Source organism: Strix aluco, chromosome 2 (genome assembly GCF_031877795.1).
Source record: "Strix aluco isolate bStrAlu1 chromosome 2, bStrAlu1.hap1, whole genome shotgun sequence".
NCBI lineage: Eukaryota > Metazoa > Chordata > Aves > Strigiformes > Strigidae > Strix > Strix aluco.
The window spans coordinates 128,485,308-129,062,023 of NC_133932.1; the positions used below are offsets into that span (position 1 = coordinate 128,485,308).

The 576,716-nt window shown below is 39.1% G+C and overlaps 4 protein-coding genes across 4 annotated transcripts; 3 read left to right on the top strand and 1 right to left on the bottom strand.

Moving 5' to 3' along the window:
* Window positions 1-2,625: 2,625 nt before the first annotated feature.
* TYR (tyrosinase) lies at window positions 2,626-53,450 on the bottom strand. The gene is made up of 5 exons (XM_074817016.1): window positions 52,608-53,450; window positions 42,422-42,638; window positions 31,398-31,545; window positions 11,407-11,588; window positions 2,626-2,849 (listed from the first exon to the last, which is right to left on the bottom strand). Exons 1-5 carry the CDS (start codon window positions 53,448-53,450, stop codon window positions 2,626-2,628), a joined length of 1,614 nt encoding a protein of 537 aa, XP_074673117.1.
* Window positions 53,451-85,891: 32,441 nt separating this feature from the next.
* GRM5 (glutamate metabotropic receptor 5) lies at window positions 85,892-374,612 on the top strand. The gene is made up of 10 exons (XM_074816304.1): window positions 85,892-86,156; window positions 93,848-94,729; window positions 219,837-220,086; window positions 307,596-307,831; window positions 322,174-322,420; window positions 327,603-327,771; window positions 331,337-331,463; window positions 342,348-343,287; window positions 357,659-357,754; window positions 366,926-374,612. The coding sequence occupies exons 2-10, from the start codon at window positions 94,051-94,053 to the stop codon at window positions 367,746-367,748; spliced, it is 3,567 nt and encodes a 1,188-aa protein (XP_074672405.1). The 5' UTR covers window positions 85,892-86,156; window positions 93,848-94,050; the 3' UTR covers window positions 367,749-374,612.
* A 56,850-nt stretch (window positions 374,613-431,462) lies between these two features.
* On the top strand, window positions 431,463-449,679 carry CTSC (cathepsin C). The gene is made up of 7 exons (XM_074816305.1): window positions 431,463-431,660; window positions 432,856-433,001; window positions 441,841-442,007; window positions 442,431-442,586; window positions 444,149-444,264; window positions 447,680-447,811; window positions 448,523-449,679. The coding sequence occupies exons 1-7, from the start codon at window positions 431,495-431,497 to the stop codon at window positions 449,023-449,025; spliced, it is 1,386 nt and encodes a 461-aa protein (XP_074672406.1). The 5' UTR covers window positions 431,463-431,494; the 3' UTR covers window positions 449,026-449,679.
* A 19,231-nt stretch (window positions 449,680-468,910) lies between these two features.
* Window positions 468,911-487,154, top strand: RAB38 (RAB38, member RAS oncogene family). The gene is made up of 3 exons (XM_074817017.1): window positions 468,911-469,115; window positions 476,900-477,180; window positions 487,002-487,154. Exons 1-3 carry the CDS (start codon window positions 468,911-468,913, stop codon window positions 487,152-487,154), a joined length of 639 nt encoding a protein of 212 aa, XP_074673118.1.
* Window positions 487,155-576,716: the final 89,562 nt, after the last annotated feature.

The following is a 576,716-nucleotide window of genomic DNA, read 5'->3' on the forward strand; positions in this document are numbered from 1 at the left end:
TCACAGAAGGACACCTCCTATAGAAACATCTGCTCTAGGTGGACCCTTTCCAACAGACATACCACCCCTCACTGTTTTGTGTCTCTTCTGCTTTGTAAAGAGCTGTAATTTCTGTAGTTCAGAGGACAATTCTAGTGCAATTGCCCTGAAATGGAAATGAACTCATGCAGTCGGGCAGTTGAAAACTATCAAAATAATCCCTTACGCTGCTCCATGAGAATGTTCACTGGAGCCAGTTGTGAGCCAGTCTGCTCACCTGAGAGGTCCCATGGCATTTGTTGACTAGCAAAGAGTGCTCAGACCAATGGTCAAAATACATTTTTCTCATTTTCAAATGATGTAATGTCGTCCCTTCCTTCCCAGTTACCTTCCCTCTCTCAGTCTTCTCACAGCCCCCTGAATCTGGTTCCTTACAGTCTTCAAGGTGCCCTCATCTGCAGTTCCCAAAGGCTGAACCTATCGCTTTAACCATAAGACTATCCTGAATATCTAGAATAAACCCAGATGGCAGCGTTGCCATCAGTAGAGCAGGTCTCTCCAGAACAAAAGGCATGGCCCTCACCCTGTTCTGTTAAATTTTTAAAGAAGACCAAAAAGTGATGGGAATCCTCTGAACCAGACTAAGACTGTAGATCATTTTGAGACAGCTGTGAATTTATGCTTGTGGCTGAAGATGAGTTTTATAACTATGGAAAGTTAGTTGGAGTCACCATCCCAAAAACAGAGTGATTCTTTCTGGTTAAGGCTTGTGATGTGTGTGTGTAAGACACATTTTGTATTGGGTCTGTGTGGCAAGGTTTTGGTAGCGGGGGGCTGCAGGGGTGGCTTCTGTGAGAAACTGCTAGAAGCTTCCCCCATGTCCGACAGAGCCAATGTCAGCCGGTTCCAAGACGGACCCACTGCTGGACAAGGTCAAGCTCATCAGCGATGGTGGTAGAGTCTCTGGGATAACATTTAAGAAGGGGAAAAAGAAAACTGCACAACTGCAGCAGAACAGAGTGAGAATATGTGAGAGAAACAACTCTGCAGACACCCAGGTCAGTGAAGAAGGAGGGGGAGGAGGTGCTCCAGGCACCAGAGCAGAGGTTCCCCCTGCAGCCCGTGGTGCAGCCCATGGTGAGGCAGCTGTGCCCTGCACCCCTGGAGGTCCATGGTGGAGCAGAGACCCACCTGCAGCCTGGGGAGGACCGACACCAGAGCAGGTGGATGCCCAAAAGAGTCCGTGACCCCATGGGAAACCCATGGTGGAGCAGGCACTTGGCAGGACCTGTGGCCCCATGGAGAGAGGAGCCCACACTGGAGCAGGTTTGCTGGCAGGACTTGTGACCCTGTGGGGGACCCACGCTGGAGCAGTCTGTGCCTGAAGGGCTGCACCCCGTGGGAGGGACCCACGCTGGAGCAGTTCATGAAGAGCTGCAGCCCATGAGAAGGACTCATGGTGGAGAAGTCATGGAGGACTGTCTCCTGTGGGAGGGATCCCACGCTGGAGCAGGGGAAGAGTGTGAGGAGTCCTTCCCCTGCGGAGTAAGGATCAACAGAGACAAGCTGTGATGAACTGACCACAACCCCCATTCCCTGCCCCCTGTGCCGCTTGGAGGGAGGAGGTAGAGAAATTGGGAGTGAAGTTGAGCCTGGCAAAAAGGAAGGGTTGGGGGGAAGGTGTTTTAAGATTTGGTTTTATTTCTCACTGTCCTACTCTGACTTTTGATTAGCAATAAATTAAACTAATTTCCCCAAATTGAATCTGTTTTTCTCATGATGGTAATTGCTGAGTGATCTGTCCCTGTCCTTATCTCAACCCATGAGACTTTCATTATATTTTCTCTCCCCTCTCCTGCTGAGAAGGGGTGTGATAGAACAGCTTGGTGGGCACCCAGTGGCCAGCCATGGTCAACCCACCACACCTTGTTTTGCTATGTATGTGTTACCTGTATGAAATATATGTATACTGAACAACCAGGAGTCAACTGTAATATAAGCAATTGTTAAGTCAAACTGAACAGAGGTGGACATGGTGAGACTAGGTTTCACCTCCTAAAAACTTCTCAGCTCCTCAAATGAATGTAGGATGGTGTAGATGACTAACAAGAGCATTGGAGACAAGTGAGAAGTGGTTTCTGAGAGCCTGCTTTCTGCTGCTGATGGCATTCAGTCAAGGACTAACAGGACATTATGGAACCTGAAAGGCTCTTTCTGTTCTTACGTTCAAACATAGAGTGAATGTAGCACTGATGGTGCAGTCAGCTACCTCTCACTAAATCCAAACACATGGATTGGGCTGCGGGATTGGAGACTACACTTATAAAAGAGCAAATAAAAGATCAGAGAATTATACATTAAACCATGAACACATGAGCCGGTCTGGTTTCATAGGAGCATTATTTAATCAAGCATAGGAAATACAGGGTGTTCTTTGGGTGGCATAGTAACTTATGTTGGATCTGGGAGATTTTTGTAGGAGTGGATCTGGTAAGATACTACAACACTGGAGATTACAAGAGCCTTGAGGAGCAAGACTGCCCATCCTGCTTATGCAGCACACCTCAACAAGGTATTTGTAAACATGACTCAAACACTGGATGTTTGATTAGCACCTTAGTAACATCACTGAGTTAGTGGAGGCCTCTAGAAATTGGACTGATAAGATATATTGTTGTAATCTTCACTTTCTATGAGCAAGGGCTGTATCTCTGAAGAAGTTCCTCTTCTTTTCTTCCGGCAGGCCAGAATGAGCCCTGTGAGCACAGCAGTAACAATGCCCCCAATCACAGCTGCTCCAACCAACCAAGCCCAGATCTGACGGGCTTGCCTAAGGTAGGGTATTAAAAACTCCTGGAAAGAATCAAGTGCTGGGAAAAAAACAGAAAAAACAAAGGTCCTTTTACATGATGCAATGTACTGTCAGTTTATAGAAGTTGTATAACAGATAATACTGGAAGGCTGAGTGAAAAAAAGAGACTACATTGGTAGAAATTGTCTGAAGGTCATAAATAGTTTTAAACAAATCTCTTCAGTTTTTATAGTCTGTTTCTCAGTCTTCGTATTAAAGGCAGGAATAGAGTTCACTCTCCCCTGTGCTCTTTATGGTTTTGTCAACCATACAACCCAAGAAGTTTGATACAGTATGGCCAAAGGTCCAGCTAACTCAGCATCCTGTTGGCAACAATAGCTGAAGCAGAGCACTAGAAAGAGTTTAAGAACAGGTCAAGACTATTACCATCTTTTCACAAAATACTTACCCAGCCTGCAACAATTTGCAGCTCAGGGATTCCCTGAACCAGATATGGTATCATTGTATATAATGGTCATTGGAGGATTGTTTTTTTCCTTCCATCAGTTTTTCTAGCTGCTCTTTGAACTTTCATCACAACTTCTTGCGGCAAGGAGATCCCTGCCTTAACTACATATTGAGTTGAAAAAAGCTTCTTTTCACTAATTTTGAACCTGCTCCCTGCTCATTTCATTTGATAGCTCTTGTGTGGGGAGAGGCAGTAAGCAATTATTCTCTGGTCACTCTCTGTACAAGAAATCATCTTTCTTTGGTGAATCCAGGGCAGCTTCTCACTGGTTAGATAATCAGTTGTGTTCTTGCTTTGTAATATGAATGTGTGTGTGTCTGTGCCTCTGTGTTTCTCATTATGGCTTAATGAGTTAAAAGAACCCTACCATACAGAGTGCTCACTTCACAATAGAGTTTGAAAAGTGGCCTCTTCACAATGCACTCAACAACGTGTTGCCTTGAATTTGAGAAATGGGAATACCTGTCTCCTTGGGCTAAGGAGGATTTGGAATCCACATCTCCCTACTACTAGCTTTAATTACTATTATTAGCTCTAATTATTAGTTATTAGGGGCAAAAAGCACCTCTCTGAGCAACTTCTCTGGAACTCCTTATGTGGTTTATTTCTGAATAGTGTTCATGCATCTGGACTGATTTAGAGGTACTCAACCATATTTAGTGTGGTATACCCACACAAAGCCTATAAATGTCTTCCTGCCATCTTGCATTTTCACTGGTGCCCAGAAGAGTAGTCCCATATACCTTCTTGGATCATGGTGCTTCTGAGTGTATGCTGTTATGTGCATTGTGCTCTGAAAAGATGCTTTTGGTTTGCAGTGCCTTAAGGTTAAGCTATCCTTAGCTCTTGATGTCTGAGTCACTTTCTGAGATGTAATTCTGGTTTAGGCTGAGTTTAGGATGAACATTGTTTGTTTTTCCTACAATTCAGCTTCACATTGGGGAATGTTTGGTTGTTATTTCTCTGGTCCTTGTTTTCCAGTTAATCCAATTTTGTATTCTGAGATTGCATTTGCAAGAGTCTGCATGTTCAGCCTTCTACTTCTGACCTTATTAGACATATAAATGCTATATAAAACTAAGATTACAAAAAAATTAAGTTCTTGATGTTTCAGAGTGAACCCTCACAAACCTCTGGGTATGAGGTACATTATCTCTTTAATCCTTCATTTCTCATCTGTCAAATGAGGACAGTACCATTCACTGAATCCTTTGTATTGTGAATATAAATTAATATTTCTGCTGGACTCAGCTGCTATAGTGATTGTCACCAAAGAGAAGTGTTAGAGGAAACATCTTCAGGATAGCATTTTAAAAGTGTGCAATAAATCATCCATAAGGCTACACACTGCTTAACTGAGAAAATGAAAACCAAAAGCAAAAAGTATTTGACATCTGGTTCTTAATGAACACTGTCTATGCTGTGTAGTGAATGAGGTGGTGGTCTGGGGAAAAAAAACTGTGAAATTAAAGATAATGCATACATGTAGAGGTGGAGGGTGAATTATGACTATAGAAAGAACTTTAATGCTGGCATTTCTCAACTTTGTGTGCTTGACTTTGTAACTCCAATGTATTTTAACTCAGCTCTTTTATGTTTATATTGCAAACATATCTAAATTGGAAACAATCTGGTGATTTAAACTGGAGTATGCATATGATAAAAGAAAACTGATATGTAACAGGAACTTGATACTGTTTTAATGTTACGGAAAAATAATTATGACAAAGTTCTCTTCCTTGCAGAATTTATCTGTGATATGAGGGTTTTCTAAGTGATGTCTTAAATTTGTATTTTGTCCTTGAACCAACTCTCTCCTCCATCAATATTTGTTGGAGGTCTGAGCTATATCTTCTTCCCAGTAAAACATAAGATGACTTTCAGATGATGAGATGTCATATTTCACAGCAGGGCCTTTCAGAAGGGATTAATCTATTTCATTATATCCTGATAATCAGTCAAACATGCCCTTCTTTTGCTTTCAGCCTCAGTCTGTACAGTTTCTGTAATTAGCTCAAAGCCAAAAGCCACCTCCTGGCATCTACTGCCTGTTTCTTTTTGCTGCACAAAAGGTGTTTGGTATTATTATCATAAACTTGCCATGGCAACTCTGGGTGTCAGAGGATGGAGCACCCTAGGTGACCCCATAATCTGTTAATCTGTGACTCTAACACAACAGTAAATTTATGACTGGACTGTCTGCCAGTCATGCAAACTGAGATTTCAAGTATTCCATTACCATTATTCTTTAATATCTAACTGTGCAAGGCCCAAGAGTGCAATAACTGTGTTTGCTGATGACTACCTGGGAAAAGTGTCAAGGGAGTGGTGGTGGGGGGGATGACACATAGCTGCTTAGTGTGAGACATTAGCCAATGCCAATTCCATTCCTTTTATATCAGTATTTAGAGTCAAATTATAATCCTTCCTGGAAGCTTCCATGAACATCAATTAAAACTGCCCATTCAGTCAAAAGGTTCATGACAAAGCAAGAGGAAGCCAGGTCAGGCTGGTGCTTGGTATCTACCCTCCTACTAGTGACTAATACCAGCAATATCTCCTCATGGCGCTCTTTCTGGTAGGAAAATAGCAGTGATTAACCTCAGCCATGGTCTTAGCATTCAACTCTTGACATACTCTTCCTTCTCAAAGAGAGTCTTAGCTCTAGGTAACAGGAACAAATCATTTCTTACTCTTAATACATCAGATTGTTCTTTTAAAATGTAATTTAATGTAATTTTATAATACCAGGCAGTCTATTTTGTGGGGGTTGCTGGATGTCATTGAGAGGATAGGAAACAACAGTAATTTTAAGGTGAAGCAATGTGTGTCTCCTATATTTAGGGTAATAATGTGGACTTTCCATGATAATTGAAGAAGAAACATGTTATGGCCAATCTATTATTGAGGATCTTGAGATTTTCCTTTTGTGGTAATGTCAAACTACATTATTGATATAATAGATCCCAAAGATGAAAAAAAAAACCTGAATATTTAACTTTTTTTGGAAAGAATATTTATATATTTTAGATATTCCTTCTATGTAAACTACGGTATGGCGGTCTTTCCAGGGTTAATTTGACAAATCAGGAATAAAAACTCTGGCCAACCAAGAAATAAACAATACAAAATTTCTGTCATTTATCTATTGCCATAGCCCCAGTGATATGCTTGCGGTCTTGCTATTCCATCTGACATGTTTTTCTACTCTTAACGTGGATAGTTAATGGGCACTAGGTTTTAAAGCAAACCTTGAGGCAGCACAAACACATCTTATTAGATCAATGTTGAAAATTTTTTCTTATCCTGGTGAGCAAGTTCTTTCTATTCGGTTTCTGCCATTTCTTGTGTGTATGGTTCACTGATTGTGTCCCTCTGGGTGGTCAAAGGAAGTACCAGTGAGACTTCCACAATGAAATCTAGGAAGATGAGCTGAGAAGGATTCAAGTTATGGAGTCTCTCAGTCTGTCTTAAGGCAGGATTACTTGCTTTCACAGAGAGAGAAAGTTCACAGCTCCCACAGATTTCATCAGAGTCTCCTCATTATTACAGCTTGGAAAGTCTTTTGTAATGTTCTCTTCTGACAACAATAAGAGAAAGTCTGAAGAAGACTGTAAGCCATAGTCGATTCTTTGGACTGCAAGAGGTGCTGTGCAATGGGTGGTAGTGGGTTCTTTATGGTAGAGCTACAGTATCTAATGGTATAAACTCAGGCTGCTCCCTTTCAGTTCTGTCTTCAGTGCAAGGTGGGTAAATCAGGAAACTACGACCAAGACTTCATCATGAGGCTGTCTCATGTAGTAAGAATCAGACCACTTCTGCATGGATAACAACAGCTTTATAATTATTTTTTTCTGTGCTGAAGTTGATCAGAGTTGTCTCCACCTATTACTTCTGCATAGTAACATTGCTGTGGAGTCCTGCCCACTTGCTGGCAATGATGGCACACCCGCAGAGTGGATTACTGGCAAAAATTGATTACTTTGGAGAACTGAGAAGAGATAAATCAAAAATTCCTGAGTGCATTTATAGAACAATATTTATTTTTGGTTTGGCAGCCTCAGTGTTCTTGCACTTCATAAGCGCTCTTTCACAGTTTACTTATATATATTTCTGAAAAAAGAAGTGAGATCTGGCTAGAGGATACCTGATATCACCACACTAAATGCTACTAGGGTGTCAATAACTCTCCAAAAGATAGTTTTCTACCCCTAAATGGCTCCAAGCAAAAAGAAAAAGAAAAAAAAATTCCATATTTCTGTTCCTCCATTAAGCATCATTACATAATCATTAAAATATCTGCTCACACTCTTTTTTATGAGAAATATATTTTTGCATCCTGTTTTCTTTGATTCTCTCCTTCTGTTTTAATTAACCTTAATCTACACCTTATCTCTGCCTGAACAAAACCAGGGAACAAAATGCTCTCTTCTCATCTTCTGTTTCATTCAGAAATGTAAACCACTTCTCAAGCCATCATTTCTCAAGTATTGTCACCTTTAATTGCTTTCTACTGTCCAAGAATACACATTTTATTGTGCTCGTCACTATTTTGTAATAGGTTCTTACATGCATAACACCGGCCTTTCACATTGTGGCCAACAGTGTGTGTTCCTAAGCTGGGAGACTCAACAGAGTCCCTCCATGCTGGTATCATATTTGCCAGCTGCCACATTTTCTACTCGCCTGGATGTGATTTTGCAACCAAATTGCTGAAGAGCCAGAAATAGAAATGAGCTGCAGTCTGACTCTGGATCTGAGCTCTCTTCCTGCAACACGCATGAGCAACCTGGCCTTCTACATTGTAATCACAATGCTCTTATCTCTCGCTTTACCCTGAGTGTCAAAGATCTTTAGTTGAGGTGTCCAAAAATTGCAACTGATAGTTAGATTCCTGGGTTTATAATAGGGTAGCTATCTGCTTTTCAAAACAAATGTGAATCACCCAGCTACACATGTACTGGTCATCAACTTGTTCCCACTGAGAAAGGGAGACTTTCAGGGGAAAAGTCAAGGCTGCATCTACGAATTTATGTATTCCTATTTCTGGAAGAAAGAAAGAAAAAAAAAAAAACAACCTTAGTCCAGGCCCTAAATGTAAGTGCTTGGAATAGCTCTTGCCATAGAAATTTGTTTTGACAGCTATTGCTAGGTGGTGCCGTTAGTCTTCCAAATCTTTTTTATTGATGCTAACAAATGTTCGTTTTCAGTAAGCCATGTGGGTTGTGGTAGTTTTACAGTTCATGGTTCTCATGCCAAGGAAAGCTGGGTGTCTGCTCTGGATTCTTCTCAGAGCAGCTCCTCAGTAACTAGACTCTGACATGTGTCTTTGATTCCTGAGGGACGGATTTCCATGGACACTGTTTGTGACCACTTCTGCTTCAGGGCTGTTGTACTTGTAAAAATTAATGAAGCTGCAATTAAAATAACCACATACTGTCACACACTGATTTGCCTTTCAGTGAAAAGCAGGGCTCCAGGTATCAGCTTTTCTGCCTGGGAATAGCAACAATATAATTTAACATTAAAGTGTCATTTTGTCATTGGATTCTTTCCAAGTTTTATTTCTCGTAACCAGCCTTATCATGCTCTGTGTAGTCTTGTTTCAACTCTACCAAGTCGTTGGTGCTGTAACTCAGAACTGCTGCCCTTGATGCCTTCCTCCAGCTATTCCCTTTAAAAGCAAACAAGCCAGGTCTTGAGGACAGGACGGAGCCAGGTCTTGTGTGCTCATTCCTCACTCTGTCCTGTCCTCTCCCTCTGCCTTTCCTACTCCTCATTTGGAAGATCTGCAGAAATTCTGCCTCTTCTTGACCCCCAGATCTTTACTGCTATGATTTTTTTTTCCTTGTAATTTTTCCCTATTTATCTAGTAATTCCTGACTACCAGTCACAGACTTTCTCTTCTCCCTTGAGCACACCAGAGCTTTCAGGGAAGCTCATCAGGCTTTCCTGCTTCAGCTCATCTACCAAGAATTTCCTGTTTATTCCTATGTTCCTCTGAACAGGGATTCAGCATTCCTACCTGGAGAAAATCTGGGTTTAAATACTAGACTACCAAGAAACTCCATATCTGCATTTTGGGATGCCAGACATTTTCCATTTGTAACCAGTTCTACTCTACAGATAAGAAATAGCTTAAGCTCTCTTCTCAGTGAGATTATCAAGGGGTTGAGCACCATGTGAGGTTTACCTGGACTTTCTAAACGAGGTTGGATTTCACTCTTTGTGTTGATCTTTCAGAATAATTAAGGAACTACTTTCCTTGCCTCTGTGCTAAAATCGTGGGCAGAATGTAATAGGAATTTCATTTTCTGAGGACTGTGTGTTCCTCTGGGAAAAGGAAAGACCAGGAGGCAACAAAAGTGAATTGTTTAATGGTAAATAATTTACCATTTGCTTCCTTTTGCAGTACCAATTCAGGACTCAGTATTTCTGAAAGTCACAGCATTTGGCACTTCTTCTGAGTGGTACAATTCTAGGAATAATGTGAGTTTAGGAAACTAATAGCTTTCATTAAAAATGAGTATAAATATTCCTTGTCTTAATCAGGAATTAAATTACAGCAACATGAATAAAAGTCAAAAATACTACTAATAAGACTAAAATAATTATTTTGGTAATATATTTGAAGGATTTATTAGATTATTTTCTGTCTAGGGCTGACCAAATTGATTATGACATGTTAGGAAAAATATTGACTTCTGTCTCTGGGTTATAGTACTAAAACAGCCTTAAACAATTATACTAGAGAGTTGCAAATTTCTTTTATTACACATAAACCAGCCAAAAAAGTGTTTTCTGGATGACTGTAAATCACAAGTTAGATTTTACATGAGAAGTGAACAAATAAGATAAATGAATGATTGGACAGTTTATCAAGTATGCAGAAACCATACTCCCCCATTAGTAAGCAAACTCTGTCAGAAAAGCAGGGATGTCCTGAGAACTGATAATGTTTTGATAAAGAAAAAGGCAAGCTATGAGAATGTTAGCAATGCTGAAATGTCCCTGGTGCTATTGCTATAGAGTTATTGGACTTTCAGCTCTTAATTGCCTTTTAACTGAAGAGACATATTCATGGAATATTTTCTACCTCAAAAAGGAAAAGCAAACATGCCCAGTAACCTACCTGTTCAGTGGCCAATGTTTTGCAATGGTAACTGCATCCCACATCACAGGTAGCTTTTGGCAGTGTTGAACATAAGAAACGTGTCTGATCATTCCAGTGGCCCAGTTTCACAGAGGTCAAAGTATCTGAGCAATCCTCAGTTCCAGGCAACATTTTATTTTTAACAGAATTTAACCCTTCCTTTAAACAATAAGGAAACTGGTAATACTCAAGCAAAACTATGAGGTCCACTACTATGATCCCAAGTCCAGATCTACCTGAGGTTTCCCATCAGCTACAGCCCCAAGGCCTCTGTCCTCCCTGTGCCTGAGGATGGCCAAGATGCCCAAGTCAAAACTACCTCTGAACAGCAATACAAGTCAAAACCATGACTAAACAATGCAAAATTAATTTGATTAAATGAAATGAATATTATGAATTAAGTGGTGTTCATATAAATAACCATAGGGCAAGCACAAAGTCAATGGATCACTGTTTCAAGTGCTGCACAGACCTTCTGTTGGCCTTTGGTGCCACAGTGAATTTTACTCTGGGTATTTAAGGGATCAGATTACATTTGTAAACCAGAAAGAGAGCTTTAGATCTGGCCTCCTTAAAACCATGTCCAGAAATCTGAAAATCCCACTGGTTCCCATTTGTGTTGCAGTGTAACAGCTGAGCTGGGCAAATGGCATACTCAAAATCCAGCACTTCTTTTCCCCAGTTCTGATCACAAGCTGACCATTTGGGTCAGATTCTGCTTTTAATAGGCTAGGATAGTATTGTTGTCAGTGAGTGATTTTTGGTTGGATCTTTTCTAATGGTATCAAACTGACTCTACATCAGACCAGAAATGTGAAAACAAGGAGATACAATTTGGGACTATATTCAGGGAAAAATCTAGAATAGAAAGATTTTTTAATATCTTCTCATTTTACAGATATGTTCCAGGTTATAGGCAACAAATTTGACATTTACCCAAAATAGTAACGTTACCTGGTTCTTGCAGATACTCATAGTCATATCCCAGCTCTCTTGAGGATTTAAAAAATTCTCCATTTCTGTAAAGGGGGATAAAGGGGACCATGTAATTTTCTCGATTGTGCCCAATGGGTGCATTGGCTGCTGGATAAACTTCTAGCATGGGCCTGTGTCTTCTTAACCATTGCTCAAAAATGCTGTAGAAGAAAAAGCATGTCAATTAATGGTGGAGATTTGCAGAAATTTTCTTCTGAAGATTTTAAAAAAATGTTGACAGGTTTGCAATTACTTGTGTTTATGTGCGCATAATACTTTCCAAATCATTTGGGGTTACCTACTTCAGTACCAAGTTCCTATGCAAGCCTACAAAAAGCAAAGGTGTGCAGTGCTGCAGAGAGGCTGAATATGCTTTTAAAGTCCATAAATGCAATTCGCTGTCTCGCTGTGACCTGACTGCAATTTCCACTCAGTAATTCACATGGTTGTGAGGGTTAGAGAGAAAAGGATTAAAGACCTCAGTCCTTCCTTGTCACCCTCAGAAATATTTACAGCTGGTTGTGAATGGTCTTGTTCCTAGTTACCCGGTCCTGTTCCCCTTCCTCTATTTTCTTATCAAGGGTTTTCATGCCCTTGAACTATGGCTACAACCATGGCTAGTTTGACATCAACAAAGGGGGTGGAAACATCTGAGGAAGAAGGGATAAACTTTATGAGTCCAAAAACTTGATAAAACAGGTCATCTGTCAGGAAAGAGTGTCTCTCCAGCCAAATCTTCTTCACTGACCTTGGTGTCTGCATAGTTGTTTTGCGTATTCTCACACTTCTTTCACAGCTGCTATGTAGCTTTTTTTTACCCCTTCTTAAATATGTTATCACAGAGGCACTACCAGCATCATTTATGGGCTTGGTTTTGGCCAGCAGCAGGTCTGTCTTGGAGCTGGCTGGAACAGGCTCCGTCTGACATGGGGGGCAGCTTCTGGCACCTCTGCAGCTCCCTCACTACTAAAACCTTGCCACACAAACCCACACCTCTGACCTCAGCTGCTCCTTTCCATTTTTCTCTGCCAAAGTTTCTCCCCTTAGCTGTCTGGCAGATGTCTGTCTGCTCTTTAACTTGGAGGCAGAAAGCTTAAAGGATTCAGTTGGAAAGAGTTTGTATTGACATGTTCAAGTCAACTACTGGATGAGTCTGGAAAGCAAAATTAACAACCTTCCAAAACATTCTCAGCTCTCCTCCCTTTGTATCTGAGCTTTTTCTGCTCAGCTCTTCACTTTGTTTCACTCCTCAGATCCTTTCCCTGATCCCCTGCTGTTTACATGGTGACCATGGCTTGTCAGCAGACACCTGGATGTGCCAGGCTGGAATATGAGAGGTGGCAAGATGCTACAGGGGGAGCAGATGCAGGTACCTTATGCTTGAAGAAAGAGAACCCCATGCCCGATGGGAAGATATTGGTAGGAGGCAATTATCAGCATCAAGCTCAGGGACGGATCACTGAATTAATTTATCGGTTATGAGGGATGGAAACAGTCTAAAAAGACCTTTAGATTGTACTTTGAGACCTTGGCTCAAGAGTTTCTCTTTCCCAACACTGGCCACTGACTGGAGGACACAGACTTCGCCCCCCTTCTAATTAATAACCAGCTGTTCAGGGACTCAAATTATCTCAGAAACACAGACCCTAAATGCAAGTGCACAGCAGTATCAGGATCTCTGCAGAGTATCCAGGGATTCTGCCAGTAGAGTTTTACCTCTTGTCTTTGGGCAGAAATATCGACAAACACTCTGCTTACCCGACCAAATTAAAGCCCTCTCACACTCATCAAAACAGAGGTAGGGCCAAAGCCTTGGTTCTTTTTTTAGGACCAAAAGATTTAATAGATGAAAACATCACTTTGTTCATACACCTTGTCAACCCTTAACAATGCAGGTATTAATCTTGATTAAAATCTTCATTTGTGGCTCTCTTCTTCAGTTAATATCATCAACCCTGTCTAGAAAAACTCTTGTCAGAATAATAACATTCATCTGAAGCTTTCAGATGGATAAATTTAAACAATGATATCAAGGCTTCAGCTGCAGTTATCACAAGAAAGTTTCAACAGAAAATCTGTAGTCAGATTACATCTTTGGAGAACAGCACAGAGAAATTCAGTAATCATGAAAAAACCTATAGAATATAGAGGAAACTAGGGCATTAGTTTAGCTTGAGGAAGGGTATGAGGGTGTGTTGGACTTGAATCCTTTCCCTGCCTGGCTTTTACTTGTGTCTTGAGTAAGGCACCCTGACTATCAGTGCCTTATTTTCCTATGAGTTGTAGATGGGAGCTGAGATAGCTCTTCTCTGCAGCACAGGGCTGTTAGAGGTACAGAGATACTTTGGTTATGGGAACATGGTAATATTTTAAGAAGGCGGCAGAGATAGGACTTGGATGAGGTTTTCAAAGTCTGGTGATGATCCATACTGTAAGTTTTGAATGCTCAATCAGAGGTACTTCTAGAGGCCTGATTTTTAGAAAACACAGAGCAGCCACATTCTGAAAATCTGGAGGGCTGATGAGCCCAAGGTTCAGAGCTAGAAATCATCATTCACCTGAAATAGCTTCATATGACATGCCCTGAAATACAGCATCCTCTCTGGATGACTTACATGTTGGCGTTTCATAAGCAGTTTCAAGAAAAATCCTTAGGCGAGTAATCTTTCAAGCAGAATGCAAATGCAAAGCATTTCCATGGAAATGAACATATGTAGTTTTGGATTCTTTCATTTGCAGTGTGATTCCCACATTAAATATCAAGCTTTTCTTAGCAGTAGCAGGAGCATTGAATTGTCTGCCCTTGAAGCTGATGCAATCGTATGCCTCTAATTACTGATATGATGAGTTGTGTTGATACTCAAGATATGTTGCACAATTCATTGAGTTGTTTATGAACAGTTCTCTCTTTTAGCCGTCATAAAATCATATAATCTTTACTGAAATCTGTTTCATCTAACATATCTATATGCCACTGTAGAAATCTCAGAAACATCCATTAAGGTTTTAAGAGTCATACTTTCCATTACTCCCTTTAGAATAGCTGGCCCTGTGCATTTATCTTGGCATTTTTTTTTTTTTATTTCTGGACACGTTAAAAGATTAGGATCATATGCTGCTTGCTAATAAAGCAATTGGGTGAAGTTACATTTATTCTTTCCACTTAAAAGCTAACTCCCAGCTTGTTCAGTAAAATGGGCTCACCACACTAATTTTTTCTTGGCAAGACAATGTATGATTCTCTGTATTTTCATGAGGATCTTCATGATTTTCTTCTTTTGCCTGAGAAAACTGACAGATTTAATATATCAGTAGTATTTTTTACATCCTCATCTGTTTGTATTTCTCCTTCTAAAACAGGGGCACTGCCATTTCCCTGCCTTACTCATATTTTGTAAGAAAAGATATGAAAGAATGAACCTTACCCTTGCCTTTCAAGAAAGGTTTCCCAGCTGGGTGGAAAAAGAAACCTTCCAATTGCATCCAGTTGGGGAGAAAATCCATGGAGAGGGTACAATTTAAGCTACATGTCTGTTGTGAGGTACAAATAGTTCTTGTTGGGCACCATAAACCATTTCATATCAGAGAGTTACATTTTATGACTCCCCGGCTGAGGCTGTTAACTCCCTTCATATATTATTAAGAAAAACTGAAATCTTGAAGTAGCCTATGGCTTTAGCTATCATCCAGGTAGTGACATTGGCACAGTGCTCCTATCCCTGGGGACTTGTCTTAACTGAAAAGACTTGGGCCAAAAAAAAAAAGAGTATATCTGGAGAAAATAATCACACTTTTTTTTTTGTTTCAGAGTACTGTGACCACTGAATTACACTCTGTTGGATACCTTTTCCCTCAAATAAATACTTGCTCAATCCCTGGTTACATTTAAGTCAGTTAGCATCAAATGTGCTCTTCTTCATGCAGTGCTATCCTCTCCTGAAGGCAAAGAAAACACATCTGAACAGCTACGATGGATCATTTGATAATTCTTTCATGTGTCCCGGTCTACAGAGACAGTTGTTTTATCTGATAACAGACATGTGGTTTCCGTGACAGAGAGAAATCAGTGCTTCCATCATCACATGTTGATCCACTTACTGTTAATAGAAGTTTTTCTTCCCTTAAATGCAGCCATGTTGGAAGTTACTTCCTTTTAGTACCTTGAAAATATATACTTGTTTTCTATGCTTTTCTCAGTAGCTGCAAACCTGGAAGAGCTTAGGGCTGCAGAATTAAAGCTACATGCAGAGAGAGAAAATGGTGATGCAATTAGCTGGTCTCTTCTTGGAGTGACAAAGTTCCCAGGAGAAAAGCCAGGTTTGTGTCAGAGCAGCAGACCTGAACTCCCTGGAATAGTTGGTTATCTTGGCAAACCGCTGCTATTATGATCTCTTCATATGGAACTCTGCACCCTCCCCTGGCCCTGGGAGCCTAACAAAGCAGGACTATGAATTAAATGGCATCTGAAGGGCCATTTTATTCCATGTTGCTTCCCCTTATTGACATAATGAGACTAAAGTTAACAAAAAGATCAGGGGTCTGTGATATCCAATTTCCATATTTCTTTTGTGCAAAAAAAAGTACTGGACAGAAGTTCAGTGAGAGAGAAATCTGTCTGACTCCTACAGCAGTCTGGTTGGTTACTTTCTTCCTCAGCATGTAGACAAAGAGGGCAAGCAGATAATTAGTTATTTGTATAGGTAGGAGTGATATTTGCCAGAGATGAAGACTTTTTTAGCACTGCAATCCCATCTAGACTGGCGTCATTTGGGAGATGTTGGCAGTGCTGAAGAGAGCAGATGGGATGTGATCGTGGTAGGGAAGATAAGGCGGGATAAAAGAAAGAAGAGAAGAGCTAATCAAAAGTCATCTGGAATTTTATTCAGGGATGGAAATGGGGAGAACCCAATCTGGGATCTATCAGGAATAAACCATAAATCCTTCAGGGTGACAGCTCTTAACTAGAAGGGTCATGGGCAATCAGGGTTTAAGAAATAGAAATTTAAAATATGGAAATTAACTAAATGAAATGGAGATTAGTCTCCTGATAGCCCTAATACCCTTTGTATTTCTTCAGTGGCGAGCAAAAGTGACTTGGAAGAGGTAGCTTTTATTTAAAGGCCTTGGACAGATTAACAGATAATTCCATCTAGATTAGAGCAAAGACTGTTTTCGTCTGGAAGGCTTCTTCCTTCACTTAAAGAAATCAAAGTGCTAAGAGTGCCTGTCCCAAATAAGAGACTAAGGATCCAAAAGGTATAGGAGAATAATTTGAATTTTGAAAGATGCCCTGTCTCACATTTAGAGCTCAAAGAGGCTCAATCTCTCTGTATTGCACTTCCAAAGTAGAAATTATTTTGTAGTGGGTGTATTATTAAAGTAAATATTGAAGGTTTTAGAATTACTAGATTGTGATCATCAACAGTCTATGCAAAGATTATTTTTGTGGTAAGAAATAAAATTTTAATATTGTAGAATGGGTCGGATTTAGACAAATTTAGTCTAAAATAAGACTCAGTGTTTGTATTTAAACATTAGAAAAATTGATCTAGGGACATGATAAATTCACTATCACTTAAACCCTCTGATTCAGTCAGAAGTCACATGCTTGATGCAGAAATAGCTCAGGGAGGTTATCTGGTCAGAAGGATTTCCAAAAAGTCATAAAGGCAAAGAATATCCTGCATATCAGAGAAATTTTAGGAAGTGTTAGAAGCCCCATTTTACTTTAGAGAAAATAGGCACACAGTAAAAATGACTTGCCTAAGTTCATACCAGATGTGCTACAGAGGAGTGGGACCTCAACTTTGGGGCCACTTTGTGCCTACCAGACTAGGATACTTCTTGGAGTCAGGTTATACCATTGCAAAGCACAGAGTCTCAATTTTATTTAAGTTTTTTGCTATGTATCTGTATACAGATCTCTCTAACTGTTAATGAGTTTAATATTTCTGTGTACCAGCACTGATAGGTCTAAAGAGCTGGTATGTACTAAAAAGTAATAAAGACTCCCATCTGGTATGTTGATACTTTGGTAGTTTAAATTTTCATTCAGGGGAAATATACTTTGCTTTTGCAAAGAGTTTCAGTGTGGTAAGGTGCTTTTACAGGGAAAATTAAAGCCATCTATAAAAGACATGGATATATCACTTCCATTTAATTGCATATAAATAGACCTGAATATTTTCCTTGTTCTGCTCCAAACATACCAGATTAGTCAAAGAGCAATGAAATGAGCCTTAGTGGAAAATTAATTTGGAAAAAAACCCTTGGTTTAAAGAGTGGGGGGAAAAATAAGATTTATTTGAGGATGATTAAAAAAAGGCCACCAATATGTATTTCTGAATTCATATTATTCTATGAATAATATATGCAATGGGATTATAGGTAATGAAAGGATGAGTCAAGAAATAAATGGGTTTATGTTGCCAGTGGGAAATATCAACCAGAGTATAAGAGCACTGCTGTATATAAGCTGGATAACTTTGTACTCTTCCAGATAGTGTTGTGTTCTCTGAAAAAAGATGCTGCTCACAGGAAGAAAATCTTAAAACCTATGAAAAGTAGAGTAAACCAATAAGAGTAGGTATTTTGTTTAACATTTTGAAAAGCGTCTTTCCTAAGAGCTGTTTCCTAACAGTGTACGTCCACAGTTGTGAGCAGAGCTACACTTGACCGATTGTAGTGTAGAAACCAGACCTTAAATATCTGTTATTAAAATTTCCTTGTATTGAGCCACCACAGAGACACTGACACATAATGTAAACCTAACTTGCCCTTCAGGAAGGTTTTCTAGAAGTTTAATCCAGTGTGCTTTACCTTGCAATTAAGGACAGCTGGAGACAGGGAAAGGGGGAAAAAGAGGGTTCAGTACCTCTGTATGAATTCCTCTGCCATGCAACCAGGAACATGTGTGACACTGCAGGTGTCCCCAGTGGGAGGACTACAGTCCCCTTATGGTGAAGGTTCATGGTCACTCTGGGTCAGTACCACTACAGAGGGGACAGTCCTGCTTTCCTCCTGCTTTTTACCTTCTTGTCCTCAATTTCCTTGTAAGCATTTGCACAACCATGCCATAACCAGGATTAAGGAACAGATTTAGTTTAAAACCAAACATCTCTTTGTTTTCATTTGTTCTGGGATAGCTCAGGTGAGATAAAGTCATGGACCTGATTCATTATGCTGTTGCATGATGGCCAGTACCAGTACAAGGGAAGAACAGAGGTGAGAACCTCCAGACAGCACTAACTGGTGAGCAGGACTGCTTCTACTTAACCTCTGTGCCAGGTTAAGCTGATTTGAAGCATCAGCAAACTGTGCCCTTTGTTTCTCAGTAGCCTGATAAATCCATGCCTCAGCTAAGCCTGCACACAGTAGTAACAGTTCAGCTGCGAGATGGCAACTTTGTAAGCCACTAATAACTTTATCACACTCAAATCTGAAGCCATGACACTAGTTGTGCCAGATTTGACACAAAGGCTTTCATTCCTCTTCTGCAGTTGTGAGACCGAGGATAGATCAGGCTGACTATGGCAGAAGGAAGGCAGAACATTGTTGCTTAGAGCTCATTTATACAATTTATTTCAGTATCATGAGATCTGACATTCTGTAGAAGAAATCTGGCAAGCAACATGTATTTGCATTTGGAAAGAAAGGGAAAAGGAAACAAATTGAAGAAAGCTGAAATGCCAGTCCAAGGACTGTGATTACACAGTAGTCATCACTTTAAAAGTTGGCACTAGTCAGCTGGTATTACAAAGTCACCTCAGGTAATTCCCATTCCAAGCATTTGGGAGAAACATTGGTGCTTCAGTCCTGGAAGAACTGCTGATGAAAGGCACCGTAGTGTTTGCCAATGTATGCGGTTATATTGCGGTGTCCTTTTTTTTCTTTTTGTTTTAAGTTGGCTAAAGACACTACAGGGACTCTCAGGCAGGTTGTAAACAAATTACACTGGTCATAATGCAAGTGTCTGATTAAAAATTAAGATGCTGCCCTCAATTGCTGTGAGAAACCCATCCAAGTCCTCTGGGGCTATGTATCCTGTGCTGTTGAATCACTGCTGAGGACTGCCCTGGGTTACAGTGCTCACTCTGTGTCTAGTCCCAGCTTCTGGGGAACATCCAGGCTTCTACCATCAGTTGTAAGCTTCAGCATGAGGCAAGCATCCTTGGGCACAGCAACTCTTCCACAAACACTTGCAGTACCACTGTCAAGTTACTTCTATGCCAGTCTCTGGACCAGCTACCAGAGAGACCTTACTGTGCGTGTGTTCATGTCTGTGTCTGCCTGTGGGTGAGGCAACTGGGACATCAGGGGATCCAGGGGCAGTTAATGGGTAGACTGGGTGTCATAAGGCCAGTTACTGGGGAATCCAGGCTGTGTATGTATATATCTATCTATATGTATGTATATTTTCCCATAACAGGCTTTCATCCTGCTCAGCCAAAGAGGGCAAGAGGATGAGGTTGTTGGTGCTGTTGGAATTTGTGTGAGTGCTGTATTTCTTGTGTTGATCTGTGTAGCTGGTCAAGCACATATGCATATATACATATGCATATATGTAACTACTGTATGTATGTGTGCCTATTGGGAATAAGCCTCACTACTGGTTGGAGCCAAGAACATGGAGCTGTGGTAGCCATACCACCTTTGGGCTTCTAGATTTGTCAGCCCCTAAGACCTTAAACACAGACTTGCACAAAACAGAAAAAAAAAGATGTTTTAGTGCAGTGGAGTTGTTCCCTCATAAAATAATGTGCTTCTATTTTTTTTCTTGGAGCGTATATTCCCATGTAGGTCGATTATATGTCTCTGAAATATGAATATTCATTTTCAGGAAGGTCTGGCCTACTTTATTGTTTCCCTTACTTCATCTTCTGAACCAAAAGGTTGTTTGTTTTTGTGGACCACAGTGGAATAGACCACCTGCAATACTGAGGGGCAATGTGCAGATGACATGAAGCTCCTTACTTATTCAGCCAGATTGATATTGGCTGCAGGCTGCCTCCTAAAGGACCATTCTCTGGATGAGGCATAATAACGTGCACCGTGCTGACACCTTCCTACCCATTACAAAGTACCACCAGAGCTGGGGAGCCAGGTGGCACCTGAGGATCTTGGCACCGCTCTGCTTCACCATCCCACTACAAGCATCTGTACTTCCTTGTTCTCATTTATGGCACTGCACAAGCTGGGTGCTTGGAAAATGTCAGATAAAGGAAACAAAAGGGAGTGAGACTGTAAAGGTATTGTCCCACACAACCAATCCCATAGCTAAGAGACAACCAATGCCACTTTCTTTGCCCATGTCCCACTTCATTGAAAGCTTCAAGGTTACTGCTGGGATTATGAGACATTTTTAATATTCCCTCTACCAATGTGATTTAGAGCGGTTTTCCCCCTTATCTTTAAAATGCCCTCAACACCTCTGCAGGATCAGTGGAAGAGAGGGGTCTTCAGACTTTCCAGCTGAAATTGTTCCTCTTTATGTCAAATAATTTGAGTATCCATAACCATTTAGAGAAGATGTATCTGGATGTCTCATTGCTGCTTAGCATGCTCATTTGGGTGCAGAGAGCTACATAGTCATTGCTCCAATAATCATGTAGTGCTCCAAGTGTTTATCTTCTAGAATAAAAAAGGCAGCAGCTCCTCAAGCCTCTAATGTGAGAAAAAACTGCTCAGGCACCCAAGTCCTGCAGAGGATTCAATCCGGAGCAGAGACCGTTGCTGGTGGTGAAGTACCAAATGCTGCTCCTCTCTCGGAGAAGCTGCTGAAGTCTTTCATTCCAATTCCTCATTTGCTGTGCTGATTTCCTTGAGTCACATTGTGAAATGCCTTACTCTTCCCAGGAAACTCATATAGCTTCCTGGGGCTTCAACCCCCTTGTCTATAAATCTGGGTCATGGCTCCTGAACCACAAAGCCTAACATGCTGGACAGCCCTGTAACCCATTTTCCCAGTCAATGAACCTCACAGAAATATTCTTGTTTTCTGTCTTCTCAGAAAACTAAGTAGGATGAAACAACAAGTGCTGAGCCCAGCTTATGCTTGATCAGTTGCTGATGGATTACAACATAAAGAGCTTTATTCCTCCTGGACAAGGAGATAATGGATAAGCTGAGCATGACACATTGCTCACGACACTGATGGCAGGAGCTCAGGATTGGAAATAGTGCAGGAATCTGTGCAGAGGAATGTCAGTATTCTCTAGTGTAGGACTAGGAAGTGCCTCATCATAACCCAGTTATTGACAAAGCAATCTAACTCCTACATAGGCTTATTCTGCACCTCTGCTGGAAAGATATGATGAGTTTAGGTGAGGCTTAGCTGGGCTGAGATTCAGTCAGGTATCTGATCTAAACCCCATCACTTAGTCAAACCAACCTCTGTTTTACACCGATGACAGTTGGTGATGACTCTTCTTAGGTGCAGGAGATAAATTCTTGTTTCTTAAGATAGCTGTCATCCTGTGTGTTATTTCACCCCTTGCTGTCAAACCAGGGCAATGTTTGGCTAGAAATATTTGTTTCTCATTCAGATTTAGGTCTCCCATGCTGTCCAACACTACAAAACCCAAGATTAGATGAGACATGATGGTGTGTCCTGTATGCTTTGTAAATAAGGAAATGCAAATGCAACCATGTGTTGCATGGAAAAGAAAAAGTTAGTATTTGCTGGAGTGTATACCCTGTGTTAACTTTCTCAGGTTCATCTTTGCCATGGTTTGAAGCTGAGAGAAAAACATTACTTAAAGTAAGAGATAGTACAAATGCCAGCTGCTCCAAAGTTTAATAACTAGTTTCCCCTGAAGAGAAAGATAACAAGCAGATTAAAATGGACTGCTGTGGAGGTAGCTGGACTGACTCTATGTAACCCACTCCTGTGCTCTCCAATTCAATTCTTTTGAGACTGAGAGATTGTCATTATTGAGGTTCACAAGGGCATGTAATATAAAAATCACATCTATGGTAGCAAAGTGATAATTTCTTTTGATGAATAGAAGTTAGCTACATGTGGGTGAGAAAAGTACCATGTTTTCCTGTGATTTTTTACAATTTGAACAATTACATCAGCTATTACTGCAGAAGTTCTGCAGGAAGGAAATTCAACCCTATGCTGGCTGTTTGCATCAGAGTTTGTCTTGATCGCTGTGTCACAGAGAGAGCTTTCTCCTCCTCCAATGTTAAGAGAATAGGTGAAGGATAACCATGTGGCTCTTGCCAAGTTTCAGGGCAAAGTAACCTTTCCTTTTAAAAACCACTAATCGGTTCCATAATATGTAGTGTACAAAGTGATCCATTCTGTAACTGCATTGGCTGAACTAAAATCTTGCAGTAAGAGTGATATGAAACATGCACTTTAAGTGGAACTATTTGAACTGAACCTCCTATATTATTGATTTTTAAGAGCAGAATGGGTCATTACAAACATCTAGCCTGAATAATGACATAGCATTGAGATTGCCAACTACTATATTTGACATATAATCCAGAAGATGTCTGTTTAACCTTTCTCTTGCCATTCCCCTAAAGCAAAGTGTATCAGCAGCGCTATGGATTTTATGTATGCTTAATCAATAAAAAGAACATTTATCTCCAGATCCTGTTCCTTGTCCTTATTTCTCTCTGTTTCCGATTCTGTATGGTCTATCTGTGGATTGCCAGAGGACTTATTTAAGAGTGTGGGTTACTACAGACACAGATACAACCTCAAGTGTACTATATAGACTCAGACCCTGTCTATCCGATGGGCAAAGAAGGGAGGTCCTCTGGAGGATGGGTGCTCTAAAGCCATACTCCTTTGCTTTTGCTTCTGGCCGCCACTCTACTCATGGTACAGGTTAGACGGACCTGTGGTGTGACCCTCCAAGGTTGTTCCTACATCCCTTTGAGTGCTTTGCAATTGCAGTAACAGAAACTGCCCAGACTTACTGAAATAGATGTTAAGAGTTCAGCTCCAGTATCTTGGTGTATGATTTGCTGTTCAGTCCCAGACACAGAGATATCAAAGGAGAGATACTGGGGAGCTGTGTTTCTCAGCAACACCCCAACCTTCCCACTTACACTCTGTTTTCCATGGATATATTTATGTGGTATTTTGCAGTAGATGTGAACTCACTCTACCCACATACTGAGCCCACTTTGAGTGAGTCAGCTCCATCAAACAAGCTGAGTAGCTCTGGTTAACGTGCTACTAAACCTGAGAGGTTAAGAGGGGAAGGTTAGTGGCTCTAGTTCAGTGCCAACTGAGGGCTTGTGGTAACAGAGGGAGTGTATGTCCTTCTGCACATTTGTAGACATCCCCAAGGGGAAACCAAATTAAGTCAAATCCTTCCCTGCTAAAAATTTCTATGCTCAAGTTTCCTACCCCATCAGTACTGATCTGCTCTCTATCTCATAGTTGTTGTAGGAGTTTTTGTGTGCCAATAAAGCTTGTGACCAAAGTCATACCTGTCCCAACCTCAAATGAAACACTCTACTGGAGAGAAGTTTTCTTCCTCTGATGCCCCTCCTGGTAAAACAGAGCTGTTTTCTGTGACTGGGTGGCTTCCAGCACAGCAGCTGCTGGTAACGAGGTGATTGTTACGTATCAGAGAAGGGTGAGGGCTGGGATACCTTGCTGCCTTGCCTCAGAGCCTGCTGGTGCTGTGCATGCTGATCAGGACTCTCTTCCCAGTAGGAGCCGTGTAACACACCCAAAGCAGGGAGAAGAGGTTACTGTTACCCAGGATACATTGCAAAAACATAATTAATTCCCCCAAGAGCTTTGGAGGTGGAGAGAGAACTTTCCCAGGTTCAGTATTATTACATACACAAGTAATGGGTCACACACTTTAGGTGTCTGTATTATAGTAATTTCTGAACTTGTGTTTAAACAAACCCTCTGTGCTAGATATTGTGCAGAGATAAAAAGAATTGAGTGGACTCATCTGACCAAAAGACAAAAAGGTGTCTCAGCAGACATGTTTGCATCTGAGCTGGTTGCTAGTCAGTAAATTTTGACTAGTCTTACTGACTGTAAGTGGGGCTCAAAAGGAAATCTCTGCATCCAAGATAATCTCCTACACAGTGCTCCTCACTATTCATAGCCCTAGAGATAAAATGGTTTATGGGGGCTTCTTTGGATATTGTGCTACTACTCCACAATGATCACATTTAAGTACTTCTCCAGATGTCCTTGGTTTCCAGCTGCCTTCCCTGTCTGCTTCTGAAGTGTGTTTTTATCCTTCTTTATCCATCTTGCATGCATTCAACATATACATACAATCTCACTGAAACCATACAGCCCACACTGATACCGTCCCATCACTTAATTCTCTGCCACACCATGAACATGGTTCTTCTTTTTTTGTGCAGTAGCACTTTATAATCCAGATGTTTAATTCCAAAACACAACCAAAAGGTTATGGACATGTATCCCAAGTAAGACATGACTGTAACATCCACAAGATTTCACTTAGGCACCAGATATCAAAAGATATATTAGCAAAATGCAGAAGCTTTTAGGACGTAAAGTAGCATTTGGGAGCATTAGGGGCTGTCCTGCTACACACCATCATCTCAGCTCTGTTCTGGAAATTGTGCAGAACATCCCTAGATCAGGAGCAAATCCCAGAGACTTTGCTCATAAAAGCTCTACTTGCTTACCCCTGGGCATAGCAGTAGCTCAGTGATGTTCATGGTTTCACTGAGTCAAAGGACTTTAACCATGTTTCACCTTCATGCCAGGGACAAATATGGAGATGACTTCGCCTCGTCCACTGCCTTTATGCAGGCACTTGGGAGGATACAGTGCTGGGCACAGATTGTAAGATCCTGAGCTGACACAACGCAGAAGCACTGTGGGTTTACTGTTACTGTGGGAGAAGGTATATTGCTAATGGCAGCCTCTTGACCTGCCTTTGTCTAACAGATTTTATGTGGCTTCAAGCCATAGTTCATTCAGCTCCAGAAAAATATGAATTTTAGGCTGCATGATCATTTTTTGCAAATATACCTCAGAAAGCAATAAGAGTCTTGCTGTGCCCATATCAAGAAAGAAAATTAATCATATGCTTAGTGTTTATGCAGTGATTTCTCCATTTTTACACTGCTTTATTATTAGCTGATATATCATTGTATTACAATCTCCATCTCAGCTGTGCTTAAGTAACTTGTTTTAGTATCTCTAAGTTTCCATATACCCAATGGGGAAAATAATTCCTTGGCCTCATGTTTTGTCTGTGTTGTCTCCCACGGGAGACAGTTCAGAGTAAGGAATGACTCTTATTTCTTATATTAAACAAGTCTGGAAATCTCATGTTGCCTTACAAGAATTTCTAATGATTCTTTCTGAATGCTTTCACTCCAAATGTTCCAAATTCTTGAAGCAAATAGTTTTTAACTGCTAAAAAAAGTTCTTGTTTCCTGTCAACATTTCAAAATAAGAGAACAACTTGGTTTTTCTCATGCCATTTTTTGGTTTAAAAAACCTGAGCTGACATTTAAGAGAAAATGAAAATGTTCTGTTTCAAAAACAGTAAAAGTAAGAAGCTTTTATTTTGACATCTCCCGGGAGTGAAAATCAAATTTCCTCTTGTTGAAGTATTTTTTTAAAAAAATCACTTTTGACATAATCTTAAATTTAATTTTTGGAGCGGAAAAAGGGACTGGCATAAAGGTGAGTATATTGAGACCACAGGGACTGAAAGTGTCCATAAATTTGGCTTAGGGAATAGGGCGTTGCTGGCATGCAAATCAGGATGTGTAGATTTTGGGTTCTAATATATCTTTAAACAGATTGCTCCATACATGATTTTCAGTTTAACACTTTACTGATAAACAATATCATAAGGAACATTTTATTGTTAGATTCTCAGATAAGCCAGAGTCTGACGTTTCCTCAAGCTCCCAGCCTGCCACTGAAGAAGAAGGGGTTATTTTAGCATTCTGCAGAGGAGTCTGTGGCAGTTGATGTTGCTGAACAGCACAGAGACATTTGCCTTGATTAGGCAGAATTTGTGGCATTTTCATTGGGCTCTGAAGCTGATGTGTAGGAGAGTTTCTTCTGCCCCCGCTTGGAAGTGTGCATGCATGTAAGTGTCTGTAAATGAGAGTGTCTCCATTTCCTCTGTGACCTTATGCTTGACTTGGATTACTTTTACTAGATTGCATGTACACACACACACAAATATACACACCCTCACCCCCACCCATCAAGGTTTTGTCTCTGATGCAAGAATTTAGTCCTGTGTGATAGCAAGCAAAAGAGTAACTGAAACAATAAGATCAGCATAGGGATGTCCAGCTGTCTCTTGTCATTGCCATTTCATGTGATTGTAAATTAATCAGCTGCTATCTCCTGTTGCTCATGGTGCTTTGATACCTGACAGCCATAATCAAAGGCCAAGATTATGCCAGGCGCTGCACAGAGCAGCACAATTAGACAGTTCCTTAATGACAGAATATAACATACACATAGGACAAGGGACAACAGATAGATATAAACAGATGGGGGAGGACTAGGCAACTATGCAGCAGTTCACTCACTAAGTGAAGGTTTCATCTTACTAATGGTTGAACTTTTCTGTAACTGTCATGTTGAAGGGAAGAACAGCGACTGAATCTGTGGATGTGTTGGGTGAACAATGCCCGCCCAGGAGGAATATGTAGGCACTTGTCTGAATGCCAAACAGATGTATGATAGAGATTGATATAACAAACTTATTGGAGGGGTGAGTGAGTTCCTTAACAATAAGAAATGATGTAGGGATGGAGAGTGAAAGGCCTTGAAAATAGAGATCAGCAGTGCATCTGATGTGAGAGAGAGCAAAGAAATGGCAGAAGGGTATGAACAGAGAGGAGAACCTGGGCAGAACATTGAGTTAATGCAATGATGGTTGCAGCAGTATTCTGAGCTGTGCAGTTACTCATGAAAGCTGGAGAACAAGGTCCTGTAGTGGCGGCATCACTAGAACTGACAATCTGGGTCTAGCTGTACAAATAGTCTAACAAGCCTAGACTTTAGAAATGCAAGGGACTGAAATCCTACACTTTATTGTGTGTCTCTAGAAAATCAGTTCTAAATTGCTTGTTCTAAAATCAGGGCCTTTGAAAGTCATCCATATTATTGTAATAAACCCCATCCATTACTGCAGAACTTAGAAATGAGGTGAGGACTGGGGTCCTATTGCATTAGCTGCTGTACAAGTATAAACTAGTATGGAGATCTTTAATGGCAACTTATTTTAGCCTTTCCTTTACTTTAGCTTTTCCTACAGTTTATAAGGGGAAATTTTGGAGTGGGATGTGGAAGTCAAGAAGAGGAGAGGCACAGAGCAAATGAGAAGAAAGATGGAAGAAACATTCAAAGGACAGAAGTGCAGGGAGAACAGATGAAGATACTATGTGGCTATAGGGATGGAGGCTCTGAAAGAGTCGGCACAGAGGAAAGAGTTTCTTTTCAGAGCACAGAAAACACCCTAGTGAGCTCAAGTGGGACTGTGGGCCCTTGCTTTCACTGCTTGTGCAGCTGCTTCTTCCAGCTTGAGTGGGTTGGCTCCTCCCTTGTTATTCCCTTGTGCTGACTGTAGAGCATATCTGAATAGCAAAGAAATTTGCAATTAAGAGAAATGCTTCAGAGAGCTAAAAAAGCTCTCATTTTTGCTGAATGTATATTTTGTTGCATGTTTTTTCTTTTTTTTTTTTTTTTTTTAAGCCATTCAATTAGCAATTAATAGTTTTCAGGGTGATCACCTGCTTTTACCAAGCACTGAAGTTTGATCTCTAGGTCTTCTAGCTAGCAAATAAGAAGGCAGGGAACCTGGTTCATCATTGCTAGGAAAGCTGCTGCCTGGGTACCTTCATACTTCTGCACTACTGGAAGTACATGACCTTAAAAGAAGGGGAAGCTCTTTACTTTTCACCTGAGAGATCTCAACTACACCTCTGCTCTGTCCATCCTTCCCTCATTTTGTGCATTAGGCCTGGGTAGGAAAGGCTGGGGGGTAGCAGATGGGAGGCTGACTGTTGCTCAGTTTGGAAAGCAGCTCTTAACATTTGGCTCACACCTGTCAGCAGACTCCGTATACACTTGTTTATCCTCCTCTGTACCATATGTTTCTATGCAAAGTCAGTTCCAATGATCTATTGCCTTACTTCTATCACTCCTATTATGGTCGTAACTGAGCATTTCACAGTCGTTAATGCACTTACGCTGACAGCGTCCCTGTTGCGTAGGCATCTAATATCACCCACTTTACAGATGGGTTAGCTGAAGCTTAGATCAACAGCTCCTCAAAAGTCTTGTTGAAATCGATGGGAAGGAAACATCCCCAGGAGATGTGACTTTGGGAGAGAAAACTACATGCTCAGTTTCACCCAAGCAATTTGCGGTGGAGTGAGGAATCCCTCTTTTGGGTACTACTTGGATGCTCAAAGTGCCAGACCATTCTTGATTTCTTGACACAGAGCTGTTCCCTGCCTTTGCAAGACTCAGCAGACCTGTGGTTGCTGGTGTCCAGTCTTTTTACACCCTTTGCTGTAAATCCCCATCACACAACTCTCCATGTCCTCACCAAGGCCTGGAAGAGGTGCTGTCCTTGGCAGAAGACTTAGTTAAAAAGTTAGTTAAAAGCCCATTAGCCCAAGATAATGATAGCAATCAGCTCAGAAGTGTTCTGCTAATTGAAAAAAGTTGTTAAGAACCAATAAAATGCTTCTACTGCTGTGGAGACTGTTTCTCCTGTTTCCTCTATTCTTTGTATTCTTGTTTGCCTCTCAGAAAATAACTTCTTCGCAGCCCTTCAGATTTAAAGTCTATGTAGGAGAGGAATAGAGTTTTTTAAAATGTACTGTACGTACCTATCAGTCACCTACTTATTAATTATAACTAAAAGCATGATTAATCTGTCATGGATAAGGCTGCTAAGTAACCCTAATCATGCTAATGCATTTCTGTCACTTACACAAAAGGCAGCATTATTACCAGTTTTTACATCCGTGTGCACTGAAGCCCATATACACAGCAGCTGCAGAGCACTGGTAACATTCCTTCTGCCACAGATGGGATGAGACTGCATTATGGATATCTGTATTGCCCCCACAATGCCTGTGCAGTGATTTATTTCCTCAACACTAGTAGGATTTAATGATGTTATCTTTTGCAAATAATTTTGCCTTCTAAAATGGATAATAACTACAGATATGAAAAGTATTTCCACGAGCTCATAATGACTATGACTGAAATTCCTCTGTGGGAGGGGTCAGCATGAAGACCAAAGTGCTACTTAAGCCCTGCAATGAGTGGGAGCTGAGATGCGTAGGTCTTATACAAGTGTGAATGGAAACACTTTTGAGAAAGGAAAACAATTCTGATATTGTGAAGCATAATGCTTTCTCTTCTGTGTTCCTTTTCTCTGAATATTCAATTGATCCATTTTTTAATAGCCTAGATATTGGAACGTTAATTTCCAGGTGCCAAACGAAATTTGTAACCGCACCTGAAACCCTTGTGCATGCATCCTGTCAAGCAGTCAATTGGTGGATATGCTAAATCACAGCTAAGCTATGCTGTTTAACTTTTAAAATATTCTAAAGAAAAGCTTTTCACAGAAAAGAGTTTCAAAACTGACACCTCCAGAAGGCTAATTATACCCTACAGTATTAGGAGCAGAAGACAGGTGGGTCACCCTTTGAAGGAACCATTCCACTGCTGCCTGAGTGACCTGCTCAGACTTGATGCCCTATTTCTGGATGAGTGTGAAGTACGAAGAATGCAACAATTAGGCTTATTAAATATATAAACTGAGGAGAAAAAGTCCCACTTCAAATCTGTGTTTTTTCACCTACTAGCTTTTTGGTTAAATAAGGTAAAGTTTTATATAAGAGTTTTGGTGTCAATTGCCTGAAACTAAAGAACTTCGCTGCCAGATGATGTCTGCAAGATATAATCTGCATCCCTCCTGTGCTGCATGCTTCAGTGACCTAAATAAAGAAACCATTTTGGTTTTCATCTGACTAAGCACCTTGCTGCATGCAGGCAGGGTCTCAGTCAGTAGGTTTCTGAGCACACAAATTTATGAGAGTCCCAAAAGTTTGCACAGGGTAATATTTTTTTTGTTCTAAGCATTGTAGTAGCCAAGTCATGGTCAGTGCATGTTGGGAATGTAGAGGAAGATTGGTAAGAAAATATAAACTGCTACAGAACAAGTGTTGTTTGTGTGGCTTTTACAGTCCTTTGCTCAGCTAACTTTCTTTTTGATTGCTCTTTAGTCATCACGGTTTGGTGTAATGAGTCCACAATAAAATTTTTGTAGCCATTGACATGTGTTATAGTGACACAGAAATTTTTAAGCTCACCATTAAATCATGGAATGCTGTCCTTAACTTAACAATTTCACTCTTTTCTTGCAAAACTGTGATCCCCTACCCTTTCTTATTAATAAACATGATATCCTTCTGTTTGCTTTCCTTTCATTCTGCACAGCTGTACTCTTCTCTTTCATCAAGAGACAGTCATAATTTTGTTTGTCACACTGAAATACAGATTTTTTTCTTCTTTATTTTTGAATAGCAAGTTTGGATTTTCCTTATGGAATAGAAATTAAAACAGCACTGACATTTAGAATGTAAAGGAATTGCTCCAACTGATTATAGTTGTGTTAAAATGAGTCACGCACTTTTGGTCCAAACTTCCTGACATACACATCCACATATATTAATCACTATGACATCATTGAAGAATTATTTTTACCTTGGTAATAAAAGCTGAATGCATTTGTCAACTTGTCAAATTATATTTAATCCAATGAACATGCAGACAGGTTAGGAAAGACGCTCTCAAATAATTGCAGAGCTCAATTCTACATGTCTGAAAATGTGTGCATGTAAAGACATGTAAAATATTTGCAGTTTTGAAATGCAGGTGAAAAGTACTCTGTAAAAACACAAAATAAATTAGGTTTACTAAGAAAAATTAAACTCACCTGTCAACAAATGCATGGTGTAGTACGAAAATAGGATCATTTGCAGAGCCTTGTACTTGGGACATGGAGCCATTCATGTAGATGTGAAGTGCATTATGCAAACCGCTTTGAGATGTGTTTGATATTGCAGTCCGTGGATCAGCAAAGCCTGTACATCCAAGATGAAATCATTTGCTGATATGACAATGCGTATAATTCTTTTTCCATTAAGACTGAAGATCAAAGTACCTACTTTCACTTCATTTACGTTCAGCTTTTTAGACAAGGGCTTAGGAAAACACGTAAAGGAGTGCTAATATATTTCAAAGGCATAGCAAAGATGAAATTAGAATAAGCTAAATTAAAACTCCTGCCATGTAGCTAATGCAGCATGTCAGCAAATGTACTGCTTAATTGCTTTATATTTTTAAATTACTTTGTCCATTGTGTCTGGTTGTTAAAAGACAACATAATCCCTGCAGACATTTATGTGTGTACATTTATTCATGTTGAGAATATTTATTCACTTTATTTTCATTTTTGATCTCTATACTTATAGGTTCCTAAGATAAAACAGGCTATTGTATCTTACCATATACTCAGTCATTTAATAATGTTTGTTTCTATAGAACACATTCTTTTATTGATAGGAGTCAACACGATACAAGCTATAATCTTTACAAAAGGATTTGGTAAATAATTAATAATTTCCCACAGTCAGACTTGCAGGATGAGTTTGTGGATTGCTGTTATTTTGGAGGGCACGTAAAATATGGGCTTTGAGAAGAAGTCACACAGACCAAGCCCCAGATAAGAAATACTGGAAGATGACTGTCCCTTAGTTTTGGTTTTGGCAGCCTGTCCATACCTCAGCTCTGATGTTGGTAGCCCTTCTCAGCATCCTGACAGCCAAGCTTCCTTCCCACATGTAAGGATTCCTAATAAAAGTCAACTCAACCATCTAATCCTTCTCTGGGATTTTCCAGAACAATAAAAACAGAAACACATATCATCTACTCAATCTATTTCTTAACCTGATGCTAGTTCTACCGTTTAACCCATGCTACAAAACCTCTCTGTTCTCTCTCTTTTATTTGGTTCCTGAAGATGTCTTGTTCTCACAATTTCTGTAAGCTGTAGGATGAGGAAGCATATTGGAGACTTATTAAAACATCTTTACAATTTAATAATCAAAAAAAAAGGGCTGTGAACTATATGCTTGTTCTGCTGATCCTCAGTGTTTTCCCAATATTGTTGCAGTCTATCAGGTCTGCAAGGTGGGGAAAAGAAAGATCTTAGCTCTTCTCTTTGTGAAATGCCTCATGCGCTTTGAACACATTTTTATTTACTTATTTGGACCAAGAACTAACATTCGAATGAGAATCAACAATATACTTTTGAAGTGAATCTCCCAACAGTCCTTCTGTTTCATGCTGGACTCACAGGGCACTTTCTGGCTTTGCAAGATGGATCATCTGTGGGTGTTCAGTTCATGGGACTGAACTAGAGCTAGTGTGAAAGAACCCCTTCCATGTCAAAACCCTCATGTGTAACGTCAAAATCAGGTCCTCAGTACCAATGGTTTTACTTTTTGGATTTGCTCCTCTTTGAATCCCACAAAAGATTAACTGAGATGTGGCTAGAGATGCGTTATGAGTAGAGTCATACTCTGTGAATTTGGAAACTTGAGTTTTAGATGCCACTGGGACTCTGATCTTCTGTGTTGAAACGATTGAATCGATTTGTAACTCTAAATTCCCTCATTGGGCTTTGCCTTGTCTGTTAGCCTCTTCAAACAAGGAAAAGCATCTGGCATAAACCCACTGATAATTATAATAAGGATCAAATCATAGCTGTGTCACCTAAGAACCAATATACCATAATAACCATCCATCTTCTTGATTGTAATAGTATGACAAGGATTTTGATAAATTCAAGGGAAGTCAGACTAGAAAACATAATCAGGACTGCTAGAGGAGGTAGAGTTGGCTTATGGTGAAAATTGTGAGACTTCAAGGTGGAGTGAATCTGTATTTAGGAGAGAAAGAGGAGTGTGTTAAAGCTTACAGGTAACTGCAGATTTCAAGTATGTTGGATGTGGACTGGGATTATTGAAGACGCCGCATGGTGACATAAACAGCAATGGGCAGAAGTTCTCAGTAGGAAAATCTTGCCCACAGAAATTTACCTGATGGTGAATGCTATGTTACCTAGCTGTTAATCAGGGGAAGCAGCAGAATAAAATATTACCTATGAAGAATGATGTACATTGACAGTCTAGCCAAAATTACAAGAACTGATGGCAAGAATTTTGACCTTCTTTGCTGATGGTCAGAGCACATGATCATTGAGATCTGTTGATGTAGCAATACTAGGAAATTTCTGTGAATATTAACTGAAAATATTCTACCTGTATATCATTCTGAAGCAACTCCTCCACTTATATTCAGCTGTATTATATTTAAGGGATGATAAACTTTATGCAGAGTCAAGGCAGAAGGCTAGATGTTTTATATCAGACTTGGGATACTTAAAATTTCTTAATGCATTGCAAACTAATCATTCATAAAATATGTACAGAATACTCAGTTTGGCTGGGGACATCTCTTCATGGAACTCTGCACATGAGCAATTTATCTTAATAATCAAAAGCTCTGTAACTGGGACAGCTTTAGCAACTACACCCTTCAGCTGCCAGTTAATTGGGGTGCATTCAGTCAGTGTCACAGGTGACATCATGTTTAACCATGCACATAAGAAGTTCTAATATCTGATTTCTTGTTATGAAAACTCTATATAAATTGTAAAGTTAGCAGGAATACAACCACAATGTGGTGTCACTTTATTTTATTAGCCTGGGTATTATTCTTTTCTCTCAGACTTTTTAAAAGACATCAGTACAATCAGCTATTCAGGATGACATACTATGAAAAAAGGTAGAACCAATTAAAAAAAAAGAAAAGTGAAAACATGAGAATTTTTTCAGAGTACAGGAAACTTTGCTTAGGTGGCTGCAGTAGAATCACCTCTACAGCAAATGTGAGGCTACAGATCTACAAGTGCAGTGAGTTGAAATAAGAGTTCCCTGCCTCTAGACAGGGGAACTCCACTTCCTCCACCTGTCTTGCCCCATGCTGTGTCTTCCTCTCCCGTGCGTTAACTGCACCTCGTCAGTCCTTGTGTGAACTTATTTAACTCACCAAGCTGGCAGTAAACTACCCTGGAGTGTGGGATGTCAGTTTTTCTCTGGGTTACTGAGATACTGTACCTCGTGTAAGGGTATGATGAGAACCAGTGTTGGTACCAAAAAAGGAGAGCGAGTGACTGACTGTTGGATGGAGGAGACTGCATAGAGAAGCAGGACTGTCCCTGATGGCAGTGAGCTGTTAAATCATCTGGCCAGTAGAGGAAGCTGTAGCATTCAGATATCCTTTTAAACCCTCGTTAAATTACGGTGCATTAGAAATAGCCATTAGGGCATACATCACTGAAATGAATGGAAGTTTTACCAGTGATTTCATTAAGAGGAAAATCACATTTTTAAGACATCATAAACCTGATTCTGATCTTGCTCACATCACTGTATATCAGCAAGAGCGATTCAGTGGATTTGAAGTAGCTTCACTGGAGCCAGGACAAATTAAATCAGATGGGGATTTAGCCCAAAGTTTATTATAGGAGGAGCTAATGATGCCATTCAAAATTAAGGCTGTCTGTCAGTTTTTAGGATGATATACAGGTGATTCTCACTGAACATGCTGTTGGGTCAGGTATATGTCTTTTAATAAAGTATTTAATTATATTAACTGTGGATTTTACAATCTAATAACAGAGAACACAGAAGTCATGTACAACCAGTCAGGTGCAAAGCTTCATATATTGAAAGCAGGTAATGTTTTCCTCAGTTGCTCATTTGCCATGGACTGAAACACTGTAAGCAGAGGGTATGGCAGAACATGGAGAGCATTAGCAGTGTTCAGTGCTACAGGAATGGAGGAACCATTCCAACAATCCTATCTCCTCTGATTATCTTAGTGGACTGCTTTACATCTGTGGTTTCCCTAACATCACTGAGGTATTCATAACAGTTTTGCAGGTGTTTTTTTAACTGCAAAACTGTTTTTCTTACAAAATGAATTTTAGTTTTGTATGACTTTCTAGGCCAGTGCTTAGGACACCTGGGACTTTAAGAGCCAAATTCTGCTTTGTATGTCACATGTGGAGGGGATTGAGTGCACCCTCAGTAAGTTTGCATATGACACCAAGTTGGGTGGGAGTGTTAATTTTCTTGAGGGTAGGAAGGCCCTACAAAGGGATCTGGGCAGGCTGGATTCATGGGCTGAGGCCAATTGCATGAGGTTCAACAAGGATCAGTGCTGGGTCCTGCATTTGGGTCACAACCCTATGTAACTTTTGAATTTGGAAAGAGAGGCTGGAAAGCTGCCTGGCGGGAAAGGACCTGGGGGTGTTGGTTGACAGTTGAGTACGAGCCAGCAATGTGCCCAGGTGGCCAAGAAGGCCAACAGCACCCTGGCTTGTGTCAGAAATAGTGTAACCAACAGGACTAGGGAAGTGATCATCCCCCTGTTCTTGACACTGCTGCCTCTGCACCTTGAATACTGTGTTCAGTTTTGGGCCCCTCACTACAAGAAAGACTTTAAGGTGCTGGAGTCTGTCCAAAAAAGAGCAACGAAGATGGTGAAGGGTCTAGAGCACAAGTCCGAGGGAACTGGGGTTGTTTATCCTGGAGAAAATGAGACTGAAGGGAGACCTTATTGCTCTCTACAACTACCTGAAAGGAGGTTGTAGCGAGGTGGGGGTCAGTCTCTTCTCCCAAGTAACAAGTGATAGAACAAGAGGAAATGTCCTCAGATTGCACCAGGGGAGGTTTAGACTGGATATCGGGAAAAATTTCTTCACTGAAGCATTATTGACCGCTGGAACAGGCTGCCCAGAGAAGTGGTTGAGTAACCATAGAATCATAGAATGGTTTAGGCTGGAAGGGACCTTAAAGATCATCTGGTTCCAACCCCCCTGCCATGGACAGGGACACCTTCCACTGGATCAGGTTGCTCAAAGCATCCACAACTTCTCTGGGCAACCTGTTCCAGTGTCTCAGCACCCTCACAGTAAAAAATGTCTTCCTTATATCTAATCTATATCTACCCTCTTTGAGTTTAAAACCATTACCCCTCATCCTATCACTACACTCACTGATAAAGAGTCCCTCCCCATCTTTCCTGTAGGCCCCCTTTAAGTACTGAAAGGCTGCTATAAAGTCTCCCTGGAGACTTCTCTTCTCCAGGCTGAACAACCCCGACCATCTCAGCCTGTTCTCACAGGGGAGGTGCTCCAGCCCCGTGATCATCTTCATGACCTCCACTGGACCTGCTCCAACAGGTCCATGTCTTATTATGCTGGGGGACCCAGAGCTGGATGCAGCACTGCAGGTGGGGTCTCATGAGAGCAGAGTAGAGAGGGAGAATCCCCTCCCTCCACCTGCTGGCCACACTTCTCTTGATGCAGCCCAGGATACAGTTGGCTTTCTGGGCTGTGAGCACACATTGCTGGCTTATAGTCAGTTTTCCATTCACTAACACCCCCAAGTCCTTTTCCGCAGAGCTGCTCTCAATCCACTCATCACCCAGCCTGTATTTGTGTCTGGGATTTCCTTGACCCATGTGCAGGACCTTGCACTTGGCCTTGTTGAACTTCATGAGATTTGCATGCACCCACCACTCAAGCCTGTCCGGGTCCCTCTGGATGGCACATCTCTTCTCTCCAGCATGTCAACCACACCACACAGCTTGGGGTCATTGGCAAACTTGCTGAGGGTGCACTCAATTCCACTGTCCATGTAACCGACAAAGATGTTAAACAGCACTGGTCCTAACACCAAGCCCTGAGGAACACCACTCATCATTGCTCTCCACTTGGACATCGAGCCATTGACCGCAACTCAACCACTGAGTGGTCCATCTGCTAAATCCACGTCTCTCCAGTTTAGAGACAAGGATGTCATGTGGGACACTGTCAAATGCTTTACTTCTACCTACATATAGATATAGGAATTTTAAGGCCATATACTTGCTGGTCTTTGAAGTTAGTGATGGTATTCTTGTTTACGTGTGTGGAGTTTTTCTGCCATTGGCAATCTGACAGGGAAATTTTCAAGAATAAATCTTACATATTTTCTCAAGCAATATTTTTACTGTAATCTCCTTAGAGTGAAGTAGCTGCAACATCTGCAGAATTTGGCCTAGGGGGCCCTAGTAAATTAAAGTTTGTGATTATCTAAATTAGACCATGTCACAATCTAGGTTTTTTTCATTAAATTACTTCTGTAGAGCTTCACTGTGGTCTGGACTGAATAGACTTTCTAGTTCTTTAGTAATGACTCTCTGCAACTTGACAGTACTTTCTCAATGTGCAGCATAAATTTACCCAGAGGTTGAGGTTTGAGCTGGGTGAAGAATGTTGGCTGTAGGCTAAAACTTTTTTAATTAGAAGCTTTCTGTTGGCAAACTTCATTTTGAGAAATCATTTTTCATTAGCTATATGGATCACAGTGAAAATACTGAGAAATTTTTTCCAGATGAAAAACTCTCATTTCAGAAAAAAGGAAAAAGTCTTATTAAAATTAAATTACATTTTTGGGGATGTTTTATTCCATTATTTCCTGACAGGACAGCAGTAATGATACATAATTGTGACAGACAGTGGAGTGTTATGACATAGCTTGGCTTGATACCATGTGTCATGACTTAACTAATGAATAATGAAAGTGATACAGTTTTAGAAATTTTTCTTAAAAATTATCTTTTGTCACTTTGTGCAAAACTTAGAAGGCAATGAATTTGAGATGAATTGCCATGAATAGAATAATTTAAAATGTGGCATTTGCTCATAAAGAAAATCTAATTTTTTCAGCCATCTCTTATTCTTAGGAGTTACCATTCAAGGTGTTACACCAAAACTGAACTGCATTAAGAAGAAACCCAACTATTTCATTTTCAGTCAGCTAATCCATTTCTGATCTTACCTTATGCTTATAAACTAGACTGATTTTCTGTTCTCTTGTATCCATGAAGTGTCCAATGAAGTCAACAGTGTTCCCCAGTCAGGGCCACAATTCAACAAATCCTATTTAAAATAATTGCTTCCACTTCAAGAAGCAATGTGCAAACTGCTTTTAACCTGTTGTGTTTCCATCAAAGCAAAAACTGGCCTGTCCCAGAGTGAGAGGGCAACCCCATGTGCTCAGCCTCAGCAGCATGTTGCTTTATTGAACAGTACTGACCTTTGCTGTTTATGGCTGTTGTGGTTACTCTTCAGCAACATAATTTCTGTCTTTATAACATCATTTTCTATTAATCAAACACAGATTTGGCCTGTGTTGTTAGATTCTGGTCATAATGATGATGATACCTACCCCTTCAAAGGGTAAAAATGTGTTGTCGTTGTTCCATTGCACTCAAGCACAGAAGAGCATAAAATTTTGCCCAGAAGGGGTTCTTCTACATGATCAGTGCTTCTAAGTGATCAAAGGTGTTTCCCATTACAGAACTAAAACTGAGGAGTAAATCTCACATAAGTGTAAATCAGGAGCCATTCAATTACAGTCACTGGCTTCATTCTGGTCATCTTTAGTAAATTTAGAGTAACTCCAGTAAAGTCAACGGACTTAATTTGGATTTACTTTGGATCTAGATGAGATTAGAATTTGACTTTAGGTGTGTTGGCACAGACTTGTATAAACAAGTAAAGAAGGATTGAAAAGATTTTTGGTTAGAAAAAGAAGTAAATATTAGGAACTATAGAATGTTAGCAGGTTTGTAAGAATGCCGTCACATAGAAGTGGGTACTGGCATGATAAATTCAAGCTGGCTATTTAAGCTTGTCATCTGCACAAAACAAAAAACTAAGCAGGCCATTTGTAAGAAAGGAGAGAACACAATATGGGTTGTTTTGGCAGTAAAACTTGTTTAAAAAATTTCTAACATCTTTTTCAACATTAGCCATGTATTCCTGGCTTTGCATTGCTGTTCACTATCTGGTTAGTTAAATAAGATAGTTGACAGAAATGTTTGTGGTCCTGTGGCCTAAAGTTGAGTGTTGAAATAATTCAGGTTAAAAATAAATAATATCCTTAAAGAAAAAAAATATAAAAAGCTGTCTCAGAATAACACTGTGTCTAGTGAAATAAGCTTCATCTCCATAATAATATAGATAAACGCCTACTGAGCCACATCTGGCTTGCATTCAGACAGACTCATCACCAAAAAAGCCCCTTATTGTGGAGCGCTGTGGACACAGTTTCACTTCAGTGATCTCTGGCTCTAATGAAATATTCTTTTGGAAAGAAAGGTAGCATCACTCTGTTGATATGTAGTCTCTTCCGTATCAGCTCTTGAGCATGGTAGATCTCCTTTAGCTAGGCTATAAGAGTTAGACAACAATCTAGGATCTGGTAATTGCACTGGGAGTTGGACTGTGAACAAACATGGTCACTTTTTTAACAGGATTTGCCCTAGCATAGAGAGGATCTAGTGTGAGCTTGTTTTGCTTTTTTGGTTTCATGTTTACAGAGCTTCTAAGGAGGGAACATTCACTACCTCAGTCTTATCCTACTAAGCTTTTCCTTACTGTGCTACAGTTTCCCAAGCTCCGTCCACATGGATCCTAGGACTTGCAAAGGTCCACCTTCACTGCCAGGAGAAAGGAGCTACTCAGTCTCTTTTCTTCCCTTTTAGAATCACATAGGAAGGATCCTAAAGATACTCTGAAAGGGCTATGGTGCGTGTCAGGGAGGGCACATCTGGATGGACTGATAAAACAGGCATGCTCTGCCCCTGCGTTGAGATAACTGGATGCATCCAGAAGCCATGCAGCACTCTGACCAAGCTAATATATGCTGCTTCTGTAGCTACCTAAGCTGTATGGCTTCTGAATGGTACCTGACTTGCATACATCCTCAAGAACATGTAATTTTTTTCCCCAGTCTATCAGAAGAGCTATCTATCTAAATCACATGAAAACCATTACAACCTAATGGTGGCAACCATGACTTTCCTCATTTGGAGGGCTCCGAATGACCATAGTGGTGAGCCAGAGCTTCATAACCTCAGTTAGGAGAAAGATGAACACTCTTCAGCTTCTGAAGGGTTGTTACACAGAAAAAAAGAACTCATTTGGAGGAAAATTTGATCCAGAAGAGTTCTTTTCAGATGTAGTGACATTGTCATTATTCAGATGAAAACATGACCCTCTTCAAATGTGATTGGCAGATAACACTATGATATTAACAAAACCAGCCATGACTGTGCTTGCTAGCCATGAAATTAATGTGTCAAAGAGACAACAGCATTGAAAAGGTTTGATAGATTTATCAGACAAAACACCGAATCTGATTTTAGAGTTAAAATAACTTCTGGGCTCTTTGAGAATTGTAGGTGTTTTCCTGATCATTGTGCAATTCTGTTGAACATCTATTTGTTGCCTTTTTTCAAATAGCTACTTTTATTTTCAATAAGAAAATTTATCCATTTGTATCAAAGGGGTGAACTTGATCTACGACTGTTTAACTGCCAGTTTAGACTTAACATTGACAAAAAACAAGTTTTGCCCTTTTTCTTCAAGTACTCACTGAATTATTGGTATTTAATGAGCAGTCATGATACTGAAATTTAGTCTTTGCAAGCAAGTGGTGCATTTTGACTCTGCTTCTCAGTAAACCCCTATGTGGCTTTGCATAACTGACATAGACTGTGCCTTTGTTTTTGTTTACAATACTAGCAGCATGATGGTAGACCCTCATTATTTCATGACTTGTTTACTTCAATTGCCTTTTCTATACTCCTCCTATTCCACCCTTTGCCTCTATTCACATACTTTATGGAGAAGAATATGAGCAAACCACTACTCAATTATGTCACCTTTTTCTTTCCCACAATTCATGTGGTTTCTGTTTTCAAAGGTAGAAAGTACAGCTATGTCCAGAGCTGGACTCAGTTAATACCTGGATTCTCTGTTGGCTTCAGCAGACAAATTCCACATTTTTGACTGGTTTTAGAGAAGAAACTTGTTCCTTTTTTTTTTTTTTTTTTTTTTTTCTTTTTTTTTTCCCTGAGAAAGCTTTATGGCATTCCACACTGCTGTAAGAATAATACTGAACATATTAAAAACTTTGCTTTCTTATCTTCACACCAACTCCTATATTGCATTGTTTTGGCCCTTGCAGAGTTCCTTGCAAGCAAAAATCTCTGGGACATCAAAAGTAGATCATATTTGATTCAGCTGATATATGATACTGTAGAAAGAGTTAGAGATAAATATATAATGTGTTACCCTTGTTTATTAGCAATTTAGCAAGATTCAAAGGAGATTGCGTAGACAGATAGTTAAGAATAACTATTTTTTTTAGCAAAGAACTCTTGTTTACTAGCAAATTATGAGCATTCAAAACAGGTTGGATAGCTAGATAATTAAGATAAATAACTAAATTTTTTTGGAAATTATACTAAGGGTCTTTTTTGAGGTATAAATATCCTTAATCCTTAGAGTCTGGGGAGAAGTCTGCTATGGAGTTTAGAGTGGCAGGATGTAGACATAACATGCCAACCAGTAGCATCTTCTTTGACCCTTGTGGTCCAGCCTGGCCTCTGGAAGACAGTGGATTCCAGGGCAAACCTGTAACCCACATGGATATGGTTATGATCATGTGTAAAAAGATTATTAGTTGTTCTATTATGCAGTGCTACGTTTCTTTGCTGTGCCTGGTGCTGACTATAGCAGGAGACAATATCCCCTAACAGAAGGATCTATGGTCTGATCTAGTCTATAGTTTCTATTTTCTTATCAAATGCCTTTCACATGGTTCTTTCTGTCTGTTGCTATTCCAGGAGAAAGCATAACTTTTTCTTTTTTTTTTTTTTTTTTTTTCCGTCCTTTTGCGTGGTGCTTCATTGAATCAGCTCAAACTGCCCAGAGTTTAAGGACTATAACCCCAGAGACAATGGAAATGGCATAACAGAATAAAACATTACCTTCCAAAGTGTTTCGGAAACTGTAATTGGCCATTTTGTCCATGGATCCAGATTCATACTGAGTCAGTGACAGGCAAAATTCAACTTCAGCTGAGGATGGGAGCCTTGGGGTCCTTGATTTATCGTTGTTCCCAGGATTTCGCAGTATAGGCCCCTCACCTGTGGCATTGCATAAAGCCTGTTGGCTGTTGTACTCTTCAGACCGAGTACAAATTACCTGTATAAAATACTTTCTATTAGAAGAGCTGCAATTGCATAGACTAAAAACAAATAAAAGAGGTACTTCGATTTAATATATTTTTTAAAGGAGCAAAGAAAATGTAAAATGTAATGTTTGTTGCAAAAATATACATCAATTTTAAAATTTTCTATTTATGATTTTTATATAAGCTGGGTTATTTCATGGACGACACCCCACTACTACAGTGCACATTTTGAAATAGTATCTGAAACTACTCACATGGACTAAGGCATCAATTCTCATTTATGTCCTTGAACACTCACTGAGGCTAAATTCAGTGTTACCTACCAATGCAGCAGGACACAGAGTTAAATTTGCTGCTGCAGCTGCTAAATGGAGACTTTTTTGCTTCAGCAGACTACTGAACAAAGCCATAATCACAGAGTTTTCTCTCCACACAATAAGAGGGGGAATTGTTGACTTTTATTCTGAAAATATCTGTCTGTGCTTTGTCAGACTAAATGGGCTCTTAGTTTCACTATATCTTGATGATGCTATAGGTACAAAATGGGAAAAGATGCTGCTCTACTTCCCAGGAATGTTGTGGGGATGAACATATATCACCAACTGATGTATCATAGTGATGGGTATTTGGAAAGGACCTTAAACAGAGTGATAGATACAGATATTAAATACCACCAGAATCCAACATCATTTATATGAATGTACTGGCTTCACAGGCAAAGTCCATTTACCATGGCATAACAAGTCATTATTTGTCAGATGATCTGCAGAAGCTGACAATCTAATTTGAGACTCCTGGAAGAGCAAGGTGGTTCAATGTAACTTCAAATGATGGTCAGCTAATTTTGGCTGAGTTAAACTCCTTCACATTTGCCATGGGTTAAAAGTGCCCATACAGACCATAAGTCTCACTAAGGTGCTGCTCAATATCTTTTTAAGCCACAATAACTTATTCATTACTTCAGGATGTGAGTCTTCTGATGACCATGAGCTCTCACTGCATCCCCTGATTGGCCAAAGAAGTAATCAGAATGAGATGGAGTATTTTTTCATATTCTGGTACAATAAACCTACAGAGAGTTAGTACAAGTAATAACTCATATTTCTACTTTATATTCAGTAACTTGCCTGATATGGATTCAGGATGGAGGATGGAGAAAAATACAATGACACAATGACAGGAAGAAGATGAGACTAAAGTGTTTGGTCGGTGTGTATAGTGGTACAGTTGATGGGTCTATGAAAATAAAACAGGAAAACAGTGGCTCAAAACTCCCAGAAGTTGTTTTGTATCCCTTTCAGGTGAGGCTGAGGCTCTGAACCAAAATTGCTGTCTATTGTTTTACTTTTTTTCTGAAAAACCCACCAAAAAAACCCCAACTCTAAACCACCAGAGATCCTTTCAAAATATAGTCCTCTGTGGTTAGCAGGTAATCAACGTGGTTAATGAGAACTTTGTGTGGAGAAAGAACAAATCTCATAATTGAGTGAGACATCATAGAGGAGAAGACACATAACACTGAAGCCTCTGGACTTGTTTCATCCTGGAGTTGTGTTTCTATTTCATGGACCAAAACAATGAATGAGAAGGTAAGTGAAAGCAATCGTATCTGCTGTGAATGGGATGGAAGAACACAAGATTCTTTGTTAGTGAAGGAAGTGAGTGGGTGATTCATTTCACCAGCACTAGCTGTGTAAAAGTTGCCAGATTGAAGCAACACTTTAGGATGACCTCTGCAGTCAATAGAGAGAGGCATCTCCTGAGTGTCATTCAGTCCTCCTAAGCCAGATATCTGGTAGGTGAGATGTACTTACCTCTAGGGGTGCCTAACGCTCTCCATTGACTAAGTCAATGAAAGAATATTTGTAAAAAAATCAATGCAGAAACTGTCTCCAGACTGCAGTTAGCAAGGGAAGTAAAATTAAGAGTGTTCAACTTAATGCTCTGCTCCTGCATTAGGATGGAATGAATCACACCCTGGAGGCACGGATGTGTTTCTAAAGTGACTAAAGACAGAGCCAAAGAAAAGTTGCTTTGCTGCCTAACTAACTTTTGAATGACTAGAAGGAGATGAGATGAATCCTTTTCTAAGTGATCTGACCACAAATTCACAGAAAATGTATGACAGAGCTGGTGATATAACCTAGATTTCTTAAGAATCTGGAGTTCTTAAATGATAAGTTTCCTATGAATATGAATCTCATGAATAAATTATTCTCATCTTTTTTTTTTTTTTTGAGAAGATAAGAAATCTTATCAGAGAAATTTATTCTTACAGACTTCTTTATTAGCTGAAATCTTCCCTAGTCTGTTAAAAACACTAAGGTGACCTTGGAGTCCGTAGGTAGTTGTCCAGCAGAGAGTTTCATGTGTGCATTCCCCCCAGAAGCTCACTGACTGGGTCAGGACTGTACCTCTAAGAAGTCTTTTCTAAGAATCCCCACTGAGAAGGGAGAGGTAGCAACAGGGAGATACCTACGGTTATAAAGACAAAGCATATCTATGGTGCTGTTTTTATGATTGTTTTGTGTTACTGAGAGCGTTTATTCCTGTTAGATGGAAAATAGAGGGATGATTCAGGCTGAAGGAAATGCTCTAGTAATGTCTTTGTTTATAAAGAATGCATAAACCTATGTCCCTACAAGTTCACTAGTGAAGAAGGCAAGTGTGTCTTAGCTGGTGGAGCTCAGCCCAAGTGGAGCACTTTGCTCAGAAACTACAATCATATGGATTTTCTGTTTAGCTGTTTCCTATGGACCTTATCTAGGGCCGTATCTTCTTCTGGCTTCTCTGCCCCATCACCTCCTATCTTTTTGTCCTCTTCCCACTGTCCTGGGGGCATATTCCTGTTGTGTCTTAAAAAGGAATCACACACTGCCTTCAAGACTGGGTTTTCAGATATTCATACAGGAAATCTTCAAGCATGAGAAATATATCTCTGAATATATATATTTCTGATAATATATCTAAACAAAGGAAAATTTCCCCTTTGTTCTGTTTATCAATTCCGGTGCATTCCATGCAACTATTAATGTTATGAGGCTTATAGATGTCTAGAGTGATAATTTTTTTTTTTTGTTTATGTTTCAGTGTATTGTCTGACTAAATGAATTCATCCTAAACAGAAGCCAGATGCTTTAAGGCATCTGGTAACCCATGGTCAAGAAATGCCAACATAAGGGGCAGGAATGAAAAAGCTTAGTTGAGACCTTCTGCTATTTGTTCTGAACTGAAAATTAAAGTCTGTCCATATTAGGCAGGATGCTTTTCCAGAAAGGTGTAACTTAGGTAATATAAAATATGGGTCTATCCTGAAACTATAATTTGCTGGTTTAGCAGTCATGTGATGTGTAAGTGGTAACAGAACAAAAGTCAGTTAAATGGTTCTGCATATAATCTGCATAAAGCACTCACAAAATGGGTCGCATCATTGCTGCTTTTTCATTCAGCAGGAGGACTTTCTACTAGAAACATGTTGTTTTAACACATGATTTTTTTGTTCCCTTTCAGAACAGTCCTGAGCAAATTTCTCGGTTCACCCAGGACAAAGCTTCATATTCAAACTGCACTGAGTGCCTGCTCTCCTGCATGTGTAAATTCACCAGCTCCAGGGAAATTGTTAGTAAGATATTCCGAGGAAAAGCTTATGTAAGTAGTTAGCAGAGCAAATGCCAGCAGATGGCAGTCCAGAATATGCAGCATCGCTCCTGGGCTTTGTAGCACCCAGAAAAAAAGTCCCTCAGTGCACTGCAGTTGAGATCTTTAGCACAGCTCTTTGTATCATTTCTTAGAAAACAGACTAAATGTGTGGAAGTGTTGCTGCTGTCTCGCACCTTTTCTCAAATGGGAAACCCTTTTGTCTTTTAGTTTGCAACTGCTTGCACAGACCAGCCCCTGTGCCTAGATAAAGTGATTTGCATTACAGGAGTCTTCAGCAGTGTTCAGTCCTTTCTCAGCTATTTTTAAATTCAAAGCTTTGGGGGTTTTGGTGACAAATTCTTTGTGGTTGCTTTGGATTTATTAGATCCATGCTCACACGGTCATGTAATACATGTAATATATACCTGAACACTTGGAAAAAGGTGATGAATAATTTTCTACAGTACTGAAATAGCTGGCTCACTTACAAAGTGATATGAAGTTCCTTAGTTTGCTGGGGAAGTATGGCTACTCAAAGGTTAATCCACACCTCTGCTTCCTTTAGAGCTGGTCCCTTGCTCTGCTTCTCTTCTGAGTCCATCCAGTAGGAGTCTGCCCCATCCAGAAAGTATGTCAGCATGATTTCATAGTATTATGCTCCAGGTTAATATTGCCTGAAAAAAACACTTCAGACTACAGCCAGAGCAACCACATGACTTGCTTATCTGTGGTGCCCATCCCAGCTCTCCTAAGGGTATGATGTGGGCACTTCAGGACATATTCTTATCTCTCTGTTTGTCCTACATGAAGTCTAGACTCCTGAACTGGAGCCTTGGGTCCCATTGTGTGGCCAAAAGAGCTTTTGCACTGATTCATTGCCTTTCTCTGTCTTCACTTATTCTCACATACTTGCTAGAGAACGGCATTACAGTGCATCCCTCACACTGGATTTAACACATTTGGCAAGTGTAAAGAGGTTTAATTTTTACTTTTTTGGCTGCATTATGTCCTGGCATAATCTAAACCTAATTAAGTGGCATCCAGAAGCTATTTACTCACCAAACCACGAAAATGCAAGGAAATTCCCAAATAACCTGCCACAGAACAAACTGTACTTTGGGAGCTTGTTTTTATAGGCAAAACTTTAAAAGATGCTGTATTTATAGCAGACCAAAAGTTAAGAGACAGTGTGTATTTATATCTGCTTCTTCATGTACTCCTGAATATTAGCAGGAATTGAAAGGTAAAACAGGCAGACGACCAAATGAAAAGAAGAAAATCTGGAAAGCAAGGCTTCAAAGAAATTCTAAGAATTATCCTTTGTGCAAGGATAAGGTCATTAATTATCTTTCTGACCCTTACACCATATGCATGAACTGGGGGAGCTGTGAAACTCAAACTAAAAGGAGATGAGATAAGCATGAAGTGACAGCACTGAAACAAACCCAGCGCCTTCAAGGTATTTTCTCAGCCTTCAGTAAAAGCTGGCTGAGTTTCATCCTCTTTGCTCAGAGGCAGCCCAGAACTAGGGGGTAACTTACACCCCATTCAGCACCTCAGAATGGTGTTGGGGTGGAGTAGGAAGCTCTGTTATCAGTTACTGCTGAAATATTCATTAACACTTTCTGCTTTGGCAGACTGTGATTCCCTGTTCTCTGACTGTCTCCAAGCTGTACCGTTAGTGTCGCTGTCTCCATGTCTACCACAAATTCACAAAGACACATGTCTCTACAGGTAGGCTTCTTTTTTTTTTCTGGTGAATTATTATCAAAACCCAATTTTTATGAAATTTCTTAGCTATTAATTTATACACCTCTGAAGATGGTTAGTTTTTACCCTGCACGACTCCTGAGCAAACACGGCTATATGCCAGAGAACAGCCAAGCGACCACAGGCCAAACTCTGCTGTCACCCACTTGTGATCCTGTGGAAGAAGGGGAATTACTTTAGGATTACAGTGACATAAACAGTCCAACGATGCCGGAGTGGGTCTTCCTGCTGTGCACAGATCTGATTCCCTCAGGCTGTGGTACTGAGGTGTGGCATGTGGAGACTTACCTCTTTGTAATAGAAAATGTTTCAAATTTATAATCCATGTAAGCATATAATTAGGAGACCAATTTTGATAAACTCTTCTTTTACAGTTACTTGCTCCATTTGGGCTGTTGCTTTTTAATTTACCAGCCTGTAGCTGGCACCAAAACCTATTAAGTTGTAATAAAAAAATAAAGTCATTGAGTTCATGAGATACTCAGGCATCCACGAGCAGATGGATGTAAGACTTTGGCTAATTTAAGAATCAGGTAGTGTTGGTTTCTTGTGTTTGTATTTTTGAAAATTTCCTGAAGTTTTTAAAGGTGGACATAAAAAAGTGCTTCAAATGATCATCTCAGACGATTCAACCAGCAATACAACTCCCTGATAAACTGTGCTTAGAATTAAATAGCTGTGTCTGAATAGCTGAATTTTGAATTTCTTATGAAGTCATATTTTCAGGTAATGCTTCTAAAGTACTGTCATTATTAGTTCAGGGGCATTATATCAATTTTCTATTTGTGTAACTTGTTTCCCTTTTGTAGTAGCTTTACATTTGTGTAAGTGGTTCTGCAGAATGAAGTGCTAAGGGAAATTCTAGGTACTTGTTACAAAGAATTGGCTGCAGGTTTACACCAGCACATCTGAGAGCAGACAGCTCTCCAGGTTATGCAATTACTTGTCTCAAGTCAATCTTCTTTTAGAAGAGGCAAAATACAGGGGCTAAAGTTGGTGGTATAGGCTGCTTGCCACAATAGCAAAACAAAACCAGCACGTACACCCTCCTGCTTTATTTTCTTCATTGTCTGTCTACCACACTGTAGGGATCCCCAAACTCTAATATAAACTACCATCAGAATGATTCTGCTTTTATTTGCAGTAGGCTTTTTATGCATTTGTAACTCTATTGACTTCAGTTATTTCTCCAAATTAGTTCCAGTGCAGTGGAGAGCAGAATTTCACCTGCTACTATTTAAGTGATGCATAATAATTAATTTTTTTTAGCAAATCCATTATCTTGAATAATTATAGAAATGTGCATTGAAACAGAGAACTCTTAAAATGTCATGGAAGATCTCCATTTCCCATATAGTTGTCTGTGAAGTCGACACGGAATTGCAAAATTTGGTAAAGCATTAATAGGTGTCATGCAGTCCTAATCCTGAATGCAACACTTGAATCATCACAAACAAGTAACTGAAAACACGAGAAAATCCTTCCCACCTACCCTAAAACATGAGCCAAGCAAACAAATAAAAACACTAAATATTGCTGATAGTCTTGCTGGTAAAAACAGAGGCAAGAATCAGAAGTGTCACTTAGATGATAAACATGAGAAAAATGTGGACAGATAATTCACTCAGCTAAGTGTTAACAGCAGTATATTGAAGAAAAAGTAAGGCGAAAGCAAGAATTTCAGCATGTATTCATGGGTATCCATGTTGCCATGGCAACTTCTCAATGGAATAAAGTATTTTCTCCTTTCTTTAGGGATTAAAAAAAGAGAGATGCTGTTCTGCAAATAGGCACTTTACCTTTTTTTTAATAAATCTATACCTATTTCCTAACATAGCAAGCATTGTTTTGTTATGCTTTGGAAAGGCTTGAAATTCTGAAAAGGACACCATATTATGGATGTGTTATTCAAAAGGTTTCTCTTGACCTCTTTTTATTTTGAATGCTTATTAAAATCATAAATTCCTTCACATTTCTGGATCCTCCTCTTTTTTTTTTTTTTTTTTTTCTTCTCTTGATGTTTAGCTACAGATCTTGGATAATCAGCATATTCTGCAGCAGATCTGTGGCTATTTTCCGGTTCAAGCTAAGGCTATCTTTGTTCCTTTTTGATTTTCTGGAGTGAGATTCTGATCTCTTACTTTGTACTACTTGAAGGAACTGTATCGATTGTTATTCCATCATAAGCAATTGTTTAAATTTGGATTCAAGGCTAATAAAGACATATCAGTTTGTGTTGTATCTTCACCCCAAACTCACTGACTGAAAATGCAGATCTGTTTAATCTCTTTCATTCTTTCTCTAGATGAGACAGAAGAGATATACATAGATAGAAGATGTTAAAGGTGCATTATAGCCTTTGAAGGTAAAGGTAATGTAGTTCTGGTTTGGAAATTTTGATAAAAGTGCGACGTTTCCGGAAGTGGCTGAAAAATATAAGCGATAAACACCCATTTTCAGAAATGACTTAGAAAACTTCAGCAAAAGACTTAGGTGCTCTTATATACTTACACTGGCACTGAATGTATTTTAAACCTAGCACAATTTTTATTGTTGCACCTATTAAAGTTATACAAAAATATCTGTTAAATCAACTTGTTTCATAAAAAAAATTGTCTTTAATTTCAGAATATATTTGTGGAATTGACCTTAAATGAGAAGTTATAAACCTGATTGTTTCTTAAATATATCCATTGTTACTCATAAGTTTCCTGGGTACTTATTACTAGGATGGAAAAAGTGTAAGAATCTAGATATGATTAATAATACCTTTGTAAAAAATGAGCTAAACATAACTATCTGACCTCTCGAAGTCTCTTAGAAATTTCTGCTAGCAGCTTGCTGCTTCCTTTATATTACCTGCCTCCTACTACCTTGGTTATCTCATCCAATATACTATATTGGTACCTTCACTTGACATGTGTAACCAGTGCAATTCTAATTTCATTTAATCCACTTTAACACTTGTATCATTTTCACATAACTCTTTATTCACCTCAGTGCAAAACAGCATCAGATCCACTTCATTCTGGTAATGCAATCTAATTAAGTTAGTAGTGTTCATCCAAATTCATACTGTTAGAAATGAGCAGAATCTTAGAAAACGGGATGAAAGTCCATGTTTGTAGCTATATCTATTTTATGGTTATGCTTACACTGGTAAATTAAATATGGCTAGGAATTTTCCTGGACACTGAGACCAAATGGCATCAAATAATCCATGTGTATGTCAGTAAAATCATCTTAAAATCATCTTAAATAATCTTAAAATCATCTCCCAAATAGGGTGATTACATGCAAACATTATCCTGGGAATGATCTTTGAAAAGTACCTGTTTGGGGGAGAACTAATCAATACATACAAAATGTATGCCAGAAAATGTCCTAGAATAGGTCTGTTGTTACAATATCTGGGAATACTTGCATTTACAGGTATATACACAGTCAATATTATTCAGAGGGCACAAATCAAGACTAAATACAGTACAACCAGCTCAGTAAGCCCAGTTAGTTGCTGTTTTGTAATGCCAGAATATCACAGAGCTGCTGAAGCTTGTATCTCTTTCACTTTCCATTAAATCACTAAAACTGCCCAACCTTCATTTGGGCTGTTGCTACAGAAATAAATAGAACAAAGATAGATTTACACCAACATAATCATAGACTTCAGTGCCAGAAGCGACTGTTGCTATTGTCATGATGGAGTGTGTCTATGGAAGCCAATAGACCTTTGTCACTCTGTTAAGCGACATGGCAGTAATGAGCAAGAGACAAAAAAATCTAGAAACTCTCAGTGTTAGAATGGCACAGTATAGATCAGTTATATAAGACCATATCACCCATGTAAATATGTAAATTTACCTTGGTTTACACTGCTTTTAAGTGGCAGGAATAGCTATTGAGTTTACTTCTTAGTTCCTTTGAGTAACAGAGATTACTTCTTGTATTTCTTTTGAACTACTGATGTGAATTACACAGCTGGTTCTTCTGTGCTCTAAAAATTTGTTTTATTTCTTTGCTTGTTTGTTTGTTTTTAAAGTTGAAAGCAGATTAACTTAATTTGATAGTTTTTAACTCTTGGATGGAGGAAAGCACTGCAAGAGAGGTAGAGTGCCTAAAAACTTTTTGCTTCTATTTCCATAATTCAGGCACCAGTTATCCTGCAATGGTTGTGTGCTAGTAATTTGTCTACATAATTCCTACTTTTTGTCACCTGACTGTTGCAGCAGTCTCAAGCCTGTTTAACCTGCTAAAGGCCATGTTTGGACACAAAGGCATAAATTCCTTGTCCCACCTTAACTTTAGGTTCTCAGTTAAGCAGCCTAAATCCTACAGTCAGAGAGAGAAGAGACAAAGAGACAAATGAACAGCTCTAATTGAAGAATAGGTCCACATAAAATCTGATTTTCTCTCTGGTAGTGCTTACTTTCTCTCCAGGAACATCTAAGGGAATGTAGGGAGGCTAAGGTCCCAGCTTGTGCACCTCACTTAAGTGCCTAAAGTCAGTTAGGATAATTTCCTTCCCCTTCCCCTTCCCCTTCCCCTTCCCCTTCCCCTTGGCCTGTCCTTACCTGCCATGAGGAGAAAAATGATGCTGGGCTGAGTATATTAGGGTTGGTGGGATGTCTGCCACCCATGTATTCATCGGTGCAGATCACACAGTTCTCTGCATCTCGCCAGTCCCAGTACGGGATGGTGAAGTTCTCATCACCTGTTATCTTCTGGATCTCACGTTCCCACATCAGCAGAAAGACCCGATGCCAAGGCAGAAAACCAGGGGCTTCATGGGCAAAATCAATGTCCCGCCACACATTGGACCCACCTAAGAGTGTGTCTCGAGAGGCATAATAATGCATCCACACAAAGAGATCATACACATTGATGTTTCTGAACATGGGGTTGGAGCCATTGTTCATCTGAGTATACGTGCCAATAGCAATAACATAGTCCTGGCTAGGGGTGTTCTTTGCGAAGTTAAGGTAGGCAAGAAACTTGTCCTTCTCACTGGTGGTGAGCTGGAAGATGTTTCTTCTCATTCTCAGTTGCCTTTCAGTGCAGTTGATTCCTGAGAAACCAAACTTGCACTCCCCACAGTTGAATCCCATGAAGTTGCCTTCACATTTACATGTCCGGTTGTAAAATACAGAGGGCCAGTCCTCTCTGTCATCCACTCCTGAGAAAGGGAACTGTGGTCCCAGTGGAGTCTGAGAGAGAAGGATGTTCTGGCAGGACCCTCTGCTGGAAAGCTCCCCACAAGGGGACCCATCTCCATCCCAGGTGGGACAGCACTCTTTCCTCAGCAAGCTCTGCGTGTTTGCACAGGCTCTGGGGAACTGCCCGGTGGAAGGCTGAAGGATGACTAGCAGAAAACCCATGGCAAACAGCGACATTCTCACAGAGCAGCAGGAGAGCATTGGCATTACGCTTCAGTGCATAGAGTGCTCTCTCTGACCCCTCCAAAGTCCTGTGTGTGAAAGAAATTCCTCCCCTCCACCAGGAATGCTTCACTGCTGACTTCTGCTACAGTGCACCCTCCAATGTCCTTCCCCATTCCTACCCTGGATGCATTTACACGCAAAATACACTTCAGGGTTAATCTGATTATCACATGTTCTGGGTGAAAGCCAAGTGACTTTTTTCCCCACCTCCTACTGATTTCAAAATACAGACATTTATTATAAACTTTCATCTTCTGCCTAGCACATGATTACTTTCCTCTGGCAACTGGAGAGGAAGTAAAATTAAAATTTGGACACAGAAACAATTGTCAGCTTTTCAAATTCCTTGCTTGATTATATACTTTAGAGTAAACGGTTGCTTAAAAAAAAAAGACCCAGAAGAATCTGATGAGTTAAATAAGCACAGTAAACCTAAAAATGAGAAAATAAAAAATTTAGGAATAAACTATCTATTTTTTTTAAGAGGAAGAAAATGTAAAATATGGTCAGATTAAGTTTGAACATAGGGCAGAATCAGAATAGTGACATTTTTATATTTAACTGTAAGATACCTTCCCTGGGCCAGCGTACAGCAAAGTAACTTCACAAGGGAAGTGATAAACTTTTCACAAAAATGTAATTTTTTGTTCTCCTAGAATCCATAGCACTTTAACAATTAATGGCACACTGAAATCTGCACCAAAATCTTCTCCATGATTTTGTGGGGAATACGGGCAATCTGCCAATAGATTTGCAGAAAGCGCTTTAAGGAGCTATCTCTGGACCTGGAAAACAAATCTTGACTCCTGTTTTTCTCCCATCAAGCAGTTTGCAAATACCATATCTGTGTTCTTTACTCAATACATTACTGGGCAGCTTCCAGGCCACCCACTTCTTTCTTCTTATACATTAGCCTGACCAGAGCTAACAGAGTTGTACAGGTGTCATTAGAAGTATACATCCTTTGAAGTTGCCCCTTGAAACAAAGGGACAGCACTTGTTTTACTGCTAGGCAAATTGCACACGAATTATCCACAGTTTTCTTCAGCTACCACTGTTATTAGTAAGAGTGGTTTTGTTGGTTTTATTTTTTTACTAAAAGCATTGTGAATTATTTCCTCATGCTTAGGGAGAATCTCAGCAGAGCAGGAACACTGTAGAGGCAAATAAAGTGAGAACTTTGCTGGGAAACGATGCCTTTTGCTGGGATCAGCAGGTCATCACATGACCATGCTGAGGAGCACGAGGTGCTTTAATCCTGTTGGTTTCTACGCTTCAGGTATTCCAGGAGATTATCACTGAGTCCTGCTGCCAGGGAGCCTGTGATGGGGGAGCTGGGAGCAAGAAGGGCGAAGGAAAAGGAGGTGCTTTTTCAAAAAATATTTCTAACCACAGGCTGATGTTTACTATTGTTTGACTGATTCCCCTGAGTTCCATGTTAGGCTTGTAAAACAGATTTCATCATAGAAATGTTACTTGTTTGATTTATTTTATTTTCTCTGTGCCTGGCTGTTTGGGAAACCTTTGCAGTTTATTTCATTTACTGTTCCTCCTGTGGAGGCTAGTGCAAAACTGCTAAACGTAAGAAGAGACCCATCTCTGAGGATAGCGATATATATTTTTTAATTTTCACTGAAAAGCTACAGGTATTGGGAAAGGCTTGAGGTAGAGCCTCAGAGTGAACCAGAAAAGCCCTGAGAAATATATTTAGGCAGACAGTCATACACACAAATACATTCAATAGCCTATTTTTATATTCAAATGAGATTTTAAGTTCCATGTTAAAAAATAAGAATCTGAGTTGTCATATGACAAGTTTCTGAAACATTTGGTTAATAGAGAAATCCCCTGTGAAATGGTATGAATGAGAAACTCTGAATGAGGAATGTGACTGAGGAGCAGCACACGCCCTTCTTGACCTACTATTGAGCAGAGTCCTGTTTTGAATAACTGTCAGTGATTCAGATAGTAGTTGAGAAATCAAACTTTCCATGTATCAAGAATCATAAGCTTTAAACAAGCAAGAAAATATGTGTTTTTATCCACGCATGACAGTAGAGTCATCAAAACATGAGACAGCCACACCTTACATGCTGCATCTGGGCAAAATTCTCTTCATTAAAAAGGCCTAATGGGACTTTCCATCTCTCTTGTGCTTCAACACTCTTTGTTTCATTGCTCATCTAACAAAGACCTCATATCTGCATGAAGTTTGTGCATAAGTTGAATTTAGTCTTTTTGACTGAGAATTATTTCCCTTGTGTTCTGCTAGTGGGCTGACATCATCTTGCCATATGCTCTGAGAGACCCATTTTTCACATCTGGGTCCCCACATCTGAGTATGGGTCAAGACTTATTCTTTTAAGGTACACAAATGTTAGGTGCACCGTAAGATCAACATGGCTAAGACACACCACTTTCTGTATCTAAGAACATGAAAGACAGAGGTTTGGTGGCCATATCCAACTTTACTTGATTCCAAAGCATAAATGACCAGGAATCACTTCAAGGTTGGGTCTCGTAGAGGTAACCTTCAACAACAGACTAGCATGGGGCTCTGCCTCATGTTCCTAAATCTTAACTCCACCCTAAAGTTTACAACTGAATCAGTTAAAGTATTGGTTTCAGTCTAGTAGAGTAGCACAGTAATGACAGTGTTTGAAGTCTAACTAGTCTTTTCATTAGAAGGTCCTTAAGTACTTTATAGAGATGTCAATAGTTATTGTAAGGAAAATCCCCAGACACAGACTAGTGAGATGTCTTCCTGGAGTTCATGTGCTGGCTTGCCTCCAGTGTTAGGATCAGATTTTCAGCACTGTGCTCTAATGCTAAACCAAATTTTATATAGACACAGCCTGTGGCTTTGTGATGTGGTTATGGACAAAGAAAAGGAACAATGCAAATGCAAAACAATGACATTGAATGGCAGTTCATGTTACCTCATAAAAATAATTCTTGGTCTTCTCAGATCTGACTGGGTAGATCTTCAAAAGATCATTTCTTCCTTATGGAAGATATCATAGGAAATTTCAATTCTGGGCTGCTGATACTAAAGCAATCAAAGTTTCAAGTAATATTAGTGGATTTAAAAAAATTCTGATAACTGGATGATACCGCAAAGAAAGTATCTCTTAGTATTGCTTGTTAACACTTTTTAGGAATTCTGTGGGGATTTTAAGGTCCTGTGGTTTATGTTGAGTGGGCAAAAAATGAAATCTGGGATGGGAAATGGAGAATAATTTTTAACTGTAATTATTGTAAAAGTCAAGTATAAAACTGTGAAGAAACAAAGGCTGGATAGAAAAAGTTGGTGCCACTCAGTTCCAGTGGAAAGAAAAACTGTCTAGAGAAAAAGAGAAAAAAAAAAAATGGTTATTTGAGATGGGTAAGTACGAGGACCTTTTGACAATGAGAGAGCACTGACAAATGGAAGGAAACATAGCCTGTTAACCAGCCAGGACATTCAGTCTGACAAACCAGTATGCTCAGATTGTGCTCTCTGATCCTCACCTGTTACTTGCTGTTCAGCATCAGCATCCTTATGCACTGCATAAGACACCTGGTTTCAAATGTTTTCCTGTGCTCCTGCTGAACTCACATTTCATGTAGCAGAAGGACAAAGCATCGTTGTTTTCTCTTGCCCCATGACCTGCGTCTGGCGATGGAGCTATCAGACTCCTCAGTGGTTTACCAGTGAGCCAAATCTGGTTTCTAGACCCCAGAAGAAAGAAAATAGGAGTGGATGCAGGATGATGACACATATCATAGATACTATATTGTGGTCAAAACCAGAATGAAAAATCTGTCTTCTGGTTACTGATAAATGGGGAAGGGAAGTTTAAGAAGAGTTCTGCTTATCATTAAAATCCATGAAGCAGCTAGGCATTTAAACATTACACAAGGAAGAGGTAAATATTCAATTCCTATTTATAATAAATTTTTTATCCTTCAGTGGAAAAAAAAATCAAGTTTCTGATTAGAAAGTAAGAATTTCAATAATTTCACTCCTACTCATTAAAGGTCTTTACTAAGAAGCAGATTAGAAATTCCCACAAGTTTTTTAGCCTAAAACAAAGACCTCCACACCTTTTGGCATGATATTTAAAGATAAGGCTTAAACATCCTTTTGGATATAGGAAAGGAGGACAACCCCAGGCTCAAAAATTATTCTGAATGCTGTAAGTGGCCAACTTTTAACTTGGGATCAGCATACATAATAAATAGTTTGCACAGCTGATGATCTGATAGATGTAACCATGGGTGTATTCAGCCATGAGTGGGATGTTGGGCCCCTAACCTGAAATTCTGTGTGAGGTTTAATTAAGCTTGGCTTGCACAACAATTCAAAACACTCTTGTCACCCCAGCCAGTCTTAGCCCTGAACTCTTGCAGAAAGAATTCACAGATGTAGTTGATTTCCCAGGCCAAAGTTGTTATCACACTTACAAAGAGCAATCTTTGCATTAGCAGATCATTCCTGATCCTAATGTAATCTGGTCCATGCATGAATCTCCAGTCCCAGTGTTGAATCAGTCAGAGAACACATTGGCCAGTGATATTGTTTTATGGGTTTTATAGTGCATGCAAAGAGAAGAAATACTTGTTCTAGTAAACACATAAAGGTGTAGACAGATGATATTTGATCAGTCACACAGAGGGCTAGCACAAAGTTAATCTATCCATTTTAACAACATCGAGCCAGTGAATTTTACTAGATCAGTGCTTTTATTGTGGCCATGTTATTTTTGATCTGCTACTGGGAGCCCTGGAGACAGACTTAGTGCACCAGAAAATAGACATTCAATCTGGTCTGAAAACGTAGGCTAAATATTACAGGCAACATCTAAGAGTAAGAAAAAAAGTCATTGATCTGCAGTCCAAAGCAAGGGAGAAGAGGTGCTGATGCAATCAGAACAATAAAAGTATAGAAACAACAGCAAAAGACAAAAGGTAGTTTTCCTCTGTTACAGACTGAAGATAGTATGAAAGTAGTTACTAACTTAAGAATCTACATGATTTGGGTTTTTGTGCAGGAGGCACAAAACTTATCTGATATCTATCAATCTTGATGGCATGGCAGCATTTAACCGGGATGCTGAAGCAATATTTTCTATAGGTTTTTACACTCCCCTTACACTTCACCTCTGCTTTCAGCTCTTTGCTGAAAGACAACCTGGCTTCTGGGAGCGTGTTGGGCAGATTGGAAATTTTGGTAAGTGGGTCTGAATGCTTTCCTGTCAACTTTCAGAGGTAAAGTATTATACAATTCTTTACTACTGTGTGGCTGATATGTGAATTTGGCCTTGATAGCAGGCTAGGACCCAGGTTTAACTAGGTGGATAATAGCATGCTGGTTCAGGAAATCCCTATCTCATCTAACAGCTCACTGAGGCTGAAAACACAGAAAGTTTTTCAGCAACCTACAAGGAAACTATCCATAATTTTTGCTGGGTTAATGTTCTGCTTATTTTCCAAGGGGAACTGGCCTGCTGAGGTGTCAGACAAGCATCTAACTCATGCAAAACTAGTGATGGAAACAACTAGGGGAGCAGCAAGGCTAGGCTTCTCTCTGTTGGAGGTCTCTAGGACTGGTTCACCCATTTTTCAGAGCTGCATCCTTTGCCCTTGTGGCAGGCACCCCACAGCTGTGTCTCAATCAACTGCAGAGTCTTACTCTTGCAGTTAAAAACCTATAATCTTCCTTCTCAAAGAAGTGTCCTCCGATAAAAACTCTGCAGGTTGACTGGGGGGAACTTTCCTCCTGAGCTGCCCACCATGCTTGGCTCCTCTTCAGAAACAGCTGTGTCTAATAAGTGCCTCTAGGCCCTTCTCACAGGCTTGTCCTGCTCCATTTATCCTGCTCTTCAGAGACACAGAAGAATAATAAAAACTCCTAGTAGCTGTCTGTTGGTTTTGTGTGTGTGTGCATGCTTTGGAAAACATAATCAAATAGCATATTAAAAAACATGAGAGTGACATTTAGCCCAGAGTAGGTCTCAGCAGCTCCTGGTGGTAAGGCAAACACAGCTTTGTAGTGTCAAAAACTACATTTGGGAAAGGAATGAGAGAATCAGCTGGGACTGGTATGTGTGTATAAACCAGCTGGGACCCTCTGAGGCTGAGGTCACCTCATATAACCTCTTCTGAGCAGAGCTGGGCTTCCATGAAGCCTTGCCTTTGTTTGCAGATAGAAGTGGGACCCATGCATCAGGTAAGTAGTTCACATGCATATTTTTCTCTTATGTTTAGGCACAATTTATTTTAATCATAAATTGGTCTTTTTAACATACTATCAAAAAATCCTCTGAATACTTAAAAAAAGTGAGGAGAATGCTACAGTTGTTCTAAAGCGTATCCCAGAGATTTGCTGAGGTAAATCAAAACTTTGTGTGTGGGAAAAGATAGCTGACTTTTTCATATATATATAGAATATCTTTTAAAATGAAAAAGAAATACCAAAAAAAAGTGATTAAATGTGGTTAGTTCCAATGACAAAAATATGTACAGAAGAAATTAATCTCATATGTTACATTCAGACTTTTTCCCTGTAATACTGTCCTAACCTGCAGTAAGCTTTACCTCCTTTGGATCTGTAAAACAGCTTGGCTGGCTAGAGTTTCAGATACCTAAGAGAACCCCTTAAACATCATGACTTTTTATTGCTAGTGGTCTCTTAAAGTCTGCAGCTGTTGTTTAGCCTGAAACCCCTTTTTCTTGGTAACTCTGGTAGAAGGAGTAAATCAGATAAAACCGGGCTGACAGAGACTACAGTATACAGACATTTTCCATGAGACATGATGGGAGAAGGGAAGTTGTCAAAAGCGAATGTTCCCTAATCTCCCAGACTGCTACCTGTAAATCTGGTTATTATAGCAAGATAATCTGGGTATTATTGCAAGCAGGGGCCTCTCATGCTGCAATGGACAAGAAAGAGACTACCTGCAAGTCCAGCATGCCCATGGGAGAATGACACATGTCTTCCTTTTGCTTCCACTGCTCAGCAAAGCAGAGAAGATCATGCAGTTCTTCAGTCCCAGATCATTGCAGAGAGAAAATGCAGATAATAAAGCAGGCAATTATAATAGCTCCACTCACATTTCTATTAATTTAAACCTCTCTACAGCATATGAAAGATAAGGGAAAAAGACATACATTGTTTTGAATTCAAAAAATCTTATTAACCTTCCATAACTGTCTGACAATACTCAAAGGCCCAGCTACACAAAAGACTCAAATATTAGCTATAGTCTCTGATTTCCCCCCCACATTCCAAATAATGACTGTAATGAAGAATCAAATTGTACCAAATGTGACTTTCTCAGTAGAACTTTACTAATTAATCCTCAGCTAAATAAATATATAAATAAGACCTTGACATTCAATTTCACTTCAATACAAATAGTGGATAGAAAACTCAGTTTCTCATGCCACAAACTCTCTGAATAAAGAACAAAATATCTTGGAAGACATAAAACGTCTGGGAAAATGGGGAAAAAATTCCTTCCAAAGTAGTGTACAATGATTCTGATAACAGCTGACAGTTTTGAGTAACCCAGAGAAGGTGAATTACAACTGATTTTTCTTATTTTTCTCCTTAGTTTTGCCATTAGGATGCAGTAACAAGCCTGTCTGAAACAAGCAAAAAGAGATTTTTCTTCCTACAAGTCATAGTTAAGCTGCTAGATCCCTTGTAGTTGAAAATTTGCATAGGTTCAAAAAACGACCAGACAAATTCAGGAAGAAAAAATTATCAAGGTCTGTTCAGTACAAATACACCATCTCAGGCTCTAGAAGTCTCTGAATCCTAAAGAGCTTGAGGAGGGGAGATCACTCCAGGGAACTGTTTCTACAGGCTTTTTTTGTCCCCAGACCCCTAGTTCATCTGCCACAGTCTGTTGTGAGTCTGGTGGGATAATGGACATGATCCTTTAGTTTGACCATCCCTATGACAAAAGCAGATTAAATATTTCTCCACTGCAGCCAGTGGTATGTTTAGCACAAATATCATCAGGCAGTTCCTGGTCTCTACTGCAGAGCAGTGCAAATATTACAACATATATCTCCTTAATATTTGACGGCAAGGTTCCCGGAGTAGTTAGAAAGGAGAATGTACAAATTAAATTCATTTACAAATTCAAAAGTAGTCTTATTTTCAACTTTTCAGAAGAAAAAGCAAAGAGCTGGATGAAAAAAAAATAGATTTTATGGACAACAAAACAGATTTCTTCGAGGTTATTCACATGGATGCTGTAACCATTATTTGTGCACCATTTATAGGTTCTGGGAGAGTTGATGTACCTAGAAAGATAGTTGAAAGAAATGAATGGCCAAGTGTGTTCCTGGAAGTCCTTTCTTAACCCCAAGCCAGAGAACATACATGTAGAATATACCAGAAATAAATAGTTTGCAAAAAAAATGATACATCAATTTTTCAGGGTAGTAAGGTTTTAACTAACACAGATTAAAGAGGTTTATTTAAGAAGAAATATATTTAGTATTTCTGACAGAATTGTAAGAGATTCTTGTGACTAGAATATTTAAATTATCCCTAGTCACACAAGATAGGCCTGGCCTAAGCAACTTTATCATTAAAGTCTTTTTGTCAAAGTTTGGTTTCATCAGAAAAACAAATCCAGTAAAAACATCGGAAGTCTTGAGAAGGGTTAATTTCAGAAAATGTGAAGGACTGACTGGGTTTTGAGAGCAGTGATTTGGCAGATCACTTAGGAGGTGGGAGAAGAAAAGACTTCAGAGTGAGTTTCCAAAGGGAACTTTATACCATTCCTTACATTTTTATAAGAACACATAAAAATACTAAAAACCTTCATGCTTATGCCAGGATCTTTTTGTCACCCATTTTCCTGTCTTCAAATAGTCACAGTGTGACTATCTCCATACAAGAGATATTTATCTACATTATAAATGCACAGGTGTTATTTTGTGTGTGTGTGTGTGTATGCTGGCTGGTTAAGGAAAACAAGCTGGTACAAAGAGGTGTCATATGGTAAAAAGATATTGTTTCAGTGACAGTGAAATTTTAGTGGTATGTGCTGATGCAAAGCTGAGCATTTAGAGAGATTTGGGTTGACACACCAACAGCAATGATTTGCTATACTTTTAAAATAAATTCAGTGTCAGACACAAAAGAGGTTTTGCTAGAAGAAGCTTTGTGTGTGTTAGTAAATTTTAATGTGATCTAGCATTAAATACAGCCAATTTTATATTGAGCTTGGTCTTCCACTCACAAAAAACAAACCCACATTTAACATTACATTTAGGTAAAATGCTTTTAAACATGTGGAAACTGCAGGCCGGTATCGTGCATCCTGATAACATGTGCCTACCAGCATGACCAAAGATGGCTTCGTCACTAAGGATTGGTGAGGACAGCATGAGAGAAGTACTGAAAGTGGGTCATAGTGTGAAAATTATTGACAATATGCATATGGTTAATCTTAATTGCCCTTTACACCAAAAATGAGCAAATTGCAGTGAAGAGAGAGTTAGACTTCACCCCTTTTGTATGAATTTTTTCTTGAGGAATCTATTTTTTCAGTATTTTATTGTTATTTTGCACACTGTACTTAAAAACAAACACTGCCTCAATGTCATGAGCTGATATCAGTTTCCCCCATGGAAAAGATATAAAACTCAGAAATTCCTAAAAACATTTGCCTGTAGCTTTTCTATACGGAGTGATGTCTCAAGTTTTCTAGGTCTGATATTTTGGGATCTCCCAGAACTAGAAGTAAGTGTCAGTTCTGCTCTACTTTTGGGAATGTCTTCATTTCATGGGGGCAAATCTCTTGTTTTCTATTTCAGTTCTTGAAAAACGTTGGACTTCAGCCTTACTATTGAGTGACTGCTGTTTTGCAGGAGAGTTATTTTTATGGGTGACCTTTTTTTTTTTCTGAAGTTTGTATTAGCTAAATTATTAATAAACTTATTTACATGGACAGGACAAGGAAAAGCTAATAACCACCAAACCAATCTGCAGGCATACCACATTTTTAAACTGTCCTTGCATGCATTTGATTTCACTGTCATCAATATATTTCTATATGGAGCATCTTGGGCTTTGAATACTTTATGTCACCCAGAGAACTGCAAATCATTAATGTATTGGTATCACATATAATTAGGCATTTTGCCTTCATTCACAAGTAAAGAAAATGATGTTGAGATAAAGTAGGCTGTGCCAAGTCCACACAAAGCCTATTGTAATGTGTTTGAGAATTTGTAGCAAAACTAACCACAATAGTAAAATTAAGTTTTCATGAACATGAAGGAGAAAAAAATATTGCAGTACCATTACCAGTTTCTGCATCTTCTCATTTTGTTTAGCTTGAAAGTTAAAACAAGTTAATGTCACATATGAACTTGCCGCATTTCCAGCACATATTTATCTCGCTCTTTATTCAGTCAATAAGTTATCTTTGTTCTATGTGCAGGAGAACCGTTTGTCTTCATTGATGGACCAAATTATGATGAAGAAAAAATTCTTCCAAGGAAAAGGATATAGATAAACCTATTGTTGTCAATGGAGAGCCCACCTTACATGTTGAATTCTTCTAATCAATGTAACTAACTGAATCTGAGCTACTCATCTGTACCGATTTACAGTTATTGGAGAGAATCTTAGAGTTACTGAAGCTTAGAGTTACTGGAGAGAAGTTACAGGAGGATCCTTCTCTTCTTCTCAGCACTGGTCAGGTCACACCTGGAGTCCCATGTCCAGTTCTGTGGTCCTCACTACAAGAGAGACATGGACATACTGGTGAGAGTTCAGCAAAGGGCCAAGAAGATGATTGAGGGACTGGAGCATCTCTCTTATAAGGAAAGACTGAGAGAGCTGGGACTGTTTAGCCTGCAGAAGAGAAGGCTCAAGGGGGGATCTTCTCAATGTATATGAATACCTGCAGGGATGGTACAAAGAAAATGGAGTCATGCTCTTTTCAGTGCTGCCCAGGACAGGACCAGAGGCAGTGGGCAGGAACTGAAATACACAAGGTTCCCTCTGAACATCAGGAAACACTTTTTTACTTTGAGGGTGACAGAGCACTGGAACAGGTTGCCCAGGGAACCTGTAGAGTCTCCATCCTTGGAGACATTCAAAAGCCATCTGGACATGGTACTGGGCTACTGGATTTGGGTGGCCCTGTTTGATCAGGAGAGTTGGAGCAGATGACCTCCAGAGGTCCCTTCCAACCTCAGCCATTCCGTGATTCTCTGATTCTTTGTTTCTGTGAAGCAGAAAATCTTAGGATGTATATTACCTCATCCTAAAGCAAAACAAATACCTAAAATAGTCTAAATGAAGTACTTACTCCTTTCCATTTATTATTATGGGAGCTTAGGTTATTCAGCTGTACAATATCTACATTGTAGTAATCATTTTCAGTGAGATGTGGTCGATGCTGTATGTTTTATCTTAATTATTGAAATCTTTTATGTTTGACATTTGATGAATTGCATCTTTATTCTTTTATGTATAATCTAAACATACTGATATTGACTCATTGCTGAAAAATTGTGGGATACTTGTTGCTCTCCTTCCTGCCAATAGTGAAACAGTGCATATCACATGCAGAGCGTTATATAAGAGATGTGATAAATGAATAAATACAAATGAATGAAACTCCAAGTGGAACTCATCTGCTTCAACTTTAGTTGTCCAGACCTGAGCTAGTAACAATGGGCTTCCTTCAGAAGAAATGTCAGCAGCTCATGAATGCAGTCATTTGACCCTAAAATAGATGACCGAGATAGTTCAGTTTAGTCATTCCAGAAAGCGTCAATTTCTTTCCATTACTATAAAGAAAAGGCAAGGTGACCAACCCAGATGCAGACATCTGAAGTGAGATGAGGTGTAAGAATGGTAATTTTAACCTCATATTTCATAGAGACATAGAATTATAGAATGGTTTGGGTTGGAAGGGACCTTAAAAATCATCCCATTCCAACCCCCCTGCCATGGGCAGGGACACCTTCCACTAGACCAGGTTGCTCAAAGCCCCGTCCAAACTGTCCTTGAACACTTCCAGGGAGGGGGCAACCACAGCTTCTCTAGGAAATATGTATTAGTGTCTCACCACACTCACATTAAAGAATTTCTTCTTTATATCTAATCTAAATCTACCCTCTTTCAGCTTAAAATCATTACCCCTCCTCCTATCACTATAATCCCTGATAAAGAATCCATCCCCATCTTTCCTGTATGCCCCCTTTAAGTACTCCCTGGAGCCTTCTCTTCTCTAGACTGAATAACCCCAAATCTCTCAGACTGTCTTCACAGATGTTCCAGCCCCCTGAATGTCTTCGTGGCCTCCTCTGGACCCACTTCAACAGGTCCATGTCCTTTTTATTTTGGGGGCCTGAAGTGCTATGGCTTGACCTATAGATGAATCCTGTATATTTTATAACTAATAACCATTGTGCTAATAGGTGTTATACTAAGTTATAACAAACCACCTATTCTGATGCAAAACAAGTGTTGAAGTATTGAACCCTGAGCAACAGGCCCCGAGCCAAAGCTGCTAACTTAGTATGTAGTCACTAACGAAATATATATGCTCATTGATGACAGATGTAGCTTAGATATCATATACTCATTACTGATGATGAATGTAATGAAAACATGTTTATCCTGAATGTATCTTTCTTCTTCTTTGTGTAGGGGTAAGTTAACAAGGCCGTGAAGCTGGCTGTCTGGCCTTGGGACCAGACGCGTGGCCTTGTTCTAAAAAGAACATAAATAAATTAGATAAGCAGGGAAACTCCCTTAGCTTCTCCCTTGAGCCCTGGCCAGGCTCTGGGGGAATCTAATTGCACAGTGACACCAGATATTTTCCACTCAAAGCAAAGGTGCCAGCTATTCTGGCTTGCTGATTTTGGGGTATATAAGGCTGGACCCGCTCACAGCGACTTTGGAAGCCTCACCTATGGGTGGACGCACTGTGTAGGACTTCCCACTTGCCGGGACAGGCTCCCAAATCCTCGCTGTAACCGGGGCTCCCCAGCGTCTGCGGGTCTGGATGATGGTAAAGTGTGCAAGTGGTGATGGATCTTTCTCAATCACTATTCTCTCTCTCAGGTAGTAATGATTTGATGCATTACCCTGTATTTTCTTATTTGTTTAAGTGCGCTATTCTGTCTTTTCTTACTGTATGTTTTCTGTATTATTCTGTTATATTATTTAGGTATTTTGAGTAAAATACACCTACTCTTTTCACTCTGGTGTCTGAGTTTAATTGGTATCCCTAATCAGCAAAACAGGGCACCAGAGCTGGACACAGTACTCTGGGTGGGATCTCATGAGAGTGGAGCAGGGGTGGAAAAGCCCCTCACTTGACCTGCTGGCCACAGTTCTCTTGATACAGCCCAGGATACGGTTGGCTTTCTGGGCTGCAAGCACATATTGCTGACTCATACTCAGTTTTTAATCCACTAGTACCCCCAAGTCCTTCTCCACAGGGCTGCTCTCAATCCACTTATTGCCCAGCCTCTATTTGTACTTGGGATTGTCTCAACCCATGTGCAGGACCTTGCACTTGGCCTTGTTAAACTTCATGAGGTTTGCAGGGGCCCACCTCTCACGTCTGTCCAGGTCCCTCTGGATGGCACATCCCTTCCCTCCAGCATGTCAACCACACCACACAGCTTGGTGCCATTGTCAAACTCACTGAGGGTGCACTCAATTCCACTGTCCATGTCATAAACAAAGATGTTAAATAACACTGGTTCCAATACTGACCCCTGAGGAACACCACCTGTCACTGCTCTCCACTTGGACATCGAGCCGTTGACCTCAACTCTTTGAGTGTGACCATCCATCCAATTCCTTATGCACCGAGTGGTCCATCCATCGAATCTCTGTCTCTCCAATTTAGAGACAAGGATGTCATGCGGGACAGTGTCACGTGGGACATTTAACCACGCACTGCCTCACCAGATTAAGCCTAAGCAATCCTTGAATCCAGCGAAGATGCCGTTTGTTGGCCACCAATATGGCACTGCTTTCCCTTCAGCTTCACTATTTCTTAAAAGCAACAGACATAAAAACTGTCCTGAATGAGTTGCTGATTGAGTTGCCACAGACATCTATCACAAAAATGAACTTGCTTATGCATTTTTTCAGCTGTACTGATAAGTTTATATTAATTTTGTACAGACCATCCTTACAAAGAAATGGGCTAGGAAAATGTGCTAATTTTTAAATGCAAGCTGTGTCATCTGTATACTTCTAAGTACTGACAAATCAGAGAAGACAGATTCCTGCAGTATTAGTTGTTTGTAATCTTTATTATATTTCTAGACAACCTTCCAAAACAGAAACCATATTAAGAGTTAAGTAGCCTTTCATTCTAAAAGCAAACAGTATATTTTCTACAAATGGAAAGAAAAGTTCGATGTTACCAGATATATAAGCAAATACATGACAGGGAGTGTTTCTCCCTTTCTAGAAAAATATTACTGAAGATGTAAAGCAGAATGATTTAAAATAATATATCCAATTTTGACTAAAGGAGGCTATACATACGTTGACTTCAAAATGCAATTACTATGGAAACAACAAACAAAGAGGATATCTCAGAGCATGCCAAGCTGAAATTCATGCCTGGACTGATTTCAAGTCGTTTCCTTGCTGAGAATTACAGCTGAAGGTTTTCAGGCTGGATTCTATAGGAAAAGTCTTCCAACATGTTATTTTCAATCCTCAACTTCTCCCCCCTCCTTTTCGATAACAAGGCATGACTAACACATTTTTTTTTCTTAAAGACTAATAATTTTGAATGCCCAAAATTTAGGGGTATCTACTTGTTAAAAGCTTTTTCACTTTCAAAAATTGCCAAGTGAAAATAACACTACAGAAATATGCATCTGAGTATGTCACTCCAGGTTTTTATAAACTTGGGAGAGAAATGGACAATTTTAGTTGTAATCCATATGGCCTTTTCAGACATTTCTTCATAATTATCTTAATTGCATGCTATAAGCACCTATTTCTTACTAGTTACTGTAAAGGGAGTCTGCAGCACATTTACATTTGTATGTATAGAATATATTGCTAAACAAACCATATTATTGTTATATCACATATAGTAGGCACAGATGCAGGATAATCTGTACTTCCCAGATTATTTCCCCATTGATAAACAGCCAACTTTAAAAAGAATTATGAAAGATGATGCAAGAATCCTGAGAAACTTGGAAAATATTTAGTATTTTGATAAATCATGAAAATGTAATATTTTAAAGGTGTTTTTTTCTTTTATTGATCAACTTTATGGTGCATTTCAAGCCTTTTATTAACAAAAATGTTTTCCCAGTTACTGGAAACCCACGTTTACAAATGTATTTTTGAGACAAATAAAAATATGTCACAGAAATGTCAAATTTTAATGCAGTAAACATTATATTGTGAAAGATGGTATTGGGAGACAGTATTAAAGCTTGCAAGATATAGAATATATCATATTGATTGTCATAAAAATTATGAAATGAAAATAGATATTTTTAATTAAACTGTGTGAAAAACATGCCTAGCCATAATTTAAAAAAAATATGTCTTTTGGAAAGAAACAGGGAGTAATCAGGATTTTTGAGAAAGAATTTGCAGCTGCTATATATTTCTTGGAAATGTAGGAGGTGAAATAATGGCTCTATTACCACTTTTTAAAACTTAGAACCATTAAATTTTCAGAGTTTGTTTAGTATTACTGTACATATTGTATGGGGATAGAGGAGAGTGGTTTGAGTACAATTAAAATGGTGGAAGGAGAAACAGTCTCATCTGAAAATATAGCAATATAGATAAGACTGAGTATCCTCATTATTGATCCTACTTTAATAGATATTAAATTTTGGTTTGGGATAATAATAATTATTATTTTCTTCAGTATAGTTTTCTTATTCCACTTTTTCCAAAGTAGAAAAAATCACTGTAGATCAAAAGAAAAAGAAAAAACAATACCATTTTCTCATTAAAAAAACCAAACCCTTCATTACATTCTGGGTTTACCACATGATTTATCTAAAGGTTTTAATCTTTTTGTTTTATTTTAGTTTATTGAAAGTTAGCCTGAAATGCCATTTTTAAATGAAAAGTCCATGTATTTTATTATAATTACTCAAAGTAAATCATCATCTGTCTTAATTTTCTCTTATGCTTTTAGCTGAATTCAAGCTGAATTTGCTTCTGGTTTGGAGTGATCAAATCTATATTTATTAATGAAAAAATGGCTTGCTTTCATTTAAAGATCTGTTCAAAGATCTGAAGATACACAATCTGGCTTCAGAACAAACACACACACACACAGAGGAAAACTCATATGTGCAAAATATTTTATAAATTGCTAAATTTAAAATTAAAACAGCTTTATTTTGACATTTTCTTGCAATGTTTGTTTTTAAAATATAAAAGCTTTGTGTGGCCCTATGAATAGCAAAAGGTGAAACTAATTCAAAATTAAATTGTATCTGACAGATACAATTCATTTTGGGAGTTAAGATGCATAAATTTAGATACCTGCAAGCAGATATCTCTGTGGAGATGTCACAGATGAGATAGGGACTTAGTTCAGGTCTCTGGACATAGATGTTTGAGCCATTTCAGATGAAGAGAGCTAGAAGATACACCATGAGACAGACTGGCACCTTCTGGACAAGGCAGCTAGAAAGCTGGTAAAATAACCTTATGCATCTCAAATGACTCTACATGTTATTTATGTGAGCAACTTAATAGGTCTGTAGGAATCTACCTGTGGGATCATCTCTCCAGGTGCCACCAGACATGTTGACTAGGAGAGGGATTCAGCCACTGAAGTGTAGGCATCTAGTGACTTTTGAGGATAGCCCAATAGTGTCCTACCTCAGAATCCAAAAAGGTGCAAGTCTCCCTCACCTCCTATGTTGTTTTGCCAGACTGGTGCAGTCTCAGATGTCCCATTGCATCCCAGATGTCAGCAGGTATATATATTTAGACAAGTGGCTCCTGCCCTACATCTTGGCAGCAGAAGTGGGAGAAGTTTAGACACCCAGCTCCTGTATCAATACGTTTGTAGTGATTCCTACATGAGCGAGTCCTGATCTGAAACAGAATCTTACTGAATAAGCTTATGATAATGTTTAACTAATTAGTCACAAAACCAAATCATGTTTATAAATAATGAAAAATAAACTCAGTATTTGAGAAGCATTTAGAAGTATATTGTGATACCAACATAGGTTGAATGTCATGTTTACATCTACATTGAACTGGAGTTTAGCTGCATGAAAGAGTTGTTCACAGCAGAGCTTGAAAACCTTTAAGGAAATTATGCAGGCTGAATTTATTTACCTGTGACTTTGAAGCACCACCGTGACCAATAAGTATCACCATTTGTGAACTCACATTTCCCTCTGCTTGGCCATGCCCTCAATGCTTTTAGCTTGTGCTCCACAGGAGGACTCCCTTGGGTGAGATGAATCTGCACACAGCTAGTGTTATGTGTAAGGCATAGCACATTTAAACCCCTGTTATGTCTTCAGAGCCCTACAAAATATAATTAACACATTGGGAAACCAGACTGTTGTTCTTATTTTGACAATGTTTTTGTATTATCTTGATAATCTGATTTTCAAAGATTTATACATTAATTTTTTATACATTAATCCTGGAAAGTATGCTTGGAAAGCCCGTGCTATGAATACCACATGGCTAACACACATGCCAGTGGCAGACAAAATTAACAAGAAACAGACAAACCTCAGAATAATAATTTCATTATATCAGCCTTATAAATCTTCCCAGCTGTTCTGACACTTTAATTACGAAGTGACACTTTCAGTCTTAAAGTATTGTGGCCTATGTAATAGATCATTTCACTTAATACATGTTATAAGTCTCACTACTGTAAAGGAGTCATTTTACAATCCATCTCTTTTACAAAGGCAGAAAGTCAACAAGAGATTAAATATTATAACTATAAAACTCAACAAGAAATTGGGGCAGTCCTGAAATTATTATAACACATGTACATGCAAAATATGTAGTGTCTTTCACATCCTTCCCCTTCTCAGTATCCCATGTCAACTTCTCTGTAGAATACAGGTATGGGCTGAACTGCCTGGGGGCAAGAAGCAGGAGGCCAGTTCTGGAGCTATTGTACCTGGAAAGTGATAGTTTCTGAAAGCTTCATGTAAAGGACAGAGACTCCAGAATAAGCCTGCTGATCAACTTGTAGACAAGGAGCTAGAAAGAAAATCTGAGTCAGGAATATAGAATGTGTGACTTGTTTTCAGTCTAACATAATGTTAACATAATTACTTTTTTTTTTTAAAAAAAAGGAGGGATATCACAGTTTGCTGTAAACAGTGACTTAAGAATGTCAGAATGAAAATGAAAAAAACCCAGTAATTATAGGAGTAAATGAAGTCTTAACATGGGACTTCTGGGGTCTGTTCTTCACTTAGACACATACAGAATTTCACAGTAATGCTAATAAAGGCTGCAGAGACAGTTTTGTTGTGATCCATTACATGCATCTACACTTCTTCAAATTTACCTATAGAGCTGATGTAGCTTTTACATCATAAGAAGTCATTGTTGTCCAAGTAAAAATACCATCTTTGATCTTCACTTTGCAGTGTCTTTCATTACAGACCTAACACTGAAGCAACAGGATTGCCAGCAACCGTGCTGTACAGCCTCTCTGAAGAGTTGTTTGCAAAAATAGATGTTTTGGAGGGAGGTCAAGCTGTGTTCAGTGGACGGAATCATCCAAAGCGGTGGCTTAGATGACAGAAATGTTCTACTTTCTTATCACTTGATCCTTGTTTCGGCTCCATCTTGCTACATTCCCTTTGCTGATTTCAGCTTTGTTGTTATCATCAAGCTTTAAAGGCATTTGACTAAGTCAGAAATATGAATGTTGCAATTAACATTGATTTGTGTGCATTCTCCTCTGCAAAGATGAAATAATTTCACAGATGTCTCAGGACATGGAATTTTTAGATGATCATTTTAACCTCAGCCTACCAAGCAGTAGTTTATAAGCTGTGAAACATTATCAGGCTGGAATAGAGCTATCCCTTATTTTGCTCAAAAACAGAAGCAGCCCTCTGCACATATGATCATTTCTTTTAGCTATTAATTCTATTAGTATACATCTTCATTTTAGTGTTAACATTGTGTGACACAAAGTGTTATCCAGAATTAATGAGCAACCCAAATCTAGGCAGTCATGATTTTAATTTCTGGGTCTCTGATTTTTTCTTTGTTTTTAATTTGTGAAACTTGAAAGAAAAAAGAATATTATGGCCTCTGGCCATCAACTTTACTTTTTGCTTCTCTACTTATTTTCCTTATTGAAAGGTTAATCTTTTTATTGATGAACCCATAAGGTTCTGCACATAAAGGAACCCATCTGAAATCAGCTCCATATGGACAGACCATATGTGCACACTGAGTCCCACTGAAGTAAACTATGGTTAGCATTTGTTATTTCTGCTACAGTAACATGCATGTGTCCCTAACCATGGACCCTGTTGTGCCAGGCATTGTACAGACAAAAAGAAAAACTTAATCTTATTGCTAGCAGATGGACCATCACAGTACAGATAGGATGAATGCTACAAACCATAATGATGGCAGACTAGATTGTTAAATGGTACATATCGGTATTACTCTGTCAGACTTAATGAAACCGTCATATTTATATGATTTCCTTTAATGTGCAGCCCCTATAAGAGGTCATTCTCATTTCCTTTCTGGGTATAAATTACAAGTGATCTTTTGTGCTGTCTATGAGGTCGCACATATGTGTGTTAAGATTAGAATGAGACATCATTTTGCACTCTGGGCTTGTCTACAGAGGGAGACAACTGTGAAATAAGGTGTAAAGTGAACATGTAGTGCATTAATAATCTTTCAAGAGCTCATTCTTTTTTGAAATTGGAGTTAATCACTTTTTTGCTACTATGCAATAAACATGTCCATGTGAAGAGGCAGAATAAATTATCCATTTCTGTATAAATTTATGTTTAATAGTGCTTTGCAGACATTTCCTTTTTAGGAAAATCTTGTGTAACGACACCAGAATCAAACCAAAGGTTTATTTTCCAAAAGCTACATTTTCATGGCAAATATTTACATGTAACAGATGGAAAGAATGTTGCTGATCCACAGAACAACAGTAAGGACGTGTTGTCTTAGGAATGTTATAGAGGTGGAACTTCAGGGAGAAAGAAAAAAAATGGAAAGGCAACTGTACGTACATACTTTGTGATCATCAAAACTGTACAAGATTTCACAATCAAGCTCTTTCCAAGTAGGTCACAATTATATTGCAATCTGCTTGCATGCAAAACAATGTCGGGTAAAAATCTGGAAACTGAAGATTAAAAATAAGAGGCGGAACCTTAAGAGTTATGATAATGCCCCATTAAATCATTTATCTAGGACTGTGGTGGATTCTCTATTATTTAAAGTCTTTAAATCAAGTTTGGAAGGCTTTCAGGAAGAGATTCTCTTGCTTAATCCAAAGTTATGGGCTTTACTTACAAAATTCTTGGGTGAGAGTCTCTGACCTGTACTATGCAAGCAGTCAGGTTAGATGATCATAATGGTCCCTTCTGGCCTTAAAATCTATCAATTTGTTAAGCAAGCCTCTGTAATGCTGTGATGCAGAGGCAATTTATATCAAGATCTGAAGAACCCTTAAATTAATTGTTTCATTAAAATCCATTTGAATGCTTTTATATCTTGATGCACACTGCTTCTGGGTGCCTCACAGATTTTATTAGGAGATCTTCAGCACCAAAGAACCTATTATAATTGCCTGGCCTGACTTGTGTGTTTTGCCGGCCGTAACAGAGTGTTCCTGGGGAATTCATGCGGTGCGGAGCCCTGACATCACGTCTAGTGCCCGTGGGTGGTTCTCTGGCTATCGCTAGGAGGGGCTTCCCAGCGGCTCCGCTCATTACTCTTGTTGGCATCATGAGGAATGAGTTCAGCACTGTGTGGGAGCGTATTTCAGATCTTTCGTACACCTACAGCCTTATGCCAAAAATAAGATGCAATCATTTGTTTCCTAGGTGATAACTGTACTGAGCGTGCGCAGTCCTTGCTGCCTCTAAAATGGTGAAGTATGTTATCAGCCTTTCTTGTAGTGCTTTTGAGGCAACATATCAAACAGCTTTTACCACAGAACAAACGGCCTGTTGATTATGTACACGTGGGGAAAAAAAATGTATTGAGGTTTGCATCTCAGTACTCATTCTGGGCAAAAGTAATTTTATTTTGTTTGTTTTTTCTGTGATAAGTGAAGGGAAGAGGGATCAAGAAATGTCAGTTCCTAGCTTTCTAAATACTCGAAGACCTTTTAGAGGTTCTTTCTTAAATGTCTGAATCTGTATCTGTATGAACGTGTAGAAATTCTAGTTCCAACCTTGTTTTCTCATGCAGATATTGAAAGCTCATCAAAGAATAATATCATCCAAGTGTGTGTCCTATCTCTGGAGTATCTGAATGCCAAAAATCCATATAATATTTGCTTTACACTTCTGCCCTTTGTAGGAGACAATAAAGGGTAATATAAGAGGTATGAACAGACTTTTACTATTCTGCTAGATTTTTTTTAGTATTTCATTTTTGTTCACCACTGCAATCTATATAAGATTTTATTTCAAGATGTAGTATTTTATTGGAAAGTCTATTAAAACCGTTTTGTTGTCAGAAATTCTTGTTTTCTTTCATGTCATATTCACTGAAGGGCCAACCAGTAATGACTTTTGCTGTGTATTCTACTTCAATTAAGGCAAAAAATTAAGTTAAAGGGATAATATCCCTTTTTTTCTGAGAATTCCTAAGCATCATGGACAAACTGATGGGATTTCAATATACAGGCATTTTTATAGTCTTTGGGAAAATGAAGTTTGCTGGTTTAATTTATGGATATATTCATCCTGATTATAAGCAGAAGTCTAATTCCAAAGTGTCATGCTCTCTTGTCTCTAGGCTTAGATGAAGGTTGGAGCACTCTCTGTGCTATACCATTGACTGGTAAAGTGAGTGTGGTAAAGTAATGTGTTAACTGCTTCTTCCTCTTGATGTCCATGGGGAATGTTATCTGCACTTGCCACACCTGATGGGGGGGTGGGGGTGGGGGTGGGGGGTGGGGGAGGTTCTTTGCGAGTCCATTTGAATATTTTACATTTCATACTTCCTTTGTAAACTGATTTCAGTACACTCCCCCACCCCCCCAAAAAAAACCAAAACAAAACAGGATGGAAGATTCCATGCTTGAATTCTCCCCTCAAAAATCAGAGGATTGACATGAAATCGATGAAAAGTAAGCTCTAAAATATGTGGAGATAACTACTTTTCATCTTGTTTTTCTACTTGAATCAAAATCCTGATTATGTTAACAGGTTCAGGAGAAGGTCACACAGCAAGATGATAATCTGCAGAGCTTTCAAGTGGTAGTAAACCCATAAAACTTAATTTACATGGACAGTTGTGATATTAAAACCCTGGAGGACTGCAGTTTACAAGACTGCAACAGAGCAAAGTTCTGTGTCTTAGAGGGCATGATTTTTGAAAAGAGAATGTGTTTTGTTAAATTACATTTTGATATTGCATCTTGGTATGAACAGAGTTGTATAAAAAATAATGAATCTATATCAAAAATCTCGAAGTGAGACGTGTTGAATACTGCCTATCACATCAATTGATCTGATAGCATGCTTAGGTACTATGTTGAATTGTAAGGACAAAGCCTTGAATATTTTGATGGCTAAGGGGTTTTTTCTGATTTTCCTAATGTTATTCTAAAACTCTCTTATCTGTTCCAGAAACTATCTTTGAATAATTTGCTTCTGGCTATAGAAGCAATTTGTTTTCAGTCAACACAAGCAACAAACTTGTTATCTTTGGAAAGAATTTCTTGAATATGATCACAAAGAAAATATGGCAATGTACATTCCCTAAATCTTCTTTAAATTAACAAATCATTACCAAATTGATTGTATTTTCTGCAGTTGCTTCATAGTCTTCCTCCACACTTAACTCTTGTTTTTAGGTTAATTTCTTGACTGAAATTAATAAGGGTATTTGTGGAGAATTCATAGGTGGTCTCTTGCTGCTGAAATAATAATATCAGTAGTGTCAATCTCAAAGACAGTCTGCAAATGCTTTGTGTCCAAAAGTGAGGAAAAAAAATCTAGGTTGATATGTCTTGTGCAGCTGGTTCCCTCATTGTATCAGCAAAGATTTTGCATCCTTGATTTCAAAGATGTTAAACTCCATGTAAACAAAATAATGTTGCTTTATTTGTAAACAAAAGAACAGTCTCAAGAAATCAGAAGTAGTACCAGTATTTCTAAAAAGCCTAACAAACTGAAGCTCTTTACTGGGAAAATACTAGCATCACCTCAGAAAGGAACTGTCTGCTCAAATATGGTCCTAACAAACTAATTGACCATATAATAAGAGTTTTGTTTCTCTCCCTCCACTGTGGTTAATAGACCAGTAGACAAAGCAATGTTTTGGGGTCAGTTTATATATATGAACTTTGACTTGGTGGGTAAGAGTTGTGGATTGCTTCTTTTTTCTGTACAGCACGTTTTATGTCTGCCTAAAATAATACCACTTTCCCTTTCTTGCAGTAACATATGCGTAGACATTACTGCATTTTTGACATTATGTGGAACCACTGGTCTTTTCCTATGTCATGTCCTCCAGCCACCAGAGAGATTAAACTGTTTCCCTTTCTTACATGTGGCCTTTTATTTCACAGTGTTTTCATTATGTTCTTTATGCAGTGGGTATTGGCTCAGAACCAATCAAGAAACCACCCACCAATATAAGAATAAGTATTTTCTGTCTTAGTGCAGGCTTTGGATATTATATGGTTTTAACAAGGCCCATGTTCCTCTCACTCCAGCTTCACATCTGGCAAGTAGGGGATGGCAGATTTTGACTACTTCCTTTCTAAAATTTTTTTAGCAGGAAACCATCACCTTTAAGAAAAGTGTGGGAAGCAAGGAAGGAAAACATTTGGGCTTCTCTGGAGATCTACTAGAAACATGGAGAAGTTACTGCAGTTTTCTAATATCAGTGTAGTAGCTCTGTACTGGTACTCTTAGGTGGAAAAAAAGAGCCTGATTTTTTTCTACCAAAACACAGGTTGAGCAAGAAGAGTTTCATTGGTCCCTTACTCATCCTTTATCCTTTTTTACTTCTACTGCCCTCAAAGATGATCCAAGTGCTCATCCATCAGGCCTCCTTCAGAGACAGAATTCTAACCAAATATTTTTTTCATGTATTTCTTTTTTTCATCCTATTCAAGTCTGAAATTATCTCTCAGAACTCCTCGGGCCAAAGTGGGATTTTTCACATGGCTTCTTATGGTCAGAATTCATATTGGGAATCTCAGTTGGGTGGCACTGTGATAAGTGTTTCTGTCAGCTCAATGCTGTGGGAGTAGCTGCATTAAAAATATGTACAATAGGGTACGTTTGACAAATGAATAGCGCAGAGTGTTCTTGAGCACACCATGTCTCTGAGCTGCTTTAATGCACAACCTAATGTTTAAACACAGAAAAAGTGGAGAAATGAACATTTAAACTTCATATTCATCTAGTGGCCCATACTGAGAAAAAACAGTCAGTTGTTCCGCTCACTCGCCAAAAAGAAGTTTATACCTGGGTCTTCACAATTACTAAACCAGACAGTTTTTTAAGTGCTGTTTTCCTTTTTAATGAAAACCACGTCTTGTGTTCATCCCACCTAACTGTAAGAATTCATAAGGTAGGTATGTGCTCTGCAAGTAATTAGTCTTGCTTCCATAGATTGGTCAGTCTTGAAGCCTTCTTAGAGATGACACTAATTGCATCACCCAAGTACCAATTCCTCTCCATTTATTATGGAGTATAGACAACCAGAGGTGGATATCACATGACAGTAGTCTATGTCTGATAAGGAGAGTTTCATTGTGTACCCACTCTGAATATCTAAGCCATTCATGCTTGCACATTACTGGAAATAATTTTGATCCATCAACGTTGAGATTATTCAGCCAACACACTACCATGGCACAACTCTTTTGACCTTGAATGAAGAAACCAGAAGAGATATTGAGGAATTCCTAAGTATAAATGGAATATGACTCTTCAACTGTCCAACAAACAAGCTGCTCTTCTTTTAGTCATATTTTCTTTCAGTGGGCATTGGTAAGTCAAAGGCAGTCCTTTTCATGTAAGGGAAGTTTGGCTATTATCAGAAACATGCAGTCTGGTAGAGCAAACTTTTTGAGTGTTTGTGTAGGTAAGTTTACCTAAGGGAAGAAGAGAACAATATGTAAGTGAAAGGGAACTGCATTTGGTATTCAATTATCATTCAAAGTAATTTATCTACTCATTTTCTTCATCAACTTCTTCCATTTCTGGAATGGAAAAAAAAACATTTCACAAACTCAAGAGCTCGCTCAGTGCTTGAAGTCATGCCAATAAAAAATTCAGGTGCACCTGCTTATTCAACGGGCTATGCAAAAACTTAATTTGACAGAAACTGTAAATCTGTGAACAATTACCATTGTCATTGCTGGGTCTCAAAAAAGTAGTTATCTTCAAAATACAAAGACTTTTTTGTCCACTCAGTGTTCCTATAGTTACTACAGTAATTGCTTACTTAGGAAAGCAATATTGAGGATTAATATTTTAAAGCTCTATACCAAACATAGCACCTTCTGGTTACTGCAGGCCATAGTTGTCTTTTTCTCTCTTTTTGATATCCTACAGGAAAGGGAGGGACCAAAATTCTTCTGTGACTATGACCCCTGCCACTTTTACAGGTTCTCCTTCCCAGTTGACATTTTGCACAGAAAAAGCTACAGGCAAGGAGACAGCGCTGACTCCAAGTCACCTTCTGTGGTAGGTGGACTGCCAACCAGCCACGTGCTGATCTGAGTCTGTGTTACTGCTGGAGCAAGGTTGTTCTGTGCTACGTATTTCCCAGTCTTTTGCCAACCTCCTTTGTCCATGGAGGGAATGGGATTCAGATCACACTGTCAGCAGGAGGAATCAGCTGGCCAAGAATAGGTAGAAATAGCAGCATTTCAGCTGAAATGCACCAGTAGAGTGACTAGTGTGTTACATTGCAGTGACTTTCATTTGGAGGACAGACTTTTGTTCAAGTGAAATTGATAATGTTTATACTCTGTTCTGTTTATTTCCATGCAGGATAGTCCTGAGGGTGGCTCTTCAGCCAAAGGGCAGTTCTCTGTAACAGGAATGAAATGGATTTGTAAGAATGTTTTATACCTCTGATAATAATATTTCTCATTAGAGCAAGGTCAGGATCCTGGAATGATTAAAGTTCCCATGGAAGAATCTGTTTCAGAGTCAGGAACTTCTCTGCCTATATTCACATGAATCGGTCACAGTGGCACAGATCTGACCTCACTTTGGATAGGTTTGGGGACTTCACAACAGAAACAATCCCATCCCCATCACCTTCCTGCTGTTCAGCAGAAGGTGCCAGTCTGGGTGCATACATAAGCAGGGGTGACTTCAAATCCCAAAAGGAACCTACCAGTTGTATTTCACCCAGTCAATGCTCTATTCTCACTGCAGAAAGAAGATAGTGTATCACACAGCAGCATAATTGGAGGTTTTATTCTTTCAACCTTCGTTAGAAGCACTCCCCCACTCAGATCGGAACTCTCTGAGTAGAGAAATAGGAGTACCAGTGTCAGATTTTGAATTATATGAGAGCATTAAACCACTTTCCCCAGCACAGAAAAAACGTTCTTAAGAAGGTATGGAGTTTCCTGAGAAGCTTAGTGTTACTGAATTTTAAACTTTTTTAAATGTAAAGTCATGTGCATTTCTATGAATTTCAATAGGGAAGTCTGTTTATACCTCAAGCTCTCCTTTCTATGTGTGCATGCTGATTGCATTTAACTAAGAACCTCACATATCAGTTTTGAGTCTCTTGTTGAGTGTGCTGGAATTCTTTGGTGGAAAACAGTGATGGGAGTTGCGCAGGAGAAGGTAGCTGGACATAAAATGCATGCATACATACTTAACTTAAAGATACTGGAAATAACAGAAGAAACAAGAAGAAATCACATCAATGTTATTATTTTTTATTAATTTTACAAAATTTAAAATGCTTATAACAATTGAAATAACACCATTCTGACCTTGAATAATAGGACCAATACTCTTATTCAGAAAGGTAAAATGTAAGTCAAATTTCCTCAGTTGGAGTTCCTGAATACTCCTACTAATATGAATCAGAGTTGTAATGCTGCAAAAGTTCTACTTACCCATTTTGGCAAGTATAGCCACTTTAAACATAAAATTCACTCTCTGGAAAGAGCAAAGAATGAATTATAAGGAGAACACATAGAAGAGTTCCCTAGAGTAAATTCAACCATTTTGTGTTAGTTCTTTATTCAGATGCCCTGCAAACCAGTTTCATTCTCCTAAAATAATTTTTTGTGAGCAAATCTGAGAGCACCTGTATTCTACAATCTTTTAGTCACATCTGATGCACCCCATTATTCACATAAACCTCCATAAACATGTATGAGTTTGTGTTCCCCTTTTATACTCTTCTTGCAAGTGTCCTCCTCAGAGTTCTGTATTCTGTTTTCCTCTCTTGTGTCCTGTTTTCTACTGATGAACATAAGGGCCAGACCAAACAAGAGCTTATAGAAGAATCCTTACCCTTCAATAATGTTGAAGGAGTTTCACAACTAGGTTCATTGTGGGATTTCTGAGTTTTCCCAGCTACTAAGAGCTGGGTTACTTCCTTGGACAGACCTAGAACAGTCTTGGAAGTGTTAGGTTTTTCAGTGCCTCCTTTACACCTATGCACAACTGAGAGTCAAAAATTAGTCATAGATTCCTTAAAAGCACACTGGTATAATATAGATATCCCTATGAAGACTAGGTACACTTTGGAATCTATGAAGAGAAGTGAGCACATCTTAATGCCTCTTTCTTTGTCATCCTAAGCAAAACGTTTAAGGTTGATCAAATGAATTGCACACTACAAAAGACAACTTCCCTGTATTTACTCTGAGGAGAACATGAAGTTTATATATAAATCTCTACAAAATAGACATATAAAATCAGGCCCTGGCATTCCTCAAGGATGGAAGGTCAAGAACAACTAAGGATTCTGAGAGTAGCACCTTTTATATACCCTGGCAGGCTACTATTTTCTTTTAAAATGTGTTGTATAGCATACTTTGTGCCTTCTTAGTCTCCTTCTGCATAATACACTTGCCGTTAGGATACTTGCTTGGGAAGCAAGAATGATTGTCTTGATTTTAATTATGTCATTAACTATAAGTACGCTAGATTGTGCCCACCTTGCTCCATCTCCTCCATCTTGTCTAGTAGGGACTAGATATTGTTGTATATGTGTATATATATATGAATACAAACACATCATATCAATTTTTTCCTTTTTTTTTTTGAGTTTAACTTACAGATTTCTTTGTAAGAAAGCAGCACTTGGCTCATCTTGGCCATTACAATATCACCTTTTTATCTACACTCTGTCTTTGATTGTGCTGCCTGAGTCCCACAGGGTTTATTCATTCTGGAACTGAGGAAAATCCAAATTAGTATTCCCTTATCCTCATTATTTTCAGTCTTAAAGTGGTAGAGTGTTTAGCATGCTCTTTGGAGATATTAATTATACCTGGAGACTTATTCATACTCTTTTTACCCCTGAAATTTTCTGTACACAAGAGCTCCTCAGAGTGCAAAGATTCAGAACATGTTCAGCCTTGCCCAATGTGTTAGTATCTATAGGTGCTACTGCCACAGAAATAATGAGTGTTACCATAGTGGGCTTATAAAATGTAGTCATTATGTCTCCTTACTCAGGTACTGGCTTATTTATTTTTTTGGGGGATGCTATTGCAAGCAGGTACAGGAAGCTTTCATTTTATTTACATTAAAAATTGTGTCAAAATACAGGGGAAATTTCCTGGTAGAGGAAAAATGCCTACCATCAGTGGAGAAGACAGTGACTAATTTTATGGGTTCTGTAAAACGGTTGTGAATGATGGGAAGGGAGGAGGGAAGAAAGAGGGAGGAAGAGAGCAAAGGTAAAGAGCCTTTTATATATCTGTATTTACTGAGACCCTGTTTAAAAGGTCAATGAGAGACATTAGGAATGCAAGTGCCATGGCCACCCCCATCCATTCTGTTTGCCTCCTTTAATCTTTGATCCAGATGCTCCAAACATCTGGCACAGTGAACTCTGACTCTGGGATCTGATTCATGGGAAGTCCTTGGGGATGTGTGTGTAGGATCTGCTTTGCATCCACTGTGGCTGTATCCACACAAGTCTGTGTTTCCTGCTTGTGTGGGGATCATCTCCCTCATCTGCTGTGGGCCACCCATCACCCTGCCAGCCAGCTGGGTGTCTGTTGCCAATGAGAGGTGGCTGCTTTCTGACTCCCTCATCACACACACAGTCGCTGGGGGAGGCAGAGAACTGCTGTGACAGCAAAGCAATGTCACCTCCCCTCTCCCCAGGTCCCTCCAACACTGCTTTCCTTCCAGGACCCCTGTGTACAGTAGTATCACTTTGCCTTCGGTCTCACCTTTCCCTTCCACAGAAACATCCCTCCCCTCCTTCTTCCATTCTCTACAAAAATCTGTCGCCTCTTTGTGTCCAGCCTCCTGACCTTCTAGTAATTTTACAGTGCATGGTTAATGGGAAAGACAATGTCGGAGGGGAGTGCAGGTCTGGGGAGAAAGAGGAAGGCTGCTCCTTATGCATCACCCCACTAGGGCAGTGACAGGAATGGGGAAGCCCCGGGTAACTAGTGGGCTCTCCTCTCTCATGTAAACAACCTCCATCCCTTTCAGCGCCAACACAGAGGCTTTTGGATCTGAGTAGAGGGAACAAACAGTTAGAGCCACGCACACATGCACTCAGTGCCCTCTGCTTTAAGGATTGCCTCTGCCAGTGACTACAGGAGCCAGAAGAGCTGGGAAGGACGTGAAGCAGGTGCCAGCTGATAGGCTTCCCAGCCAGTCAGTCCCAGGCTGGGACTGAAGTAGGATGTGAAGGAGACGGAGGCCAGGCTCCACACCTGGTAAGGACATATGGGATCCCTATCCTTCACCTTTGGAATGAAAGGAGCAGTCAAGCTGGTAATCTGGTGGAAAAGAGACAGCAGTAAAGAGATCACAGGGGATTAGGAGCACAGATGGAGCTGTAGCAAGACTGTCCCTCTTCCTCTGTTCCCCAACAACTTTATCAAAGTTACCTCAGGTGGGCAGGGGTGTGGAGGAGGACATGTTGCAGGTTGGATGTGGCAAATGGGGGACCCTGGGGGAGCCACACCAAATAGCGGCCAGGATTTGGGTCATTCAGTAGTTGTTTAAAAACAAAAAAAAAGAAGATAATATTTTAAGCAGCAGCCCAAAGAGGGGGGAACCAGCAGGGAGTGCTAAGCTGTGGAGCAGCAGCAGAGAGTGGCTGTTAATTCTCGAAAATGGATGCATGAACTAATCCTCCCCTGCAAATACATCCTGGTAAATGGTCGGACCCAGCAGCCTTTTAAATGCTAGATCAGCTCTTACTTAAACGACATTTTGCTTTATTATTTATTTATTTTATTCCACTTTATTTATTTATTTACTAATAATAGCTTTGGATAGAGAGAAGATCTCGGTCTGGTGTGGTGTTGCAATGGTTCCTTCTTGTTTGTTGTTGTTGCTGCTGCAGTAAGAGTGCAGGGAGGTGTTGAGTTTGTCAGGGCTCAGGCTACCTAGGACCCCTCCCACCCGCACACGCGTACCCACACCCCGACATCCCCACACCCCACGCTCAGAGCCGCGGTGCCCGGCCCTGTGCCGAGGTCCCTGCCCATCCCGGGCGGAGGAGCGGAGCGGGACGGCTGAGTGGGAAGGGGTGCAGGAGCCGGGGTGTGTAGGGCCGAGCCGTGACAGGGAGGAGGGGGGGCGGGGGGGGAGCTCTGGGAGGATGCAGGGTTGCCGGAGGAGATGATAAAGCCTCGGCTGGCTTCGGGAGGGAAGGGTTAACCGAGGAAAGGCAGATGTGTGGGGAGCAGGTAGTTGGCAGGAGAGAGGGGTGCTGTGAGGGTTGTGGGAGGGTGAGGAAGCAGAAGGGTTGGAGGATACCGAGCTTGTGGGCAGAAGGGAGGCAAATGAGAGACCTGCCCGTGGGTCTGCAGAGACGGTCCGGGGGCGCTGGCTGCGGAGCCGGGGGGCTGGCAGGAAACTGTGGGTCCAGGGAGCCCGGGGGAGGCAGAGGGAAGGGAGCTTGGCAGGAGAGGGGGCGGCTGCAGGTGGCACCTGCTGTGGGGAGGAGCGGGACAGCCCGCGGGGGGCAGGAGCAGGGGGGCACATCCCGCCGGGGGGCGGACAGCTCGGGCTGCCCTTGGCAGGGGCATCGCGCCTCGCCTCGCCTTGCCCGGTGCCGTCGCCCTGCAGCCAAGGGAAGGGGCGAGGGCTGGAGAGGGCAACCTGTCCTTCCAGTGGCAAACAGGCAAACAGTCCCTCCTTTCTGCTTGATACCGCTGTCTGTGTGTGTGTGCGGGGGGCGGGGGGGGCGCGAAAGGGTAGTCGCTGCTCTCACATCCCCCTCTCTCCCCTTGCCAGGGAGCAGCAGGCAGAGCCCAGGGCTGGCAGGCTGCTTGGTTTCCTAGAGGGATCTATGCCACTTGGTGGCACTAAAAAGTTGCGCTGAAGCCCGGCGCTCTCCCGGTGCGCAGGGCCCCCTCGCCCCCCAAGCCCGGACCCGCAGGTGCGGCAGCGGAACGCCCGGGCCACCTTGCAGCGCGGCCCCGGGGGGACGGGGAAACTTTGGCGGAGCCGGTTGGCAAAAGGCTGCCGGGACCGCAGGGGTGAACTCTTCCCCGCGACTCAGTTTTAAAAAGACCCTCCCGAAGCAGCTACCGCTTTTTTTTTTTTTTTTTTTTTCCCCCTTTTCCTCTTTTTGTTCGGATGGTGCTGTTCTGAACCGATCGTCGCTTTGTTACTTGCTGGAGGGTAGTGCGGAAGGGAGGTGTCGGTTTATAGGGGGACTTTGCAACCTTCAGAGCATCTGGAGAGATTTCCTCGCAGGGCGGAATGCAGGGTTAGCCCCTTATGTGCATATGTGAGGAGGAGCGGAGGTGTTTAAGCAGGTGGGTCAAGCTGCAGCAAGTATTTAGGAAGACCAAGGCTGTGGTGGCAGAGAGCACAGACCCATCTGTTGTTTCATCTTTGTTTGTTTATTCCTCCTCCTCACGCCTTCCCTCCCCCCCCCCCCCCCCCCCCCCTTAAATCCAGGGACCATTCACGCGTCTTGCAAATGAGACTTGGGCGATGCTGAGAGAACGGCGTGTTGCATGGCGTGTGTGTATGTGCATGCATTTGCGGGGGTAGGATACTCGGTCCTCAGCATTTGCCTGTGATCAGAAGAAAACAGGATGTGCCCATAGCTGGAGGAGTGACAATGCTAGCCGAGCGGGGCTCACCTGCTGGTGATCTTTGCAGAGGCATTTGAGGATTATTCAGCTCTGGAAGGTCGGTGCGAGGAATGCTATCTCTGCCGTGGTTGAAAATAAGAGGTGCCAACTCCTACCCATCTTGATTATTGCCACCGAAAGGACCGCTTTACCGCCACTGTAGGAAGAGGCAATTGCTACCACTGACAAGGTAATGCTGTGGGGTGGGAGAGGGGATTTATGTGCCCTGGGTTGCAGACAGAAACCCTGTGGATGCAGGAGGAACTCTTTTCCCTCCCCCCCTCCCTCCCTCCTGCTTTTGCTCTGTGCCCTGGTTGCCGGAGGACAAGCACAGCTCCTGGGGGGCCAGCAAGCCAACCAGTGGGGCGCACCTCCAGGGGCTGCTGGGGCATCAGCAGGTCAGGGCGCTGGAGGACAGCAGGCACTGATCCCTCCCCAGGAGCAGGATATGTGTGGGTCTGGGGGGGACTGGGGTACTGCAATACTCAGGCTTGGTGGTGTGTGTGATATCGCCCTTCCGTTCACCAGTGGGGATTTGTCTTGCCAGGAAGGGATAATGGAAACGGGGATGTATCTGTTTTCCAGAGACAGCCAGGCTTAGCTCAGCCATAGACTTTTCTGTGTGACCTTGGGACAAATCACTTTGGCTCTGCTCGGTGAGTCCCGTCTGTTCCTTATTTAATAATTGGAGCTAATGTCTCTGCGTGCAAAAATGATTCATTAGGGGTTGAGAGGACAGCGATACCACTAGACGAGCAGGGAGACAGAGACCTAAGAACCAGTGTGTATGCACACATATACGTCTGTATGCACAGCCACTTAGTTGTAGCAGGGCAGGTAGCTATGCTGGGAGTTAACCTTGTCCAATAGTTTCCTCTATGTATTTCATTTATTTGTAAAAAATGTGGTCCTGCATGACAAATGTGTCCATCATGGCAATTTTTACCACTGGCTGATTTTTAAGGTTGGGGTTTTTTTTCCCTTCCTTAAACCTGCCCGGGAGGGGAACGCTGGCGGCGGGCGGTGCTCAGCACCAGGGACAGCGCCCGCTCCCGCTGCCCGCTCCCGCTGCCCTCTCCCGCTTCCCGCTGCCCGCTCCCGCTCCCGCTGCCCGCTGCCCGCTCCTGCTGCCCTGTGCCTCTCCCGCTGGCCGCTCCCGCTGCCTGCTGCCCGCTCCCGCTGCCCTCTGCCTCTCCCGCTGCCCGCTCCCGCTGCCCGCTCCTGCTGCCCGCTGCCGGCTCCTGCTGCCCGCTCCCGCTCCAAGCTGCCCGCTCCCGCTGCCCGCTGCCTTCTCCCGCTGCCCGTTCCCGCTGCCCGCAGGCAGCGCTGTCCCGAACCCCGGGACCCCGCCGCCCCAGCAGCCCCACTTCCATTCGATCTCCTACCCGGGAAGGGCTTTCTGGTGGCGATGGGAGTGACTGGGTGTAGGGGGATGCCGGACTTTTCTTTCTTCTAGTCTTGAGGAAAAAGTGGGGGCATCAACTCGAAAGTGGAGTGACGAAGGTCCGCCTTGAAAACACACTGCTCTAAACAATCCTGAAAGGGAAAGATGTATAGTGGAGTTGACCGTCAGGCTCTTTTCATTCTCTATGACTTTTTTTATTACTGTATTCCTAAACGTTTCTATCACATACTAATATTTTGCGCATTCTCAAATACTTTAACTACATGCTAATATTTATGCTACATTATCAGGGATACCAGGGTTAGTCATTATTTTAAACGATCAGAGAGTATTTTTGGGGTCTTTATATAGGTTCTTTGTAATTTCATTTACCAACATGTGTATGGCTTTTTTGGTATAGGGGTAGTACTGGAATGCGACTGTAACACCACTCTTGTTGCGACTTGCTAGAAGATGGTTTTTGGAATTGTTACCGCTTTTTCTTGGTCACCTCCTCCAGATCATACAGTTCTGTCACTTAATAAAATGTCTAGGATTACAGCTGAAATCACACCAGAGCTATTAGTTCCTGCATCATATGGTATAACAGGTTTTTGGTAACAGCAGCAATAAATAGTATATTCCGTGGAACTGCGGAGATCATTGCAAGTTTTGCTTGGAAGTTAAGCACCTACATATTAAAACCAAAATTGTTTCATCAACCAGAAAGCCTGTCTGTGTGGGCATAACATGCGGAAGAACTTCCTGGGATTGCTAAGGATCTTGCTGATAATTATACCATTCTATGTTTATTATCTATGAAGGCATGAGATCAGCATATTAGTCTGCTATTTTCAGTGCCTGTTCTGGCCAAAAGACTAAAATTCTTCTGTGCTTCTTAGTTTCCTCCTATTTCTAAGTGGAATTATAGAAAACTGTTTCACAGTCTCTCCTGTTGTATAAGGCTGTTTCCTTTGTCAAAGGGCTTGATCCAAAGCTTGCTGGAATTCACAGAGCCGATAATGTAATGACTAATGGTTGTTTGATCTTTTTAAATCTTTTGGGGATTTTTTTGGTGAATAGAAAATTTAAAGGGCAGTAGAAATCTCAAAACAGAACAGTGTGCTCATGTTCATGTTTTCCAACTAAAGACCATTTGAGTGCATCAGATTTTGTATGACCAAAGTGAATTACCGCTGAGGAGTGGGTGTGTGGGACCTCCTGCAAACTGAGCCTCTCTGTAACATTGGGAGATAGATTGCCAGAATAACTTGAACCCAATATTTAGCATTTGCAATGCCACTAGCCAGCAGATCTGAGCAAAGACATTCTGAAGGTACAGTTTTTCCTCACATTGTTCCCCACTGAGATAAGCCAAGAGGTCTCTCTCCCTACGTAATTGTTTTTCTAAAGGCAGTTCCATCTTTTGCTATCCAAAGATCTTCACTGTGAGATAAGTGGCCGGACTGACAGAAGTTGCTTGTTGTTAAGGGTTTGTCTTCTCTGATGATGAAATCTGGGTTAGTTCCTTGGGATATACTGATTTGATTCATATCTATATCAACCTATATTATGTCATAGCTGATGGCACCGAATTAATTGCAGTATGTACTGTAAATGAATGCCTGGAAAGCATTTAATCAGCAGGTACATGGTTGTAAGCTATGCAAACATAGCACGTAAGCAAAATTTTTCACTACAGATCAATGGATTTTGGTGTCTTAAGTTTAGGACCTTAGGACTTTTCTTAGACTGCTCTGTTTCAGAAAATCCTTTAAAGAGATGTTAAATTTTAGATAAGTCTTTACAGATATTTGACCAATAGCATTCTTCATGTGCTTAAGACTGAGCATACTCCTAAGTGTTTTCCTGGATTGGACTGTAAATTCTCACTCCACCACAGCACCAGTCTGTGGTTCAGTAATGTGGCATTTTAATTTTATTACTTAAATCTGCCTGAAGATTTAGAGACTATGAACAAACAGTCTGTAAATTTATAAAATTGTAACAAAAAAAGAACCTGAATGAAGATGTTGCTCTTTCTCTCTTTTTATTTTTTTTCCCTTATACCAAACAGGCTAAATCAAAATCTTCCCTTTGCTGAGTTTATATTCTACTTATTAGAAGCCACACAGTCAAGAGAATTCAGATTGCAAAAAAGACAGGTCCTTCACTCTAGGGTCACTAGTGGGCGCTGCTATAATAATGTAAGTCACAAGGGGAAAGGGTTTAATTCTTAAGGTTTAAACACAGTTACACCTGCGGCAGTTAGAAGCTCTTAAGAAAAGTCAGACGTGTTCCATGTATAAACGCTCAGCCACGTACATAGGGGAAAATCAGCCCATTGTGAACTGCCGTTCATAGTTTGATATTTGATCAATATTTAATTAATTAGATATTAGGGCTTTTCTTGTTTCTTTTGGTCTGTACAGACTGTAAGTATAGATGGACTTACATTTGAGGTTGAAATAAATAATTTTAAAAATTGCATTATGTTTCATGGAATATTACAGATGTTAATTTTCTACTCGGTTAAACCTCAACATGAAGTGGCTGGAACTCTGCCCTAAAGGAACAGCTGAGAATTTCTCCTGACAGAGACTGGCATAAAGTTTTTACTGCCAGGGAGAGAAGAGGTTATAGAAACATGCCAAGTGCTTCATCAGATCTGTGTCTTCTGTCATCTGGGTAGCCCTTAAATTTTTGTCTGGGGCAGGACTGAGCAAAGGACAGATAGGCAGAATTATCTTTCTGCCTTACTACTTCTGCAGTTGCTTCAAGTGGGAAGCTAGTGCACCAGAAGACTGAGACCAAAGTGTCTGTCATCTACTGTTAAAATGTGTGACTTCAGGATTAATTTATAGTTAGATCCATAGCTGAAATAAGCTAAGAAGCTTGATACACCAGTAATTAAGTGCCTGATTCCATTTTGCCTATGTTGCAGTAAATTAAGAATAACTCCCTTGATGCTGAAGGAATTGAACAGAGTGAAAAGCAAATTTGACCCTAAGTGCTGTGCATGTTGGTTTGCTTGTCCATCAATGAAAACAAGTAAATGCAGATAAATTATTAACTGAGAAACAATTCTCATTACTTTACGCATTTGTTCAAGAGTTCGCTGTCTTTGATGCTGCTGATACCTCTGTTCTCAGTCTGAAGACTATAGCATGTCAAACTCCCTTTAGGGTTATCCCTAACAATTTAAGCAGGAGTTATACTTAAGCTTATGAAATTTTGCTTAATTTTATTACTCATCCTGCTTGTAATAACAAGCTTCCTGTAGTAGGAAAGAATAGCAATCAAAATATGGAGTGACTTCTATGTGATTCTCCTGGGACAGAATAGCAGTAAAATTGTATATTTGAACAGTTCCCTTGGACATACTCTCTTCAGGAAGATGTTCTTCAGGAAATGTAATCAGTGTGTGTAGTCTATCAGTCTTTTCTCAAGCATTTTGGCCTAAATGGGATGTGTTACCTGATTACTCTCATGGCATCTTCACATGGCATAACCACCTGTATCCAGTGCTTCGAAGGATGGCAGGCACTCAGCACCAGTTGAAATACAGAAAATTCTGTTTAAACAAAAATAATCCTTTTTACTGTAACTGTAGTCAAACACTGGAACAGGTTGACCAGAAAGGTTGTGGAGTCTTCATCCTCAGAGATATTAAAAACCTAACTGGACATGAAGCTGAGAAACATGCTTTAGTTGAACTTGCTTTAAGCAGGGTGGATGGACCAGACAACTTCCTGAGGTGCCTTCCCACCTCAACCATTCTGTGATTTTCAGGTTTATAAGAGGTTTATGGGTCTGTTATACAAATAAAAAAATCTGTTGAAGTTTAGCAGACTCACTTAGCCATGTCAATATAAATTCCAGGTTGTTTCACTACATCATGAAAGCCTACAGAAAGCACTGACTTCAGTTGCTTTGGATATGAGTCCCAAACGTAATACTATAAAACATAAGCAGTGTTCTTGGTGTAATTAGTAACAGCTTTGTAATTCCCAAGTAAATTGACTTTCACTTTAGTACAGTGGAGTATGTGAAGAATGTTCATTAATTCTGGAGCAACTGCAGTCTGCATCTGGCCCCTTCTTTTCCCTTGGATGCCATGGAGTGGAAGGATTTGATTGCTTTCAGAACTTGTTTTTGGGCCATAAGAACTCCCTAGCCATGAGATCTGCTATTATTATGGAACTAGAAATATAAAGGAGACCTTCAGCTTTGTTTCATTCTTTACCCTGTAATCCCTGTAATTTTATACTGATAGATATAACTATAGACAGAGAAGAACAAACAGCTGTTCTTTGGAGTGAAGAAGATAAAAATGGCTTTGCTGGTCTCTTTTTCTCATATATCCTGTATGGAAATTGTTTAATCCATAGGCATAGTACCAAGAGCAGTATTACTAAACTTGACCAGAAACCTGGTTGATGTGTGTTGTAAAATGACAATGGTGGATGGGGATTGGATTTTTTTTGTGTGACACAAGCTCACCCAATCCTCTGAACTCTGTCTATTTGTACATACGCAGCTGCACAGGCAGCTAGGTTATAAAAAGGTATTTAATTGTATATCCAGTTACAGTCTGAGGCAGAGCTGGCATTTGTCTAGATATACTTGTGCTCTGTACATGTAGCTTTAATTTGAGAAGCTCAGAAAAATAAGCATCCATGGTTTTAAATAACAGAGTACTATTTCTGTTCAAATGTTAATAAGTTAGTTAAAAATTAAAGATCTTTTAAAATTGATAATGCATTAAATTATTTGGAGGTATAGGAATTTAAAAGCTGAGATATTGTACAAACATATCGCCTGTCATTCATCCTTCAGACTATAATTCGGTCAGTACTATCTTCAGAGTCATGAAACAAACAATTTGAAGACACAAGCAGTAGTGATATTCTGTAATTAGAGACTAATTAACCTGAATTGAGCAGCTGTTATTCCTTAGTGGCAAAGAGTTACAGTATTGATAAGCCAACTCTTCACAGACTAAAAAAAAAATTCTTAAAATGTTCTACAGTTGTCTGAACCTTACTTCATTACTAACACTTTCTATTACTAAAAATTAGTATTACATGAACATATTAATATTGCAATTAATATTACAAAAACATTTCTATCCAATGTTTTCTCTTTTCAAGGATTTGGATTTCATTTGGGAATACTTACTGAAACTATGGCATGATTTCCTCTGTGCAAATAGCTTATAATTTACAGATGTCTAGGTAAAATAATAATTAAACAAGTCTAACATCAAGAAGAAAAGTGTTTTTAGGTTGGCCTGTTTCATCTTCAGAAGTAGGAAGATTTTCACTGTGGCACTGTACTGATTGACCTAGCTGTGAGGGGTAAATTCAAGATAAAATTACTGCTAGATTTTCAACCTGGAAGAAACAGATGTAGATTGGTATGGCAAGGCTTTATTTTACTTTGCAACACCAGAGTACTGTTAGAGTTATTGTTAATAGATTATAAAAGATTGGTGTGTCTGAAATGTATGGAGATTTATTTTTTTTTTAACATCAAAAGATTTATGTCAATAAAACTGAGATCAGGCTCTGTCCCAGAATTTTGCACTTGTTTTGTCAATAATGAAACGGTACATGTGGTTCACTAAGTAGCTCAGCATCTTCCTAGATTTAAGAGTGTCCTTAACTTTCTGTACTATCAATGGATTCACTGGCAGGTGTCAAGCAATAGATACAGAATAGGTACAGAATATTTTCAAGTTCCCTTAACCACAACCCAATTCTTTGCTCATTCTTTTTTTTTTTTTTCTTTTTTTTTTTTTTTATCCTTCAACACTAAAGCTGAGTGCAGATTGCATTGCAGACTATTGGCAAACATATCAGATCAAATATTTTAGGCACTAATGCATCTGTATAGTCTCTGTGTTGACTTCTTTCTACCAGCGAAGTCTGTATAGTTGTCTACAGTACCAGGATTTGTTGAATTGCTTATTAGTGATTTTTGATTTAAGGATATAAAAAGATGAAAATAAGTTCACTGTTCTGATGTTTTAGAATTGTTGTTCCTGTGCTGAAAAATTCACTGCTGAAAACAAATACATAATACAACCCAAGGTACATTAGTGTGACATATGCATTTGTGATATAGAAAGTGTCTGAAAGCAAAGGGAGTTGTTTTCGAAGACACACATTAGAAATGACAACATTTTTCTTCTATGGAATTAAATACTTGTCCATTTTTTGTGGTTTTGAAAACATTTCCAAAAAGAATTTTTAAACAAAAGTGTCAAAATGAAAGACACTGGTTTATACCAGCAGAAGTACAAGCCCAAGATTGTGAAACACTGAAGTAAAATAAAGTTTTCCAGCTCAAAAATTATGGAAATTAGTGTATATAGAAGAAAATGTATTACAGTCATTGACAACAGTAGGAATAGATGCAATTTTAGAACAGATTACAAAGCTGATTTTATGACTAATTTTAAAGTTCTTTCTCTTATTTATTCATTTTTGAAGGTTATGAGGATTATGATCACATGTGCAGCTCTGCATAGCTGTCCACTCGGAGATGATGGTGACTCCTTAGAGAATACACGCAAACTCCTGGTTAACCATCAGCATAGCACTCCTTTTATCCAAAAGATTTGATAACTGCTTTTCACCAGCTCTCCAATTTTGTTACATCATGTTGTGTCTACCAGCCTAAACCATTTCCTAAAATGGTCCTTTTGCTGTTCCTTGCAATCCTATTATTGAAAGAAGATGTCTGTGGGAACTTTGGGCTTTTGGTTTCAGCACAGGCCAATGAAAGGAGGGTGGTTGCACACATGCCTGGTGATATTATCATTGGAGCTCTATTCTCTGTCCATCATCAACCAACTGTTGACAAGGTTCATGAGAGGAAATGTGGAGAGGTAAGAGAGCAGTATGGCATTCAGAGAGTGGAGGCAATGCTACATACCCTTGACAGAATTAATTTGGACCCCACACTGTTGCCAAATATAACACTAGGATGTGAAATAAGGGACTCCTGCTGGCATTCTGCTGTGGCTCTGGAGCAGAGCATTGAGTTTATAAGGGACTCTCTAATTTCATCAGAAGAAGAAGAAGGGATGGTGCGATGTGTGGATGGATCATCATCGTCTTTCCGCTCCAAGAAACCCATTGTTGGTGTTATTGGACCTGGCTCTAGCTCAGTTGCTATCCAGGTCCAGAACTTGTTGCAGCTTTTCAATATACCTCAGATTGCTTATTCTGCCACAAGCATGGACCTAAGTGACAAAACTCTGTTCAAGTATTTTATGAGAGTTGTGCCATCTGATGCACAGCAAGCACGGGCTATGGTGGACATTGTCAAGCGCTATAACTGGACCTATGTTTCTGCTGTACATACTGAAGGTAAGAAGTTATTTTTTTCCATATAAGGATGCCTTCGAAGTACTTTGTTGAGGTCTAATAGATAGATGATAATAGTTTGATGTTGTTGGGATTTTGCTAGTCATTTGTCAACAGTATAGACTTTTACTTTACTTAATAATATCTTCACATTCTCTATGGGGCTGAAGTAGCATCATGTTGATAATGGCTGAAAACAAAGTTTGAAATACAGAACTCTGTGTGCTCTAGGGCAACTTGTTGTTAAAAGTGTTTAGTCTGGAGTCTCCAAAGTGACCTTAATTTAATTTAGTCAGCATTAATTTATTTTTCTTTATCTACCAATCAGTGTATTTATGTAGAATAACCATTTTGACTATATTAGTATCAATGGGTAAGGAGATAAGGGAAAGCGTCTGGTCTTCCTAGTGCAGAAGGGAACTAAATCATCATTTGAAACTGTAGCTGAGTAAGAATGTGTTCCTGCTTAATATCTGAGCCACAGACGCATGGCTACTAGAAAACATGTAATTCTGGCTAATATTTGAATGCAAGTTGTCCCAGATCCTTGACACCAGAACTGTACCTACTTCTTGCTCTGTGTCTGTCCATTGGTTTCAAGAGTGAACAAGAGAAGTCTATTCTAATCTTCTTCACACATTTATACTCCATCAGGTGTCCAAAAAAATCTATGTGCTAAATTGCTTTCTTCTTTTTATTAATTTGAGTTATAGCTTAACCTTTTTACCCAGTGTTCAAAAGAATATATAATTAAAAGAAAATGTTATGGAAAAGCTTAAATGATTTCGTTATTCCTTGTATTGACAGAGTTGAGTGGGTTCATCTTGCTACAAATGACTAAAATTTCATACTGCCTTAAGAGCGGGTTTCACCAGCCTTTGTCTAATGACACCACCATTTAATGAGTTTTCTGGAATTAGGTTCTGTGGCGAATGTAAGGGTTTTACCGGGTCGCCTCTGTTCAAACAGACAAATGCTGAATGGAAGGCTCAGAATATGATCTGGGAATGAAAAATTTTATTAAGAGATTGAGTAGTGGTGGCGACATTGCTGAACAGCAGCAGATGCTGCTAGCTTTATTACAACCAATAGAAAGCAGATTGTCCTTCCCACACACTGAGTATGCTTCTCTGGCAGACTTTATACTATTCAAAGACCTTTTAGGGGAGATGCTGGACCAATGCTAGTATGTAGAGATCTTTTTCCTCCTACAGATATGTAGACAGCTCGTGCTGCAGTATTAAAAAAAAAAATGTTAGAACTTGCATGCAGATTGTTGCAATCATATTTCCATCATGATAATAAAATCTGGTAAATAACTGCAGGCTCTTTTGTATGGGGACTCATGAATATATTACAGTGTATATAACAGTGTATAAATCACTCTATGTTACATCATGGAGTGAAGGTATTCTGTGCCAGCTGATGCCTTTGGCATCGCTTGGTGTGCAGCCTTCGCTTCACAAATATGTATGAATAACACCATAGTCAAAAATAATGCCACCGATGCATCACAATTAGCATAAGATTTTATATCCTGTCTACTTTTGATGACTCGTCTAATTTTTGCTACGAACAACTTTTACACCTCTGGTTATTGAGAGGGGATGCTTATATATTCAGTGTGGGAATTGTCAAGCTTATATCAAGGTCTGATTCTGCACAGAGTGAGAATACTTACTTTTACCACTTCCCATGGACACTCTTGTTTGGAGCAGATGGTAACATATGGCGTGTTAATCTTATGGCAGAGGAACTTTGCACTGTGCATTGGAAAGAAGGGAATAGGGACACAAGGGTTGAAACTGGATGTAGCTGCTATGGGCAAGACAAGAGTAGTAAATGATGGAGAAGCTGAGTGTGAAGAAGGAGAAATTATGAATGATATATCTAGTATAACATGTGCCTACTTCTGCCCGTATTAAGGTGGGGAAGATAGGCGGTACATTGTTAATACCTGAGGCATCATATCATTCATGCATATTTACAGCAATATAACTCTGGACTTCAGTGAACGAACATTAAACATAAGTTGCGGGAACATGATGATCCTATGATCTATTTTCATAGTCTGGGTATGATGATGAATATGTTCTCCAGTTAAATAACACCACATAAATGTTTTCTAACAATAAAACATATGGTATTTATAATGAAGTAGAAAAATACAAACTGGTCAAGGTATTTCTTTGAAATGTGACAATGTTTGATGTTCTGGGCACTTTCCAAAAATTATGGCAGATGTTACCTGTTCCAGTAACAGAAAGATTTTTAAAAAACACAAAAAAAATCCTATAGATGAATGTTAAAGAAAAGGAATTGAGTAAATAAGTAAAAGAGATATTATTTATTTAAATTATTTTTATTTTGTAATTATTTTTCATTTTAATATAGTGTATGTTTACTTGTGAACATTCTGAATATGACCCTCTACTCAGTGTCCTACATTCATAGGTATTATTTAAAAATTAAAAAAAAAAAAAATGTTGAATCCCACTCCTTGCAATTTTTATCAACTTAGGATCTTGCCCACCCATTAAGAGTGGTCCTTCTTTCAGCACCTCCAGTAATTCTGGTCATCTGCATTCATTATCTTTAGCTAACCTTCATGCATTAGCCAGACTCTTCTGAAATACGATCTCTGGATTCTGGGAAGAATTTCCAAGGAGAGGGAGGGTCCTCTCTTTCAAAACTGGATGGGAAGAAAAGAAGAGGTAAAAAAGCTTGTTTGTTTCATGGCTTTGGTAGTTTCATTGGCAGATAAAGTTACAGGTCTCTTTTTGGTCTAGTATAAAAAAAAGCCTGGCATTAGGTCAGTAGAGCCTTGTTTGAATTGTTCCTTCTGCACTTACTAATATTTTGTGTCTGCAGGAGATTAATATTTTGGAAGGTTGACCTGAAGTTGTTTTGTTAAATCCTTATTCAAGACTTCCAGATTTAAAATACACAAAAATCCTGAAAGGTTATCGTAAGCTTTGCTCTTTTGACATTTAGCATCATGATATAATCTAGGTGATGCATCCAGGTGCACAAATAACCACTAAGAGGAAATAATTTCCTAACAGTGGGGAGGTAGCAAGAACTTTTGTGAGTGGACCTCTTGTAATTTTAAGGAGGAAATTTCTGCAACACAATTAATAGGAAATATGAGTAACAAATGAAGGATATTTCTCATAAAGCAATAGTCATCTCCACTTACTGTAGTGTATTTTACACATGCCAATCAGAAATATTGGCAATTCTTAGCTAGTCTTAGATTGCAACTCCCCTTGCTCAGCTCTGTCAGGAATGATATGTGCCACTGGCATCTTTATCTTTCTCCACTCTTCAACTCTTTCCTTGCATTTAATGATTTGCGGGTCTCTACTCTGAAACAATCTGGATTTAAAATAAATCTTTTTCACCCACCATCAGGGCACTTTTTAAAAAAGCCTCATTAGTTCTGGAATCCAGGTCATACTGTGGCCCCACAAAGAGACATGTTAACACTGCATGGCGGGGAGGTAGGAGTTAGCAGGCAAAGAGGGAAAATGTGATGAGAAACTCCTTGTAGTGTGGACCTAACACTTAAAGCCTGAAGCAAGTGCCTTCAACTTTATGGGTTGCTACAACAGGCATGAAGGGTGTGCTGAAGATCATTTTATTTGAAGTTTGCATATTCATCTAATTCTTTCAGATGTCCTTATGGATGCTTTTTCTCCACCACTGCGATAGGAGCATAGCTTAAACAAACTTTACTTAAATTTAAACCAACTTTCACTTCTTAAACTAACTCTGTAGAGAGACAGCAGTCAATAATGCAGCCAAGAACTCAGTCTATGCTTCTCTCTGAGGCAAAGTAGCTCAGCAGAGAGAAGCCCCCTGGTTTAATCCCACAATTTCTCAGAGCACATTAAGGATCTTTTTTAGCTCATGTAACAATTGTCCAACCCCAGGAAAACTAATGCATGTAGAAGGGTGTAGAGAGGAAAATTTGTGCTTGTATCTGGATTTTGGGTGCTGGTGGTTGGCATGCAAATGGGCCATGCAGCTCAAGCACCCCTGGCATTTTGTCTCAGCCTTTTCTTGCTTAACCACTTGGCACCACAACTAATTGGAAATGGTTGAGGAAACCAGGGAGAAGCTGGATATCTGCCACAAGAGACAAAGAACTGTCTGTTTACCTCATTTCCCATATGAAAGCATTCCCTGGTTTTTTTGAAAGATCAGAGAAAAATATATACAATTTTCTCTTCTCCCATAATTTCAGTTTGAAGCCCTCATTGAAAGCCCATTTGAAGTCAATACTCCCCTGTTGACTAGACTGACATTTGGATCAGGCCTTCTTAGTCAGAAACAAGGTCAATCCCTGAGTGTCTGTGCTTAAAATTTGCCTGGAGCCAAATGAATTAATAATTTGAAAGGCAATTTTCATTGCCATTGGAAACCATTTATTGTGCCACTCTGAATGGAGTGAAGAGGTGATGTACACTGGAAAAATAGAACTGCACAGGGGTACTATTGAAATACAATAGTCCAAATTTATTGGGGGTGGCAAGGGATAAATTTTGCTCCATTATGTAAAAGGTGTGATTTACTTCTGAACACAGGCTTAAGAAAGAAGCCACTTTGTTAACATTTTCTTTAGACAGCTTTGTAGGTAAAAAATGGATCAAACTCAACCTCAAAGTCCTCTCTGTTTAATATCACTTTCCTCCATTTAAATTTATCATAAGTGCATATGAAGAGGTGGTTCACGTTAATTTTCTTAGCACTCAGGCAAGCATAACAAAAGCAGAACTTTTTTCCTGCAGATAAGGGTTATTTCACACATTTACTTTCATATTTGTTCAAATGTGCCTGGTTACAAGCCTATTTTTTGCCTACATCCTTTGCTACAAAGTGAAGAGCAAAATGAAAATTAGTCATAATCTGTGAGAACAGGATGAAGAAATGAACGAAAAAACTGCAACAAGTTGACCTTAAACCTGCTGCTTGGAACAAATTGTACTTATATGACATTGTGGAGATTGTCTTTCAGACTCTAGATTTCTCCTTTAGATACAAAAACTATATCATCAAACAATATAGAAATATTGTTTTCACAAAATAATATAATTGAAAATTAGATTAATTTTATTTTAAACATAGATGCTTTTTTCATGCTTTATATGCAGAAAAACCACATAGAAATAATGTACCAAGAAAGGTCATTGCTAGTCTATGAAAATATTTTCAATTTCAGACAGAATTTATTTCTAAAAATCTATTTCTGAAAATTGAAGAATGTCCTGCCTAAAGACTGGAGAATGTTCTATTTCAACAAAGTTTCATTTTTGCTCTTAGGTAAAAAAAATACTTTTGTTTTGTGGGTTTTTTTTTTTTAAGTACTTGTATTTTTTAATTATTTTTTGAGACTTTTAAACTCTTTCAAACATAAATGTTGAGATTGGGATGATCACAATTTGATATGTTCTCAATCACATTGATCATGTAGCAAAAATAAAAAATATCTCTTTTCTGAAAGAAAATATGGGAAATGAAAAACCCAGTTCCAGTCCTATCCTGTTGAGGTGTTTGCTCATTTTTATTGAATGTTGACATCTATAACAGAGGCAGCTCTTTCTTTTTCCCATTTTTTTTTCCCAATTTCAAATATTTATCCTAGCATCACAATCGTGAAAAGTGAGCAAATCTATCAATCAGCTGGAAATATTGAGATAGAAAATGGAAGTGACATCAAGTTAATATTTACTTTGTTCTGCAGTGACAGTAACCGGACAGCACTTTAACACTGCTGGCAGACTGATCAGGCCAGACATACCCATGGTGAAGTATCTTGACTGACAGAAAAATACAAAATTATGGGTATACTCTGGAGTGTAATGGGGATGAAGATTGTTAGGGGAAATACCATGAGACAACAAAGGGAAGGTGAGCAAGGAGGTGTACTATTCTAAAGTTTTTTAAAAGTCACTTTGAAAAGAACGATATAGGGTAGACATAGCTAAAACCAGGACATTTGGATCTTCAAAATACTACTTTGCTTCTTTTCTTTAGGTGCTAAGTGTTTGAATGTCACTTTTGCCTTCACTTAGGCTCTATAGCTACTCAGTGGAAGTTGCAGTGTCATGAAACTTTCCTTCATTGAGAAGAAACAGTGGGAGTCCAGCATCCTCCAGCTTCATCTTAAATTTGTCTTTTTCCTTAGGCCTGGAAATGGCACAGTTCTTGTCCCCATCCCCAGGGTGCAAATCTCCAGTCAAGGAGGGATCTGTCAAATTGATGAGATATGGAAATCTTTCAGGAAACAAGGTTTCACTGCACAGTGCCTGCTGGGTCAGATCAGTTTTATGAAAGATGGTCCTTCTAATACATACTATCAGATAACCATGGGCAGTGTCAGTGGTTCACTTTCCTGTATATCTTGTTGATATTGTCTTTGAGATGAAAGAACATGTGCTATAGACTTGACTGGAAAACAGATGTTCCACAGAATTAAAAAAAAAAAAAAAAAAAAAAGGTCCCGAAGTACTTTTTACTCCAACTCAGAATTGACAGCCAAAATAACATTTTTTAGTGAATGAAAGCTATGATAAAATTCAGAAGTTGATCAAAATAAACTGCTTGTCTTGTGGTTATATTAAAAGAGTCGATAAAAGGCAACTTTATAAGTCAAATGGAAACCTCATTCAAAAAGGTGTCAACTTTTAAAATTTTTGCACAAGTATTAATGTTCTTTGACAGTTTTGATAAAAGGTGTTTTACTCAGGGAAGAGCTGAAAGGTTTCCCCCCATACCATTTTATTTGGCACGTCTTCTATAACAGCAATCCTGTATACAAATTGAACATTTTTGGATACATTGTTATCTCATTAATCCAATAATTAAGCAGGGGCTGATGAACCAGGTCCCATTATTCATTATTTCTGATGATTTTTGGTATTTCTGCATCTGTAGTATTACTTTTCTTTCTTATTCTTGAAACCACAGATTTTTCTTTTTCCATGCATGCTACCTAGTGACAGAAAATTTAAATAATGAATTTGTGAAGTAATTTTTCCTAGCTTTCAAAGTCAAAAGTACCGTTAGTACACTTTGGTATGAGAAAAAAAACACAAAACTTTATTTCATATTCCTTGATATAGATCCTGTTACAGACAATTGTGATGGGAGTCAGGAAGAATGGGAGACAGAAAAAAGTCACCCAACATCACTGGAAGGACTAGGATGAGAACCCACTTTCCAGAGTGCTAGTTTAAGACCCCAGTTATGAAAAGACTTTACCAGACAATAGAATTTAACTTCCTACATAAACAAGGAAAAGGAAGATGCCCTGTACTTGTCAGTATCTTTATGCATTGTAGGGAGCTTAATAGTGCAGGAGTTAAACTAATGTTGCTTCAAAATTGTAAAGTTCTTGTATAGTTAAGAGGCAGAATAGATATTTACATTGTTACATAAATGAAGGATTACTTCCTGTACTTACAAGAGCTAGCTTGTGATTTCTCTGAAAGCCAAGAAAGGCAAAAGGCCTGTGCTGGATCTTTTAAACTTTTCAGTCTTTCCTAAGGCAGTTCTGACTAGCTGATTCTTGAATCATGCAGGAGACAGTGATCTTGGAGGTGAATCAAAAATTACAGACTTTGTTTTAATTTAATGTGGAAGCCACTGGATAGAAGATAACATTGGATCAGTCTTACTAAAATCTGATTGCAGGCTCTGATGATGTGGAGGCATACCATACTGTAATGCAGAGTATTATACATAAATATATTGTATGCATATGCATTAAAGAAGTGATTGCGAAGGTTGTTAACAAAAGAGTTACCATCTACTTTGGCAACGGAATTTTGAGACAATACCGTTCATAAATCACAGCCTTGTTTTTAAATTAACATAATTTAACTCATCATTCTAAATATGTTGACTGGAAAAAAAAAAAACCAACAAAAGAAACAAACCACCAAGATTTCCTGTAATTGAGGGGTTTGATTTTTTTTTGCTTTCTGGAAGTGTCTGGCAACATTTATGGCTGACCAGATACATCATCCAGGTGTTATATGTGGAAACCTCCACATAAAATCTATTACATAGGCAAAGGGCAGACAAACAATCTATAGGGAAGGGCTATTGCTCCAAGTGCAATACGTACTAGACAAACTGGCAAGATAATAACTGAGGTCACTGGTAAACCAGCACACTGAATGAATCCCATGGCCAAAATCCAACCTAACTGTTGAGAACAGTGGGAAGATGAGGAAAATTATCTGTTCTTCAGTCTATTGTGATCTAGTCAAATGCTTCTTATTTGTCCTTAACTAGGGTTTAATTTGATTTTTTTTACCTTTTCTTCCTGAGATAGATTTCTTCTAACTTCCTAGATGATGTTACAGGCATTAGGAAGAAGATGAGTAGAGGTACTGCCAAAAGAAAGGTGCAAAATTGTAGTGAGAGGTCTAGGATCGGGATCTAGGATCTAGAAAATTACCTTACCTCTGTGCAAAGCTTTTTTGTGAACAGGATAGTTACAGCAGATGAACCAGTTGTCCAACATTGTTATTTTGGAGTGCATAAAGCTTTAGGCAAGTATATATGAACTACAGTTGCTCTAGCATGGCAGAGTCACAGAACATGTTCACCTTTCACTGATTTGAAATTACAGAAGTCTATTCTTCATATCTTAATTTTGCTATGTAAGATAGGTAATAAAATGACAACTAGTCGCTTGTAGTTATTGCTTGGGCTAAAACATATTTTTTATGAAGATACACATAGAGTGTCTTCACTTAAGGCCTTCCTGTAAAGACCAAGTTGATTTCCAGATGTTAAGTTATTCTTATGTCTTGTATAAACATTTACAGTTTTGTCAAATCCATTTTTTAAGAACATGTACCCTATTTTGTTCCATTTTAGGTGAATTGGTACTCCATTTACTTTTTCAGTTTGCAGTTAGGCAGGAAATTGTCTTCCATGGCTATCAACCAATGTAGATTGAGCCCTGGCTAAAATAAAGGCCATCAAAGTTGCATACTATTTTTAAGTCTCTTTCACCTGGAGAATCCAGACTTAGTCCAGATGTCTTCTCAAGTTCAGGTTTTAAAGTCCAGGTTCTCATTTTAAAAATCTGATTATATACTATTCAGCAATTCTACATTTATTTTGTCTTAAAACCTTGAGTATCACAGTTGTTCAATTTACAGATTTGGCATTTAGTGAAAAACAGAACATTTTTTCATTTGCAAGCAGAGCCTCAAAGGTGAAAGATAAGCTGAAATTCTTCCTCTATTTTACCGTCATCAGTTTCATCAATCTTCATACCCAAATTAATTCTCAATTACATTGGAATAGGGTGATTGGCCAAAATATCTGTTGCACTTGAAGAACCCAACATCATGTCACATCCACCTTCTGTCCATCAGGTTGCCTCAGAGATTGTCTTTGTAAGCAAGACAAGTGAGCAGTCAGGAAGCATGCTGACATGCTCCTGAGGGCATTCCCTGACTTGCAGAAAGTCTTGTAGATGGCTGTGATCTCAGAGCTGTGCTGAAGAGGTAGCAGAGATGCATCCTGACAACAAGTGAGCAGAACTATATTTAGGCATGGAAAAGGAGCAAAAGCCAGAAGTCTGGAAAGGGATCCTATGACTTTTGTTGATGGAAGATGAGCAGTGAGGTTCAGTTCCTTTCCCATTTCCATGCTGACTTTGCAGCTTAGAGGAGAAATTTATCGTAGGTTTCCAAAGAAGTCCAGGGAGGAAAATTAGTAAAGACTTGCAGGTCCTGCTCATTTGGTTTTAGGAGTAGAACGGAACTTAAGGTTCCATTTGATAGGTAAGTTTTTCCTTTTTCTTTCATATTTACTGCACAAAAATACAGAATTCAATTCCTTTTCACAATAACAGAAGCTTTCAAAAAGATTAGGATATGTGCCCAAAGTGAGAGAGTGTATATTCTCTTTTCAGTATAAGCTTCTCATGTCTTCAGTCATGGTTATATATAAAGGACTTCTTTGGGTTTTTTCCTTCCAACAGCGCTGTGGGATGTGAAGTTACCTTGCTCATTTTTATGCATATGCAAAAAGACAGGCAATTTGTCTGACCTATTTCTTTCCCTAAAGGGGAAGGCAAGCTCAAATTTAAGGGGTCTAAAAAAATGTTGAGACTGGATCAGATGCTCTCTCTCTCTGACTTGCATCTCTCCCTTGAAAGCCCACTGTACAGGTATTTAGATACTCAGCTTCTTTTCTGGCATCTCCATGCCTACTGGAAAGAAAGGGATATGTAGATGGTCTATGTCTTACTGGATATGGGGCTGAAGGTTTTGTTCATTCAAACATAATTTCTATAGAGAGATATTTATTTTCCCTCCCCCCAAATCCAAAGGTGTAAATGCCAGCATGGTTAAGTAGCTTAAAATGAAGCATCTGGTACAGCATGCATTCAGGGATCTCAACCTTATGGATTCTGTATAGAAGCCAGACTTATGCAATGACTGGGGCAGTCTAGGAATGTAGTTCCTTCTGGTAAGCTACCTAAGATTCAACCAAGTAATGTAAGCTCTATAGTTATAACAACATCCTGTTATAGAGTTTTATTGAAAAATTGAAGGTTGTTTGACCTGTAGACTTACCAGTTTCTCTTTTCCTCCACCATTCCCTATTTGGCTGTTTCTTCAGCTGTGTGACCTTTCTCCCACTCCCTCTCTGGCCTCTTGCCTGTTAACTAGAACTGTCTGAATCATCTAGGCTAACAGTCCTTTTCTTTCCCTGCTCCCAAGCTGATTTTATTACAGCTCTTTGCATTATTCATGTGTATTCAACCAACAGTTTATGCAGACAGATTCTGCTATGTGAGCTGTTCAAGACTGTCCAGGCAGGACTAGATGGTGCCTTTAGATACCACTCTGTGAGAGGAGTGACATGTAAATGGTGCTGACCCAGAAGCAAGGTGCTAAGAAGCCTCTCAGTCATGCATGACTGCTTATGTCCATGTCAGGCCAATGATGAAGCCTCTCCATCCACATGCAATGGCATGTGAGTCACACTAAGCCATGTATGAGAGGGAAGACTATTGCATCCTTAACTCTGTGCTGTGGATCTGCCTTTGCTGTTTGGTTAGCTTATGTCTGTGGGCTGGAAACATAGTGCTACCTCTTCTTCTAGCCCCATTCAACTGCTCTGGTCAGGAGTGGGGGTCAAATTAAATCGGCAGAACTAAGAACTGAGAATATTGGGTGTAGAGAGAAGGACAATGCAGTGGCTATTGGAACAGGGAGTTTGGGATGGTTTATGTGGAAGTGAGAGACCCAGTTCTGTGCTCTCCTGGACTACCCACATGGTCCTGATGAAACTGTAGAGATCATGTCAGTGCCTTATGGTAGACTGGTTCAGATACACCAAGTTTGCATGGGGCTGTATCATTACAGTATTGTGCTTCATTGATCAGTCTGTTGGGAAGCACAACATGGGAAATGACACTGCGGAGCTAAGGATCTCAGCTAGTGGCTCAACATAACCAGCTAGATCAGAGCTACACTAGGTGTGCCTGCGGCTCCTTCTGTAACCTGCTGTGGACATGCTTCCAGCCATCTGCAAGGAGGTCTGCTTAATGATTTTATAACATTATGGCATTTTGTAGGCTGCGAATTGGCACACATGTGTATCTTTGAAGCATTTGCTCCAAACACCCGTGTTTCAAATGGGTAATGGAAGTGTTGTGAGGATCAATACTTTGGAGAGTAAAGGACACTTGGACACTACTAGTAATGTAAGGCAGAGAAGCTTATGGACATGTAGTTTGTGTATATGTTCTGTTATCAACAACACACAGATTTGTACCCTTAGAGAAGATACTATGAAACATTATTGAGAAAAAGTACCTTGACTGACATACCTCCCCTGGGAAGGCAAAAAGACAGAGGACATTGGAAGCCTAGAAAACTGAAAGCTTGAAGTCTGATTCCTATTTCTCTTTTACACTCAAGCTTTTAAACGATTTTGTTTTTTCTACTCTTGAACAGTTGGTAGAGTGGGTGTTACATCCAACACCTCCGTGTGACAAATCTCAGCCTACAAAATACTGACACGTTACATTTCATTAACCATATGGGATCTAATTATGCTGCCAGCTAAAATACAGGTGTAAGTCCTCAAGGATCTATTTGTTATATGTGCATGGGCCCTATAGAACCTTACAGTATATTTGCCTACACAAATCAGCATTTGCAACATGCATGGCTTCACTGAGATGTGTACAGCCTAAGCTTTAATACACAACTGAAAAAAAAGATGAGTTGTTACTCACAAGATGGAAGGTTTTGGGAGAGAAGGGGCAGTGTCAGTATGTGTGTACTGAAAAATGAAAAAAGTTGTCAAGGTCTTCCCAGAAAGTAGCATTTCAGCGTTTTGCAGTTATGTCCATACAGAAAACGGCTCAAAGGTAGCCAGAGTCCTTAAAACAATGGAGCATTGCCATCCACTGTCTACAGACATCTGGAACAAAGCAACCCAGATTTGGCAGTGCTCTCCCTGCCCTGTCTGTCTCGCTTGGATGTCAGTTCAAAGACATGAGTGCTACATAATGCCACTTGCAGCAATTTCATCAGAGATTATTTTATCAGCTAGGCTGTGGAAGGGCGGGAGTGAACTCTGTGCAGATTGGATATGAATGCCAAAAGGTGTCTTAGCAAGAAGGGAGGAAGCAGAATATCAAAGGTCTAGGTGCAGGAGAAAGACAAGAGTACAGGATTAAAAGAAACAAAGTGCACAAATAGCAATGATGCTTAAGATGAACTGTTTCACGGATACAGTTTCTAGACCTAAGTATTGAATACACCCTCAATCCTATTCACAATGTGCCATTGACAGGTCCTGAAATGCTTCATAAATTAAATATAATTTTACTATAATGGAGCCAAAGAACTGAAAGTTGGCATACTGTGCTGGAGATCAACTGTGGCACCTGTCTTGTTCCCCAAACCTCTGGTCTCCCTTGTACTAGGCTATCTTTCATGGTTGAAGGTCAAAACCTGGGACCATGGTCATAGCACAGGACATGCTACTCTGACCCCTTCCCCTGTTGTTTGTGTAAATTCAGTGGTGAGCACAAGGCTTGAAGTTGTTCTTCAGATCAGAAGTGAGGATGCAGCGAGGTGCTCTCAAGGGACTAAATATTTCTGCAGATATAGCTAAATTTCAAGCAAAAGCAAACTATGGAATACAGCAATAACTCAAAACTGTGTCTGCATTTATAAGCAGTTGATTTGTCCTAAATATGTCAAGCAGAAATGATGGAATTTTGTTCTATAAAATGGCTCTTCAAATCAATCATGTTAATAACTTCTCATAAGCTGATGGTTTCTCTCTGGCTAGATAAATATGTCATTTTGATATGATCATGGTAGAGGTGCTACTAGTTTCATTACATAAGCAAGAAATGAGTAATTACTTCACAATTTTGTAGAGAAAATTCTAAAAATAGCAAAACTAGAACTATGGCAACATTTGGGAGGTTTTTGTGTGTGTTTGTTCTCTGTATTAGTGTGAAAAAATATTTTTATAGCATTTTCCTTCATTTTGCTCTGTAGAACATAGGTAAACATATTATAGGAAAAGGTGAAAGGCTGTTTTGGTTTTTTTTTTTAAATGAAAAATGCTTTTCAAAATGGAAGAATGGGTGTTTGTGCATTGTTATTTTCTGTTGGTGGAATTTGGACCTTACCACCTTACCACCTACACACCACACCTCTGGACTACCGTGGGTTAGAGTTCATATGCACAATGGCTGCTTCTGCTGTCCTCTAAAAATACTGATGGTGACATTTGCAGTGAAACTATTTTGTTAATCTGCATGGGTGTGTGAGAAGATGCTCTGACTTCAAAGATCAGCATTTTTCCTGGCATGCAAAATTTACTGAATAAATAATAAGACTGATTGCTTTGGGTTTAAATATAATCAAAAAAATATTTGGGGCAACATCCCAAGTAATTATATATCTCAGGGAGTTGGTCAGATTGTGAATATGGTCTATTTATGGGCTTTGTTTGAAATGTTTTAATCTATGAAATGTTGTATTATTCTAAAGTTCATAGTGAGGGTTTTGATTCAGTATAATCTTTGTAACTGAAAAGTCTCCAAAAAGTTACCAAGTGACACTTTCTGATAGGAAGAATTTTGTAGTAAGAAAGGGTATTTACTGCCATTTTCCCAATCAGACATTGTTTTAAGATTATGAATAGCTTACAAGTAAATAATAAGTGTTTATCAATTACTTACAAACTACATATTAGTTAGGTGCCTAACCTTTCTTACAGAAAGTCAGTAGTACCAAAACACCCAGTCCTGCGGTTGAGCAATCTCTTGAGTTATTTAGGAATTCTGTATCAGGCAGAGATACCAGACCTATCTGTGGATAAACCAGTTGTGGAAAAATCACCCCTTGGGTGCTCAGACTGGTTCTTGGTCTGAGCTACATAGCCTTGACTCAATGTTGTGCTTGTATGGCATCCTGTCACGTGCTTCTGCACAGTGCCATTAATGTACACATGACAGTTTGTTCAACAGGAACGTGAGGTTTTTTCTCACAAGCCAAGAACTATTATTTTTTTCTACTACTCTGTATTTCTTTGTGTATCACTGTGATTCTGTTGTCTATTTATTTGCACTGAAAGCTTTTCTTCTTTCTTGTTATGCATTTGAATAACATCTAGCATCAAGGTATCCTCACTTTAGTTGGTGCCCATATATGTCATTATAAGTAATTTATGAAAATAATTTCCATTCCCAAATAGTAGCCCATGAAGTCTTGACCTACTTTATTGTGAAAGCCTGAGTCCTTTTCTTTCATCGACTGTTTTTTTTCTTTAGTCCAGAGAGTGCAATGCAATTGGACAAAAAGAGATGGCAGTTTCAATCCATCACGTACTCTGCAGGGTTCTGGTTCAGCAAGTGCTCTGAACCCTTTTGCTATTTCTACTCTGAACAGTTCAACTAGCTAAGAAGCAGCAAATCAAAAAGTATGCTTTGCTGATAGACAGTAGACTTCTGAATACATGTGTGACAAGTTTTTAGTATTATCTGCTAGAACAAGAACAATGCTGATGAAGGAATTGCCTGCTTGCCTTTTTGCTAAGGACTCTTACTCTGTGTGGCAGTTTATCCATTTTCTTGCAATACTTTTCTCTGAGCAAAGCCCCTTGACTTTTCAGTCTTGACTGAAGTAGAAACATCTATATTATTGTAAATTTTGTAAAACCAGAATTTTAGAATAAACTTGCTGTTGGACATCACTGATGTCTAGCGAAATGCTGGTTCTATATATTTGTGTTGTTGATATGAAAAATGGTACTTGCAATATGCTGGTAGAGCAAAATTTTATCTGAAAATTATAAGTGCCTAGGTGGAACTTTGGACACTATTCCAGTTCTGGTGTCAATACCTTATATTTCTCATATTTCTAAGTAATTCTAGTATTTTTGTAATAGATTAACCTGAAGCTGTTTGGGACAGGGAATAGAATCTCCCTGGGCATGTGTACAACACAAAATAAAAAAGACCAAGGGCTGATCTTAATCACACCACTTTCTAACAGTTAACTCACACCCTGCTTCTCTTCTGGACCACTGCAATGATTCCTATACAAGGTAAATCTGCTATAATGAGGACTGGACCTAAGCAGTGGATGCAGACTAATCTGTTACTTGCCCTTGTCCACTCTTCCATTGTACAGAAGCCCTTGTGTGAACGTAAAGGGGCCGCATCCTCCTTGTGAGCTTTACAGTAGTAAATGTCATGTAATTCTGAATTTTTAGTTGCTATACCTGAAGAATCTTAATTTGCTTGTTCTTGAAAAGCTGGTACAGTCTCATCATACCAGACCTGACTGTTTTGAATACTTCATGATTCATACTGTTTCCAACTGTGCCTGGGAATTATTTGGGACAATTCTATTTGATTCAGGCAAAAATTATTCCAAGGACTATTATAGCATAGAGAATCATGTTTCGGTACTAGGGAATGTTCTCTGATGCTGCTTTAATATTCTAATATAAATGTTACCTTTGTTTCCTGATAAATATCTTTCTTAACCTGCAGGCATATATTAAAGAAAGCAGTTATGAGTACAAGCACAAAACCACAGATTTTAACTCCACTCAAACCTTTGCATAGTCTTCTTTGTTTTCCAAGGATCTTAATTTCTTTGCAGCTCTCTACAGCTTGTTGAGATATTTAATAGCTGAAAATATATTGTTACTAAATGTTGCTTTGTTTTATTGGAATGAATGATGAAACACTAAAAAATGCTAGCTGTGAGCTAATCAGTTTTAATTAATTAAATATATTTTGTATAAACATTATTGTTTATTGAAAGAGGGTTATTTTAAAAAGAACAGGTATTTGAGAAATTAAGAAATATAATGAATTATATAAATTAAACTACTCAGGATCAGACAGTCAAATATAAAGCAGAATGGACACTAAGGCAAAGATGGCTTTCTTATCCAAAATTTTCATCCCAGTTAATGGTATCTTTGGAATGGGGTCCTCTGGGAATGGATTTTCCCAACTTGAAATGGAGGGAAGAGCTTCAAAATCTCTTGGAAAGTTTTCTTAGATAATGTATAATGGATATCCAAAATAGCAATAAAGTTAAAATTGTAAAAGTCAAGATGAGTTAAATCTCACAAAGTAAATAAAACCAGATTGTTAAAGTCTACCATTGTTGTGTGTGAAGTTATGAAGAAGAACAAGAACAGATTGAATCAACATTAAAAGTAATTCAATCTTGGCCCTAAGCCAAAACAAACATTTCTTGGTATAGAAGGGGTGGAAAAGATGGCTCTATTTAATCTTTCTTCAAGTTGCTAACTAAATTGTTCCGGAGACCATATCCACTCAGTGGAGAGTCACTTCCAAGGGGTGATTCAACCTTCCATTTTATTTAACCTCTTCATTAGTGACCTTGGATTACTGCCTTCCTAACTAGTGTATTTTAGATAAGTATTTTAAACTATGTGTGCTGAATAACAGTTTTCATAAAGATTAAGACTGTTGAATATGAACAGAAAGGCAAGTTGATTGGGAGAAAGGAGAATATAGAAGTGGAAATGACCACAACTGAAGTGAAAGAAAAACTCTTCAGTAAATTTAAAGGGAGTGTTAGAAAATTTTGGTCCCAGAGGATTAAGACTAGTTTTCTGTGAAATAATAAACTTGGAAGCAAGGTCTTTTTTAGAGGGACTTTCAGACCATCTTTTGGGGGTTCTTTAAAGAAATCATTGTTGGCAGTGTAATACTGGAGAATAGCATAGACAATAGATATGCTTTAATGCATGTTTGTGTGGGCAGAATCATCTCATTATTCACAGACCATGTCTCTGTGGTATGTTTGCTTTCAAACAAACTTGGAAGAAAAGGATATGGAAATTAATGTAAGATCCTAGACCTTTTTCATCTTTTTTTCATGGGATTCTTGAATTTATTTTATTTCTTCTTCCCTAAAGAGAGAAAATGTGATTTGGGTTTGTTAAGTGCTGATATAGTGCTACAGAGGACATTAGAGTTAAGGTTTGGGTTTCCTTGTAGTGGGAACATGCTGCTGTGAAACTGAGGGCAGGAAACTGGGTGACATGGAAAAAGAAGGTATGACATTGCATAAGGTTCTTCACAGAAGTCTTCAGTGATCAACGCTGGGACTAGTTTCATGTAATGCTTTTGTAACTGATGTAAGTGTAATTAGTTTAATTTTCTAATGATGGAAAAATATTAACCAGTAGGAAGGAGAAAAATTGTACAACAAGAAATACATTGTTTTGGAGATTAAGCTAAGAGAAATTGTACCAGGCACTTAAAATCTTTATGTATCTAACCTAAATAATTCTATCCAGGAGCATAGTTATCCTAAGCTTTGTCTGCAAATCAGTAAGAAATTCTGACACCTGCCAAGGGAGACTCAAGTTTTTAAGTGGCTTCCAGAGTAGTTCTGAAGTGCATAATGATCTCTATTGACTAAGTGTGAAGCTCGGAGTGATGAAGTTCCTGTCTCGCCGGCCACAAATATTCTCTTTTTCTTAACTGATTGATGTTCTTTTCTGTGGTTCCCCACTTAGGAAGAGAGGGTGTGTGAGAAGAGAGAAGCCAATATGATAAAGATATGAAAAAGGTAAATGGGATCTTGGAGTGGTATTTTCAGGAAAAATACAAGAGTATTTGTCCTGCTGTACAGGGTTATGTAAATCATCATCTGATTGTTGCAGACTGGTAGTCACTGATATCTGGGGAAGAGAGAATGAAAGTGGGGACAGCTGTGGGGAAGGGTTATTAGTGTAATCTGAAGAGCCTATCATGAAACAGGATCCCAGAAGATTTGTCTTTGTTTAGTGGAGCAAAATGAAGCTTGAATAATATCATTAGTGTTTTTAAATACATCAAATCGAATGGTAATGATAGCTGAAAGAAAAATGTTAGTAAGTGTAGGCTGAATATCAGAAGGATTTCTAACTATCATCAGGTGAATGTGACTCTAGAATAGCATCACAGTAGATAAACTTTTTGTCCAGACTGCAGCTGGGTTTGAGTTACAGTGTATGCATGATCTTCAGCAGTATGTGTACATGTATTTTGGAAGAAACAACTGAATTGAGGTGCATTTGAAAGCATACTCCCAGAATCTGAAAATAACAGCAAGGAGAAGAAAATGCTTATAAGAATGTTGACATGTTTAATCTTGATGAAGACAATAAGACATAATGAATTTTCAGGTTAGCTTAATTTCACTCCCCAGAAAAAAACATTGTCACTAATGATTGTTGAAATGATCTGAGCTACATGGCTGCAAATAGGGGAAGGATAGCAATTTATAAACTGGATGCAATACACCCTGATAAATGGAACAGAGGGTATACAGCCTGATGTTAAAATCTACACCATCATTCAAATAAACCAATGGTTATGTCATGTTCAAGTCAGATAAGGAGGCAAGAAAAATGGCCTGCTGTTCAATAAAGTTAGCTTAAGCAGAGGTAATTCCTGTGGCTTGTTCTTCATTCTCTTGTCCCTTTCTTTTTTTGAACTGCAGTGTGCAATACAAAAAGAAAGTAAGATTGAATGGAATGTAGTTTTGTACACAGAATTTAATGGATTTGGGGCTGCCTAGTATGCTAATTGCAAATTGGAGGAAAGATCAATTGATCAATAAAATTTTCTCAGTATAGGAATAGATTCCAACTGGAGACTGACTACAGAAAGAAAGAAAGAAAGAAAGAAAAAAAAAAAACAAAAACCCACACCTGAGAGATATCTTAGTGTATTACTAAATGCTAGGCCAGAGACTGGATTTTTTGCAACAATCTTTTTATAAAATCCACACTATTGACTGCATCAAAGACTGGAATCTCATTGCCCAAGGTGAGTGCTTTCCTCAAGCTGTATTCTTGGTCTTCCCTGGGCGCACTGAATATTTGAGTAATTTATACAAAAGTAAAATCTCTGACTGGAGAGACTGAAGGAAACCCATAACATCGTGCCTTACAACTCCCACCGCTAGGAGATCTGCAGTCTCTGCTTCAGTTCAAGCACAGAGGGAAATAAAAGCTCACTTCTCACATGGTGTCTATTATGCCCGAATCACGTGTGAGAAAGGACTGACCCTGCTGAAGTGAGCAACTCCAAGTAAAGGTTTTAGGTACGACTCTTAAGTAGAGGGAACAGCTTTGATCTAGCTAAATCAGGCACCCTTGTCCTTATGCAGGGTAGGCCCTTTATAGTATTTTATGCTGTCATTTATGTTTATGTTATTGGGGTAAAGGTCAAAGCAGAATGTTGATTTTGGAGGCTCTCAGTGGGCTCTTCCTTGCACTGCAGAGGAAGTCTAGATGTCTAATTCTAGTCTGGGGTAACTGCATAGTTGGATACCTGAATCCCTTTTTGTTTGTTTGTTCTCTTATCCAGATGGGATCACAATTGTTACCAAGGGGAATCACTCTTATATATTTGGGTTTTCTTGCCACAAGTATGGCAAACCTTGCAAAAAGTTCCCCAGAGAAGCTGTAAAGTCTTCATCCTTGGAGGTTATCAAAACTTGACTGGAAAAGGCCCTGAGCAATTGATCTAAGTTGCCCCTCTTTGGAACAAGGAGTTGGACCAGCTGACCTCCAGAAGATTCTTCCAACTTCTTTCTATTCTCTGGATTAATTGTTGTATGGGGGAAAAGCAAGGATATAGACCACAGTGCATTTTGTCTCATTTTAATTTTATCCCTCTCTTCCTTTAATGTAGTAGTTCAGGTATCACAACACTCTCTCAACAGACAGACTGTGATCCTCCTTTTTGCAGGATGGAGAGACACAGGATGAGGCAGTGGTCACTGGATATTTCTAAATTGTGCTGGTGGAGCCAGACTTCTGAATCCCAAACTAAGTCTGGGTCATCCCTTGTTTCAAGCAGTAGGATACAACTACAACTAATAGAAACGAGAAGCAGCTGGAGTCCTGATCTCACCAATGACACTGTGGGATGGGAATGGCTATGTCTTACTGAACTGTGCCAAAGAGGGGTAGGGCTGCAAGTCCTGTAACTTTCCCACTGAACTGTATCTGAATTGATTTGGGCAGAGTACAAACTTTCTGAAGCAGATCCAGAAAACTCTCCTCACAATGTACTCTGGGCAACTTGAGGTAGATAGGTGGAGGAAAATGAAATCTATGTTCCCTATTTCTTGCCAAGAGAACATGTTCATTTAGAGCTGAGCATCTGAATATAAGCAGTGCTGAGTTTTGTCGGCCTATGGTATTTTTCCTAGGTATCAAACAATAGTTTTAAAAGATAAAAAGAACTTCAAGACAGCAGGTAGGCATATTGGCTGTGGGTTGATATGTGATGCCAATATGTTGCTAAGTATTTTTTTTAAATTAACCTTTGATTATCTTCTGTAACACTGGAAATCAAAGTTGAAGTAAAACAAACATCTACTTTTAACTATTAATTTTAAATAATTTTGTGTTATAAGAATCTGACCTATGTTGCATCTTTACAGACACTATGATCAAACTGGTGCAGAGTGAGATTGTTCCACCTTGACCCTCTCAGGAAAACAAACTAGAACTTATATGGACATTGAAGAAACATGAAAGGTTTCCATATCAGGACTATTGCATGTCCATTTGGAAATTTATACAGCGCGTGTACTCATTCATATGTGTGTGTAATGTGTGTAACTCCCTAGCTTTGTGGAATGACTCTGTGGTTAGTCAAGATCCATATTCTTAGATGAAAGACAATGTTATCAGTGGTTGTACCAGGAGCTGTACTGAAGATTTCTGCCACTTTTGTGTATGTTGCAGTGATTCAGTGCTGGTGATTTGATTTCTTTTTTCCCTGACAAATGCAGTCAGACAGCAAGCAGTATTTCACTATGTCAAGAGATCTAAAGTGGATTCTAGCTTGAATAACTGCTGTTCACAGAAAAGCAAAGGTGTATTCGAATTTATCTATGATGAGTAGATTTAACTAATCTAGTAGCTGCAAACTAATTGACTTTTACAAGAAGTGAGGCACATATTTTTTATGGACCCCACATATTCACATGTTTATATTAAATAAAAATAAATTCACATATCTATTATGTGAAATGACAAGGGTCTGTTCCAAAGTGCGAAGAAATTGCATGGGACTATTTATTACACCCAAATTCAAATATGCAAAAGATGAATGTACATAAGGAAAAGGAAGTGCAGAGGAAGTAATGATGTATGTTCTGTCTGTTTTTCCTCTCCCTCATCCACTCTTACTGTCCAGTTTTACAAATGTGGGGACAGAGTTTACTCTTTCCTAGGTTATTGATTACCTGTGTGAAGGGAAGCATAAGGCCAAATTTCATCCCACACATGATCAGATCCTCTGTTCAAATGAACAATGTAGACAATATGTTAAAGACTGTTTTCTGTGTATTGCTGAAGACATGTGGTTTCTTTAACTGCTTACCCTAAGGCAGGATTGTGTGTTGTGAGTTCTCACATTGGTCTATAGATTTAAATGCCAGAAAAAACCTGTCTGCTCACACACTCAGATCTTCTGCATATCACAGGTCATGGAATTTTACCCAGTAAATCGAGCAGTGGAAGAGATAATTCTTTCCTCTAATATGAGTGTTATCAAGCCCATGAACTTGTGACTAAACCAGTGTATATCTTACTGAAAGACGTTTGGTCTAAATGTAAGGCCTCCAGGAGATGATTAATCAGCTACATCCTTTAATTATGTTGCAACAGTTAATTACTCTTGCTGCTAAAATTTGTCTTGCTTCCAATCTGAATGTGTCTGTCTCCATGGAGACATTCTTCTATGGAAAGAATAGGGGACCATGACCTCTCTTTTCATAGAGGTTTCTATTTGTTGCCTTTCTTCGTAAATTGTTTGTCTTAATCTCAGGCTACGATCGTCCTGGCTGATGGATGTGTCCTGATAGCTTGGTGTAAATACAGAGCTCCCCTAGTCAATGCAAAAAAGGTGGTTTAGATTTACATGAGTATGAGGGATATCAAAATTTGGCTCTTGCAGTTAACATGCTGCTCTTTACAGCTAGAAGAAATCCTTGTCTGTAAAATGTGCTTTAATGTGACTTCTCCTGAACCAACTTAGTGAAGGTTTCCAGTTTTGATTTCCATTCAACTTGGCTATGAGCCTCGGGGAGGGGGAAATGTTCTTGCCAATATCATAGATCTCACCTTCATAAAGATATATTGAAGAAGAAATTAATCTTTCTTGGGGAGAGGCTTACCTTTTACTGATCTCAACCTGATGTTTTTATGCTATGATGTCAGGGAGCAATTACTCAGCATTCAGTACCAATGGTCTGAGGAACTTGCTGAAAATAGAGATTGACCCCTTTATTTTATTAATTTACTTTCTGTAGGTGTGTCACAGTTTGAGCTCAGAGGGCAACTGAGCACCCTGAAGCTGCTCACTCCTCCCTTACCCACCAAGGCTGAGAAGGGAAAAATAAAGCAAAGGTGTTGTTTACCCCCTCCTTCCACCCAGTGCTGGGAAGGAGGAAAGAAAAGGGATCAGGAGACTGAGATAAGGACAGTGAGGGATGATCTCATCCTTTAAGGCACAGGCAAAATACAGACTCGTTAGGGGAAGAAAAAAAACCATAATACAGTCACTGACAACAACATCTAACAGACAGAGTAGGGTCGTGAAAAGCACTACCACGTCTTGAAAACACCTTCCCCCATCCCTCCCTTCTTCCCAGGCTTAGCTTTGCTCTTAATATTTCTACTTCCTCTCCACAGTGGCTCAGGGGGCAGGGAATGGGGGGTGCAGTAAGTCCTGATGCTTCTTCCACCTTGGGGTGGGGGGGAACTTCTGCCATTCTTCCCTTGTTTCAGCATGGTCCCCCTCTCACAGGAGACAGTCCTCCACAAACCAACTCTGACATGAGTCACTCCCACAGGCGTGTGGGTCACTCCCACATGTTACAGTCTTCCCAGCGCCTAACTACAACAATAGGGCCTTCTTCCCATGGGGTCTGGGCCTCCTTCAAGCACAATCACCTGGCAAGCCATGGGGCCCCCCACAGGCCTCAAATCAGTAACTGCTCCACCATAGACCCCCATGGGTGGCAGGGGGGGGGTGCCCTGTTGTCTCACCATGGGGTACAGGGGAGTTTCTGCTCCTGTGTACCTCCCCCACCTTCTCCTTTCTTCAACTGACCTTGGTGTTCACACAGATGTTCTCCTCACAACTGCTCTCACCACTCCCATAATTCCTCCCAGGTTCCTCTTCTTAAGTACGTTATCTTGGGAACTGTCAGTGCTAGGTTAATGGTTGGACTAGATGATCTTCAAGGTCCTTTCCAACCTAGATGATTCTGTGATTCTGTGACCATAGAGGCATAGCTAATTGGCCTGGCCTTGGTGCAAAGGTGGGTCTGACTTGGAGCTTTGGGAGCTTCAAGAAGCTTCTCACATGAGACCACTGCTGTAGCCCCCTCCCCTGCTACCAAAAAGCGTCCACCACTCACTCAAAGTAGGAAAAGGTGATTTGCTTGTATCACTTAAGGTTTTGAAATCTGGGATTCTGAGCCAAAGACTACTCACAGCAGTTGATGACACAATCCTGCCTTCTCTTTCATTGTCAGCAGCTCCTAAAAACATACTCACACTCTGTTCAAGCCAAAATCAGTTACTTTATGTGATCCAGGACTTGGGAGGTTTGACATATGCCTGTCTCTGACTAATCTTGATGAAAACAATCATATTTGGCTATGCATATTTTTCTTCTTGATAAAACCTGTTTAAAATAGCAGAATAATGAAAAATGTAATCAGTTCTTTAAAAATCTAATTTTTGCAGACCTGGAATACACTAGATAACATTGATTAGTGACAGAGATGTCCAGAACCAATATACTTTACATTTACTCTTACTCAAACACCATCTACTGTCTGCAAGAGGAGAAGACGACCTTAAAACCAGCAGCATACTGGTTATAGGATCCTGTGCTAGAAAGGGTATAGAGCTGTTTTCATTTATTATGTTCTTCAGCTTTATCCCACCTAATTCCATGCTTTCTCTCCATGGAGACAGGGGGTTTGATATTGACTCACATATGCAACACCCAGGGAATTTGTGAATTGAAGGGGGAGGAGAGTCTAGGCTGACTTCTACTGCCTGTGCTCACGTAACATCTTAATTCACTATTTAAACGGCACTGAGTAAAATATTACTTCTTGTTAAGACTGAATAAACCAGTCTGCAAATTGGTCAACTTTTAGCAACAGCAGTTAAAAAATATCAGTCTTAATGAGATGCCTAGAGAAACAGGAATAGCCTCACAGCATGGGAAGGTCTGTTTGTCCCAAGTTGTCATGTCTGATAGTGTCTCGCAGATCATGTTTCAAGGGAATCCTGTGGTTGGATAATCTGTACTCTTATTTGTCTTCCTCTGGTTTCTAAGGGGTAGAAATCATCTGATGCTAAGGTGTACCCAGCCACAGCATGCATGCAAAGATAGGGGTGGAAAGGTGGAGAGAGTGTGTCTTGAAATATGCCCTGAAAGAACTGGGGTGACCCCAAAGTCCTTTCTGTCAGTTCATCAGATGAATCTCTATTTGATTTAATACCTTCAGATTTCTGTGAAGTGTGATCATTCTGACTGTTAGTTCTTTGTACATATATTCAGCTTTTAGTTTAAAATTGTGAAATCCTTGACCCTGGCGTATAAAATAATAAATATGGCATGGAAGGTTTTCCAGGTCTTCTTTACCCTTGTGTAAGTCTTCAGGAAAGTATAAACATATGGAAGTCAGGAGGACTTAAGATAGTGAGCATTTCACAGGTTAGATTGTTTTAGGCCTCTGCATTTAGCAGCAGTGGAGGTGAATTGTGAACCGGAGGAGGAGACTGGGCTGAGTGAAACTTTCCTTGCTTCCCTGATAAAAATAAGAGTGATAGGGCTCTGAGGAATGTTTGCAGGACAAGGTGGAGTCATCAAACTAATTTTTTTTTTTGGTTGGTTGCTTGATTTTCTTTCTTTGCAGCTTTGAGATTGTAATCAAAGTTGCTTTGTGAGCCCTGGAACTAAAAAGGTCTGTTTTCCTCTCCAGATTTTTGTTTTTTCCTTAACACCTCCATCTTACTAGCCCTGGTTTAGTACCCAACCAAGTGTCAGCTGGTTCCTCCATGCAGGCAAGAGGCGGCACATGGAATGTTATCAGAAGGTGATGCTGAACACAGCAGAAAAATGCTGAGCTCTGCCTCTTTTTACCAAATCACAGGCAGTGATTTGGGCAACTCTCCTTTACCCTGACACTGACTTTTGTTTCATTAAATTTGTGAGAACACCTAGCATCTCTGTGAGTTCCATCTTTTTTTTTTTTTTTTTCATGTGGCTAAAATTGGTCAAGAGGTAATTAGAAAGAGATTGACAAATACACTATGTCTTCTGAAGAAAGTAAGTTACAAGTATTAGGAAGTCTTTGTGGGAACAGAATAAAGAATAAAAATGTGTATCTTCTAGAAAAAAAAAAATTTGAACTTCTAAGATATGCATTTTGAAAGTGATGCTTCAGGTGGGAAAAGCAGACTTAAACTCCTCCACTATTTGAATTAATTTAATAATAATGTAGCCTTTAAGCCTTAATTATGTTTCATTTTTATGGCCACCTAGTATCATCTCTGGGTACCTATAGGACAATTCTTTGTATTCATAATTTCTGCATCAAGTCATATATTTTGTTATCAGATAAAGCAAAAAAAGAGTAAAGCAACAAGCATTTATGTGGCTTTTTATATCTTGGGAAACATATGTGTGTTAATAAAGGAAGCATTGCAATGCCAAAAGATTATTTTGTTTCTTAAACAGATGCAAACAAACACATCATTGGGGAAATTACTGATACATAATAGTATTTCATTTAAGCACTTCAGAAATTAAGAACATAAAACATAACCCCCCTTTTTTAATAAAACAATATTAAAACAGTGTTATTGGTGGCTTTTATTGCAAATAAAAAGGATCTTTCAAGTTAGGACTTACAGTGAGGGATATTCCATCCCTTCTCTTCAGGTCTAGCTATTCCAATCTTTATTTGGTCTCATGGTGAAGAATATTAAGCTTTTTTGTGTACAGATGGAATTTCCTCTGAAGCAGCTTGTTCCCCCTGTCCCTTGTCCCATCACATGGATTGCTGTGACAAGAGCATTATCATCTACTCCGTAATGATCTTTTAAATGCTAGAAAACATTGATTAGATCCCTTTGAGCTTCTTTTCTTTAGACTGAACAAACCCAGTTCTTTCAACTTTTCTTTATATATCAAGTTCTCCAACTTCCAACCATCTTGGTGACCCTCTGCTGGATGTGTTTCAATTTTTCAGTTTTTCTTGAACTGGGGTGAACTAACACCGGGTACTGACAAGAAGTTGTCTTCCAACTCTGATGTCTTCCACAGGCACCTTTTTTTGGACATGAAAATGTCACTTACCTTTGAACCCAAGGAGGGACAAGATTGATCCACCTTTCCTCATTTTTCTCCCTGTCCTCTATTCCTGTCTTTCTCTACTTGAATATTTTAGGGTCTGTTTTGATTTGTATTTCAGATCAAACTCCATGGGGACTAGTTGTAGAAAATACAAATCAGAAACAAAGCAAAATGTATTGTACCTTATTTTTACTAATTTATCTTTAGGACCGTTTCTGGTTTACTTAATAAAAATAGGGACAATTTCCATGCAAGCTGTTTCAAGGATTATTGCATTGGTATTTATCACATTTTTTTAATCACAGTAAATACACACACACCTGAGGTATTTTTGAATTTGTTCAGAGCTTAAATATATTATGTGGGAAGACAGTGGTATCATAATGGTCTGATCTTCAGGGGAGGGTATTTAGTGAGAGCTGAAAGCATTTGACAATTTCTGGGTAGAATCCATAAGAATTAGTTGAACAAAATCTTCCTTATTGTAGGCTTGTAAGAATTATTTTCCTGGATCGTGGTCTGTCTGTTCCAGGATATTATTTATAAATATTGTTATCAAACATAATAAAAGGTAAAAGAAATTAAGTCATGAACAAAAGCAGTCTACCTGCCACATTGTATTTCGGTTGTGGCTTGCAATATCTCTTCTATTTTCAAAACACAGAATCTTATTGTATTATTTCCTTTCTTGGTGATAGAAGAACCTGTCCCCTCCCCCCATCAGCTATTCTTACTATTTCCTGGTAGAAAATATTGGCATCAATTATTTTTCCCATGTAAGACCCTTGCTGGGGCTCACTTTTCTATAAGTAGGAATCACACTTACATGTCTCTTGATTTTGTTTAACAATTATGAATATACTCATTTTTGCAGAAGCAGAACAGATGAATTGCTTATTGTTTCTTTTCCCATGAATACTGTAGTGACACAGACATGAAGAGCAGATTAATAGCTCTGCAGTTATATGCATGATGAATTTCTCAGAATGTACTGAATGGTGTTGTACTGAGTCACAGTCTCAACCAACTATCAATAAAGTATGCTGGCTTGTATGCCTCTCATTGTTCATGTACATTATGCTTTGTAACCCGACTGTATGCCAGAGGTCTCTATTTCCAGCACTTACTTAGTCAGTGTAACAGGTCCTTCCAGCCTCTAGTTGTCTCTAGAAAGAGCTTGGACACTCAGTTCATCAGAAAGTGACTGCTTGTAGAGAGGAAAAAGAGTGAAAACTCAAATTCCTTTTAATGTAGTTACTGAAACTGAGCACAGACGTTTAAACTAAATCTCTTCCATCTTTTCTGCCTTTCTTTGCAACCCCCAGTTTCCACATTCCAGGGTTCAAAAGCGATGGCAGCACAGGAGATGAAGAGTAATGGTGTTGAAGTGTCACAGTAGACACATCTATGCATTAGATTAGAAGCCCTATCCAAAGACCCCCAACAAGCTCCATCAGGCTTTGGGTTTGCCCTCTGCCCTGACAATACTGCCATTGTGATATTGTGCTGAAGTCAGAACAAACCTCATAGAACATTCTTGAGGATGTTAGGAATTTCTCTTAAAACAACTATCCCTTCCCTTTTAAGCAAGGCTTGATTTTGGTAGTTGTGTGACCTGGCTGTGTGTTGTGTGAAACAACCATTTCTCTTGCTGGTCTCTGTAGTACACCGCTTTTGATGTGTTCACCCATTATTTACTGAATCGGTGGAGTGATATTTGACGACGTTTGGATGATGGCAAAGAGAGAATCACAAAGATTAAAGATGACCTTTTAAAAGACTCTGTGAGCAAGATATGCACCCCTGCGTTAGTGCTAAAAGGGACTGAGAGCTGTCAACATCCTGTGAAGTCCCTGGGAATAAAGAGAGCAAAGCTCTCTTCTTTACAGCAACTGTTCGGCACTGACCAAGACATTGCCCAAGGCAGGATTTCCCTATCATTTCTGCACACACCTAATGGCTCCTGCTGTGTCAACAAAGCTAATGTGTCTAGAAAAATGCAATGTAAAAAAGAAAAACACATTTTTTCTGAGAATTCAGGAATTTGGTTTAGGCAGAAGTTTGAAAAAATTCAGGCACACTTAAAACTAACTATTATTCTTATTTCTTAAAATGGATCGTATGCACCCATCCAGTTCTCAAGCACAGGAAACTGCATTTCTTCGTGTTTCTGTTTGAAGAAATTCTGTACCTTGAGATCAGCATGGCGGTTTGCTTCTGACTGCCTTGTGATATTCTACATCAGACTTCTGCATTAAATAAGGTCAAAAAAAAAGGTGTCCTGTGCCAGTACTTGACATGTGAATACAAGATTCCTGTCAGCACAGATGCCAGTCCCAGCTGCATAGCTCAGCTGTTCTTGCTGATGGATGCCAAGTGGTGTAGTGGAGCAACATATAAATTAAGATCCTGCACATATGAATTAAGTATTGGTGAACAGAACCATCCTTATGAAGGTCCCACTTTCTTCTAGATGACATATCCATTTACACTTAAACAGTGCTTACAGTTTAGCTGAGGCACCTTTTCAATTTAAGAAACTGTTCTTGCTGTCCTGAATGATGTGGTGTGGACTGTTGGGGGTACCCTTTGGAGTAGTCATACCACCCAGGTCTTTGCTAGTCTCATCCCAGTTTCAGCCCCCACTGCAAGCACTCTCCTCACTCCCAGCTGTATACTAGAGGAACTGGCACCTGATTTCCACTGCACATGGTGAAAAATTGCCTGAATGTTTACCTCTAGGGCAGTACTGCCTGGTATCAATTCACAGTGCTGCAAGCTAAGACAAGAGAGTCAATAAGATGTTCCTGCATTATTGATGCCAAATACCATCAGAATGATGTTAACATAATTCTGCTCTGTTCCAGCTTGTTGGCATCAGCAGTGACTGTTTGCTGCATCAGTCAGCTCTTGTTTCTTTTTTCCTTTTAAGTTTAGTGGTTAACTCTGCTTCTGCTTATGGATGCTCACACTTTGCTCACTGGAGTACTGCTCTGACATTCAACAGTCACTCAAATGCTTGGTGCTGAATACATGTGATAATCTGTGCACTGGTGGGTATTTCCACATCTGGGCACTGCTGGGTATTTCCAGATAGAGGAAAATGTCTTTATTTCATTGTGGGGCTGTTAGGAAAACTGCTACTCAATCCAGGGAGCTTTGGAGAGTCTCTAACATGTCCCTGAGGTTGCTACCCATGCTATACATGCATTTTACACATTCTTTTTAATGGGTATGGCTCAGTTGCATAATTAGAATTTAAAATAGCAAAACAGAAGCTGAAAGACTGGAAAGGGGAAAGAAAAGAGGTCTGAAAAGCCTGGAAAACTTCCACTGACACAGAACCAGCTGAGATGAAATCTCCAGCAACAGGGACGGATGGTGAGTACAACACTGCCATCTCTTGAATACCCTTTGCAAGATCTGGTTTTCCACTGATTTCTTTTACTCGGTGGAGCCCGGTTAGGGCTGCAGCTCCACCGCCCGCATCCCCACATGCCGGGTGCTGCAGCCTCCCTCTCCAAGTGTAAGTAATCCAATTGAAGTCCAGACATGCTGAGAGGAAAACAAACAGCAAAAAGGCAGCCAGGAAATAGGAAGAAGCTGACTGTAGTCTGGTAGCAGTGTTATGTGAAGCAAGGTTTGTTTCTCAAATCTTTTTTTGCAGGTTTGAAGTTTTAGAGGTTCAAGGATAAGGAGATCATTAGATCACCTAGTCTGGATGCCTGTCTATTGCAGCGTATTCAGGTTTTTTTTGCACTGGGCCATGGAGCTTGTTATGAACTAAAGAGGAGCTTCTAGAAAAGTGTTAGAGGCTGAACTGAAAAATGAACAGATTGAGAATCTCTTGGTGGTTTGAGTTACCCTCATTCTTAGAAATGCATGTGTAATCTGCAGTTGGACTATGTCCAGCTACAATTCACAGCTACAGCCTCCTTATGCCTTTCTTTGCTAAAGTCACAAGTACCTGGTATTTTTGCCTCTGTGAAAGTATTTCGCATTACAGCCATGGTCTCACTTTACCTCTTGCAAACCAAATATGCACTTCAGAGAAAAAAAAAACAAAACAAAACAAAACCAAAAACAAAACATACAACAGACACAAATTTACCACACTTATTGCAGCCATAGCTGCATAGCTTCTGACATAGTTTTCACCACCCATTTTAAGATTGATATTCTTATTCTTCAAAAGATACTTTCTGTCCTCTGTCACATAGTCTGATCATAGTAAAATAATTACTATGATGATACTTAAAATACTAGTATATGAATTTAGCAATCCCTGGAAGGAATGTCTCAGTTTGATACATCAAAGTGATTCCTCAGGCTCTCTGCAGATTCAGAAGCAGACTCTGAAAATACTCTCCGAGTCTTTAACAGCTGGAAACAATCTTTTAAAACTGAAGAAAAATCTAAAAACCCAGAGACTCTGGCAAATGCCTGAAAAGCTGCCTGGAACACTTACTCTGAGCTAGTCTCTCACTTTTCCCACAAGGGCAGAGCTCTCACTTTGGGAAATACTGTGTTAGCTAGTGTAAAAGTAATATCACAATTTCACTTTTTTATACAAATTAATGAACTAAATCATCTGCCAGACTTCTCTAGCCTTAATTTGTCATCTTCTAAATAGATTAAGGTTGTATGCAAAAGAGAAATCATATAGAATAACAGTCAGTTTATTTATTTACCTAATTCCGGTTTATGTTGTTTAGGAGGCTTGGGGGAAAAAAATCAGAGTATATTTCTCAGTGAATTGAATTGCCACTCTTTAATTCTTTTTGTCTCCCAGATCTCATAACTCACAATTTTTAGCATTCTAGCAATTCAGTTCACACTGCTTTAAAACTTGATCTGGTACAGCTTTATTCCTAATCTTTAATCATGAAATGATGATTACTTTTTCCATTCTACACCTCACAAAGGTGTGCTGAGTGACATTTACCTAACATCATCCAGTGAGAGAAAACCACAAATTTTGCCTGCAGTTCAGATTTTTCTTGGGTTTTCTGAAATGCTTCTCATAATGGTTTTAGAATGCAAAAAAGCTGCTTTGTGCAGACTTATTTCATACTGTATTCTCCCAAGCCACCAGTCATAGAAATATAGAATGGTTTGGGTTGGAAGAGACCTTAAAGATCACCTAGTTCCAACCACTCTGCCATGGGCACTGACACCTTCAACTAAATCATGTTGCCCAAAGCCCCGTCCAACCTGGCCTTGAACACTTCCAGGGAGGGGGCAGCCACAGCTTCTCTGGACAACCTGTTCCAGTGTCTCACCACCCTCACAGTGAAGAATTTCTTCCTAATACCTAACCTAAATCTACTCTCTTTCAGTTTAAAACCATTACCCCTTGTCTCATCACTCCACTCCCTGATGAAGAGTCCCTCCCCATCTTTCCTGTAGCCCCCTTTAAGTACTGGAAGGCTGCTATAAAGTCTCCCTGGAGCCTTCTCTTCTCCAGGCTGAACAACCCCAACTCTCTCAGCCTGTCCTCACAGGGGAGGTGCTCCAGCCCCCTGACCATCTTCGTGGCGTCCTCTGGACCCAGCAGGTCCATCTTCTTCTTACACTGGGGGGCCCAGAACTGAAAACAGTACTGCAGGTGGGGTCTCATGAGAGCAGAGTAGACTCACCAAGTACACAGTTGCCAATATTTTTGTCAGAAAATAGAAAAAAAAAATCACCTGTAGATAGTCAGTTTCTTAAGTAGCTATTCAAAACACACAAACAAAAAACCTTTAAGTAGCATAGTAGCACAAGTGTCTTGAAGGAATGCAAATTCCCAGAGAGTGTTTTCTAGGGAGTAAGTAGGTAAAACAACCCAGTTTTTTGCACATTCTTTATCTGGATCCATATTTTCCATTCAAGCATTTGCAGCTCCTTTTTGATTGATATATGGATTTTCTGATCTGCCATCTGATTATAAGAGCAAAGCGACTTAAATTTCCAGCCTCCTCGATAATTTTCTCTATGCTTTTCATACCTCCAGTCACAGCAGCATGTCCATATTCATGCACTTAATAAATATGGTACCATGTAACAAACTTGTATACACTTGTGCTAATTTGTCTGAGCTGATGACAAATTTTAGTATGACTCACAAATCTTCATTAATATCTTCACTCATCTTTTCATCCATCCACTGTCAGGGTAAAAAGTGAATGGATTTAATAACATAGAGGACACTTCATTATTTTTAATATTAAAAACAAAGCAAAGAAAGAGAAAACTCACTAAAACTGTAAGCTGTTTTCTGATAAGCAAAATCAAACTGTTCTTTGAGGAGTTCTTTTCTCTCAGCAAAGCCGTTTGATAAGTGAAATAAGCTGAACAAAAGCTATACCATATACGGTATTGGAAAAATAAGGTGAGTGAGAGCGAATTGCTACTGTCTGATGTTCTGCACCAAAATTTCTTTGCAATGTAGCTCTTGAACATAAAACTCTGGTCTTTAAATGGACAACTTGTGCATTATTGAGTGGTACTTCCTTACCACCCTATAATGCAGCTGAAAGGATGCTGAGGGCACAATGAGTGGCAGTTCTATTTCTTGGCGGGGTTAACAGTCATTACTGTGTCAAATTGTGCATGTTCTGATGTTCATCTTGAGGAAGTGTAGTTCAGCGGGTGTTGCTTGTCAGAATTCTTGGTAGTATTGATCCAGTGGTGGGACTGATGGAGGAGAGTCACAACATTCATATTTGTAGAGGAAGGCTGCTGGTACTAAGGACCAGATGCCAACACTGTAGATATCAATTTGTTTGCTTTTTTAAATTGGGAGTAGCTCTCCTCTAGTCCTAGAGAGTTAATGCCCATTTGTGCTGGTGTACAATAGGTGTATCTTTGGACCACACCTTCCAGTTTAATTTCATTCAAAAGGAACCTAGCTGTCATACTCTCTGAGCATATCACCATGTAAACCAGACCACAATAAAAGGGGAAAACTGGGAGATTTGCTTCAGAAGTGCACTTTTAGTCTGAACTGAATGTAGATGCAACCATTATCTGCTAAGAAATATCTGTTACAGAATGAAAAAATATCCAGTTCCTTTTGTACTCATTAGAGGTATTATTCAGACAGCAGAAAATGAGAGGCCTGGCTTTCTTTTGTAAGCTGTCAGGCCAATCTTGCCAGCAATATCTATTCAGATGACTTTGGTAAACCAGCTTGACAAGTAGTAGGGAAGTGAGAGCAGTACAGAATAAATATCAGTGAATTTCTTGGCCTTATCCCCAGACTGCTCTCCTTCTGAACTGGCCTTTTCCTTTTTCTCCAAGGTTCAGCAGATGTTTAGCACAGCAGGACAGATGTGGGTATGCAAGAGAACTTGGCTTCCAGTACTTTATTCAATCAAAATAAAGTCTCAGGGAAGAGGTGACATATGATCTCTGATCAGTACAATTTGAGTTTGCTGTGTGACACTTTATCAAATAATGGAATAAATTTATGTGTCAGGCTACAAAGTCAGCTCTAAGTTCTGTTGTATATGGGATAAATCCCTGGAGGGACCAAATCCAAACCTCCTCCAAGCTCAGGAGTGATGCATCCCAACAAAGAGGAAGTCAGGTAAGACTGCCAGGAGGCCTGCATGGATGACCAAGGAGCTCCTGGACAAGCTCAAACACAAAAAGGAATCCTACAGAGGGTGGAAGCAAGGACAGATAGCCTGGGACAGATACAGAGAAACTCTCTGGGTAGCCAGAGATCAGGTTAAGAAAGCCAAAGCCCTGATAGAATTAAATCTGGCCAGGGATGCCAAGGACAACAAAAAAAGCTTTTACAGGTACACTGGTAATAAAAGGAAGACTAGGGAAAATGTGGACCTTCTCCACAAGGAAAAGGGAGACCTGGTTACCTGGTATATGAAGAAGGCTGAGGTACTCAAAGGCTTTTTTTGTCTCAGTCTTCACTGGCAGGTGCTTCAGCCACACTGCCCAAGATGCAGAATGGAAAGGAGGGGACTGGGAGAAAGAAGAACTGCCCACTGTAGAACATCAGATTTGAAACCATCTAAAGAACCTGAAGGTGCACAAGTCCATGGGACCTGATGAGATGCCCCCTTTAAGTATTGAAAAGCCACAATAGGGTCTCCCCGGAGCCTTCTTTTTTCCCAGCTAAACAATTCGAACTCAGCCTTTCCTTATAGGAGAGGTGTTTCTTCCCTCTGATCATTTTTTTAAGTAAGTCACATAAAGAATATTTGTATGCACAAAGATAGACACAGACCAGGTCTAAGGGTGAGGAGCTGTTTGCCTGTTACTACATTATATTGCATAAAAACTCATTTGCTGCACCAGAAGGGAAGTGCATGTGGTCCACAGCCCCCTCAGGTACTCTTTATTACCCTAGTGCAACCATCCTTTTTCTGTCCTCTCCAGATACATGACTAGTATTTGACTGTATTAGTCAAATACTTCTGTTTAGTTCATCTTCATTTGGCAGAATATTTGCTGAATGTTTGGCCTGTCAAAGAAAATGGAAAAATATCCTCTCACAATATTTCTTTTGGCAGTTTTGTCAAGAGGGGATTCAGTGAATGAAGGAAATGTCCATCTTTTGGCCACAGGTCATATCTTGAGGCCTTTCCAGTTTTCTTTTTTAAGCCCCTACTCTGCAAACTCTCATTAATTTAAGGAGAGGTTGTCAAAGCCAGTTAAAAAATTATAAACTAAGCACTAAGGTGAGTTACCATTCAAGTACGGTGCTTATAACCCGTTTCTGTCCTCCTTACACATGCCAATTATTTTATGCTGCTTCTTGTAAAAGGTGCCCTACATTATCTTGGCTCTGCATGCTCTGTTCTTATATACCTGACTTGTACATGATGAAGGGAAAAATCAAAATGTAGATCTTAATATGATAGGATGAAAAAAGTAATTTCACTTCTGGACAACTGAATTGCTCCTGAACATAATCTGTGATATTGAAGTTTCCAAAGTAACAAAAGAAAGCTATTAAATAAATAAATGAGAATGAGCATTGCTTTTAATGGACAACTGAACCATTATTTTAATTAGGTTCAGGAGATTAATTGAGCCAAGGTTATCATAAGTCATGAGTGATTCTGGGATGACTGAGAGAGAGGAGTAGGGCTGGAAACTAGCTGGAAGGAAAGGGTGGGAAAAGTAAGCACATTCTTTGCCCCAAAGCATCAAAAGAAGTTCCTGGATTCTCTGGCACCAAAACTTTGAATGTATTGATCAGCAGCTATGGAACCTTATGTATTTTTCTTGAAAGCTCCATTAAAGGATCCTCACTTTGGAGCCCTACATCCTGAATCACTACAGACTGAAACTGATAAAACAGGAGGGATTCACCAGGCAAGGTATATGTCTACAGCATTAGTGTCTTCCTCTGAGAGGCCACAACTGTATCTCTACTGTTAATAGAGAAACATAGGCACTTCCAGAATGAGATTTATTTCATGCTAAATTAGACATCTCAATTACGTCAATGAATCTTGCACCAGAATTATCTGGTTTTCCTCCACTGACCTTAAAGGAAGCCTGAGGTGACAATCGTGGCTATAGTTATATCACAGATATAGAAATACAGGTCATTGTGTTTGTATGTCAATAATGTAGTTGACTTCTTGAGATAAAAGATAAACAGCAGTAGAAAAGTTGTCATTCTCATGCCTGTTCCTCCTCACTGAAAATATTTGTTCAAGTCTGGCATTCATTTTGAGTTGCAAGTTCAATTTTCCTTGTCTGTTAATCTTACTTGCCTCTCTTGGCTCCACAATGAGGCCTCACAAGTGCCAAACAGAAGGGAAAAATCACTTCCTCCAATGGATATACTTTTGTTCATGCAGCTCACGATGTGATTAGTTTCTATCACTGCAAGAGCACACTTGATGTTTAACTCCTTGGTCACCTGGACCTTCAGGTCTTTTTCCTGCAGAGCTACTGCCTAGCCAGTCAGTCCTCATCCTGCATTGAAATATATGATATCTGATCATCTGTCCTGTTAAACCATTAACAGACTCCCTGACCTGGTCAATTTAATACTTCTTCAGAAAGTCGAGGGCATAGTTGAGTAGTCAGGATAAGCAGTTGAACTACGGCCACCCTGTTTTGGAAGGTAAAACACAGGGACAAAGACTGCTCTGTCATAGTTTGCCCAGTGAGAAAGAATGAACCAGGGCACAGCTAATTCCAGTATCAACATGAGCCTGAGTTACCTTCCAGCCCTGGGAGTCTGTGGCCCTGGCCTTGGTTTCCTCGCTTTACCCTCTGCCATGTTCTCTCCTTCTCTCTCCTTATTATAGTTGATCCCAGTTAACTACTGACTTACTGATTGCTTTGCCTTTGAGCTTTCTTGACAGAACAAATTGAAGTTCGTAACAGGTGCTGACACCAATCTCATCTGTAATACAGTGATTCAGGATAAGAAACAATAGATTCCAGTTTTAAGAGCAGTTATGTTTCTGTCTCCAAGTAGCACTTAGATCCAGCTACAATGGATGCTTGAGAAGTAAATAAGACAATTAAAGTGAAAGCTGCCTGACACATTTGCAAAATAAAACTTTAATTCTGTAATTCAAGGGAATGTAAAGGAGTCAGGTGTTCAGTTCCCAATGAATTTCAAAGATACTGATTTCCCTGATTCCTCGTACCCCTTTATAAACTCCTAGCCTCTATAGGTATTTTGCATCTTTTCCTATGTCAAATGTTGTTCCCTTTCTGCTTTTATTCTTGACCCACAAGGGAGAGATTCAATTTCAACTTCATTCAAAAAATTCAATTTCCACCTTTTAGTTCCACAAAGATTTGCAATTCTTTTGTTTTCTTTATAATTTTTTTTGGCTAGACTAATTCAAGAAGAATGTGTTGCAGAGGTAGAAACACGCAACTTTTATGCCACTTTGAGAATCTCAGACTCAGTGAAACTCACATAGATTACAGTCTGTCATCAAAACTTGTCTAAGATTATGCACATTTTTTTGACTGAATTATAGCAAGATGAGAAAATCAGCTTTATTGGCTTATTTTGCCTGTGTACATTTTTCAGTTTGTATTTACTCTTAATTCCATGAGTTATGCATGCAGAATTTTCACAAAAGACTCTACATTTATAATTTTAAACCCATATTTCATGTAATTCTAGCTGTATTTCCTGCAGTTGTATTGGCAATTTACTCATGAATACACTAATTTACATGAGGAAACATTTGTTTCCTCCCAATCTGGCCCTTAGAAGACATCTTGTTCTCCTGTGTGTAGCAGTTAGACTTGCAGCATATGGAATGACTGAGAATTGAGATATATATGTGCAGTAGAGATCATATTGAAAGTTTGCAGGAAATCAGCTTTAAGTACTGTCTTTTCTCAGCCTCATTGCTCCCAGCCTCATCCATCAGCTTGGCTCTCTGCTACAGCAGGAATCATGTAACAATTTTAATTCTCTGGTTGGGCTTGGATGACTGTCTTTGTAAGGATGCTGTATCAGTCTGATCTTTTGAACAACACATTGATTATCTCCTATGAATACATTTTTTCCAGTGCTTCAAAAACTTGATGGTAAATTAATTACCTTGTAAAAAGTGATTTATTTTGTTTGAGTCCACTACACTAAGATACAGTTTTGTCATGCATCACTAATACTCTTTCTCAGATCCTTTTTACTGCATTGTAGAGAAAACTGCTATGGCACAAAGACAGCTGGATCCATCTTTCCCCTCCCTTCCGCCCCCAGTCTTTCTGGCTACATCTGTGTTACTAAATAAAACAACACAGGAACCAGAGGCCCATTGGCATGATATTGCTTGCATCTCTACATCTAAACTCTTATTACAGAGGAGGCCACATACAGCTGTCTACTAGAAATAGTCTTTGGCCATGGTCATCCCTGAGCCATAGCCACCCACTGTTTAGAAGAGTATTAGTTGACCTGGACAAAAATTTGATAGGGATGATGAAAATGATTAAATAGAATGGATGAATGCTATTTGAGCTGGTGTTCATCCCCAAGCCCTGAATCTTTCTAGCTAGATAATATATAACCTTGGTTCTCAAAAGTGATGATCCTTTTGCTTTTTCCCCTCTTGAATGTAACCACATATTTTTTACCTGTTTCTATAATGGACCTAAAGCACTGTAGCTCTAAATTCATGCATTAACATACAGCTCTTGGTAAGGTGCAGTGCCAAGCTAAGTTATATGAACCTTATCTGGACTTAATGTTAGAGAGTCAGCCTATCCTGTTACAAGTGGATTTTCTAGCTCTGATTTCCATGAATTTAGTCTTCTTGGTGTTGTGCTCTGTTGCCTGGTTCAAAGCTGTCCTGTGTCGTTGCTACTGTATGGTAATTCTGGGTTTGATACCTGCAGTTCTTTCCTTTGTGAACCATTTTGGTGGAGAACTGAGGGTCAAAGACCCTTCTTAAGCCAAAGTAATATTAACAATTAAAATGCAGCACTTAGGGGAAAAAAGTAACACATGATCTATGGGCTAAACAAACAGATTTTCTGGCCATCCTCAAATGTCTAGGATATCTGCCTGAAATGCTCCTCACTTTTAGTGTAGACATCATTTCTCTTTTTTTTGGCTTTACTAGTTATGAGACAATTTGGTCAGCTAGTCTGAAGGTCAAATAAGCCTCCTCAGAGCCTTTGGTTCTGCAGTCCTGAAACATCTTACCTTGTCAGCAGTTTTCCTAGATCATGACTTTATCCTCCAACCTGTCCCCCTAACAGTCCTCTTGATTTAACTTCAATTAGTTAATAAATAACCCAGTGTTTAATGCAGTATGCTCACATAGTTAATACCACCAAGGTGAAAAGATATCTGAGAAAACTATATAAAACCACCCTTCTAGATTTGAGACAAACTGCCCACAAGCCTTTGGATTTGTGGCACTGCATTGCTTATTACCCTTCCCCTCCTCATATCTAAATGTCGAGAACATATGTGTTAAAACCACATAGCTTTGTGGTTAACAACCAGACCATGATTGCTTATTTCAATTTGGTTTGCACCAGAAAAAATTGTTTTTTCCTATCCCACTGTTAGCATGAAGAGGTTTGACACTGATTTCAGTAAGGAAGAATAAGGTCTTTTGTATTTTAGTGTACAGACTAGAGGTGTGTGATATGGATATTTGCCATAGCTTTCTTCATGTTGGCAGGTAAAGAATAGCATAAGGAATTTACCATCTCCTTTCCACCCCCAATTAAAATAATAGAGATGGATAAATTTGTCTAGCTATTAGATTTTATTGAGAAAATAATTCTATGCGAATATGGTCTAATGGTTTGGACACTAACTTGGAAATGTTCTTACATAGAATCATTGAATAATTTAGGTTGGAAAAGACCTTTAAGATCATTGAGTCCAACTGTTAACCTAACACTGCCAAGTCCACCACTAAACCATGTTCCTAAGCATCACATCTTCACATCTTTTAAATACCTCCAGGGATTGTGACTCAACCACTTCCCTGGGCAGCCTGTTCCAATGCTTGATAACCCTTTTGGTGAAGAAATATTTCCTAATATCCAATTTAAACCTCCTCTGGAGCAACTTGACACCATTTGCTACTTGGGAAAAGAGACCGACCCCCACCTCACTATAATCTCCTTTCAGGTAGTTGTAGAGAGCAATAAGGTCTCCTCTGAGCCTCCTTTTCTCCAGGCTAAACAACCCCAGTTCCCTCATCTGCTCTTCATAAGACTTGTGCTCTGGACCCTTCACCAGCTTCGTTGCCCTTCTCTGGACATGCTCCAGCACCTCAATGTCTTTCTTGTAGTGAGAGGCCCAAAACTGAACACAGTATTCAAGGTGTGGTCTCACCATATATTGATATTACTGCCCTAATAAACACAAATTTAAAATTATTCAGTTTTAAACGCTGTTGTAACACTGCTATGGGTAGTGAAACATTGTGATATTATGCAAATGGAGCTTGCATAAATATCTTAGATAATCCAAATGGAGAATGTCTTTTCATCTTTGATCATGGTCGGATTTCTAGTAATAAAGTTTTTGACATGTAACTCATGTTCTATAAAACATTTGCTGTTTAAGTGAAGAATGATGCAAAGGAACTCAAACGTCTGAAAAGCAGTTTATATGCTACTAGGAATGCCTCACTGTGAAAAGGTAACATGTTTGAATCTACAAGAATGAGCATATGTCCTCATGTTGGTAATGAGCCCAAACAGTAATTAGGATTCATAGACTTTCATTGATGTGTATTCTTATTAAACACTGAATATACCAAAATATTAATATAAGCTCTGATAATGCCAGTTACCTAAATCTCTTCAACCACAAGAGAAATGTACTTTCAGAAAAGGGTATAAATGCCTGTTGTCACCAGGAGGCAAACAAATTGCACATTAACACTGTTTAATCTTTTTCTTTGTAGTTTTGTACAGTATGCAATCAATTTTAGTCCATAATTTTTGCCTTGTCTTTACAGTCTTAGTAATATTTAATCACAGTTGCAAGACCAGGGGAAAAAATAACTACATCAAATGGAAATCTTGAGTTAAACAGGAAAAAATAGCTGCAAGAAAAGAGAGGCAACTTATTTTTATCCAGTCAGAAAATGCTTTGATGTTAAAAGCCTTTAAAGTTAAAATGCTTAGTATAGTCAACCCATTGAACACCAGGTTTCTGTTTGGTGTAAACAAGTTCAGGATCTTGAAAGTTGATGGTCATTGGTGTGCTTACTTTGCTTTGATGTTGTAACATAGACTCTGAGGTAAAACATCTGTCTGCTTTTTCCCTATAGAGTCAGATTTTTAGAAAGGAAAACCCAAATTCTGTCCAACCTGTATAGCATAGCACCTTGAGTAGCAGTAGCTCTGACTGTGGGAATTATTTTCTGCCAGAATGAAACAAAGTTATATCAGTCCAATTTGTGGCTAATATGAGAAAAGATTTATTCAAAGACTTCAAATTATAATGGATTTATTGCTTCATTTGGACGGTTGTTGAAGTTGCTAATTACCTTCAGTATTAAGAGCACACAACTTATTTCCAATTTAAATTTTGGTAATAACACTGAGAGACATTAGAGCTTGCCAGGCACATGACAGCTAAATGGATGTGACCTCTAACATCACAGTGTCACCTTGGTACATAATTTTGAACTGCTGAAGTCACCACTTGCTGATATCTTTCGTACCCCAGTATAAAAATTCTCCCCTTGTGTAATCTATATAGCTTAGATGCTTCAACCAGAATTCTTAAAAATGCCTACGTTTACAAAACCTTTTTGGTTTCCAGATCTTTTTAGTTCTATCTTCAAATGAGATCAAGCTGGGAATTATCTTTATATGCAAGGAAATTTCCATTGATGAGTTAAGGGAATAAAGATAGTACTAATTGGTTGCATAATATTAAAATATCTGGAATGTACATGAAGGCTCAGGCTGTTAATTAAGATAAATTGTGAAAATAGTCATACAGACTATAATTTCCATGTAGACTTTAAAAGCAAGAAAATTATCTTGGTGAAGGAGAAATATATGATAATAAATTCATCTGAGAATCTGATTCTGCTCTGATAGCTCCAAATCATCTGCTAGTGGCGTGTGCACTTTGGGTTCTTCAACTTCCGTATATCCCCAGTATTGTGTCTCTATGTTTTCTATACAGATAGTGATGGTCACTTCTAGAGGGTAATTCAGAAAACTTATCATGAGCAATAATTATGTTAAAACTCTAAATAATTTGTTAAGAATCTACCATTCCCCCAGCCTGTGTTTACAAACTTATTTCACATATATCCAAGTCATTTATACCTTACTTTTTACTTCCATTTTACTCATGACTGGAAGGTGTTCAGTGTCCTCAGACTGATTGTTAGGAAATGTCAATTGTGATTATTGTTGTTTTCATGTGTTTAATAAACACATGCTGAAAAATAAGTAGTATATCACAAAGCAGAATCAGAAAAATCCACATGTGGTTAAGTCTAGTCCCCTGCATTTTTTCTGACTCTGTTGTTGCTTTCTCACCACTGATTTATCTCACCCAGTCTTCAGTTTCTCTAGGACTAGAGCTTCAACTACCTCCCTTGGAAATCTATTCCACTGACAAGCTGTTATCACTAGGATACATTTTGATGCTTATAAAATTGGCAACCCTTCCCTAAGACTCGTATATCACCAGTATGTTGTAATGACTGCTGACAAGACAAAGTTATACAAACCCCACTGGGTTTAGGAAGCTTCAGTACTAGATGGTGTTAGGATGAGAAAAAAAAATCATGCATGTCTTGTTAAGCCTCACATAGCTTAGTGTAGATCTCATACTATTCTAAACGCACTTAACAAATGCCCACCAGCTTACGCATATCTACTCTTCTAACTGATATGCATTTATGCAGCTATTTCATCTGAGAGTCTTCAAGTGGTTCAGAAATTAAGACTGACTGCATGCCTGTGAGACAGATAGGAATGATACTGCTTTTAATGTACAGATGAGAAAGAGAAATCATCGGACAATGTTTCACACTGGTAAGGGAACAATTTCACTAAGTTAAAAGAGATTTCAAGTAAGGGTGATTTCATCGGACTAGTGAGCTTCCTGAGCTCACTTTCTCTGCTCTCATCTCTCACCACTGGAAGACACTGAGGGAATAGATGCAGTTGCCTCATCCTTCCCTTCTAGAGGCAATGGTGCTGTGATTCAGTTTCAGACATACATGCCCTGGGCCCCATTGGGCCAGCTTGTGTCTCTGAGCCTGCTTTCTCCCTGCTGTTGTTCCTTGTCTGCTAAGTAAGGCCAGCTCTCCCCAGTCTCCTCCCATACAGATTCACATCTCCAGGGTTATTCTAGCCCTCCCATCTCCAGTATCATATAGTCCTTTCATAACCAGTATCTCCAACATCTAGACCTTGTACCATCCCCACTCCCTCATTTCCATCATATCCAATCTCACTCAAGCATGGTTCCAATATCTCAATCCCCTTTAACATCTTTCACATCCTCCATGTCCTAGTAGTATCGCCCCTGCCTTCTCACCTTTGTACTCACTGTCCTCAGATCATACTGTTCCACCATCCTTCCCCACTCACCACCGTCCATAGCCCAGTTATTTTCCTACCTGAAGATCCCTTCAATCTCAACCCTATTCCACACAACCACAGCTATCAGTGGCCATCACGACAACTTCATAGGTCCTTTAACTGCACTCTAAGTTTCATCCAACTGTAGTAACACTCCAGTCATTCAACTCCACCATAATAGTTGCAAGACTATCCTGGTCAAACCCAAGTCATCCCTAATGGCTGTGTCCACTCTCTCTCTCTCTCTTCATTATCTTCACTGTTGAAACCTAACTCCCAGCACCATTTCTGTCACTTTCTCCAGATTTCTCTACTCTCAAGAAGGCACATGAATACTCTCTCAATAGTAATTTACACAGAAATCATAATTATTGTCTATCTATAATTTAAAGCTCATTCACTATGTCACATAGCAAACGTGTACCACTTTAAAAATGCCTGTTACAGCTCTCTGTTTTGAGAGGTGAAGAAAATTGCTAATTTTCTCGGCTACACACCATTCAAAGAGACAAGCTGAGCAATTCACTGGCTATTACACAGAAAAAATGAGTTTCCTGGATCACAGTTTACCACTGCTAGAAAATTGATGATAGTACATTAGTAGATTTTTTTTAAAGGTAAAACAATGTTTTGTGTTCAGCTGAAAGCTGAGGAAGAATCTCTTACCGTCATGGTATGTTTGCCATTTTTTTAGTATGTTCTTTCTAAACACCATCTTTTGGCTTCTGAAGGTGAAAGGCTAGAGAAGATGAATGGATGCTTGTTCTTAGCCAGTATATCTATCTGAATGACTTCAAAAGTTTTCAAAATGTTCAAAAATATTAAAAAATGGATATTCAGTGCACACCCTCTTGGTATTTGAAGATACACCTTTTACACATTTAGATCTGTAGATTTACATCATTGAATTATCAATAAAATGGTTACTGTCTGTCCACCCACTTGAAAGAAAGGCCAAAATGAGTTGAGAAGCTGGATACAATCTTTATTTAGATCAGTACGTTCATTTCTCCAAGTAAACTGCAGGGGAAAACAGACTTTATGAACTAGATTGCTAGGGACTGATTGCAAGAAATGTTTCACTAAAGAATGAACTGAATTTAGATGAGGGAGTTTTGGTCCATAATTGAGGAGCTGTACAGTGAGCTTGTCTCTTACACTGAAAGTGTATTGTGTGACAGCCTGTGGGTGGTCCACGGTGTACTGATTAAATTTATGCAGAAACCTTAATGTGGAACAGAAAGAAGCAGCTGTCATTGTGTTTGTCATAAAAGATTGTATTAGTGGAAGAAGTAGCGCTCTCATGTGTTGGCAATATAGGCAAATTCTTCAGCCAAACTCCCAGTGAACTCGGTGGCAACTTTGCTAAGTGACAGCTGAGAAATGCAGTTCCATGCTGTCTCTCTGACAAACATGTGCTTATGAAATAAGGAAATCAATCACTGTGGCAACTTTTGTTTTATCCCCTGAGAATTCATTAGCATACAAGGATAAAACCACCATAGATATCATGTTTCTCTTGACGTATCTGTGCATTTCCATTTGTCACATCCCTGATCATATGAAGAGATTGAACTGCATGATTGGATGGGCCAAGAAACCTTTTTGGGGGGCATCACAAATGAACTATTCAAAGCCAGTAGGTCCTGTGATATGTTTTAAAGTCTATAAATGCTTATTCCTGTTCTGGTTGAAATCAGTGGTAAGCCACTTTCTGATGTTGGTGACGCAATGAGAACCCCAAGCACTGTACATGAGCTGTGTGATATGAAAAGATGGAAACCTGAAGAACAAAAAGGAGCAAAAGAATAAGGAAGAAGTTTTTTGGGGTTCAAAAACTAATGTCTTTCATTAAGCCTTAATAAAACTCCTTTGTATTACAGGATTTCTACATGGTGAAAGGAATAAATTATTTTCTTTGATCCCTGTTTTTGAATCATTGACACTGCTAATCTGAATCTGCTACCATAATCATTACACTTCACTGTCTGCTGCCCAGAATTTCTTTCTGCTTGAGCTTTTGCATACCTAGAGGTACCTGTCAACTAGTTAACTTTCACCTGCCTGACTTCCTGCTGGCTTCCTTTTGGTCTGATCATCATCTCTGTCTGCTTCCACAGTGAAACAGGAGAACAACTGAGACACAACATTTTGTAGTGAGCTTTTGTCTACAGTTCCCTTTCACCAGAACTAGGGCTGTTGCCAGATGTAGCTGGCAGCAGCCCTGTTCAGTCACAGCTTGTGTGACTGAAAGGTACTGCCATGGTGATTTCCCTCTATGGCTGAAAGGGTGGTTTAGAAGAGAGAGGAGAAAAAGAAACACATATTGAGGATGGGATCCAGCTGCAAAAAAGAGTTCTGGTTGCTACTGAGACATCCTAGGACATGCAGTGCACCTTCATGTGGCACACAGATATATTTCAAGAGCTACAGGGGACCCACTCCACTCTAGAGCACTAATGGCCAAGCTGGATACTGTCTTCAGCTTAACATTGTGTTATGGGCGAAAAGGGAACATAGCTGATAAGCAGAATCCCAACCTCAGTATTGGTCTAACTAAAATATTAGCTGATCTTCATTGAGAAGAAAGTGTGTGTGCATGCATGTGTTTGTGTGTACATGGGGTGTCCTACCGTAAAGTATCACAGCCCCCATTCTTCACCAGGAGGAGTATGATGGTGATGGCAGGGATTTCTTCCCCCAATTCTTTCTGGTGTTGTGTCTGATTCAGGTTGCTTTATATGTTTTTAACACAATCTACTGACTAGTTTTTTCCTCACTGAATTGCAGTTCCATATCATACTCACTTTTTTGTTCTCTTTGTTATCCATGAGGGCCACCAAGATGATCAGGGGGCTAGAGCATCTACCCTGTGAGGACAGTCTGGAGTAGAGAAGGCTCTGGGGAGACCTTATAGCAGCCTTCCAGTACTTAAAGGGGGCTACAGGAAAGATGGGGAGGGACTCTTTATCAGGGAACATAGTGATAGGACAAGGGATAACACTTTTAAACTGAGAGAAGGTAGATTTAGATTAGATATAAGGAAGAAATTCTTCCCTGTGAGGGTGGTGAGACACTGGAACAGGCTGCCCAGGGAAGTTGTGGCTGCCCCCTCCCTGGAAGTGTTCAAGGCCAGGTTGGACGGGGCTTTGAACAACCTGACCTAGTGGAAGGTGTCCCTGCCCATGGCAGGGGAGTGGAACTAGATGATCTTTAAGGTCTCTTCGAACCCAAACCATTCTGTGATTCTATGATCCCTGTAACTGGTTTTACCTGACCCACAAGGCTGTACTCACTCAAGGACCAGTAATGGCCCACTGTGTTTATATTTTTATTCTAGGGTCATAGATAGTTCCTTCTACACAGGAAAGCTGCTTGTTTCTACTATCTAGTAATTGACACTAGGGATTACACCACACAATCTTACAAAGCCAAACTAAAACTGAAACAAGTTCAGGCAATTGTCAACTGACTGCTACACTACTGCTATTACAACTAACACAAGCTAAAATCAGCTCAAGTCAAGGAAAGACCCTACACTGTTAGGCACTTAAAAAGACTATTTTTTAATCAGTAATGACAAATTTATATGTACAGGGCTACAGTTTCACAGCTACTAGAATAACACTATAAATCTGCATTGAGGTAACCACACCCTTCCCCATCCAGGAAATTAGCCCACCTAAATGGTGGCTAATCATTCATCCATTTTCATTCATCCATGAAAAGGATGTGAACAGGCCTCACTTGTGACAGGTTATCCTGCTTCCCTTTACAGTCTAGACTGTCATGGGGAAGACAACAATATGTTAAGGAGAGAACAGAAATGCGTGAGAGAACAGAAATTAGTGTGTTTTCTTTATAAATCTTACATACACCTCAGTCTGTCAACTTGATATCACCCAGCTTGAATTCATACAGATAGATAAAAAGGACTTGTCAAAACCAGGCATGAATGGTAAAGCAACAGGAATATAGAGCATCTTTTTAAACAAATAACCATGGAGATGGCTAATCCTAACACTGCTGATGATGGCTGAGAAGAGGGAAAGCACTGGTCTTTGGAGAGAGAAGAAAGGAAAAGGTGCCAAATCACAGAATCACAGAATTGTCTAGATTGGAAAAGACCTTGAAGATCATCCAGTCGAACCATCAACCCAACATTAACAGTTCCCAACTACACCATATCCCTCAGCACTAAGTCGACCCTACTCTTAAACTCCTCCAGGGATGGGGACTCCACCACCTCCCTGGGCAGCCCATTCCAATGCCTAATAACCCGTTCTGTAAAGAAATACTTCCTAATATCTAGTCTAAACCTTCCCTGGCGCAACTTGAGGCCATTATGTCTTGTTCTATCGCTTATTACTTGGTTAAAGAGACTCATCCCCAGCTCTCTGCAACCTCCTTTCAGGGAGTTGTAGAGGGTGATGAGGTCTCCCCTCAGCTTCCTCTTCTCTAGACTAAACAACCCCCGTTCCCTCAGCCGCTCCTCGTACGACATGTGCTCCAGACCCTTCACCAGCTTCTTTGCCCTTCTCTGGACACGCTCGAGTAATTCAATGTCCTTTTTGGAGTGAGGGGCCCAAAATGGAACACAGTAATCGAGGTGCGGCCTCACCAGTGCTGAGTACAGGGGCAAGATCACTTCCCTGTCCCTGCTGGCCATGCTATTTCTGATACAAGCCAGGATGCCATTGGCCTTCTTGGCCACCTGGGCACACTGCTGGCTCATGTTCAGCCGGCTGTCAATCAACACCCCCAGGTCCCTCTCTGACTGGCAGCTCTCCAGCCACTCCTCCCCAAGCCTGTAGCACTGCTGGGGGTTGTTGTGGCCCAAGTGCAGCACCTGGCATTTGGCCTTATTGAAGCTCCTATAGTTGGCCTTGGCCCATCACTCCAGCCTGTCCAGATCTCTCTGCAGAGCGTCCCTACCCTCGAGCCGATCAACACTCCCACCCAACTTGGTGTCATCTGAAAATTTACTGAGGGTGCACTCGATCCCCTCGTCTAGATCATCAATAAACATGTTAAACAGGAGTGTCCTCAAAACCAAGCCCTGGGGGACACCACTCGTGACTGGCCATCAACCGGATTTAACTCCATTCACCACCACTCTTTGGGCCCGGCCATCCAGCCAGTTTTTTACCCAGCAAAGCGTGTGCCCATCCAAGCCACGAACAGCCAGTTTCGCCAGGAGAATGCTGTAGGAAACAATGTCAAAGGCCTTACTAAAGTCAAGGTAGACAACATCCACAGCCTTTCCCTCATCCAATAAGCAGGTTACCCTGTTTTAGAAGGAGATCAGGTTTGTCAAGCAGGACTTGTCCAGCAGATGAGGAACAGTTTGTGAAGATCTGCAGTTCACAAATAGCTGTTGAAACTACAGACAAATGGAAGATCTCAAGGTTAAATCAAATCACTAAAAGCCTAGAAGGTAAAAAATTATTACAGCATAAGTCTCAGTGCTTCCTTTGAATGCTGTATTCCTTTTAGCATTATGAATCTGCTTTTGTTCTGGAGAAATAGCCTCTGTTGCTGTACATTGTCTTTGTCCACAAGTCTTAGAAATTTTGTGGGTGCCAACCCATGCTGGTTGACATACTTACACCTGACTGATCAACAAATGTCTTTGCTGAAGTTAGAGGCTGGTTGGAGAGAGTGGCTGAACCGTGGGAGCTTGTGGATAAGGAGAAACAGATGTGCAGAGAGGTCCCTTAGAGGCTGTGTCAGAAAAGGCAGCTCTAGTTAAAGGCTGAAATAAAAGTATGGTGGGCCTCACACCATCTTCCCTGACTTCCACACTGGAAATGCTACCAAGATCTTCACACAGTCTAATTCTTTTTTTCCCTTATCCTTCAGACATCTTTATATTTAATCTAGTGTATATTTATATTTAATAAATCTTTACTTAAAAACCACAATCAAATACTCTGTTGAGTATCTGTCATTTGAAAATATCTAAATGGAAAAAAGCAATACTCAATTGGATTAAAACCAGGTTTATTTATTTTCTTACACTACAGAAACATAACCTCCCATTTTGAAACTGCCAGCATTTTCCTGCTTGAATTGAAAGCTTGCTTAGGAACACAGAACTGTCTTCAGTAATACTGGCATATCCATATTCAGAGACTGGTATACTACTTCTTTAAACACTTCAAATTAAGTGTTGATTAGTATGAAAAGTCCACTGGCTGTAATGGAAGTGAATAACATTGTATGGAGGATTTGAGGTGTTTAATTTCTATGGCAACAAACATTGGAAAAATGCTTTGATTTAGGATACAGAAACCTTGACAATTGACTTGTTTAAATATTATTAATAATTTTGTACTTAAGAAAAAAATGCATCATATCTGAAGATCTCAAAATACTGCTGTTCTGGAAGGAAAGTAACAGCATTGTTCTTCAGGCATAAAGCAATTTACTGCTTCTACAAGGCAACACACACACAGGTGACTGTCTCAGGAGAATGGAAATGTTGGACCTCCCCAGTACCACTATTCCATGACTTTTTCAGGTCCAATAGCTCACCAGTGGTTTGGAACTAATAAAATAAATAAGTAAGAATACATAAACAATTTATTGGTGATGTTCTGAAGGTTTCTTATAATGACCCTGAAAACAGAAGATAGTTTAGGGTGAAGTTTTTTTCCTTAGACTCTTACATCATTGTGGAAATGAGGTTATTTTATCAGTGGACATCCTTCTGTTCTTGTCTGCTCATTCTACTGTTCCATCAGTCTTCAAAAGTTCAAGTCCTGACAGCTGAAAAATTGTCACATCTAATTTTCTTGATCCCTGAATGACATTCTACTGCCTTCAATCAATCATGGATAAGCATAAAATCTACTAGTACCTATGACAGTTAAAACAAATGACTGCCCTTACCAGCCCTACATACAACCCTACTGCATGCCTTGGAATTGTAATAAATTTAGGGACTTCTGCACTAAGGAGCTATATGATAAAGTAATAGTTTGTGTACCCTTTTCCTCCTCCACAGGCAATCCAAGCCTTTCAGCCCAGCTGTTCCAAATGTGTCAGGCTCTTCCAAATAATATGACACTGATTTAATCAATATTCATTTATTTGCTTGTTGGTTTATGAGCCTTTCAGGTACATTTTGGCTGTGCTTTCTAGTTTTCTTCTGCATCTACCAGCCTAAGAATTTTTATGTTCCAAAAGGGACTGTATTTCTCCCTATAAATAACATGAATTCAGAACATAAGACTTTAAGGAAAAAAATATCAGTTGTGATTTACACTAAATTGTGAGAGTTGCTAGCACATTGTTACCATGTCTGTGACAGTGGTAAACAGGGATACATATGGTAATTTGCTGTTGGAATTAGATTGAAAAAAACCGTAATGTTGATATTAGCCTCAAGGCTGTAGAAAGGAATAATAGGCTTACTCAAGACATTCTGTGAAGACATAGTTTACTAAAAATGTGATTAGTATCAGCTGCTAATAGGAGAGGTGTAGTGTGAAAAAAAGTTACTTATGCCGCCAAATCTATTTACACCTATTTAGAAGTGTTACTGCAGTAAGTGACTTAGAAATAGGCACAGAATTTAATGCTGAGCCTTCAGCTTTTGTTGGAAGTAAATAAGAATATGTTTAAAATGGGAAAGCACCTTCAAAACAGGAAGTAGAGAGAAAAAAATGAGTGGCATTCATCCTGTTTTCCCTTGTGAAGAAGCACTTTCTTAAAAAATAGAAAGATTCTCTGCCTTAGTACAGTAAAGCACTCTCTTAGTATTGTAAGGCAAAGGCCTCTAAATAAAATTTAGCATCCAAATATTGTTTGTGCTTTTTTGTCTTTTTTAAAGGCATTTGGAGTGGTTTAAAGAGCTTTTTCATCAATGTTGTGTCACAATCTCAGTGTTTAGCTGATTCCAAGGGATAGTGTCCCTGAGAATGTCCAACAAATCTGAATAGCTATGATGTAAAGAAGTAGTGAATACGATATGTTAAGAATAGTAAATAGTGAATATGATTCACTATTTCTGATCAGATTTATTTTTAAGATAGAAATTTACACAATTAATTTATTAGAAATGATTATACCTTCCCTTGGAGGATGTATGTATTAACTAGACCTGCTTTAATCTGTATGCTCCTTAAAGTAAGCTTTACCAAGAAGATTCAAAACCTGAGATAAAAGGAAGTCATGTTCAAGGCATTCAGTATTTTCTACAGATAAGAGTAGAACTCATAAATTTGGTCACTGCTGACAGATTCTATTACTGTAGAAATCAGTCACCGTTTCACAAGAGCTTCTATCATCAATTACTGAATGAGTGAGCACAATCTTAAAATTTCAGCAGAAGTGTAATTGGAATAACCAAATGTTATAGGATTTGGTTTTTTTAATCTATGGACATCTTGCTTCTTTTGGATTGAGATTCTAATTATGTTTTTCAGTAGAAAAGTAAGTTCCCAACCCAATTCCAAAAATTCATGCCCTCCTTTGTGAAAGAGAAGATCCAGATGCTTTCTTAGGCCTTTAAATGGCCTATAAGCCCCTTTGTTATCCCTGTCTGTATAACTCACGTGCCTGCACTATCATTCCGTATATATAGAATGTGTTGCAATTTTCAGCACTTTCTTTGTGATCTTTCTCTTTGAGGAACATGAGCACTTCAGTGCAATGGACTAGATTGTTGATTATAAAAGCATGATGCAGTATTCCTTGAATCTCAAACTATGTATACTTATAAAAGTAAATCCTGTATTATATTTATTATTTAGAATATATATTATATTTAGAAATTCTAACCAGATGAAGACCCCATCAGATTTATCATAGAAAGTCCATGTTCTTCTCATAACACTTGACTATGGTGAGAATGTCTCCTGGCCCATGCCATCTTGTGAACCATGCCAGCTTGGAACATTGATGCCTAACCTGAGCAAAACCATGTGAGGCAATGTGGTTACAGCTAAATGGTGCACTCAACAATAGGCCCATATCTGAGTTCATACCTTAATCCTATTTCACTTACTGGTATAGAGGAGTTCAACTGAAAGGTGCTGAGGGAGACAAAACATTGCTTAGATGCAGAAATTTCAGTTCTAGAAATGAGTGTGACTGAAGAATTTGAAGAAACACAAAGCGTATTTTCTCCATAGAAGTTTCCAGACATGAAGCCACACGAAGTACAATGAAGCTCTTGAAAAACTAAAAAGCAGGAATTAAAAAATTCTGATTTCACAGTGATGGAGATCAAACAACAGGACAGGTTGTACAGAGAGATTGTGGATTCTCCATCCCTGATGATATTTAAAGGTTGACCAAACAAGGCCTTGTCAATCCAAGTCTGATTGGGGGATTCATCCATGTGACCTCCAGACATCTCTTCCAGCCTGAATTATCCTCCGATTCTGTGAAACAAGGACTGATATTACTGGTGGAACAAAGCTGAGGCTTCTCTTACTGCTCTCTTACTTGGTTCCAAAGTCTAAAGACATGGGTTGAGACACCTGTAGATCCCATCACCCAACACCCACAGGTACAGTGCAGAGGATCATGACTGTTATGACCTTGTGGAAAATGAGACAATCAGCTTGACCTTACCTAATAACTCATAAAACAAGACAGTTTATGCAGTGGTGGCAACTACTGGCAGTAAATCACAGTGTGGAAAAATGCATATGCCTAGTTTCACTTCAAAAAGCTGAGTCACACCATGAAGGTGGCTTTTCTGACTGTACAGGATGTTAATTTTTCTGCTTTAATCAATGCCCTGTGCTTTCTGCATCCTGCTGATGTATGTTGCTCTGATCTGCCCTTCAGTGTGTCTGCCTTTTGCTGTATTTACATGGTATAAGTCCTTTGGTGACACTTCCTTCACTGAATCTATGGTGGTATGCACTGTGGGATGTGTGCAAAGCTGCTTCTGAAACTATGTGTTTGCCTCTTACACAAAATGCCACCTCTCATTTGATATGTTAATTTCAGAATCTAATGATGTTTTAATTAAAATAATTTGAGTTCATAATCATAGATCCTGATCCTCAAAAAGGAAGGAGAGTAATGATAGCAATTTAAACACAGTTATTTAATTCAGTATATATATACTGAATGCATGAACTTTTCGTAATACAAATACTAGTTATGTTCTGGCTAATTAAAAGCAATGAATATTAAAAGCTCTTGTAAGGAACCTGAAAAAGAATGCTAATATTTTTATTTCTGAGAACATGAAGGGACAAGCTACCATTCTTCTGGAGCTCTTGAAGGCTTACGAAGAGTAGAGTCCAGTCTGTTTGTTTACTAAAGGTTTAAATAAGCTTGTGTCACAGTGACATTAAATGGATATTGATGACTGTCTCTGTGACCCTGATTCAGGAAAGTGTACTTCTCAGTTCCATTATAGATTAAGAGATAAGTGCAGTAATTAAATGTTTTGTAGAATTGGAATTTAATACTATAATTGCTTTAAGATATAAAGTCCTGATTCAGCTGAGGGTTTAAGTATAGGCCTTTTTTTTTTAAAGTTAGCTTCTAGAAGAATAAAAAACTCATTATTTTATGTGCTTCCTCCCAAGAAGAAAAGAGATGAAAATATGATGAGAGAACACTGTTTCAGCTAGAAAATGTCTGTCTTCCAAATGAAGTTACCATTGCTGGATCTAGAGATCTGAGACCTTGATAAATATTTTAGGATTAAAGAAGGAAATTTACCATGCAGACTATGATCTGTATTATTAGCATCCTGCTGTCTGACCTAAATTGAGAAGCGAGGAGAATGCTGATTGCCGACAGCCCTCAAAACTTCCTAGCTTAAATGTGCCATGTCATGTGCTATTCACTGTATAAAACTTATATACAAACCTGTAAGCCAAAGTAAATTCAGAATTTATTTTGATAAACATGTTTAGCATATTTTAGAACTAAAAACAAGTGCTATCAGGCTGGTCTATTTCTTTTGCTTTTCTTGGTCTTGGACTCTATGGCTCTTCCTTGAAACATTCCCTAGTATATAGAACAGAAGACACTTGGTTATGATAAATACATAACGTATTGCATACTGAAGCTATTGATCCCACACAGAATGAATATGGGCTGTACTTTCTTATGTTAAAGTATAATTCCTTTATGTCTTTGTCTCAGTTGCCAATGGTATTATATGGAAAATGAAGGGTACTAGAGCCTCAGATAACTACTAAAATGATCATGTAAAGAAAAATGACATATAAAAATAATATGAACTGCTTTAATAAGATCCATTAAATGAACAAGGACTTCTGAACTACATTACCTACTAATAGAAACCTGCTGACAACAACTTAGAAACTCAGATGCAAGAAAATGCTGATTTCACCTTTAAGTGATAGCACTGAATTATTTAAACATAATTGCCTATCTGATGATGTGCAGAGTGGGTCTGATTTTTCTGCACAAGGCTGAATATTTTAAAGCATTAATCATATCCCACTCAACCTCACTTGCAGCTGACTCCACTTCTCAGATATGTGGGGATTTGTGGGATTTATTGGTCCGTGCCCTCTTGAATCATGCATGCTCATTTCTGCTGTGATGCAAGTAGGATGGCATCCTTTGGTAAGGATAGCAGGTAGCTGGGTCTGAAGTCCTTTAAGGCCTATGTGACCCTGGTGTGATGATGTGGGAGTGTAGATGTCCCCCATAAGTTCTGTTCCTCATCTTGATAAAAATGAAAACTTTGCCTCCAGTGAAGTGACTATGGGCTTTGAGATTTCATCCTGAGTTTCTTTTTTTTTAGATTGTCAGATTGTATTCTTTACTGCTCCAAGATGTTAAAATATGCCTTGTAATTGGTGGCAAACCAGTAAGGTCATTTAACCACCAGACCTCTTTGTCTATAGTGTAAGAATGGTCTCCACCCCTCTGTACTTTTGAACTCAGACTGCCTGCACAGGTCAGGCAGACCCTCTGGGATCCATGAAGAGGATTATATTCAGCGGCCTGTGTTGAGCTGGTAGTGATATCAGAGGATGGTTATAATAATTTCTGGCCTCAGAGACCTCTGAGTTCTCCTTGCTGTGTGCCTCAGAGGCTCACACTCATAGGGTCCTGGGGCAGATGCTGCCTGCACCTTCCTTTGTGCACACCATCTGCTGCAGAGGTTGCACAAGAGACTTAAAGTCACCAGAATATTTCCTTCTCTTTTAATTAGAACTTGGTAGATGTAATACACCGTGCCCAGTTATTCAGACACGAATGTTTTTGTGATCAGGTATACTGAAAAGTAGGGACAAGTTATTGGTGTGCAGCTGTTGTGTTTCTGCAACCATCCAGCAGAGAGAGACACTGAATTTCAGTGTGTGCACCGAGCCCCCGGTGGAAATGTTATGATTTTGCTTCTGTGTTCAGTAACCCAAAAGAGACCTAGAGGAAATCTTATCTGAGTGAAATTCAAATATAACAATATCATAGGGGCACAACAATAATTAACATAAAACTTTTGTGTGCTTGATACAGGATTTTTCATTTAATTAGATTGATGGAAAGTGTTTCTAAATTAAAATTTAAAGAGCAAAAGAACCTACAGACCTAAAATTTGTTAGGAAAACCATGCAGCTGTAGAGAGGAGAGAAGGATAGATAATAAAAAATAAAATTTCACCTTGAATTTTCAGTCTTCCATGAACGATGTGCACTAAGATTTCTTTATACACATTCCTACAGTCCTGAGTTCTGTCAACATATATGTTACTGCATGAATCGCAATAGCATGAGATGCTATTGAGCAGGTAAGTCCATTCTTGGTTCTGCCCATGAACAGTGTTGAAAAAAAGTGAATTAATGATCTTCATGAAATTACTGCATTGAAGGAATTCTTTGCACACTTGGAGCACAACAGATTTTATTTGTTAACACCTCTCCCTCATGATTCACAAGTAAAAACCCGACTGGAGTACTCACTCTCCAGGAATACTTCTTTAATAATGGATGTTTTAATGCTTCGACGAAAAAATACAGGTTTGAAATGTGCTACTAGAAGCCACATGAAAAATGTGGCAGGTATTAATTGAGAGATATTCTGGTAGCCTTTTACTGTGATGCATTAATTATTTTGAAAGAATGCCATGTTTCCTCATGGGTAAAACAAGAGAAAAGGGACAGTTAGTGAATAATAAGTAAAGAATAATTTTGTTCTCCCCAAATTAGAGAAATCCCCCAATTTTTAAAGCTTTAAATGTTTTTTTAAAAATTATTTTATTATTCTTTAATATATTATTATTTTTTATTATTATTTATTCTATATATTTTATTTTATTTTTGTAAATAGCATTTTTAGTAGCACTGTTAGGGAACCCAGTTGACAGTGGAAGGAAAAAGATCCCAGGTATATACTGAACACAGACATAAGCTGGACACCCATATTGTCAGAGCAACAGCATATTTATTGTCATGGTCCAAGCTGTGGGCATCAGGAACAGGGCTGCCTGACTGTCACCTTCCTCATCCCCTCTGTAACAAACAACTCATCCCTGTTTACTCTTTTCACATTTTCCCTGATACTCTTCCCACATTTTCCCTCATTTTGCTGTCTTGATACCTTTATTTGATGTTTATGACATTGCTGCCCTGGTAAATTCTACCTTAGTCAGCAATTCTGTTAAACTAGTACTTCCTTTTCTATCCATAATGTCTCATTTCTACCACTTCCTGTGTTGCTATCTTAGTGTAATCACAAAAGTCAGAGTTAATAATCTGCATACACATTACTACCATTTTCCCACCAGTAACACCATGAAATGTCTTATTAGTGTAACAACAAATCACACTTGGCCATCTGCATCCGTGTTCTTAACAATCAGAGTAGACGAAATCTGTCAAAAAAAATATGGAAAATTCTGTCTCCAACCTGAGTCTAGCCAGATCTCTCTACAACTTCAGGTACAGGTAAAGACAGTGGTCTGTCTACCATTATAAATTACCATTCCTTAGCAAAAGCTGGGACGTTATAATGAAATAAGGGTATTCTAATTTCAGAAAGCTTTTCATGGTCTTTGCAGTGTAAAAAATTGCTTCCAGGATCACTTCAGTCTAAACATACAGAAAGACAGGTTAAATTTTCTCTAGCCATCACTCCTCAATGAAAAAAGGTTTTAGCTTTTTTATTTCCCGTTATTCTGGATGTATTGGATTTTTTGGTGGAGTTTTGGTAGCAGGGGAGTGGCCTACAGGGGTGGCTCCTGTGAGAAGCTGCTCGAAAGTCCCCCAGCTCCAAGTCAGACCAGCCTCTGGCCAAGGCCAAGACAATTAGTGACAGCAGCTACACCTCTGTGATAACATAGAATCATAGACTCAATCATAGAATGGTTTGGGTTGGAAGGGACCTTAAAGATCATTTAGTTCCAACCCCCCTGCCATGGGCAGGGACACCTTCCACTAGATCAGGTTGCTCAAAGCCCCGTCCAACCTTGAACACTTCCAGGGAGGGGGCAGCCACAACCTCTCAGGGCAATCTGTTCCAGTGTCTCATGACCCTCAGAATTTATTCTTTATATCTAAGCTAAAACTACCCTTTTTATGTTTAAAACCAATAACCCCTCATCCTATCACTACACTCCCTGGTAAAGAGTCCCTCCCCAACTTTCCTGTAGCCCCCTTTAAGTACTGGAAGGCTGCTATAAGGTCTCCCTGGAGATTTCTCTCCTCCAGGCTGAACAACCCCAACCCTCCCAGCCTGTCCTCACAGGGGAGGTGCTCCAGACACCTGATCATCTTCGTGGCCTCCTCTGGACCTGCTTCAACAGGTCTGTGTCCTTATTATGCTGGGGGACCCAGAGCTGAACACAATACTCAATGTGAGGTCTCATGAGAGCAGAGTAGAGGGGGAGAATCACCTCCCTAGATCTGCTGGTTTTTCTTGATGCAGCCTAGGATACAGTTGTCTTTCTGGGCTGCAAGCATACGTTGCTGGCTCATATTCCATTTTCCATCCATTAATACCCCCAAGTCCATCTCCACAGGGCTGCTTTCAATCCACTCATCACCCAGCCTGTATTTTTGCTTGGGATTGCCCTGACCTATGGGCAGGACCTTGCACTCGGCCTTGTTGAACTTCATGAGGTTTGCACGGGCCCACCTCTCACGCCTGTCCAGGTCCCTCTAGATGGAATAACTTCCCTCTAGCGTGTTGACCACTCCACACAGCTTGGTGTTGACAGCAAACTTGCTGAGGGTGCACTCAATCCCATTGTCCATGTCAAAAACAAAGATGTTAAACAGCGCTGGCCCCAATACCAACCCCTGAGGAACACCACTCATCACTGCTCTCCACCTGGATGTCAAGCCGTTGACTGCAACTCTTTGAGTGTGACCATCCAGCCAATTCCTTATCCACTGAGTGGTCCATCCATCAAATCCATGTCTCGCCAATTTAGAGACAAGGATGTCATATGGACAGTGTCAGATGCTTTGCACAAGTCCAGGTAGATGATGTCAGTTGCTCTTCCCTTATTCACCAATGTTGTAACCCTGTCGTAGAAGGCCAACAAATTTGTCAGGCATGATTTGCCCTTAGTGAAGCCATGCTGGCTGTCACCAATCACCTCCTTATTTTCATGTGCCTTAGCATAGTTTCCAGAAGGATCTGCCCCATGATCTAGCCAGGCATTGAGGTGAGACTGACCGGCCTGTAGCTTCCGAGGTCTTCCTTTTTTCCATTTTAAAAATAGGGGTTATGTTTCCTCTTTTCTAGTCAGCAGGAACTTCACCAGACTGCCACGACTTCTCAAATATAATACATATTTAAGAAGGGGTAAAAAAAACTCCTGGGGAACCTGCGTCGGTGAGAGGAGTAAGAGTGAGGGGAACACATATGCAGATATCAAGGTCAGTGAACAATGCAGAGGAGGGAGAGATATGCTGGATCAGAGATTTCCCTGCAGCCCATGGTGAAGACCATGATGAGGCAGGCTGTGCCCCTGCAGCCAGTGTAGTTTAACAGTGGAGCAGATCTCCACCTGCAGCCCGGGGAGGATCCTTCGGCAGGGAGGAGCTTGTGACACCGTGGGAAGCCCACGCTGGAGCAGGCTCCTGGCAGGACCTGTGGCCCCATGGAGAGAGGAGCCCACGCTGGAGCAGGTTTGCTGGCAGGACTTGTGACCCCGTGGGGGACCCACGCTGGAGCAGCCTGTTCCTGAAGGACTGCAGCCTATGGAACAGACCCACATTGGAGCAGTTTAGGAAGAACTGCAGCCCGTGGGAAGGACTCACATTGGAGAAGTTCATGGAGGACTGTCTCCCATGGGAGGGACCCCAAACTTGAGCAGGGGAAGAGTGTGAGGAGTCCTCCCCCTGAGGAGGAAGGAGTAGCAGAGACAACGTGTGATGAACTAACCACAACTCCCATTCCCTGCCCCCTGTGCCACTGGAAGGAAAGAGGTAGAGAAATTGAGAGCAAAGATGAGTCTGGGAAGAAGGGAGGGGTGGGGGGAAGGTGTTTTTAAGATGTGGTTGTGTTTCTTACTATCCTAGTCTGATTTCACAGAATCACAGAATCATCTAGGTTGGAAAGAACCTTGAAGATCATCTAGTCCAACTGTTAACCTAACACTGACAGTTCCCAACTACACCATATCCCTAAGCGCTAATTCGACACGACTCTTAAACACCTCCAGGGATGGGGACTCCACCACCTCCCTGGGCAGCCCATTCCAATGCCTAACAACCCATTCTGTAAAGAAATACTTCCTAATATCTAGTCTAAACCTTCCCTGGCACAACTTGAGGCCATTACCTCTTGTCCTAGCACTTATTACTTGGTTAAAGAGACTCATCCCCAGTTCTCTGCAACCTCCTTTCAGGGAGTTGTAGAGGTCGATGAGGTCTCCCCTCAGCCTCCTCTTCTCTAGACTAAACAACCCCAGTTCCCTCAGCCGCTCCTCATACGACATGTGCTCCAGACCCTTCACCAGCTTCGTTGCCCTTCTCTGGACACGCTCGAGTAATTCAATGTCCTTTTTGGAGTGAGGGGCCCAAAATGGAACACAGCAATAGAGGTGCGGCCTTACCAGTGCCGAGTATAGGGGCAAGATCACTTCCCTGTCCCTGCTGGCCACGCTATTTCTCATGCAAGCCAGGATACCATTGGCCGTCTTGGCCACCTGGGCACACTGCTGGCTCATGTTCAGCCGGCTGTCAATCAACACCCCCAGGTCCCTCTCTGACTGGCAGCTCTCCAGCCACTCCTCCCCAAGCCTGTAGCACTGCTGGGGGTTGTTGTGGCCCAAGTGCAGCACCCGGCATTTGGCCTTATTGAAGCTCATACAGTTGGCCTTAGCCCATCATTCCAGCCTGTCCAGATCTCTCTGCAGAGCGTCCCTACCCTCGAGCCAATCAACACTCCCACCCATCTTGGTGTCATCTGCAAACTTACTGAGGGTGCACTCGATCCCCTCGTCCAGATCATCAATAAAGATGTTAAACAGGAGTGGCCCCAAAACCGAGCCCTGGGGGACACCACTTGTGACCGGCCGTCAACTGGATTTAAGTCCATTCACCACCACTCTTTGGGCTCAGCCATTGAGCCAGTTTTTTACCCAGCAAAGTGTGCGATCATCCATTGCTGATTTGATTGCTAAATTAGTAGTGATGGTGTTGTTCAAATTAAATTGATGCTGGTTTTTTTACCAAGGCAAGTTTGTCTTTTGCCTGTGACCTTAATTGGTGAGTGAGCTCTCCCTGTCCTTGTCTTAACCCCTAAGGCTTTTGTTGTATTGTCTCCTCCCCATCCCATTTGTCCTCATTTGTGCTCATTTGTCCTCTGGACTTAAGTGATGACACTGGGATAAGCCTCCTTGAGTGTAATATATCAGTTATCCTAGATGTTCCTTTCAAAGTATATTAATGTTGGGGATGGGGAAGGATATAGACATATCCTTTAAGGATATAGAGAGGTAGGCAGCCAAATTTATAAAAGATTTCTCAGATTTCTTCCATATCTGGAGAATCGTAAGATCAACTTGCAGATACATCTTCAACAAAAGAAGAAAAACTATCCCTTCTTGGATATACATCAGGCTGAAAGGCCCCACCTGACTGTAGTTCTTTAAGGATAATATAGATAAGTCATGTGCAGTCAGGGACAGAAAATATTCTGCAAAAATGAATCACGGGACATGGATAGGGATTTAGGAGGCTCTTGGGTCCTCTGTGGATGAGTTGGTGAAGGTACCAGCCTGTGCAAGGTACTGTCTCAAGCTGCTGAGACTAACCCAGTACTCTGAGGGAGGAGTCGTCCCTTTTTAGGGAGCTTTGGCAGCTACCAGGAATGGGAAGGTGCCAGCCTACATACACTAAAGCTGATTAGTTTCAAAAAAATAGAGCTTCCCGGAAGACAACTAGGAGAAATCTCTAGTGTCAGGCAAAATCAAAGAGGGAGGTGGGGAAGAGAGTCCTGTTGTTTCCATACAAAAGGTGATTGAAACAGTCTATCAACAGATAGGTGGCTCAATTTGTAAGTACTGTTAAGGAAGAAAAAAGTCTGAAAAACTTGGTGCATGTAACAATATTTTTCCTAATCCACTTCAAAATTGTGGGATATTTGTTTGGGGTTTTTGGGGTTTTTTGGGTTTTTTTCCTCATACAGTGTCTTGGGGTTTTTTGGTTGGGTGTGTGGGTGTTTTTTTTCTTTTTGTTTTTTGATTGTTTGGGTTTTTTTCTCATACAATCAGCAGAACAAACTTTTAGTCTAAGCCTCTTTTTCTTTAACATTTTACAGTGAAGTAAATGGTTCAAAGAGCAAGAGCAGAAAAAAGAAAAAGAGATACATGTTTAACCACTGAATGGAATACAATAAATTTTTCTTTGGCTAATCACAATATTGATTTTTAACATTGTGCACCATCAACGAGGGAGAGAGAATAAGAGAAAGGGGATATTTAGGTATTCAAGAATCCTAGTCGTAATCTTTCAGAAGGTATATAGAGTGGTGCCTTGGAAGGGAGACTTGCATTTATTAAGTAATAACTGATTAGAGACTGATAAATTATCATCTGTGCAAAGAAGAATAACAAAAGAGAACAATGGTTTATTCATCTGGGCTTAGAAATGCAGTTTAAAAATAGAATCTGTCAAAACAGGTACAAATAGAGGATGAAGAGATTTGGGGAGGTGCTCACAAACCAGCTATGTTTGTATAACATTTTGATTAGTTTGGAGTAGCTTGAAGCAACTCTACTAAATTCTTACAAATGTCCTAATGTTGATAGAAAAAGCTATACTGTAGAGCTTAACTGACCTTCTGCAGAACACAGCTCTAACTTGGTGTGGATTAAAGTCCCTGACAATTATTATTTTTTTTCCTTAGGACAAAAGGGTCAGATTTTTTATTCAATGTTTGTTTTCTTTTTATTCGTTGTCAGGGAACAACAGAAATTCACTTTATATTCTTGGGTTATAACATTTTTCACTGATTAACCTGGATTTTGTGATCCAAACTATGTCCCAGAGGAGAGAACATGAATTAGTAATGATTTCCAATCACTGTGTTTACGGTCATTATAAATGAAACATTAAAATAAAGCCTGACCAGATTATCAACTATGATTTGCAATGTCTGCACAACCTTTACCCTTTCTGGAAGAAAACAATAAAATAAAACTGTAAAAAATTGATTAAGTGAAGCTCGCTTTTAAATAGGGCTGTTTAGTCCTTTTTGATCCTCTTAAAGCTGTTATGATATAGCAAGCAGTCCACTTCAGGAGAAAGGGCAAAGTTCTCCATAGTACTCACACATACTGATAAACATTCACAGCTTACTATACTACGAAGAATAGCAAAAAGCACTGAGAAAAAATCAGAAAATCACCGCCTTTCTGTGCTAACTCAATGCAATCAACAGTTATGGGGAATTTGGGGAGATTTCATGTCCTTTATCTTCTTTTATAATTTCTTTGAAGTTTTTCATGTATCAGAAGTGTGAAATTGAATGTGTGGAGTCTCCATCCTTGGAGATGTTCAAAAGCCATCTGGACATGGTCCTGGAAAACTGGTTCTAGGTGGCCCTGCTTCAGCAGGGGTGTTGGATCAGATGATCTCCAGAGGTGTCTTCCAACCTCAAACATTCTGTGATTGTGTGTCATTATATTCTAGTTAGTCAGAACTGTATTCAACAGTTCTGACTGTAGTCAAGACAGAACTGTAGTCAACTGTAGACAAAGTCTGGACACCAACAGACCTGTGTCGCCTACATTGTCACCTATGTCTCCCACATCACCACCTGTGTTTCCTACATTGCCAGGCTGTTCACTCCTACCTTCACCTCAAAAATGTACCATGAGATGCAGAAGCAATACTGCATTGCCTGTTATGTGAGGTGTTTAATTCACATCTCTAAACAAAAAGGAAGTGCAAGTTTCTTTACAGTTTTCAAGTAGTCCTGGAAAGCCCAGCAGGGTTTGCCAATGACCATGACCACAGATTTTGTGATAAATGAACAGTTGCTTGTAACAACAGCTATAATGGGCTGTACAAAGACCTGTTACTTCAGGTTTAGATGCAGGGAATAATATGTAATGATCTCTTTTGAGGCTGACACAGAGAATGGCTTCCCTAACCATAAGCCTGAGCTAAAGAAATCTGTCCGGATTCATCTGCAGTACAGACAGAAAAAAGCTTTGTTTTCTGACTAAGCAAAGTGAGAATGTGAAGCGTTTACTAAATAGTTATAGCCTTCTCTCAAACTATTTCCCTCTGGTGCTTCTTAGACCTGGAGCAGGTTTGGTGAAATGAAAAGAAAAAGGAAAGAGGAAAGAGGAAGAAAGAAAAGAAAGGGAAAGAGAAAAAGAAAGCAAAAGCAAGAAAAGGGGAAAGGGAAAGGGAAAAGGAAAGGTGCCATGGTTTAACCTCAGCTGGAAACTAAGCACCACACAGCTGCTCACTCACTCCCCTCACCCTCAGGTAGGATGGGGGAGAGAATCACAAGAGCAAAAGTGAGAAAACTCATGGGATGAGATAAAAACAATTTGTACTGGGTTTTCATGACAAGGTTTTGGTAGCAGGGGGCTGCAGTGGTGGCTTCTGTGAGAAGCTGCTAGAAGCTTCCCCCATGTCTGATAGATAAAATGCCAGTCAGCTCCAAGATGGACCCACCGCTGGCCAAGACCGAGACCATCAGCGATGGTGGTAGCGCCTCTGAGATAACACTTAAGAAGGGGCAAAAAAACCTGCTGTGCAACAGCAGCCAGAAAGTGGAGTGAGAATATATGGGAGAAACAACCCTGCAGACACCCATGTCAGTGAAGAAGGAGGGGCAGGAGGTGCTCCAGGAGCCAGAGCACAGATTGCCCTGCAGCCCGTGGTGCAGCCCATGGTGAGGCAGCTGTGCCCTGCACCCATGGAGGTCCATGGTGGAGCAGAGACCCACCTGCAGCCTGGGGAGGACCCCACGCTGAAGCAGGGAGATGCCCGAAGGAGGCTCAGTAATTGCTGAGTGATCTCTCCCTGTATTTATCTTGATCCACAAGCTTTTTGTTATATTTTCTCTCCCCTGTCCAGCTGAGGAGAGGAGTGATAGAGTGGCTTTGGTGGACATGTGGCATTCATCCAGGGTCAACCCACCACACGGTTTAATAACAATAAACAAGAAATTAATAATATCACAACAACAATAATAATAGATTGTAAGGAAGAGAGAGTGGAAAAGTAAATAAAATAACAAAGAGAGAGAGAAAGAAAACCCAAGAAAGACAAATAATGCAAATGTAAACAATTGCTCACCATCAACCAACCAATGTGCAGCCAGTCTCTGAGCAGCAGCTCCCCTGGCCAACTTCCCCCCTAGTTTATTGCTGAGTATGACATCATATGGTCTGGGATATTCCTGTGGTCAGTTGGGGTCAGCTGTCCCGGCTGTGTCCCCTCCCAACTTCTTGTGCACCCCCAGCTCACTCGCTGGCGGGGTGGGGTGAAGAGCAGAAAAGGCCGTGACTCTGTGTGAGCACTGCTCAGCAGTAACAAAAACACCCCTGTGTTATCAACACTGTTTCCAGCACAAATCCAGAACACAGCCCCATACTAGCTACTATGAGGAAAATTAACTCTACCCCAGCCAAAGCCAGCACAAAAGGGAAAGGGAAAGGGAAAGGGAAAGGGAAAGGGAAAGGGAAAGGGAAAGGGAAAGGGAAAGGGAAAGGGAAAGGGAAAGGGAAAGGGAAAGGGAAAGGGAAAGGGAAAGGGAAAGGGAAAGGGAAAGGGAGGATTTATAGATGTTACTACAATAATACATACAGTTCATAGTACAGTCTGTTTCTTTCCATCCATTTATATTTTGTTTAATTTTCTGTTGATTGTGTGAAGAGAAAGATATCAGTTTGAACAGTGGATTTTAAAATCAATGTAAGGTTCTTTAATCTTCATTGGCAGTTTTTACATGAAACTGAAACATGATATTTAAATATAATAGAAGTAAACAGAAAGAAGATGGAAAAGTAGGTATTTTCCTCATTATTACAAAAAATCTTGAAGAAACACATACACATTTTTCACCACACTTCCAGTTAACATAATATAATTTCCTTCAACAGCTGCCACAGTCTCCTCTGCTGTCTGAAGTGGAGGGCATGCATTATTTGGTCATATGCTTCTGTGTGATTTTGTTAAAAGAAAATTTGGATTGCAGGTCTTAAAGGTTAAATGTAAATGGCAAATCCAAGCCCCTGTAAAAATAAGTTGCCAAACATGTCTCAATTATTCCTTTCAAAGCTAAATTGGTGCACAAACGTAATTAATTTTAATTATTTTTAAGGGAACTTGTCAGAGAGCTAATAACTTCATAACTTATAAATACTGATGCAGAACATAAAATTGCCTTAGAAGTCAAATATGTTTCTGGGGAGATCTAGCGTCCTCAGGTGGCTGTGTCAGACACTAGCATGTGTACATCTAAAAGACTCAGTTTCGGTGACAAAATCTTCCATTCTAGGTAGCTATATTTCTTCATACTATGTTCAGAGAAACAAAGAAGTTTCCAAATGGGGTTTGCAGCTCCCAGAAAATGAGATGTAAATCAGCAAAAGGGAAAGCATTGGGGAGGGACATTTTGGAAGTCCTACTTTTGTTTCCATCACATATAGCCATGGAATAGGTGCCTCTGTGACCTGGGATTCAGGGTGAAACCACTCCAGGACTTTGGTCTGCACTTCTTTGGGAATGTGGTGGGGATTTCTTGGTTTTGTTTTCTGGTGTCCCAATGAAGAGGACTCTCTTACAGAAAGAGAAATGGTCCAAAGTAGTCTTTGACATGAGAGGATTCAAATTTCTCATATGGCAGAAAGCTGTCCTAACCTACAGGGTGCAAAATGCATGGCACTCCTCACTTGTCTCATCAAAGCTGGGCCACTGAGCAACTAGGAAGGTTCAAAGCCCTGAGAATAGCAAGAGGACATTTGACTCTTCAAGCAAGTATTTAAGATATTTTCTGTTCCTCATACAACTTCTGTTTTTTGTCTAAGGACTGTACAATAGAAGTTACCTAGTTAGTCCTAGAAGTAAGGACAAGATATGTACTCTAACCAATAAGAAGCATAAACTTGTCATTTCTTGCCTTTTCTTCACCCATTTTAAGGACTATCATATTCTTGGCTGCAAGACAACATTGTTTAAACAGAAACAAGTTCCTCCTCACCTTCAAACCTTTGGTAATATTTGTCACATCTACATTTCTTACGTTCATCATATTTTTGAACTTTTTACAAATGAGTAAGATTTGTAAATGGTATCTAATGGTCGAACACTTCTCCATCAGCTGCAACCCCCCCCCACCCCCACCTGAAATCTCAAAAAATATCTTGCTATTTCAGTGAAAGCAATAGCAGAAATGAGTGCTTTGTAAAATTCCCCAATATTGTTAGATTCCACACATCCTTAGCAAGAAAAAAACAGTCATGTGTTGTAAGGTATTCAGATGGCCATAGCAGTGAAAACAAAGAGGCTACTATCCACAATACTCGAGCTTTAAGTATCATGAAGTAGGATTGTGTGGATCTTTGTCCACCCATTACTGAGCTTTATAACAGGCTACTAAGTCTTTTGGCGTTTTCCAGTTATGTGGAGGTTTGTTCTTTGAGCTCTCAAGGCCTTTATTCAGCCAAGAAGCTGAGAAGGGATCATGAATGACCACCATGAGCTTAGAGACAGGGTGCTCGCATGCTATCATTTGTGGAACATGAAAGGGAGGCAATCTCTGTGAGAGTGTTTATACGCAACATTGTTTTGTTGATATGTAAAACATTTTTGTGAGCACTTTAACACTACTTGACATTTATATATAGGAAGAAAAAAAGCTTTCTTCAAGTTTTATAAATTAAATCTTTAAAGAACTAATATCATGAGACAAAGTCTAGGCAACCATACACCAAAAAAACCATGCAGCTAGATCAAAGCAGTAATACTTGGAGCAAAAAATAAATGTGTGGATGCAATAATGAACAATTTGGATTTTTTAAAAAAATCATACAATCAAATTATTTGCGGAATTATAACTAAATCCCTTATGCTGACCAATCATTCATAATAAACATTTTGAGTGACCCTAAAAAGTGCTCCTTGATCCATGTAAAGATTGTTATTGCTCAGTGAGAGATTGTAATCTCACCATAGATAGGTTTACGCACAAAAAGACATATCTGTTAATTTTCAAATTATTATCTTCAAATGATTATCAAAGACCAGCGTGATGTTGTTAATTGAAAGACTGGTGTGTCCATCATCTTTACTCAAACCATCATATCTTGCTTCTATTTACAAAATAATTTACTTCAAACAGCTGTGACTTCTGCCCATATTTTGTTTTGTGCACAAATGAATAAAGAAGATTTCACTCAACTCTTGAGCTTTCAAGTTATTTAAATGTAAATATCATTAAATCATTAGATATGTATTAGATGCATATATTTTTCTATTGCCCTGATATCTCTTTTCTGCTCTGTATCTGAGGATGGATTTCAATTCCCACCTTTTCTCTGCTAACATCTTTATGAACATGACTATAAACATATTCTGCTTACCCTAACCATAAATAAGGAAAAAGACTGTACAATTTCAGAGAGCTTCACCTTCCTCAGGGCACAGTCGGATCAGTTCCCATTTATCAATTCCAAAACACTTTTTAGTGTATTTTGGTTTGAGAAGGGGTTCTGAGACTGAAATGCTCCAATGCTCCAAAGGAAAGGCTGTAGGCTGTAAAGGAAGCATCCATTGAAATGTTTTCCTTTTTGCTGGAGGGCAAGGATTCAGTATTAACTTGAAACTTTAACTTCTTGGCCTTTCTCAGTTGGTACTAGTGCATCTATACCCAGATGAATAACACATGTTTCAGGCCATAGACACTGATTACTGTAAGCAGTAGTCAACTGAGGGTTTTAGCTTAGCATTTCATCTCCTATGCCACTGCACTCTATATTTATTTTCCTCAGATGGATAGTCTGCAAAGAAGCTTATTATAATTGGGCAATTTTGAACAGTCAGTGTGATGAACTGACAACTCTCCAATAGCCTTTGAGGTGTTAACAATTCACACAGCATGTACTCCAAATCTGCGACTGCTAACAACCTACAATCAGTCATGTCAACAGTATTCTCTCAGACCTCAGTCTCAAAACCTTCATCCCTGGGGTTAAGACTCACGAGCATTTTGGTCATATGAGAACATCCACTCAAACCCCTCTATTACTTCCAAGTCTGGCACTGAGTTTTGCAACTGCCCTATCTTGACATTGTTGACCCTTATGGAAGCCCATTAAATCCCTTCTCCAGTCAAAGGACTAAAGGATTGGGTTTGTAGACACTTCTTTAGTTGGGAAGAGTACAGAAGCTACTTAATTCTGTTTTTCCTTGTTCCCTTGCCTGACAGGACCCATAGGACATCGCTTCTCAACTTTAAAATACTTTAAAATTCTTTGGCCCTTGTTTTTGATACATCACATGGAAAATTCTCATTACATTTGCTGCCTCCTTTCTCTTGAGGCCTCTATTATGGCACATTTTTCTCTTAAAATAAAGAGATTACAGGCATTAATTTTTACCTTTTGCCAAATACTTAATGTCGTTAGTAATACACTTATGCTTATTCCTTATATTGGAAAAGCTCACAGATAAATTACTTGAGAACAGTATTAAGCTGACATTTATCTGAAAGACAATTGTTAACTAAAAGAAAAATTAACAAACCTGGCTTTACTTCAACAGTTTTACTATGTGATATTTATTTCATACAAATGCCTTTTCAATCCAATTTTAAAGAAACAGATATGCTAGCTGTCCCAGATTTGACATTGATGGTTTATTTCATATTGCAGCTCTTCTATCTTGAAAGACATTCTGACCAAAGTAATTTAGTAGCTGTCTCTTTCTGAGCTTAAGTTCACGTCCCTTGTTCTTGGATTTGGCATCTGTTCAACTAGCCTTGTAACAATTACCCTTCACTTTGCAGTTCTGTATATTAAAAAGTATAGGGCAAAACTACTGATCTATTACATTGTTTTCAACTGTATAGTTCTCCTTTGGACTGAATCTGCCATCAATTGCCTTAACTGTTGCTGATGTTTTTTAGGGTATGGAGCTGGCTAGTAATGATGTTACATCTGATGGATAGTAGTTGTAACCTTGCAGCTGACAGCAACAGCAGTTTATTGTGGGGAAATGATGGAGATTGTTTGAGCAAGAAGACATTTTATGTCAGGCTCTGAGCTGTATCCCGCTGTCACCAGCACTGATGTTGCAACTAAACAAACTCCATGCTGGTAAAACTGATTATTGTGAGTTTGGTCACTGGTAACACATCTGCCAAACATTTGATAGCTTCATGCTTTCTGTCCAAACGTTTTAAAGAGCTTAGCTGAATATTTAGCTTGCAGATAATGCTAATGTCTTCCAGAATGATTGAGCTAAATCTGTTTAAATAATTTTAATTTTATAATAATTTTTACTTTTCAGTGTTACCTTTACAATCAGAAACTTCTTCTAGAGCAGAATCTAAGTTAAGGAATCCTAACATCCAGCACTTCTGTCCAAACACACAGTAAACCTGGTGCATCTCCAAGAATCCATCTATTCAGAGGAGACTTTTCTGCTTCTCCTGGCAATGTTCTGCCTCCTCAGAAGAAAGCTATCCAAACCTCTCTGACTGCCCCATCAGATGCTGTGGTGTGAGGTCACATAATGCAAGTCTGTCGCATAAAAGAGCATTATGCTTCCAAACACAGACCACACTTACCTGCATTAATCAGACCTGATTGATTATTTTAGGAGCAAGTTCTGAATGGAATATCTGTTTAAGTTTTTTTACATCAAGCCTTTTAAAGTTTCATACTAATATGTGAAAATGCAGCTTGTTTACAGATTTTTCCTGATGATTTTGTTGACATTGCCTTATTATTGTTTAAACTAGAAAAACGTTAAGTCCTCTGAACAAAGTGGAAAAAAAACCTGTCAACAACCACCATCTGTCATTTATGTATTGTACTGTGTTTAATTATGGAAATGCTCACTTAACTGGCAATTGTCTGACATGAAGTACCCCAAAATTTATTTGGTTTATTTAAAAGCTGCATGCTGTGCTTTCTGATGTCCTAAAACTCAGAATGGGTGGTAATGTTAGTGTGTATAATGCCAGTCTTTATTACCCTCATTGTGATTTCCCAGATAAGAGTCTTAAAATTGCTAGCTAAAATACAATGAATAGAATCAGTTCATTTTGGAAAAAAAAGACTATCAGATGTGCTTTAAGTGAACATTCTGCAAACCTGACTACCTTTTGCAAATTGAGGCTTTGTTTTCATCATTAAGTCTTTTGTAATATATATTTATGATCTTGTATTATCAGATTAATCTAGTAAATTGACAGATGTGGAAGAAAATGAAATATTTTCTGAACTTCCAAATAACTTCACTTTAACTAGTCTGGTTCTTTTGTTTATATGTAAATTATACCTTTTTTTGACTGGTAATTTGTTTCAAATGCAACCAAGAAACAAATAATAGTTTCATTTAAAGAACCTGTCACATTAGTTTCTATTAACTGAGGAAAAGACATAGAACTTTAACTAACAATAAAGTATTCCATTTCAAAAGAGTAAATCCAATATTGTGTCTTTCATAGGGATTATGATGGTTTATGGTTAGTATATCACATTCTTATGTTGAAGGTTTCAACAAGGTCTGTAAATGTCACAGCATAGAACTATTCTTAAAACAAATTGATTTCAAGAACTTTGATCTGTCTAATCTGTTCTAATTATCCAAGCTATTTCTGGGACTGTCAACAATGAAGTTCTTAGAAATCAGCATTACAATCATGATTTTGTCTTGCAGTATTATTGAAATGATTCACACCAGCAGACAGGATCTGAGAGAACAATGTAAACGGGACAATTCACCAGCAGATCTTTCTTATTCTTATAGGGCATTCAAGCAGAAATTGCAATTTCTTCAAGGAGTTTTAGTGTTCTGTCTCACTCAGTTTTTCCCATGATTCTTCTGTTTGTTTCACTGCACAGATTGATTGCAAATCATTTTCTGTGAACACTCACCACTGAAAATTGAAGATGTAGCCATTAGTTGTGGTTTACTGGGGAGGATGGTCTAAGGTAGCTTTACTCCTCTCCCCCTCCCATCCAGAGCTGTAGTGTCTGCTCCCAAAGCACACAATGTTACCAGAGGTGCACAACCCTTATTCCTTCACTCATTCGGGCTGGGTCTGTGTGTCCCTCAAGAGATGTTGTGAAAGGAATTAGTATAGATCATAACCAGGGGATGGGAAGACAGAAAACATCATGTTGCTTCCCAGAAGAGCAATTTGAAGTATACTAGGAGAGTTCCCTTTCTTAATCTTGCAGCAGACTTCATTCCTAGTAAGAGCAGTAGTAGAAATAGGCTGTTATTAGATTTATCAACAAGATTCAGTTTATTTTCCTCTAGTCAGGTACAAACAAATGTAATCATGTGTGCAATTCACTCAAGTTAGCTGAAAAGGGTTTTGACAAGAGTTAGGATGACATTTCCATGATATGGCCTTTTCATTCACTTATTGATTAGGGCATAATTAAGTCCTGGACAGAATGGATGCCTTTTTTTCTTTCTATTTTTTTGTTGTTGTTTTGTTTTTCTTTTATTTGGTCTTGGTTGTCATTTTTTTAGCTTGATGGACCTACATATTCTTCAACAGGGCATAGGGGTACTCTGAGAGCAGAGAAAAGGAATGCTATGATATTGAGTTGAATGAAATGCCTCTTGAAAATTGTGTTTCCTTCTTTCTTTCTTTCCATGAGAAATTTTTGAAAAAATCAAAGATAATCATAAAACAAAACCCACAATACATTTTTTTCCATATAGCTTTACCTGTTTTTACAGAATTTTAATGGTATGTTAATAGTAGTAGATCAAAATGATGTCATGTCACTTCAGAATGTGATGACTTGTCATATTCTTCACAACTACTACTCTTACAATTTTTTGAGACATTTTGGTCTTTTTGCACGATGTGAATGTCATCTCAAAATCTGATATACAATGATGCATCACTTTGTTCTACTACTATTTGCACACTGTGAAACAGCATGAAAATATGACAACATAAATCCATGCCAGAAACATATCTTAAACCTTAATTTTCATCTGGAACATTTGTTTTTTAAGTAACTAATTCTGAAAAGGTTTCAAAACTTTCATTTTACAGTAAGTTCTGAACTTTCTGTTTCCATTTCAGTCTGAAAAGTGTTGAAATGCTTAATTATTGGTTTTAAAATTGACTACCTAAATGTTGGCCATCTCTTTCTGTTACATTCTCTGGAATTCACAAGTAGTTCCTTTATTGAAGCAATATTGATTTTGCACATTTCCAGGTACCTCTTGCATTGATTTAATATGATCAAACCATTTTAGAGACTGATCATTTCCACTGAAACTTTCCTATTAACCTTAAAAGGCTCAAGATCTTAATAATGGATAGTATGGATAGTTTAATAATTAATAGTTTAAATTCTCACTGTTATTCCTACTTATTACTGCCATTGTATGCACCTGCAGATTCTCCCAAGTTTTACACAAATTAAAGGAAATTATGTGAACCCCACAGAAACTAGAAATGAAGTTTCTGAAAGCAAGACAGTGATAAGAAGCAAGGATCCAAAAGTCTATATCACTTATAACTGACTTTTCCTCTGACAAGTTGGTTAGCTTTCTTGTTTTATGACAATCACAAAGAAACAGGGGAGGAACAAAATATATTGATTTTTGTTTCATAATATTTCAGAAAGGATGTAACTAAAAACATGACTGCAAGTTGAAGTGTGACAGTAATACTCTCATTTTCTCTTCCATGTGAACACTCAGGTTTTATGGCCTATGTGAGGACTGTCCCAGCTGGAGAAAAGCTTACTGCAGATATAAGCTACCTTTAGGAAAAAAAAAAAGAAAAAAAAAAAAAAAAAGTGTTTCCAATGTCCTGGAATGTTACTATGTCCTTGAACTTCCAAATGGATCACACTTTTTTTATTTTAAAGACCTGTATATGATAACTTTCATCACAGACAGTAGGAATTGTGTGGTGGTTTTGGTCTTTTTTCAGTCTTTGATCTAAATTTTCAAAATTATTACCTTGAAATAAGAAAACAATCAAAATATTTCCAAATCACTTCACCACAACCATCACTCTGATTCCTTCTCTACCACTAACTGATTTTTGTTCTGAATGTCATTCTGTGTATTTTAGGACTTCAGAATAGCTCATTTAACTTCTTTTTAACACAGCCTATGAATTTCATGGAGTTGCCCTGGGCATGACCTAAGTTGTACCTGCTTTTGTGACTTGAAGACATTCATAGTTGGTTGATTCAGCTGTTCTCTTGTTCTGTATGTTGAGAAGCCTAATCATAGAGAAACTCTAACTTCCAGTTCCAAGTTTCCATAATAAGAAGACATTTAATATCTGATGGTATGCATCCTTCAAAACAGCATGGCCCAGCTGCCAACATGTAGTCTAGATCAAGACAGAAATCCACTCCCATGTGGTCTGCTGTTATATTAACCCACCTTATAGATAAAAGTCTCTTACTTCTGTGGACATCTTCCTAACATCCCAACATCATACTAATATCAGCCACTCTGTTATGTATCATAACTAAGTCACCTTGTTCTTGTTTCTCACAAACTAAAGAGCTTAAACTTCATTAATCTGGAATACAAGGCATTTTCAAGGAAAAAAACAAGGGAAGTTTTATCCTGTTGAAAGATTTTCTTCCTAATGGTGATCACCCACTAGATTCATCCAACTTTCTCCAGTTTTTCCTGCACTGTCAAGTATAAGAAAGCTTTAATTTGCACTTAATCTGCAAAAATCTGCATTTTATGATCTTTATTGACCCACAAAAACACATTCATCTCTTGGTGATTATGGAAGCTGGGGATCTTTATAGCTCTGGAATAAACCTTATATTGCTGTGAAGATTGGGCTAAAAATTGAAGTTGCTTATTGGACCTTACCGAGAACCAGCAGAATCGCAGCAGTCACAGCCCAAGGCTTTCAAACTAACCCTGAACACAAGATGACATTCTGCATTAAATCTCTAGCTAACTAGGTTCTCTGTCAAGTCACAATCAAGTCATCTTTAACCTACAAAGTCAAGAAATCTCAAACTTAAAACTTAAGCTCCATCCTTAAAACAGCCTTATAATGTCAACATATTGTTAGATGTGTGATGGTTATCCTGCTGTTGGAGACATTTGCGGTATTGTTGTATAATGAGATCAGGTAAGCACAGCATCTCAGTCATAAATTCTAATTTAATTAATTCTCTCTGCCTGAGTCAGGCCACATTATGGACATTTATTTCAGTCTGAGTCCCTCTTTATCTTCCACAGCTACATAATGGTAGTGTAGAAGAGGAAGGTTCAAAAACATCTTCAAACAGAACATAAGCATTTTGAAAAATGTCCTTAATTTGATAGTTGTAGTCACTCATCTCCTTCTGAGCTTGAGAAAGTCCTTTCTCTCTTGAACCAGGACATATTTCTACTACAAGCCATGCCTGGCTGAATGCCTCTCTGACACAACTCTAATTTGAAACCTGGTAGCACATGTTCTTTGTAGCACCTTCTTCCATCCTTCTAACAGAGGAGAAAATTGGCCCTCTCAACTAGAGCAAATAAGGTCAGGAAAAGCCTGCTACTGACTCACATGAGTTTATCTGCTATAAAAATAAATTTTCTCCACAAGTCAAATGTACAACATGAAGTTTGGTGGGTTTTATTGAACTAATTGTTTACACACTCTCAGCCTGTGCAAGACTGAGATTAATATTTTTTAAAATAGAACAGTGTTCTTATGGAATAGTGATTGATTGACAATTCTGGAGAAAAAAAAGTTATAAGGACAGAATAGATACAATAAGTGAAAGTCAATATGATTACCCCTCCCAGAATATGTCATCTTTGAGTGTGGGCAAGAAGAAACCATTTACAAGAGTGAGATGATAGCCATTTGATTTTTTAGTCTTTTGCCTGAAGCTGCCAACATGTCAGTAGTGACATCTACTGAGAATGAGTTATCTTCAATAAAACTATCTTTTTAAAGTCAGCCCAGCAGACTGTTACCAGATAATAACTGCTGTGAGTTGTTGCACCTAAAATTGATGTCTGGCTGCCCAGGAGGAATAAAAGATTTTGATTTTCTTTGCCATTCACAGAATTACAATATTAAAGAAAGAGAAAAAATGGGCAAAACAATACAAAGTCTGCACAATAAGTATAAGAAGATAAAAATTCAATCTGGTAATTTTGTTGCCTGAAATTGTTTGAGTACCTTCTTACAAACTTCTCTAGACATACCTTTTACAGCATCAACCAACAAACTAGATCTATAAGTAGGCACAATGTTGCTCTAAAGAACTGTTGTTTGAAGATTCATTTAGTTTTGGGATCATTTTGTTTGAATATTTATTCATAACAGTAACTCAAATCAGAGTGAGGACTGCGAAGACGAGAAAAAATGGTTTTATCTATTGTTGGACCATATTCTGGTTTTACATGTACGGGAATAGCACCATTATAGCACCAATAACTTCTCAGTGGAAAGAAACGTGTTTGCTTCTGATTATTCCCATAAACCTTTGTGAAGATTAACAGTGTAATTATTGCATTGTTCCGTTCATTATAGTTAAAAGAAATTAAAATTTCTGTATAAGATAGGTTGGAATTCTGTATATAAATTTACAGTTAACAGCACAGTTCACTCCTTTACTGAAGTGGAACCTCTGTTAAGCAGAAGCTACTACAACTGTTTACCTAGCTGAGGCTAGACAGGGACTGCTGTGAAAATCTTCTAATATAGGTTTCAGAGATACCTTGTGTTCACCCATTTTTTAAGTTGCAGGGTCCCCTTTGTGACAAGATTAGATAAGGATATATACATGGTAGACATGTGAAGTTAAATAATCCCATTTTGTATGTCCATTTGTATCTTCTACTTTACGTTAAGTAATCAGACAGTGAATGAGTCACACAAATTGCTCTTTATTTGGGAGAGCTAAACAGATTGATCTCTTCCACTCTTCTGTTACACAACATGCTTTCTAATTATTTTGATGTTTTTTATCTGAATGATCATCAAGTTATCATTCTCCTTGTGGTTTTCTACAAAATTAATCTTAACAGTAGCAGTTATAACAAATCCAAACACATAGCTAAGGTGACCCTTTATTCTGCTTTAATCTACCTCAGTTTATATAAAGACTTTTGAACATTCCATTGGCCAGCAACCTATGCTCAGCTAATGAATTATCTTAAATTCTTTTCAGGAGTCATTGATTGTCTGAAGAGAGATTTCCATTCTACAATACAGTCTTCCTCTTCTGTTCCTAGACATATAACTTCACGTTTGGCTATATTCAAACAATTCACTAGTTTATGCCCAACTTGCTGAATCATCCAGGATGTTCCATAACTTTGGTCTATTTTTGTTTATATTTTGCAGTTCATCTGTCTTCATGCTGGTTTTGGAATTGATTAACACATCTTAATTTTTCTCCATGCCTTTAATAAGGACATTAAATGCCAGAAGGTCCAGGATTAGTCCCTGCAGGATCTGGCTACATTACATTCATTAATTCCCCTTTTACATGATTTAGAAACTATCAGTCAATTCTTAATGTGATGTTTAATTTCTGTAAAATACTCTTTTTTTAGGTTTCTTAATTAAAATATTGTGAATCACTAGGTTGAAATTAATCTTACCAACACTATCAACTTTTTCAAACAAACTTCTAATTTAATTTTTAAAATCATGTATTTTGATATCACCCATTTTTCATATCCCATTAATGATGTTATTTAATTGATTTATTTTTAGTTGTTTAAACTTTGTCTTTTCTTTGATTAGGATTTATATCAAATAGATGTGCCTATTCTGCCATCTTAATATTGACCCAGGCAAACGCTACTGGTTTGAAAACAGACTGTATGGGAAACTATTTGGAAACAGACAAAATGGGAAAGTCTGAAATGTTCTTCAGCTGCAATAGGCAGCATAAGCAGTCCCTTCCACTTTTTAGAAAACAAAATCTGCTACTGAAAAGAAAATTAACGTCAATAAATTATTTTTAATGCTATTGTTATGAATCCCAGAAGAACTTGCAATTGTCTCTACATAATAACTAGAATTTGAAAGAGCGATTTTAATGAGAACTTTCAACTCAAGTTTTCAAGGTTTTCACATTGTTTGATCCATTCATTGAGTACTTGTGTTTATTTTGGCCAAGACACATTAAATTTATTAAAGTCTATTTTATTTGTCGTTTGGCAGCCTAGTTTCAAAGTAAACTACATCCTTTTGACGAACATTAAGATCTTGGCTTTTTAAATTCTTTCTCATTATTTTGGTATTAAAAGGGATTATTTCATGCTTAGTTAAATCGCCCTACTTTTTACTATTTTGCATGTCATGGATGTAATATTTATCAAAAGGTGACCCATTTTAAATACATATCCTAAGTGTTCACTTTCTGTAAATGACTGACACACAGAACAGAGATATCCCTTCCTAACTCAGGGATTCATTGTATATATCTTACAGCTGTAAATTTTCTGTTTATATCTGAGAAAATTTCAGGTCTCCAAATAATTCCATTCTGGACACCTGGATACCTCAGAAAAGCTGATCACAATGTCCATTTTGTGCCTAAGTAAGGGATGAATTCCAATATGTCATCATTGTTCTCATCTCAAAGAAAGATAAAAGACTAGAATTTTAAAGACAAAAATCTACAGACCGGAAATTAAAACAAATAAGGATCAGAAAAAGATCAAACTACTGTGCATTGACAGTTGATACTATTTTGACACTTTCTGAATTGAAATTTTTCAAAATTGTTGGCCTAAGTTTTTTTTGTTTGACAATTCAGTGCTCAACTCTTATTCAGGATAAGAGGAAATGATAATAAAGTAATCCTAGCTATGACAGAAATTCTTGCTTTTGCTTAACTCTTATTTTTTGCTTTTATGGACACTACTTCATTGCCTGTTGCAATTTATACATACTTCAAAGCTATTAATAATTCTCCAAGTTGTTAATTTATTTTTTTTAAATTTGACCATAATGCAATTTGCCAATGGATAGTAAATTTAAAAAAAAAAAAAAAAAAGGTCCTCTAGAGGAGTTTAATTCCAGATTAAGACACTGAAATATAACTACATGCATGGATGCATGTGAACTGTTGGTCTAAACTCCCATGATAGTCATTACAGTTCTATTCAGTGCAGTCTAGAGACTAGTCATCTCACCAGAAAGTAGGTACCAGGTTTCATACAATTGTTCTGACTGATCTCCAGCTGCCAGTCCCAAAGGATATGTATATTCTATATGTCCTGAATCATATTAGCTAACCCTAGTTTTAAGTCTCAATAATTCTAGTGCCTTAGATACTGCCAGGCACCTACTGAACTGAGGCCTTACTTGCTGAAACACCAAAGCACACATGTATGCAACTCTATGGAGGTATCTTAAACTGAGGTATTGTGACTGACTGTCTCTGAACTGGCCCTCGCCCCTGCTGTCATGAAGGTTGCATCTACACAGACAAATAACTATGATCCAGGGTCCACTCCTGAAACTCAGGCCCTAGATCACATGTATGACAATGTCTGTCATGCCATGTGTTATCTGCTACTCTCCAAGTCAGCTGTGGTGCAGGGGACAGTTTGCTCCAGGGAACGAGGTACATGCAAGTTCTCTTTACCCTACACAATCTTCCAACACTATCTCAATGGACATTGTGTTGCAAATCACTGAATTATGCCCGTATGCTTCCTCAGGGTATAGATAAACATCCTCAGTGTCATGCTGTAAAACCACCGTTGTGACATGGGTATGTGAGGCTTAGAGGAGACACTGCTGTGCGCTGTGGACACGGGGACTGGGATTCAGTTGCCGAATTCTAAATATTCCATGTTATTTTATGTGTTGACAGATATCTCACCTTGCCTTCAGCTGCTGCTTCAGAAGGATATGGGTTTCCTGTAAAGCCTGTGTCATTCTTGCCAACTTTGTGCAGATAGTTTGGATACATTAGGGCATATAAATGGCACTGGGAGACAGTAATCAATTTTTGTAGGGGTGGTTTTAATAGTACATATATAATTTTTATCACGTAGTTCATAATGTTAATGATAATATTGGCATGTTTTCTTTTAATTTTTCCAAGTCCTTCCATTGCACAAATTGAGGAAAAATTCATATTTCAAAAGTGAAATGAAAATTCTGCCTTTATGTTTACAGGGAACAAGATGGAAATGTCAGTCAAGTACATCCTAGATTCTGAGGACCAGGAGGCAAATAAGTAGATTCCCCACATTCACTAATGATACCTCATATCATTTTTGAACAATTTCATTCTTGTTTTAATTTCAGCAGACAGTACACATGGGATTCCTGCTATTTCAGTATACTTATAGTTGATGATATTACATTTATTCAAAGCAAGCTTAGGGGCAACCTCTTTCCTTAGGGGAAAGAGCTAACCATCAGTGCACTGTGGGAAAAATTCATTAACTAACAAATTGTGGAAAGGCTGCAGAGAGACAGAATATCTTAGGACATGGAAGTTTTGGAACAGCTTTGATTGGCGAAGCACCATCTGACATCAGTGTTCCTGTGTGAGACAAAAAGTCATTTGTAAACAAACTTTGAGACATCAGTGATGACATTTGAGAGATGAAATCTGAAAACCTGTCCTGGTGAAACCAAAACAGAATAAATGATTCCCAGTGAGTCAGAAAATAATTCAGAGCTCTAAAGAAATGAGTCAGAAACTAAATATACTGAATAGGCTAAAGGCATGAAAAAAATAACTTTAACAGTAGAAAGAAGCTGCAGGAAACTCAACCTAATTCAGTCAGTTGCTAATGTGATCAAAACCTGTGAACCAATTCGTTTGTATTAAATATGGCATGAGGTATTTTGATCACTTTGAGAAAAGTAGAACTGAATAATCTGTTTGCTAGCAATAGGAATTAAGCATTTCATGAAAGGCAAGAATTCCAAGTAGGGGAAGGGAAAACAAGTAAAGAAACAGAGGGCCAAATAAGGAATAATCACCAAGGGATAGAAGTTGCACTGCTCCCACACTGGACAGAGCTTGCAACTGCAACCTGGAGTCATTGGGCAGTCTGCAGTCTGGGGGGCTTAGAGTCCCATGCTATTGTTTTTTTCATTGTGAGGTATTCCAGGTGCTCTACTTACTATGGTATGCATCCATATAATTCCATGAACTGTGGCAGTACTAATAAAATGTCCTTTCCCATTACTGAATACTCAGACTAGAGTTTTGTGATACTCATAGCCATTAAAAAGCTATACATAAGCATTTAAGGCATGAGTCACCACTGTTTGTCCCTGGTTTAGTTAGGAAACAGTTTGGAAAACTGCACATAAAATGGAAGTTAACTCTAACTAGAAAGCATTTTATATCACTCTTTTCTCTGTTCTAAGTTATACTATCAGACTGGGGAGATTTTCACTCTCAAGATGGAGTTGCACATCAAATCATACTGGACACTTTACAGCAAATTCCCTGCAGGCTGCATTCTTTGTCTCTTCTTCTTCTGCTAATATGAGAGTCTATGGATAAGTATTCTTACAAGTAAAAAAACATTTCCTTATGCTGAATGTGTGGGTGTGGAAGAGGAGAGAAATGCAGCTTATTCTATTTGCTAGATCTACAGTGCGATCTACAAAGAGGGCGTGCAAAAAATACAGAGGTTAAAGGCAGAGAAGTAGGTAGTGGTGCCTGGGCTCGTTATGCATACTTTGATTTGTATAGACAGTCTAAGAACAAAAGAACAGAATGGAAATGTAGAGGGCATGGGGGAGATATGAAAGCATCAGTTGAAGTGAGTAATATAAAGGATAATAGAAAAGAAGTTATATTTGGCAGAGTTAGATGAACACCTTTGCAACTATTATCCAAGAGCAAATTCCTGTTGTGTCCAAACAAGTGATTCTAAATAATTCAGTGTTATTTTTTCCATTCTTGCCATAGATAAGTAGCAAGGCATGCAAAAGGGGAAAAAAGTTTAATTAGACTTTTTGACAGCTTTATGCTGTGGTTAAAAATAGCAGTTGAATTTCTCAAATTTACATACTGATTTTTTTTTCTGTGAGGATAATATATGCCACTCCCCTCACATCCCTCCATTGCAAAATATTAAAAAGGTAAATCAGAACATTCTCAGTGGAAGGCAATTTAAAATTTATTGAGGATGAGTTTCTTCCATATGTAGCATAGTGAGAAGAAATTGTCAGCCACTGTGATTATGCTTTTCTTTCCCATCCCACAGATTACTCCTACATGAAAACAGGGTCAGAGTTGTGCCTTGACAGAATCAAGAACACAAGCATTCATACGAACTCTTTGTTTCCTGAGGAAAAATACCACATATATTCCTAGTCAAAAAATTACATCTGAAATGGGAACAACAAAATGTTTAAATGGTATTGAGAATCTTGGAAAACACTCTTATCAAACACAGTAATGGGGTGATGGAGGGATGGTCAGATTATTTACTTTGAGCAATCAATTAGGCATTATAAAGTCCAATCTTGTAGTTATCTAGTCCTATGGAATTATTCAGAACACTTGATTGACTTAATCATTCTCTACATAGATGGTACTTCTTTTTGATAGAGAGGTAGTGGTAGTCTTTAAGGCATTTATTCAGAGATATTACAAATTTATCAGGAAACTACCTGAGTCTGTCCGTATGGAATATTCAGTCCAGGAATGTCTGAATATACTTCAGAGAAGGCATTGAATTTTATGCACTCTTTATGGTAAGTAATTACCAGATAGAAAATAAAGGGAAAATGAAGACCTACTGACCATGCAACAGGTTGGTCCAGGCATAGCCAGGTTGCTGTTCTCTATGTCTCCTAAAAGTACATCTCTAGAGAAAGGAATATAAATTCAGAATCACTTTTGTTTACTTGGTCCTTTGCATGCTCATTGACATGTCTCACCAAGAGAGGAGGAAGATGTTTCCAACTGTAATAACATATGGTCTGATAACTAGTGTTATCAGTCTTCAACAGCAGTAGCTGCAGGTTTGGGTCCTTCTGTCGGAGGAGGAACTAAATCCAAGTCTTCCACTTCTGTGACAAGTGTTTCAGGTGAGACACAAATGTAGAAAGAATGAGCATTGCTGCCACCAACACTGAATGAACTGCCCCTCTGTCTGTGGACACTCCAGTTTGTGTGACATGTGTGGAGATAAAATAATGCTGTAATAAATAAATTTTCAAAATCAATATGCAACTACAGATAGGAGTTATTTTAAGCTAGTACTCTAACTTCATCTGCAGTTCATTCTTTTCAGATTTGCCAGCTAGACAGATACACTAATAATTATTGTCTGCATCTCATCTCACATCTCTAGCTCCTTCCTACTGCATCTCCTTATTTGATATGGTCTTGAAACACAGGACATCTGTTTGTACCCACTGCAAGATTCATTCAAAAACTGTGGAGATATAGGCATTTTATGCCACATTTTCTCCAACCAGTACTAAATGTCTCCTTTAAAATGAGGTGGATTTTACCTTAAAAATGCTTGTATCATTCCACCATGAAGAGAGTCCAGATGAGAGTCTGTATTTGATCAGTTGAGTCCCATCCCCATCCTGTGTTAATTTATTTTATCTGATGGAATTTCTTTTTCAGCACCATATTTCTAAGTCTTAAGATGACTAACATTACAAAGACCATGGTGCCAAAAAGTCTGGACTCTTCAGCAAGAAGTTTTGAGGGTAAGTGTAAAGTAAGTGTGTGAAGACTGATGAACATTCTGTTTAAGAAGCTCCACAGCTTAAAAGTAACTATTTTTTAAGAGATCGTTACATGAGTTAAATTATTAAGATACCTCCTGGGTTTATCATGCCTTCCATCTCTGATCCTTAGAACTAATATTAGTGATAATAATAGATAATGGCAATAACACTTAGCAATTAATGGTGACCTCTTTTCTGAAGATCAAATATAAATTAAACTTCCCAATCTTCCTGTGAAGTCATATATCCATTTATATCAATGGCCAATATATTGTATGCTCCTATTAGCATTTACCACATTCTTACTTTCCTTACTTTTGAATTATGATCCCTTTTTACATCTTCATTTAAATTACATTGTAAGCCTTTGAGAGCATAATTACCTCTTCCTTTAGATTTTTCATTGGCAAGTACTTCATTGCAGGACACTGCCATAATATTAATGATCCTGGGGCCTTACCAAATTATCACAAGTAGAGTATGAATGGGGATCAGTTAAGAATTCGGCCAACCTACCCAGATTTTAAAGGATATTTCAAGGATGATCCACACAAGCTGCAGGTAGATGTTCCTGCATGCCCTTGTTCCACTGTTGGAAGTAATTTTCTGTCATCTTTCTAATCTCCCATCAGCATATAGTGATGGATTAATGTAGTGACGTGTTAGATCCCAAAATACCTTACTGAAATGACACCTTACTGAAGGGATCATCATTGTTATGTAGCTTGAAACCCAAGGGGTTGCATATAACTATGCTGAATGAAGATGAAGTAGATTTGTTTCAATAGACACATTTATCATTTTAAATATAAATATTATCCCAAGCCATTTTCTTTCACCTTAGACAGACAATATTCCTTTTCTACTTTCTTCATCCTTTCAACTGTCTTGAATGTACTTCCAAGGGTCAAGACCTCTGGCAAGAATAAGGGAAAAGGAACTTGCAACTGGTATCATAAGAACACTGAGAATCTAAATTTTCATTTGATATGAAATGGCTATAAAGTATTTTTGTCCTGACTGGGAAGTGTGCATATTCTTAAGAGTCTTATTTCAAAATCACATTTCATACTACATGAAGATCTGAACCTACACCTTGGACTTGAAATCTTTTTTGTTGAAGGATGTTTCACATTCGAGTCCAAGTTTAGATGGTAAAATATGGTCTTTACTGCTGTAATAGGTCAAACCAAACTTAATTATAGGTGAGTGCTTTTCTTTGCTCTTCTCCAATCTGATATTTAAATGCAGATTCTGTCTTCTGTGCTACCACATCCACCATGACATGAAAACACTGTAAAAAGTGATGAAACTAAATTTGCTAAATATGTTTTGGTGACCTTTCTGTACTGTTCCTTCTGAAAGCTCATCAAAGAGGTTGAAAATTTAAAGCTCACCACACAAAGGTCACCCTTCAATTCCTTATGTTTGGGGGGACTTTGGTCAGGAATTAAAAACATATTCATTAACAAGCCTGTGTTTCAAGAAGCCACATTTTCATTAAGCTAACTATCCAAGAGATGCACTACTCATAAATGAAAAGTGATCTCAGTAGAAGAAAAGGTTTTATCTCAAACAAATCAACATGAATAAGAATCTGAGTACCTAGTGAACAGTCTAAGAGAGGTGTGATGCAATTAGCAGGTACTTGGCACTTCCATTCCTTCAGGTCTCATTTAGCAGTTACCTTGCACCAGTAGTTTTTCAGACCTTTCAGACACATTACTGGTGTTATGCAGAATTGTAGGAATAGTGAGGGTTAGGAGCAGTGTGCCTAAGAAGGAAAGTTTAGAAACCAACCTCTCCTACAAACTGTCCCACGCCCCTATTCACCATTCTTCATCTTTGTTGAGTAATGTTTTGTGAGCATTCTATGTTAGTTTCATCCATTTTCCTAAAAATTACCCTCAACTATGGCTTTGTTGCCTATATTCTATGTTACCTCTGATAGATTCTTTGCAAGTAGCTATAGTACAAATAAAAGAAAATCAGTTCCAAATTACAAACTGCACAGCAGTGTTCCTTTTACTCTTGGATATAAACCATGAACAGTCAATTGAATCAATAATATGCTTGCTCAATGTTTTTGTTTGGAAAAGAAAGGTCTTTAATTATTCCAAATAGTTTAGTTTCATCAAATGAACTTTACTCTTAAACAGTGTATTTTGGAAGGCAGCAACTGATATTTTCATATCTTGGCAAAGACTAGCTACAAATACATTAAATGGGTAGTTGAATAATGATATGATTCAACTGATACTTTGCAGATGGGTATTTGTGACCTGGGAGAACCCTGTTTATTTGTTTCTTGCAATTGAGCTTTCCTGTTGATTACTATTTATTAGCTATAATACAGTGCTAGTCAGCTCTTGCATAGAGATCTGGGTTTGTTGTGCTACGTACCACATGAAGAAATGTATTCCAAGGAAATTTGAAACAAGTATCTAACAAACAACAGGAGCAGACAAAGAAGAGGATAAGAATGTGAGACCATAACGTTGTGTAGCTCGATTATTTCAGATCTCACATCAATTGTTTTTAATAAATACTGTTATTTAGGATGAGGACAATAGTTGGCTGATTTACTGAAGACATTGTAGCAGAAGAGCTCCAATTCTACAGAACAACTAAACACTTGGGTAGTTCAGTGATGTCAATAAAACCAATAATTCACATGAATAACAAAACCTGAATTTTTAATTTAAAGGAGTTTTTTCAATTTTGACTTTATTTTCATTCCAAAAAGGAATGAAATTTTGGCTTTTATTTTATTCTAAAATATAAAATTTTAAAAATAATTGATTTTGAATCAGTCAAAATTTTTCATACTGTTGATATTTTCTATTCTATGTTATATTAGAATGTAGTATTCTTTTACAACTTTACATTTCAAATTGAACATTGAAATTCCATTTAAAAAATGCCAGAATTAATATTTTGATGAGACAAAAATGTTCCAGTTTTAATTTTTTCTAATGTAATTTCCAAAATGCTAGTTTTCTAATTTGATGTTTTACGTCAAGTCCAATAAAGGCAACTGCCTGGTAGGCATTGTGAATGTCTGAAGGATTTGGAAATTTGATTCCAGGCAAGGAAATCGTAGTCAATCTTTCCACCATTAGGGCATGGATTGGCAAACTGCTCATGTTTAACGTGCGTAACAAACCCTGGTGAACACACTGGAATCACTCAAACAGATCTTAAAATTCATCAGCTTTTTCCTGATGTGTTCAACATTACTACTATGGGTAGCAGTGGCTTAAATAAAACCAGATGAGCTTGCACAGTCATGGCTACATTGATGCAATACAAGCAATACCTTGATGGGGGTGTAAATACTGGAGTAGACCAGAGAAATACCTATTTTTACTGGTATTGTCACTCTGAATATAGTCAGATATTTATAGAAAGAACATGAAATGCTTTTCCATGACAAGAATGCTCTCTTTCACATACTTTCTCAGCTTTTGTCAAAATTCAGTTTAGGACCTCCTGGTCCTGCAGTTATGCCTATGTCTGTTTTGTGATCCACTCTTTTTCTTCCATTAATTTGTCTAATTTATTTTTCCATTATTGAATTACATGATGTGGTGGGTTGACCTTGACTAGCCACCAGGTGTCCACCAAGGGAACACAGACTGCTCCAGCGTGGGTCCCTCCCACGGGGTGCAGTCCTTCAGGAACAGGCTGCTCCAGCGTAGGTCCCCCACGGGGTCACAAGTCCTGCCAGCAAACCTGCTCCAGTGTGGGTCCTCTCTCGACAGGGCCACAGGTCCTGCCAGGAGCCTGCTCCAGCGTGGGCTTCCCACAGAGTGACAACCTCCTTTGGGCATCCACCTGCTCTGACGTGTGGTCCTCCCCAGGCTGCAGGTGGGTCTTTGCTCCACCATGGACCTCCATGGGTGCAGGGCACAGCTGCCTCACCATGGGCTGCACCACGGGCTGCAGGGGAATCTCTGCTCTGGCTCCTGGAGCATCTCCTGCCCCTCCTTCTTCACTGACCTGGGTGGCTGCAGAGTTCTTGCTCTCACATATTCTCACTCCTCTCTCCAGCTGTTGTTGCACAGCAGTTTTTACACTCCTTCTTAAATATGTTATCACAGAGGAGCTACCAATGTCAATGACGGGTCAGCTTTGACCAGTGGTGGGTCCATCTTGGAGCCAGCTGGCACTGGCTCCATTTGACATGAGGAAAGCTTCTGGCATTTTCTCACAGAAGCCACCACTGCAGCTACCCCACTACCAAAACCTTCCTACATAAACCAAATACACTTTTGGACTCTACAACACTTTTTGTTAGAATTCTGCTATTTAACACATTTCTACTCATAGAAAAAGAGATGTATTTTCTTAGAGACTAATATTCAGACACTTCACATTTTTCTTTCTCTCATTTTCTGCAACAATAGGAAGATGTGCACTGTATTTTCAACTTCTACAAAACTGCTTCCTTTCTTAGCTTTGCATCTGATTTTCTCAGGAAATGTAAATGGTAAAAAGTATGTCCAATAAACCCTGTCAAAATCAGAATTGACATTTACTGAACCCAGAGAAGAACAGCACTGATATTAAACTGTAGAATAGTTTTATTTCCATTCAGAGAAGGATATTAAATATTTTGGGGTGAGAAGATTATGAGATTAAATGAAGCTATGATACAAAAACCTCCATATTTATTAATTCTTCTTTTCTAGCATGATGCATTTGATTGACATAATGTGTATTCATTAACAGAAGGATTTGAGCTACAAATAATGACAAAGTATTTTTCACAGAATTTCACAGAATCATCTAGGTTGGAAAAGACCTTGAAGATCATCTAGTTCAACCGTTAACCTAGCACTGACAGATCCCAACCACACCATATCCCCAAGCGCCATGTCAACCCACCTCTTGAACACCTCCAGGGATGGGGACTCCACCACCTCCCTGGGCAGCCCATTCCAATGCCTAACAATCCGTTCTGTAAAGAAATACTTCCTAATATATAGTCTAAACCTTCCCTGGCACAACTTGAGGCCATTACCTCTTGTCTTATTGCTTATTACTTGGTTAAAGAGGCTCATCCCCAGCTCACTGCAACCTCCTTTCAGGTAGTTGTAGAGGGCGATGAGGTCTCCCCTCAGTTCCCCAGTTCCCTCAGCCGCTCCTCGTACAACATGTGCTCCAGACCCTTCACCAGCTTCTTTGCCCTTCTCTGGACAGGCTTGAGTAATTCAATGTCCTTTTTGTAGTGAGGGGCCCAAAACGGAACACATAATCGAGGTGTGGCCTCACTAGTGCCGAGTACAGGGGCAAGATCCCTTCCCTGTCCCTGCTGGCCACGCTATTTCTGACACAAGCCAGGATACCATTGGCCTTCTTGGCTACCTGGGCACACTGCTGGCTCATGTTCAGCCGGCTGTCAATCAACACCCCCAGGTCCCTCTCTGACTGGCATTTTTGTATCAAGATCCCTCATTGAATCCATTATATATAATTGAACATGAAAGAGAGAAGACAGAAAATCCCTTAAAAAACAAACAAACAAACAAACAAACAAAACAAAAAAACCACTAAACTGTTTTGTACCAGAACATGTATGAAGTCCATTTACTCTATTTGATATGTGGCACTCTATGTATTACTACAATACTTCAGCTTCAATAACCCCAAAACAATGATGGGTTCTCAATAGAGTAGTTCATAAAGAATGAAGATTGTAATCTTCATCCAGACCTGTTGATTCTTAGTTCATGCAGTAGCTTGTTGCCAGGAGAGAAAGCTTGCTATAGAGGCCAATAAGATGCATTATGCTGATTGGTTGTGTAGCATTTTTTGTCAGTAATGTTAAGACAACTGACACATCACAGTAGGAGCCAATAAAAAACATTTTCCTGGATGATGTCAAGTTGCTTTTGGCAGAAGCTGGGAGGGTCTGGTTGACACTTGGGCAGAATTTTTTTCAGAGTAAAGGGAGAGGAAGAAACGCGACGTCCCTCCATCAGCTGTGGTAGTGGTAATGGATACAGAGGGAATTTCAGATCTACATTATGGGATAGGGACTAGCACTAGAGTGAGACATCAGCAGTGTAGGAGGAATGTTCCAACATTTTCATCTAAAGGAATTTTGCCCCTCAGATATCTTCATTATGTTGTGCTTCTGCAGGCATGCCTGTGGCAGATGACTGCATTTTGGGCACTAAATTTTGGGTCATTTAATGCATTCAGTGAAGTAGAAACCAAACTGTCAAAAGGTTCTTGTGACATCCTTTGGTCTGTCTGGTCTGACAAGCTTTAAGGTTTCCCCAGAATGATATTGTCTCCTCAGCAAAATAAGGAATAACACTGACCATTTCTAGAACCATGTGATATTATTTTAACAAGTTTTTTTTTCTCTGAAAAGTATGGTTTAAAAATAAACAAAATAGTTTGAGAACTCAACTTGAAGTTGACAAATAGAAGAAAAGAGGTGAAAACAAGCTGTTTCATTTTGGTGAGAAAATAGAAACTTTATTTAAGAACAAGCCCAATATGAACATTTCTGTCACTGCATCTAAATAAATACACAGTGAAGCTACATAAATCTGTCTACTTATCTTTCTGTCTATATTTTGATCTGTCTGTGCATCTGCATTCATTCCTTTAAGGGTATTTTGTGGCAGATGGTTAAGAAAGAGGCCCTCTCCAATAAAGTCCTTAGAAAATTCAGTACTGAAGAAAAAAAGAAAAAAAATACTGACTGAAGTGCTTAGCCAGAACTAAAGAGATGTAAGTTCCACTCCTACACGCACACGTGCACACACACATACACGTACACTCCCTTTGTGTGATAACTGGGAAATTTTCATGTGGAGCTTTTACTGCCTAAAGAATTTGTTCCACCTACCTTTTTCTCCTGCTGTGTTTTCCCGTCGCTGCCTTGCATTGGCTCCATAGACAGCTTGGGAAAGAAAAATAAATTAGATTTTTGTTGTTGCAATGTCATGAGTTCTATAGTGTTGAGGAAAGAAGGAGGTCAGAAGGCATGACTAGGAGAGGTGAGAGAGGGTGTGACGGACACTGCTGGGGACAGCATTGCTGTAGATTGACATAGTAATGAAACCGTTTCTCAAAATCAGTGGTTAGCATTTTTACATGAAGGAGCTAAGGCAGCCACCATAAGTAATTCATGATGAAGATAATGGAGATTAACAATTTATTTTCTTATTAGTGGCTGTCACTGCAGCATTTTTTGATCACTAAGTTTCACATGGAGAAAAAGATACCTAGAGAGACAGCAGGATACTGGTTTATGTCTTGTACCTATGGACAGAGCTTACTACAACTAAATGATGCTGAGTAAAGTGGAAAATTTTTAGAATCTACCAATTCTTTCAAATGTATAATGAATGTGACAACTTAGTGATGCTTCCTCGGACTTGCTTTTTCTAATGTTAGGAAAGCTAAAAAGGAGCCATTTCAAAGCTAGTTGCAGCAAACAACTTATTCATCTGATTTAACTTCTTCACCTGATAATAAAATTATGAGAGATTGCCTTTTCTCAAAAACTGCTCAAGACTAGAAACTGTTTTAGAACTAAAGCTGTTAGTAGATCCGAATTTCTATCCCATTATAAAATTTGGGGTTAATAAGAAAAAAAATCCTAGGAAAAAAACTATAGGAAAATATGCTTCAAGATACATATTTTCACAGGAAATAAATTTTTAAAAATGAAGAACAGATGTAAATTTTGCCTTTCCAGTTACCAGCATAGCAGAATCTTGTCCAACTCATTTACTTTGGTGCAGACTCCTAGAAGAGGATGGAAAATATGAGAAAAATGACATTTTTGTAAGTGGGACATTTCTCCCAGAAAGTCTTTCTTACAGAAAATTCTGCTTTGAAATCCATAGTTTTCACCTTATCGGTACTGGATCTATGTTACAGCAAGATAGAGGGAGTCCTTTGACTTAGAGAGTTTATAGGCTCCCTACAGAGAAAAGAAAATGTAGATCAGAGGAATAAAATCAGCTCTTTCTTTTTTAATTGCTTAAAAATCAAATTATTTTTAAATTGTCAATGTATAAAATCTCACAAATAAAATCAGATGACTTCTTGTTTCGTCCAGAGTCTGTAACACAAGTATAAAAGTAACAAATGTGTTGAGGCCTCCCCTGTGTTTGACTTCAGTCATTATACAAACCTTCCTACACAAATCTTGGTAGATATCACGTAAACAATATGATTTCATTCTTTACCTTCAGAATTAAGTGAATGAACTTGGAAGAGGCTTAAAATCAGAGTAAGCAAAATGAATGGGTTCCATTTTAAGGAAGAAGTCAGCCTATATCATAGTTTATGTCACCAATATTTCTTAGCAGCTACAGGGACAAGATCATAGTTTTGGAGTGACCATGGAAGCTATTTCTAACTGGAAGCATTTCCCAGATTTTTGCCAGCACATATAGAAAAGGAGAAATGCTCCATACTCCTGTCACATAGATGCAGTACCAGCCTGCATTCAAAGTCCTAAATGTGGGGGCTAAGTCCCAAAGGTGGTAGATGGTCCTTACATTAAGCCTTTGACTCAGTTTAATGCCACCTTTTTGGTTTTTTGATGTTGACATGCTTATTCATATGCTTACCTATGATCCTTCTGTTAGGGTTTATTAATTCCTTTAGGTTCTGGACTTTTGAAAATCTCTTGAGTCCTTTTAGATGTCATCCAGCCTATCTCACATACAATTACTCTGTTCAGCAAATTTTATCCTGTTATAAGGGCTTATATTTCCAGTCAATCCCAGAACCATCTGTATCTCCTTCTGATGATTGCCATCTGTTTCAGTTTCTGACCAATTGCCTTCGTCACTCTGAGGAGTCTATAAATCACAGAGGAACTAAGCCATGTGGCCTTACTTGTGTTTACTGATAGGAAAACACCCAAATCTCCTCCCCCAAAGAAGACTTCAAATTTGCTTGTATGGTAAATACTTCTTCAAAATTTCTTTTCATGGAGCTTTAAAATTCTCAATTTCTCAATAAACTGCTTTTGAAACAAATATTGGAATATAAAAGGAAAATAAATAAGGTAAGAAAGGTGTACAAAATACTTCAGGCTTTTCTGTGATTGTCTTTGTATATACATCTGAGAATACACTTTGAGAGCAACCAAGATATTTATTTAGTTTGATAAATGTTTATCGCTTGGAAAATCTACTATAACTCCTAATAGAATGAAACTGTATTTAGTTGTATGTTTTTATGAATTACAAGCTTGGTAAAAATCCACCTTAAATTCTGAACTCTGAATAAACTTTTTATCTGTTTGAAAAATGGCTGTCTTGCTGTAGAGAATATTAAAAAACAATCATAAAGAATTTATAGAAATATGCTTTTGAAATATTTTTGTAAATATCTGATCAGTTCAGGTCAGTTATTTGTGGGATCATATCACTCTTCCCTTAAATGTGTTTTGACATCTGTCAGTTCATGCAAGTTGTCACAGATTCTGACAAGTTGCACCAATTATATCCCAAATTATATTTATCCCCTCATAAAAAATGTGCCAGAATAATATTTTTGTACTATTTTACTTGTGTGACTCACTGAAGACACAAGCCGACATGATTTGTGTTGATCTCATAAGCAGGAAATGGTTACGCCTCTTGAACAGTGATATCACTTTGCATTAATTCTTTGGCAGTTTGAAACCCTTGTTTTCTTAAACCAGTTTGTGTTCACGAGTAGAAAGTGGGCTACTTTTTCAGCTAAAAGTTCATGGATCATAAATGATCAGCCAGTTTGTACTTAAATGACCTGATCTTCCTTCCAATAAAGTAGTAAAAGTTTAATTGAATTAGTCATGATCAGCCTCACACTCTAGCTAAAGAATATATTTGCTGTTTGTATAGTAAAAGTTAAAGATGATGTTTTGTTCACTTACACTATGAATGTCTCATTTATATGGCACCCTTTAGCACACCAGGCTCACAGGCTGTTAGGAACTGTGCAAGCACAGAGTTAAAACATGGTTTTGCTCTAAAGACTGTAAAATATGATTGTAGAGACCAGGCTGCATGATTTAAATGTCAAAAATGGGCACAACAGCCCTGATATTTGGAGCAGCTCACCTGATATGAGCTGATATGTAGGACAACCCAGTCCTACACATTATGCTCCTATACACTCAGAGAAAGAGGCAGGGTCCTCTGAAATACTGAAGCAAGCTATCCAGTCCATATGTTTCACTGATCCTCTCTTTTGCTATTGAATGAATAGGGAAGGTGGATGTTTCTAGAGGCAATGCTGGAACTCCCTGTTCCACCAAAAGTACGAGTCAACATACTACATATTAGGTATCTTCATACACGTTTTGTTTGCTCAGCATCCTGGTGGCAGTTCTAGGATCTATTCAAATCTCACCAAACATGTCCTTGTCACCTAGCCAGTCAAGAATTTGACAACACTTTTCCCCTATTTTTGGTGTCAGGTAGGCAAGAGTCAAAAGATACCATGAAGAGCAAGGGGCACTTGTCTCAATGGCAGTGAAGTTTTTAGGTGAGGAGAGATGAGGTTTATATGATCATAATAGCTGGTTTTATATTACAATGGAAGTATAAAATGTGCACATACAAGGAAAATGGGACTTGACAACATGACAGGCAATACTGTATTCTCAGTGCTTCAACAATCAAGTCATTATTGAGCTTTGGGTGCATCATGACATTGAAGAGGTTTAAAGAGAACAACAGAATGAGCTTGAAGATATTTATGAAGCACTTCTCCCAGGTGTGTCAGAGCACACAGAAGTGCCTATTTAAAAATGTAACAAGCAGGTGAAGAAGGCTGACATCACAGGCTGATCAGAAGTTAAACTGATGTTTCAGGATCCAGTGAGATATGATAGAGTGAGGTGAAGCTGCTAACAGCCTTGGAAAGGAAAACAACTGAAAGTGAAAAAAAGTACTTTAGCAGAGAGCCAATGGAAAGATGTACTTAAATACATCTTTAACTGTAAAAACAAATAAATCAACTGCCTTTACTGAAATTACTTTAATTAATCATATCCATCAATACTTTTTTAATTTGGAGTTATGAGGAGTAGGTACCTGGAATACCCTTGGTTGTGAGGGGGATGAAATCATAAAAAAATAAGAACATGATAGTTACTTTTTAGTTTGTTAGAATTACTTACTGAACATCTATTAGTGTTTGGAACATCTATTTCTAAATTCTGCTGCAGAATGTATTCTTTTGTACTTTTAAAAGGCCAGCCATCCTTCCAGAATCTCTCTGTATGCGATGATCAGGAAAGGACTCTTACTGGAAAATGTCATCCTTTCTAAATCTCTGTGATGACAGAGAGGAAGAGATACATTTAGCCACAATAGATACATGTCTGCATTAATAACCAGCATCTTTGTTGAGGAGACTCCCTTGAGGATGCTATGTCCACATCAATGAAATGCCCTCAGACTAAGATGTATTATCTTGGCAGCTGTTCTGAAGTGAAGCTTACAAAATCTGAGATGGTGATGCCTGCCAATACATATTAACAAATAACAGAATAAAGGGATATTCAACCACAAAAGCTGAGCTCAAATAACACAGAGATTTGACAGACTCAGTAAGGCAAGACAGTTCATTCAGTGTGAAGGCTGAAAGTCTGTCCTGAATTTACTTTGTGGTCTATTATTCTAGAGCTTTTGCTGCTAAGGAGGTCAGAGATTAGCAAAGTCTATAGGGACTGGGTAATTTAGATTTTATATTCCAGCATTGATTGGCTCTTTCATTAAGTGGTTTTATATGACCTTGAACAAATTTATTTCTCTGGGTTTATACAAGAGGTATGTGAAACAGTTTTAAACCTTATCTACTCTAGAGGGTTTTAAAGGCATAGTGAATAGTTAAATCGCTTTCATAATTTAAAATGCAAGCATCATACCTGTTCTTACAGATACATACAAATTTATTGTCTGGAAATAGACATCTATTTCTAGACTGAACAGACTCATGCCCATGATTGATGAAAAACACATTTTGTGATTTGTTACCTTTATTTTTTTTAATTATTATGAACTGCCATGAAACAATGGAGATAATAGAATCATAGGACGATATGGGTTGGAAGTGACCTTAAAGATCATCTAGTTCCAATTCCCCTGCCATGGCCAGGGACACCTTCCACTAGCTCAGGTTGCTCAAAACCTTGAACCCTTCCAGGGAGGGGGCAGCCACAACTTCCTTTGGCAACCTGTGCCAGTGTCTCACCACTCTCACAGTAAAGAGTTTCTTCCTCATATCTAATCTAAACCTACCCTCTTTGTGTTTAAAAACATTATCCCTGGTCCTATCACTACAGTTTCTGATAAAGAGTCCCTCCCCATCTTTCCTGTAGCCCCCTTTAAGTACTGGAAGGCTGCTATAAGGTCTCCCTGGAGCCTTCTCTTCTCCAGGCTGAACAACTCCAACCCTCTCAACCTGTCCTCATAGGGGAGGTGCTCCAGACACCTGATCATCTTCATGGCCCTTCTCTGGAACCGCTCTAACAGGTCTGTGTCCTTCTTATACTGGGGGCCCCAGAGCTGGGTGCAGTACTGCAGGTAGGGTGTCACGAGATTGGAGTAGAGGGAGAGAATCACCTTCCTTGACCTGCTGGCCACACTTCTTTTGATGTAGCCCAGGACACGGTTGGCTTTCTGGGCTGCGAGTGCACATGCTAGTTCATATTCAGTTTTCCATCCACTGATAACCCCAAGACCTTCTCCGCAGGGCTGTTCTGAATCCACTCATCACCCAGCCTGTATTTGTGTTTAGGATTGCCCTGACCCATGTGCAGGATCTTGCACTTGTCCTTGTTGAGCTTCATGAGGTTTGCATGCACCCACCACTCAAGCCTGTCCATGTCCCTCTGGATGGCACATCCCTTCCCTCCCGCGTGTCAACCGCACTACACAGCTTGATGTCATCAGCAAACTTGTTGAGGGTGCACTCAATCCCACTGTCCATGTTGCAACAAAGATGTTAAACAGCACTCTTCCCAACACCAACTCCTGAGGAATGCAATTCATCACTGCTCTCCACTTGGACATTGAGCCGTTGACCACAACTCTTTGAGTGTGACCATCCAGTCAATTCCTTATCCATCGAGTGGTTCATCCATTAAATCCGTGTGTCTTCAATTTAGAGACAAGGATGTCATATGGGACACTGTCAAATGCTTTGCACAACTCCAGGTAAATGACATCATTTGCTCTTCCCTTATTCATCAGTGCTGTAACCCTGTTGTAGAAGGACACCAAATTTGTTAGGTGTGATTTGCCCTTAGTGAAACCATGTTGGCTGTCAGCAACGACCTCCTTATTTTCCATGTGCCCCAGCATAGTTTCCAGGAGGATCCGCTCCATGATCTTGATGGGTGCCAAGGTGAGACTGACGGGTCCTCTTTATTTCCCTTTTTAAAAATGAGGGTTATGTTTTCCCTTTTCCAGTCAATGGGAACTTCACTGAACTGCCACAGCTTCTCAAATATGATGGATAGTGGCTTAGCCACTTCATCCACTAGTTCACCCAGGACCTGGGGATGCATCTCATCAGGTCCCATGGACTTGTGCACTTTCACGTTCCTCAGATGGTCTCAGACCTGATCTTCTCCTACAGTGGGCAGTTCTTCTTTCTCCCAGTCCCTCTCTTTACCTTCTATGTCTTAGACAGTGTGGCTGGAGTCCTTGCCGGTGAAGACCAACGTAAAAAAGTCATGGAGTACCGCAGAATTCACTATATCCCAGGTGACCAAGTCTCCCTTTTCCTTCCAGAGAGGGCCCACATTTTCCTTAGTATTCCTTTTATCACCTGTACATACCTGTAAAAGCTTTTTATTTTTTTTCCCTTGTCATCCCTGGACAGATTTAATTCCATCTGGGCTTTGTCCTTCCTGTCTGATCCCTGGCTACCCAGACAGTTTCATGTATTCCTTCCAGGCTCTCTGTCCTTGCTTCCACCCTTTCTTTTTATGTTTGATATTGTCCAGGAGCAACTTGGTCATCCATGCAGGCCTCCTGGCAATCTTACCTGACTTTCTCTTTGTTGGGATGCATCGTTCCTGAAAATCAACAAATTTTACAAAATGTAATAAACCTCTTTCTGTTTAAAATCACTGGCCTTTGTCCTGTAAGTATGGACCCTAGTAAAAGGTTTCTCTCCATCTTTCTCATGAGGCCCTTTTAAATATTGAAAGGCGGCAATAAGGTCTCCACAAAGTCTTCTCTTCTTCAGGCTGAAAAAGCCAAACTCTAAGCCATTCTATGGTTATTGCCAAATACTACAAAATATTTATTAGCCAGTTAAGAAAAGCTTTCCCATTTTCATCAAATTAACTAGGTTTCCAGATATATTAATTTGTGTTTAAAGGTGAGAATTGCTCTGAGAGGAAACTGATAGTTGCCCTGTTTTCACCTCACATTTATGGCTCAGTTTCCCAAAAATTTTAAGAAAGGGTTTTACCATTAACATGATATGAGGATCAAGTGTTTCAAAGCCACTTTTTGCTTTCATCACTAATTAAAGAAGGAAGGAAGATATTTCACTAGGATTAATTTTGTGTGTAAATGAGGCCAAATCTAAGGACAAATAACTTAATGAGTTCTACCTACAAGGCTACTTTCAAATAGTTTCTCCTCTCAGGCAATGGTTTTCTCCTCCTAAAGTAAACACAGAGCTAAAGAGTGCATACCAAATTGTGTGTTTTCAGCAATTCCTGTTAGGTTAGCCCTTAGGCTGTTCTTCAGGCATTTCTTTTTCCCTCTGTTTTACTGCAAAACAGCTTAGTTTCAAATGCATTATATGGTTGATTGACTGATTAATTATTTAAGGCTTATTTTAATTGATATTTTGGAATGGGCCTTGAGGGCCAACTATGTCTCACCTGAATAATGAGCAGAAATTAAACAGTGATCATCTTCAGTTTTCTGAAGCCATAATGCTGCCCTTCGCTTTTCATGGTGCTATGTGACTAGAATGACTACACACCCCTCCATTTTTGCTGAATTCCAACTTCTCTGATCTGTATTAATGAGTTGGGAGGGATTTCATGGGAAGCTCCCATGAGGTATAAAGGAGCTAGTGAGTGCTGGAAGTTCTTCAAGAACGTTCTCTAGAAGTACAAAAAAACAGTTTATCCCCTTTAAAGGTAAGGAAAGTAGGTGGATCAAGAGACACGTTTGGCTTGACTGCAAGCTTCTAAGTCTGCTCAAAAGCGAAAGAGAAACCTATCAGAAATGGAAAAGTGAACGTACACCTGTTGAGAATGATAAGGGCATGGCCAGGGTACGCAGAGATGTAGTTAGAAAAGCAAATTCTCAGCTCAAATTCAAATTGGCCAGTGATGTCAAAAACTACAAGAAAGGGTTCTTCAGATACATAAACAACAAGCAGAAACAGAAGGAAAATATTTGCCTGCTGTTAAACAGGAGAGGTGAATTAATCACCAACAATGCTGAAAAAACAGAGGTTCTCAACACTTTCTTCACCTCTATATTTACCAACACTGTTGAGCCCCAGGCTTTGGGAACAAAAATCCAGACCAATTCAAAGACCCACTATTAGTCAGGGAAGAGTTGGTGTATGAACTATTACAGTAGCTTGACCCTTACAAGTCAATGGGCCCTAATGTTGTCCACCTGAAGGTGTTGAGCTGGCTGATGTCATTGCGAGGCTGCTCTCCATAAACTGGGACAACCCAGAAGACTGGAAGAAGGCTAATGTCACCCCCATCTACAAGAAGGGCTTAAAGGAGGATCCAGGAAAGTATAGGCCCACCAGTCTTACTTCAATCCCTGGTAAAGTTATGGAATGAATCCTCCTGGGGGCTATTGCAAGTCAAATGAAGTACGTGATTGGGAAAAACCAGCACAGATTCATCAAGGGCAAACTGTGCTTGAGAAATCTGATTACCTATACCACAGAGTAAGGTGGTCAGTTGATGGAGGGTGAGCAGTGGACATTGTCTGCCTGGATTTCTCCAAGTCTTTTGATACAGTTCCCCACAGCCTCCTCCTAGAGAAACTGATGTGTTTTCGTCTAGACAAGGTGTGTGGTGAGTGGGGATCTGGCTGACAGGCTGCACCCACAGGGTGTTGGTAAACAGCTCTTTTTCACAATTTGTGAAAATTCACAGATTTCACAAATCTGTCACAAATGAGGTCCCCCAGGTGTTGATATTGGGTCCTACACTGTTTACTATCTTCATAAATGATCTGGATGAAGGCATCAGGTGTACCCTGATGAAGTTTGCTGATGATACCAAACTGAGCGGGGAAGTGGACACTTTGGAAGGGAGAGCCACCCTGCAGGCACACCTGGAAAGGCTAGAAGAGTGGGCTAACAAGAACCTTAGGAAGTTCAACAAGGGCAAGTGTGAGGTCTTGCACCTGGGAAAACACAACCCAGGAGTGCAACACAGGCTGGGATCTACCTGGCTGGGGAGCAGCTCTGTGGAAAGGGACCTGGGGTCCTGGGGGACAAGCAGCTCACTATGAGTGACCAGTGTGCTGCAGCGGCAAAGAAAGCCAACAGGATGCTGGGCTGCATCAACAAGGGCATCACCAGCAGAGAGAAAGAAGTCATTATCCCACTCTACTCAGCACTGTCAGGCCACACCTGGGATACTGTGCTCAGTTTTGGCCCCTGATATACAAAAAAGCTGTGGACAGGCTGGAGAGGGTCCAGAGGAGGGACACAAAGATGATCAAGGGACTGGGCAGCCTGTCATGTGAGGAAAGGCTGAGAGAATTGGGTTTGTTCAGCCCTGAGAAGAGAAGGTTTAGGAGACACCTTATCACCATGTTCCAGTATTTAAAGGGTAGCTACGAAGAAGATGGAGATTCCCTTTTTACAAGGAGTCTCATGGAAAAGATGAGGGGGAATAGATACATGCTACTTCTGGGGACATTCTGATTGGACACCAGAGGAAAACTTTTCACAATGAGAAAAATCAGCCACTGACATGATGTCCCCAGGGAACTGGTGGATTCCCCAACCCTGGACACTTTTAAGATTCAGCTGAACAAGTGTGCTGGGACAACTTGTCTAGACGGTGCTTTTGCCAAGAAAAATTGGACAGATGATCCTTGAGGTCCCTTCCAACCCGATTTTCAATGATTCTATAACCCATTCAAAGCCATAAGAGGGAAGAGTTGTGGAGGAAAGTGCTTCTTGCTAAATCAGAACTTCACATAGCACTTCATATTTCCTAACAATAAAAAATACCATGCTGCATTGGACTTGATTCTACTTTTATGTAGCTTGTGTGCATGATAATTTTCAATGATTTCTCCAATTTTCAGTAAAACACTGACAGACAACTGTTGAGAGTGACAATCTGGGAAACAATGGACTGTGACAGTTTCTATACTCTGTCAACAGCTTAGAGAAAGAGTATGGAGCATTTATTTAATCATATTGTCTCAGGTTCCAAAGCAGTGCGTGTGAGAAAAAATTAACATTCATTCTTAACTAGCATTTAGAGATCCTTGGGTGACTCATTCAATATAAGTGAAAGTTATTACTACTAATTATTATCAATTTGGGGAAATAGATTTAGTATTGTTTTCTTCATGGTTCAATTAGTTCAGTTCCCATGTTTCTGGGTGTTATTATTTTGCCTCTATCAGTTTGAGTTATTCTTGTTTCATTTCAAGAATATTCTAATTTTATTCTGATAATTTTATTCAGCTTTATTGAGTTTCCTTGTATAGTTCTGTTGATGCTCATAGCAGCATCAGTAAGGGCCAAAAGTTCTTGAGGAACATTAAATAAATGGACCAAAACCCCCTTAGCTTTTTAGCCTGAATAAAGATGCAAGTCCTCATGGGATTGACTGTGCTTATAATCTGCCTAAAATGAAAAAGAACTTTTATTATGGCCCACAGAAGTGATAGTTTGGAGTGTCTCAACTCCATTCCTCTCTGTGGACTAGACTCCATTATTTAGATGGAGAATTGCTAACCAGTGCTAAGGTTAATACAAAAGTGAAGAGTAAAACTTGGACTTCAAATCAAGGACAGGGGAAGAGACAGGAAGAGCAAGACACTGTGTGATGCCTTCAGAGATAGCATTCATCTATCCAAATGTCTACAATATAAATGTCTAAAGCTATAAGAGATGAATCCTAGCATAGCAGGTTACGAAGGTATTGTTATTTCTGGTACTGCAAGAAGCTGGTGAGCCTGGGTGTCTGAAGGCAGTTCCTTCCCCCAGAGGCACTAAATTAAGTGTGCTGTTTGCTTTAGGACTAATATTTTGGATGTGCTCTGTTCCTTACCTCCCAACATCACAGGTAGCAAGTAAAAGTTCCAGAAACTATGGCCAACTTCTTCCACCTTTACATTACCTGACTTCCATGTATTTAAACTCTTGACAGGCAGTGTTCTTGTAGAATACAGAAAGTTCAGTGATTTTGTTACATTCCTCAAGGTGTCCATAGCAGCACTGGGAACTAAACAAAACTCAGACACCGTCCATAACCACAGTAAAATCATTATCCCCCTGGACTTCTTAGAAGACATAGTCAGAGGTACAGATTTATTTTGTATCTGGGGAGCCATTGGGAGAGAGGAGTTTTTTAAGTTTAAGAAGTTTCAGGGATAAGGAAGGAAGGCTGAGGAATGAAAAATTATAGAAGGCAGGTTTCTGATGACAGGATTGGGTAAAGAATCAGATGAAGACATGAGAATCATAGGATTATAGAATGATTTGAATTGGAAGGGACATTAAAGATCATTTAGTTCCAACCCACCTGCCATGGGCAGGGACACCTTCCACTAGATCAGGTTGCTCAAAGCCCCGTCCAACCTGGCCTTGAACACTTCCAGGGAGGGGGCAGCCACAGCTTCTCTGGGCAACCTGTGCCAGTGTCTCACCATCCTCACAGGGAATAATTTCTTCCTTATATCTAATCTGAATCGACCCTCTTTCAGTTTAAAACCTATACCTTCTGTCTTTAAAAACTATACCTTCTATCTGGCTATAAGGAAAACATTTTAAAATGAGCAGTGAAAGTAAACAGAACAGTTATTAAGTAGTATTACAACACACTGTTTGTACAGACTGGCAGCATATCTTCAAGGCAGCAAATATTTTATTTTGTTTTTCAGTCCATCCACTGGCACACTGTGGCATTATTCTTTTCTAATTTCAGGGGGCAATTCTGTAGTGGAAATTCTGACTTCTATGAAAAACATATTCATTTTTCGCTTTTATTATTTGTGTTTCTTTCAACTCTCACTTTTTTTTCATTATTTTCAACTATTGCATCTTCCTGTTCTGTCATATTTTAAACACTTTGAGACTGAAAATGTCTTTCATTCGTATTCACACTGATTAGTACAATGGATCATGATCTTTTGGTCCTGGCTTCTGTGCATTACAGTGAAGCAGATAATAGCAAAGCAGCTGTGAATGACAACAAAGAGTGAAAAATGTCACATTGGATTCTCTGAACAGTAATCAAGTTCTAGTTGCAACAGATGATACTGACCACACTTTCCACAGACAAAGAAAAATCTTCCTCAAGGCTCTGAAATCCTAGTTTGTCCTCTTGTTATTCCCCTGCTACTTAGTTGTTGAGTACTGTATGGTTATTTTCTGCAGTAGCTCAGAACGCTGGAGGCACTTTGCTATCTCACCACTGTCATTAGTCCAGATTCTGTGCCTTCAAGAAAGGTGAGGACTCATCATGCCATGTTCAAGTGATGGTGTATTATGCAGCTTGGCAGGGACATCACCAGCAAGACATTGTAGCGAATACCCTCCTAGTTACTACCTGAAAATCAGGTTATAGGTGAGATTTTAAGATGTAGTCCTTACTAGGAAATTGATTTTATTAAATCTTAGAGAAAATAATAATTCCCTGTATTTATGCTGTTCTCAAAGAGAATTCTGAAGAATTTGCTTTTACCAAAAACGAGTAATTTTGTGGTAACAGAAAAATCCGTTGCTATTGTTATGAAAGATGACAACAAACTGATCACAGAAGGTCCTTTTCTCTTGGAAATCTTCAGATGCTGGAAATCAGCTTGGAAATTTAATGGGAAATTTTAAATATATAACCTTTCCAAAAGGAGACAGGAGGTTGAAAGAAATCAGACTTTGGTTTCAGAACAGGGTATTCTCACATAATAATGTGTTGTAGACAAAATGGAGATAGCAACAATATTACTGGGTACCCAAATAAATCTTATAAAGCATGTAATTCAGTGGTGAAAAAGAAAAAAAACAAATGTAAAGTTTCATATTTTTTCTTTCATACCCCTCAAACAAAACCAGTAAAGACAGATGAATTTTGTTTGCAGAATTACAATCAGGATTTGCTGCCATAAACTGCTTATACTGAGAGGAAATTCACACAACATCATAAATCTTTACGCAGATACCCAAAAGCAAAAAAAGTGTCATTAATATTGCAGTATATAGCAATGATAAGCTGACAAACATGCATGAGTTCACTCACACACGAACACACATAGGGATGCACCTGATCATCTGGAGGCCAGCAGGCATCATTGCAGAAGTTTTCTACCTGCCAGCCTTGTTAATGTTATTTTTACTTATGAACCTAATTTATACAGCTTATTGCAACCTTTGGTTAAAATTACCCACATTATTCATGTACTTTTCAGAATTATAAACCATTTCACATGCTATGGGGATAGGGAGCTATGCAAAGCAGCTCTTCCTATACATACCAACAAAGCCCAGTGCAAATCTTCTCAAACATATTTATTGGAGAATTAAAACTGTTTGCTTATAACAAATCGGAAATCTGTGGTGCAGAAATACTATGCATAACCTTGTAAATCAGATTAACTGGTGTTCCTTCTTTCATACAATAAATTCCATAGGGAACATCTGTTCAAGGCAGTGCCTGATGACCTGGCACCAGATCAGAAAGCTTGCAGCTTTCTGCACTAATTTTGGAATCTCATCCAAGTGGGAGCATCATTACTTAAACTCAAATTTATTTTACACTGAGATTAACATGCTGTGATACCTGCTCATTGTGGTCCATTAGCCCTTGTACCATTTGAGCAGTCAGCTGTGGTGTGTTCAGCAGCTAAGTCTGCTCAGTTTGAAATGCTAATACATTTCATAACATCAACATTCAACACTAATGTGGCCTTTTTTAAGCAAACACACCATTACAGTTGATGAGGCAATTAGAAATGTAAAGAGGTCTGAAAAATCAGAGAAGTTTGTCACAAGAACTGACCTGTTTTTTAACTAGTATTTGAATTTGACAAGAGAAATACTCATTTATTATGAATACAATGTAAAAGCTATTGGAGAAATATCTGTTTAAGACTGAGGATGAGTAACTGTGGGGGCAAACTGAAAAGGAAGGCAATGGGGTCTTCATGTCCTCAAATAAGAATGTAAAATGACCTTTAGATGTAACTGACTCAAAGGATGGATACAGGGTGAAATTCTGTTATGCACCTGAAGTATGGACATGCTGTCTTTCTTTGACGTTATGGTGAAGGCTTGTTTAAACTGCATAACATAATCTAGAATGTAATGATGGAGTCACTTGAAGAGCAAAATGTTTAACTAAGGCTTAGGATCTGGACACGTGGATATGAAGAACTATGAAGGCAACAGGCACCTAAATCATATTCAAATAAGAGGATAATTTTTGACCTAGCTAATGAAAATGAAAAGCAACTAGTCTGGAATACTCATCAGTTTACAATAATAAAGGATTAGGTAATAACTACCAATGGTCCAACTAGTCAATAGTGGTTGTTCAATTACTTAATAGTGGTTAAAGAGTAAGAAATGTATTTCCTTATTGTTGGGAGCAGTATTGCAAGGAAATTGCATAACCAAAAAAAATCAATGTCTTTGTTCTAATTTTTGTACATTATAGGTTGAGTGGTGTCTGTATTTCAGCAATGTTTCAAATCAAACATTTGTATTTCCTATACCAGTAATGAAAAATTCATCTCTGCACTAAATGCATGCACAAGTTCCACATAGAATTGAAATCCTAGTAGATGAGAATAACCTCAGCCAACAGCTTTATCTGTTGACATGAACTTGTTGGGAGAACCTGATCTGATATACTCCCTATCAAACTCAATCACAAATAAGCAATACACATGTCAAATAAGGACTTCTCATGTGATATCCTGTCTAAGCACTTCAAGACAGATGCCAAGATTGACCTACTATTCTTTTACTTTTATATCTAAATAACTTATCGTTGTGTAATCAATGAACAGTGTACACTGGTGAAAAAATAACACTGGAATTTATTGGATTTGGGCAGGGACAGTAAAATCTATTTCTGTTTTAAATTTTTATGGTAATTGTGATTACATTTGGCTAAAAAAGAGAAAAAAAGTCCTTAGAAAACCCAGTATACCTCAGACAAATAGTTTGCAAAGGATTCCGATTCACTTAAAATTATTCATACAAAGTCTATTTGCCACTGATAATTCTTAAATTACTTCTAGTTTGAATATTTGTTTTTTCTTCAGCTTAAACAAGTGCTCAAAATTCCATTAATAATAGTTTTGGCTGTAACCTCAGTAGTGAAAGGGATACCAGCCACTCTATAATAAACACATTAAACTTCTGAGCTGGTACTGAGCCATCTAAAAGAAGATAAATGAAGTAGTCTATCGCTTATTTACAAAATATCCTTAGGAAGATTTTTTATTTATTTATTTTCCCCTAATGCACAGCCAATGGAACAAAGATAGCTCACAGAAACATGGGAGGAGAGGTTTCCCAAAATTAGCAAAAAATTTCTAAATAACCCAGTTCTTTCACTTGAAGCTAATAGTCTAACATTTCCTAAACCTAATATTGGATTTGTTTTCTGGCTCAGTTTCCTAGTCTTAATTGTGAGATTAAATAATTTCTTTGATGAAGCTCTCAATAGAGCTGGAAATTTATTTTTAAGGGTGAGAAACAATCTTCTTCTGGTCCAAAAATACATTACATATTTGGTCCAAAAATACATTGCAAATCAAGAATTTTTCCCCTGTGAAGAGAAGGAAGGAGGATTTTCTTGGAATTAGGTTAACAAATGAGAAAGGCAGAGGTATTCTCATTTTAGTCAGTGAGTGGTTCAGTGGTCAAGGTACTCAACTGGTGAGCAGTAGATATGGGCTTCAGTCCCTTCTTCCCAAGGAGAAGTAAATCCAAAATTGTTATCATATAAGAGAATTCCCTGACTGCAGGGTGAGAAGCTCTGGGCTGTGTCGTACTTAAACTCATTTGCTGATGGTCTTTCATTTTGTTAGGAGCACAGCCCTGTCTGATTCTGGAGGAATAACTACAAGCTAAAGGCTTATTCCCCTTGTGAGTTGAAAAAACAGTTTTATAGAAGGACTTGGGGATACTTCTGGATGAAAAGCTGGACATGACCCAGAAATGTGTGCTCACAGCCCAGAAAGCCAGCTGTATCCTGGGATGTATCAAAAGAAGTGTGGCCATTAGGTCAAGGCAGGTGATTCTCCCCCTCTACTCCTCTATTGTGAGACCTCACCTGGAACACTGTGTCCAGCTCTGGGGCCCCCAACATAAGAAGGGCATGGAACTGTTGGAGCGGGTCGAGAGGAGGGACACAAAGATGATCAGGGGACTGGAGCACCTCCCTTAAGAAGAAAGGCTGAGAGAATTGAGTTTGTTCAGCCTGGAGAAGAGAAGGCTTCAGGGAGACCTTATTGTGGTCTTTCAATACCTAAAGGGGCCTCATAAGAAAGATGGAAGAAAACTTTTTACCAGAGCCTATAGTTACAGGACAAACAGCAGTGGTTTTAAACAGAAAGAGAGAAGGTCTAGATTAGATATAAGGAAGAAATTCTTTATGATGAAGAGGATGAGACACTGGAACAGGCTTTCCAGGGAAGTTGTGATGTCCCCTGCCTGGAAGTGTTCAAGGCCAGGTTGGATAGGGCTTTGAGCAACCTGATCTAGTGGAAGGTGTCCCTGCCCATGGCAGAAGAGTTGGACCAGAGGATCTTTGAAGGTTCCTTCCAACCCAAACCTTTCTATGATTCTATCATTTTAACTAACTAGCCTCTAGATACTTAGCTGAAACACAACTACTCAAACTTAAAGAGAAATACAGACCCTATTAATGCCCCACTTTGTTCATTTATTCCATTACAAAAACATGAATTAGAGAAATGGTCAGTTCTGATCAGTCAACATATCACTTGGAAGGCAGTCTAACAGTTCATCACATGGCTGGAATTCACTCATTTGTAGTGATTCAAATAATCATTGTCTTAAAATGTTAGCTAGCTAAATCTTTTTCCTTATACACATAATTCACCAGAGTTTCAATACATGTGGAACAGAAATTGAAACTAGAAATTTTGTTTTCTTTTACATTCTGCATTTTTGCTCTCTTATGGTGTGCAGATCAATGACTAGCCTGAGGTTCAGCTACCTGAATAGACCATGAGAAACTCCTGGACACGACATGAGAAATTGCCATATGTGACAGAAAACAATCTGAGAAGTTGTCAGAAGTCACAGATAGCCTCCATTAACACACCAAATATCTCAAAATGCCTGACTATTTTCACTATAAGATCTAAAAAACCACCTAGTTTCAGGAAAGATGCTGTATATCCAGTTTGAACTACTTACAGTTCCCAGGAGGATGACTGTTAAGATCACAACTAATAGGGTTAAGATCCCAACTAGCAAGTGCTATAGGGGACAATGCATTTATCCTTCCTTTGTGAATAACCTGTTGCCTGACATTTTGCAAGTCCTTTTATTGCATGTGACTTTATTTTTACTCTCTTTCTTTGCTTTTTTTGTCTAATTAGAATTACCTATTTTAGAAGAGGGAGTCTCTTAACCTCTCTTTGTGTCATGCTTAACATGGTGAGGCCAAGATCTTAGCTGGGGTCTCCAAGCAATATTTAGTACTAGTTGTATTCATAGTAAGAGTAATTGAAGATACAGAGTTGAGGGATATAAATACTTAACACAACACTGCTTTATCAGAAAAGTAATTAATAAAAATTTTTCCTCCTTTCTGTCTCTCTCTTTCTTCTGTTACATATCTGTGCAACCTTTGTACTTTTGAGAAGTTTCTTTTGATTATCACCTCATATGAACACCTCCTGTTACACTGCACCACGGTCAGACTATTCTGAAAATTGGTTGCTGCTGTGATGTGGTTTGATTTTTATGATCTCCATTAATATCTGAAATTATTACAATGTGCTGAGTGTATACATGATGAAAAGAACTTTGACTTCCCCAGTCAGCCCTGAGTCTTGCACCTGATATGGAGTGCAGATGAAATCTTACCTGGGGCTGAAATCCTGAAGAATGCTGTCATTTCTTTGTATGCAGTACTTAAAAAAAATTCCAGAGACTAAGACTGGTTTGGTTTTGTTTTTTCTTTTCTTATTTTTTTGTTTTATTTCTCTTCTCCCTCCTCCTGGGATTTACCCTGGGAAATTTTACAAAAGGCATTTTATAATGAAGTGCTTCATTGTTGATGATCACTGTCACTAAATTCAGTATCAGATGTTTAAGCAGGTCTATGAGGTTTGCAAGAGCCGTGTGAGTTAGTGGTTTTGAAAAGGTAAAAATGAAAATGAAGCTCTGAGGAAGCTTTAAATATAGACAGAAAAAAAACCCCACTTTGATCTCATAGTCTATTGTCTGCCTCTTCTTTTTGTGCACTCCTTAGTTATAGTTCAAACTAAATTAAGTCCAGGCAGGTTTAGATTTCAGATTCATTTGCAAAAACACACAGGGAAAGTATCCTGCCACAGTCTTTTATACCTAATTGTGACCTTTGGTTATAACTCTAAAAGGAATGTAACATTAGGTATCTTTCTAGCCTTTTTAAAAATATTTATCTGTTCTGGAATTATGATAAAATTTAGTATCAGAGATTGATGGGGATCCAATTTCTAATATTCTGATTTTTTTTAAATTCCAGCACTAAGGGTAAAGTAAAATTTTTTAATTCCTTAACAAATGGCAATTCTCTAAACTAAAACACTACAAACCATAAACATGTTTTCTTTCAGTGTTCCAGGAATGTTTTGTTTTATGGGATCATTTTGAATGTTTTGGTTAATTTGGTTAATTTGTACTTTATTATAACATATCTGATTTCAGCTATATAGAAATATAACATGTACTTTACAACACAAAAGAAATTTACTTGCAATATGTATCGCATATTATAGTTCACAATAAAATCTATATTCTATTATTTTGGTGTAAAGGAAATGAACCAAAATAAGACAGGTGACATTTCTGAGGCAATAAGATAAACATTTCCCACTAAAATGTCAAAGTTAATATATGATAAAAAGGATAGCCATTGTTTTTTTTTTTAAACTGTTTAATTTAGGCATTTTAGAGGCAGTTTACAAACAACATAAGTAGTGTTCTTTACTTTTCCCATCTTCTTGCTTCAAGTACCATTACCAGCGATGACATTATTATTAGTACAGATCTAGGAGTACTTATGACTACTCCTGCAGTGATCTTATCAAGCTAGACACCACATAAATGTTAAAGAAAAGCTTACTGCTTAATTCACAACTTTTAAGACCCTTACCACGTATTTTGTGATTTGTTTCATGTAAAGGATATTCCTTTTAAGCTTGCAAATTATCTTTTTCTTTTCCCTGCTAGTAGTTACCACAATTATTTTCCAAATTATTTATATATTTAAAATATTTCCATTTGTATCTTATTGTTCTAAGGAAACAGATGGTATTTCATGCCCTGGTTTTTCATTCCTATACTTAACATATCAACTCCCATGGCAACTTCTGGTGTGCTATGAGTGAACATCCTGCTGTCTCATATTTTGTAGTTTACAAGAGACTATATGCGTAAAGTTGAAAGTTTTGCTGATACAACCAGACCAGAAAAAGTTCCGGGGAGATTTCTGGATCACAAAATCCAGCACTGCTGATCAACTATAGGGAGAACCAGAGCACAAATATAATTTTAATAAAGAATGGGCAAGTATCACCAGGAAAGATTAAGAGAAGCCATCCCAGATTATGTTTTGACATGGTACACAGGCAACCCATAGTGAAAGATCAGATGCTCCTTAGTCAGAGGGAACTAAGATTGCATTTCCAACGTCCTTTCTAAGGGTCTTAATAAGAGAACATTACTGACACTTTGGGGAAGAAAGGTCCAACAATTAGGGTCTTTTCCAGAGGAAAAACATTCAGAAAAATGAACTTTCATGCAAAGAGTTTGGGGCAACAGAAATCACATTTTTTCCTGAAGTCTAAGCTAATAATTAAAAAACAATAAAACAAAATACAGACAGACATGTTGCTTGCCTGCTTACCTAATCTTACCTCATTGCAAAAATTATGCCTTATTGTCTTTCTGCTTTCTCTATTGCCTTTGTTATTATCCTTCCACCCAGTCCAGAATTTTTAGTTTAAGTATGTCAAGGCGAGTCTTTTCTTTTCCCAAATTTCTAGCCAAGTCAACAATATTTTTAGAAAAATATTTCTGTATCCTGACTGGGATCCTCAACATTGTCCAGTTCAAAGTCTTTTGCAAGGTTCATTAACATTGTTTACTTCCTTTTCAGATCATTAAGGAAGAATCTAAATATGATAAATGACAGTGCTTAGCACATCACATAAGTGTCATCTTTGTATTTGAGCATCTCACAGTCAAAAAGACATTCAGGTCCATCTGATCATTTTGCCATCTGCTTTTTGGCGGGAAGACTTCTACTCTATGTCCTTCCAAGAGACCCCAGCACTCTAGAATAACTGCACATATTTTTAAATGGCCCCTAGGCAAAACCTATCTACAGACAGTGTTGCTGTCTGTAAACATTTTGCTGATGGTTTTCCTTTCAACACCTAAGCAAACAATGGCAATATGTAAAGCAACAACAGTGCTCAAAACGCATTTCCTTCACTGTCAATGGTATCCTTGAAATCATGCCAATTAAAGGGCATTTGACAGGGAGATCCAGCTAAATGAGTCCAGACTGATCTTCCTGAATGCTCTGTACACTCATTAATCTGCCATGCCAGGTGCCAACGCTGATCTTGCAAATGCTGAAACTTGCAATGTAACATCAACTATACTGTAGGATCAGTTTCCCTTTGCTCCATCCTTGCCCCCAACATTGACATGCAGGTTACAGAGAATCTTCTTGAAGAAAATATATTTGTTCATGAAAAATAAAACATGGTTCCTATACATGCTGAAAGTAAATATTTCAAAAGAGAATAAAGAGACATCCAGTCTAACACTCCTGTGTTCTTCTTAATATAATGATGTAATATGTAGTAATAGGGTGAAGGAGGAATGTCTTAATAGTCATTTGATGGCCCATGTGAAACAGCCTGGCCATTTCAGCCCATGCCTAGATAAATCAATCTGCCCACTTGTTTCATTGCCTGAAGGCAGTTTGGGGTTTTTTTCAGTACTGTTTTATTTTCAGTAGATGCATTTGCTACTCTGATATTGGATCAGTCAATTAGATATTATCAAGGGAAATATTTAATAAAACTATAAATGTCAGGATTTTGAATTCAAAATTTCCCCCAACTGACTATTTATTCTACAATTTCTATAATTTTTCTAGGCTATTTTCCAGTTTATTATGTCATGGATTATATAAACAACCCTACCTCCCCCCAAAAAAGATAAAAATGGAAGTTAGGGAGAGATATTGTTATAGGAAGAGAAGCAGAAACTTAAATAAAGTACTAAATTGCCAAAAGATCAAGCTATCTTCAGCTACAGCTATTGTCTTCCAGAGAGATTTCAGGCTAGATGCAGTAAGGAATGTATCTATTTCAGAAGCATATATTGCAAAGTCTGTCCTTTTAAGTTCCTGATCCTTGTCATGGGATACCTAACTCTGTGTTTGGTACCCAAGCTCTCTGTCTAATATCTGAATACAGCAAGATACTTCAACATGTGCTTCAGAAAATCTTTCTAAGAATGCACAAGAGAACAAGACAGATACAGACCACAACATCTATAAGTAATACTGTTCACTTGGTTTCCTGGTCTGAACCTTATCCATAAAATAGACTTTTATTTCCTCTTAAGACATAGGTAGAGGAGGAGACAAGTTTTTTAATATCATAGTCTAGTAACTACATTTTGCTCCCAAGACATACTGAAAATTTAGGTGTCATTCCTTCCTTAGCCTAAATGTGTTCAAATTCATATTCTTTCATTTCCAAAAGAAGTGCCATACTCATCAGTGTTCAACCTATTTTTCTTTGAAAAGAGGGTGGAAAAAACATAATAAAAAAGAGGTGAGACCACAATCTATCCATCCTATTAGAATTATCTTTCTAGTCAAAAAATAATTCAGGATGTGTGACTCGTTTGACATGGAGACATCTTATACATACTTGGTGACTTGAATGAGATAAATAGTGAGAATTTCAAATCTAAGCAGCAGTTACTTAACAATTTTAGGATTGCATTTTGTTCAAGTACTCAAATTCTGTGTGCCATACTCTACTTCATGCTAGAATAAGTAAAGAAGAATACAGAAATTATAGAAATTTATAGAGCTTAGATAATAATAAATGAGTGTTGGTAAACAGCTCTTTTTCAAACTGGAAATCTGTCACAAATGAGGTCCCCCAGGGGTTGATATTGGGTCCTACACTGTTTACTATCTTCATAAATGATCTGGATGAAGGCATCAGGTGTACCCTGATGAAGTTTGCTGATGATACCAAACTGAGCGGGGAAGCGGACACTTTGGAAGGGAGAGCCACCCTGCAAGAACACCTGGAAAGGCTAGAAGAGTGGGCTAACAAGAACCTTAGGAAGTTCAGCAAGGGCAAGTGTGAGGTCTTGCACCTGGGAAAACACAACCCAGGAGTGCAACACAGGCTGGGATCTACCTGGCTGGGGAGCAGCTCTGTGGAAAGGGACCTGGGGTCCTGGGGGACAAGCAGCTCACTATGAGTGACCAGTGTGCTGCAGCGGCAAAGAAAGCCAACAGGATGCTGGGCTGCATCAACAAGGGCATCACCAGCAGAGAGAAAGAAGTCATTATCCCACTCTACTCAGCACTGTCAGGCCACACCTGGGATACTGTGCTCAGTTTTGGCCCCTGATATACAAAGAAAGCTGTGGACAGGCTGGAGAGGGTCCAGAGGAGGGACACAAAGATGATCAAGGGACTGGGCAGCCTGTCATGTGAGGAAAGGCTGAGAGAATTGGGTTTGTTCAGCCTTGAGAAGAGAAGGTTTAGGAGACACCTTATCACCATGTTCCAGTATTTAAAGGGTAGCTACGAAGAAGATGGAGATTCCCTTTTTACAAGGAGTCTCATGGAAAAGATGAGGGGGAATGGATACACACTACTTCTGGGGAGATTCTGATTGGACACCAGAGGAAAACTTTTCACAATGAGAAAAATCAGCCACTGGCATAATCTCCCCAGGGAACTGGTGGATTCCCCAACCCTGGACACTTTTAAGATTCAGCTGAACAAATGTGCTGGGACATCTTGTCTAGACAGTGCTTTTGCCAAGAAAGACTGGACGGATGATCCTTGAGGTCCTGTCCAACCTGGTATGATTCTATGAGTCTATGAAATTCTTAGAACATCTGGTTCATCTATGTTGCTGAATTGATTGAAACAGTGTTAAAGGCTTTAATGGTTCTCCTGGAGAAATTTGGCATAGTATAAGGTTCCAACAAATGGAAATAAGTTAACACTACTTATCTTGAAGAAGAAAGTGAGGAAAGAGCTCAGCCAACCTAATTTTACTTCTGCAACAAATAAACATTTGTTTGCAAGAAATGGGCAATTTCCTTCTGGTGTCATAAAGAAAGAACAATGTGTATTCTTCAAAAATAAATCATATGAAGCCAGTTTAGTGTCTAGTACAGAATGATTGACTATATCTTAAAATTATTTAATCTTTTATTATGACATGTGAACATTCTTATAAGCACACTAGGAAGATATGAATCTAGACTTTCCTGTGTTAGTTGCACAACTGACTTTAAAACTTTATTTAAACTGTATTTCTCACTTGTTAGCTTTCCAACAGGAGCGATAAGCTCAATGGCTACTTAGAGTCTGCCTTGAATCAATTTTTAATTTATATTTTCAACACTGATTTGAATTATGATAAAGAGTATGGTTATTAAATCTGTAAAAAGTACCATGCTAGATGAAGCTGCTCCTATAATAAAATAATCTGCTGCTTAAATACTAGATGAGGAATGATTGACTGAGAAGCAGTTCTGCAGAAAACAAAACTTCAAGAATTAGAATGGATCACAAGTTAAAATTTAGTCAACAGTGTATTTCCATTGTTAAAAAAGGTAAATATCATACTGAAAGTATACAAAGAGGTAATACATTTTAGACATATGAAATAGTCTTTCAATTCTACCCTCTTCAGGGGAGATACAAGATGGAAAGGTACCATATCTTTACAAAATCTGCACATCATCCTGATGGACAACATGAACTAATTGGAGATCAACCACAGGAAAACAGGAATATGAAAAGAAGTGTAAGAAATAGGATCATCAGAGTAAAACTGGACTTGTTTAGTCTTAAAAAAAAAGAAAATTAACTGGAGACATGGTGGTTGTCTTCAAAACTGGTAAGGATTTCTGAAAACATCAATTTGAGAAGCTATTTTCATATTTGAAAAGACAAGATAAAATAGACTTAAATTGAAAGAGAATATAGAAGGACAGGTTAAGAACCAGGGAAGGAAAACTTACAAAAAGATTAGTTTGGCTTGGGACAGATTGTCCAAGGTAGCCATGAAATCTCCACCACTGTAAAGAGCTTCTAAAACAAAAATTATTTTGTGATTATTTAATAACTAACTATTATTTTGCCCTACGCCAGCTTAGTCTGAAATTCAGATCATATTCTTTCCTTCAACCCTGGTCTATTACTATCTTTTCCTTCTTCAGTTTCTGCATCCAAAAGCTGAGGATGGTAGTTTCCTACTTGGTAATACCCTCTGAAGTTACAATTTGAAAACCACTTGTACCCCTAACATATTCAAATGTATTTTTCTAATCTTCTAAGATGCAATCTTTGTTATCCACCAACAGGAAACAATTATCCAAGATGGTCCTAAAATGAGACTATCTCCAAGAAAGTAGTTAGTCACATAGTATAAGCCTTCTCATCCTACACAGTATACTCTAAGAATGTTTAATATGCCCCAAGGAACGTCATATTATCCTCTTCAAAATCTTTTGACAAGCACTCCTGGGAAATGCAGTCATAGATCTGCCTTCCAGTTACTGCTCTAAATATTCATGGATTCCTGATAGACCTTGATGCTCTCAAAGTTCAGATCAGGAGTGGCACGAAACCTATTCTTGTCCCAAATGAATGTGCTGAATGTGAATGTGCACAATCAGTTAAAGTGAAATTAAGGTGCTCTCTTTGGAGTAGCCTTGCCATCATCTACAATTACTGTGGGAAGTATTAGGTGTTATTAGTAAAACAACTGTTAGACATACAGAGTGATTGTTGCTATAATAAATACAATGTGGTTATCGTTACAACTAAGCAAATGTGAGTTTTTGTGAGGCAAAACTATCAGATTTCATTCAGTCTGTTCAACATAAATGTGGCCCTCATTACTGTAGTTATCTGAGTTTCTCTCAATGTAGAATACATTTATTCTCACACCACCACTGTCAGAAAAACATTTTAACCTCCATTTCACATATGAGGAGATAGGGCAGAAAGAGAGGCACTTACCAGAAAACTCAAAAGATTAATCGAAGGCCTTCAGAGTCTATCTAATCCCTGAATTATGCTTCTTTTTGCTGGATGACTTCTGGTAGTGCTCATCTACTGCAGCAGCAGAGTAAGACATCAAGCGTATTTCAGAAAAAAACAGCTGCAAACCATCTTAGAGTTAAGAATTAATATTGCATGAAGGTATGTTTCAGGTTGTGAATATACAGAAGTGTAATGTTGTTCACTTGTAGAAGGGTATAAGTCTTTTGAGAAATATAATAATTAATAGCCTAAGCCAGAACTGGGACTGGGTATACCAGTGGAGAAACCCCAGGCAGCTGCATTCCTTGGGAATTCACTACGCCTACAATGAAGGATACAGGATCACAGGCTGAAGTGTTCCCACTGCAAAGCCCTCTCCTTTCTGACATAGCATTTTTCTCCTAAAAGGAACAGCCTCCGGTCCAATACTATCGGTCTCATGTGTCCTCATTTCTATCTGAAAACCAAACAAAAAATGGAAAGTATAACCCTAAATGAAAGTGAAAGAAAAGTTAAAGTATCCCTGGAGTCCATTAGGAACCGTGTTTTCATTAATGATTTCATTTTAAAATGAAATGATGAAATGATACAGGAAACATCTAAGGGAAATATCTTAGAGTCAGGTAGATAGAAAGAGATATTTCACCAACAGAAAGTACAGAAAATTTTTAATCTCTCCAGTCCAAAAACAAGGAGAGCAGCCAGAGATGGCAGCATGTTTCTGCAAAAGCTGTCAAGCTTAAAATCCTTTAGCAGACATTAACATCACGGAGGACTTCAAACACTGTTCAGTGGACAAGGCCACAAAGCTGCAGACGTGACAGTTAGCAGGATGGATCAAAGGAAGCATACAGAAAAGGCAGTTTCCAGACTGTTCCCTTTTCTCACATAATGGCAATGTTTAAATGAGTCTTTCTTTTAAAGTTATGAAGTGATAATTTAAAAATAAACAGAAGTGAGGTGCATTAAACTGTGAAACTAGGTCATCATTTTCTTAAGAGGAATGAATTTATTATTTCAAAATAGCCAAGAGAAGATGAGAAAGAGAAGAGAAGCTTTGCTATCAAAGTGATACTCCTGATCTCTCTCAGAGGAGGAGATAATGAACAGTTATATTTAATTTAATTAAGTACAGGTATGTTTTGTGTATATTGTCTCCTCCTATACTCCTGTAGTGAGTATACCTCACTAAAATAATTTAAACATTATTTATGTAAACAAAGAACTAATGAATGGAGTGGGTCTAAAAGCCTTTGAATGAAAACTTCAACTTTTGGTCAGAAAATGCCTAGTAACTGAAACTTCAAAACCTCACTGAAAATAGCTTAATTAATTTCTTAATTAAACATGCTGAATTTAGTTTTAAATGTCAAAATATTTTAGGTAATTATTTTTTAAATAAAAATAGTTTCCTGATTCAGAATATATATTTTGGTTTTATTTTACATTGTAGAAGGTGATATGAGGCTTACACAAAATGATAAAATGGTCACTATCTAAATTAAATATAAGATCGTTTCAACAAATTATTTCAATCAGACTGAATTGAATTTTAAGAATATTAGAAGTGGGTTTTTTTGATTGGCTAGTATTTCTGAGATTGTGAAAACATTTCTTGTCCTCAAATGCAGAAAACTGAAAATCTCAAAATTGTTCACAGAAAAGGAAATTAAGTTCATAGACAGATGATGTCATGGTAACTAATGCTTCTTTATATTGACACATCTTGTACTATCTTCATCTATCAAGCCACCAGTGATACAGGCAATCCTTTTGAGTTTTATGAACACTTAGCAATTGGTAAGTGCTGTTTGAAGAGCTTTCAGTCTGAAAAGATGAACAACTGAGGAAATAGACATATGATGTCTCCATGATCATATAGAAAGCTAAGGACAGAGTTCTAACTGCAGTCATCTGTGGTTTATGTCCCTTATAAGGCCTTAGCTGTTAGATCATGCACTCTGAATCACGCATTGATTGTCTGTGCTTGAGGAAGGCAGGTACAGTAATTTTAAGGATAGAGTAAGTAAGTTCTTAAATTAATCACTGAGGGAATTTCTGTCCTGGGCTGCTCCTTTGCTTTCTAGTCTTATGATACATCTCCATGCCCCACCAACATTGTCTGCTGCTTTGCCTGAGCAGTCGTTTCTTTGGAGAAACCTTCCCTCGACATGATCATTTGGTTCTGCGTGAGGAGCAGCAGATAAACCCTCTTGACAACTCCTGCCAAAGAGCATAACCTCACAGGAAAACAACGCTTCTGTGAAAACTAATTGCATAGAACAGACCATATTTTCATCAAGCGGCCTTCCATCTTGGCTGCATACTGTGCTGTACCACAGTTCTGTAGTGGCCCTATGAAGAAGTTTCATAATGGCTGTTTCATTGTACGGCTCCAAATGACGCATGGCACTGGAGATACAACATGATGTCATGCTGAGGAAAGTCTAGTGGGATTTGTTCTGGGTTGGTGTCCTTTCACCAGAGCAGCTTTTGGCTACTTGTACTCTAAATGTTAGAGACTGGTTTATAAAAGAAGTAGTATCTTTGAAAATGTGTGTTTGCAAATATATATATTTTTTTCCCATGAAATTCAGACTTTCAGATTGAATATCTTATGAGGAAAGAGCTCAAACACCTTGAAGTTGCTATCTAGCACTCAAGATAATTAAAGGGGAACAGCACAGTCTCCAATTGATTATTAAAGAAAAGATCTAGTTGGAGATATTTAAGTGGAATATTTTTTGAGGAGCTACTCTCATTTAAGGTATTTTTTAATGGGCTGCTTTCAAAATGACCTTTTTTTTTTTTTTTTTTTTTTGGTTTTTAATTCATATCCACTTAATATAGAAACCAAAATCACATTTTAAAATCATTTAAATAAAATATTTTGATCAAATGAAAATGGGTTATAATTTTTTTCTTTTTTTAGCACACATAGACAACTCCAGAATTTCAGGCACATGTGATTTGATTTCCTTTGGTTTGTACCCTTTTGAATGAAATAATGCTCTAATGCCCTGCTCTATTTGCAGACATAACTGTACCAGGAAGGTTGTGATCTTCATAATGTTATATCAGTGGCATGTGGTCACTGTAGCTGCACAAGAGATTTGGTATTATGCTCCTATTCTTAGCAGTGATGAAACTTTAAAAGGCTCATAGAGTCATGAGAGTTAAATGTGGATAATCTCTCGTAGGTACCAGTAGTAGTAGGTACTATTTGCCATGATTAATTTGAATTGTAACATTCAAAGAGACTTCTAACATTTCAATTTGGGAAAGTATTGTACACCCCCATATCTCTGACTTTCAGGAGGATCATTGTGGTATTCAACTAACACATTGCCTTTCATAAATATCTTCCATTACTCCCACATGCATTTTCAAAATTATACCTACTTAGATTTTTTAGGTATTTCTGGCAAAGTTCATCCTATTGATGGCAATGAAAGCTAGTAAAAAATGAAGCTCTGTATTCCCTTGCTTGCAAAATATCTACTGAGAATTTTAACCTGACTTGGCTTCTTTTATGTGTCTCAGATACAGCATAGAATATTATTCTGTGTTTTGCTCTTCCTTGTCTATAAAAATGATGGTAGCACTTCTGCTTAAAGAATTATGCTTTGTGATAGGTAGGATAAATGTTAAATGAATGACATAATGCACTTCTTCAATTTCACTTGACCCTTCTCTTCTTTTACTTTGTGAATTTTCACTGCATCCTACCCAAAGCAATTTTACATCCTAAATCTCTCCTAAACGTTAATTCTCATCTTTGTTCACTGAAATTGTCTTATAAAGCAAATAATTACCTGATAACAATTTGCATGTGTAACTAATGATATAAAAGCTCTTATACTCGAAAAGAAATGTGTGACAGGCCAAATATCCCCGTGCAGGAGAATATGTAGTTCATTATTCCATTTAGCTGTAGGGACCTTTTACCTCATATTCATAACCTTTAGTGTGACAGACCAGATGTCAGTGTATTTTGTTTATTATTTTAAGATTTAAAACCTTGCTGTTTTGCTGTGTAATGCAGATAAGATCTTAACAATTTATGTTTAGATAGTTTAATTGCCTCAATTGCTGGGCAGGAGAAGCAGCAAGAGCAGCCTGCAGTTTGCCTGACCCTTTTCTATCAGATTGAAGTATTATTATGTACTGTACTATATTAAGCTTCATCTGGAAAAAAGCACAATCTGTTCTTTTTAAGCTTCTTAGTTTCTAGTACTGATTCACTGGAAGTGGAACTAACAGATTGTTATAGTTAGACTGTAGGTGGGGATGCATATGCTTGAGTTTTGAGCAAAATTCCAACTCTGAAGCTGGGGTAAGTCTTTTGCATGATGATGTAATTGATTTTTTTTAAAACATGCAGAGACATATGGGAGTAGCTCTTGAACCGGGCTTAGGGCCAGACGTTCAGGTAGGCAACACACAGGATTCAGGCTGGCATTTTAAAAGAACCCAGCTGCCAGTTGTTGCCATGAGTATAGGACATATTTACAAAAGCCATCAACAGCTAGCAGCTCTGATTACGCCACCGTCAGACAAACTTTCAAGAGAAGATGAACACCCAGTAAAAAATTGTGATACATTCTCCATCAGAACCAGTCACAATATAGAGGTGCCAGTTTCCAAATGCTGAAATGGAGATGGAGTTTGGTGAGGGAGGAGGAGCTGAATATAAATTGACCATACTTCAGCTCCAGCTTGTGTTCTTTGCTGAGTCTTTTCTGCTGAACTGGAACTAGCCAAGCAAAACAAAATCAATCCGTCCCTTCTTTTAAACTTTTTCTTAGCATCTTTCTTTAAATTTAGAAGTGGAAACAAAATAGCTACATGGATAAATTGCCAGGATGTAGGTAGCTTCCATACAGGGGACTCGCAGAAGACACTTTGCTTCCAACATAGGGGTTCTGAATTTTCACTTGGAAGTGAAACTATAGACTCCTTCTCAGAGTCAGGCTGCATAAGTACTTCACCTTGTCCATCATGTGTGTAAGTCCAGAGGTCCCTGTATCCTCCTTGTGTCATAGACCTGGCTGAAGAGTGGGAATTGTCCTGTCAGTGGAAACTTGCTCTTGCTGTGTCAGTTTTAGTAGTACTACTATGGAAATGCCACAGTTCAAGAACCAAATGTCCATGAGGAGCCCAGTTCCTCCACTGTGATCCTCATATCTCATCCTCAAGGAAATGATGTAACGTAACAGTTTCGCACTCCCATTCTCTCAGTGCTACATGCATACCTTCATGCATCTACAGGTTTTCCTCAGAAAGATAGCTCAGAGGAAATTAATCCTAATTTGTGGTGCAAAGGAATTTAGCAAAAAAGATTTTCCGTCAAGGAGTGTTCATTATCCCCACAGTATAGCTCGAATTAAATATACATACCTCATCAAACTTCTTGCACAACAGGGGAATTCACTATGAATAATTAATTAAATGGAGTTTAATCAGCAATGATCATGAGAAGAACTCCACTGGTGTATTTGTATGAGCATCTTGAAACAAAACTATTCTGTTTTCATCAAATCTCCCTTGAGCTCATGCCATACAGCTATATTTTTCCCAGTTAGAGAACTCAAGTCAGTCTCAGATTTGGACTGTCAGGATGTTTTTCTTCCAAATGTTAAGAACATAACACTTTGCTAAGTGGCCTTGGTAGTTTAACATGTTTCCTTTCATTTTGGATGATGCATTGCTTTCTGTATGGTTTCACAAAATCTCCCTGTCTTGATACATGATGAGACCATGGCATTTGTGCCAGAGCAACCTTTATTTGACCAGAAAAGAGTTAATGCACTTTGTGTTCGTTGCAAGACCTATTATTTTTCAGTACTTTAATTAAACTTATTCTCAACTTTATAGCAAGCCTCAGGGTAACAGTTTGTGCGTTTATAACGCTTTCAAACAAAGAGTGCAATGTCTGGAACATACAGCTCCAGTTCTGTAAGTCAATTAGACCTGGCCGTGAATTTTCCATTGCCAGTTTTTTGACAGAAAATGAAGTCTTCAGAATTTCAGTTTTTTTGATATATACCATAGAAGAGTTTTTCCTTGAACTTCCAACTTCTGTGGCAAAGTTTGATGTGATTTTTTAAAATTTTTATTTTCTGTTAGGAAAAATGAAACAGAACATTTAATGTTCATCCAGATTGACATAAATGAGAATAATTTTAAACAAAGGAGTGTATTTCCTGTCAAAGAGCTTAATTTTATTTTAGGTGGTCTCAGGGCCTGGTGGGGATTACACATGACTGACTCCCATTTTTCCTTCAGACTGACTTCTGAGGCTATAATATATCTTTCATAAGGCACCACATTTTTGACCTCTAGCTGAACTGTTTCGGCATCTCATGGGAATCACTTGATGATCATGTATCACAGGAAACATAGTTTGCCCTAAGAGCATGACACATGCAGAAGCAATGGGCACCTGATTTACAACTCCCAGGAAGCAATGCAACAACTGAGTTTAAAAATCCTATGACATTTTTTCCAGGTACAATTTGTAGTAATTGCTTTTCCATCAGGCCTGATCACATCAGGGAGGAAAATGAAAGTGATATTACCTAAGGAGATCTGCATTCAGGTTGCTGTTCTGGTTGGGTACCACTTGGAAACTTCAAGGTCTCAGTGATTCGTTCTTGATGTGAAATGAAGGCAATGGTATTTCCTTTCTCTTTTGGTTATTCAGATGGTAAAATCTTCAAACAGGAGACAGTGTTTTTCAGGTTCATGTACAGTGCTGAGCCTCATGCAGCCTTTAAACTCTAGCATCAGCACAACAGGGACGATTCCCCAGGTAGGCGAGCTAAATGCTTGGTAGCTCCAATGTGCAAGGTCACAAAACCAGATGATGGCCCAAATCCAGTTGTCTGATCCTCACTTCTTCACATGCTTTTCCATTGTCAGTGCCCTTACATACTTGAAATTATGCTGGTAAAAGAAAGCATTTTCCTTACAGATTCTTCCATTTGCAAACTAACAGAAATAAATGAAGGATCAGCAGTTCCTTTCAACAGCATTACTTTAACACTCTCAGTCTTGTTACTTTACTGACTGTGTTTCTGCGGAATATTACTGAGGGGTTAAGGCAGAGAAAGATTTCCTGCCTCAAAGGCCTTCTTATTTAAATGAGACATGAAACAGATTTAGACAGCCAGATGGAGGAGCACAGGGAACCAGAGAGACAATCATGGTCAGGATGATTGTCAGTGGTATCAGTACACCCACTGTTTAAGCACTGTGAATTTTTTGTAGGCCTGGCAATGAAGAATTTTCCATGGTGAGACAGAATAAATAACAATAAATGTATCTATCTGTTAATATTTATTATCAGTTTATCCCACCGGGGGAGAATAGATTGAAAGAAAATATGAAGTTTTTTCCTGTTGGGTTGGTAGTTATTTATTTAAAAAAAAACACAGAAGTACAATTAGCCCATCTGTGATCCTCTGTTCTCTGTAATACTAATCCTCAATTTTGCCACTTATTCTCCCTAGTCACCAGAACTTCTTTCTTCACAGCCTAAGTTTTATCTCTCAGTGTAATTAAAAAATTTTTGCTATTCACATTGCATTATGAACAAAGTCCTGTTGTTACAAGTCATTGTTTTGTTTGCTTATATTTGAAATATTTATTCCAAACATATATTTTTAGATTTTCTGAAGTAAAATTCAGAGCACTTGACCACATTTAGTCAACTTAAGAGAATCAGAAGAGATTGTATAATTTATACATACATTGTTGTAGACATTAGGGTCAAGATCGTTAAAGGTACTGAGGTACATAACAGCCAATTTCAACAGAGATGCAGGCTTCTAAACAGAAGTGAGTTTTCTGGGAAAATATGTTCATCTTGACTTGAAAAATGGATTAATAAATTTAATTGCTACTGTTATTTTGTTAAGATTGGTACACTGATCTCTATGCAGATATGTTATATATTCTTTAAAATATTCATTGTTTCCAAAGCAAGAAAAGCTTCTGCAAATTTTAATGTATGCATATGTGTTTCTGTTTGTATTTAGGAAATTATGGTGAAAGTGGAATGGAAGCTTTCAAAGACATGGCAGCCAAGGAAGGGATCTGCATTGCACATTCCTACAAGATCTATAGCAACGCTGGTGAACAGAGCTTTGATAAGCTGCTGCGAAAGCTTCGGAGCCACCTGCCCAAGGCAAGAGTCGTTGCCTGCTTCTGTGAAGGCATGACTGTGAGAGGGCTCTTAATGGCTATGAGGCGTCTGGGACTTGCTGGAGAATTTTTGCTGCTGGGCAGGTAAGTAATACTATGCAATTATAGCCAGCCTTTTTACTGAGTAGGGCAAAAAAATAAGACAATCCAGTCAAGCATATGTAAAACACATACTCATGGTCTCTCCTATATATGCACATATCTAAAAGATAGCAAGTAACATCAGCCATGTCATAATGGTACATAGTCTACAAAGATATGCATCATTCTCATAACATGCCAGGCAAACACACATCTGCTTGGTCATTCTTAATAGCATCGTGTAAGGGAAGGCTGACACACAAACATTTGATCTGTATCATCCATTTTGTTCACTGCAGTTTAAAATGCATCATGTACATACACAGCATCATGTACATACACAATTGTGTTAACAATTGCTGATGTGGCCTCTGGGTGGACCTGAAATAGAGCTTTTCAAAACAAAGTTTGTTAACCATCACCTTTTCTTCCCGAGCCAATATGTTGACATGTGCACTGTCCTAAAGGCAACATATAGGTAATCCTTTCTCTTAGCTCAGTAATATCAGTGGTTCCCCCCTAACCACCAAAGGGAGAAGAAAACTCACTCAGGTGTGTTCACCCAGCAGGAAAAGACCCTGGGCTAGTAAGCAGAGAAGTAAAAGATATTGATGTAAACCTAGTGGGATGTTTGTATTTGCCACATATTAAACAAGTGGACCCTAAATGAGATGAGAAAAATGGCGTATCGACCACAAAATGGAGCATATCGAGAGTCAGCTAATGTGGCTTGCTGCCATTATTAGAAGGATGACTTGATGCTGTCCCAAGCATGAACCCTACAGGAACACAAATGAAACAGTGTCAGTGAAACCAGACATCCTGGTGAGACCTTTAGGCAAACTTGTAAGAACTGCAGCCCTGTCCAGCTGTCTTGGAAGCTGGGAGACTGAGACTGCCCCACTGGTAGAACACCAGCTTCGATTCCCAGTCTGCCCTGTTGCACACAGCTGCCCTTCCCCCTTGGGCAGATGGGAAAGCAAACAGGCAACAAGAGGGACTTCGGTCTCTGCCCTTACTCTTTGACGTCAGCCTACATTTTGGCAAGTTCAGATGTGAATTGCTTGATTATTTCTCTATCCTATGGCGACTATGTCTGCCTTTCCTTTCAAACACATTTTATCTGTAAGCTCTTCCATGGATTATCTTGGTCCTTTTCTGGACTGACACACAAAGTGACCACAGCCCTCAGGGTGAGATTCACCTAAATATATTTAGATGTCTACTATTTAGACACTTCCCTGTGGTCTAGCCATCAGGATTCCCTCTATTGTTAATGGAGAAAAATAGGACCTTCTTAGGTCCCTTGTTTATAATGTAGACATTCAAAGTAGGAAAGAGAAATCACATTCTAGAAAAGAGCTTGTACAAAGACTGTCTTGATGATGAGCTTTGGTGGAAAAGCCTACTTGTCAGTTGTTTAGAGTAAAGTAGAGCAAATGCCACATCCACTATCTGTAGCTGAATCTGGTACCACCTAACCTTTGCTGTCTTCTTTTACTCTGAACATAAGAAGTTGCCAATTCTTTGCAACAGCACCCAAATTTAGAAGCACGTAAGCATTATTTTCAAAAAATATCTTGGTCCTTAACTCCTCCAGACTCCAAACCATACTTAATTTTTTATGGGATTTGTTTATGTGCAGCAGTGTTAATAGCAGTGAACTTCTTTTATGAATAATGAGTACAGGAACTGGTGATTGTGAATAAGGATGGAGCAGTAAAGCTTATCTCTTCAAAAAAGCAATGTCTAGAGAGAACTGACTTTGCTTTTTTTTTTTTTTTTTTTTTCCCCCCCCAGTGAAAAATACCTGTTTCTAGCTGCAGTGGGAGTTATCATGCCTAATTATAAGAAAGTTGTTATTCAGTATATGACTTCCATTCCGTAAATTCAAAGTGATAGCTTCTCTCAGAAGTCTAAACTGTTTGAATTTGAAACAAAAATCCTTAATTCTGCTGGAAAAAAATTATGTGTGCCTATGCCTGTGGCAGTACAATACAATTTATTTGTGAAAAATGTAGCATGAACTGGAAGTGTTTAAAGAAAAAGAAAGAGAAGTGTAGGGATTTTTTTTTCTATTCTATTCTATTCTATTCTATTCTATTCTATTCTATTCTATTCTATTCTATTCTATTCTATTCTATTCTATTCTATTCTATTCTATTCTATTTCTATTTCTTAACAGAGATTCCAAGGTAATGGTTGAGAGAAGTGTCTACTCAGACATAGGCTAACCTGTCCCCAGACAGCAGCTGCTGGGGACAGATGTAAACTAATTGCACTTACCTTCACCCAGCCAGAGCATTCCTATGGATGCATCAGACAGCTGCGGACAGCTGGAGTGTTGTAGTGTCTCTGTATGGCTCTGCACTTTGGAGAACCCAAGGATCTAGGAGCCTCCTATCTCCTTTCATTATGTTTGTTTCAGATTTGATATTAAACCCAGCTATAAACCAGAAATAAAACAAGTAGTTTTGCCTGCTGAAGACTTTTGTTTGGCTTTGAGTCACTGTTAGTCAGGAGAGCGGACTGCTTATGTCCCTGCAGCACAGCAAGACCCACAGCAGAGTGTGGGATGTTCTGGAGCAGTTATGTTCCACAAAAACATTCATTCTTACAAAAATTTTCTCCTTCTGCTATGGGATAATCTCTAGACTTTGCAGCAGAGGGGAAAAAAAAAAAAAAAAAAAAAGGAAAAGAAAAAGCAGGCAACTTGCAGGAAGGCTTCTTGACATAGATGGGATGCAAGACAGTAGTGTCATCATCCATTAAATGGCCTGAGTTCCTGTAAGCTCCATTCTTCAGAACCTTGATGTGTTGCTTGCTTTCTTGGTTTCAGCTGTCTGGCTCTGTTGGCTATGAATATATAACTGTTGGCCTAGAGCTAGGCTTGTTGGTTGGTTCTGTGGAGAACAGCCTAAGGCACTGACCTGGGATGGATGTGACACCAGAGCAAACTCAGATCTTACAAGCAGATTATGTTAGGGACTTTTCTGTGCACCATTTATATAGGGGAAAAAGACATTTAACAAGATTTTGAGAAGAACAGATGGTTCAGAGCACTCAAATGGGAAAGAGTTACATGTGAAATAAAAGAAGGCTCATACAAGTAATTTCTCTTGTGAAGCTATAGAGGAAAATGGACTAGGGTAAGATTTATACTTTCATTCATGCTCTGATCCTGGAGTTGCTCTGGACTGCCTATTCAGCTGAGAAGGTTATAAAAGGACACTCCAAGTATAGGGAGAGTGCCTGTCACTGAAATGCAGTGGGATCACATGGAAAACTTCATCTAGTAATGGATATTTATTTGTTACCCCTCAAATGCATTTTGCTTCCCCCTTGTTCTGTGAAGTGGATAATTATTTTATTTCCAAATGTACAGAGAGGACTAAAGTCCCAAAGTCACACAGTAGCTCTATGTGAAATCACAATAAATCAACATTTCCACTTCCTCTTAACTTATTTTTTTTTCATTTCTGATTTGAGTTTACTCCTAACATTTCCAATCTAAAGCCTTGCAAAAATACTGAAATTTTTGGAAGCTATAGCACCTCATAGCACCTGTTTTATGCTCAGATGAACAGAAAACTGAGTGGCCAAGGAGAGTGTATATCAAATATATCACCCTGTAGAGCCCCAAGGGGAGGAGAAAGGATATGCTTCAATAAAGACTCCACTCTTGACATACTATGCAGTTCCTGAAATTGCATTGCCTGTCTGTGACACAGATGAAAGATGACAAGACATTAGTGACTGTAGCATTCCAGAGCTTTTTGGTCCATGGAAAACATTTTAAATGTTCAGGAAATATTTACATCATGAACCCTGAGGAATTGATTTAACCTCAAATAAAAAGGTGAGTGTGCTAACTTTCAAGTTTAAAAAAAATGTTATTTTAACCTAATTGTTCAACTTAATTGAGATATGGAGACCAGGCTTCGTCTGTTTGTCCTTATTGCTTCTGTCATCCATAGGTCATATGCCAGGAGATATCCTTAGAAATCAAATTCATTAGAGAATAAATAATACATTCACATAAAAGAATAACTTTGGAACATTTTTGTGAAAGAAATATGGGGTATTAATTGTGCAGATAAAAACAATTTAGTTGTAGGTGATTTTCAGCTGTTTACTACATTTTATGTAATAGTTGGTCCCAATAGCTGAAATTTTCTTTCATGTTGTACATACATCTTCATCCTTCTCCTCTTGACTAATAGTTTCTGATATTTGGCCAAAACCTCTGTGATATCTCTCCCCAGTGTTAATTTCATCTGATGCCTTTCATCCCCTTGGAATGACTAAATGTTTTAGTGTCAGGTCACATGATTTTTTATAATACATTAGAAATTATCAGCTACAGTTGAAATTATGCATATTGATTATAACTGTCCTAAATAAAATGGGTTCAAAGAATGGTAATGGATATCCATAGTAATGGATAATTTTATTATTTTTTTGTTTGCTGGCATTACTTTATCCTATAGCAACTAACACTTTTGGGATGGGACTTGGGCATGCTGTGGGTGACACCACTGTCAGAGATTGTTACCAATAGGCAGTTTGGACAAAGATACTCTGTTTTGGGGTAGAAGAATTTTAAGATACCTGGATGCATGCCTTGCATGCCTTTTACCTCCAGACAAGAAAACTGCCACTGGGTTGTTTTATTTAATATTATAAAAGTAGTTATTGTACAAATCTATAGAGCAAAAGTCAGATATTTTGCAAAGGATTTGTGATTCCAAATGCAAGACAGTAAGACTTTTCCCACCTTATGGAGAGATGGCAAAGGAGAACAGAAAGTAGAGGCATATAGAGATAAAATGGCTAGCTCAACATCTCCAGCTTCCAAATGATATTCCAGAGGCAGTACTTATCTGCAAGGAATTACCATGACTTCCATATGCTTCATGTTCCAGTATGCATATCGTATGTCAGATTTACTCTGGTATTAATTACTTGTTTGAGTAAAGAGAAGTTAATTAAGATTATCTGGACTTCCTTTTGTATAAAATGGCAAAATTAAACACAACCAGTAAAAAAATCTAGCAGAGATAGGAATGTTTCATTGGGCTCTAGTACTGATTCTCATTTTCAGCTGTCCAGTTGGAGAAACATGGTCAGAATTTATCAGTCTGATTTAACCTCCACATGGCTCTTAGATACTTATTCATTCAAGGGTTTACAAAAATATCACGAAATTGTGTCTTGGTTACAATATCTGCAGCAAAGGGATAGTAAATCTAGAACTACAGGGCATCCCACAGATCTTTCGTGCTTCTTCGAAGTGCAATCAGCACTTGATGACTACGTCCTTAAATGTCTTTGTAAAGATTAAGAACCACATCCTGCATTTTCAGAATTCAACTGTTCTGTGATATGCTAAAGGCTGTTGCTCCTGAGGAGATAGATTCGAGGAAACTGTTATTGATTCTGAGTCTCACAGATGTTGCAGCAAAAATAGCCAAGTAGAATGTGAGTAGTAGAGTTGTGGATAAGGAGGGAGAATAAAATGTGGAGGACCATTAGTTCCAGGAAGTCCCCAAAGTAATTTGGCTGATAGGAAGCTCAGCAATATATGAAGAAAATCTGGTTAGCAGCCTAAAAGGACAACTATTGCTGAAGGAAAAATTAAAGTAAGATAGATGATCTGAGGGAAATGAGTTATTTTCAATAATTTAAAAAGAGATCTTTCGTGAGACTTGTAAAAGTGTCTGTTGGACAAAGATCTCACTGCAAAGGATGCAATAATTTCCCACCTGAAAGTATTCTGTGTATTGTGGGTTAAAATGCCTTTTTCTGTGTTTGTACAAGTCCAACTGGTGGAAAAGTTCTTGTAAAATAAATGAGGATATGAAATTTTGCAGACCTGAAATATGCTCTAAATTAATTTTGGGTTATTTCTGCTGCTTCAGGGAAAAATTAATCAGCCAAAATTCTTCTATCTAGAATAGTTCTAACTGGATAACCTTTGACAAAAATGTGGAAGCTAAATGTAATATAAGTGTGCAGAACTCTTCTCCAAGGACAAAATAAGCAAGTGAAAAAGTACTTTCAGAGTACAATCATGCAATCCCAGCTTGTATGAGGAGTCTGCTTCCTTTTCTTCAATGCACAGTAGATTGAGCCTGTTACAGCCTCACCTGAATGCTGTTTCCTCTGCAGCAACTGTCTGCTGCCCACTCATTTATTTATCTCTCAGTTCTCTTGTTTGGGCATCAATGTGTAGCCCAAAGAAGGAGCTATCATATACCTAGTAATTAAATGCACTGCAATTAGCAGCCTTAAGTAAGAATCTTCACTGCCACCCGAAAAACAAAGAATTTAACAGTAAAACAACGGTTTGCTTTTCTAAAGATGTAAAAGAGATTAAGGAATTGAAAAACTGTCTTCCCTCCTATATGAAAACAGTATCCTTAGAGGTAAAGCAGACTAGAGGGTAAAGAATTGCTTTGTTTTGAAAATGAGCTTTGTGGTCTCCATTTACGTGGTAGCCTTGTAGCTCAGAGACCCTCAAGGTGAGAAATAGCAGCCCCCAAGTTGTGTCCTGCTGCAGATGTAAGCAGTAGAGCAACTGGCCAAGGCTGTTTGTGCAATGACTGAAAGGATCATCATTTTCTTTCTATGGTATGAACCACAAAAGGTTAACATAAGTAAGGACCCCACAAGCTATGCTTGAGGATTTCAGGGAGATGAGTGAGGCAAACATCTACACTGAAAGAAAATCAATCAACCTGATTTTCTTATTCTTCTCTCTTTTTAAATCCTGTTTATTTTTTCTTTTATTTTCTTTTTTTTTTTTTTTAATCTATCTATCTGACCTCTTTCTAATAAATATTGCATCTTGCAGTCTAATTTCAGTCACTAATATGGATGAAGGTAGTGGGGGATAGCAGTAAGCTCTAAGCATGTTTGGAAGAATGTCTTCATTTTGCCCTTACAGGAATGATGTATCTTCCCTGGGGTGTGTGTGGGTGTGACATGGTTTGTCAAACAAACATCAGAGAATTTCCTAGTGTGCATATTGGCTAGTGAGCACACATATTTATGTCAATAAGAGATGCATATGCCTCTGAGAAGAAATTCAGGTCCTACACATCTGAAAACATAACATTAGAAAAGATAAATGGTTGTATCAGCTCAGATCAAAGGTCCACCCAATCAATGTTTTGTTTCTGAAAGTGGGCAAAAGAAAATGACTGGCAAAAACTGACACCAGGCCAGGATGGAGCAAAGTTGTCCCAGAGCATTCTTAAATCTATGACTAATCTGCAGTTCAGGAACCTCCTAAATGAAAGCTGGTGTCTTTGTAAAGGAAGACTTTGTGCAGTGTACTGCTATGAGTAAAAAAGAAGTACAGACAGGGTTAGATCATGAATGCAGAGTTTAGTCCTAGGAGATATGACTTTTAATAGTAGTGCTGCCACTATATTTATTAGCGATTTTTTTATGTGTCATTACATTCATACATCTTCACTTTTTCTTTGTAACTGTCTTTCATGACTCCTTTAGACAGTGAGCAAGTCGGTCTAGACACTGTATTTTACTATGTACCTGTGTTGCCCTTTGGACTACAAGGCTCCAAGCTCTTTTGATTATTCAACTACTACTGTCAAGCAATGCTTCTTCAGTGAGCTCAATAGGCAATCTTGCTCAATGTGAAACAAATAATTAGTTGACATTGGTAATGGAGATATCCTTCTCACAACTTGACAAATCATGAGTGTGTCAAATTAAATGATTTGCTTCCTGAAGGATCTGATCTTTCTTATCTAAGGCTGGCATTAACAATCTAGGAAAGGTAGCTTTGTCAGTCAATATACTTGAGTAGAGTTGTGCCTTAGTATTGTACAAAATGGCAGTGACAAAGAACTCAGGATGTCACTCCAGTCTTTCACTTCTCTCTACCTAATTCATGCTTGATCCGTCTTTGGATGCATCTTCTTACAATCTTTCAGATAAAAATTCCACAGCCTCCTCAAGCAACTGTTTCTTATGATTAACTACTCCTTATATTCTTCCTAATGTCTAATATACTTTTTTAAACTGTTTTTTTAAGCCCATTACTTCTTGTCCTATCCATGTGAACAAAGGAAGCAGTTAATTCCCTTCCTTTCTAAGACTATTATTTATATATTTGAAGTTATGCTTACCCTCAATCTGCTTTGACAACTTTCAGTATGAAAGGAAAACATGTTTTATGCTTTGGAATAACATGAGATTTCTATTCTCCCAGTGGAAATGAGACATGGGGAAAAACAGAGAAAAGGAACTGGCAAAAAAAACCTGAAGCATTATATAAGATTTATTTTCATTGCAAAAGGACAAATCCATAGATGACCTACACAGCTGAAAAATAGACAGTAAGACAATCTCAAAGACAGCTCCATATTGCCAACAGACCCATACTTGCAGTTCTGCATGAAATCAAGTCAGTGGCATTACTGGGAAATTGTGTCCATTTGTGAGTGCACCTCTGTTCTCCCACAAGAAATATAAATTTCTGATTTTACTTTCGAATTTAAAGCTCTACTCTATCCAACATCTTATTAAAACTCAGAATAGAAGTCTATGAATGGTTCACTTAAGATTGTTCTCTTCAAATGCATCTTCTGAGAGCAATAGGCAATGCCTGCAGAGAATTTTCTGAGGTCACCCTACTTTGAGGATGAAAGAGACTCTTCTAAGAAAATAAATTAAAAATACTCTTGGAACAATCAAAACTTTTTTTATTTAAGCTTGAGAAAAGATGAAATGCTTTCTTCTCAAAAACAAGAATTCAAGAGGTGAAAAGAAATTAAGATCTTAAATTCCAGCATTGTTATTCCACCATTCTGTGTAGGCTACATGATAAAAGGTAACTATTTAAAATGTTAAAACTAAGACTGAAAATGTGATCCAGTATATATTCCTAGAAAGATTTAAAGGTATTTGGAACAGGATGAAAGTCAGTATTATCCTCGAGATTTTCTGATCTTTAGAACAGCTGCAGACTTTTAGTTAATGACTTTAAGTGAGACTAAAATGATCTCCATTAAATGCTTGGCATATATTTGTCAAAAAACCCTCCAAACCTATTTCTGCTCCTTTAAAATTAACATTGTGACAAATAGAGGTTTGCTGGAAGGTACTGATTAGCAGTTAAGAGCTGTTTCCTTTCTATTATCTTTCTCTGTAGTATGTGGGTATGTTATTTTCCATGACTTCTTTTTTTCCCTTTCTTGTTTTGATTTATCTGGATCATCCCAGAGTCTGCACCTAGGAATTCTGACTCGCTGCACACACACATGTCTGGATACAGAGAAGGTATTTATGAGAGGGGAAGACCCTGGAGTTTGTAGTTCCACCCTACCACCTCCTGATAAAGAGAATCTGTGCAGATTGCGTGATCCAGGAACAGTCTCTTCTCTCGGCAAATCTGCCATCAATTATGTTCACATCTTACTTACAGATGTCCTTTGTGCTGATAAACAGGACAAAAGTGTGTGGCAGATAAAGGTAAAGAAATACGGGACCACTAGGACAGTGTTCATTCAGTTGTCCCAGCTTCGTGGCTATTGTTACATGTGCTCCATTTTTTGTTTAGAGAAGGAATGTGGGAATCAGAAAGACAGAGAGATACTTTCTCTAACTCCACATTTGAGATGATTTGTGAGTACTTAAAACACCCTGAAGATCTGAACATAAAAACATTATCCATGCGGCAGAGATTTATACCAAGGAACCCATCTCACTAACACTGCTGAGTGATTATGGAAGAATCTTACTTGGAGTAATGAAAACTTCTGATTTGTAAACTTCTGGTGTAATTCATTTTTCTATCACTCTATTAAAATGACAAAGTAGCACACATAGCAGCGCGTTTCCCCCTCACTATGGCTGAATTGATAGTTTCTAGTGAAGCCATTGTGTCTCCAGAGGTTAAGGCTGAAGGCAACTGATAACGTGGATGAAATACCAAAATTCTCTAAACCTCATTCTGGTGGAATTTAGTTCACTACTGCCTTGAAAAGACATTATAAATCTTGGCAAGAAGATACTGCTTTCAGGAAGAGAAGATAAAAAACCCCATGTCCTATTTCAAGGAATAAGGCCCAAACCCAATTCAGTTGATCTTTTTCCTATTAATTAGAAACACTGTAATAACAGAATGGATTAAATGAACAGTGTTTTAATTAGGAAAGCAAAGTTAAAAAAATAAAATCTATATTTACTAAGGGGTCATATCCTTCGAGCCTTTATTCATGTTGATTAGTAACAATGAAGGAAGTGGAGACTGGCTGAATCATAATGAGTAAGTCATTTCTATCCCGGGAAAACTTAGAGTTATAAAACATTGGTGATTTAATACATTTTAACTAGTATGCTGTTAAATATTTTTTTGTCTCTAGGAGCTGATACGCACAAATCAATGCTAATCTTGGATGCTGACTTTTTTTGACCATGATTGGCCGAGCTGATTTTTAATATAGTTCTACCAATGTATACCAAAAGGAAAATTATTCCTTGTATCCTAGTAGTTAAAACAAAGTAAGTTAAATATGTTTCTGTTTGAATCATTTTCCAAACTCTGCGTGTGTTCAAAGGTTTCAGGGTTTGGTTAAATCAGTTTAATTTTCATAGCCAAATGTGCATCACCTGGAGGTTGTCTGAGTAATAAAAAGTGCTCGTTAACCACCCCAAACCTGATCTTACCGGAGCATTTCTACCATGACGAAAATTATATTGTAATGTATTGTCAGCTCAGCAATATCTTGAGGAGGCTGCCTTTCACAAAATGCAGGGCTTGATGTTATCTGTACACTTAATGGAGATTTGTTTGGGCAGGTGGTTAAGCAGAAGTAATATACTAAAATGTGTTATTTAGTCACTTGCTCTGACCACATATATTTATACAAACATCTAGAAACTCCTGCACAGGTGAATGTCCAGAAACTGAAACAGTAACTGCACGTTCATCTGTTTTTGTCAATAGCTGATTACTTGAAATCACCTTACACAGGACAATAATGAATACACAGTTGGGGTTTTTTTCTTTAAAGACAAAAAGCAAAGACAGAACTGCTTCTGAAGTTGTCATCTCTTAGCTGAAACTTTTGAGAAGGTTTATGAAAATTTTTTCTTTTTACTATAAGATACATAACTGATATTATGTAGCAATAATAAGAAAATAGATAGCTTAATTACTTATGCAGCAATTGCTCTGTCAGAAATCTAATTACTTCTTGCTGCTCCATAAGTCCTTGTCATGGGGGATCTCCCAGTACAAGGGCTTGGGTAAAGGTAATTAGTGTTTTCTAATCATCTCCCCCCTGTTATTTTACACTACATTGAACTTAATATGCCAATTTCAGCTATTGGCAGCCAGAAGCTCCGTGACAGTTTGCTATTTCATTCTGGTTGTGTTCTTGTAGCCAGAAGACTAAATGATTCATACTCCACAAAGCATTAACTCCTCTCTCCCAGCTGAAAACTATAGGGCCAAAGAGGCACCCTGGGAACAACAGCAATAACAAACAGCGACAGGTACTACAGAGCCTCCATTTCGTTCAACTACAATAATTCAGTTGGGAGGTGCAGAAAGTCATACCCACAGGAATGCAGTCAAGGTGTTTCCAACTGACCAGTTGAAACCACACATTTGTCTTCTGAGTTCTCCTCTGAAGTGCCCAGGAATCCACCCAGGGTCAGGATATAGATCTTAGGCAAGGAAACAATTGTTTTTTTCTGAGGTTTTCTTATAGCAGGCGATACTTGACTGGTGAATTTCTCAAAGAGTGAAGCCCATCTTGAGCTCAGGATATATTCTCTTTGATTGTCTGAGATGGGTATTGTCTGAACCTTGAGTCATATATATCAGAGGAAAGGACTTATTTCTCTTCAAAATAAGCAGTAATGGTTTTACATCATAATTTCATTCTTAATTCAAATAGATTTTATCTGGACATTTTATAACACTGATGGAGAAGAGCAAGATTTATCTCACCTAAGAGTGAGTGCTAAATTGGTCTAAGCTCACTTAATTAGTCAGTCTAGAGGTGCAGGCATGTACACAGGGTGATTCAGATCTTAGGTAAGGTAAATTGCCCTCTGCTGTTCCCAGTAAAGGAGGTTTGGTGTGAATACATCTAAACATCCATTATGTGCTGAGAATCAGGGAGGATAAACCTTGACCAACGTATCCCTCTCTCAGATTGCATATTGGCTTCCTGGGAAAACAGAGGTGTCATTGTTCTTCAGGTGAATGGGCAGATATGAAGTGCTTCCTCAGGTACAGGTTTAATGGACACCTGTTCTTTAAAAGTGGGAGAGGTCTATGAAAGGAATCTAATCAAGGGTAGGAACTTATTCATGTTCAGGAAAGAGAATTCTTCACTTTGAATCCTTTTTTCCAGAAACAGTATAGTAAATTCACATTCCTGCATACTCCTACACCTTCTTTCTGTGTTCAGAGGCAGGTTCTGGCATCTTCTGCTGTCTTCTGCCTCGAAAAGGAACTGTCAGATGTGCCAAGGGACAGATGAGCCTACTAAACAGAGACCAAATGTTTCCCCGCTGATTGTGAGGAATTAAGTGCCTGAAAATCCTTCCAGCTTTGGGAATTCCCAGCCAGGCCTGTCCTGGAGGTACAAACAGCAAAAGTTTGTATCAGCTGCTATTTGTGCATCTCAGAAGAGACATTTCAAGGAAGAAATTTCATTTCTGACCTTGATTTCAACCCCATTGATTCTGTCTTGGGGATATCGCATTCTAGTGGTTTAGGTGGTTGGGAGTTCTCAGAGACAGACCAAGGTGAATCTGAATGCATAAAACCACAAAATAGTTTCTAAGATTGCTCTCTGTTCTCTCTATGTAGCAGCTTTAATGGTGATCCTCTCTCACAGGGCTCTTAAGGCAGAATCCACAGTCTCATGCAGTGTTACTAACACTTTATATGCTTATAGCAAGTGATTATTTAATATCAGAAGGCAGCAAGTGACTTAAGATTAGTTCTAGACTCTTGCAGATTGTCTGCAAGGGTATTTTTTGAGCTGCTGTCTTTTGGAAATGAATTTTATAAAAGCAGACTAAAGTTGTACATGGTTGTTTGATTTTTATAATCTGCATCAGTGGTCAAGAACCAGGAAACTTCATTTGGGATGTTCAAAACAAACCATTTTTTAAAAAAGAAATTTACTGATCAGTAATAATGAAATTGCTACATAATTTTTATTGAAACTCTATTACCAACAACTTTTCATTAAAATACTCATTTTAGAAAAAAAAATGCAAGATTTTATTTTGATAGAAAAGAACTTTTATAGAAGTCCTCAGCCCTAATAATCCATGTTCTTTCAAAATTTTGAAAAAAATTTTCAGGAGTAAAAAAAACTTTCTAGAGTTCTACAAATTAAATTATTTTCAATACCCAGTTACAGAACTTTTCAGCTAGAAAATTTTGCCTTTATACTCTTTTTGGTTTTTTTGGTGGGCAATACCCTCCTTTCTTGTGATTCAATTCATTATGGTTGTATCACACTGGGAATGTAGTTCTCATGACTATTCTAATGATGGCATTTAAATGGGCTCTCAAATCACACACAGCAGCTGTAAACAATACCAACAAACACTTCTTTTCTTTGACTGTTTTCGGTGGTGGTTTTTTTGTTAGTGTTGACTTTTTTTCATCCCAGAGAAAAATTCATTTCAGATGAAATGCTAACCTTATTCTGTGCCAAATTATGAGGAACAGTAATAAGTAATGTTTATGAATTAAGCTTCTGTCCATGAGTATTTCAGGGAAAGATATGATTTCTGCAAAGCACATATTGACTTGGCAGCCTATTACAGCTGGGGTGTGCTTCCTGTCAAGATCCACAAAATGTCTCATCCTCCTTTAAATCACTGGATATTCGTCTCTATGCTCCTTCAAAAAGCATGGCAGTAGTTAACATACTAAGAGCATCACCTATCATATTACCTCACGATACTATTTATTTGTATTCCCCTACCTTCATGTATTTTTATGCTGTTTTTACTCTCATGTCTTATTTTATCTGTGAGGATTTTATGTGGCCTGTGCCTGCAGAGGTCTTAACACCCCAGACTACTAGGCTGTGTATGAATCTTAAGTTCTAAAGTAATATTAATGATAGATTCTACTCACTGCTCCTAGTTTCCCAACTATTGGTTTCAGGCATTAAAATATTTCAGTCCATTTACTCCCCGTTTGAGCCTTTTACAGGTGAATCCTCTCTCACATACTTAAAAAGACATGGAGAGTTTAAGCATTCAGGAGAAAACAGGTAAATCAGTCATTTAAATCAGAGATTGTTCTCAGCCATTCCTCACAAACAATTCCAAAACTCAGAGACACTGTGCAAATCACTGACTTTTATTTCAGAATTAACATCTCAGTTGGCTATTTTGTTATTAGATCTTAGAAAAAATGTTCCAACGGTCTTTGGTATTTAATTAATATATAGTAAATGGTTTTCAAAACTGAATTTTGTATCCTAGTTATTGAAAAAATCACTTGAATGGAAACGAGTATCTTAATAAAGTCTGTTCTTCTGCATTTGAAACAAATTCTATGCTTGGGTTAATGCTGATTAAGGAAACTTCTCTGGAGCCTTGAATTATCTTTACTTTGAACTAAATGTTTTGCAAACAAATGTAAACCCTATTTTGCTGTGTTTGCCTTCCTCTTTACCTAAACCTAGTTTTCTGAAATGAAAAATTCTTGTTTATGAGATAGTCACAGATTTTACACCATCCATTCAGCTTGCCTTTCTTACATGGCATGCTCTTCAAGTGTTAAGTTAGAGAGACTAACCAATTACTATGCATTAGAGTCCTATGCCAGATTATTATTGACTGTGTAAGAGGAATTTATGATTTATTAATTCACAGTTCAATTTCAATGTTCTAAAAAATGTGTTGAGATTAGCTCTGTCAGTGCTGAACATTATTTAAATTACTATTTTGAACAAACTAACTTTATTCACACTGTTCATTATCGGGTTTTTTAACAGCTGGACTGTGATTTTTTACTGTTTTGCCTCCATCAAGCTTTATGTTCAGAAACACTAACCCAGAGATTAGTAAATATCCACTGTACAACGGTGTGCATAACAAAATCATTCTCTATCTTTACAAAGTGAAACTTTAATCTAAAACACTGTTTTGAAAAATGTCATACAACTAATGAGAAGGCTGGAGATTTCCACAATTTCTCCTTCCACACTGGATCGAAGCAAAATTCAGTAACAATTAGGACTTTCTAGAATGAAAATATAGCATAGAAAGAAAAATCCACTATGCTGAAATTAAAAAGTGATTGTAAGAAAGTGTCCAGTTTTCTCCTATTTCAAACCTCCTCTCAATATACTGAAAGATATTTGTAAAGTTTCACTGTTCTTACATTTTCAGGAAGAAATTCGTATTTGAAATATCTTTCCAATATTGGCACTGTATTTTCTTTTTACAAAATATCAGTAATAATTTAAAATCAAACCAGAAAAAATTAAACTAAACTTTTCATGTCACATCAAAACTTTAGATCTACTGGAACCTGTTGTGGGAATATTTAACTTGTTTTCTGGTTGGAAAATGGGGACGTTTTCAAGTTCTGATGAGACAAGAAATTCCATGTACAGAAAGACCCTGGACTGTGGATCCTAAGGGACAAGATCTTTTCCTCTAATCATTGTAAAAGTGATTTTTTTCCATTTTGTAATCCTGGTAGCAGTGCTATTCTTGGATACTAAAGGCATATACGTGTTGTGTACTTTTTCTCACATTTGACATTTTTCCTTTCATTTTGTGTTTATGTGCATCATGTCTCTGATGACTTCACCGTCCTGTAAGAACAATAAGTAATTGAGAATTACCATGGAAATCTATATAAGATGATAAATAAGCATTTTACAAATGAATATCTCATGATGACACTAATTTAAAAACAAGCTCTTTAAAATTGTGCATTTTGTTGTGGCAGCTGAATTGCTGGCATGCCAAGGAGCGCACAACACAGAGAAGCTTCAAGTAGACTGAAAAGCCCAGTGAAGGAGAGTCACTAGGTTAAAAATACCAAAATGCTTTATGCAAGTGTGATGTAACATTGTAAGGGAAATGAAGTGTGTTTGTTCTGAACCAAAACTCTTGGCTGGCTATCTGCTTTGCAGGGATGTGGAGATACTAACAGGAAGGGAAAAGTTGCTGGATTTTATGTACACCAGATTTTTTTTGTGCTATGATCTCCCATGCCTTGAATCTGAAAGCATTTTTCAGATGTCCCAGGTGTTATCTTATCATGTGGGAGACCATGTCTGATGCTTTGGGTCCTGGGACAGCCGAGAGACAGCAGCCCTGGGCTTCAGCTGGGGCAGAGTCATCTCAGCCACTGTGTTGGGCATGCAGGCTCACTGACTCTGAAATTACTAGAGTATGGGTATGCTCTCACCCATGATAAAAATGCAATTTCCATCTGGTCCTATTCACAGGTGTCTTTGGGGAAAAAGAGATGATGATCCCTGAGTAGACTTTCAATATCAGTATATGAGCCAACAAGTATGAAAGATAGTATTCATGATATTTATTTAACATTTGGGTTGGAAGTCTATTGCTCCTGCTATAAATCATCCCCTCTGTTATAAATCACCCCCTCTGTTGTCTATAAAGGGAAACAAGCCAATTAGCTTAATCAGATAATGTTAGACTCTGAGATTGGATGTTTTGAATAACCTTCAGAGTTTCAAATACCTTTAATAAGGAAAAAATATATTTTCATGTATTAACTCAAATGCATTGTTGGACATTACTTCCTTAGTAGCTGAAAACTATGTTGCCTAATTACCAGTTGCACTGTTTTAAATGAAGCTGTAGGCTGTGTGCACCATACAGGTAAATTCCCTAATTCTGATTTACATGAAGATGGTCTCTAAGGAAGAGTGTATTCAGGCAAGTTCAGTGCCATTCTAATGGTTGAAACCTGGACTGTATTTAAACACCTTCAAATGCAGAAAGAGGAGCCCACATCCATCTGCATAACTATTACCAAAGTCACTTTTTCCTGCTCAGGTGGAAAGTCTGTGGTAATACTTAAAACCAAGCCTAGACAAGAAACCCATCCTTTTTTTCTTCACAATAAATGTCTCTTCAGTGTCCAAATTCTGTAAGTAAAGCAGCTGCCCTTTATGCCTATGGATTACTGAAAAGGCATTTGGGTGTTTAAAACCAATAATAAATAAAATAACACTTAAGATTTGTTATGTATGTGACATTTTCTCTAACTGCAAAAGAACCCAAAGGTATTTTCTTTTCCTTTCCTCTTGAAAATGCCCAATCAAACCATTTTTGCCTTCTTTGATTTGAAAGAAATGTCAGGTTTGGGGTTTTGTTTTTCATCCTAGAATTAATTATGACAATGACTTTACAACCACTTGCAAAATATTGCTTATAATAACTAGTAAGAAAACAATATTCCTGTTACTTATATAGACAATGTGCGAATATTAAAGCGTTAATTCAGCTAATGCAAATAAAGCTAATAAGATATGTATACATTTTTTTAAATAGCACATCAATTTTCTTTTTGTTCTTGAAAGCCTTCAAGAAAAATCAAAGAGAAATGTAATAGGGAGATCAGATGTTACATGTCAGTATATAGGCAAATTAAGTTGCTGCTACTCATTCTCTGAATAATGATGGTTAATGGCTTCTGATATTTAAGGATAAATGTAATATGAAGAAAAATGGAACTAATGGATAACAGCTGGAAACAAATTGATTCTAAAAATGGAGGAAGACATAGTATAATAATATATTGGAAGGCAGAGGGAAAAACTGATACACAGAAGAATGTAAATAACTAAACTGAATGGAAAGGAAAAATGAAACAGAGAAGGTACAGAAGAGAGATGATGTTAAGGAACAAAGACAACTACTGTGATAATGAACCAGATCATCAGCTGTGCCTCTACTTGGAAAAAAGTTTCCTTAGCAGGAACTGAAACCTTGCTTAACTCCCCTAGGCCATTCCCAACATCCCAGTTCCATTAAGGAAAGATATTGAGGACTGACAAATAAGGGAGTCTTTTTGTTCATCTATATGATAACCCCAAACACCCAAATTAAACTGGTGGTTCAAAGTGCCTTCTGTTAGCCAAGAATGAATCTGAGGACCTAATTTCTTTTGCACTCTGAATATGTGACCATTATACTTACCAGTACAAGGTTTCAAAAATTCACCATCAAAGGCTACCTGAAAATAATATAATGCCACTTCAATTTTTATCAGTCATTTTTCTCCTATAACTTCAAGAAAATAAAAAATTATGAATGCTCCCTACAATCTTAATTAGTAGTGAGCAGTAATCCCTATGCCAAGACAAACATTTTAACTCAAAGACAAAAGATGTGTTTTGGAACACAGTTTCCGCTTGTGCATGCAAGATAGTGTTAATTAGGTACTGCTGAAACTAACAATTCCCAGAGTCTTCTCATCACAATAATTTTGTAGAAATGTGAGTTTAAAACCATCCTCAGGACTTGAAACCAGTCCAGGCAAAGCTATTACTTTTAAGATGCAGTATTCATATTCATGGCAAGCCAATAACACATCCCATTTGATGCCAATAGAATGTTTTGCAGCTCAACTTGTGATTATTTAAGTACCAATATAGAAAAGTGGCAACACCAGTTGGTTTCTTAGCTGCTGTCATTTTATATGATATTTCAATAGCAAGCAGAGGCAGCTGGAAATTACTTACCAAGACCTCCTCCATTGTATTTCATTATCACCTAGTGACACTCAAACAAAAATAGTCTTTTGTACTTTGTGGAAATTTTACATAAAGAAATTGGGCAGTATAAGCATGTCTGTGACCTGGAAGCTGAATGATTTCAAGTTTTTTCAAAAGCTTCAGAAGTCATCATGCATTGGCTACGCAGATTTTTTGTGGCCACTTAGCATGTGTTCAGGTCTGAAATCTAGCATTATCAAACTTTATCTCTGTAAGCACTAACAAACAATACCTTAACTTATACTACAACTTTAGTCAAAGAATGGAGACAGCCAGCTCCTATAGATAACTTTTAAAAAGTCTTGTCCCAAACTTCAGTTTTACAGAATCACAGAATCACAGAATCATATAGGTTGGAAAGGACCTTGAAGATCATCCAGTCCAACCGTTAACCTAGCATTGGCAGTTTCCAACTACACCATATCCCTAAGTGCTATGTCAACCCTACTCTTAAACACCTCCAGGGATGGGGACTTCACCACCTCCCTGGGCAGCCCATTCCAACGTCTAACAACCTGTTCTGGAAAGAAATGCTTCCTAATATCCAGTCTAAAACTTCCCTGGCAACTTGAGGCCATTACCTCTTGTCCTATCGCTTATTACTTGGTTAAAGAGACTCATCTCCCCTCTCTGCAACTTCCTTTCAGGTAGTTGTAGAGGGCGATGGGGTCTCCCCTCAGCCTCCTCTTCTCCAGACTAAACAACCCCAGTTCCCTCAGCCGCTCCTCGTATGACATGTGCTCCAGACCCTGCACCAGCTTCGTTGCCCTTCTCTGGACATGCTCGAGTAATTCAATGTCCTTTTCGGAGTGAGGGGCCCAAAACTGAACACAGTAATTGAGGTGCGGCCTCACCAGTGCCGAGTACAGGGGCAAGATCCCTTCCCTGTCCCTGCTGGCCACTCTATTTCTGATACAAGCCAGGATGCCATTGGCCGTCTTGGCCACCTGGGCACACTGCTGGCTCATGTTCAGCCGGCAAATGAATACATTTCCACATGGCTGGATACTTGTCAGTGGCTTTAATCCAAAAAGTGAGTTTTGTTTTACATGAAACATGCAATAAAGAGTTTATATATGTTTGTTTGTTAGTAAAATGCTTAAGGAAATAGTCATCAGGAATAGTGGCCATCATGTGTGGTCAACTCTAGAATTTATTTTCCAAAAATTCTTGATAGATATGACTACTTGCGTATAACACTTGCTCTGCTTTTTTATTCTTCACTCTATAGTTCAAGAAGATATTAGAAAGTATTTCATGCATATGACAGTTTTTGCAAAAGCTTATGTGTATGTGTGGGCTTGGGGAGTTATGTGCAGTATTTTGAATATATTCAGTTACTTATTTCTAAACATTTACATGATTTAAACCAAATTTTTGACACTCATCTCCATTTTTGAAATTTAAACACAGACCTTGAAAAATGTTATGCATATGCCTAATTTTAATTGTAGATAGGCTCTGAGCGATCCTCAGGCTGAATTTGAGTTTTTTTAAGGATTGATTACTGAAGCTTTTAGCTTGCTGGTGAGGCACCTATCCAAATACCCACTTTCCATCACTGCATATAGCTAGGGCAGGTGAATCTCAGTATCTGATTCTGCCTGCCTTACCTGTTTCTGTACAGAGGCAGTCCAGAGAGGAGGTGTAGCAGCCACAGGTTAACAGCCCTTCATTTTGTTGAGACAGCGTAGTTGTCATTCTGTGAACATTGCCAAATGTCTTCATGAGATCTTATTATACATCTCTAAAATATGTGCATTAAAAAACCAACATAACAGCAATTAATAAACAAACAAACAAACCGCAGCCAGGTGGCAAGTCTGATAGCTTTCCAAGATGCCAGTCAGAAACCGTCTGTTCAGTGTCTAATCACAGGCTAGCTATGTCCAGCACTTTTCTATTTTTTTATCATACTTGTTTATTCCAAATATATTACAATAATATGATTAGTTATTTTTTTCTGGAGTAAAACATCTTTTGAAAGTGGTAGGGAGCCCTCATGTTTGGTTATGGCCCAGAATGGATTTCCATATGTAGTTTCTGTGGCTCAGGTACTTCAGTGACTTTCAGTTGTATCACATAAAATGTTTATGTTAAATGTGTTTGTTTCAATTTTTTAGTTTAATATTTAGAGTTGACTGTTAAGTATAAAGTGAAGATTGGGGTCTTGCTGTGCTAAATAATATATGTGTCTTACCCTTAAGTATTTATACATGCTAAGAATAATTTTGCTAAGAGGACAGAAACTTTCAGGGTGCCATTTAACTCTCAGTTCATCCTGATTATAATGGACTCTGATCAACTGAAGTTAGAGTGCAAAATTAACCTGAAGTGTTACTTATTCTGAGATTTGTTTTTAAGTGGAAAGGTTACTTTGTATTGGTTTTTAAAAGATTTTGATTAAGAGGTGATTTTTTAGAATATGCCTCATCAGAAGGATTTTTTAAAAATCCTCCTACTTGTTGCAATATGGGAAAATAATTTTGCCTTAGCAGCACTTCCTGATAGAATAGAGTACAATGAGACCCTGTTTTAGATTGTGTCAGTTAGTCTCCCAATTATTGTTTATGCTTATCCATGTCCATCTTGCATATTCAGTTCTATATCCAAGCTATGAATTAAAAACATTCAGGAAAACATCAGAGAAAAAATATCACTAGCCAACAGAGAACAGGATGTATAGTAGCAGAAATGGAGTAACAGTGGTTGCTTCTGTGTAAATACTCTGTAATGCTTCAATGTTCATTGGTGGTTCTGCATTCAGGTGATCCAGAGATGGATGTCACAATCTGTGGGTGACACATGCACACAGAAAAGAAAAGTTATCAAAACTTATAGAACATACATAAATCATTAGGGCCCAAAATGGTAATTCTCTTCCTGCTTACACCTTCTCACAGGATGCAATATTCAACTCTTGATCTGCAATGATACAAATTGCTTCATTCTCACGTCCCTTCAGGTCTTGTCTCCTTTTTACACACCCTTCTGTAACACAGAGAGTGCAGAGGTCAGCTGTGCAATGGTTTTGGGGTGTATGATGCACTTTATGCTTGACATACTTGAGCCTTGTGTAGCCGGTGTCATCATTCTCATAAGCTGCAATGGAGAACAAACAAGCAATGTATTGACTCAACCTGAAACGCTGCAAACCATGCTCCATTTCATGTCCAGAAAAGGTAAGCTTTCTTAAAGAAGCTGGGAACCTGACCCAATATCTTGTTTAATCAACAGTTTATCTTGTTTGTCCCTTCTTTCCACAAGTTCCTGGTGTTTTGTTACTCCAGGAAGCCCTCTAGATTTCTTGGTCCCTCTATCTCAGATTACTCCAGTTCTGTGGATAAGTATATTTTCACATGCCTTAAATGTCATATGGATTTCCACTGTTTCACCATCTCCTCATTATCTAGCTATTTCTCCCTCAACCTCTCTGGTTATAAGGCTAAATGTTTCAGGCAGTCCTGTCTGAATCTCTGGCAACAACAATTGTAGCATTGCAGGCTGCAAGATGCAGACGCATCCTGAATCCAGCTGTAATGTGTCGTGACTCAGCAGTTCAAGTGGGTACCAGCCTTCTTCCAGTCACGTCAGCCCCAGCAGGCATAGTTTAGGGCAAACATGCCCCCAAGGCAATTTGTGTACGTAATTTGCACTAGCACAGAGTCTGTGTAGGGTGCAGGTGACTCTAAGTCTAATGAGCTATGTAATTTGCTCAGAAAGACTTATGAAAATAATTAACTACCTCAGAATATAATCATACATTTGTGTTACCAAGTAACAGATGTTGCTGTATATCATTTAACTTTAAATAATGATTAATCTCCACCTACACCAGATGAAATAGAATAAGTCATAAATTTACCTAAAGAAATTGAATGGTAGAAGCAACAACTTAGATTTTTAAACACATGGCAAAAGATTAGCTTACACTTAGAAGGAGTGGCCTTTACCTCACAGTCAGGAAGGAGTAACTTTTCATTAGACTTCTCTGGGTTTATAAACCCCCTCAGATACTTCTAAGGGAGAAAGTGAAACATGGATTTATTTAGTAGAAATTTTCAGAAGGTTGAGATTTATTTTTTCTAAAGGTTTAGTAACCTTCATACATAAAATCTTTAACCTGAGACAAAAGTCGGTCTCTTTTTTTTTTTCATTCTGCCTGAAGAAATCATAACAATTTGCTTAAAGACAAGTAAGATTAAGCATAATTAACAATCATACAATCTTTAAACTTCACTGACCGCAGCAGCAGCAAGCCATTCTCTTATATATGTGTATAGCTATATTTAAATCACACTTGTATATACTGCTACAAGTGAAAATAGCTGATTTTGTCACACAGCACAATAAAAGCATTGAATGTTACCCCAAACCATCTGCAACTGATCCTTCCATGCAAAGAACATCAATTTGACTATGGGTCACAACTAACCAGTCTTGCTTGAAAGGGACATGGCTTATTAACTCAGTAGCAGCACCATATGATTTCACCTACAGTGTTTTTGGGAGCCAGACTAGTATCTGTCCAATATTGCATTGTGTTATGTAGATATACAAGACCTCTCAGATCTACCTCTCTGTCTTCTGCCTCATAGACAGCTTGAGCTGTCAATATCAAGAGACTGTCATTCAAGGCCACCCAGTGATTGAAAGAACAAATTAATCCAATTTCTGTGGGCAATGCCAAACCACAGAAAACATTGCTGGTTTCAAAGTTAACAGGAAATTTCAAAATTCTCTCTCAAAAAAGTAGCACTTAGGAAAAAAAGAATGTTGAACTTTTTCCTTGCACTATGCTTGGGTAAATGGCATAGGGAAAGAAACTGAACTTTCCCCACCCACCAAAGATCATTACTGGAACTGGTATATATTTGATGGGAGAGAGGATCCATATGGAAATGGAAATTGAAGTAGAAGTGAGGATGAATGCTCACCAAAAAGGACAACTGAAAAATATGTAGACTAATAGAAGATCCCCGAGCAACAAAGTGGAGTAGCCAGAGATAGAAGTGCAGGAGGTGAAACAAGACATTATAGGAATAACAGCACAGGCATAAACAGACACTACAGAAATGACATGGTGACATAATTGTCGTGATACAGAGCATTGGTACTCCTGGGCATGGTGTTTAGGCAGGTAGAAACACAAATTATTGTTGTGGGGTCATATCCCAAATTAAAGATATGATAGAATTCATTAGATAAGAAGGGAGATAAAGCATAAAACAAACTCTGTTTAGGTTAAACCATCCTTGGAGTGGGTGAAGAGATTCTACTAATATAGTGTTGGGTATCAGCTGTATTTGGAAACAGAAAGCACTACCACAATATGGGCCTTACTGGGAAACTTTGTCTTCCCAGAAATAGAAGGGGGAACAAATATAAACAATAATGATGAGGGCCTCCTGTTCCTAAAAGTGTTAGCCAGGAGACTGTTGCTTGGCCAATAAAAGGTATATTATTTTAGGCCTGTTACCAGTAAACAAGGAGGATGCTTGTTTATTGACATAGATAAAGTGGCTGTGTCTCAAGATGTGTAGAGAAGTGGTTTGGGCCCAACAGGACTATCACAGAATCACAGAATCATTCAGGTTGGAAAAGACCCTTTGGATCATCAAGTCCAACCATCAGCCCTACTCTACAAAGTTCTCCCCTACACCATATCCCCCAGCATCTCATCTAAACGACCCTTAAACACATCCAGGGAAGGTGACTCCACCCCGTCCCTGGGCAGCCTATTCCACTGTCTGACCACTCTTTCTGTGAAATTTTTTTTCCTAATGTCCAGTCTGAACCTCCGCTGTTGCAGTTTAAAGTCATTCCCTCTTGTTTTATCGCTAATCACCTGTGAGAAGAGACCAGCACCAACCTCTCTACAATGTCCTTTCAGGTAGTGGTAGAGAGTGATGCGGTCTCCCCTCAGCCTTCTCCTCCTCAAACTGAACAGTCCCAGCTCCTTCAATCGCTCCCCATAAGATTTATTCTCCAGGCCCTTCACCAGCTTTGTTGCCCTCCTCTGCACTCGCTCCAGCACCTCTAACAATTCAAAAAGCAGAGATTTAATAATGAATGGACAAAAAGAATGAACAAGAGAAATTAGGTCTTTGGCATCTCTAAGTATAGGAATAAAGCAAAAATTTCTGTGAAAGTAGTAGAGCAATTAAAAACAAGCAATGAAAGGTCCTTCCACCATGTAAAGCAAAAGAAACCCAAGGAAATAAGATGTGATGTGAAGTTGCTATGCAACAATGACTTAAGATAATCTAGCTATGGTCCAAAAATTGAATAGATACTTTCCTCTCATTTTTCAGTAAGGATAATGTTGCCACATGTGAGAAAAAGATGTCCATTGATTTAGTGGATATGGAACTGGAATTCAACAATTTGAGGTGGGAGTAAAACTGCGGATGTATCTTAATCCTCTGTTAAAGGTTGTCCTTAGCACTATGTCAGGACTAGATTCTCCTGTCCAGACTACACTGACTGTTAGTCTGAATGCTTGTAGACTCCCGAGCAGTCAGAATGTAATGTTCAGAGTGCATGAAAACGTATTAACATCAGCTGGACATGCCAGAAAAGTCTTCTTTGTGTTCGCATAAAGCAGTTGTATAGACGAACTGAAGGTAGAAAGTGGAGAGAACTTGGAGTACACTGTTCCTGATACCTCTGTAAAAGCTGCTTTTTCAACTTGATTGAGAGGTATCCAATACACGTAATGATGCAGACTAGCAGTTTTCCATTCCAGAATGTTGCTGAAATTGGTAAATGAAGTTATGAAGGTAGTAACAAGACTTCCTGGTAAATGAAATGCCATATTTAAGAATGGAGATAACTAAAGACTTATAAGTTTTGCTCCAAAATATACAGAGATAAATAGAAAATGGAATAAAATTAAATAAAATGCAACATACTCACCAAAGGTAGATTGCACACGAATTACCTGGTAACTTTCTCTGTGAAGACAAATAATTCTCTAGTAAAAGTAAATACATTCCACCCATCACCTGAATTTCTGTAAGGCAGATGGTACTGTGTCAGTGAAAAAAAAAATGTTAGCTGAAATAAAGAGTAAACATTTTGAAAAATCAAAAAAAGGTCAAAACTTCATGACTACTTGTGTTGAAAGAGGAAATATTGCAATAGAGAAAATGTAAAGATGTGTCTTGGGGTCAACTTCATTATTTTCACAAAAGCACATGACACAAAAAATAAAGGAACACTAAGGAAAGTTGCTGGTATATCGTCCTGGTTTTGGCTGGGCTAGATTTAGTTTTCTTCCTAGTAGCTGTACAGTGCTGTGTTTGGGATTTAGTGTGAGAATAATTTTGATAACACACTGAAGTTTCAGTTGTTGCTAAGTGGTGCTTATCCTAAGTTAAGGATTTCTCAGTTTCCCATGCTCTGCCAGTGAGCAGATCTACAAGAAGCAGGAGGGAGTGTGGCCAGGACAGCTGACCCAAATTAGCCAAAAGGATATTCCATACCATACAACATCATGTCCAGTATATGTCCAGTATATGGGGGGAGTTGGCTGGGAGGGGCAGATCGCTGCTTGAGAACTGTCTGAACATCGGTCAGTGGATGGTGAAAAATTGCATTGTGCATCACTTGTCTTTTCTTGGGTTTTATTTCTCTATCTCTTTTTGCTATATTTTTTTTCATTACTATTATTATTATTATCATTATAATATTTTATTTTAGTCATTAAACTGTTCTTATCTCAACACATGAGTTTTACTTTTTTTTTCTGATTCTCCTGCCTATCCCACTGGGAGGGAGGAGCAGTGACCAAGTGGCTGCATGGTGCTTAGTTGCTGGCTGGGGTTAAACCATGACCTACGTCAATACTGACACCCTGACAGAACAAAGAAGAATCAGAAAATTGAATGAAAAGACAAAGAAGGCTGTAGTAATTCTAATGCAATGAATGTAGTGCTACAGTGTTCAAAAGCATGCATCACCACACCACTTAATTTTTAGATGGTTTGTCTGAGGTGAGAGTTTCCACTATTTGCCATCAATGAAAAGACTTTCACTGTAAGCATGCAGTTAATATGAAATATCATACTGTAAATACATGCCAATAGTCATTCATCATAGAAGACTATGTTCTATGGCTGTGGTCTGCTCATCTTAAAACAAGCTGATGATGTTTCCAGCAGAGATCAGGTAGTACTGCTCCCACATATAGAACCACTGTCTAACATACAGCTGAGATGAGATACTTGGATAGATAAATCAGAACCTTTGTTCTGATCCACTATGGTTCTTCTTACAGTCTTATCTGGAAGGTTCTATAGTGTACTCTGTGTTTATAAAAAATACAACTGGAACATGCATGCAAAAGTACTATAGCATGGTTTAAGGAATTAAAAGACCATTTCAGGAAATTGTAAGAGTGAAAGATTGTTCAGTGTGTCACAGTGAAGAAAGATGGCATATTTCCTCTCAGTAAATGCAATATGTCAGAGTAAATAGAGTATGTCAGTAAAAGTTGAAGAGGGAGAAATGTTCTATAAGAATAACAATACCCAGCAGTGGGTCCTCAGACAAAGAAGGGGTTTTGTTTGGTTGGTTGGTTTTTTAGTTTTTTATTTTATTATAAGAACACATCCAAACTTGTTCTTCCTTGATGGCATTAGGAAGAGCTTTGCCAGCAGGTTGAGGGAGGTGATCCTTCTCCTCTACTCAGTACTGGTGACAGATAACTGGAGTGCTGTGCCCAGTGCTCTTCTGTCTGAACATTTTCTTACACATTTTTGTACATCAAAGTAGTGACAGCAAAAAACAAGCTTCCAAAACCCAGTTATCTTTCCAAGAGAGTCTGAGCAGTTTATAAAAGGGATTATATCACGTGGTACCTGTGTCACCAGGGAACTGGTCTTAGTGAGCCAGGACGACTCTCTCAATCCTATGTTTCTATGTGTCAAAATGAGAAGAAAAAAAAAAAAATAAAGGATTGCAGGTTTTTAGTGAGGCTGCTGAGCAGTGAGTGAGTCACAGACTTGCCATGAACACTTGTATTTCTAAATCTTCTAAATTGCTTATTTGCAGCTCAGCAGGAACAAGTCAAAGACCACAGTAAAACCTTACTCAAGTACATTTCCAGCACAGTTTCAGAGGCTTTGATTTCATCAGAACTGGGTGATGGTCATTGTTTTACGTTCATCTTAAGTATCCCATGAGAAGCAGCTATGTGAACTCATGCTTTCATGAAGAATGATGATAAACAATCACAAATGCTTTAAGAACAGAAGCCAGTAACCTTTATTCTGCTGTTCCTACCACAATTATTATGAGAAAATAAAGTCATTCTCTCAAGCAATACAAGGGCAAGAGCAGGTATCTAGATTGCTCAAGAGATCCAATAGAGAAAGACATTAAAATACTTGAAGAGGAAAGGATGTTTTACAAGGAAGGGCCTCAAGCAGAAGTGGGCAGGCTTCACAGTGGATGAGGGTAATCTGACTCATTAGTTAAATTGCATTGATTAGACCCATAATAGTAACACCATCATATTTTACAGTATCCTTTTGACATTGACAGGTTTGCCTTAAGCAGGTTCAATCATATGCATTCAGTAGGACATAACCATATATTTACCATTTGGGTCTTCTAAAGTTCCTCTCCTCCCAGTGCTCATAATACATCAGTGGTTGATAATATTCCCACTGAACCACATTTGGCATTGCTACTGGACATGACTACCCTTCCCTGTGAAAGGATATCTTGTCACACACTCAGAACCACCATACTCAAGTTCATCTTTAGACTGACACGTCATACTCACCTGACCACGTTCCATGCACTGACACATTGCCTAACTCCAAGCATGTGGCCCTTCTCTGTAACCTCAGATTCTCTTCTAGTATATAATGAGACAAGATGATGAAATCTTAACATTTGGGAGATTTAAAATTAGGTAAAATTAAGCAGGAGAAAAATAAACGTAGGGAATAACAAATTTTGGCCAGAGGATAAATTAGATGACCTCTAAATACATCAGCAAAAATACAAAAAAAAAAATTGAACACTAGAATAGGATTAGAAAAGATGATTGCAGGAAATATTTGGTGACACTTTTCACAGTCATTAAGTCTCTCAGGTGCTTAAGTGCTTTGCTGAACTGAGGTGAAATTGATTGATGTGAATGGATGAAAAAGATTTGAAAAGAAATAAAAATAATATTTTTATCTTTGGATTTTAAAATAATGTGAAGAACTATTAATTCAGACATCTAGAAATTTAGAAAGTGAAACTTGTCTGTTTGGGTATTTGTTTGTGTTATTGTTCAGGAAATAATCTCTAGTTTCACATTTTCTATAAATATTATCTCTAGTACAATTTCATATCAGCAACCAAAAAGATGAAATCTAGGTATAATGAAGGCATGAAATAAAGCATTATATTTAGTCCATTAAAGATAGTTATTTGACTATTTTTAGACATCTGCCTATACAGTATGTAAGACTGCAAATTTAAAGCATATATTTTGACCAGTCAGACCAGTAATAAGAGATAGGAAAGTCAAAATGTTAAATTTAGAATGTCTGGCATTTTTCAAAAATGTTCAGGGCCAAGATCTTCCCTTGCAATCATTCAGCTAAATCCAATCATTCAAATTGTTAAATTATCCAGAAGGGAATTAAGAATTCTAAATAAATGGATTTGTTTTACATTTAACAAATTATAATTAGAATGAATCCATAATCCTTTTCACTGACAACTTTTTCAAAGATTAAAAATTAATGAGGTTCTTTCTTATCTTTTCTTTCACCCTGAAACCTTCTTTCACAATGTTCAAAAATCTAACTGCAAAGTTAACTGAAAGTTTTGTTCTGATTTCAATTGCTGTATGAAAAACTTACTGTTCTTCATAAATCTTGTCCTGTCTCTCACTTTGTTACCAAATAATTAATTATTCCAGTGTCCTCTCCTTCTGTACTATACTGTCTACCTTGTCTTTACTATTTGCTATGCTGCCTTTATATATTGTCATGTAGCCAGAGTTCATCATCAGAATAGTCAGAGTGACAATTTACTAAAACAGCTTAATCTAATCCCTTAAAAACTAAATCTTCCCATTATTAATGGGAGATCCATGTCCCTTTTATTCAAGGATTTTGAATTTGTTGAAAAGACAAATTATTAAGCACTAGTATGTTCTCATCAAGCCCCTAGTCTATAATCTAAATGTCATCTGTGTGTTATCTCTGTAGATTAGTAGAGCCTAAGGGTAGGATTTATCCCATTTTACCTACATGTTGAATGTCTCATATAATATGGTCATTTAGCCTCTTTCTACAGTTGTGTAAGTAGATGAGTTGCACTCAGGACATACAGGCTTAAATGCCTGTTTTGTGAGTGGGTCATTCACCTCTCTCCATTAATATTGCAGCTAACTTTTAAGCAGTTTAAATAAAGAGAGACAATCCCACCCTAAGTGGTTAGAAACTTTTTGAAGATACTGTCTCTCACTTACAAACACTTACCTAATGGCCCCATTTTCAAGGGATTAAAACATTTAAAGATTCAACAAAGTATTCAACCATTTTCAAAATCTAGGATACCTGTTTCCTGCCAGTTTGTTAATACACTATCTCATTAGATCCTCACTAGATTCCTATATGCATTGTAGTCTCACTTTTCTAGTCTTACAAGTCTTTACAAATTAGTTGCTTTTTTCTAGAAAAGTTTTCAGATGTCCTGATATCTGGTATACACAAATCCTTCTTTTTCATGTTTTACCTTGCAGTCTGCCTGCAGTTTGTTAAATGAGCAAAGCAGTATGCAGCAAAGACTTTGAGGCACAAAGATGAGCCAAACAGGAAACCAAAAAAGATATGTATGTCTGTTCTAAATTATTTTCAACAGTAAAAGAGAATTTTAATTTAGTTTTTCAGTATATTTGAAACCTTAGAAACAAATAGAATTGCATTCTTAAAAAATGTCGCTTCTGATTTTCAGAAAATACTAAGCACATCCTCTGAGAGAGTGGTCTCAGGATTGGTCTCAGGTCTCATTATGTGGTCTCAGGATGGCCACTGAGGATCAGGCACCTTATATTTTCCATCCATTCTAAGTAAAAAAATCCTATTTGGGTGCATCAGTATCAACAGGTGTCATCAATAGCGACATAGAGTAACATTTCAACTGTTATGTTGCAGTAAAGATTTCATTTGCAGTAAAGCTGTCCGTATCAGATCATGTTCACTTGGCACCTTCTATAATGCTCATGAATCAAAACAGCCAAGTGAATAGGAGCACACAACCAGCCACATAAACAGACATGAGTGTGGGAAGCCAAGATACCATCTGCGAGTATCAAATGTGCCTGCCATGAGTGTAGCCAAGAACAGCCTTAGTTTCCATATGCATTAAGAGGCTATAACAACACACCTCCAGCTCTTGGCTGAATTGCTAGATACACCTATTAAAACCAATTGTTACAGATAATCCATAATGAAAAGCCAAAATACTTTTGGTCTTGTTGAGTAGTGCAGGAGTTTTCACTTCAGACTAGAGAATAACATCTTTACTGATAAATATCTGCCAGACCATGGCATTGTCCCCACTCTAGTTTGATATTCATTGCATGTTTCCATGTCATATTCTCCAAACAGTAGGTAAACACTGAGGGTGGGATTTAATTCAGCTGAGTTTAAGCCATCTGGAACTTCTCATCCTGGCTGTGCTGTTTTTCTGCTATTTGAAAATCTTGGAGGGAAATAAGCGTCTGTCCTGCTGTCAAGTTATGCATATATAGTTTCACCTTTGCTTATCTATTTTTCATTTAATCTTCTATCAGTATGAACTACAGATACAAACCTGTATGGAGATTCAGCCCTGTGACACAGGATCTTTGGCATCTTTTTTCTCATGGAGTTTTATTAATTTGCAGCTATTCCTGTCCTATTCATGACTCTCTGTTATAGAACAGTATCTTCTCACAAGGGTGTAAGACACTAGCAAACTACCACAGCATTAATTTCTTCCTTAGCCATGACTAATAGAAGGTCTCTATAGAGAAACCCTCCCTAAAGCAAAGGTGGATTCTGTATTTGTTAGTGCTTGACTCCTGCAGTGAGGAAGAGCAGGGGAAACACATAGGGATAGCTGATTTTTCTCACTGAAATACATAATAATAATGATTTTTCTCTCCTTCCTCCCCTAGAGTGATAAAAAGTAATTAACCATCTTTGTAGTAACAGGAGACAAACTTACAGGAAAAGAAGCCCAGACACTTTCATTCTGGTGTCTTAAAGTTCTGGAAAACCTTGTAGAAGGAATTGGTTTGATTGTATTAGAAACTAATTGCACTCCCTCAGTGCAGGAAAGCTCACTGCAGGTCAGAAGAGTACATTAAAGGGGCGGATTGTCTGTGACTTACATTCTGATGGTTTCATAAGGAATTTCTCTACAGTCAGCATAAGCTCACATTCTGTTGGGTCTGGAACGGGTCATGCCTTTCCCAGCAAGAAACTTCTCCATCAGAACTGTATTTCAGTGGCATGAAGTGAATGTCAGAGTTTGAGTCTGAACCAAATCCTCTTGACAGCCTTTTAAGCAAAATTATATTTATTCAAAAAAGTTACATTTCGTGCTCATTATCTTTTCTTAAAACTGTCACTGGGGTTTTTGGCTGCCACCAAGGTAAAATCATCACATCTTTAAAATCTCTTTTCATATATAGTGATTCCATCTTGGCCTTTTTTTGTAGTACCTCATCAGTTACTCATCAGTTCCTTAAATATTGAAATGCCGTGAGCTACCTATTCTTAACAGATACAATAATACTTAGGTCATTAAAGAGCACTGAAGCAGAGTGTAGCATATTTCAGGTTTCTCAGGTCAATTTTGGCCTTCTTTAGATCTTTTATTCAGGAAAAGAGAAAAAATAAAAGAAAATAAAAAAGAAAAAAGAGAAGCTAACCCTTTGAAACATCAGAAACCACTGCTTCACAGTAGCAACTATATTTGTTTTTGAAGAGAAAATATAGTGCATTTTCTTCTGGTTTTGCATTTGAAATAATTGCAGGCTTTATTCCAGACCATCATAATAAAATAATTGTTATTAGAATGGGCATCAGAGTGCAGACTTATCTTTTGGTACTTCATTAAAAAATCATGCAAAACTAGAGATGCAAAAGAAATAACCATGAGCTGGAATAGAGTCATAAGTCACTTGAAAACAGGTTGGATATATAGACTACTTTGTTGTTTTTTCTTGTTGCCATACTACTACCACCCCTAAAGGCAATAACAATAACAACAATGTACATTTTTATCATAGAATCACAGAATGGTTTGGATTGGAAGGGACCTTAAAGATCATATAGTTCCAACCCCCCTGCCATGGGCAGGGACACCTTCCACTAGACCAGGTTGCTCAAAGCCCCGTCCAACCTGGCCTTGAACACTTCCAGGGAGGGGGCCACCACAACTTCTCTGGGCAACTTGTGCCAGTGTCTCACCACCCTCACAGTAAAAATTTCTTCCTAATATCTAACCTAAATATACCCTCTTTAAGTTTAAAACCATTACCCCTCACCCTATCACTACATGTCCTTGTAAAAAATCCCTCTCCAGCTTTCTTGTAGGCCCCCTTTAGATACTGGAAGCCTCCTGTAAGTGTCCCTGGAGCCTTCTCTTCTTTAGGCTGACTATAGTAGAGATGCTCCAGCCCCCTGATCACCTTCATGGCTCTCCTCTGGGCTCACTCCAACAGGTCCATGTCCTTCTTATACTGAGTGCCACAAAGCTGGATGCAGTACTCCAGGAGGGGTCTCACAAGAGTGGAGTAGAGGGGCAGAATGACCTCCCTCAACCTGCTGGCCATGCTTCTTTTGATGCAGCCCAGGCTGCAAGCACACATTGCTGGGTCATGTTGAGCTTCTTGTCAACCAAAACCCCCAAGTATAATCATTCATTCCAAAACACATGGCAAATCATTAGTCAAATTATGCTTTTGGTTATATGGCTTAGTAAAGTTGCACTAGTGCCATGAAGAGCAATTTCATCTTTACTCTTCACAAGGATTGAAGAATGATACTGTGAAGCCCTCTTTTTATTCAGATGCAAAAGTAGTGTGGAAATACAGAATAGAAAACATATATTTTTCTCAGGACTTAAAGAAACCATTTGGAAAATCTTAGAAATTGTACCTAAAAAATGTGTTTCATCTCTGCAAAGGTTATAGCAGAAACCTAACATGTGTTGCTTGTAACAGCTCCTTCCTCAATGCCTTCCATCACAAAGCTAGCAATGCAGCCTTCTCCAAAGACTGAATGGCACAGACATACCAAGAGCCCCTACAAGTAAAAGATAGCAATATGGTTAGCAACATAAGCATTATTTGAGCCAGCTACCTGCTAAAAATGTAGTGAAGGCAACCCCCCCTGATGCATACTAAGAGTCATTAGAGCTTCACCTTGGATTCAAGAGCCTTTCCTTGTAAATCATTATGAATCAGCACATTTTATGGACATCTCATCCTATTTAAGCACCAAGCACTTCAACTCTTTTCACTGACTGGCTGAAGACCTGTTGCAAAGTACAATGTCATTTTGCCTCCTCCACAGTTGGCAGAATTTCCATACCTGGGCTCTCAGCCTGGATTTTGCCAGACCATACGGTAAATCTGGCCAATAGCTTTTGGGGTAGATAGAAGAAAATGATCTTTTCTTTCAGAGTGCATCACTTATTATGTTTCTGCCCTGTATCAATCTTGCTGTCAGAGAAAAAGAGACAAGCTGACCACAAAGTAATGACTCTTATTAGAAATTTTCTAATTTCAATTTCTTTTTCTCTTTTCACACTGTGACAATCCTCAAGCCAAATGCATTTTCCTGTGAAAATGAAATGTGTCCAGCTGAGCGATTCCAGATCAAAATGTTGGCATCCTTAATGTGGGAAAACCTCCAAGCCTGGAAGACCAGTGTTCTCAAATACTGATTCAGAGCTGATATTTTCTACTCTAGATATTTCTGGAACTGGAAGACTTGGGTCCTCTCTATCTTAGGACAACACTCTAAACACCACTGTATAATCACAGAGTATAGCTTTATGCACCATACCATCATAAAAATACTGCCAAAACAAATATTTCTTTCTGAATGTTTTGGACCTTTCTAAAATTAAGATAAAAACCAGAGCACAGTTTCAACCTTCAGTTCACTTGAACACATAATTCTTCGTGTTATTACACCAATTTAATGCTATCATAACTGAAATCAACAGATATGTGAAAATCATATTTCAGATACAAAAATATAACAGAATATTAGAGCTATAATAGTAAATAGGGTAAGAATTAGGAAAAGAACATAGATCATCAGAAACCCAAATGATGAGACCCAAGAAAAGCCTACAGGGTTAACAAGCTGCCTTTCAAATCCTTAGTTTTTAATAAACCTAACAATGCCATACCATGCTATGACTTGTCTGTGCACTTAAGTTTGCCACTTAACTGGCTTGTGAGAGCATGATTTTATTGACTTGCTTTATGTCATTTAATAGTGGTCATGTAGTTGATATTGATCTGCACCTGAAGCACAGCAACATCTTTTCTTTCTCTCAGAAAGTAGATATCCATGGCCTGGAATTATGTTACATAAATGGAGCATTAAATGATGTGCCTAAGTTGGAAGTGTTATTATTTAGATATCTTCTATAATAGGATAGATAGTATAGATATCCTGGATGATAAAAATAAAAATTATATCTTAGGCATCCTTGCATGGAGCACAGAGTGGACCAGGAACAAGTTCTGTCTATCCTAAACATGATGAGTTTATACTCCAGGATTCAAACCCAGGAAAGTCTCTAACTTTTCTATATTTACCCGTATAGATATAGCCATATAGAGGTAACATATAGTGATAACAAGGTATTAGAGAGAGTCTGCAACTCTCCAGTTTCTCTGCTCTTTTATTGGAGAAGCTACTCATGTTGCAGCCAATGGCTCGATGTCCAAGTGGAGATTAGTGGCAAGTGGCATTCCTCAGGGGTCAGTATTGGGACTGGCATTGTTTAACACCTTTGTTGGCAACATGGACAGTGGGATTGAGTGCACTCTCAGCAAGTTCGCTGATGACACCAAACTGTGTGGTGCAGTTGACACGCTGGAGGGAAGGGATGTGCCGTCCAGAGGGACCTGGACAGGCTTGAGAGGTGGGGCTGTGCAAACCTCATGAAGGTCAACAAGGCCAAGTGCAAGACCTTGCACATGGGTCAGGGCAATCCCAAGCACAAATGCAGGCTGGCAATGAAAGCAGCCCTGTGGAGAAGGACTTGGGGGTACCATTGGATGGAAAACTGACTATGAGCCACCTATGTGTGCTCACAGCCCAGAAAGCCAACTGCATGCTGGACTGCATCAAGAGAAGTGTGGCCAGTGGGTCAAGGGAGGTGATTTTTTTCCCCTCTACTCTGCTCTCATGAGACCCCACCTGCAGTGCTGTGTTCAGCTCTGGGATCCTCACCATAAGAAAGACATGGACCTGCTCAAGTGGGTCCAGAGAGGGCCACGAAGATGATCAGGGGGTGGAGCACCTCCCCTATGAGGACAGACTGAGAGAGTTAGGGTTGTTCAGCCTGGAGAAGGCTCCAGGGAGACTTTATAGCAGCCTTCCAGTACTTAAAGGGGGCCTACAGAAAAGATGGGGAGGGGCTTTTTATGAGGGAGTGTAGTGAGAAGATGAGGGGTAGAGTTTTAAACTGCAAAAGGGTAGATTTAGATTAGATATAGGGAAGTTCTTCACTGTGAGGGTGCTGAGACACTGGAACAGGTTGCCTAAAGAAGTTGTGGATGCCCCCTCCCTGGCAGTGTTCAAGGCCAGTTTGGATGGGGCTTTGAGCAACCTGATCTAGTGGACGGTGTCCCTGCCCATGGCAGGGGGGTTGGAACTAGATGATCTTTAAGTTCCCTTCCAACCCAAATCATTCTATGATTGCATGATTCTATGAGTCTATGATGTTATTGTGGAAAACTACTTAGTTGTCCTCAGCTGAGGAAAGTCCCACTGCAAAGTCTAAGCACACTGAAGAAGGCTGAAGAAAGAGCATCTGCCACACAGGCTAATAAAACATAATACGGAATAAACCAGTAAGATGCCTGTTGTATTTTTTTTCTTTTCCTGTGTTTCTGTGATCTGCAGCTTAGGTCCATCACCTGCTCTCATACAGCTGCCTCCATATGTATTTGGACTAGAATTCAAAATTACCTCAGAAAGCTTATAAATGTAAACTGAACAATAAGATTTTCAGACTATGCTACAGGAGTGATCTAAAAGTCAAGCAATAAATTTGAAATAGGGTTAGAATTCAATTAACTGTACAAAAATACAAATTGCCAATTATTCTGCTTTTGAATGAATGCTAGTACCAGCAAGCTTTTTTTTTTTTTTTTTGAAACAAAGCAAAATTAAAATCTTTGATAACTTTGCTTACTGGCAGAGTTGTAGACCTGGATTTATAAAGCATTTAAGATAGCTACATCTGGGTGTACACCAGTTATTGTTCGGTGCTTAGAATCTCTCACTAGGTTTTCTATTGATTGCATAGAAATAGATACCACCTTCAGCTGTGCTATGAAACTTTTGAGGAGTGCCAATGCCATCTCCAGAAAGTGCTCAGCACAGGCAGACCTATAGGATACAATCTTCATTAATTCTTGCAGAGGTCCATGAAACCCCGGTGCAGGAATACATTAACAGAAGGCGAACATCTTGTCCTATTTCACTGCCTACATTGGCACTTCAAGCACCAAGGAACTACCAATTATTTTAATTATCTTCTCTCTGCTAACAATAGTGCTTGACTTCTTAGGTTTTTGAAGATCTTTTTTTGGAAGACAGATACTTTGTAAATGGAGATACTAATCCAGGACAGATTCTGATGTTTTTACTCACACCAAGTAGTAAATTGTTCTGGAAGTAGTTCTGCTAATTATCACTGAGAAAGTTTGTTAGCAGCAGCAGGAGACATTTCAGGCCCCTTCTCTGAATTACCAAGGCAGAAGGTAGAATTTCTTTGAATGTCAGGAGAAGTGTACAAAAATTTACTGTTTAAAAAATATCTTTCAATGAAGGCACATTTCAGGTACTATTTGCAGAAGACTTTTGAGTAAGATACTCCTGCCAGGAACAAGAATGAGGCTTATAAGAGCTGCTCAGGTGTGAGGAAATAAAAGTTATGAGTGGGCTTCAATCTTTGTTGCTGTTGACACGGTAGCACTTAACTAGTATCTTTGGGTACAAAAGAAATAAAATGCTGGTTTCCTGAGTAATCCCTTTATTTGGTGCATACATTACAAAAATAAGCTTCTTAACAGAAAAAAGCTGTGGAGTGCACTGCCTGATGTGTGAATGCTGTGGGTCCTGGGAGGGGCTAGGTTCTTTGTTCTGAGGGTTTTCTTGTGGAACTTGTATGAAGCAGTTCTTGTCATCACTAATAGACTAATACTGTTGTGATCTACTACAGACTGTTAAACCAAGAATATTGGTTTAAGATAGCTGTGTGTATTGTGTTCCTTATCCTTCTCAAGGAAACAGCAAATAAGTCCAAGCCTGCTTCTCGCTGGGAGAAGAAGATGCACAAAGAAGTTAGCAAAAGGCAAGAAGTTGAGAGGGATTAATGGAGAATGCTGAACGCTAGAAGAAACTCAGAATGGAGAGAAGATAGGGACAGGAATCTGTTCTTTTGATTGTTAAAATACCTGTGATAAAATAGGCATCTCACATGCACGTATGCATACACACTCGGATTTTGATGAATGTTCTTGATCAACTACTACTCTTAGAGATATGTTTTCATTGAAAAGCTTATGCCTTTGATTTACTTAGCTTAGCTTGATGAGGCCTTAGATTTGGTACTTTGGTTCAGTTTCTTATGTATTTGGAATCAATTAGCAAATTAACACTCTGGTTCTACATTTTTATTACAAATATCCCTGAAGTACAAAAGGTTTCAGAACTCATATTTTAGTCCCTGTTCATTGATAAGTAGATTATTATTCAAGATGGTCAAAAATCTGTTACTGTCCTCTGGGGAATGTTAATACTACATGAAGTTTTTTTGCACTGAAATTGGGATAGGAAACAAAAACACCACACTCTTTCATAGAATGGAAACTCAGATGAGGAAAAAGTCAATTTGAAAACACTGGAAAGGCTCTGTATACAGAGGTATTAATTGGATTTAGTACCTATCAATCCCATGTGCATAACAGGACAACTGTAATGATGCCACTGGTTTGGTGAGTTCATCTTGCTTCAGTCTGGATCACATCATGGTTGACCTAGGAATTTCTAAGTCTGAAGGTGCAAGTAGATACAAATTAGGTTAAACTCAATAGCCAGGACCAGTAAAGATTTGCTTCATCTTTGGGCTGTATGCAGAAGGAGAATATTCACTAATAAGGAGATAAACTTCTTTGCACCACATGTAACAGACCTACCTCTTTTAAAGACAAATTTTCAGTAAGGACTGAGTCTGACTGGGATCAAGAACCTGGAGAGACAAAATAATTGCATTATACAGGAGCACACAAAGTGATAAATGGGCATATACATCCCCAGCACATGAGAATCACGTGTTTAGTCCACGTATAATTTAGTTTGCAGTGATATTGATCACTGTTTTATCAACAACTGTAGTCTAAAGGCTTGAAGTTCTAGTAAAAACACATTGGTGCAGTTTAATGCACTGATGCATCTCCTGAGTGGCTGGAGGCTGGTCAAGATACATTAAAATAGAATCATAGAATCATTTAGGTTGAAAAAGACCTTTAAGATCATCGAGTCCAACAGCAAACCTAACACTGCCAAGTCCACCACTAAACCATGTCCCGAAGTGCCACATCTACACATCTTTGAAATATCTCCAGGGATGGTGACTCAACCACTTCCCTAGGCAGCTTATTCCAATGCTTGATAACCCTTTTGGTGAAGAAATATTTCCTAATATTCAACCTAAACCTCCCCTGGGTGCAACTTGAGGTCATTTCTTCTTGTCCTATCTCTTGTTATTTGGGAGATGAGACTGACACCCACATCTCTACAACCTCCTTTCAGGTAGTTGTACACAGTGACAAGGTTTCCCCTCAGCCTCCTTCTCTCCAGGCTAAACAACCCCAGTTCCCTCAGCTGGTCCTCATATGACTTGTGCTCCAGACCCTGCATCAGCTTCATTGCCCTTCTCTGGACACTCTCCAGCACCTCAATGTCTTTCTGGTAGTGAGGAGCCCAAAACTGAACACAGTATTCAAGGTGCGGTCTCACAATGCCAAGTACGGGGGAATGATCACTTCCCTAGTCCTGCTGGCCATGCGATTTCTGATACAAGCCAGGATGTTGTGGGCCTTCTTGGACACTTAGACACAATGATGGCTCATATTCAGCTGGCTGTCAACCAACTCCCCCAGGTCTTTTTCCACTAGGCAGCTTTCCAGCCACTCTTCCCCAAGCCTGTATCATTGCGTGAGGTTGTTAGAGCACATAAAATACTGAATCCACCCACGTGGAGGCAAATGAATCATTCTCTTGAAGTCTCATCTATGAAACAATATGGAATTGCAAACCAGAGAGATTTAAACATCCGAGAGAGAATGTATGTCCATATCTCTAGCCTATATGTATTGTTTACAATGGCTCTTTGCTAAGAGCCCTGCAAAGCTTCTTTCACATAGTGTATATTTACACTCACTTCTTATTTTTAGATTGCATTCACATGTGTACTGTATTTAAACACATAAATTCTACACTTACACAGTTGCACTATTACAGAAGTTTCATGGGACAGCACCAGCCTTTAGAACAAACTGACATATTTCAAGCTGAGATCAATATACTATGTTTAGTGATAACAGGAGATGTGACAGATATCTTACTTATCTGGGCTTTGTAAGCAGAGCACAGCTGGTTGAGAGGCACACTTTATAAATTCAGTTCCTTTGGCATCTCCTCCTAAGGCAAACTAGCAACACATGTCATTATTGCCACTGCCCTTTTCACTTTGTCCCATACTAATCCCACTCATCATCATACTCTCACCTGGGGACACTATCTTAGACATAGAGTCACCATCTGTATAGCCAGTGGGAAACATGAGATATGCAAGAAACATCTAGAATAATAAATAAAAGAGGTTAGGGACCGTTCCCTGTCTTTTAGATTTACTGGACTAGCATGTGTAAACTTAGGCCAATTATCTTTTCTCCCCAAACAGGGTGGCAACAAGCAAATTGCTTATGGGAATGGGCTATAATAAACCATACCATATGGACTGTCTGTCCTGGATAACAGTGCTGGTTGGCATTGGCTAAACTTATACCAGCATACATATTAACATTTAAGCAGCACGGATGGGTGATCTTACCTCTCTTACATACCAGTATAAATACAGCTATAGAGGATAACTTAACCCTTTGCCTTTCAAGGTAACTATGTTTCATCTCTTCAGTTACAGTTCTGAGGTATTTTCTGAATTTCTGAAGGCTTTTTAGGTTTGTTGCATATGTCCCTCTAAAGAGCTGAAGTTCATTTCATGGTAGGGGATTCTAGCAAGAAGACATAAAATACCAGCAGAGGAAAGCAAAGCAAATAAACATCCTATTACCTTATGAACCAGCCTGAAGAACCATTCTTTAAAAAGCCTCTTATTTTTAAGTCAAGTAATTTCTATATCTATGAAGGGGTTACACATACACACATATAGATATATCGCAATACAATGGGTGAACAATTGGCTGAAGGATTGGACTCAGAGAGTTGTAGTAAATGGGATAATATTTGGTTAGTGGCCAGTCACTAGTGGTGTTCCCCAGGGCTCTATTTGAGGGCTAGTTCTCTTCATAGTTTTGATCAATGACCTGGATCCAAGAGTTGAATGCACACGAAGTTTTCTACTGATACAAATTAGGATGAGCCACTGATTTCCTCAAAGTTAGAGAGATCATGATAGATTAGAGTGCTGGACAGTCACTAACCATATGAAATTTAACAAGTGCTGGATTCTGCACCTGACATGGTGTAATCGTGGGTGTACGTATAGACTGAGGGCCAGATGTATCCTGGAATGCATTAAGCACATTATAGTTAACCAGTCAAAAGAAGTCATTGTCCTACTATATTCAGTACTGGTGTAGCCTCACTTTGACTACTGTGTGCAGTTTTAGGCTCCAAAATGTAAGAAAAATACAAAAATATCAGAATGTGTCCAAAGTTTATTACTGGAATAGCTAGTAATAACCATTCCCTCTCCATCTCAAAGACAATTGTAATTTCCATCTGCCTTGAATATTTCTGGTTCAGCTGTCTTTTTCAAATCTAATTTTTTTTTTTTTTTTCCCATATTCAAAAAACTAGCAAACTTTCACATTTAGGCACAAGAGCTAAGGGAATATTAGAGGTGGTTGCTTTCCTTTTCTGATAGCTTTCCTTGGGATGTCATTGAATAGTAACATATAAAGCACAGTTTCCATGGGCAACTGGATACACCATCAAAAATTTTAATGCATAAGCCCTATACTTGCAACACAAACTTTCCAGGAAAGCAGTACAGAGATACGAACAAAGCAACAATTTTAAAATGTCATTTTGAAAAAGATAGAAGCATAAATGTCATCCTGATCTGAAGAACTTGGGGAAAAAGTTTGCTTGTGTGGTTTGGCATTTTTCATCATATATCTGTCTCTGGATAGGAACAGCAAGAGCTCTTTCATTGTTGTTTCTTTGGGTTTTTTGTACACATGATGTAGCCTGACAAGTTGCCCTGATTTTGTTTTGGGCAGGCAGTTTGGTTCACTGAAATGTGTAAAAAGTCAAACAGGCCCTCTGCCAGCATGTGAGTCTTATAATCAGATCCCATTCACTATTATACTACTGCTGGTACATCTCCCTTTGCTGTCACTGTAAGTATATTGTTCCTTGTCCATATGCTGCTACACACTCCTTCATTCCTGTCAGTCCCATCTCATTGTTTGACACAGTCTATGTCTGTTTCTATGCTTCCTATGTTCTTCCTTTCTTATTCCTCTTTCCTGTTTTTGTTTCCTCTTCCTCCTTTTTCTTTCCATCTCTCTTCTCACACAACATTTAGAAAGGAGTGCGGTTAATACATATCTGTCCTAAGATGAGGAGAAATGTAGAGGTGGTGATCTGTCCTCCCAGCTCAAGCTCTCAGGAGGGTGGTGTTGGATGTGGAACTGGTCAACTAAATCTCACATGGAGACTATGCATTACATCTTGACTTTCATATTCCCTGTTTCTTTTTACTGTGGTCATTTCTCCTTGGCAATAATCACCTTGAAAAACAACTCTTCCCACTTTGGTTCATGCTCCCTTAAACATTGTTAGGAGTCCAGTCCCTGCTGTTTTCTCTCATTAGATGTTCACTAACGTCCCTCCCTGAACCATACATTATTGGAAATATTAAGGACCCCAGATTAAAGGACTATGTATTCTACTTCAGAGGGATTTACCAAGTTGTTACACCTACAGAAAGAACATAAAGAAGCATGTTGGTTGGTTTTACCTCTTTATTAGTGGATGGAAAGCAAATAGGTGTTATTTCCAGGAGCCTGACCAAATGTAGTTCAACAGTAGCTCTGAGTACTGAACAAAAGAGTCATACAGCAAACCATTTCTCTCTGGTAGTCTGCTGTGTATGATTGGAATGGCATTGTATTATCTGTGAGATAGGAAAGAAACAAAAATTCAGTGGCAAAACGTCCCTTAAAACCACAAATGTTCCTATATGGAGACCTGTCTCAGCATCCTAAATGCCTTTAAGTAAAGCAGTGTTTTCCCTGGTTTTTGCCCACTGGACTGCTCAGGTTCCAGCTACCCACCCTGCACATTGTTTGAACCAACAGAAACTCTGCGCCGAAGAGATCACTTTGATCACTAAAGCAGTACAAGTTTTCTTTTCAAGTTTTATTCTCCTTGTTGATTCACTAGAGGGAAGGGATTCCATCCAGAGGTACCTTGACAGTCTGGAGGAGTAGACCCATGCAAAACTTATGAAGTTCAACAAGGCAAAGTACAAGGTCCTGCACCTCGGTTGGGGCAATCCCCATTACCTATACAGGCTGGGGGATGATGGACTTAAGAGCACCCCTGCAGAGAAGGACTTGGTGGTACTTGGGGATGAAAAACTGGACATGCGACGGCAGTGCATTCTCACAACCCTGAAAACCATCCATATCTTGGGGCTGCATCAAAAGAAGTGTGGCCAGCAGGTTGAGGGAGGTGATTCTCTCTCTCTACTCTGCTCTCATGAGACCCCACCTGGAGTACTGTGTTCAACTCTGGGTCCCCCAGCACAAGACAGACAGGGACCTATAAAATCAGGTCCAGAGGAGGGCGACAAAAATGATCAGAGGGCTGGAGCACCTCTTCTGTGAAGACAGGCTGAGACAGTTGGGATTGTTCAGCCTGGAGAAGAGAAGTCTCCAAGAAGACCTTATGGCAGCCCTTCAATACTTAAAGGGGACTTATAAGAAAGATGGAAAGAGACTTTTTACCAAGGCTTCTAGTGACTGGACAAGGGGAAATGGTTTTAAACTGAAAGAGGGGAGATTTAGATTGGACATAAATAAGATATTTTTTATGATGAGGGTGATGAGGCACTGGAACAGGTTTCCCAGACAAGTGGTTGATGCCCCCTCCGTAGCAGTGTTCAAGGTCAGGTTGGGTGGTGATTTGAGCAATCTGATCTAGTGAAAGATGCCCCTGCCCATGGCAGGGGTGTTGGAGTAGATGATTTCTGAACGTGCCTTCAGACTCAAACTATTCTATGATTCTATGATTCTAGACTACCAAACCATAATCCTGCTGTTTTACCTTTGAGCATCATTAGGCTTCTTGACTGGAAAGGAGCACGTTGCAATATAAACAAAAGAAGGGAATGATTGATGTTTACTCAGAGACTCTGTAATGATCTTAATGTCTGCACACAGCAGAAGGAATTACATATATACATATATCTCTAATGTAACTATGAAATGGATAAACTAACTGACGAGCACAGATCCCTGTTCTGTCACCACATTCTCAAAAGTTGTGTTTAGGGAGCCCGTTGATGCCATCAGAAGGTCCACTCTTCTAGATTTAGACACCAGAATAACTTGTTACAGTAGCAGGATGTCCCTGTGTTGCTGTGATGCATCTGAGGTTTGGGCAAGAGTCATTTAAGAATGAAGGAGATGGAAACGATTGGGAAGCACTGAGTTAACATGTAGAAAGAAGAGTATTATTCAGCAGATTCATTAATATGGCCTTAGCTACGTAAGACTTTTCTATATACAGCAATGATTATAAATGTCTTACTTTATACATATAAACCCGTAGGAGTGTTTGCAGAATAAAATAGAAGCACCTTATGCACTGCTGAAATAAAGTAACAGCTTTGCTTTCTCTTTGGAAAAAATCTAGTCATTTTTACCATCATTCTGTCTTTACTTCTTTTACAAGATTATAGCCAAAGAAATGAATTCATTTTCAGAATCCTGGAAGAACAGATGATTGAAGTTTATATAAGTAATTCTCTAAATGAGCAGTTTCTTAACCTTAGAACAAGAACATGATGACATCAAATCTGAACCTTCTATCTGAAAAACGAGAGTTCAGTACAAGGTCCCTTGCCTTCAATTTATCTGGGAAAAGAGCATCTGGAACTGAGTATACTTTAGAAGACAAAACGAATAAGAACCTGGTTTCAAAATCTTTTTTGAGTACTCCAATCTATAGATCTTTAGAAAGCACCTGAAAATCACCACTGTACAGCAAGTCAGAGTTGTTAGGATAACTTTGTGGATAATTTAAAGTGAAGTGTTAAATCATGGGCTGGTTGTCACATCATAAAAAAGATTGCACTGTGGATTGTTTGTCACAGAAAAAGATAATAGTTGACTTCTTGCTTTTAACATGTGTGGATTTGGGGCAGAAAGGGTTGGGTTTGGCTCCAGGAATTAGTAGGCAGAGAATAATTTCCTTTCTACAACAGGATTTCTTTGAGGAAAAACATTCAAACTGCATATGTCTACACACATGGGTGATTTGTGTATCAATTTCTGTAGAGACACTTGTCCCTCTTTTTTTTAAGCTGCAAGGGTGCAAGGGGCATGGTAGTTATAGGCTACATTACACCTTGAAGTACCACAAAAGCATTATTCTAGTGAGCTCTGCAGCACAAATAATGAAACACCATATCACCATATCCCTTCTCTGTGCTGTCCTCATTTCTACACTAGTGGTGATGACCTTTAACCACTCACACCAAGAAAATGTTCGTGAATGAGGGAGTGAGGGGAAGTCACCCTATCTCCACCATCCTTCCTCTCTTCACCATTCTCACACAGTTTCTCCAGAAACTGAGGCACAGGGAGAGAGGGAAATAGGAGTAGGACAGTCATGAGTTTCAGTTATGAGGGCTATAAGACTAGGTATTTCTTATATGACCTACCTGATTGGCACTCTTCATAAGTAGTATAATGGTAAAGCTTTGCAAGTGTTGCCAAAGGCCTTAGCAGAATCACTGACTGTTGCGTTTCTGGAACACAGGATGTATGTGGTTATAGGCATAGAAAGCTCAAGATAAACTCACATACTTTCATCTTTTTAAAATATTATTCCAAAAGGAATCAAGGTCTTAAAAATTCTGTAAGTAAGTGGATGTCGTGGGTAGATTCATCTCCTCTGCCTTAGGAATGAGACGGTTTCAGCTAGTCCCCTTAGACCAGATGTAGGGTATCATTTTCTATTTTAGTGTAATTGTTCCCAGCAGGTTTTTAGGGTTGTTACTGTTGGATTTTTTTTCTCTTTCTTTCCAATGACTAGTAAGGGAGTCATTAATCAGACATTGATATCTACTTTGTAGACATTTACTTGCCACGTTAATCCTAATTCACCTTTTCTTTGATGTACCTCTACTGATGTCCTTGGGACTGCTACTAGCATGAATAAGGCCTAATAGAGTCAGACACAAAATTAGACAATAGAGACAATATCTCCAAAGGTATAAATCAGCACCATTTCAGTGACATTGATGCAACAATATCACAGCTTCAAACTGCAGTAACATCACTTTGAGTAATGCAGCAAATATTAAATAAATCATGGGAACGATTAAGAAAAAAATGTTTATCTTTCTCTTGTGTCTACTAAAGCAGGTTTCAAATTAAGTTGATTATTTTATGGAATAAACATTTGTCCACTAGAAGACAGAATTAGTCCGGAAATGCATATTATATAATGTAAGCTCACAAATAGCTGTCACATAATACCTTTGACCACATCTGTCAATTAGAATTTTGTAATTCATGGGCTGATTTTGACTTTAGCTACCAGTAAGTCATCCAGACCCCAGGTTCGTAAGCAAGTGTGTAAGTGTTTATTGTAGATATCCAGGACATCCTCACAGAGCTGGAATATGTGACAGAGGATTTACTGATTCCTGCTGAAGCAGCAGTTGGAAGATGGGTGGGATACCCTTAGGCATCACAAATAGAACTAGATGCTTACAGACAAAAGAATCCTGCCCTGTGGATGTTTATTTAGGAAAAATATGAAAGAAAAGTTAAACAGTTTCAGGGCTCTTCTTTACTCCTCATCCCTCCTAGACTCTTGGTGTAATCCTCTAGCCTTTCCGGTCACTAAGGGATGACCTAGATGCAAAAGGTGTACTTCTGTTTCAGATGCCTCTTATTATCCTGCCTGGCCTCCAGCAGTCATTCCTTACTGGCAAAAGTTTCCCACAATTCCTGTATTGTATCTGCCACTCCTGTGCAGCTGGGTTGTAGAGCATTTGAAATGGCTCTAGACATTTATGTCATGTCCCCACTACTACTATTTTTCTGTATAGAAATCTTGCAAGTCTCAGACAAGGCACTAAATTCTCAAGCCTTGCTTAACACGGCTCAGGAATATATTTATAGTATTTTTAAAGCTGTTGAGATTGCACACAACTTTCAGTTTGCTTTCTAAGATGTAAAGGAGAGGAGCACATTTTACTCCAAGTGGCTAGTACTGTACCAACAGCCCTAGGCAACTGCCTGCATTGTACTGACTACCATGAAAGAGGTGCAGAAGATAACCAATTTCTCTGGCAAGACCTATTTCTATTAACAAAGTATTGAATATTGCTTGTACTATAAAATCAGTCTGACTCAATTTCTCTTTCTGGTGCAATGATTATGTACAATTTTTTTGTGTGAAACAATCCCAGGAATAGAGACCTTTAGGCAGACTGCAATGCAGGTGCCAGAAGCATTCGTATTTGATATGCAAAAAAAGAAGCTTGAGTTTGTGGTCTAAATCAAGCATAGAGACTTGAACCACAGTGTCCCATATCTGAAGAGGGTGACCTCAACATTGGTTACCTTAAGACAAAAAAAAAAAAAGCTCTCTTTGTCTCTGACCTGAGCACAGGAAGCTGATCAATCTTCCCTGTTGAAACTGAGACAGGAAAAGACTTCCTAAAGAATGCCTGATTCTGATGAATCACCTACATAATTTTTCTGGAAAATTACCAAGAACCTTATCCTTGTCTATCAAATGAGATTATTACCTTGGTAGGTTGCCTTGTTTCCTGTACTGGTATTTTCTGCTCCCTCTGGGAGCAACAATAGGGAGAACCAGTGACCAGTCAGTCTCCCAGGGGTAAAAAAGAGATTCTGAAATCATAAAAATTCAGACCAGTCAGACTGTCACTAGGAAGTCTTGCTTGCAAAGTGTGTTTGCATCTTTCAGATGAGTATGGTCATTGGGCTAGCCAACATTTTGTTTATCTGTTTGCTTTTCTTGTGGTTCTTTCAAAGTGAAATCAATGCATTGACACAAGAAAGCTTTATGTTTCAGTTCTATAATAGCAGTTTACCGACCAGCGCACAAACAGTGGTCATAAAATTACCTTATCTTTATTCTCACAAGGTTATATATCCCTGCTACCACACACCCCCTTTTCTATTAGCATTCTTAAATTATCAAGTAGCTATTATTGATATGGAAAGTAGTGCATAGGTACAAAAATCCATGAAGTCAGAACACTTCAAATAACAGACAGAACTGGAAAATTTATTAGAGTACATATAATAGAAACATCTAGAGTCAATGGACAAGAATAGAAAGAGAAGCCTCAGGAAACCTAAGTAAATTTCAAAACCATGTTTCAGTTAGAAATCTCTTTTAGCTGTATACCTATGACCACTTGTCTTAAGATAATTATTTTACAGTCATATTTTCATATCTTACATAAATGCTGTTTGCTTTCTCTTTGCTTTGGAAACAACATGCCAAGACAATACTGGCAAATTTACAGGAATGACAATATCACACTTAATTACATTTGTAGATCTCAGATGTAAGATCAAAGGAAATGCACAAGTAAAATCATTTGCTCTACAGTAACAGCCTGATATTACAGGAGAAATAGCACAGACTAGACACAAAATGATGTCAAAGGCATAAATTAATGCAAATACACGAATTTCTGAGAAATAATGGTTTACAGTTCTGATAAGCATGGGTGTTTTGATAATAGCAGCCAGTAAAACAATCTGAGACAGAAATGTAATTTAAAATTTATGATCTCCTTTGAACATTGCAGCTCAAAGCATGAAAGCTGTGTATCCCTGTGCCCACTCTGCTTCAATATGACATCCAACTGGGCTAAGATTTCTGAGTGAGCTGTCCTTATAATCCACTCAAATCAGTACAGTCATAAAACAAATGAGGATTATCAACAACTACTGTAAGCTTCCATGGCTTCTTTATCTTTTTATTTCAAATACGAATGCTGTTGGTTAAGCAGTAACTGCAGGATCACCAATATTTGAAACTTAAGTATTTACAGTGTTGTGATGTTGTGATGACCTAGCACTAAGAAGCTTCTATCTAGCTTCTACCTTTTGTGGGGAAAAAGATGTGCATTGTGTGTAGGGATGTAGAGAGAAGGAAGAGATGTTACCAAAGTGTCCATGGCATAAACAAAAGTGTCACACATCTCAGTAAAAGCACAAAGGCCATTTCCAGCAGCTTTTGTTCATGCCACCAAAGCATAAGTAGGACTTGTACTCTTATTCATGAATGAAAACCCTGTTCAGATCGCATTGGCTGCAATTATGCAAGCACAGGTGGCAATGCCAGATGCAAGCTCTTAAACTCTCTTGGCACCACAGTGCTCTTTCCCTCCTTAGTGGAGGAATCAGGAGTATCAGTATTTCACAGACCAGCATATGCAGCCTTGGTCCTCTGTGTTTTACCCTGTGAGGAGGATATCTTCCTTGGATCTGCAGAGACCGTGCAGACCTCTGATTTGGGTTCATCTCTCACACCTGATGGTGCTGGTACCTGAAGGTACCAGCTGATGAACAGTTCCCAGCACCTGAGGCTCTAAATTGTGACTCCTGAAGATTACTGTAATAGGGAGGGAATCTGTACTTGGTTAACTAAAAAATACGCTTTCTGAGATACAGGCAGGCTTTACAATTGAGGTGTTTGATTCCAGTCATTACTGCAAAGAGGTAACTGTCCTCAGCTGCCTTTGCAACCCCTTTGTGTACTGGAAGGACTTTAAAAAGGACAATAGGCACCTTTACCTTCAGTGGTACTTCGTTAGGAGAGGCTCCAGATAAACTGTTATCCTTGTTTTATTTAATGAAGCTTTGTGTTACTTTAAACTTATTCTCTCTATATATATTATTTGTATACACATTATATCTATATACATGGGAACATGTTGAAAAAATTAATGTTGGAAGGTTAAAACTGGATAGAAATTTTAAGACCTCTTTCCTGATTGACTGGTAATTTACTTTTGCAGTTGATGAATGCCTCTAACAAACATCATGTTACCTTACAAAGCAGCTGTGTGGCAAAGCACTTTTACTAGAAAATTAAACTAACTGAAAAACTAAAAAAATGAAAGAATTCGTTTTTAAAGGAAACTGCCCAAATATAAATATACTTTTTGTTTCCTTAACCATATGCCTTAGTGTGCTGGCTTAATCTGTCAAACTGAACAGATTTGATAGATCTATTGAATCATTGATTTTTCTTGATTTTTCCTGGTTGATAGAGCATGTACTAAAATGAGTATGATATTCTTGGCAGCTAAATTTTAATCTCAGCAGTTCAATAGATGATGTCTGTCAGGCATCCAGCCTTTTACCTGTTTAGGTCTATAATACATTTCCATTAAAAGAGGTAGGAATATAATTATGTTCAGGAAAACAATGTCAGAATTCTACCACATCTCTGGTATTGTTCTTTCCCTTGTTTACATTATACAACGGCAACTGAGAATATTTACAGATATTTATATTTACATTACATTACAGGCATTACATTTCCATTTTACTCAGACCATTTTTATTTTTGGAAATGCCCATTGACCAGCTACTCTCTTTAGCCAGTGTGTTCTGTCTGTGATAACTGGATATCAATTGTTGGCAAGACATACAGTACAACCCCAATCTGTTTCTTCTCAAAAAGAATGAGAAAGTAATGAGGTGTGTCATCATAAAAGTGAATTGTATTTCAGAGTTACACAGCTTGCTGTGTCAAGCCTTGATCTTCCTCTTGCCTACTGATTTTCCAGCCTGGTCTTTGTGTCCAATTCGGTGATAACAGAACAATGGAGCAACAGTAAGCACTGGATTGCGCTCACTTTTAGGAGATTTTGTGAACTGCTTGCAGCAGGAGAGGACATTAATCCAATAAAAATGAAGAGGCACACTTCTGATTTCGTACCACTTGATTGTCATGAAATAAACCCTGCTTCCCATTGCTGTGAAAAGATAAGAAATGTATGTTTAATAAATATGTACCCTGTGATAAAGATAACTTATTTTTATGCAGAATAAGAAACAGTATCAATTCTTACTGTTTGTTTTAACTGTCTTTTGTTTCAACTCATTAGATAAACTCATATTTATCTATGTAGCTTTTGATAGAGACAACTTAATCTGTAGTCATTGTCCACAGGTCTCCCATTTAGCATACGCAGGGCAGCCACACCTAACCCTTTATTTAACCTGGAGGCATATTAAGCCTTCAGTTATGCTCCAATTTATAAATTAGCACATTTATTCTCCACTACATCTATGATCATGCTTTCCACAGTTGTTACACCAAAAGTGAATCTGAGATTAAGAGTCTGATCTGGGGAAAAACAAATTAATTGGTCATACAGGCAGTCGGTGCCCATCTGAGGCTACCAGCACAATCAGCAGCTTTGGCCAGCTAGTCTACCAGTGCAAAGGTGGAAATGTTACGTCTATATCCATGACTGAGCAGACTGGGCTTCATGCACCTGTGTCTACTTCATTCTGAAACAGCATTCAGGCTGTCCTATTTTGTGACAGTGTGGTGGATATAAAATCCAGGATGGAAAGGTCTGGTCTAAGGGCATGTTTACCCAGATGATAAACTGGCCTCGCTTGGTGGGAACTAGTACCTCCCAAACAGCAAGTCTGGCAACCGCACCAAGCTGGGGGCAACCCGTCCAAACAGAGGGCTGGGAGACAGCACTAGTCAAAGGGAAAAGCAACTCTGAAGTTAGTGACCAGCTATGGTGAACTGTACAGAACAGGGGTGTAGGGAGCTGTGTTATGAGAAGCAGAATAAGCACGAGGAAGAGAATGTTCTTCAGAAAGGGCCTGAGGAAACAACTGTCTTAACTGGTGAGTACTTTTTCTTGGACAAAAGACTGCAGAACTCCACACAGTAAAGGACTACGTTCCAGTTAGGGTTGTAGTCACTAAAACAGATTAAATTAAGAGCAGTATAATTGATCTAAAACCCTCCCTGAACACTAAGAAGTGCAGTGAAGATGAATTTCAGATTGCATGCGTCTCACAGATTCTACATCAGAGCTGTTAAGTGATGATCCAACCTGTTAAGGGTGATCCAACCTGCCTGTGCAAAAAAGAAATTGGTAAAGTTGCCTAGGTGTCCCAGAAAATCTGTTCTTTTTTGGTTTGTTTACTGTGTTCTCCTTCCCATTATTTGGAAAATCTCAATTGCTGTTATTCTGTGTAATTACAAGTTAATCTCTGGAGTCATTGTTTTATGTCAGTCTGGTCAATGAATGAGAAACAAGAGTGGCCACTGAATGTAAGAAAAGTTCCTGTCAAGTACCTACTGAGTTAAATTCCACGCAGAATTGTTCATTGCAAACTCTCCTTAACCTCCACATGTTGTATTGGAAAGTTATTCCTTCTAATTTAACATCTGTTTCTGCAGTACAGCAGTCCCTTCCATGCAGAGTTTCATTTAAATCAATAGGACTGTGTCAGTATAAAGGTCTGTGATAACAGATTGCAGTGCAAAATTGAGACATTATTATATACCATATTAGTTTATGCAATATAGAAGAATAGAGAAGATTTAAATAATGTCTCTGTTGGAAATAAAAGATCAAAAATGCACCACTGAGCTTAATTTTTTTTTTCTAAAATTGGATAGCGGACATTTGGCACATGAAACAACCTTATAACAAAGCTTCTATAAAACATTTTAGACCTCTGAAGCTAAAAACTATGTTCTTTTTAATGCTGTTAAGGAGAAGCAAAATTCAAAGGCTAACAAGTTGTAATTGCTTTTTGAAAAGAAGGCTGCCTAAAGTGAAGGTTATTTTGGTCTGTATGTACTGCATTTTCCAGATAAATTATAGAAAATTATATGCCATGATTTTCTAGCTGCCTTTAACGAGCTTTATATGAATCTCACAGTTTATCTTTGATATTTTGTTACATTGTAACAATTGTACTAAGTTTACAAAAATGTTGCTCCAAACACCCCAGATTTCTGATAATTAGCTTTCTGCAGAGACTAATGATGAGCATGCTATTCTCTTTGGTGCAAAGCTCTTAAGACAACCAACCTTCCGTGTTTCATTTGTCTCTGTTACTTACAATACCAAATAAAGTTTATGTGTTTGAGGTCAGTCTTGGGGGAACACAGATGAATTTGTTATAACCAGCACCATGAAACAAAGAAGCAATGGAATTAGTGTTTTGCTACTTTATAATAAAAAATAAACTGGGAAGTAGGTCAAGTTGCCTGATTTAACGCATTCAAATCATTGCTCAGTTCTTGGGCAGTGTATAGAGAACAAAACAAAAGTGGGGATTGTTTCAAATATTTTCTCTTGAATAAAATCACATAACTCATAACATGCTTTAAAAACATATATTAAAAAATCAACTTTGATTAATCTACAGTTAATTGTAATGTCAGTACTTTGTAAGGGAGCATGGGATCCTTTATATTTAGTAACAACTGCAGACAAATATGATCATTAGAAATTGTCTTCATTGTGGCGAAGAACGTGAAATATTTGTTTTGGCCTTCTTCCTCTGAAGCAGAAGTTTTATTCCATGGTCAGTACTTATTTCATCCTTAGCATGTTTATCATAAAAATGTGAAAAAGGAAATATAAATAACATCAAAATAGTAACCTTCTCTGATATTATTTAAAAAATAAGCATAGTACACCAATATAACATATTGGTTACTATAAGAAAAAGTCAGGTAACAATACTATAGCCACAGGGTAGTGAAAGAGTTTGGAATCAGGTTTGCTGCCTACATGGTCAGTCAAAACACTGTGTAAGAGTACTGAGAGTTAGTTAAAATATTTGAGCCTAAAATGGCGCAATAAAAAAGTATGAGACAAATTCAGGAAAGGTACTCTCATTGGTGAATATTGAATGCAGTAGGTCCAAATGCAACCTCTGGTTCAAGGAGATGCTAAATTGGTAGTAGCAGGAAATGAGCATAAATTAGCAACAGAAAGCTAACTGTGTACTTATGTTTGCCACTTACGGCAAACATCAGAGGCAGCATACTGATCCCCACGTAATTTTGGTCTGACCCACTGAGTTAGTGCTTACATTTTTAGATATTTACTCTCCTTTCTTTCTTTTTTAACATAGCCTGAGTAGCCTTAGTTGGAACAGCTTTCTGCTTATTGGTATGCGAACAGGTACTCTGAATATGGGAACTTTAGAGTCAAAGTAAGATATTTTCTGTGTTCATTGCTTGCCAACAGCCATAATGCTTTTCCAACTCAAGATGAGCAATTTTATTGCTGTCTATGTGCTGGGAACAAACACAAAGCACAGTGTGCATTTCTGTGTCCTTGGAGTTCTTTGTTTCTGTGTGCTAAGACAAAATTGTAGGGGACAAGAGAGCCTATATTCCTGTATTTGATGGACACCTGTGGCACAGGTTAGCATCCCATACTGGGTATTGGATGAACACACATATACATATGTACAGACACACAGAGATGATGAAAGGCTTACAGTTCCTGATGGGAATTAATATGGCTATGCTCAGGGTTTATTTTAATCTCACCTAAAAACTTATCCAGTAATGCTGGGAGATGCTCTGCAGTCCCATGCTTTTTTATCACATCTCTTGTCAAACTGATCTGCTTTGCCTAGGTTGCTCGATGTTTGAAAGGCTGCTTCAAGACTTAGGGAGAAGAATGGAAGGAGGTTGAAGTGTCTTTAGTTGGTTCATGTCTTATAGCTTTTTATCGCTGTCTCATCTGATAAAGAGAGTTCATCTGGGAGCCTGTCCCAGTATTGTGGCAAGGTTAGGATGAGGACAGCAGTCAGCCAGAGAAGTTCAAAGCTGAGAAGACAGAAGTGGTTCTAGAGGCTTAAGTGAAATCACTGAAGGACATGGCTGACTTACATCTCAATCCTTGGCGGAGGCTCTTTTAATCAGCATTCACAGCTTGGGTGTCAGGTTGACAGCTTCTACACTGACAAATAATATAAGTGAATGCATTGGCTTTTTATATACTACTGTCTGGCTAACGCCCTTGTCCCTATTTCTGTCCAACTTAACCCTAATTTTTATAAGCTTTTCTTACCTCTAGACTGAATTATTTCAACTCATAATACACCGCATACAGCTAAGACTCAAAATCATTCAGAAACCTTCAGCCTTCTGAAACACATTTAACACAGCTTCAGCACCACCTCAGCAGTCTGAAGTCTCTAATCTGCTTCTTGCCCCATCTCCTACTAGTGCATCAGGGGCAAGTTAAGAGCTTTGGTTGAGAGTGCATTGTCTTGTCAGGTAATGTTACCATCTGCTGTGCTCTGAAGACTCCTGAACTCCGTATTCTTACCTCAGACTCTGCCTTTACTCCTGAATCACATAAAAAGGAACACAGCATTTTAATGTATCTGACTACATTAATCACAGCATCATAGAATGGTTGAGGTTGGAAAGAGACCTTTGGAGGTCATCTGGACCAACACTCTGCTCAAGCAGGGCCACTCAGAGCCAGTAGCCCAGGACCATGTCTAGATGGCTTTTGAATGTCTCCAAGGATGGAGACTCCACAGTCTCCCTGGGCAACCTGTTCCAGTGCTCAGTCACTGTCACAGTAAAAAAGTGTTTCCTTATGTTCAGACAACACCTCCTGTGTTTCCGCTTGTGCCCATTGCCTCTGGTCCTGGCACTGAACACAACTGAAAAGAGCCTGACTCCATCTTCTTTGCATGCTCCCTTCAGGTGTTTGTGTACATTGATAAGATCTCCCTTGAGCCTTCTCTTCTCCAGGCTAAACAGTCCCAGCTCTCAGCCTTTCCTCATAGAAGAGATGCACCAGTCCCTTATTCACCTCTGTGGCCCTTCATTGGATTTTCTCCAGTATGTCCATGTCTCTCTTGTACTAGGGAGCCCAGAACCGGACACAGTACTCTGGGTGTGGCCTCACCAGTGCTGAGTGGAGAGAAAGGATCACTTTGTCTAATGCAGCCGAAGATACTATTACCTTTCTTTACCACAAGGGCACAATGCTGGTTCATGTTCAACCTAGTGTACACCAGAATCCCCAGATCCTTTTCTGCCAAGCAGCTCTCTAGCACATATTGGTGCATGGTGCTGTTCCTTCTCAGGTGCAGGACTTTGCACTTCCTCTTGTTGAACTGGTGTTCTTGACTGCATCCTCTTGAGACAAGATACACCTTGCACATGTCGTACGAGGAGCGGCTGAGGGAACTGGGGTTGTTTAGTCTGGATAAGAGGAGGCTGAGGGGAGACCTCATCGCCCTCTACAACTCCCTGAAAGGAGGTTGCAGAGAGGGGAGATGAGTCTCTTTAACCAAGTAATAAGCGATAGGACAAGAGGTAATGACCTCAAGTTGCCAGGGAAGTTTTAGACTGGATATTAGGAAGCATTTCTTTCCATAACGGGTTGTTAGACGTTGGAATGGGCTGCCCAGGGAGGTGGTGGAGTCCCCATCCCTGGAGGTGTTTAAGAGTAGGGTCGACAGAGCGCTTAGGGATATGGTGTAGTTGGGAACTGTCAGTGTTGGGTTAATGGTTGGACTAGATGATCTTCAAGGTCCTTTCCAACCTAGATGATTCTGTGATTCTGTGAAATACTGTAACCACAGTCATTCTTTTGTCATTTTTGCCAGTGGATACATTCATGGATGTGTGTTTTCCAGACTTTGTGCTACTGTACTAGCCACTGGAGGTTGTTCATCCTTGTATTCTGTCATAAATCACCTGAATGTGTCCACCTTGAAGGTTAGTCTCAACGGAGTAGAAGATGTAGCAGGCAAGTATGAGAAGACGACTTGAGAGGAAGAGAAAATTTGATGTTTTCATTTTGCCTATCTTTTTTTAACACCAGAAAGTGACTGAGAAAGGAGTTATGACACTTTCTAAAGTGGCTGGAGAAGTCCTTGGCAACTGAACTGCACACAGAGATCACAGAATCATAGAATATCTTGAGTTGGAAGGGACCCATAGGGATCATCAATGTCTCATATCCTGCTGTAATGAATGGAGATCTAGTCACTACCCACTAGAGCCTTGAGAAGATTTAGCTCTCAGCCAGTAGAACTTTGTTTAAGTTCTGCATGTATTTATCTAGTGTCATTTGAAGTGTCCTATAGTACTCTGGCTTCTGGCTGCAGAAATGCAATGGTGTCCCACAGGTCCTTATCTGTCAGCACACGCACATCTCTTGGATCTCAAAGACCTCTAGGTGCTTATGTAGGCAACTGAACAGAACCTTAGTCAACACATACTGAGAAATTTAGAGAACAATCTGTGTTACCTTGTAAGAGAAACCTAGAGCTCAGTTCTGTTGTCTATACATTCGTACCTGAAGCTGCTTGAGATGTTCTAAGATATATAAAACACCTACATGAGGCTGTCAGATCTGGCACAGGACCTGTAGGAGACTTACACCCTTCTGGAGTGGCAGAAGGGAGTCAGGCAGGATACCTTATCGTGCCTGAAATAACACCTAATACTTGTGCTTAAGCAACAGAATGACCCTTTGATGTTGATTCACTACAAGAGAAGTCAAGATGCCTAATTCATATGTAGACATTTACATGGAGAAACCTAAATGTATGTGCTTTATGCTGGGGATGGATATCGCCACTAGTGCCCTATATGTTCTGTTCATTCTCATGTGCCTGCTCCAATCACATTTAGTACCAAAAATGCAAGGACTATTACAAATGAAGCATCTACTTTTCTGTGTAATATAAATCTTCTCACAGAACTCCTGTACAATTTCCCATAAGTGTTGACAGGAACTTCCTAATCAAATTCTTCATTCCTCTTAACATGAAGTCACAGGCTTCCTAAAATTACTTTACTAACACATTTCTTGCTATTATGACTGCCACAATTATCTCTATGATTCAGCAACTACGGACCATCAATGTTACTGGGGAAAGTCTGAAGTGTTCAGTTAGAGCTAATGATATACTTTAAAACAACAATCTATGCTTTGTAATGGCAAAATTTAAAATCAATACTTCTATAACTCATCTTGAGTCACTGGAAGCCTCTAGTATGGTGTGTTACCTGAAGCAACACTTCAAGTTTGGTAACTCACATGTGTTCAAGTCCCTGTAGTTTCAGTGCGTTTGCCTTTTTAAAACCTAGAAACTAGATTAAAAAGGATATAGAACTGTCAAAAATGAATGATTAGATTTTGTTCCCAATGTGTAAAACTGAAGTATGTGATTTTTTCCATAAATAGAAAAAAAATTACTTTTAAAGAAAGTTAGCCTTAGAAATTGTATTAAAACATCAAAAATATTTGTCACATATAAATAACACCAGAAAAATTAGATTTAATATATATAATATGAGGATCAAGAATTATCCTGCTTTGAGTTTACTATTTTTAAAAACCAAATCCAAATCAAAAATCATTGCATAATTTTTTATCATTTTCTTATATCTTACTTTAGTGATAGGTAAATTTTCAAGCACTTACAGCTACAGTCATACCGGTTTCAGTCAGAGTGACAAAACAATCCAAAGGCCTAGAATTTGCCCCTTTGTCAACAAAGTAGGTTTGAGCCTAGGTAAATTCAGATGTCAAGAAGGGAGAAAAATACTATGACTAATCTGTTGATCAGAAGGAAGATTTACTGTTTCTGAAACTCAGCTACCACTGTGAGGTAGCTGAGAAAACAGAGCTTTTGCTTTGAGTGTGTTTTTGACTAAGTTCTTTCTCCAGATAAATTTAATTTATCAAGGAAATGAGATAATAATGGGAGGCTATTTAAAAAAAAATCTCATTATGTAGAATTTCAATCAATTAAACTAATAAATATAAACTTTTTTTTTTTTTAAGGGTGAATTCACTGTGCAAGGAGAATCCAAGATAGGTCTTTCAGTATATGTGTTGTTTCCAATAACTGCCATAGAGCAGCATGCATAAACTTGCTATTTTAAGGATATATATAATGTTTAATTTATAATGAACTTGCTGGCTTAGTAGAGGAAGAAAGTGATATATGAAACCTGGGTGTGCGACTCAGCTGACTCTGATCTGACGGTAGCAGGAAGGCATCGGAGAACAATTCTCACTTGGAATCCATTCAAAATGGAACTGCTGAATCCTTTCATCCAATCCAGAAGAAACTCAATTACAAGAAGTGACATTATACAACATAATAAAAGCAGTGTCAGCTCCAAATCCATGAAGGCTTGTTGACACAAGGGAATGAGTCAAACTGATGGGACCATATGGTAAGAAGGAGTGTGTGAACAAGCCTCCTTGTCTTCCATCAGAGAAGTTTGTGGCAGCATTCTTGACTGCAAATACATCTCATACCCTTTAAATACATCCATGTAGTGTCATGCAGACAGGATGAATGGTGGTGAGCAAAACAAGGTGTTTTATGAAGGGAGGACCTCAATATAGCTCTGCCACATCTAGGTACAGCTCAAGCCTGCTAACATTGAGCAGGATATAATGTTTGTACTGTCACAAGGATCACTCACATAATTTGTCATAAACAACATGAATCATTACACAGGAATTCACTTTCCCACAATGGAAATTTAAAACAATTTATTCAGTGATGAAATAAATTTTGATATAAAGAATTTTAGATTGCCAGCAGTTTTAAAGCACCCATGCTGAAAAGGCCACAAATTCACAGAAGACTAGATAGTAGATACTTCTGAAGCCAACTGCAGTCCTTCTATCGACTTAGTTGGATTTGAATAAGTTTCAGAGAAGAGGCAGGTCACCTAAAATATATTATTTTCCCCCAGTCAGATAAATGCTGATATACAAAGCTCTGGGTAGAAATAGTTCATACTCTGATACCCTCTTGGTTGCACAGGGATCTATTCAAATTGGAATACAAGAAGCTTATTAAGTAAACAATGAGGATCCTTTATTATAGGAACGCTAGATGAAATCATTTAGTTGAGTTGGCAGACTGGCAGAGGGTTGAATTGTTCCCTCTGAAAGAGTGAGGTTGAGGGTTGAGTGGGAGAGATAGAAAAGAAGAAAAATAAAAATCATACGGAAGGGAAAAAAAATTATAAAGAAAGAAAAAAGTAATTAATACCAATTAGCTACAAGTAAATAAGACTTAGATTTTTTTTTTTTTTTTTTTTCTAGTGATTAAAACATTAAGGTTCTGGAGCAGACTTCCAGAGAAGAATAATGAGAACAATTAGGTAATTTAGGGATGAAGCCTCTGTCCAGCACTACAAGAAGCTGTTGCTCATGAAAAAAGTTGAATATAATAACTCAGAAGATGCTTTCTTGTGTGATTGCACTCATTAAGAAACTGGTTAAGGACACATTAGTCCATCACTGTCATAACTACTATGTGATTAGCACAATCCCAGGCATGATTTGAGCCTGAAACCAGCAGCACTTTCCTGGACAGGAGCATGGTTTGGGAAATAACATGATATAAATTGTTCTCAGCAGGCAGCATGGATGAGACCATCTTGCTGGAGGGGAGGGAGAGAAAGAAAACACTTAGTCATGGACAGATTTCACAGTGCCAGGGAATGGCCCCAGAATATTTTAGAAGTAAAAATGTATCCTTTAAGTTTTGTATTCCTAGTAACTTAACTAGGCATTGGGCCTAAACTGGAGATTTTCAAGTAGGGGATTAGCTGTTGGAGTCTGGATACAGCCAGCTACCATTGTGGTATTGCAAAGGGATTTCCAATCCACCAGTATCAGTGACCAGCTTATGGTGATAAGTTAGTCTGTTTGTAATTATTTATAAAAGTGATTTTTTTTTCTTATTTCTTATAAAATCCCTAAATCAGTCATTATATTCGTCCCAGAGATCTTGCCAGCGAGACTAGAGGTCAGGTGTTTTGCTCTCAGTCCTCTGACTCCTCGATGCAGGTCAGCTAGTGTAAGTTAGAAGTACTTTAGTCCTCTTTCAGGCTGCATTTAAATAAATTGGTAAATCTTTTATTCAGGACAACTCTTGTTAACCTCTAAATTTACACACACAAACTCTCCAGATGGCCTTCAATGTATATAATAATAGACTAAAGAGTTTACTGCAGTATAATTCCAATTAGCAGTTTTACAAGTATGGTGTCTACCTTTTATGGACAAATAAATCTTTTCATATAATTAGTTCTGGGTTTTGGTTTTGTTTCATTTTGTTTATTTTTGTAGTTTTCCTTCACTGAGCAAAACTTTCAGTTGCTGCAGTTTTATCCTGGGGGATAAAGAATAAATTCATTGATAATAACTCCATTTGCATAGTTTTTAGTATTCTTTATTTTACAACTTGAGTTCAAAATATTCTTTCTCGTAGGTTAGAGTAATTATAAACTGTTTCATCAAATATCAGATAACTATAAGAGGAATCAAGTTCAACTGAATGCAAATAGAATTTGGAGCATAAGTTGCTTGGTACTTAGTCAAACTGTCATGTTAATGATTCAGATGGCGATATCCTTTATAAGCTTAGGATTTGGTAAATGGTTTATCAGGAATTCATTATTAAATAAAATGTTTGGTTTCAAAATTTGTTGAGTGAAAGTTGATACATTGTATCAGGAGACTGATGGGAAACCAAATTTTGTCTCTTTGGTTGCTCTCCGTAACTTTCTCTATGTAAAAACATAGAAGGCTAAGCTATAGGGTACTTTCTAATTTATTACAGCTACCTGAAGGACAAATTGCTTCCTTATCCTCCTAGTTAATTCAATATTACCTTAACAGATCCATACCTTAAATAAATCAGGTCTGATTCCTGAATCAGAAATAAGGAGACAAGCTGACAGATGTGGTGAAATCAGAATTACAGCTCTCAAGTCGGTGATTCTGTAAAAATACTGGGGCCTGCTCTTTGGTCTTTTAATGATCTGCAATGCACCAAAATGGCCACTAGCATGTAATTGAGCTACAGAAAGGACATTTTCCAAACTCAGCTGCATTCATCCATCTTCATAGTTTCTACTTCTTTGCAGAGACTTACTGTTCTTTCTGAGGCCACTTAGAAGTCTCTTTAAAAGTGTCACTAAGTTGGGTACTGAAACACCTGTATCTTGGAAGGGATTTCATACACAGTGGCAATCTTGCATTATTACCCATTCTGACGCAGTATGTCAAAGAGTCTCTGTAACTATTTTCTCATTTTTCAAAAATCTTCTCTCTTCCTGTCATAGATGGTTTGAGACAAGAGCTTTATTTTTATTCACCAGTTGTGTAATACTTAGTATACCACAGCCCTGGTCCATTGCTGATATTCTTGTGCACTGCCACCAAGCAAGTTAAAGGGATTTGGGGACTGCATTCTGGCGAGCAGTCTCCTCTTGCCAGTTCACAGAATTAATGGTTTAGCCCAAGTCACTGCTCTATGCTTCTGAAGGTGCTTCTTGCCAACCTGCAGAGCAATACAATTACAAGTTATTTAATTAATTCCTTTGACTTGTGATATTTCTCTTTTCTTTTTCCAAGATGCCAAGTAGGAACCCTTTCTATCTTTCCCTGCATTTTGTCCAAAGCATGAGTGGCATGTCTCCATCTCAATGTATTCCTTATCATACTTACTACATGGTGAGTTCTCCTTGCGAAGGATGTCTTGTATATACCTTGCAGTTCCGCTCTTCATTTTTAGCTCTCATTGCTTCATTTGTAATGGGAGCTTAAGTAGCCTTATTTTGGCATGGGCTATTCTGAGAGTATGTAACACTAATTGGAATCAGCACTGCTCTTTTCTCATCCTGACGGTCTTTTTGTATCAACTTGTGACATCATCCTTACTCTAGTGCTTCCAGCAACGCATGCTGTCACCACTCATTTTTGAGTGCCTGGCCAGGAATTGTAGTCAGTGCCTATAGTAAATGGGACATTCCTTAAAACTACTTTACAGCCCTAACACCTTGTTTCCAGGCTGAGACTGCAAGTCCAATAATTGAATCAGGGTGAGATCTTAAGTTGCTACATCATGTCACTGTACATAGAAGACTAAAGAAATCTGAATACAAATCACAGATTTTATGGAAGCTATTTTGCTTCTGTTACAACAGGTGTTTACCTGCTACTATATTTCACAGGTCTGGTGTATGTCACAGGCTCATTCACATCTGAGGTGAAATCTTCAACAGTAAAATTAATGACATTCCTGCTATGTTGCACAGAGATGTAAAACCAAGTTTCCTCATGTTTGAGAACTCATAGCAGACTTAAACCCTAGTAATGATGAATATGTTTCATACTGCAGTTTTCAGAAACATTGAGTGAAGTGAAGCTGAACTGACTTCAAGGACTCCCGATCATACTAGCTGTTTGAATTTCCTGGGTCCACATCTCCATTGTGAGCAGTGGTTTTAGCTCTATTCTTGCTCCCCAGACATAAGTGCTTACTTAATAATGTATTTGGGTTTTTGCAGTAGTTGACTTTATTCTTTCTTTTTGCTCACTGTGTTCCTCCATATGGCCAAAATGGAAGACAGAACAGAGGTGGTATGATGGTTTTATGTTGATTACAGGCTGCTTTTCACAGGAGGAATCCTACCAGATTTGATTAAATCTGTTAATGAAGCTGTGTATGAAAGGCCCCTAAATACCAGCAGAGTAGCATGAAGAAGCCCAGTATAAGTTATAATCATCTTTATTTATATACAGAGAACAAGCAATATTCTCTTCATTGCCTTTATTCTGGTCTTGCCCTATTCCACAATGGATCCTGTGACTTCAAACTGACCAAAGTCCTTCAAGTCTCGGGGGGTTGCAAGTAGAGTTACGTTCTTACTGCTCACCTTGCCCTCCTCCATGTTCTGCCTGACCACTGACCTGAGAGGCGGTCGTTCCACTTCCACAAATCTGAACACAGTCATGATATCCCATGCCCAAACGGGGATTTGCAAGACAGACATTCATGTGTCTCAGTCCTCTCACAGGTTTAATTAGGGAACGTGGCATAGAAAACCTAATAGTTACAGGATTGATGCCAAAAAAACCCAGTCACCATTACTACTTTGCTGAGGCAGGTAGTCAGAGACAATACTTACCTTTCATATAATAGTTTAATGTTTACAGGATTTAACCAGGAGAGAGGAAGCTTGTCTTCTGAGCTCTCCACACTCCAAGGGAGATTGGACTTATGGTTCTCAAGAAAACACCCTAAACTAAAGCTAGATTTGAAAAAAATGTTAAGAGGATTTCATCACTCCGCCTTCATCGTGGTAAGCAGACTACACTGCAATGGGGGGAGGACAGTAAACAGTGAAAAGGATGCCTGAATGGCATACAAAGGGATTCTGGCTGGTTTTTTGGCTCTACTGACAGGACTGAAGTTGTAGTTTGTGTGAAATAGTCTTTATACAAAAGATGAAAGTAGGGACCAACCATCTTCTTTATAGTGAGTGATTCTTCATAAAGTTCCTTTCTGGATCTACTCCTAGTCACATAAAATAAGACAAGCAAAACTAACTTAAATAGAAATGTAGAAATCAAAGATATTTCTGAATTTGTCTCCTAGAAGGTTGGAGTCCCACTGTTCAATACTGTAAGCAGCTATTAATTATTTCATGCCTTACAGGCCACAGTCATGAACTGACACTTCACTATATGTTACAACAAAACACAAACCATAGGACTGTCTGTCTTTTAAGAGACAGGAGAGAAAATTATATCTGTCACAAAGTTCACAGAATCTCAAATCTTTTCATAAAATGAGACAGAGATTTACTGCCTTACATCTATTTCAATGGAAATGAGGTCTACATACTTCAGTTTAGATCCCGCTTGCTGATTTTTTCAGATTAAAAAGAAAAAGTAAATGTACTTCTGCTAAATTTTTCATTTAAGTTCTCAAAACACATTGCTGTACACAGAAGATATATTTCAGGTTCACCTAAGGGTTTGAGCTGTCCATCACTCTATCCAGTTATAGTAAATGTTTCAGAGGATAGAATCAAATTAACATTTTATTCTTTATAAAAAACTAGGACAAGAAGTTTAGTTCACATACTCTGAATTATGTTATAATAAAGTAGGCAGTTCTAATTACCCCTCAATTTAAAACAGATGAATGGAATTACAACTGGTTTATAAAAGATATCTAAATCAAATCCACAGTACTTTTGCAGCTGGTTCTAATGAAAGAGCATCTTACATGGCACACCTGTATGTCAGTAGAAATCTTTGCCTTTCAAGAATGAATCTTTGAAAAATAAACCTAAAAAAGAACAGCTGCTTCATTATAAATTCTCAGGTCCAAGGAGTTCTCAAATATGATGAACGTCCAGCATCAGAGAGCTCCATTTTAATAGCCTGGACTTCTTAATGTACTACTAGATCAAGAAAACATCCAGGAACAGTGAAAACAAAATGCATCATGAAAAACCTGACATGTTCTGTTGGGAAAGGGCACCGGATCAAAGAGATGGCACCAGATCAAAGAGATGGCATGTTGGTATCATGCTGTTTCATGGCAGAATAGATGGCTATTGCAAAGGTAAAAAATGTTAGTAAAAGACATGATGTTAAAGGAAGGTGAAACAAAAGAGACAGTCACCTGAAGGATGCTCAATGACCATGGTTAGCTATCCAAATACTCTATTCCTTGAACAGCACCCCCTCCACCCCCCAACACATATTTGGTAATATAAATAGCACTTCTGCAATATTGCCTTTTAGATTTGGAGTTGGCACCACTGCTGCCTCTTTGCTGGAATGTTTTGCTGTTGTCATTTGGCACTTACAAGCATCCTAGAGAATAAAATAAAGGAAAAAAATTATCTCTCACTCATAGAACTAACTGCAGTCATTTTCTTATACTTTCACTGTAAATCCTATTTGTTTTCTTCTTTTTTCTATTGTTTTCTGTGGTTGCAGCCTTCAGTTATCGCTTCCTTCCTATTTTCATTTATGCTACTGCCATTAAATTCCATGTTGGACAGTTCCTGAGTTACATTTTTTTCAGTTTGGCACTCTGGATGCACTCTTGCTCTATTATTAAATTCACTTTTGTGTGTGTGTGCTTTTACAGCCAAGACCTCCTTCTCTGCAGAAATAGTTGAAGATAGCAAACCCTAAATTGAAATAAAAAGAGAATTCTCTGCTGTCTTTCTATGAGCCACTGGCAGTGCTGTGCTTTGAGCCAAAGCGGAGACCTAGGAGCATAAAATGGTTTTGGTTGTATTAGTTTGGTTGATTTGGTTAAAAACTATATCTTACAATGTTAATTTTCTTCAGGGAATGATCCAAGTCTTTGCTTCCAAACACAGTCCCATGAAAGTGTCCCAAGACAGTTGACAGCAATCTGCTGGAGAACACCAAAAAAGCCATGAACAGAAGAGAATCAAAATAAAATCTCCGCTATATTCCAGATGCCCCCTGTCTTTTCCCTATCACATTAGCTGTGATCAAAGCCTTATGTTTTACTTCACTGTCAGAAGTTTCTTAGTAACTTAACTTCTAATTTTTTTTTTTTTTTTTTTTTTTTTTGCCAGAGAATATTGATGCTATCACAAAACTAAGTACACCTTTCTGAGTAACATAGGCATGTTGCACATGCAATGTTCTGGATCAATAATTCCCAATTGTTATAAGGCAGATTTCATACCAGCCAGAATAGATCCCACTGAGAGAGTGTACATCAGGAGAATTTATTAGTTTGGGTTGTGTCCAAGTATTGGGCTCATACCTCATGGTTTGGGAACCACTGCCCCAGATTAGAAAAATAACATCTATTCATGTATTTTCATCTCTTTTTCACCCCTCTTTTTATAACTGTTCATCATACTAACATTCTCTTCGTTTTTGTAATTTAAAAGTAATAAAAACATTTGACACCTTTAATTGTACTAGGTATTGAAATTTAGCGTTCTTTTTTCTTTTCATGAATTTCAGGGGATGAAGTTGGTTTTTTTTCTATGAATCAAAGTTATATTTTTATTTTAAGGAACTATGTTTATTTGTCTTTTAAGGGTTTTTTTAATTCTTATTGCTTAATTCTTTCTCCTTACATAGACACCTCGATTTCAGAATAACACCAAGCTATTTCAAAAACTGTTTTATCACTCTAAAATTTCTGTAACTAATATAGGCACCTTCGATAAGGTAGTGCTTATATTTTAAAAGTCTTTCTGAGTTGGGCAATCCTCACTTAGAATAAGTACTTAAATCTCCTTCACAATCCTTTTGGCAGAACTTTAAAAGGCAGTCTGGGCTATAAAAGATCAAAATGTAAGAAATCTTCAGCTGTGTTAGACCCCAGCTGCTGAGTTTATTTTAAAACAAGTTCCTACTAGAAAAGGACTCCTGATTTCTTTTTTTCCTGAAGGTATTGGTTAAGGCAGTTTTGTGTTTTCACCTCCCCACATCTCTTCTTCATCCTTCTTTTTTATGAGCTATTCAAGTGGTTAAAACACTTATAAAAATATAGGTGGATATAAATACAGATGTGTGACAAACACAGACAAGTATTAATCTTGTGTTCTTAGCCCACAAAGACTCCAGGCTTAAGCTTCCAAATCCTAAATGTAATCTGATCATCACTATCACTAATTACCTTTTCCATTAAAGGTATCAAATGTATTTTATCACTAAAACTAATTAGAATCTCATTCTCCCAAATCTGTATAAGGCAGGATGGTCCACAGCATAACAGAGATTTTAAGAATATGAGCTCAAAATAAAAACCTCAAATGTCACAAAAGACAGTGATATAAAATAATCTCATTTTAGCATCAAGCATAGGAGTATTGACAAGTTTCAAAACGTTTGAGAGCTATGAAATTGTCAGCACAAGTTGTTTTATTTTTACTTCATTGGAGTTACAGTTCCTGTTACTAATGCCACATGGGTAGACAGGCAGTTGTAACACCCTAGAATATTCCAGTTTATGGATACTCTCATTTATTGTCAGAAACAGAGAAAAAAACCCCAAAAACAATGAGTATCTGTGTAATCTGCAGGATGAATGGCTTCTTGTTCATGACATCATTGGCCTGAATGTTAGGAGTCATCATCTGCATGATGACTCTTCAGACCACAGTTGTGCTCATACTTTGCAATTGATAGCATTTTGTAGTAGGGTATTTCCTCCCAAATTATGAAACCTTTCCCACTCAACTTAATCTGCATAAACACTGTGGAGGAATTGTAGTAAAACTGGTTTCTGTATATCACTGGGTTCTTTCCTGAAAAATTCAACAACTGCAATGACTTGTCTTTTGTTTGTCACAGTATTAACTGCACCTTTATTTTACATTTTCTCATGCTATATTAATTATTACAGTTTCACTTCTTGGGCAAGGTGAAAAAAAAAAAAAAGTAGTAATGCAGTATATGACCTACTCATTTAAGGAAAATGGTGTTCTCCTGGTATATTTAAGCCCAAAGTTATTGCTGCTTTCTTACACCAACATTCTGCCTTTTCTGTCCATGTTTACCATGTTGACCTAATTTTACCTCATGTGCCAAGATTAGTTTGACTAAATTATAGTTTACTTCTGCCCACTTGTGACATTTCCACCTCAGAGGATGAAGTAGCTGTGTTTCCAACAGTCACCCTTCATGGCTGGCTACTGTGCAGGCCACACACTATGGTCTCTACCTACCCATCTGCAACATGTGAACCCCTACTGCATACCCCTATCTTTTCAAACACAGTATTTTTTTAAGCTGAACTTTTTTTTCTTATTTACCCAACAGTATTTCCCTCTTGTCTTTCCTGTCCCTATCATAGCCTCAAGAAAATCAAAACAATAAATAAATACAACAATACATTGCTGAATTTCTGTCCCATTACAGTGGAAAAGCTGGTTTTCGTATGAATATGTATTCTTGGCTGGGCAAGTGTCAGTGGTAAGCTCTGGGTAACTACCCCCTGCACAGACCACGTAAGCAGCTCAGTGACAATGGAGCTTCCTTGCATAGTATATTCAGAACAAATGCCTGCTTTCCTCTCTCCAAAAGTTGGCTTTCATGATGTTTGTTCAAACTTCATACCTTTGAGACCACTATGGGTCTGATGTACTTGCTTGATATAGGCCAACAGATTCACAAGATATTACCAAGTGGGAAGGGATACATGGACTGATAGCCTAATAGTGAGACTTATACCTCTGGAGAAACAATCATTTTTAGTAGAATGCCACAATCATTTCACCTGTAACAAACCAGCATTCAAGGCATCGTGGCTGCACAACCCTCCATGATGCTCACCTTCCTGGAAAGTGTGTTCAGCTCCTCTCTCTGCCCAGTCACCACAGAAATTACTGAGCTTTCAGTAAGTTCCACAGAAATTGTTCTGAACTGTTTATCTCTTAGCTTTCTTACTAATTCTGTTCTACTACACAGAAATTACCAAAATGTTCTCTAAATATCTCCCAGTTTAATGGTCTAACCATCAAACTGTTTAGTCATGTCCATTTACACTTTCTAGCCCAATTAATAAACTGCTTCAGGCAGGGTTTTATTAAAAAAACAATATCAACATGTTACTTATAGGAAAGGGAATGCCAAAAGAAGATGAATATTTCTTTCATTTTATTAAGTAGTATAAACAAATATTCATGCCAGGATAATGAATACAACAGGATTAAGAATCATCATCCAATGAAAATTTGGCATCCTTTGTTGAGGTACTCAGACTTCTGTCTGAGATTGACAAAGGAAAATAAGTGAACTTATTCTGGTTTGTTAAGAATGAGCAGGATGGTCTTTAATGCAGAATAAAAAAGGAAGTAAGTAAAAGAACTGTAACCTTACAGTAAATGTTATTTTAAACTACATACATTTAAAAATAATCAAATACTCAGCTGAAATAATCAATTTTTATTTAATTATCACAGAGCTGCATTCAAAAGATCAATAAAAGCATTTTAAATATCTAGCCTAGCAAGTCTGCTACTATGAACCAGAGTTTTGCTGAAAGGGTTAGCTGGAAAGAAAAGCCACAACAGTTTTGTTGCAAATTGATTGGGATTAAATGGCCCAGAAAACGTATTCCAACAGACTTTGAAATGAAAATGAATTAAAATTGGCTTGCACGTTCTTTCTACTAAAGTTTTAAATGTCCCTCAAGGTGGACAATTGTGAAGAATTTTTTTCTTTTTTTTTTTTCTTCACATTGCTTCATTTCCTCTGCTCCTTTTGAAGTCACCGAAAATGTTAGTATTGACTTCAGTGAGATCAGAATTGGACAATATGAAGTATTTTTGAAAAGTTCTTGTGTGCTTTCTTTGAGAAGGTGAAGTAAGTCCATTGATTTACTATTGTTAGGTGCTTCTGAAGACTCCAAGTGATTTAGCATTATTTCATGGCAGAAAAGATGTGTAAACAGAATAAGCAAAATAAACCCTTTTAAAAGGTTTGGTTTTTTTTCCCCTTAGTATAATTCTATTTAAAACAAGGTTTCTGCCAGCCTAGTATCACAATTTTTAAGTGACATAACTCTACTGAGAAAAGCTGTTATTGAGACTTGCCATCATGTCCAAAAGTTCCCATGGCACTTGTTTGGTTTTGTGATCCAAAGTTACTTAGGCACTATAACCTTACTAATTTTACCCCTTTTCATAGTCACTTCTCACTTTACTTTTTCTCATGCTTCTCATAGTCTATGCCCTCAATTAATATCTCTTTTATGCCAGTGAAATGGAAGAATATCTCTTGACTCCCTCGTTCAAGAAAGTACGTTCAATGTTCAACATGGCTTAGTGATATGCTATAGCATAGATCTCATCTTGACTTTAATATTTCCTTTCATATTTACATTTTCTTAGCTGTAAACTGTTGCTTGGCAACGTGGATATGGATTCAGCACATTATATTGTGTCAGGCTTTGAAAAATTCCTTTTTTTTCATTTGACAAAGAGATTTGATTTCCTTGGTATTAGTAATGTTACAGAAATGTTCCCATAAACTTTTATGAAATATCTGTAATATTGTAGGCACTTAATGAAAATTAGGGAACTAAATTATGGATCTAAATTATGGAAATACAAAATTAAGATATAGAAAAACAAAGCATATATGTAGAGCCTGTGTTCTTAGTTCGTGATGACCAATACCAATCAAATTTCTTAAACATGTATTCTTTATCCATAAAATGTGAAACCAGTTTTCCCGGACCTGGAATATTCAGATTTGAGTTTGGTTCAAATACACTCTAACAAATAAATTCATTATACTATCCCCAGCAATAAACAGTGTTTGTGTTGCCTGTGAAGCTAGTGATAAATAGTCAAAATCATTAAGAGTCTTGCTCTTGACTTTAGTATGAACCCTGAATGAAAGGATATTAAATGGAAATATGTATATAGCATTTTAGACAAGGGATCTATCCGTACAATTATTGTGCCATTTACAGAGGAATAGCTAGAAAATATATTAGCATATGTGAGGGACATAATTTACCGTTTTAGTTGGAGACCTTTCGATTACCCTTCTGCCACAGAGAAAGATCTTGTTACGTATTAACTGATAAATCATCATAGGTTATGCTCTGTTATCATAAGTTATCATTGGTTTGGAACATTGAAGTCCTGGATACACCAAGGAAAGAAATAAAAATTCCAGATGGAATCATATTGTCTTTCCCTAAGTCTTGCATATCACTTTGAAATGTCAACAAGGTAATTCTTAAATGTCAGTTATCAAACAACCTCCGTGAAATATGATTGCAAGAAAGAAGTTCATGTACTTCATGAAGTTATAATTCATTTTACAAAAAAGAATCAGGTATTGATTTTGCATCACTATTTCCTAAAATTAATGTCATCCATGTACATCTGTGTATAACTTAATTTTGGAATGTATTTTGCAATACAAATTTTGAAAGATCTTGTCAAATACCAACCTACTGCGTTTTTGTACTATAGAACAGATATTTAAGTTTTCTAGATAACCCCTACATGCTATTATTTTTTTCTGTCAGTCATTCTCATTTCTTTTCAAAGCCTTTTGTACCAGATTTATAGACAAAAAACCCTAAAACAATTAATCAATATTTGCAGATGAATATGTAGTTTTATTGATAGACCTGTGTTTGCAGAGACAGACATAAAGGTGTAGATAAATTTCACATGCGGTATTCATTGGTGGTAACCATATGCACAGTTCTGAAACCTAAAGCCTGATCATGATGTCTTAAGGGCTTTCCATGAGTATACGCATTGTTTTCAGTTGTTTCACCCAAAGTAGTTTAAGAGTCCTATCCGAATCCTTTCCTCTTTGCAGATTTACAGTTAGATATAGGTACTGTGTTAAATCACATATAATTACTTAAAGAGTGATCATCATTTTTATGCTTTTTCTCTCAAGTATACTCTGGATTGCATTTGTTTTCAACTTTATACATTGGCTATTTGTATTTTTAAGCACATTTCTTATGCAGAAGGCAGTTACACACCTAGGGTGCAGATCACCCCTGGGCTTCATTCTTATTTTTGTTAAGGCCAATCTCTGCCAACTCAGTACAATAAAGGAGCTGTAAAGGTGCTGCTCAGTGAGAATCAGGTCCACTTCAGCAGAGAAACTAAGCAAAACGTAATGGTCCTGATCTAATGGCTTCTGGTCTTCGAATCTGTGAGTTGTCTCCCATTATTTTAAAGTTCTTCCTCCACATGGGTCATTGCAGCTTAAAGAAATCTCGGCAATATTTATACTGAAAGACGTTAACGGGGTTTTTTGTGACATACCACAACACCAGTAGATGGTAAAGAAGTCACTGGCTGCACAATTTTTTAAGATTTCCTGTACTCCCTTGTTTTGACAGTGATTTAGGAAAAAGTTATTTAGACTTGCACTCTTACCTTCACCCAGATTAGAATGATCCCTTATGCCTAAAGACCACTTCAAATCAGACTTCTATTGCTTTATGTTACTGACATAAATCCTCACCCATTAACATGGTAGAACATGTGAGTTGGTGTTTGTTAAACTCTTTCAAATTCTGCTTTGGGTCTTGACTGAATACAAGAATTTTTTTACTGAACACCATCGGGGAGGGAATGCTGGGTTTGGTGAACTTTGGTTTGTGTATAGTAAAGCAAGCTCTATGCATTTATGATACTAAATGTGTCATATTTGTGTGGACATCAACACAGAAATCAAGGCAATGCCTCACTGTGGGAATTATGGTCACTTATTTAAAATATCTAACACTAAAATGAGTTGAGTGCATAGACATTAATACTCTTTTGAAAATGAGGTTTCTAAATCTGTGAAAATGAGAAATACAAACTGCTTCAGCAAAATAAATATACCAAAGGAAACCCCTCTTTGTTACTTTGTGCCACCAAGATATGAATGTATTCCTGTGTAGACCTGCTCCGAGCCTTGTAAGAGATTTGTGATTCGCTGCAGCAACGAAACCTTTAGTCCAGACTTCTCAAATCTTGTGATGTATATGTTGTAGATTAGCTCTGTCATTTCAGCACATTTATTATGGCACACTGTTTTCAAGAAGAAACTGGCTTCGAATGCTGTAGCACAAGTGATGAAATGATCAGGTTGCAAGGACTTTGATACAATTTTTCCTTCTGACGACAATGAACCTTTCTAGTGATGTTCCTTCTCTGATAATCATTAAAGTGTGTGTCTACCTCATCAAACAGTTGACTGAAAGAACTTCGTGTTTATAGCCTATGACACCCGAGTTATTCTGAACGGAGTTTTAGAAGATGAAGGGCTTCTAAAGCTGCTCTATAATTCAACTCTGCAGGTATCTACTGGTAATACCAATGTGCGTGCAAGAGATGAGCTAGCCATCACACATTATATTGTTTGAAGGCAGGCATTGAGTTAATTAGAGGGATATGTCTTGATCTGAGCACAGAGCTAGGAAAGCAGTCCTGACTGATGTCAGTGGCAAAGCTTCAGTTGACTTCAGTGGCAGGAGGATTTCAGTGTATTTACCCTGCATGGGTCATTATTCTAGGTCTGACTTGGTTTCCTTTGCCATATTTGGCTCAGATTGCTGAACAGCATGTTAAAAAAATTACTGAAATTACTGATTCCCTGAGGGACTGTGAATATTAATTTCATTGTATCTTTGATTAATTAAATGTGTGCTAATTATTTCAATTATCAGCTTGAAATGACTCATTCTTTCTCTGAAAAAACCTTATGTAACATCTGTCATTTTAAAATCTTTGCACACACAGAATTTGCTATCCATTGTACAACTACAAGTGTTATATTTATCTGTAGATTTACTATAGAGCATACACTAATGTCTGGAGATTTAAGGTTTGTAAAAAAGTAAGAGTATGCTTAACTCTGTGCTATTAGACTAATGGAACCTTTCTAGGTATGTATGGTTTTAAAATAGGGGCTAAAACCACAAATAATATTGTTAACATATAATTCTCACCTTTTTGTTCCACGTTCAAACTGTTTGTGTGTGAGCACATTAAGATTCACCCCAAAGTTTCTCTTTAGTCGTAAACAAATTCTCTCCAATATAATAAGGTTTAGTATTAATATATGCATTATTATCAAAAGTAACAGCTGAAATATTACATGTATTCATGTTTCTTTAGATTTAATTTTGTGTTATCTGATTTCTTAACTCACTCTGTACCTCCTTAGAATATCTAGATATGTCCATATATACTGACTTACTCAAACTCTTTCCTTGGTTATCCATCTAAAGATTAAGTATACTGTTTATGATTAAAAGTATTCTTCTACAGAAGCAATAAGATGCAACATCTCAAGTACTGTTTTGAATTATATTTCATAGGGGTATAATATGTTTAATAATTTCACAAATGTATACAAAAAACCACATAATAGCTGGTGTACAGACGTGATATTTTCTATTGCATGCTACATTTTTCAGGCTAAAAATGCTGTAAATATATACTCATAAGAAATAAGTATATATCTATGTATACATACATAGATACACAATATGTTTATGTGTATTACATTTTCTGCCAAGTAAGTGAATGGGTTTACTTAAATCAATTATTTTACTCATTTCTGAAATATTTTTAAAGTAGTAAGGCTATTATCTCAGTTATATGTTCATTCATACAACTATGTTTGAATTTATCATAAAGATTGTTGTTGAATATCCATAAAAGCGGTGCCTGGGTGTCTAATGGAGAATCATTCCCTTACTGGCAGCCCCAGTATATCATGGACACAAGATAATTCTGATTCCAAATAAGCTATTTTTCTCCTGGTAGACTTGATATAATGAAAACTCCTCTCAATCAATACAAGCAAAGTCAATCGTGAGTAGAAAAGTAATGTTGGCTTTTATTTATATAATATTAGTCATATTGTGCTGCTGTAGAACAAACTGAGGATCTTTCTGTATTCAGGGTCTCAGGGATGTTTCCCTTTCAAGTACAGGGGATGCACAGAAAATGGTTTTGTGGCAGTGTTTCAAGACAGTAGGTTTTTGTTTATCCTTTCTGCCAAGACCTGATTTCTGACCATGACTTTTTTTTTTGATATTTGCTTATATCGGCTTAATAGATACATAACATTGCATTGCATTTAGTGTCTGAGAAGCTATATTGAAGTCAGGCTTTCTGAGGAAGATAAAAATCAGTACTTTCACAGAAAAAATGCACATTTGATTGAAATGTTTTAGAGATGAACCATTTTTTTCTTTCCTGTTTTTCTGCTGTTGCTGACATTATGTAACTGGTGTTTTTTAGGCTGTCATTATGAGAAGTTTGCAGTTTGAGGAGCTTAGAGCGAATTATAAATATGAGTCAACAGCATTAATATTGTTGAAAAGAAAAGCTGCTGCCATATTTGGAAAATACACTTCTAGGTTGTGAAGTAATCTTTCTACCCTACAACAAAGCAGTGATGGAAGCAGTTCTGATGCCTGATGGCCAATTCCCAGAGAAATTTTAGGGTTTCCTATAGCACACATGCCTCCCTTTGGTTTTACTCTCTTTTTTTGGCAGTCTTTATCTAATGTGAAACCTGAAAAAAATGGTTCCTGCTCCTCTTTTCCCAACACATTGTTATGAAAAGAAACCATTCATCAAGCTTTCTTCCTCTGCCCACCCCCTTATTAAAGGCGTAACAGTTCCTCCTGGTAGCTATAGGGAGAAAACAGGACGGCGTGGGAACTGCCTACTGACTTCTGTGTGGGAATGTGGACAAGCATGAAAGGGTCCCTAGCTCAGGGTAGAACGTCCCTATGTCTATAATGATCCAAAACAGGACAGTCCATCACTGCCTTCTCATCTTTAGCCTACAGAGCTCTCATTTTGGTGCTCACCGGCAGCTTCACCCAGGTCACATCCTTGACACTGTTTGTCAGTACTTACAAAGCATCCCAAGGTAACATTGAGTCTGCAAAGACAGGAACCAGCTGGGCACCTTCAGGAACTATGAGACCCAGAATGACAGCAAGTTTAGAAAACAGCTCTGGAAAGGAAAATTAGAAGGAACTGGATTTATTTAGTCTAGACAAACCTGGAAGTCTATGCAAACAAATGGTTGTTCTAAAACGAATGCAGTAAAAAAGTGAGGGAGGTAAATTGTAACACAGATTTACATTATACCTTAGGAAAAACAACTTTAAGACCTTATAAATTTGTCTAAGCATCCAAAATACCTTTCTTCCCAATAATACATCAAATATCTTCTCATCACTGAAGAATTATTCGGGCATCAAGAGAGCATACTGCACAAGTGGAATATCCTTGGTGTTTTAAGGGGTAGCATTCAGTCAAATTTCTCTCCAATTTAGGGGACAGCTCATACATTTATATGAACGGATGCAACTTCCTCCAGTTAGTCTGATTAGCTATGAGAGCTTGCAACCATGAAGAAGGGGCATCACACATTGGAAACTATATTTTGTTGTAGACCAGACTACAGCCATGCTGAATTACTTTGCAGCTCTAAACTACAGATGCAGACAGCTGCAAAAGTTTCAGTTTTCATGCAAATTAGATGTTGCTATAGACTACCAATCTCTCAAATTGCCATCACAACCTCTGTCAGTTTGGGGAAGTTTGGGTACTCTGCAAGTAATTAGTCCCAGTAATCCCCTGTGCAATGTATCTGCCAAATTCACTGCATAGCTACTTGTAGATATCATCTTGTAGAAAACAGCGTGTCATACTGCCTAAAAATAATCAGTTCATTTCTTTCCTTTGAATTACCCTTAAATTCATTTATCTTTATAATATGCATGAAAAGGAAGACAAAGATGAGGAATTGCAATCTAAAAAAAGCCAGGCAGCAAGACAAGAATTCATTGAGTACAATTATAAAATGAACTCATCTAAATGCAACAATTTACAGCTGCTCACCAAAAGCAATTCTACACACCCCACACCCCCCCCCCAATATTAACCAAACAAATTTACCTTTGCAAGACTGGCAGTGCTTTGCAGAAGAGTGTGAGGACTCTTTAATATTTTTTAGAGCTTTTAAGATATAGAAAAAAAACCTGAAAGAGCAGAGAAATGTAACAAAAGGAAAGTTAAGACAGCCACTCAGTCAACAAACTCCTACACAGGTGGAGAAAAATTCTCAAATATATTCTCAAATGTTATCGGTCAGATTTTTGGCAGGAGAGTGATTACAGCGGGCAGAACAGCAGTTTCCATCATCATTATGTGGCCCGCAAACAGATATTTGCATAACAAAAAAAGACTAGTCTACAGCCTAATGAATGCACTCATTAACTGTAATAGCTTTAGCTATAGATTGAAGGGGGAGGGACTTTAGAGAAAAAGAAATCAGCTCAACAGATCCCAAGATACTGATGCATTTTCAGTTTAGAAAATAAGTGGAACTGTTTACAAAAGGGAGGGTGAGGAGTCTATTTTTGTTGTATAATGTATCTCTTAGTATTTTGTCTAATCTTAGAAACAGTGGTTTAGAAATGTGTGCTGAATATCCCAGGCAGTTTTCACAGGGATCCTAAAGCTGCGTTCCTCAGCTCACTGTTACAGATTCATGATATTTCACTGATCACAGTTTGTCCAGAGCCAGTAACTGGAAAGTTTCTTTTGATATAGTGAGTTACTTAATGGACCAAACTAATAGACATGTATCGAGTTTTCTATGCTGTAACCCACTAGTGTAAAAAGACAGAGCAGCATGTTAGCTGTAGAGACAACATGTAACATGGTGAGGAGCAGTTGCAGGAACACCTCTTCCAGTTGGTAGTCTGGATGTCCACCTACCTGTTTGCAGTTGGTTTAGCATTAGTCCTCTTCCTGCTCCCCTCTCCAACCCAAGATTGGCAGCATCTGAGAAAAGGCCACACCACCATCCTAGGCAAGGAAACTCAAGTAGTATCAAAGGCGTGGTATGAAGGGGTATCAAAAGGAGTCTTAGCTCTAAAACCATAAACTGTGGCACCTTGTGGGATTTGGATGTGTCAGAGACAGTATGTACCTTTTTATTCTTAAAAAATAAATTTTAAAAGAATCCCTGAGCCATTTCAGTGAAGTAGAGAAAAAAAAAAACATTCAAATAATTTTCAAATAAAACATATATAGCATAGAATTTGGTTTGACTAGGTTAGCTGGCTCTGTATTGAATGCATTATTTCATGAAGAATTTGTGTGCACTTTGGGAAAGACCAATTTAATATATCCACATTTTTGCTTTACCATTTATCATACTTTGTTATTTAAACAATCCAAATAAATTCTTAATACCACACACCCTTTAAGGACGATGGTTTCACATTTCAACATCAGGTGTATAGAAGGCAGAAAATGTACTCAAGATCTTTCCCCATAAATCCTGATATCTTGATAGTATAAACCTGATCATGCCTGATAGATCTTGATAGTGTATACCTGATACCTTAATAGCATATCACGATTAACTTTTTTTAAGTGAGCAGCTACCAAAATCTCCCCACTGGCCAGAAAGTCATATTTGCAATTCACTGTTGCTTAACTTATTAGTATAATAAAATTAAAATAAGTTTATGGTCAGTTTCATATAATGACTGAAAAGGGTTGCAGTAGTTTCCAGGACTGCCAATTTGCACAGTGTCACCTGGTTGCTCTGCCCCTCTTCTACTATCCAACATACGCACTTGCTAAATTTTGAAGCAGATTATTATTAATACTCTTCAATTCATGGGTTGTGTATCTTTCTCTACATACTTGACTCTCAGAACAATGAAGTTCCAATTGACACTGCATGGGAAGACAACAAAAATGTAACAGGCATTGGCATTGTTTAGGAATATTAAAATTGAAGCTGTCCTTGAAGGATATTGTGGTACTGAATGGAAGAATAATCAATTATATTGTCTATTTAATCCCTTTGTCAGTGTAGGATTTTCTTCTTTGAAACTACTTTAGTCCGACTGTCCTTCAAAAGTTGCAGATTTTCCCTACTTCTTTGGAAGGAGTCACAAGAATCTGAAAACATTAATTGAAGTCAACATTATAAAGAAAAATCTGAACCCTATAGTTGACACTTAAGTAATGTCATAAACAGTATAAAAGACTTGTAACATTTAAAAATAAAAGCTGTGTCCATTTAGTATGTAGGCATGTCAACTTGTGCAATCACTTTGCTGTTGTTCAGATCTGATGTCTTATCATTGACGAATTGTCATCAGAGTTTCAGTTCCCATGACTGCAGTGATTTGGACTACAGAAGTAACAGATCTTACATACAGTGCCAGTTGCTGATACAGATATTCAAAACTGAGTGAGTGGTCTTAAACTGTCAAACCTCTGTTTACTTCAAACTGTTGACCAAAGTGTCTAAATTAGGGACCATAGAATTTCTTTACTGTTTTTAAAACACAAAGGATTATCTTAATTATACTGAGAGAGATAGTGTTAATGAGGGAATATATGTAAACCCCTTCTTTCAACAACACCCCCCCCCCCCAAAAGACAATCCAGTATCATTTTAATTTAGAGTAATTTTGAGAAGACTGAGAATTTTAAAAGCAATAGAAACAACACTTTCTAGTTCTGAGAAAAATGCCTTTTCATTTAAAATTTCTTGACTCTGTAAAACGTTAGCTAGCTCTAATCAAGAGAATGTTTCCCAGTTTCTTTCACCCTGTGCATGGGGGAGTGTTTTTCCGCACAGTTCACTTCAGTGCTTGCTCTCTAGAGCAGGAACCCTGATTCTGCTGGCCACAGGTGTGTGACCCACTGCACACTCCTGCGCACTCCGACTGCATCATTGGAATTAACTGTGTGTACAGTCAAACACATGATTAATCCTAAATCAATTTCTGTTGTTTGTTGATGCTTCCCATAGCAACTGCAGAGAATAAAAATACAGTAACAAGAAAAGAAGTAAGGTAAAACGTCATGAGAAGCTGGGGAAACTGTGAGGGAGGGGCATTATTTTAAATTTCTTTACATTCTTTCTCTAATCCACTGGCTTTTATACAATCATAATTCCCGGACATATGTCAAAGCTCAACATAAACTAATACAAATACAGGGCAGAGTGGATGTTGCCAAGGCAGGGTCATTTATGTCAGACAGATGTTTGTCTGTCTTATTCTCTGACACCGTCAAGAGTCTCCAAGCTATTTTATTTCCTCATACTCTTTACCATGAGGAATATTTTCCTGATGTCTAAAATGAGTCTTTCTCCTTCCAGTTTAAGTCATGAATGCTTACATCAACACAATAAACAAATTATGATCTTTTTGCTGTGGCTTTTTATGAGTTATCACATCTCTCCCCTAGTATTGTGTTCAGTTCTTTAAGCTATAAAGCTTCAGCTATAAAGCTTCAGCTAATTCAGTCACATCTGTTTTCTAGGTCATCTTCCCACTTTTTGGTTGACCCTTTACCTCTGTCACTAACCGCTATCTTTTCCTTTTGTGAAGTTTGATACTAAAAGTTGTCCTGGATTTGTATTTAGTAGCTTTCTCCCTGTAGTGAACTGCAGGCCAACACTTTCTTTACTCTTCCTCTCACAATAAAGTGGTTAGAGAATTGATGTCTGTTACTTCTGATGTCCCTTGGTTGTTGCAGCTCGTTTTGTGCCTTGACCTTTCTCATTTTTTTCACTATCTAATGTTTTTATTTCACGTTGATCCTTGAAAATCTGAACTTGCTTCTGCTTTTCATATACTTCCACTTTGAGACAGGCACACTAATGTCTTACTATATTTCCTATCCTTCCTCTGCATGGCACTTTTTAATTAAGTACTTCTTAATTCTTCAATTCCTTAGACATTCCTTACAAGAGATCTAACCTTAAAATTTTCTAAGCTTAGAGAAGTCTGCTATTTTTCCTCTTTGCTCTTTCAAAAGTCACAAATGCTATTTTTCATGGTTATTCTCACCCAATTTGCTTATTGCTTTAACCTTCTCAAGCAGTCCCCACTTACTGATTAAACACCTACAGAAGACCCTCCTCTCTCTTGTCACTAGGAACAGTCTGCATTCAAGTAGTGACACCTAGGTTTTCCAAGAAGTTGATAGACAAACTACTGCATTCTTCTCCTACCCCTCATTATCACTAAGCCTGTGCTTTGGAGAATGCTCTGATAGTGGCCCAAAAAAAGCTTTCTCCACATCAATAGTGGCTCACAAAAAGCTTTCTCCACATCATGTTTCAGATTTGATGGCACTAAACAGACACTTATCATAAAAGGGACCATATACTTTTCACTGATAAGCATGACCAGTAATCAATAGCCCTAATTCCTTCCATGTTCTGCACGTCTGAACATGTGACTGAAACTCTCCTTCCTACTCCATTTGCCTGCTTTTCCTGAACCCATTAAATCTTTTTTATATTATCTATTTATTTACATGTGCTTAATGATCTTTTCTGAGCAATTGTGGTCTCACACGAATCTTACCATGAAATTAAGATTTCAACATTCTCTCATCTAGTTTAAAATGGCAGTAGCTCTCTTCCTTTGTTCTGTTTACAGTGATGTGCAGCTCTAAACATTTGCTAGTCCTGTAGAAGGCATCAGTCAGGTCTGCAAATCCCTGTCACCCCTGATAAGCAGATTGACATCAGTAGCATACTCCATGGTGTTGATCATCATGCTACTTACGAAGTAGATGTGGAGATGTGGAGTCTTGGGGCAATGTCCATCTTGTCTTTTTGAAGACATGGAATTAAATGCTCAGGACATTGTTGACAGGGATTGACTAACTGCACCTCTTCGTAAATGTTTTTCAGGAAGGCTAGCAATTTCTTGACTGTACCGTATGAGACGAAAGCAGCCATCACCATCGTGCATATTGAATGGTCTTTATAATCATTAAGTGTTTTTCTGATGACCTCTTCATAATGCTTCAAGCATGTGCTTGCTCCTGTGCTGCTCTTCACCTGAATGTTCTCCTCCCTCCATGGTGATTCTTTCCAGAAGAAACAAAAAGACTTCAAACAGGTGGAGATTTCTTTATAACAGATGCAGTCCTGCATTTCATCTTTCTTGGGTATCAACACTTTATTGTCAAAGATTGCTTTCTCTTCTTTCCACAATCCCTCTATATGATAGGCAACATGTCTTGAAGACGACACAACAGTGCCCCTCATCTGGGGAAGATCTTATTGGTGCTGACTATTTCACATGGAATATGAGAAAGCAAAAAACACAGAAAATCCAGGAAACCACAGTCAAGTTTCTCAGATTTTACCATAGCAATCATAATCCTAAAATTCTGCACCTCTATCTTCTATGTACATAGAGTATAACAATACATACTGGCCCTACAGTGACAGTCCTACTTGTTCAGGCATGCTCAGCTAGAGGAGTGTGAAGACTTATTCCTTACCATTAGTATCCACAGTTGTGGGGGAGGAAACGAGCAGAATGCTCATGATCTGTGATCACAGTTGTGCAACCCAGTCATTTAAATAGGTTCTCATCTGCCTTTACTTTTCCTTTCAGATGTTCAAAAGTAATTGTATGTACAGTAATGATCTAAAACACTGAATTATTTTATTTTGTTTCTATTTATTCATTGTTATATTTATTCATTAATAAATGTAATAAACATTGGTGGCTCTGTTGTGGCATTTATTGGAGCCTTTCTGTGACATAAAACTATGTTATGGTTTACTGTGAGTAAACTAAACAGACCTTTAACAAAGGAGCAGAACTCTTCCCATCTGTTTGCTGAAGGATAATTTTTCACTAAAATCTCCATCACTCTGGCATATCCTTCAAAAAACGGTAGCTGGGACAATGTACACACGCAAACAAGTCTGATAACAGATACAGAACGTTATTATAATGGCCCTCATAATTCAAGTTTTCTTGCTAGTACTGCAACAGTAAAAGCCTTTCCTTCCTTCTGTGATTTCTTATTTTCTTTAGTGCACAAGAATTTTCTTAAACTTTATTTTTGGTGTTTTTTTAGAAACATCATTACCAATGATATATTTTGTTTGATACAGTATGGTTATTATCCTGTATCACACCAACAGCCTTTAAGGAAAATGCACCAGACATCATTCTGACAGACAAGAATATAAAGATAAAAGAACTGGATGAGGGGAAAACACATCATGATCCTGAAAGACAATTCCCCACTGTGTTGAATGTGAGTGTAATATTGAGGGCAGCCAGATCTGCGCATGTCATAGTCCTCTTACCTTGTTGACAGCTTTCTACCCTGTCAAGCTGATGAATGAAATATATGAATTACTGCATACACCTGACATATCTCAGCAAGGGGTTTTTATTTTTGGTGCTGCAGCTGTGCAACTACTGCTTTTTTCACAGCAAGGCTTCTTCACATGCAAATCTATCTTTAAGTCTTAGTGTGGTCACCTTAAGGGTATTTCCCATTGGTTAAAAAGCAACATCATCTATGTCTAATAATCAGAATCACCTAATCACCTAATCAGAATAAAACTGGAAAGCACAGTGTCCATGCAAGGGAGGGAAAATGAACTTGTGTAGTGATCTGTTAAGGATATCCATGTCCCATTTAACCTGGTTGGACAGTTTCATAATCATTATTGGAATACTGTTAAGCTGGACTTATTTTACTACCTGTGAGGAAGCTGTTCTTAACCACTTGTTCACCTAAATATCCTATACACCCCACTGCTAACATAAAGAACCATTTCTCTCATCAGCATGCAGTTCTGCACGGCGTTAGTGGTAACGTATGCACCTCGCCACTTCTGTGAGTGAGAGTAGAGATCATACTGGACTTCATTTGGAGCTCTTTGTCACAGCCAATTTCTGGTGCCAGAGCATCTTTCTTCAGTTGAACCAGTAGATTTTAGCAATGGGTAATACCATTTGAACTTGTTATAATGCAACCACCAATGGAGTACAACGATAATGCCACCTACTACAGTAAAATTAAGCTACTAGAAGAAGAAAGAAGGTCTAAGGAGGGACAGGCAGGACTGTGAATGTAAGCAAATATATCCCTCTCTGTTCCCTTCTCCCTCATCTTCACACCCTATACTGAGGATGTCACAGATCTAATATCAAAAATACATCTATATCATCCTGTCATCAACATGCCATAAGTGTTGCTACTCTACTGTGGGTGCAGAATTTAAATATTACACACTAATGGTGCTCTTTTATATTCATGCAAGCCTGTTTTCCTACTCCACTTTCACTGGCCTTTAGATATTAGTTTAGCATTTGCTTTGCCACCTTGTCTGTCTGATGTTTTTTATCTCTACATTGTTGTCCCTACAATACACACTGAGTACATCTTTTATATAACACTCCTAAAAGCTTTTTTACCCAAAAAGCTAAGCTGAAATACATGTTTGAATGAAAAGCAGCTCTGTTGAATTAAGAAGTCCTTCTGTGGAGAAAAGAGGAAGGGTTATGTAATATGAAGTTGTTATTTCTATAATTTTTAATAATTTAAAGTTACAAAATGATATCTCTGTTGCAAATCTTCCTAGAGGGGATAACTCTTCATAAAGTAGTACTATAAATTTTATAACACTATGATGGATTAGATCTACAAAACTGTTCCTCTGAAAAATGATAAAGAAATTAATTACAAGAAAACAGTTTTTTTCTAAGTTGTTTATGAGACGACTCATAAAGCTGGGATACTGACAGCACAGCTCGAACTCTCTTTAATTCCATTCGGTTTAAAAAAACCCCACACTACAGAAAACTTATCATTTCCTGCCTTCATAAAAACTGTCAGATTTTATGAGGATGGATAAAACTGCTTAGAAACTTGCCAAAGATTAAGATGAATGTTTTGAAGGTTAAATCACTCATAAATTCAAAATACCTTCTGCGACTTTTATCACAAAACAACACATAAATGGTTCTAACTCTTTGCCCAGTAAATAGTCCTGGTGGAAGGTGGGGAGTGTTTGCCCGTACTGAGCCTCCTGAGTGCAGCTGGGAACAATAACACCTGTGTTCATCCCTAATTGGATCTAAGCTTGAAGGTAAATCTTCCAAGTGCTGTATTCCAGCTGAATATCAGTGCCTATCTTTCTCCTTCCATGAATGTATATTTTACTCTTTTGTGCTCAGTAAATTAGTGCATTTGAAATCTGAAACATGTTTAACAGTCCCTTCATTTTCATTCCAGACACTGGATATTATTTTTGCCCCTGGTGAAGCTGCTATTTATTGACACTGCAGCTGTGCTAATAAAATGTAGTCAAGAGTCCAGGCTTTGATGAAAACAGTGTCTTGTGCAGAAGGAGTCACTGTCTGAGGTCTTGACTTCTCCCCTGTGTGAGGACAGCTGAGTCCCCACGTATAGAACAGGGAATGTGCTGGGGCACAAGTGATTGCAGCAGGCTTCCTGCGTGCTCTGCAATACAGGAGCAAAGTTTAAGCCAGGCAGTGAACGATCAAAATAGAACAGAACCGTACAGATAAAGGTCACCTACATCAGTTACACTTAAAATAGTTAGGGCTAGCTTTAAACAACTCATGAAGCTTTAAAAGAAGACAAATTAAGCTTATTTTTTATCCTTCAGTTATTTGACTTAGGATTTAAAGGTGTTCTCTAGTCATTAACACCAGTGCCTTTTTAGAGGGAAAAAAAACTCAGTCTGAGATTCTTCTACAAATCTCTAACTGTAAGACGGGGCTTTTGAAAAACTGAAATACCATGTTCATGATAAAACAGCAGAAATCTGCAATGCTTTAATGAGATATGTATATTTTTAGTGGAGTTGAGTGAAACTTTGTCAGTACTTCCAAGAAAATCCATTGTAAAATCAGGCAGAGGACAATTACCCTGAGAAGTTTGTGACATTTTGTTTAATTTGGGTTTTCAGTCACTTCTGGTGACTGGCTACTGGTGATCAGAGTGTTGCAAGCAGAAAGGTTAACAGAAGGGGATCAAATCTCTGTGTACTATACAGTGTCACACAACCCTGTAATACTCTAGCCACAAGCAACCAAGAAACAGGAGCAACACATGGATCTGCATGATGCTCTGCCCAGCTTCATTAGTCATGTCTACAGAGACAATTTATTGCTTCAGATGCAGTGCCAAACTGTCTCAGCATCTGAGCTCTGAGCTGGTATTTCTTCTTGAGTAGTGTCAGCTCATTCAGAATTTGCTTCTGGCTCTTTGTATCATGCTCCATTGTGCAGTGTAGGCATGGTCTGCAACACAGTCCTGCCCTTCGCACTGTAAGAGGACCTGTCTGCAAGGTCAATTCTTTTTGGGTAACAGTAGTATCAACCCAGTTTCAGTAAAATACTGAATCCACGATTTTTCTCCCCAGAGCCCAGTGAGGCTTAGCGTGATGCAGAGATGTGCTTATACACAGCGTATTTCGGGATCTGTGATTTTAATGTTGCTTCAATTACCTGAAGTGGAGGACGAAGAACATATCATCTAAGTAGAAGGTGCCAATGACAAGCAAATGTAAAGAAAAGGAAAACATTGAATTCTACTAGAAATATTACAGGTGCTTCACTAAACTCCACTCAGAATCTCAGGTGTGGGTGTGCACTCTTAGGTTCCAAATTTTATTTTTAAGAAAGTTCTTTTCTTATTCCTATGAATGGTTAATGTTGTCTCTCATTTATCCCTGCAGTGATGGCTGGGCAGACAGGTACGACGTGACAGACGGGTATCAGCGTGAAGCTGTCGGTGGAATAACGATCAAGCTCCAGTCTCCTGACGTGAAATGGTTTGATGATTACTACCTACAGCTTCGGCCAGAAACCAATCACCGAAATCCCTGGTTTCAGGAATTTTGGCAGCACAGGTTCCAGTGCCGGTTGGAAGGGTTTTCTCAAGAGAATCCTAAATACAACAAGACTTGCACAAGTAAGTGAATTTATTACTTCTGCTGTATAAACCAGTGTGACTGAAGGTCTGGTGTATACAGCTCACATTGGACTGATGAAGCCTGGTCTGGCGGAACAGTAAGTGGAGTTAGAAGGAAAGAGGTTGGAATTGCAATCCTTGTTCTTTCCAAAATGATGACAACCACAATTTTAAAAGTATTCAGATCTCTAAAGAGACAAATAGATAGTACCTCAGTACCTAACTACTTTCTATATTTGACAAACTACTATGCTACTCTAATAGACATCTAAACACTTTCAAAAATGTTGTAATGCAAAATTCAATGTTCATTTTCTGAAACAGGGCTAATCATATCGCTTTAGCTCACAGGAGTAATGACAGAGTTAATATACTAAAAGTTATCTGAAGTCCATATGGTAATGATGATTATTTGTGTACTTCAGATGGAAGACTAGCTGGTTTGAAAGATTTCATTAGGTTTTCTTTCAGCCATGAGTCATTTCAGGAAATGCCATTTTGAGCTGATCTTTTTCATTAAATTGTACTGATTTTAGCAGAAACTGCCACATTTTGTCATTTTTGCAGAACAGTGGAAAAAACTCTTTTTCTCAGAAAGATGTGGTGCATTTTTCTGTTGTTTGGGTTTTCTTTTTGTTTTGTGGTGGGGTTTTTTTGTTTGTTTTTTATTACTTCTGTTATTTACCCTTTATTTCATGAGATTCCAAGCAGTACCAAGACAATGGGCCATCCTGCCAGTGCTGGGACATAAGGTGGTGTTGTGCTGGGCATTAGCCCAATCACAGCTCTAAGCCCCAAGGGACCTTCCCTCTTAAAAACGTCAATATCTTCCACACATCCATAAGACCAAGAAATGGCTTTAAGGATTGAAGTCTTGGATTTACATAACACAAAACCCCACCTAAGTCCCACTTAATGTTCATAAGTCTTTCTTTTGATTCAGGCAAGGTCGCAGAGGAATTTTCTGACTGAGATGGAAATTTAATCTAAGAACAGCAAAATCTCAGTGTACACCTCCTACATTCAACTGACTTTTCTTTATTATTTTTCTTCTGCTACCCTTCCAACACAGCCTGACACAAGTTTTATTTGCACTATTGACAGGTACCACATATTGAGCAGTAAACTTCATTGATTTCCCCATAATAATGTAGATCTCTTTCCTGAGATGTCAGTACAGTGGGCATGACTGGATACAGGCTAATAAAGACCTGGTTTCTATCACTATGCTGTGTTAGCAATGACATTTCAACTTGACTTTTCTGGTGGTTTGTTTTTTTTTTTTTTAAACTTACTTTTTACGAACACTGGGAGAATCTAATTTCTGTTTTATATGAAAGATCGGGAACTGTGAAATGTAGGTGCCTAGAGAGTCTTTTATAGTGCCTAAAATACAATTCACCACCACAAAAAAAATTATCTCAGAGGTGCAAAGAGATGTTATTTTAGACATGAAGTCACCCAGTCATGGATATGAGACAACTTAATCAAAAAGCTTGAATAGCTTGGTTTGAAGAGCAATCATCACTAGAAAGTTTCCCACATTGAGATCCTGAATGAGCCATAGCTCAACTAGGTTCCTAAAACCTAAGAATGTCAAACACACAAAGAAATGTGCAAGAATCACAATCTGCTGATTTGCAAATCATGAACAGAGAAAAGGACTCGTTTCCCAAATAGATTGTTCTAATTACTTTTCCTTCAGATTTATTGTTGTATTCAATGCTGGGCATGATGGCTATAGTAAAAGAATGAAAACCACATTACAGTAGCTTTAATCCTTTCTTGTTGCTGTAGGGTGGCAAATGTTCATTCAGTTGTGGAGTTCCCCAGATTAACAACACTACACCCAGCAATCAATTAAAACTGCCCATTTAATCAGGATTTTCACACAGGAAGTTGTTAGTCATCACGTTACTCAAGTTTTATAATTTTGATTTTGATCTAGACCATCTGTCAAAATTCATAAAAAGGAAATTCAAAAGCTGACATGCAGATTTACTCAATGACAATTTATTGTGTTGTAAGTGCTAAGACACCTATGCTGTTTTTTCTCCTGATAGCCCCAAAAATAGGCAATGTATGGTAAGTTAGGATGTATGATAAAGTGAAGAAATATTGAAATTAGACAACTTTGTGGATTTTTCATCAGGAAAGAAACAAATGTATTCTCTGAGAATTGCAGGAGTGAGAGATATTAATGTTGGGAGTTTAATCTCAAAATTAACATGAGTTTTTGAGACTGTCATGGTTTTTGAGACTGTCATGTTTTTTGTTTCTACCTCATTTCTTATCTCCCATATGACTTTGAAAATCATGTCTTTATATCAGTTCCTGCATTCATATTTGGTTTCTTAATTTCAAGCACTCAAAGTTTTGAGTCACATATTCCCTCAGTTCAGACCTCACAGCTGTAAAGATGATACATGCCCTTGATGGTCACAAGCATTTCATAGACTGTCCTGACAGTTTCTGCACAATGATGAATATATTAATGCTGCTTCAGATTTATCCTGATAAGAAAGCAAGACTGTGCCCTTTACTTCATCTTAAATTTATTCTATTCTCCAGCAGCTACATTAAAAAAAAAAAAAATGCTAAAGGTATTTCTCAGGATTCCAATTAAAGGGATTGAGTTTACTGAGAAATGTTGGAGAGAAATAAAAATCACTTTTTGCACCAAAAGGCAAGCCATTCTTTACTTCTTCAGATAATGATAAAAAGATAAAGCTCATTGGTGTTGATAAAGTCATTATTAAATGAAGGTGTCTCTATATAAAGCAATAACCATTACTTTAGTGAAAAAAAAAAAGAATTATTCTCCACTATCATGAAAAAACAAACAAAGGTTAACAGTATAAACAACTTATTTAAACAGCAAGAAAATAAGCACAAGGAGATATAGCTGAAATCTGAATAGATAGTTGACTTCACGTATGACCTAGGTACGAATTTAGTTGTTTAAAACATTGTATTTACTTTGCTCATCCCTGCCTAGTAAAATGGTAGGCCACATTTACCTCCATGACAGGAAATACATGAAGTCATAAGTCAATGAAGCCAGTTCTAGCGACTTGCGAGGGTTTTTTTATTTTTTAATATAAGCTATCCATAGACAGTGCCAAGCAGGTATTATTATGAAATGAAAACATGATTTAGTAAGATATGCATAATAAAACCATGAAAACAGACAAATAAAGAGAATCCATAAAACAATCCAAAATAATTTTTTCTCCATTCATTTCTAAAAAGTCTCCATCCTTTCACATACACTTAGTTCACACTGTGATGAAAATTTTAGCATCAAGCCCACTTTTCATTTGCAGATTTGAACATACTTACCTAATCTAAATGGGTGTCAGTGCTGTTGCTAAGTACATTGATTTTCTGCCCAGCTGGAGCACTACAGAAAGTGAGAAGTTTGCAGACTTATCTGACTTGATTTTCAGTGTAATCAGTTCCATGCCACAGGAGAGCAGCTACAAGCCACCTCTGAACACCAAGAGTCAGAGCAAAGAATTTAAAATGCATCTTTAAAAGGAGTTATGTAACGGCCTCCGAACACCAGGGATTTTACAAGAATTGGATTTAGCTTCCCCTCTGGCACCTGCCAGATTTTTTTTTATTATCTAAGGCCACAATTCAGTAAAGTTCGTAAATAGGTGTGCGAGTTGATCCAGATGAGTAACTCCACTCAACAACCATCTACAGGTCATAAAAGGCTAATCAGTTCAAATTCCTGGTACTTTTCCCTCCTAGTGAGGGTGTTTTACAAATGCATCTTAACACAGAGCAGAAACAAAACCAAATGAAAGCAAAGTATGTTGTGAACCTCTGGCTCAACTGATGTTAGTGGAAAAAGTCAAGTCTTCAAAGTCACCAGGAGTAGGAGCATATTTATTACATTTACCAGTCTGTTAAATGAATCCTTTTGCCTCTGCTGCTAAGTGGTACTATTTTTCCCATGCTGTGTAAAAGCCAGAGGCAGAGATGGAGCAGCATTTTTTTAGGGTGTTACTTAAACACAGAGCAAAACCAGAATACACATGCCAAGTATCTGTGATCTAAGTGTAAGACAAGAAAGAGCAAATAAATAGAGGCTGATGCTGATGAAGCACTGCAAAGTCTTAGTTTGACTGGCAGAGGTTACAGACTTCAGAAAAAAATGGTAATTTCATGTAAAGGAAAAATAGAAACAAGAATCAGAGGGAAGGTGATGGGGCACTTGTGCAGGTATTTACAGCAGGGTCCTGACATTAGATACTGTGGTTCACAGCAGCGAGGTAGAAAACACAAAGGGAGATGATGGAGGTGGGGTAATCATAAAGATCAACCACAGACAGGACATAGAGGGCACTGAAAGTGAGGAAAGCAACTTATGTTTGACAAGCTTGGGAGCAAGGAGCCAGTGGTAGTGTTTGTAGGGAAGAAGAACATACTCAATGTGATGAATAGGGAAAATGAGACTTGCGGCAGCATTCTGAATGGGTCTTAGCAGGACGCAGAAATCCAAATATTCCCTTCATGATTTAACCATGTGGCTTCTCTGAGATAAAAACACTTTTTCCAAGGGTGCAAAAATTGACCTAGAAGAAAAATGACCAATATATCTCCAAGCAATTAAGAACAGGATTAAGAGTGAAAGAGTTTATTTGCAGAAAAGGAGATTAGGGACATTTGGGATATATATGGGAAAAATTTTGCAGCTCAGGGTACAGAAGGGCACGTAAAATGTAAATGCAAAAATTACCTACCTGTTTGCTGAATCTCATCCAGCTCCAGCTACTTTTAATGAGGTCAAAAGGACCCACAGAAAGTCCCACAGTTTCAGCTGAACAGAAATTTGGTTTAACAAATGGCCCTTTTGGGTTTCCAGATAGAACTAAGGAATAAAACATGACTGTCTAGTCTGCACTGCAACATGATAATAATCTGTTGGTTAAATGTAAGCTCAAATGCCAAAGTTGGTTTAATCAGAACCCAGCTGATAAAAAAATAGGTGCTGTCAGAACAGAAGGGTATTTTCCGTATTTCAAGGAATGTGTCATATTTAAACCTCATATTCCCCAAATTTAGCATTCCTACACTTTTATTTTTAGATTGCAAATGAAAGCAAAACAAATTGAGATAAAATTCCTTTCTATTTTTTTAAACAGTGAATTAAAGGGCATTTTAATTCTCCTGAATATGTCCTGTCGGTCTCTCAGTTTGATACTTGATATATTATGTCTCATGCTTGGGCACTGGCAAGCTGAAGGATGGTCCAGCCCTCACTTTTATGGCCCACATTTCAGATCTGGAGCTCAGACACAGTTTATCACTACTCTTACAGTGATGCTGGGTCAGGTCCAGAAATTTCCAAAGACAGATCAGATGTAAGGCATAGATACAGATCTGAATTTTCTAGAAGCCTGATATAATCTGAGCCAGGAGCCTGCCCTGACATCACTATTTTTTTGACTCACTTAGAGAAAGAAGCAGTGTGACACTAAGAGTTGCTGTATGCTCTGTTATACCTATGTGAAAGACTCTTTGATATACTTTGATCCTGATTTTAACCTGTAACTCAAACCCTTGAATAACTTCAGTCTTGTTGCTGCTGTTATAGAATTGATCAAACTCCTCCAAAATCTGACTACAAAGCTACGTCTATTTTTCCTTCAATTTATGCTCCCTGCCTTCCTCCTTCCATATATTAGATATATTTGATGACATACCATGCTACTGTGGTTTTGTTCTTTGTATTATGATTCCTTTTCTCACTGCCTTTCTGTACCTTGAAAACTATCTGGAAGAGATTAATACCATTGTACAGTAGACCATGTCTCTCTAGCCTTAAGAATAAAAGTAAATTATAATTAAATGTATTCGTATTATATACATTTCTTACTAGATGGATGAATTGGAGTAGCTCCTGTCATTCTTTTCTCTCAGCAATTTGACTTCCTATATAGATTCAAATACTTCATTCATATAAGCATGTTTGCAAGTCCAGAAAGTTTTATGCCAGCATTTAATGTGCTTTTGCATCTGTAGTGGTTGTGTTTCATCGTAATTTATGACCAAAGAAACTGAATTCTGTAGAAGGTGAAAGGATAGTAATGTTGTTAAGAAAATGGTGTGAAGAAATAGATATCTGTTTACTTACCTTCTCCTAGGACTTACTGTCACTGTTACTCTTTTTGCTGATTTTACTGAACTTGACAACAGAAGCCAGACTTCCACTGGTTTGTAGGCTCCCAAGGATTCAGGTCAGACTCTAGTCAGATTTGTGAGAGCTCTGAACATGTCTCACTCATGTAGGCTTAAACAGATGTAAAACACCAAAGTCAACTAAGTACTTCGAAAAAATCTTTTGAAAGTCCTCTCTGCATTTTAGGACCCTGAATTTGGTCCCTCAGTCATTCTAAAATTTAACATTTTAGTGATAATCATCACACAAAATGTAACAGTGCTAGTGTTGGCTTTCAGTTGTAAAGAGTGAAAGTTAGAGTTGGTCAAAGCATTTGGTGAGTGGATTGCACTGAAAGATATTTGCTTGTCAAATATGAAAAATGTTCCATAGCAGCATGTTCATTCAATGGCACACACTTTGAAAGAAAAGCATTGAAATGAGTCATTTTTTATTTTCTCATTTTGATAACACAAGTGTTTTGTTTCAAGTTTATTTTACATTGTTTCAGAGTTATGCTATGTTTTTTGCCTCAGCATCAAAAAGACATTTTCCAGTATTGCCAAATCTCTTTTTTTGCCTCAGAATTTCCTTTTCAGAAAAGATAAAATCCAATTTTGAGCTTTTGTATTCATTTTGAATGGAAAATGACATTTGAACTACATGAAATTTCCCATGGAGCAGAAAATATCTCTGTTCTTCAGTCCAAGAGCCTGTAAGAAATTAAATTAGGAAAATAAATAAATAAATAAACTATTACATTTTATTTTTAGCAGAAAAATACACCTAGAACCTTACAAATAACAGAGAGCTTAAAGTTACTTTTTTCTTTCACGTTGCTTTAACAGGAAGCTGTGATGACAGATTTTGGAAAAGGTTCCAAAATAAGTCTTTTTCAGTATCTTTAAACGATGATAACTTAACTAGGCATGAACACTATGCTTTACCTTGGTTGATATGTACAACCTTTCCTCTATTTTATAAGATTCCATTCATTTCTTCACTGAAGAGACATGCATGTTTCTGGGATGACTGACTTGGTGGCATGCCATCCACAACACGCAGGTCCAGGGAAGGTTACTGATGTGTTCCCAAGGAGCACAACTGTGACAGCATGGACCCATGACAGACCTCAGAAGTCACACACCAGATTCTGCAGCAGACAGGCACTACCATAACTTTGTTGCAAAGATTAGCCTATTGTCCTGGGAGGTTTTTTTGAGGTATTCACTAAGGCAAGGGAAAAAAAAAAAAAAGGGCAAAAGGCGGGTTTGATCTTCAAGTACTGCTAGCAGAAAGTGAATGTGGGCCATATATGCTAGCAAAACTAGAACTCATTTCTGTCAGCCTCTTGTCTCTCAAAACAAGAATTAGCACAAAGAATCAATGAAGTCTTTAATGACATATGTATGGAAACTATATAGAAACAAAACTGTGAATCAGTCATGGAGAAACATTATGAGATAGTTGGAGACTGTAGGTGATATTTCTGGTTTTCTCTGTAATGTCCCCTAGGATTTTGTCATAAACAACTTTTTGATCACTGAGAAAATTTAAAATTTTTTTTTAAAAAAAACCAAAAAACACTAAAAAAACAAAAACAAAACACCACAATTTCCCTTTATTTCAATGTTAAACTCATTGCATAGTAAACAAACTGTTCTGCACTTTGAAAAATTATTCTTTCATATTCTGACCATATTTTATTCTCTTGTCTCTCTCAGAGAATGAAGAGGGGGACTCCCTGAAATGTAAAGTATTTTCACTCTTCCTTTCACCCTTTCTCCATTCTTTAAAATTCGAAGTATTCTCAGCTTTGGAAAAGTTAGGAAGCATATTGACCCACGATAATTTTGCACTCTTTAACATCCCTGTTGATGAGGCTTTGTGATGTCACCAGCTGGCAAACAGAAAAAAAATTTATTTCCTCTTCCTTGAGGGTAAAAAGTAGGAGGAAAAAAGGAGGAATGACAGGTTCTGCATCATAAACCCATAAATGAATGAATTTTATCGAGGAATGCTCTCTGTTTATTTGCATGCAAAGTACTGGCAACAGCAGCGAAATTTCCGAATTTGCGGCAGCAGTTGGTTTGGTTTTGTTCTTCCGAATCCGGGGAGGGGAGGGGGTGGTTTTGCGAGGGTTACGGCATCATTCCCGCCGCCCGCCGCCGCGAGGTGGAGCCGCAGCCCGGCGCAGCGCGGGGCCGGGGCCGGGGCCGCTGCGCGGGGGCTCCGCGGGGTCTGCGAGCGGCTCAGCTCCGCCCGAGCCGAGACTGGCTCACGTGGCACCGGGACCAGGAGCGCCTTGAAGTGCTTTCTCGGCTCCGTGCCCATAAGTACACTAATTGTTTTTAAACAGATCTAAGAAAATGGAGCGTGGCCAGTTGGAATCACTTTCTTGGTGAAAGAACACGTTTCTTTTCCATCATCTACATACTTGTGTTTTGGAGAAGTGACAAGAGAAAAGAACAAATCTGGACGAGGAGTTTAGTGCTGGGCAGTCTCTGCCTGGTTAATCACAGGTTCAAGGCTGCTTTCAGCACCATCCAGGCCCAGCTCCCCATAGAAGCTCCCGGATTCACGCGAATGCGCTGCCTCAGCTCACACTCCATGGCTGCACCTGACATGGCCTTCCCACGGCCCCCAGCCTTGCTTCACTTGGTATGGGCTGAGGCCAACTGGGGGAGTTCCAATAAGACCAAATGCCGGGTGCTGCACTTTGGCCACAGCAACCCCCAGCAGCGCTACAGGCTTGGGGAGGAGTGACTGGAGAGCTGCCAGTCAGAGAGGGACCTGGGGGTGTTGATTGACAGCCAGCTGAACAGGAGCCAGCAGTGTGCCCAGGTGGCCAAGAAGGCCAATGGCATCCTGGCTTGTAACAGAAATAACGTGGCCAGCAGGGACAGGGAAGGGATCTTGCCCCTGTACTCGGCACTGGTGAGGCCGCACCTCGAATACTGTGTTCAGTTTTGGGCCCCTCACTACAAAAAGGACATTGAATGACTCGAGCGTGTCCAGAGAAGGGCAACAAAGCTGGTGAAGGGTCTGGAGCACATGTCGTACGAGGAGCGGCTGAGGGAACTGGGGTTGTTTAGTCTGGAGAAGAGGAGGCTGAGGGGAGACCTCATCGGCCTCTACAATTCCCTGAAAGGAGGTTGCAGAGAGCTGGGGATGAGCCTCTTGAACCAAGTAATAAGCGATAGGACAAGAGGTAATGGCCTCAAATTGCGCCAGGGAAGGTTTAGACTAGATATTAGGAAGTATTTATTTCCAGAAGGGGTTGTTAGGCGTTGGAATAGGCTGCCCAGGGAGGTGGTGGAGTTCCCATCCCTGGAGGTGTTTAAGAATAGGGTCGACAGAGCGCTGAGGGATATGGTGGAGTTGGGATCTGTCAGTGCTAGGTTAATGGTTGGACTAGATGATCTTCAAGGTCCTTTCCAACCTAGATGATTCTGACAGTCTGTAATTCACGAGGTGTTGCTGAGTAGCACTGTGTGTGCTCGCCCTGCATAGCCCACATTTATCCTCCGCTGCGATATTGCTGGAGTGTCCAAAACTGGGTCACTCTCAGCAGCGTGGGCAGAAAAGGTGCAGGTTACGGTGCTCTGAGTTTACACCATTCTCAGACAGTTCTTCACCTTTGATATAGTCACAGACCTATAATACAGCTGGGAACACACAGGTAAACCCAGACATACAGAATATATATTTAAGCAGGAAAAAGTATGGATATTAACAACCTACTCCAGTGACAACAAATTCCTAAGCTGATATTTAATGAGTTTAACCATATTGCAAAGGTTCACCTGAATCCTGTAGATATATAGCTTTCTAAATGATCTATAGAATAAATATTTACATACTTAGTTTTCCCATGAAATCCAGGGTAATTTTACTTTCATTTTAGAAATAATGTAATAGCGCCTTAAAACTCCAGCCAATAACAAGCTCATTGCATTAAGGAGGAGAGAAGTAGTCCTTTTCCTGAGGAATATTTAGACTAAAGAAAGATGGCACATAAAAAGTAGTAGAAAGGAAATATTATTAGATGGGAAACTGAAGGATGAATGGGTTATCTGATTTGCCAAAGAAGGGACAGGATTTATCTGTGTAATATTTTGTGGACAGAAATGGCTGTGTGAGTTCAAATCTGGAACTGCTTCATGATCTCACAGCTTGGAAAATAATAGGATAAGCCCTTATTTACTTACCAAAATTACTTGGACAAGGAAGATAAGGGAATAAACAGAACAGAACTGAAGGATCTGCTCACATGCTCTAGCCACTGAGATTCCCCCATTTCTCAGAAAATTCCTCAGTGTTTGATCATTGTGCCACTTTCCTCATTAGGTATGATTTGATTCACTCTGCGTTCTTCCACTGCCTTGTACATCTTAATTGCAGGAGGCAAAATTTTTTATTTCTGCAGTAATTATCATGATACAGTGTTAATATTTATTAGTTCTGAAGTACTGCAGTACAGATTACTTTCTATGGTCATTTAGACATAATCACCAAATTCAGCACAGATTCATAAGTAGGTTGATACTATTCCAATCAAACAACGTTTGTGGAAAAATGAGCTATGTCCTGAAAAAAATTGTTCAGTCTTACCACAGAAAAGGTACTTAAGCCTCTCAAAATTGCAGTGAGAATCGACTGGAGACTTACAAAAAGAAACTTTGTACCTGGCCCACGTACATTGTCACCTCCGTACCTCCAACTCCTTCTGTCTGCAGCACCCCAGAGTGATGCTGGGTCTGACTGCAAACTGCAGGCTGGGAAAGATTCACAGCTGCGGGGAGGTTTACTTTAAACTGGCTGTAGCCTGGTGGTAAGGTTTGAACACCCATTTGCAGCTGTGGTGCATTAGGTGCTTTCCTGGGGCACTTTATCTGGTTTAGTGTCTTTCAAAAGAAATTTGATATGTTGCTCCGAAACTGTGACAGGTTGGCTTTGAAAGCCCACTAAAACATTCATGTGAACATGCCCTGTTTATCCCTACGTGCCAACATTAAACAGCACCATGCTGACTTTTCCCAGCCCACAGGAAAGCAAGACATTTTTATTTCCTTCTTTGCAATTTTTTCTCGTATGGGAATGTACAAGATGGAGAAAACCAGATCTTTTATAGATATGGGACTTTTTACTTTAATAGAAAAAGTTTTGCTATGGATATTATAAGCAAGCATGTGGATTACAGTCTGTGGATATGTATTCTCTGCCCAGTAATTCTGTAGGAACTCCTCAACTTTATTAGATTTTTCCATTATTCTTGATTAAGAGTTTAATCGTTAAAGTCAATTCCGTTGAACATTACTGGTGTCATCATCATTAAATTCATCTGTGCCATCTCTCCATCTTGTGATGACCCTGTGTCAGGAAAGGTTCTTGACTGAAGAAAAGCACTTATGAATGAATTTAAGAATATCTGTTCAAATTCCAGCAAGAAAAATAGGCGTTAACACTTAAGTGAACAATGTGTGTAAGGCTACCTGAATTATATTTGCTGCAGAGATAGATGTAAAATATTTTTACTTTTTTTTCTGACTGAGAGACTACCATTTCACTTGTATATTCAGCCTTCCCTTAAAACCACTCACAGTATCACTGAGGGGAATAGGGTTACTTACATGCTTCAAGTGTGATGTGCCTAAGTACTTTGTGAAATGGGTTGAAAATCACTTTCAGACAACTATTTTTTTAATACTGGAATTTTTTAGGATTGTATTATGGCATATTAAGGAGCAAAAATTTTCTTTTGTCTCAGTTTTTGAGATGTTCCCCTTAGCTACAGTGTCCTGTAAACTGACAGGCAGACTTGGCAGGTGAGATTTGCCCCTATATAGGAAAGTGAAGCAGTTAACATCTCGGGGAAATGTTTTCTCCAGCTGCAGGAAGTATATTAAAATTCTCAAAACAGCTAATTCCCTCACAACTCCGTGGACAATTGCCAGCAGCTTCTATGAAGAGCTAAGCAGCCTCATTACAAATCATCAGGTGAACTGAACAAGATTCAATGTTTAAAGAAAGTCAGACTAATAATTCTATAAAATTGAAACACAAAGCCCAGTGGAGAGTGTTCCTGAAAGAATGAAGTTATTACATATTTAAGCAATCATACACAATACAGCAGCTGAAATATTGTTTCATAATAAATACTGTTGCTGATGCAAATCTGATCCATTCTAATGGCTACTATCATTAACTGCACAGTTTGTGAGCTGTTAATTTTGAGGATGAATAATTGGTTAAACCAAGTTTTATGTATTGCCATGTAACACGCTTGTTCAATTTTCCACTTAATTTCAATTAATAAGGGGTTTACATGTACTCTACTGTTGCAGTTTTTATGCCTATTATTTTTAATTAGGAAAAAGCAATACCTTGGTAGAACAAAACAAATGAGCAACACTGTGTGTTGTTTCCAAGTTTTTTTTCCATTACAGATATTTCAAGCTCATATCACTTAACTATCCAAAATGTTAATCACATCTCCTGAGGGTGACTGGAACTGGGAATGCCAGCTCCCGCACAAAACAGAAGGGAAAAAGGGCGCTCTCAGTCCCCTCATTCACTTACTGACCTCTACACATGATTTTCAGTTTGAACTATGTATCTTTGCTACCCTTCCTGATGTTTTCAGTACTCCCACATGTTTTAGTGATTAGAACTGCATGGTGAGGTGATGTTCTTGTTCACCACTAAAAAGGTGAGCTTATAGATGCACCTATTTTATGATGGGATCAATGGCCAGCTAGAGATTCTTACTTACCTCCACAAAAGGTGCCTAGACATCAGACTGGATGCTTGTCTTCTGGATGGATATTGTTAAACTAGATGAGTGCCACCCTCAGAGTCATATATAAGTCTTAATTTCTTTAAAGCAAAGAATTGTCTGTACATTAGTGTTTTCGTGGCCTAAATTACTCCTCACTTTGTGCTACGCCTGCAGCTCAGACGGGCAGGTGTAAGCTCCATCCCTACTGCTTGCCAGTGCCTCTATGGGAGGCAGACTCTCATAGAGCGGACAGAGAGGGTTATTTGCATTCCCTTTGCTCCTGACTGCCCACCCACAGGACTCCCTAGCTCCTAGGGATTGCTGTTTGACTGATAAAAGGAGAGTAAATATTCTAGTAGAGCTTTTTGTTTGTCTTCCCTCCAGAGCCAAATTTTTCCAGGTGTCTGACAAATTCCCAGCACCATTGATGCAGTTGCTTTATCTCTGACTCTTCTCACTTCCCCAGTATTAAAGATTTGGTGGCTGGAATGCAGCTGACAGCTTTGCTGGTGACATATGAGGCAGAAAACCTCCGGCCTACTCTTCCTTAGCTGGACTGGTGCTGCCAACAGAGTGAATGTGTCATTAATAACACTGTGTTATAAAAAAAAAAGGCCTTCAGGGTGCTGCTGAATGAATTTTTATTGTGCATTTCACAGAAGCTTAAATAGAAAATAGAAATCCAGACCATGTTTTAAAAGCCAAACAAAGTAACATCAACCAATTCTGGGTAAATAGTCATTGCCTAACCCACATCATCAAACACTTCACAGACATTTTAATTCATTCATCTGCACTGCATCATTATCCTCACTTCATAGAGAGGAGCAAGAGACATAGAAGTAGGAGAGTTATTAGCACAGGAACTTTTGGTACAGTACAGGAGTTGTGCCTAGATCGGTCTGTTTGCATGGGATTGGTTCCCATGTCTCTGAAACAAAATGTTGTCTACAAGGTCACTACAGAATAAACCCCATGTTATCATTTACACCTCAACAAAAGATTTCTGAGAATTTTGAGTGATTTCTGGGGGCAGGGACAACTTCCTGTATTCCCCAAAACATTATATTATAATGTTCATGATGCATGCTTTAAAAAACATATGGGAGGAAAAATAGTCAAAAAACGACATGTGAGGTGTGGAGCTGCACAGAGAAAGGCATCAGCTGGTTAGTAAAATATTTAAGGGGAACCTCATCTTTCATTCCTTTTTTTTTTTTTTTTTTTAACATGGCCAGTGTGTGTACCAGTAAGAGCATCTGCTATGAGCTGTTTAAAACTCTTTTCCTTTTTCCACCATTAACAACCAACCCACCAACAGGTGTCTGAAGAGTTGATCATATTTCAGCCCCATGTACTCACCACCCGCTTTGTGATGTTCCCTGTCAGGTCAGATGACTCTGAGGACGCAGCACGTTCAGGACTCCAAGATGGGCTTTGTAATCAATGCAATATACTCGATGGCATACGGCCTCCACAACATGCAGATGTCACTGTGCCCAGGCTACGTGGGCCTCTGTGATGCCATGAAGCCCATAGATGGTCGGAAGCTCCTAGAATCCCTCATGAAGACTAATTTTACTGGGGTTTCTGGGGACATGATCTTGTTTGATGAGAATGGCGACTCACCAGGAAGGTAATGTTGACATTTGTCAAACTATTTAATGCCAGACGTGTTAACTGTATGTAGTAGATGCATGCAGACTTGACATCAGAGCTAAGATCTTTTATTTTTGCAGTTCCTGACTTTCTGTGCTCGTTTTCCCGAAATAACTTTTTTTTTTTTTAATGTACATTTTTTATTATGTTTAAGGTTAAAGACATGAACTTTCAGGCATACAATCTTCCTGCCTCAATTTGTGTTTTCATCTGTACCATTTAAAGTATTATTTCTCACTACAAACCATCAGACCTTCAAGTTCATAGACCATGATGGTCACCACAGCATTGTTCTCTCTCTCTTTGGGTGTTTAAATGTGTGTGTTTGATTGAGTGATAAGGAATCATAGCAGACATAGTTCTTTTATTAAGAAAGGTAAAACAATATCAAAAATATTGTATTGATTTGTGTGGGGGGTTTTTTCCATCAGAATTATTAAAAATCTGCTGCCATATCTTCCACATAAAGCTTTTCCAGTTGCGTAACAGACTAAACTATTAATTCATACTATGCTGCTATAAGCCAAATTGAATTTAAACTAACCTTCTTTTGCTGATAACTTAGGTACATGTATATGCATACATCTGTGAAATATAAGACAAATTTTTCCTTTTCAATGACATATATGAAGTATCCATAACAATGCACATTAAAAAGAGTAATGAGAGTTTTTCCTGGGTTTCTGCTTACTGAACTCTCAGAAGATGAACAGCAGGTGTGAGAGCATTCAAAGTACATTTTTTCCCTGTATTTCAGTGGGTAGATTCCTGCCTCATTCACTGCTTTTCCTCCAGTTTGATTGGGGCAGCCCTTTCTCTGTACATTATTGGGAAGTTTTTAAACATCTTTGTGATGGCACTATATAAACAAATGACTAGATGGAAAATAGTTTACCCTCATTTAAATTTTGTCTTCTCCCACTAATGTGAACTGAAAGGAAAGCATTAACTTCCGAGTAGAGATGGGTAGGAAAAGGTAAATCCATTAGAATATTTTGACATTTCCAAAAATTTCTGCAATTTCAGAACTGAATTTTTTTTCCCATTTTATTTGAAAACCTGTAAAGTCAGCATTGTCCCCAAAAGAGAGCAGGACTGCCACCTACAAAGCAGTCTGTTTGTGTCTCTGGAGACACAAATTTTCAAACTCTTCAGACTCAGACTCTAAGGAAGTGCACTGTGAGCTGGTAGGAGAACTCAGACATAAATTGGCAGAAACCCAGGAAATTTTCAGATGGAAATTTATTTTCAGCACTGTTTTGGTGAGCAAGGCTGTCTTCTGCTAAACATTTCTATTTTTACAAATAGCTGAATTCTGAAGAAAAGTGCTCAGTCTGGATTTTTCTGACCAAATTCTTTTTAAAAGACTTGACACAGACTTCTCTTAAAGGATTCCTGTTTGGTTTTAATGGTGCTCAGATGCAGTGGACTGCATCCTACCTTATTCCTATCTGTTTCACTCATTTCTTGCAGAAAGACTGAAGACTGCCACAAATAAATTATATGTGACATGCCACAAATAAATTATATGTAGCATGACAACACCAATGACAGTATCTAATCGTTGCAAAGAGACCTTTAGCTTTACCTTTTCCTTATGTTGGCATGCTTAACAATAATAATTTAATTCCATTTATTGCAAGGCATTTAACTGAATGTCTTGGGTCTTTTTAAATTCAGTTCTAAGAAGTTGTTGAAGGAGTTATATCACATGCAGTCATTTGCTCAGTCGCAGTAGGACATTAGTGCCTCACTGAAGAACATGGGGACACCATGTTGATTGTGCACCTTAGGGTAATGCAATTTTAAGAAAGTCCGGGCTCATTGGATTTGTGTGAGGTACAGTAGTGCTGTCTACTCAAACTACTGGACTGTGTGTGGTGACAAAAGTGGTCCCAGAGTTTGTTTACTTTTGAAACATAGTTCTTCGTTCCCTCTTCTCCTACAAGAGTCACATCATAAAATCCAGTCTGTGTCCTTAAATTAGCCAACACTGAGTCAAAATTTACTCTTTCATGATTAAGGCTTTATAGGAAGCTCCACCTCTAATGCCCAGGTTTTGAGTACTTTATAGTCTTTTGAGCACTGTGAAACTATTTGCAACAGCTGGGAGAAGGTGCAGTTATACTGGAACAACTCATCTCCCCTGTTCACTTATGTTGATAGCTGCATCTTCACTTGTTAAACGGAAATTTAAATCCTCACAGCTGTACTGTGGTGGTAGTGTTAAGCAGCAGAACATAAAAAGCCTTTCTGACCTAGATAGCTCAGGATTTTGATGTATAGCAAAAGGGCTTTGATATTATACAACAGATGATTAATCCCACAAGATGCTTTGAATCCTGGCCCTATTCCAAAGTCCTTTATGTGTATGTTGAGCTTTAAGCAGATAGACAGTGTAGTGGAGGGCTTGTTTTAGGTGAGACAGAAGACACGGAAAAAAGCAAATGAGTGTGGAAGGATTTCTCAGGAAGATAACAACTATCTGTAAATTCTATTGAAACACCAAAGAAGAAACTGAGAAGGCAAGAAAAGGCAATAAAAACAAGATACTGATGTTTTGGCTGTGCTACCAATAAAAATATGGGTTTTCAACAACTTCATGGCACTTCTGATTTGAAACAAGTGTTTTGCACTATGATTAGGGCACTGCTGGAAATGTGCTATTACACCATCTGGTCTCTCCTATCCTAAAGTGACAAATTGTCCCTGTGGTATCTTAAGGAAGCTCCAGGGAACCAGTGACTCATGAACCTCCAGTATAGTAATGGACTTACTGAGACTGGCTGTAAGTATCAGTCCACCAATGCTGTTCTCCACAGAGAAGGAAGACACAACATATTGAGACAACAGTTTATTTAATTTGTTAGGTTTCTTTCCAATATTCCCCTTGGGATGTATGCATGGAACTACTACTGGAGCCATAATTGGTTTAGGTCCTGTGGCCTGTTAAGCATTGGCAGTACTTTCCTTCATCTGCCCATGGAATTCTGAATTGACAGCTTTAGCAAAACAATACTCAGGGGAGTGTTGCAATGCCTTGAAAATGCTGCATGCAGATTCCACAGTGGCTTCTGGGCTAACTTTTTGGTTAGTCTATTTAATCCTTGAACAGAGTGTTACTATGCCCGTGAACCTCAGAAAAAAGACTTGGTTTATAACCATGCGTAAAAGCCTGTTTATTTGGGTTTGTGTATGTGTTATCTGGATTCAATTCAGTTGTGTCAGTCTGGCATTCACTTCTTCAGCTTTGATGAGGTCATTCGCAAAGCTGTGGACATTTCCTTCTTTATACAGGATGGAAAGTGAAATATTCCAAATTCCAAGAGTATCATATTTTTTTCTTCCTAGCTGTGTAGTTTCTCATTTTTTCTTGATTTGGAAAGACTAGAGAATCACATGATATGGGTAATATCATATTGCCCATTCAGTCAGGCTCCAATTTTATTTTCTTGCACAGGTTGCTTGCAGTCCTGATCCTGACCTATGTGTGATTTTGGCATTGAATCCTTGCCATAGTTTCCCCCCTGTGACAGCTAGACTTTTTTTCCTGATGATCCTGATGATCCTTTGCATCCTGAGATCCATGGATGGAGAATATTATAGAACAGTTTTACTGTAAATTTTTTATGTCAGCATGGGAAAAAAAATGATGTTAGATATAGTATGGCTACTGTTTGTCAGTCTTGAAGATGTTTCCTCAAAACTTAAGAAAGATACTTGGGTATCTTAGTTAAGAGATTGATTTAATGAACTGGTTCTTTTACTTCTCTGTACATTGGACTTCACAAATTACACTCTGACAATATCACTCTTGATCCATCCCTGTCCATATGCTTTGCCCTGGGGACTAATATTGTTCCCGCTGCCAGGAAAAAGTTGTCTCCTCGTTTGTGAACCAGGCAGGTTTTCTAAACCTATGATTATCTTGTCAGTCTATATCTTTTGCTTATTTTGCATCAGTAAATTTCACGTTGCTTAGTTAGATTACTGCAAAATCCACTAAAGAGGAGGTAATGTATGACATCATCACTTCAGAAGTTGCCCAACTTTCCAAGCATGCCTTACAATAAGTGCTAAAAGAACTGGACTGTAAGGGAGAAAGGTGGCCTGCTGTTCAGCATGCCAGTAGGAGGCTTGTGAGTCCTATGCTGCTCCACAGACTTTCTGTAAGACTCTGTGGGAGCTAAAAAGAAAGTAGGAGGAAGAGGAACATGAACCTGAAAACTCTGATCAGCTCTAGCTCTGCTCTTAACACTTCTGTTCCCAGATAACAAGGCGATCTGACCCAAAAGCAGCCTAGGACTGAGGCATGAATACACTTTCTCTGTACAAGGAATTAAATGAGTTCTGATCACTGAGGAATTATATTAAAATGAAGGGGGTTGTATGGATGGGAGAGAATAGCATTTGCTGCTGCAATGCTGTAGAAGAAAAAGGAAAAAAAAAGGTAAGTCTCAAGTTCATTCTTCAAATGCCTGGACTACAAGGTGCATCTCGATAAGAAGAACACCCTGAAGCCTCCAGCAACTCCCAGAGTCTTGGAGTCTGTGCCTGAAGAATGTTGCCTGATTCCTTTCTGGGTGCCACACCAAATTGCATCTTACAGTCTTACAGCACAGGAAGGTATTTTTGATCCCACCAGCCTCAATTGCTTCTACCTCACTTTAGGAGCTTAGCTTTCTTCAGGCTTCCTCTCTCTGGAGGGGAATAGGCATCTGCAGACAATGTGGAGTACTTACCTTTGGGAATTGCCATTATAGCTTTAGATTTGTCTACATCTGCTATAGAGAGAGCCTAGGACAACTAGGGTTTCCTATGCAGTTGGTTTCAGTACTAAAAGTTACACAGGATGAATCTCGTCTGACTCATGTCACTTTTCCTTAAATAAATACAGTCATTCTCAGAAGCTCAGTCACTTAACCCCAAAGGGTTCAGGGAACTTTAAGGGTGATAGAAGAAAACAAATTAAAATACAAAGGAAAATAAAGATTATGATACCACAAAAAATATTGGGAAAGACTCAAGGGCAAGCATAATGCTTGAAATTTTGCCTTATTTCAACAAGCTTGATTTTGACTGTATAGTGTTCCTGTAATTTGAAACATTTCACGATGTTCTCTGCAACTCAGCTATGTCTCTCCTTTATGTTTCCAAAGATATGAAATCATGAATTTTAAAAAAATGGGGAAGGACTACTTTGATTATATCAATGTTGGCAGCTGGGACAACGGTGAGCTGAAAATGGATGATGATGAAATATGGTCAGAGAAAAATATTATCATCAGATCTGTGTGCAGTGAACCCTGTGAAAAAGGCCAGATAAAGGTAAATATTTTCTCCATTTACTTCAGTCGTGTAGAATGCATAGCCTTGAAATTTGAAAGCAAGTTTTACTTGACTCTTACATGGAGACAGCATCCCACACCTTAATTAAAATGCACAGACATGTATGTAGTTCTTACTCATATCATAGTCATCTCACTATTTTCAAAAGCTGCTGTTTTCTTGTGCTCCTATTTCTGTGAACTGCTGACTATTTTATACTTACATTCCAAATGCTTTAGAACAGGTATTGTTTGGGGTTTTTTTTCTGCATATTTTTACAGCATCTGATTCAGTGGAGTGCAAATCCCTGACTGGGACTTGTCAGTACAATTGCAGATAAATTATAAAAAATAATTGCTACTATTTCAGTGCTAGACATAGACACCTAGACTGGAGCATTATTACTCAGACCTTAAGTCTGTGGTATCATCGGAGAACACTGATAACTACCCCTACTTAGAATTTCAGAAAATGTAGGTAACTTTTTTTTAATCATACCTATTTTACTGCTTCTTTGTTTCCCAGGGTTTTGCTTTTTCCTTCCTCCCTTTCTATGTTGCAGTAAGTAAGGAGAGTAGATGAATCTGTCATATATTAATTGTACTCTATTATCCTTCAGCATCCCATGACACTTACGGCAGAACAGTTAAAATACTGCAAATCCTTAGCTTACCTTGCAGTCATTTATATAAAAGCCTGTTGACTGAGGGGATGGGCATGGACAACAGAGTGGCTCAGACTGAAAAAAAGCAGCTGTAATTTCTGACATGTCTCACTGGAAGCTGGATTACTTTTCTCCCATATTAACATGGCGTGACTGCAAAACTGAGAAGCAGCTAAGTATAGTGAGGGGCTGATGGGAGCCTGACCATGCTCTGCAATTTAAAGTGAATGTCTTCCGTCTGAGTTTTCCAGAGTTTTAGGACACAGTCACCGTGTTTTATTCACTAACTGGTCTTTGGCAGAGTCAGTAAGCGACTTTCATCAGACCAAATGTGTATGTCTTCAGTGTAGGAATATACAATTATATCAGATTTCTGAACCTTCTTTATAGTCAATGGAAATAATATATTATTCCAGATTAGGAGTCATCTCATCCTCATGTAGGCTTTGAAAACAGTTAAGATGAATCTTGATATAGAAACACTTCTTTTTCTTCACTGAACTCAGCCATGACAGCTGGTTGAGAGGAGAGCATACCTTCTGCAGACACATAAAGGAAGGTGGGATGAATTACTCCCAGAGTAACTAAACAGGGGTCTGATGTTAGGCTGCTCCAGCCACAAAGTCACATATGTGAGGGGACAGAGATGGACAGATAATAACTCAGAACTGGGCAGCTCTGAGTTCCTTTATGATCTGTTGCCACAACACAGGTGATGGGAAGTGTTTTGTGATCTTCATTAACAGTGTCCTTCTACCTTCTGCCCATGCTCTCAAGGATTCTCGCAAGAGTATTCTTCACTATGAAGCCAAATCATCACACACTTAGACACACGCTTGAAGTCCGGTGTCTGAAATGTTCTTTATGCTCCTCATTATGTTATTGATTATAAATCTCAAGGTTTACTTCACAGTTCTTTATCTTCTTAGTCTTCACAGATGATAGGGAGAGCTTGACCCTCCCAAGCTCCATGGTGGTTTTTCTGCAGAATTCTGTGGGATTGAGTTATTATGCAGGAATTTGAAACATTCAATGTAATGATATCCAACACTCAGCAACATTTGATACATCCATCTGAAGGACTTGATAAACAACCAAACAACCCAACTCTATACATTTGAAATAGTGTGGACATGCAAATATTTAAATAAATACAGATTCAAAAGATTGCCCAGATGGCAAAGGGAAGAGTAAATAATATTTTGTTTTAAAAAGAATTGGTTTTGTTAAAAGGGACAGAAAAAATTGTTTTACAGTTAAGTGCTACAACAAACAGTTGTTCAAGAAATGAAAAATAAAAGGATGAAGAAAAAGCTGACTAAGCAATTTAATCCAAAAATTCTGACCTGATTCTGAGTAGCAATTGTTCTGATTCCTAGAGAAGGATACATAATCCTTCTCTGGATTAACCTCCAGTTAGTGCTGGGTAAGAAATGATGAGTGTACCAGTTTTCTAATGGATTAGTCAAATTCCAAATATTTTATAGAAGATGTTGATTTGGTGAAAATCTGAACAGAAAAGTGTAAATGTTTTGCTAAGTTTAGGTGTTTTGATAATAACATATGGTTTCTATTTTACCATTTATTTTTCTTGAGTGTTTTATACATTGTAAAATTATGGATTTTTATACTGCATGAAGTTTATCAAAATATGTGTCTAAAAATTAGTACAAGCTTCCTAAGAATTGATTTTCCCAGACACAAGAACTTTTGCAATTTGTTCAACTTCTCGTACTTGTTCAAAATGAAAAAAATCCCAAGATGTGCATTCTTCTGGAGGACAGTTATTCTGTTTTGCATGTAGCTCTAGTCTCAACACTTGCAGAGCAAATGACTTATGCTCCCATGGCCTTTCTGCCAGTTTAGCTATTCAGGTGAGGCTTTTTTTCTTTCCATACTCTACAATTTTAAAAAGAAAACCAAAAATTGAAGTTTTCAAGTCCCCATATTGCTGATTAAAATTATATCATTTACACTTTTTTCACTGCAGCAAAGACAAATCCAGTTCTTTTTGATTACACTCATTTACACTTCATTTTTTAAACCTGCAATAAAGACATTAGGTTTTGAAGCCACCTTCTAAATTCATCATTGTAAAAGATACATAAGTCAACCTACTTGTGTTATAATTGGGAGCATTCATTTATAAATTGTTTGAGAAGAGCAGAGAAACTGGGAATACTTTATTTAAAAAGAAAGACATATTGACAAGAAGCACAGATGTTTTCAGGGCCCAGAGATGATAAATAAGGATCTTTAAAAATCTGCATCTCAATCATGATCATGCAATAACTTTTGGCAGAAAATTATAAAAGGAGAAATCAGGTCAGGTGTTAAAATCGATAGAGATAACATTTTCACTCTTAAATTAATTAGAAATGTAGTAATTAAATAATTCTGGAAAAGTCATGTTCAGTTTGATCTGTGGAAAAAATAAATTTTAACAAAGCAGTCACAATTAGATGAAAAATAAGCCTCCAAAAATCTTTAGGTAATGACCCCTTAGGGAAATAACACTGTTGACATGATTCCCTGTATGGACCACAGTGGAGTGAATTATATGCCTTGTGTATCATGCACTAGTTTCTGTAGGCACATTGCCATCAACGAAATTTTGAGTTTTGCTAATTCTAAGAGGGGAAAAAAAAGTCTTATTGTCATTCTGTACTTCCACTTATATTTCTGTGGGGTTGATGGTTTCTCTCTTCTGGTACATACATGATGGGAGAACTGAGAACTTGTATCATATTTTGTATAAGCAAACATGAAGAGGAACTTCCTTTAAAATAAAATATTAAAAACGCATCTATTAAGAAAAAGAGATTAAAAAATTAAATTAGCAACAAGGGGAGAATGAATGTACATTTATGCTGCTAAACCAAATGTCAATTTTTGTCTCAGGTGATCCGTAAAGGAGAAGTGAGTTGCTGTTGGACCTGCACTCCTTGTAAAGAGAACGAATATGTATTTGATGAATACACATGCAAAGCTTGCCAGCTGGGCTCCTGGCCCAATGACGACCTCACAGGTAAATGAGTTGTGGCTGTGCTTGTGTTGTCAGTGAAAATGTTCATCTGCTGACCTGAAGAAACAAATGCCAGATTCAAGTGAGTATGAGGACTGTTTTGGTCACACCAAACCCAGGGATAAAGCTGAAATTTGAACTGAGGCTGGTATTTGTCTTCTCTCCTCAACCTGATCCAGGAATCATTGGTATAATTAAGCTGCTTTCTAAAGACCTGAGTCACTAGATCTAGAAATAAAAAAAAAATAATCCTGGTTTTGTATTTAACCCTGTCTTAAAATCTAGCTGGTGTTGCAGATCTTGTCCTTCCCCAAACAGGTAGAGAAATTAAGTCCTTGTCAGAGAAAGGGAGGTCAAATTTCAGAGTTTTATTTTCCTCCCAGTCAGGTACAGAAGAGTCATACTTTCTTTTTTAATCTGAAAAAGTTATGAACTAGTTGCTGGAGTTACTGCTGCTAAATGCGTGAGTGCTCCAAACAGACTTAGGTTTGCATTAGTCCTTTGTTCACCAGAGTCTGCTAGAATACAGTGTTCACGTTCTCCTTGCCATGGCATAGATCTCTATGCTCTCGCAGAATACCAATTTGGCTACTTTAGAGATAAATTACTCCAACACTTGTATCCCACAGCCTCTCTTCTTTATATAAACAGAACTCAGGTATTCCAATTCTCAGAGCACACACCACTTCAAAATGCTGTTCAGGGATGAGGTTCTCATTGTGCCAGGCTCTGTATAGACAAGGGGAGAAGAGATAGGTTTTTTCCAGAAGAGCTCACAGACTTGGTTTGTGTATTATTTCTGTGGATGAAGGGAGATATTTTTGAGGTGAAAGAGAGGGAAAACAAAGGGAAAAACAGTTTGCTGGATGAATTTATGTAAGTGGAAGAGTGTCAGACAAGGCTTGGCCTATAGATTTTTATATACAAATTTAATCCTTTCCTGACAAGGAATGTTGCATTGCTGTAATATAACAGCTAGGTTACCTAATTACTGCAAAAAATATCATTTAGCCATGAAACTGATGGGATATTTTTCAGAAAATGTCAAACATGAAACTTTCCCTGAGAAAAAAAACTTAACTGAGAAAACTGAAACAGCAATAAAATGGATCTGCAAGTGCTCCTCCAGCCCTGCTCCCCCAGCCCTGCCTCCCTGGGCACTCAGCAATCAGCCAGCAAAGCCGCCTGATCTCGGAGAAAGCTTTTTTGTGCCAGGGTAATGGAGAAGCAGAGAAAAAGAGACCTGGCCCCACACGTCCCCCAGAGCAGAGCACTGAGGGTGTGGAAAAAGCTCAGGTTCACATCCCACCTGGGCCATCCAGAAGCTTCCAAAGCCCATGTTGCAGGGACCAGGACACTGCACCAGGCTGGTCAGTTTATGAAGGTCAACTAGTGCAAATGGTCAGCTCTTCAACCACTGGGGTCTTGTCTGAGATGTGGCAGATCCCAGCTCACGTCTCTGTTTCAGTGAGCACCAGAGGTTTTACCCAATGTAGGTCAGCTGGAAAAGGAGCTGCTACAAGCCATTTAGGAGGGAACTTGCTCCAAATGCCTCATGGACCAGCAGAGGACCCACTTCTGAAACACCAGTGATGGGAACTGCCTAGTGACCTGGTGAAGTTTGGGTAATTAGCCTGTAAGCACCATATATATGTAAGACAAAATGGAGCAAACAGCCACCGGGTTGGCCTTCAGGCTCTGTGCTGGCTTCCTTGGGCGTACAGAACTCCATGCCTTAGGCAAGGCATCAGTCTGAGCTTGTGGGAGGATTTACCCTGTGAAGGTCTTACTTTGCTCTCAGGGTAGAAGAGCAGGATGGGATGGCACCTTGAAAGCTCTTGTAGGATGAGTCAATGATTTTTCCAACCAGCTCTGATTGTTTTAAAGAAAAGTAGTTGTCTTTTTAGTCAAGCCAACTGCTTTGTGTGTTACATGAGCTGCTACGTTTTGCAAAACCATTCATCTGGCTTTAGCCATGCATTTTATGCCTTTATAGGGACCAAAGTCAATATGCACACAAAACAACCCCTCAACATCAGTGCCAAGTTCCTCAGGAGATCTAACCACTGTTCCTCAGCCAGGTGCAAATTCAGCAGACACTATTTTGAAACTGAACCTCACCTTGGCCTCCATGAGCACAGCTGATACAATATGCACTCGTCGTAACAGGACACCCATCACCATAGCTTCACGGCTGTGTAATCCACACCTAACTTACTATTCACATGATGGCTGGATCTCTCCTTATTTAGCCTTCTATCAAAAACATTTTAAAAAGTCTATTCCCAGCTTATCCATACAATATATTGAGCTGTATTTTTAATGATCATATTTATAGTCCCAACTTTTGCAGCTTGTAAAAACTGCCTCTCAGTCTTGTTTACAACATAAGATTTAGTAATAAATGTGAATTAAAAGCAAGGAGTGGGAGATGTATTTTGTATTCTGGCAAGGAAATTTCCCTTCAGTTTTATAAAGCGTACACAAATCTCCTTGAAATGTCCCTACATCTGATACTGAAGCAGTCTATGTCTCTTTACTGCTTGATAAAGCCATGTCTTAGGTAGTGTCAGCTCCACAAGGCTACACACATAAAAATATCATTGGAATAAGTCTTCCTTGCATGATCACCTTCAAATGAGAGTCCTGTAAATATATCAACCACGCGCCTGAGAAGGCTCTCAATGTGGAGCTGCACCTCACTGTTTGCCAGAGATCTGAACTTGGATAAAAACATTTTTGGAATCCTTTCTTGGCTCACACAACAAAACACTGCTCCATTTTTCTGATGCTGAATGACCAGCATCAGTTTTGTGCCACAAACTTCACTATATAAAATGTGTAATGGCAGGGATGTTGCTCACAGAAAAGAAGAGAGACTAATGCTTTTTTTCAGTCGCCTGTGGAATATCAGAGTTCAGATGCAGGAGGGGAGAAGACAGTAGGGATGCAATATGTGTAGGAAAACAAAGTTATTCTCAGAATGGAAAAACTCATTGGAGTTCTGAAGTACAGAAAGGTACAGGAAGTTCAAAGGTAGTGGGAAAGACAAGTGGAAGGAAGAGTTTCTCTTGATTGAAAAAGTTACTGGAAAATATCTCCATCTAGAAGTGAAACTGAGATGAGAAAGGGAATATTTAACTGCCTATGTTTTATTTCCTCACAAATTTCAGTTTTATTGCTTATGCATACAACATTCCCCAGGGACCATGCTCCTCCTTGGACAAAAAACTTGTCATTTTCTTCCTTTTCTCCAAACTTATCTGTAACATCCCAACATGCACCCCCCGTCATTTTCTTCCACTTGGTTTAGTATCAAGATGTGCTTTCCAATCTACTGTAGCTCTGCTTCTTCCCCATATATTGTGTTAGCAATATCCATACATTACAGCACCGCTTCACACATTAGCATGGCCAGTGTGCCTGAGCCACATACTCAATTAAAGCAGGAGAAACTCATAGATTTAAGTTCAGAAGTATATGCCAACCCCTCCACTATTCCTCAAAGCCATTCTTTGCATTGTATTCACAGTGGAGGGAAGAGAAATAGATGCCAGGCATGTTTAGATACAAATGAAGGGATTTTCTTAACACTGAGGACCAAACCTGAATAAAATCAGTTTTTCAGTAGCTTGATGAGAATGGCTTTTTGGTTCTCCAAAAACCTAAGTGACTTTTAGGACATGGCCTTCTGCATTCAAAAAGGGTACCAGATAAGCACCAAAGGGTGCCAGATAAGCACCAAAAAGGGTGCCAGAAAGACCAGATAAGTTTTGTTCAGCTTCTCAGAGCTTTTTCAGTGGATGTAGAAATATCTTGGTCCAGCTATCATTACTGTTTGTTTAAGGACATTTTTGAGGTGGGAAAGAGGTAATTATTCTTTCTTTCTGTGATTCAGGGACAGCATATGAGAATAACAGAAACAAAGTTTTGTCTAGTGACCTTGGGGTCTGCAAGGAAAGTAGATGATGTTAATTTCAGTGACACTTAGATGATCTTCAGGCTGTATTGACATTTTTCTCATTCTCTGTGTACTCCAAATATGGTGGCTATTTGATTTTCTTAATTGAATTCCCATGAAAATAGGAGCTGAAATATTTTATAGCTCTTGAAATGTTTTCTTTGCCATTCAAGTATAAGGCTGAGTATCAGAAATATATATATTTTTACTATAGTTACAAAAATGCTTTCACCAAATAAGTACAGTAAATCCAGGACAGCAGCATCACGATCTTGTCTGCCTGTCTGAAAGTGCCAGATAAGAGCCGGATTATCCAGACAACCCTTGAATGGAAAGGACTGAAAAAGGGTTTTCCACCTCTAAGTGTCACAACAGCCATTCCAAAGAGCTCTGAAAACATTGAGGCTGTATCCTGCTTGGTTTGTACCAGTCTGGATTCCTCACTGAGAAGTGAGGATGACTGCCTTCCTCATCCTGAGGGCATTGCTCATACTGTCAGGGAGAGCCACAGAGAAAAGACAGGGCTGGGAGCTGCTGCTGTCTTGGCTCCAGGCACCATCTGGGACAGTCCAGGGCTGTGGCTCATGCCAACCACCCGCGGGGCCGAGGGCAGGGGCGATACTTGATGTTGGATCTCAGTGGATCTTCACAAGGGCTTGGTCAGCTCTTCCTGCAGTGTGCCGATTCGGGCTGTGGCAGAAGCCATGGGGGTCTGAGGCTCAGGTGTCTCATAAGACCGGATCCTTCCCCCTACCCCCAAGCAAAAAAATTGCTCATATCTTGCCTGAAATATTTTCAAATGCTAACTGCTTGTTGCCATCAAACTGCTTTCTCATATTGTTGCCTGCAATAAAGTTGCAGCCATTGGTAATTTCAGCAATTGTCTGACAGTTGCGAGCACAAGGCAGAACATAATTTAGCCTGTGCTGACATTGATTTTGCTGCTGAAACACTACTAGGATCTTGCTTTTGACCATAATTGGTAAGGCTGTAATTCAGACTGAGGGTAGAAGAAGGACACAATTTTTATCTGGTTGTTTTTAGTATTATAAATGCACATCAGGAGAGATAATGCCCAATTTTCACCCTGATTTTCTGTGCCCTGTATTTTCTTCCCTTGTTATTTCTTATTCCAAATGAAATGTAACCATTTCCATAAGTCACTCTCTACCTGCCTTTTGGAGAAAGCAGATGAGGATGAGTTAAGAGTTCAGGTGGCAATATTATGACCAGGATCTCTGGTTATAATTTTCTTCCCTCCCTTGTTGCTGAGTTTCTTGACTTTCTTCCCTAAGTTGCTTGTTCCAGGTAAGGTGTTGACTTTGACTTCCAGTCCATTTACAGCCCAAGTTTCCAGCGTGAGCCACACAGTGCTTCAGGCTCAAGTGAGCTGGTTCAAGAATGCTGAGCTCAATGAACAGCTTTTGGAGGCTCCTGAGCTGGATGAAGGGGAACTTGCCAACAAAGCCAGAAGGATCCACTTGTAATTGTGCCTTATATTATGGGAAATTTGCTGAAGACAACATATTCTGAACAAAACATTTACAACACAGGGAGCCAGCATTTTTTAGTGAAACTTAAAACATTAGCACTAACATAAGGATGGACCTGGTTGCTGCAATTCTTCAGTTGTTCCAGTCATTCTGCACATTCATGTAACTAAGGAATCATTCCCCGTGTGGTCACAGAGTAACTTTAATGTATTATTCTAAGATTCATGGCCTTGCCCTTTACTGCAATGCACAGCTAAATAAGTATGTTTGAGTTACTAGGGACTTAGGCTCTTGAGCTAGAGATGCCCCAGCTTTCATGATTTAAGATGTGACCAATCCCAACTCCTGCCCTGCAGAGGTAGTAGAATAAACATACGCACAGCCCTCAGCTGCATCCATGGACTGTGCAAACCTGCCTTTGCTGACGGTTTCAGTAAATGTGCCAGCCTGGGAACTGCAGCTGCAAAGAAACCAGCACATGGTCACCTCTACATCCGCTGCTATTGTAACAACTACAAAAGGTCCCACCAGAAGAAGGCAATGAACTAGTGACCATAATAGTTTACCATAGCACCAGAACTTAGTATCAAAATTTTAAAACTGTCCTCTCACTTCAGTTGGTTCGCATTCCATGTGGAGGTCAGGGCGCTAATTTCTCACCCAGAACTTTGCAGAGTGTAATATTCACTTTTGCCTTGTCAGTTTGGGTAACAAGCTGGGGCTTTATTAAAATAAAATATATATAAATAAATAAATAAAAGCTACCCTGCCAGCTTCATATAGATTTTTATTCTGACTACTACATTTTTACATCTCAGCTCTCCATATGTGAAAATCCAAATAACTAATAAAGATATCCCCTCTCCCATCTTTTGGGACCATAAATAGGGAAACATTCAGAAGCATTAATATGAAATATCTAACAGCATATCATAATAGACTTTGAGTAATGTGTGCCAAATCCTATGTGGAGAGTCTCATTCACAACTAAGGTGTGGCTAGGTTGTTGTTTAGGTTTCAGCCTTGGTTTTTGGACTTCTATCCTTAAAAGAGTCTGTGAAAACTTACCAAGAAAACCAAGTCTTTTGTCAAGGGGTTGAACTGACTGCTCAGGATGCCGACTGAAAAATATTTATGACGTACTAAACCAGCAGTAATTTTCTGCCAGTTTTAGTCTCCATGTGCAGATTCAGTGAGCATTAGCTCATGATGTTGACTTAAGAGACTTCACTGAATTCCCTTCACTTTCCAAAGTGTACCCTATTCACAAGCCTTTGTCATATTTACCTTTGGAACTAGTTTAATTATATATTCTATATTGTCTGACATGAAAGGTATTTTCAGTGCTAAGAGAATACAGTTTTATGGATGCAGAAGGCATGGTAAGGTCTCTTGGGTGTCAAGTCTATAATAACAAATTAAAACAGTGTCAAGATCAAATCCCCAGAAAATATGGACTTCATATCTGTGAAGTCTTCTCCCAGATAAACTAATTTTAACATAACATGAAAGGTCAGAAATAAGTGACAAGTTTACCTCTACAGAGAAAGCACAGGGTACTAATAGAGCTATGGCAGTGGTCAAGCCTTCAAGAGCTTCTCCTCTCCTTGTTTTATGGCACAATCTTGTGTATCTCTGAAGTAGCCAGATGCTTTTCCAAACTATCAGAACCCTTTTTTCCCCCAGAATATCCTTATATATCCTTAACTGTAATTTGTTGGTGATCTTTGATGCTCCTTTCAGAAAACCTTTCCCTAACATGTCAAATGGGACTCTTGATTTTTTATATCTGCTTGTCTTGCTATTCACATGCTTATCTAGTACCTTGCTCCCACTGGCTCCATTTCTGGCCAGAAGAACATAGAAGCAGTTTTAGGTTAATTTTACTGGGGCTCCGGTCCCAGAAGCAGTGCACTCTTGAGCACAGAGTAGAACAACTCTACACCTGCTCCAAATTGGACTGGCTTCTAACAGCCTTTCCACAAGCCAAAGATTGCCTCAGCACACTGCAGGGACCACAATGCAAGGCTGCTGGCTCTGTACCATCTGGAGTTTCTGAGCCAGCTAGGAGAGAAGACTTTCCAGGTGCTTGGAGATGTTGATGAAGTGTAAGCGGTGGGCTGTGGGTCAGGATCTTGTCCAAATGACCACTGGGCATACACATATTTAGGGAATAGGAATGAGTTCTTCTTGTGTTACCATTTTTCAGCTTTTGCCTTGGTATAATCCTGGCCATCAACCCAACGTGAACACATTGCTGTTTTCCCATATTTCTTCTACTTGATCTAGTTTTCCCTTTCTGCAAAGTGCCATTGTCAGAAACCATTAGCTGTGAAGCTGTTATATGAAAATCTCACCAATCATTGCTTTATGAAGACTATCCAGTGCTTAAATCTTAATTAAGGAATAAATCATTGCACAGTTTGACGTTCTCCTTATAAAGTATACCCAGTGATGGGGGAAAAAATGGGACAAGTTTTCAAGTCTTTTCTCAGGTATTTTATTAAGAGAATGTAAAAAGAGTAATAAAGGAAGGAAGGCATGAAATAGTCTGAAACTAATCAGAAGTGCCTGGTTATGATTCACCTCTGCTGCAACATTAGAAACTGAGCAAAATTCAGCCCCTATATCATTGTCTGCATGTAAAGGCCAGCTGTCAGATAAAGACCTTTTCTCCTCAAGTTTCCTGCCCAAGAATATATAGTAGTATTAGAAGCTGGAAACAATTTGTTTCCCCAAAACATTAATTAAATTTTGGTAAAATCAGAAATAGATTTAGAGGTCATAAAACTTCTTGGGAAAGAACCCACATGGGTATATATGCACACACTAGAGTATGTTTTTCACCCTTCCTCCACCTCTCTCACTGGTATAAAATGTTGATTTTAATGATGTGATTCCTGTGCTACATTAATCTTGATGGAGTCAGAAAGAAATATAGTATCTCCTTCACAAGGAATAAGTAAACTCTTTAAAACCAACAAGTGTCAAATAGGTATCAACTAATGCTATGAGAGTATTTCATAAAAATCTAAATGTCTTTGTTACATTAAGACATGGCAATACTTTTATTATTGCAACAGAAAGCTTTGCATACAAAAACAGTTAAAATATGGATGGCAAATTAATCTGCATTTAGTAACAAAGAGCACAATCTGTTATGCTAGGATGACTACAAATTTGTATCCTTTAACTGCACTAATGTTAAAGACTTGTTGACTGTTCTGATTTTTCTGCAAGAGTACAGAACTATCTCCCTTGTACTTTTGCCACACAATCTATTGAGCATACCCCCTTATTGTAGGTATTATATTTTTTCTAATATAAATTGTGTAGAGGTGTAAAATACAGAAATACTAGGAGAAGAGAGGAGCTAAACCTCTCTTCTAAGCCATACCATTTCATGAAGTGATTTTTACTACTAAAAATGTCTGTGGCAGATCTGGAAAAACTTTAAGCTCCACCTAAAATAAAGAAAAGGGCAAAAAGTAGATCTTGCATGTAGAAATTCCCAAATTATAGTCTACATTTACTCCTGTTCATCAAGTCACTGAGGTCCCAGGTTCCCTGATTGATTAGGATTGCTTGGCATCCAGATGCCCATCAGACTGTCTTAATTACCCTCACTTCTGAAAATACAGATGTGAGCACCCAGCACTCCATCCCCACAGAGTGAAGTGCCTTGCCGTGACCCACCCTGAGTCACACTGGCACCCTTCTGTCTGACCTAACCAGAAAACAGCAACCTGATTACAACAATTCTAAATTTTGAAGTAATTCAGACTTTGCAATCAAGGTTAGTCAAGCTTAATACAAGTATAGGGGAAATACAAGCTTTTAGTTGCATTTCCTCCACTCCATCATCTCCTTCCAGCTTTCCTGCCCTGTCTGGCAGTGCCAGTGTGTCTACTGTTGTCAGGAAGTTGCACTCCAGAGCATCAGGGTCCTCCCCTCTTATTCTACTGGGTCTGGCTGAGATGGAGTTAATTTTCCCCATAGCAGCCCTCATAGTGCTTTGTATTGATACCTAGAAAGGTGTTGATAACACACCAGTGTTTCGGCTACTGCTGAGCAGTGCTCACACAGCATCAAGGCTGTCTCACCAACATCACCCCCCTCAGCAGTAGGCTGGAGCTGGGCAAGATCTTGGAAGGGGATATAGCCAGGACAGCTGACCCAAACTGACCAAAGGGATATTCCATATCATATGACATCTACTCAGCAATAAAAGCTAAGAGAAAGGAGAGGCGGCGATACAGGGCATTTGTTATTATGATGTTTGTCTTCTGGAGAAACCTCTATATGTACTGAAGCCCTACTTCCCGGGAAGTGGCTGGACATCACCTGCTGATGGGAAGTAGAGAACAAATCTTTTGTTTTCCTTTGCTTCCATGTGCAGCCTTTGATTTTGCTTTATTAAACTGCCTTATTTTGCCCCACAAGTTTTTCCATCTTATTTTTCCCCCCTCCCTGTCCTGCTGAGGAGGAGAGTAATAAAGCAGCTTGGTGGGCACCTGCCATCCAGCCAAGGTCAACCCACCACACCTATCCAGGCTTTACAGTGCAATAAGAAAGGAAAGATGGAGGAGGGATGTGAGCAACAAGTTTTCTGCCAGATTTTACTCTTGTCCATTGATCCACTGTGGAATGAAAAGCTTCTTTGACTTCCTATGACATGCATGCATGGAATGACTTATTAAAACCTATACATAGACTAAAAACCAAGTGTCCTTAGATGGGTTGCATTGCTAATTCAGCTTTGACACTAATTTATTGAATTCAGTTTGATTTCATGAGTTAGATGAGGTTTTAATTCCTCAGAAGTCTCAAAAGGATGAATGACAGATAAAGAAGTGATCAGGGTATGCCATCCCAAATTACCTGTTATCTTCAGCTCTGATGCTAGAAAGCTTTTGTTAGAAAAAAGGTAGCATATCTGAGAAAGAAACTCTCTCTTTTTCTTGACAGCTAGAATCTGTAAGATTCCTCTCCATAATCATTAAACAAGTACCAATATCCTTCATAGTGTACAATATAATTAGTAAGATTGACATCTGGTCCTTTAAGTGCATGTAGTATGCAGACAACTCTGTAGCATTTTGCACTGAGGTAATGCAATTTGATTCTGAAATTACTATATTTAAAAGAATTTGAAAGGAAAATTCCACTTTGCAAAGTGACTTATATTAATCAGCTTGGCCATTTTTTCAGTCACTATGTTATATTCCAGATAAAGTATATTACTGAAATAAGCTGTCACTGAAATGTATTTATTGTGCCATTATATTATCATAATCTTAGCCTACATTCATTATAATGGCACCTTCCTGAAAGGAAAAAAGAAAAGAAATATCAGGAAAACCTGTAACTATATCATTAAAGAATCTCACTCCTACGTACTTCAGTTTACCTTCTTTTTTTCTTTTTCTGTAGGTTGTGACCTCATCCCAGTCCAGTATCTCAGATGGGGTGACCCTGAACCAATTGCAGCAGTTGTTTTTGCATGCCTGGGTCTGCTGGCCACCTTGTTTGTAACAGCTATATTCATAATGTACCGTGATACTCCAGTGGTCAAATCATCCAGCCGAGAACTTTGCTACATCATTCTAGCTGGCATCTGCTTGGGTTACTTGTGTACTTTCTGTCTCATTGCAAAACCTCAACAGATTTACTGTTATCTTCAACGAATTGGCATTGGCCTCTCCCCAGCTATGAGTTATTCTGCTCTAGTAACTAAAACCAACCGCATTGCAAGAATCCTGGCTGGAAGCAAGAAGAAAATTTGTACAAAGAAACCTAGGTTCATGAGTGCCTGCGCCCAACTGGTTATTGCATTTATCTTGATATGTATACAATTAGGCATAATTGTTGCCCTCTTTATAATGGAGCCACCAGATATAATGCATGATTACCCAAGCATCCGAGAGGTCTACCTGATTTGCAACACCACCAACTTGGGTGTTGTAACTCCCCTTGGATATAATGGATTATTAATTTTGAGTTGCACCTTTTATGCATTTAAGACAAGAAATGTCCCAGCTAATTTCAATGAAGCAAAATATATTGCCTTTACAATGTATACCACCTGCATCATTTGGCTGGCTTTTGTGCCAATATATTTTGGAAGCAACTACAAGATAATCACCATGTGTTTCTCAGTAAGTCTGAGTGCCACGGTGGCCCTCGGGTGTATGTTTGTGCCCAAGGTCTATATCATCCTTGCTAAGCCTGAAAGGAACGTACGCAGCGCATTCACCACATCGACTGTGGTCCGCATGCACGTAGGGGATGGAAAGTCATCTTCAGCTGCAAGCCGCTCAAGCAGCCTGGTGAACCTGTGGAAAAGAAGGGGATCATCTGGTGAAACCCTTAGGTAAAGTTTGCTAATGTGGGAGTGTGGGGAAGCAGTTATGATCTTCTGAGAGTTACTAATAGTGGAAGGACAAAAGGAAATACATTAATTCCCTTTGCCTCTGCACTGGGCGAGGTGTGAGTCCTCTCCCACATCTGTAACATTTTTGGGTTTGATTTAGTCAAAGCACTGTGCAAAAGCAGGGGACAGATCAATGGGCAAACAATTACAAGGCTGGGAGTACTGGCTGTGTGAACGGTACACTTAGTGTAGGGAGGGAAACAAGGTCTTAGGAGAAAAAAACAACAGAACAAGAAACGTAACTCATTGCCTTGTCCTGAATGCACCCATTTACAATCTCTTTCCCTTAAATGAATTGCATAGTGTCTGTATTTTGTCTCTAGTCACAGCAGTAAAACAGGGTTGCGGCTAGTGCTACATAATCAAGGTGGAGTAATAAACACAAGTCGCATCACGAGCAGCCACTCTCAGGCATCTGAGGATTTGTTTCAAATTACTCTTCTTTTATAGCTTTTATCTCCTACTCACTTGATTTTCCTTTCTTGTATTATCTCTTCCTGCTTTCTTTCTTTTTGTTCTCACCTATCTTCTCTTCTTTACCTTTCTTGATACCTTTTTCTGTATTCATCCTCCTAACTCCATCAAATTCAGATGCTCACAGGCCTCGCTCTTGCTACCCTTTCTGCCATTGAACAGATACTCCCTTGTCAGATATTTCATTGTTTCTTCCCAAGGAATTATTTTAATTCAGTGATCAGGAAGGCAACTTGTATGTTCAGTGTATAAAAGTTACAGTAAGTGAACACTAAAGAGAAAGGAGGGCTCTGGAAGGGAAATACTGTCCTGCTTCATATACAGAGCATGTAGATGTGCACCCAGCCCAGTGGTTCATTTTTATCTTTTGATTCCTTTCACTTTTGATATGGGTGCTATGGGGATGATTTGGGTTATTTAACTGCTAGTATATACAAAGAATTCTGCATATATGAAAGTGCAGAGAAACAGTTTTGTCATTCTTCAGTTATATATGTCTAGCCTGGAACTGACAAGTAACTAGATTTTCCTCTTCACTGAAATACACATGGATTTTAGGACTGATAATACAAATATTTCCGGACATGCCGTTGTTCACAACTGGAGTTGGCATGGAATGAGGGAAATTTGTACTTCCATTTTTTTGTGAACCACAATTTCGACTTGAGGGAGGATTTTATTAGTAATACCTGCAGGACAGATTACGCTGAAATGATTATTTGTTTCTGCCAGATTATTACTAATGCTTCTCTTTCAGTGACTTTGAATTGGTACAGAAATGGCCAGTCTATTACAAGATATTTTGTACCTATGATCAGTTAATGATAGTATCTTCCAGTTCCTTTCCAGGTGCAGAATAGGATGTTATTTTAAAATGATAAATCCTTTATCAGCTTAAGTGATGATTACCTGAAATGTCCTTTTCTACAACCTCTGTCTGTATGCCTGAATGACCTGAGGCGTTCAGGTTAGAAGCCCTATAACAACTTCTGGGCCATCTAAATGAGGAATTCTTCATAATATGTCCTCAGTAGGAGGGCATTCTTCCTCTTTGAGATCATTATTATTTTCCCTCACTTCTGCTGCAGAGCTCATTTGCCATCTCACAATTTTTTTACGCAACAAGATGAACTTACTGATGATGGGAAGATCTTGGGCTTGGGAAGGATTTGTTTGTCATCTGTTAAGGCCGAGTTTTGAAAGATATTGCTCTAAAATCTTTGGTTTGTTCTGAAAAGTAAGGACTGTACCCTACTATTAAATATCCTAAAAGACAAGGTGTATTTTCTTCTTTTTGAGGACTCTGTTTCCATTTCTTTATATCCCTTGATGTGTAGATAACACCTGTGGTAGGGAGTTACTAGCTGAATGTAATAAATCATCATTGACAATGACTTCTTTTTCAATAGCAGTCTTGGAAATGTCTTCAATTCTGAAGAGCATTGAGAGTGCCCGATATGTGTGTGTAGGAATGAAAAAGGCAGCACAAAGCTGATATGTTGACATATTTGCCTAGATATAAAGAACTAGAACATTTCATTTAAAACTTGGAGAAAAACTTTTATGTCATCAGCGGTGTTCATCAACACATAAAACTGCAACAAAGACACTCCTAATGCATGTGTCTGAATCCTCAGCTGGTTAAATTGTGATGGTGCCAGTGAGTTTAGCAGTGCTCCGTCAGTGTGTGCCTGAAGGATCTGGGAATCCAAGAGCAAACAGATTCCGTTAATCATGGGGAATCCTCTCTAATCAATGCCTATTTGATTTCATGAAAGAAAACAAAACAGAGTCCTCAAATGTGCCAAGTAAATTTAAAATGCTGCTCAGGACTTCACCTATGTCTGATATCATCTCCAAGAAAGAACAGAAAACCACTTTCAGCTTCAATTCTGCTTACTGTATAGCATGAGCAAACAGAGTCCAAACATTTTACTTAATATTCAAACATTACTTTAAAAAAATCTTGTTCCACAAAGTAATATGTTTCAAGGTATTATTCAGTACAATGCTCAAAATCTTGTTTGGATAGTTATTCAAGTAAACACTGAAATACTCAGAATCAACTGAAATATGCACTAGAGCTACATGGCATTATTTAAATAACTCAGAGGGTTTTTATTTAAAAGAGAGTGAGTCACTGCTGAATTTTAAAGAAACATGCTATTTAAGTCACCGGTGCATAGAGGGGCCCCTATCATTAGCATTTTGCTTCTTGACACTAATTTATAGCACAGCGTAGTATTGCATCAAATCATTGTCAAACAGATAATGCCAATGCTCTGTTCAGAGCTTTCACATCAGCTGCACAATGACAGATAACAAGACTGCTTTTGCCTAAATAAAGCAATGCATCTGTTAGAGTCCTAAATGACTTTTTGCATGGGGTATTCTTCAGTTAAGAAAACTCAGGCAAGCTGTGGATATGTGTTAGTATGAATCTTCATGTACTGGAATATGTAGAAGGAGAAAGTAAAACTATTCATTGCCCAGTGAAATGAAAACCGTATCATGTAGGCTATTGTGATTCGTGGTACTCACCAAAATATATTCTACCCTCATTTAAAAGTAGGGCTAACAAACCAGACATTATCAGAAGCAACTTCACAAAGAAGAATGCTAAACTCTACATAACAGGAGTCAAAGCCACACAACCTGTGTAAAATCATCTGAACCTTCTGCTTCCAGGTAATGGTTGGACTCAATGATCTTAAATGTCTTTTCCAACCTAAACAATTCTATGATTCTGTGATTCTATTTTACTAGTTACTTTCATAGAGACTAAAAAGCCCATAAATAAAATGAGCAAGTATTACTATAAGAACTATTATCACATATGCTACACAGCCCTTTTGCAAGAGTCCAAAACACAGGGCTAGTATCCCAGGTAAGATAAGGACTGCATATTTGTGCTACAAGAGCTACTAGTATGATATTTCTAGCCAGGACTGCACACCAAAAGGTCTCAGTCATGCTACCTTGGCCTGGGGGATAGAGTAGGTGTTTCAAAGTTTCTCTTACCTTTCTGATATCTTAGCCCTGGATTTCACACAGTAATTTAACCACTGTAGGTGTTTATCTCTTCTGGAAGAGCTGATCCCAGACCACACATGCTCCATTTTCCAAGCTTACATATATGGACCCTTTAAACACATGCATCTCCCTCCACCTGTAGAAAAACAAGTTTGCTTTCCTTTAAAACAGGTAATAAACTGTTATGAGTGACCAGCAGAATGTTAAAAAAAGCCCTAAACACTGTCTGTCCCACACATCTATATATATTAAGCAAGTCTTAAGAATCCTACCAATAATTTTCTCTCTGTCCTTTAAATATCTACCAAATCTTCACAGTGCAGCCAATACTACTCCTCTCTATTTCTCCCACTGTTACTTGTAGATGCCCCAGTGGTTCCTGACCTCAGCTGCTTCTTTTGGAGGTCCCCAACTCACCCCCTCAAGTTTCTTCATTGCTTCAGCAGCAAATTCTGCCTGTTCCAGCCTGTAATATGTTGTGGGAAAATCAAGAGAAACCTGGCATCCTTCCATAGATCAAGCTGTGACCTAGACACAAACAGCAGAGCTGTTCAGGTAGTGAGGTGGGAACCTTTGAAAGAAGAATGAGGTCAGAAAACACCACTGCAACCCCAAAGCAAGGCTCTCTGCTTGGAGATTAGAGGCTTAGTTAATATACATGCCCCTTTATTTCTTCAGTGACAGAGTTTTTTAAAGTGTTTTTTAACTACTAGTTGACCATTCTCCCTGTGATGATATAGGACTCATTTAGGTTTCTTCTACCACATTCACAAAAGACAGAAGCTGTTAGGTGCCCACTACAAGCCACAAGTACTGTCCTGAAACAATACAGGATAGATTATCATCTTCTAAATGGGTTAGGATCGCTGAAAGTAACTATTCATTTAAGCAAAAGGACTGAGCAGTACTTTCAATCTGTTACCTACACAGGTAGATATGATCACTCAACAAGCAAGAATCATCACCAGCAAAGTCAGATAATGTTAGCCATATTCAAGAAACATTGGATGTTTGTGGTACTGCACATAATTCCTCCATACAGATGTGAACAGCACAATACTAGACAACAGAAAAAAGATGCACGTCAGTTTCTGCACCTTACAGACATTTATCCTCAGCAACTCAAAAATCTCATTGAGATTAGAGCTTAATAACCCAGTGTGGCTTTATTGCACCTAGATTTACTACATGACATAGTATTTCCTAAATAATTAAACATACACTGTGGCTGTCAAAACAAATTAACTACTCATTTGTTTTTAATGTATTATCTTGTCCTCTTAAGAATTTTGTCTACCACTGTGCAATTGCAGAACTCGGCATTGCTCTGTATACATCTGCACAAGTGATAGGACTGACAGTTTTCATTCAGGAGTGGGGATCCCTTGCTCTTGTAAGCCAACACTCACCCTCGGATGAACCACTGAATTTTTATTGTATAAATCACTATTATTTTGTTTTATCTTACTCAACTTAGACAAAGGTGCTCACACATCCACCTAAGAATCAGGTGCCATTTGGGAGCATTTTTTCTCCCTCTCACGTGCTACACTGGTACAGTAATGGCAGCTTGAGGGACCAAGTGCCTGCCTTGCACAAGCATCAGAAAAAGCATTCAGGTGTCCAGGCTCATGCGCTGTTAAATGACATTCCCTGTCTCCTATGAGGAAAACATGATAGGCAAGGTAGATTTTTCCACTGGACTGGATTCAGCCCTGGACCACCAGTGGCTATAATTAGTGTTTACATCAAACAGTTCCAAACTGTGCCATAATGAAATATTTTAGAAACAGGTGTCTACCATCAAACTGTGTGCTCTGTTTTCTGCAAGGAACAGCTGATTTTCCCCCTTATCTGTTTTCTCTCTTTTTCCCTCTTATAACTGACTATATCTGTTTCATTACAATTCAAACAGGAGGTATTTTGATCCACAAAATAAGAGAAATGTGCTTGGATCAGTCTATAAACTGCCATTCATGGTTTAAAAATATTACAGTCTAAATATTATATCACACATCAGCACATCATATCTCAGGATCAAAATCTTGTTTTTTTTCAGAAGCCTGAATTGAAATTTCTCCCTAAAAACCCACCCTTTTTTCCTCAGGAAATTTTTCAAACATTCCTCCTAATTCTGAATCTGATTGAAGTCCATTTAAAGCACTGAAAAAACAAGTGAACAGAAAATGAACTAATTTGAGCAATATCTTAGCTGTTACAACTTCTCCAAGGTCTGACTATTGCTATGTTGCATTATTAGGAAAGCACCTGGAAGACATTGAGTTTCCAGACAAATGGGAATCCTCATCAGAATAATCCTCTGCCACTGTTATACACATCATGCCAAGGGACTCCAAGATGCAGTCCATGCAATTCCCATTGCCCAGATAGCTGTGATCAAATGTTTTTAGAATATGTGTGTGCATTATCAGCCTGAGGATTTCAGATGTATATGAGAGAGATTCAAATTCCCTATGCCTCAGGAAGGTAAGTTGCCTGAGAGATAAACAGGGCTGTTATTTGACATGGAGCTTTCAGTCCTGTAAAGAAGATGAAGTACAAGAAAAACTGGGGGAGTTTTGTAGAAAGATGAAGCTAGCTCACATTCCTCACATGTACGCCCATTGAGAAAGATACTGATCATGAGTTTCTGCCACAGCATATTCTATTGGGACACATTTCTTATAGTACAAGTGGCAATTTTGTCTTCATTTATATGCAGCTTGAACAGTTTCTTTGACACATTTTGAATGATGATAAAAGAACACTACACTTCTCTTCCAAATTAATTTGTAAAATCTTTTTACTTACCAGACTTTTTCAGGGCATGGGTTATAGGTTCATACTCACAATTTTCACAGCTAAAGGGCTGAGATACTCCTGGTGATCAGAGTTATATCAGCAGTCTTTCAGTTATGCCAGTATGGATTGCTTTCCTACTGAAGCTTGGTGGAGCTATTCTGTCTTGTATAAAATAAGCACTGATTGGAAAAGACAAAGAGTTATTTCCTAGCCTGGTGAAAAGAACAGTGATTTTTGATGTCAGACAATGGTAGAGGAGAGATTCCAGCCTGGGTCTCTTGTGCCCCACAAGTACCCTATTCATCAGGCCTTTATATTAGCTTTACACTAAAAGACTTTTACAATTCTGGTTTTATTTCACTAAAAAAAAACAAGCAAAAAAAAAAAAACCCAAAAAACCACATTATTTGATTATTTGATTATTTGAAATCCTGAAGTTTTATAGAACAGATAATTTATTGGTGTCTTTTAGTTTTTTAAATCAACTCTTGTGTGTATGGAGAACTAACCAGGAGATTATTGAAGAATGTAAATCAGGAGAACTAATGCTTAAGAAGTTACATTATAGAAATGACCGGCACCATCCTTGAACAGTGACTAGCTTTTAGCCATTGCTCATCTCAGTGCAATAAATCCCAGCAGAATCTGAAAAGTGAAAGTGCTGCACAGAACAGGACCAGAGATTACTGTAAGGCAAAAGATGTCACTGAGAAATCATCATATACCAAAAATTAAATTAATTTCTACAGATGCTGTTTAAGGGGACCATCAACTACAAATTGCACAGAAGTGCTTAGATGGTTTTGTACTATGAGACGATGGCAAAAAAGTGAAGGGTAAGCTTCTTACATGATGTGATGTCATTAGAGCAGGCAACAATTTATATGAGGTGAAGGTTTGGCTCAGTGTGTATTGTTCTTATTTAAAAAAACAAAATCTAACCATAGTGATACAAGATATTATTTGTTTGTTTCATAGTCTTGCTAGAAAAGAATTTTGATGCATGCAGGAAAAAAATATTTGACTCTTCAGAGGAAATCATTATGCTTTTGACTGATTAGTCTGCATTTATTAATGAATCAGCTCCCAAATGGATCATTTGGAGCTATTTTAATCTAATATGCTACAGAAATTTAGATTGAGAGATTAGTGAATGGTTTGTGTCCTTCATTTTTCCATAAATAATTTAGTCTTGGTGTCTTTTTGGACAAGCTTGATATGTGATTAATTGAACTTCAAATATTGTGAAATGACTGAAGAATATTTTATGAAACTCAATGAAAGGTATTAGGTCTGAAAGATTTTGATAAATTGCTGCTAAAACATTCCATCTGTATAATGAACTGATATTCTTGAATGCCCTGATTACAATGATATTTAATTTGTGTACAGTGCTAGCATTGTTTTGAATTTTCCCCTCAACTTAAATTTAATTAAAATATTGATTGATATGAATTGTCTGGCTGCATTAACTGAGAACATGTATTCAAGCCTCATTTTTTTAATTATTTCTATTATTAAGACAGCGTACCCATCACTTTGAACCAAACATCATAGCTGAACTGTGCAAATTAAATTATACTGTAAACAGTTCCCTGCCTACTGTTACACAAATGTGCTCTAGATTGCAAAATGCAGTCTTGCTAATTACTACAAAAAAGAAAAGGAAAGAACGGTGAAGACAGAATCCAGCAGTTTGATGGCTTTTTTAGGGTAAGAAAGAGCTGAGGAGGAGTTTTCTATTTTTTAACAGCAATGTCTACCCCTTTTACCTTTTTCTCATCTTCAAGCCTGTCTCGCAAAATTCTCATGACGAATATATATCACCATATACTATATCAGTATTGTCCTTATCAGACATGCTGAAGAGCACAGAGACAGGCCGTGCAGATGGTCTCACGTCCATTAGTATGCATGATGTAGACCCTGTTGCAAACTACCATCTGACCTGCGCACAGGTTTGTCTACCAAAGGAGATTCTGGTTCTTTCCAAAGCAACTTTGATATGAACTAGCATTGTAATTAATTTGACAAACAAAAGACTAGGACATCCACCCTCCTTCCAAGGTCCAAAGACATGAGCCAGTCTGCCACTATGGAAGTACCTGTATGAATTATAAGGAATGGTATATGGACTTGAATACTAAAAGTTTGTGTGGGCTGGCAGAAGAGCTGGAATTTCAGCTGACTTACTTAGAACTGCATTTGGTTACAGATGTTTTTTAATAACTGTGACTGAAATTCAAGGCAGGTGTCTGCTAAAATATATAAACACAAAACTCTCTTTTAATTTGCCATAGTTTCAATTATAGCATTATATATTGTAGTGATTATCTGGTTTGCTGCCAGTTGATGACTTATAACAAAATTATGCATTGCCAAAAAATATTAAGTCATTTTACAGTTCACTATCCAATAATGAGATAGCAGAATAAGGTTAAAAATCTAATAAACAAGCACTAAAGAAGCAAAACATTAGAAAAAATACTAGAGATAATATATTAAATATACAGCATAGCATAACAGACCCAAGTAATAAAAAGCATTGTAAAAGAGAAACTTCTTTCTTATAAGTCAGCAAAATTGAAAAATGTCATGTTAAGCTCAATTGCAAGGTAAGGCATTGCAAAGTAGGGCCCCATCCATCCATTTCACAAACCTACAGGAGTTTCTAATATTTAAAATGCTTGAAAGCAAATGTGGTATAGCTTCCCTTTTCAACGTAATGAAGGAAACAATGAATAAAGTGATGAGACCTTCCTATGGCATCTCTAATTATATATACCTGAAGAAGAGAGGACAGAAATTCAGCATAATGAATAGAATGGGTAGAACAAGAAGTCTCATGTAAATAAGACCCTACTCTACAGAAATCCTATACAGTGGTTTGTGCAACATTTCAGAAATACCCTTTCTGGAAGAAGGTAAATAAACATACTGGTAATATTTCGCTTTCGGTCTAATCTTCCCTTGAGCCAGTATAATGCTTTGTATATCATTCCATCAAAAATGTAATTTTAATTTACCAGCTGCAATTACATATGATTGCTTAATTAGAATAAGCTGTAAAAAAAAAGAAAAAGATTATGCTGCTCTTGAAAAAAATTAATTGTGAGTTTGGCTTTAAAGTAATTTTACTTGCTGAAAATGTGCTATTAAGCAAACAATGTTTATATGCTGATTTTTTTTTAAAAGGAACAAAAAGTGCCATGCCTAATAATATATAATTTATTCTAGCCATTATGTAAATGGAAAAAAAATCACATAATAAGCTGATACCCCTTTAAAAGTATTCAGTGCAATGTGATGCAATGTCAAGATAGCATGACCAATCTCACAGAACTGATTTTCAGGAATGCAGCATGTCTGTAGTTCAAAGCAGCCCCTAGACTAACAACAGTAAATATTTTTCATATTTCATTCTTTACTATTTACATAGAAATCTTCATACACTTATTGTCTTACCTAGTCTAAAGGTCAGCCTTAACTTTGCTGCTAAGAAATGCAATTTTTTCATAATTTCTTAACATCAAGACCAAGTAATATTGCAGGTAAAAAATACTACATGTATGTAAGATCTGACAATTAAAATATATAAGGTGATCTGGAAAGGTGGATAGCTTTGTAACATTCAGCAATCTGTCCAAGTTCCAGGCATAAGCACATTGAAAATACTCTCTAAAAATTATGGAAGACAACTATTGGAAACAGCATTTCCTCTGTAAAGCATTCCGAATCCCCTCTCCTCTCCTCCATTAATTTCATCTTTCAGGGCTTTAAAAAAAGTCTTGCTTTGGGTTTATTCCAAAATAGCCAAAATGAGAGGTTTGAGGTTGAAATAATAGATATTACCTGCTCTGATTATTGTTAACTTGCAAGCAAAAACTTGATTCAGAAAATGCTTTAGACACCTAATACCATTTTGAATATCTCAGACCAAAAATTGGAACCCCATTAATTAACAAGAATCTTAGGAATTAGTCACTGCAATGCTGAACTTAAGTCCCCAATATATGATTAGCCATTGCCCTACAATGAGATTTGACTGTACAACCTCTCTCCTCTTAATTGTTTCTGTGGAAATATCACTTTTTCCACTCTTGCAAGGTACAGTTTCATCAGGACGTTACTCCTGTGTTGATCAGAGCTACTCTGTTCCTCTGGGGTTAACAGTACCACGCACATATTTGGTACTCAACAATTAATAACATTTCTGCATGGCAGTATGAGATTGCATTTGAAATATGGATTGATCACAGCTGTCCATCTCCAACACAGCAAATTACCTTTGCTTTGTATTGCATTAAAAAAATGAAAGATATCCTGAGATATCTTTTAGTTAGTTAAACCTTTTACTGAAAAAGGAGCAGGAAAAGAATCTTATGTCTAAGAGTAAAAGCCAGTTTCTAATTGCTGGGATTTTTTTTTTTTTTTTTCCAGAGGACATTATCTGAAACTACTTTTTTCTGTTGCAAGCTCTTGTCTTTTGGGTGGTCTTTCTCAACCAGTGTAGCATGGACATTTTAACAGGATCTATGTACTACTACCCACATTCTACCCATAAACTATTTTTTAAGGGTTTGACTAAGTCTTTGACCAAACTATACAGAAATGTGGTCTATGGTACATCTTCTGGGTCTGGCCCTCCAACATCCTCCAGACAGGAGATACACTACCATACAGAATGGACTGCTGGTCAAGGCGATCAAGGCCCTCTGCATGAAAACCAGGAGAGAGCAGGGGCAGGAAGGGGCCATGAGCACAGCTGGGTCTCACCCTAACATGAAGTCAGGACCACCAGAATACCAGCACCCGGTTCTAAAGTGTAGGCATAGTCTAATAAAGTCCATATCTAAAGACTATCAGCTCTTGTCAGTACAGGGGCCAACACCTTCACTGGAGAAAAAAAAAAAAAAAAAAAAAAAGTAGGGATCTACACATTAAAACAGGTTTCTACAGCATTTTAGTGGGTGACTATTGGTCTCATTCAGGGTGATGATTCACATATTCCGCCTTTATTTCCCACAGCATCCATTAATTTTGGTCTACAAGAGGAGTTTTGTTGGAAGGTAAAGGAGGCAAGGAAAAGGTTTAACAGTACTTCAAACCCAAGCAGTCACACCGGTGTTTCCTGCCATGTATCACATGTACATCAAGTTCACTAAAAGTTAAGGCAGTACAGAAATGGTTTCTCTCAGCCCAGGAGTAAGTTTCTTTCTCTCTACTGATCACCTCTGGAAAGTGCAGAGCACTGCTATGTAAGATAGAGTGATGTGACAAAGTATTTGGGAAATAGACAAGAACCACTGTGGTTGAATTACTGACAATTACTTCCCAAATTTCCTGTCACTGATCAACACTTATAAAACATATTAAGCATTGTTCTTAAGACAACCCACCCGCTGTGCAAAAAAAATGACACAGCCCACAATATCACACCCAAAGACCCCAACTAAAGACTAAAAATGACCCAAAATCTTTTAATCCTTCAACAGAGTTTAGTAGCTGCCTCTCTGCACAAAAGCAAAGTCTTCTCTCTTTTGTAACCTATACAGAGTCCTGGAACTGACAATGAGAAAAGAAATCTATTCTTCCAAATACTGTTCACACTGTAGTGTTTTATGCCTTCTTCAGCTGAAATACCAAATTAATTTTCACATTTTTTATGACAACTGCAAAGAAATGTTTGAGGATTTTTTCTCTCCTCAGATTAAATCTTTTAAAACAATCCTTCATCTTAACAACCAGGAAAGGGACATTTTCCTAATGCAAGACATCCTGAGACAAAATCAGGTCCTTTATCTGCTCTGAAAGCTGAAAACCCTTTTTTATGCAGAACCTCTGTGTTTCCAGAATGGTCACCCAAAGAACTTTACAGCTTCCATGCACTGGTTAGATGCAATTTCCACACTAGGAGGGTTGATTAGAGTTTGGTCACTGTTTTCATAATTACATGTATATTCAGCACTGAATGAATGGCAGTGGAGCAGTTACTATGGTTCAAGGCTTTGAGGCAGTCTGTGACAACATACTGTTTCTGATGGTGTAATTTGCTCTTGAGTGGATCAAAAAATTGAGAGATTCATAGTAGTCTCTCTGATGACTTTCACATCAGTGAAATTTATGCTAATGACTGGGGAATGGGCAGTTTGGGGGGTTTCTTTATCTGGGTCACCTGCATCCTAACCAGGGGTTCTTCAGGATGAAGTTACCAAGGACACTTACCTCTTGTTTCCTTCTGTTGGCTACTTTTTAGTGTTCAGCTTATTGTGAGCATTTAGAGCCTCCAAATTCCTTCTGTTAGTCTTGACTTTTTCTGTCTTGTTGAGCACAGAGTATCTCTTTTGGTTATCAGGTCTAAATGTAACTGTGTTTCCTTCCTGCTCTTCCTAAACTCTACTTTCTTTGATGTCTAACACCTTTATCCCAACTTTATTTCCTTTTCTTTCCTGTGAAATTTCTACACATTCTTTTCTCTTTGCTATTTCTCTCTGGCTACCCCAACTGAATTTGTATGATCCAGTTTGACTTCTTTTGTATTTTTCAGTGAATTTACCTACTCTCTAAGCCCCTCCACTTTTTCCTCTGCTCTAGGAATCAGCTTCCATTTAATATGTATGTGTCCTGCGTGAGCTTCATGCCTGTCTGGGAGCACTGCATATACTGCACTCTGGATTGCCTTAAAACCTTGGCAGCCAGTCCACAAAGCTCCTGTTGTTCCTCCCTTCAGTAAGATTATAATTTGTAAATGAAAGGACTTCTCTGCACTAAGCACACTTCATTTTACAGTCTCCGGTTTACTCTCAGATTCACTAAGCTTCTTCCTCAGTTATTTATGCAATATACACTGTCTTCGAGGATCTACTACAACTGCATCCAGAGTTTATCCTCACTTTGTGTGCACTCAGGTTATTTCTCTTTTACAGTGTTGTTCTCTTCAAGGTACCTTTTGCTGTCTAGATCAGGTTAATGGACAAACAATAAGTCATTTATTCTGTAATGTTAGCAGTGTTAAAATGTAGAAGCTTCCCCACAGGAGTGTGTTAAATACCCACAGTGCATGTGAGAATGAGGTATCACAAACTCTTTGAGAAGACATCTGCAGGCATTTAGCCCAAATTATATTAAAGCATTTAAATATGTATTTCAACACCTAGCACAGGAATTTGTACAATTAGGGTTAAATTCACCACTGGGAAGAGAGCCAGCATAAGACCTCTTCAATGCTCACATCCCAATTAAGTGCTCAGAGAGTAAACAATGACCAGGCCTCATCTTGTTATCATATTCAGAGATTAATTAGATACTCAAGTATTAAACTGTTTATCTGAGTGAATTTTTCATCCAAGTGCAAGGTATGGTATTTAAAACTTTCACAGAACTGCACTAGGCTCTAGGATTGGGGTTGATTTCACTTGACTTTACGTCTACATCTCAGCAAGTCATCTAGCCTCCTTTTATTGCAAATGGAGAGAGGAAGGCCCATTCATGACACAAACTGTGAGACCACTCAAATTTTATCCAAACAATCAACCATGCTGGTGCTTGCTTTGACAAACAGAGGAACAACTCAAGAGTTACAGAGATGGAGGATCAGGGAAAAAGATTGTTAGGTTTGAGAACATGGCCACCAGCTGATTTCTCACTGATCCTTAATTTAAATGTTGTTTCCCCTAAACTGTTTAGCCAAACATTTTGGCCTAACTCCAAAAAATATTAAAGGCAAAAGGTTAGCATGCTAAGTATTCTGTAGAATTTTTTGGCTCCTATATATACAAAAAAATAAAATGGTGAGCACCTCTCCTGCATAGCCCTCTTTGCTTTAGCACAGGTCTGGGGTTTTATGCAGTTATTCCACCACTCCCACGGCTGCTTTGCACTATGCCCCACCACCGCCACAGTAGCATTCATGTGCATGGCCCTTTGCACAGCAGCTGTCACAGAAAGCTGAGCACACAATCACTTCTTTCTGTTTGCTCCTGTTGTTGTCGTGATTTATTAGGTACAAAGGCAGGAGACTGGCCCCGCACAAGTCGGAAATAGAATGTTTCACCCCAAAAGGGAGTATGGGGAATGGTGGGAGAGCTACAATGACCAGGTAAGCAAACAGCAAGTGGCCTTAGGGCAGTGTGATATGTCTGTGAACAAGAGGAGCAGCCCTGGGACAATGCCAGGCCATATCCTCTGTCTGTAATTCCTGTGCATCCCATATAGTATGCTTAGAAAAGAAAAATAAAAAAGAAAACACATGGCCACTGCTGATCTCTGTGTTCCATCTGACTGCCAAAAAACCCTGCACCATGTCCATTCAAGTGATCCAAACCACGTGTCCTGTGTGATGTTGTCGTAATATGGTGCTTTTGGGAGGAGAAACCTTACAGCCAACTCATGAAGACAGTAGAGAGGATGAAGAGAGACAGCATTCAAACTTGGAGTAAGCAGCTCCAGAACTCCTCTAGCATGAGGGTCCTGCTCTGTATTAGGGGTTACATTAGGTCTAATCAAAAGAGCTTTTAAGAAGAACAGAGAAGAACTGATTGATGAAAACATTTTCAATATGAAAATGTTGGTTCTTCTCAATCAAAATACCTTGTGGGAAAGTGCTAAGTTCTATAATGGTCTTAAGGAAAGGTTTCAAACTCATTTTAAACAGAGTTCTTTTTCATAACTTTCTCCATTTAACTTAATTTATTTATTTATTTTTAATTTTGTTTTGGCCATGATATATTGCATGATATTATACACCAGTGTTACAATTTTAATGAATATCAAATACCACATCTTTTCAGTGATGAAACTGTTCAGAGATGAACTGTTTCAATATGGCCATTTTGATGTTTTTATATTAAAATGCTTCAAACTATTTAATTCTGTGAAATACTTGAAGATTTCAGCTATTTATTGGATTTTGAGTCCAGTCAGATTTCCAAATGTTGGACTCTCTCATAGGACAGAAAATCCATTTCTCCAGACACCTCCATTAATAAATTAATGAGCCACATGTGTCACAGGTGATTATAAATCTTTCATGAAACAATACTCTTGATAAGCATTGTATCATTGTGTTACATTCTACTACAAGTCAGAGCATTTTGTTTACCACTTATTAAAAGATCTACTAATTTCTTATCAACAACCTGTACGGTATTTATAAATGTAACCTTAGAGCACAGTGTGACCAAATTATACCTTTACTCTTCAAAAGTGTTACATCACAGGTGAATTTTATCATTGCAGGAGGGTGTTCAGTGAAACACTTGCACAGTGTTATGATCCCCTTGGGTACAACATTATTCTCTCATGTACATAAGGCTATCAAACACCACATAGCACACACCTGGGGGACTCCTGCTGTTTAAGTAACATCAGGAACGTTCATTACTGAGCGTTGTACAAAATGTATACAGGCCTGTTATTTTTTGTCAGCTGGGATTCTGTTTTTTGTCTGTCCGTTGTCTAGATTTTTTTTTTCCTACATTGCATTGCCTTCAGTGATATTTATTCTTCATTTAAAAACTATCTGGAGTCACTATATAAGAGAATTTTAAAGAGAAGAAAAGTACATGTAAATGTCAAACAACTGTATTTTGTTGTACAGTATTCAGCTCTGTTTTGCCTGGCCATATATATACACTTGAAAAACTTCTTTTTTATATTTTATATCTTCACAGTGAAGAATCTGTTTGCATCCCAGACTGTAATCGATCTGAGTCAAGTAGAGAGGAGAAAAAGGTTCCTGTTAAAGAGGATGCCCTAACAGTCAAAAAGACTGGAAACTGTGTCAGTCTAATAGTTCCACAGCAAGACTGTCAGCTGCAAGACCTACTCAAACAGTTAAGAACACCTGCTGCTTAACAGAGAGTGCAATTGCATTTGATGGCTGTGTTTTGTTGTCTCCAGCCACAGTGTCCTGGCCAGTGGTTCTTGTCAAATTTCATGAACTAAGTAGAGTTGCCACTGAATAGTCTGGGAGTGTCCCAAAGGGAACATAGATGTTACAGAAAGGAAAGTAGGTGTCATTCTTCTGTCTCAGTATCAGACCAGTGCTAGAAGTCACTAGGATGAAGTGCAGATGGAAGAGGACAGATGCAGGGGTCTGACCATTTGAGAATAATGAAAAAAATCTCATCATCTCATGGGACGAAGAGGTCCCATGATACTGACCAAATCCCACTTAGGTCCTTTCAGTCTAAAAAATGCTGTGCGATTTCATCCTGGGCAGTATTTTTCAGCTCATGTTTTCAAATCCCTCATGCAGTATTATTTTTGTGTTCCAACCCCATCGTGGATATTTTTCATATCAGGGCCTAACTGTCTCTGTATATTAGTCTTACAAATGCCTTGGGATTTTTCAAGATGAAAAGTGACATAAAAATAGCAGTAAGGGGTACACTATGTGATGCTTTGTAAGACTGTTTCTGATTAAGAGAAGTTACTACATCCTGCGTCACCTGTGAGTATCATACACATATATCTGATAAAATCAATTATTGAAATGGGATGTTTTATGAGAATTTCACAAAGCAGGGATCACATCGTGGTTTTTTATTTCTTGCATCATATTTGCATTTCTGATTTGATTAAATGCAACAAATAAGAATGCTTAATTATACATAAGAATATTTTTTCTGCTGATAAGTCCCATGTGCATAAATACCTCTGTAATTATTTATCAACCATGCCAAACACCTGAAATTCCTCCAATTGTATACTCTTTGCAGAGGATAGAATTCAAAACAACCCTTGCCTCTAGAGCTACAACTGGGAGAGTTAAATCTTCCTTTTCTTTTTTTTTTCTTTTCTTGTGCACTACTTGTGCTCCAGATTTCAGGATCTGGTAACCTGATGGTTCCTATTTTTTCCAGTTTCCATTTCATACCTTTAGCAAATTATCAATGAAAAAAATGAAAAAAACATATTGAGTGAGCAATGTTGTAAGTATCTTAAAGCTTTGTGCATCAGGAAGCAGAGCTCACAGCAGAGTTCCAGAGGTGGCATTTTCCGCTCTTCATCCTGTGACTAGGATGCTCCAGTGTAGCAGAGATATGATCGAAGATGCTGGAAGTGACATTTTTTGAACAAGAAGAAAAACCCAGAACTAGCTGCCTTAATTAACAATTTCAATAGAAGAAAGAAGTTACATCTTGTATCAAAATCATTTTTGCATTGTGGGTCACGATAATAGATGTCCTAGAAATGTTTCATTCAGATACCAGACACTTCATTTCCTATTCTAATCAGGCACGCCTCTGAAACAGCTGCCAGCATTAGTGTCACTGGTGGCTGTGCTGGGAGGGCATTGGCAAAATTTCTGTCCATCAGCCGTCTCTCACTTCGTAGTTTCTTTCATTCTTATACATTAAAGTCATTCATGTAAATGACAGCTATGATTTTCATGAGGAAATCACGAGATTACAGTTCATGCAATAGTATAAATAAATGCTCTTAATGTTGTTAACAAAAAACAACTCTGCAAAATAATTGCAAAATATGTCATTTACTTCTAGAACTTAGGACAGGACAAAATGAATTTTCACCATGTATAATTCCTCTTTTGTGCTTCATTGTTATTTATCTCCATAGAACAAGCAACATGGGAATAATTTAAGCTAAATGACTTGAGTAATATATCACTAGCAGGTTATTTGTGTGTGGCAGAATTGGCTTTCACCCAGGGAAACAATTATATAGACATTTAGAAGTTTCCTTAAAAGCTATTGAAAATGAGAGGAATAGCAACAACATAAACCATTACAGTGGCAGAACTGACCTAGTTTAGACACCTTAAGGTTCAGCATCCACTTTTAGCCAGTCATCCAGGTTGCCCTACAGTCCCAGGAGAAAATATGACTTCTTCATACGCGTATACTGCAGTTCGCCACTTCAAATACTTATTTCATTTCAGTGTTTTTAGCATGTTGCAAGGCACTTGCATTCTCCCAAGGATGAAGAACTTGGGTCACTACAAGCAAAATGTATATTGATTTGAGGTTGGCTCAAATGACAAGACTAGAAAAACAAAATATGCATGCGCCTGTGCTTGCATGCATCACAGGCACACACAGAGCTCACCCCTTATGAAGAGTCATTTTTAAATTAAATCTACAGATAACACACAAATCCTTTTCAGGCAGAATATCACTGAGTCTTTAATAAGCTTTCAGCAGGGGACTCTAAAAGGACAAAAGCTTCCTACTATTTATTTTGAATAACAGTTCTCCTTGGCAGGAAGTTGTATGGACCACTTTAAGTACAGGCATATCCTGCTTACCATTACCTGCTGCTTCTGTGGATAAGACAGAAGGACTTCTCCCTTAAAGAGAGGAGAACACTGTCCTTAACAAACAAGTTTGGTCTGCACGTCAACTACTTAAAAAACAAGATACTGCTTCAAGTTTGAATGTAACACTCTACTTCAGCCATTAAACCATCTAAGCATAAATTTTTCTGCCAATTTTAGCTCAATAAAATTTAGCCCAGGGTTCTAAAATATGAACTTTCATGCATGAACTTATACATTAAAGAATTTGATATCATTCCTTATTATATGCATGTGAGGACAGGTTGCAAACAGATCATACAGGTCTCCATCAAGTTATTGTCCAGTATCTGTTTTCAGCTGTATCATTTCAAAACTGGAATCAGATACTGATATTGATACATGATAGAGAACAAAAATTCCCTTAAATTTTTGTATTAATCTCTATTAGTTCCCCTTGTATTCCAGTTTCCACTGGTGACTAATACTATGTACCTATGCATTCTTAGAAAATAATAAATTCCATAATTTAAAACTGATTTTCCTATTTCATTTAAAGATATTAACGAGAATAAGTGACTTATTTTCAAATTACATATGCTTTCAGTAACTGACCCAATACTAATCCCTAAGCAATCATCATCAGATTTAATTTTAGCAACTTCAGGTAATTAATGAGAATGACACCCTTGCTAACATATGAGAGTTTTCAGCTGCTGTGACTGTCAATTCCTCTTCCCATTTTTCATTCCTTCTGCATTTTGAAGGACCTCACAAAAAACATTTGCTTTAATAGCATCAGGCTAAAGAAACCCTGGTGGCATAGCTGTGCACCATCTCATAAATAATCATACCACAGAGCAAGAAAAGCTGAAACAAAACTTCTGCTACCTTAACCAAAACAAAGGACAAAGTCAACTATTCTAGACAGTAAAAAAAAAAACCATATATGAGGGAAGTGGAACATTTTTCTTAACACCTAAGTGGACAAAAAGCAGTTAATATCGCTTATGAATACGAAACAATGCCCTAAATACAAAACTTAAGTGATTCTAAAAATATTAAGTAAGGGAAGAAAATGAGAAACAATACTAATTGTTATTCTGTCAGCAAGTGGACAACTGTAGAGAAAATATTGGAAATATCAGAGGCTTCAAAAGTTCTCTTGTTTATACTGCTTTCATTTCTTGTACGTATTATATCATGGTAGGTCTAGCAAGCTAGGAAAAAACCTAGCTGTCAAAATTGAAGCAGCTTTTAGTAAAGAGACTGAAGAAACAATTAGTATGGCTGGTTCTGAGGAAATCCCTCTCATACTTAAATCTGAGCATAATTAACCTATAGTGAAAGAAAATAAAAAATGTGCCATGTAAAAGGTGTTTTTGTTTTTTTTTTTTTTTTTAAAAAATATTTTGCTGATGTTTTGGTTTGGAAATTATGACACTGATTAATTGGAGTTTGCTCTTCTCCAGATATGACCTGTACTCTGCTCTGCTCTAGTCAGTGCAATGTACCAGCAGTAAAGCAGAGTAGGGTAGAAAAATGTGTATTCAGTCCAACTTAGCAGTGAAATTCTTTTGGGAGCTAAAAAGTGTAATTTTGCTGTTCTCATCTGAGAAAGTCAAAATCTGTTTGCAAGAAAACTAAAATGTCACTGACCTAAAGTTTCCCATCATCAAAGGGTCATGGCAAATCTGGGCATAATAAATGTAAACAATTCTATTAGTAGACATCATAGTTTATGTCTCTGATCTACCTTTATTTCTCTATTTTTAAATTGTGTGCATTGCAGTGGTTTCCAGTTAACTTGACAGAGTAGCAATAAGCAGTTAGAGCAGAATTGTAAAATACTATCACTGGAGTTTAGCCATAATGTAGCTTCATACTAATATATGAAAACAAGTGGTGCTCCTTTCACAGAGATGATAAATGATTGCACACCTCAGTCCATTGTTGACTTTGTGGTAAGTAGGTGCAGCATGATGAAGTGGATGATATGTTTCTGAGATAACAATTCCAATGATTGCTGGGCAAACTACTAGGATTTTAACTGCTGGGTTCATTCCTTACTGATAAAATGCTGCTTACTTCCTATTCAGTTTTTTATATTAAGGGATTTGCAATGAATAATGGTCAAGTCTTACAGGCTTTTGCACAAAATTTACAACAAACAGCCACTGGGTCTCCTTTAGAGCCCTAGGATCAACATGAGAGCCACACATACAGCTTGATTACTCTTGAGCACAGCGCAAAGGCAGTAAATGAGTGCATCAGCCAAGACTGACACAAAACCAAACTGGGATTCAGGGTGGGTGGTGACAGTTGCTCCACTGAAGACTTAACTATCAGCTGCCCTTGCCAAGGGCTAGACACATCCCCAGATTTCATCGTTTTCCTTTCCCCAGGCTCTCAGCCTCCTTAATAATTGTCTTCTGAATGGTGGCCAGGGAGGGAGTGACATGTTCCCTTCACAATCTCTTAAAATCTGACCTTCAGTCAACTGAAAGTGTCTACATGCATTTAGTGTTCATGTACACACTGAAAGCCATAGGGTTTCTGTAATAAGCCAGTGCTTGAAGTCAGGAGGTGTGCTAGAATATATCTCTTTCTTTGGTCAAGTTTTTCTGTTTGCATTGGCTAATTCTTCATGTTAATGGCATTTATTTCACCTTTGCAGCAGGCAAGTCTGTCACAGATTCCTCTGAGCTCTGAACTCAGCAGGAATTAAGAGACCCCACCAGGGAGGACATCCAGGACTAGAACTAGGCCCTCTGCTAGATCAAAGTTACCAGTGCTGGGTCACCTAGCCTCCTGGTCTAGCTCAAACTCAGAAGGAGTTGGGAGGAGGTCTCATGGTCATCATACCAGAACTAGAGGCGAGATCTCACCCGCCAAAAGATCCAAATCCTGCTTCTGCTGCTGGCACCAAGGTCCCACTGAGCTCAGAACTCAGCATGACCAAGGAGCCAGGGCTCTCAAACAGCTCTCAACATCCACCGAGTACATGTTCCAGTGAGAGGATCATGCAATCCTTAGAGGTAACAGTTTTCCTCTGGAAGACGTTAGTGCCAGCTCCTGTTCAGTTCAGAATCACATCCACAGAGATGCAAAGTCAAAGTGATCAGTACTACAGGTTAGTTTTTTGTTTTCCTGCTTGCTCTGATTGAGGTACAGCAAAAGGGAGGGATTGTCTGAAGAGCAAGTTACAAGCCACCAGCTATTCTGCCTGGCATTTTGGGGGTAGGTGCATAGCACTTAACTTCTAAGATCCAGATAACATCCTGGTGAACACTGCAGCAAAGGGGTGACCCCTTATATACTCATACAGATCATCTCCCAGTCTAGCTTCTCTTAAAATACCCACTGGTTTATGTTGTGTTTGTCTACTGGATTCTGTCATGCTGCTTTTGAAGGAGAAAGCTGTGGGCGTATGTTGTGTTACATGATCCATCATAATTCCATGTAATTGTGGATGTGAACCCAGAAGAAGGTTTTATTTACAATCAGCACACAACTTTTTTTTTTAGATGATTGGAAGAGCTATTAAACTGGTAGTGCATGGCAAACCTCCACATGAAGGCTGATATAAAGTCATCTGTGTTTAGTAAACTATGTGTCTTGCAAACTGTTACACTGCAGGCTAACATGTGTGAGCATATCTATTTCAGGCTTAAAAAGCAAACAAACAAACAACAAATTTGTGATGCTCTGCCAGGGTCTACAATGTGGTTGTCTTCCCAAAAATCCTAAATGGCTGTAGCAAATGTTTTGGAAACCAAGGGGAATTGTTTAAAGTTCTGTTGCATTTTATATATAAATCACACTTATTTGTATGTTTTTCCTGTTGACATCATTTCAGAGTCATTGTCTGCTCCAGCTAATAAATATTTCTAATGGTCTTTCTTAATCCCAAGAACTATAGGTTAATGTATGTATAAACCCCAGCTCATCAGCCTAAGGAAGGTGTAAAGGGAAAAGACTGATTCCATACTATGTGTTTATAAGTACCACAGTTGGCTTTGCTTAGGTAGCAAGCGGAGAAAAATGAGCAACTTTGATAAAGAACAGGACATGATGGGATTTGAAGAGAAAATACCCTAGAAGGACTCATTTTGCAGGAGAGTAGAGCAAAATTTTTATTGCTGTCTCCAAACTCAGGTCACCATGGGGAGCTGCTTGTATAGCTTGTCCGTTATTTGTTTCCTACTAGGAATATAGTTTTATTCTCTGAGCTGACCTGTAATTTGAAAAATTAAGTTCTTTAAGCTAGTGGTGGCTAATTTTCCAAGTATCTTGATGAACAAGAGGTCACTCATTAGAATTGTCTCTCCACCCACAATCCGAATAGTCCCTTTCAGAAGAGTATCGCTCCAGTACTTCCAAGTACTAAGATGTAAACAGATTTTTCTTCCAGCCATAATGGACTGTGCTTCTTCATCTCCCATTTTTCCTCTCTGCCCCATACCAGGAATCCATGGCCATCACCCTACACCAAGCTCCTTACTACTGAATGCTCCCAGCCCAGTCTATGTACCCGCCCCCTGCAACCCAGCTAGTGCAGGTCTCTCATATGTTCCCTTGAATCATTCACCTCTTCCTCACTCCTCCATGTATCCCTCAGTCCCACAGTCCCCTTTCCTGACACCAATCCAACAGAAAGGAAACCATCAAGCTGCTCCTTCCCCCAAGATGGACACTGCCTATGTCCCGAGGGCAGCAACAGAGGGGTCAGCAGTGGCCATGAACTAGCACAGAGTAGGTCACGGCTGGATGCACAAATGGCCTGTGAAATGAGCTGGCAAACTCTGCTTGTTTTCCTAGAACATATAGGTATAAATGAAAGATATCGATATAGATATATTGCAATAGATAGAAATAGATATAGATGAAATTACAGACAGCTTTATGATGAATATAAGCTCTGGGATACCACGTACCCCTGGTATAGGTACAGTGATTATATTTGTAACTTTGATGCAAGTTACCATCTTATCTCATTTCTGTTTACAGCTCTAATGGGAAATCAGTTTCCTGGGCCCAGAACGAGAAAAGCAGCAGAGGAGCACACCTTTGGCAGCGGTTGTCAATCCACATCAACAAAAAAGAGAACCCCAATCAAACTGCAGTGATCAAGCCTTTTTCTAAAAGCACAGATAGTAGCCGACATAGTAGCAGCGCTACATTTCCTGAGGCCAGTGCCAAAACTCTTTACGATGTTTCGGAAGCAGAAGAGCAATACCCAGCTCAGTATCGACCGCAGACTCCCTCACCTATCAGCACCTTGAGCCACAGAACTGCCTCCGTTAGTCGAACAGAAGATGATGCCCCTACCTTCCAGTCAGAGCCTCCTCAGCGAAGTAGCTCCTCTCAAGGATCCCTCATGGAGCAGATCAGTAGCGTGGTTACTCGCTTTACAGCCAATATCAGCGAGCTGAACTCTATGATGCTTTCAACAGCCACTCCAGGGACAATGGTGGCCACTCCTCTCTGCTCTTCATACCTGATTCCACGGGAAATCCAGCTCCCTACGACAATGACAACGTTTGCAGAGATCCAACCGCTTCCTGCCATTGAAGTCAATGGCGCTTCGCAGTCAGCGAGGAAACCTTCAAATGGCAGCATCAAAGAAGGCACTTCAGAGACCCCATCAGCCAAGCAAGACCTTGAGGAGTTGGTAGCTTTAACTCCTCCTTCTCCTTTTAGAGACTCCATCGATTCTGGAAGTGCATCTCCCAGCTCTCCGGTTTCTGAATCTGCTCTCTGTATCCCATCCTCCCCAAAGTATGACACACTCCTCATCAGAGATTATACTCAAAGTTCTTCTTCGCTGTGAATGTAGTTCAAGACAACATTGGATCTCAACGACTACAAGCAAGTAGTGAGAGGACAGCCAAGCCTTCAAGATCTCCAGTGTTTACGCAGATAGAGTGAGAGGCGTTGGGTCATCTTGTGAGAAACAGAGAGGAAGAAGAGGAATTACTTCAGAAGTGGAAACATCAGATTAATTATGCTGTTTTAAAGACAAAATGACTCTTGGCAGATTATCGTGGCCTTAAAAAAACATGGGCTTTTCAGAAACACTGAATCTATTTTTGAGGGCTTATAAGGAGTCTGTTAAATCAGTTACATACCAAGTGCTTTGCTTTAGTATTACAATGAACCGTGTGTACAATATACGGGGCGGGGGGGAAACTAGATTGTAAACAACTGTACAATGGTTTGTTTGTTTACTCTGATTCCTTACCCAGAAATGAACCTTGATCTTTTACCAAGAATAGAAGACCAAACATTGAATGTACATTTTCTAACAGACTCAAATCTGGGACCAACCTGTCAAGCTTTCTTTCTCTTTTTTTCTATGAAGATCTCAAAAAGCAGTAACGTATGTTCAACAACTACCAAACTTTTTGCTGAAGCATATTGTGTCCGTGATACATTACACGTGGATAACACTAAGCTGAGGCTTTGCAGTGAGTGACTGCAATATGGAGGGCTTTACAAGTGACTTCTCAACCTACTCATTTGTTATGAAATTCTCTTCTATCAGTATCAAAAATTCAATTTGTTAACATTGGATTCACCTTCACAGCAACAAAACCCAAGGAAGATTTCCTGACTATTTCACCGTGTTGCCAACTAATAATGAAGTAGCAAAAAATATTTTCTGGAGTACTGTTTTGTAATTCCCTTATCAGGGCAAGTTGTTGGGGTGAATATTCTCTTTCTAGCAGCACTACAAAGCTATATTATAGCTGCACTCCCTACTGAAATTAACACATTTTTATGGACGTTCTTATGCTAACATTACCAGTTAAAATACTTATTCGGGCTCCCATAGTCTTTGCTTGTAAGGAACAGGTAAACACCCTAAGGATTTTCTCCATACTTTGAATGACAGAATTCTAGGAGATGAATCTGGATTATGATGAATGCTAACTGTCAGTGGAAAGGTTGTCATAATCATAATTCATATATAAGGGGAAAAAAATCCTGTGTCAAAATTTGCTTAGAGGTGATTTAGCTACTCTTTAATAAGCAACAATTTTAACTTTATTTAGCTGCTGATGCCTTGCAGCTATGAACTGTGACAAAAATAAAGAAAAAATACTTTCAAAGCAATACAGTGTAAAGGTCAAAACAGAGAAGACCTAATGAGATATGAACCAACAGAGTCTTTCTTTGTTTCTTAGCAACTCACAGAGGAAGCAAGGAGATTCCTCATATTTTTTTCCTATATCAAGGTAGTACAGTTTAGTGCACTTCATACTGTCACAGCACTTTTTTAATACAGGCAGGGAAGAGTTTTAAAGTTTGAATAGAAGCTAAATAATTTTTGATAAGTGTAGTTACATAGAACTTGTAAGTCAGGCCCTAAACACACACTGTATTGGCTCTCTCCTTCATGACATAGCTGTCCTCAGGTGCCAAAATTTTATGGGTTTGTTTTATTTTATTTAAGGATAGTATGAAGTGGTGAGTGATGTACTTCAATTCAAAGTTGAGTTAATGTAGCCTTATATAGAAGACAGCCTCATGGAAGGGAGCCTTGAAATAAGGCTGCTATGTTTCAGTTTCAAAACATTTAGATCTTATTTCTTCAAAGATAACAAATATTTTGTAATCAAAATTCATACCCCTTTTTCTCCCCCATGTCCAAAATTATAAATATTTGATCAAACAAACAAATAAAAGATGAAAGCACATTCACATAATTTAGCAAAGAGCATTCTCTATTCCTTTGGGAAGCTAGTTTCACCATTATGTGCTGCACCCCAATTTGCTGCTCAACAACATTAAAAAAAAAGTAATAGATGACTGAATCCAGGCTAGCACCTCACAGAGATACTCTAGTGACTCTGTGCATCCTGCACAAGGCAGTGTTGTCTAATAGCAGTCTGTGGGCATGCTTATTTTGCCAGGTAGTCATTTACTAGCTATGCCTATAGCATGAACCAGCCAGTCACAAAACAGCTCTACTCCAGAAGGCAGGTAGATACACCCCATTGTGACTGTAGGTCCCTGTTGCTTATATGTAGTTCTTGCCTCCTCGCACTACTGATTAGCGCAGACTCAGCTCTGTGCAGCTGTACGGTTTCCAAACCAGAACATGGTTTTGCCCTTCTGGTTCACAGTACTAGCATGTCTCATCATTCCCTAGCTGCCCATGTCTTTAGGAGAAAACATCTTCTTTCACAGATTACAACCCACATCTAAGGGAAGAGCATGTCCAATCAGTCTGTGACACAAACACTCTCATTTAGGGAATCTAGACCACTTAAATGTTGTTCATTAAAGATTTATATAATAATATGTTTCCCATCAGTGCAATATTGTTTTGATATATACAGAGTGTACTGAGATAGTTAATGTGAATTTCAAAGGGATTCTATTACTATCTGTTCTCTTATATTTTAAGATGTTGACCAATGTCCGTACCAGAACATTCTCCACCTTGATCTTCCCCTAGACTTCCAGGTTCCCATTTCTGTAGTCTTTTTTTTATGTTGGTGGACACTTAATATTAATGTATTCCTGCTAAAATCTGTGGGCTTCACTACACTGTGAAATAATCAACAGTGGAAATAAAGATTATACAGACAGACATAAAATCTTTTCTTAAAAATAAAATTAGTAAAAAGGAGTGAGAAATAGAGTGACTCAGCATAAATATACCTCTTCTGCTCCCAAATTACAGTTCTGCACAGTTCTGGCCATAGCTATTGCTCAGAGGTTCTTGACAACTTTCACATATATTGCCAAGATGATATATGAATGCATGTACACACACACATGCGCACACACACACAAAAAACCCTCAGTCTAACACCTGAATAGATGTTTTAAGAGGCTAAAGCCCTAATGTTACACAACCCAAATTTTAAACACTTTTGCTAACTCTCACTTCGGGAGGAGTCATGAATCTTTTGAATATCCATTAGCCGCAGCAGAAATTTTGATTGCACAGGTTTAGAGATTGTACCTCCCTGTTGTCAGTCTATCTTTAATGAAAGATAGGTCATCCTTAGTGGCATTTAAAGAAGGCAGAATCCATTTTAATTATACAGGCTGGAATGAGCCAATGTCACCTTGTATGATATGTCTGTATTTCAATAAAGGGAAGAAAGGTTTTTTGGGGATGAAGATAATAATTATGTAATGACTGTAGTAGTAATTCAAAGGATCCCAGTGGGAGATTTGCAAGACTCCAAAGTCCTGTGATAGAAGCCAGTGGGTTTGACACAAGAAAAAAGAAAATTCTGAATGACAGACATTATGATTTCATTATGCTGTTTGCATGCTAGTCTCTGTTTAGGACATTGAGATACAATGGCAGGGTTTTTCAGACATAAAAGCAAAGGTTGCAATCATGATCACTTTCCAATCTGACTAAAGAATGTGCAAGTACCAACTGAATGACTTGAATTTACCTTCCAATTTAGAGCTGCTGCCAGAAAGGGAATTAAAAAAGTTGAAACGATTATCATTCTTGACCACAGGGACCTCAGAAAATCACTTGTTTCTTTTGTGCTTGAGGCCAGCCCTGAAGAGTGAAGGTGTAACCACCTCTGGAAACTGTGCTTTTGAAATAAAGTGAATAACTCTGGCAGGCCAGTTGGGAAGAAGTGTTAGCAATACTGAAGAACTGTATTTTTTAATTGGCTCTGAAGAATAATTGCATGACTTTGGAGATGTGCTTCCTTGTACTTTGAACATTTGGTGCCTAGACTTATACAGATACCTTAGACCAGAGGTTTTTAGACCACAGTCCACAAAGCACTTGCTGATGTTTCGTAGGAGCCTGGTTGATCACAAGGTGCTGGCTTCTTCCATTGATTTCCAGCTACAAAAGCAAATTAAAAGTTAAATGCTAATTGAAACTTAACTGTTAAAAGGTTTAAAAGAAAAAAAAAATGTTAGTTTGTTTGGATGTTTATTCAGTTGTGTTTGCAGAAGGAAAACTTTGTGATAAAAACTGGGAGAATAAGATCTCCAAAGAAAGTAAATGGGAAGGCCAATCCATGATTCAGACTCTGGATGATAGTGGAGCTCACCTGGGGATGTTTTCTTTAGAGACACCAAGACCAAACTGAAAGACATCATAGCTGTGGGTGTAAATTCTGTAGAGGAAAGTGTGCAACTTTGCTATTCTGCTTAATACATCATTTATGAGGTGAGAGGAAAAAACATGACAGCAACAGACAGCATGCGAAAAATGTCAGGCCCTTAGGGAAATCAGAGCACTATGCTCAGGATTAATAATGTAACCGTGACTTTTTTATTGTATCGGAGACCAGTGTCAGGGCTGACCCTAAAAAGGACTTTGGTGCCTAAAATTAGGATTTCAGCAGAATTTAATACCTGCATTTAAAACTCAATTTTAAAACCACTATTCAACTGCCACCTTATTCAGGCATCTCTCACTGTGTGTCTGCATAAGCTCGGAACTACCCTGATCTTGACACATCTAAGGAACTTTGCACCTAACTCATGCTAAAACCCATCAGGAATACAGAAAACAGTGGTTCCTAGGTTAAGTCCCTGTATATCCCATGAGTGAGTACACAGAGCACACAGCACATAAACCAACAGGATCATACTGGCTACAAACTGGAGTAGAAATCATTCTTTGTTTTAAGGTAGTGGATCTGGTTATGTTGCTGTTTTTATAATAGCTTTGAGTTTAGAGAAGTCAGGCAGAAGGCAAGAGACCTAAATTTAGACCCTACCATTGTCAGAGGTGATTGAAATCTTCCTCCTGGCTGGAAAGTGCTCTAATGACATAGTGCTCATCTCACTAAGGTAACTTCACAAGATAGAAACAAATTCAAGAGTCCTGGAGTAGAAAAGGAACATCTACTCCACACCCTGATAGGGCGTACACTTGATATAATTAGGGATCGCATATGACCATTTAATATAAAATACTTCAAAAATCTCTGGAGCAGGGACCAGGTGAGTATTTTAACTACAAAGAAGTGGAGACAGCATTTTTTCTGTACTACGTGTTGTCTCAAAAAACCCTTAAATGCTTCCCTGAAAAGTGCTTTCATGACAGAAGGCCCTTTCTTACCTCTGTGTCTGCAACCATCTTGTCTTCCATCTGGAGTTCTCAGACCCCTCTGTGGAAAAAGTCTAAGTCTTCTTGGATAGGTAAAGGAATTAAATTTGGGGTTCCCACTACTCTGAGACTGAGGACAGAAAAAGGACTCATTTCATTTCCCTCCATCTTTTACAAAAGTGACCTATCCTTGAAACAAAAAGTATAGCCGTGTCCAGAAATGGATCCCAGTTGAAAATTAGTATTTTCTGTGTATTGCATTTCCATAATAGCTTGAGTAATGTCAGACATCTCTTTCCTTGTTGCATTGCTTTCCTGGGCACCTAACTCTTCTCACAAACTTCACAGTAAGATTAGACATTTGACAAAGTGTTCTGGCCTCCACACTAGAGCCAAATAGTATAAAAAGATAGGTATTACAGTGTGTAACTTTAAGTGCTGAAGTCCTTGACTGGCATTGGCCCTTAACCTATTGACGTCAATGAAATCATTCCAGATTAATATCCATGTAAAGAAAATCGAAGTTTGATAGTGGCCAGCCAAGTCTAGATCTTGGCTATTTGCTTCAGCAGAGAATGATAATGGCAGGATATTCTTCTCACTTTCTTTTGAAACAAACAGTAGATGTATTTTATTAGGTTCATTCTTGAAGCAACTTGCTAGGTGTGGTGAATAGTACCTTCCCACCATTCTTCTTCATCATTGCTACTCTAGCAGGTATCCCAATAGGAAAATCATACTTTGACTAAATGTGCTAAAGGATGTGAGAGAACATGTCCAAAAATAAGAAACATGTCACAGTTTTCTGGCAGTTTCATGAATCTCATAAAAGGAAGTCAATACTCTCCATGAACAAGAAAATTATTCATCTGCTACCCATTTCTGTGTGCACTGCACGTATTAAAGACTTCAGTTGAATTATCTGAATTCACTTTTTTTGCTATGGTCTATTATTATACCCTCTGTTCAAATCTCTGCAATTGCCACTTACAATTTTATACTGTGAAAAGGAAAACAATAGAGACCAGTGAGGCATAAAGGTAAGTAAAAAATTCATCTAGGTGATGAATTGTTTTATATGGCTGGTTTTGTCTCATCTGAGTAATGACAGTACAAACAAACAATAATCATTAAGTCACTCCGATCTGCCAAATGGGAACAAATATACTATGTATATTACATGTACTAATAGGATTATATGGCAGCTGCTGGTGGTATTTGTAATTAGAAATCTATATAGAATATAGATGTTTTAGAGAGACGGTGCCAATTCTAAAAGATTTGTGTGGGCTACAAGTGCTTGTAATTATTTTTTTTAATTTGCTAATAACTAATGAACAACTGGTTTCAAACATTCTGTGAGCGTTTGTTCTTTTTTATGTTGTTGCTGCTTATACTATTAAAAAATAGAGAATGTAAAGTTATAATTTTGATGTGAACTGAACATGATTTTTCATAAAATTTAACATTTTTATCAGCTTTGGTTTTGCTTTCTACCTGTACAAATGTAATTTATTTTAGCATTGAAAAATACATTTGCTTGTTTCTCGATTGTCTACATCATGTTATAGTTGGTGTTTATGTAGAGTCAGGTACTTTTTGAACAGTATTAAAAAAATTCTGTGATATGACTGAAAACTGGATTTTTTTTCTCCAAAATACTTACAACTATGCTTTCAGTGCATTTTTTCTGCAAACCAGGTGTGCCTATACACAAAATCTTCAATTATAATCTTCCTTTCTCTCTCTCTCTCTGTTGTTTTATAGGATTAACTTCACATTCATAAATAATACATACCATTCTAGTATAGTTTGATCTTTCTCTTTCGAAGCAAACACAGTCTCACTGATGAGGCATGTATGGATTTTCAGGTCTAGAGGAAATAGTATAGTAATCTAGTCTCGAACAACAGAAAACAAAGCTGTTGAACTGAGAATTCATATATCAAAGCATTATTTTTATAGCTGTTGTAAGAAACCACATTACTCCTCCATTGCAGGCTCACATCTAATCTTGAATTGCAGACAGAACATCTGAGAAAATTTTCTATATCCTTTAATAATTTGGTTTCTAGTGCTCTGCCATTGTGACCACTAGAAGTCAATGCTTTACCTCAAGTCTGGCTACAGTGTTTCCAGACAATAGAGTTTGTTTTACTTTCTCTGCTAAATTGAAAAAAAAACCAAACCAAAACAAATCAAAAAAGAACAACCCCCTCCGAAACAGGAACTTTCCTATTTAGAAATCCTCTCCCCATTCCAAAATCTGGTTTTACTTAGGCCGGAATAATAATACTTAATCTGGACTAATTGCACTGCATGCAGTGAAAAGCAGAATGTGAACTGTAGCCCTCAGATAAAAGACTGTCATACACACTATTTTCTAAACACATCTCCAGAAAGACTGCTGATTTGCTTTATTTGCTGTTGCAGAATTAAGGGGAATAATTTCATAGTACAATGGTAGGTAAAATGCCCATCTCCTGCTAAAAATAATGTCAATTCACATTGTGTCTTTGAACTACCTAAAAGCCCACATCCCAAAGTAAACTCTTTTAGCACAGAATTCCATGGCAGTTGTTTCAGCAAAATACACTGCTTTAGGTGAAGAACGTTTTAGCAAAAGAAACAGTGCAACTACATTGCACTTTGGAGACAAGGATTTTGAAAACAATATGTAATAGCCTGCTTCACAGCACAGTATTTTTTTAAAGCATTCTTTGGAACAATGGATCCAATTTGGTTTGTTTGCAAGAAAAATTAATTTATGCCATTCTCCATCACCACGTCTCAGCTGTGTTTCTTCTGAGTTTCTATTATCACTACAGTATGATGACCTTCAGAAACTAATAAACTATTAAATCCCATCCTGGATTTAATCACAAATTAGTGTTTACATAAAAGGAGAGGGGTACGATTCCACTATATGCCCTCAGAAATATCAGGGCACTTAGTGGTGAGAAAAGCAAATGCTTAATTTCTTGAAAAGTTTAGAGTCTAATTTCTCTGCCTGTCTGGAGTATGATTTTTCCTTCATGTTTGGTTCATAAATGCCATCTGATACCAGAGAAGCCTTACTGCCAGTACTGCTATGTTCCCACAAAAAAACAAACAAACAAACAAAAAACCCCAGTTTTCTGTGTAGAAGGCGTTTTTTTTAAAAAGCCCCTCCTGATCATATTCACCCTGTTTCAGCTACCTAGGTCATGAAGCAGCAATAGGCAAAAAGTGTCCTTAAGGAGGGCAGAACATGACAACAGTAGATAAGCAAGGTCATGGCTCCCCTAGACCCTACTTAGCTGAACTAATATGTGACCGGGGTGCTCCTTTCCTTCTCCCATACTCCTTCTGCTCACAGCAGCTTGGGAGCAAGGCTGGAATTTTAAGAACTGCAATCTGCCTTTGTGTCTGTTCAAGGGCTGTTTACTAATTCATTTTCCCATTGTAGAAGTTCAAGACCAAACTGCAGTGGAGTGCATGATACATTTCTACAGCAAAAGAATTAGACTATGTTTCTTTCACATATACAGAGACCTTTGTGATTTATTTACATTTTTTCAGGGAGGTTCAGTTTAAAAACACCATCTGCTTTTATTTCTTTGGCTACTTGTAAGCCAAGTCTTACATTTTTTTAAGGCTAAAACAAAGCGCCCAGCATGTTTATTCACTGATTTCATAACAGGGATTCAAAACTTCCCTCCACATAACTTACCACATTTAACTCCTTCCCAAAGATCAGTAAATGAAAAGTTTGACTCATAAGTGTTGCCTGGGCTTTTTCACATATGTTGTGAACATATATGCGTTCACGTGTATATGAAAACAGTGAGGCTTCAGATTTGTGCTTGTTTGGTAAGGTAAGGAGTAGGGCCTAGTGCTTGCCACAAAATTTTTGATGTGTGCTCTATATACTGGTGCTTGGCCCTCATGAGAGCAGCTCCCAGAACCTGGGTCTCCTCTACTGAGCAACCTTTGCCTGAGCCACTCCTGAGGTGCTCCAGAGCTTCAGTTATGAATGCACTTAAACATGTGTGTAAGCAACAAAGATGTCAACTGAATCTCAAGTTAAGAATCACTTTAGACTCATATTTAACTAACTGTGTAGATACATCACTGATGAACCTGGAGAAGAAGATGCGGAGAGGACGTGGACTCCTAAGAATCTCAGTCTAAGACTGAGAGGACAAGATTGGCTTCTGAGGACAAAAAAACACAAGAGGGTGTTCACAAACTAAGGAGTCAATGACAAGCTTACAAATGAAATGCCAGCAAGGCAAAATATGAAAAGAAGATGTCCTATAACAATGTAGAAAGAATAAAAGTAGCATATGGAACATTGAGATAAATTAACTAAGACAAATAAGGAAAAGGACCCCAAAACCAAAAATTCAAGACTGTATTAGAAGTATTTGCTGAGATATTACTAGAAGACTAATCATAAGACTTTGAATTTAAGAAGCAACTAAAGAGGCCAACTCTGGAGGCCCACCTGAAGGTAGACCAGTCAAGCGCGCTAAGTACCAAATTGCCATGAAGCAGACTGTGGATTGGAAAGCATTAAGGAGAAGGAAAGAAATCCTATAATGATCTTAATAAGGTCACTGGATTTTCATGCCAGTGTCATACTGAAATCCTGCCCCAAGCTATAAAGTCTGTGAGATGTCAATATTTCCTTCCAGATTAACTTGTCTCATTTCCTCTTCTGAGTCTTTTTCTTTGTTATTTTCTGACCAGAACGATGATGGGCAGTTAGATAATCGCCATAGGAAAATCTGGCATCAGGATAGTGCAGCAAACTTGAAAACACAAAGACTTGCCACATTCTTCTTTGGGAAGGTAAGGCTGGCAAGCATCGCCCATATATGAATACCAAATGTCAAAAAGCATTCAGCCAAACAGCAGGCTTCACCAAGCTCCATCTTCAAGCAATATAATAGAGTGCCTTGGCTTGTGCCACTTACAGTTTATCCCAGCTGCCTTCCAAATAGCCCTGGGGGGCTGGGAATGATGACTTCATTAGATTACAAAATACCAGGCTTCTTGGTTGCACTGCTGCTCCAACAGCAAACAGCATCTGTTCAGGCTGGGGAAAAGCACAATGATAGCCCAGATATAACAAAACATGTATGTCTCCAGAGAATTAAACCCCCCCAACCACAGATGAAATTCCATAGTTGAACACAGCTACGGAGAAGTCACGTCTGCTGCAAATACCCACAGAAGTAAAAGGGAGCTCATTGGGCGATGACAGCTTGAATTCAGTCCAAAAGGTGAACATTTCTTGTACCATGAGGCAAAATTTTGCCTGTGGCTTTGTTAAAGGAAAGAAACCACATAAGATTGGATAGAAAAGGCCAAATCTGCTGTTATGGATTACATGAAAATATAGGAATTATCTTTTGCTCTATTATTCCTCAGCTATCTGCTGAGGGATAACTATCAGGAAATGGGATAGTGAGTTTTTAATTCCTTCATTATCCTTGCACTACTGCAAGCAGACAAAAAATTCACAACATGATAACTGACAGGGGATGGTCGATCATCTCACACTGTATTGATAGTGGTTGTCTTCAAAATAGATTGGGAGATACAAGCAATGAGTCAACAGTGGCTGAGAGGGAACATGCAGTCACCTGAATGAAGCAAAACACCACACATGTTTTACCAAACAAGATGAAAAAAAAAAAGAGTCAGATTACAGCAATATTAATCCTGAATAATGTGCTGAAAATACTGGTGATGAGTGTGAATGAGACTTATGAGTGTGTATAAAACATGAGTGTGTAACAAATCAGAGTCTGAGGCTGTGTTCAGAGTGACTGGCAGTGTAATACTTGCTGTATTTGTTTTTTCTTAAAATGTTTCCATAGCAGAAGTTTGCCAGATCATGTGTAGCTTTTGTTCATTAGTATTTGTTTTCCCAGCTTCTATATTTGATAATTTTTAATAATTTCTTGACTTTGAATTTTCCTCAAAGTGTTGTCTACAAAAAACAGTGTACCCAAATTCCATTGAAAATCTTCTAAAACCTTTTGCTTTTGTTATTTTAATCAATCCTTGGTTATTTTGTATTAGTATTGCCAATACTGGTTGTTTTTTTACTTAAACTAAAATCCAGAAAAACAGTTCTAATTAAGCCAATGGGAATTCAGCCATTGAATTACTTAACCAGTGAGTAAGTCTGAAGTTTATTGTTAACCTTATTTGTGTTGCAGCTGATAACAGCCTATATGTATCAGCAGGAGCATTGTTCCTGGTAAGTAACAGCTGAAGAGGGATAATTTTCTGCAGATTGCATGTTCACGGAAACACAGCTCCTGGCTAGAGCTGGACTTCCTCCTGACTAATACCACTTTATTCAGCACCAATTACCTTTGATACAAAGATAGTTTTCTGGGAGAGTAGGTTCACTAGAATAGTCAAAGGCTACATCATGCCAGTCAGTCTCAGTGCCAGAAAATGTTCCCATTCATCTTAAATTTACTAGGATAGACTAGATATAAAGTCATGTTATCTGTTTTAGGACTTACTCAAACTTGAAACATGAAAAAATCAGGATGGAACTCAAAGGGTCAACACATTTGAATCAAAACTGAAGGTAATGACCACTCTGTGGTCAAAATCTTTCTGAATTTAACAAATTTCAAGTCTCATCTCTTCTTCTGTCCTATGGGGAAGAGGGGAAGAGCTCCAAACCAGCATTAAAACCCAGCCCCAAGGAGCTGCTGGGACATCAAATCACATTCATCAGTTCCAGCAGTTAAATCTCCTTTTCATCAGCAATGACAATAGTTTCAATTGAGTTATCAGGTAGTGGAAGGGTATTTAGCTGGGTTAAACACATGTCATTAATTCCTAATACCCACTGACTAGGTAATAAAAATGTATTTTTTGTATATGTTATATGCTTTTGCATTAGGAGGTTTGGTACATGACAGGTCAAGGTGGCATTTCATGCAGCCTTCAGCAAATAATAAGGGCTGCTCTTTCTCATAGCACTTCGTGTTTTCTAAAGTTGCCATTTATACAAACACTAGAATTGACTTCTTTTATTTATTTTTTTTTTAACACTAGACAGCAGCAAAAATATTCTAATTGTTCATGGCCTTTGTTTTCCTGTTTCTCTTTACGACTTCCCTCTAGAGCAGATCGGTACCTCAAATGCTGTATTTCTGCAGTGTGTCAGTTTACACTGCACAGCCCCCAGCAGATGAAACATGTTACCTACACAAGCAAATAAGGTGTTTTTTTTTCTTCCACCCACACATCAAAACACAAGTCACAGAATAGGTCAAACGTAATTATGGTTTGTATGACATTGTTTCATTCTTCAAACATTTCTGTTTGTTAGTTGTCAGTTTAGACTCAACAGACAATAATAAGGTTTCTGATATTCAAAGACACTGTGACACTATCTAAAACTACTGAGTTTGGCATTTTCAGTGACTAACTGTATTCAAATTCTATCTGAATCTCTTCTCATAATAAATATTTTTGCATGAGAAGTAGACACAAAAAATGTATTCCTTATGGCAAAGTAGTACATATTTTAAAAGGAAAATTTAATTAATTTTTTTAGTATTATTTATTTTTGTCTTACTAAAAATATGTCTCAGTCATAAAGATAGAAAGGATAATGGTGTTTAGTTCATTTCTTTGAGAGATCTCTTCGCTATTGGCATCAATACACATAGTTACTGAGTCAGTTGGCCATGGTCACCCAAATTCATGCATGTTGATGGCCTAATGCAACTGTGTGGTAAAATGTACTCTTTCAAACATTATTCCATGAACTTTAAGCTATAGAATTTTTGCCTCACTTTTGCACAAGCTTAAAGCAGCAACATGGTCTGTTATGCATCAGAGAAAATATAGTAACTCAGCAAGCCAAGTGGTACATGACAATCCTCAAAAAAACCAAAACAGCCAAATTCCCTTCTTCTTAGTATTCCTTTTAACTAAACAAAATTGTCTGTCTTTAAATATTCAACATTATGGAAAGTCAAAAAATAAGTTGAGAAAGAGGAACCAAGCTCCAATTTAATGAGTCTGCTAAAACAAAGAGAATTTTGGTCGACTGTAAAAGAGCTCAAAACATGGAGAAAAAGTACAAATAAAATGCAGTATGTAACTTCTGTATTTCTAATTCCATTGGTTATTTTTCCACTTTTAAAGCTTATAATAAAACTTTGGTTTGTACTGGTATAGTTAGCATTGCAAAATCTGAGTGTAGACAAGGCAGTGATAGCTTTATATGCAGTGCATCAAACTGAGGTCAATCCATGGTGGATAATTTAAGACTGACCCTGAACACATCCTGTGAACCGCCCCTCATGCCTCGTACTCAGTGGGATTTAGCTAATTATCTCCATGACTTGTAAAAAGACAGAGTCTTGTTCTGTTATGGAAAGGATTTAATGGTCAGCCTAAAAGGTCTGAAACCCTCTCATCCATCCTACTTCCTCAGCACAGTTTCATTCAGCCTCGGCTCTGCAGGCAAAAATTCTGATCCAGTGCAATAAATCTTACAGCTAGAACCTTAGGTTTACCATTTCTACACTTTACATCTCAACTGCCACTTGGCTAAAGTATTTGTAAAAAGAGCCTGCAAGGAAAAATATCTTCGTAAAGCTCTTCCTGAGGGTTTTATTTCCAAATAGGGTTATTTAAGCACTGTTTTTCCTCTGTCTAGCACAGCCCTACTTCCTAATGTCAGAAATCCCTTTGGCAGAGCAAGAATGGTGCTGGCTGTCAGCTCTGTGGATTTTACTGTCTTGTCACATCAGAGGTAATCCTATTATTTCTTCCTTGAACTCACTTCATAAGGACGAAGAAAATGAAAACCTATAAACCAAGAGACAGAAAAATGAAATAAAACTCACAACACATTATGGAGTAGAGAAAGCTGTAACTATCAGGAAATTTTCAGGTGATACACTTCATTCTAACCTGTTTGGTTCCTTTTTATGTCTTATTACTTGGTTTGGATGATCCTTAGCTTCAGCAACTCCTCTCTGTGTTTGAATCAAACTTCTAATGAGCTACTATAGCATAAGTGATTTCTCCAAAATCCTCTATAAAGTCTATGCAGAACAAAGAATTGAATTCATCCCAAATTCTAGGCAACGCCCTTAACGTATCTTCTCTTCTCTCACCCCAATAGATCAATAGCACTTTGGCTTTTTTTTATTGCTTGGAGCCAGCTAAAAATTCTCACTGAATGCCCCGCTAAAGGAGCTGGTTTTTACAAATATGCATTTCTAGAACTGGCCATTTGAACTTGGCAAAGGAATACACCTAATGTCTTCCTAAAAAGGCTCTCTCATAGTCTGCAGGTGTTATCTCTCCCTTTCATCTTCTCCCAGTCCTTCCCACAAATATTTGTTATGGTAGTCCTTCTTCTGTGCTCTGGAAATATTATGGTTTGTTATGGAGATGATATGTTTGGGCTTGATTGTTTCTGTACGTGTACTAGAAATACTGCTATGACCCTTTCACAATTGAATAAATACTCTGGCCTTAATGCAAACATATATATGGATAGTTGCATCCTGGCAGATGTACTGTTTATCCATAACACTATTCATTTATTTAATCTCATTATATGTTGCATAAATGGTCCACAAATCCAAAGAGAGGAAATCAAACATTTAGAAATTTTGAACATTGGCCTTCATTTTTATCATGCTCAAAATTATTCACCTCAGAAGACATCTGCTCCTTAAAGTCAATGCTAAGTATCAGATGTTTCTCAGAGTGAATTAGAAGTACTCCTGCATAACATCATGTTGTGCCACTCTTTTTTTTCCCAGCATCTGTGAAGTTATTATTGGCAGACACAGACTGCTTTATGAACTGGTGCCCCTTTTCAAATTGCATCAGCCATACTGAGTTAATGGACCATGTTTCAGCAGAGTGGGTGGGTGGCGAACCACACAGAACTATTTAGCATTCAGGGAGCCTTTTCTTTCCTTCTTGTCTAAAACTATTACTTAAGCCTCTGCAGTTATCAAGTAGCAGGTGCCACTGAAACCTGTTTAGCTTACTCCTCTGGTAGCAGTGGATAACTCTGTGCTAAGGCCAGTGTAACAAAATGAGATTACACCACTGTTCTCCACATAGCTGGCAGTATAACAGAATGGAGCAAAGAAATGAAATAAAATTAAAAAAAAAAAAAATAAAAAAGGACTGCTGAGAAGGAAACCTTCTCCACTGGAGAAATACAAGATGTTGTTTTGTTGATATTCTGTGTTCTCATCCATGACGGTTATCAGGGATATACTGTATTGAGTTTGTAACTACAGCAACTGGCATAAAGTACCACTGAATTCACCAGAACTGTATTGATTTACACCAGCTGGGTACTGGAGGAGGAAGCGAGCTCAATTTTGCTAACAACTCTAGTGAAAACTAGCTTAGATTTCTTTTCTTTTAAGCCAGCTTGGCCGAAAAGACTGTAAAAACCTAAATAGGAGAGTCAGGAGGAGAAATAGAAAGCTCACACCAGGGAAGTGATACATCCACTATCATGAAGCAGGGCTGCATTTAGCACTAAGGCTTCACGCTGCTCGCAGCATTAAGGTGTTGCTGTATCTGAGAAAGCTTTAAACCACCCAGGCTGGGAGCTGATAGCAGTTCACCAGAGGTACCACAGGATTTACCTGTGACCTTAACAAATACTTAGACATCAGCTCATGACATGTTTTGCATTGCCATGACTCATCTGGTATTTATGACTGCCCTGGATGGTCTAGGACTTGGGTAGGTGTATCTGCATCCTACTGCAGGCACAGTGGTGATGGTACCAAGAACTGCAGACACACGACTCAGGAATTCGACTCTTTAAAATAAGGTGGGCTCTCTCTCCCCTTGGCAGCAACAAACACTGATGTTTGAGTAGCTTTAAAAATTGATTTGTGAGTACTTTGGAAATTTCCTGCCTTTTCTGCATCCACACAGGTTCATCTGAAGGATATTCTCCCTCATTTAACAAAACAAGATGCCTGAACACCAGTACTGAGCTCTTCTAATCACAACAGCAAACACTATATCAAGAAGCAGACTGTGCTCTAACCTGCTGCATTTTCAGTTTCAAACACAGTCATTCAAAAAAACTGAACAATAGGAGCAATACAAAATTTTTCAGCTGAAGATTTCTCTACACTACTGCTTTCCCTGGAACAACAGAAATGCATAAATTCATCCAAGACAATGTGTTATCTCACATATTACTATCTCCATCTGCTGTTTTGCACATGTACTATCACTTTCACCTTCACAGCCTGAAAAAAAGCAATTGTGTTTTGACAAATAACATGGGTAGGTCCCAGACCTCTAATAATATTGGCTATTAAAACAAACAGAAAAATTGAAAGAGCCCCATTTAACTGCTTTTGCATTTTCCAGAATTTCCAGAAGTTAGTATATCATCATCAGGCAGCCAATCACAGTTCCTGTCTCTTCAGATACAGACACACTTTTTTTCTCAGCTTTGGAGAACACCCTGTGATCTGTGAACCAAGCAGAACTTGCTGGCTCACGTATATATTTTATTTAGAGCTGGAAACCATGTGGTGACCTGTCAGGAAATTTCCTAAAAGGTAGTGTTCAAATATTGTATCTATCAATTATGATAAAATATTAACTTACAATGTATTTTTTTTTTCTGCAACCATCATATGTATTGTATGAAATTCATCTGGTTTTGATAAATGAACATGCTAGTTGAGGGTCAAGGCGTCTTGAAGGCTCAATTCTTGCATCTATTGTCTGGTTCCTTGAAATTAATGCTTCCATCTGAGAAGTGTTTCCTTATGTCATGACACTAATACTTCTGTATACCAGAGAGAGTAGTTTTAGTCCATTAAACAAGCAAACATTTGTAGTGGGTTTCTGGTGCTGATTTTTTTTTCATACCATTATACAAAATGCAATTCTTCATTTCAGCTACTAGGCAACTAACAATTTTCACAACAGTCATCAAAATTATTCACAGAGAGGAGGAAATATACTGAAGAGAGATGTCACATGTCAGTTGCTTATTTAAGGCCTTGCTTGCAAAATAAGGAACTACAAAGTAATTGAAAAACAAACTGAAAATTCATGGTCGTCCATTGCATAGTATATGCTGTCATAAAGTAATTCATAGGTGTTACGAGATTCAGGAATGTAACTGCTTGAGGATTTAAATTAAAGAAGGAAGGATGAGAAGCACATTCTCCTGGGTTAACTAAGCTTCACTGAGACTATAAATCAAACACAATCAATAGTAAGAAACACTAGTGACACGTTCTTGGGAGCCACAGAAGAGTAATGAAAAAGAAGCAGTTCAGAAAATACTCCAACTTGATGCTTTAGAAGAGAGATTTTCATGAACATTGATTTTTGGGCACTTCTATTTGTTGAAAGTTATGCAAAAGCACTTGGCTTTGGCAAGAACAGCTAAACAAGCACTGGTCCATCATATAGATTGCTAACTTCATAAAATTAATTCTAATGGCAAAATCAACAGTAAGTGACATGATGAATCCTCTACACAAAAGTACCAGCTTCAGGTAAACTTCAAAATCCTAAATCCTAAATCTTGTCTTAATTTCCAAATACGGGATGGTCATGTATCTATCTTCCTTACAAGGCATTAGAAAGATGCTTGGAAAACACTCTGAAGATGAAAACACTTATATAAGCACTAAATATATCACTGCCAAGGATAAGACAGCTCTTAAATATGTCACATTATACACATAAAGGACAACATGCTTGAGAATATAATTGTCTAATGGCTATTATTTTACTATTCTGTCACTGTTGCAGGCAACCTGACACAGAATCTAACATCTTAAGACCACTTAAGATTATCTGATCATACGCTCTAACTTTCTGAATGTTACAAGTGACATAATTTTTGTCTGATTTTCTTACATTGGGACCAGGAACTCATTTGAAGAAAACCTGTTGCCATTGTTAAAAAAACTCACCCAATTATCAGAACTTCAGCTCTGGTGAACTAATCAATAGTCCTCAAAAAATGTTACTTCCACAGACTCTGAAATATGTGCTTGCCTGGAAAAATTACATGTAATTATCAGAAATTCTTAACAATAAGGAGTAAGATCCTTTCTCATTCTGCAACTGAGATCTACTGTGTCCTAGTCCTCCACTGGGAAAGTAAAAATATCTTGTAATCATATCATATATTCTATCATATTCTACAACAAGAATGGGTCTTAGAATATGTTAAAATTAGGCTGTAGTCCGGTTTAATTGATCTTTATATATTTGAGTTGGAAATTTTAAAAAGACAAACAAAACTACAATGGCTGTAACTGATTTATATACAGTTGCTAACTCATCTGAACCAGGAACAGTTCTGCCCAATGCTTCACTGGACATTCCAATTAGTAGAAATGATCCATGGTTGTTGCTGGGTAATTCTGAGCGAGTCCTTTCAGTCTCTATGCCTCAGTACACCACTCTGCATGGAGATGGATCATACTTTGAAAGTGTCTATTTCTTTCCATCAGAGAGAACCTAGACAACTCGTTTATAGAGGATGCTTGACTTTTGGCAAAGTTAAGTGAGCCTTTCAATTAAGTTCCATATTTTGAGATTGACTGACGAAAGATGAACTGATAAAAGCTTGATAGCACTACTGAACCTTTCAAAAAATGTCAAGGGTATGTAATAGTTGGTGACCTTGTTCCCAAGATTGTCTTACCAGCTGCCTTGTTTAGTCTGAAATGAGATTTATTTTCAGTATGTGCTACATAAAGTCACAACACATATACTTTTTACTGATTCCTGGTGGAAACAAGAAAAAAAGTTCATATTTATTGAAATGAGGAAAAATGTGAAGTGGACAGCAATAAATCCAAGGATGTTCTCCTTCAAACCTCTATCTTTTCTTTTACATCAGTATGAAGTGGCAAATTATTATTATAGTGTTGTATGAGTTGGTTCTCCAGTGTTATTCAAAGAAACAAGATGGCCCAAAGAATTAGCAATGGTATTGACAATATTGTAACATTTGCTGCTAGAGATTCTCTTCATGTTCAACTCAAGCTGATGACCAAAAGTTGGTATGATCCTTTAGCTAGAAGCCCTTGGTAAAGCAGTCCCAAGCAGTTCTCAAATAATTTTTCACAAAAACCTCCTGCTGGATGCCACCAAACTAAATGAATCCTGATGGGTTTGAAACTTAGATAACTGGAGTTTAATCCCTGATGATTTTGTGTCCAAAAGTAAGCAAGATTCACAAAGCCTGACTCTCCAAAAGTGATGACTGCACTTGGTTTTCTCTGTGCTTTGAGTATTCTCCGGCTTTCCTTGGAGCTCTACCAAAACCCAAATCCATGGAGCCAGGAATTTTGTTCCTGTGAGGGGGTTGTTCACCTCTTGCTATGCACAGTCATAATTTTAAACCTCAATCAACTCCTGCCCTGAAGTATTTCCAGAACAGCCAAAGCACCATGCTTATTGGTTGGTCTTGCATTTACTTTAAAATGCTTTCATTTTAAATGCTCTTTCTTCTGTCTGTGCTTGTTTATTTTTGTTGCTCTGGCAGAAGAAGATCATTTCCAAACTCACCAAGAGAACCACTACCACAGTGTCCAGCTCATATGGCACTTTGGTGGTTTTGGTGAAGTTTCTTTTGTCTTCTTTCCTTTTTTTCTATTTAAAATGTATAGCCAGCCATACTTAGAAATATCCAAAAGTTAAAGTAGCAGTGTAAGCTGACAGTAAATTACACAGATAGATACTAGTATGCACAGATGAATCCTTTCACAGAAGAAAACACTCCTGGAAAAATTTCTATTACAGACTACCCATGAGAATTTTTCTCTCTTGATTTAGACTGTATTTCCCATTCTAAAAATGTGGAATAATACAAGTAAAAAATGAAAAAACCATGAGAAAATAGAGGCAGAAAAAAATTCCAGATCCTGATTGTGGAACAACTGAAGGAAAATGTGACCTCATTCCTGAGTCTGTAGGTATAAGGATGTTGTGAGTGTAGTCTTTATCAAACATCCAATAAAATAGCTAACAGATAACTCACTTAACACAGTGTAGATACACAGTGTAGGCACAACATTTACGTGACTTGGTATTGGTGGACCCTCTGCAGGACCCTCTATTTCAGACTTGATGAAAGTGGAGGATCTTTCTTTTTTAGTGTCATTTTCACTGTGTCTGAAATAATGCAGCTTCTCTTTTCTTGTGGCTGAATGTTGATGGATATCCTCAGACACCTGGAGCAAGGATGTGTCTGTACTCCCTGGTTCTGGGCAACTTGTTCCTCCTGAAGAATATTAACTTGCTCTGGTCCTCTCCTCCAGAATTCCCTCTGAATCTCAAAATGGCTGCTATGAAGCCACAGATGAACTAGCAAGTAATGTAGGTTATCCCTACAAGGGAGCTAGTGTAGAGCAACACAAGTGCAAGCTGAGACAGCTTTCATTGTGAGCTTTCTTTGATCTAAAGTGTTCAAAGGCCCTGTATGCTGCAAAAGTAGACATACTTGCTTGTCCCTTGAATTCTCCTTCTCTATCTAAGGCCATGCTCTGGAGAACTTGATGGTGCTTTTCTAGTCCTTCTCCAAGATCTTTTCTTCCTGTGGAAAAAGATGACACTTTAGCTAAAACATATTCTGCAAACTAGCATGTTGTTCCAAGTTATCACTTATATATGTAATCAATGCCTAAATAAACTCTACAACAATTATCACTTCTTGAACTGAGAATAAATCAGAGGTTCTGACCTTCTCTCAGAAGATTTTAGAAGTCACTGCACTGTGTCAAGAAATTTTCTCATTACCGGAGTGATGGAAGCAAGAAGGATATATGTTGGTCATGTATGAGATGAATGCAATACGTCTTCATTACAGAAACCTGCCAAGTGTCTGTTCTGGAGTATATGATCAAGCTGATGAGTTCTTCTGAATTAGTTATTTATTATTTTATCCTACCAAATATTTGTAGTAATAGGCATCTCAAAAATGGATGACAGAAAAACTACAGTGAACATAGCTGATGAGTCAAAATTTCTCATAAGCAATATCTGTAATGCTGCACATATGATATGCTGGATAATATATATGATAGGCTGGATAATACTGTGTTTGTAAACCTAACATGTCTGTAAAGAGAACTGTTTACAGAGGTGCTGCAACTGAACATTATTTTCAAGCCATGTATAAACTTTCTAGGGCTTCCTCCAGATTCCCTGTTGTAGTCCATCTGCTTCTTTCCAAATTTCATAGACATCATTGCCTTTTCTCTTCTAATAGTTTGGTTGATTTGTTAGCAATATAAGCACTTCTTAAGGCCAGGGATCACTAAGATATATCCCATCAAAGAGATGTGCCTTAACTGTGATTCCTAATCCTTGTTAAGATTCAGAGCCCTTCAATTACACTGTTAGTCTTGCATATATGACTCTCTCTTTCCAACACACCTGTGGTAGTCTTGCTGAAATTCTGGTCTTCTTCTACCTCTTGGCCAATATTCTGTCTGTCTGAGAAAACTGGAAATCTATCTTCAGATAGAAATATCTTCAGTGTTGTCTCTACTGTTGCCTGATTTGCTTCTACTTCATCTGCTCATCCCACACACAGTATTTGGATGGCTGCTCCTGCTTTGTGTTTTATTTGATGTCATTCCCAGTGCACAGGGGCTCCAACTCTCCTTGGCAGCAATAGACTGTCCATCATGTGAAGCAGACAACCACAGAACTAGTCTCTGTGTTTTCTAATCCAAGAGATGAGTCAACACTGTCTCTTCATTCCTATCTGTGTTGCCATTACCATCAGCCACTTTACTATTGATGCCATTTTCATGTTGCTTTGTGAGTACACAGAACAGGACATCTTGTGCTCATGTTCCCATGTGGTGTTGAACTGTTTGACTTTAGTGGCAGATTCTGTGACTCACTGCTTCATTAGGATGGCTGGGATATGCTTGTCTTTGCTGTGCATGCCTTCAGTTTCCTGATGTCAGCTACGGTTCACAGCAACATGTAATTTCTTTTCTCATGGTAAAAATACTACCAGTAAAACTCCCAGCACTCGGGATTTTCTCTAGCTGAGGGTATTCCTTGGTTTACATTGACCAGCTCTGCAAAGAAGATGAGATTCAGACTTTCTCATGCAGCTATTCCTGTTCAAAGATTTTCAGAGGAGTAGAAAGCTTATGTCACTCAATATACCATATGACTTTTATTCTGGGAAAATCTAGTGGCACTTTTTTACTCATAAGTACTGACGTCTTTCATACCATATGTTAACTGTCCTTCAACCAGTGCAGCTAACCTGGCCAATGTTACGCTGTTATCATGCTCAGTGCTAAATTCAATAAGTGCATTGTGACCTCTTTGCAACCTTCAAGCTTCCCTCCAAGTGAAAGGAATTGTGCATGTGAGTGAGCACAGGGACAGTTTGTAGAGTTTTAACTTTTGTTTGGTCTCTGAATTTCTTCCTTGAAGCACATTTTCTATTAAAATTTTGAGACCAAGTTCAGCATGACTTGTTTCACTTTTCTCTCACACCAAGATTTTAGTTTCACTGAAAGTGTACTGAGTACAGCTTTGTTGAAGCTGAGTTTTGTATTTGATGGTACTCCTCCATTTAAGCTCCTATGAACTCTAAGGAAAAATGTTTATGGGTTGCTCCCTTTGTTTCTTTTACTAACTGCTTCAGACTGCTTGTGTTGTATATGCGGTTTACTTGGCCACATTTTCTCCAGTGTAAAATCACCTTTTATCATTTTGGAGGGTTGATATTACAGCTAGCTGCACAATCTATCAGAAAACAAATTGCTCTTTAATGTAAAAACAGATCATACCATGCAGCATCCTTCTTCAGTGCAGAGAACCTTGGGATCTGCCAGGCTTGCTGGAAGGGCTCTCCTCATGCTTGTTAGTGCAGAAAGCAAGGTTTTTTTTCTTTCCTCCTTCCTTTCTTCCTTTCCTCCTTCCTTTCTTCCTTTCCTCCTTCCTTTCTTCCTTTCCTCCTTCCTTTCTTCCTTTCCTCCTTCCTTTCTTCCTTTCCTCCTTCCTTCCTTCCTTTCCTCCTTCCTTCCTTCCTTTCCTCCTTCCTTCCTTCCTTTCCTCCTTCCTTCCTTCCTTTCCTCCTTCCTTCCTTCCTTTCCTCCTTCCTTCCTTCCTTTTCTCCTTCCTTCCTTCCTTTCCTCCTTCCTTCCTTTCCTCCTTCCTTCCTTCCTTTCCTCCTTCCTTCCTTTCTTCCTTTCTTCCTTTCTTCCTTTCTTCCTTTCTTCCTTTCTCTCTTTCTCTCTTTCTCTTTCTCTCTTTCTCTCTTTCTTTCTCTCTTTCTCTCTCTCTTTCTCTCTCTCTTTCTCTCTCTCTTTCTCTCTCTCTTTCTTTGTCTTTCTTTCTGTCTTTCTGTCTTTCTGTCTTTCTGTCTTTCTTTCTCTCTCTCTTTCTCTCTTTCTCTCTTTCTCTCTTTCTTTCTCTCTTTCTCTCTTTCTTTCTCTTAGAATGGGACACTAATTGATTCTTTTCAAACCCTATTTGCTTCACTAGACATAGTTCAGGCATTTTTAATTCTGCTTTCCTGTTGACTTCTACGATGTATAAACTGGATTGTGCTATTTATCTTCCTGATGCTCTTGTTCCTGTCCAGAAAAGGTTCTTTTTCTTAGTCCTGTGAAATTGTTCTGAGCTAGTGACTATTATTGTCTTCACTCTTTCAGTGAACAAATTCTTTTGTCCTTGATAGCAGGTGAGGTCTCTCAAGGGTATGTCCTAAAACCTGGAACCAACTGCCTTGCATATGATGTTGTCTTTAATAAGGCTGTGAAATGCCTTATTAATGTAACATGCAATGCCTCTAAAGGTCCTTGTGGATGCAGAAGTTCTTGACTCTGATATGCATTCTTTCTTCTGCTGCTTGTTTTTGGCTTTAAAAAAAAGTTCTCTCTAAAGCCTCATTCTTTGAGGGGTTGCAACACTCATCAGTCACATTTTGTGGCCTTCCAGCATGTTACGCATTATTCTTGACAGCAAGGTCTCATCCACTGTTCATTCTTCTTCTCCAATGAAACAAAAAAATCTAGCTTACTTCTCTAACTCTTCATATTTTTTTTCATGGATGAAACAGGTTCAGTTTTTTCTATGTTTTGTTTTCACCTTTGTGCAGCAAATCCGGCATCTTCAGAAAGCTGAATCCCTTTATGCCATTTTCTTAATCCATTTCCAGTTGTTTCTTTTTGCTTTAGATCATATTTTTTCTTGGGGTTATTTGCATTATAAGGTTCCAGATACATAATACATGCATAAATACTAACACATGGACTCTAAGCATGTAAACTACAAATGACTCTTTAGCCAGAAATCTATTTATGTAGACAGTCAGCTTCAGCCAATGTTCTAGCCATGCCCATGTAGATTAACTGCCTGGTGTCCCTCTTTTTCTCCACTTTAAATGTTTTTTTTTTATAAATTCTGTAGAGATCACAGTACCTTGCCTCTTCTAATCTGAGACCTTCGCACAGCAACAGCTTCTGTTTGTATCAGAATTTGTGATGAACTAGTGACCATATCTCCATCATAGCAGAAAAATTTCTCATTTGAGAACAAAGCAGGATTAGAATCTAACTCTTCAGAAATATCCTTCTTTAACTCAGTCAGGACCTGAATCTGAATGTGCCATAAGGTACCACCATCTGCCCAATTATCTCATCCTAGGAATCTATGAAGATATCAGCTGCAAATAAAAATTAGCAATTTTTAGGAATACTCTAGAAATCTGAATTCAGGTAAAAACTGTCAGCAAGCCAGACAGAATATTCTTTTCTACTCAGTTCTGGTATTTTGTGCTTGCTAAAATAATAATTATAAAAAGAAAATATGATACGTTTTCATCTTTTATTGAGTTTAACATTTAAATAGCTCACTCTCTTTAAATTAATGCATCTTTAAGGATACAACATATGTAACAATATGTAACTTATTGCCAGCATGGCAGAAAAACTGTAGGACTTTGAGGTGCGTATGGGCAGTAACAGCACGGACTGCTCTTGGCGCAGCTATCTGACACTGACCTTCCTGTGGACTGGCTGTAGAACAAGACAGCTAAAAGTTTAGTAGAGTCAGGTCAGAAAAATAGCTTTTAAAATATCTGGCTAATAAATGCAATTACACTCTATTTCTTGGCTTTAATTAAGAATATAGATTACTATAATGGTCAATACTGATGACAATGATTTTACAGCAATCTTTTTTTAAGGTAAACAATTAAACAAGAAAAGTAAGTCTGTGTGGAAGTTGCAGTCCAGATAACACCCCTCAGGGGTGACTGCCTCACTGTTTTGGACCATTTAAAACTATTATGATTCCCAGTAATTGAGACAGTGTATCACACACTCAGATCATCAGGCACTCAATATATCAAGATATGGATAAAAAAAATCACAAAAAGTACTGTGTTGCCAACAGTGCCTTAAGATTTTGTGGTGGTTTGACCTTGGCTAAATGCCAGGTACCCACCAAGTCGCTCTATCACTTCCCCCCCCTTCCCCTTTTTTTCTCAATAGGGCAAAGAAGGGAAAGAAAATAAGATAGGAAAACAAAACAACCCTTGTGGGTAAAACAACAGCAGTTTTAATATAAGCAAAGCGAAGCAAAGGTCCGCGCGCGGAAGCAAAAAAAAGAAAACAGATTTATTCTCTACTTCCCATTAACAGGCGATGTCGGGCCTTCTCAGGAAGCAGGGCTCTGATATGCGTAGCGGTTGCCTCGGAGGACCAAGGGTGACCCCACCCCCTTCCTCCTTTCTCCCAGCTTTATACTGAGCAGACGTCAGATGGTCTGGAATATCCCTTTGGTCAGTTCGGGTCAGCTGTCCTGGTTGTGTCCCCTCCCAAGATCTTGCCCACCCCGTCCCACTGTGGGGGGGGAAATGTCAGAAAGAGCCTTGGTGCTGTGTAAGCACTACTCAGCAGTAGCCACAACACCAGTGTGCTATCAACACCCTGCCAGCTCCCAGCATAAAACACAGCACCATGAGGGCTGCTACAGGGGAAAACCAATTCTGGCTCAGCCAGACCCGATACAGTCTCCACCCCTTATTCCATACCATTTACGTCATGCCCAGGTCCCACATAACACTCATTTATTCATTCCGTAAGCTTTCTTCACTCCTCTAGATGTTCAGTGACTTGGCTGCCATCTGTCAAGGTGGATGTTCAGGACAGGAGCAGTATGTTTGACTGTTGGACTCCAGCACCGGCTAGGTTTGGGTCATCATCGCATGTATCTGGTTCACTCTTCGTCGTTCCTACTTCCTCCATCACTTCCTGCAACATACAACTCAGCTCACAGATTATTTCCCCCCCAAGGTTAAATCTCCTTGAGGCACACACTGAGTAGCCCCATTCTCCCGCATTACCCACCAAATACATCCAGGTCCCTGAGCAAAAACAATCCCACGAGTGGGCTTGCCTTTTCCCAAGGGAGGAGCAATCCATACTGCCTTCCCCAGCCATTTCCCTGTGTGTACTACAGGGACCTTATCTCCTCCCACAGTATGAAGGGGTTTTGTTTGGGCAGGACCAGGACGGTTAACAGATCCTCTGGTATTAATTAGCCAAGTGGCTTCTGCTAAATTTATATCCCAGTGTTTCCATCCCCCATTGTCCAATGCTCTCAACATAGTCTTCAACAGTCCATTGTATCTTTCAATCTTTCCAGACGCTTGTGGGTAATAAGGGATGTGATACACCCACTCAATGCCATGTTTCTTTGCCCAGGAGTTTATGAGATTATTTCGAAAATGGGTTCCATTGTCTGATTCGATTCTTTCAGGAGTACCATGTCGCCATAAAATTTGCCTTTCAAGACCTAAGATGGTATTTCGGGCAGTGGCATGATTTACAGGGTACGTCTCAAGCCAACCAGTAGTTGCTTCCACCATAGTGAGTATGTAGCGCTTGCCTTGGCGTGTTCGTAGCAATGGTCCAATATAGTCAATTTGCCAGGCCTCACCATATCGAAAACTCAGCCATCGCCCTCTGTTCCAGGGAGACTTTACTCGTGTGGCTCGCTTGATTGCAGCACATGTTTCGCATTCATGAGTGACCTGTGAGATGGCCTCCATGGTCAGGTCCACCCCTCGATCACGAGCCCATCTGTACGTTGCATCTCTCCCGAGATGCCCGGATGTTTCATGGGCCCATCGAGCTACAAATAGCTCACCCTTGCGCTCCCAGTCCAGGTCCAGCTGAGCTACTTCAATTTTAGCAGCCTTGTCTACTTGCTCATTGTTTTGATGTTCTTCGGTGGCACGGCTTTTGGGCACGTGGGCATCTACATGACGTACCTTTAGAGCCACGTTTTCCACTCGGGCAGCGATGTCCTGCCACAGTGCAGCAGCCCAGATGGGTTTACCTCTGCGCTGCCAATTGGTCTTCTTCCACTCCTGTAGCCACCCCCACAGGGCATTAGCCACCATCCAGGAGTCAGTGTAGAGATACAGTACTGGCCACTTTTCTCGTTCAGCAATCTTTAGGGCTAGTTGGATCGCTTTTACTTCTGCAAACTGACTTGACTCGCCCTCTCCTTCAGTGGCCTCAACGACTTGTCTTGTGGGGCTCCACACAGCAGCTTTCCACTTTCGATGGTTTCCTACCACACGACAGGATCCATCAGTAAACAAAGCATACCGCCTTTCATCTTCTGGTAATTCGTTATATGGTGGTGCTTCTTGGGCACGAGCCACCTCCTCAGGCAGTGCTCCAAAATCTCTACCTTCTGGCCAGTCCATGATCTCTTCCAGGATTCCTGGACGGTTGGGTTTTCCCAGTCGAGCTCGTTGCGTGATTAACGCTACCCATTTACTCCAGGTAGCACTGGTTGCATGGTGTGTAGAAGGGATGTTTCCTTTGAACATCCAATGTAGTACAGGCAATCGCGGTGCCAAGAGGAGCTGTGCTTCTGTACCAACAACTTCGGAAGCGGCTCGAATCCCCTCATATGCTGCCAGAATCTCCTTTTCAGTTGGAGTGTAGTGGGCTTCTGATCCTCGATATCCCCGGCTCCAAAATCCTAATGGTCGACCCCGAGTTTCACCTGCTACCTTCTGCCAGAGGCTCCATGTGAGGCCATGCTCCCCAGTTGATGTGTAAAGTACATTTTGCACATCTGGTCCTGTCCGAACAGGCCCAAGAGCTACCGCCCGAGCTATCTCCTGTTTGATGTGCTCAAAGGCTTGTTGTTGCTCAAGACCCCACTCAAAATTGTTCTTCTTTCGGGTTACTTGATAGAGAGGGCTCACCAGCTGACTGTAACCTGGAATGTGCATCCTCCAAAATCCCACAAGTCCTAAGAAAGCTTGTGTTTCCTTCTTGTTGGTCGGTGGAGACATAGCTGCTATCTTGTTGACAACCTCCATAGGCACATGGCGGCGTCCATCTTGCCATTTTATTCCCAAGAACTGAATCTCCTGTGCTGGTCCCTTGACCTTGCTTTTCTTTATGGCAAACCCAGCTCTCAGAAGAATCTCAATTACTTTTTGTCCTTTCTTGAACACTTCTTCTGCCTTGTTGCCCCACACAATGATGTCATCGATGTACTGTAGATGTTCAGGGGCATCACCCTTTTCCAGTGCAGTTTGAATTAGTCCATGACAAATAGTGGGGCTGTGCTTCCACCCCTGGGGTAGTCGATTCCAGGTATATTGGACACCCCTCCACGTGAAAGCAAACTGTGGCCTGCACTCTTCTGCCAAAGGAATTGAAAAGAATGCATTGGCGATGTCGATTGTGGCGTACCACTTGGCTGCCTTTGACTCTAGCTCATACTGGAGCTCTAACATATCTGGTACAGCAGCACTCAGTGGTGGCGTCACTTCGTTCAGGCCACGATAGTCTACTGTCAACCTCCACCCTCCGTCAGACTTTCGCACTGGCCATATTGGGCTATTAAAAGGCGAATGTGTCTTACTGATGACACCTTGGGTCTCCAGTTGACGGATCAGTTCTTGGATGGGAGCCAGAGAGTCTCGGTTCGTGCGATACTGCCGTCGGTGCACGGTCCTCATGGCAATTGGCACCTGTTGTTCTTTAACTCGCAACAGTCCTACAACAAAAGGATCTCCTGAGAGGCCAGGCAGATTAGACAACTGTTTGACCTTCTCTGTGTTCACACTGGCCACACCAAAAGCCCATCGGTATCCTTTTGGGTCTTTGAAATACCCCCTCTTGAGGTAGTCAATGCCCAAGATACAAGGGGCTTCTGGGCCAGTTACAATGGGATGTTTTTCCCACTTATCCCCGGTCAAGCTAACCTCGGCCTCCAGTACTGACAGTTCTTGACATCCGCCTGTCACTCCTGAGATCCAGATAGGTTCTGCCCCTCTATAACTTGATGGCATTAATGTACACTGTGCCCCGGTATCGATTAAAGCCTGGTACTTCTGTGGATTTGATGTGCCAGGCCATCGAATCCACACTGTCCAATACACCCGATCATCCCTTTCCTCCTCCTGGCTGGAGGCAGGGGCCCTCTATTCCTGTTCTTGGTCAGAGTATTCACTGTCTGACCCTTGCTGTGCCAGGCCGGAAACTCCTTCATCAGGGCCAAGGGAGGTGATCTCATTCTTCCTGTATCTGGGAGATCGCTGATTACTTTCTTGCGGTTTCACGCCAGCTACATTAACAACCTTCTTGGATGTTGTCTTCTTGGCAGGGGTCTTTCCTCGCAATTCATGTACACGAGCTTCCAATTTGAAGGTGGGTTGACCATCCCACTTCCTCATGTCCTCCCCCTGGTCACGCAGGAAGAACCAAAGTTCGCCACGTGTCATGCGCCTAGGTTTCCCTTTCCCTCTGACTGGGGTGGAAGAGAACCGATTTCTTGGGGTGCTCCTGACATCTAAGGCACTCGCCCGTAGAGATGAGGAGGTTCCAAGACTCTCTTCAAAGTTCTGAAGCCAGGAAGAGACTGCCTCCACAGTTGGCGTACATCTTAGTCCTTCTCCCATATCCATTTCTGGATAGTACATCGCAGCCAAGCCCGCAGAATACGAGGATGGTGCACCTTTAATCACCTTCCTCCACATGGCCCGTGTGCACAGGACATCCTCTGGATTTTTAGGGGCTTCATCATTATTTGGATCACTATAGATGACTTCCAGCACTGCTAGTTCTCTCAGGTACTGGACACCTTCATCCGCAGTAGCCCACTTCCCTGGGGAGTTGTCCGTAAGATCTTCCTTGAAAGGATATCTTGCTTTAACACTTGAAAGGAGCCGTCTCCACAGACTGCAAATTCCTGTTTCTTTTCCAATTCCCCTTTCAATTCCTCGATCTCTAGCAAGGGAACCCAGCTGTTGGGCTTCCTTACCTTCCAGCTGCTGAGCATCAGCCCCATTATCCCAGCATCGAAGCAGCCAGGCAGCAATCCGCTCACCCGGCTGGCGGCTATAGTCTTTCCGCAGATCTCGCAGTTCTGATGATGTCAGGGACCGGGTAGTTTCTGCCTCCTGTTTGAGTTCTGTTATTCCCTCTTCTGACCCCTTTGCTGAAGGACCCGCTTCTTCCTCCTCTTTTTCGTCCCTTATTAATCGAGGGTATGGACCTGTTGTTCTCCTTGTCCACTGTTTCTTTTTTACTACTGGGGCAATCTCTGCTGTTATTGTTTTTGTTTGAGTTCCCGTTTCCACCACAGTCCTTTGAGAGCACTGAACTGCAGCTCGATAAGCATAGGCCAGGCCCCAGTACAGCGCTAGGAGTTGCTGATTTTCATCGGGATAGACAAGGCACCCTTCTATCAGGTGTTGTGTCAGTTTTGCGGGGTTGCTTGCCTGTTCAGGGGTAAGATCCCAGGCTACAGGAGGTGATAACCGTCCTAGGAATCTGCCCAAATCCTTCCACTCCCCCTGCCACCCAGGGACAGGCTGCCTCAGGGCACATTTTGGTATTCTCTCACCCAAAATTTGCTTTCTCTTACACCAAAAACCTAACGAGCTCCACACAGCCCACAATAGGCGAATAGCATTAATGAACAGTATCAAAGAGCTAACATAAGGATTAATAAGTACTTCGGGAGCTTGCAGAATAAAACCACTCATGATGTTCCCAATTTCTTCCAGCATGTTCCCGAGCTTAGCAAAATAAAGATAAGCAGAGCAATAAACAACCCGTGACCAGCACAAGAGCTTGTCGCTTACTAACTGCTATAGCTATAGCACAATTAATATAAAACTGCCGTTGTCCCGCCCCACGTTGGGCGCCAAAATAGACTGTGGTGGTTTGACCTTGGCTAAATGCCAGGTACCCACCAAGTCGCTCTATCACTTCCCCCCCCTTCCCCTTTTTTTCTCAATAGGGCAAAGAAGGGAAAGAAAATAAGATAGGAAAACAAAACAACCCTTGTGGGTAAAACAACAGCAGTTTTAATATAAGCAAAGCGAAGCAAAGGTCCGCGCGCGGAAGCAAAAAAAAGAAAACAGATTTATTCTCTACTTCCCATTAACAGGCGATGTCGGGCCTTCTCAGGAAGCAGGGCTCTGATATGCGTAGCGGTTGCCTCGGAGGACCAAGGGTGACCCCACCCCCTTCCTCCTTTCTCCCAGCTTTATACTGAGCAGACGTCATATGGTCTGGAATATCCCTTTGGTCAGTTGGGGTCAGCTGTCCTGGTTGTGTCCCCTCCCAAGATCTTGCCCACCCCGTCCCACTGTGGGGGGGAAATGTCAGAAAGAGCCTTGGTGCTGTGTAAGCACTACTCAGCAGTAGCCACAACACCAGTGTGCTATCAACACCCTGCCAGCTCCCAGCATAAAACACAGCACCATGAGGGCTGCTACAGGGGAAAACCAATTCTGGCTCAGCCAGACCCGATACAGATTTATATCAAAAAGGGACAGTAAAAACTTTGAAGGTAAAAATAATTGTTTACAAGAATCCACAGAAAAACAGAGCCGTATGTCTATGACATGTCTCAGGATAAATGTGAAATATGCCAAATTGATGTTTAGTTCATTAGAGGAACCTAGTGAGAATGTGCTCTCAAAAATAAGTATGAGTCAAGTGTCCTATTCAGACAATCAAACTGCAAAAAAATCTATGGAATTGAAGATCCTATGATTACTTAAAATTAAGACAATGCAACTAGCAATTGCAATACCAGAATCAGAAATCACTCCTGCTAAGAAGCAGAATGTGCTGTGTGTACTACCATCCATATAACACTCTTGTGAAAAGTATCATTTGCAGGACAGTTAGTCTGATATAATGGGAAGATAATTCATTAGTTTTTATACAGAAGACAGATTTCTGCAGCAGACAGAAATACATTGGGTATTATAGCTTATTTCATCTCTATGTATTAATGTATTCCGGTCTTGGCTATCTTAGAATAATATATTCCAGATCTGGCATACCCTTATTGTAATGGAGAAATTTTCTATAATGCTGACCTATTATAACAGACACTAGATGCAATCTCATGCATTTATGTAACGTTTAAATGGATTTATTCAAATTGGTAAAAACGTTTCTTTACTTCCTCCGAATAATGAACTATTAAATGTTGTATTGTCAAAAACTTATAGACTCTTCTGTGCTAATGTATTCCACTCTCAGTCCGCAGGGTGAGAACATTTTCATAGCACTTCTTTGCAGATTAATTGATCTAACTGCATTGAGGGCTCTTATCATTCCTCTGCCAGAGCTGAATTCTGCTGCTAATCATGCTGCAATCGGTGCAATTGTGCTACACTATGAATAGCATAGGAAAAGATAATGTTTATGATGAGGTGGCCTTGAATTTGGTAAGACCACTGTAGACAGAGGAGAAAAGGGCAGCAATAAGCAGTAAAATAAGCAGATAAGGATCCAAACATACAGAGAGCATCTCTGTGGACGAAGGCTGTCTAATGTCTCTCTATCAATAAAGAAGCATCACTAGGGTGCCACTTAGACTTTTACTGCCAGCATCCCTGCTGTAGATGCTGTTAGCCAGCCCTGCAAGGAGACATTTTGATGATGTTTCTTTGTTCCCATGCACTGCAGAGGGGTGGGCAGAGGTATAAGTGAAGGCATTGTTCCCCATATTGTCAGTCCTGGATGGAAACAGTTCCTTTATAAGATCAGAAGGCCATGCCAGTGGTTGGGAGCAAGTCTCCACAGACTGATACTTTATCCCTTTCTCCATATTTGCCCTGGCTGTGGGTACAGCATGGTGGTATTCTACATCAGTAGAGCATTAAGGATATAGGCATGATTAAAGCATTTTTCATGTAAGGGAGATAATTTAACTTATCTTTATAAAAACTATAGGTGTCATAGTCAACGTAAACAGATAACTACTTCCAAGAGGAAATTCATCCTCCCACCTTAAACATGCACATCAGGACAGGAAAAGCTGTTGTGTAGAGATGTCTCTTTCTTTCCATGTAACAGGGAAAATATATGACTAGCACAGACTAAAGGCTCATCTTTAGACATCCACAATTATGTCAGTGGCATTAGTTTTACTGTCAGTTTTCAGTGGGAGGTAATGTGGCCTTTCCCAAAATCAAATTTCTTTCTGACAGTAGCATCTATGGGAATGGAACAGAGAACATATAGATCTGTCTGCAATTCCCAGCCCATTTAATTGTCAATTAGAAAGACTCAGTATTTTGCAGAGGAAAAAGAAATAATTCAGGTGGCTGAACTGACTGCCTCAATACACAAGGAGAGAGCAGTGGATGTTGTTTACCTTGAGTTTAGCAAGGCTTTCAACTGGGTCTCCCATAACATCCTCACAGACAAACTGATGAAGTAAGGACTACATAAGTGAACAGTGAGGGGGATTGAAAATTGGCTGAACTGCTAGACTCAAAGGGTTGTGATCAGCAGCACAAAGTCCAACTGGAGTCACTAGTGATGTACCCCAGGGGTCCATACTCAAGTCAACACTGCCTGATATTTTCATTTAGGATTTGGATGATGGGACAGGCTGCACTCTCAGCAAGTCTGCAGGCAATACGAAAACATGAGGAGTGATTGATGTACCAGAGGGTTGTGCTGCCATTCAGAGGGACTTTACAGGCTGATGTATTGGGCCAAGAGGAACATCATGAAGTCCAAGAAAGGGAAATGGCAAGTCCTGCTCCTAGTGAGACATAACCCCAGGCACCAAGGCAAGCTGAAGCTGACAGCTGGAAAGCAGCTTTGCAGAGAGGGACTGGGACGTCCTGGTGGACACCAAGTTGAACATAAGCTATGGATCCTTGCAGCAAAGGAGGTTGTCGCGGATGAAAGTATTGACACGGTAATATTTAGTAAGAAATCTAGGTTTATTAATAACTAACAGCAATTTGTTATTATAAAATAATTCAGAAATACTAAAAGAAAGAAAAGCGACTTATTCAGATTCTAAAATGACAAGATTTACACTAACTTACTTAAAGGTACCTATATATACATATATACACATGCATGCACATAACAAAATGGACAAACATACAGAAACAAAGGTGTTTGGATTCAGTGGAATGAACACAGAACAGACATACACACACAGAAACAAGGGTACGTACCCACACACACACACACACACACACACAGAGTAAAGAGAAGCTAGCTCAAAGAAAATTTCCCTCTCGAGTTTAGAGTAAATACTCACAATGCCTTGGCATTCCTCAACGGGCGATAATTGAGACTCAAGCAGGGGACTTCGCCCTGGCCTTCCGTCTGGAGCAGACGACACCTTAAGGGTTTGGTACCTGAGAGGCGTCCCACCTCAGGAGAGATGCTGGTCACAGGCCCGCTGCGATCCAGGAGAGCTCAAAGGGTCTCCCTGGTGGTCGCCATTTATAGGGTCCAAGATAATTGACTTTTGTCAAATGCCTTCTGGTGCCTTCCAGCAGTTACAAAAGAATTTGATTAATGTGCGACTCTGTTATTGTTCCCATTTGACCACATCCCAGGCACAGGTGTGCCAGGCCCTTAGGAGTTGATGGGCCATTTTAACCATTTCCGAGCAATCGGGAGGGGCGGGAGGGGCGGGAGCCAGGCTCGTTAACATTGTCAGTCCTTATCTCCACAGACTGGTGTATAGCTCGGGGGATGTGGGTGGAATCGCACCTAGCACCAAGCAGCCCAACAAAGAGGGGCGGGGGGGGGGGGGGGGGGGGCGGCAGTAAGGATTGCACCACCACAGAGGTCAACTGCCTCCTGGGCTGAATTAGGCAGAATGTCACCAGCAGGTCAAGGGAGGCAATCTCTTCCCTCTGTTCAGCACTGGTCAAACATATCTGCAGTGCTGGGGTCTCCTGTACAAGAGACATGGACATACTAGAGTGAGTTGAGGAAAGAGCCTTGAAGGTGTCTGAGGGCTTGGAAAATCTTACATATGAGGAGAGGCTGAGAGAGCTGTGACTGATCAGCCTGAAGAAGAGAAATCTCAGGGGCAATCCTGCCAATGTGTAGAAGTATGGTGGGAGGGGGAAGATGGAGACAAACTTCTCAGTAACACCTAGTGACAGGACAAGATGCAGTGGGCACAAATTGAAATACAGGAAGTACCACTTAAATGTAAGACAAAACTGTTTCACAGTGAGTGTGGTCAGTCACTGGCACAGGTTGCCCACAGAGGTTGTAGAGTGTCCATCCTTGAAGATATTCAAAACCCAGCTAGGCAAGGCCCTGGGAAACCAGCTTTAGCTGACCCTACTTTGAGCAGGGGTTTGGACTAGGCAAGAGGTGTCTTTCCATCTCAACTATTCTAGGATTTTAGGTTTGTAGAGCAGAAAAAACATAAAGACCTCTTTCATCCTCATTTAAACCATAGTCTTTGAGGTGAAACATCCTTGAAAGACATACCTTAGCATTTCTGAAAGGAAGTAGTTTGGCTTTTTTTGACCAGACTTCTAAATGCTGTTGCAGACACTGAACAGCAAAGTGTGAACAGTTTAGCTTGTGTGGTTCTTGCATACTATTTAATTATTCACTAATAACTGTATCATTTGTACACTCTATTTTCTTAGTCTGCCCTAAAGCCTTAGGTATAGTAAAATGCTCTTTTTACTGAATAATTCATCCCAGATTTAGCTTTCTTTTTTCCTTCAAAAGCTTCCTTAAAAGCTTCTCCATATCATCTTGCTCTTGGTCATAAAAAGTCCTTCTGAGAGTCTTGGTTATGAATTGTATATGCTTTCTTACTTGTGTCTTTGTTTTCCATGTATCAGAGCTTCTGTTATGCTCATCCAATTGTTCTTGTACTTTGCTCACCTTCTTTTAACCACATGTGCTCTTTTGAGCTGTAGAGGATTTTCCGACTATGGTGCACTTTGGAGCTCACCCCTCCAGGAAGCCAACAAGGCTGGATCTCTCACAGAGACTAATTATTTTAATTCTAATTATTCCCAGCTTGATTTGATAGAGAAACTACTTTATTTTCTATACATTTCTACTGTCTAGGCAGCTTACTGATACTTCTCCAGAAGTGTGTGTCTCTTTGTGTTCATTAGATCTCAGCAGTATATCCAAATCACTCTCTACTTTTTGTTACCTGCAAGACCAGAAGTTTGTCTTTAGCCTTGCCAAATCTCTTTGCTCAGAGCTTGCAGCAAACGCAGCCAGATGCAGTTAAGGGGAATGGCTGTGCCATGTCATTGCCTGCTCCAGGGTCTGAGCCGTAGGCTCTTCTTTGATGAAGAAAGGTAGTGAGCTTTCTTCACTGATAAATTATGTGGGGGAAAAACACAAAATGTCTTTGGGTTTACTAAGAATTTTGTTGAATTAGGTACCACAGCATTGTGCCCCATAATGCCTAGACTGCTTTGGTTCTTTAAGTCATTTTACAGAGTAGCTCCAACATCTGGAGCCTTTCAGTTTTAATGACATTTCCCTTAGTGACAGACTTAGAAATAGCTCATCAAGCATAATGACTATGGGATGAGTTAAAATATGGTGTTAATGCCTCTTCTGAGTTGCTAATGTCTATTTTGTAGCTGATAAATTCCCTGGGCTAAATTACAGCCTTGGATAAGAAATGGCTATCGCAAAAACCAATGGGAGTTTGACGTGGTCATCAAGGGATGATAAGTAGCCCTCAGGGAAAACAATATAAACATCTTGTTTCTTGTACTAGTCAATCCCACTAATTAGGAAATCAGAATGTGATAGAAAAATATTGATGGTGAACAGATGCATTTGCTGAATGATTATTGCAAGTTTGGTTTCTAAAGCTAACACATACAGCAGAGCACTCAATATTTTACCATGAACTTTAGAAGTCTAATTAAGCTTTACTATTAATTCTCTGTAAAGCACCAGAAGTGTGGCAAGCATTTTGCTAAAGGTCACTTCTACATATGAAACATTTTGTATTTAACTAAGCTAAAATACAGGTAATACCCTGATCTCATTGGCACATTGCATTTTCCCCATCTGTTATGTTCACATGTTGTTCATCTTATTTTGTAAATTCTTCAGGACATTATCAAAGTGGCTATGGTTCTAGCAGCCCTGGACACCATAGGTGGGATTCACTAATTTTGGGTATCTGTGGTATAAGACTCCAAAGTCTCCACTTATTCAACACATTAAACAGAACTGGGTAAGTAGTCCTACCAGACAACTGGAAACTCAGACATATTAAAATTAAAGCTCATAATGAGTATGAACTTGTCACTAATATGTAGACAATCTGTTTGGTCTCACATTTAGGTTGATGAGAACTCTAAGTAAGCATTGAGTATCAGATCACTCACATTTCAGTTCTTGGGGAGATGTGCTGAAGTTAAGCTACATATATTAGAAAACCCTGGGCCAAAGCAAAAATCCTACCACATTCATCAAACAGACCTTTATGCTTTACAGCTTCTGATGTCTCCTTGTTGTGCACCATGACTTTTCAAACCTGAATAGGCCATCAACTTAAGAATGCTTGCAAAAGAGTTTCATTTCCTTGGGCTGTCATAGACCAAATAAATTTGTCACAAATTTTCATTGTCCTTCATATTTAGTTATGTACATTTCCTAATTCCTTTACAAGATATCTAGCCCTCAAGATGACCTGGAATCACTTTATCCCAAGTCTGTGTTTTCCTTTCAAACTGAGTGTATTTAGAAGCATCATCTGAAGAGAAAATTTAAAAAGATTTGTCTGTGGCTGAAACATGAAGCACTGGGAAGAAAGTGCCTTATATTTCTTCCTCCCACTGGAACATGTCGGTATCCACATGGTCTGTGGACCTGACACATAAAAGAGCATCTTGCTTTTATAAATTCACTTGAATGGAAGTGATTGCTGTTGATGTTTGTTTTGCTCAACAGTGTATTAGCTGTAAACTTCAACAAAAATATCTGTCAGACAGTTGGAGCATTTTGAACACCTGTGTCCCAGGCTAGTGCTATAATCATTGATTTGAATTGGGAGCATCTTTACAAGGTTTTATCTCAAGTCTCTGAAACCAATTTTACAGTGAAGTAAATCTGGCCTGTGTGCTGGTAACACAATGCACTGAAATTGAAGTGTATTTTATATATCAAAAGCTGGACCCGGTAATGAGATAGAGTCAATGCTTAGAGTTCAGTCATAGTGGGTTATCTCCTCAAGACTGAGAAATAAATTTTCCAAGCCAGCAACAACCCACAAGTTCTGCTCTTTCTCCGAAGAGCCCAAGGGCACAGGGAGCTCTGAAAGGTACCTTACTGCATGCAGGTTGTAGTGCAAAATTAGTTCCAGCTCTCACCATGAGGGTGATGCTGAAATAATCCTAAAAGTCCTAGAACAGAAGTTAGAGAGGCATCACCTTTTAGAAAACAGTGGTGATAAACAGACCGCTTCTGTGTACAATAGTCTCTTCAACTAATGCTATCATAGCTTGTTTCTGCACTTTTGAAACAGGCATATTTAAGACCTTTGGTGAAATAAACCTGTGGAGAATAAATAGTTGATATATAATCCTGTTGATGTCATTTGCTTTAGCAATAGGCTTTTTTCTTTAAGAAACCAAAGGATAAGATACTGTCTTGGAAAACAACTGGCTTAGGATATGTGCTGGTTTTTGCTGGGATGTGACTATGTTTTGGATTTGTGCTGAAAACAGTGTTGATAACACAGGGATGTTTTCGTTATTGCTGAGCAGTGCTCACACAGAGTAAAGGCCTTTGCTGCTCTTCACACTGCCCCACCAGTGAGAGGGCTGGGGGTGCTCAAGAAGTTGGGAGGGGACACAGCCGGGACAGCTGACACCAACTGACCAAAGGGATATCCCAGACCATATGACATCATGCTCAGCATATAAAGCTGGGGGAAGGAGGAGGAGGTGGGGGGGACTGTCAGAGTGATGGTGTTTGTCTTCCCAAGTCACCGTTACACGTGATGGAGCCCTGCTTTCCTGGAGATGGCTCATTATGATGGCTCACACCTACCTGCTGATGGGAAGTGATAGACAAACTCCTTGTTCTGCTTTGCTTGCATGCACGGCTTTTGCTTTACCTATTAAACTCTCTTTATCTCAAACCAGGAGTTTTCTCTTTTACTCTGCTGATTCTCTCCCTATCCTGCCATAGAGGGAGTGAGTGAGCGGCTGTGTGGGGCTTAGTCACCAGCTGGGGTTAAACCATGACAGGATGGAAGCACTGTATCACTGTATGGTTTATCTGTCGTCTTTCATGTTTTCCTCATGTGCTCTTTAGCTCTCTCAAGGTCAGACTCAAAACTGAATATTCCAGAAAAGAAGATAAATGAGCACTGCATATTGAGATAGATTGTTGAACTTGCTTAAAAAGCATTTCAACTCAGACTGAGATCCTTTAGTATTCTTTTAGTATCTATCTATTTAGTATCCTTTTAAAGTATTCTTTAAAATACTTTGCTCTCCTTCCAACTGTTCTCTTAATGTCATGAGCGCTCATCTACTTTGCAGAACAGTCAATTGCCTAAATCCCGATGACTTACAGAAGTTATTTGTTGGATCAGAATTGACCCAAGTATGACCAACTGCAGACCTTCCTGACAAAACAGATTTTCTCAGAAGCACAGCCAGATTTGAAGAATAGGTAGAATCAGAAGTTTAATTTTTAGTTGACTGAGGTTGTAGTAAACTATTTTTTAAGGAACTCAAAATGGAATCAGTGCCTACTCAGTTCCAAAAACAAGGTGAATGATCCAGGCACCCTGGGGGTGCCACCCCCTGGTGTAATATAAAGTCCATATGCAGTAGGAGATGCACTTTGACAGCAGTCTATAGGTCTTAGCTTAACTGTCTCACCTCTTCCTTTTCTTTAGGTTCATATCTTCACTTTTTTTAGAATCAGACAAGACCCCTTGTCCTATCCATCAGCTAGTGAGTTGGTGAACATCTCAGGTACAGAACTGAAAGTGTGCTTATGCAGAAAATTGAAACAGATTTTAACAAAAAGATAGGGTAGACTGCAAGATGGAGCACAAGGTTTGGCCAAAGGTTTTAACCAGTCACTTGCTTACACATAATAAGCTCCTTTTATTCTCCCTTCTGCCTATTTTCCCAAGCTTGTTCTTTTCCAGTCCATCTTCATGTTTCCCTTTTTCTGGCCCCATATCCTCCCAAATAAACAATGCTGCTAGTTACTTTTCCCTCTCGGTCCCACTTTTGCTACCTTTGTACCCAAACTTGATATTTCTGATGCTGTTATCTTGACCATCTCAGCACACCAGGTGTTGCTGAAATGGTTTCCCAGGCCTTGCCTCCTCAATTCCCCAGAGGTCCCCAGTGGCTCCCTCCAGGGGTCAGCACAATCTGGCTGTTTCTCGCACAATTCCCCCTTAAACACTGTAAAATTTGTCCATCTCTTATGGTGTTATCCATGACTTTTGTCACTTTCTCTCTGTAAATTGTTACATCCAGCAGTTGCTCATGGTCTCTTCAGCTAGCTAAGCGTCACGCCACGGCCTAGTCATCAGCCTGCCCATCTCGCCAGGAACATTGTTATTTATGAAGAGCCAGCTCTGAGGATTAATTTTCCTGCTATTATTTACTTTTTTTTTTGGACAAAGAGTATTCTGGAGGTAGACTTCTGCATACAGCACTATTGTATATCCTTGACACGTACAGGTTAAATGACTATAGCAAGGGTCATACCCATTGCACTTAAATTTAAATACTCAGATATAAGTCATCTGAGTGGCCTAAATCCAGGTGACTCCTCTAAATTCTTCACAGGTAATGAAGAAAAATGGACAACTCTGATTTGATCCCATCCTATCACCAGTGCCTTAAAAGACATTGACTAGTCCTCTGAAAGGAGCTTACCTTGACATACACCTTTTATATAGGTGATGTCAGGTACAATGAATTCAACCCTAAGTGCATTCAGGACTGATTAGGCATCTTAATAATTTCAAATATTAACTAGAGGTCATTTTCTCTTTATTAGCTTTTCAAGCTAAATGATTCCTCAACTAGATTTGATTGTTGTTTCAGGTTTGAAAGACCCTCCTAAAATCTTTCTCAAATTCTTTTCTTTACAGGAATAATTTGATATAAATCTTGAGCTCATACTGCTTGCACAGTGGAATCCTCATAATACTTGGTTTACAGAGAGGAATTGCATTTCAAGCTTAAAACGACTTCACTGAGATGAATCCATCAGTTACAGTAACAACATGGTAACCATGTTTCATATAAAATGCTTCATGCAGAGTTTGTAGATAATATACAAGGTGACTGTGAATAATTTGATCTGGACATATGAAACAAAAATAGCAGATCTGCCTGTAGCAAAGATTCTATCTTGTGAAGTTACTTCTTCCCAAGCCAGCTATGACCCTCCAGGGTGAGCAGATTGTAATCAAAGTGACTAGAGAGTATAGACATTAGGGGGATGTTCAGGAAAGATGAAAAGGCAGCCAAATAATTATAGCTGTGAGCACTTTTGATTACCCTCCACATGACCAAAATTACATATTCAAAAAGCTAAGAACTTGGCCGTTGAGTCCCTTATTGCAGTTTTTATCCTGACATTTAGAAAGGGCCTCTTAATTTATTTTGATGACTTTTATACTCTAAAAATATTCCTTTTCTTAATGTTATATATATATATTTAGATATTATATATAGTAGTATTTCATTTATTTTATGTACTTCAATGATTCAGAAATTTAATAATTCCAGAAATTTCATTTTATGGAAACTATTTTTTTTTGACAATTCTGTACTTTAAGAATTCAAAGTATCAGCATTTCTTGCAGAACAGAGTTCCTCTTTTCCAGCCATCTATGTTCAAGATTCAAATCATGAATGTTTTGTTTAACCTCCATTGCTATGATAAACTCTATCCAGCTGGCCTTCTGAGTGACAAAAGAAGCTCATAAATACAAGCCAGATGAAGGAAAAAATATGTAAAGACAGAAAGCGCTTTCAACCAAGTTTCTAACACCAAAAGTCACAGAACTTTCTCTCTTTTCCAGCCTAACATCTTGGAAAAGTTTATAAATGAACTCCCAAGTCAGACAGTCTCCCCAGTAAAGCATTTGCAAACTCTGCTTGAAACATGATTCATCTCCCAAAGATTATTATGACGTCGTTTTCACATTCTAGCAAAGGGCCCTCTTTTATTTAGCACTGCAAGATCTCTCAGACAATACAACAACACATTCAACCTGCAAATTGAACAAAACCAGAGGTGAGATGTATGGCTAAAAGCAAAACAGGTCCAGTTCAAACCTGTGCGAGAAAGAACCTGAAACAGAAAGTCTCATGTTCTCCCTGTCTTTCAGCACAGTTAAACACAAAGCTGTTGGTGGGGAAGGTGTTGTCTGGGGGTTTTCTTTACTGTAGTGTCTGTGCATCTATCTGCAGGACAATCAGGCAGACGTGAACACTTATCTCTGGGCTACAATATATGAATGTAAAATATACAGAGCTGGAAGGTAAATCTGTACTTCTCGCAAAACATGACAGACAAATTCCTACTGAGGATTTGTGGATGACTATTTCCTCTAGGCATATGTGCCCATCTCCTGGTCCTTTTCCACCTCATTTTAAAGGTTTTTATTTGAAAAGGCAAAAATTTCATACTTTAAACAAAAGACTTTTGGATCCAAGCATGTTACTTGTAAATTAATTAATTTGTGAGCCACTGCTTCACAGCATCGCAATTAATTGGTGATTATTGCCTAATTTTACAGCTGGGAATCTGAAGCAAGGACAGGCAAAATTTGAGAGACAGGAATGGATCTTGTGGAAGATCCTAGTGTTTAACCACTGTATTGCTTCCTTGATCTGGCCATTCAGCAGTTCTAAAATGTACACAAAGATACGATTTGTGCAGGGTGAGATTCTGCTGATACCATTCTCACCTGGCACCCTACTCTATTCTCATCTGGTTTCCTCTGCTTCAGATACTAGGTGAGACAATCTCATCAATAGGATAGGTACTATTCTGGCTGAGTGAGCTAGAAATCTAGCAAGAACTGCAAACTCTGTTCATGCTAAATTGAACTCTGAATCACCTGTACCTGTAGTGTTGAGAAAAACAGGTCAATACACTTTGCAACTGATTTTTACCGATATGTTTTGCATTGTTAACACACTGTGAATAAGTTTACTTTGTAAATCATTTTTTGTTGGGGCTTTCTCAAGAGTGATATGTTTTAATGTTCAGTGGGTTTTTGTTTGGGTTGTGTTGTGGGGTTTTTTCAGTCCTGAATGTGCAAGAATTGGACTGTATCTAATAAAAATTACCAGCTTCTAGGCATTGGACTCAAGATAAATGAAGTATTCAGGGAGAACTATTTTTAAAAGTCAGCAACAAGAAGGGGGCTAATTGGGCCTCTAGGGAAGGTTAAAGGTAAGTTAATCTTTAAAAATGAGACAGAGTCTGATGCAAAGTCATGAAGCTGCCTGACATCAGAAGATAAGATTTTAGCTGCACTTTGTCCTTTCTAGGGGGAAAATTTAGAACTGACAAAAACACGTGATGGAAACTGGTAAGAAAAGAAACATGAGTGAACAATAAGATCACAACCTGACTGTAAAACCACCGATTAGGACTTCTCTTGTTTTTTCACTGTGTGTCACTTCTCCATTCTTCCTCTCTTTGAATTGGGATTGCAGGCCGTATGAAGACAGCTATAAGACTCCTATTATCAGATAACCAGCACAGCCTCAGGCTTCAAAGTGAGGAAACTTTATCTATTTACATTTCTTCACAAAATGCTGCTGGCTAATTTTGTATCTGCTGTCTCTGAGTGGTTTCTGTCCACCGCATCTTTATTATCATGGTGTTACCAGGTACTGCATGTCTTCCTCAGACTAAACCATAAATAAAAAAAGAAGAAAAAGTCATCAAAACGAGTTTTGGGTTTGATTCAGCAGAAGTAGGACTGTGTGAAGTGTTTTGCTGCCTGGTCCTGTAGTAGCAGAATTAATAACCATGGAATCAGACCTTCAGTGGTACCCTATGCGATGGATAGTTTGGCAACACAGTTGCTGTATCACTTCTGTGTTGCCCACACAGGCTGTTAAAGAGCCTTTGGCCACTTATTTCTTTATCTTGAATAACTAGTACTGTACTTAGGCATTAGAAAGAAATATCCTAGAAATCCCCTGGAATAACTTCTGGAATAGTTCTGATAGGTGGAAACATCCTGTATTTATTTTCACCATTTGTAGAGTTCAATGAGAAGCAAAAAGCTCCTTGATTAAGCGATTTGCAAACCCTACACCTAGACAAAGGATGACACAGCCCCACAGGGTAATGAACCCTGCATCCACCCCACCCATTTTTAAGCACTAAGAGTACATCTGTGCTGCTAAACAGAGTGCCAAAAAGCAACCTGAAGCACTGGACCTATATGGTTTGCACTGCTGATGAGCTCTCTCTCCTCCTGGGTTTTTTTTGGACCATTCCAACTAGCTCTCCCCTTGAAACATATGTTACAGAGAGGGCCAACTCCAAACAGTGTGAAAATTAGTTTGTAACTTGACTTGTGGAAACACAACTCCACAACCTATAAGGTTATAAAGTAGGTATGTTTATTCAGCGCTGAGACGCACGAGGGATCGCTCCACCACAAACGTGTGCACCTCTCGTGGCACCTTGTCTTGACTTTATCCTACAAAGCATCACATATTCATAATACATCTATACATATGCATGACCTATCCCCGCTTCGTATTATAATGAGCCTGAAAGTCTTTTTCATATGTTCCACCCCGGTGTCCTCCTAGTCGCATCTGCGCAGTGTGTCCCGGTGGTCATGGGCTGGGGTCGCGGAGATGAAGTAGCTCCTCTTCCTCACTGTTGAACTTTTTACCTTGGTTTCATGCGCAGTCTCTGTAGCCTCCTGGACTCGGGCCGGACCATAGGGTTGGTTTTAACCAGTTTTTAGGGCTGTCTTCCTATTCCATCAGGAAGCGTTCCCTCACAGTTTCCATTAATCAAGGTTTCCATATTGTTCTGCTCTCTGGCTCATCAACTATGATCTATTATCCTATTCAGTCTTAGTTATCTTTTAACTAATGGGCCTCTAGTCCCTAGCCTGATCTCTAAGTCTTCCATCTTTATCTCTAAACTAAGTTATACCTTCATTTCTTGAGTGCCTAATTTCTATATCCTATTTTAATTTCCTAGCTCCTCATCTCAAACTGATAATTGATTTAGCAGTAGACAGTTTAATTTACGCACTCAAGTTAGGCACATGGTCACCCATGTTGACTATAGTCAATAATGACCTCGGAATTCTAGAATCCAAGTTACTGTCTGATGGTTTCTTCTCCACTGACAAAGGGTAGGAATGTACTTCACTAACCTACATACCTCATTTAAGCACACAAACTCGCAGCTTCCTACAATCCAGCATTCATCATGTTGTTAGCAATACACTGACAAAAAATGTATAGGTATCATCTCCCCATTTTGCTAGTTCATCAAAATTATAGGCAGCAAATTCTCTAGAGTTGACAAACAACCAGCTGCCAGCAGTATTACAAGTTTTGTGTCTTATGATAAGCACAAGAAAGAAGTTCTTCAATCTAAGTGTATGAGAAGAACCAGTGCAAGGGACTGTAAAAAGCACTCGCAAAATTTCTGGGAAGGCATGTAAGATACACACTTTCTGCCTGAAGGCAGTGCAGTGCTTATCAGCAGTTTTCAAGAGGAAGTGGCTGTTCTCAGGACTGTGAATCAAGAGTTAATCATCCTCCTGAAGTCACAAGGCATTAAGCTGTGGTTTGAATGCCTCAACTCAGAGATCTTTTCTGAATCCTGGCTGCTGGTTAGCTAACTGCCTTTGCCTATTTCAAAGTAATTTGACTTAAGGAGTAATATTCGATGTAATTAGATCTATTGATTGTAAATGTAGGGTTAGTAGGATGCATGCATCACTATTTTTTTTCTTTTTTGAACAAAAACTGCAAAGCTATCTGAAAAAGAACCACTAACCTATTTATTATATTTGCTCTCTGGTTGCAATTACCTTGCCTCTTTTCCAGTTCATTACTAAACCTTCATTTTGCAAAGCTGCTTTAATAAACCTCTGCTCCTTAATTCCAACTTAAAGCTTACCCCTTGTTCCTTTCTCCAGTCTATTATTACACCGCAATGATCATCAGTGAGCATGAAGGCAGTTGTCAGGTTCCAAGAAATATTTTATTTGCAGCTAGGCTTGTGTATATGCATGAAGCATTGATGAATGAATAAATTCCATTATCTTTTATGTTAGCACAGTCAGAAAACAGCTGAATGCTGCTTGAAAAGCAAATAGGCAACTGCTCAGGAAAATCTACTGAAGTATTGAACAGAGCTGGCTAGTGGAGACACCATGAATGCATCTTGGCCCTTTGGCTCTCAATATAAATGTGAGGTATTGTCGCTGGGAGGTATAGGTAATGGGCTGGATTGTAGCTGGATGACTATGCTTTTGATAAATTAATATACATCTTTGGAGAAGATTTTGGCTCTCAAGTAATAAGAAGAGATCACATTCCTCTATCATTTTTCCCTGTTTGGGACCACCTATGAAAACATCTTTACTCAATAATTACTCTTGAACTCTTGTTTCTCCCCTGATGAATCAAAATGTTACAGCACTGCCCAGCTTCACAGATGGTGAACTTGCATGCTTATATACGAGTTGCACCAAGTCACATGTGGAGTCAGTGGCTTAGCCAGAATTCCTTCTTTCACTACCCACTTCCTCCACCCGTCCAAATTAGGTGACCTCACTACATACAAGATTGCCACAGAAGTTGTGCTCTGCTAAATGCATCTCTCTGCCAGGTGTGTGTAGCTCTCACTATTGTGAATGAGAATTGCATGAGCACTTCAAAGGAGGAAGAAATCCCCTGAGGTTTGTATCTCAAACTTGTTTTCCAAAACCCAAATGACTCTCTCTGTGTTTCATTACTGCACATTTAATCTGAAAACTAGATCATTTTGACATTAAAGTCTTGGCTGGCAGCTCATTCTTTAGAAAAACATATGTTCATTTTCATTTTTTGAAATAAAACCAGTGAAATATATTTAAACTGAAAACAGTCTTTCCCAGTTGTGCCCTGGGTTATGGCACGGTTTTATTATCCCAGAAGACAGCAAGACCCATAACTGGTGATCTGACTCCAGCTCCATGAGAGAAAGACCCAGTAGCAAAGAGAGCACTGAGACCTTCTCAGCAAGGTCCATGAACTGTACAACCAGGCAGTACTCTGACTCTTCCCAAAATGAGATGGCCGTAAATTAGCAGGGCAGCAACAGGCAACTTCACACCTAATTATTTGCACCAGGTATCCAATACCCATGTCTTCTATTGCTTCTGCTTTTGAGCAATAGGAATGTAAAAGCTCAGTGGATTGGTGGTTTATATTCCTTCTGTACTGGAGAAAGGAGAAAGCATAGGAGCATCCAGACTGAGATATTTTTACCAAACAAGCACTATTTTTCCCCATAAAATAAAAAAAAAACCCACTCTACTAAAACAAACATCCACCTTTAACCTTCATGCCAGAGGAAGAGGTATTACTAGAAAAAGAAATAACAATTCAGGGAAGAGGTTAATTACATGCCTTCATGTACTACTAGAAAGAGTTCAGATGCTCTAACATAAACAGCCCAGATTCTTCTTCTTTGTGTGCTTCATTTCTAAGTTCGTATTCTCTCAAACATCCTGCCAAAATTCAGTCTGAGTAGAAAACCTTTTGGCAAGATTGCATGAAATAAATTCAGAGATTCTTAGAATTTATATTGTTTCAGAATTATTGTTTTTTTCTGTGAACAAAAATAAAAAAGAAAAGGTTTTCAAGATTAGTCCTCATAGTGAGATCTTTTACTCTGTGGTAATGAGTGATTCCAAGGCCCCTGTTCTTCCACCCCCACACACCACAAATGTTAACTTCATGTTAATCTAATACTCTTTGTCCAGCCTAGCTGTTGGGTAAGGACAGCTGCTTCTTGCAAGCCAAGAACGCAAAAGAAGTGGGTGTTACAGGATGAATTGTTGCTTAGTCCCTTTCAGCAGCAGCTCTCTCCGCAGTCAAGGGACGGTATTTTAAACCCCATGCACTCTGCTTTGCCTGAGACTTCTGAACAGTGCTTGGCACCACGCTCTGCTTTAGTGTTGTATGCACCAGGCTTTTCTCACAAAGGAGGGAGCAAGAGGACAGCCAGGTCAGGTAGGGAGAACATATCTCTTCAGCTGGATCCCACAAGACATGGGGAATGCTCTGCTCACATAAACATCAGTGTGCTTCTCAAGGGCTGCTCAGCAATTTGCCTGGAAAACTCAGGAAGTCAGGTATCAAGTCTCATTCAGTATCACTTTAGCATTTTAGCTCTACAGTCTTTTAGGCAGAAAAAATGCATGGCATTCTTATTGACTGCTTTAGGAAAACAACCCTCACAGGCACCCCCTTCTTGAGAAGGTGAGTTACACTAAACATTAAATCCACAAAACATGTTTACATCTGTCTGGAAGCTTTAAACTAATCCCAAAGGCTGATGAGTTGCAAATTTTAATGTGAGGGTGGATTGTCTGAGCACCATGGTTTGTGTTCATGAACATGGACCTACAGACACTCCACCAGATGCTTGTGGCAAACCTTCTGCCTTGGGTAATTCACCCTTGCCCTTCCAGCCTCAGCTCAAACTCATATGCCAGGTTGTGATTTAGCAAGGCTGTACTCCATGTGTGGTGGACACATGTATCATATACGTTCTGTCCTGCCAGCTCAGCTGAAATAGCAACTTCAACACCAGTGAGATCAGTCAGAGCCCTGAATTACACCTTTTTTTCTTTCTTCTCTCACCTGTTATTTGTCCCAAATGTATTTTTAGGTAATGAGGTATTCAGTCACTTCAGTTTGCCTGCAGCCTCCAGATTCTGTCAAGATATTAACAACCAGTCTTCAAACTTCTTTGAGGGTTACGTCTAGAAACAAACTGCTGGTCTTTCTTGTTCTGCCCTTAGGAATTTCCTGGTTTTCTTCATTTTGTGCCTCATGAAACCACTCAGACCTTAACTCTGTAGCTCTCCCCTGGACAGATGTACTGAGCGGTGTTAATTTAGGCAACTTAGGCAACTTAGGAGATAAAACCCAACAACCACCCCAAAACTTCAACTGTAAGCTAACAGCCAGTAAAATTATAGAAGACCAGCAAAGAAAGATTTGATCTAGTGTTGCTAACACGTTTCCATGTCTTCTGGTTTTGTTTTTTCATGCTTGCTTAAAAACAAAACTCAGAACAAAACCAGCTGCTGCAAAATAAGTGAAAACACTGAATTGAATGTCATCCTGGAGAACACAAATTAAATATACTGTGAAACTAGTTATGAGAAAGCCCTTAGTTTGCAATATGCTTGTTTTTCTAGACAGGCTCTTGCTCAATCAGTATGTGTCCAACTGGCTAACATACTTCTTTATGATCTAAAATGAAGGCAAATGCTGGGTTTCACAGTTTTTAGTTTTAATGCTAATGAGTAGCACATCATTCCTACTAGGTAAGGAGCAATCACGGGATTGTAAAATCAATTCTGACTGCTTAAATATTTTAATATTTCACATATACACACGCACCATATTTTTGGGTATCTTTTTAACTTCCAGTTTGCAGTAGGATTTGATATCATTGCACACCCAGCAACAGAAGCTCTTTGCTGTGGCGTTCAGTCTGTGCTCAGCAGTGCTTCCCCGGGCAGGGAGGTAATTGCCAAGAAGAGGAGAGGATGTTAACTGAGAGAGGTTGTGAACTCGGGAGGTAGAGAAACAACTAGCAAAGCAAGAAGGAGTGCCAAGAGCAAAGAATGGGCACTTCACACTGGGAAAGAGAAGGCTAACTCTTCTGACTCCTTTTGCAGGTAAGGAAGGAAGCAATATGATCACGATCACTTGACACTTGCCTGACATTTCTTTGGACAGAAGTGTCATTTATTTTTGTAAAATGAAGTACACAGCCGTATTCACTCCCTTCTGCTACAAATAAGCCTTTGAAGAGTCCAGAGGAACTGCACTTTGCCTCTTCTGTGAATGGGGGAGGACATCCTTGTAGCAGAAATATTGCCCTTGAGCTGGGGGAGATCGAAGTGCTGATTGCAAAACTGCTGCAAGTTCACAGTTGCTGACACTGCTAATGTCAGTACAAACCTCCCAGCTGGGGTTTCTTTCTTCCTTTTACAACTGTATCACATGGAGGTTTAACCTTTTCTTTCTCAAACGCACAAAGCTGCTAGCACTCCCTGTCACATAGAAAATCCTGGCAGTATGGACCTTACAATGTCCCCTCCACCCCAAGGCCTCAGGCCAACCAAAAGGCAAAGCAGCACACACAAAATAATCCCACCAGGCTGACAGGACACACCAGAAAACAGCCATTTGTGCAGACCAGACATCTCTGCTCTCTTCTGACAACTACAGGCCACTGTATTTCAGCTGAACCTCGATTTATCCCTCCTGTATCCCTCCAGAGAGCTGTGCTTCAGGAGCCAGCTGGACTCCTTGGTGTATGTCAGAGTGTCTGCTGGCTCCACTCCCAACACTGGAGGAAGCTCTCTCCTGCCCACAGAATGCCACCAGTGAAGGAGAGCTGATTGTTTTTCCGTATCCTCAGGCCATTTCAGGACTGTTTAAAACTCACAAGATCTCTCAGTCTCTTCCCGCATCCAGCTTGCCCCTGAAATTGATATGGGGGAAAGAGATAACTGCAGTTCTAAATTAGGCAACCATTATATGTTGAGGGCTAAATACTGTGGTTTCATTGTCCCCTTATAGAATTGCAGAAAGATGCCGGGCAAGGCTTTCTCTGTGATGTCATCATTAAAACAGAGGCAAGACCCTCACAGGGGTGCCTGGTACAACGATGACAGACAACAGGAGATGTTCAGGCTGGATATTAGGAAAAGTTTTTTCACCATGAGGACAGTCAGGCAGTGGGACAGGGGCCCAGACAGTTTCTGCACTCTCTGTCCTTGCAGGTTTTCAAGACCCAGCTGGATAAAGCCCTGAGCAATACGACCTCATTTAGAGCTGATCATGCTTTGGCCAGGTGCTTGGAGTAGAGATGCCCTTCCTACTCCCTACTCCCTTGGAGTAGAGAGTCCTTCCCAACCTGAATCATCCCATGATCCTACACACTTTGGACCTCTTCTTTTCCAGGGGGATGGATGACAAGTCCCCAAGTGCTGTTCATCCAAGCCTGTGATCTTCCTGCTCCATACTGTTGCTCAGAAGGATGAGCTTCCCTGTGCAGGGACTTGATCTCCTGCTCTTGCAGGAGCCTATTGTCAGAGACTTTCCTCACTACCCAAAGAGACCACGGTGTTGAAGCAGAAAGCTGAGTAAGTCTCTGCTAGAATTTATTTTTTCTGATATATTTGGGAAGGAAGGGAGAACAAGGAGAAACCAACTTAGTCCAAGCCTTCACAACCCCTAGAGCCAGTGACTTCAGAAGTCAGCAGAAGATTTCAAAAGGAGAGAAAGAAAAGGGGAACACAACATCTCCTTGCTTTCTGTGTTTCTCTAGAAAGAGACTCACTGCTCCCACAGAAAGAAGGGGCTTTGGGTCACAACTGCAAAATGCACAGATGCATCCTTACACATATGAGAATGCAAGCATTGTTCTGAGGTGGCGAACATACATGTGTTTATCAAGGAGGTGCTTCCTTGTATGCACATAATTTGTGAGCAGAGCTTTACTGCTCTTTAACAGTATCTTATCCATCAAAACAGTAAAAAACTCAGTGAGGAATACTCAAACAAAGCTTTAAATGACCATTTCTGAAATACATCCCGTTAGGCCTTACATCACTTTAACTGAGAAATTACATCTATTGGATGTGAACTTCTAGCCACTGTCTTGAATTGGACGATGAGGTAGGCAGTCCATCTTCTGAGGATATTCAACTTTTCTACCCTATCTAGAAAAGTTTGACCCTGTTGCTGTATATGTGCTGTGCTGAGAAATGGCAGACACCTGATTTAAATGCAAGATTAGATAACTGCAGCAAAAGCATGGGAGCAGAGGTGAAAAGGCAGCCTTCACCTGCTGCAGAGCAGAGCAGTGTGATTGCCAGCCCTGTGCCTGGGCCAGTCCATGTGTCCTGTGTGCATGTCCCCTGTGCTGGTTTGTGGCTGCTGTCAAGCAAGAGTCCAAGATGGTGACCACACTTCAGGCTGCATGTCCCACAGTTCTGGCACACTGGGTATGAAGCACTGTGTGTGAAGCATTGTTTTGTTGGTACCTTCTTGAATAAGTGTTGATATTGCCTTGAGCAGGTGCTAAGGAGTATTTAGCAGGTGAAAGGAGACAAGGGTTTTTTTCTCTCAATCTGAGGAGTGTTAGCTTTATTTCAATTTATTCCAAATGACACCAAAATCTGAAAGTGCCCTTTCAACAGTCATTCAGCATCACAAAAGAAAGTCGTTTTCATGTGCTCTGAGCAGGCTTTTTTAGCAATATCATAGACTATCTGGGGAGAATGACTGATTCCTTACTACTTCAGTGACCAGGAAACCAGTGTGGCATTTTGATGTACACAGTGCAAAACCAGAAATTATGTCCACAACATTTAAACAAGGCTTGGTTTCATCAGTACTCAATACAAAAATCCCCATGCTTCATAAAATAGTGTCATGTTCAGAAAAGGACCTTTTCCACTGCTATACTCGTGTGTGCCAAAATCGGTTGTGGCCTTGGAATTACCATACGGAAGTCATCATCATTTTCGGTAGCTATGAATCAAGCGATATTTGATACAAGCCTGGAAGGTGTTCTTGACGGTGTCTTTCTCAGGTTTCTGTGATGGTGAGTACTTTGGGATTTCACAAATGCATTCTGCATTTTTTAACTTCTCGTGCAAAGTGTCCATGTACTGTAAGGCAGGTGAGAAGATGGATTTATACTGTCTCTTAAACAGGTGGGCCAGACCCTGCTTCTGATTGCAGCTTCGTGTGCAGCTTCATGCATCTGTTTATACTCATGTAAAATGGCGGGTAGATGCAAAGAAAATGTATTGGGATATGGCTCAGTGCTTCAGGCCTCATTCCTCTCCTCCCGTCTCAACACTGCTATTTTAGAAACTAGAGCTAGTGTAAATAAATGTAACCTCCCTATGAGAGCACCATCACACACCTCTCCGGAGGACACTGGGGGGTTTCCGCTGTGTGGTGCCATGCAAAGTCTCTACTGAATGTAAATCAACACAGGAATGTTATCACTATGAAAACAATCAGGTCTGCAGGGCTAAAAGCTGGAGAAAATGTGGATTTTCAGTCTTACAGAAGTCTCCTTTCCCTGCTTTGGCATTTGCAAACTTACATGAGGCTATCCAATAAACCAAATGCATTAAATACTGCATTGTTTATAGTGCAACAGTATCTAGGAGTTGTAGAACTCTATTGGGGTAGGTCCTGTACAAAAACAATATAAGCAGGTAACTCCTAACCCTTGTGCTCTGTCTCCCTGTGATTATCCATGCGCTAGACAAGACAATAACTAGAGACAATAGGGAGTACAAACAAAGACATATTGAGAAACTAGCCCTCAGCTTCTTACCCAAAGTGGAGTGAAGCAATCCTAAGGTTAATGCAAGTGAGCCCTGCAGCTCTGTAATAGGTCTGATATTGCTTCCAATAAAGTAAAAATTGCTTGCAAGAGGGAACGAGCTGGGGAGAATCACAGTGGAAATGAGAAGGGGAAAACTGAGAACCGCAAGCTGAAGAAAAAAACAGAAAATGAAGTACACTGGGCAAAAGAGGGAGAAAAAATAGAGATGGTAGTTTTATAATTTTTAAGGCTCAGATCATGCTGTGACATGTGACTCCAAATACTGGCAGAAAATTAGATGTAAAAACCATAATTTTTGCCTTTGTTTCTAAAAAAGTGAATGAAAAGAAGGCAGAGGTCTAGTTCAACATGGGCGGTACATCTGTTTTGTGGTGATTAAGACATATCTGCTCCATTACAGATAAGTGAGGGTTCACAGCATATCCCCCTGCTTTTGACATGGTACTGCTTCCACCTGTGTGAACTGGCTTGCACTTGACATGATTTGGAAAAGAGGCTCAAATTTGGAGCCCTGGAGCCTCCTCTGCTCCATCACTGCCCCTTTCTCCCCTGACTAATTAACACTGTTGATTTTATCAAACAGGCTTTCTGTGCTTGTGTGCTATGTTTTGTGTTTATGACAACTTCAGTCAGAGCACACCACCTCTACCTCCCTTTAGCTATCTCATGTCATACAATGCAGGTGTGTCCATTCAGAGCATCACAAGACAGCTCATTCTTGAAATTTTGCATTTAAAAGAAGTCAAAGCGTCCCTATTCATGTGGATGATGTCCAAAATCTTGTGTATTTGCATGCTAGTGTTCCAAAGACATTTGTGGCACAATTTCAGATCATTGGCATGTTTTAAGGCATCTCAAAATAGGTGCAAATTCCTTTTAAGCGTCTTGGACATAACATTTTTCTTAACAATATTTTAGAAAATTACATTTGAAAATTATGGGAATATTTCCTTTTTTCTAAGAAAAATGAATGAATATGCACTGAATGACTTGCTACAAGTTTCTCAAATGTATTCATAGCTAAAAGTCTCATGTTTAAAGATGAGATAGACTCAAGGCAACTAACTCAGTGGCTTTATAGATTAAAACCAGAAGCAGCAGCTTCTGACACTCAATTTATTCTATTAAAGACAACAATAACTCAGTTAAGATTTTCTTTGAAGAGAACCTTTGGTCTCTTTCAAGAAAGAAAATGTTCAGCTATTGAATAACAGAAATGAACAGCCTAGTGTTGTTATTTTCATACTTCATTCAGAAAATAGGCAATTTTAAATCTGGTGGCATGTTACAGTAAGATTCTTTAGGTTCCCACTGTGGGAAACACTGGAAACAGAAAGAGAGAGGCTCCTTCAAAAGGCAGTTCAAAACAGGAGTCTAAATTAGGCTCCTTAAAGTACTCTTAATATGGTTTGTATACATGCCTACTTATTCTTGCAGAACTGTAGGACTGGAGATGTGCCTCCGGATCTCAGAACTCAGTCTGGGCTGTGGCAAACACTGCACTCTGTAATCTTTCACTCTGTTCCACCCTAAAGGCACTCCCAGTTTCCCCCCTTCTTTGGGATAACCTAACTGCTGCCAAGTTAGGAGCCTTCTGATTTCCAGACTCAGTGTTGATCTGGCCAGTATACCCATCTGCTGCTCTGCCAGCAGTCATTTAGCTTCAGGTTACACATGTCCTTGCCTCTGGTGTCACCTCCCCCTGTGCATTAATAGCCAGCACCCATGTGTCCTGCATTTCGGAATGGCCTGGGTGCAAGGAGTGAATGGCAGAGCTGATAATAAACTTCTTTATCTCCTTTAAATGGAGACAACCAAAGTGCACCTGCAAAACCTGCAATTTGGATTGAAATCCGATTGCATCTGTGTCTCAAAAGAGTTGACGAACAGCCTCAGATAAAAAGCTTTAAATTTCGTATGTAAAACAAAGTGAAAGAGGAAGAGTCCAAGACAAACTCAATTTTTTTATGGCCCTGGTGTCAAAGGAGTAAAAAACCAATTAGAGACTGAAGTTGGTGATAAACAGGAAGGCAACTACAGAAAGTTTTCTGGGTAAGACATTACATTTTTTTCCTGCCAACCTTCAGGTTTGATGGAAAAATGGAATGTTTTGGGTTGGCAGCGTTTCAGAAAAAGTGCTACAAACTGACAAGCTCTTGACACACTTTAAAATGCTTCAGTTGTATAAGCCACAAGGCAGCTTGCAGTAACAAGCAAAGAAATAAAAGGAAAAGAAGAAATAAAAAAAACATCCAGTGTTTGTTTTTAAAACTCAGGGTGGAAAACCAATAATGAATATTTGGCATACGCACATGGTTCTTTCTTTGGTACACATAGAGTTTAACTGGCATTTGTCTTCGAGGTCACACCACACAGCTGCATATGTGTATTCACCCTGTGCAGCCCCATTTTAAAACTAGGTGGAACATTAGCTGAGTTATAGGTAGTAATATTAGAAAGGATATCTGCTAAGCCCTTATATTGCAAATATCCTTTGGGTTTTCATTCTTTCTCAAATAGGAGCATAACTGATATAGTACTGGAAGGTTTCTTGTGGTCTGCAGAGAGCAATAAGTAGCAATAAACAAAGCAGCTTTGGTACTTGAATGGGAGCTTACCTTGTTTGGTCTCAGTTTAGCAGCTGATAAGCACACGAATGACTTATGGGTGCCTCCAGTTCACCAGCTCCTACCAGGCAGTAATGATCTGTGGTGCACTGGAAATACTTTTCCACCTGCCAAGTAAATGTGCTCCACAGACCGTAGCACCCCTTGCTGCACTGAACGTGTCTTTGTCACCAATTTCTGAAGGAGGGCAAGCACCAGTAACAGCCTTCTGGATTACTGAAGCTCCCAGAAGTTACACGGGTACATGCATGCACAGAGGATCTCTGTGCTATGACCAAATTTTGTATCACTGTGATTGAGGCAGCGCTCAAGTCCATGGCACAAAACTGATTTGGTTTCTCAACAGGCAAGCGGAGCACCCCTCAAGAGTTGGGACACAAACCCCATCTCAGAACAACATTGAATGAGTGATCTTGTCTGGAATAGTCAGAACCTTTTACAAACCAGTGCTTTTAGCAAAATGCTGACTTGCACCTCAGAATAAGAAAATGTGCCAGAAGTCTGGGAGAAGTGGGTTAGATCATGAATTAATCAGTCTTATTATGGAGTGCAGTTCAGCACTGCAACAAATCCACTGCTGTGACTGCAGTGAAAGAGTTGCTGCCGTTCCCCTCTTCCAGCTCCTGCCTGCCTCTCTCCTGCCTGCCATCAGACCCAGGGACCATCTAGACACAGGTTCAGTGAGTGGTTCACTGAGCCGATGTAATGGAAAAATATTCCTTTCTTGGGAGGAAATGTTATTTTTTTTTCATCTGATCACCTTGTTCACCTGCAACTGCTCAGTCTCTGCCTTTGATGCCTCAAAAGCACCTGCTGGGCCTGGCGGAAGAGGAAGGAAGGAAGAGGGAGAGCAGGACAATTCTTTGCATTGGCAGCCTGCAATTACACCAGGTTTGATGCACATTGCCTCAAACTGCAAACACCAGGACAGGGAAATGAGTTATCAATTTAACTTTTTCCCTATTAGAAAGTTGTCTGGAAAACCTAGTATTTTCTTGTAGGTTTTTTATTATTGTTTTATTTCAACACTATACAGCTATATTGCTATCAGGATTTCTACTTTCCATGGCCATCCAATTTGGCACCTGACCCACATACTGTAACATCAACTTGCAGGGCTAAATTAATTTAACTTCTCTGGCTTTTTTTTCCCCCAGTTCCTAACAGTGAAAATAATACTGTTTACCTATGGAGTTGTGTAGATAATTAATTATTTCAGATTTGTAAAACCCTTTACCCTTTGAAGATTAAAAATGAGTATATATACTAAGCACTCAGACAGAAAAGCTGTTTGTATATAAGATGTGATGCTTCTGAAAAATAGCGTTTCCCTTCACTGAAGGCAACTCTGAGAAGGTAATTTTTATTTTATGATCTTCTTCACCTGCTTTCATTGAATCACAGGCCTAGAGGGCTCTCCAAGAGGTCACCATCTACTCAGTACCAGCTTATGTCTTCTAGTACAGGCTGGATGTGCTCCGGAGAGATGTTTCTGGACTCTCAGCAGCTCAGCCGTATCTTTCTGGGAGTGGCTACACCAAACTGGATCCAGTCATACAACTGACACCTCCTTGATTCCTTGATGCTGTAATATTCTACAGATTTAAATACCCAAAAGAAAGAAGATTTTGAAGTTAGGTCTCTCTATATTAAAACTTACTGAGCTCCTGGCACTTTTGAAGATAATGGGATTTCCATGTTGCTTTTAATTACGGCAATATTTCCTGTTATTCTGCTCTAATTGGAACATTAGCTGGATATTTTAATAGTATCTTAATCAACATGGAATTAACATTGTTATTTTAACAGTCATTACATTAACCAAAGTAATAGTTTCCAGGAAGCCTCCACCCAAATTTCCTAACTTTCTAAATAGGAGTGTAAATTCAACACCATTTAAATTAAGACATGTTTTTCCAGGAACAAGGGATTTATAGTTGTACACACACACACATACACACATGCTATGCAGTCAAGTATTCTGTGTATCATCTTTCAGAAAAAGTTGGCAGAAGAAATAGGTCATCGGTGGACAAAAGCCAGGCAAACTAACTGAAAGGTGATATTTATATTTGACTTATGGGATCAGATTCCACTACGATTTCCGACCTTGCAGTGTGCTATAGGAAAAACCAGCCTCCACAGATGTCCTTCGACAACCTAGGTGTTTCAACAGCAATTGCATCGAACACGGTTCCTTTCCCCCAACCTCCAGCTACTCCCAGCCCTGTGCTTCAGCAAGACTGTCTTCCATGTGGACCAACACAACTGGTTTGGAGTTGGTGCAAACTAACTTAAGCCCAAACTTTGTGAATTGATCTGAATTAAAGATATCCTCCCATTCCCCTTTCTTCCCCCCTTTTTTTTCAGGTTTTTTTATTCAGGTGTATCATTTTCCTTGTGCATCTCACTATGCTGCACTGCAGACAGGTGTGTTAGTGCATCTGGGAGGAATGATGTTCTCAGTAAGAGAACCCCCCCCCAATCATTACACTGCAGACTCAGACTGTGCTTAAATCCCACCCTGATACTATTTATTATTGCTATGATTATTATTATTTAGGCTTTGGACAGTGGTAGCACTTTATAAAGCTACCTTTTTGCCCACTAGAGCCAACAAAGAAAATCATAAAGGAACACTGAAAGAATCTGAGGAAATACACTGGCTGTTTCTAAAAAGAATACTTTAAATAGAATTCTTCCACGCTGCTTTTGCCAAAACCAAGTTTCTGAAAAACAACAGTTCTTCCCCAGACAGCTACAAGCTTCAGTCGTTAATTTAGATCTCCCAGGCAAAGTGCCGGACATCAAGCTGTACATACACACATGATAAACCATCCTGCTTGTTCTGTTCACAAAATCAATTCCCATAATTGCTAGCAACTGAGTTGTTCCATACAGCAAATGTCTTCCCTTAAAACCCCCCAAGTTTATAGGTGCAACAAATGAATACATATTAGCCACTCCCCTCCTCAAAACCTCCAGAAGCAAAGCTCTGCAGTTTCACTGTGAAGTAAACAGGATGAGTTCAATCATGCATAAAAAGATATAGTGCTAAGCTGGCGTAAGTACCCTGCAGTAAAAAAAAAAAATGGTCAAATTTTATAGTGAGATAATGATCATGTACGAATTAATGCTCTGAAAAATAAGTCTTTGAGTACAGCTCTTCACATTTTAAAGGCATGTAATTAGGACATTCCTTTTGCAGAGAGCCATCTGCAGAACAGCAACAACTGTCTCAGTAAGGAGTTAATTTCAGACGCTACACAGGACCATAAAAATGCTCGTATTCTTGCACCTTTCCAAAACAGGCAAAGGAAAAGGCAGTCCTCAGTTATGCTTAGGTTCTCTATTTTTTAAAATTATTTCCATTATACTGTGTTAACAGCTTCATCAGCAGTAGGGGTGATGATACACTGATAAAAGTGCAGCAGGGTTTGTAAGGAGATACCATTTTTTTATTAGATACATCTGAAATAAGTGGATAGCTTTTGTGCCAAGTATCCTTTCTGCAGTTCAGTTTTCCCTAAAATTAGCTTTCAGTGAAGCACTCCAGGCTGTATTCTTTGTGTTGTCTCCTTTAAAGTTGTAGATGGCTCATTACCACTCAGGTCATGGTTAGCTCCCAGACTGGGAAACTGACCTGGCTGAATAACAACCACCCCTGGGGTTTTTGCTCCCAAGATTATTTTCAGCCAGCTCATTTCCTCACATCACTTCACCTTACAGTCACACACCACTTCTACTTGTACAGGCAGTGACAGGTGAAAGCGGCCAGGATTGGGACAGGCTAGAAATAAACACTTTATTTGACATTATTTGCCAAAATTCTGATTATAAGCATTCAACAGCTAATCTTCACATCCGTTGTCACTGAAGGAAAATCTCCGTTTTTCTCCATGCAATTGCTGCTGGCAGTGCCAATCCCTGAGCTAGCTCTGCTGAGCACTGGATCCTTCGCCGAGCTGATTCAACTCACTAATCCAGCAGAAAGCTATTCACTTTCTGGAGGATTTTGACTGTTTATTTTTGAGGGCCTTTCCCCTCCATGACAGACTTCAATTACGCTACAAAAGAAACCAGTGCATACTATATCTATCAGGAGGTTATTACCCCAACACTCCCCTTGGCAACAATAAACCACCACATTGACTTGGCCTCTCCTTGTGTGACTTTGCCCTCAGTTTTAGGAGCTATGTAAAACACTGATAAAACACAGTTTAGGGAGGTTTTATAAGAGATTTGATAATATTTTGGTTTCAAGAGAGCAGGGAAGAGCTTACCCCTGTGTAAAGATAAAGGACAAGTCTGTCATGTCCTATGTGTCTCACACACATAGCGGTGCTAATTTAAAGGCTCTATTTCACTGACAAACCCAGGTATGTCAGTGCTTGTGAGCCAGGGAGTTTTTTTTCCACGCAAGTAATTAACTCAGAATTACTACTGGAGACAAGGCACAGGGAGTTTTTAGCTTGCTTGAATAGGGAAAATAAACTACAGCTGAAGAGCAGAACCAGAGTGAACTCAGCAGACCAGACTGAACTTAAACCACCTCTGCCTGGTGTCAGTGATGATTTTACAACCCCATTATGTAAAATACACCCCTATTTGCGATAATCTATTGTGACTCCAAGACAATTAAGAGAAACCCATATGTTTTTGCGCAATGACAGCCTGCAGTGTCTACAAACTGAAACTGAAAATTGAGGTTCAAAGCATAGTAAAATGCAAAGAAGCAGGATCACTCAACCAACGTCAGGGGACGAGATGAAGATACCACAGACTTTTTCTGTTCCTGCATATAAAACATGAAGAACTGTAACACAGACTTTTTACTAAGGTCACTGGGAACTTTTGGGTTGCTTTCAGAAAGTGTGGAGACCAAAAAAAAATCTTGTTGGTAAAGAAAGGAGACAGGATGATGCTGTGTAGCCACATCTCATTAGAGAGGCTTGATCAGGAATGGCAAGGCACATGCACATGTAAGGCAAATCCAGCAAAATGTAGCTGCCTTTGGAAAAAAAAATCCTTGGAGTTCTTTTTTTTTAATGCCCATAACAACACTATTGGCCAACACAGTCTTAATGAACTGAAACAGCATTTATTTTATTGTCTGTAACATAGAGGAAATCCTGCTTTTCCTATCAAGTCATTGCTTCAGGATCCTTAAAAGACCGTCCCAAAACAAGTGCAGTATTTTATCTCTTCGTGGGCCTGAGTAAGAACATCTATTAGCTGGTTGCTCTAAGAATCAGCAACAAAATGTCAAATTAATCCTTCCCCAAAAGGTTGAGAGGATGGCATAAAAGCAAAGTGATGGTGATAAAATAAAATATTACTTAAATAAAATTTACTGACATAATTCCTCATCTGATTTAAATCAATACAAAAATAAATTAGGACACTTACAGTTTAAAGCTAGTTTAGCTCATAAGTGAGTTAGTTAAAGCTGAACTGTTGAAATCTGTAATAAGAGTATCGACATGTAGATTTATGTCAGTTTAACAAGATTATTTTAAATTTATATCCATAGTTAAGCTAGTGCATCATTTTCACAGACAACATAGTACTATATGCATTTATTGTTCCCCTGAAAGGGGTTATTTTCATATAACTCTTTTTTTAAATTAGGGTATGTTTACTCATTAGTAAGTCTTTTAGCTTTCTTGATTGTATATATAGCTTTGAGGATGTGAAAACATGCACGTTTTGAATCTGCAGAGACAGTGGAACAAGCACCACTTCCCTGCACACTCAGAGCTGCACTCAGATGTGCACGACTGGGGGAGACATCTCTACCCTTCAACAACACCCGTCCTCTGCAAACAGTCCGGTTGCTGGACATGCAAGATGTTTCATGGCACTAAAGCTTCCAACTCCGGCAAGAATTTTCTGCGCTTTTTGCTGACTGCTGCTGTGTACAAAGGGTCTCAAAGGGGGCACAGGTTTTTTGGGCCCACACTCTGTGCAGGACCAGCGCTGTACGGTTTCCTGGCCATGACGGGTGGCTGCTGCGGAAACTCTGAGACACTTTGTGCCGCTAAACCCGTGGCCTCGTCCTCCGCAGCTGCAAGGCACTTGCCTCAAGTAACAGCAGGGACTGACCCCGCTGGCCTGCCCCTCTCTGCAGGAGACTTCGGGTGTGGAGGCCTGGGTCTGGGTAGCGGGAAGGGGATCTGGGGAGGGGGCTGCCCTTTTGGGGGGGAAGGGGATCTGGGGAGGGGGCTGCCCTTTTGGGGGGAAGGATGCCCTTTGGGGAGGTGGATGGGCCTTGGGGATGAGGATGCCCTTTGGGGAGGAGGACTCCCATCTGTTGGGGTGGGGAATGGCTGTCGGTGAGGGGGATGCCCTTTGGGGCGGGGGGTGCCCTTTGCAGGCGAGGATGCCCTCTGGGGAGAAGGCCCTTTGGGGAAGAGGATGCCCTTTGGGGAGGAGGACTCCTTTGGTCGAGAAGGACATCTTTTGGGGTGGGGGTTGCCTTTCAGTGAGGAGGTTGCCCTTTGTGTGGAACGTTGTCTTTAGGGGAGGCAGGCGCCCTTTACAGGAGAGGACGACCTTTGGGAAGGACACTGGGGAGGAGGACATCTTTGCGAGCTGGGTGAGGGTCCGTCTCCTAGTCGAGGCCCTCAGGGGGGTGACCGCCTTCCCCAGCGGGGAGCATGCCCCACCTCCGCCGGAGCTGCGACCTACAGACACAACCCGGCCTTCCCCCACCCCCGACGACCCGCAGCCCAGCCCAGGCCCCACGGCGGGGGCAGGCGCGGAGGACCGGCCCCTCCCGGCGCGGCGCGGCGGTCCCGGGGCGGTCCCGGGCCCGGGGGCGGGGAGGCGGCGGGGCGGGGAGGCCGCGGCGCCCGGGCCCATTTCAGCAGCGGCGGCGGCGGGCGGCGGGAGCGGCGCCATGGCTGGGCGGGCGCTGTGGGCCGCGGCGCTGGTGCTGCTGGCGGCGCTGCCCGCGGCGGTGCGGGCCGACACGCCGGCCAACTGCTCCTTCGCCGAGCTGCTGGGCGACTGGGAGCTCCGCGTCTGGCGGGGCGGCGGCCGCCACGGCAACTGCTCCCAGGCGGGTGAGACCGCGGCGGCTCGGCCCCGATCCCGTCCCGCTTCCCCGGGGCCCGCGGAGTCCCGGGGTCGGCCCGCCCGCGCAGAGGGTGGGGGGTCAGGTGTCCCTGGGGGGAGCAGCAGGGCGGGGGGGAGCGGCCGTGAGGCCCTAAAACCGGAGCGGGCGGCGGCGAAGAGGGTTCCTGGCTCGGCCGTGGCGGCCCTCCCGCACCTGCGGGTCGGCCCGTGCTGCCGGCTTCGTGCGGAGCAACCTGCCAGGTTTAAGGCAGAGAAAGCTTAATCTGAATTAAGCAGCTTGAAACACTCCCGTTAGTCTGGCTCTGGGTGGCCACTGCGGGCAGCCCTGTTATTCTTCCACTTAGGGTTTTTTTTGGGTTTTTTTGTTTGTTTCGATTTGGGCTGAACTAGGCCTCGTCATGAGCACCACTGGCTCATGCTGGCTCACGTCTTCCTCCCTCGCAGCCCGCTGGTACCTTCCGTCCCAGCTCAGCTCAGCCTGCCCTCAAAGCGGCTGATCCCGGCAGCAAAGCGCAGCTTTGCGTTTGGGTGACACCTGTCCAGCTCCCAGCTGGTCAGCGGCGGTGGGTTTGCTGCCGAGGGAGCCTGATGGCATCAGGAGAAATAGAAATAGCACTTCCCTTGAGGGGGTAATAATAGCATGGAGTTATGATTTGATTATTGTATGTCAGTATTACTTTTAAAATAGTTGATACTTTGCATTTTTTTAAATCATTTGCTTTTTGATCAGCTGAGGCAAGTGGCAGGTTGGAGCAGTGAAGGCGAGGCCAGTGATGGAGGGAGCACTGGTGTGAAGAGCTGGGGTGGCTGAAACCTGATCCCAGATGTTTTAGGGGAAGATCTGTCATTGCAGACACAGTGCCTGAGTGACAAAGCATCCTGTGTAGGTGTATAGCAAGTTATGTTTCAATAAGATGATGTTTCCCAGTAGCAGCTGTTTGGTGCTGCTACTGTTGGTAATTAAATGTGCAAATACTGTCTAGTAGTGGAAAGAATGAGCATGTAGACTGACAGGTAAGTGAAGTCCCCGAAGTGTGTTTGCTTGATGCCTTTTTGTAGAAGACTATTCAACAAGTGTATTTTAGCATCTTTTGGAATAAAATAAATAAAAACATTCTTGGTTCTAATTTTTTTTACTTTTTCCACACAGTAATCATGTAATAATGTTTGTATTTCTTGCAGGGCCTGTGGAAAAAAAGGTGCTTGTTAGTCTTCAGAAGTTAGATGTGGCTCAGGATAGTCTGGGCAACTACGGTTTCTTCACTTTGATTTACAATCAAGGCTTTGAAATTGTGATAAATGACTACAAGTGGTTTGCATTTTTTAAGGTGAGTTAACTTGGTGTGTTCTGTGTCACTGACTGTTGCTAAAATAGCCTGTAGTTAGGCTTCTCTTTAGTGCCCAAGTTCCACGGTGGGGCGGTTGGAACACTTGGTTATCTTTGGCTCTATTACCAGATACATAACTTTTTTTTTTTTAATGTAAGGAAAGAGTTATCAGTAGCTGGGTAAGGAGGAGAGGGAGGGAAAAGGTATTTATATTCCACACTGGGCATTATCTGAAAAATCTTTTATAGATGCTGCTGGTTTCCTTTCTGGGGATGCTTAAAGGCATTGAAGGCCTTCATAAAGCTAACTCTCCCTGTAGCCTGGAATTTTCTTTCAGTTTTTTTCCTGATACTAAGGACCCAAGTGAAATAGCAAGCATCGTTTCTTTTATCATTCATTACAGATGTTCTCAAATGCATGAAAACCTTAGAAAGGCCATCTGCTTTCCTTTCTGGACGATTTCTATGATCTTTCAATTTTGTTTCAGAATGTTACTTTAATGTCTAAGGATTCTGCTGCCTATAATTGTTCTTTTGGGGTAATATTGTTTTCTCCATTCAATGTTAATGACTTCAGATCAAGCTGAAAACAGTGCTGGTAGGCAGGGCTTAGACAGGGGAAGACTCACTTACTGAGGAGCACTCTGCTGCTGTCCTGGTGAGTGGCATTATGAATCTGGAGGGTGTCTTGAAGCAGTCTCTCCAGAATGACTTTACTACCTGGGAGATAGATGTTTTGTGCATTAAGACTGCTCAGATGGTGAGTGTAGCCCTTGGCAGGAGCAATGAGCAATGAACATGTTTCTTGGATGTTTCAGAAAGCATGATCTTGTGTCTGGCTTCGGGTGAGCCAATAGTAAACACCCAGGCCTTGTCCAAGCAAAAAATCTCTGAACCTTGGCTAGTAGTAATGAGGGTAAAGTTACTTCTGCTTTAAATTGTCTTTCTGGGAGCTTAATAGGTAAAGCAAAAGATGCGTATATAATAATATATCAATAAGGAATTCATTCACTGCTTCCCACCAGCAGGCAGGTGTTTAGTGATTTCCAGGAAAGCAGGGCTTCATCACATGTAACTGTTACTTAGGAAGGCGGACACCATAACTCTGAATGTCCCCCTTTTTATCTTCTTTGCCCAGCTTCTATTGCTGAACATGGTGTTGTATGGGATGGAATATCCCTTTGGTCAGTTGGGGTCAGCTGTCCCAGCTGTGTCCCCTCCCAAGTTCTTTTGCATCCTCAGCCTGCTCGCTGGTGGGGCAGTGTAAGAAGCAGATGAGGTCTTGATGCTGTGTATGCACTGCTCAGCGATAACTAAAACATCCCTGTTTTATCAACACTATTGTCATCACAAATCCAAAACATGGCACTGTATGAGCTACTATAAATAAAATTAACTCTCTGCCAAAACTACTGCACTCTTATAACTGTGAACTTTTGAAATAAGAATGCTTCTGCGTAAGACATAAGTCTTATACCTGAGCAAAAGCAAAGTGTGAGAGAGAAATACCTGATGATATTCTCTCATCTGTATAAGGTAGTGACACGAAATTGCCAATGTAGTTCATACAGCAAAAAAACTACAGACACTGAAGTACTCTAACTGGGCAGAATTACTCTGAAACATCTCAGGCAGAGGCACCTCTGTGAGCTTCCCTGAAGTGGGAGGGCCAGCCTCAAAACTGACAGGAATTGCTGCTTCCTTGAGGGCAGAGAAGTATGTTGTGGTATTGTCCATGAATTCAGGCTTGAGATGTCCTCTCTGGCAGGTGGAATTCAGCAGTCATTACTGGACTTGGTGGACTCATCTGAGGAGGAATATAGTTGAACTAGTGGACTGGGAATCCTTAGGCTGATATTTTGCACTGAAATGCAGAGTTGCTTTACAAGCCAGTATGGTGAGCAGTTGAAACAAGTGTTGATTATCAAACTGATTCTTCAGTGTGAGGAATTTAATCACAGAAACAGTGAGTGGCCTGCTCTGGAAAGTGAATGGAGCCGTTAGGCACCAATTTGATGAGAGTTGAGAGTCACTGAAGGCTCTACTGCTGCTGTCTATACTTTGTGAAATACATCCCTGTGAGATGTAAGTGACTGATAAGTACTCATCTCCCATATTCCTCTGTGCTTATGAAAACATAAGTGCATTACTTTGCAAGAGTACTCTTAAACAATATCTCAAAACTGAGTTACAGAATAATTTAGGCTGGAAGGAACTTCTGGAGGTCATCTGATCCAACCTTCTGCTCAAAAGAAAATAAGCCAAATATACAGTAGCAGTGCACAATAGCTTGTGTTTCACAGTCATGAATATGTCTTAGCCCTTTGTAGGCAAATGGATTAATTGTTAGTTTTGCAGTTGCATTTAGTATTGAGAAATAGCAAGCTTGTTTGGCTCATTGTTCAGTAGTAAGGACTCTATTGGCAAGACATGCTTAAATTAAAGGCTTCTTTCCTTAAATATTATAGAGAGGATTAGAGCCCAATTCAGTTACCCTCTGTAATTTTGCAGCTGTAAAGGAAACAACAGATTACTGAGATGCAAGTATAATGGCTGAAAAGCATGAGGAAATGGCATAGCACTTGGTAAATGCATTTTTTGCTGCAGGCAACTATTTGACTTTGTTAGACAACAACTTGCAGTACTGTCTATCTGCAAAACTGTTATTTCACAACCACCAGTAGGAACTTGGGGGGACGAAGTGGTTCCTTATGAACTACTTGATGTTGTGACATATTTAGATGTGCATATCTGTTTGCTTTTAATCTGGTAAATACTGCATTACATATGAAATGGAAATACAAAATATCTAGTCTTGGTATAAAGTGAAAATGTGTTTTCTTCTATCAAATGCAGTTAATGCTCTTTTACGACCTATTCTATCATCTTCTACTGTAGAGCTTCTAAGGGACAAGTAATATACGCTGCTCAGTGCATGTTTCAGAGGGTTTTGAAGAATGATTGTGTATTGTTTAAAATACTTATACTGTTTGCACCTAAAAGTAATGTAAACATAGCAGACTTTACTTACTTAGTGTTGGTCATAATGTAGAAGCCCTTGGAGTAAAATAGAGTAGACTAGAATGCTAATGGGCGATGGCCTGCCTCCCTGGAAATGCAGCAAGAGGAAAGCATAAAAGCAATCTCTTAGAATATTGCTTAGCCTTGATTGCTATTGAGAATGTGGAAAGTCATTAGACAAGGTCCCTTTGGAATTAATGGAAAGGAAGAATTTACTGGCAGTCTCTTGCTTTACAGCAAGAAGGTACAGAACTAATATGTTTAATACGGAGTAATTTACTATTGTTTTTACTACTTGGTAAAATTCCTTAGTTTCCCTCTGGAATAACCTCCCAGTGTGAACACTGTTCTGGAGTTACCACTTGATTGTGGAATAACTTTTTGGTTCATGGAGCAGCCATTACACAGAAAGCCTTGCACATCTACTTCCATGGCTTCAGGTTTGGGCTTGTCAGGAAAGTATTCATTGCTTAAAGACCACTCATAAATTTCAGGTTCTGTTTATGTTGCACTAAAGATAAATTATGTGGCTAAAACACTATCATGGTTACAGGGCAAATAAAGCATCCTGATTTACCTACTATGATGTTTAACACTTTCCTCATATTATGCCATTGAACAGAGGATGGAGTTGCTAGGCAAAATGAACAGCAGTATTTAAGCCAATACAGTACTTCATGTGTTTCAAGCATAGAAATGCAACTGATGCTAGTTGAACTTCCAGTGTGTTTTTGCTTAATGTTAAAGAATGAAGCTATTAATTACTAATAAGAATGCTGTGGGCTTGTCTAAATGGTGACTTTATCAGAGCTCCTGTACTGTGTGGATGTAGACATGGCCCGTTTGATGATGCATTTCACTGAGTTTTTAATAGCCTCTTGTTCCTTGGCTTACTAAACAAGACGCCCACTAAAATTTTTGTAGGGCCTCACTGCCTTTACAAGTTACTTGTTATTGTGTCTGGGGGCTGTGGGGGAATGACTTTCTACACCAAAGTAGTGGATTGGGTGAGCTTATCAATGTATTTTTTTCTCAGTTTGCTTTAGTAGCTTAAGTAAAGAAGCTCTAACCGTTTATTTCTAACCATTGCTGTACATAGACTTGTCCCTTAAGGTTTGTCAAGTTAAATGCATCATCCTACTGCATTCTTGAATTCTGCTTCTCACCAGTTATAGTTACTCTGCCTGGTGGTTTTTTGCAGCACAAAATAACTTGTTTGTTTTATGGGAATGCTCTTGTTCCTTATTTAATGTGTGCTGCTGAAATGTCCCTGTACTGAACTTGGATGTGCTGTTAGTGTGCTCACTCTCGGCAGAAGCTTGAGCATGTGCTCCTGCTGGATGATATAAGAATTCTGTAGGACTATGCAAGATATAAGGCTTTAAAGATTTTTTTTTTTCCAAGGAATAGCAAAAGAAATAGGAACAGCGTAGTGTAAAAAGCTGGAGTGAGGCTGAAAGTTGAGGCTAACTTGTTTCAATTATTTGGTATCTTTGTAACATTTAATGTAACAGTCTGATAAGGTTCTCACTGCTTGTGCCTTAAGCTAAGTGGTACTAAGTGGTACCACTTCTGACTTTTGAGATGTCATCTAGCAAAAATCAGCAGTCTGGCATTTTTTCATATTAAAACATTAGTGCTACTTTAGCAAAAAAAAAAATAGATTACAGGATCTTCCACTACTATGTTATTAATCTTTTCCAGACTGACCTGGTGATATCTTTGTCACGTCTCTTCCCCAGTGCCCCCAAATTTGGTTAAAACGAAGGACTTCCCTTCTGAAATAATCAGCCTAGACAAGTGACAGTAGTTAATGTTTAAATTTTAGAATTAAAAAATCGGAATGCATTTTATTCCATGTTGCTAAAATAAGTGTTAGAGTTCTTAATGCTATTTAATCATCCTGCAAATCCATTGAAAGTTAATTTCTGACCTGTCTTAGTTGGGCTTCCTTAACTGTGTGCAACTGCTGCTTCCCTAAAGCATAAATCTGAAAGCATAAATCTCTGAATTGCAGAGTGTTCCCTAGAGGAAAGAAAATGCATCTGTAGCTGATATTTGCTTGTATTTTATATCAAGTAGCAAGATGCAGTCCTTTGTTCTGATAATACTATCTTCTGTATTTTCATACAGTAGGGCATCTACAAGTCTGCAATCCTGTTATAATTAAGAATGTAAAATGCCTAGGCACACTTTTAAATTTGACAAATGAGTGGTAAGTCTTTCCACCAGGCTTAATGTATAGGGTAGTCCTGCCTCCTGGAAGTCAAATTGGCTTATTGCCTGAACATTGCTTAAACTGAGAACAATAGATGTAAAAGAGGATGAGATGGCAGGTTGTGTATGTAGCACTGATGAATCCTTGTTAAAATGCTGTGTCCAATAAGGTTTCTGTCCTTTCTTGCTTTCCTCTTAGGGAGATGAAAAACTTAAAGAATGTGTTAAACAATTGCATTTTTTTTACCAGGACTAGAATTGAACATGCAATTAGATTATGTACTGATGACCAACACAGGAAAAACTTTAGTAAAAGTATAGTGTACCAAAAAGCTCATCTACGTTCAGGTATCTAATAGCAAGCCTTGAAATTTAGGTACATAAAGACTTTCAAGGTTAATGTTGGAGCTACTTGGCTAAATTCTGACATTAGGCAAAGGCGCAGGAGTTGTCAGTCTTGATAAAAAATATGCATTTGAACTAGAATTAAAGCTTAATGTTTTCAAACCTCAGAATCTGAACTGTGAATAAAGTTTGGGTGCCTTTCTACAGGAGTGGTTCCAGATTGGTCAGATCACTAGATGGAGATTACTTAATGCTGCAGACATAAGCATTGACTGATGAAATTATCACATGTGTCATGGCTGCAGTGGTCTTTTATTAACTCAAAGTGAAAACCATCTTAAGTCTGTAGAGGAAGTGAATGTAGCAGTTGTCTGGCAGTTCCTGGTGGTCACAGCTGTGTGGCAGCTGTCCTCCATGAAGGATGCTTCTCTGAGTTCTGCAGATGTGCTGGGTACTGTGCTGACAGCTTTGGTTGGGTCTGGCGCTGTAATTTGCATCTGCCTGAGTCAATGGTTGTTCATGCAATGGTGCCATGCCCCTGTATGACTGTTGATTGGGCAGGCATACTCACAGTAGGTCCTCTAAAACTGGTACAGTTAGATTTGCTAGATCTAATCTGTCAGAGTCCATCTCTGGTCACAATAAGAAATGTTGCATGTGGTTTTAGAATGAAATACTGATTTGACAGTGTATGTTACGGCAGTAAGCAGTGGGTGTCATTGTCATGGCATTGATGACTTTGCTATCCCATTTTATTTCCTCTAGCATGTGGCCCATTGGGGAGTTAACTAGCCTGTAGAAGTAATATAAGTATTGGGTTTTTTAAAGGTTTCTCCACCACTGCTCTACATCAGTGGCTCTCAATATTAGCCAGAGGGGAAAAAAAACAAATTGAAACATTATGGGTATATTTTAATTTCCTAGCTGAAAATGGCTCTTGGAGTTCAATTCCCTTATATGTCACTGATTGGCTATGGTCTCAAAGTCTCCATGTCCCCTTTTTAAAGACAGTTCAGTAGTAGTTTACAGTCTGACTACAAAAAGGTAGCTACAGAGGACTTGAACTGCTTAATTTTAGGCTTCTACACAGACTGTCTGAAATTGGTTTCTATCTCCTGTGTATCTTGAAGCATTGCCACTGTTCCCTCACCTCCTTCCTAGTTTTGCTGATATGTTTTAACTGAAAGAACAGCATAAGAAACTTGTTAAATTCACTTCCCCGGAAGATAAGCTGCACAAATGGTGTTATCTGTTACTCTGGTTATCTATATACATCTTTAAAAAGAGCAATAAATTTAATATCTAGAAAAAGGGATTTCTAGGACAAAAAAAAAGGGAAGTTGTTTTAATTTTTTAGTTAGCAGATAACTCAGTACCTTTTTTCCCATGAAGACGGCCCAAATCTGTTCTACTTGTTTTGATTCAATGTAATTCTCCATTCTAGGCAGGATCTGCATCTGACTGTTGCAGGAATCTGGCCTGTTCTTAAATAATCTTCAAGAATTCAGATTAAAGGCATATACTTATCAAGAATGGTTGTGCTTGGTCTTATTTTAATCTGTGGCAGCTTTTAGATGGAGAAGACAGGTAGGTATTAATTTACACTATCATGTAGAGCCAAATAAAGGACTCACAGTAATTTACCGATGTAAAGCCAGTAACTTGTTGCTTTTGGTAGTGTCTGGATTTCTAGCAATGCTGTTGTGAAGACAGTATTTCTCAAGAGTCATCTCTGAACCTTGCCCTTAGTATTTGGCCAAGTGTAGTTATTTCCCATATGGCACAACCCTGCACGGTAAGATAGGATGAATAGAACAAGGTAACAGCTCAGCCTCCTAGTGCCCCCATCCTGCTCTGGTCAGCAAACATGTTTGCCTTGCTGGACAAGCAAGGCTGTAGATGTGATTGATGCCTCTGCAACCTCTGAACTGGGGACAAAGCAAATTCCCATTGTTCTAAAACAGTTAGAGGATTAACCTTTTAATTTTATCCCTCTGATAAGACTTAATTATTTCATTGTGTTCTTCAGATTTCCCACAGAGCACTGACATAGTCACAAACCTCTCAGTCTCTTTATTTGAGGCATTTCAATCACTGTAAGCCACCACCTTCTTCAGTGAAGAGTGAGTGAGCAAGCATTTTGTTGAATCACAGCTACAAAATCTCTGTACCATTGTACATGTGCAACTTGAATGGGATGGGATTTAATAAAGTATTCTTGGACTAGAAAACTTGGACTCTGATTGTGTGATTTAGAAGAGTGAAGTTAAAGGTTTTGTTGCATGGGGCTTTCAGGCTCCTGTGTAGCTTAATACAAAATAAACTTTAACCTTAAGAGATGAATAAAGATCTCCATAAAGATCTTTCCCCCGCCTCCTGCCACTGGGACATTCTACTGTCAAAGAATTGCTAATCCAGGAAACTTGTGCAGCTGGGGAGAGTTTGTGCTAACTGTTGTATGAAGACACATTTTACTGAATAGATTAACTTATTACTCCTTTTCAGTGGTAAAATGAAGACTTGTGTGACTGAATAAGGAAGTATTAGGACTTGGGACTTGAGGCTTTAGTAACACTCCCCTCACTGCCAACTTCAAATGAGTTGCTCTCAATGGATCATCATTTCTTATTGTCTCATTTTGATAGTTAAGGTGAAACTGTTTCTTGATGCTCTTCCAGCACAGCGCAAACTTAAAGCAGTTGCAGGAAGTCTCATCTTTGGTTCTGACTTTTAAAACAGAAATGCTGTAGTTTTCCCTGAGAGGTTACTGGGTGAGAAACTTGCCATCCTCCCTGTGTTTACTTTTCATGCTGCTGTGTTAGTTTCTCAAACTTTTTCAGGCTCAGGGTTGGTTTGTTTGACTAGTCACATATTTGGTGCAAGAAGCTACAGGGCCTTGAAGAAAAGGACAAGTAATAAGGGGTCTTTTACATTTTGCCTAGAAAGTAACTGTTGGACCCAAGCAATTAGCACCTGTTAGTTGATACTGATACTAATGCATGCTTTGTTGCTAAAAGTGAAAGTCACAACCTGCTTATCAAATTGCTAGAGGAGGACAAAGAATCATTCCCTTTCATCTGCTTAACCTTTTCTTGATGCTTCTTTGTCTTGAAATCAAACATGATACTGATTGATCTGGAATATACATTTGGACACTTCCTCTGAAACACAGGCAAGAAACAGCTGGGTGGGTAGGGAGTACTGCTGTGCTAACATATGCATCTACTCAACACAAGCATAACCTCTTCACATTACAGTACAAAAAGGAAGGCCAGAATGTAACCAGCTACTGTAATGAGACTCTACCAGGATGGGTACACGATGTACTTGGCCACAACTGGGCTTGTTTCAGCGGACGGAAGATTTCTTCATCTCCCTCAGATGTTCACATAAATGAGCTACCTCTCCAGAAGCCCAGGGGAAGGTAAACAACAGATAAGTAACCTTTTACTGGAATAAAATGTTTGGTAACTGCTTCAGGTTTCGGCTAAAACCATATGGACCAATTCTGTGACTGAGGGCGAAGTTAAAGCCAGTGATCATGTCGGGAATAAACGTGAGTGCACAAAGATGAGGGAGGATGTGCCAGTTGCATCACACAGATGCTCCTTCACTCTGAAGGCCAATTACAAAACTGGCATGTCTAAAGGTGATGATTGTATCATTCTACTTAGTCTGTCTCAAACTTCAGAAACCTTGCCTTGATCCAATAATTGCATGTTTCTTAACCTACCAGGAGACTCTTCGAGAGTTAGAGAGTCTTTTCCATATTCAGTTTAGAGAACACTTTTTAAATTTTCAATCCCAGTCTTTCTCTTACGGTTTATTTGGTTGCTTTTGTTTGCAGACTTTCAAGCAGACGTTATGTGCACAACTTTGACTTTGTAAATGCTATCAATGCCCACCAGAAGTCCTGGAGAGCAGCAAGATACAAGGAGTATGAGAACTTTGCCCTGGAAGAACTAACTAGAAGAGCTGGGGGTGTCTATTCCAGAGCTCCAAGGTACTACGGCCTTTTGTTTTGCCATAAACCCCACTGCTGCAAAGAATCTGCTTACATTTGTCCTGGCTCTTCCTGACTGTGTTTTGGCTTGTAGTTCAGATGTTTAATCAAGTTTCAAGGCTTTCCAGCTCATTTTCATGGACTGCCAATATATTTGAATGATTATTCCGAGCATCTGTTGTCTCAAGCACTTGAGACAAATAGGGCCATCTACACTTTATTCTTGTCCAGTAACTTGCTGCTGAACTTATGTTCAGGGAAGAAGTGGGGACAGTCTCAGTTGTCACTCTCCTGTCTACCCATCAGCTGCTTGCCATAGTCATGAGCTTCTGCTTGACCATCTTCCTGGTTCTGCTAGTTCATAATTGCAGTTCACAAGCAGTGAACATCATTCTGCTATTAAATGTGAATAATATTTTCTGAGGGCATTCCCTGGTTACTTTGATAATTTGCCATGCCTGCAACTAGAGTCCACTCTAACAGGAGCAGAGTGAAGAGCATGAAGTAGAGTGCCTTCAGGGTCTTGCAGATCACATGGCAGAGAATGGTAATGGGGATGGACACATGGTCCTCTTAATTTGAGGACTAGAGTTCTTTTGATCTGAAGTTTCCCTTCCTTACAGCTGTTTTACCTTCTTTGTATCTCTGTTTTTTCTACTCTGATACTACTGTGGGTAGGAAAGCTACTCACTTTTCCAAGCCATGGCAATTGTATGTTTTTAGAAGGTTCTACAACGCAATAAAAATTGATTTGTGTGGGAGTATCATGCAGATTATCATGGTTCCATCCTATAGATGGAAGTCTCCTTGTAGATGGTTTTAAATATAGTAACCTGTTTGGAAGCTCTCTTGCACCCACCATGCAGTGCCATGACAGTATTTTGCTGGCCCTCTTATGCTTTTAGAACAGATTTCCGGGTCTGGTGTTTGTGAATGGGACTTGATGTGTGATTTATGGGACAAGCATCAGGTGTGAAAGCTGAGTGCAGGAAGCTCTTGACTGACTGATATATGAGCATCACTTGGCTGCAAGTGGTAAATGAGGGCAAGTAACATCCAATACTTCTTCAATAGTCATGGTAAAAACTTGCCCTAGGGAAGTCTGCAGGGCAAGTGGGACTGCAGTTATTGAAGTGTTGGTGTCAGCCATGTCTGTCTGCAGTTAAATAGTCTGTTGGTGCTGTCAGTGCATGCTGCCTTCTGCAGTCAGGTATTCTGGACACCTTGTGATGGCAAAGGTGTGAAATTGCAGTTGTAGAGCTACATTGCTACAGTCACTGAGAGTTACTTCAGCACTTCAGATTGGTTCAAAAGTATTTGACCTCACCAGTTTGTGGATACTTCATAATATAGTTCCCTCAGGGAGGGATTTGAGTAGGTCTTGCATCCTGCTGAAACTAATCTCTTGAGACTGACACCCACTCAGCTTAGATGGAGACTATTTCAATTGCTTAGTGTGAAGTGCGTGCAACTAGTAGAAGCCAGAAGATGACAACAGAGCGTTATGTGATTGTTTCCTTGCTTAGAGTGTGAAATGTTACTCAAAAGCATTTTCTCTTTAGACCAAAGCCTGCACCTCTAACACCCGAGTTACTCAAAAAAGTTTCAAGCTTGCCAGAATCCTGGGACTGGAGAAATGTGAGTGGTGTCAATTATGTCAGCCCTGTTCGGAATCAAGGTAAAAAAAAAGAAAAAAATCAAAACTGAATGAAATGCTGTAGAGCTCCTTTGCTGTGCTTTGTAATTTGCTGCTAACAAGAAGGTTTTGCCTAGTCTTGCAGCTGATAAAGCTGATCACACCTTTACTATGAATGACCTGTGGAAACTGGGTGGAATCCTGGCTGACAACACTGTGCCAAAATAGGTGGTGGTATTGGCTTACCCAAACAAAAGTGTGTCTGGCTGGAGTGAAAGCCAATGACCACAGTGCCCTGCATAAAGACAGCTGTCAAATTTTGTCCAAGCAGTCTCAGTCACAGTTTTCTGCACACTGACAGAACTGATGTACATTTAATTCTTTCCCTAATTCCTGTGGCAAATTGTCATGCAGCTTTAGTGAATAAACCCATGAAAATTGTTTATACTGCCTCCAACTCTTATCACCCTGATAACTGTAGGAGTTACTTAAATGGCTAGTTGCAAGTTAGTGTGAAAAGTGTGGACACTGATAGATACAGAATATTTGTGAAAGCCTTTTTTTTTTAGTTTGCCACTGTGATAAGGAAGTATTTAGCTCAAAGTATAGACCTAAAGGGATACCATTCTGGTATATGTTGATTCTATAGAGAATGCTTTTATAGCACTGTGGTCTGAGATGCCTGAATTAGATGGTTACATACTGGAGCCAGGCATTGTCTCAGTTAATGTGTCCCTTCCCTGCTCTACCATTTCCAAATAAGCTTGGATCTACTGGTAGCTATCTGGTTGCAACTTTAAGGGGAAGGAAGCATAACATTAGCATGGTGGGGAGGGGATGGCTTAGATCACTGGTCCCTCATTTATGGCTTAGTTCTTCTGCCAGATTCTGCCACCTGGACTCCTGGTAGCAGAAGCATAGGAAGACTTGTGGGAGTTCTAGCTCCCAAGCTGACACATGGCATCACTGAAAGACGGCAACAGGAAACGATAGTCCAATGAGTCCTGTACATTCTGCTGGTGTGAACTGTGACTATACCAAGGGCTCTTTTACCTTCCAAACAGTTGAACACTTGGTCCCAAACTTACCCTTTCCACATCATGTTACTTCAAAGTTCCTGTAAATGAGAACTAGTCTGTTGCTTCCAATAATAAAGCTGCCTACACTTTTCCTGTAATCTAAGAATCCATGCTGAGTATGTTAAATGTCTGTGAAATATGCATTCTGTTCCATTAAATTAGAATTTTAGCTTTTAGGCTTTAAAAAAAAAAAACCACCACAATATAAAACATCCAAAAGATGACCTTGTGCAAAATAGTGCTGACATACAAATCAAGTCTTGGTTATGGTAGCTTGTATGATTTTCTGAGGCACTGGATATCAATGCTTCATTACAATGATGGTATTAGAAAGTCTTAGTTGTATATCATTAAGATTATTAGATGAATAATTAGAAAATGCTGTGGGGGGAAAAGGCTGCAAGCAGTAAGATGCAAGTTGTCTGGCCCATGCAGAGAGAACTGCATGAATTATAAGAGCTGGTTTCCCATATCTCACATGCTTGTGGAGTCACTGCTCTTTACCTAAGGATGAAAAAATACACCATCTGAAGTGGACAAGAATCAAAAGGGAAGCGTGCATTCTCTGTGGGATATACCTTGAGACATGGCAGGCTTCATGCAAGTGCAGTTGTCTTGGACTGTAATATCTACTGCCAGAATGTTAGGATCCCTGTTAGCTTTTCTTATAGTCAAGAAAGTAAAGGTTGAGTTCTTGGGTTGTTCATAGAGCAGTAACTGCATCTTTGAGCCAAGAGATGTCATCTTTGAAGACAGCCCTGTTGTTGCTTGTTATCAACTTTATGGGGGGAGAAGGAGAAGAGGGGAACCCACAGATTTTGTTAGCCTTAGAGTGCAGTTTCAATTTCTTGCTGACTTCTTTCTGCAAGCTTTTGCTGCAGTTTGAAGTAGGTGAAAAGCCTGGTCAGGTGATTCTTCATGAGATGTGTTGTGTCCCTTCCCCACTCCTCATAATTTAACAGCCCTTTGCAGTAGAGTGAGTGGAATGTGATGTGGCTGAAGCTTTAATTGACTCTGGAAGAGAATTTGTGGGAGGTCTCAGAAAAGCCACTACTCTTGCAGCTGTGTTGGCTCCCTGCTGATATAGTGTGATTGTCATGCTATGGGCCTCACAAGTACCACAGTGGTAGCAGGGAAGAAATTTAGCAACCACCCCAACGGACTCCAGTCTGAAATGGTGTCGTTAATTGTATTTTTTACATTTTTGCACACAAAATGCAACAAAGTGTTTTGCAGCATGGCCCATCTCTGATGCTGTGAGTGTACAATGAGTGGGAGGCACCTTTCACTGCTTCAGTTTGCCCTGCTGGGCAAAGAGCATTCATGTTCAGGCTGATTTTGCCCCTTCTCTTCAGAGATATGTCTAAGTGAGTGAAGGTGCAATTTCACAAAGTCTTGCTTTTGTAATAGCTCTGCTTTTATACACCTACACAGTTCAGGAGAAAGTATTTTGTTTTGTTCCTCAAGCCTCCCTCCTTTTCATAGCTCTGCAATATTTGACTTTCCTGCTGTCAGGAAACAAAAGGAAATCAGGCACCTTGGTGACAATCAGTAGATAAAATAGGACCTCATCCAAGTAATTGTCCTTCCCTGTAATGCTTGTCATTCCACTTCCAAAGGTTTTTAATATGTTACAGGAAGCTCCTAGGGAGTGAAGAGGCCTAAAACTAGAAGAAATACTAAATTTTGATGCAAAAAGTAAGGAGACTTAACTCTTTGTCAGGAAACAGAAGGGAAATTAAGGTGCCTCTGAAAAGCCGGTGTAAAAATTACATGCCCTTGGGAAGCAAGGGGAGCTGGGATTAATCCACTAGGTCAAACCTGCTATTTATACTACTAGACTTTCAAAAGTCAGTTATTTTAGGGGTAGCTCTAGAGGTGGAATATTTTTTCAATTGGAAATTGCGGCATTAAATCCATTGATAGGTTGAAATAAATCTAGAACAATACTGTTAGCATTCACTTAAAATAGTTCATTGCCCCCCTTAGCATATGTGTTCCATAAAGGGTTATAGTCTGAGGCAGTAGGTCATGAGCCTTTTTGGCCCTGCTAATGTGGTCCCTGTAGCTTCATTCTGAAGGAACATCATAGTTCTTAAATGATACTGCTGGAAAACACTGAAGATTAACATATTGTCTCTTATTCTTGAATTGAATAAGCTCAGTATTCCTTCAGAAGTAGTTAAAACTATGGTTTTTTTGAATTGGGTGCTTAAAAGCTAAATGTATGTTTAAAGTTTTTGCTCTATTAATGTTCAGCTTGGTAGGTTTTGACTCTTCTCAGCGGACTCTTTGCAATAGTTGTACCTGAATGCAGGTGACTTGCCTTGTTTATGTTACTGACTGCTCTTCATGGTTCGTTCTTCTCCTCTGCTCAGGCTCATGTGGCAGCTGTTACGCATTTTCTTCCATGGGCATGCTGGAAGCAAGAATACGTATCCTCACAAACAACACTCAGAAACCGATCTTTAGTCCCCAGCAGGTTGTGTCTTGCAGCCAGTATTCTCAGGGTAAGTACACTGGTGTGTACAGAGATAACTTTCAGTAACAATAATGCTGCAGAAGGAGACTGTATATTAAAGCTTCAATGCCTTCCTCATCACCCATGATTTATTTTTTTCATAAAGTATCTGACAAGCTTCTTGTTTCGAAAGAGTGCAGAAAATATTCTAGAGTTGGCAACCCACCTTACTGTAGGGCCTCATGCTCAGGATGTTACTGGATTTTAGGTAGATCTACCTGGGAAATGGGAAATGTCTAAGTAATAGGACTAAAAATATAGCTAAATTGCAATGCATGCCTAGAAAGAGTGGAACTGAGTATCCTCCCAAAAGCATATTCAGAGAGAGGAGGAGCATATGGGGAGGGGGAAATGAGCAAAAACAATGAGTGAAGCTTTCCAAAGGACAGTACCTGTGTTAGACAGGTCTTTTTACTTCATGTAACTAATGGCTCTTCATAATGGGGAGTGTCAGGAGCAATTGGATGAGATCGTAGTCTATGCATTAGTGTTCCCAGTATAGCTCCCACTGATGTGAACTTTGTCTTACATGTTTCAGAAAGCTAGCTATAGATAACTGGAATATTAGGTTTATCTGGGGTCACTGATGTTTTGTTCAATTCTGTATCTAAAAGTATTCCAAAAGATTTTGACTAGGAGAGTCTCCCACCTCAAATAACTCTCCAAGGGAATAAGCAGGGGTTTGGTTTTTTTTGTTTAGGTTGTGATGGTGGCTTCCCATATCTCATTGCTGGAAAGTATGTCCAAGACTTTGGTGTGGTGGAAGAGGACTGCTTCCCTTACACAGCCCAAGATTCTCCATGCACTTTCAAGCGCAGCTGTTACCACTACTACACTTCTGAGTACCACTATGTTGGTGGTTTCTATGGAGGCTGCAATGAAGCCCTGATGAAACTTGAGCTTGTTCTGCATGGGCCCATGGCTGTTGCCTTTGAGGTTTATAATGATTTCATGCTTTATAAAGAGGGGATCTACCATCACACTGGGCTGCAGGATGACTTCAATCCTTTTGAACTGACCAATCATGCTGTCTTGCTGGTGGGCTATGGTACAGACCCAAACAGTGGTGAGAAGTTTTGGATTGTGAAGAACAGCTGGGGCACCTCGTGGGGAGAAGATGGTTACTTCAGAATCCGCCGTGGCACTGATGAATGTGCAATTGAAAGCATTGCAGTGGCTGCAACTCCTATTCCAAAGTTATAAATGCAGAGGTCTTCATCCAGTGCCTTGTCCCCATCCATAAGAATGTACTGATTGTTAGAAACTATGGTTAAAATCTGTCCCCTGACTTAAACAGGGGAGCTTTAATGAAATTCTTCAGAACGGAGCAAACAGTTTCCCTAGGTGAGAGGAGGAACACTGTTAGCTCTGCTCTGTGCACTGAAGGCTTCCTCTTGAGCCTGGCAGTAGATCACCTAGAATGCAATGGCTGTTTTGGTAGTAGTGGTGATAGTTATTCATCACTGGATATGCATCTTCAGTCACCAGTTGCATTTTCTTCTGTGGACATTCTTGAACTTCAGATCTCAGAGGGAAGCATTTGCTATGATAATCTGTAACTACTCTGGAAGGACATGGTAGTGCCTTACTTCTCAGAAATCAGGAAGCCACTGCAATTTAGAATGTAAGTGTGTATTGGGGGGGATTGGGTAATTACACTGATTAAAACAAAATTTTAAAGCTTTAAGTGTCCTGCAAAAACTGCATGTCAAACCCTTATGAAAATAAAAACCAGTTCTACATTTCAGGCTGTTACTAAATGTTCCAGTTCTGGATTTTATTGCTGTGCTTTGCAATTGATCGTCTTGGAGTTCAATAAAAGTTACCCCACTCCAATAGGAGTTTGTACTTGTGGAAGTAGTTGGTTCTTTCTTTCAGTGACCTGTCTTACATTTTGAACTTCCTGTTAAGAACCTTTTACTTTAGCAGGATCTAAACTGGTGGGGAAGGACAATGAGAGGGGAAAGTAACTAGGAATGATCCAGCTGAGGCCAAGATTCTCACAGCAGCATCAGGCAAGGTTGTCCAGGAGTCTAGTAGTCCTTGCTGTGGCTATGGGACAAGTCGTTGAGTAAATTGGCTAATTCCCCAACGATCTCTCTGTTAATCTGTTGCCCTGTTCCTTTCAAATATACAATGTAGAAAAATAGAGTTAAGGGAGGGACTGTAACACTTGGAATTAACCATTTCTGTCAGGATTAAAGTCAGCTGCAACACAGGACCTGGTTAATGCAGCACTGGTCTTTACTGTTCTTCACATGAATAAATAGGAGTGACTTAGAGGTGAGTCCCAATTTCATGGGTAGAAGATGGCTTCTTTGGTAACCTTCTGTTAAAATAATGTGTGACCAAAGTAGTTAGTATTTTTATATAAAAACCCCACAATCTTACGAGGGGTTTTTTTAGGTTGTAGGGAAATTTATAAAATACAGAAAAACGGAGCAGTTGTCTGTAATCAAAATATCCCATTTAACTTTTACATCAGTAACAGAATTTCACAAGAACTACTTGGCTCTTGAGGGGCAGGGGAAGGATAGCTCCATGGTTTTGGCTTGATTCTTTTTTTTTTTTTTTTTTGAACCCCCTGCCAAAAAATACCAAGCCATGTTTGGAAATTTAGAACTTGTGTTTTGCCGGAGTTTGAACAGTAACTAGAATAGCTTATATTGTGCATCGGATTGTTTTAGCTGAGGGAATTGGTTGCAGGGAGAGCAGGACGCTTGTTCCTTCCCACTTGGATTATTTGGTGTTACTGCAAAACTGGGAGTTCTGTCAGGATTTAACACCTTGGTAGCAGCTGCAGTACATTATGAAGATGTACAGTTCTCCCACAGATCTCTTTGCCTAAAATACACAACCAAGCACTCACCTTTTCTCTTGCACTTATCCCTTCTTCCCCTTTCTTGTCCCATAACAGTGTTTTCCCCAGGGAAAATGTTACTGGGGTGGGAGGGGCAATACTGCTTTCGCCTGACAGTGTGTGCATGTGGTTTATGTCTGCCATCTTACTGGGCATCATAGCAGTGTGATAGCTCATGTGCTGATAAACAACTCTCAGTAGGTCACCTACTACCCTTTTTCCAGGCATTGATTTGAATTATAGTAATAAAACTACAGCTGAAAATTGCTTGAAACAATCAAGGATGGAAGAAATTGTCGCTTGTGCTTTCATTTTGGAAGACAAGACTATGTTGGCTGCATGCGATGCCAGCAGCAAGCTTTCCTGCTGTGCTGATATTACAGCTGCACAGCTTGACCTAACTTGGATGACAGCTTCTCTCTACGTAAGCAGCCACGTTGACACTGGTATCAGAGGTGCAGAAGATGGTCTTTGTGTAGGTGATCTGCAGGCCTGTCCTGCCATCTGTGAGTGCCTGTGGTTTCACTACACAGATACAATGCATTTTGAATATCCCATGCATTGGGAAGTGTCAGCTCTTAATAAGCAGGTATTTTCATGAAGTTATGGCTTTGTGTGGATGTGCTAGGTTCTTGGATTTCTTTAACATCTGTAGTAGTTGAGATTAGCTTGAGAATAAGGATATAAAAACTAGGTATTTCTTACTATTTTTGCTATCCTTCAGCCAGTAAGAAATTGACTCATTATCATCAAACTGCTGCTGACACCCATGACACTGAATGTAAAAATACTTGCTGTTCACCATGCCTTGTATCAAGTTAGCTACATGCATTTTGAATAAGATTGTGTGTTATTTTCTTAGAAATCCCCATGTCTATCTATCTGTCACTTCTTGTGTGTGACAGCTGCACTGGTGCTAATGTGAGGATGGGCGAGTTCTCAGAGCGGTCTGTCACCATCGCTGCCCCCAGCCACTGTCATCAGATGTACTTGTTTGCGTCTGGCTGACAGCAGTATATGAGTGTCCCTGCTTTCTGTATTTGCACAGGGTTGCACAGAGAAATGCCAGACAGCCTGACGGAGCTCGTATGTGCCCAACATGACATATTCGGATTCCCAACTTTTATTTGGGATTGTGGGCCAAGCCACAGGCTGAAGACCAGCCAGAGCATTTGCTTCCTGCAGGCCAAAAGGGATGTAACTGCAAGAGTTGGTAAATTTAGAAGTGAGGAGGTACCACTCCACTTTGTGATGGTGCAGGCTGTGACACAGCTTCACCCCTTGGTATCCCTCCAGCTCCTCAGAAGTTGAGGAGCGGGGCTAAGCTTGGCTGTAGGGAGTACAGGGGACTGGAAATAAACTACTGCCCACAAAATAGACAAAATGGAGAGACATCGGTGTCTGTAACTTCAATTCACCTTTTTTTAAGAGTCTATAGTTTGTTTATATGGCTTCTACCAGTAAATGATGTGTTATCCGGAGTAGCTTAAAATGGGAAGCAAGCTATTGCTCAGGAGAGTAATTACAGGTTTGGCAAATAAGCCTTGCAGTGAACAAGTAGGGGCCCAATATATTTAACTTATCAAGGAAGGTTAATAGATAATGTCATGGCTAATAAATACTTACAGGAGAAACAGAGCTGATCATCAGCCCAGCAAATGGAGGTACTAAAAGTCTGGTGTTTTGAAAATTAATATATACAGAGAACAAATAAGCTATAGCTGTTTAACAACGACCGTAATAAATCATTAAAATCTATCAAGGGCTGTGGTGGAGTCACCATCACTGGAGTTGGGCGATTTTCTAGCTGGCCCTGGCATAAGAATTGCTAAGGGAATCCTGCGATGGACTTATGAAGGAGATATGGCCAGATCACCCTGACTCCTTGCTCTGTGATCAGAGAAATTGAAACACAAGCTGACTTTTAACTTCCAAAGTTGTCAGTCTAATTTTGCATCGTAAACTGCATATAAAGCAACAGCAGAGACTTTCTCCTAGATTTGTTCAAGCTGCTGAAAAAGGACTGAGTAATTTTAGAGTTGTATTGGTCCAGGGGTCTTGGGAAGATAGGGAAAACCACCAGGTGCACCAGTGGAGCTTGGAGAAAAAAAAAGAAGATGGACTAGGGAAGCATTTTTTCCAGTGGTTTCAGTCTACAAAAGAGCATCCTTTACCAAGATTTTTAGTTTTCACTTTCTCATTCTTCCCTTCTCCTCCCAAACACCATACCAGGTGTTTTTTCCCCACCAAATCATTGATTTCTTCGGAATCATTTCTGGTATGTGTTAAAATTCCCTTTAAAACATCAAAGCTATCACTGATTTCACTTTCACCTCAATGGACAGGACTTACTTAACTCTGCTTTAGATGATCAGAGGGATAGAGCCGTCTGATGCAGCTGGGACTGTTTCACTTTGGGTTGAAATAACGTAGGAAATGGTGTGGGCTCCAGAATTGGCCGAAGAGCACAGCGTAACACCTGGAGCCTCTCAGGGATGTGATGCAGCAGCGGGCAAGGAGAGAGGTTCTGGAGGGGAGTCTGTGCCCAGGTCTGCCGGTGACTTTGTGGGAGCTCCAGGGTGTTGCAGACATGGGGCAGGGACGGCTGTGGGGGCTTCAGGTCACAGGTGGCCTGAACCGCTGTGCCGAGGTGCCTGTCCCTGCTGAGTGTCTCACAGCACAGCCTTGCTAATGCCCTCATTTGCACCACTTCAGCTGAGAGCAAAATAGCACTTAAATTGTAAAATCAAATGTATTAGCAAAGTCAGAAAACCTGTGCATGCCAACACTATTGTACCCAGACTGATTCATGGCCAACTCTGGTTTCCTTCATTGCAGTGTGTTATACATGTAGACATATCTAACTACTTTTTTAAAAATTGCTCTCAGTTTGAACCTTGAATTTGAAATTTTGAGGGAGAACCCAAGTGTATTTAAAAAATATCTAACTCCTTTTCATACCCTGAATGATATGGGCAGCATGTAATCACTAAAGAAAAAGTGGAAGCTTTGACTACAGTATGAAATAATAAAACATACTTGACTACCCCTCTGAACAGTGAGTTTTAAGTGAAAAGGCTTGCACCCTGTTTGGCTGAGAGTCAGGGTGTCTTGTGTGATGAGAAAAAAGTGTCGGGGAGTGCAGCTCAAGCAAGCTGAGGATTCTCTGCTGGTTGCTATGGCTTCTGGATGTGCTGTAGGTTGAAGCAGTCTGTGAGCATGTGTGTGTGTGGTGTGTACTTTCAGGTTTTAAAAAAAAGGCAGCATTGAATGGCAGCTGGGAAGTTATTAATGACCCACGACATTAGGAGGTGGTCAGGTGCAGTACATTAACAGAGCATCAGTTTTTATCAGTTCCCTCTGAATGACAGGTGGGGCAGGAGGAGGAGAAGTTGAAGCCTTTCTGTACAGGCTATAGAGAAACAGTCATGTGCATATGCAGAATTTTTCTGTATCTGTAAGAGGAAAGACACTGACATGCACTTCTGCCAATTATTCCTAATCGCTTCATTTGGATCAGCTGACTTGATCCAGCAGATGCTATTTAGCATGAGATGCACAAGCTAAATTGGTATCTCTCTCTCATGGTAGCATCTCACTAGCCCGATAATTTAGCTCTTTCTTCACCAAGCACATTTTGTTATTTGCACTTTAAGATATATATTCATGTTTATACTTGAAATGATCCCTGGAACCTCTGATCTACCTCATTAAATAGAGAATATTTCTAAGGGCTGTGTAGAAGGGCTGATATCACTTTAGCAATATGACAGGTGATAAATTTTAAGTACTGTCATAAGCACCAAAGATATTAAAAGTGATGTCTCTGCCCTCAGAGGATTTCAGAATTTGGAAAACATTGTGCATTCTTAAATGTCCAGCAGTTCCAACCCTGATGCTCTGTATGTTAGATGGGAAAAATTTCCAAAACTGTTAACTGTACAGAATCCTTATGATTATATTTAACAAAGGAAACATAACATATACAGCATGTGGATTTTTTAAAACCTCATGTAATTACCTTTCCTATTACTCTCTTTACTTATTCAACATTTGTGACAGTAATATAATATAAAATTATGGTGTCTTCTATTGTTCTGTTTAGCGTGTAGCCAGAATAAATAGGATTTTTGGTTTGGACTGTACATGGGGTTCCCTAAGATCTTTCCTCTTACTAACATTGATGACTGAAGGAAACTAGATCTTGCTGAGAGCAGACATGCCGTGACCTCTGGGAGGCTGTTACTGCACCTGGAAAATGGGATCCCCAAAGCAACAGTCCCTTGACTTTGGGTTCACTACTCTGTTTTTGGTCCTACTGCACCAATTCTTGCTCCCAGGATCACTTCTTGCTCCCAGTCCCAGTTCTGCATCAAGGTTCTGGTAAATCTCTTGACCCCACTTAAAATCCTGATCTTATTTTGGGACCCTCTCACCTCACCCTGTAAGTGTTTAGGCACAAGTTGGAATACTCCAAAAGCTCAACATTCACAGACTGGGTGACTAAGTCTGCAGTCTGTACTGTACTGTCACTTTACACAAAGATTTCATTCTAAATCTCATACATTAATAAGGTTGCTGAGACTGTGGATTTTGTCACTCAGTTACATTTCTCCCTCCTTTCCTGAAGCCCTCTATTAACCTTGGGATTCTATACACAGGTTTAAATTTCAACAGGATAATAACTGCAGGAAACTGCATCCAATTGTGGGGAGGGGGTGTGTGGAAAATCAATTACAAGAAATTGACTAAAAGGCCAAATCAAATACATAAAACTCAGCAGTGGGATGATAAAATACAAGCAATGCAATGCTTCTTTTCACAGAATGTATCCATTTTCTGTGCATGCTGCCCTGAGGAAATAAGTAGAAATAGGGTGATTGCATCTTCCTAATTGCTGGGGGCTGATTTTCCAGCTGTAACATCGAGAGGGTGATTTTTTTCTTTTTTAATTAAAGAGGCTGGCAAAACAGAACTTGATGTTAGCTCTATCTTATTCATTAGGATAGTAGAGGTTTGTAATATCAGCATTAAAACTGCTCCAAATGGAAAATGAATAGGACTGTCTGGGTGCGGAAGAACCAAGAGAGATGGCAGGAGATGGGCTGTAGGAAAGGCCAATGGCACCTGAGTTGGCAGCATATTAAGTTCCCAGCACAGCTTCATTAAGTCCATCAGGACACCCAGAACAGATAACGAAGGACAACCTAAAGCAAGGGACATCCTAACAGAAGGAGAAATCTTAAAAATAAAAAGGACAGATCACCAAACTATCTACACCGTTAAGAGGTGATGTCAAGAAGGACAGATCCTTTTCAGCAGCATCCAGGTAAAAAGACTAGATACTTTAATAAACAAATCTTAATACTTCACAGAAGTGGGATGGAGTGGAGAGGCAAAAGATCACAACCACTTTCAGATCTGAAACAGTACAAGAAAGACTCATCAAGACCCAGTGCCTGAAGGCTAACCTAAGGATGAGGATATGATGAGGGCTGAGGAGCCGGCATCCCTTTTCCTTCCTGTTGCTGCAAGGAAATCTGACCAAAGCGCTGGGATATACATGGGTGTAGGTACACAGGCTATTTGAACATACAGCATGGCACTTGCAAGAAGGTGGGTGTGAGAGCATTGCTGTATGTTATAAAATGAAATCACTCTCCCCTCCTGTAGGTTTTACATTGAGTTTTGCTATGCTGCTGCTAGAAAGAAGCACTGTTAATTACTGCAAAATCTCTGGCTTAAGAGTTCAACTACAGGTCTCCAAGTACAGTTCCCTTCCTCAGCATTAACTTGTGTGGTGTTTTGAACCTGTGAATGATCACGTACGGCAAAGTTTATGTTTACCTTCTAATTCATTTACAGCCTTCCCTGCAATCCTACTTCCACAAATAAAAGCTCTGGCATGGCAGGTGATGGCCCTCTTACTTGTGTTATGGATCAGGTAAAAAAAATCATAGCTGGGAGCCTGGTTCCCAGTGGAAAGGGCAGCTGTCTCATTGCTAAAATGACTTCCAGAATGGGTAAGTGGTTTTTTTGTTTGAAAAGAGTGCTAAAAACAGGATAAAAGTGGTCAAAAAATGTTAAAAGCTAACATGTTCTGGCATTTCTGAATTACCTAGTGATTTTTCTCTTATTTTGTAATACATTTATAAAAAGCTAAAAAAATGGGAAGATCTGAAAAAAATATAAAGTTTCAACTACTTGGCAACATGTCCTGGCATTACTTTTATATATACAAAAGTAATATATTGTGTGTATGTATGTATACACAAACACAAAGACCTTTTTTCTCTTTTTTTTTTTTTTTTTGCAGTTCAGAACACAGCCAAATATCCCAATCTGGAAACCCTTCACCAGATGGACTGAGACCCACACAGTATTACTTATCCTCCATATCTCTAATGTTCACGTGTCTTGCCTGTTGAGGTAAGGCTTCCAGGACGAGGCCTGGCCACCATCCAGAGCCTGAGCAGCATTCAGCATGCAGGAGCCTTTCTTGTTGAGCCCTGAAGCACTATGCCAAGAGAGGGCTAAATAATGATTAAAAGGTGGAACAAGCTCAAGCCCAGCGCTGTCTTTATAAACATTTTTATTGCATCTTATTCTCTTTTCAAAGTCTTGTCTCTGGGCAACAGGCAGAAAAGTGGCTTTCTGGCTGCTGTTCTGGGTTCAAGTGGCTCCTTCTGGAGGGATACATGAGCCGCTCCCTCCCTGGAGCGTGAGTGAGGATGGTGGGCAAGGGGAGACCTCTGGAAGGAGAAGCAGCAAAGGTAGAGTGGGGAGGTTGGGGGGGAACTGATCAACAGGGCAAAAGACAGTCAGTACAGCCAGGCCTCAGAGAGGACAGCAAGAAAAGGTCTTCTCCTGGTATCCTAAGGAGTCTACATGGAGGTTGCTTAGAGTGGGAAAAGCTCAAAAAGTTGCTGTGAGCAAGATTAAAGGGATGTGAACCTGTGCTGCAAGGAGATGGTGGGAATATTTTAAAGTCTCTGAACTCCCAGAATTTGTTCCCAGGCTTTGTTCTAAATCCTGTTGTACTAAAACCCACCTTTAACATCCCAGTTCCTTTTGGTCAGCTGAGAAAAGGTGCAGTCACACTGACTGATGTGGCCAACACAGGAGTCCTGTCCCATGTAATGGTCAGCTCAGTGCCTGGTCCTGCTCTTGGAGGAACGTGCACACCTACATGCTCCACTGAGCCATTGCATATCTGAAAGCAAAGAGAGTTTTTCGGGGCAGAAACTCTGATGTAGCCTGGCTGGCCTAGGTGAGGAGCTGGCTCTGTGGTCAAGAGACCACTCTGTTAAACCTATCGTCAGGCAAAAATGTCCACACTTTTATAAGAAATGCTTGCTCTGAGCAGGATATGGCTTTTCTTGATATTTGACATTTGTGACAGTGTTTTACAATTGGTTTATGGGGGCTGCATGAGGGCAGTATTCAGCCATCACAGCAACATCATCACAAAATGAAGTCGTCGGAAATCTTCAGTCAGAATGGAGCATTCCTATGTCTGTGTGGGGCAAGGAGACATTAGACGTGGGGAAACACTATGTCTTTCTGTTGTATTAATGAAAAATGAGATCCTGGTTCTGGTTAAGAGTGAGTACAAATGAGGGTTCTGGGCTTTGCTATGTTATTAATAAAGGCTGCTTTAACTGGGGACAATATGGACATATAGTCAGACCTCAGGCTTAGCTCTTCGTGTAAGTGAAATGCTGTGGCAATACTTTTATAATGTGCCTTGAGAAATTATTTTTTTATTATTATTAAAAATAAGCACTAATTTTTTTTCTGTGTAAAAATGTCCTGAATCATTACACTTTTTTAGAAAGAAAAAGGGGAACAAAAAAAGCCTTTTTTTCTAAAAAAAAATCCCAACCCTCATCTCTGCAGGTATAAAGCAATTCCTTTCTTTCTTCACCTTTCTCTTGAAGGGAGCAATAATAACGTTTCAGTTGCTCCTGTGAATGGCAGTGTGATATGTCCCTGAAAGGCAATAGGTATGCAGTTCAATATGTCTCTGCCTCCCTGCAATCAGTAACAGGGAAAAGGTTGCTGCTTATTTAGAAATTCTCTAAACTGGGTCATTACTCATGTTGCATTTCACTTGTATGTTATGCTCTTACATCTAGATATTGAGGATTGGGCTGTGATAAGACACAGTAAGCATCAGTAGTGACTGGGTACCACTGTGTTCCTCTGTGATTCTGAATCTTGAATAACCATAGAAAACTCTTCAATAAGCTAGAGTGAATTTCTGCAAATATTAAATTGTCACTGGAAGAGAGAAAATTGTCACTGGAAGAGAGAAATTTTCCTGGTGGAAGTTCAGGAAATCATCTATAATTTTCAAGCACTTTATTCTTGGGCAGAAAAATGTTATTACACTGAGCAAATCCTGACTCCCTGAGCAAAGTCACTGATTTCAGTGCAACTGTTCAGGCCACAAAACATCAGTCTCTAAGAGTGTAGGATCTGCCCTCCCTTTTTGGGTAGACAGATACCTACAAGCAGCAGATTTACTGAGCATCCCAGACAGATGTTGAAAATTGCCATCAGCACAGGGTGTTTTGCACAACTGCTGTGCCTTTTGCTGCTGTTCCCAAGATTAAGGGGTTTTGTTGTTTGGGGGTTTTGGGGGGTTTTGTTTTGTTTTGTTTTTTAATTTTAAGAGCCTTTTGTTGGTGTTTATACTAATTTTCATAAGTCTGTCAGCCTTTTTTCTACTTCTGAGTAGGACTTGGTTTGGATCAATACTTTCTTTATAAAAACTGTCAGTGGGTTCTCAGGAAAAGGAAGCTAATGGCATTGGTCATCTCAGACTATTTCATGGTGGCCAGGCATGTTCAAGACACCATGGAAATGACCAGAAAGGCTACCCCTCCCCGAATGGATCATTTTGGGATTTGTAAAGCTCTCCACACCTTCCCACCAGCACTTCTGTCCTTGTAAACTTGTTTTGGCAGTCAAGGGGACATAGTTCCTATCACCAGTGAGGCAACTTTGATGTCATTCTAGCCTCTAGTTTCTATGTAATGCATTCAGTGCTAGATGTTGTAGAGTTTTATGAAGCTAGCTGAAGTCACTGTTCACTTTCCCACAGCTCAGCTATGCTGAATGTAGCAGCATCTGTGGCTGAGATGAGACTTGAGCATGTCAGTTTATCTTTTTCTCATTGCCTGAGTCCCAAGTGGGTATTTAATTTTCTCTGAAAAGGTTGGGAATGGTCAGTGTTAGTTTAATGGTTGGACTAGATGATCTTCAAGGTCTTTTCCAACCTTGATGATTCTGATTCTGTGAAAAGAAAGACTCACTTGGACTGAACAAAAACCTTGATACATGAGAGCTTCAGATGTGATCTGTTGGCAGTTGAAGGGTTTAGCAATCCTGTTTGTAGCCTGCCATAGAGAGACACTAGAAAGAGAAACACAGGTCAGAAACAGCTGAGAGGGGACTGTTGCAGACATAAGAGCAGGTGATTCCTTACCATCTCTGGGTGTGAGATGTACTGATAATGACGTTTTGCACAGATAAATTGCCTGGCATACCATAGGGTTTTAGAGCCCCCACACTACTGCACATAAGCAGGAATCTCATAATTAAGCATCTCCTTGTGCATGACTGCTTTTCAGCCTCCTCAGATGCAAAATGTAAACAGATTATGAATACGTCTTGACTGCAATATGAACTGGTCTATAAACCCAATGCACCAATAATCTGATTAATTCAGCATATCAGTCAGCTATTAGAAGCCTCTGAGCTCTTCTGAGATACCCAGAGATCTTAAATTTCTCTGACTTGGCAAGGTACTGTGGATACTTCATGTCTTCCATGAAATCGTCAGGACCACATAGGATCAGGCCCTCTGGGTATTCATTATTTCATGTCAAACATTATTATATATTCTAGTACAGTAAAGCTCTTGGGAGCTTCACTGTGCACACCATCCCCTCTGAGACAGTTGCAACAGGAGACAAATGAGGCAAAGAGGATTGCAGCTGACAGTGCTGTATGAATAAATTGCTTGATTTCTCATATAATGGACAACTACTGTAAGGCTCCTAATCTACAATGACCTAAATGACTTAGATGGACATGCTCCTTAAACTGAATCTATTCCTGAATGTCTTTTTCCCTTGGTATTAGAAATATTCTTACATATTATGGCCTTCCTCAGAGATCTGGAAGAAGCCTCAGGTTTGCAGGCTCTGGTCCTCATGGGGGACTTCAGTCACCCCAGTATCTGTTGCAGGGGCAGTGCAGCAGCACACAAGGAACTCAGGAGGTTTCTGGAGTGCATTGATGGTTACTTCCTGACACAGGTGATCGAGAAGTTGATGAGGGAAGGTACCTTACTGGACCTCACACTTACAAACCAGGAAGAACTGTATGGGGATGTGAAAACTGGGGACAGTTTTGGCTGCAGTGACCATGGGAAGGTGGAGTTCAGGATCCTGAGAAGAGGGAAAACAAGCAAAAAGCAACATCACAAGCCTTGACCTCAGGAGAGCAGACTTCAGCTTGTTCAGGGATCTACTTGGAAGAATCCTCTGGGAGTCCCTGGACAGCAGAGGGGTCAAGGAGAGCTGATTGATTTTCAGGAATTGCCTCCTCCAAGCTCAAGAGTGATCCATCCCCGTGTGCAGGAAATCAAGCAAAGGCAGCAGAAGGCTTGAATGGATGAACCCAGGGGTCCTGGTGGGCAACATGTTGAACCTGACCCTTGTAGCAAAGAAGGCCAACATCCTCCTGGGCTGCCTTAGGCAGAGTATCATCGGCAGGTTGAGGAAGGTGATCTTTCACCTCTAATTAGCACTGATGACATACACCTGGATTGCTGTGTCCAATGCTGTCTCCCCAGTATGAGATGCAAGAAGGTCCAGTAAAGGACCACAAAGATGACTAAGGGCTTGGAGCATCAAGGAGAGACTGTGAGAGCTGGGACAGTTTCAGCCAGGAGAAGAGAAGGCTCATGGTGACCTTATCAATCTGTTGGGGTGAGTACACAGGCAAAGATGGAAATTCTATTTAAATGTATTAAAAAAGTTTTTTGCTCTGTGTGTGGTCAAACACTGGAACAAGTTGCCCAGAGATACTGTGAAGTCTCCATCCCTGAAGATAGTCAAAACCCAACTTACATGACTGTAAGCAACCTGCTCTCACTAACTCCGCTTTGTGCAGGGGGGTTGGACCTGATCTCCAGAAGTACCTTCCAACCTCAGTGATTCTGTAATATTTTAAATTATAACAAATATAACTTACAAACTATATTCCTGATGAACTTCTGTCAGGTAAAGGGAGTACCTTTTGTTGTTGTTTAAATTTGTACTTTGGGGACCTGGCTGTCAATGAAAATTATTTAAACCAATGCATTTAGGATCTATTCTTGTAAAAGTTCCTGGACATAAAGTCAGTGCTGCTTGATGAGCACTAATAGAGATTGATAGTCTCCAAGAAACAGACTTAAATCTACATGACTCAAACAGAAGTTTCACTCATGTGATTCAGTCCTGTTCTTAATGAAGATTTTCTCTATGGAGGACAGGGTAGACTAGTCTCTAAGGTCCTGCCATCATGAGAGGACACACTACAGATTACTAAATGTAGGATTACTGAATATAAGAAACTTTCTGGCTTAATTTAGACATCCCTATCTGTAGCACTGTAACCTATCAATCCTCATCATACAAGTAATTCACAGTACCTGAAGAGGGTTAAAACTGCTCCACTGTCAGTTTGCTCCAGGCTTTTGTTGGTAGCTCCATAGTAGCAACCCTACAATGAGTGTGATGGTTCAGTCTACAATCTCAGCAAGTGCTCTTACATTTTGCTTATTGAATGTGAGACATGACAATGTTTGTTTGGAACAGGCGCATTTTAGACTAATTCTGTGCTGTATGCTGCTTTCACTGTCATCTAGCCTCAGGGACAAGCCATTTTACTTTTCCTAGGGTATTACTGACCCCCTGTTATTAAATTTTACCCATAGCAGACATTCTGGTCCTTCTCCTTATTGCTTTTCAAGTTGCACCATGTTCATGTATTCCCAGGTGACTGTTCAAATGCACTTGGTGTAAAATGCACTGCAACTCATCTAAGATTTTGCTGCAGGCTCCAAAAGACAGACCTTAACTTGGATTTCATTAGTCTGTGCGGATCTATACAAAAATAAAAAATATAATAATTCAGCCTTGAGAAAGGCCATTGCATCAAATTATTATTATATTTTCAGTCTGATGGAATAGAAATTCATTTTTGAATTTCTCAGTAAGTTTGCAGATGACACCAAGTTGGGTGGGAGTGTTGATCTGCTCGAGGGTAGGGAGGCTCTGCAGAGAGATCTGGACAGGCTGGAGCGATGGGCTAAGGCCAACTGTATGAGCTTCAATAAGGCCAAATGCCGGGTGCTGCACTTGGGCCACAACAACCCCCAGCAGCGCTACAGGCTTGGGGAGGAGTGGCTGGAGAACTGCCAGTCAGAGAGGGACCTGGGGGTGTTGATTGACAGCCGGCTGAACATGAGCCAGCAGTGTGCCCAGGTGGCCAAGAAGGCCAATGGCATCCTGGCTTGCATCAGAAATAGAGTGGCCAGCAGGGACAGGGAAGTGATCTTGCCCCTATACTCGGCACTGGTGAGGCTGCACCTCAATTACTGTGTTCAGTTTTGGGCCCCTCACTCTGAAAAGGACATTGAATTACTCGAGCATGTCCAGAGAAGGGCAACGAAGCTGGTGAAGGGTCTGGAGCACATGTCGTACGAGGAGCGGCTGAGGGAACTGGGGTTGTTTAGTCTGGAGAAGAGGAGGCTGAGGGGAGACCTCATCACCTTCTACAGCTACCTGAAAGGAGGTTGCAGAGAGCTGGGGATGAGCCTCTTTAACCAAGTAATAAGCAATAGGACAAGAGGTAATGGCCTCAAATTGCACCAGGGAAGGTTTAGACTAGATATTAGGAAGCATTTCTTTACAGAACGGGTTGTTGGGCATTGGAACAGGCTGCCCAGGGAGGTGGTAGAGTCCCCATCCCTGGAGGTGTTTAAGAGTAGGGTCGACATAGCACTCAGGGATATGGTCTAGTTAGGAGCTGTCAGTGTTAGGTTAATGGTTGGACTGGATGATCTTCAAGGTCTTTTCCAACCTAGACGATTCTGTGATTTTGTGAAATATGTGTTTGCATCTGAGCACTGTCTGTGCTCACACAGGTAAATAAAATCACCTGAGATGGCAGTACCAGACAGTAGTACAGGGCTGGTGGATGTGGAAGGTATACTGGACTGTGCAACAAGTAGCCAAGCCAAGTTGCTCTATCAGACTAAGAGTTTGTAATTGTGAGAGAGCCACAAGCTCTCCCTCTTTAAATGCAGTGATTCATGCACCTGTAGGTTGCTATAATTTGGAATCTTTTTCCCTGTGTTCTCACTACTTCTCTGCCCTGAATCCTATCTTCCCTTGAGGTCTGATCTTGTGGGATCTCTAACCCTGGAAACAGATCCATTGTTCTAGGAAGCAAAATTGTGCCCTCAACCAGTAACTCATACCTTTTTAAGACTTTTTTAACAGGGCTATAACTGTGCTAGAGGGAAAGGTTTCAGCTGTTGTCAAGAGGTGTAGTTCCTGAGATAAAATAGACACCACCATAGGCTATTCCTGCCATCCAGACCTTGTTTTGTAGCACAGCTGGAGCATAATTCCCAAGAGGTGACACTTGGGCATGTCCACTAAGTCTGTATTGTTATGTTATTGATAGAGTGCTTTCAGACAGGGTGTAGACTGAACTTCTAATGAGTGAGAATAATTGAGTGCAGGAGTTATAACTCATTTCAGAGCAATAACATGACATCTGACCATAAAAGCTAACCAGTACTTTCACTGGTTGCATAAACATTTGTTTAGATATTCCTTGAGGGATCTTTCCTGATAAAGAGTATTTTCTGCTAAGTTAATTGTAAATTAAGAAGATAATAATTTAATCAAAGGAGAGTTCTTACTATGTTTGACAAGTCAATAACCATTCCACTATGGGTATGTTTGGTGAGTCAACAGTAATTTTTAAGTGAATGTTTTAATCACAAGAACAATTGGAATGGAAGAAGGGAAAATCCAAACTAATTAAATCTTTCTAGTGTAAAAATAAAATTGGGTGAAATGCACCATTTTGTTAAAACAATCTCTTTCTCTGTAAGAGATTATTCTTGCCATGATTGACTATTCCCATAATGAAGTCAGTGAATATTCTATGACTGAAATGAGGAAGGCAATATATTAATAAAAGATGAACAGTCTTCTGTGTAGCTAACAACTTAATATTTAATCCATACCCCAGAATTAATTGTGCTATGGAAGTCTGACAAAAAACTGTGTGGAATTTAAATGTTTTGTATTTTTTCCAAAACACAAAATAATCTTCTGTCATATGAATTTCATCTATCACATGATATGAATGTATACACACACCCCCTTATTTACATATTTACATATTTACCCTTATTTACCATATTTACAATTTCTCTAGATTTATGGTTTAAGTTATATTATATGATATATAGGCCAGATATTATATGATATGGTATGATATATGGCATAGGCCAATCCCTTCTAGACATTCAAATCTACTATGTATAATAGTGATAGCTGTGGTCTAAAACCCCTAGATAATTAGATGGTGATCCTTTAAGTACATACATTTAATAATTTCAGTCTATTTCCTTGGGCAAAAACTGTTACCTCATGGTTTCAATATCTCAGACAACATCACTGTCATTTTTTAAAGGTCTTTTTCATAACAACTGTGATACTTAGTCAGGATTGACGTTCTTTTCTGTAAAGAAACGTCCCCTCTGCAAAGAGAAGGAGTAATAAAATCCAGGATGCAGTTATGCTGTCCTTGATTTCTGTCAACGTAATTGCATCTTCAGTTTTATCACTTTTCTCAGAGAAAAAGATGTCCACTAATGAGAGAGAAATAGTTAGAAATTCCTGAAAATTATCACTGTAAAATGAGTTTCATTTTTACGCTGAAGCCAACACAGTCTGTAATGTCTTAATTGATGGAACTTTCCTAAATGTTATTATTTACAATGGAGACGTGTAGAGTTTGTATCAATTCCTGTCAATTAAAATAGAGTGTTAATATACCCTATTAGTATAGTTATTAAAATAGAGATAGCAGAGCATCGGATTACACTATTGTGTAGCATAGTGAATAGGCAGGGAATACAAAATAAATACAAAAATAAAACACCATAGATGTATATAATGTCACGTGGAATTTTACTTATTATTTACATTGATTTAATACATTTTAAAATGTATGTCTTTACCAGAGAAAACATAGACAACCAAAATATAAACCCTGAAATATCAACTAAATTGGCGGCATGTTTACATGTTCTTATGGCCTAGACATTAATGAAGGACCTGAAGCAGCAGAATAAGGGCTCAGAGACACCATCTGGTTCTCCCAGTTGAACAAGTTACTCTGTGTCAGCTGAGCCTTGCTAACTACCTACCTGTGGGTGGCAAATGCAAGCTAATATGGTTTATATTAACTGCCCTTAACTATTATCTCAGCTAAAACAGATTGCATTGCATCAGCTCCAGGCTAAGTGTGCTTCCCCAGACACCTCTGCCTGCAACAAATCTTTGAGTCACAGTAACCTGGTTGTGTGCCCGAAGGGATCAGCTGGCATCATCAAACAAGTTTTGCAATCATCACTTAAGACATGACCAGCCAAAATGATCTGCCTTCCTGCATGGCAGCGCTTACTATTCCTACAGCAGAGATGCAAATGAGCAGTACATCCATACCTCCCTGCCCTGCTGCCTTCAGATGCCAGTGAAGCCAAACCAGTGCAGACACATAGTTAAGGACATGGCAACTGTCCTCCAAAAAGGTGGAGAAAGGCAGGGCTGGGGACCTAATCCTGCCTCAGGAGCAATCAGCAGATGGTGTCTATAAAATCCAATTCACCATGGAGTTAGGAGATCTGGGTACAGCTTTCACTCAGCAAGACAGTTCAGTCCATGCTTCACTTTAGCTCAGCAAATCACCCCTCTAAATGCAGTGAAACCTCCTACATACTCACTCCACATCTGAACACCTCCCTGAACACCCCACATGTAGCTATACTGCCATCCCAGGGTGACCTTGATTAAACCTATGAGGAGCTCATTGTACCAGGGTGTTGCTGGGGCCAAGAATTTAGCCAGGTTCAAAGAAGAATTGGAAACTTAAACAAGTAACATGATTATCCAGAGCTATTATAGCTAATGCTAACAAAAACTTTGGAACAGAGGTAAAGCCTCATGCTTCTGGGTGTAGGCCAATCTCTAAATACACTTACTAATAGACTAAGACCTCCAGTTACATAGTATCTGCTCACAGTGATCTTCCATGCACTGTTCACTGCGCATTGGCCATCATCAAAGAAATATAAAAGATGAGATATAATTTCAACCTTATCCAAAACACCAATTTCATCATTTCCTAAATTGATAAACCCTCTCAGCCTGTTCTTCTTTTAACTTCTAAAATGGGAAATCTTCAACTTCAGAGGGTAATTGTGAGTGCTTAAAAGTGCTTGGGTATTGGATCCTCTCTGAAAATGGCAGTGCTGTGGCAGTAAGATTCACAGACCGCACACTACCAGTAGCAACTATAATAAGCTTGAATCATGCAAAGATAGTAACTGATTTGCTTCTCAAGTTGTAGTCTTTTACAATGTCCATAGCTAACACAGTTAAGCCCTTTAAAATTTTCTCTCCAAACAGAAGGATACAAATGACAGCTTAGTTCTGGAAAAATAATTTAACTTATTGAAAAAAGGCCTCTTATTAAAAATAAAAAGTTTCAAGAAAATAAGACATTTTTCTCTTCAAATTATCCATTTCCACTTTGTGTGTGTGTATATATATAAACTTTAAAATTTGAGTTTAAAGACTGATTATATATGATTGCATAACATAAGTGTTCTGAATTCTTTGTCTACTAAAATCCAGCTTTTTGGATAGATGACAAATTTGTAATGCCATTTCAGTGTACATTTGGATAAAAATATTTCAATAAGTTTAAATTTTTATTACTTTATCCAGATCATCAGTAAGTGTGGATATCATTCAAGAATAAGTTTCACACATTAAAATTCTGAGGGTTTGCTATCAAAACTGCTGAAAGAATCAAACACCTCTAGGCAATGGATAGGTGTCTCCAGATAAGCTGCCAATTGAAACTGTCACTGTGTTCTTCCTTTAAACTATAGGATTAGTCATGTCAGTGGAATGATTTACTCAGATGTGGTCAGTTTGCAAGTTTGATATCACTTATTCTGGAAAACAGAGGACTGTTGAGACATTGGCATTCATACTCTCTAATGCTGTTATGCTTTCATAACTTCTGATTATCGGAGTCATGGGATAAATCTGGATTTTTTGCATTTTAGAGTCCAGTTGTATGAATAAACAAAGCATAAGCTGTGTGCTGCATTCAGCAGATGTGAGCGTGCTCATAGGTATAGACAACCACAATTATGTTAATGAAATTTAAAAATATGTATCTGTTATAATTAAATTCATGCAGCCCTCCTGGTGTGGACACGTGTAAAGGTACTTTATATTGTTATAACTGCCACTTCTAGTGATATAACTGCATTCACACTGACTTACATTGATTAAAACCAAATCACATCCAAAGTTAAAGTCACACTGGTTTAATTTTTGCACTTTAATGGAGGTGTGAAACCTCTGAAAGGAGATTTCTGCTTTTTTTGCAGTGACTGGCATTTCAAAGATGTCTGGAAACAAGCACAGTGATAAATTATCACCAAAGAAGACAGTGATTAAAAGAAAGTGTGTAAAACTAGTGCACAACAGAAACACTGTCCTTCCAGTGAGGAGTGAAATGGGGAACAGGACTGTTGCATAAATTTTCCTGCAAAGTCTTTAGTAGCCAGACTAATCCCAGACACACCTCATGCTGACCTTTACACACATACGCACAAAACTTTCTGGGAGACTTTCTTCCCCCAGTCCCTTGCTTACTTCATCTCCCAGCAGGGCTGCTGCTGGACCTGGTGATCCTGCTTCCGTACAAAGGCAAAGAGCCTCCACCTACCTTGCTCTCCTTCCCTCCCCGGTTCCTCACTCCCTCTTTCCCCCTCGGGCTGGCAGGATTCCTCGGGCAGAGCATGCAATCAGTTCGCAGGGAGCAGCCGCAGCCACAGGAAAGATGCAGAAGCACAATCAGAAGGAGCACCTCTACAAGCTGCTGGTGATCGGGGACCTGGGAGTGGGCAAAACCAGCATCATCAAACGTTATGTCCACCAGAATTTCTCCCCCCACTACCGGGCCACCATCGGGGTAGACTTTGCCTTGAAGGTTCTGAGCTGGGATGCTGAGACTGTGGTACGGCTTCAGCTCTGGGATATTGCAGGTGAGTACAGAGGAGAACTCTTTGCCCCATAACCCATCCAGAGACACACAAAATATAGACCCAAATTAATTTGTACTGATCTTTAAGTTGGAAACTACCAGTGCCTATGTGGTGAGGGAGAGGATATTGAGGAGAGAAAACTTTAAGGGCAGATTAACATTTTGGAGTTTCCCTAAAGCCAGCAGACCTCCAGACAAGAGGTTTCAGAATGAAACCTGCCCTGCCTGCTTTTTCTCCCAAGTCCTTAGATGCGTGTGGGGGCACAGGCACCTCTCTCCAAATGCCCCAATTCTTCCCTGCAGCTGCCACTGTTCAGCTTCCCTCATTAGACTGACAGATGTTTGTGATGAGAGGGAGAGTATCAAGAATTTCCTGTTACATCTATTTAATTTGGTGGAAGAGATCAGGGAATTCAATAAGATGGTTAAAATTATTTTTATAGTTTAAAAAATAAGAAAAAAATATCACTAAGTTACTTTATCAAAATACCTTCCTTCTTCCTTTCCTCCCTCTATCTCCTACCTTCCTTCCTTCAGCCCAATGAAACTTAAACAACTTCTGACATGCTTTGAAAAGAGAAGTGTTTCTATTTGGCAATAATCCTGGTTGTTAAAAATGTATTTACTCGTATTTACTTGTCCTTATTCCAACATCAAGCAAAAAAATATAAATTACTCTGTGCAGGGAGAAAAAGAATAAAGAAGTCCAGCTATGTTTGCATGCTTACATAATTAAAAAATAAGGAATTTGACATTGTTGTTGTCAGTGCTTTGGAGTTTTTATATTTGCTTCCAATTAAACCCAGATCTTTTTTTTGCCACCCCCCTTACTAGGAATTAATCATTTTTGATTCAGTCCACAAAATAAAAGTTTATCTTGATGGCATATTTTGCATGCTATAAGTAATCATTTTTCATTTAGTGTACGTAGGAATCCAAGTACATCTCTAACACAATAGTTTAAAGGAAGGTGTTTTTATTAAAAACTCAATTAAATTAAGTCACATTTGTTAAGTAGGGAATAGAGGTGAACTTTATATCAGCTGTTAGGCAACTGTGGCAGCTGTGGCCTGAGCTGTGGGTTCAGTGATACAGTCTGGAATGGCACTGAGTAAAACTAGTGAAATGAGAAAATTCTTAACATTCTTATTGGTGGAGGGAGTGCCTTTCTTCTACACTTAGCTGCCTCATGTCTGAGCTCTGAATTTGGCACCAAGGTACTAAAACTTATGCAACAACACTGCTTTATGCAAAACATGCATAACACCAGCTTCTTTGCACATCAGTATAGCTTTGTGGGTTTATGATATTAAATACATATATGCTCAGTTTTCTTTATTAGGAGTTGGAATAATGGGGAAAGCATTGCTTTTATTGCTCACCAGTGACCGATTATAGCCATAAATACATACGCTTCCAGCAAAACTTTGCTGCATGTGAAAAACCATTTAATAGTAAATTCTGAATGCATCAGGGACTAAAAGGATGTATTTGCATGCCTTGTTTCAGAGATTTATTACATTACTAATCATGTGCTGGCAGATCATATGATGTAGCTTTCAGTCAGGCTGCAGAAGCAATTACACCAAGTTGTACTACTGAATGACTAGCATGCTTTCTGAGTTATCACACATGACAGAGAGAATTACAGCATAGTACTAAATTTCATATGAATTGCTCAATTCAAAGCATGTCTGTGAAGGTCAAGACAGTGGCCAGTAATAAAAAGAGTTGCTGTTTCGTTTTAATGACTTATGTGTAAGAAGCTTTAGCGTTTGTTGGCTACACATAGAAAATAAATTCTGTAAGCAACAGACTGAATTCAGATCAGCATGGTGTTGACATAGAAGATATCACAAATAAAACATTTGGCTGGTGAGAAAAAGTTGTTTAAAAATGAAATTGAAGTAAAACTGCTTTGAAATATGGAGGGGATGGAAGTGTTTTATCGTGGCTGTGACTGGTCATATATCACCACTTGAAAAACAGAAATATTCAAGAATAAGAGGGAGGAAAATAAAATCTCTGGTCTCAGAACATCCTCCCACTTTTGGCAGAATCTCTGTTATTAGGTCACATTTATCTTTGGGCATAAAGCAATAAATTTTCAGTCTCTAACCAAGGTAAAGGATGCTCTCTTAGCATTTAGGACATCTTGAATGGAAGCAAATGCTGCAAACTTATCAATATATGAATATATGTGTGTGTGCTTGTGTATGTGTGTATGTATATATATATATCAGGTATCATTTTAGCTCTTACATCCTCTCCTCCCACTCCATTATACAACCAGCGATCTTATTACTAAGCGCAATGTGTACTCTTCCTTACACTTCACTGTGTGGATCAGTGGGTAGTAAATTTTTTAAAATACTCAAAAATGTTTTGAGTAAAACTAGTGTCAAGTTTATCTACATTATTGGTAGGATTTACATGCATGGTGACTTCATGGGAGAAGTGACATATTCCAGCTCTGGTAGGACCAAGCTCTTTATCCTTGTTTACCCTCATAGACATCAGAAGAGAAAGCAATTTTGGTTCATCTGGTGCCATCTTATTTCATAGTTAAATGTAGTTTATATTTCTGTAGCATATTTTTCTGTATTCTTTAATTTGGTAAACAAAACTAGAATAAATGCTGAACAATAATGATAACAAAGCATTAGAATAATTAATTCAGGGATGAGATAGGTTCTGCATCACATATTATTACATTAAGACTTGGGTTTTTTAAACAGATAATATATTCCTGAAGCTTTGGGTCTTAGACAGGAAAAATTGGACAAAACTTCTTGGTTTATGATGTTATGATACCTGTAACAACACACTGGCATTAAAATCTGTGAATTTATGTCTGATTCAGTGAAATGCCTGAGTTTCAAGTGACTGAATTTTCACTATTGTGTATGGGAGGAGATTTATATGGTAAAATTCTCCTTGTCTTTAATTTCCTCATAACAGTTCCATTTTATTTCATTGAATGTCCCAAATTCTCAGTTTTGGTGTTCATGTCCCTGTTAAAGTGTGCCATCACCTCTACTGCTGTGTTATAAATCTTTAAATCCTCCTTGGTCAATTTTTTTTTTTTTTTATTTCCTTACCTTTTCTGCTGCCTCTGTATGAGTATCCTTTAAATTCATTAACATATTTTTAGAATTAAAGCTTTAAAACAAACTCTTAATCATATTTTGAACAAGGCTGCTGTGGTGGCGGTGGCCCTGCAGATGCAGGCTGAGAGAGCTTTTGAAGAAACCAATTATTGCAGACAGCAGATCCATGTGTATTTGCTATTCACCTCTCTGCAAGGCTGCTCTCAGTGCTACAGTCCGTGTTTCATGTCCACACAGCCCTGAGATTTCTCTGAAGATGGGCTTTAGCTGCAGATTTACTGCAGGGAGCAGCTCTGTGAGTGCAGCAGAGGGCAGAGAGCAACACTTCAGAGCCTTCCCCCTCCCCTGCTACATTTTCACAGCCATGTCAGCATCACCGTTATCCATCCTGCTGTGTATGTGTGGGCTGGAATATTCATTGCTACCAAAAATATGTTGGTTTGCTTTTAGAAGGCTGGTTCTCATCTCTTAAAGAGTTGGACCAATGCATCGGAGACATCCACACAATACCAGTGGTGACAGAACAGTTTCTTTTAATTTCCCTGCAATTTCCACCTTCAAAACAGCAGTCTCTGCACAGATATAGGCAAATGCCTCTGCAGTTGTAAAGTTTTTAAGACTGTTATGCTCCAGAAGGAGTAAATGGACTGTTCACTAATGCCAGGCACAGCACATCCTCAGTGGTTTAGGCTTTTAGTGGCTGCTAAGCGTTGCAGTACATATGCATAAATAAGATAGTCATGGTGATTTCTAGGCTAAATTACCTTGAAATTACTGTTCTGCAAACATAAATAAGTCCCTGGCTGTGGTGGTTTTATTTCAGTATAGATTTGTGGTGGGATCTGCGGGCCTAATCCTGCTGACAGCCTGTTTTTCCACATTCTGGGGTGGTGAACACCACCTCAAGGCTTGCTTAAGTTTCAATCCATAAAGATGATGACTTGAATTCAAGGGTGAAAATTCTGAAAGTTTTTTTTGAAGTGAAAGGTAAAAAATGTTTAAATATTCTCTGCAATTTCCAGCTTCTCAGTGTTGGCTAAAGGCCCTCTGTAAAGCATGGTGGTTCCCAGAAGATTTTGCTCTTAGGATGAGGGATGGTGGCAAGAAGTAAAACCCACTGTAAAATTGGGCATTAGTCAGTTTTAATCAATTTTTATCTTGCACTATATTTCAGATGCTGTGGGCTAGATTGTAGAAATTATCTGAGTTTTAGCACTTTATGATTAGTTTGTATAACTTTATCAGAGATGATAGTGGTTAGTGAAAATTGTAGATTTCTATACAAGTCATGCTGGCAAATTTATGTAGGGTGCATTTTTATAAACTATGAAAATTCAGCTGTTGATTACTTTAAGACCATGAAATGATACCTTTCCCTGCTGCAGAGGTGCCACTGAGATTAGGATAAATGTGTTGACAGGTGCCATTCAGACAAGGAATCCTTCCCTTTAATAGAAATCTTGTTTCTTTGGCACCTTGGTCTCACTCGGTTCACTTCAAGGTGGGGTAGGATGCATCTGGTTTAGCAATTAGACATCTTGTACTGAACCATCTGAGTATAAAATGCTCAGCCTGGGCTCACCAGGGGATTGAGGGTAGAGATTAAATACCTCCATAGTAAAGTTTATGTGACCGCTTCTCAGTCCTTGCTGAGAAGATGCCATCTAGATATCTCTTCTTAGTCTCTGACTACAAAAGGACCCTAAGCTTAGATACACCCAGTTAATTTTTTGGAATTTAAATTAAGGCTGATGAATCCCAGCATAAAACAAAGGGCATCAGACTTGTGGGGTTTGATGCCAGATACCAGTGGCCTTGCAAGGGATGCAGTAAAGTACAATGGGCCAGATCAAACAGACATTTCACAAGTTACTGACGCTTCCAATGAAAACCAAAACCCATCTTCCCCAGTCTCTCTTGCAATAAAGCAGATTTTAATGTTCAAGGCTGCCTGCAAGATACCATTGAATACCTAATGGTTGATCTATTTTCTAGCCTAATTACTGCCTAAGCCATTGTGTTGCTGAAAACCTAAGGCCAGATTCTGACACCTTTAATACATCAGACAGTGACTATTTTCATGAGTAATTCTGCTAAATGTAAAAGTTTTAGGAACCTTGTTTATTAAGATAGGTATTTGCTCACATAAGGGAGAATCTTTGGAAAAAAGACTTCTCCTGGATTCTTAGATACAATATCCATCTCTCCAAGCACAATGCAAACACTAGAGATCACTTTTTTCACACTGTAAATTAAATAGAAGTAAAGCTATTATGCAAATGACATAAAACTAAAAATCTGTGGTTTACAAACCGCCACCTTTTCCATTCAAAGTTGCATAATGTCTTTATGCTAAGTGTGTTCATATATTAATTGCAGCTGATGGGGAAAAAGACCAGTTCAGAAGGGGTTTAGGCTCTTTATTCAGCCAGCACCTCCATTCTTTCTCTTTCTTTGAAGTGATTGATAATGGAAATTGGTGAACTCTGCCCTCCTGCATAAAGCAGCTTTTACAAACACGATAGCTTTTCTGTGCAGTGAAAAACCTGAGCATCTGCAAAAGCAGCTGGAAGTAGGAGGAGGAATCAGTGTCATACCATTTGTCAGAACTTTGTGAGCCACTAGTAGCCAGAATATAATATCATAAGAGCCTTTTATTCCTCTAATAAATTTAATTATGATGAATGATTTTATGCTGCAAATTAATAATTCAGTTCATGTTCTATGACATGTCCCACCTGTCTTAAGAGATCTGTGTCCCAATAAATATGCGTAAAGCCCAAGTTTAGCTGTTCTTACATCATCTACATCTCACCCATAATGCAAGCATCTCAAGAACTTTACATGAGAAGTATAAAGTATCACTGAAATACAATATGCATCAAAAAATAATTATATATGTTGCTGGTTACCTCACTGCTAAGCTTCTAATCAGACACTGACTTTTTGTTTAAAGGCACCTTCTTGCAGATGAAAAAAAATAACTCAACAAGGAGATTATTGAATAGCATATGACTTAGCCGTTCATCTGATTAGTTCACTGATAGGAATCATAAGACATTTTAATAAAGTATAGTCATAAGAAGTTTTCAATATGACCTCATATTTCCCAGACATTATATATTTCTATCTTGCTTTATCAATGGGACGCAGTGTTTGTTTAAGGCAAAAAAAATCTAACATGAATTTGTAGAGGACAGACATCCATTTTTGCATTTTGTGTCATGTGAATGACTTTTTCCTTGTCGCAACAGCTACTACATAAACCCAAAGATAAACATCACAAACAGATGTTGTTGACCCCATAAGTACATTCAGTGCTATTTCCATTAAATGAAACTTCATGGTCTAGAAGCCCAGTAATCAGCACTCAGCAGTTCTCAACCCAGCCTTACATTTGACAGCACAATTTCCATCAGATAAAGCCTCCACAGGGTCAGAGGCAGACTTCCAATCTTCTTGTCTTCCTAACCTACTCAAAATTACGCACATTGAGAAAATAAGGCTAGAAACAGGTTTCTATTGAATGTTGTTTATTTTCATAGCACTTTTTCTCAGCTATGGAAGCATATGGTTAAATACAAGAGTTGTCTTGCTTAAAGACTGCTGTTGTCATAAGGTGGTTCAGAAGTTTATAATTCTTCTTTTTTCTGATCACAGCTCAGCAGTAGACATCAATGGAAATTCTATTTTTTGAGTTCAAGAAATATTTTGTGTAATTTATTTCCACTCTTGGAAGCACTTTTTCAAAGTTCCCATGAAAACAGCATATATATTAACAAACCTACAGCTGATCAACATACCATATCCTGATTTCATGAGTTAATTTTTACACTGTTAATCATATAAAATGATAGATATTTGCAAAGTCCATATTTTAATAATATATTGTTAACTTCCAAAATACTATAAATAACTTCTCAGAAAACACTTTGAATTCAGAAAATAAAACCATAAATCTTCTGAACAGATCTAGTGTGAAACACCTCCTTCCAGATCTTTTCACTGGAGCAATACAGCTCTTAATATTGCTACTGCTGTGCTATTTCTTAGAACACTTTCCACATTTGTAAGGCTTTAAATTCACCTTTCTCACCTCTGTGTTTTAGTTTGCCAGTAAAAGTAAATTCATAACGACTCTAATGCCTGGTATGGCTCCAGAGCTTAATTATGTTACCGTTGATTATTATCACTTGCATGAGAATATGCAGGATCCTCTTCATGCATGAGCAGATCCATTGCGTTAGATGTTACCCACAAAATATCACAGTATCAAGGAGCTTCCAATCTGGTATGTAGATATTTTGTGACTCCTGTTTAAAGTTCTGTAACGTACACCAATACCCTTGGTACTGTTCACAGACCTAGAAATCTGGTAGCTTAATAAGACTGCATACTGAAGTTTAAGCTTGTCATAAAATTATTAAATTTCCTTGGATATTTGCTTTAAAACTCCTTTTTCATGCTATGCTCTCTTACATTTTCATACAAATGAGTTTAGCATTCTACTTATCAGTATTTAGACAAACAATAGCTTTCCAGAGAGTTACAAAATGAAGTCCTACTTTCAGTAATGTTCTCTTAGAAAACCTGCTATATGAAATATTGACCTAGATTGGAAGCAGTGATTTTTACAAGGTGGCATTTTTTTCCCCTCCTACTTTCTTCATCACAGGTCAGGAAAGATTTGGAAACATGACCAGGGTATATTACAGAGAGGCCGTGGGGGCATTTATTGTCTTTGATGTTACAAGACCTGCAACGTTTGAAGCAGTGACAAAATGGAAAGAGGATTTGGACTCTAAGTTGGTTCTTCCAAATGGCAAACCTGTGCCGACAGTCCTCTTAGCAAACAAATGTGACCAGGGAATAGATGTTCTTATGAACAACGGCATCAAGATGGATCAGTTCTGCAAAGAGAATGGGTTCGTGGGCTGGTTTGAAACATCAGCCAAGGTAATGTTTCCATTTCTTTTTAAATGTTTCTCCAAGTACAGAGAAATTGGTTCTTAAAATAGTTCATTCAGTCGAAATGTATACCTTGCAAAGCTCCTCTCTTGGTGCAATTAATTAAAGGTGAATTTGTAAATGAATACATTTCTATTTCTTTTAGACCCTTTATTGCAAAGAAAATTACATGCAACATGAAGCTGCTCTAATATGCTAGGCCAGCAGTTATCTATGTAACTTATCAACAACTTACTGCGTAATAGCCTGGGGAGGAAGAAGTCCTTTGGCAAGGCACAAAAGTTACCTCTTTGGAATGATATGAGGATATTTTTCATAATTCTTAACAGTTAATATTATGTCTAAATATTTATATAACCACTTTGTATAAGAAATGCTGATTTGAGACAATAAGTTTATTGTGTTAGATTCCAGAAAAAAAGTCAGCCTATCATAGCACTTGTATGATGCTTACTGTTATAAGCACTCATTCTCAAAAGCCTTTTCACAAAAATCACATATCTGGGGAGGAAGGAAAGATCAGTGGTCAAAGTGCCAAACGAGTTGCTCTGAGGTTCAATTCCTTGCCTTGGTACAGATTTTCTGGGTGCCTATAAGAAAATAGAGATAAAAATCAGAAAGGGCACTGACACTTTCAGAGTATAAAGGCCCAAGGTAGAGTGGTCCTGTATATCAATTTGAGATTTTTCAGATAATCTCAGTGCATGTAAGATTTGGAGAGCTGACGTGAAATATTGGTTTGAACACAACAATTCAGTGGATATTGTGTTTATTGCATTCTACAGTTATTAAAGCTGGTGTCATCATAAACAATTCTGGGGAATGTTTGGATGTTTTAAATGTAAACAGTTTGGCTCTGGTTTGACCTAGATTGTTAGCAGACTAAAAGCCAAAATGCTACAGTCAATTGTTTAATTTCTTTTAAGCACTTTATGAAAGTTACTAAGAACCTTTGTAATGTATACTTGTATTTTACTTTTCTGGTCTTGACTCCTTCCTTATGCATTAATATTTAAAAAAGGTCTCACTTATAATCAGCAGAAGTAACAGCAGGTGACTAGCAGGATGTCCTAGACTGTCACAAGCATTGCATGAACTCTGGTCTGAGATTGCGACCTTCCAGTATTTAAAGGGGGCTTTTAAGAAAAATGGGGACAAAATTTTTAGTAGGGACTGTTGCCATAGTACCAGAGGTAATGGTTTTAAACTAAAAGAAGGTAGATTTAAACTAAATACAAGGAAGACATTTTTTATGATGTGGGTGGTGAAACACTGGCACAGCTTGCCCAGAGAGGTGGTAGATGCCCCATCCCTGGAAACATTCAAGGCCAGGTTGGACGGGGCTCTGAGCAACCTGATCAAGTTGAAGATGTCCCTGCTCATTGCAGGGGAGTTGGACTAGATGACCTTTGAAGATCTCTTCCAACCCAAACTATTCTATGATTCTATGGCTTTGTGATCAGTGTCTTTGCTTTCCTATTGAATGGGTTTCAAAACTAGTTACTATTTCTTCAAAATGCCATTTTTAGGGAGACATTTTGGTCTAGGTCAATGTGTAAATTATCTTACTCTACAAATAGGGTACTTCCCATTTCTGCATGTGCAGAATGTGGTTTGAATTCAGGTCTGTGGTTCTCTGCTGATTTGTGCTGGGTGAGGCCACTAGAATCCAGTGTTCCTCTCTAGGATAACCTAAATTGTACTATGGACAGTGTCTAGTTCTGATTTAAGAAAGAGGCCAAGATCTCTTACATCAGCTTCTTCATGATAATTATAGCAGAAAGCTAACTATTGCAGAAAAAAAATAAAAGAAAATCCAGAGAGTGACGCATTTGGAATGGCAGCTGTCGGTAGAAGATGTGGCGAGTTAGAGCATTATTACAGGACAAACTATTACTATTTGTATAAGGATTATATATTTTGGCCCTTTCCAGTGTCCGTTAGGTGTCTAATTTTCAGGCCACAAATCACACGAAATACCTGGTTGTGAGTATTTGGGATCCAGTTCAACAGTGATGTGTAACACTGTACATGACTGTTTTCTTCAGAATTACTTTTTCTTCATTTCTGACATGTACGGGACTCTACATTTCCTGGGGACAAGAACTAATTCACTGAAAGCTGAGGCCTGAGGGCAAAACCACCACAAAAATCATGTGGAGTGAAATGACTAACAAATTGTTTTAAAATTCCTGTATCTAAAAGACTTTCAAAGAGAATGGGAGGGAACAGGATGGACCATTGTTTAAGGGATACAGGGCCACAGTTTCATTATTCTAGGTTTGGATTAACAAAGTCATGCAGCTGGTCACTGCTCTTTGGCCTATGAGGAAGGATTCTGTACCGTGAATTCCATTCATCAGTCCCTAGCAAGCACCTGTCCACCTCTTAGAAAGAACCACCACATTTATTTCAAGTCATGGCAGACAATGAATGTACAATTTCAAAGGTCACAGAGAGGTTTTACCATGATGATGGAGCCAGTCTTGGAAAGAACTAGGGAAGTATAAAGGACATGTAAAGTTTAAAAAAAATCACAACAGAGGAAAAGTTTCCCAAGTTTTTCTAAGCCATAGAATTAAGATTTTGGGTTATTTTAAACAAAGGATCTATCTAGATTCTTCTTACTTCATTTGACTCAGAAACCCAAAAAATCCTCAGATTACCAGTGCAATCATGTAGGAACAAAAAGAAATCCAGTTAGGACAAGACTTGTCTTTGAAACCACTGTGAAGGGAGCAGTGAGAGTTGAGGACACATGATTCTGTTACCAGACTGTTCTCTGTTGCTATAAAGGCTACGATCTGTTATTCTGCAATCCCCCCTCCTGATTTCCACATAGAATTGGCAGCTCCTGACTTTAAAATGATGCAAAGAAGAGTAATTCCACTAAAGATGGTAGAATCACAACATTTAGGCTAAAATAGATCAAAATAATTTCCCCATTTGGTCTAAGTTTTAAACTAAAACCTACACATTTTTTTTGCTAAACAAAAGTTGTTATTATTACTGCTATTTTAAAATATTGGATGTTACATGTACCTGGTATTCTTTCAGCCTAGGGCATATTAAATAATTGAATGCAGGTCTGGGGAAAATAAAAACCTAGCTATGTTTGCTATACAGAATAGGGACTTTTCTGAAACAAAATAACACTGACAGAGAAGTCACCGTATTGCAGCTAGGAGTTTTAGCAGTTCAAATAAGTAATAACTCTTTTTTGTGGTATCCTGGAATAATTAGATCTCCAGAGGTTTTCTGGAGACGTGCGTGGAAATGCTATAGCCTTCAGAGCAAACTGGATATGATTTATGCATTTTAGAAAAACAAAGGTGATTACTTATAAAAATACATCTTTTAGTTCTGGTTGCCTTGCAGAAAGTAGCATGCTATATATGTACCTACCATATTTCAAGCTGTCAATGGTTTGAAATTTTTGTCTGTAGTACTGTCAGATTACACCAAAAAACATCACTGTATTATTCCCTGGTGCTGTTTCTTTTAAGTTAACAACTTCAGTAAAAAATATTTGAACCACCTAATGCTTTCTCATGTATTAGTTTTGATTCTTACATTAATCTAAAGGAAGTACTCAGCCTGTTCCAATTTTCTGCTCCCTACAAAGATAGAAGAATTTGTTCTGATAGTCTGCCATGTAAGAAGGGCCTTGTTGGGCAACAGCACAATGCAGTATAGTCACAAATTATACATATCATCATATATCTGATGGAGAACTTGTTCTCTTATATATGAATATTTAGTTTGCTCATATTGTTTGCAGTCTGAAAGGCACATCACCAGATAGTCACAAAATAACCCTTAATAGCAAATTCTTTAATAAATTTCGTGACCACAACTATTTTTTAAAGGAAGGAAATTTCTCCTTCCTGTCACACATTGAATTATCCAGCATGTGGCCGGAGTAGCTGAGAGCTCTACTCACATTTCCAAGCCTTTAAACTGTTTTCACCACTGTTCCTAGTTCAAAGAGGCGAGCTTTTGACTTGGATTAGAAAAGCAGCAATTTCAAGCTTATTATCACTTTATAATGAAAACGGAACTTGTGCATCAAAACAGACAAGTCAGGCAAAGCTAAATGTACTTGAAAATACCTACTTCAGAAATAACTTGAAATACCTTATGACTGACCATAGCTGTGATGTGATGTGATTATGCCTTAGTTCTTCTTTTCCCTGCTGCAATTCTCCTTCCAGCAGTACAGAATTAGGTGAAAAAATATTCATATTTTGTCCAAATTGCCCAGAAGGGCTGGTAGTTGTGCTTTTCAGAACCTTATCAAACTAGGTTAAGCACATATCTCCTCATCGTCTGAGCATTGTGGCCTGGAGACTGGAAGAGCACTGAGTCTCTGGGCTATTTGGACACATCCTATTTGAACCAGTAAAAAGTTACAGAATCTTTCCTCTTCTTGGAAATGTGGATAATAATGTGTCCTTTCTCCAGCTTTTGTCTGGCAGGTAGTTCACAGTGTGTCATAGTGCCCAAATGCTGGGCTAAGAATCAGGAGTCCTCTTTGCCACTGGTCTACCAGGTGACCTTCAGAAACTCACTGTCTCTTCTCATCCAGCCTCTTCTTCCACAAAGCAAGGACAGCGATTCTGCTCCTCTTAACAAGTGAGCTCTGTGGACAAACCAAGCTCCACTAACCCTTGTTTAAATCACAAATTCTTCAGTTCTCCTGATTGGACAATTATTATGTAAGTTGAAAAAAACTATCTATAAGGTAGACTTTTAGAGGAATAGGATATGTGGTTTTGATTTCCATAAAGACAAACTAGTTTGGACATGTATTTGAATTAGGCTGAAACACTACAGCTAATCTGATTTGATAACCGAAACCAAAGCAATCCATTTGAGACTGCCAGTCCCAGCTAGAGATGTATGGCTTCCAGCACTGTCTTTTTAATTCACTCAAAAAAAAAAAATCTAATGAATCTCACTGCACAGAACCTTAGAAAATATTTCAGCTAATACCATAAACGAAGAAATTAAGCTGACACCTAAAGCAGAAACTTGTAGTTCAGTTTCAGTCACTCTGTAGAATCCCTGCAGTTTGTTTCCTGTAACTAAAAGAACAGGACTTGATTCAGATTATCCTACAGGTATTAAAGCTGTCCTATAGTTTTCTGGATCACTTTTATGAAATATGTTATTTAGTGCTGGCCAAAAGCTGGAAAATCACAAAATGACAAAATTTTTGAGGTTGAAGGTCATTTAGTCGAACAAGTTTGTGGCAGAATATCCAACCAGCTATAAGAAAACAATCACAGAATTTATCTTGTTCTCAGAGTTGCAGTCAGAGCACTTCCTATCCATGAAGTTCAGGATGGCTTTTAACTTGTATAGTTGTGTTTTCCTAGAAACACAGCCACAGCAATACAGCATGTCTTAATAAGGCTCTACTGCCAGTGGTTTCCAAGGGAGCTCTGCTGAGGGAGCGTGGAGAGTCATTCCCTCAGATTACTTGCTCCAGGGGAGTGCAGGTTAAAACATCTTGAAAGTAATTTCCGTGTTCCTGGATTTTAGTGCATTATAGAAATGAAACGTGAAAGTTATGTGATTCTCACTAGGTTCCCATCTAATACCTGAATATTTCAGATTTCGTAAATGTTTACTTAAGGGAAGTTGATTTCCTTCAACTCCGGTAGTAGAGTCTAAGATCATGTGTCTAAGGGGTGCTGGCTTAGACCTCCCCAAGTGCCCATGTTAGGTAGCTATGCCTGCATACAAGTTGTTCTTCACCCTGACTTTCAAGGTAAGACTCAGAAGCATCAGATTCAGTCAGAGAAAGCAACTACTTAAATGCAGAAAAGGAGCAGTTTTATTACAGAAAACAACCAGGCAGACAAATATAAGATATCTGCATGGCAAAGAAAGAATGAAAGAATCTGGTGAGACAGGCTCATAAAACTAGCAGAGGCCTTTTTTCTTCTGTAAAGAGCTAAGAGCCTGTCTAGTCTGAGGGGTCATATTTCATATATTAAAAGAGAATGCTCTAAATGTTAATGTTCTGTGTCTGCATTAGAGATGACAGATAGGGGGGAAGGCAATACAGAATGTAAAGGAGCTTGCTAAGCTTGTGTACTACTTTGAGACACATTCAGTGAAGTATTTATTTTTCTTTCAGTTGATTGTTGCATTACAAGACTACAACATTATTTCCCATAGAAATATGTTCAAAGGTTTTAAATCATGTAGCTCTCCTGCCCTGACCCAAGTTGCTATCCTTTCCATAAAATTGCTCTTTGAAAAGATACGTTTGAAGGAGATCCATCTACAAAGCAAACTATAATTTCATTTGTGTCTTCCAGTGTTCCTTTCTGGCTTTCAGAGATTGGTCAGAGTTATTTTCTTTGCCTTGCTTTGTTTGGTAATAGAATAAAGAGTAACATGTGCTGATTTTCACTTTTGCATTCATTCTTGGTGGGGTCAAGAGAAGACTGAAATAGTCAGACACCATTGCAGGAGCTAGGTTCAGGTCCTTGCTCTGGCAAACACTGGCAGGTTGATGCAGGGTCACTTAGGGCTGGATTCACGGCTTAGTTCTTAGATCACTGACTGCGATAGTGTCTTTCAGATGCTGGGGCTTACTGAGGCACAAAAGTCACAGAAAAGGGTTAGGCACCTCAGGGGACAGGGCAAGGGGAGATGCCCAGGAAAGGGTTTCATAAAAGCTTCTCTGAAGAAGTAAGAGCTCAATCACATAAACTTCAGCAGGCACATCTGAAGGGATGGTACCCTGGCAGAGAGAAAGGTGGGCATGGACTGAAAGCAGAAGCCTTTTCAGGTGGAATGGCCATTGCTGGGGATGATCTCTATCTGTATTTAATCCTACTTCACAGATATTTAGTAGATCTGGGCAGACACCTACCAGGGAAACAGAAAACTCCATCTAAAATGTAATTAAAAATATGTTAAAGAATATGGGTCAAATTTGGTAAATAATTTCATTAAAAAGGAGAAAAAGCAACACAGAAAAAGAGAAACTTTTAATTTTCATATTCCCAAAACTAAATATTTTGACTTTTTATGTCAAAACAATATTTGCATGTTCAAATTTGACTTTCTTCCCTCTAAAACTGTAGAGGTTTAAAAAGAGGTTTAATAATCCAGTTTCACTTTGTTTTGGGTTCTGGCTGAAGTAAAACAACATTGGTTTTTCCTTCTGAATTTTTAGGCTTGGGTCTGACACATGGACTTCCATCCACCACCAGTGGGGATGAGGGATGTTTTTGGTGGGCTTGGGCTCTTTCTTCCTTCTCCCTTTCCAACTCATAAAATACTGATCTTAAGCTTCTAACAAAGAAGATTTCTGTTAATAAATCTGAACATTAACCAATTTAGACACAATCTCAGATAGTTCCTAAGACATTATTGAAAAAATGAATACTGCTGTCCCAAGAGAGAAGCAGCACATAGGTAAATGAAATGCTTATCTGTCCATTAATAAAGGAAAACACAATGCAAAAGATTTTTACATGTGTGGTTTTGTGCATTTAACAATCCTGTTTTTTCTTCAGCTTTCTAAGCTCTACTGAAAGATATTTGTCATTGTCTATTTTTTCTAATAAAACTTCACAATGTTCTGAAAAAAGTCTTGGTGCATGCTTGAGGAATTTGCTTGTCTGGTCTGAGAGAGCCATGTGATATAGCAACACGTTAACATCTCGATACGGAGCTGATTCCCAGCCCTGTATTACTTTTTAGAGGTTAGTAGGTAAATGACTTGTCTAAAGATTTGGCTTTTTACAACCAACTGATATTCTTTACAGGACAAAGATCAAATATTTGAGTTCACTTGTGTAGTTGAAGAAACCTGTGATATCTTGGTACTAATCAATATTTTCAATTAAATCACCAGACTTCAGTTCTTTTCTGTGGTGCAGAGGGATGGTCAATGGAGTTTGTGGAGCTTTGCCATTGATTTCAAGGGGATTAGAAATCAGCCTCACAGAATCCATTACTTTGGTTTTTGATCTTCATATAGTTGTACCATCTCTACTGAAACACATATGTGTGTACTTTGGCTTCTTTCTTTTATAGCTGAACTTCATACTTAAACATCTCATCTAACTTTTTTTGAACATATGCATACAAAAAAAAAGTTTCACATGTTAAATTTTACAGGTTATTATATTAATGATGCTGAATTGATGCTGAGCATTTGCTGAAGGTAAACTTCACAGCATTGTATGCATGGGTGTTTATGGTCTCAGTACAACAGGCTCCAGATTTAGCTTGGAAACCTGGGCAATCTTGGATTGTAAATAAAAGCATAATATTTATGGAGCAAGAGGAATATGTGCATATACATAAATATATACATATATATATTTGTATGCATTTCTGTAGGTATGCATGTGGGAGTGCGGTATGATTTCCCAGAAGTTTGAAGCTACAGTGAGGTTTCTATCTCCTGTCATATAAAATAAGTAATCAATGCCAATAGTTAGAGTAGAAGAGTATCTTCTATGCCAGAAAGCCTGACTTTTCATTCCAAATATTTTTGTGGTTGTCATTAAAAAAAAATCCTTACTCAGTAGTACTGCTTACTTCATATGCTACGCTGAGCTGTGTCTCACTGATCAGGCTGTTCAGCTTTGCTTATTCTACAGAGTAAGGGTTGCTGCAAGTTAAATGTGCTGTTGAAGTAAGTCACATGTAGAAAAAGATGTGCTTTGCCTTTCATTCTAAATCCCTAGAGTGATGATTTCTGTCTTACAAATGAAACCAATGGCAATACATATCTTCTGAAGAAGTACAAAAAAAATAAGTGATGACCACTGTATCCTGGGCTGCATCAAGAGAAGTGTGGCCAGCAGGTTAAGGGAGGTGATTCTCCCCCTCTACTCCACTGTCATGGGACCCCATCTGCAGTGCTGTGTCCAGCTCTTGGACCCTCAGCATAATAAGGACATGGACCTGTTTGAGGGGGCCCAGAGGAGGCCACGAAGATGATCAGGGGGCTGGAGCACCTCCCTGTGAGGACAGACTGAGAGAGTTGGGGTTGTGCAGCCTGGAAAAGAGAAGGCTCCAGGGAGACCTTATAGCAGCCTTCCAGTACTTAAAGGGAGCTACAGGAAAGATGGGGAGGGACTCTTGATCAGGGAGTGCAGGGATAGGACAAGGGATAACAGTGTTAAACTCAAAGAGGGTAGATTTAGATTAGCTATAAGGAAGAAATTCTTTCCTGTGAGGGTGGTGAGACACTGGAACAGGTTGTCCAGAGAAGCTGTGGCTGCCCACTCTCTGAAAGTGTTCAAGGCCAGGCTGGACGGGGCTTTGAGCAACCTGGGCTAGTGGAAGGTGTCCCTGCCCATGGCAGGGGGGTTGGAACTAGATGATCTCTAAGGTTCCTTCCAACCCAAACCGCTTTATGATTCTATTCAATGTTTCTATGACTCTGAATGACATAGAACTTCTTTTACTGTTTTGTGAATAACTTGAGATTGTATCATTTATTCAATTAATCTAGTTCATTACAGGTTTCATTGTGAGCATTGTATACAGAAATCTTCCTGAAACTGGAAAAGGCTTTAAAAAATAAGTACTATTGATGACTGTGATTGCTGATAGATAATTAATAATTTGAAAATCAGAGTAACTGTTATTCAAGCAGTGAAATATGGACTCTGGAGCTTTACTTTACAGACAAATTTTGTGAGCTGTTTATTAAGGAAAGTAAACTTTTGATGTTGCCTAGAGAAAAGTTTAATTATTCACAGGAAATATACAGTGTGGTGTAATTAATATTGACTAATCAACCTCTCTTTCTATTTCACTTGCAGGAAAATATAAACATCAATGAAGCTTCCAGATGCTTGGTGAAACACATAATTGCTAGTGAGAGTGATCCAGTTCAGTCTGTTGAACCAGATATTATAAAACCACACTTGAATTCCTCCAAGATTGTCAGTTGTTCAGCTTGCTTTAAATCCTAAGAGACTTCCAGACTATTAGAAGAGCTGAACAACTATGATTCACAATTTATACTTTACCCAACGTACCCAGCCTGCCCAGATTGTTCAAAAGCAGTTTGCCATTTTCTAAAGAAATATATTAAATTAAATGTAATAAGATTAAATTAAATTTAAATTTAATCTTAAATTTTCCATATTTTTTTGACAGCTAAAATTTATTATGAACTGTTCATTGATAGCAACTATTCAAAAGTGTCTTTGACTACTGGTCAGAAAAGACTCATGGTGATGGCTGTGTTTTCCCAGTTGGGTAGCAGCACCAGTGATATCAAAACCTATTTCTTTGCAATGTGGTTTCTGAAAGCTCATGATGTGACTGCAGCAATACCCTACTTGTCCATTGCTCCTTCAGCCTGTCTTCTCAATACCTTGACCAGGCAGCCATCATCATAACATTGTTTTGTCACCCCTCAAACTTGAATGATCTTGTTTCATATGACGAATATGATGATGACAATGAACATATATCTGTTCAGAAAGAGACACCAAGAACACTCACAGTGAAATCTTCCCATTGCAAGTTCAGTCTCCTGGATGAAGTGGCAGGACTGAACATGAAGTAACGTCTCACGTCCTTCAGTTCTCCAGAAGATCTCAGCTTCTGAGACTGAACCCTGATGTAATATCGGCTCCCTCTTTCTGAAGAGTTATATTCTCATAGTTGTTAACATTGTCTTCATATGAAGCAAAATGGAACAAGTCAAGGGTGAGGTGTGGCAAAACGGGAAAGCAGGGGTACAGTCTTATCGGTGAAGCATCTGAGAGTTTTCAGAAAGGTTATGTGTTCTATAAAGCCATCCTTTCCTCTGAAAATCACTCATTGATTTTGTTCCTGCCTCTCCATCCTTCATGGCACAGATGTCCCTGTGTGTTTAAATTGTGTATATTCTATAAGTACCTGCATGCATCCCTCCATTATGTTGGTTCTCATGGGAATATTCACTGTAAGGTAACAGCTGAACTTTTCAGGAATGCATGTGTTGAATAGCAGGGTATTTCCTTTATGAGAACATTCTTCTAAAACCACAATTTTATGAATGATCACAGGACGCAAAGTCAAACAGTCTTAAGAAACTCCTGGAATAGGTGCAGAATTTGTTGAGCTGTACTGCGGAAATGAAATGGTTGATTTTCAGAGTCTCACAAAATATGCAGGTTGGTGGAGTCATTCAGACAAGTGTGTCTAGACAAGGAGTCTTGACATCCGACTGCAAGTCCCTGCAGACAAACTTTGCCTGTCTCCTGCTGTAGACAAATCACTTGCATTTTCTGTTCCTACTCAGCCTTTTCCTTCCTAAACTGTGAACTCTCAGTGGCAGGAGTTGTCTTCTGAGATGGGTTTCTCTCTTTAGAGATGTATAACATCGTGGAGAGGAGGAGGCAGAATCTCATGCTATCTTGTGTTTGCAGACGTCCCTGCAATACTTCCTTTTTGGAAATGAAGGATTGAGCCTCACAAAGGCTAGTAAATAGGTGTTGGGTAAGAAAAAAATCCTCAAGCTGACCTTATCCTGTGAAACCTACGGGGTTTATGTGTCTCTAAAGTTCATCCTATTACGTGGCAGTGTTAGGTTTATGGTTGGACTCAATAATCTTAAAGGTCTTTTTCAACCCAAATGATTCTGTGATTCTATGATTCTATTACTGAATGATCTGTTACTATATAGGCACTGCAGAGGAGAGCCAGGGACAGAGACGTAGTAGCCCTTTATGTGCTCTTCCTTAAGCCTTACATTGGTATATTTTTGTCACAGACTTTTAGAATAAGAAAGCAAGGTCTATGGTTTTAAAAATAGAAATCCACATCCAGAATTAATCCACACACACACATAGATGTAAGGATCCATATATACCAGGAGCTGACTTTTTTCGAGGAGAGTAATTTTCAAGTTGTCTTGATCCCAGTGTTATCCTTTAACAGCCGTGTTAAGTATCCTTTAAGTCCTTCTGTGATCTGGGTCAAATACCTTAACCTTTCTGCCTCAGTTTCCTTATCTGTAAAATAGGGATTGATGTACACACCTACCTCACAGCACTTCTTGAAAGTTACTGTTGGCATCGTGCTTTGAAGATATATGTTATACAAATGCCAAGCTCTGTTGCTGCTCAGAATGAAATATGAGTGCCCTCTAGCATAAATACATGGTGCTGTAATGCCTTAATGTTCTAAATCTATCCAGGGCTTGTCTGTGCTTCAACAATTAGCTTCAATTATTCCACCTCAGTTAACCTAGTCGAAGTTATAAAACAACATGTGACTGCATGGGATGATTAGATTAGCTGCAGATGGGTTGCAAACGGAAACTGTGGCTGCACAGATGTCATGGTACTAGTTTAATAATCTCAGCAACAAAGCTGCAATTCAGAACTAGTGCCAGATCAGCTATTTCAAATTTAAAGCATTGTTTAATTCAAGTTGTATGAACGCTTAATTCATACCTTGAGCGAACACTGTGGGGAACACAAGCACCTAGATATTCAGATGGCTTCTAAAGGGATAAGTTTTCATGAGTTGAACCCCACGCTTTACTTATAAATCTGGATGCCTCAGATAAAGCAGAGGAAGTTGTCATTTCTTTCAAAAATTATTTGGTGTTCAACTTGCAGCAAACATAACAATTGCTAATGTGTTTTAATTATCTTCAGAACACTTGTCTTTGGTGGCTTCTAGACAATATTCATTAAGCACAATGGTAACTTTCACAAATGTTTCAGAGCTGTGACTAAAGATCTGGTATAACAGAAATTTAAAAAACACATAAATAAAACACTTAAAGTACATATAGATTTTTTTTTTTTTCTTATTCACTGTATTGTATAAACTTGCTTTAAACTATGAACTCATCATCTGTTCCCCTTGTTCTTGTGTGAGGTTTCACTGCAGTCACAGTTCTTGGGCAGATTTTCCATCTCTGGTAAATGGACAGAATTTGGCCAATTTCTAGACTAAGGACTATACAAGGTATAAATTCTAAAGTCATACATATTTACACTGTAAGAATTAGAACAGTACTATGAAGAATCAGGCCTTCTTAGGAGGTTGCATAATTCCAAATGTTCATTTTTATTTGTACTGAAGTGATAAGAATCTGTCATGTCTCTCTCTATAATGCAATAAATGTATAAATGCCACCTGGGTATCTAGCAAACCGAGCCTTTTTAGAAGGGATTGTGATAGGCAGGCCAGAATAAAAGCTTTAATTGAGAATTAATGAGCTCAGTTTGTGCCAATACCCTTTCAGGAACAAATGTAAAATTTAATTATATTGTGTCAGTCCCTAACAGGTTGGATTTCCTTGGTTTTTATTGTTACATTCTGTGCTATGTCCTCTTTACTGGTCATTAGGAACCAGGCATCTTAATTTCATGTCCATTTCAAAATGAAGCCTTTTCCCCTTCTGTTTGTAATAAGTCATAAAAGACATGAATCTTTATTGCATTCCAAGTGGGCAACAATACTGCAAAGTGGATTTAAAATTTCATTCTAGTTCTCCATAAATGCCCCTCTGGATGTCCCAGCACCTAGAACCACAAGCTGATGGTGTGTAAGTGAGATGCCGAGCATGAGGGAGGGATCAGCCTGAAACACTCATGAAAAATGATGGTTGAGATTCTCCACATCAAGGCTTCATTTACCAACTCAGCCACAACACCAGTAATGACAGGATGTCTTTTCATTTTCCATCTTTGAAGCTCCGTACAAACAAAATCTCATGATCCTAAATACACTGGGAAGCATATATATATTCTTGATAGGAAAATGGATGGATCGAAAGGTAAATATTATTCTATTACTCCAGAAAGATCATAATTTATTTGACCAAGTTGAGCTTTCAGCATAAAACTATTTGGACTCTGAATATCGGGCTTTGTTCTTCTCATGCACCATTTTTTTAGATTATACATTTTCATTGAACCTTTCTATTCAGGAACAGTTCCCAACAGTACCTTGTGTATGCAGCTTGAATTTTTGTACATTAATGTTTTATCTTCAGACTTTTTTTTTTTTTTGGCTTCTATTTTAACCTACCTGACCATATAAAATGGGAGGGGAGGGAGGGAGAAGGTGCATGTTTAAATAGAAGTTTTGTTTTACTTCTTAAAATGGCTTGTCTAGCTGGATGAAGTGAAGTTTGTAAATATATGTGGGAAATGCAATTTTATGCCAATTGTCAGGAAACAATCAATAAGAACATATTTTACTGCACCAATATTTATGCATGTGACCGCAGGTTCTATTGTAATAAAAGATGATATTTCTGACAAAACATGGAATATTAGTGTTTTGTAAAATTAATTCATTTAACCAAATTAAACACATACAAGTAACCACAAGCTAATTCAGCTTTCCTCATATGTAGCCAATCTCTGATATATGTATATATATTAATAGTTTCATTTAAACTGTTTACTTTCCATACAACTTTTCTTTTAAATCATCCAGGTTAGTGTTTGACATTGATTAAAGGGTTATATATCTGAGACAGAAACTTTCCACCTTTTCTCCCTCCATCATTCTATTTGATATTCAATTCCAGATGCAGCTTTTATGGCTCCAGCTCTTCAAAGAACCTCGGTTCAAAGTCTGATTTTACAGGCAGAATTTTTGGCTCACAAATAGATGTATCATCAGTTTGGGGGCTCATTGTTAACCACATACTCAATTCTTGGAAGTCTGGCTGGGTAATAAATGGCCTACATTTGCAAATTGGGCAGCTGTATTTCTAGGATGTAGTAACTGCATTTGTCTTCAGCTGTCAGGGCAAGGTGGTACCTGCAGCAATGTTACGCACTTGACCTTCCATGATTCCCTAGAAATATTAGATCGTTTTATTAATTAGGAAAAAAAAAAAAAGAGAGAAAAAAAGAGGTGCTTGTCTGCAGTGTGAGTCTAGTATTTATTTTATAGTTTTTATCTTTTCTACAACAACAAAAAAAATAACATTCTGATTTCATTGCCTTTTTTCATAATGCAGCCTGACATTTTTACACCCTATGACTGGAGGTGTTGCAAGACCCACAACAAACCTCCAACATTTAGTGACACTGTTGCAGCTACACTGACCAATCAGCTCATAACAGGAAATATCTTTGACTGCACAATTTGGGAATACTCATTTCCTGAATATCATCTCCTTTACAGTTGCAGTGCATCAGCTGCCTAATTAAGATTGGAATCTCCATGTTTTATGTTTCAAATGAAGTAATAATAGTTTACGAAGATAAGCTATTAAACTGAAAAAAGCCACAGCACCCGACTCCCTAGAGTGGAAGCTAAGCAAATGAATATCTCCTGGTGGACTTGTCTGCATGACAGTAACAAGAGAAAGTTGTTCTAGTCTGATATTTGCCTGGTTCCTTCCACGAAATGAGCTTTCAGTTAAGCCATAGTAGCTCAATTCCTCAGCAACTGGTAATATTTGCACCTGGCATCCTCAGTAGTTTTAAAAGACAAACTACAATATTTTTCTGAAATGGCATCTTTGTTAAAGGTTTAAAAGTCAGAGGTACCTTCTCAGGTTCATAAAAGGTAATTTTGAATATCTAGCTCCCATGTTAATCTATCCATGTATCTTCTGGTTTTGTGAATTCATGCCTTTGGCTTTCAAAAACCATGAAAAGAAAGGACCACAACAAAGATGTTCCTTTGGCAGAGACGCTTCAGCCACACCAAAGCCATGCAAAGGAGATGAACATAGTGAATGAGGAGGATGTAACCAGTCAGGGTGGACAGAAGCATCTGGGACTGGTCCAAGACCAATTCAAGAAGCACTGAAGGGCAATGAAAGATGCTCAACAAGTTCCTCAGCAAGATGCAGAAAACGCTTCATGAAAATCTAACGTGATGTTTAGCTTTTATCACTTAGAGGTCTATGAATTTCCTAAGGTACAAAGAGCTATGTCTTCACCTTGTGTGCCTTGAAATTTGCTTCTTTACTGGCTACCTTGCCAAAAATGCCTAGTTTCTTTCAGGAATTCTCTTTGGCCTTTGGTGTCATCTCATCTCCTTGTCTTGACACTTTGTTGAGGAGCTTTTACCAGAGTTATCAGGACTGAGGCTTTTGTGGTTTAACTTACCCCAGCCAGCATCTAAGCACCACACAGCCGCTTACTCACTCTCCACACTGGCAGGATGCAGGGAAGAGAATTGGAAGGGTAAAAGTGAGAAAACTCTGGGAGGAAAAACTTGATTCCACACCTGAAGGTGATGTAGAGGTTGGAAAACACAGCACACAGCCAGCATGGGGGGGAAGCAGCAGTATTCAATGTCCCACGTTACCAATTTCTTCAATTTTCCCTGACAAAAGCAATATATTGCAGAAGTGGAGTATTTTACAGGATGCTGTATCTTCCCTGGAAACCATGTGTATAAGAGGTATTATTTCCAGACAGAAGTAAATCTCTAAAAGGCCAGTTATAGCATATATTGTGAAGTTCAGGGACATGTGTCAAACCGCTGTTTGATTGTTAAAGAGCAGCTTATTTCCCTATTTGCTTATGGCTATATGTTTATTATTCAATGGGAAGCTCTGTACATGACAGTAACTATACAGCTATTTAGCCTGGATTTGTCTTCAAATGTTGGAGCCCTTTATAATGAAAATACAAAGGGAAGCTGTGGGGTTTTTTTTATATCTGTCATGGTAGAGTAAACCCTTTCTGGCATCTCATCCTACTTTGGAGAGAAAACATAGTTTAGACTTTGCTTTAGTTGTATCTGCTAGATTAAAAAGGAGCGGGAGTTACAACCTATTATTTTTCCGATTAAATAAACTTGTTATTAGCTTATTTGGTCTATTAGCTCATAAAGCATAGCTTTCTATAAATCATAAATGTCTCATTTCTTTAGCTAGTACTAATAGATTTCTCTTCCTAAAATGTAGCCAGAATTGGTTAAATGGGACAGGGGGAAAGGTATCTTCCACCTAAATATTGCAATGAGAAGAGGGGTTAATAAATGATGAGATCATCCCACTCCCTTTAGGTATTTTATGAACAGGATCTATATAATCCATATGTTATGTGGGGGGATCCATGCATCCTAGGCAGATGAAATCCTAAGGCCTGGACTGTATAAGTAACCAACATGAATAATAAACCTGTATGGTAATAGACGTTTTCAGTAGCGTGTGAGAATATGAATGTTCTCTCATAAAACACAACATCAAAGTTCCACAATTTTTTAACCAGCCTGGAAATGCAGAATATAATAAAGTGTGTTTTCCATTTGTGCAAAGATCATCCGGAAGCTAGTCAGGCACAGTTTAGGTCTAAGTGACTTTAAAATGAGACAACATATCAAGGTGTCCTTGAAGTCTGTGACAGTATATCAGCTATTTAGACATATGAAGTAAACAGAATCAACCATGTTTGGAATGAGGGGGAATTTAAATGAAAAGCACGTCAAAGCAAATACTGATAGGAAGAGAGAAATTATCAGGTCAAAAGAATGTTTTTTTGTCATCCTGCTTGACTGGCAGTTACTGCATTTGCAGCTGGAAAGTGCGCATGTGCATGGTGCAAGGGAGCCGTCTGCCCTGCCAGATTCACCAGCTGCATGGAGAGAGGGGTGGCTCACATCTGGTGACAGACTGTCCAGTCAGCCTTCTGTCAGGGTCATGGTGAGGGATGGCACCTCCAGCTGTATGTGTCCCAGGCCATGGTGTTGCTGTGGGAGGCTCCCAGGAGTGCAGCATCTCTGACGAGGTTTAGCAGAACACACCATTCAGTTCTGTGCTTGACCAGCAGCTCTTTGACAGGCAAAAGCAATCATATGTATAAGTCTATATTCCTCGCTATGTCATGATGTGGAGGCTCCAGACTAACATGGATGAGCACTGTGGTACTGGCTGTGTTGTTTTTCAGCAGAGGTGATGAGACAGCATTCTGGTGTATCCTCAGTGTCTGGATGCAGTGATGACCAGCACCAGCTGGAACTCTTCTTTTGAATCACCTAATCCCAGGAGCAAAGAGGCACAGGGATATATGGAGTACAGCTCTTCAGGTGGATGCTTCCTCCTCCTTCCATGAGTGAAATTCCAGTTTACTTCTATCGTAATTTCTGAGTCTGGTTTGTATATTAAATTGATTGGCCACTAATGACACAAAACATTCACTGTCCAGGTCAAACAAGTAGCGGCGTCCAGGGTCCATACTGGGACCAATACTATTTAATATCTTCAGCGACACAGACAGTGGTATTGACTGCATCCTCAGCAAATTTGCAGATGACACCAAGTTGAGTAGTGCAGTTGATTCACTAGAGGGAAGGGATGTCATCCAGAGGGACCCTGACAGGCTTGAGGAGTGGACCAATGAGAAACTCACAAAGTTCACCAAGGCCAAGTTCAAGGTCTTGCACCTGGGTTGGGACAATCCCCAGCATTGATAGAGACTGGGGGATGAAGGATTGAGAGCAGCCCTGCAGAGAAGGACATGGGGGTTTTGGTGGATGAAAAATTGAACATGAGCTGGCAATGTGCACTTGCAGCCCAGAAAACCAGTTGTATCCTGGGCTGTGTAAGAAGAAACACGGTCAGCAGATCAAGGGAGATGATTCTCCCCCTCTTCTCTGCTCTCATGAGACTCCACCTGAAGTATTGCATTCAGCTCTGGAGTCCTCAGCACAGGTGTCCTGGTTTAGGCCAGTATAGAGTTAATTTTCTTCCTAGTAGCTGTTGTAATACTGTGTTTTGAATTTAGGATGAGGTTAATATTGATAACACGCTAAAGATTTAGTTGTTGCTGAGCAGTGCTTACACTAAGTCAGGGATTTTTCTGCTTCTCGTGCTGCCCTGTCAGGGAGGAGGCTGGGGGTGCACAAGATGTTGGGAGGTGACACAGTCGGGACAGCTGACCCCAACTGACCACAGGGATATCCCAGACTATATGATGTCATGTTCAGCAATAAACTAGGGGGAAAGATGGCCAGGGGACCACTGCTTGGGAACAGGCTGGGCATTGATTTGTTGGTGGTGAGCAGTTATTTTTCATTTGCATCAGTTATCTTTCTTGGGTTGTATTCCTCTCTGTTATTTTCCGTTTCATTACTAATATTTTTTTTTCAATTATTACACTGTTCTTATCTCAACCCATGAGTTTTCTTACTTTCAGCCTTAAATTTTCTTCCCCATCCCACCAGTGGGCAGGAGTGACCAAGAAGCTGTGTGAGACTTAGTTGCCCGCTGGGGTTAAACCGCAACAACAGGAAAGACACAGACCTGCTAGAGCAGGTCCCGGGGAGGGACACAAAAATGGTCAGAGAGCTGAAACACCTCTCCTGTGAAGAAAGGTTGAGAGAGTTGGGGTTGTTCAGCCTGGAGAAGAGAGAAAGGAGAAGAGAGAGAATTTTTACCAGGACCTGTAGTGACAGAACAAGGGGCAATGGTTTTAAGGTGAAAGAAGGTGGATTCAGATTGGATATAAGGAAGAAATTTTTTACAGTGAGGTTGGTGAGACACTGGAACAGGTTTCCCAGAGAAGTTGTGGATACCCCATCACTAGATGTGTTCAAGCTCAGGTTGGATGGGGCTTTGAGCAACCTGGTCTAGTGAAAGATGTCCCTGCCCAGGGTGGGTTGGAATAGATGATCTTTAAAGGTCCCTTCCAACCCAAACCATTCTGTGTTTCTATGATTCTGTGAAAACTAGATGTGTCTTATATGATCTGATTAGGTCCATGAACACTGCCTTGCTGGGACAATATTGAGATAGCAGACCTCAAAAAGCCTAGTAGTGATGCAGGACACTGGGCTCATTTCTCAAGTATCTTGTTTAGGGCTAGAAAATGCTGTGCTGATACTGATACTTTGGAGAGAAACAAGTCAGGATTCTTCAGGCAATTCATCTCCCTTCCTCTGTAGGGCAGAAGGTAGGCAGTGGGAGAGGAGATGACATTACAGGAGTAAGACATGGGAGCTTAGGGGTGATAGAGACTCCAAAAGGATACCAGGATTTAGCAGTAATTAAAAGACAATCTAGTGGAGCAGAGAAGGATCATGAGAACAGGCAAAGTAGGCTGGACTAGATGACCTTCTCATGTCCTTTCTGACCTGAATTATTCTATAATTTTATGAACGAGATCTAATATATGGAAAGAAAGGGGAGGGGAGCTGAATTCACAAATCAATTAGGAAAAAAGAGGCAATAAAGGACTATAAAAGAAAAAAATATGCAACATGTTGGGCTTTCAACATTTACTTAATAGTAGCATTAGACTGCTTGCTGGATATATATTCACACATGGACATATTGTTGTATTACATTTTTCATGTGCACACACTAATAAATACTTTCAGAGTCTGATCAATTTTTTTATTTTGCACCAATGGTTCTGTGTAACTACCCAGCAGTGATCTGTGGTTATGCCTCTGCTTGTCTTTTCAACTTCAATCTATCAGAAAAGCTTCATTTTAGAAAACCACTGTCTGGGAGAGGTGACAAATTTGGGACACAGTGGAACAGAACAGATACACAGACACAGTGGAATGGAAAAGGGAGGAATTCCTCCAGCAACCTTGCTGATGAAATTCACAAAGGAGTTGAGCTGAGAAGAGGAAGGGGGACAGTCTCTAGAAACTGTTACCCCAAATGGGTTATAAAAACTCTTCATTTTAGGTAGTTCAGACAGTAACAAATCCAGCCAGCAGAAAACCTTCAGGGAAATTGCTGAGTGGGGTTGACTGAGATTAATGAAAACTAGACAGATAGAGCAGATTGGTAGAAGTAGGGGTACGAGTCTGCCCTTTCATAGGTCTCATTAATATGAAGAATCTGACATTACAAAGACCTTTGATGTCCTAAGTTCTACAAGGCACATAACTATGCTTCCTCCTCCTGTCCTCACCTCCATCCAAGTACAGATGTTAGACTAAGAATCGAGTGCAGTCCCCTGTCCCAAAGAGGCTTATAATGTAAACATTCAAAAAGATATCAACAGTGATTGGAAATATTGTGGACTCTATGACTAGCATAATAAAGCTAAATGAATATTCATCATGCACATTAGTTCTACTTCTCTATCTACCCATTTTATATGCCTGTTCCTGCAGTGTTTACTCATCTAGCTATACATAAATGACCATCATTTTAGAATTTCCATCTCAATAAGTTCATGTGCATTGTTTGTCTGAATCATCTTCACACCATAAACTGCAGTCTGGTGTGGGATGGCAGAGCAGCATACCTAGAAACACCATGTCTGGGGGATCTGTGGCAAATCCTCAATGCTGTAGCTCATCTCCTCTGCTTGTTCAGGGGAAATCCAAATCCCAGGCAATGCTTTGGGTTCCTGTCAAGTGGGAACAAGGACTGGTGCCACACAGTGCTCAAGCACTCAGTTGAAGACGACATTAGTCCTATCCCCTGATGAAGCCAGTAGATAGGAACGGGTTCAACATGTCATGCAAGTCAGCAGGTCACAACTCCTGTGAAGTCCCACCTGTGCCTTGTTAGCACAGCCTCATACCACTTTAGATGCAGCCTTGCCTGCCACTAATTGAACTTTTTAAGGAAAAGAGAGCCAGATTTGAAAGGGGATATAAGTACTCAGCAGATGACACAGTTCAAAATCCAAAACTGCAGTCCTCAAAACACAGAGGCAGCTGCCAGCCCCGAGACGTCCATCTCTGCAGTGCCTCAGCTCCTGGAAGCAGCAGTGCTCCAGGTGCCTCAGCTCTGCCTCCTGGCATGCTCGTAGATGCCTCTGTGGTGACAAGACTGAGCAGCTTAGAACCCAATTAATTCTCAGTATTCTTTCACTACACAGCTCCTCATTATGAATTTTTAAACAACAACTTCAAAGTGTTACTGCCACCTTCTTTTCTGTGTAATAGCCCACTGGTTAAAATGTTCAAACTTTTCTGCCTGGTGGGGTTCAAAGCCCCATCTCATGTTGCCCTGAGGTGGAGCAAGCAGTAGAACTGTTGCTTGCCTAGAATAAACCATTTTGGGACCAGGGTTTGCATTGAATTAGTCAAGAGATTATCTAATCTGGAAGCAGAATCACTCACTTGGAAAGTGTGCAAAGACTTGAATTGCTTTCTCTGATTGACATACTCTTTCATGCTGTGGTAAGATTACCCTGGCTGGATGCCAGCTGCCCACCAAAGTCACTCTATCACTCCCCTCCTCAGCTGGACAAGGAAGAGAAAATATAAGAAAAGACTTGTGAGTCGAGATAAGGACAGGGAGATATCATTCACTAATTACTGTCACAGGTAAAACAGACTCAACTTGAGGAAATTGGTTTAATTTATTACCAATCAAATCAGAGTAGGATATTGAGAAAAAAAGACAACTCTTAAAAAACCTTTGCCCTACCCCTCCCTTCTTCCCTGGCTCAACTTTGCTCCTGATTTTCTCTACCTCTTTCCCCAAAGTGACACAAGTGGGTGGAGAACGTGATCAGTGCATCACACGTTGTCTCTGCCGCTCCTCCCTCTTTACACTCTTCCCCTACTCCACTGTGGGTCCCTCCCACGGGGTGCAGCCCTTCAGGAACAGGCTGCTCCAATGTGAGGCCCTCCCACGGGCTGCAGTCCTTCAGGAACAGGCTGCTCCAGCGTGGGTCCCCCACGGGGTCACAAGTCCTGCCAGCAAACCTGCTCCAGCGTGGGCTCCTCTCTCCATGGGGCCACAGGCCCTGCCAGGTGCCTGCTCCACCGTGGGTTTCCCACGGGGTCACAGACTCTTTTGGGCATCCACCTGCTCTGGTGTGGGGTCCTCCCCAGGCTACAGGTGGGTCTCTGCTCCCCCATGGACCTCCATGGGTGCAGGGCACAGCTGCCTCACCATGGGCTGCACCACGGGCTGCAGGGGAATCTCTGCTCTGTCTCCTGGAGCACCTCCTCCCTCTCCTTCTTCACTGACCTGGGTGGCTGCAGAGTTGTTTCTCTCACATATTCTCACTTCTCTGTCTGATTGAAATTGCACAAGGTTTTTTTCCTTTCTTAAATATGTTATCCCAGAGGCACTACCGCCATCACTGATAGTCTCAGCCTTGGCCAGTGGTGGGTCCGTCTTGGAACCGGCTGACATTGGCTCTGTCAGACATGGGGGAAGCTTCTAGCAGCTTCTCACAAAAGCCACACCCTGTAGCGCCCATCCCTTCACTACCAAAACCTTGCCATGCAAACCCAATGCACACACATCTTAGTCCATTGTGCTGGTTTTGGTTGGGATGGAGTTAATTTTTGTTCATAGTAGCTAGTATGGGGCTGTGTTCTGGATTTGTGCTGGAAACAGTGTTGATAACCCAGGGATGTTTTTGTTACTGCTGAGCAGTGCTCACACAGAGTCAAGGCCTTTTCTGCTCCTCACCCCACCCCACCAACGAGTGGCCTGGGGCTGTGCAAGAAGTTGGGAGGGGACACAACTGGGACAGCTGACCCCAACTGACCACAGGGATATCCCAGATCATATGGCATAATGCTCAGCAATAAACTAAGGGGGAGGTGGGTAGGGGAGGCTGTTGCTTGGGTACTGGCTGGGCATCTGTTGGTTGGTGATGAGCAACTGTTTTCATTTGTCTTTCTTGGTTTTTATTTCTCTCTTTAATAATTTCCTTTTCACTACATTTTTAAATTTTTATTTTATTTTATTTTCAATTATTAAACTGTTCTTATCTCAACCTCTCTTTTCCCCATCCTGCTGGGGAGGCAGTGAGCAAACATCCATGTGGTGCTTAGTTGGCAGCTGGGGTTAAACCGTGACATCCATGGTTTTTTAACAGAAAGGAAGAGCAGAACTTGTATCTTTCCCATTTATGACTGGATGCAATAGCCAACATGGTATAAAGCAACATGTCCACAGGTGTTCTTTTCCTTAATAAATCCTGAACTTGCTTGACAGAGGATGAATGAGCTTCATCGCAGCTTTTATAAACCTTACACCTCAGCTCACAAAGCCCATGGCCTGGTGACTGGGGATTGTTGTGGAAGCTCAGATAAGAATCAAGCATAAGATTTAGAGGTGCAAATTCTATAAATGTATAAAATATTCTCTTCAGTTTTATAACAGCTGTCTCTTCTCATTTTTATATATTGCCTCTGCGTGTTTATGAATCACAGGTAAAATTTGTGCATAGAAATGAAATAGCTGCATTTGCATTTCTGTAAAGCCAGGTTTGATTTAAGAGATGCAAAAGCTATAAATACATCAGGATGCACATTGGTGTTCTGCTCTGATAACAATAAATGCGTTTGCGGTGTGATTTACTACCTAATAGGGAAATTGAGAAGGAAAATAAAAAATGGAAATTAAAAAATGCAAACAGGGAGAAATTAATTGCAAAATGTCTTTCAAGTGTTAAGGAAGATATAAGAGATAATCTTACAATGGAGATTCATAAAAGGATACTCTCATTAAGTAAACAATTGCAAGTCAGTATAAATGCATATGTCAAACAGATGGGACTTTCAGCAAGAACATGGTGGAGCAATGTGTTGAGATGATTAAAAAAAACACAGAATGTAAGGAACAGCATGATAGAATTATTTCAATTTAAACAGGAAAGAAAGACAACATTGCAAATTCACAAGGGAAACAAGAAGGTATTGTAGCTCTTCTTGCGACACACTGAATAAAGATACATCAGCAATACCAAATTACTGTAGGTGTATGACATTTATAAGGGGGGAAATCAGGATTGCAAATGGCACCAAAAATCATAGAGATTTAGACCAGGTCTCAGATTTGTATATGCTTAATGTCCACAGAACAGATATACTGATGTATCTGCAACAAAGAATTCAAGTGAAAATAGACTGAATACTCTAACTACAGGAGCCGTGCAGTTTCTGCTGAGTTGTCAGTGAGTATGTTACTGTTATACAAGGGAGACACAAGAAATACAAAGCCTTTCCAGTATTCAAAGGTCATGAGGAAAACCATCACCAGATAACATGTTAGTTTCAGTCATAAGATTCTTTTAAAAACAAAATAAAACCTTCTTTTTTAGTTTCTGAACACTGAAGCCTTCATATAATTTTCCTCCCAGCTTCTCTCATCAATCAAGATCTGGAATAATCCTTTTTCTAAAGAAGATAATGAAAGACAAAATTCTCACAGACCCATGTGATTCCAGAAACTGGGAACTTAAGAAAGCTCAGCATAAGGATTGCCACTAACTGTGTTAATTAGCAGCTTTGAGTGACTGTCCAAATTCAGCTGTCATTTCTGAAAACATTGGCTTTAGTACAATAGACAGTCCAATATATATACATAGTATTTATAGAAAAATACTATACACACATATAGTATATATAATTAATGAACAGTATTATCTATACAGCTTACTTAGTACAACATATAGCAGATATTAAAGACATGTGTGCATCGGTAAATGTAGGGCTGCTAAATTTCCAAAGGGAAAGAAAGTTCCTGCCAGAAAACCTGCTCCTGTGTGGGCTCCTCTTCATGAGCCAAGATTTTTGCCAGGAGCCAGCTCCAATGTGAACTTTCCACAGGCTGCAGCTTCCTTCAGGGCACATCCACCTGCTCTGGCATGGGGTCCTCCCCAGGCTGCAGGTGGGTCTCTGCTCCCCCATGGACCTCCATGGGTGCAGGGCACAGCTGCCTCACCATGGGCTGCACCACTGGCTGCAGGGGAATCTCTGCTCTGGCTCCTGGAGCACCTCCTGCCCCTCCTTCTTCACTGACCTGGGTGGCTGCAGGGCTGTCTTTCTCACATTTTCTCACTCCTCTCACACCTGTTGTGCAGCATTTTTTACCTTTCTTTAAATACGTTATCACAGAGGCACCACCAGCATCACTGATGGTTTCAGCTTTGGCCAGTTGTGCATCCATCTAGGAGCCAGCTGGAACTGTGACATGGAGGCAGCTCCTGGTATCTTCTCACAGAAAGCACCACCTCAGCCCCCCCACTACCAAAACCTTGTCGCATAAACCCAATACATTCCCAAATCAGCTTATCCTCCTATTTACAGAATCACAGAATCACAGAATCATCTAGGTTGGAAGGGACCTTGAAGATCATCTAGTCCAACCGTTAACCTAGCATTGGCAGTTTCCAACTACACCATATCCCTAAGTGCTATGTCAACCCGCCTCTTGAACACCTCCAGGGATGGGGACTCCACCACTGCTCTGGGCAGCCCATTCCAATGCCTAACTACCCGTTCTGTAAAGAAATACTTCCTAATATCTAGTCTAAACCTTCCCTGGTGCAACTTGAGGGCATTCCCTCTTGTCTTATCACTCATTACTTGGTTAAAGAGACTCATCCCCAGCTCTCTGCAACCTCCTTTCAGGTAGCTGTAGAGGGCGATGAGGTCTCCCCTCAGCCTCCTCTTCTCCAGACTAAACAACTCCAGTTCCCTCAGCCGCTCCTCGTACGACATGTGCTCCAGACCCTTCACCAGCTTCGTTGCCCTTCTCTGGACACGCTCAAGTAATTCAATGTCCATTTTGTAGTGAGGGGCCCAAAACTGAACACAGTAATTGAGGTGTGGCCTCACCAGTGCCGAGTACAGGGGTAAGATCCCTTCCCTGTCCCTGCTGGCCACGTTATTTCTGATACAAGCCAGGATACCATTGGCCTTCTTGGCCAGCTGGGTACACTGCTGGCTCATGTTTAGTCGGCTCCTTCCATCACAGAGTTTCCTCATTCCTCCTATATTTCCTTCAGTGCTACCCTTACTATAGCCCGTTGCCCCAGTGTCCTGTGCTGCTCTGACCAACCCTACAGTGACCACCAGTACTGTGGACCTGGCCCCCAATTCTGCACTCTTGCAGCAGGCCACCACTTGCTATTCTTTGACTGACTACAGAGGGCAGCCAGGCTTTGCCCTTCCCTAGCTTCGCCTAGTAGGACAATTCTTGTGGCAGGTTAAAAAATCTTAGCAAGAGCTTGTGCTTATTAAAGTCAGCCAGACAGACCTCTAAAGGCAGAAGACTAGGACAAATGTAGGAAATGAAAAGCAGATATATGGTGATCAATGGAAGGTAGTGTTTTATATTATAGCTGATTAAAGCACCTTCACAAAATGTGTGGAACGACAGTTCATTGTAGTCCCTTGGGATTTATCAATCTCAGTATGCTACAGAAAGGGTGACATACAGTTTCTTTCCTATTTCTTGATGACTGTTATTCAAAAGCAATACTCCTAATAGGGTGAAGATCAAAGAAAACCATCCTCCTAGATTAAGTCTCAAGTGTATCTTTCTTTTCTTGGTAAGGAAGATAGCAATACCAAGGGGAAAGATTCAACAACTGAGCCGTTGAAGTGTACCAGTCATTCAGCACATGGACCAATTCCCTAGGAGATCTCCAGTAAGGTATTTAAATCTCCATCTCCCTGGGGCAACACTTCAACCCAGCAGCTGAATCCCCTTTTCTCACCTTTTCTTATGCCTGTTTTTGCCGTGCCATATAAGGCACCAGTGAATGACTGGCCTCACAGAAATCTTCACTGAAACCAGAGGTGGTCTGACAGCCACAGAAATCATTGCAATTGAGTCATTAGGCTGTTTAAGATTGCAGTCATTAATAAGAAGTCTTTTCAATTGCTTGTAACAATGACAACAAGAATAAGCTTTCTCAGATCATTCTGCTAGCTTTTCTCAGATCTTTTCCCTTACACAGCAAGAATCTCAGGACAGCAAGTCTGTGTGAGAGCTAGGGAGGACTTTATGTGTACTCAGAGACCAGACAAATTAGTGGAAGTGGAATCTACTGAAGAACCACATGCAGCTTGAGACATTCTTGAACTAAGAATAGCTGGTAGCTGAGACAATACCAAGGACTTGCACTCTTAGTGTCCCCTTGTTGCTTTTGATGATTAGTGGAAATAGGGCACTGGACCCTTGTTCTGACTCAGGATGAATCTTTTTATGTCATGCAGTAAGTAGAATAAAGTCAGATGAAAACTTTTGGGGGACTGCAAGCCTTCATCCAATAGGAAGCCAGGGTAATTGGGCAACAATTTCTTGGCCTGTGTTCTGCAAGAATCATACTGCATGTTAGGAAAAATTTTATTCAATAATCACTTGGAGCCAAGTAATTTGACATCCTGAGTATTTACATTTTAATTCTTAGCAACATGTAAAATGTCCCTTTGCATTACATGTTGTAGTGGGTTGACCTTGGCTGGTTGCCAGGTGCCCACCAAGCTGCTCTATCACTTCCCCTTCTCAACAGAACAGTGGGAGAATATATAGAAAAGGTCATGGATCGAGATAAGGACAGGGAGATCACTCAGCAATTACCATCATAGGTAAAGCAGGTTTGACTTGGGGAAATTAATTTAATTTATTGTCAATTAATAACAGAGTAGGATAGTAAGAAATAAGAACAAATCCTAAAACACCTTCCCCCCATCCCTCCCTCTTACTGGGCTAAACTCCACTTTCAACTCTTCTACCTCCTCCCCTCAAGTAGCATAGGGGGATGGGGAATGGGGGTGTGGTCAGTTCATAACACATTATGTCCGCCACTGCCCCCTCCTCACTCTCTTCCCCCACTCCAGCAGGATCCCACCCAATCCTTCATGAACTTCTCCAACATGAGCCCTTTCCATGGACTGAAGTTCTTCAAGAACTGCTCCAGCATGGGTCCTTTCCACAAGGTGCAGTCCTTTAGGAGCAGAGTGCTTCAGCGTGGTTTCTGCATGGGGCCACAGGTCCTGATGGAAAACCTGTTCTTGCATGGGCTCCTCTCCATGGGCCAAGGTTGCTCCCAGTAGCTTGCTCTAGTGCAGGCTCTCCATGGGGTCACAGCTTCTTCAGGGCACATCCACCTGCATAAGACCCTCCCCGGGCTGCAGGTGGGTCTCTGCTCCCCCATGGACCTCCATGGGTGCAGGACACAGCTGCCTCACCATGGGCTGCACCACAGGCTGCAGGGGAATTTCTGCTCCGGGGCCTGGAGCATCTCCTGCCCCTCCTTCTTCACTGACCTGAGTGTCTGCAGGGCTGTCTTTCTCACATTTTCACACTCCTTTCTCTCACAGCTCCTGTGCAGTGTGTTTTACAATTTCTTAAATAAATTATCACAGTGATGCCAACAGTGTTGCTGATAGGCTCAGCTTTGGACAGCAGCAGGTCCATCTTGGAGCTGGCTGGAATTGGCTCTGTCCAGCATGGGCACAGCTCCTGGTATCTTCTCACAGAAGCCACCACTGCAGCCCCCCGCTACCAAAACCTTGCCACATAAACCAAATAAACCTGTCTCTGACATGACAAATTCTCAGTTTATGTTTTCTTTTTCCCTTACAGTCAGCAGTTGGACTTAGCCAACTACTGTTTCCTGAAATGTTGACATCTAATCTAAGCTCCTTTCCTTTTCTCCCTTTAGACTCTGCAGAGCAAGAAAGATGTCCCAAGAGAAAATCTCACTTGTTTAGGTACCTGTCTTAGGGAGTGATGAAAAGTCTTTGGATATGATTTGACACTGGCTGTGGCAGAAACACACATGACCAACATAACTAGTTGGCTGACCTTTAGACAAAAATTTGGGTGAGAAGCATTATCACAAGTTCTAATAAACCTGCCTACAATTAATAAAACTGAAACCTAAAAAAGTTTAATTGTTAAATGTTTTAAAATGTAAGGAGTACAGCATAAATGTGGAAAAGTAGATAACATACAAAAATCCTTTGCCTTCTAATAATCTTATGTTAACAGTAACTCCTGTAAGGATATTTTAATTTTAAATTTACTTCTTTTTTTTTTTTTTTTTTTTTAGTATTTTGAGAATGTCTCTTGTTTTTCCCCCAGGAGCTACAGATTTCTATGAAGCAGATGAGTTCATTTCTATTTTCCTGTCCATTTGTTCCTAGTTTCCTTTGGTATTTGAAATAGTCTGTCCTGCCTGGATCTTCTTTGATGCCCTTTTACAAGACAAAGTGAGACATCAGTTTACCAGTGTTTGTTTTTTGGTAATACTCTGTAGGCTCTTTCTTGGCTAGATCTTACCTTCCTATATTTTATCTTTAGTCAAGGTCAGTAATAGATGATGAAGATGAATTTTTCCTTTCCAACTGAGATTTTAGCCAATTTTAGCCAATATTTACGCTGCAGCAAATGTTCCCCTCCAGGTCATATGGTAGAAGGTGTACTACCACTTCTAAATGATTATAAGTGTATCAATCTTGTCAGAAGTCATTTATGAGGTTTTAGCTAGTCAATCAATTATAAGAATACACTGTATTAGCCCACAAATTGATGTAAGTTTTTCATTTGTTACATTCTATTTTTGCCCCTTTTTGTCTCAGTAGTTGTCCCCTTTGTGGTCTGTATAGTTTTGACAGTTTGTGGTTGACCCCATTACACTGATCTCATTGATGACCACTTGAATTATGATGACAAAGCAGCTGTATTAATCGTGTAACACATCTGACTTCTTTTACCACATTAGCCCTCTGGGAATTCCTTTAGCAAATTATATCTACATGTTAAGCTCCTTTGAACAATCAGTTCAGCTAAAGCCTCAGCCACCAAAATACATTTCTTTTCTTTAGAAATCAGTCTTCTAATTTCTAGCGACTTAGCCTTTTTTCCACCAGGTTAAAACCAAATTATATGCATATTTCATGCCCAAAGAACATTCATTTTAGTACAGGCAAATGGAATGAACACAGTAGCTGTCAAATGATGCGAATTGTAAATTTTCTGATCCTGAAGTAAATAACAACGGTCTGCAAGCTTGAAGAGCTTCATCTTTCTTCCTTTTTCCTATGTGCTGAAAATGACCTGGAATATTTATCAAGATGAATAAAATGTACTCAGTTTTCACCTTACTATGGAAAACCTTTTCGCTTCATCTCATTCTGTAAAGTAGAAACAAGAAATAAAAATCTTCACATGTGGACATGTGAGGCAATTTTTTTGCTTGGACTTTTTTGTTAATGGTACATCCTGTAAAGAACATTAACATTTTCCTCTTTTAACTTTGTGACTATTTATATGTAGTGAAGCCACTGTTTAGTGTAATGACTATTTGTGTAGGTAGATTGCCTTTCAGATGCATAGGTCTGAGTTGTAGCTGCCTGATTTGCGTTGCCTTCCAAGATATGTGCGTTTGGAAATCTCAGTTGGGAGGCACCCTTTCCCACAGAAAAAACACAGAATCTCAGTACCACTTAACCTCATAATTAGTTCAGAAGTCATATGCTGTCCTTGCACCACATGAATAAATATCAGCTCAGGTGTGTGAGTTACACTCTGAGTCTGATGTTTTCCTTATGTTTCATGCACCTGATAGAGATGTAGTCAAGTTAGCACAATACTGAATCTCACTGTGTTTATCCTGCATTTCAACACCAATTCTTAGGTCAGATTTAGTATCTTCCTGCTTTCAGGCTTCTCCAATGCTCAGAGTTCTGCCTGCCCAGAAGTCCTAGAGATAGGCTCATTAAGGGGAGACTTGGAAAGAACTGAGTTACAAGTAGTGAAAACCACCCTTCTACCATCATACTCCACTAGTCAGATGTTAAGTGAACTAGAGAGAAATGGCAAAAGTACTGATTTCTTTAGGGTACTTTTAAGAATTTCTCTTCAACATAACTTCAAAGCTCACAAATCTGCTAATCTTTCAGAGACCCAAGAGTTGCTCTTGTACAAACAAAACAGTATTATTCAGTAGGTGGACTAACAGCCTGCTGTGGTGGGGTAAAACCTCTCTTATTATTCAGCTATACACCATGGAGTTAGCCCTAAAAGGTGCTAATCAAAAGTTGCAGGTCTTGTCTCAAAGGACTTGTGGTATAATTACTGACTGCACTTGAAGTATGAGGCCACACAAGTGTGACAGCAGTAAGCTTACACATTTACTTTATTGTTGAGTCTTATTTCAATTATAAATGTCTTACTCTTGCTTGGTTTATTGCAGGTCTCATAATGGAGCTATTCTTACAGAGGCAGTTGAAAGAAAAGGAATAATTCTGTATGTTAGATAAAATATTTTTTGAACCTTAATGGGAAAAAATGTTCTTGAAGGTATTGTGGATAATTCTCTGAATTTATTTGATTTTATTATTCTTCCTAAAAAAATCCTAAGAATGGTATTAAAATGTTAGTTCAGTGTATTTTCTGATAATAAAATATCTTGTATGCATGTATGTTGTGTAGAGTAAATCAGAAGATTATGAAATGTATTTCTGGAAATACTTGTGCACCTAAGTAAGTGAACAATCTAACCTACTGTCATAAAATGTAGTGGTTTTCTAAGTAAGATAGAAGGCGTGATGGCAGAAAAACATCTTGATACAAAGAAATGTTGACACTGTAAAGTATCTACCAAGCTACATTAAAATGCTGATTTTATCTCCCACTGTGCCTTAGCAGCAAGAAACGTTGTGGGATTTTTTAAAAGACATTCTCATGACATTCATCACATTGCTTACTTCACAAAGTTTTCCTTTCTGCCCTCATTAAACTGGAAAGGGTGCTGCTGCCTCATTTTCTGCCTCTGGGGCTCAATCCACCAACACACAGCTTGCTCTGTCCAGCTCCCACCAGGTCATGAACAGCAGACGACTGAGTTGAAAGAGAAACCTCTTGATATGACAGAACAATGTGCACGCCTGTTTAGGGTGAGGTCTTTCCAGTTTCCAACCCTTTACTTCTGGGAAAGGATATTTTGGAATCCAAGAGCTATTTTTCTAGGACACACAGAAACATTGAGCTCAGCTCACTCTCATATTCACCACAGGTTTTAACCAGTGAAACATTTTCATTTTCACAATGAACTGAATATACTTTTCTTTTGTACTGCATTGTCTCTGAGCTCCAAGGGGAAGGGATGGAAGAAGTACAATTGTTTTGAGATCTATCTGCGTTCCAACACTGCCCCAAGAGTCTTCCTGTGGGCATATTACATTTGAATTTTGGGGGACAATAAACCTTCAGGAAAGAAACAAAGGTTGGAGACAAGCTTTCTGAGGAAAAAGATAGCTGCCTAGATCAGCAGATACTCCTAACAATATGGTCATTACTACCAGAAGAGGCAACAACGACTTGGCAAGGGGCATCATCCTTAATGTGTTAGATCCAACATCACTTTAACCCAGAAAAGCTGGATCTGCCGGTAGATTTTGCCTCTTCCTCCCTCCAGAAAATGTCATCCATGAATTCACAGGTCTTGCAATATTTCTAATAAAAAAAAAGAAATAACAAGTCTTCACAGAGACAAGTATCATGACGAGGACTAGTACAGCATATACTAACCTTCTTCATATACACTCAATTTGCATCTGGTTTGGCAGAAGAACAGCCTCACAGTGAACAGCCCTAGTACCTTTAACTTGGTCAGTGCTGAATTGGTTGGGCAGTTGGACTAGATGATTGTTGTAGATCCCTTCCAACTGAAATAGTCTATTCTTTTGGGTTGGACTGCAATCAGAGATGAGAAGTCAGGCACAAAAGACACCACTGGGAAGTTGTCTCTCTCTAACCATGTACCTCTTTTATTCCACCATAGTCTCTGAGTGATTACTCCATTGTGTCGAATGCCAACGCAGAGCTTCACAAAGGCCCTTTGAAAAGCCCAAGTGGCTATACAGAAAACATGGGTTCTGCTGGTTAGCAAGACATGATGATAAGAGGAATATTTTGGTTTCTGTACAAATTCCTGCTATCTTAAAAACAGGAAAAAGCAAATCATCTATGCAGTTCACCAGCTCTGAGGTTTTTCTTAGAGTCTCATCTCTTGTGCTTCTGTGGCAGTGGTTGATGTGGCTGTGGAGCCCCCCTACACCTTCTCCCTTCTATCCACATGGAGCAAGAATAACCCATAGATTTTCTTCCAAAATTATTAAAATTCCTCAGTGAACTTGCATTGGTTTCTGATTTGAGTGGAGATACATGTCCATATTTAGGATTTCTCAGTATTTCAGGGACTTTCCTCCACAAAGGAGCTCAAAGATTTCTCACAGCACTTGAGTGAAAGGCAGTAGCTACATTCAGTGGTTTGAGCAATGTTTAAAACAATGGACAAAATTCTCAGTCTGCATCTGAAGGTAACAAGTTGAGTTGGGTAGAGAAATGCAGGAGAATTGTCTTGTATATTAGTCCTACAGCACACATGAACATACATCCCCTCTCTTCCTCCTATATGAAGGTAATGAAGAAACATTGTCAACAAAACTATTGCAGTCTACTTTCTGAAGTAACAACTGGCAAAACCACGTGGAAACTCCTTAAAGAACCCTTCTGCTGCCAAGGGATTATCAGAGAAATTTTTTCCATGGTGCAGAATTAACCTGTCATAATGGATACAACCTTCTGGGAAATCTTTGTAGATGGCATTAATTTCAGCTCCAGAAGGTAGTCTTGTTGTTGCAGTGAAAGCATTGTATAGTAAGTACTCTATTGTACTATTAACCATGAATCCAGTGTCCTTTTCCTGTTAAACAGTCTGGGGGATAAAGCACAAAACCTTCAAACTGCAGGAGATTCACCTCCATTATTCTATAAATGAGGCTATTGTCTTCCTTGGCTGATAAAATATGTTTTTCATTCCACAACTATAAAAGTTTGTGAGATTTAGAAGAGGAAAAATAATATAGATATGAGCTCTGCCAGATGCTACTAGTTGTGAAACAGCATAAAATGACAATGCATGACACCAAACACTTAAAGATCAAGCTATTTGCATACAAGTATCTAAATACAGATTTATTTCAGAAACAAAACTGGGTTGCCTTTAGTGAATACCATTTGGTTAATTGAAGTGTTCTCCATTTTGGTTTGTCTCTTTAAAGATGTTTCTTTATATATATTTTGTGTAGGTATCATTCATGCCAGTAAATATTTGGAAGAAAAACAAACAGAGGAAAAAGAGAAATTATATCGTACCATGAAAATTACTCTCAAGGACACTCTTGAGCAAATGGATTTGTCATGGGTTGTTGTCTTCTATTAATAGATTATCATTCTTTTTTTATCATAATCATAATTTTTAGTAATAATAACAACACCTTATTTGTAGAATATATAGGCATGTTTATGAGCCAGTTATACCACAGAGTAAAAAGCAATGTCCATCTGAAAACAATAGACAACAAAAGAAGATGTAAACAAGCTAATATAAGGAAATAATGTACTAGGGGACTGGACTGGAAATTTTGATCATCCATTCCCATTCTATTATATCTTACATCACATATTGTCATATTCGGTCATAGTGTCCAAACATCATGCATGAATGCATCCAGAAGGCAGTTTGAGAGTGTTTATTATGGTTTTGTACCAAGCCTACCACCAAAAGACAGTTGTTCTATGACTAGTGTTTCTTCAAGATGCTGCAAACCAAATTTGATATAGTCATAAAATTAGCTACAGCTCCTTTTTATTTCATCTCTTCTGTTACTACTACAAAGCACCATTGCAAGTCCACAGTGAACCTCATTTCTAGTCTGTACTTAACAGTGAAATCTGTAAAATATAAAGAATGATAATACATTCTACCAACTTAAAAATGTAGACCTAGCTATATGATTTTTTTAAAAAAAAAAGCAGATCACCTCATAATGTTTATGTTAAATACATTTCTGGTTCATGATATAAAGTAACCTGCAATTGATTACGTTTTTCTCACAAAAAAAGTCACTAGTTGAAAAAAAAAAAAAAAACAAAAAAAACCAGACAAAACCTCCTAATAACTTCAATGGAAAATGTAATTGACGCAAAGTTCAAAAAAATGGCAATTTGATAAAAGTTGGAGAGGAAAGAGGAGATAATTTACAGCAGCATTACTGTCAAAGAGCCACCATTTCTTGATTAGACCTCTCCAAAAGAAAACAAGAGTCAATATGGAAGGAAAGGCTGTTCATATCCAAACTTACTCTTGCTTCTAACCATGATCATTTCCATTCATAATCAACCAAATCCTCCTCTCCCTGTCTCAAAGGAAGATGAGTGTCTAGTCTTCTTTCACAGTGTGGCTCCATTTGCCTAATCACTCACCACTTCATGGAAAAACAAATAATTGGTAGTTCTGCACTGTAATCTCTTCATAACAACTCCTTCTGGAAGGAACTGCAGCTTTTCACCGTGACAGACTAGAAAACCCTCTCCAGTATCCTGCACTTAATTTTCCTAAATTTCTTAGATTTAAATTTTCTTAAATTATAAACCAGATGTCACATATGAAGAGCATAAAATGTCCTGTTCCCCTTATAAATATTAAATAAAGATGATTGAACAGACATGCTGGAAGATGAAGGACTTGCAGCCTGTGTGCTGTCCTCTGCTTGGTTCTGTCTCTTCATGTATATTTACTCTTATCAGGATTATTAACACAATATTAGATGTTTTGGCCAATGTTAATAGAAGAAGGTGTGTTGCTGTCTTCACTGCAGCATCTTTTTGCTTTCCTTAGCTTAGGTTGGGGAGCTAAAGGAGTCTACAGTGGAAGAAATCACTCCAACCTATGAAGCTTTAGACCATTAGTAATGCTGGAATTAAAAGATTAAAACACTTGTTTCAAGTGCTAAATAGTCATGTTCCCTTATTAATTTCACACTCCACTAAGCATTACACCATACTTTGCAATGCATGGATTCATCCCACACATCCTGTGCAGAAAAGTATTTTTGGCTTGAGTTTAAATTTGAGTACTCTCCTATATCAAGATTCCAGACTTTATACTCTGACATCCTTTTCCTCCTCTCATTCCCTTCAAACCTAGTTCTGAGTGCTCTTAAATGTGTTTACTTTGAAAACTACACTTAAATCTCAGCGATTTTATGAAGACTCAGATCAGATGCTTAATCTGGAGATGTCCTCAGACATCATATGCCCAAACGCTTCATTGAATCAAGTCTACTGGGCCAGGGCCAAGTTAATCTTTAAAGGTACTCTGTGTTCGCAGTTCCTGCTAAGGTATTTCTATCTGTGTTTCTGCACAGACATTTTTAACATCTGGCTGAGTTTGCCTGTATTGCATAGCTGGATGTATGACAGACTCTCAGAGCTAGACATTTATCACTCCTGCATTACTGTATTGTGTTTTTGCTGTACTGTTGGAAAGAGTCTTACTTATCACATTAAAAATGCAAGAAACAATTAAAGAACCCCACTCTTAATGAGATGGTACTTCTCCCATTAATTTTAAACAATGAACGTTGCAAACTCCTTTCAAGCATGTTACATTAGTATTCACCACTCTTTGCTGTCAAGGACAGAAGCTCCTGCTGTAATGTGCCGAGCCTGAGTGTTGGGTGTCTGCCACATCTAATTAATGTCAATCCCACCTAAGAATCCTACCTCTAAGTCACAGTCCTTGGCCAGACAGACTGAAGTGCTATTCTAGGTAGAATACATGGAGTGTATTCATTGAATATATTGAATATAAGGTACACAAATCTACAAAGCAAAAAAAAAAGCTAGACAAATTTCTATTTAACAATGCCTAATTTTTGCCCATGGAAATGAAAGTACATGAAATGATTTAAGTGTTGGAGATTTTAGGGAAAAAAAAAAAAAAAATCAGTGTCAGTATTGTAGACCTTAGGGGAAAAAACCCTTCATCATGAGAGGATGACAAAAGCAAAATAAAACCCAAACAGACATCAGACAGTATTCACTGCTGAAGCTGTGCAAGTCAGTCAACAATGTGTAAAAACTCATTATTGTTCACTCTCTAAAGGTAGCTACTGCAAGAGTTTAAGTGACAGAAATAAAGCATGTTTCAAGTTCTTAAACTAAAGGAGGAATGTGAAATGATGATGTTTAGCACAGAGCTGATATAGCAAAAGTTCGTGCAGAACCAAAATAATGCAGGGAAGAGGTTCAGTCATGAACCTATGTGTTGAGGGAATGGATGGATGTCTGCAGTTGCTATTAAAGAAAAGTTAATTCCTACTACTTATAACCCTATTCAATCTCTTTTCTATTTGACTTGTACATTCAAATTAGTGATTGTAACCTGTATGTATAAAACCTTTTACAGACTTTCAGTTCAGACAGTATTGCAGAAAAGGGACAGAATATTATAATGAATAAAGTTTCTTCTTTTTATGACAACTTTGAAATATGAGCAGAACAGAGTTGTTTGGTAATAATCTGTATGTCAGTTGTATGATAATGCGGAAGGTACGCACAGAGGTCTCTCAGATTGCAATATCTGTGGAGGCCTATGAAATTATGAAGGGAACAACAAGAAGAAAATAATTGGCCCAACGCTGGACAAAGCAAACATTTTCATTGTGTCATGGTTTGGATTCCTACTTGGAATAATTTAGGAGGGAAGTGACTTCTGGATCCCATTTAGTCCACCTGCCTCCCCAAAGCAGGTCTAATTTCAAAGTTAGAGGAGGACACTCAGGGCCTTGTCTAGTCAAAATTTGAAAATCTTCAAGGATGACAATTCCACCACCTCACTTTGAAATTATCCTTGTTGGAAGTTGTGTTTGTTGCTTCTTGTCTTTCACTGTAGACCTTGGAGAAGAGTTTGGCTCCATATTCATTACTTCCCTTAAGACCGTTTAGGATATATTTAGGAATCATCTCCTGAATACACTGCAGAGATGCTGGCACACCTTCATGACCAATTCCAGTAACAAATTTAACTCAATATTCCAGAAGTGAATTAGGAACAGAAATGGAGATATCACTGCAAGAAGACAGAATTTTAAAAGCAATGATCTCTCCAGTCAGAAAATACATATCTCATCTCGATTCAAACATACAATGAAAACAGTTAAGGATGGTTGTCACTATCAATGAAAAAGGCCTTCGGTTTAGGCAATATGATAGAAGATGATAAATGTTAAAGTAGTTAAAGTTAAATGTACTTTTATTGCTGGGGTTCTCTAGCCCAAATGGGAATACATCCAAATCCAAACTTGCTGTGGACTTAATTTCCACAGGAAAACTTCCCCAGGTGGAGGATGTATGTAACTAAGATGGTCTTTTCCTTCTGCAAGTTCATCATAATAAACCATTTATTTGACACATATATTAAGCCTCCATAATCTGTGGAAAACCACAAAATTTTTCAAATTCATATTAAATTTACTGGGCAGTTACAACTGAAATAAAATAGGCAAAATATTTTAGAAATCCATAATTTATTGCCTTGACTTTCTGGCAGTGATGGTTTTTTTGTGACAAGGAAATATAGGCACCAATTAGTGTACTACCCACCTCCACTTCTACTCACACAGTAGTACCCAAAGAATGTGAGAAACCCACGCTCAGATCCCTGCTCACAGCAAGAAAAATGAACCATTCTCTTATTTCTAACCATAAATATCAGGGCACTAGGTACCTATGTTTAGATATCTGACTTACCACTCAGTTGTTGAATTTTAGTTGTTAATATCCCCAATGCCTTTTATCTTCTTTTTTTTTTTTTTTTTTCTTCTTTTCCTAGGAGAACATATATGTACCTATTCTCCAAGATTACAGTACTTCGCACTGAAGTTCCTTGAGTCCTGAGTATGGACTACTGCACTTTGTGCCGGTGAACCATCCTGGACTCCATGTTGGCAAAGATACTCATTAATGATATGGCAAAGGGGGCTAGCAGGAAAATGTAACACCACAGGAAAACAGGATAAAGAAATAAGCCCCACAAAACCTGAAGAGTTCTACAGCTCTTCTAGGACATGCAGACAACTCCATTTGCAGATCCCCTCTGCTGATCTGCTGACATCTCAGCCATTGCTAATCACTTCAGGTTTAGTGACTTCTAGAGACTTCAGACAGGTTACACTGGTATTACTAACAGTTCAGACCACACTACAACAGAAATAAAAAGATAGAGTGTTATGCTGCAAAATTTTTACTCAGTTGATCCCAGAGCTGGTTTTAAGCAGCTGTTGTTATCTGCAAGGGCATAACATTTAGAAAGTATTTAAAACATATATACATTATATATGTGTACATGCATAGATACATATAGCTGCTTTAGAATAATATTACAAATACATTCTCTTATTCTGTCTCTGAATTAGCTTCAGTATTCCTTCTTCTAATCTTGGCCATAAGTTTTTTCCTGCATGTTTTTTCCTTTGCTGATTTTCTGCAGGTCTCCATGCCTGTAAAAAACAAACTTGATTTCACACTAAGCTGTACCATGACTGTGGGGTTTATTGGACTCCCATTGAGACACATTAATGGTGCCCTGTTCTCGGGCAATAATGTCACTGTTATTTTGTGTCATTCTCATCTCTATAGATTTCTATAAAATATGCTCATAAAGCACAAGCAGCAATCTCAAAGATCTATATTTCCCACTCTTATTAAAGGTTACCTAGAAACATCTGCAGCACAATAACTGTAAACTTTCACACATCCAAGAATACTTGCCATAAACTGCTCCATTGTGCCAATTAAATGTGGTATGAACTCTACACAGGGGAGCATTTTATTGCTTCATTATTGGTTTTATATCATTTTAAATCCTGTTCACTGCAGAAACAAACATCCAAACAAATATTTAAAAAGCTAAATGGGGAAGTGTAGCATAAGTTAATCTGCTACTGGAACCTTTAATGTGTGCAACTCCACATATGGCATATCTGTGTTCAGGGTGTAATAAAATATTTTCAAAGGCACAAAGAAAACAGTATATTTGCCTTTTTAATAAATGTGGTTAGACATAATGGGAAGTGATCTGACTTGTAGAGTGGGCTGACTTAGATAGTAACATGAGCTGGTGGTTCACGTATTGCATTGATAGTTTAGAGGGGGCATAAACCTAAAAAGGCCTAATTCACTGTTACAAAAACCACGGTTGTGTGGGGGGATCCTGAATAAAAAAATTTTCCAGCAATGTCATTCTTCACCATTCCATCAGGTTGAAAATTCTGGGTAACAATTGTCTTTGGTGTAATTAAGATCTGGTATTTAAGAAAAAGTAGATATGGTTCAAAGCTTAAGTTTCCTTTACAAGTCTAAAACTCTAAATTTGGAGAATCAGAGCCCTTGAGCTGCTATTGAAAAGCCAATGAGGTGGTGGAACTGGTGTCTTCTTTGTGTGATTAATGACAAAACTGAAGGACTTAAACAGCAGGTACCACACAACTATAATGGTGCCAGTTCAGTCTCATTAAAATGTTGCTTCTCTACTCTTTCTGTTATTTTATCATAAGATTTTTTGCCAAAGCGTTTCAGCTTTCAGTCTGCATGGTCATGTCCCAAACTCAAACTGCAACCAAGAGAGACAGAATTTAATTTGAAGTCATAAACTGCTGCAAAAAACTTTGTGTTTCTGGAATCATTTATACATAGAGTTCTGTACTTTTAAACTAATTTTCTTTTTTGAGGATGACACTACATCTACATCAGATGCCCCAACACGATGTTCCTCCTGAATTGCCCTGTTCCAGAGAAGTTTAGTCCACCCATGGGATAAGCCACAACTTGAAGGAATGACTTCCTATCCTTGGCAGAAAGGCTGTGCCAATACTCTACCAGGTATCCCAATCATCCTTAGCAACTCTGTTAAACAGATAAAATTCAGTTCAAGGGGGAAAAGTGGGTGGAAAAATGCAATGAGGATATTAACGATACATGGTGGAAAGCAACCAACTTGGCTCTCTCTGCGTAACCCCTGTAGGCTTCCTGCTTTGAAATAAAAGTAATTAATTCAGAATGTAGAAAAACACTTCATGAGAAGAACATCTATTTTAGGATTACACCACTTTGATTTCAGAATGCAGTGGCCACTTGAGGGCAGTTCCAAACTAGATGTGGAATTATACTTAACAAACCTAGTTAAATTCCTGGTGATGACAAGTTCATAATATCACTTGCCACCATGAAGTAGTGCATAATCTTATCAACCCACATTTCATTTTGTTTAGTGTACTTCTGTCCCACCTAAACTGGCAAAGCTCTATTAATCTATTCATTACTAATTACAACAGGCACTTTTTAGAGAGATCGCTAAAAAGACTTGTAGAAAACATAGCATAAGTTCCCAAAGGGTTCTGAGAGAGAAAGAGATGGAATACACACCTGAAGCATACACTGAGAAATCAAGACATATAAGGTAAGGCAAAAAGAGTACTTCATTTCACTTTAGGATGAGAAGGAGAGGGAAAAGTAGCAGCAGCGAACTTATTCTGTACCAGAGCTTAGAGACACAGATTCAGCCATGTCTATTTATTAAACAGGCAGAATATGGCTTATACTACATCTTCTTTTGGAGACGAACCACCGAAGAGTTGCAGGAGAAACAGCAAGATGGAAATACACTTTGTAACTCAGCAATGAGACAGGAGGGAGTTCTTGCCTTGAGCAGAGCCTCAGTCCTCCTACTCCCACCTGTAAGCTACTGTCAGATTTCCTTTTCTGGATTTGCAGTCTTTTTACTTAATGGCCAAGTGTCAATGAAGTCTCCTACCTTTTGAGGAAAATTTCTTTAATTCCTTGGACTCCCAGCTGTCTCATGGAAAGTTGTAGATATAAGTCCCTGCATATACCATGCACAAGAAGCACCTCACCTACCAGTGAAATGTAAAAGCTCTTTGCATGGAAAATACAAATGTCATTCCTGAAAAGCCAAAGCAATTGGAGGCCACAAAATCAACTTGCATAGCAGTGATGTTTACTTATTTCCTACAAAATATTTGTGGTCAAAAAATATTTTCCTTTGAGCCTCTACAATGGTGTCAAGTTGAGATTCTGTTTCCTGGGGGATGATATGTTCTGCTGCATCTGCATGATTCAGGGTAACGAGTCCAACCGCTCTGCTGTCCAGTCTCTGCGCAATGAGTGCTATCCTTGTTCTCATGCAAATGACTGCAGTGCAATTCTCCAAAGACCAGAGAAGAATTATGATGAATGAACACTGCTGATAGCAACATGAAAATGTTTTCAGTCTTATGACATTTGCAAATCCTTTAACATGTCACACTGAATGGCACCTCTACATTTTTACTTTTATAAAAGAATGCTACTCTCAATGTTTGCTGCAGCCACTGTGATCTCAGAGGAAGAATAAAGGAAAGAAGCAGTCCTGCTGTCTTACTGCTAGCATCTACCCAAGGAAAATTTATTTAACACTCTTTCTGTATGACTATGATGTGATTATAATGGAGATAAATTAGATTCTAACCTCAGAAGAAAACCAGGAAAACGTAATTGAAGTCAATAGAGTTATTTTGCATTTTACTGTGCAATAGAGATCAGGATCTCTCTCAGTTCTCTTCTTTAGTAGTAGTTTACCAAGTATAAAGTCTGTAGTGCAAATATATCTTTCTAAAATACAGTAGGTTTGCCCTACTTACATGGCCAGTTTGCCTACAGAATGCAAATGGAGGGTTCAGCCCTTTCCCCCACTTTGAAGAATATCAGCTATTTGTGTATTAAAACTATCTTAATACTCTGATACCAGTTTCACTCACAGAAAACAAAGCATGTATTCAAGTAATGATGCATATATAATGTTAGGTCTCTGTCTCCATTTTACTTCATCCCATGGCTAATTGCCTCACTGTAGACTGCCAATTAGTTTGACTCCCAGCTGTATTCAGGAAGCCAACTGGGAATGCCTGCGTAAGCCTTTGAAGTCTTACATTATCTGCTAATCTAAAAAGCTTATCAATACAGCATCTGAGAGGAAGAAATGAATACTTAATAAAAAAACATTAATCTTCTCAAAGCTTTACAAACTGCTTAGACACAGTAGGAGATGCTAAAGTGACCCTTTGTCCCCTGTCCTCTCAATTCTCTCAGGATGATCATGACAACACCGAAACTGTAAAAAAAAAACCCTTTTTTTTTTCTCCTGTTGTTTTAAGCAATTCTCTAGATACCGATGAAACTGTAGGAATGAACAACAGGATGTTTTTGCGAACATGTGATGGTCATCACCACCAATAAACTCTGAACTCACCTGGCTGGAGAGTTACAACAGAACTTGACATTTTGTGCCTCAGAGACAGATTCTGTCATCAGACTGTGCTGCAAGGCAAGGAAGAAAGCACCAGGAGGCTGTGAAAAGCCTTGAGCTCTTTGTCCTGAAGGTGGAACTTTGTTTTTCTCTCTTTCTTTAGCAGTAACTGAGCAGAAACATAGGTATACTCACTGTGAAACCCTGAAGTCTAAACTTATGACTGATAATTATTCCCTTACAGTCTGGTTTTCCTCTGACAAAACAAAAGCTCTCACATCTGCTTATGTATTCTACAGGCTGATTGTGAGAATATAATTAGTTAATAATGATATTGCACTTCAATAATATTAGATTTGGACCATGTTGTGGTTTAACCCCAGCCAGCAACTAAGCTCCACACAACCACTTGCTCACTTCCCACAGTGGGATGGAGGAGAGATTTGGAAGGGTAATAATGAGATAACTCATGGGTTGAGATAGAAACAATTTAATCAGTAAAACAAAAGCCATGCATGCAAGCAAAGCAAAACAAGGAATTCATTCACCACTTCCCATGGGCAGGCAGGTGTGCAGCCATCTCCAGAAAAGCTGGGATTCATTGTGTGTAATGATTACTTGGGAAGACAAACACCATCACTCCTACTGTCCTCCTTCTTCCCCCAGCTTTATATGCTGAGCATGATGCCACATGATCTGGGATATCCCTTGGGTCAGTTGGGGTCAGCTGTCCCAGCTATGTCCCCTCCCAACTCCTTGTGCACCCCCAGCCCACTTGCCAGTGGGGTGGTATGAGGAGCAGCAAAGGCCTTGACTCTGTGTGAGCACTGTTCAACAATAACAAAAACATCCCTGTATTATCAACACTGTTTTCAGCACAGATGCAAAACATAACCCCATACAAGCTACTGTGAAGAAATTTAACTCTATTCCAGCCAAAACCAGCACAGATGGCTGAAGACTATTGCAATATCCCCACTAAATCCAGGCAGCTGGCAGGAGTTTAGATCCTTATCCTAACTTTGCTGAGGCTTGCAGAAAAGTACCTTAGGCCCAAGAACAGCTTTCTCTGGCTCACAGACTAAGTACATTGTCTTACCCCTTCTTAGGTCTCTGGACACAAGGAAGGATCTGAGCTTTTAGAAGAACTTCTACTTTGTCCTATAACAATTAAGGAAAGACAGAACAAAGGTTTAGATGGGTTGGTAAAGATCCAAAATAACATTTCTACTTTTCATTGCTTCTGGTCACTACTTCAGCAACATTCTTTTGGCTGTGCTAACTTGGTCACATTCAGGGGATGTGCAGTTCTGTCAATGCCATGTGCATCACAGTCTTTTTATTCTCTTCCTTGTCCTGAGTCTATTGAGCCAGAAGCAACTCTTTTCACTAGCTGCTGTGAAGAAGTTATAGTTGGTATCTTTGTTTCCTTTCTAGTGACCTTTTACTTTTCTAGGCATTAGTCACTCTTATGTGAAGGAGGGTTCATGAAGGAGTTTACAAAATCAAATACACAATTGTAATCTCTTGCAGATATTTATTTTTCTTCTTTGCTGTTTTTTCCTTTGAACAAAATAGCTGAAGTTATTTAAACTGAAAGTCCATGACTGTGTTTTGTCAATGGAAAAGGAAATTAATTTTGGTCCTGAAATAAGTGATTCACCTTGCTAACACAGGAGTATGAATAGGAGAAAGAAATACTACAAAATTTCAAAAGATGTTCTTCCCATTCATCATGAATTATTCCTTCCCAACTCCTTTTTTCTTGTCTGCCTTCTTTTTCTTTTCTTCATTTTTCATTCTCAGGTCATATCTCTGCTTCATGTGTTCATATCTTTACTTTTACATTTACTGTTGTTATTTTAAACATATTACAAAGCCTTCCCTACATAAAAACTGTATGACTATATTGATATATTAGATATATATATTGAATAGAAAATGCTATGCATAACCTATTTTTCTGTAGTACAATATGAAACATCCTGAGCTGTTTTGAACTCTGATCTGTTAGAATCATAATCAAATGTAATAATATTTTGTAAAGATGGGAAAGACACAACTTGCTCTTTCCAAGTTTTATGTGTTTGCTTCCATCATCACAAGTGAATGGATGGATGGATGGATGGATGGATGGATGGATGGATGGATGGATGGACAGACTGACAGATACATAGGCAATGTACATAGGCATCTGTGGAAAACTGCAGAATACTCATTAGGATATGATGTTACAAATCTTTTTGTTTTGACGATATATATCACAGAAATATTTTCTGTTATACACAGACTTGAATTTAAAACTAAAAAGGAGAAAAGGAGATACAGTACTGCAGAATTATGACTGAGCTGGAAATAAAAAAGAAAGTGAGTTTCAAGCTCCCTGAAGTATTCTTCTGGTGTAGAGAATCAACTTTTTGCTGACCAGTGATGAGTTAGCTCTTGATGTGAGGAAATGATGTGAAGCTATGCTCTCTGAAAATGATAACCCAGAACCCCCTGGGGTCAGCAAATGAAATAGGCAGCTCTGCAAGGTCACTGGACCACAAGACAATACTTCTGTGAATGATTAAAAAAACAGAGAATCTATGGTATTCAGAGCATCTGCTATTTGAAAGCTGAGGATAAGATTTTAAGCAGCAGTTAATATGTGATTTCTTTCCTCATTAACTAATTTTCTGAAGGGACTGGCAATTTTTATGACAGGTGGTCTTACTCACAATTAAAGCACCAGTGTAATTTGTCTTTCTCTGGAATGAAATTTATAGTATTCAAGCAGAGAAAGAAAGAAGAGTGGAGACTACAGAAATCACATTCCCTTTGTAGAGGGAAAAATGGTGGCATGGGTGTAACTTAATCCTGATAGCGCTCCCAGACTGTGTGGAATAAAAACACTGTCTTGGTAAGAAGATTCATACAGAACAACATGAGATGCAGAAAGCTCCAAGATTCAAAATATCTTAGATACATGCTAAAATTACGTTGTTTTCTCTGCAAGAAGTGACTTATCTAAGGTTTTGTTTTAAAGGTTGAAATAATATGGATAGACATATCCACATAATAGGCATACTATTCACATAAAGCGTCTACCTACTGTAATGCTTATGAAACTCACTTTACAAGCTAACATAGGAGCTCCTTTGACTAGAAAGACATGAGCCCTGGATGAAAAAAACGCATCAAACACATACAAACATTCATCAATGGCATTGTACCAGCTTAAGAATGACTCAGAAAGTTGCTATGACTCCATCTGTTTCAACATTAGTGAACCATGCAGCAGAAGATGGCTGTGAAGAAATTCTAATTACACAGCCTGGGCAGCTCTTAAAACTTTCAGGCTGCATGAGAATGGCAACCAGTTTCCGTTCTGAAAGGACTGAAAAAAAAAATAACAGAAGTAGAGCCTTGCTAGGCTCTGAAAAACAGCTGCTGTCTTTCCAGGGCTACTCTTTAACACATGCTGTCTAAGGAATAGGCTTTTCAGAAAAAAAGTTTATACACTTTGACAGAAATAGCCAAACATCTTCCAGCCAGTTACAACAGATGGCAGTTCAAAAGACAGAGGACATCTGTTTATGACTCATCAGACTTTGCAAAAGATTATGAGAATTTGAGATAGAGCTCTCAACAGATTTGATTCCTCATAGGTGAGAATGGAGTCACCACCATATGGCAAAAGGTCTAACAGTGATGCAAATTTGCAAATACTCATTATTGATCAAGAAGTTACTGTAGAGGTAATATGCAGGTCTTCAGAGAAAAGTACCAAGATGTGGATGCATAATGCTTTCAGACAGAAAACATTGTTCCTATAAACAAAACTTGTTTTCAGAATATTTCTTCCTTTCATTTTGTAAATGGAAAATGCAGAGTCAGGAAGCCAGCTAGGAACACATTTTTTCACAAATGTTTCATTTTTAGTAAAAGAAATTATGAAGTAAACTATTGTTGCTCGAGTTGTAAAACTGCAGTGATTCAATGATAATGATTGTCTCAACTCTTTTTCTTCTCTATTTGAAGCATCATTGACAGCTGAAAAACATCATTTTGTACCATGCCAAAATAAATGTGACTTTGTTATGAAAGATATCAAGAAATTTTCCATAATCAACAATGATTTTATCTCTTCCCAGCTCTCTCATGCATTTCAAAAATGGTATACTTGAACTCATTTACTAGAGTTAACACTCTTCAATGTACGTACACACGGCTGTATAAGAGAGTGATGTTAAATAACGATGATACAAAGTTTATCCTCAAAATTTCTCCACAGATGTTCCAATTCACTTCAGCAGACTGAAGACATAGCCTCATATAGGCAGAACAGCTATCGGTTGACCACACCATTTTTAATGTCTTGCAGACTGAATATCACATTGTGCTTATAGTGTGTAGATTAACGAAAGACACAGTCTGTGGAGAGGGTGTGACTGTTTTCTGGAGACATATAACAGCAAGGATAAAAGGGGACTATGCTACCTCATCGCTTACATAGGCTCATGGACTTTATTGGTCTATTCACCTTCTTTCACAGACTGCCAGTAGTCTAATTCGTGTATAACATTTTGACTGCATAAATTTTAGTTTGTGCAGCAAATGAGTAACTTTTTATAGATGTGAGCAATGTAAAGTGGATTTATAGAATAGCCTGATATTTATGTCAAGACATGTAAGATCCAAGAATTTGCAGGTGTTTTTGATGAACAGAATAAATAGCTTTGCATTTCTAAATATATTACTGATATGGCATCATGGAAACTGTAATAAAACCAAAGGTTTTACATCAGCAGCTCAACTCTGTTCCCTAAACATAGGCAATTCTGTGTCAGGACATCCTTTCTGTCCTCTCACAGTTTCTCCAGATAAGTGTGGGCTCCTCTAACTCCTGTGCTATATATTTTGGCCTTGTGAATATATTTGTGTGCTGGTTTTGGCTGGGGTAGAGCTAATTTTTCTTCATAATAGCTAGTATGGGGCTATGTCTTGGATTTGTGCTGGAAACAGTGTTGATAACAACAGGGGTGTTTTTGTTATTGCTGAGCAGTGCTTAAACAGAATCAAGGTCTTTGCTGCTCCTCACACCACCCCACCAGTGAGTGGGCTGGGGGTGCACAAGAAGTTGGGAGGGGACACAGCCAGGAGAGCTGACCCCAACTGACCACAGGGATATCCCAGACCATATGGTGTAATGTTCAGCAGTAAATTAGGGGGGATGTGGGCAGGGGTGGGGGTCGCTGCTCAGGGACTGACTGGGCATAGGTCGGTTGGTGGTGAGCAATTGCTTTCATTTGCATCACTTGTCTTTCTTGGGGTTATTTCTTTCTCTTGGTTGTTTTCCTTTTCACTACAATTATGTCTTCTTATTATTAATATTTTAAAATTATTATATTAATAATATTTTATATTATTTTTTAAAATGTCTATTACTAAACTGTTCTTATCTCAACCCATGAGTTTTCTCACTTTTACCCTTTCAATTCCCTTCCCCCCATCCGGCTGGGGGGTGAGTGAGCAAGCGACTATGTCATGCTTAGTTGCCGGTCGTGGTTAAACCATGACAGCTGCTCCCACTTACTGTGCACTGGCTCAATGCACAAAGCAGTCCCACCTTGAATGTCTACATGAGGGACTGAGGCAATAGATGGTCGTTCAAAGACCATCAAACCAATTGCAGTATGGGCACCTTTGATCCACAACTCCAGAGAGTCTTGATCCAAATAAACGATGCCTCAAGCCTGTGAGTGTTTAAAAGACATTTGGACAACACCCTTAATAGCATGCTTTAACTTTTGGTCAGCCCTGAACTGGTCAGGCAGTTGGACTAGATGATCCTTGTAGGTCCCTTCCAACTGAAATATTCTATTCTATTCTATTCTATTCTATTCTATTCTATTCTATTCTATTCTATTCTATTCTATTCTATTCTAGTCTAGTCTAGTCTAGTCTAGTCTAGTCTAGTCTAGTCTAGTCTAGTCTAGTCTAGTCTATTCCCATCAGGTGACAAATACTATAAATACAGTGGTGGCAACACCATATTATAGAATCATAGAATCATAGAAACACCTAGGCTGGAAGGGACCTCGGAAGATAATCTGGTGCAATCTTTAATGGGAAAGGGAGCCTGTATGAGATTATCTAGTAGCCTGTCCAATCGCACCTTGAAACTTCCAGTGATGGGGATTTACCACACCCCTGGGGAGGTTGTTCCAGTGAGTGATTGTCCTTACCATAAAAAATTTCATTCTTATGTCGAGATGAAACTTCTCCCAGTGCAACTTGTTCCTGTTGCCCCTGTCTTCTCCATGTGGCTCCTTGAGAAGACAGAGCCCCCATCATTTTTTTACCTGCTGGAATTTTTAAATTACCTGCTGGAGACTGTGATGAGGTTCCCCCCTGAGCCTTCTGTTCTCCAGGGAGAAGAGACCTATCTTCTTCAGTCTTTCCTCATAGGGCACTTCTCCAGCACATTGATCATCTTTGTGGCCCTCCTTTGGACCCTCTCCACTCTCTTTGTGTTTTTCTTGAATTGTGGGGACGAGAAAGCACTCCCGGTGCAGCCTGACAAGTGTTGAATAGAGTGGGATGAGCACTGACATGAGCAGATGACTCTGCTAGTAATGCCCCCACAGATGCATCCCAGGATCTGATTTGCTTTTGTTGCTGCAGTGGTGCACTGCCAACTGACTCAGTTCATTCACCAGGCCTCCCCAGGTCCTTCCAGCACAGCAGCTCCCCAGGCACACAGATCCTAGCCTCTATTAGCCCTTTGGTTATCCCATTCCAGGTGCAGGACTTCACACTTGTCTTCGTTAAGCTTCACACTATTCTTGATAGTAGACTCTTCCAGCCTGTTGAGGTCGCTCTGTAAGATGGCTCGCTCTTCTGACTTGTTCCCTCACCACCCAGTTTGGTGTCATCAGCAAACTTAGTAAGGGTGCTCTCAATCCCAACATTCAGATTGTTTATGAAGATGTTGAACAACATGGGGCCTAGTATCGATCCCTGGGGAACCCCACTTGTAACAGACTGCCAACCTGAGTAAAAAACATTTATCACCCTCTGAATGCAGCCTGTGAGCCAATTTTCTGCCTGTCTCATAGACCACCCATCCAATCTGTATCTTGCCAGTTTGTCCAGGAGAAGGCTGTCAAAACAGTGTAAAACACTTTGCTAAAGACAAGGTGAATGGCATCCACTGTTCTTCCCACGCCAACAAAAGATACTATTCTGTAGTAGAAGGTGATCAGGTTAGTCTGACATGATTTGTTCTTGGTAAATCTGTGCTATTTTTCCCAATTACTTGGTTCAAACTGCTGATCTACTCCTGTCATGGCAAATTACTTGCTAAAATTAATATAGCTTAAATCTAAGACCTGTAGGTGTCTTAATCTCATGCATAATCCTAACATGGAATTCTGCCTCTTTTAGGTGTAACTTAAGTTAAAGTTTCTACTTTCTACTGTAATGACAAGACCAACTGCCAAAGAAGTGTTCACCATGCTTTTTACTCTTGCCAAAAAAACCTGAAACAGCTGTACAGTTGCATCTATGGATTTCACCATCCACAAATGGAAGCTTTTTGCTACCTGAATCTCACAGCAGAACTAAAAGAGAAAGTGCAGAGAGAAATGTTGGCTATGCTTGTTCAACCCCAAGAAAAAGAAAGATGGTTCTTTCTCCTACAAAAATGAGTAAAACTGAAATACCTATCCTGCATGTAAATTAAATTCTGCCTGCCCCAGTCAAGAGATGAGCAAAAACTGGAACATTCAAAGACTGATCCCAACAGTTGGGCACATTCATTAGTAATGTCTGAAATTACATCTGAAACGAATAGAAGAATATTTTGTGAGAAAAGCATTTCTGGAAAAAATTCTATCTGGAATAGAAATCCCACAGTATGGTAATTTAAACATGGAAATAAAAATATATATAATTTGCAGACTGACACACATGCATACAACTACTTGTAAAATTGACCTGAAGATTTGTTTTGTTTTGTTTTTTCTGGCTCAGTTCATGATAACATATTGTACAGCAGTAAAAACATCCCATCACAGAAAGTTTACTGAAACACTCCTGGAGTGCATATATCTCAAGAAAGAAAATAATTGCAAGGCACAGATATCCCTGCTGTGGTTTACTACAAACTATGAGTTAGAGAAATATACACCTATTAAAAGATTATTTTGTTCTTTGGGTATTGACTGATTCCTTTATTTTTATAAAAGAGAATAAATAATACTTCCTACTCTGCTCTTTTGAATGAAGAAAGAGTGAGTGCACAGTTGTGAGCTTTGAATAACTTTACTGCTTCTCTTTCCTTGGCAATAAAACTATCTACTTTAATAGACTATTATAAAAAAACTTTCAGGACAAGTGCTTTTATGAAAATTCAGCAGTAGAAAATTGCTATAGATTGCAGTTTCCCTTGGGAAGAAAAAATTACAGGAAACTCCTATCTTGTCAGCACAATAAACTACAACATTTTGTATCTACAAATAATGGGGAGAAATTACTGCAAAAAACAACCCAGCATTGGATGTGTAGAAAATTGAGCGAATCAATCAGAAATGCTTCTGCCTTGACGTTCCAAAATAAATGCAAGGAATAAATATCCTATTTTCAAATTATTTCAGGATAATAGATGTATCTTTACTGTACTCACACAAGAAAATTAATGATTCAGTATAAACACAGACAGAGGCACAGAATACATGGTGTAGCAGTGTTCATAAGTATTCATATTAAATAGGAGGTATTTTGTAGTAAGACTTGAAGTAAAAAAGCTATATACAGTAAATAATGCTAAGAACTGAACAACATATAAAACGTAGGGTGGTGGAACCTGTTATCCCATTCCTATTGAAATAACACACTTTTCTTTCATTCTAAGCCTACTGTTATGTCCTCAGCTGATTGCAGTGTGGATCAGTGTCCCAGTTATTCTTCTAATAGAGCCTCATTTGATATTTGTATGATTGCATTAAAGATCTTGTTTACTGGCAAAAAGAAAGCACTCCTCTTTTATAAATATATCTATGCTTTCACACCTTTCTTCATTGGTCTGCAACACCAGGTTACACTCAGATGCACTATATATGGTGCCTTTTACATATGTTATTTCTTTGTTGTCTTCGTTACTCCTAAAACCACTTTTTTCCAGCTCCAGATCTGTATTTTTTTTTACCTGACTACTACTGAGTTGTTTATAGTGTGAAGTCCATAGTGCCAGGCTGTGCCCCACCCCCTGCCTGCACTCCCCTGATAATTTCTCTGTACTACATCATTGCATTAGAGTTATAACTATCTCATTCTACCTAGAACAACTTGTTGCTACTGCTATCTATATAAAATTATAGTTGTACAACACAAAGATAAACAAAAGAAAAAAAACATTAGCAACAGACACTTGATCAAATCAAGAAATTGCTGTCACAGTTAAATGAAGTCACACAAAACTTCAGGCAGGTCAAAAAAAGTTCAGACAGAGCAAGCATGAGTTCTGAGATCTTACAAACTCAGTACAAAGCTTGTGGCCAATGGCAATACTGTACTACAGAGCTACAAGGGTACAGTATGTTTTACAGAGACAGAACATTTGCAATACAATTCATCCAGTTAAAGGAATGGAGCAAAGTCTCAATGTACTTGAAGATCTCAGATTGCCAGTCTGAGTGTACACTTAAAATATAATGTAATTAAACAGTTCCAAAAGTATGTTATAGACTGTCTTAGTTTTGGCTGGAATGAAGTTAATTTTCTTTCTAGTAGCTGGTATAGTGTTGTGTTTTGGATTTAGTGTGAGAATAATGTTGAATAGTGTTGTTGCTAAGCAGTGTCTATACTAAGTCAAGGACTTTTCAGCTTTTCATGCTGCCCTGCTAGTGGAGGCTGAGACTGCACAAGAAGCTGGGAGGGGACACAGCAAAGACAGTTAACCCAAATGAGCCAAAGGGATATTCCATATCATATGATGACATGTCCAGTATATAAACTAGGGGGAGTTAGCCAGCGGGCACCAGAGCTCAGGGATTGGCTAGGCATCATAGAATCATAGAATCATTCAGGTTGGAAAAGATCCTTTGGATCATCAAGTCCAACCATCAGCCCTACTCTACAAAGTTCTCCCCTACACCACATCCCCCAGCATCTCATCTAAACGACCCTTAAATACATCCAGGGATGGTGACTCCACCACCTCCCTGGGCAGCCTATTCCACTCTCTGACCACTCTTTCTGTGAAAAATTTTTTTCCTAATGTCCATTCTAAACCTCCCCTGTTGCAGTTTAAAGCCGTTCCCCCTTGTTCTGTCACTAATCACCTGTGAGAAGAGACCCGCACCAACCTCTCTACAATGTCCTTTCAGGTAGGCGTAGAGGGTGATGAGGTCTCCCCTCAGCCTTCTCCTCCTCAAACTGAACAGTCCCAGCTCCCTCAATGTCTCCTCATAGGATTTATTCTCCAGGCCCTTCACCAGCTTCGTTGCCCTCCTCTGCACTCACTCCAACACTTCGATATCCTTCTCGTATTGAGGTGCTCAAACTGGACACAATACTCCAGGTGTGGCCTCACCAGTGCAGAATACAGGGGCACTATCACCTCCTTACTTCTGCTCGTCACACTATTTCTAATACAAGCCAGGATGTCATTGGCTTTCTTGGCCACCTGGGCACACTGCCGGCTAATGTTCAGCCGCTTGTCAATTAGAACCCCCAGATCCTTATCTTCCAGACAGCTCTCCAGCCACACCTCCCCAAGCTTGTAGTGATGCATGGGGTTGTTGTGGCCCAAATACAGGACCTGGCACTTGGCCTTGTTGAAGCTCATCCCGTTGACATTGGCCCACGGATCCAATCTATCCAAGTCTCTCTGTAGTACCTCCCTACCTTCGTGCAGATCAACACTCCTGCTTAACTTGGTGTCATCTGTGAATTTACTGATAATGCACTCTATGTCCTTATCAAGATCATCAATAAAGATGTTGAACAGAAATGGTCCCAACACCGAGCCCTAAGGAACATCACTTGTGACCAGCCGACAGCTGGATTTAGCTCCATTGACCAACACTCTCTGGGATCGTCCATCCAGCCAGTGCTTGACCCAGCAGACCAATCGTTCATCCAGGCCATGGGCAGCCGGTTTTTCTATGAGAATCCTGTGGGGAACTGTGTTGAATGCTTTTTGAAAATCCAGGTAGATAATATCAACAGCTTTTCCCTCATCCAATAGTTGGGTCATCTTGTCATAGAAGGAGATCAGGTTTGTCAGGCAGGACCTGCCTTTCATAAACCCATGCTGACTAGGCCTGATGCCCTGGTTGTCCATTATATGACTTTTAATGGCACTCGAGATGATCTGCTCCATGACCTTCCCTGGCACCGAGGTCAGACTGACAGGTCTATAGTTTCCTGGATCCTCCTTTCTGCCTTTCTTGTAGATGGGTATCACATTTGCCACCCTCCAGTCCAATAGGACCTCCCCAGTTAGCTATGACTTCAGGTAAATCTGCCAGTGAGTGGTGAGCAATTGTATTGTGTATCATTTGGTTTATATATTCCATTATTATTTTCCCTTCCTTTTTTGTCCTATTAAACTGTCTTTATCCCAACCCACAAGTTTTACTTTTTTTTTTTTTTTTTCTGATTCTCTTCTCCATCCCACTGGCGAGGGGAAAGTGAGCAAGTGGCTGTGTGGTGCTTAATTGCTGTCTGGGGCTAAACCACAACATGGACACATGATAGAAAATAATAATCAATAACATAATGCAGGGAATTGATCAAATATCTGAAAAATGAAGCCATGTCAAGGACTCTTCAAATGTAAGTTACTGGACAGTTGAACCCTGTTATTCATTGTTCAGTAACTGTATAAACTCTATATGCTATAATCCCTGCTATTGGAATAGTCCTAAAAATGAATCCAAATCTACCCCTGAGTCAAACTTTGTGACTGGGCAAAATTGGTGAAGTCGGGTCTCTGGAGGAGGTGGGACATAGACTCTGAAGCTGCCAGCTGTGTGCAGTGGGTGAGCATCTCTGCTCCCAAAGTGCTAACTAACAGTGGGTTTTTTTAGTGGAAAAGGTTAATCAAATACTGTGCAGAAGACAGAGCATGAAACAAGCAGTCAACAGAGATTTTCAAATTTGAAGAGTGAGAATTTTCTTAAAATTGCTAAATTCATGTTAGTTAAGAATCAGAAACTAGGAATGATCATAAGTGATGTGCTAAGCATAATAGCCTGCAACATATAAGCTCAGGAGAGAGAGAGCCTGCTAATATGGTAAAATATGATTTAATTGGAGGGCAAGGACACCTATCATTCTGAGACAGATATTATTGAGTTTGCAAACCTTATTGAGTTTGCCACTTCCTTAATTATTCAGTATTATGTATCCAGGTCTGGTTTCCTTTGGATTTGTTCAGGTGCCTAAAAATAAGCATCTATTGCTGTTTAAGACAACCTAAGATATCTGAGAGATCCACACAGGGCAGAAAAATATGACACTGGACCTATAGGAGACCCACACTTCAAGAATGACAGTCAGAGACCCAAGTGACTAAGATAACACTTAATATACCTGCATTAAAATTGCACACTTTGGGCACCAAGTTCATTTATAAAGTCACAGTCATTATACTGATGTTAGGAAGCAGATAGGACGGACCTGGCCTGAAGTTCATTAATTGCAAAAAGCCCTCCTTGTGTATGCATACATGTGCAAACACATACAGCAAAATACCAGCGAAAGAGCCTAAATGGGACTTTGGGATATTAGAAGTAAGTGGGAAGGAGAATATTTTGCAATGTGTAATTTTTCTCATTCAGTAGTCTTAAATCAAATGGTTTTAGGATACCAGCAATATCTTATGAGAAGATTTTGTGCCCGAGAGTTCTTTCAATCTTAGCAACATATAGAGTTTATTTGGTTCAGGAGAGAGAAAGTATCCTCACGCAGTCATAAGAAGCTAATAAAACTGACATCTGCCTCATCATTGTCTCTTCACCATTCTGTGTTTATAGATAAGAGTTGTGGTCAACATCTCGATGCCCAAGTGGAGAGCAGTGACGAGTGGTTTTCCTCAGGGGTCAGTACTGGGGCCAGTGCAGTTTAACATCTTTGTTGGCGACATGGTCAGTGGGATCGAGTGCACCCTCAGCAGGTTTGCTGATGACACCAAGCCATGTGGTGCGGTCGACACACTGGAGGGAAGGGATGTGCCATCCAGAGGGACCTGGACAGGCTTGAGAGATGGGGCTGTGCAAACCTCATGAAGTTCAACAAGGCCAAGTGCAAGGTCCTGCACATGGGTCAAGACAATCCCAAGTACAAATACAGGCTGGGTGATGAATGGATTGAGAGCAGCCCTGTGGAGAAGGACTTGGGGGTACTAGTGGATGAAAAACTGAGCATGAGACAGCAATGTGTGCTCACAGCCCAGAAAGCCAACTGCGTCATAGGCTGCATCAAGAGAAGTATGGCCAGCAGGTTGAGGGAGGTGATTCTGCCTCTCTACTCTGCTCTTGTGAGATCCCACCTGCAGTACTGCGCTCAGCTCTGGGGCCTCCAAAATAAGAAGGACATATAACTCCTTGGGCAGATCCAGAGGAGGGCCATGAAGATGATCAGGTGGCTGGAGCACCTCCCCTGTGAGGACAGGCTGAGAGAGTTGGGGTTGTTCAGCCTGGAGAAGAGAGGGTTCCGGGGACACCTTATAACAGCTTTCCAGTACTTAAAGGAGGCTACAGAAAAGATGGCAAGGGACTTTTTATAAGGGAGTGTACTGATAGGACAAGAGGTAACAGTTTTAAACTGAAAGAGGGTAGATTTAGGTTAGATATAAGGAAGAAATTCTTTCCTGTGAGGGTGGTGAGACACTGGAACAGATTACTCGCAGAAGCTGTAGCTGCCCCTTCTCTGGAAGTGTTCAAGGCCAGGTTGGATGTGTTTTTGAGCAACTTGGTCTAGTGGAAGGTGTCCCTGCCCATGGCAGAGGGGTTGGAACTAGATGATTATTAAGGTCCATTCCAACCCAAACCATTCTATGATTCTATGATAACACTGGAGAAGACTTCTATCCATGCCTGAAGGGCCCAAGTAGAGTCAACTTCTCACCCCAATCCTGAATGAGAAGGCATTGTCAGTCTGCTTCAGTCATGGGAAGGATTTGGTAAAGAAAATATGGAAGGGAGGATGAGTTTTGGAGGGAAGGGCAGGTGGGTAAAGTGAAGAAACAGAGGGATACTTTGTGTCTCTGCTGCCATTATAAGAGAAACTGAAAATTAGGTGGAAATTACCTGTAAGAAATTCGAACGAAACAAAGAAAGGGTAGGAACAGAAATCATTGCAAAGCAGAAGAAAATCATGACAAGTACTAGTGGGATCACAGGTGAAAATTCAAGGCTTTAGGGCTAAGATCAGTCTCACTATGGAGGAAAAGACAAAGCTTAACGGAGGAAGGAAAAAACATCATTTTCTCCCTGCAGACAGAAGAAAGCTATTGTGACAACCACAGAGCTGTTGCCTTTTTCCTGCCTTCCCAATAGAGTAGAAAAATGCTTTCTCTTATTTAGGATGTGAAAAAATGGAAAGGACAACTGGAAAGAGCACAGTATGTGCAGGAAAATATATCCTCCTTCCAGGGTATGTGGAGTGTCAAAGCCTGGTCTCTATGAGGTAAAAAAGAAGCCAGAAGATCCATGAACAGATTGATACTGCCCTGCAGTCATCACTAAGAGAACAACAGCTGTGTGTATGAAAATTACAGTCATGCTTTCCTCTGGGCAATGTGGTTTCTCCTGAGGACCAGTAATGAGGAAAGTTTGTATTGCTTTGTTGAAGATAAAAATCTAAAAAGAAAGTTTCAGTACCCAAGATGGAACAAGCTGTAGGGAAATAATGTTTCTTATCTCCCTCCTTCTACAGAGGCAAAAAAAAGTACACCCCCCCCCCCCAAGTCCTAAAATACACTTGTGTTTATATGATGGATGGAAGACATAGATCAAGAAAAGGTTTTCTTAAACACAGTGCCAGTTTGATGTTTTCCCATCAGTGGAAGCTCTGAGAAAGCATGAGTCGATGAGAAAGAAAGTGAACTGAGGACAAGATCTGCTTTTTATTTAGCCTAGAACAATGCAAGCCTTTCTTTACAAAGTTTCTGTTTAAAATTAAGAAAGTTGGTGACTCGGGAACCTGGAATTATTGTTGCATAACTTTCATTCAGCAAAAAGAAAAGACATCAAATCAGACATCTGCACTTTGTGCCAGCAGAGAGAGAGTAACCTAACTGCTCATCTGAAAGAGGAACAGAACTCTTTAAAAGAGAGTGTTTTGTGAAACACTCCAAGGAGAATGCTTTGTGAAAAATATTCAATCTGAATCTTCCACCAGTGACAAAATGTGACAGTTCCAGAAGTGGGTTTATATCAGCTAGCAATGGTCCAAAATTTGGTGAAAGGGGAAATCAGATTGTACAGGTCCAATAGCTTCCCCTCAGAGAAAGATGGTGGGCCTAGAGAACAGAGAAATACAGAGAGTTCCTGCTGAACTGCTAGAAATTATCTGGTACTTTGGTATAATGTTTCATTGTGAAGAACAAACTGAGCAAGCAGAAGAGTACAAAAGAATACTTTACATTGTGTAAGTCTTTGGTTGACATGTGATTCCCTTCCCAAACCTCACACATTTTGAAATAAGCATAGAAAGTCTGAAAGTATTTGAAAAATTACAGAAAAAGAGGAGTGTCAATACTCTCATCTGCCCTGCAATCATTTCCTTACAAATTTGAAAATGAGGATAATCCATTACTTTCCTTTTATCTAAAGGGGAAATTTCCACGATATGAGAATTTTGGGAAAATGGACATCATTATACTACACTATTAAGTGTTTTGCAAATGTATACTGTTCGTGGACAAAACAAGAAAAAATTTGATAGGATCTTCAGTTGTTGAAATTCTCGGATGAGAATGTGCCAAGAGTCGTTGCATCTTAGACCCCTGGGTGTTACTTAAAACAAAACTTTTCCATCAGAGTTCTATGGAAAAAAAAAAAAAAAGATTTTGAGAAATGAATGAAATTGCATTACAAGTCTGTGAGACACTGGAAATATTCTGAATTTCACAGAATTGCAGAGTCATACAATAACTAAGGTTGGAAGGGACCTCTGGAGATCATCTGATACAATCCCCTTGATCAGGCAGGGCCACCTAAAGCCAGTTGTCCAGGACTATTATGATTTCCAATCACAATAGATATCAGCAGTGCACAGGATGAAAAGGAACTATAGTAAGGAAAGCAGAGTACAATGTATGCTTTTGCATTAAGCAGAGCGCCTGATAACCTCTACAGTGAGATGACTAGCTTGGTGAATAAGAGGAGAAGAGGGACATTTTTTATGCAATGTCTTGTTCGATGGCATAAATGAGAATCCCACCATTTTTCTTAGTTTCAGGTAATTCAGAAAACTGGTGCACAATTTCTTGGTACACAGGTATTTCTCATTGTGGGTTAAGAAACAGAATTAACAAGGACTGGCACCTTCTCAATAGAAAATGCATTGCCACTTTTTATGTGGATTAAAGATATTTTAGGAGTAAAATTAAGATTGCAGGGGCTGAAGTTTTTCTGACTGTGAAGAAATAAGCAATCTTATGAAAACAGTATGAAAGGGGTAATGGTGTTGTCTGCTCCCTACAGAAGACCAATATAATGCCTAAAGAAAAGCTGGATGACTCATCATACAGCCTGGAGGTATTTCTAAAGTAGCTTCAAAACAAAAATTAGAGTTTAGTCACTATAGCTTCCTGGAGAAGGCAGAGACATGAACACACAGGGTAAAGAAGAAAACATACACATTACCAACAATACCCAACATGTCAGGGAATTCAGCAATACCTATTGATTGTTCCTTTTTTCCTTAAAAATGCTTGGCTTATCTTCCTGTTTGAAAAAAATAAATCATCTTTGACACCTGCATTTCACTTATAATGATAGTTTAAATTGCAAAAGAGATTTTGACAACAGTAATTTTCCTTTCTAAAGAGGAATGGGCCTTTGAGAAATGAGTCCAACTGATGTTGAGTCTGTGACAAAATATCTTCAAATCCACATTCAGCCATAACAGTAAATTATTACAAACACGGACATTGTCAACCTGTGACCCCACACATTATTCAAGAAATCCTGGAGACTTGCACCAGAAAAGTTTGATTATTCATTTCATGTTTCTTCAAACAGTGCAGAACATGCCATACGGTTTGTTGATTAGACAGCATCACATTTCTTGCTAAATCCCTATTGAAAATGAGGAGGCATTTCAACACATAATCTTCTTCCAAGTGGGGCATGAAAACATAGAAAGATCATTTTAGCAGAGAAAAACCAAATGACCGGAACAGATGTTCATGTTCACCAATGGTCTGGAGTCTGATCTAGAAGAATATAGAGGCCACAAGTTTTATACCAGAGATGAAGAACATTGTTCTGAACAATGGTGGAAAAGTTCTTTTAGTCTATGCTGCATCACCTAAATTATATCAAATACTAAGACAAAAAACAGGTCATACTAAACCTCTAGGTTCTATCAAGCCCCTCTCAATTAGCTGTATCAAGACTAACAAGCAGTCTACAGAAGAGATTCCTATACCTAAAAAAATCCTTATACAAATTCATGTAAGTTAAATATCAGAATAAAACCATGGCTTCCTTCTACTCAGGAGAGAAGTAATGAGGAATCAGGTACTAAAGGAACTGGGTACTTGACATGAATTGGCCCAACAAACTGCTGAAAGAACAAAAATGGCAGTCAGTTACCTTCGTCTCCTGATGCATAAAAGAGACATTGGAGTCCCATGAGCTTTCTAAAGAAGTTTTTATTCTGCAAGGCTAAAAATTTTATTGCAAAGACATTGATTTCACTCTCATAACATGACAAATATTGGTTGGAAATACCAGCAGAATACCAGTTTGGATGGAATTGTGTCTTTCAATACCATATGCTTTTAGTCATCTACCCAACAGTGCACGTTGCAAGAAAGATCTTAACAACAGTAATGTCAGAAGAACAAGTTTTTAAGAAATGATTACTGATTGTGAGATGGACAACACTATAAAGACAATGACTAGTTATAAGAGAAGGAAGTTTACAAGAAGGTAAATGGCTTGGGTATGTGTTTTGAGGCCACTTTTACCTAAATATTTGGTAGGCCGGGAATATGCAAACAGGTTGCATATGTGCTTATGAAGACACTTCTGCCTCAGAAGGCAGCAAAGATTGCAGCTCATAAATAAATGTAGAATATAGTTTCTTCATTTTACCAAAAGAGAAGGAAAAATTACATCAGGCTTAAGTTCTCTCCAGAAAACAAGAAGGTAAGACAGAATAGTTCTAGCATTTGATTTAGACTAGGGAATGCCTACTACCAGCATAATTCCAGAAAACAAACTGAAGGTGATAGATTTGAAAATCACATACAAGCTTCTGACAGTACCACAAGAATGGAGGACTAAATGATTTCAACTGCCATGGAGTGAAGGCAACAGAGGTCATACATACAAAGAATATGTGGGATGGATGGAGAATGTGGAGGTCTTGGCTAGATCAACTAAAATTAAGAAGAAACATTAGCATGGAAATCACTTGTACTCATTTTCAGAGGGCTGACAGATGAAGAAGCATGATAAACACTTCACTCATCAGCATTCAGCATTATTCCACTCTATTTGCAGATCACTGGTGCATCAGGAGTTAGAGTCTTCATTGCTGAGACTTTCACAAATACTTTAGAATGAACTTTTGTCTTCCAAACTAAAAAAAGTGACAGAATTGTCTTCTGATACTTGTGTTTTATCTTCTGTGATGACACAAGTGCCAAGAATGATACTGAAAATATTCTCTTTCAGAAAGAGAACAGGATTATCAAAAGCAATTCCACATGCATATAACTGTGACTCTTGTCCCACATAACCCAATTTTAACAGATAATTGTCGTTCAAGGAGAAGTAAGATCATATAAATCTGTGACTACCCAGGTTTTTCAAAAGACCAAAAAAGTTAAGAAAGAAATTTTTGTTAATTTAATACCTCACTGAAAGCAATGTGGAAGACCTGTTTGTAGTAAACCAAAAGAAACTGGTCTTTTCTGCGGAGATTAGTATTTAATTAAAGACAAGTTCTGGTACATAAAGAAAAATAGCATCAAAGTTCCTCATATCTGTGGAATGAAAAAAAATGTGTCTGCCAGAGAAAAATGAGGTAAGCTCAGTTCTAGTTATAGGCTAACATCTTTAAAAAAGAAGAAGAAAAAGAAAATTTAATTACTTTCATTCCCAGAATTGCCAAACGTCAAACATATTTTGGTGCAACAATAAGAGTGAAGGTGAGACACACCTGAAAAAAGAAGTCATATCTTATTTTCTATAAAGCATGACACCACCCAAAAAGCTAATGAATGTGCTTATTTAGAAATGAGAAGAAAAGGTGTTAAAGATTCTGCAAGCTCATATTTAGATGTAAAGCATGCAGGCAATCTCATCCAGCTTCAGACTGCAAATGGTAACCAATTGGTCTTCATTTCCTGGCTATTTACAGAACAGCTGGAGGGCATCATCACTTATTAAAACTAAACAATGTTTAACATTTCAAACCATTCTTCTTTAAAATTTGAGGTCTGGAATTACCTGTAAAATATTAATGAAAATTTCTAATATTTTTTTCTTCCAAAGAATATCTGGGGGGGGGTTCTGCACTGAAAAAATGTTCCCAGTAGCTGGGAACTCTTCAAGACGTACATTGACATTTCTGCATGCAGCAGAAAAGCCACATCTGGTCATTGTTTTGGAACATTTGTAATGGAATCAAGACATTTGGAGTGAATTTATAAATCTAGTGATGTCTATAATGTAAATGTCTGCATTCAGCCTTATCCCCTTTGCCTCCTTTGTAGGTGATAGAAATGGTCACTCCTAGGATGTGAGCCATCTGATTAATGGTGGGATTTAGTAAGTCATGTCCTAGGTGTAAGATTTCTTCTACATCATCTGTAAAGGGATTTTAGGGTCCTGAGCTTGGATAAAGGTATCTACATGGAAATTTCATGGAGTTTGTTCGGATGGGAGCCTTAAGATCTCTAGTTATAGTCATCTCTCATGATCATCTATGTCCTTTTGAAGCCTAAAGAACCATCAAAGATAAAGAGTATGAATGTATAAATACTTTTTTAAAAAATCAACATTTTCATGGGAAATTTCTCTGCTACATAAGAACTGGAATGTGGCTGAACATGAAGTTCCTGCTTGTCAGACCACATAGGCAGGCAAAAGAATCTCTTCGTTTGTAGGCTGTGCCAGTCTGTTGTAAGGTGTGAGTGAAGCCAGGCACAGACTTGGCTGACTCCTTGGTGAGAAGTGGCAAGGTGGAAAGTACACACTTCAGTTGCTTCCTGCAGAAAATATAGAGGGTAATGCCTTACCTCCCTTAGAGTTCTAAGATCTAGAGAGATCATAAATCAAAGCAGACACAGATAGTTTGGGTGTCTCCAGCTTCCTGTTTAAGGTTAATTAAACATATGTTGAATGATCTGGAAACAACTAGAAAAGTGATGTTGAATCTCAAATTCAGTGTCAAACGTCAGCATTAGAGGGATCAGTATGTCCTGGTCTGGTTCATGGTGGCACCTTTTGTGGCATAAGCTCCAAGTGAACTCTTCTGAGAATATAATCTTGACTTTGAGATAACTGACCTAGCATGGGCAAGCATTTGGGGAAATAAGTCACTTCTATGACTGAAAAAATAGATAAAATTTCTTGGAAGTGAGGTTAGCAACTGGTCCCTCCTAGAGATGGAAAGGTGGTGCATTTGCATTGCAACCAATAATAACATTAAAACAAATTCCTGAGACAGATAGCTTTGGGAGAGACAGAGTGAGAAGGCAAAGAGGACTCCATGGTCAGCCATGACAGCGACAGTGACGGAGGTTTAGGGGAAATACTGAAAATGCTTGACACAAAGTAGCTATTCAGTTTACATTTTGGGGGATGAGCCTGGGTAGCAGTAAAACATACTGTAAGAAATGTAAGATCACAGTGCAGGACTTCTGTATCTTGATATGCACAGCTAGAAGTAAAAAACTCTGAAAAGGCTGGGCATGTCTCACAGTCTGTGTTGACTACACACAGGGATAATCATTAGAAGGAGAAATATTGAACACAATTGGTTTGTCTTCAATTCTAATTTACATGTCAAGGAGGATTCTAAAGATTCAAAAAATTCAAAAAAGTTTTTAAAAAAGTAGATTCAAAAGCAATGCTGGTTTTAAAGAAAACAGAATTTTGAAAATAACGTTGCAAACTTATGTCAAATTGGTGACATAAGTTATAAGTCCAAATGAACTGCTCCTGACAACAGACATCTGAAAATGCAAAGAGATATCAGAGTATGGTTATCCAAGTTTTCCAAAAGAGGCTACAAGTAAAGGAAAAAACCCACCTGTTGATTCAGTACACCACTTGAAGAAATACAGACCTTGGATAAAGAGCAGCTTCGGCAAACAGAATTCTGGAATAAAATAAAACATTACCCATCTGTCCTAGTACTGCTGCTTTTGAAAAATAAAGGAAGACTTTGATCTGTAGAGAAGTATATATAGGGTGTGTGCTATTCTTATTGTGAAAAAGGAAAGAATTTAGCAAAAAGAAAAAAAGATGTCAGTAACACATGCTCTAGCAGATGGAAAACAGTGATATGAGCATAATTGGAAAGGAACACTCAGCAGCATGTCAAGACATACAGTTTTATTGCTTGAGTGTAAAGATCTCTATCACATCAGCCTAGAAGCTTTGACTGACATCATTTTCACAGATGTTTTTGAATTAACTTCTACCTCCCAGAAAGTAAAAATAGATATTCCCCTCTAACATTTGTATTTGAACCGCAGTTATGTTATATGTGCCAAGAAATTATTGATCTCATAACTAGCTTATGTTAAAAGACTCCTTAGACTGCCTCAGAAGGGAATGTTAACAATCCTCTCTAGAAAGGTTGTTTTGGATGTTGTGGAGAAGTTCTGGAGCATATAGGCTAGTGGCAAAAAAGAAGGAATTAACTGTGAGGACATGTGCATGAGATTTCTCCCTTTGAAGGTATTTTTTGACAACATACAGAGAGCTGAACCCACCCACTGAGCTAGCCAACTCGTGTTCTCTTGGTGGTTAGTGGAGCTAAAAAGACACCTTTTAAGATGAGACATCAGAACTAACATTTCTTAGGCACCTTAACTCTTTGTATTGTACATGAAGCAAGCTGAGGGAAGAGTGCTTAAAAACAGGCACAAATATTTTCCAGAGACCAAAATGTGTAAGTGAAGAAAGTTTCCCAGAAACAATTATATTTACGTTTCTGTAGAATCTGGAACCTCTGAAAGATACAACAGCTATACCTAACACAATATGAGGAAATGAAAGCAAAAAGAACTCCAACCAAACAAGAAATACACCTGAGTGAATGGGTACAGAGTTCACTACAGGTATGTGATAGGAAACAGGAGTCTTGACGGGCTTTTCTCACATCTCTTCAAATCTTTTGGACTGAACTTTAAAAAATGAGTAATAACCTTTAATACTTGTATAATATACAAGGAAACTACATTCTCCCTTCATGACATAGAAAAATTAGCCTTTTTAAAGACAAATATGTCTTTGAGAATTTTATTCCAATGTATGCTGACTTTGTGATAATTGAATAATACAATCATAATTATTCTAAAGACAGATGTTTGACTGTACTGATTGCATTATACACTGAAATGCATTATACACCACAGCAAAAGCTCAAATTTTGGCAAAACAAATCAGAAAGCTCTTGATGCATTATTAGTAAAACATTGTAAACCTTGAAGAGTGGCATGCAAAAAAGTGTGATAGATGGAATCTTTCCTTACCTCGTAAGAATAAGCTAGTATTTGGTTTAATGACACATCAATCATCAGAGATGAAAAATGGATGCAGACATTCCAGTCATTACACATATTCCAGCAATATTAAGAACCCTGTAGAAAAAGAATATGCAGATGAAAATATTTTGTCCTACTTCCCACAAGCTATGCAACTGCCTTCTATGAAACAAGTCAAACTAAACTGAGAAAAGTGATAAAAGTATATGTTTTTTTCATAAAAATACACTAATCATGATAGCAGGATATTCAGCTTAATGATGAAGCTACAGACTTGACTATCAAATGAGAGCTGAAAACGTTTGGCTCTACTATTTTCTGATCAACAAAGATCTTCACTTTGACACCTGCTTCTTATCTGCAGAGATATCATCTGTGTCAAGAAAAATGCACACAACATAATTACAATGTACAAAGAAAAGGACTTTGAGAAATGACTGATATCTCTTATTGAGCTAGTGACAGACTATCTGCAATCTATCTCCAGTGACAGCCATTTCAGAAGGATGATACAAACCCTTGATTAGCCAAATCATTCAAAAATCAAGTAGAGATACTCTTGATTTCATAAGCCACAGGAACTAATGGAGCATGAAGAGGAAGGTCCATACCTGAAGCAATAGGAGAGACAGCCATAAATTATTCCCAGGGATGTTCCTTAAGGGAAAACCAAAGGGGAAGTCATGGGCTTAGTAATGTAGTAATGCTGCAAGATGTCCAAAACCACCCTTCCTACAACTTCTGTCTGAAGTATAAGAGTTATGAAAATCCCAACCGTATGCGGGGATACGGCTAATGTTGAGCACATGACACACATCAGCAAAGCAAAATCAGATTAGAGACACATTCTTTGCTTGATAATGGCTAGGAATTGACTTGACAAAACCAACCAAAAAGCTCATAGGTTTCAATTTTTCCATGGTTTTAAGGTTTGCCTTGGGGAATTAAGAAGGCTGTGAGAAATGAGCATCTATCTGTAGCAATCAAGATAACGTCTTGGAATTCATCCAAGAACAAACTTCTCCACCTGTTCTGGAACAACAGACAGGCTGAAGGTGGAAGTATTTTTATGACATTCTGCAGCAGAAACAAATCAAAGAGACAACTTGGTTGGACCTCCCAAGATATAAGGGAAGGGAAAGATTTCTCCGAACATATTGAAAACATAAAAAAAGCACTAACCTGCGTGTAAGACATTTAACTTTATAGCACAAGTATAAAATTCTGGAACACTGCAGATCACTAACTAGCTATTTTACTATAAACCCATAAGCATCATTTTCTCTCTCCCTATTAAAAAAACACCTTTCTTTAGAGAATTGCACTTCACTGACAACAATAGAACATGTGTTATGAAAGATAACGTCAGAAAAGGCTTTTTGATGAATCTGGTTTTAAGAAATAAGGGCAAATGTTTGGTGAATGTGTGCAAGATACAGTCTCAAATCCTGATAATCACCACTCCAAAAAGAGATGACATGAGTTTGTGGCTTCTAGATTGTGTACAGGAGATCAAGAACAATAGTATTTCTAAATGTTTTAACTTGAGAGAAAATGTATACATTACAAGGTCAGCTAAATAAATTTGCAGTCAAAATTTGAAGAAATATTTCTCTATTTGCCAGCACTTGTTATAAAAATTCTGTCAGGTGTGAAGAGGAAAAGAGTTCTACAGAAAGCAGATCTGTAAAATCATTTCATTACTGGTAATACATCTCAGTTTTAGTCAAGAAAAAAAAAAAAATAAGTTCAGACATTTTGGTAATCAGAGATACCTGAAATGTAATAAAGACTTTAAAGGACAATGATGCAGCTAGTATTTCCATCTATTCTGTCATGACGGAGGCCAAAGGCAGAACTTAGTGATGAAAAATTCATCATCTAAAGTTAAGCAGAAACCAGTTTTCATTATCTGAGTGCTTGCAAGAAAAGAAGATTAAGATGTAGGCAATGGGGGAGGAAGAACACATAGCCTGTCTTTGCCCTTGGTCTGAGTGGATACATGCAGAGTTCTGTGTAGAACACAGAAAATACTTATTTAAACCTTTTAAAATTAAAATAGTATTAGATGAACTTCTTACCATGGTTGGAAAGAGTTCATCATAAGTTAGAATGCTGTAATAGCATAGGTATCCAGAAAAAAAGCTGGTACTAACTTGGTCCGGTACTGGTCATTTATCTAGGCAGCCTTTGTCCAGAAAAAGAAAAAAAAAAAAAAAAAAAAAAGATTAAATGCAAATTCTTTTGTGCACAATTGCTGCATTTTACATAATACTGTTACCAGAACAATCATTCATAGAACAGGAACAATGCTGAAAATTCGGAAAGTTTATCAGCACTGCAGCATTTCAGCCCTACATGAAATATCAGCATAAACCCACTAGTATAATAATAGTGCAAATGGCCTCATATACAATATAATGAACCTTTACTATACAAATAGTTAATATATTACAGCATTGTAATATAATTATTATTAAAAAGTCCTAATCTGCATATGTTGAAATGGTTGAAGAAATGGAAATGTCTTGCTATATAACTCATTCTTGGTTAAACTGATCAGGCATCAGGTGTCTGCTGAGACTTTTGTAAACTTTTTTAAAGCTTTGATCTAAAACACATGATCATCTTTCCTCAGAGCATAAGAAGTGCAAAGAGCAACGAGAATTTTTGCAGCACTTCTGAAAAATGACAAAGGCACACACACACTTTTATTAATATATCACCTTATTCTTTCACTGTGGTGCACAAAATTTCTCTAGCAGAACTCTTAGGGGAAGATGACTTACACACAGTTTTGAAACAAGTTCTCTTTAAGCAGCCTTTCAAACAGAAAAGTGCAGAAATAAATCAATAAAGAACAATGTAAATCATCATCCTGTACAGGAACAGTTTACTGAAGCTCCAAGCAAACAGGTTTCCAAAGGTTCAGTGTTCTGTGCACACTGCTTTGACCACAGAGACAGGATTTTTCATGTCAGTCTAAAACATTATATATTGTATCAGATTCCAAATGATGGAAAATGAGACACTGGGAACTGTTTCCTTCTTTATTCCCTAGGTAATATAAAAATCCCTCAACCAGACTGCCAGTCCTTTATGAATACAGTGGTTCAGAAGGGAACTTAGCAATGCCAACTATCCCTGAAATAAATTGCCTATTTCCTTTATAAAATACACTTTAAAAATATTTCTCTATTTTTTTTTTCTTGAGGAAAATCAGAAGATCCTGCATTATACTAAGTTATATTTTTAGAAAGAAAACAAAAATAAACAAAAAGAAGAAAAAAAGAGAAAATATGACTGTGGTTTTTACTCATTAAAAGTCTTGACCCTGTAAATGCATTTTCTAACCCTGTGGGTCATGGGTTCAATTTCCCTGTAACGACAAAGATGGTAGTCATTATGTTTGTAAAGGATTAGTCATTACATTTGTTGGTTTTGTTTAATACATAACAATTAGAACCTCATGCTCAATAATTTTTCTCTGTTTAACCACTTTTCATAGTATCCATTCAAAATAATATGTACTGTCAGAACAGAAAAGAAATATACCACAGAATTGTTCTAGTTTATATATTAAGCTTTTTCAGTGAAAATGGGAAACCAAAGCAAGCTCTATTTTCTTGCCCCAATATTTCCTGCTTTGTGATTTTTTGGTTGGGTTTTGCAGTTAACGGGATTTTTACAATACAGACATTTGTATTTCAGTTGTGAACAGTTTCAATTAACAGAAATAAGAGAGGGATGAAGCAACTGATAATGAAAATAGATATTAAGAGGCTGTTAAAAAAGACACTCAGAAGTTTTCAAATGAAAGATAAAAACCTTTTCACATCTGGGTCAAATCCGGGTCCATTCAACGGTGACTGAGAGTTATTACAGTCTCACAGCTGCTCCCTGGCCCATGGGAAATGAACTGACTCTTATGGACATGAATCCCATCCACAAAAATGTCATTCTTTGATCTAGAAATGTTCTGAAAATTCACTTAGTGCTAACCCAGGTCATCAAATATTGCAAAGAGAAAAGAAATCTCAGAGCAGCAGAGCTTTGGCTCATGGATTGTATTATTGTACAGTTGTCCACACAAGAAAGCACCTTGCAATGCACCCAGACCAGTCTGCAACAATGTAAGCACAAGCAGTCTTTCCTCAAGTGATAGCTTTACTGAGAATTTAACAGTAGAAGCTTGAATTTATAAGATTTGTATTTTTTCATAAAAGAGCTTTTTAAAAGTCAGGTCCAAACTTATTTTCCTCCATCCCAGATACAATTTGTAGACAGAAATTATCCCTTTTTTTCCAGGAAAAAATTCAAATACACTATTAAACTTCTTTTGCCCACAATGCAGGTATTTAAATTGCCTAGCTTGCTAAACCTTGTTGTTGCAGAAAATACTGAAGGGTTTTTGAAGAGTCAAGGGAAGCCTGACTGTATGTCATTAAGCCGGTCTGTGTGCTTCACCACGAAGGCAATACCTGGAAAAGCTCAGACTGTAACAAGTGGCATCCTGAGCCACTCTTGTGTGAACAAGACCTGATTAGACTCAACTTTTCCTGTCACTGGTTTGTAGGTAGTCCCTTGCCTGCAAGACACAGTTATCCTGACATTTCTAAATCATACTGCAACCAATCTAGCAAGGCTCTACCAAGCACCTTCTGCTTCAGTTACAAGTGAAATTTAGGCTCTGCTTCAGCTTGCTGTTGAAGCTGTAATAATCCACACACTGAGAAAAGAGCATGACTGAGCTAATTCGGCATCATTGCAACACTTCCACATGGAGATGTTGAAATTAAAACTAAAATTCCTACAGATGAAAACTTTGGAAGCTTTCACTCAATGGGAAGGTTGAGGAAAATTGTCCAAAGTTTTCATTCATGGTCCCAGAGAATCTGAAGTCATTACAATGTGTTTTTAATAAGATAAAATACGTTGTTTCTACTGTATTATCTGAATTTATTTGATTTAGGTTTGTTGTGTATTGTACATTATAGTATTAAATATTTGTAAAAAGTTTTAAATATTCAAAAAAAAGTAAAAAATTATGTATTAATAAAATTCCTCTATATAAACATTACCTAAAATAACACATTCTTTCCAGATATTTTCTGTTTTCATGACATTGACTTTCCCTATGAAAAATGTTTCTCTCAAATGTTTAAAATATTTTTTCTCCTATTAACCAACAATAGAAGCAGAAAAGACTGCTTTCTTGAATAAAGGAACAAAGTTAAAATCAAAGTTGTCATACAAAATAAACACTCCAGTGGTCATTAATTGAAAACTAACCTGCATGACACAGATTCTGGGAGTCTCTGATCATGTATGCCTGCTGTGTGCATGCAGTACTTAAAAATATAGGGCCTATTCAGCTTTTACATCAAATAGATCTTCATAGTAGAGCGACCAGGAAAATCATAATAATACAAAATACGTTGCTGAACCAACTCAGGTAAAAGATCCAGTAAGAGAAACAGATGAAAGAGCTAAGAGGAATCCATGTCAGAGCCATGACAGGAATGCACTAGACAAGATGATAATGCACTTGCTTATAATTACATAATCTTCATTGGCTATGACACAATTAGGATACTATTTTAGGGATATTTTGGTGAATTTTAATTTATTTCCCACTCCGTATATCAAAAGGTTTTTTTTCAAGGATACATACCTGCAAACTCCAATGAACTATTGCGGGAGTACAACTGTTCACCATGGAGTGAAAAGTTAGTTATCTATACTATTACTGAGATGCTTAATTAAGGGACCAGAGTAGAGAACCCAAGGAACATCAACAGAAGGAGCCAAAACAGTATTGATTAGCTATGGTTTTGTTTTTTTTAAGAATTCAGAAGAAATATAAATGTACAGTTTCAAAAAAGGCTTTTATATGCATTGCACACAACATAAATGAACTTGTAAAAAAAAAAAAAAAAAAAGTGGATTTAGTAATTATAGTTTCAATTCCTTAACTGTGATATCTAAGTGATAAGCCATAAACCCGTACTTTAAATATTTACCAAACATGTTTGATAAGTTCTACATTTTTTCTACCAAAACCACTACTGAATTTCACATATATGCCAATATCAATCAAAAAGACAGCAAAAGAAATATTTCTGCTCTATCTCCTAAGAAATGATTTATTCTATTTTGCCCCTTACTGAGATAATTTTGTTGGATTTTTGAAAGTGATTTCCTGGAAGGGAGAGGATTTAACGTATAAACTGAAATTTTCTATCCAAAGACTGGGTCAAAATGGGAAATAATGTTTCTGGTACTTTTGCAGGGGTCTTTAAGACAGTACAAAATAATCATAAGTCACAAATTTAGAGTTAAAAACTTATGTTTGCATTTCAGAAACATTAGTGCACTGTCCTGACCATGGTATACATTGACCAAATAAATGAATTTTCTGATTGAGTGACAATGGAGGGGTCTCTTCCAGATTAATGCTCATTGGTATCATGAACAGAAAGATTTTTGCATACTTTTAAGAAAAACTTTTCTTTGAGTAAGAAAACTGCCAGGAAGCACAGAGTACAACCAGGATAAGAAACTATGACACTTCCTCAGCTTCCTGCTCAGTTTAATTACTCTCCACTAGATTCAGAAAAGAATTACAATGGATTTACAAACCTTCTTGATATAAGCTGGAAAATCCCTCATTACTTTAAAATTATACAGCTCCTAGAAAACTTAGTAAGGAGAGGTATTATGGCACAGTGGCCTAAGGGTACCAACACAGCAGTATTTGTAAGGAGATGTAATAACCCTTAGGAGACTGCTACAGCTAGGAAAAGAAAGGACAATTGTTCAGATGCACCAACTTTTCTTTAAATCTCTTTCTCATCTTTCTTGTCTATTTTTTTCCAAATCTGACTTCATGAAAAGTGCTTCATTGCCTACAAACATTACCTTGCTAGTAGCACACTTCACAATTTTTAATTTACAAGGAAAACTCTGGTTGTCTACAACTAAATAAATCAGGGGTTGTTGGAAGTTTCTAATCAAAGTCCATACGCTTATAAATCACATCCCTTTATATAAATCTTGATTAGAGTGTCTTTAGCATTACAATACATGCAGCAGTTTGGCCATACAGAGCTGTGACTATAATTGCTGCAGATCCTCTTTAAGACAGCTTACAGTGCTTCATATAATTTTAGTAAGCAATTAGCCAAGTTTACCTTATAAAATGGGTCAATTTCCTATCAATATTGGTAGAACATTTTTCTCAATTGACTTAAGTTTTCTGATAAATTTGAGTCTGTTTAACCTTCATTGATTCTTACACTTTCTTGGGTTCCTCAGTCAACATCACAAACATTAACTGACCATTAGCAAATGTTAGATAAAATGTAAGTGTGAAGATGAAAATACCTGAAAAAAACCATGCATTTTCACTACTCTTCTTTCATTTAAGATTTCATTAAGACCTCCAGTCTATCAACAGTTTTGAATCTTATATTTTAAGACCTGTAAAATCTGTCAGAAATATTTTTGACATATTGCATATCACCCTAGAGAGTGCAATATGGAGGAGCTGGAATTTACTAGGCATGTTAAAAACCAGTATTTGCAAAAAAACTCCAGTACTAAAATATTTATGGACTTCCCTCATTTAGAATATGAAAAGCCTTTCAAAGCAGCTTCCTTAGTAGTCTGCAGCACTTGATGTGTTACTGAAATGTAGAAGAAAAAAATATTAAAAAGTTAAAATTAAGGTGAATTGTAAATTGTTTATCCTACAAAGTGTATGAAAAACCTTGAAGAGGTTATTTTAAAGAACTTTGCTAGAGATCTAAGAACTCTCATGGAGTTTATTCTGGGGGGACACTGCTCCTCAAACAAGGATGAGTGAGTTACCATCATGTAAGTATCATTCTTCCCTAGGTCTCTGGTTTAGATATTGACGAGGAAACAGCAACAGATTTTGGTAAAAGAAAGAATGATTTGCTCAGCTCCACAAAACTATCATAAACTAGTCAGAGTCTGTACAGAACCACTGAAGAATTTGTTATACGCAGTGGGGAAAAGACTTGAAACATTCACTCTCAGCAAAATGGAGTGTATTATTGTTTCATATATAACTTTCTGAACAATATAAAAGTTTCTCATCAAGCCGTGTCTTTATTACACAGCCTTTCTTCAGACAGAACTTCCAAACAAGTTCAGAGACCAGGTTTTGATCAATCTGAAGGTAACAGTTTTGCCTCAAACAGAGGACTAAACCAGAATGGAATAAGAATATAAGTGTTTGACATGATCACGTGAAGAATAAAGTAGTCTCTCCAGTCTTAAAAATCCAGGAAGTAAAAACTGAGACATGCTAAGAAACTTTCAGCACATTCAACCTTCAGTGGGGTTCTGAAAATCTCAGATATTTCTCTGTTTCGTCAACAACTCAGTCCATTAATACTGCACAGCAAGTACAATCTGCAGAGCATTTAGTCTATTTGCACATGCTCTACCAAGAAAGGTGGAAGGAGACCCAAGCCTTGTGAAAAGACTTCTAGTACTGACTGAGAAATCCAAGTCTGCTTTATATGAGAACAATTCTTGGACAATCTCTGCAGTTCAAGATGAATTGGTTACTGTTACCAAAATTGGTTTTCAATAATTTCTCTATAAATGTTAACACTAAAATCTCGCTAGCCAGCCAAAAATCATAAGCAGTTTAGAGAAGATCATTGGTAGAGTGCCCTCTATGAACATCTAGCAAGTGTCCTCTGATGTGAAGTGAGACGCAGCCTAACTTCTGCAGAGTTTTGGGGAAACATCTTTCTTAGTTTCTGTGAGTTGCCAGACTGCTAACTGCAATGGAGATCTTTAAAGCTGTCCATGCATTGTTCTTCTAAGAAGATTCACATCATGTTTCTATCCACAGTACTGACAACAGATCCATTTTGAGAGGTTACTTTTTGCAGCCTTCGCACCATACCTGTTAGATATTTTCATGGGCTTCAGACTTACTTGTCATCCTTATAAGGCAAGCAACTTTTTCTTATATAAATATCCATACTGAAATATATATCCTACTCCTGTGTATTTACACACAGATATTTGGAAAAGTCCCACATTTCCTGTGGTAATCTGTTCTCGTCTTAGAAGTCTAAACAGCTTGAGGTGCTTTTTGCCTTTCTAAAGAAACTCTACTGGGTCTGGCTGGTATGGAGTTAATTTTCTCCACAGTCATCCATATGTTACTTTGTTTTAGATTTGTGACCAAAACGGTGTTGGTAACACACCATTCACAGAATGACAGAATCATCTAGGTTGGAAAAGACCTTGAAGATCATCTAGTCCAACATCGACCTAACACTGACTGTCCCAACTACACCATATCCCTCAGCGCTATGTCAACCCAACTCTTAAACACCTCCAGGGATGGGGACTCCACCACCTCCCTGGGCAGCCCATTCCAACACCTAACAACCCCTTCTGGAAAGAAATGCTTCCTAATATCCAGTCTAAATCTTCCCTGGCACAATTTGAGGCCATTACCTCTTGTCCTTTCCCTTGTTACTTGGTTAAAGAGACTCATCCCCAGCTCTCTGCAACCTCCTTTCAGGTAGCTGTAGAGGGCGATGAGGTCTCCCCTCAGCCTCCTCTTCTCCAGACTAAACAACCCCAGTTCCCTCAGCTGCTCCTCATACGACATGTGCTCCAGACCCTTCACCAGCTTCATTTCATTGTGGCCGAAGTGCAGCACCCGGCATTTGGCCTTAGTGAAACTCCTACAGTTGGCCTCAGCCCATTGCTCCAGCCTGTCCAGGTCTCTCTGCAGAGACTCCCTACCCTCGAGCAGATCAACACTCCCACCCAACTTAGTGTCATCTGCAAATTTACTGAGGGTGCACTCGATCCCCTCATCTAGATCATCAGTAAAGATGTTAAACAAGAGTGGCCTCAAAACCAAGCCCTGGGGGACACCACTCGTGGCCAGCTGCCAACTGGATTTAACTCCATTCACCACAACTCTTCAGGCCTGACCATCCAGCCAGTTGTTTACCCAGCAAAACATGTGCCCTTCCAAGCTGCAAGCAGCTAGTTTCATCAGGAGAACGCTATGGGAAATGGTGTCAAAGGCTTTACTAAAGTCAAGGTAGACAAAATCCACAGTCTTTCCCTCATCCAATAAGCAGGTTGCCCTGTTGTAGAAGGAGATCAGGTTTGTCAAGCAGGACCTGCCTTTCATAAACCCATGCTGACTGAGCCTGATCATCTGGTTGTCCCATATGTGTTGTGTGATGGTACTCAGGATGAGCTGCTCCATCAGCTTCCCGGGCACCAAAGTCAAGCTGACAGGCCTGTAATTTCCCGGATCATCCTTCCAACCCTTCTTATATATGGTTGTCACATTGGCCAATTTCCAGTCTGTTGGGACCTCCCCAGTCAGCCAGGACTGCTGGTAGTGATGGAAAGCGGCTTGGCAAGCACCCCAGCAAGCTCCTTCAGCACCCTCAGGTGTATCCCATCCTGTCCCATAGACTTGTGTATGTCTGCGTGATGCAGCAGGTCACTGACTCTCTCCTCCTGGATTGTGGGGGGATCATTCTCCCAGTCTCTGTCTTCTAGCTGAGGAGGCTGGATTCCCTCAGTACAACTAGTCTTGTTGTTAAAGACTGAGGCAAAGAAGGCATTAAGCACCTCAGCCTTTTCCTCATCACTTGTTGCCATGTTTCCTCCCACGTCTAGCAGGGGATGGAGGCTTTCTTTGGTCTTTCTTTTGTTGTTGAAGTACTTATAAAAACATTTCTTGTTATCCATGACTGCTGAAGCCAGATTAATTTCTAGCTGGGCTTTAGACCTCCTGACTTCAGCCCTGCATAGCCTCACAGCCTCTTTGTAATCACTGTGAGTGGCTAGCCCCTTCTTCCAAAGACTGTAAACTCTCCTTTTCTCCCTGAGTTGCAGCCAAAGCTCCCTGTTCAACCAGGGTAGTCTTTTCTGGCACCGGCTTCTCTTACAGCACCTGGGGATTGTCTGCTCCTGAGCCATTAAGACTTTCTTCTTAAAGAGTGCCCAGCCTTCCTGGACCCCTATACCCCCTTCAGGACCGTCTCCCAAGGGATCCTGTCGAGCAGGTGCCTAAACAAATCAAAGTCAGACCTTTGGAAGTCCAGGATGGCAGTTCTGCTGCCCTCTCTCCTGTCCTCCCTAAGAATAGAGAACTCTATTATTTCATGATCCCTGTGCCCTAGTCAGTCTTCAACCATCACATCATCCACCAGTCCTTCTCTGTTCATAAAGAGTTGATCCAGCAGGGCACCTTCTCTGGTCAGTTCACTCACCAGCTGTGTCAGGAAGTTATCTGCCACACATTCCAGGAATCTCCAGGACTGGTCCCGCTCTGCTGTGTTGTATTTCCAGCAGATGTCTGGGAAGTTAAAGTCTCCCACAAGAACAAAGGCAAGAAATCGTGCGATTTCTCCTAAGTGCCTACAGAATATTTCATCCACCTCTTTGTTCTGGTTGGGTGGCCTGTAGTAGACTCCCACTATGACATCTGCCCTGTTGGCCTCCCCCTGATTCTAACACAAAGACACTTCACCCTGTCTTCACTATACATGTGCTTGAAGCAATCATAACAGTCCCCAACATACAGCACCACCCCATCACCTCTCCTTCCTTGTCTATCCCTTCTAAAGAGCTTGTAACCATCAATTGGCTCATGGGAGACACCCCACCATTTTCTGTGATAGCCACTACATCATAATTTTCCTGTTTCATCATGGCTTCAAGCTCCTCCTGTTTGTTACCCATGCTGTGTGCATTGATACAGATGCACTTCAGATGGGCTCATGTCCCCAGCACCTTTTTCCATTTAGAGGTCCTAATTCCAGCCTGACCTTTCACAGGTGTTACCATGGCTACTGATCCATCAATATACCTTGCATCTTTGTTGTGCTGCATGTGTCCATTCCTTGCCTCCACTGAGATGACAGGGTGAGGGTCATCACTGGCACAACAGCCCACAAACTCTAGTAATCTTCCCTGGGGCTTATATTTGAGAGTTCCAGTTTTGTCCCCTTCCCCCTTCAAATCTAGTTTAAAGCTCTCTCAATGAGAGAGCTAACTCCTGCCCCAAGATCCTTTTCCCCCTCTAGGACAAGTGCATCCCATCTGATGTCAAAAGGTCCAGTATGCTGTATACTAACCTGTGATTGAAAAATCCAAAGCCCTGCTGGTAACACCAGTCTCATCTGTTGACAAGTTCATCTGTTGACTTCTCCTGTAATCTTCCTCATCCATCTCTACAACTGAAGGGATGGAGGAGAACACTATTTGTGCCCCCAATCCCTTAACAAGTTTCCCCAAGGCCCTGAAATCTCTCTTCATTGATTTTGGACTTCTCTTGGTAATATCATCGCTACCCACCTGAAAAACCAAGAGAGGGTGGTAGTCCTTAGGTCTCACTAGAGTGGGGAGTTTTATCATGAGATCCTTTACCTGGGCCCCAGGGAGGCAGCAGACTTCCCTATGAAGCAGGTCCAGTCTGCCTATTGGGCCTTTGATGCTCCTCAGAATGGAGTCACCCACTACAATGACCCTTCTGGGGTTCTTTTTAGAATTGGTTTTAATACATGGTCTAGGGCAACCCTTTAGCTATTTCTGGACACATCATCAAGTCCTTCTCTGTTTCTTATTGTGCCCCAACCAATGATAGCCTGGGGTGGACAAGAAGGTGGAAGGGTACTCAGTCAGGACAGTTGACCCCTACTGATCAAAGGGATATTCTATGCCATACAATGTCATGCTCAGCAATAAAACTAGGAGGGGATATTTTCCAAAGTAGGCATTGGTCAGAGACTGACTGGGCATCAATCTACTGGTGGGAAGTTATGAGTGACTGTCTTTGCATCATTTGTTTTGGTGTCATCCCCCTCTTTTTTTCTCCTTCACTTATTGAATTGTATTCATTGTGACCCATGAACTTTACTCATTTTTGCCCTTCTTATTCTCTCCTGAAACCTGCCAGGTGGGGAGTGAGCAACTGAGTGGGGGCTTAGATGGTGGCCAAGGTCAACCCACCACAGAACCAAATATGCCCTGTCCCTCCAACATAGTGACTATATATCAACACTCATTAAAAGAATCTGGATTTATTTTTTTAACTTAAAACAACTGTTTTGGAAACAACAAAAAAGTAGATGAAATGTCAATTTTTTCATCAGTAATAAAAAAAGAATCTTAAAAAAAAAAAAAATAAAAATTGTGGGGTTTATACAGGCAGCTCCCCTAATTGTAAATACTGACTATGATACCAAGAGCATCAAAAGAAATATGACACATGTGAATAATAAAGCAGATGATTCCATAGCAGATGAGGAAATATTTACAACAATTCTTTTTCACAAAAAGGTGTTGATAGTAGTTTGCCTGCTGTTTTCTGTACATAAAAGTACATCACTCTGTTGGGAGTATATTTAGTATTAAGCCTGAACTCACAAGGAATAGACTAGTTTAAGGACTTAGGCAGCATGTATTGTACCAATGTTGTGTCTCTTGAAAATCCTCACTCAGCACACCTGAGCTTTCTGTATAATTTTAAATACTATTTTTCCTTTATTAGTTTCCCAGCACTGAAATAGTTATAAAAGTGGTTGATGGTTTGGGGTTTTGTTTTTTTTTTTTTTCATATCTGTTTATTCAACTCTGATTGTTATATAAGAATATTTAATTGGATACAAAACAAAAAATTACCATCTGGTACTAGTCAAAGTGAGTATATCTGTAAAGCAAGGGTAAAGCAGATCTTTCGTGCCAATAAATATGTTTCATGGTATCACTGGTTTTACATTCACTCAGAAATAGATTAAAAGTATGCATATTCTCTCCTGCTATGTATATAGATCCTCATAAAGAAATGCTGGACAGCCTTGTGATTATTAATTTTTCTTCAACTTCTTTTTAGTCTTTTTATTCTTTGCTAACATTCAGTCTTACAAACACCCAAGCTTAGTCACTGCATTTGCTGCTAATGTGAACATGCAAATACATGATCAGAACCTTCATTTAAGCATGCATACAGAGCACAGGCTTTATATCCACAGAGAGTAATAATGCAAATATATTGAGTAGGAAGAGATTTACCTATTCAAACAGATGTGCAACTTTTACCTTGCCTGAATATCTTGCAAATACACATGAAAACCAGGCATGAAGGCAGTGTGCACTTTGCATATGCAAAATCTGTAGCACCTTTAGAAGCAACTTTAATGGGTTATATACCATGAAAAAATAGAAGACATTATAGACAGACACATGCTTACCTAAGGTATCAACTCTTGTTCTATTTTCCCCCTTATTAACATGAATAAGAAAGAGTTGAAAATACTGTCTCTTTGTTGGTAGGATTGTTTGGGTGTTTTTGGTTTTTAAGGAACAGTTCTTCTTGTAGCTTAAACAGTGCAATATTTTTCTCTCTTTGACTTGAATTTGCTTCAGTAAGTCATATTTTTAAGAGGAAATTGTAAAAAGGAATATTACCGTCTCATTCTGTTAATTATCAGATAGGGATCTTCTTCCCTAGTGTCAGATCCATAGTACAGATGCACCACCTGAACAGTCCCTGAAGGCTGGTTTTATAGACATTGGGCAGAGACAGGGTTCAGCCAAATTGTCTATTTTAAAGTGAGATGAAATTTGGCTTATGAATGGTTGTCTCTACAAGCAACTCTTAGACAAGTAGCTTTCATATGAATGTCTAATGCAAGAACTGTAGGCTTCTGTATTTGCCTACCACTATCCCACAGTTTTCCTCTGGCAGAGAAATTGGTCTTTCAGGAAATCTGAATGACAAAGCTATTTGCCTGGTAAACCAAACTCTCATCTACAGAGTTTACACAGCTTCTGTCATGGGAATACTTGAAAAACTCATAATATGTTTGGTTTTTTACAGAAACTAGAGGCAAGACCACTATGCTATCATTAAAATCAGTTCTGGGGAGAAATCAAATAGCTGTCCTATAGCAATTATGTATTCAAGTTAATGTAACTTGGAGGCATGTTATACTTTTCCAGCACAGCCTTGAACATGGATATTTCAAGGTGAGATGTTCAAAATCCTCAAAGCTGCCCTGACCTGCCATTTACTTGATCTGGATCTATAAGTGGTTTTGCCGATTGTGTCCCTGTTCAGAATAACATAGATTAACCTGTAGCCCACACAGCTGCTTAGAGTGAGGTTTCTTCAGCTCTGTGTGGAGGGACTGCTCAGCCATTTTCAATTAAAAAAAAAAAATACTCAGATCTTTGTGACAGGCAGGAAAATGTTTCTGTGCATGTTTCCATGACTAGCACAGAATGAAAGGGAATGTGGAGAGAAGAAACACCACAAGTTAGTTGTTAAAGCTTTTATGTGTCAAAATGCTCTTAAAAGTGATTATATGAGGTTTATTTTTCTGTCGGGAGGATGCTGGAATAAAATAGTTTTGGGGATCATACTTTATATATATTATACTGTAATCTACTTACACAAATGGGATGCTTGATTTAAAAACAAATTTGTTTAATTTAACACAAAGTCTGGAACCTTGGGAAAAAAAACCACAAATAAATCTCATTTATTTATCCCAAAAAACTTATTTTCTTCCAGAATAAAAGAAAATTGAAGAACGAAATAAAGGAAAAAAGTCAAATGAAAGCCCTCTCATATTCTCTGGCTGCGTTGTTGCATTCTAGTTCTGCAAGGAGGAATAGTGCTCTTTTTTATTAGCTGGCACTGCAAGAATTTAAGTGACCCAGCAGTCAACATATCCCACTGTGGCAAAAACAATTTTGTAATTGTCCTGTGAATTAGGGAAGTGAACTCTCGGAGGATTCTCGCATCGGGTATTTTCTTGGGCGATGATGTGGAAATAATAGATTTAATGAGAACAGTGTAACGATGTGGAATACAATTTCATTCTTGAGTAAATTTCACATCTTTTCCAACCAGAAAGTGGATTAAAGTAAAGTGTCAAGCAGGGAACTAACCTGAAGATCCTGCTGCTAAACACAAATAACAGAATGGCCAGATTTGCATTACAGCAGACTTTGATGTAACGCAGGAAAAATAAACAGGAAAGTGTGCAGTGGTTAGAAGCAGAAATGGCAACATTTTTAACACGCTGTGGGATTCATTCATGTCACTGCCCCTCTACTGATGATGGAAATTGCTGATAGCTCCCCACTGAAAATCTGTACCTCAACATGTGCAGCAATAGATTAGGAATTATGCTTTTATAAATCCTCTACCCCAGGAGCAGCTCCACTCCACTTACACAGCAGTGTCTGGGTGAGCAGGGGGTGCTGAGAGGTGAAAGATTAAGAATCAATGAGTGCCCTCTGCTGTTACCTCGGTCACACTGGGACAATATTTCCACTCCTGCTGTATATGTGCATTAGTCATTGCAGCGAAGTGCCAAAGGATCTGCTGTTAAGTCTTCACAGGCAAATTCAGGAATGGGGCCATCCGTGTTAGGCACAGCTCTGCGCTATGGTTGCTCTTTCCTGGAGTGACAATCCTCTCTCCTTGAAAGCTGTAAAGGAGCGAATGCCCCCACTGCAGCAGATCCCAGAGCTCTACCCCTTTCCCTCTTCATCTGCCAACTCCCCTGCCTTCCTGACAACCCCTCTGGCACTATCCCCACACCAGGGATTAGGAACAAAGCTGGTTTCCCAAGCAGGTTATACAATTCATCTTAACCCTTATCAAGCTGTGCAAATGGGAGAAGGAGGGAAAGGAAAGACTAAGGCTTGTTGCACTGCGTTGTCCCTTGGACCTGGAAGGGAAACCCTGTGCTAGGCATTGTGTGTAGAAACACTGGTTTCTGAAGTGTAGCCTTCTCTGTGTAAATTTGTGACCTTGACAGCAGATGAATATCCAGGAAAGTGACCAAAAAAGTGACTAGAAAAATAAGGAGGAAGTTTGTGAACTTCTCAATCCTCCAATGTGGGAAACCGTATGTGATAACACATAACACTAGCTGCCTGTGAAAAGATATCTCTTTCTCTCATCAACCTAAAAAAGGAGTCAAGGTGACTAGATCATATGTAGACCTCCACACAACAAATCCCCAAACTCAGATGAGATGAGTAGCTATTTTGATAAGCTACATCTAGCATGTAGACCAAGGTTGTTTCAAATCCATCTGCATATCTCTGATGTCTCTCATTTTATGGCTATTCAACTATTCATATGTAAGTTCTCTGAGTCAGAGAAAACCCTTTGGCTGCAGAGTGTATGAAAGTGGGATCCTGTTACAGCATTAAGACACAGCACTGCAGTGGCATAAATAGTAGTAGTAAGTAATTTGAGTGATAGTGATGTAAAAACAGATGGACATTAAAAACATACCCTGTAGGATCATAATTGGAAATGTACAAAGAGATAGTTTCAATAATTCAGAATTACATGAATTATTCTACTTTTTGCACTAAAAGGCCAAGTGCAAGGTCTTGCACATGGGTTAAGACAATCCCAAGCACAAATACAGGCTGGGAGATGAGTGTATTGAGAGCAGCCCTGTGGAGAGGGACTTGGGGGTACTAGTGGATGGAAATCTGACTATTAGCCTGCAGTGCGCTCACAGACCAGAAATCCAACCATATCCTGGGCTGCATCAAGAGAAGTGTGGCCAGCAGGTCGAGGGAGGTGATTCTGCCCCTCTGCTCCACCCTCGTGAGACCCCACCTGCAGTGCTGTGTCCAGCTCTGGGGCTCCCAACATGAGAAGAACATGGACTTGTTTGAGTGGATCTAGAGAAGGCCACTAAGACAATCAGGGGGTTGGAGCACCTCCCCTATGAGGACAGGCTGAGAGAGTTTTCATCTTCAATTCATTTTGCAGATGTTAGCAAGTTAGTTAATATTCTCCTGAGAATGAGGTACAAGAGGTAAAATTGCCAGCACTGAGGTGCTCAGGTTATAAATCTGAGGTTAGACTAAATTTTCTGCTTTCAAATCTAAGCAGTTCCTAAATAAAAACGACCCAGTTTATGTCACAGACTGTTTGTGTATTTCTGAAATTTGAGTGAGAAATTGTCAAAATGAAGACTTTTAGACCATGGGTTTATTTATAATATTAAATGTATACTTGCTATTCTCTAGTCATCATCTTTATCTCCCCAAGATGTTCCAAGCCCTACAAATCCTTTGATGACAAATATTCCGAACAAATTCAATAGGACTTTTCCAACACGTGAAACGCAGGGAAGATCAGGACAGAATCCCATGGTCATCAAAAGATTCTCAGTTTGCTACCTGGTTTCAGTGAAAGAATTCTTTTGCACAAAATATGTATTGGAAACCTTGTTCTGTTTTGGGTAATATTTTGTCTATTGTCTGCCAGTGCAAAATAATGCAGATGAACTCCTGATTCCCTACAGTGAACTCTTTTAAGATCTGGATTTCAACCTGACATAGATGGTGGTACTGTCTTGTCTATAAGTAGTGTTTTTACACCTAATGAAAACCACAACATCAGTGAAGTGTAACAAATTTCTGACAACAGCAAGTGGTATGCATATACATTTCTATGGGAATTAGAGACATATTTTCCTCAAAACATGACCTTTGTTTTTTTCCATTTTATGGTTGAAATATGCTAAAATGTCATCTCAAATTGTTCTTTATTTGCCTTATGGTTTTACTAAATCTTTTTAAAGAAATTAAACAGCCTACACACTGACTCATGACCAGCTTTTTCCATTTATTTTTTAACAGATGCCCAACTGTGTTAAATAAAGAGCACTGTTTTTTCTCTCAACATAATTTTCCATATGTAAAAATTCTTTATTTTATAGGAGATGTTTCTTATAGAATAAATCTTGCCCACCCTGATTTAAAAAAAAGTTGAAACCTAAACTCTATGCAGTAATAAGATAAGATTTCAATGGAGATTCTAAACCTTACATGCAGGAAAATTTACTAAAGATTGATTTTGATAAATTCTGACATGCACTTTTTTTAAAAAAAATATTTTTTTTACTATTTCCTTAAGTAATTTCATAGTAGCTATAGACTAAACTACTCTTGTCCAAACAGGCTTCATTTTGTTGAAGCAAATCAGAGTTGGAAGTAAGAATGCAACACAGAAAATATGTTACTAACATAAATTCCCATTGTTAGCGAGAGTTTAGTAGAAAGACAACAGATTAAAGAAGGCATATTCATGAAGAAGAATAATTTTTTTGTTGTCACAAAGTGTCTGCTAAATATTTAGAGTGATGTGTAAGAGAGAGAGGATCAGAAAGGTTAGACTATCTAGATGGTCATTTTCCATATCAAGAAGCTTTCAAAAGAACTGCCAGAGTAAATCTGTATTTGATCCAGTCCATAGTCTGCAGAGCTAGCCAAAATGTAAAACATCACTTCGTTAAGAATTCAGGGGCTTAAGAGACACATTATTCTTAACATTCTTCTTTTTTTAATGTGAATTTACAGATCTTGCTGAAAATGTTTTGGAAATGGTCTTCAGCATTTTCTGTTTACCAAATGTCATTTGTGATAAATGATACTGACGTTTCATTTTCGATAATTTCATCTATTTCTCAGAGGCTTTAGGAAAAGTGAACATCTTAGATAATTTGGAAAACTCTTCACAGAAAACAAATGTTCTTGAAACTCTTTTCTCAGGACAAAAGGTTTCTAAAAGAAAAACAAATTTTACTGTCTTGAATGCATATCTTGAATGGATAGTTTTCTGCACAAAAAAATTAGTTTTGTCAGTCAGAGCATTAGACTCAAAAGTATTATTAAAAACCATCTTGTCTCCTTCCACACAGTGAACCACTAGTTGCAGTTCATTGATTTTGTGTAAATAACTCTGGCCTATGTTTACAAAGACACTTTGTAAAGTATTTTCTGTATTAAAACAACCATTGGAAAAGAAACCACTCACTTGGCATTCAGAAACCTAAAAGTTTCTCCTGGACAGGAAATTTTTCTTTGTTTTAAAATGCTCGAGATCTTTTTAAGGAAAAACATAAATGTGTTTATGTGTCTCTTACTGGTACTGAAATATTTTTTTGGCACAAGGAATCAAAACCCTTCCCACATCCCACTCACTTCATTGTAGCTGTATAGATTGTTCCAGCTCTGTAGACCATGACGGCATCTTCTGGATATTTGTGGGGGTATATCCAGCTGCACTTGTTTTCAGCCATATGCTGAGGATCTGGGACAATTCAATCATATTTACATGGTGTTAAACCAAACCTAAGAAATCACTTTCACCTAACATGAGTTACATCTCCCTTTGTCTTACGTCCCACACAGACACACACAAACAACACCATGGCCTGCTTGGTCTGCTGATCAGCCAGCGTTCCTGACAGCCAAATAAATAATTATGACATGCTGGATCGAGCCTCTGCCCTTGCCAGACAGGTATTTACATGAAGGAAATAAAAAAGAAAACGTGCATGTCAGTCCTGGTTTAGCTCCAGCAGGCAACTAAGCCCACACACCCGCTCACTCACTCCTCTTACATCAGGATGGGGGAGAGAAGCAGAGGAGTAAAAGTGAGAAAACTCATGAGCTGAGATAAAGACAGTTTAATAGGTAGAGCAAAAGCCATGCATGCAAGCAAAGAAAACAAGGAATTCATTCACCACTTCCAATTGGCAGGAAGGTGTTCAACCATCTCCAGGAAAGCCGGGATTCATCATATGTAACGGTTACTTGGCAATTCAAACACCATCACTCTGAACATCCTACCCTTCCTCCTCTTCCCCCAGCTTTATACGATGAGCATGACATCATATGGTCTGGGATATGCCTTTGGTCAGTTGGTGGCAGTGCTCCCAACTCCTTGTGCACCCCCAGCCTACTCATTGGTGGGGCAGTGTGAGGAGCAGCAAAAGGCCTTGACTCTGTGTGAGCACTGCTCAGCAATAACAAAAACATCCCTGGGTTATCAACACTGTTTCCAGTACAAATCCAAAACATAACCCCCTACTATCTACTATGAAGAAAATTAACTCTATCCCGGCCAAAACCAGCACAAGGTCTCACTTGCAGATGCTTTCTTTTTTCACATGCAGTCAGCACAGAAGAGAAGAAAAGAATGTCAGGTGTAAACTACCAGGCATTAACCTCAGGGTACTGCAAGGCTTCCCCAAGTAAGGATGCCATATTGATAGGTATGAAGTACTGCAAGAAAAGGATTTACAACCAATCCCAGGCTCAACCAATCACTAGCCTTCAACAATACATAACATATATGTAATATAAAATATATATGAACTGTTTTCCAAATTATATTTTCATGTGTGAAATCAGTTTTCAGGAATCATCTGGTACCCCCACTGCAGTACTCCCATGTCTCTCTAAAAGTAAATGCATCTTAAGGCCAAAGTGCAGCACAAGCTATGGCATTTAAGTTATAAATGAGTCATAAAGAGGAAAATAAAGTTAGTTCTTTAGTTATAATTGTGATTTAGTTGAGTATCAGGGCTGTGCAGGCATGCACACCCATGCCCTTAAGTCATAAATTCCCTGGGCGGTGCAGGAGCTTGTCATGTAAAAGGGATAGGTCAATACTCTGGTTTGAGACAAAGGACCAGCTTGAAGCTTGGTGAGTGACTGAACAGTAACGACTAATTGCATGACCAGATTGTTTCAGGTGGGAATTTCAGACAGTTTTACAAATTAACCTCAGGCATCTCCTGCTGTGTCCCGCCCATGCCATATGCTTGAAGGTAGTGCTCTCCTAGGTAGTGAGTCTGTCCCTTTCCTCCAGACACACCCTTGTGTGGCTCCTGCTCCAGGAAAGATCAAGTTGGGCACAGATAAGACATCTGTAAATAGTCAATATAAACTATTCCTGCAGAAATGGTGTACTGGTTCTGGCTGGGATGGAGTTAAATTTCATGTAGAACAGTTTTTATATGCATTTAAGATATGAAATACATACAAAATTAAAATATTATATACATATGTCTCCCAATCCAGATGAAGATGCCACCGCAGGGACCCCCACAAGAGACTCCCTTTGCCATCTGGTCAGCAACTAACTGTCCTGAATTTTCAAGGGATTTGATTGCCTATGTGAGTGTTAGCCTGTGCCAAGATCCGAAAAAATGAGACGTTTCTCTCTAACACTTTGCCATGTTTTTCTCTGAAACAAAGGGCAATTTACATCAAAATTCCTGTCACTCCCAGAGGAGTCCTCCCTTTGTGTTTTATACTAGGTCTCACAGTCTTGCCTTTTTAAATTTATAATTAATGTTGTGTCTTCCTCTGGAGTGATTAAAGCCAGACTATCCAGAACTCTCAAATATAAGGGGACAAGAAGCTCAGAATCTGGGATTGCAATAATCTACCCAACCCAATGAAAAAACAAACATGTAAATGGGGAAAAAGGTGACTGTAGTGAGGCAGGTCGGAAATCAAGCCAGGACAACAAGTCAACAGGTCTGATGAGAGTCAGAATCAAGGAGCCGCCTGTAAAATACCTCAAACAGAGACCAACAGGGAAGGTTGATCTTAAAAGCACTCCCAAAAGAAGTGGAACAGGTGTCCACTGAGGCTCCTCACTGCTCATTAACACAAGGACTAACAGTCTACTACCTGAGCTGGCCCTAAACACATACAGTCAAACTCCAATGAGGGGGCATGTCCTCAAGGCCCTGACAACAATAAACCCCCAAACGCAGATTAAAAGTTGTGGATGAGCTAACCTTTCTAACAAAGGTGCTTGGAAACTTCTGCTTCTATCATGAATATTTCCTGATTAAGATAATTAATAAGCATTTTATCTTACTTTCTTCTGCATCTACTTTCAAACCATTACCAAAGGCAAAATAAATAATGATATTAATTGTTCCTTGTCAAGGACATTCATTTGCCAAGAATAATTCTTGCCATCTTTTATATCTGATAATTTATTATCAGATCTCCTAGCAACTACAATTTTTTGTGTTATTCATATGTTTAGAAGTTTGCTGTGAAGATGTCAAATAATAGGTGACCTGTCATTTGAGACAAGTTACTCCAGAGAGACACATCTGTATTACTACTCCCCCTTGCAGCAGTAACCAAAAAACCACTTATGGGCTTAATATTGCTAATTCTGTCAAGAATTTTTCCTTTCTCCTGTTTGTATAACTTCTACAAAAGATGATGGGACTTTTTAATGAAATCCATAACAGGCTCTTCTCCCAAAATCCTGTAATTTAAACTAATTTATTCTCTAACTAATCCCCAGTGGCAAAGATCCTGCAGTATAATAATAGTTACTATTTTATTTTGGCTATTTTTTCACAGAAAATAAAAAAAAATTAAAAACCTAAATAAAGTGCTGAAAAAAAATTACACTTGTTAGGACATACATCATATTAAAACACTGTAAATACTTCAAACATTTTATCCAGTAAAATATGATTGCATATTGCTCTCATGATAGGGTCTAAGAATAGAAGTTGCTTCATCTGGTTCTATATCTGTGACTGTTTAACTGGTACTTGAACTGCTTGTTTTCTAAAAAAAATGGGGTTTAGTGTGAATATTCTTTATGTGCTTAATGTAAAAGCACTGCACTAGACATATGTGTGTAAAAACCATTATTGCAGATTTATGGACTATAATACCTTATAATATATAACCCAGCAGGTTAATTTCTTGCATGTTTAAGAGATTCAAAACCAAAATGATTAGAGGTAATGTGCAGTGCTGTCTCTGCACATTTGTCTCTGCATGCAGATAGTAGGGTTTAACTAGCCTGTCATGAGCCTGGGTGGTTGATGCTTATCATTAACTAACCCTGCTCCATCATCCTTTGGGCTTTGCCCACTGTGGTCCCTGCACAGGCACCTGGTGCCACAGCCATACCCAGGGGACATGGGGAGCTACTTGCACCCATCCTCTGGAGGATCACCTGCTGGATTGCAGGAAGGCAGGGAAGTTATTTAGTTATTCTTTTACTTATTTAGTTATTTTTTTTACCTATTTAGGAAATTTGAGTTATGGAAGATCCACAAAGAGTGGGTTAAAATAGTGGGCAATCACCAAGCTCAGTCTGTTTTCTACAGAAAATATTTTTCCCCTCCAGTTCCACCTCATTCTCTCTTCTTCACCCAAACCAAACAAAATCTGGTACCCAAAAAAAGGAAGCAGCCATGCCAGTCCTGGTACCCTCAGACTTTTTGTGTAGCTACAGTTGTCTGTACCTAAATTTTGCAAGTATTTCAGCTCATGTAATGAGTGATGGAAGTTTTATAGGATCCCACTTCCCAAGAAGCCACATTTTCAAAAGGTCTCTGAACACCTCTGAGCACACCTGTGGTTATGGATGGATGACATCCCATAATCCCTCTCTGAATTTCTTCTTCATCTGGAAAACCGTGATAAATTTTTCCTCTTCCTCACCTTTTGTTTATAACATAATTTCCCTTCTAGGTTAGAAAAGGGATGAGACGACAGTTCTCAAGAGACTCTGTTGTGCCTGTGGCCTGCAACATGAATATTGTATTATTGTAATATTATATACTTAAAGTATATCTCAATACTTTCCATATTGATCAAAACATAGACATTTTCCCTCTTCTTTTAATATTGTCAAAATATACAGTCTGTTTCCATTTAAGATAGAAATCAACAATGATCCCCAGACTCAGTGATTCACCAAAATGCCCCTTTTCAATAAACCATTCATCAAGCAGACTTTGGGAATCAGAGAAGTCTGAGAAACAAAAAGTCTGTCCTTTGCCATCTCCACACATCTGTGCCTTACCCTACTCAGGGCACCAATAAGCGAACCATTTCAGGAATTATTTTGGAAAGCCAGCACTGATAGAGATGGTGATACAAAAAAAAGCAGCATTCAGAGGGTCGAAACATTCCTTGTGCATCTCTCTCTCTTTGAAGATATGCAATAAATACCATCCTGTGGCACAATGTAAAACCTGAAGGAAAAGTGCTAGGATTAAAATCCACTCATTACACCAAGTCATTTATACCCCATTCTTCAACTAGACTGCTGTTTTGAGGGGTAGAATGAATATTAGGAATAACGGTCTAAATGTCTTTGACTTCTCACCAACATCTATGTCTAGTGAATCATGGAATCATAGAACAGTTTGAGCTAGAAGGGACCTTAAAGACTTAGAAGTCCCCCTGCATAGGGGCAGATGAAGAGGATCGTGAGCTTTGGAAGTGAAGACAGTGTGTGTTGGGCTAGCAATGGAGCCCTTACACACCCACAAAAAGTGAAATTCTCTGGCTAGCTGAGCTTGCTTCCGTCTTATGTATTTCTATGGCGTCTGTGGACAATCATCATCTTGTCTGCAAACAAAACCCAGACTTTTGAAATATTTTTAATAAGTTAGTCAGAACAATGTTGAGAAGTCAATAGGTTCCCCTGCTGCATTTGAGCTCTGTCAAAGCAGCAGAGGAGTGCATTCAAAATTGCTCAGCACAAGGAGCAGCAGGCAGAGCATTGAATTAAAATGGTGGGTGGGAAGTAAAATAAAGAGAAACAAATGTAAAGCAGAGAAACAAAGTAAAAGGAGAAACAAAAATTAAAAAAAACAGTAAAAGGAAAAACAAAAGTAAAAAATAAGATAAAGAAATACTGTCAAGATGAGAGACAGCATTTGCTATAGTTGTTGTTTCTGTTACATTATCTGCTCTTTTAAACTCTATTTAAAATGAACAGAATTTTAATTCAACACAGAGGAATACAGAGGAATTCCTTTTGGTTATACTGGCAAAATATTTTGCATGCCAGTAAAAGATGGACACTGATCAGAAAGCATATAATGAGATTGCAGAATACCTCACAGCTGTCCATAAGAAATACTCTGCCAGTACAGTTCCTAAATCATAAACCAGGCTACAAAACTGTGAGATTAGCTAAGAGTTCATGAGATATTGACCTGAGAGACATTGTATTTGCCTGTGGGGTGGAAATATTTTGGTTTGGATTCCTACATAGGGGAGGTGATCCTTCCTTTCTACTCAGCACTGGTGAGACACGTCTGGAGCACTGTGTCCAGTGCTGGGCTTCCCGGTACAAGGGAGACACAGATATTCTGGAGTGGCAAAGGACCATGAAAGTGATTCAAGGCTTGGAGGATCTGTCATATATGGGAGGAATGAAAGAGCTGGGACTGTTTAGCCTGGAGAAGAGATGAGTCAGGGGGATCTATCTTATTAATGTGTAGAAAAACCTGATGGGGGGAGTAGGGAAGGTGGAGATGTTCTCTTCTTGGTGGTGCCCTGGACAGGACAAGAGGCAATGGCACAAATTAAAATACAGAAAATTCTATTTAAGCTTAAAAAAACACTTTTTTTTTTTTTTTCCTGTGAAGATAGTAATGCAATGGAAGAGATTGCCCAGAGAGGCTATGGAGTTTCCATCCTTGGAGATATTCGTAATCTGACTAGACACAGCCCTGAACTAACTGCTCCACAGGACCCTGGCTTTCAGCACAGGCGTTAGACTAGATCATCTCAGGAGGTGCCTTCCAACCTAAATCCCATTATGTGATTCTGTAAGAAAGCACATGAAAACAGAAAATCAAAATTCTCAAGAAATAACAGGGTTACAACCACAAGAAGTTTACAACGAAATTGTGAAATAGGCAATGCTGATTTTGTTGAGACTGCCTTGCTGGAACTGTGTCAGGTCTGGGATTCACACAAGTAATTTTTGAGCGTAAATTGTTTGTCTTTAAATGTACAAGTTCTCCTGTAAAGAAATATTTGTTACAAAATCTGGGGGTGATATTCACACAACAAGGAGCTTACCACAGCGTTGGAAAGGATGTGGATGAAGCCCATGGTGTATCAATGGGAGTTTTGACTGGCAAGACATGTACTGAAAATTTACCAGAGGACTTGATACTTTTGAAGTCTTGTCTAGTAGGAATCACTCAGAACTGAAGAACTGGAGAAGATCTCTTCTTGCTGGAGACTTCCATGTATAGACTTGGAAGGTGAGTTTCGTCTGAATTACACTGTTATGTTATTTGGGGGTTTTTGGCTTTCTAGGTTCTCTTCAGCCAAAATTCCTAAGTCTTTTTCTTTTTTTTCTGAAGGGAAACTGCTATTCAGGCACTAAATTAAATTATTATTTCTGGAGAGATAGGTTAAGATTGTTTGGCTATTTCCTCCTCACTTGTTTTAAATCTGAATGCTCTTTAAAGCAAAAGAAGCAGTATTAAAATTTCATTTAACTACAGCTTAAGCCAAGTATGAGTTGTAAGGCTGCAGTATTGTACAAGTCACATAGCAGCACATACTTTGTAAGAAATCATGGGAGATCCTCTTTCCATCTGCAAGGCAAAACAAATCTTCACAGTAGCATGGTGAAGTACTGCAGTTTTGTAACAGCTAATCATTGATAGCTGTTATATAGTATAGCCAATAATATCAAGCTTAATCCAGTGTATGTGCAAGGAAAGTATAACAATCTGTTCCTCCCTGCACTTAAACCAGTTCTAAGCAAGTATGACTGGTGCCTTTGGCAGAGATATTCCTCAATTGGTGTGGTGAAGGCTTCTTATCTTCATCGTCCCACTAAACATAGCACCGGTGTGTAAAGGTAGGGAAACCAAGTGACAGCTCTTGTTTCAGTTTTCTCTGGTTTTGTTCACCTGTAATCCCAGCCTTCTGCTTCCACAAGATTGTGTAGGAAGGGCTAGTTAAGTTACTGCTTTGCATGGTGACATAGTTACATGTTGCACATGCCTTCATGCCAAAACCCCAAACGCTTTCCCAGCTTCTGCAGACTGAACTCTGGAAACAAGCAGAAAATACCAGACCACACTTGTGAGTGTAAATACAGATGTCACAGGGCTTCCAAATAATCCCACTGTGCCATCAGTTTTGAAATCTGTTTATCAACACTGTGCCTTAAGTTTTTCTCAAATGCATTATTAGCATACATATAGCCAGCCTGACAAGTCACCCTCGACACAAAAACAGATACTCGCCAGAGGAAGATACAAGTTAAAATAAGCTACTCATGTCTTTAACTACGGCATCACACTTAAGAAATTATTCTGAGGAAACCAATATAATTTTGTTTAAATGATTAAAAATCACGACTCATTAGACACTTCACTTTCCCTGGTTGAATGACTTTTTAGGACAGGTTTTAATAATTCATCCTAGTAACTTTGTTGAAGTAAGATCTTGCTAGCTGCTTTTTCTTTACAATTTATATTTTGCAAGTTAATTCAGCATATTGCTTTCTCTTGATAAGGAATATGATCTTAATTTTACTGGGACAATTGGAAGTTTAACACGATTTTAAATAGGGTAGAAGATGTTAGAATCTGTAATTTTCCCTGGACTTCAGTGTTTTCTACAATCAGTCAACAAACTGTACAATTACCTCATGACTGACACGTGTTATCCACTATTCCTTTAATAATGTTTGTTCTATTTTCAGAATTCGTTGGGAAGCAGCAGGGAAACAGACTGAATTTTTATATTTATGATCTCTAAAGGCAAAAGGAAGTTAAATCAGTTCAGATAAAATAAGAACTTCACAGAATTCTTAACCAAAACTTAAGAGATTTTAGCTAGATCTAGGAAAATTAAAAGAAGGTCATCTGTGCTATCACTAGTGAGAATCTCTCTCAATGTGAATGTCAGGTATAGAAAGAGTTACATGATGGACTGTTTGAATTGAGCCTATTATGTGGAAGTTATTAAAAATGAGTGTGACTGGCTGAAAAGAGGAGGAAGGGAATCACTGAGTTCAGAGACCAGGAAGGAAACAGGGTAGGATATAGAGACATCAGAAACCTGGAAGCTTCAGCTGTGAGCAATGCAAATATATAGGAGTGAGCAGTGATGAAGAGTTATAGATGAAGACGTCATGCACATTGACATGTACTGGAAGGAAAGAGATTGTGAACATCTGGATCCAGAAGTGGAAAAGTAATAAGAAAGTTTGCAAAAGATGAAAAAGATAGTCCAGCTAAGCAGACGTAGAAACAAAGATCAAATGTGAATTCTTTATCCTCTCAAAAGCACAATACTGTATCTGACATAAAAATCTACAGGCTTCTGTCTTCCAAGGCAGAACTAGTAGAATATCATTTGGCTGCTGGAAGGATTATATGCCATCTTCCATCCCACTCTTTTACAACATATGCTTATAGAAAATAAAGCTATTTGGAAATTAAGGATAAATTCCATGGGGCAAAGGCAATCAATGTGCAGTGTGCCTAACTGGTTGTAAAATTATACATGACAACTAATAAGGAACGTGGCAGTCACAGCAGAAAACAGGTCAGAAAAGGTCACTCGTAAGTTTGAACTGGTCCAGGCATGGCAAGAACATACCAGATGCACAACCAGGCATACTGCTTAGAGTGCACCTATGTGTGCATCTGTCTGCAAGTTTGCACAAGAGACATAGAAATGCTTATGTAGGCTTTGTGAAGCCAGCACAGTGCATTAGGATATATGAAGGAAGGCATAGCCATTTTGGTTCCAAGATGATAAAAAGTCAGATACCACTTACTATTGGAGAAGTAGTAAGTTGGTATTTTTCTATATTGTTGTTTGCCAACTTGCCTGAAAAAAAGGCAAGGATTTGTGGCTAGGTTTGTGAGTTATGGGGAGAGGCAGATTTGGTGGGGGGGTAACCATTTATCAAGACTGTTGTAGACATGTCTAGCTCATGTCTATTGCAGATCATCTATATCAGATGCAGATTTTAAAGCCAAATTGAGCAGTGTTTGTGCTTCTGCAAGAGTAACACAGAAGTAGGTAACTAATAAGGAAAATTGCCAAGGAAAGTATTAGCTGAATACAATTAACTATTCCAAATAATACCTCTATGGCAAGAGGCATGTATAAATATAAACACTTCTAGTGTGCAGCAACAATGATTTTTTGACTGGTTTATTTTCATCCCTCACAGGCAGGAGCTTTCTTGCTTGTGGACAGATCGTTGTATACCCCAGGATCTTCTTACATTCTTCCATCCTTCCATAGGTATGGGTTTATGTCTGATCACCTGTGTCATGTTCTGGCCAGCACTGGTTTCAAGACCTTAAAGGGTTCTCGTAGAATGATTGGTTGCTGCCGTGTGATTTTTTCAGCTTCCTGCAAAGCTAGGCTAACCACAAAAAGACCCTTCTTTCAGATCGAGCAACGCTTCTCTGCATCTTTGAAACTGTGTGAATGAAACCCTATAGGGCAGGTTGTACCCTCCGGTCCACATTGCCACATATGTAGGGATAGTCCATGAATTGCAAAACCACACTCAATTTAGAATGGATCTGTTGGATGTATTGGCCCTAAAGCCTGATATACTCCAGCCTCAAAGATTAACAGCTTTAAGGCTTCTTCATGGACAGGAGTCCAGTCCCAAATAGCCCTTTTGGGTGTCAAATCATATAAAGGATGAACTATGATAGAAAAATCAGGGATATGTTTCCTCCAAAATACCTGCAAGCCTAGAGCATGTTGCAGCTTCTTCTTATTTCCAGGCCTCTTTACCTCCTCCAGCGTAGTTAAAGTTTAAGGGGAATACACACTGTTCCTCCCTTCCACCAAATACCCATAAACTTTACCTCGGAGTATGGGAGTTGTATCTTTTCGTCTGGAATTTTGAGCCTTAAATTTTCTAGGTGGGTGATTATCTCTGTCTGGGTCTGTCCCACTGCAGCAGCATCAGAGCCACCAATCAGAACATCATCAATATATTGATAAACCCTGACCCTTCCCTAGGAGGGATTTGAGCAAGCTCCTGCGCTAGTGCATGATGAGCGATGGTTGGCAAATGGCAATATCTCTGGGGGAGACATGTAAAAGTAAATTGCACGCCTTCCCATGTAAAGGCAAAGCGATCTCTGACTGCCTTCTGTATGGGGACCATAAAGAACATATTTTTACATCAATAGTTGATAAGATCTGGTGGGCTTGTTCCTGTATGGTTGCAATCAGTTCAGCTAAGTTAAGTACTGCAGCTGTTACAGGACCTGTATTGACATTTAATCACCGATAGTCAATTGTCAGTTGCCACTTTCCATTAGGTTTATGGACTGGCTACACTGGGGAATTGTAGGGTGAGTGAGTTGGAATGATTATCCCTTGTTCCTGCAGCTCTGCTATTACCAGAGCAATCCTCTCCCTGGCACCTAATGGTAAGGCATAAGGTTTTATATTAACAATTTTAGAAGGAGGAAGTGCAGGCGCTTGCTGTAAAAGTCTTATAGAGGCAGTTGGGAACCCAAATTTCCATTCCCTTCCTTTTCGAACCCACCCAGGCTTGTCCCTTCAACAGGTCAAGTCCCAGGATATTTGTGGGGAAATTTCCCAGGATCATAATAACCTCTGTTGCAGTTTCATTCCCAGGTAATCAGCATTTCACTCAAGCAGTCAGCTGTGGCTTAGAGTCCCCAAAAACCTCTGCAACCCAGATCTGGTTTTTGTTGGCAATTATGCCATTGTGCTTGGCAACATCAGCTTGGAGCACTGAGATCTGAGCACCTGTATCTACTAGAAATGTAACTGGAGTTTTAAGGGAGCCAAGGGCAAAGGTAATCAACAAGTCTCCTTTACTATTTTCTGTGAGCATCCTTAAGTGGACCCACCAGCCATCCCCTGGCTCACTCACTGGGGAAGGCATGTCCAGTTTCCGGACCCTAAATCAATCAAGTCCTCTTCAGGGGCAGTTGGTGTTTGAGAAGCAATTGCCACCATTTCATTAGGTTTCAGTGCTGTCCCTCTCTTCTCCTGAAAGGTCTGCTCAATCTGGGGGGGGGGGGGGGCATCCTCCTTTTGTCTTTCCAGGCTCGAATGACCTTTTCTAAAACTGCATTAGGCATACCGTCCATTAACTCTCAGGGAATCCCCTGTCCAATTCCCTCAGCCCACAATAGGTTTCTCTTTGCCCTTAAGACTCTTGGAGAGGGAGGAGACAGACTTTCCTGCTGTTCCATTCTACTTATGAGGGCTTAGGTTTACCCGTTCCCCCAGTAAGGCCCATTCTCCAGCCGTAATTTATTAAGTCTTGAGCTATCTCTCCCTGTCATGGATCCTCCCCCTGCTCATCTCACTCATTGTGGGGCTAATGCATCCCGCAAACGATCTTGTAGTTGTACTGCATATAATTTCAAAGACTCCAGCAAGCCTCGAATCAGGGGAGTCATTTCATCAAGGTTAGCAACTAATAGCATCAGGGAAGGCTGCTGCTGAACTAAACGCTTGTCATGCATTAATTGGAGACAAACAGTCTTCTGCAGAATTTTGGTCAAATGATTTATGGTTGGGGTCTCAATACATACTGGATCCCCGCTTCTACTTCTCTGTTAAAGTGTATCTTTTTGGGCTGCAGTCAGTGCTGCCCCTAATACAGTGCACACTATAGCTTTTCCTTTGCCTAGCTGTGACCCTTGCACCTTCACAAGGACAATGATATGGCTTGCCACTGCTTCTGGATTAAGACAATTATCATGGGCCCAGACCATTACTGGAGGAGTAGGAAAAGCCTTATATTCCTTCAGTTTGTCAAAAATAGGGAAGCAGTCAAGCACCGACATCTCCCAGCCAGTCATGGCTTGCCACTGCTCGAACCTCTCCTGCTTATAGCTGAGAGATCACTTCCGCGTTCTCCCTGACCGAGTTTATTGAATAGAGAATTGGTATCCCTCCGACCCTCTCCCAGCATATAGCTGAGGGGTCACTTCTCAGTTCTCCCTGTCCAAATTTATCAGATAGAGAATCGGTATCTCTTAAGACTTTCCAACACTGAAGGGGATCCTGCTGACTACACTAATGTCATGTCCCGCTCAGATGAG

Coding starts and splice junctions, on each gene's coding strand:
- CTSC (XM_074816305.1), top strand. CDS start 431,495: ATGGCTGGGCGGGCGCTGTGGGCCGCGGCGCTGGTGCTGCTGGCGGCG. Junction 433,002..441,840: donor AGTGGTTTGCATTTTTTAAG/GTGAGTTAACTT, acceptor TTCACATTACAG/TACAAAAAGGAAGGCCAGAA. Junction 442,587..444,148: donor GTCTATTCCAGAGCTCCAAG/GTACTACGGCCT, acceptor TTTTCTCTTTAG/ACCAAAGCCTGCACCTCTAA.
- TYR (XM_074817016.1), bottom strand. CDS start 53,450: ATGCTCTCCTGCTGCTCTGTGAGAATGTCGCTGTTTGCCATGGGTTTT. Junction 11,589..31,397: donor CACCATGCATTTGTTGACAG/GTGAGTTTAATT, acceptor TTTCTTCTACAG/CATTTTTGAGCAATGGTTAA. Junction 2,850..11,406: donor TGAGTATCTGCAAGAACCAG/GTAACGTTACTA, acceptor TTTTTTTCCCAG/CACTTGATTCTTTCCAGGAG.
- RAB38 (XM_074817017.1), top strand. CDS start 468,911: ATGCAGAAGCACAATCAGAAGGAGCACCTCTACAAGCTGCTGGTGATC. Junction 469,116..476,899: donor TCAGCTCTGGGATATTGCAG/GTGAGTACAGAG, acceptor TCTTCATCACAG/GTCAGGAAAGATTTGGAAAC. Junction 477,181..487,001: donor GGTTTGAAACATCAGCCAAG/GTAATGTTTCCA, acceptor TTTCACTTGCAG/GAAAATATAAACATCAATGA.
- GRM5 (XM_074816304.1), top strand. CDS start 94,051: ATGGTCCTTTTGCTGTTCCTTGCAATCCTATTATTGAAAGAAGATGTC. Junction 94,730..219,836: donor TTCTGCTGTACATACTGAAG/GTAAGAAGTTAT, acceptor GTTTGTATTTAG/GAAATTATGGTGAAAGTGGA. Junction 327,772..331,336: donor GTGAAAAAGGCCAGATAAAG/GTAAATATTTTC, acceptor TTTTTGTCTCAG/GTGATCCGTAAAGGAGAAGT.